This window comes from Podarcis gaigeae (assembly GCF_964106915.1).
Source record: "Podarcis gaigeae genome assembly, chromosome: 4".
Lineage (NCBI taxonomy): Eukaryota > Metazoa > Chordata > Lepidosauria > Squamata > Lacertidae > Podarcis > Podarcis gaigeae.
In genome coordinates, this window is record NC_139677.1 from 108,068,817 (window position 1) to 108,625,228 (window position 556,412).

General features: G+C 52.7%; 21 protein-coding genes and 1 long non-coding RNA gene across 60 annotated transcripts; 8 read left to right on the forward strand and 14 right to left on the reverse strand.

The window, feature by feature from the left end:
• Positions 1 to 3,974: 3,974 nt before the first annotated feature.
• On the forward strand, positions 3,975 to 5,962 carry LOC310843978. The gene is made up of 2 exons (XR_014563846.1): positions 3,975 to 4,285; positions 5,300 to 5,962. It is a non-coding gene; the product is annotated as an uncharacterized lncRNA (long non-coding RNA).
• A 31,943-nt stretch (positions 5,963 to 37,905) lies between these two features.
• LOC310843443 (uncharacterized protein) lies at positions 37,906 to 89,089 on the reverse strand. Of its 2 annotated transcripts, none has more exons than XM_083736847.1 (5): positions 87,928 to 89,089; positions 85,355 to 85,436; positions 84,985 to 85,067; positions 82,048 to 82,174; positions 37,906 to 39,204 (listed from the first exon to the last, which is right to left on the reverse strand). In XM_083736847.1, the coding sequence occupies exons 1-5, from the start codon at positions 88,342 to 88,344 to the stop codon at positions 38,282 to 38,284; spliced, it is 1,632 nt and encodes a 543-aa protein (XP_083592973.1). In that variant the 5' UTR covers positions 88,345 to 89,089; the 3' UTR covers positions 37,906 to 38,281. The 2 variants fall into 2 exon arrangements, with proteins under 2 accessions (XP_083592973.1, XP_083592972.1); XM_083736846.1 differs by lacking the exon at positions 82,048 to 82,174 and adding an exon at positions 40,913 to 41,039 and having other exon boundaries at positions 87,928 to 89,087.
• Positions 89,090 to 97,612: 8,523 nt separating this feature from the next.
• LOC310843323 (uncharacterized protein) lies at positions 97,613 to 113,099 on the reverse strand. Its single transcript, XM_083736508.1, has 5 exons — positions 112,607 to 113,099; positions 107,536 to 107,617; positions 107,164 to 107,246; positions 103,990 to 104,116; positions 97,613 to 99,564 (listed from the first exon to the last, which is right to left on the reverse strand). The coding sequence occupies exons 1-5, from the start codon at positions 113,006 to 113,008 to the stop codon at positions 97,892 to 97,894; spliced, it is 2,367 nt and encodes a 788-aa protein (XP_083592634.1). The 5' UTR covers positions 113,009 to 113,099; the 3' UTR covers positions 97,613 to 97,891.
• On the forward strand, positions 103,816 to 340,702 carry TIMM10B (translocase of inner mitochondrial membrane 10B). 2 transcript variants are annotated; one of them, XM_083737597.1, is made up of 4 exons: positions 103,816 to 103,820; positions 339,908 to 339,928; positions 340,102 to 340,197; positions 340,290 to 340,702. In XM_083737597.1, the coding sequence occupies exons 1-4, from the start codon at positions 103,818 to 103,820 to the stop codon at positions 340,479 to 340,481; spliced, it is 312 nt and encodes a 103-aa protein (XP_083593723.1). In that variant the 5' UTR covers positions 103,816 to 103,817; the 3' UTR covers positions 340,482 to 340,702. The 2 variants fall into 2 exon arrangements, with proteins under 2 accessions (XP_083593723.1, XP_083593722.1); XM_083737596.1 differs by lacking the exon at positions 103,816 to 103,820 and having other exon boundaries at positions 339,806 to 339,928.
• Positions 144,864 to 155,609, forward strand: CCKBR (cholecystokinin B receptor). Of its 2 annotated transcripts, none has more exons than XM_083737019.1 (5): positions 144,864 to 145,044; positions 149,776 to 150,030; positions 150,144 to 150,399; positions 153,721 to 153,848; positions 154,710 to 155,609. In XM_083737019.1, exons 1-5 carry the CDS (start codon positions 144,915 to 144,917, stop codon positions 155,246 to 155,248), a joined length of 1,308 nt encoding a protein of 435 aa, XP_083593145.1. In that variant the 5' UTR covers positions 144,864 to 144,914; the 3' UTR covers positions 155,249 to 155,609. The 2 variants fall into 2 exon arrangements, with proteins under 2 accessions (XP_083593145.1, XP_083593146.1); XM_083737020.1 differs by having other exon boundaries at positions 149,779 to 150,030.
• On the forward strand, positions 211,950 to 225,161 carry SMPD1 (sphingomyelin phosphodiesterase 1). The gene is made up of 6 exons (XM_083736808.1): positions 211,950 to 212,278; positions 217,950 to 218,713; positions 220,776 to 220,947; positions 221,093 to 221,169; positions 221,479 to 221,624; positions 223,498 to 225,161. The coding sequence occupies exons 1-6, from the start codon at positions 212,057 to 212,059 to the stop codon at positions 223,905 to 223,907; spliced, it is 1,791 nt and encodes a 596-aa protein (XP_083592934.1). The 5' UTR covers positions 211,950 to 212,056; the 3' UTR covers positions 223,908 to 225,161.
• Positions 228,519 to 248,115, reverse strand: APBB1 (amyloid beta precursor protein binding family B member 1). Of its 4 annotated transcripts, none has more exons than XM_083736680.1 (15): positions 248,042 to 248,115; positions 246,979 to 247,071; positions 245,317 to 245,945; positions 240,077 to 240,258; positions 237,369 to 237,428; positions 237,181 to 237,266; positions 235,894 to 235,957; positions 233,857 to 233,994; positions 233,526 to 233,653; positions 232,677 to 232,791; positions 232,072 to 232,156; positions 231,025 to 231,108; positions 230,580 to 230,695; positions 230,325 to 230,501; positions 228,519 to 229,195 (listed from the first exon to the last, which is right to left on the reverse strand). In XM_083736680.1, exons 3-15 carry the CDS (start codon positions 245,897 to 245,899, stop codon positions 229,028 to 229,030), a joined length of 1,986 nt encoding a protein of 661 aa, XP_083592806.1. In that variant the 5' UTR covers positions 245,900 to 245,945; positions 246,979 to 247,071; positions 248,042 to 248,115; the 3' UTR covers positions 228,519 to 229,027. The 4 variants fall into 4 exon arrangements, with proteins under 4 accessions (XP_083592806.1, XP_083592807.1, XP_083592804.1 ...); XM_083736681.1 differs by having other exon boundaries at positions 246,979 to 247,064; positions 248,042 to 248,105; XM_083736678.1 differs by having other exon boundaries at positions 230,325 to 230,695.
• Positions 258,028 to 264,955, reverse strand: HPX (hemopexin). 2 transcript variants are annotated; one of them, XM_083735136.1, is made up of 10 exons: positions 264,828 to 264,955; positions 264,208 to 264,290; positions 263,600 to 263,680; positions 263,017 to 263,159; positions 262,563 to 262,716; positions 261,353 to 261,565; positions 260,429 to 260,545; positions 260,069 to 260,199; positions 259,189 to 259,333; positions 258,028 to 258,644 (listed from the first exon to the last, which is right to left on the reverse strand). In XM_083735136.1, the coding sequence occupies exons 1-10, from the start codon at positions 264,896 to 264,898 to the stop codon at positions 258,376 to 258,378; spliced, it is 1,407 nt and encodes a 468-aa protein (XP_083591262.1). In that variant the 5' UTR covers positions 264,899 to 264,955; the 3' UTR covers positions 258,028 to 258,375. The 2 variants fall into 2 exon arrangements, with proteins under 2 accessions (XP_083591262.1, XP_083591263.1); XM_083735137.1 differs by lacking the exon at positions 264,828 to 264,955 and adding an exon at positions 264,760 to 264,825 and having other exon boundaries at positions 264,208 to 264,511.
• TRIM3 (tripartite motif containing 3) lies at positions 275,815 to 299,907 on the reverse strand. 12 transcript variants are annotated; one of them, XM_083736489.1, is made up of 13 exons: positions 299,891 to 299,907; positions 297,325 to 297,400; positions 292,030 to 292,217; positions 287,846 to 288,089; positions 286,075 to 286,226; positions 285,790 to 285,970; positions 283,316 to 284,039; positions 281,261 to 281,364; positions 281,000 to 281,167; positions 280,271 to 280,451; positions 278,911 to 278,981; positions 277,683 to 277,823; positions 276,750 to 277,251 (listed from the first exon to the last, which is right to left on the reverse strand). In XM_083736489.1, exons 3-13 carry the CDS (start codon positions 292,158 to 292,160, stop codon positions 277,099 to 277,101), a joined length of 2,250 nt encoding a protein of 749 aa, XP_083592615.1. In that variant the 5' UTR covers positions 292,161 to 292,217; positions 297,325 to 297,400; positions 299,891 to 299,907; the 3' UTR covers positions 276,750 to 277,098. The 12 variants fall into 12 exon arrangements, with proteins under 12 accessions (XP_083592617.1, XP_083592621.1, XP_083592618.1 ...); XM_083736491.1 differs by lacking the exon at positions 299,891 to 299,907 and having other exon boundaries at positions 275,815 to 277,251; positions 280,283 to 280,451; positions 297,325 to 297,433; XM_083736495.1 differs by lacking the exons at positions 297,325 to 297,400; positions 299,891 to 299,907 and adding an exon at positions 293,023 to 293,121 and having other exon boundaries at positions 275,815 to 277,251; positions 287,846 to 288,028.
• On the forward strand, positions 318,715 to 394,326 carry DNHD1 (dynein heavy chain domain 1). Of its 4 annotated transcripts, none has more exons than XM_083735710.1 (43): positions 318,715 to 318,902; positions 349,194 to 349,872; positions 349,960 to 350,148; positions 350,817 to 351,020; positions 351,300 to 351,410; positions 351,516 to 351,672; positions 352,458 to 352,709; positions 354,071 to 354,214; positions 354,405 to 354,495; positions 355,997 to 356,265; positions 356,628 to 356,871; positions 356,962 to 357,119; positions 358,205 to 358,330; positions 365,422 to 365,698; positions 365,792 to 365,919; positions 366,059 to 366,257; positions 366,473 to 366,564; positions 366,700 to 366,916; positions 367,083 to 367,208; positions 367,362 to 367,459; positions 367,591 to 370,624; positions 370,816 to 370,960; positions 372,062 to 372,257; positions 372,335 to 372,623; positions 372,732 to 374,460; positions 374,552 to 374,760; positions 374,975 to 375,179; positions 379,252 to 379,354; positions 381,151 to 381,300; positions 381,421 to 381,603; positions 386,307 to 386,738; positions 386,850 to 387,291; positions 387,375 to 387,521; positions 387,641 to 387,826; positions 388,207 to 388,385; positions 388,552 to 389,517; positions 389,614 to 389,785; positions 389,864 to 389,950; positions 390,233 to 390,434; positions 392,339 to 392,430; positions 392,532 to 392,684; positions 392,970 to 393,697; positions 393,804 to 394,326. In XM_083735710.1, exons 2-43 carry the CDS (start codon positions 349,202 to 349,204, stop codon positions 394,260 to 394,262), a joined length of 14,241 nt encoding a protein of 4,746 aa, XP_083591836.1. In that variant the 5' UTR covers positions 318,715 to 318,902; positions 349,194 to 349,201; the 3' UTR covers positions 394,263 to 394,326. The 4 variants fall into 4 exon arrangements, with proteins under 4 accessions (XP_083591836.1, XP_083591835.1, XP_083591838.1 ...); XM_083735709.1 differs by lacking the exon at positions 318,715 to 318,902 and adding an exon at positions 346,843 to 346,892; XM_083735712.1 differs by lacking the exons at positions 318,715 to 318,902; positions 392,532 to 392,684 and adding an exon at positions 346,843 to 346,892.
• Positions 322,816 to 329,994, reverse strand: LOC310842807 (FH2 domain-containing protein 1-like; the record flags this gene model as incomplete). The annotated part of the gene is made up of 10 exons (XM_083734946.1): positions 322,816 to 323,753; positions 325,321 to 325,600; positions 325,816 to 325,886; positions 326,592 to 326,699; positions 327,362 to 327,432; positions 327,747 to 327,847; positions 328,335 to 328,420; positions 328,507 to 328,609; positions 328,733 to 328,794; positions 329,578 to 329,994. The coding sequence occupies 10 exons, from the start codon at positions 329,992 to 329,994 to the stop codon at positions 323,124 to 323,126; spliced, it is 1,929 nt and encodes a 642-aa protein (XP_083591072.1). The 3' UTR covers positions 322,816 to 323,123.
• Positions 332,410 to 339,823, reverse strand: ARFIP2 (ARF interacting protein 2). Of its 2 annotated transcripts, XM_083737120.1 has the most exons (9): positions 339,742 to 339,823; positions 337,098 to 337,205; positions 336,611 to 336,719; positions 336,111 to 336,206; positions 335,812 to 335,927; positions 335,116 to 335,337; positions 334,662 to 334,819; positions 334,351 to 334,525; positions 332,410 to 334,043 (listed from the first exon to the last, which is right to left on the reverse strand). In XM_083737120.1, the coding sequence occupies exons 2-9, from the start codon at positions 337,194 to 337,196 to the stop codon at positions 333,888 to 333,890; spliced, it is 1,131 nt and encodes a 376-aa protein (XP_083593246.1). In that variant the 5' UTR covers positions 337,197 to 337,205; positions 339,742 to 339,823; the 3' UTR covers positions 332,410 to 333,887. The 2 variants fall into 2 exon arrangements, with proteins under 2 accessions (XP_083593246.1, XP_083593247.1); XM_083737121.1 differs by lacking the exon at positions 336,111 to 336,206.
• LOC310843502 (F-box/WD repeat-containing protein 7-like) lies at positions 394,288 to 400,940 on the reverse strand. Its single transcript, XM_083737004.1, has 11 exons — positions 400,681 to 400,940; positions 399,156 to 399,238; positions 398,906 to 399,044; positions 398,412 to 398,546; positions 396,634 to 396,757; positions 396,415 to 396,551; positions 395,737 to 395,850; positions 395,474 to 395,655; positions 395,159 to 395,384; positions 394,870 to 395,080; positions 394,288 to 394,739 (listed from the first exon to the last, which is right to left on the reverse strand). Exons 2-11 carry the CDS (start codon positions 399,236 to 399,238, stop codon positions 394,471 to 394,473), a joined length of 1,620 nt encoding a protein of 539 aa, XP_083593130.1. The 5' UTR covers positions 400,681 to 400,940; the 3' UTR covers positions 394,288 to 394,470.
• Positions 400,576 to 401,553, reverse strand: LOC310842836 (uncharacterized protein; the record flags this gene model as incomplete). Its single annotated transcript, XM_083734975.1, has 2 exons — positions 401,407 to 401,553; positions 400,576 to 401,265 (listed from the first exon to the last, which is right to left on the reverse strand). Exons 1-2 carry the CDS (start codon positions 401,539 to 401,541, stop codon positions 400,576 to 400,578), a joined length of 825 nt encoding a protein of 274 aa, XP_083591101.1. The 5' UTR covers positions 401,542 to 401,553.
• A 119-nt stretch (positions 401,554 to 401,672) lies between these two features.
• On the reverse strand, positions 401,673 to 405,206 carry RRP8 (ribosomal RNA processing 8; the record flags this gene model as incomplete). The annotated part of the gene is made up of 6 exons (XM_083737022.1): positions 401,673 to 401,863; positions 401,961 to 402,057; positions 403,286 to 403,392; positions 403,667 to 403,796; positions 403,943 to 404,441; positions 404,873 to 405,206. 6 exons carry the CDS (start codon positions 405,204 to 405,206, stop codon positions 401,738 to 401,740), a joined length of 1,293 nt encoding a protein of 430 aa, XP_083593148.1. The 3' UTR covers positions 401,673 to 401,737.
• Positions 405,207 to 405,560: 354 nt separating this feature from the next.
• Positions 405,561 to 411,390, forward strand: ILK (integrin linked kinase). Of its 2 annotated transcripts, none has more exons than XM_083736982.1 (13): positions 405,561 to 405,689; positions 406,208 to 406,304; positions 407,318 to 407,483; positions 407,700 to 407,795; positions 408,063 to 408,159; positions 408,652 to 408,735; positions 408,881 to 408,966; positions 409,051 to 409,160; positions 409,296 to 409,423; positions 409,820 to 409,941; positions 410,028 to 410,127; positions 410,621 to 410,751; positions 410,866 to 411,390. In XM_083736982.1, exons 2-13 carry the CDS (start codon positions 406,216 to 406,218, stop codon positions 411,013 to 411,015), a joined length of 1,359 nt encoding a protein of 452 aa, XP_083593108.1. In that variant the 5' UTR covers positions 405,561 to 405,689; positions 406,208 to 406,215; the 3' UTR covers positions 411,016 to 411,390. The 2 variants fall into 2 exon arrangements, with proteins under 2 accessions (XP_083593108.1, XP_083593109.1); XM_083736983.1 differs by having other exon boundaries at positions 405,679 to 405,827; positions 405,915 to 406,304.
• Positions 411,391 to 413,422: 2,032 nt separating this feature from the next.
• TAF10 (TATA-box binding protein associated factor 10) lies at positions 413,423 to 414,678 on the reverse strand. Its single transcript, XM_083737614.1, has 5 exons — positions 414,460 to 414,678; positions 414,102 to 414,367; positions 413,953 to 414,017; positions 413,696 to 413,810; positions 413,423 to 413,599 (listed from the first exon to the last, which is right to left on the reverse strand). The coding sequence occupies exons 1-5, from the start codon at positions 414,617 to 414,619 to the stop codon at positions 413,510 to 413,512; spliced, it is 696 nt and encodes a 231-aa protein (XP_083593740.1). The 5' UTR covers positions 414,620 to 414,678; the 3' UTR covers positions 413,423 to 413,509.
• A 481-nt stretch (positions 414,679 to 415,159) lies between these two features.
• Positions 415,160 to 422,287, reverse strand: TPP1 (tripeptidyl peptidase 1). 2 transcript variants are annotated; one of them, XR_014563913.1, is made up of 14 exons: positions 422,196 to 422,267; positions 421,999 to 422,100; positions 421,289 to 421,428; positions 420,348 to 420,498; positions 420,128 to 420,249; positions 419,609 to 419,787; positions 419,246 to 419,444; positions 418,702 to 418,890; positions 417,889 to 417,961; positions 417,349 to 417,469; positions 416,841 to 416,999; positions 416,596 to 416,733; positions 416,215 to 416,409; positions 415,953 to 416,158 (listed from the first exon to the last, which is right to left on the reverse strand). XR_014563913.1 is itself a non-coding variant. In XM_083737634.1 (13 exons), exons 1-13 carry the CDS (start codon positions 422,213 to 422,215, stop codon positions 416,272 to 416,274), a joined length of 1,731 nt encoding a protein of 576 aa, XP_083593760.1. In that variant the 5' UTR covers positions 422,216 to 422,287; the 3' UTR covers positions 415,160 to 416,271. The 2 variants fall into 2 exon arrangements, 1 of the variants encoding a protein (XP_083593760.1); XM_083737634.1 differs by having other exon boundaries at positions 415,160 to 416,409; positions 422,196 to 422,287.
• A 7,635-nt stretch (positions 422,288 to 429,922) lies between these two features.
• Positions 429,923 to 461,063, reverse strand: DCHS1 (dachsous cadherin-related 1). 3 transcript variants are annotated; one of them, XM_083734840.1, is made up of 21 exons: positions 460,814 to 461,063; positions 456,992 to 458,824; positions 447,235 to 447,423; positions 446,470 to 446,701; positions 446,109 to 446,345; positions 444,253 to 445,257; positions 443,943 to 444,130; positions 443,660 to 443,756; positions 443,360 to 443,517; positions 442,434 to 443,271; positions 440,975 to 441,214; positions 439,910 to 440,035; positions 439,582 to 439,791; positions 438,127 to 438,990; positions 437,487 to 437,600; positions 436,848 to 437,059; positions 436,554 to 436,708; positions 435,702 to 435,832; positions 435,130 to 435,416; positions 434,519 to 434,657; positions 429,923 to 434,308 (listed from the first exon to the last, which is right to left on the reverse strand). In XM_083734840.1, the coding sequence occupies exons 2-21, from the start codon at positions 458,726 to 458,728 to the stop codon at positions 431,742 to 431,744; spliced, it is 9,726 nt and encodes a 3,241-aa protein (XP_083590966.1). In that variant the 5' UTR covers positions 458,729 to 458,824; positions 460,814 to 461,063; the 3' UTR covers positions 429,923 to 431,741. The 3 variants fall into 3 exon arrangements, with proteins under 3 accessions (XP_083590966.1, XP_083590965.1, XP_083590967.1); XM_083734839.1 differs by lacking the exon at positions 460,814 to 461,063 and adding an exon at positions 460,356 to 460,542; XM_083734841.1 differs by lacking the exon at positions 460,814 to 461,063 and adding an exon at positions 459,894 to 459,992.
• A 16,503-nt stretch (positions 461,064 to 477,566) lies between these two features.
• Positions 477,567 to 490,317, forward strand: LCMT2 (leucine carboxyl methyltransferase 2). Its single transcript, XM_083737649.1, has 13 exons — positions 477,567 to 477,747; positions 479,873 to 479,954; positions 480,052 to 480,235; positions 480,814 to 480,970; positions 482,906 to 483,095; positions 483,246 to 483,353; positions 484,225 to 484,315; positions 485,212 to 485,460; positions 485,576 to 485,806; positions 486,456 to 486,562; positions 487,508 to 487,695; positions 488,493 to 488,628; positions 489,573 to 490,317. The coding sequence occupies exons 1-13, from the start codon at positions 477,674 to 477,676 to the stop codon at positions 489,738 to 489,740; spliced, it is 1,965 nt and encodes a 654-aa protein (XP_083593775.1). The 5' UTR covers positions 477,567 to 477,673; the 3' UTR covers positions 489,741 to 490,317.
• A 5,838-nt stretch (positions 490,318 to 496,155) lies between these two features.
• LOC310844052 (uncharacterized protein) lies at positions 496,156 to 502,790 on the forward strand. Its single transcript, XM_083737660.1, has 3 exons — positions 496,156 to 496,277; positions 499,037 to 499,088; positions 499,533 to 502,790. Exons 2-3 carry the CDS (start codon positions 499,073 to 499,075, stop codon positions 500,621 to 500,623), a joined length of 1,107 nt encoding a protein of 368 aa, XP_083593786.1. The 5' UTR covers positions 496,156 to 496,277; positions 499,037 to 499,072; the 3' UTR covers positions 500,624 to 502,790.
• Positions 502,791 to 528,826: 26,036 nt separating this feature from the next.
• Positions 528,827 to 548,296, reverse strand: LOC310844047 (apical endosomal glycoprotein-like). Of its 13 annotated transcripts, none has more exons than XM_083737641.1 (29): positions 548,153 to 548,296; positions 547,568 to 547,877; positions 547,251 to 547,352; positions 546,649 to 546,822; positions 546,431 to 546,559; positions 545,908 to 546,041; positions 545,763 to 545,829; positions 545,567 to 545,683; positions 545,316 to 545,465; positions 544,333 to 544,415; positions 543,971 to 544,129; positions 543,185 to 543,275; positions 542,544 to 542,699; positions 542,128 to 542,343; positions 541,652 to 541,776; positions 541,461 to 541,551; positions 533,768 to 533,872; positions 532,741 to 532,878; positions 531,573 to 531,703; positions 531,271 to 531,481; positions 531,051 to 531,182; positions 530,839 to 530,963; positions 530,657 to 530,750; positions 530,408 to 530,563; positions 530,204 to 530,323; positions 529,956 to 530,083; positions 529,497 to 529,614; positions 529,248 to 529,414; positions 528,827 to 529,069 (listed from the first exon to the last, which is right to left on the reverse strand). In XM_083737641.1, the coding sequence occupies exons 2-29, from the start codon at positions 547,608 to 547,610 to the stop codon at positions 529,022 to 529,024; spliced, it is 3,510 nt and encodes a 1,169-aa protein (XP_083593767.1). In that variant the 5' UTR covers positions 547,611 to 547,877; positions 548,153 to 548,296; the 3' UTR covers positions 528,827 to 529,021. The 13 variants fall into 13 exon arrangements, with proteins under 13 accessions (XP_083593767.1, XP_083593769.1, XP_083593768.1 ...); XM_083737643.1 differs by having other exon boundaries at positions 530,474 to 530,563; positions 548,153 to 548,295; XM_083737642.1 differs by having other exon boundaries at positions 529,956 to 530,086; positions 530,474 to 530,563; positions 548,153 to 548,295.
• Positions 548,297 to 556,412: the final 8,116 nt, after the last annotated feature.

Consider the following 556,412-nt stretch of genomic DNA (forward strand, 5'->3'; position numbering starts at 1 on the left):
TCTTAATTCCTGCTCTTTATTCTACCTTTGGTCAGGCCCCACCTAGAATCCTGTGTTCAATTCTGGGCATCACAATTTAAGTATCCAAAAGGTGGGGGAACACAATCCGTATTCCTTTTATAACATGTGGCCAATGTTTATTGAATACATAAATTGTGAAGACTGTTGCCGGAATCTACCCAGCACTCGTGGGAAAATGTGGCGTGATCTTTTAGAATAATCAATTGAAACCTTAACACATGGCAGGATGAAAGTCTGCAATTACATGAGGACAAGCTATTTGTTGTTTACTGTTGTAACCATTGCTTTCTTTAAAATTATCTTTTATACCATGAAAATAAATAAAAGCACAGGTTTAATTTCATCTGGAGACGGTATTGTAATGCTTATAGGGGTTGCTCATGCGTAAGTTGGCGCTGCTCCTGGCTAGGTTACCTGGTTAAAACCTTTCTGTCTGGACAGCCCTTCACTTCGTGGCTCTTTCAGTCGCTGGCAGAATCTGTCAGTGGGCATTTCTTGAACCTCTTCCAGCAAAGAAGTTCTTTGACGCCAAGTCTCCGCCTACTCTCCCTGCGCAGAAGTCTTCTGCGCAGGGTGGGTGTGGGCAGCGGAGGACCCGTGCTCTCCCCGCTGGTCTCCGATTCCCCCATCTGCCCCCCTTTACCCCTGGTGTTACGTTGATTTCCTTCCCCAGCCGATGAGCTGCCTCTCCCTTCTGGGCCCCTCTCCAGCATCGCTTTGGAGCCTTGCCTCCACCTCTGGCTCCGATGGCAGTTCCCTGACATCCACCTCCCCCCCAGGACCCCCTTCACCCCTGGCCCGACCTTCTGATCCAACTTCGTCCCTTTCCTCGGCCGACGATGCGGGGAATCCCCAGAAGGAGCTGTCGCCATCCTCTGAAGATTCAAAACCCGCTTCCCACCCGCTCCGAACTCTTCCCGCGGGGTGGGCCTCCCAGTCTGATTCTTCTCCCTCTGACGCCTCCCCTCCCTCCTCTTTGGAGGCAGGAAAACCCACAAAGTCCTCTTCGTCGTCTGTGGTTCCAAATTGCTCCTCCCAGAATCTCGCTAGTGGTTTTGGTTTATCTGGGAACAGGCTGTGGAACTCCTCCACAAGATACCCATCATTGATTGCCTCCGCAGGAACCCACGTGTTTTCTCACCTGGGTTCTCCCTCCCAAGCTACCAAGTACTCCACCTGGCGCCCTCACCACCTTGAATCGAGTATTTCCGTGGCTTGGTTGTGGTGTTCCCTCTCCTCTACCTACGGGTGTGTGGTGACTTCTCCCTCCCGCCCCGGGAATTCCTGCCCCTCCCTGTACGGTGAGAGTAGGGACCTATGGAACACCGGGTGTATCTTCATGCTGTCAGGCAACTTGAGCTTGTATGCCACGGGGTTCACCTGCTGTGTTACCTCAAAAGGCCCCAGCCGCCTCGGCTGCAACTTCTTGCACCCTCCCTTAAAGGGTAACCCTTGGGTTGAAAATAAGGAAGGGCTGATACAAAATAACGTGATTTTTGGACTTGAGCTGAAAGGAATATTAAGGAATTAAAATCCCCCTAGAGGGGCTTAGTGAAATTACAGGAATGGCTGGAAGAGGGAAAATCCAGGCTGAATTGGACAGAGCATTTGTTCTCTTGGGAAAGTTACAAGGCCAAACTGATGTTTTGGCTACAAATGTTACAACTCCGGACTTAGCAGTAAAGAACATTGTTGAATCTGATAAGGATGCGAAACAGGAAGCCTATTCAACTGGACAAATAGAGAAACTTGAGAGTTTTGAGAATATGGAGAAGGAGACATACGTAGCCCCTAAAGAAAAGGAAGGAGGAGCTGCAATTTTGCAGATGTTAAAGGAGAGTTGTACTTTGAGGCCTGACATGATGGCAACAAAGGAAAATAAAAGTCTGATGTGGAAAGCCTGGCCTGAATTGGAGAGTGGAGTACTGAGAGATCTCCTTATGTGGAGATCTGAAGACCGAAGGATTATAAATTTGATTAAGGTGGAAGTTGGAGCTTTGGGGACATTTGGACTTGAAAGGAGTATGAAACAAGATTTGGAGTACCCCATAGGCTTTATTCTTAAATATGGAGGTCTGGCTGGAAGAAACATGGATCCTGTTGGGCCGGAGCCTCTCCGAGATTTGGGATTTAACACTAAGGACAATCAGAAAGACCGGCAGAGAGGAATTGAGAGAGAATTAAGAGCCTCGGACGTGAGATCTCCAGGCTAAACAGAATATTGAGACTGATGGACATTTGTTGGGGACTGAAACCGGGGAAAGGGTGGGTGGAGTCTGGGAATCCAAAGGGTATATAATTATAATTTGTTCTGTTTTTATTTGGTTTTGCTATCTGTATGGAAATTGGGAAAGTCGTGGAAGGGAAATTTTGGTCGACTTTAGGAAAAATATTTAAGAATGAATAATGAGGTATAAGTATTGATGTTGAAGTTTGGATAAGTTAAAACTGGTTTTTAAAATGGGCTAAATTAAATGGAAATAAGGCTTGTAAAATAAATGGAGGAAATGGAAGAAAGAAGAAAAGTAAAATAACAATATGTTAGAATAAATTATTAAGTTAAAGTGGAGAAATAAGTTAAGGATTTGCTGAATTGACAATTTAAATTGGAATACAAGAAGGGGAGGTGTGAGGAGGTCTGAGAAACAAGTTATAAGAAAATAAGTAATTGAAATTTTATGAGTTTTTAATTGTTTTTAAGTTTTGGATTTTTGTATTTTTGTTATTTTTTGTCTATTTTTGTTTTGTGTGGTTTATGAAAATGCCAATAAAATATAAAAAAATAATAAAGGGTAACCCTTGGGTTGACAACCACACCCGGTCTCCCACCCGTATGATCTCCCCTTCCCTACAGTGCTTGTCTGCCTGCCTCTTGTAAAGTTCCTTGACCCGTTCCAAGTTCATCTTGAGTTGCTGGTGCAATGCCTCCATTTCTTCCACAAACTGCTCTGCTGCCGGTACGCTCCAACCTTCCTCCTCACTCCCCGGGAAGGCCCTGGGGTGACACCCATAATTGGCCATGAACGGGCTCATTCCCGTGGACACATGTTCAGCGTTATTGTACACAAATTCAGCCAGCGCTAGTTTCTCTTCCCAATCGTTCTGTCTCTCGCTGACGTAGCAGCGTAGGTATTGCTGGAGTATACTGTTCGCTCTTTCTGCTTGTCCGTTGGTTTCCGGGTGTCTCGCCGTCGAGAAGCCCACCTCGACCTCATGAGCTTCCTCCAGAACCGGGAAGTAAATTGTTTCCCACGATCTGAGATGACCCTTGAGGGAGCACCATGCAGCCTGAAGATGTGATCCACAAACAACCTGGCTGTTTCCTCTGCCATCACCGCATGTGAGCAAGCTATGAAATGGCACATTTTTGTCAGTAGATCGACTACTACCATGACTGCTGTCTTCCCCCTTGACTTGGGCAAATCTGTCATAAAATCGATGGACACCACCTCCCAGGGTCTTCCCGGCATGGGTAAGGGTTCCAGTAACCCTGCGGGGGCAGCCCTCTCCCCCTTTGCCCTCTGGCAGCGGTCGCACCCCCGTACATATTCCCGTACATCTTCCCTTACCCTTGGCCACCAGAACTGCCTGGTGACAAGCAACATGGTTTTGTGTTGACCAAAGTGCCCCGCTGTTGGGTTGTCGTGGAGTTGTTTGAGTACTCTTCTCCTCAAGGTCTCCCCCGGTACGTACAGCGCCCCCTTATAGTACAGTAGCCCTTCCTTTTCCTCAACCCCCCCATGGTTTTCCCTTCCTTCCCATAGTTCCTTGATTTTAGTTTGAGCGAACTTGTCATTTCTAGTAAGCCCGGCCAGTTCTCGTTTCCCAACCAACGCTCCCCCACACACCCATCGGTTCTCGGGGAACACGTGTCAGACTTCCGGCGGTCCCTCTCCTTCCATGTACTCTGGCTTTCGGGAGAGAGCATCTGCTCTTACGTTTTCCTGGGGACCTGTTGGGCAACAATAAAGATCAAGGTCTACTGACCACTGTTTTGCTCCAAATTACTTGGCTGGAACTTCTTTCTTTTACCGACCGCATGGATCCATGAGGAACTTGCACCCGACTGGCTGGGCTGATGAGTCGTCTCTCCACCTGGAATTTTCCGTAACACCCATAAAAGTGTATCATATTTATTGCTGAGAAATCGTACCATACTCAGCTTACGGATCTCATCTCCAATAAACCCTACACAGAGTAGCTGCTTTTCCCCAATTTCTTAGCTAGCAATAACTGATATTGAGAAGGAAGAAGAGAGGGAGAGGTAGGCATCCTTTCAGCAATGCTGCCCCACTCCAGTTTGCCTCTGTCGGCCCCCGATGCCCCTTTCCTGTGGCCCCTGAATGGCTCTCTCCTCACTCATCTGTCTTGGGAGACAATGGAGGACGGCTCAAGCGGTGGGGAGATTGCAAGGCCTGCTGGGGCAGCTGGCTGCTGTGACGGACAGCAGAGCCAGAGCAGAGTCTGGGGGTGCAGTGCCTCACCATTCCACCAGAGGGCCAGAGCCTCTTTCTGATTGGCTACCCGGAGGGGGGTGGCGCCAGCACTTTTGGAGGGAAAATAAAGAGAGCCGTTTCTGAGGGGATTTGAGATGGGAGAGAGGGAAGGTTGGGAGAAGATGGGGATGAGGAGAGGGTGGAGGGAGGGAGGGAGAAGTGGCTCTGATCTGAGTGGATCCTCCGCTCTGAGGAGAATATCTATGGAGCCAGAGGAAGGAGCCTCACAGCTGAGATGGGGAGACCATGTTGAGGGTCTGAAGGGAGAATTCAGATGGGAGTGAAGCTGGAGGGAGAAGCTGTGGGAAGACTCAAATCTTCTTCTTCTGGGGTCTCCTTCCAGTCAGGAGGGGAGAGATCTTCTAGGAAAAGGAGATTCCTGAGTCCGTGGCAAGGGCTGAGAGGATCCCCTGGGTCTGGCATACAAAGGAAAATACCTCAGGGGAACTGAGGAAAAGTGGCCCCTCGCTGTGAAGGAAGCTGGGCTGTGTCAAATGTACCTCACGGAAAGTCCCCTCATAACTAAGTTTGGGGATGAGAGAGATGCAGCAGAAAGAGAGTTCAGCCTTTCACCATCTATTCTGGAAACCTGAACATCTTCCTGAAGTGCAACAACTGAATTGGAGGCAAGCTGTGCCTGCAGAACTGTGTTTAATCCTGAGACATTTAGCTGAAGTAATAAGTTAACTTCTACCTGAAAGAACACATCTCCTGTCTTCACTTTGTTTCACCATTCTCTTTTTTGTAAATAAAACTTTCCTTGTCTCATTATCTCCTGCCAGAGACTCCCTGGATCGCAGTTTCCCTCACACAAGACGCCTGGATTTAATTTGGGACAATTAGCAGGGAGACTCTGCTGCGCAGGGGAGACCGGACTGACTAGCAGGACATGCGAAAAGGATCTCAGGGTCTTGGTGGATCCCAAGTGCCACCTGAGCCCAACATGTGATGCAGCAGCAAAGAAGGCAAATGTTCTTATTGGCTGCATCCACAGAAGTGGATCGTGTCCAGATGGAGGGAAGTCCGAGTCCTGCTCTCTTCTGCCTTGGTCAGAATCCACACCTGGAATCCTGTGCAAAATTCCGGCTGCCATGATTCCAGTTTCTTAAATTTGGTTTGCTTAGGGAATATCTATCCCTTTTGATCTTGCAGAGCTTTGAAGTAGCCTCAGAAGCTGCCTTCTGCTGAGCCCGACCAAGGTCTCCCTCTAACCCTGTATAGTCCACACTGACTGGCAGCAGCTCCCCCCAGTTTCAGGCAGGGGTCTCATCCAGCCCTTGCAGGAGATGCCAGGGGTTGACCCTGGGACATTCTGCATGCCGAGCAGATGCTCTTGGTTCCCCATATTTCACTAGCCTTTCAACGTTATTCTATTAGCAACCGTGGAGATTCCACCTGCCTCTTTCCAAAGGAGAAAACTCACCTGATTAAAGAATTTCAGGTGATGCATCATTTGTATACTTTTTGGAGTTCTATGTTTTCAGTGTCCCTGAGATCTCTTAATGAAGGGCGGTATATCAATTCAATTAACAACAACAAGAATTATTATTATTATTTATTCATTCATTTATACCCCGCCCATCTGGCTGGGTTTCCCAAGCCACTCTGGGCAGCTTCCAACAAAATATTAATACAATACGCCATCAAATATTAAAAGCTTCCCTAAACATAACAACCATCCATTTTTAGTCCACTGAATTAGAAATTCAGCATTTCTGGGAGGGGAAATGGCATACTATTGAATGTTTGCATAGAAACATGCTTAAGAAAGTTTTGGTTATTCATGATGAGAATAGGATTTGTTTATTATGAACTTTGCTTGGTTCCTCCTTGGCAGCCAGTGCGATGGTTTCAGCAGGGCTAGAACTCAGGACCCGCTGCCTTGAGGGACATCTAAGAGCAGTTGGGCAGGGGAAAGGTCTCCCTTGGGAGGTGGGGGACTCTCCTTCCTTGGAGGTTTCTCAGCAGAGATCAGACAGCCATCTGCCATGGATGCTTGAGCTCAGATTCCTGCATTGCTGGGGGTTGGACTAGATGACCCTGGGATCCCCTCCTATCTCTCCACCCCTGAATTCCAGGAGGAGCTTCCTTGCTTCCTGCAAAGCCCTTTTCTCTGCAAGTTCTTCCTCTGGTTTCTGGCCAAGGGAGGGAGATGCTCAGAGTCCAACAAGAGCCAAAATCTTTGCGGACATTGAAAATAAATTCACCGTCCAGTCACGCTTCCTCTGAGCCTTCTCTGCTAGGAAGCTCTGACCTGGTAGGATAGCAGAGTAATGCAGCGGTCCTGAGTCCATGTGAGAAAGGGATAAATCAAGTCCAAAAGACAGATCGGTTCTTATCTCTAGAAGCGTTTATTTACAAGCCATAAATCAGTCTCTTCCATCAGAGTTTTCCTGCATTCTCTGTGCTTCCAAAAGCACACAGACACAGCCTGTCTGTTTAGCTGTGTCTCTCAGCGTCTCTTGGTAGAACTGAAAGTAACTCTCACAGACAAAGCCTGTGACGTAAAGCCCTGCTTCCGGCCCCTCCCAGATGCAGGGCACCACGGATTTTTAACCCTGTCTGTTCCAAACTCCACACCCCCTCTTGTCCTGCATCTGGGGACAATAGCCAACAATGCTTTCCCCATACACAAACCCTCACAGAACTCCTCGTGCTTCTGGAAGGTTAATGGTTTTGTGAAACCATCAGCGAGGTTCTTGGTTGAGGGACAGTATTTCAGAGCAACTAGCCCCTCACAAACGCTCTGACACACATTTTGAAAACGTATGTCCAAATGTTTGGTCCTCGCCTTGAACTGTCCTGTCTCAGCCAGTTTTAGACACGGTTGATTGTCTTCATGCACCACAATGGGCAGACAAACCTCTCCACAGATTTCCTCAACCAAACACACATAGAACTCCAACTCTCTGCAAGCATCTGATAGCGCACTGAACTCAGCTTCAGTAGATGAAAGCGCTATGAGACTTTGCTTCCGGGACCTCCACCCTATCACTGAGTCCCCAAACTTCACCACTAGACCTGACACTGATTTGCGATCCTCAAGGTTAGCCCAATCCGAGTCCACCCAAGCAGTCAGCTTGACATCTCCTTGAGCTGACAACTTAAGACAAAAGTCTTTGGTATCTTGCAGGTAATGCAGCACCCGCTTTATACCATTCCAGGCCTGTACACTAGGACTTGAGGCCTCTCTACTGAGCAGATTGACAGCAAACGCTATATCTGGTCTGCTCCACTGTGACAGATATAACAGACTACCCAGAGCTGACTGAAAGAGCTCAGTATTTTCGAACACCACACGTTCTACTTGCTGACACTCCTTTACAAAACCAGCCTCCATGGGTGATCTGGCACCTGCACAATCAGACATCCTGAACTTCTCAAGCAACTGTTCAATCTTACCTTTCTGGCAAAGCAAGAAGCTTCCATCACTTGCTTTTGTGATCTGCACGCCCAGATAGGGTTTGACATCTCCAAGCTGCTTCAGCTTGAACCGCTTTCCAAGCTCCCTAGCAAACTTTTCCACCTGTTTACCTGTCTGTGCCATCATCAAAAGGTCGTCAACAAACACCTGGATCACTTCCTGTTTTAAGCCTGACTCTTTAATGTAAAGACAACTGTCTGCAAGAGATCTCTTAAAACCTAGCTCCTCTAAAGCTTCATGTAGGCACATATTCCAATTCCTGGCAGATTGACGTAATCCATAGATGGATTTGTGCAATCGCCACACAACGCCTGGCTCATTGACTTCAAACCCTGGAGGAGGAAGCATGTACAACTCCTCCTTGAGATCTGAGTTCAGATAGGCGACATCTACATCAAAATGGTTCACCTTCCAACCTCTCTGTGCTGCTATCGCCAAAAGCATTCACAGAGTTTCCGCTCTCGAGGTTGGCGAATATACCTCTGTGAAATGGATACTCTTTTTCTGTGTGAATCCTCGGGCCACTAATCTCGCTTTATACTGTGGTTCTCCTGCTTCTGTGGGTTTCAAACGGTAAACCCATCTGCAACTAACAGCTTTTTCGCCCATTGGCAACTTTGTGAGAGAGAACACACCTAGAGACTCCACTGAGTTCATCTCCTTCTGCATCACCTCACGCCATTTGCTGGCTTCTTCCTGAGGCAACTTCTGAACATCCTCAAAGGATTCAGGCTCACATCTAGCCACACCAACCCAATCACTAGTTGCTTCATACCTTTCAGGTGGCTTTCCCTTGGTTGATCTAGCTGATCTCCTCAGCGTGAATTCTGGAACTGCGCCTGATTCACCTGGATCAACTCTACTATCCTCTGTGTCTGACACATCCCCCTCTGACCTGCTGCGCCGTTTCGGGTGTACAGCTGGTTCTGCTGGTGAGGATGGTGTACTCCTTAGCTCAGACTTGACAGTGACCTGTGGAGGGGTCCTGGGACTCCCTTTTGGAGAAACTGCCGCTGGACCCTGTTGCTGTGGACCGTGCACATCAGCAGCAGGTTCAGCCTCACCCTCCTCCTCTTCCTCATCTGAGTCTGATAGAACATCTGGGTTCCCGTGAAGACGCTTCCACCCACTCTGCTCACAAAACTCAGCACTGCCGCTAATAAGCAGCTTAGACTGGTTGCCAGTAGGGTATGCGAAACGCCACGCCTTTGAACCCGGCTCATAGCCCACAAAGATCATCTTCCTAGACCTTGGCTCACCCTTTCTGCGCATGGCTTTTGGAATGAGAACCCAAGCCGGAGACCCAAAAACATGAAGAAACCCCACCTTCGGCTTCTTCTGATGCAACAAGTAATACGGTATGTTGCCTACACTGGAATTATACACCCTATTCTGCACAAAACATGCTGTCCGATAACTCTCTGCCCAAAAGCGCTGTGGCAAACCTGAGTCTGCCAACATTGCATTCGCAGATTCCTGTAATGTGCGAAGCTTTCTCTCTGCAACCCCATTCTGTTGCGGAGAGTAGGGGGCCGTCAATCAATGATTGATACCCTTCTGCCTGAAAAACGATTGCAGCGCAGAACCTGTGAAGTCCCCCCCGCGATCAGATTGAAAGGAAATCACCCTGGTAGAGAACTGTAGTTCTATCGCTGTGATCCAATCCCTGATCAATGTAGCCGCTTCTGACTTGCATTTAAGCGCAAAAACCCAAGAAAATTTCGAAAAATCGTCAATCAGAACCAGAACCCACTTAGACCCAGCTAAAGAAGGTGTTGGCATGGGTCCTGACAAATCTGCATGGACAAGTTCAAAGGGTTTGCTGGTTCGCCTCTCTGATCTGGGATATGGGCAAGTTGTGACTTTCGACTGCTTACAGGCTTGACAATCTAGGTATTTGTCACAAGCCTTGAACCTACAACCAATGGTGTTTACGGCAGCCTTTCGCACAAGCGACCACCCGGCATGTCCGAATTTTCGGTGCCACAAATGAATACAACCATCGTGTGGTGGGACATTTGCACACTGCACATGGGCATCTTCAATGGACTCTCCACTAGCCCCATTTTCCACCAGCCCCATTTTTCCACCAGTCCCATTTTCCACTAGTCCCATTTTTCCACCAGCCCCATTCTCAACAGGCATCTGCACTAGAAAGAGCCTGTCTGTTCTCTCAATGCTGTAGATCTTCTTCCCATCCCCGTAAAAAGAGCACAATTTGTTAGAGAACCGAACATCGAACCCTTCATCATTTAAGGCTGTTACACTTAAAAGAGAGTGCGCAAGCTCTGGGACAACATAAGCTTGCACCCAACAATCCAAGAAAGAACAATATAAAGACCCAGATTCAGTCAGTGGTCTCTTAGATCCATCTGCCATTTTGACATAACGTCCAGTGTTAACTGTCTTGCAGTTCCTCAGGAGCCCACCAGATGGCACAAGACAGTGAGTCGCTCCCGTGTCTATAATTAGAGATAAAGTGTCTCTCTGGCTGTCTTCCAAAGCTGCCATGGCAAAGTCAAAGTCAGTGTCCTGCCTGGTTGCCTGGACACAGCCTCCCCCCGATCAAGGCTTTTGCCTTTTCCCAGGCACGCTGTTTCAGCCTTGAGGTGAAAAGACGAGGTGTCTTTGTTTTTCTCCTGGCCTGCCGCTTTCTCACGTCGCTGCTGAGAACAGGCCTTGGGAAACTGCTTTGTTGACGTTCCCCGTCGGCTGGCCTCCTTGCCGCCATCCTGTGCCTCTAGCGGACAATTGCGGACCAGATGTGTGCTGCTACCACACCGATAGCATCTCTTGGAAACAAAGGCTCTCACACAGTCCTCACCACTCCTGGCTGCTGCCCCCCCCCGCTCCTTCTTGGGGTGCAGCCTGTGCCCTCTTTCACAGCCCTCTGCCGCTTTGATTCTTCGTCAATCAAGCGTCCGCTAATATAATCGATCGTAAGATCTTGCGGCGGCATCGTTTCCATCGTTAGAACCAAGTTCTCATAACTCCTGTCCAAAGAGCTTAAAAGCGTATAAGCCTTAAGTTCATCTGGGAAGGGGACATTGAGCTGACGCAGCTTACTGAAAATAGTCAGCACCTGGGCAATGTGATCCCTTATCGGTTCCCCTGGTGACAGCCTCTTCTCAAACAGAGAACGTATCACATGGATCTTAGCCCCAGCTGTGGTCCTCTGATGTATCCTAGTCAGAGCAGACCAAATCTGATGACAGGTACGTAAGCCATCAATATGAGGGAGCTGCGACGCTTCAATCGCCAGAGAGCTCTGCATAAGGATGTCATGGAGGAGACTCGTGGGACCGTGGCCTCTCTTGGTAAGGCTCCCTGTGGGATCGTCCTATCTGCCTGGAAATTCAAAAAATACCTCTATGTAACCAGCCTCATATATTTTCACAGAGCTCAACAGCGCCCCCCCAACACCTGGGAACCTAACACCCCCACAGCTGTAATGGTGTGAAGCCAAGATTCAATTATTGCCCCTATTAATTGATCTTTACAGTGGTACCTCGAGTTCCAAACAGCCTAGTTCACGATCTTTTGGGGTTACGTACTGTTACGGAAGGGGGGGGCATGTCTTCTTCACCTTCTTCTCCGCTACAATATATCAATTTATTTCCAATTGTCAATGTCAAAAGGGACTAAAATCTATAAAATTCATAGAAAATCAGCGTGCCAGTTTGCTCAATTACTCTAGGACTCCATCACACCTCCCCTGTCCAGCATAATCCCTCAAGCAAGGTGTCAAGACCCTAATCCTTTCAAATTGCTCTGATCAGCCTTTCCTCCAGACAATGTCAGGTGGCAGACTATGCATATTTGGGACCGTTGTTTTCTCATCCCCAGGAAGTGTTTCTCTGTGCATATCTCCAGCTCTGCATATTCCCCCCTCCCTCCTCCATATGTTAATCTGTGTAACCCCCCCACCTTCCTGAAGTGCTGATCTGTGTAACCCCACCTTTCTGTGATGTATTCATGACGTGTTTTGCACTGTATTCTGGGACATGGAGGGAGTTTCAAAAACTCATGTCACCCCTTTCTCACTGTTCAATCTCGCCTTGAACCTGTTGCGCAATAAACTTGGATCTTCTGCAGTTTGCTCCTGTCTCCGGCTGAGCTCATTTTCCTCCGCAGGGACCCACGGACTTAGTCCGATGAGCTGGGTGGCAGAGCAGCCTCGCACCCAGATTTTAGCCGTAACAGTACACTTGGGCTCCATGATCACTGCAGATGGTGACAGCAGTCACAAAATTAAAAGACGCCTGCTTCTTGGGAGAAAAGCAATGACAAACCTAGACAGCATCTTAAAAAGCAGAGACATCACCTTGCCAACAAAGGTCCCTATAGTTAAAGCTCTGGTTTTCCCAGTAGTGATGTATGGAAGTGAAAACTGGACCATAAAGAAGGCTGATCACCGAAGAATTGGTGCTTTTGAATGATGGTGCAGACTACAAGAAGATCAATCCTCTCCATTCTAAAGGAAATCAGCCCTGAGTTCTCACTGGGAGGACAGATCCTGAAGCTGAGGCTCCAATACTTAGGCCACCTCATGAGAAGAGAAGACTCCCTGGAAAAGACCCTGATGTTGGGAAAGATGGAGGGCAGAAGGAGAAGGGGACGACAGAGGACGAGATGGTGGGACAGTGTTCTCAAAGCTACCATCATGATGGAGGCAGTGGAAGACAGGAGTGCCTGGCGTGTTCTGGTCCATGGAGTCATGAAGAGTCGGACACAACTAAACGACTAAACAACAACAACAACACTTCAAAACCAGAATGAAAATTAAAAGCAGCACCGTTTGTGCTTGCAAATCTAAGGTCTCTTGAGTTATTGAATCATAGAATTGCAGAGTTGGAAAAGGGTCTGTGAAATATTGCTCAGGGTAAAGGTCCTGCAGGCCTCCGGTGCGCATGCTGCTTTCCCTGGACCTCTGAGCACAGCAGAGTAAACACAGCGTGTTTAGCCTTCTGCCCTCTCTGCTTGCATTAAGTGTGCATAAATCAAGAGTCCAGTCAGCTCCTCTAATCTAGAAGTGTTTATTTTATAGCAGTTTAAATCATCCTGTATCAGGCAGAAAAAGCATCTCCGCACCGGACGAAAACGAAAGCAGAATAACAGAACAAAGAAACAGATCCCGGATGTATACGTAGGATCTCTCCGCCCCCTCGGAAGGCAGGGCGAAAGAACTGAGCTGTTTAGCCCTGCAAGCTCAGGTTCTCCTCACAGGGTCATCTAGTCCAACCCCCTGGAATGCAATCTCAACTAATTGATACCGGATGCGGGTGCTGTTTGTGTCTCCGTTACGGAAAGTAGTGTTGTTTTCAGTTAAGTTATTCCTGCTGACAAGATTCTGAGATTATTATTCAATTTTATTTTCCAAATTTGCCAGTCACTTCCCCAGGGTAACCCAAAGCAATGTGCAGCCAAACCTTTCTGCCACGCCTGGCCCACATACAGTGTGGGTTCTCCACCCTTTTCTGGTACCTCCTGGTACTCCTCAAACGAGAAGATAGAAGGTTGCTTGACGGAGCAGCTTTCCTGCATCAGCGTTCCCAGCAAGCAATGTTGGAATGCCCAAATGTGGAAACTCTCTTTTTGGGCAGAGATCTGTGTCTTGCCCAACAAGCTCCATCTGAGCAGTGTGGAACTTCTTCTCCACTTCCAGAGGGAAGTAACTACTACTCGCTGTCAAGCTGGTTAGCTCGTGTTCTCGTTATGTGTTTTTATGTTGTGAACCGCTGTGTGAGATTGGGATGAAGGGAGGGATATACCATTTTTTATACAGTGGTATACATTGTGAGGAGATTTCACCCCTCCCATACCCAAGAATCTCCTGATGATCTCCTGTGGTCTCTGCTGACTCTACAGAGAGGAGGAGCAATGTACTGCTCTCTACTTAATTAGTCAAGTGAGTGAATCTGTGTGAGTGAGAGAGTCAGTCAGTGTGTCGGAGAGAGAGTGCAAGAGATCGTGTTTATAGATAAGATTGCTGCTAAGAGCAGCTGCAGGCACTCAGAGTATAGCATTGATTTATGCTCAGAACATTTAGCTCTGTATATAGTTTTTATTATAGCTGTAGCAATAGAATAAAAGGAGGATATTTTACAGAGCTGCTCTCTGAGTGGTTTATACTCTGCAAGACTCTGCAAAACGCTGCTGCGCAACGACTGTATTATTGAGACAGTGAATCCGGTGCTCTCAGCTCCAAGCTGTGAGTCCACAGCACTGTGACCTGTTCCTGTGGGAAAGGAGGTCTCTGGCAGTGCTACTCAGCTCGCCTAGCCCAGTCGGGGCTGAAGTGCATGAGTCCAGTTGGTGCACTGGCTCAAGGGCGATGCTGACATCGGTTATGGGCCCAGTCGTCTGACCAGTCGTTGTTCCAGTCATCCCAGTCGTCCCAGTCGCCAGAGGTGTCTGTTGCTGATCGCTGGACGGCGGAACGGAGGCTGCATGCTGGACTGATTTGTGGTGCCTAGAAGTAGAGCTGTGTTGGAGCAGAGTGCTCAAGCTGCCGCTGTTGCTGTTGCTGCTGCTTGAGGTATGTTGCTGACTGCCAAAGAAAGAAGATAGCATCCCTGTTTGCCTGTTAATTGCGCTCTGAGTGGGAGAGAGAGTGGCTGAAGAAGTCCAAGGCTTTATCTTTGTTTGCACGAGGGAAGTGTCTTGCTCTAAGTAATAGCAGACATGGCCTGTGCACATTCTGGCCAGATGGCTCTATCTTTTCCCCTCCTCACGCCTGAAAACTATGCAGTTTGGCAAGTTAAGATGAAAGCGCTTTTACAGAGGGAAAAGCTATTTCACACGATAGAAGATGACCCTCCCGATAAAGATGATGATGATTGGGCTGAGTGGCATGCTGCAGATATGAAAGCCCGAGGGACAATTGTTTTTAGTATTTCACACCATTTGCTGGTGAACTTAGAGGGTCAAGAGACTGCACAAGCTGTTTGGCATAAGTTGAGAGATATGCATCTGAGACAAAATGCTGGTTCCAGTGTGATTTTCTTCAAGAAGCTGTGCAGGTTACAGCTGCAGAAAGGTGGTGATTTGCCTAGCCATCTATCTCAGACAGGACCTTGTTCAGCGAGACCTGGCTATTTCAGAGGCTGTGTTTGCAATGCTGATGATAAATAGCCTAGATGCTTCTTACGATGGAGTAGCTGCCCAGATTTCTACACTGCCTTCTGACCGGCTAACAGAAGATTATGTGTCTAGCGTGCTCTTGAATGAATGGGATCGCAGACAGGCTGTTAAAGAAAGCCGGAACTGTGCTGTTAAAAATGTGCTTGAAAATGTGCCTGAGTCTTCAGCAGGGGAAAGTGAAAGTGAAACTGCTGCTGTTAAAGAACTAAAGTTGAGGCGGTGCTTTTCATGTGGAGCACAAGGCCATTTGAGTTTTCAGTGCTGCAAGAAATCTTCAAAGAAGAAGAGAAACTTCAGAGGCAGAGGGGGAGGAGGACGAAATCCCCAAGCACCTGCTACTTCAAAGGCCTTGATCTCTCGCTGCTCCAGTCAACGTGGGCAGAGTTTCTTCGTGATCGACTCTGGCTGTACCAACCACGTAGCCAAAGATAAGGATCTCTTTGTTCAGCTTGAGAAGCAAGAGAAAGAAATTCATCAAGCAGATGGGACAGTTCTCACGAGTGAGGCTAAGGGAACTGTGTTCTTAAAGAGCCTGAATGCAACTATTAAGAATGTCCTGTATGCACCTGATATTCAGGACAATTTGTTGAGTGTTTCCCAGCTTGATCATCAAGGTTTTAAGGTGGTGTTTGCTAAATCTCGCTGTGAAATTCGTCGAGGTGGCAAGCTCATTCTATATGCAAAATGTGTAAATGGTCTGTACCAATTGCCTTTTGTTTCAGGTACAGGTACTGCAGAAGCAACTGAGAAAGAGTGTTGCAATTTGTCTATTGATAAGAATGAGAAGATGCATGACCAATGTATTCATTATTACCACCGTGTTTATGGTCATTTGAATTTCCAGGCTGTGGCAAAAATGCCTGATATGGTTCAGGGTATGAAGCTGAAAGAATGTCCCTACCACATGAAATGTGTTTCTTGTGCTGAGAGTAAGGCAAAGCAAGCTCCCAAAGGTACAGAGTCTGGGGGAGAGGCCAAGAAACCATACGAAGTCATTCATGCAGACTTAGTGGGGCCTCTAGCGCCTTCTAGAGGCAATTCAAGGTTTTTCATGGTTTTGATAGACTCCTACTCTAAATATGCATGGGTCTATTTGCTGCAGAAAAAGTCTGAAGCCTTTACTAAGTTTCGTCAGTTTTGTAAATGGCTGAGGAATGTACATAATGAGAATGTACATTGTTTTTTCACTGACAGGGGTGGAGAGTTTTGTTCAGAAGAGTTTGAGGCTTTTCTTTCTGAACAGGGCATTGAGCATAGGACTGCCACGCCCAGATCGCCCTGGCAGAATGGTTTATGTGAGAGAATGAACCAGACCCTGCAGCAAGGAATCAGAACACTGCTACATGATTCGGGGCTGCCCAATCCTTTTTGGGCCGAAGCTCTTTCGTTTCTCTGTTACGTGTATAACAGGAGGTACCAGTCTAGTATAAATTGCACCCCAGATGAGATGCTTCACGGAAGGAAGCCGTGTGTGAAGCACTTTAAAATTTTTGGTTCGGAGGTTTGGGTGCACTCTATCAGTGTGTGGAATGTGGAAAAATATTCAGTCACAACTCCTCTCTCACTTCCCATCGAAGAATTCATACAGGGGAGAAACCCTATCAGTGCATGGAATGTGGAAAGAGCTTCAGTAAGAGCTCCTCTCTCACTTCCCATCAGAGAATTCATACAGGGGAGAAACCCTATCAGTGTGTGGAATGTGGAAATAGCTTCAGTAAGAGCTCCTCTCTCACTTCCCATCAGAGAATTCATACAGGGGAGAAACCCTATCAGTGCATGGAATGTAGAAGGAGCTTCACTAATAACTCCTCTCTCACTTCCCATCACAGAATTCATACAGGAGAGAAACCCTATCAGTGCGTGTAATGTGGAAAGAGCTTCAGTCACAGTTCTGATGTCACTAAGCATCAGAGAAGTCATACAGGAGAGAAACCCTATCAGTGTGTGGAATGTGGAAAGAGCTTCAGTCAGAGCTCCTCTCTCACTTCCCATCACGGAATTCATACAAGGGAGAAACACTATCAGTGCGTGGAATGCGGAAAGAGCTGCAGTCACAGTTCTGATGTCACTAAGCATCAGAGAAGTCATAGAGGAGAGAAACCTTATAGGTGTGTGGAATGTGGAAAGAGCTTCAGGCAGAGTTCCTCTCTAACTTCCCATCAAAGAATCCACACAGGAGAGAAACCCTATCAGTGCGTGGAATGTGGAAAGAGCTTCAGTCAGAGCTCCCATCTCACTAAGCATCACAGAATTCATATAGGGGAGTCAACTCTCCAAAGCTGTCGCCATGAGCAGAGGACGCCTGTTTTTTAAGATGAAATTTGGACTTAATTAACAGGCATGCTTTGAAATAGGGGAGTTAAAATTTGTTGGAATTCTAGCCCGCTCAGAGGTATGTGCCTATCTGTTCAGGCACCGGCTGAATTCCTTTGACCTCCCTCCGGCGACTCCCGGCAGGAAAAACATACGAGGTCCGTTCCGGTGATTTTCCTCAGGCTGTGAGAAAAACACACCAACTGCTTCTCCTCCTCCCTGCTCCCTGCATATCCCCAGGGAGGGGAATCAGACACAGACAGAAATGTAACTACATTCTTTTATTCCTGTCTTTAGCAGTCATACAGTAAAGATGTCTGCTCTCTTCAACAAACAGAGAGAAAATCTAAACTCCACCCATGTACATCCTGTACAGGTCATATGACACATCCTGAGCTCACATCCTGTGCTCAATAAGGAGAATGGACTGCCCCTTCGTTTTCATGGCAACAGTCACATACTTCCTGTTTGGCTTTCCAGCCACAAGCAGCAGACTGAGCTGCTAGAGCCTTTGCTTGCTGCAGCATTGCTGCTTTAGAATAACAAACTCCCCCTAAAGTATCAATGCGTGCTGCGAGCAAAGCGTCATCCAGAGAAGAAAACAAACAGTTGTTATACTTATAACATTCCCCTGTTGTTTCAGTTCCACCCTTGGAACTACCCGCCACTGGTTTTACCAATGTACCTCTCTGGTTGTGTGATTTCCAAGGAATGAGTGCTTCTGCATTACCTTGGTTAACAACTCTCTGTTGTGCCTTTGTCTCTGACTCAGACACAGCTTCAATTTGACCTTGGTCGTTTACAACAGCAACAGCTAAGTTAGCAAACTCTTGTGAATACCTCTTGGGTGGTACACCCTTCGTTGCTCTCTCAGACCTACGTAAGAGGTGCTGCTCTTCTTTGCTTTCTGGTTCAACCTTTGGACTCTTCGGAGAACCAGTACCAATTGTAAACAGTGGTTCATCCTCCTCTTCTGAGGGTCTAGTCATTATGTGAGATTTCCTCTCAATGACTGTGACAACTGAGCTGTCTGAGCTATCGCTGTCATCATCAGTACTACTGAACTCAATAAAATCAACATCATCATCATCATCAGAATCATCATCACTTCCTGTGGGAAATGTGTGAACAATCACTCTCTCCTGTTCAGGAGCACTCTCTAGAAATTTTGTGAGAATCACCTTACCAGATTCAGACAAAATTACTCTGTAGAGACCCTTTTCATAACCCACAAAAATGCCTCTGGCATTATTTACTCCACCTGGAGCTTCTGTTCTCACATGAGACCCAAAAACCTTGAAATGGGCAACAGAAGGTTTTCTGTGGAACAGTTTCTCAAAAGGAGAACTTCCCACCTCTTTTGAAAACTTTCTCAACCACGTATAACAAAATGACATTAGCGACTCAGCCCAGTACTCATGTGGCAGATGTGAACTAAGCAATTGCGCTTCCATTCCCTTTTGCAATTCTTTGTTCACCCTAACACAGACACATCTGTTCCAAGCTTCTTCGGAACTAGCAATTTTGTGTCTTATCCCTTTCTTCTTCAGGAACCTCTGGAAATCCTGTGAAAGAAAAATTGGCTTCTCATCTGTGCAAAGACAATCTATGTCAGCATCATGCATATTTTTAACCTTGTCACAAAACTCTTTAAACCTTTCTAAGGCTTCTTGCGGTCTCTCCAAAAGATAAATCCAGACAAAACCTGTGAAAGAATCAACACATATTAGGTAATACTTTGCATTGCCTCTAGATGGTGCTAAAGGACCAATCACATCAGCATACACCCGCTGAAATGCCCTGTTGACCCTCGAGGTCACCTTCTTGGTGTTCTCCTTGGCTACACCTGCAAAAGAAATCATGTTAGAATCACAAGAATTACATTCCATGTAATCTCTTTGATCAAAAGTCAACAAATACAGTCCATCTTTCTCTTTGGCAGAAAGATACAACTCTCCATCTTTGTAGATCTCGCAGTGTTGATCATCATAGGACAGTTTTAGTCCCTTCTTGGCAATCTGCGAAACGCTGAGCAGATTGTACTTCAACTCTGGAACCAAATATACATTGTTTATAGTCAAGTTCAGACTTTCAAGATACACAGTCCCAATTCCGGTGGCTTCCAGCTCTTGACCGTTGGCTTGTTGCACAGCGAAGCTTTGCTTCTTGAACGTAGAAAACAGTCCTCTGTGTCCTGTCATGTGAACTGTGGCTCCAGTATCGATGACAAAGAAATTCCCCGCTTCTGGTGTGGCCTTTAGGGACATCAAAGCCTTTGCAGTCTTTGCCTTTGGCTTGGTGTGACCTTTGTCTGACGCCTCAGACTTTGTGGAGCTTCCCTTGGCTCCTTTGTTCTGACGTGGCTTCTTGCAGTACCGCTGAAGATGCCCAGTTTGGTCACAATTGTAGCATCGGACAACGTTCAAAGCTACAGCGTTTTCTCCAGTAGCTTCAGCAGTGGGGGTGTCAGAACTCCGTTCTTGTCTCCCCCTGTCCTTGACTTCCAGGGCGGCAAGTCTGTCATGTTCATTCAGAACGACGGCAAAGACCCTGTCCGACGTTAGATCAGCTGCTGGGAGAGACCCCAGCTGACTGGCAACCGTTTTGTAAGTCCGATTCAGACTGTTGATCACCATGAAGCAAAACACTTCCTCATCCAGATGGAAATTGCGTTCCACCATCTGCTGACGCAGAAATTTCATTTCCGTCAGGTGCGCTTGAACATCTCCATCAGGCGCAAGCCTCAGGTTGGTCAGCTTCTCAAAATACAGCAACGCTGAAGAACCTGCATCTCTCTGATGTGTCCTTCTCAGCGTGTCCCAAACATCTTTCGCGTGCTCTAAATGCTGTATGTGAATAAGCTGAGAGTCTGACACGCACAGAATTATAGCTGTTCTGGCCTTCACATCCTGTGACTCCCAAGCACGTGTTGGTGCTGCAGGGATGGGGTTCTCAATCACCCCAAACAGTCTCTGATTCTGCAGCAAGGCCTTCATCTTAATTGACCAAGATGCATAATTGTCACTGGTCAGGAGGTCTGGAGAAGGCAGGCCTCCCCCCTTCTTGGCATCCATTTTGAGTCCTTGCATTGACTCTCAAACACAAGCCTCTAAAATCCAATAGCTGGCTTGTTTACACTCTGTGCACCTGGCAGCTATAACACTGGCCGCTTTGGAAAGTCCCTTTCCAACAGTTCCTTTGGGCCTAAGTCAAAACAAAACCTTGTTTTTGCCTCTCCGAGGCAAAGCCTGACTTCCAGCCCTCTCGTGAAACTGGCCTTCGTTGCTAAGCAACAGCATTCCTTCCCTTGGACAGGATTAACCACAGGAATGTTTGGAATGCAGAGCTCTTCTCTCTCGGAGCTGTTTTTCCCAAACCTTGCTCCCTTGAAGCAGAGAATGAATCAATCTGCATTCACACTTCTAAGCCCGAAAATCTCATACCTGGGCTCCGTTGCTTGGCTTTCAGCTTCTTCTGGTCAGCTTCTGGCTGCAGAGAATCAGCTTTCTCACCTCAGGCTTCCATGGAGGCCACTTCTTGATGCAGAGGTCGATGAAAAACAGCAACCATCCTCTGCTACCACTGTTGGAATTCTAGCCCGCTCAGAGGTATGTGCCTATCTGTTCAGGCACCGGCTGAATTCCTTTGACCTCCCTCCGGCGAATTCCGGCAGGAAAAACATACGAGGTCCGTTCCGGCGATTTTCCTCAGGCTGTGAGAAAAACACACCAACTGCTTCTCCTCCTCCCTGCTCCCTGCATATCCCCAGGGAGGGGAATCAGACACAGACAGAAATGTAACTACATTCTTTTATTCCTGTCTTTAGCAGTCATACAGTAAAGATGTCTGCTCTCTTCAACAAACAGAGAGAAAATCTAAACTCCACCCATGTACATCCTGTACAGGTCATATGACACATCCTGAGCTCACATCCTGTGCTCAATAAGGAGAATGGACTGCCCCTTCGTTTTCATGGCAACAGTCACATACTTCCTGTTTGGCTTTCCAGCCACAAGCAGCAGACTGAGCTGCTAGAGCCTTTGCTTGCTGCAGCATTGCTGCTTTAGAATAACAAAATTATCTACTAATTGAATCCGCCAAGTTTTTGATCTAGAGAAGGACTTTCATTGTAATTGGATCGGTATGTTGGGGGAGGTGAGCCTTGATTATTTTCTTTTGATATATTTTGCATTTGCTGTTTTATTTGGCAAATCTCCTCCAAAAGGTTAAGTTTTTGAAATATGCAAGCGGGATTTAAAGAGTATTTTGTTATTGTTATGGTTTAACTTCGAAATAGACTGTCTGAAATTTTGACTATGATTCTGGTAACGACCCTCAATGGAATGATAAAAAGAGTTATTGTGTTTTCGCTGAGGCGTCAACTTGTTAGCAGCTGGAATGAGATCACAGAAGGGAATTTTGGATGCCTGCCTGGGGCTGATGGCGGAAGGCTAAACCTCCCTTTGTCTTGGATGTGACGCACTGAGATTTGCCCTTGTGTGCAGAACCGGAAAGTGACATTGCTGAGGACTTTGGAAAACAACAGGGGGGAAAGAAGAAAATGTTTCATACAGAATTATAAAGGACTGACCCGCTTGCTGAATTAATGGAGGAATTATTTGAATACGAGCAAAAGTTGACTGGGCCTGTGGCTGTTAAAATAAACAAAACATAAATGAAGGATTAACATCGGAAATGATTTCTTTGGACTAATAAAGAAATGCAGTATGACATCATTCCCCAAAATTCAGAGCATGGGAAGTCACCCAAAGGATATATACAGTAATTTGGCATTGAAGAATTGGTTCTTTTGATTGTATTATAACTTAGAATGTTTTATTGTGGTCTTTATTGGATTGTTAAAATGGAAATTTAACAAGAATATTATATGTGCGTGTGCTGATAGGAGAAAAACCCTATGTGTGTGGAATGTGGAGCGAGCTTCAGTCAGGGCTCCCATCTCACTTCCCATCAAATAATCCATAGAAAGGTTGGGAAAATCATTATACAGCTTTAGGAGCCAGGCAAATCCCCACCTTGTTAACCAGGCCTTTGGCTGATTACATCTAATGCGCTTTTAAAATGTGATAGGGAGGGGGGTTACAGGTGCGTATTTTGTGATGTCTTTTTATCTTGTAACTGTCCTGAAATGTGGGAACAGGAGTCAACTCTTAGAGGCCAAGGGGTTTTTGCCCCCCCCCAATAAAATGTCTGAGGGGGCCACCCCCAAGTTGGTAGACATTGCCATTCCAATGGCATGCATGCATCATGTGATTGAAACTGTCTTGATTGCACTGGTTGATGATCTCCGGCGGGCTAGGGACAAAGGTGAGAGCTGTTTCCTAGTTCTGCTGGATCTCTCAGCGGCGTTTGATACCATCAACCATAACATCCTTCTGGACCGTCTAGAGGGGCTGGGAGCACTGTTATATGGTGGTTCCGCTCCTTCCTCCTGGGCCGTGTTCAGAAAGTGGTGGTGGGTGATGAGCGTTCAGACCCCTGGGCTCTCACTTGTGGGGTGCCTCAGGATTCTGTCCTATCCCCCATGCTTTTCAACATCTATATGCAGCTGCAGGGAGAGATCATCAGGGGGTTTGGGCTGGGTGTTCATCAGTATGCAGATGACACGCAGCTCTACCTCTCCTTTAAATCAGAACCAGTGAAGGCAGTGAAGGTCCTGCGTGAGTGCCTGGAGGCGGTTGGTTGGTGGAGGGATGGTGGCTAACAGATTGAGGTCAAATCCTGACAAGACAGAAGTACTTTTTTGGGGGTACAGGGAGTGGGTGGATGTGGGGGATTCCCTGGTCCTGAATGGGGCAACTGTGCCCCTGAAGGACCAGGTGCACAGCCTGGGAGTCATTTTGGACTCACAGCTGTTCATGGAGGCACAGGTTAATTCTGTGAATAGCTGAGATGGATCTTTTACAAGCTTCTGAAGCTGCTCAGTGCCCAAAGTTAAACAGGCACAATTATGAGACTTGGGCAAGTTGCTGTGAGAGCTTGCTTCGTCAGTTTGGAGTGTGGCATACTGTGTGTGAAGCCCCTCCAGTTCCTCTGACAGATAGATGGAGGGCCCAAGATTCAAGGGCCATAGACATAATAGTCTTGTCCGTCTCTCTGGAGGAAATTGCTACGCTAGCTGGAAACACCACAGCACGTCAGATGTGGAATGCTTTGAAAGTAGCCCATCTGCCAATCATCCCAGTCCAGAGTTTGACTGCATCGAAGGTCCTGGCTGTTTCCCAGAATGCGAATGAATGCAGGGATGCTGAGGGCACCGGTTGCAAGCTGCAGGGGGAGCAGACTGTGATGTCATCCCAGGCAGCATTCCAGCCTCCAGGGAGCCAAGGAGTCGGCAGCTGAGAGCTCTCTCGCATGAGAGCCAAGGTCATCTTTGCAGAGGCCGGAAGGCCAGAAGTAAACAGAGACAGATGCCTGCAGATGGCCCAAAGCAGAAGGGGGGTGAAGAGCCCACGCCAGTGGAAAACAAGGCTTTGTTTGCTGGCACAGCTTCACCATTGGCTAAAGGCAAGTCTGATGGCCAGGAGCAAGGGGGCAAGCAGCAGCAGCCCAAGCCAGTGGAAAACAAGGTTCTGTTTGCTGGCACTGCGTCCCCAAAAGCCAAAGGAAGGTTTATTGTTGACTCTGGAGCGACCCGCCATCTGGCAAAGGATTGGCGCCTTTTTATCTCCTTCACACCTCAAGATGGTGAGATCCACCTGGCTGATGGAAAGACGTTGTGAATTGCAGGAGAAGGGACTGTGAAACTGGCAAGTCTGCACACAACCAGCAAAGATGTACTTTATGTTCCAGGTGCTGCAGACAATTTGCTCAGTGTCCCACAGCTGACTGGGTGTGGCTTTGAGATTTCCTTCAAGAGGAGCGTCTGTGTCATCAGGAAAGGCAAAGAGGACATTTTGCATGCAAAGTTTATAGATGGCTTATGATGACAATGGTGTTGCTGTGTCTAATGTTGATTCTTGTTGTGTTGCACAAACTAACAAGGTTCTTCATGCAGGATGTATTCACGAAGTACACAGAAGATTTTGTCACATGTCTTGGCAGGCACTGGCCAAGATGCCTGAATTGGTTCAGGGTTTGAACATCAAACCCTGTAAATTTCACATGAAATGTGTATCTTGTGCAGAGAACAAGGTGAAGGTTGCTCCAAAAGGCAAGGAGTCTAGCAGGCAGGCTTCCAAACCCTACCAGCTAGTCCACGCAGACCTTGTTGGTCCACTTGCACCCTCTTTGGGTGGAGCAAGGTACTTCATGGTTCTAATTGATTCTTTTTCCAGGTACATTCATGTGTTTATCCTCGAGCAGAAATCGCAAGCGTTTCCTAGGTTCAAGGCATTCTGTGCTTGGTTGGAGAATGTTCACAGTAAACGTATCAGCTGTCTCTTTACTGATCGAGGCGGGGAATTCACTTCTCAGCAGTTTGAAACTTTCCTGACTGAGAAGGGAATCCAGCATGACTTGTCCACGCCTAGATCGCCATGGATGAATGGACTTGCGGAGCGAGCAAACCAAACTTTGCTTCAAGGCCTAAAAACCTTTTGCATGATACCAATCTCCCTGAGAAGTTTTGGGGAGAGGCTCTGTCCACGTTTGTTTATACCTTTAATCACAGACTGTCATCACCTATTGGTTGTACTCCCTATGAGAAGATGTTTGGTAAGAAACCTAACATCAAGCACATGAGAATCTTTGGTTCTGACATGTGGGTACACACCCCACAGAGCCACAAGCTTGGGAAGCGTGGGGCACATGGTTTGTATGGGGCCAAGATGGCGTCTGGCACTCTTCTTAGCTGCGCCACTGCTGTCCTTGCCGGTAAAAACCTCCTCCAGCCTCTTTGGCCCTCTTAGCAGAGTTTACACAGCAGGAAAACTGTTGCTTGTGTGGGAATGACTCAGACTGCAACGCAGGCTTTTCTCTTATCTCCAATAGCTTTTAATGAGTAGAATAACATCGTAAATTCAGCCCGGCGAATTAGCTAGCATTCTCTCCGCTTCTCTGCAAAAGCGAAAGGAAGGAAACACACAGAGAAACACTCCCTTATGAGAATATAGCCACGCCTCAGAATGTGAGACATCACTCAGAACTATTTAACCCTGTAAGTTCTGATTCTCCTCACACCCCCTCTCGTCTCGCATCCTGAGGGAAACTGTGAGGACACATCTACAGATCCCTTTGAGCTCAACACCTTTCCCATTGCCTCTTGCCCCTTCCCGGCATTTGTCTTAGGCAACTGTTGAACCTTCTCAAAACTTTCAGGTTTGCACTGTGCGAAACCAACCCACGTGCTGGTGACCTGAAACCTCTCAGGTGGTACTCCCTTCGTCGAGCATACGGAATGTCTGAGCACTGTCTCAGGTGCTCCCTCTGACCCACTGGGGCCAGTAAGGCTCCCCCTCTGACTTACTGCATCTTCGGGCCTTCTGAACTTTGCTAACGGGAGACGAAGGCTCACTCTTGGGCTCTCTTTTAACAACCTGTGGAGATGCCCAATCCTGTTCTTGACCCTGGTCAGTGACCTGGTCCTCAACAGGTTCAGCTTCTGCCTCTCCCTCCTCCTCAGAATCAGAAAGACATTCTGAGAGAACGTCAGGATTGATCCTTGACCAACCATTCTGTTCACAGAACTAAGCATTTCTGCTAACTAGAATCCTGGACTGATCACCATCTGGATATGCAAACCTCCACCCCTTTGTTCCAGGCTCGTACCCACAAAAGATCATTTTCCGGGACCTCGGGTCACCCTTCTTTTGTTGAGCCTTTGGTACAGGCACCCAGGCTTGTGAACCAAACACACGGAAGAAATGCAGCTTCGGCTTCTTTCCGTGGAGCACGAAATACGGGGTGTCACCTACCACTGAATTGTAGGACCTGTTCATCGTGAAATTGGCCGTCTTCACCACCTCCCCCCAAAAACTTTGAGGCAAACCAGAGTCAATCAGCAAAGCGTCAGCTGCTTGAGCTAGTGCCTTGCTCCTGCGCTCTGCCGCACCAATCTCCTGAGGAGAATTAGCACCCGTCAACCAGTGACGTATTCCCTTCTGGCGGAAGAAACTCTGCAGAGCAGACCCAGTGAACTCTGCACCTCGGTCACTCTTGAAGCCCTGCACCTTGGTGGAAAACTGTAGTTCCACTGCCGCAACCCAATCTTTGATCAGTTGCACTGCCTCGCTTTTGCATCTCAGCGAGAAGACCCACCCGTTCTGGGTAAAATCATCTGTCAGCGTCAGTGCAAATCTGGCCCCGCCCAGGCTCTCTGGCATGGGCCCAAAAAGGTCTGAGTGCACAAGCTCAAAAGGCTTTGTGGTTACCCTCTCCAACCTGGGATAACTGCACCCTTTTTCCTTTGCCCTTCTGCATGCCCTACAATCTAGGGATTGGTCACATGCTTTTATCCTGCACCCTACAGTGTACTGGGGCAACTTCTGGATATCTTCCCAAGAGCCATGTGACATTCTTTTGTGCCACAAATGAGCACATGAATCATGAGGTGGAACGTTTGCACACTTCGCCTGTGCTTCCTCAGCGTCCCCCTTTCCCTCCAGAGGTGTCTCCAAAATAAAGAGGTTGTTCTGACATGCAACACTGACCAGTTGCCTCCCACCTCTGGAAATAGAACAGACATTATTTTCAAAGCAAACCTTGTACCCTTCCTGCAAAAGAGAAGATACAGATAAAAGACAATGTCTACACTCAGGCACAGTGTAGACCTCCAGCTCCGCCTGCAAAAAAGAAACAAACACATTTCCAACAGTGGTTAAATGTCTCTGTGACCCATCAGCAAAGATGACTGTTTTCCCAGTTGAAACAGCCCTACAGTTCCACATTTCAACAGTAGGTGGCGCTGGTATTAGATGATGACTCGCTCCTGAGTCAATGATCCAGCGCAGCACTCTCCCCTCACTGGAGTTGTTCTTTAACGTTGCCATGGAGGCAGTTAAGTGAGAAGGACTGTCCTCCACTCTGTCACGTCCTCCTTGTGCATTCCCACGCTGGCCTCCTTTCCTGGACTGGCTGCCATGGAAACCTGGCTGACTGCCATGGGAAGCGACCTTGGAGACATCCTGCTCAGCCTTTCTGGCTCTCCGCGGGCAGGATCGGCGCAGATGTTCAACAGACTTGGCAGACAAAACAGTGACGAGTGGAAAAAAACTGAACTGGGCCTCCAGTTGGCCTGGCCCCCCCTCTGCAACCGGACGGGCTCTCTGTGCCAGCTCTGCCCCCTCTGAAACGGCATTCCTCCTCATCACACACAGTGGAAAACTTTACAAACTTGCTTTTGGTTTTCACTGCCCCCCCACTTCTCACAGGGCTCCCAGGACGTTTTCCTGCACCCCCTCTGGTGGGTAAAGGGCTCCCAACACTTGGCCTCTCTCCTGGCACCTCACACGGACATGTTGCAGCATCCATGCAGCTCCCAGGCTCAGCAAAAGCAACAACAACAGCCTTGCCAGCAACAGCACCAGCAACTGTCCCTTCGCCCCCCCCCCGTGGGGCTCCCAGCTTCTCCCAGCTGTGTGTTGGCTCTCAGGAATGTGGCCAGCGCCATCTTGCCTCTCCCTTTCAGATGCAGCCACGTCTTGGCCTTTGCTTCCCACCCCAGCTTCACAAGCCTCTCGGAGTGCTAGCCAAGTGGCCTCTGGCCCTTTAGCATCCAGGACAACAGGCACTAGATGAGCATCCACATTTTCAGCCAAAAAAGCAAGCACACGCTTCTCAACTTCACTTTGCTCTGCAGCCCTTTCAGCCTCTGCTTTCCCAGCCGCATTTTGTGTGGGGTGGACCAAATCCCAAAGCTTCTCCCCCACCAGCATCAGCTCCACTTGAAAGCTCCACTGCAGCCAATTTCTCCCATTTAATTTTTTTAAAGGGACGGAATGTGACCCCTGGCCATCTGCCATCTTCTCCCTGGGGCTCAGCATACTCACGTAACAGCAGCTTCTCCGGCTCCCGATTCAGCAGATGAGATCCTCCCAGCGAGCTCCTCCTTGCCTCAAAATGTTAGGCAAAACTCCAACTGGCTCCAGCTCAGCTCAGCTGGCTTCCCCCACACACAGGCACAACGCAGCAACAGCTTCAAAAGCTTGGCTGACCTCTATAACCTATGGGGCCAAGATGGCGTCTGGCACTCTTCTTAGCTGCGCCACTGCTGTCCTTGTCGGTAAAAACCTCCTCCAGCCTCTTTGGCCCTCTTAGCAGAGTTTACACAGCAGGAAAACTGTTGCTTGTGTGGGAATGACTCAGACTGCAACGCAGGCTTTTCTCTTATCTCCAATAGCTTTTAATGAGTAGAATAACATCGTAAATTCAGCCCGGCGAATTAGCTAGCATTCTCTCCGCTTCTCTGCAAAAGCGAAAGGAAGGAAACACACAGAGAAACACTCCCTTATGAGAACATAGCTACGCCTCAGAATGTGAGACGTCACTCAGAACTATTTAACCCTGTAAGTTCTGATTCTCCTCACAGGTTGTTCATGGGGTTCGAAAAAGGTGCATACAGGGTATGGATAACTGACTCTAAGTCCATTAAGTTCACAAAGAGTGTTGAGTACAATCCTAATTAGGGGGGGGGAAATGTGGGAATTTTCCAGCGTTACCCAGAGGAAGATGAAGATGATGTGAAAAAAGCAGATAATGTTGAGGCAGAAGAGGAAGCTGAGGATGATGATGATGATGATCAGAGTTCGGATTCCAGTTCAGTGGGCGGCGCTGCTGTTGGTGTCAGCGACAGTGATGACACAGCAGACTACAGGAGCACAAAGGCCTCAGTCAGACCATCTGATGCATCTGACAATGAACTGGAAGAACCACTGTTCACCATTGGTCATTTTTCTCCTAAGAAGGAGGAGATGAGTGAAGAAGGCTTGCATCTAGTTCACAGGTCTGATGTCCTCCACCAGGACTTTGACCGCCCATAAACTGTAAAAGTTTGCTGTGGCCAACCTATGTAAGATGGTGTAAGATGGGTGTAAGATGGATGGAGCCCAGCCTATAGATCTCATCATGGTGCTGCAGAACCTCTACATACAGGGAGTGTTGGCATTCGCAGGATACTGAGTAAGTCTGCAGGCTTCAACAGGATGATGCAATACTCTGCTGGGTCAGAGTGACTCAGCAGGAGTGTGATTCATGTGACTGGCTATCACCTGTTTTAAAAAGGAAAGCCTGCTCAGCAGTGTGTGGTGGTTGTGCTGTGGTGTGGTGATGCTGTGTGGAGAGTATTTGTTTGCCTTAAGGAGCAGGTACTCTGTATGAACTGTTTTTGTAAATACCTGTATATAGCTCACATTAAAAAGACTGCACTGGGAAAAACCTGGGACTCTGAGCGTTTCTGCTGAAAGCGCCGCGAGGAATTTCCCCCTATGTTCTAGGGGGAGGTTCAAGCACTTTGGGCGGCCCCAGCCTGACGTGCGCCCCGTCCCATAACCAGAGAGGTTCAGGGGGAGCATGGGGCCCTTCAGGGCTTTGTCAGCCAGTGTTGGCCGATGTCCGCCACCTGTGCAGCAGACTTCCCCACCCCACGGAGCCTCGTGTGCTTTATGGTCAGCCTCTTTGTGGGCCCGGCACTTTCTTGGGTCTCTCCGTACCTTGAGGCCAGCGACCATCTGCTGGGGAATTTGGACGACTTCATTGCCACTCTGGAGGGCACGTTCGGGGAGCTGAATCGCGCCCTGGCGGATGAGATGGCCCTGCAGAACCTCCGGCAGGGGGCTCGCCCAGTTACCGAGTCCGCCGCAGAGCTCCGTTGGTGGGCTGCGGACACCCTGCTATGTAGCTACCTGACGGTTCCACTTCCATCAGGGCCTTCATCCCTGCCTTAAGGATGAACTGGCGTGGGTGACCCCCCCCCCAGCAGCCCTGACAGACTTTATCACGTTGCATATTAACATTGAGATTCCGAGCGCTGATCGAGGGAGCCCCCGGGGTCCAGCGCTGCAGTGGGGCTGGAAGTGGAGCCCATGCAAGTAGGGACTGGGCTTGTCTTGTGGAGAGGGGGCCATTTCGCAGCAGAGTGTCCGGCCAAGAGGTTGGGAAACGCCAAGCCCCAGCTGTGCTAGGAGGGGCTCAGCTGAGGCTCAATCCCTCTGCACCCCATTTCCTTCTCCCTATCCATAGTCTCTTTCCCCAGGGGGGCATGCTGGCCTGGAGGCAATGATTGCCTCGGGGGCCTCTGGCATCTTCATGGACATCAGTTTCACTGAGAAGTATCAAGTACCACCAGTGGTGAAAGCCTTGCCCATTTCAGTGGTGGGTCTGGAGGGGACCCCCCTCGCATCAGGACCCATTGCCCGTGAGACCTGTCCACTGGCCAGGTTAGTGGCACCCCTGCACCAGGAACTGTTAACGTTTCAACTAGTCCAGACGCCACATTTCCCTGTGGTCCTTGGAAGCCTCTGCTTGGTCCGACATGACCCCGCCATTTCCTGGGTGCAGCGGATGTTGTGTTTCTCATCGTCTTTCTGCCACGACGTCTGTGCCCAACCCCCGTGTTGCCGCCGGCACCTGGGAAGCCTCACCTGCCGGCCCTCAGTTCTTCCGCTTTGCAGGGGACTGCCCCAGACTGGGCAGGGTTACCGGATGTCGGCCTAATCCTGGAGCCCTACCAGGATTTGGTGGACGTGTCTGAGAAAAAGGGGGCTGAGGCTTTGCCACCCCATTGGACTTACGATTGTCCTATTGACTTGCAGCCAGGAGCAGAGATTCCTTTCGGCCGCATTTATGCCTTGTTGGCCCCTGAACTTGGGGCCCTCCAAGAGTATTAGATGACAACCTTGCCAGGGGGTTCATTCGCCCCTCTACTTCCCCTCCTGGCCCCCCTCCCCCACCTGCATGTTTTTCGGCTGCCTGCGCATCCCTAGAATGCTTCCCTGGACGCAGCACCACCGGAGCAGAGAGGGAGGAGGAGGAGGAGGAGGCAGCTGTTGGTTGCGCTCCTAGGCGCCGGAAGCTGAGCTGGGTGGGCTGGAGCCTGCGCACAGGACACGATCCTCTCCGCTCTGCTTGCCAGGAGGGCAGGGGATTTCCCTGCTCTTTGTTGCGTTTGTCTGACTTTAACTGCCCAGTTAAAACCATACGCAGCAGGAGTCGCAGCTGAATCCTTAGGAAGGCGCCGCAATAACTAGGCAAGGGGAAGAGGGCTGATGAACAGACGGTAGCCTTGGGATGCCGTACAGATCGAGAGGCGCCACACACAAGGTCACTCCAACGCCCCCTTTAACCACGCACTCTCCCGTGCAGCAACACGCCTCACACGCCTCCACACACACATCAAAATATGCCCGATACAGGAACCCCAGCAGCCTCCTCCCTGGAGCCCACCCTCCTCCGTAACACGCGATCTGATTTTCGCCCCTGCACTTGGGCCAGTCGGCTCCAGGGACCACATATTCGCTCAGGAAGACACACAGACATTTCCCCTTACTTTTGAGAGGAAACTAGTGCGTCTTATCGAGCGAAAAATACGGTAATGTTCCCTTTCAAACAGGATACGTGAACCTCTAAGAGAACTCAAAACCCACATAAGGAAAATGTTTAATAATTTGTTGACTGTGTCCAAATTAACAAAGGTTTTGTCCCTTCATTTCTACCACAGCCAAACTAAGTGAAGGAAATTAGACTGAGCAGAAAATAACAGTACTAATTATATGTAAAGGTGATAATATTTAAATGAATAAAATGCTGAACTCTAAGGTATTTTTTTTATCGTTTACACCTTCCCTTATGATATTCCCCCCTCTTTGGCTTTTTACCCCTTCAGTTGTTAAACAGGGTTGTGTTGTTGCCCCAGCTCTATTCATTATTTTCATTCCCATGATCCTACACGTTGTCGAAGGGAAACTCACCACCGGAGTAGAAATCATATATCGAACAGAAGGAAAGCTCTTCAATCTGAGCAGGCTGAAAGCAAAGAGTAAGGTTACCGTAACTTCCGTCCTAGAGCTTCAGTACGCTGATGACAACGCAGTGTGCGCACGCTCAGAAGATGACCTCCAGACCATGCTAAACATCTTCACAGAAGCTTACGAGAAGCTTGGCCTATCACTCAACATCCAAACAAACAAAGTGCTGCACCAGGTACAAAATAACCCCTCTGCAATACCACAAATCCAACTCAATGCTGTAACAGTGGAAAATGTCAATCACCTCTACCTGGGCAGTTATCTTTCCACAAGGGCCAACATTGATGCCAAAATCCAGCGTCACCTGAGCTCTGAGAGTGTGGCTTTCTCCCAATTGAAGTGCAGTTTGAGGACTGGGAGATTGGCAGGGAAACCAAAATGTCTGTTCTTTTTATGTGATATCCTATGTCCAACTATGTGCACTGCTACACTTGCAAATGGCCTTAAGAGGCGTGACATGCAAGTCCCTTTCCGATTACAAAAACCCACACATCTGGGAGGGGAATAGTAAAGGTAAAGGTACCCCTGCCCGTACGGGCCAGTCTTGACAGACTCTGGGGTTGTGCGCCCATCTCACTTAAGAGGCCAGGGGCCAGCGCTGTCCAGAGACACTTCCGGGTCACGTGGCCAGCGTGACATCGCTGCTCTGGCGAGCCAGAGCCGCACACGGAAACGCCGTTTACCTTCCCGCTGGTAAGCGGTCCCTATTTATCTACTTGCACCCGGAGGTGCTTTCGAACTGCTAGGTTGGCAGGCGCTGGGACCGAGCAGCGGGAGCGCACCCCGCCGCGGGGATTCGAACCGCCGACCTTTCGATTGGCAAGTCCTAGGCGCTGAGGCTTTAACCCACAGCGCCACCTGCGTCCCTTACAGGTGGGGAATAGCAGGTTATTATTTAGAGCCCATCTATATAACATATAGGACCCAAGGGGAGTGGGAAATATGTCTATGTGTGAACTGTAGTTAAATGTGGAGAAAATATTTGCGGTTCCTATGGAACCTAAGCAAACTTATCTCCAAAGGGGGGAGCTGTTACAGAAATGACGGGGGGGGGCACACCTTTAAATTGTTAAATGTTACAAATATTATGCCTGAATGTGTCCTTTTGCCTTGACAGCTCAGGGAAGATATAGAATCATAGAGTTGGAAGAGACCACAAGGGCCATGGAGTCCAACCCCCTGCCAAGCAGGAAACACCATCAGAGCACTCCTGACATATGGTTGTCAAGCCTCTGCTTAAAGACCTCCAAAGAAGGAGACTCCACCACACTCCTTGGCAGCAAATTCCACTGTCGAACAGCCCTCACTGTCAGGAAGTTCTTCCTAATGTTTAGGTGGAATCTTCTTTCTTGTAGTTTGGATCCATTGCTCCGTGTCCGCTTCTCTGGAGCAGCAGAAAACAACCTTTCTTCCTCCTCTATGTGACATCCTTTTATATATTTGAACATGGCTATCATATCACCCCTTAACCTCCTCTTCTCCAGGCTAAACATGCCCAGCTCCCTTAGCCGTTCCTCATAAGGCATCGTTTCCAGGCCTTTGACCATTTTGGTTGCCCTCCTCTGGACACGTTCCAGTTTGTCACTGTCCTTCTTGAACTCTGGTGCCCATGGTGACATGTCAGTGATGCCAAGCTAATCCTATCCTTGGGTCTTGCACTGACTCATTTTCCTTATGTTAATCTTGTGTAACCCTCCCCTTTCTGACGTTTTAGTGATGTAGCAATGACGTATTGATGATGCTGTACGAACTGCATTCTGGGATATGGTGGGAAGTTTTAAAAGTCAATGTTGCCCCATGGCTCTGGGTTCCCTCGCTGCTCTTGAACCTGTTGCGCAACAATCAAGGATCTCCGTCTACTGGCTGCTGTTTTGCTCCAAATTGCTTGGCTGGAATCTCCTTCTTTTACTGACCGCACGGACCCACGGGGGACTTGTGCCCTGACGAGCTGGGATCTTTTTGGTGATGCAATGTATTCTTGTTTTGAGTGCTTTTTTCCTTGTGTTCCCTCTCCTATTTTGAGGGTGACTTCTACTGGGGCGTGATCTGTGATTTTAATGTTACCTATGTTCATTGATTCTACTGAGGGGATCGGACCTTGTGTGAGCAGAATGCTGTCCAGAGGGACACTGTGCCATGGCGCCCAGAAAAGAATGTGTGGCTGGTGTCTCCTGGGTTTTCTTCACCCCAAATGTCACAGAGACCCCTGTTTTTAGCATTTCTAGCAACTTGTAAGAGTCCCTAGTTGTTGGGGGTTTCCGTCGGAGGAAAGTTGCCCAGGGAGTTGTAGGGTGGGTGTCTTTCAGGGATATGCTTTTCATATTTAGGTTGAGGTCACCCTCCCAGAATTGCTTTCCCTTCGGAGGAGAGGAACTTGTTTAATGTTTTTTGGATGAACTCTAGCTGTTTCAAGTTTGGGGCAAATATGGAGCCAATTGCCATCTAGTGTCCTTTTAGCAAAAACGAGTCTGCCTCTTTTGTCTTTGAGGACTGTTCTGGCTTTGAGGTTCAGGTCTCTACTGAGTATTATGGCTACTCCACAGGACTTCCCTGAGCCAGGTGCAACTCACTGTTGACTGAAGCAGGGATCGCTCAGGAGTTTGGGAGGGTTGTGTATTTATTGTAGGAAGGCGATGTGTGGTTTCATGGTGTTTACATACAAGGTGATGCCTTTTCTTTGATGGGGTTTCCCAACCCCCTCACATTTAATGTAATTGCTTTTAAGCTAGCCATCTTGCTTATCTACTATATAGGGTGATTCCATGCCAGCCCGTCCGGGTTGCCCTGTGTCTCTCACCTTGTATTGTCTATCAAACCAGTGAAATTGTGCTGACCTAGAGGTTAAAATAAGATTTGGGTTAAAGAGTGGGGGGTGGGTTGCAGAAAGATCCCCTATGTAGTCATATAGGTGTTTATTTGGGGTATCATGGGCCATCTGGCATTTAGCCAGTTGGTCCTAGGTCTCAGCTGGCATGGAGTTCTTTGTTCAAGTTCAGGCCATCCTCCCTGTTGATAGTGATAGGAAGTGGTCAGTGAAACGGTGTCAAGTGTCTTAATAATAATAATAATAATAATAATAATAATAATAATAATAATAATAATTTATTTATACCCCGCCCATCTGGCTGGGCTTCCCCAGCCACTTTGGGCGGCTTCCAACAAAATATTAAAATATCATAATGCATCAAACATTAAAAGCTTCCCTAAACAGAACTGCCTTCAGATGTCTTCTAAAAGTCTGGTAGTTGTTCTTCTCTTTGACATCTGGTGGGAGGGTGTTCCACATGGAGGGCGCCACTACCGAGAAGGCCCTCTGCCTGGTTCCCTGTAACTTGGCCTCTCGCAGTGAGGGAACCGCCAGAAGGCCCTCGGTGCTGGACCTCAGTGTCCAGGCAGAACAACGGGGTGGAGACGCTCCTTCGGATATACTAGACCGAGGCCATTTAGGGCTTTAAAGGTCAGCACCAACACTTTGAATTGTGCTCGGAAACGCACTGGGAGCCAATGTAGGTCTTTCAAGACCGGTATTATGTGGTCCCGGCAGTCGCTCCCATTCACCAGACTAGCTGCCGCATTCTGGATTAGTTGTAGTTTCCGGGTCAGCTTCAAAGATAGCCCCACGTATAGCGTATTGCAGTAGTCCAAGCAGGAGATAGCCAAAACATGCACCACTCTGGCGAGGCAGTCCGTGGGCAGGTAGGGTCTGTCTGCGTACCAGGTGGAGCTGGTAAACAGCTGCCCTGGACACAGAATTGACCTGTGCCTCCATGGACAGCTGAGAGTCCAAAATGACTCCCAGGCTGCGCACCTGGTCCTTCAGGGGCACAGTTACGCCATTCAGGACCAGGGAATCCTCCACACCCACCCGCCTCCTGTCCCCCCAAAACAGTACTTCTGTCTTGTCAGGATTCAACCTCAATCTGTTGGCCGCCATCCATCCTCCAACCGTCTTTGTGACGCCTATGTTGGATATAGGGTCCATAAGCAATGTTGCTAATGTTATTAACATCACTGGTATGTTGGGGTAGAGATGAGGGTGTTGATATGCTCTGGCAGCCCCAATGTGCTGCTTGTTTGTCAGATTTTAGCCTCTTTGTGGATTGTTTTATTGAGGTTAGGGTGAAGCAGGACCACCTGGAGGAATTTTACCCTTATGCTTTTCATATAATCAGTTAGCCATATAACCATATATCCTTATAATGATTTTTATATAATCCATGTTTGAATCAGGACGGCTTCTGCAAAAGCTTATAGCAAATTGCTTAGATCGGAAAGATCCGAAATGAACTCTGCCCCAGTTCCCTTCCCTTGATCTTCTCAATGTCTCGCTAGCATAAGGGGGAAGCAATAAATCTGATGTGCTGGCACTTTCCCCCCGTCCAGACAGGGTCCCGAGTAGCTCAAACAGGAAGATGCTAACCACAGAATGTCCCGGTATAGCAGATGGCTGCGTAGGAGCGTAAGGGCCGAAGTTCCTTTTTCTTCCTCCTTACCATAAATCAGGGGAAAGGTTAAATGCATGTTCAGACTGAAAAAGCAGAAGTTGGGAGGGAACTCTTTGCATGATCAGGGGGCAAGGCTTGAATGCGCTCATTGGTCTTCTTTTTGCTGCCGTGTGCGATTGTATCCGATTATGTCATGAACTATGATGTAGGTACTCAGGTATAAAGCCTCTGGGCGCTAGAGCCCGGGGCCCTGTCTTTGGGAAAGGATTCCACTGGGTCTCTTATTCCTCAGCAATAAATATCACTTTCTTTTTCGCCACTGCTGCGTCTGTCAATTCTGGGACACAATTTGAGTGGGTCACTGGTACCTTAAAAATCCTTGCAACAAGGGGAATTATTTTACTTAGTAAGGCGTGGGGAGGGGTGCTGAGAGTGAGTTGTAGATTGTTGGGTAATGGGGAGTGTCTTTTTATGTCACCTGGACTGGTGTTGGGTGGGGATCTCTGTGGAGGTGTGAGGCTGCTGGGGGGGGGGAATATTGATCGTGTTAGCTGTATTGATGGCTTGGGGGGAGAGGAAAAGGAGGAGGGGGTCACCAGTCCATCGGGTTGAGGTGACTTCTGGTTGCTTCATTCTGCCTTCTGCCACGTTGACCTCCTCTCCACGTTTCGTGTCATCGGCAAATGGGATGAGCACCCCCTCAGTTCCTTCATCCAAGTTGTTCATAAAGATGTTGAACAACAACGGGCCCAGGACAGAACCCTGCAGCACCCCTCTTGTCACTTTTCCCCAGGATGAGGAGGAACCATGGAGGAGGACTTTTTGGGTTCGGTTAGTCAAATCCACCTAACAGTTTCCTCATTCAGCCCACATTTTAGAAGCTTAATGGCAAAAATATTATGGGGGACTTCGTCAAAAGCCTTACTGAAATCAAGATGCACAATTTCCACAGCTATTCCCTGGTCAACAAAGTTTGTAACTCCATCCAAAAAAAGGGGAGGAGAGATTTCTCTGGCTTGACTTGTTTTTGGGAAAGCCATGCTTTCATCTTGTATGCTTATGTTGTGAAATCTTCAATTGGAGGGCACATAAATATTAAAAATGATAATAAATAAGGATATTGGCAAGCTGGAACATGTGCAAAAGGAAGGCGATTTATGTATTTATTTAATTTGTATACCACCCGACCCAGTGGTGCCAACTTGAATAAAATATTGGTGGGAGGGGCCAGGTAAGGCCCACTTTGCACAATCAATCACATGATGCATAAAGGGCATTGGAATGGCAATGCCTATCAACTGGGGGGGGACCCTCAAATATACTATTGGGGGGCAAAAACCCCTCGGCCTCTAGGTGTTGACTCCTGTTTCCACATATCTCAGGACGGTTACAACATAAAAACACAACATAGAATCACAAAATGCACATCAGTAACTCAACTCCCCACCACATTTTAAAAGGGCCTTAGATGCCAATCAGCCAAAGGCCTGGTTAACAAGGTGTGGATTTGCCTGGCTCCTAAAGCTGTATAATGGTTTTTCCAACCTTTGCATGAATTCTCTGATGGGAAGTGAGATAGGAGCCCTTAGTGAAGCTCTTTCCACATTCTACGCACTGATAGGGTTTCTCCCCTGCATGTCTTCTCTGATGGGAAGTGAGATTGGAACTCGTACAGAAGCTCTTTCCACATTCCCCACACTGATAGGGTTTCTCTCCTCTATGAATTCTCTGATGGGAAGTAAGATTGCCATTCCGACTGAAGCTCTTTCCACATTCCAGACACTGATAGGGTTTCTCCCCTGTATAAATTCTTTGATGGGAAGTGAGCTTGGACTTCTGACTGAAGCTCTTTCCACATTCCCCACACTGATATGGTTTCTCCCCTGTATGAATTCTCTGATGGGAAGTGAGCTTGGACTTCTGACTGAAGCTCTTTCCACATTCTCCACACTGATAGGGTTTCTCCCCTGTATGAATTCTCTGATGGGAAGTGAGACTGGAGCTCGTACAGAAGCTCTTTCCACATTCTCCACACTGATAGGGTTTCTCTCCTCTATGAATTCTCTGATGGGAAGTAAGATTGCCATTCCAACTGAAGCTCTTTCCACATTCCCCACACTGATAGGGTTTCTCCCCTGTATGAATTTTCTGATGCTTAGTGAGATTGGAGTTCTTATTGAAGCTCTTTCCACATTCCACACACTGATAGGGTTTCTCCCCTGTATGAATTCTCTGATGGGAAGTGAGACTGGAGTTCCGACTGAAGCTCTTCCCACATTCCCCACACTGATAGGGTTTCTCTCCTCTATGAATTCTCTGATGGTAAGTGAGATTGGAGCTCTGAGTGAAGCTGTCTCCAGACTCCAAATTTTTGCATGGCTTCTCCTCTCTGGGGATTTTGTCGTGCTCACCTTTGTTCTCGATTTCCAATTCATCACAATCTGCAATGGAGACAAAAAGGGATTAGAGCCTCAGGAACAGATGAAGAACTAAAGGGAGTTGCGTGTGTGTTCATTACCTTTTTGGTTTGTCATTAACCAACATATTTCTTATTAGATTCTGATGGGTTGTTGAATGTTGCTTTCTTTGATACACTGTAGTGGCAAAATTGTGAAAGACTTTTAGAAAAAAGTGCATTTCAGATGTTTGATGGCTCATAACACCACTTCTTTTGGAGTACAGTGGATGCTCGGGTTGCAAACATGATCCGTGTGGGAGACATGTTCGCAATCCGCAGTGTTCGCAAGTTGCAGCGTTGCATCTGCGCATGCGTGGGTCGTTATTTGGTGTTCTGCGCATGTGCGAGCACTCAAACCTGGAAATAACCCATTCCGGTACTTCCAGGTTCAGCTCAGTGCACAACACGAAAACACGCAACCTTAAGCGAATGTAACCCGAGGTATAACTGCAATACCATAATACTATATAGCAATGGAAAGATAATTTAATCAAGAATGTAGTGCAACAAAGTTTGTTCAATTATCTGTATTCTATCAAAGGTTATAGACATATAACCAGAAAAGGGAAGCACAACTTGCTTAGCTTGACTTTTGTCAGTGTATTATGTGATTGCTATCAATTTGGTTGGTAGTTACTCAGAAAGAGATGTAAAATCGTACTATTAAGTGAACAAGGCTACAGGTATGAAGAAATTAGAAGATAGATTGGGGAAAACTTAACCAAAGCTGGTCTATATTTTTGAAGAGGTATAAGAGACTCAGTCACTCCAAAATCAGACTGGTAAAGGCAGGAAAAGGTGCACAACAGCAAGTGATGATCGAAGAATGGAGAGACTGTGCCTGCATGACAGAAGAAAATCATTACGTTCTTCATTAAATTATTTTTCCATTGATATATAATTTTATGCTATTACTCCCCAAAAAGTGGTGTCATGAGGTATCAAAGCTCTGAAATACACTTTCTCCAAAAGGTTTCCACAATTTTGGCCACTAGTGTAAGTTGTTCATTTTAAAGTTAATGTACTTTTTATATGGGCACAGATTGTTATGATTAATGTTTCTGGTTAATATAAGTGTTGGAAGCCACCCAGAGCAGCTGGGGCAACACAGCCAGGTGGGCAGAGCAAAAATAAAAATTATTTTTACTATTATTATTATCAGTGCTACTACTACCTGAGATTCAATAAGCCTGGCTCTTCTCTGGGATGGATTTTGTTTGGCCCAGTCATGGCATTCCCTCCATCTCCAATGTCAGTCGTCTCTCTGGTCAACCCAAGACTGACAGCAGCAAAAACAAAAACAGAAAACTTGACAGAAGCTACTTATCTTTCCGCACAAATGAAGCTAAATAAAAAAAAATCCTTCCAGTAGCACCTTAGAGACCAACTGAGTTTGTTATTAGTATGAGCTTTTGTGTGCATGCACACTTCTTCAGATACCAACACTGAAGCTGACATTTCAGATGCCTGGGCAGTTCAGACCAGCCGAATCGTGGTATAAAAAGGCAGAACTGGAGGAAGATGGTTCACAGAAAAAACTGGAATTTGCTGTTCAAGGTTTATTGTGGGGTGTTAGGTTCCCAGGTGTTGTATTGGGCGCTGCTGAGCTCTGTGGAAATGTATGAGGTTTGTCACATAGAGGTATTGTTTGAATTTCCAGGCAGATAGGACGATCCCACAGGGAGACTTACCAAGAGAGGCCACGATCCCATGATTCTCCTCCATGATGTCCTTATGCAGAGCTCTCTGGTCAGGATCCAGCAACACCCACTCCTCATCCGTGAAACAAACAGCGACATCTTCAAAGCACACTGGACCCTAAAAAAAAGGGAAATGTGCTCTTCTGAGACAGCAGAAATATGATCTGCTACACAATGCTCTGTTCTTTCCTTCCTCTTAATTGCTGTGTTGCTTCAATAGGATTGCTTTCAATACGATTGTGTGCTGGTCCCGGGGGGAAGGTACCGTGATTGCTTTCAATACGATTGTGTGCTGGTCTCGGGGGGAAGGTACTCGGTATCGTTAAGGTACCGAGTTCACAAGATGAGAGGCGAGGTCCGAAACTGGGAGCCGGGCGGGAACAGGAACGCTGGAAGGTCAGAAGCAGGAGGCCGGGCAGGGAACAGGAATGCTGGAAGGTCAGGAGCAGGCGGCCGGGCAGGGAACAGGAACGCTGGAAGGTCAGGAGCAGGAGGCCGGGCAGGGAACAGGAACACTGGAAGATCTGAAGCCAACAACGATGTTGCTCCCGCAACCTGGGACCGGGCTGACTGACCTTTATCTTCTTCTAAGGCCAGGGGCGGTCCTGGCCCCCAGGAGCCCCGCCTCCTCTGGCCTTAAGGCGAGCACTCCTCCTGGGAGCAACCAGTTCCCTTCACCTCTCTGCCCTAAGCCTCTGCAGTTCAGGAGAGGCCGAAGGGTTACTGGGCCCCGGAGGAGGCTCACCTGTAGACACTGAGACCTCAAGCACCTCTGGGGCCAGAATGGTTTCACCTGGTGCCTGCTCCTGAGGATCTGACACAGGTGCAGGCTCCTCAGAATCTAGGCCTTGCCCCAGTTCAGCCGGCCCTGGAGGTGGGGGCTCCTGTGCAGGCCGGGATTCCTCTGGTTCAGCCTCTGAATCGGAATCCCAGGCCATCACACCATCCCCCCTCCCAGGCCCCCCCTCAATCGAGGGTCCAGACCCGGCTTGCCGGGGTACGCCGCATGGAACTCTCGGAGGCAGGCAGGCGCGTGGACATTGGCCGCTGGTTCCCAGGAACGATCCTCTGGTCCATACCCCTTCCAGTCAATGAGATACTGCAGCTTTCCCCTGCGATATCCAGAATGCGTTCAGAATGCATTCCACCTCATACTCAGGCTCTCCCTGAACCAAAACTGGCTGCGGTCGGGGACGGTTCGGGTGGAACTCATCGGGTGGGGCTACCAGACTCAGAAGGGACCTGTGGAAGACCGGGTGAACCTTCAGGGATGCTGGCAACCGGAGACGGAATGCCACAGGTGAGACTTGGTCCACGATAGGAAACGGGCCGGTGAAACGGGCGTCCAACTTCCGCGAAGGTCGAGAGGGGTGGAGGTGGCGAGTGGAGAGCCATACCAGGTCACCGACGTGAAGTTCCGGCCCCACCTGGTGGTGGCGGTCGGCCTGGGCCTTGTACGCTTCCTTGGCCTGGTGCAGTTGCTCCATTAAAAGCTGTTGCTGGGACTGGAGCTCCTGGAGCCACTCCGTCACTGCATGGACCGCGGATGCCGGCAGCACATCTGGAAACAGCCGTGGATGATAACCGTAACTGGCCTGGAACGGGGTCTGCTGGGTGGACGCATTCACCGCGCTGTTGTAGGCGAACTCTGCCAATGCTAGGTGGTCGACCCAGTCATCCTGCTGGTAGCTGCAGTAACACCGGAGGTACTGCTCCAGCACCGCGTTCGCCCGTTCCGTCTGGCCATCGGCCTGTGGGTGGTAGGCTGACGAGAGACAGACCTCTGTCCCGAGGGTCTGGTGCAAGGCTCGCCAGAACCGGGATGTGAACTGAACACCCTGGTCGGACACCACACGCTCAGGTAGGCCATGCAGGCGGAAGACATGCTGCAGGTACAGCTGAGCGGTTTCCTTGGCTGTGGGTACAGATGGGCAGGGGCACAGTGCACCATCTTAGTGAAATGGTCGGAGAAAACTAGAAGGCAGGTACAGCCACGAGACGGGGGTAAGTCCACTACAAAGTCCAGCGAAACCGTGTGCCAAGGACGTGGTGGAACTGGCAATGGCTGAAGTAGGCCAGGGGGTCGCCCGGTAGGGCCCTTGGCCCGCCGGCAGACATCACAACCAGCAACGTAGCGAGCCACGTCAGCCTTCAGGCGAGGCCACCAAAACTCACGGCTTACCAGATGGGTGGTCCGATAGCGCCCAAAGTGCCCCGCTGCTGGGGCATCATGGGTCATCCGGAGAACCTCAGCCCACAGTGGCCCTGGCGGGATGTACAGGCGACTGGTGCAGCAGAAGGCCCTGATGGAAGACCAGCCCCGGATACTGAGGGCTGGACCCTTCAGCCAGCTCCCGGAGTCGTTCCTGGGCCCAAGCGTCGACCCGCTGCTGTTCCCGCACCCGAGCCTGCAGTGGCTCCGCCTCCTGGGTGGCCAGGAATGCAGCTGGTGGTAGGATTGTGGTGGGTACTGTTTGCTGTACCGTGTCTGCGTTGTCTTCAGGTTTCCGGAACAGGGCATCCACCTTCTGGTTTTGGGAGCTAGGGATGTAGCGGATCCGGAACTGGAACCGGGAAAAGAACAACGCCCATCTGATCTGCCTTTGGTTCAGCTTGCGGGTGGTCTGGAGGTACTCTAGGTTCCGGTGGTCGGTTCTCACCTCCACCGGGTGCCGTGCCCCCTCCAGATGGTGGCGCCAGACCTCAAAGGCCACCTTGATGGCCAGTAGTTCCCGCTCCCACACGGTATAATTACGCTCCGCTGGAAGGAGCTGGCGGGAATAGAAGGCACAGGGTAGGAGTGGCGCTTCAGGTCCAGACTGCTGAGACAAGACGGCACCGAGAGCCGTACTGGAGGCGTCGGTCTCCACCACAAAGGGTCAAGAGGGGTCAGGATGTTGCAAGATCGGCGCTCTCTGGAAACAGGCCTTCAACCCCTGAAACACCTCCTCTGCCTCCTTGTCCCAGGAAAACGGCGTCTTGGGGTGCAGTAGCCGGGTCCACGGGGTGGTGCGATGAGCATAGTCTGCAATGAAGGTCCGGTAATAGTTGGCGAACCCCAGGAAACGCTGTAGGTCCTTGCGGTTCCGAGGTGCCGCCCATTCTCGAACCACTGCCACCTTCCCAGGATCCATCTGCACCCCATCTGGAGAGAGTCGGTGACCAAGGAAGTCCACAGTCCGCTGATGGAACTCACACTTGCTGAGCTTTGCGTACAAACGGTGCTGGCGCAAGCGCTGCAGCACGGTCCGGACATGACCCTCGTGGCGAGCCGGGTCACGGGAGTAAACCAGAATGTCATCCAAGTACACCACCACGTACTTGTCTAGCAAGTCCTGGAACACGTGGTTGATGTACCGTTGGAACACAGCAGGCACGTTGCACAAACCGAAGGGCATAACCAGGTATTCGAACTGCCCGTACCGGGTCCCGAATGCTGTCTTCCACTCATCCCCGGCTCAGATCCGAATCAAATTGTAGGCCCCCCGGACGTCTAGCTTGGTGAACACCTGCGCCCCTTGCACCCGCTCCAGCAACTCCAAAATAAGGGGCAAGGGGTACCGGTCTGGGATGGTAATTTTGTTCAGGGCCCGGTAATCATGGCAAAGGCGGAGCTCCCCACATTTCTTCTTAACAAAGAGCACTGGTGCAGCGGTGGGCGAGGTAGAAGGCCTAATGAAACCACGCTCCAGGTTCTTGCGCAAGAAGTCCTGCAAAGTCTCGCGCTCTGGCTCTGTTAGAGAGTATAAGCGACTCACCGGTAGGGGTGCTCCGGGCTGGAGGTCTATGCCGCAGTCAAAAGACCGATGCGGCGGCAGCTGGTCTGCCCCCTGTTCCTCGAACACGTCTTGGTAGTCCCAGTACACGGCTAGGAGCGTGGGTGCTGCCTCCTCCGTGGGTGCGGCCTCTAGCATCTCGGACTGAACATGGGAACATGGGTCTGGGAAGTGCACGGTCCGTTTGACCCAGTCAATCTGAACGTTGTGAGCCTCCAGCCAGTCCATTCCGAGCACCAGGGGGAACGGGGGCATGGAGGCAATGTCCAAGGTTCACACCTCCCGGTGCTGCTGGAGACACAGGACCAAGGGCTGGGTCTCCCGAGTGACGGCACCCGAACGCAGGAGCCGTCCGTCAATTGCCTCCACCTGTACCGGTTCTGGCTTGTTCTGAAGTGGCACCTGATGATGAGCGGCAAAGGCAGCGTCCATATAGGAGCGGGTTGCCCCCGAATCTACCAAAGCGTGGGTAAGAATCCAGGGCCCACCTGGAGGGTAGAGACGCACCGGTACCATGAGATGTCGCAATTCCACTGGTGAGGGCCCTTCTTGCATGGTTTGGGACCCCATGTTGCTAGGGCCTTCGGCTACCGAGGTTGGCGGTCTCCCTGCGACTGGTAGCTTCTCGGGACAGGAACGGGCGTAATGTCCACCCCCACCGCAGTAAAGACACAGTTTCCCCTCCCGACGCCGTGACTTTTCCGAGGGGGAGAGCCGAGGTCGCGCAGCCCCGAGCGGCGTTGGCTCGACTGGCAACTCGGCTGTGGGCGTGGACCTGCTGGGGAGGACTGGCGCTAGGAGCCGGGAGTGCTGGTGGTCCCAGGCCTGGCGACGGTCCTCCAACCGATCGTCTATCTGCAGGCTCTGCTGATTGAGGGTATCCAGTGTGGTGGGACGATCCATCATGGCCAACTGGTCCAGTATCTCGTCCGACAGTCCCTCAAGATACTGGTCCCATAGTGCAGAGTCATTCCAAGACAAGTCCTGCGCCAACAGCCGAAATTCTGTGGTGTAGGCGGCGGCTGTGGGCTTGTCCTGTCTCAACCGACGAATCGCCCGATTGGCTTGGCTCTCCTTCAGAGGGTTACCAAACACAGTCTCTAAGTGGTTACAAAACCCCACATAGTCCGTTAGCAAAGGAGAGTCTTGCCGGAGCAGTGGCAAAGCCCACTTGGCCGCCTGGTCCTTTAACAAACTGATTAAAAAATGCACCTTGGTGCGGTCGTCAGGGAAGTTCCGGGCTCGCCCCTGAATGTACAACTTGGCCTGGGCGAGGAACATGGGAAAACTGGCCTGGGTCCCATCAAATTTCTCTGGCAAGGCCACTGGGTACTTGCCTGGAGCTGGGGCGTCGGCCCCAGGATCTGGAAAGGCTTCCAACCGCTGCTGAAGCGCCGCAACCACATCGCTTAGCTGCTGAACGGTGTGGGTCAAGGCCTGGTTCTCCTGGGCCAATGCCACCAGCGCAGCTGCCTGGTCAGCCATGGCCTCTGGCTCTTCCCGAACGCACCCCAACGAAGGGGGAGTGCGGGTGAGGCGGGAGCAAACTGTGCTGGTCCCGGGGGGAAGGTACCGTGATCGTAGTCAGAGTTCACAAGATGAGAGGCGAGGTCCGAAACTGGGAGCCGGGCGGGAACAGGAACGCTGGAAGGTCAGAAGCAGGAGGCCGGGCAGGGAACAGGAACGCTGGAAGGAAAGTCAGGAGCAGGAGGCCGGGCAGGGAACAGGAACACTGGAAGATCTGAAGCCAACAACGACGTTGCTCCCGCAACCTGGGACCAGGCTGACTGACCTTTATCTTCTTCTAAGGCCAGGGGCAGTCCCGGCCCCCAGGAGCCCCGCCTCCTCTGGCCTTAAGGCGAGCACTCCTCCTGGGAGCAACCAGTTCCCTTCGCCTCTCTGCCCTAAGCCTCTGCAGTTCAGGAGAGGCCGAAGGGTAACTGGGCCCCGGAGGAGGCTCACCTGTAGACACTGAGTCCTCAAGCACCTCTGGGGCCAGAATGGTTTCACCTGGTGCCTGCTCCTGAGGATCTGACACAGGTGCAGGCTCCTCAGAATCTAGGCCTTGCCCCAGTTCAGCCGGCCCTGGAGGTGGGGACTCCTGTGCAGGCTGGGATTCCTCTGGTTCAGCCTCTGAATCGGAATCCCAGGCCATCACAGATTGACACTTTGACACGGATTCTGGAAACGTATGTCTAGATGCTTGGTTCTGGCCTTAAACTGCCCAGATTCTGCCAACTTCTGACAGGGTTGATTGTCTTCCCAAACCGTGATGGGCAGGCAACAATCCCCATAGATCTCTTGCACCAGGCATCTATAGAACTCCAGTTCCCTGCACAATTCCGACAGTGCAATGAACTCAGCCTCAGTAGAGGACAGCTCAATGAGACTTTGCTTCCAGGACTTCCACCCAACTAGAGATTCCCCAAACTTTATTACCATCCCAGATACGGACTTCCTGTCATCCAGATTCGCCCCGTTGCTATCTGCCCTGCAAGTAAGCGCCGTCTCACCTGCAGCTGACAGCTTGAGACTGAAGTCTTTGGTATCCTGCAGGTAACGCAGCACCCGCTTGATACCATGCCAGGCATTTACACTGGGCTTTGGTGCTTCCCTACTGAGCAGATTGGTAGCAAAAGCAATGTCCGGCCTGCTCCATTGGGACAGATACAACAGACTACCCAGAGCTGACTGGAAGATCTCAGCGTTCTCAAACTCAACGCGTTCTGCTAGCCAACTGTCTTTCACGTAACTTGTCTCCATGGGTGCCCTAACCCCTGCACAATCAGACATTCTGAACTTCTCAAGCAACTGCTCAATCTTGCCTTTCTGACTGAGCAAGAAGCTTCCATCTTCAGTCCTGTCTATCTGAACACCTAAGTAGATCCTTACTGCACCCAGGTTCTTGAGCTGAAACTGTTTTCCAAGCTCTTTGGCAAACTTCTGCACCTGTTTGTTTGCCCCTGAGATGTGAATGATGTCATCAACAAAGATCAACACCATTTCCTGGGACTCTCCTGACCCTTTAAGATACAGGCAGCTGTCAGCAAGACTCTTCTTGAAACCTAGCTTCTCTAAGGCTTTAAGCCATAAATGGACTTGTGAAACTTCCATACAGGATTCGGCTCATTGCCCTCAAACGCTGGAGGAGGAAGCATGTACAGATCCTCCTGGAGGTCTGAGTTCAAATAGGCCACATCCACATCAAAGTGATGCACCTGAAAACCTCTTTGTGCAGCAATGGCTAAGAGCATGTGCAGAAATTCACATCTGGAAGTAGGAGCATATACCTCAGTATAATGCAGCCCCTTTTGCTGCGTGAACCCTCTGGCTGCTAGCCTAGCCTTGTACTGTTTTTCCTGTTGCTGTGGGTTTGTGAGGGAGAACACACCTAGAGACTCCATTGAGCTCATCTCCTTCTGCATTGCCTCATGCCATTTCCTGGCTTCTTCCTGAGGCAGTTTCTGAACATCCTCAAAACTCTCGGGTTCACACTGTGCCATGCCAACCCACACACTTGTGACTGCAAACCTGTCAGGAGGTTTACCTTTCGTTGTGCGAGCTGAACGTCTCAACCCAGTTTCAGGTACCCCCTCAGACCCACTAGGACCAGCTAGAACGTCCTTGGCCTCCGAGAGCTCCCCCTCTGCTTACTGCGCCGTTTAGACTTCTCAGCTGAACCTGTGGGTGAGGAAGGAGCACTTCTATGCTCAAGCTTCACAGCTTTAGCAGAAGTTCCTCCCTCTACCTGCTCTGCCTCAGCAGCAGGTTCAACCTCTACCTCTTCCTCAGCAGCAGAGTCTTGCAGACTCTCTGAAAGGGTTCCCATGTATGCGTGTCCATCCATTCTACTCACAGAACTCAGCACTGCTGCTGAGCAGAATCCTGGACTGATTGCCTGTTGGATAGGCAAATCTCCACCCCTTGGTCCCTGGCTCATACCCACAGAAAATCATCTTTTGGGACCTAGGGCCACCCTTTCTGTGCTTGGCCTTTGGCACAAGGACCCAGGCCTCGCAGCCTGAGTACAGCTGGGTTAAAGTGGTTCTGTTATGTCTTCTGTCAAGGTCATGCTGCCTATAAGAATAGGTCAGAAGGAGCCTGGGTTTCAGTAAAGCTCTGCTGGGTGAAATACAATTGCCTCTGGTCAATTTTGGGGAATCCTGCAACGTCTTTACGTTTTCACTCTGGTAACTATAAATTGGAGTTCTGCCTGGATCACTACTGAGTAGAATTCCATGACAGGGTCTTCCTCCATGAAATCAGCTGCCAAAAGAGAAGGCCCCTGGCTCCCCACAGCTTTCCAAGTCCCCTCCTCTCTGGGGTTTTTGGCAAGCGATCCAACAGTGCGCCAGTGTGCAGCCTGCCTTTGCTCCTCCATTGTCAGAAGTCTCTGGGCTCTGAGAGACAAGCAGGGAAGGTGGCTTCTGGCAGGAGAGGGAGCCCCCGGTGGCTCCTCCTTCTCCTAACTCACCTCTCCCTCCCTACCTTCCTCCTCCCACTCGTCTCCTTCCTCTTCTGCCTCCGATTCTGCACTGCATTCTGCCTCAGAGTCTCCCAGCTCACTAAGCCCTGTTATCCCTTCAGCTTCTGACATCTCCTATTCCCAGGCTTCTCCCTCTTCTCCCTCTGACTGCTCATCCTTCCTCCACCTCCACTCCTTCGGCTCTGAGCCGTCTTCCCTTCCTGGTTCCCTGGCTGCTTCCTCCCACCATTCCTCTGTACCCAACCAGACCATGACATTGCTCCATCCCTCAACCTCTGTCCCCACAAGGCAGCTTCCTCTGACCTGATCTGGTTCCACAGCCGTTGCTTCCCTTCTGCCCCCGTGAAAAGATGGATAAGGAGGTCCTGCCAACATCATTCTGTCTCCTGCAAGAGAAAACAGGTAAGTAGGATGCCAGGAGTGCCCGCGTCTCTCACAGGTGAAACAGGGCATCTCTATCTACAGATGGGCCTTTCAGAAAGCCTTTCCTGCTGAGTGCATTTGGACATTTGTGCCCATTTCATGTTAGTCATGCAGAAATACATCTCTCCTCCTCTAGACCCTTCCTCCCAACTCCCCCCCCAAAAAAAACTTGATGAAAAGACCCCAGAGATTATATGGGAAACCAACAGAATGAGACCAAATGGAGAAAAAAAACCCTTCCTCCTTACCCAGTGGCCTCTTTCTGGTGTCCAGCGGAGGCCTCTCTGCCTCACAGGAATCCAGGTCCATTTCCTCAAAACGATCCTTTTCCTGAAAGAGCAACAAGGATTCAAAACAGAAAATGAATGACAAGAAATAGCAGAAAGATAATGGAAAAGTAAAAAACTTTAATGGTGTGAGATCTCATTCCATGGATGCCTTCCCAGAAAAAGGATGGGCCATCAGCAGAGCATTATGGGATGTGCTCCATCCTCTTTGGAGTCCCTAATAATAATAATAATATTTTTTTTTATTTGTACCCCACCCTCCCTGGCCGGAGCCAATCTTTTGGCGGCTAACATCATAAATCTAACACAGTATACAAAGAACATAAGAACAGGCAATTGATTAATTAAAATACTTCTTAAAATTAGTTCACAACAAATTAAAATCTGGACAGACGGCAGTCCACTGGTATTATTATTATTATTGTTGTTGTTGTTGTTGTTGTTGTTGTTTATTATTTATACCCCACCCATCTGGCTGGGTTTCCCCAGCCACTCTGGGCGGCTTCCAAAAGAATATTCAAATACTGTGATACATCAAACATTAAAAACTTTCCTAAACAGGGCTGCCTTCAGATGTCTTCTAAAAGTCTAGTAGTTGTTGTTCTCTTTAACATCTGGTGGGAGGGCGTTCCACAGGGAGGGCGCCACTACCAAGAAGGCCCTCTGCCTGGTTTCCTGTAACCTCTTTTCTCACAATGAGGGAACCGCCAGAAGTCCCAGTGCTGGACCTCAGTGTCCGGGTAGAACGATGGGGGTGGAGATGCTCCTTCAGGTATACTGGACCGAGGCCATTTAGGGCTTTAAAGGTCACCACCAACACTTTGAATTGTTCTCAGAAACGCACTAGGAGCCAATGTAGGTCTTTCAAGACCAGTGTTATGTGGTCCCGGCAGCCGCTCCCATTCACCAGTCTAGCTGCCGCATTCTGGATTAGTTGTAGTTTCCGGGTCACCTTCAAAGGTAGCCCCACGTAGAGCGCATTGCTGTAGTCCAAGCGGGAGATAACCAGAGCATGCACCACTCTGGCGAGGCAGTCCACAGGCAGATATGGTCTCAGCCAGCGTACCAGATGGAGCTGGTACACAGCTGCCCTGGACACGGATTTGACCTGTGCCTCCATGGACAGCTGTGAGTTCAAAATGACTCCCAGGCTGCGCACCTGGTCCTTCAGGGGCACAGTTACCCCATTCAGGACCAGGGAATCCTCCACACCTGCCCACCTCCTGTCCCCCAGAAACAGTACTTCTGTCTTGTCAGGATTCAATCTCAATCTGTTAGCCACCATCCATCCATCCATCCACCCACCAACCAACCGCCTCCAGGCACTCACACAGGACCTTCACCGCCTTCACTGGTTCTGATTTGAAAGAGAGGTAGAGCTGGGTATCATCCGCATACTGATGAACACCAAGCCCAAACCTCCTGATGATCTCTCCCAGCGGCTGCATGTAGATGTTCAAAATCAAATAAAATTTTATTAAACGGTCACAGACCAGATTAACTCGTACAGCTAGTCAGCAAAAGATAACACCGAAAAATCAAAGGACAATTTCAATACAGATTAGGCCATAACAGCAATTTAAAATTAGACAGCATAAATAAAATTAAGTATTTGCCTTCGCCTGCATATTGACATTGGAAAGCTCTTGTTTCCTGCGCCTAATAGCGGCTACACAGAATTTGGCAACATTGATCGTAATTTCAGGAACCTTATCTTCTACCAAGGCTCTCATACGTTGGAGTTCTGGTTCATTTTTAAGCTTTTGTAGAACTGGGGCAATAAAGGTCAGGCGTAGATCCTCGTAATAACTACAGTGCAGCAATACATGCAGACTTGTTTCCACTTCCGATGAGCCACATGGGCAAACACGTGACTCATATGGTTTGCCCTCATATCTGCCTAGCAGCAGGGCAGAGGGCAGAACGTTGAATCTGGCCAGGGTAAAGGAGTGTCTATACTTAGGTATTTGTAAATCAGCCAGATAATTTGCGGGTGAAAACCCTCTCCCAAAGTCTCTAATAATTGTGGCATGTTTATCCATTTTGCCCATATGACATTGCAGCTCTATGTCCCTAATGCGTTGGAGCACTTGACTTTTGGCTCTCTCATATCCTGCCACTATCAAGATCTGCGGGGAGAATCCCAAGCTTCTTATCTTTTCAAACAGGGAAGCTTTCCAGGTAGAATGAAAGGTGTCTAAGAGTGTTAAAGGAGCCAAACCGGCCGGGGAAAAAATAAGTTTTAACCAGTAGTGTATCTTTAGAATCCACAGCCGCGCGTTAACGGGTGGTTGTCCAACTTCTAAGCGGACAGCTATATTAGATACACAAGGGGGGGGATTCCCAATAAACACCGATAGAATTTTGCTTGAAATGCCTCCATAGGCGCAAAATTTTTAAAACTGCAGACCTGGGATCCATAAGTGAGTTGTGGGAGTATTTTTGCAGCAAAAACCTGGGAGGCCGCCGGAACGTATTTCCCCCCTTTCCCATGAAAGAATCTTGTAAGGGCTTTGTTGGCCCTTCCAGCGTTGGCGATGGCGTTTTTCATCTGTTGGTGCCACGAGACCCTTTCCTGAAAAGTTATTCCCAGGTATTTGAAAGTTGCTACCTGGTCAATAGGTTGACCATTAATTCTCCATTTGTGTTTCCTTCTTTTTTTTGAGAACACCATAATTTTAGATTTGCTGTAATTTATTGATAGTTGTTCCGCTTGACAATAGTCAGCAAGTGATCTCAAAAGCTTCCTCAAGCCAACGCAGGAAAAGGAGAGTAGGACTGCGTCGTCCGCATACAGAAGCACCGGGAGGGGCATACCTGCCAGTTTGGAAGGGTGGGCATCCTCTTTCGCCATATTTACTGCTAGAGAGTTGATATAAAAATTAAATAGCCTTGGCGCGAGGGCACATCCTTGTTTAACCCCATAGTGCGTTTGAATTTCTTTAGTTAGATGGCCTGACCGATCGCATCTTACCCTCACCCTGGTGTTTTCGTATAGACCACGGATAAGGCGTAATAAGCATTTATCTATGTTTGTAGCGCCAAGCTTTCCCCAGAGTCTGTCCCTTGGTATTAGATCAAAAGCCGATTTAAAATCGACAAAAGCTGCATATAAAGACCCCCCTTTTCTAGAGTATTTGTCTGCCAGGTGTTGAAGGATAAGGGCCTGGTCTATAGTTGAACGCTTTGCTCTAAAACCAGCTTGAGCTTCTGATAGAATATGCTCTCTTTCCATCCACTCCACCAATTTAGGAAGCGTTTAGTAGAGATGATACCCCCCTTCAGACCTGGCAAGCCTCTAGTCAGGAAAGAGATTGGAATTTGATCCTAAACCCCCAAAAATTGGTACTCACGAACTTCCCGAAGCTTAAGGGCTTCCTTACAGGGAAACAGCGAATAATGAACTTTGTATCTAGCCTAAATGACATACTGCCAGGAATGGTTAAGTCTAATGATATCACCTCGGTGGAATATCTACATTATGATGGTCACTCAGTGAGAGCACTGACCACTTTTAGGGATCAGAACCTGGCCAAGTTTATTTTTAGGTCAAGACCTGCCTTTTTAAAAGCATGGATAACAATACTTAGGCTCTTTGAAAATAAGGCTCCTTTGGGCCCCCTTTTGAAAACTAAGCAGGCAAATCCTAGAAAGGGGAAACAACTCTCAAAATTCTGGCCTGACAAACAGAATCCGCAATGCCTTGTGAGCAAAGGTGAGGATTCCTTTACTATGGAAGAAAATATCCTAATTGACCAATTCTGGATGTTTCCACCATTAATACAAACTGACATCTTGGGAAGACTAGACAAGCTAAGAGATAAGCTGGCCGAGAGAGCTTCAGGCAACGAGGTTATTAAGGGGGACCAAAAAAAGACCACAACATGTAACCTTCAGATTAAAGCGGAGATTAACTTTCCACCAAGAGAGAATGTGCCACCCTCCAAGGAGAGCATTCCATCACCCCCCTGAAGGAGAAATATCCCTAAGGTGACCCCACCAGACGTATGGGACAAAATGAGATACCTAGATGATACAGAATTGGGCCAAAATCAGGCCGCAACAGAATACCCACAGAAGGAATTTATGCATAATAAAGATCTGGTGTTCACAAACGTGAGCACTTTACATCCACCTATTGAAATCATAGAGCAGCTGGATAGCCCGCCATACAAAGACGATAGGCGACTGATACACAAAGCGACAAACCCTAAAAGTACGTTAGCTAATAATTGACAAAGACTCGACTGTGATAAAGCCAATCTTAATTTTTTATCATGGAACATTGCTGGTTGGCTCAACAAGGCGACTGACCAATCATTTGTCAATTTTATTCAAGATCATGATATAGTCTTCCTGCAAGAGACATGGCTAACAGGGGATTTAGATGTAAATGGTTTTGCCTCATTTTCGCTTGCAGGTTCACCAAGCAACAAAGGGGGACGAGTTAAGGGAGGGCTAGGCATTCTAATATCCACAAAGTTGAGAGCATCTTTCATCGAGCTGGAGCCTCTGAGCAGTGTGGCCATGGCATTATTAATGAAATGCAGATATTGCACACTTCTATTGATTAATATATATGCCCCTCCCCAAAGAGGCAAGCAGCTTATCAAAAACATCTGGCATAGGCTACAATCATATGTTGATGAGCTAATGAACCAAACTTCTGCAGCAGCAGTGCTGCTGGCTGGGGATTTAAATGCCAGAATTGGCCAATCAGACAAAGCGTTATATGCTCATGTAGATGTTGAAAAGCATGGGGGAGAGAACAGAACCCTGAGGCACCCCACAAGTGAGAGCCCAGGGGTCTGAACACTCATCCCCCCCCCCACTTTCTGAACACGGCCCAGGAGGAAGGAGCGGAACCACTGTAGGACAGTGCCCCCAGCTCCCAGCCCCTCTAGACGGTCCAGAAGGATGTTATGGTTGATGGTATCAAACGCCGCTGAGAGATCCAGCAGAACTAGGAAACAGCTCTCACCTTTGTCCCTAGTCCGCCGGAGATCATCAACCAGTGCGACCAAGGCAGTTTCAGTCCCGTGATGAGGCCTGAATCCCGACTTGAAAGGATCCAAATGGTCCGCTTCTTCCAGGCGTGCCTGGAGTTGTTCAGCAACTGCTCGCTCAATCACCTTGCCCAAGAATGGAAGATTTGAGACTGGGCGATAGTTGGCAATCGTGGCCGCATCTCAAGATGGTTTTTTAAGAAGCGGTTTAATAACCGCCTCTTTCAGTGGGTCTGGAAAGGTTCCCTCACAGAGGGAAGCATTCACCACCCCACGAAGCCCATCGCCCAGCCCTTCCCGGCTAGCTTTTATAAGCCAGGATGGGCAAGGATCCAGGAGGCAGGTGGTTGGCTTCACTCGTCCAAGTAGCCTGTCCACATCCTCGGAGGTAACAGATTGGAATTGAACCCACGCAATTTGACTAGACAGGACTCTAGCACTCTCCTGCCCCGGCCCTGATCCCAAAAAACTTTGCAAAATTATTGCAGGAGATCATGTGGCCCATACTGGGCTCCGATGTAGCAGGTGGTTCCGCTAAATGTCTCCTGCTGCTGTTTTCTGCAGATTAAATAGAGGCGGTGAAGAAAGTCTTCGTCGTCGCTGCCGCCACTTGGGAGGCTCGACATTGAGCTCTAACCTGTGTCCGGTCAGCTTTAGAATAGGTCATCCGCCACCGGCGCTCTAGCCGTCTCAACGATTGTTTCATTGCCCTCAGATCCGTGGAAAACCATGGGGCTGTCTGGGCTCCATGCAATCGGAGAGGGCGCTTCGGAGCCAAACAGTCAATAGCCCTGGTTAACTCCACATTCCAGCGGGCAACCAGGGAATCAGCTTAAAGGCCATCAACATGGGATAAAGCATCCCCTACCACTCTCTGGAAAGCATTTGGATCCATTAAGTGGCGGGGGCGGACCATCTGAATCGGTCCCACCTCCCTGCAGAGGGGAAGGGTCACGGAGAACTCAAGTTGCACCAGGAAGTGGCCTGACCATGGCACTTCTTTCGTTTCACTTTTACTTAGTGTCAGGTCACCAACATCCATAGAGGTAAACACCAGGTCCAAGGCATGTCCGCAGCTATGGGTTGGGCCAGACTTATTCAGGGACAGCCCCATGGAGGCCATGCTTTCCATGAAGTCCCGAGTGGCCCCTTGTAAGGTCATGTCGGCATGAATATTAAAATCTCCTAGGACAACCAAACTAGGTATCTCCAGGAGAACATCCGCCACAACCTGAAGCAGCTCGGGCAGGGAATCCTTGGTGCAGCGGGGAGGTCGGTACACCAAAAGGAATCCTGCACTCTATTGCCCAACTTCCAGAACACTGGCAGTCATCTTTGAACCACTGCCAGAACCACTGGCAGTCATCTTTGAGAATTCCTGGAGAACAGGCGAAGTCCCGGCAGACTGGAGGAGGGCAAACGTTGTCCCTATTTTCAAAAAGGGGGAAAGAGAGGACCCAAATAATTACCGCCCAGTCAGTCTGACATCAATACCAGGGAAGATTCTGGAGCAGATCATTAAGCAAACAGTCTGTGAGCACCTAGAAAGGAATGCTGTGATCACCAAAAGTCAGCATGGATTTCTGAAAAATAAGTCATGTCAGACTAACCTGATCTCGTTTTTTGACAGAATTACAAGCCTGGTAGATGAAGGGAACGCAGTGGATGTAGCCTACTTTGATTTCAGCAAGGCATTTGACAAGGTGCCCCATGATATTCTTGTAAAGCGGCTGGTAAAATACGGACTTGACTATGCTACCACTCAGTGGATTTGTAACTGGCTGACTGACCGAACCCAAAGGGTGCTCATCAATGGTTCCTCTTCATCCTGGAGAAGAGTGACTAGTGGGGTGCTATAGGGTTCTGTCTTGGGCCCGGTCTTATTCAACATCTTTATCAACGACTTGGATGATGGACTCAAGGGCATCCTGATCAAATTTGCAGATGACACCAAACTGGGAGGGGTGGCTAACACCCCAGAGAACAGGATCACACTTCAAAACACCCTTGACAGATTAGAGAACTGGACCAAAACAAACAAGATGAATTTTAACAGGGAGAAATGTAAAGTATTGCACTTGGGCAAAAGAAATGAGAGGCACAAATACAAGATGGGTGACACCTGGCTTGAGAGCAGTACAGTGGTGCCTCGCAAGACGAAATTAATTCGTTCCGCGAGTCTCTTCGTCTTGCGGTTTTTTCGTCTTGCGAAGCATGGCTATTAGTGGCTTAGCGGCTTAGCGCTATTAGCGGCTTAGAAAAAGGGAAAAAAGGGGAGAAACTTGCAAGAACTTGCAAGACGTTATCGTCTTGTGAAGCAAGCCCGTAGGGAGATTCGTCTTGTGAAGCACCTCAAAAACGGAAAACTCTTTCGTCTAGCGAGTTTTTCGTTTTGCGAGGCATTCGTCTTGCGGGGCACCACTGTACATGTGAAAAGGATCTAGGAGTCTTGGTTGACCACAAACTTGACATGAGCCAACAGTGTGACGCGGCAGCTAAAAAAGCCAATGTAATTCTGGGCTGCATCAATAGGAGTATAGCATCTAGATCAAGGGAAGTAATAGTGCCACTGTATTCTGCTCTGGTCAGACCTCACCTGGAGTACTGTGTCCAGTTCTGGGCACCACAGTTCAAGAAGGACACTGTGAATCATTGATCCACTCCTATATATGTCATAAGGATAATCCCACAGAGGATAACAGACAAGAGATGCTTGAAGCCAAAAGAAGTTACAAAAAACTCCTGACACAAAAGAAAAGGTGCGCAATGAAGTTATTATGGCAGCAACTGATAGAGGTCTCCAATTCCAGTAGCCCATCATTATTCTGGAGAATCGTTGCTGTACAACCGGATAGGGGCCTATCACAACTATCCTGCTGCATATCAATGAAAGCCTGGGAAACACACTTCCATAATCTTTACGAGAAATCTAGCAATGAGTCCTATGCATTAGACATACCGGAAGACCAGATACAGCCATGGCCAGCAGTCTCAACAACAGAGACTCACCTACTGATTGACCAACTAAAGAATGGGAAAGCCCCCGGAATCGACTGTATACCAGCGGAACTTTTTAAAACCAATGCGACCTGGTGGGCCCCCATGCTAGCCTCTCTGTTCACATATATAGATAGAACCGTACAGATTCCATACGACTGGGGGACTTCCATCATTATTCCCATTTACAAAAAAGGCTTGAGGGATGATCCCTCCAATTATAGACCTATAAGCCTCCTGAATATAATAAGTAAATTATATGCTAAACACCTGTGCGAATGGATAGAAGAAACTGTGCGAATGGATAGAAGGAGCGAAGATTCTTGATGATGCACAGGCAGGATTTAGACAGGGGAGATCCACAATAGATCACTGCCTGATCTTACAGCACCTAGCTGAGAAATACACGTTGCATCATAATCATCACCTATTTGCAGCATTTGTAGTTTTTAAATCAGCCTTTGACTCCATCTCAAGAACCCGACTCTGGGACAAACTCAACAAATCATCCATAGACCGACGTCTGCTGCTACTAATATCCAAACTGTACAACAACACACGACTTCGTATAAGATGTAGCCAAGAAGGTCAACTCTCTAATTTCATTAGAACAACAAAGGGAGTTAAACAAGAATGCATCTTGGCCCCCTTTTTGTTCAACATCTATATAAACTCCCTAATAGACCACCTACAAGGAGCGGATATACACGCCCCAAAATTAGCAGACCAAAAACTGCCTATCCTACTCTATGCAGACGATGCGGTTATACTGTGCCAGACTCAGAAGGGCCTCAAAAGAGCCCTTAACAGCTTATCACAATACTGTAGAGAAGAGAAACTAGCAGTGAACTACCAAAAAACAAAAATCATGGTTTTCTCGAACAAAAGAAAAATATACAGATGAAAATTAGACAATCAGGAGATCGAACAAGTGTCATGCTTTAAATATCTAGGAGTCATATTCCAAGCATCAAAGATTATGTCCCTGTAACAGCAACGAAATCGAAACCATCGGGTATGTCATCTTGCACTGCCCATTCTATGGAGACTTAAGAAAGGAGCTGATCGAACCGATTCTGAGGAAAATACCCCGTAGTACAGATGACACCTATATCAGACACCTCCTAGCTGATGAAGAGCCCGAAATTAACAGGCCTGTGGCAAAGTACTGTTACATTGCAACAAGAATAAGACGAGCAATGATGTCAGCAACGGAGTTCAAATTGTAAACACCGAAGGAACGATAATAAACAGTAGTGACATTTGAATTGAATTTTTAAAACCTTAAAAGTCGAAACCTGGTCATAAATATAAGCACGAATTCTGTGAATTGGCTATATTTCCACTGTTATTTGTAGCTCAATACTACTTATAATGTCATATTTTTATAAATTGTTTTCTGGTCATTGACCGTATTAAAGATATTTGAAGTTATGCAAATAAGGATCGAACGACACTGACAAACTGGAACGTGTCCAGAGTAGGGCAACTAAAATGGTCAAAGGCCTGGAAACGATGCCTTATGAGGAACGGCTAAGGGAGCTGGGCATGTTTAGCCTGGAGAAGAGGAGGTTAAGGGGTGATATGATAGCCATGTTCAAATATATAAAAGGATGTCACATAGAGGAGGGAGAAAGGTTGTTTTCTGCTGATCCAGAGAAGCGGACACGGAGCAATGGATCCAAACTACAAGAAAGAAGATTCCACCTAAACATTAGGAAGAACTTCCTGACAGTAAGAGCTGTTCGACAGTGGAATTTGCTGCCAAGGAGTGTGGTGGAGTCTCCTTCTTTGGAGGTCTTTAAGCAGAGGCTTGACAACCATATGTCAGGAGTGCTCTGATGGTGTTTCCTGCTTGGCAGGGGGTTGGACTCGATGGCCCTTGTGGTCTCTTCCAACTCTAGGATTCTATGATTCTATGAACATGCACTCGGAAAACTGGGTCTTCCCAATAGGACGCCTGGTGCAAACTAATGACTTCCTAAAAATCACTGCAACCCCCCCTCCCCGCCCACATGACCTGGGTTGCTGTGCATAAGAGAAACCTGGTGGACAAGCAGCGGCAAGAACAGGCCCATCTGCTTCATCCAACCAAGTCTCTGTTACACATGCCAGGTCAAATCCTCCATCCATGATCAAGTCAAGTAAAATTGAGAGTGGTTGAAACCTCAGCGCCTAGGACTTGCCGATCGCATGGTCGGCGGTTCAAATGCCCGCGGCGGGGTGAGCTCCCGTCGTTCGGTCCCAGCGCCTGCCAACCTAGCAGTTCGAAAGCACCTCCGGGTGCAAGTAGATAAATAGGGACCGCTTACCAGCGGGAAGGTAAACGGCGTTCCGTGTGCTGCGCTGGCTCTCCAGATGCAGCTTGTCACGCTGGCCATGTGACCCGGAAGTGTCTGTGGACAGAGCTGGCTCCCGGCCTCTAGAGTGAGATGAGCGCACAACCCTAGAGTCTGGCCAGACTGGCCCGAACGGGCAGGGGTACCTTTACCTTTAATATTCGCTAGGGCCAACGACTGTTACCACCGGTCTTATAAAGGAGGTGTGAGCGGGCTAGGAAGCCTCTTTATTGCTTATTCTTGTACTGAAAGAAAAGAATCAGACTGAACCCTGAACCCTGAAGGCCTGGCGGAACAGCTCTGTCTTGCATGCTCTGAGGAAAGATGTCAAATCCTGCAGCGCCCTGGTCTCTTGTGAGAGAGCGTTCCACCAGGACGGAGCCACATCCGAAAAGGCCCTGGCTCTGGTCAAGATAGTATCCAGAGGAAAGTCTCTCTCACCTGCTTCCTCTCCTCTGCCTGACTCAGGAGGAAACCTTCGGCCAGGGCCACCGCCTGGGAACTGGTCTCCGCTCCGCATTCCCTCACCCAGCTCTCCATCTCCGGTGGAAGGACAGCCAGGAACTGCTCCAAGATCACCAGGTCCAGCATCTCAGCTTTCGTGTGCCTTTCTGGCTTCAGCCACTGACGGTCAAGGTGGTAGAGTCGGCTGCAAACCTCTCGGGGTCCTTTGGCCTCCTGGAAACAGAACTGCCTCACCTGCTGGCTCTGCACCTTTGAGCGGAGGGTGTCCTCCTCACCAAGGATTTTCCGCACAGAGTTTTCCCAGAATCCCCCACTGCTCCCAGTTTGGTTGGCATGGCCTCTTCCTGCTTCAGGGCCAGCTGGGTCTTGCTCATCCATCTGTGCTCTCAGGAAGCCTCTGAGAGATCGGAAGGAAGCCTTTGGTCTTCTGCCAAGTTCTGGCCGTCTTAATGAGAAGCTCTAGCAAATCCTAGAAAGCAAAAACATTGTTCTGTTACAGAATTTGTAGGTCAGGAGAAGAAACAGATCCCTGAACAAGCATGGATGAGTCTTGCCAGGAATCAGGACTGGATGGCACCAGAGCCCAAAGCGTGAGATACCTTTTTGAAAAGAAAGAGAAGGAGGAATGCAAAACGTGGAGGCAACTGAAGGGGTTTCTGGGAGATGAATCAGCCTGGTTGCTCCTGCCTTCCAGTCAATGCAAGAAGTCAGAACTGACTGACAAGGGAGTCATTTGAAAAATGGATGCTTGGCTCTAGAGGGGGGCCTCACCTGGGGGTCCTCATGAGTTGCTCTCCCCCCACCCCCACTTCAGGGCACATTTCCCCCCTGCTTCTGTCTCCTTTTCTTGCACTTGGACTCTCTGCCCCTCTCAAGGCAGACTCCTGGGGTGGGGTCCCTTTTTCTTTCTCTTGAGGGCCAGGTATACATCTGTTCAACCCCCTGAGGGCCAAATACATCTCCTTTGGAATTTAGGCAGCTAATTTATTATTATTATTATTCTCTTAGATGGCTTAACACACGCACAGCCACTGATTCCAAGGTCCCTGGAGGCTCAGTGAGGAGCAGCGCCCATTTCCGGCTGCTTTGCCAGCACCAATCCCTTTGGGAGAGAGAGGATGTGGTCCTGGGATGCCCTGCTCTGGGTGCGAGGGGATGGCTGCAGTGGCCTCCGTGGGGAGCTGCCCTGGGAGACACTGGGAAACTGGTCCCCAATGCAGCAGCCAGACTCTGGGCTGGGATCCCTCTCCTTATTCCTGGTCTTTCTCTCCCACCTTTTTTTTGGGGGGGGGGGGCTACTCCACCTCCTCGTCCAGCTTTGGAAGACCATTTGCAGATGTTTCCTCTGTTCTGCAGTGATGCTGAGCGACGTCACACAGAGTTAAAGTCCTAGGGACTCCTTTGTCTGAATAAGGAGATTTCGGGGGAGTCACTGTTTTTCTGAAAGGCCAACTGAGTTTGGGATCCTCTGATCTGCAGGAGGGAGAGCGTGGCAGCCCTGGCCCCTCCCTGGCAGGACCCTCTCCTCCTCCCTGACTTGGGGTCCCCCCCCCTGCAGAAACAGATCAGGCCCCCCCGGCCCCCTCCCCTGCTGCAGCCCTGGGACCCCCACCAGATCCCAGAGAGAGAGAGGGGAGACTCACCAGATCCCAGGAGGGGAGAGCGAGGCAGCCCTTGCAGGAGAGACACCCAAGCAGGAAAGGACTGGGGAGGGGGGGGGCTTGGCTCTGGAGGACCTGGCCCCCCCTTGCTTCCTGTCCTCTCTAGGAAGGCAGCTCACTTCCCTTTAACCCTTGCCAAGCCGAGTCCCTCCAGCTCAGTCCTCTCTTGCTTGGCAAAACCTCAGATTTTTATTTTTCTATGGATTCAGGGGGGCAGCTGCCCCCTGGCTCCGCCCATGCCCAGATATCCTTTTGGGGGTGAGGCTCTTGGCTTGACTCTGAGCATCTCCCTCCCTCGGCCAGAAACCGGAGGAACAGTTTGCAGGGAAAAGGGCTTTGCAGGAGTAAGGAAGCTCCTCCTGGAATTCAGCAATGGGAGGAATGGGGCTGGTCTTGATCTACAGGGTGGCAATTTCAAAAGTCTTTATAAGGCCTTGCGCACCATTTTTCTGGGTCCCTCCTCTCTCCTGCAAGTGAGGGGAGACCCTGTTGCAACAGATCAATGAAGGCCAAGCCCACAGGCTGCTGTTTTGCTCCAAGTAATCCTGGTTGGTGTCTTTGTTTTTGTCCAAGGGAGCCCTCGGATTTTTCCATCAAGACCCCCAGGACTGGACTCGAGGGGTGACTGCCGACCCCCCCCCTCCGCTGCATGGCGCCCCTCCCGCCCTCCTCGTCCCAGGCGCTTCTTGTCAAGGGGACGTTGCCTCTCTGCCGGGAAGCCCAGGGAAGCCCAGCGCTGGTTGCCTCTCGTTGCCCGCAGGTGTTGTAGCTGTTGTGTATTGAGTCAAAGGATTTGATATCTGTATTATTCTTGTCTGTATTTGCATTAGGGGAAAGTAACTGCCTTTTGGTTCCAGAGGGTTCAGCTACTATTGGTTCATTTAAGCTGCTGTATTTGGATCCTCTGTCTTATTGGTTGCCTCCAAAAGGCAGGACTGTGATTGCCTGATATTGTTCCCTCCAAAATGTATCCTTTCTAGCTAGTTCCCTGTCCCTATAAATGTAGCTCTCCCCTCCTCAGGCCCAAGACTTGTTTGCTTTAATAAAGAAGTGTTACTAGAGAACTGTCTCCAGGATATTATGTCAAGAGAGCTGAAATCACAAACCCCACGTCACAACAGTAGCCTTATGAGGCTTTGCCCTCGGGTGGGAAAAATATTGCGCCTGGGAAAGGGAAGTGGGAGTCAACAGACACTCAAGGAACAGTTTCGGAGAAAAGGCTTTTATTTCTACCATCCATGAACTGGTAGAAGGAGCAAGTGTGATAAGTCACAAAAAGCATGCACGAGTTCACAATCATGTGCACAAGCATATATAGCCCATTCCAGTTCCCTCCTCCTTTCTCCTCCCTCAGGAGTCCTCTGAGCATGAACAGAAAGCTGTCTTGGGACTCTTGGCACCCTTCCCAGGAAAGGGGTTTCAGAGTGTTCAGATATGTTTCAATCTCTTGTTCTGGCATGGTTCCCGGACAGAAAGGAAGTTGCAATGTGGTTCTTTAGCAAGGCCAGAAGGCATCAGAAAGGCCTGAGAAACAATGGACTGTTCTCTACCTTTGTTACAGCAGAGCGGAATGTTTCTGATGCTTAGCTGCTGAGAAAATGATTTTGAAAAGCTCTGAGAAGCTTTGAGCCTGCTTTGGTGGGGGGTGACTTTGGGCCTAGGTGAGGTCACCTGTCCTCACCTTCCTTCAGTGTCACCCCCCCTCACTTTCTGTGCAGACCCCATCCTATGCTTGGCTGCGCTCGGGAGTCAAAGCTCCCCCCCAGGGCTGTCTTTAGCATAGGCGCTACTGGGGTGCAAAGACCTGCTCCTTGCCCCCAAATTTAGTTAAATTCAGTGCACGGCACCGTTGAGAATTGCTAACGGAGAAATCTGAGGCTCCCTTGGACAAAAAACAAGGACACCGGGCAGGAATAGCAGAGCAAATTGGTCTTGATTGAAGACTCTGGCGACAGGACTCCCACCTGCCACCAGGTGGAACAGGATGGAAGCCCTGAACAAAAGAGAACCCAAAGTTTTATTAGCTTCTAATCCCCAGGTTACACCCCCCCCCAAACTACATCACTCATACATCTGGTGGCAGTAATCTGAGCATCCTGGACCCTGCCCCATGGTTCCCCTTGCCCTCCACCAAACACCCATGGAGTGTAGCAAAAGAGATATTCACATTTCCCTGTTTCCCAGCCAAGTTCATCCCACCCTTTTGTCTTCCTCTGGGTTTGTTCTTTCTGGAATGACTACCTGTCTGGCACTCAGGTATCAGGATGCCAGGGATTATCGCTCAGGCAGAGGGGCTGCAGAGGAGCTGAGCTCACAGGTCTAGATGAATTTCTGCAACAGTTTGACAAACGCCGCCGCTGGCACGGCGCATCTTTGGTAAATGAGCACACACAGTCTCAAGTCCTTTAGAGGAAAAGGAGGTATACATCTCAGTAATACCTGGGTATATTTGTATTTTGGTTTTTCTAGCTGGATCAAAATTATTTATTACTTCCTAAGAGGTAGATGGTTAGGAGCTTAGGCGGCTTCAGTGGCAGCCCCTGGCCCCCCCCCTTCCACCACCCCCAGGTAAAGACGGCCCTGTCCCTGTCCGAGGGTCCGTCCAGCTCTGGGCTGCTGCTGCTGCTGTTACTCACTTGCAATCATAATTAAAGCTTGCTGCGTGTCCTCTGTTTTTTTCTTTTCAAGGGAGGGTAACAAAATCAGACAAATTGCATTTATTCCCTTTGAATGGCGCAGAGCCAGCCAGGCAGGCAGGGGAGAGGGCACAGCGACAAATCAGCGCAGCTCCCCCTTCCCTCGAAGGCTCGGGGTACGCTTGGAATTGCGGGTGCCGGCGGGGGGCACGACGAATGTCACCCCCCTCAGGATGGCACCCGGGGTGGTCCAACCCCACCGCCCCCACCTTGTTCCCCCTCTGTTCCCAGGGCCTGGAATTATTGTATAGTTTGCATTTGGTTCTCAAGGGGAGAGGGCCAGGGCTGCCGGGGAGGGGGCCCCCGCCAACAGAACGGCTGGGACAGAACCCACCAGGCCATTCCAGCAGTGGAATAGGATTATATTGAAACCGCCTTTTGCACAAAGGAGCAACATGACATGGAGCTGAATCCTGTTGAAATATAAAATAAATGAATAAATGAATGAATAAATAATGCTTCAGTATCTGGGAAAAGATCACATGTGGAAGGCTTCACGTATTTGGGCTCACGTATTTGATGTATGTATTTGGGGGCATTGACGTTCCCATTAATGCCGCAAATTCTGCCCCCACCTTTTGCTGTCATACAAGCCCAGATCATCACACTAACTGGGTGCTTCACGGTAGGCGTGATGCAAGTGGGATGTAAATCTTCTCCGATTCTTCTTCTCACATATTTTTCTTTTCTTCTATTATGTTCTTCAAACTCACGAAATGAAAGAAGACAGAAAAAACCAACCAACTTGTTAGGAATCACATAACAAGTCAAGCTAAGCAAGTTGTGCTTCCTTATTTTAGTTATTTGGCTATAAATTTTGATAGAATACAGGTAATTGCATTCTTGATTATATTATCTTTCCATTGATACATAATTTTATGCTATTACTCCAAAAGAAGTCGTGTTATTGTCAGGGGCGCATGCCGGAGCCAGGCCCTGGGACCGGTGGGGCTTTGCAGGAGTGGGGCTTTCCTAAGTTTGTTCTGAAGAGGCAAGGAGGCACGGCTGCACAGGTGAGGCCAATTGGCACCTGGTGGCAAGAAAGAGCCGGAAAGGGATATAAGGTCAGCATTTCCCTTTGGCTCTTTGCCACAGCAAAATGTTTCCTTCCTTGGGCTTCTTGACTCCTTGATTCCTGATCCTTGGACCCGTCGCTCTCTCTAGCCAAGAGAAGAGTCTGATGCGGGCCCTGGGACTGGGCTTGTCTTGTGGAGAGGGGGCCATTTCGCAGCAGAGTGTCCAGCCAAGAGGTTGGGAAACGCCAAGCCCCAGCTGTGCTAGGAGGGGCTCAGCTGAGGCTCAATCCCTCTGCACCCCATTTCCTTCTCCCTATCCATATTCTCTTTCCCCAGGGGGGCATGCTGGCCTGGAGGCAATGATTGACTCGGGGGCCTCTGGCGTCTTCATGGACATCAGTTTCACTGAGAAGTATCAAGTACCACCAGTGGTGAAAGCCTTGCCCATTTCAGTGGTGGGTCTGGAGGGGACAACCCTCACATCAGGACCCATTGCCCGTGAGACCTGTCCACTGGCCAGGTTAGTGGCACCCCTGCACCAGGAACTGTTAACGTTTCAACTAGTCCAGACGCCACATTTCCCTGTGGTCCTTGGAAGCCTCTGCTTGGTCCGACATGACCCCGCCATTTCCTGGGTGCAGCGGATGTTGTGTTTCTCATCGTCTTTCTGCCACGACGTCTGTGCCCAACCCCCGTGTTGCCGCCGGCACCTGGGAAGCCTCACCTGCCGGCCCTCAGTTCTTCCGCTTTGCAGGGGACTGCCCCAGACTGGGCAGGGTTACCGGATGTCGGCCTAATCCTGGAGCCCTACCAGGATTTGGTGGACGTGTCTGAGAAAAAGGGGGCTGAGGCTTTGCCACCCCATCGGACTTACGATTGTCCTATTGACTTGCAGCCAGGAGCAGAGATTCCTTTCAGCCGCATTTATGCCTTGTCGGCCCCTGAACTTGGGGCCCTCCGAGAGTATTAGATGACAATCTTGCCAGGGGGTTCATTCGCCCCTCTACTTCCCCTCCTGGCCCCCCTCCCCCACTTGCATGTTTTGCTGCTGCCTGCACATCCCTAGAATGCTTCCCTGGACGCAGCAGCACCGGAGCAGAGAGGGAGGAGAAGGAGGCAGCTGTTGGTTGCGCTCCTAGGCGCCGGAAGCTGAGCTGGGTGGGCTGGAGCCTGCGCACAGGACACGATCCTCTCCGCTCTGCTTGCCAGGAGGGCAGGGGATTTCCCTGCTCTTTGTTGCGTTCGTCTGCTACCAGTCTACTTGCTTAGTGTGTCTGCTTGCTGCGAGGTGACGCTACCGCAGCCTGCGCTGAGCTACGAAAGGGGAAAGGATCGTGTCCGCCTGCTGATTCCTTCCTAGCCGCCTCACCTTGCACCAAGCAGACACGCTGAGCAAGGGGAATGGGCCATTGCTGGCCCGATCCGAGCAAACACAGCAACTGAAAACAGAAGAGGGTGGGCAGTAAGACCCTGAGGCAGAGGGCAGGAAAGGAATTCACTGCGGCTGTGCACTCCCTGCCAGAAGGGGGCAAGAGCAAAAAGAGGGTAGCAGCAGCTGACTTTAACTGCCCAGTGAAAACCATACGCAGCAGGAGTCGCAACTGAATCCTTAGGAAGGCGCCGCAATAACTAGGCAAGGGGAAGAGGGCTGATGAACAGACGGTAGCCTTGGGATGCCGTACAGATCGAGAGGCGCCACACACAAGGTCACTCCAACGCCCCCTTTAACCACGCGCTCTCCCGTGCAGCAACACGCCTCACACGCCTCCACACACACATCAAAATATGCCCGATACAGGAACCCCAGCAGCCTCCTCCCTGCAGCCCACCCTCCTCCGTAACACGCAATCTGATTTTCGCCCCTGCACTTGGGCCAGTCGGCTCCAGGGACCACATATTCGCTCAGGAAGACACACAGACATTTCCCCTTACTTTTGAGAGGAAACAAGTGCGTCCTATCGAGCGAAAAATACGGTAATGTTCCCTTTCAAACAGGATACGTGAACCTCTAAGAGAACTCAAAACCCACATAAGGAAAATGTTTAATAATTTGTCGACTGTGTCCAAATTAACAAAGGTTTTGTCCCTTCATTTCTACCACAGCCAAACTAAGTGAAGGAAACTAGACTGAGCAGAAAATAACAGTAGTAATTATATGTAAAGGTGATAATATTTAAATGAATAAAATGCTGAACTCTAAGGTATTTTTTTTATCGTTTACACCTTCCCTTATGATATTCCCCCCTCTTTGGCTTTTTACCCCTTCAGTTGTTAAACAGGGTTGTGTTGTTGCCCCAGCTCTATTCATTATTTTCATTGCCATGATCCTACACGTTGTCGAAGGGAAACTCACCACCGCAGTAGAAATCATATATCGAACAGAAGGAAAGCTCTTCAATCTGAGCAGGCTGAAAGCAAAGAGTAAGGTTACCGTAACTTCCGTCCTAGAGCTTCAGTACGCTGATGACAACGCAGTGTGCGCACGCTCAGAAGATGACCTCCAGACCATGCTAAACATCTTCACAGAAGCTTACGAGAAGCTTGGCCTATCACTCAACATCCAAACAAACAAAGTGCTGCACCAGGTACAAAATAACCCCTCTGCAATACCACAAATCCAACTCAATGGTGTAACAGTGGAAAATGTCAATCACCTCTACCTGGGCAGTTATCTTTCCACAAGGGCCAACGTTGATGCCGAAATCCAGCGTCACCTGAGCTCTGAGAGTGTGGCTTTCTCCCAATTGAAGTGCAGAGTGTTTGAGGACCGGGAGATTGGCAGGGAAACCAAAATGTGTGTTCTTTTTATGTGATATCCTATGTCCAACTATGTGCACAGCTACACTTGCAAATGGCCTTAAGAGGCGTGACATGCAAGTCCCTTTCCGATTACAAAAACCCACACACCTGGGAGGGGAATAGCAGGTTATTATTTAGTGCACATCTATATAACATACAGGACCAAATAGGGGTGGGAAATATGTCTATGTGTGAACTGTAGTTAAATGTGGAGAAAATATTTGCGGTTCCTACAGAACTTAAGCAAATTTATCTCCAACGGGGGGAGCTGTTACAGAAATGATGGGGGGGCACCTTTAAATTGTTAAATGTTACAAATATTATGCCTGAATTATGCCTTTTGCCTTGACAGCTCAGGGGAAGATATCTCACTTTATAAATCCTATCAAATCAACTCCTTTGCCAGTTTCCTCCATTCCAATGCTATTTTGCACTTGGAAAAGGGACTCCAGAAAGTACCCAGAGGTGACAATTGCTGAGCTGATTATTGGAAAGCCTCACCCCACCCCCAGACTTGCCTAGGGGTCCAGACATGCAAAGGTAGTTCTATTGTGCTTTGGGTGCTGGGACTTCAGAGGTCTTTGCCTAGGCTCATCTTATATCTGAGTCTTGCCCTGACAGGTTTCCTTCTGCTAATCTTATACCAAGGGCTTGTCTTTTTTTAAAAAAAAATAAATAAATTTTTATTGAAATTTCCACCAAATTTTTTAACAACAAACAAAACATTAACAAACAAAACATAACAATAACAAGAAAAACAAAAAACACATATAATTTCAACTCTTAATTTCATGTAACTTACTTTCCCGACTTCCTCATACCTCCCCTTTCTGTATTCTTATGTCTAATAAATTTGTCAACAAATCCTTCCCTTACTTTTAACTTAATTTTAATAACACTCATTCTCCTTTCACTTAACCATTACCACTATTAACCTCGGATTTTCTCCTCCAGCGTCATTCTAACATTCCTTAATTTTGGAATATTTCTTTAGATAGTCCTTAAATTTTTTCCAATCTTCTTCCGCCGCTTCTCTTCCCTGGTCTCGGATTCTGCTCATCATCTCTGCCAAACTCATGTAGTCTATCACCTTCATCTGCCATTCTTCCACGGTGGGTAGATCTTGCATCTTCCAATACTTTGCGATGAGTATTCTTGCTGCTGTTGTAGCATACATAAAAAATGTTCTATCCTTCTTTAACACCAATTGGCCGACTATGCCCAGGAGAAAGGCCTCTGGTTTCTTAGGGAAAGTGTACTTAAGTACCTTTTTCAGTTCATTATAGATCATTTCCCAGAAAGCCTTAATCTTTGGGCACGTCCACCAAAGGTGAAAGAATGTACCTTCAATTTCTTTACATTTCCAACATTTATTATCGGGCAAATGATAGATTTTTGCAAGCTTGGCTGGGGTCATGTACCACCTGTAAATCATTTTCATAATATTTTCTCTTAAGGCATTACATGCCGTAAATTTCATGCCGGTGGTCCATAACTTTTCCCAGTCAGCAAACATAATGTTATGACCAATATCCTGTGCCCACTTAATCATTGCAGATTTAACCGTTTCATCTTGTGTATTCCATTTCAACAGCAAGTTATACATTCTTGACAGATTCTTAGTATTGGGTTCTAACAATTCAGTCTCTAGTTTTGATTTTTCCACCTGGAAGCCAATTTTCCTGTCCATTTTAAAGACTTCCATTATTTGATAATAATGAAGCCAGTCTCTCACTTTCCCTTTTAGTTTCTCAAAACATTGCAATTTCAATCTGTCCCCTTCTTGTTCCAAAATTTCCCAATATCTCGGCCATTTGGCCTCCATATTGAGTTTTTAACAGCCTTTGCTTCCATTGGCGACAACCACCTTGGAGTTTTACTTTCCAATAAGTCTTTATATCTAATCCAGTCATTATATAGTGCTTTTCTGACAATATGGTTTTTAAAACTTTTATGAGCTTTAACCTTGTCGTACCACAGGTATGCATGCCACCCGAAAATATTGTTAAAACCTTCTAAATCCAAAATGTCAGTGTTTTCAAGAAGTAGCCAGTCTTTCAACCAGCAAAAAGCTGCTGATTCATAATAATGTTTAAGGTCTGGCAGGGCAAATCCCCCCCTTTCTTTTGCATCAGTTAATATCTTAAATTTTATTCTGGGCTTTTTGCCCTGCCAGACGAATTTAGAAATGTCTTTTTGCCACTTCTTGAAACAGTCCATCTTGTCCAGTATTTGTAATGTTTGGAACAAAAACAACATTCTAGGCAATACATTCATTTTTATAACTGCAATTCGACCCAACAAGGAAAGCTTCATATTTGACCAAATTTCTAAATCTTTTTTTACTTCAGTCCAGGTTTTCTCATAATTATCTTTAAATAAGTTCACATTTTTAGATGTCATATTAATCCCCAGATATTTCACTTTCTTAACCACAGTTAAAGGTAAAGGTAAAGGTACCCCTGCCCGTACGGGCCAGTCTTGCCAGACTCTGGGGTTGTGCGCCCATCTCACTTAAGAGGCCAGGGGCCAGCGCTGTCCGGAGACACTTCCGGGTCACGTGGCCAGCGTGACATCGCTGCTCTGGCGAGCCAGAGCTGCACACGGAAACGCCGTTTACCTTCCCGCTAGAAAGCGGTCCCTATTTATCTACTTGCACCCGGAGGTGCTTTCGAACTGCTAGGTTGGCAGGCGCTGGGACCGAGCAACGGGAGCGCACCCCGCCGCGGGGATTCGAACCGCCGACCTTTCGATCGGCAAGCCCTAGGCGCTGAGGCTTTTACCGACAGCGCCACCCGCGTCCCTAACCACAGTTAGCCCTGTCTCATTCTGAAACCTTTCTTTTTCAAATGTTGTTAAATTTTTCTCCAAAACCTTCGTTTTAAGCTTATTCAATTTAAATCCTGCTACTTGACCAAACTCTTGAATTAATTCTAAGACTCTTTTAGTACTAGATTCAGGCTCTTGTAACGTAAGTACTAGATCATCTGCAAATGCTCTCAATTTGTATTGTTTCGCTCCGACCTGCACTCCTTTAACCAACTGGTCCTTTCTAATCATGTTCAGCAAAACCTCCAGGACTGATATAAAAAACAGTGGAGAGATTGGGCATCCCTGACGTGTCCCTTTTTCTATCTTAAATTCTTCTGTAACCACATTATTTACAATAAGTTTTGCTTTTTGTTCAGAATATATCGCACCTATACCGTTTTCAAACCCTTGTCCTACCCCCATCCCCTGGAGATTCTTCATCATAAAACTCCAAGAAATATTGTCAAAGGTTTTCTCGGCGTCCACAAATATCAAAACTGCTTTAGTATTAATGTTCACTTCCAACTTTTCCAAAATATCAACTATGTTCCTTACATTATCTGATAGATGTGTTCTCGGGAGAAAGCCTGCTTGATCTCTATGAATCTCCTCCATCAAAACTACTTTCAATCTTTTCGCTAAAATGTCAGCAAAAATTTTGTAATCCACATTTAGTAAAGAAATAGGGCGGTAGTTTTTAAGTTGAGTCTTTTCTGTCTCAGTTGTTGGTATAAGTGTGATGTAGGCCTCTTTCCACGTATCTGGTGCCCTTTTTCCCTCCATAATTTCGTTACAGACTTCCTTCAAAGGTTGTATCAACCACTCCTTCAAAACCTTATAGTATTTGGAAGTCAGTCCATCCGGTCCTGGAGATTTGCCCATTGCCATGTTTTGAATGGCACCTTCTATTTCTTGCTCTGTTATTTCCTGATTCAAAATTCTTTTGCTTTCCTGTGAGATCTTTCTCAGTCCATTTTTTCCCACAAACTGTTCTATATCAATATCTTTCTGCGGCCCTTGTGTATACAATTGTCTAAAATATCTCTGGAAACAGTCTCTAATTTCTGTTGGTTTATAAATGTTCTTTCCATTCACTTCTAAATTTGTAACCGTATTCAGTTTTTGTCTCTTCTTTATTTGCCAAGCCAGCAGTTTACCACATTTATCTGCCGATTCAAAAGTCTTTTGCCTCATTTGCTTAATTTTCCATTCTATTTCTTGATTCATCAACTCCATATATTGTGTCCTGTGATTTTGGCTTTGATCTTAATTTCCTTTTCCCATCTTTTATCTTCTCCAATATTTTTTCTTTCTTTTCATTCTGGCTTTTCTTTTTGATTGCATTCTGTTGTATCAAGAATCCTCTCATCACTGCTTTGCTTGCGTCCCAGATTATTCTTTTTTCTACCTTGGTTCTCATGTTAATTTCAAAATAATCTTTTAAGGTTTTCTGGGCCTTTTTACAAACTTCTTCATCTCTAAATAGGGTGTCATTCATCCTCCATCTGAAGGTGCCAATTGTTGTTAGCTTCATCACCATCTTTACCGCATTATGGTCGGAGCAAGTTTTTGGGCAGATTTCAACTTTTTTTATCTTAGGTGCCATTCCTCTAGTAATCCAAATTTGGTCAATTCTAGTCCATGTCATTTTGGCTTCAGAAAAGAAGGTTCCCTCTCTTTCAAGTGGGTGTTTTATTCTCCAAATATCAACCAAGTCCATATTGTCAGTCATTTCAAAAAAGATTTTTGGTAGTCTTCCATCTTTTGTAACTACCTGTCTTTGAGCTTTATCCATATTAGTTGAAACTACTCCATTCATGTCTCCCATCAAAATTAAATTTGTGGCCATATAATCCATCAAAATCTCGTGCAACTTCTTAAAGAATTCAACTTTCCCCTCATTTGGTGCGTAGATTCCCATGATCAAAAATTTCTCTCCTTGGACTTGAATTTCAATTGCCAGATATCTTCCTTGATCATCTTTAAAAATTAATTTCGGTTGCAATTTTTCCTTTGCATATATCACCACTCCTCTTTTTTTAACTCTATCTTTTATTAATAAGTAATTTCCTATGTGACCTCGTCACATGAGTCTCTTGTAAACAAATCAAGTCCAATTGTTCTTTTTTTAATAAATGAAAAACACTTTTTCTCTTCCGAGGGATGTTTAAACCGTTACAATTCCAACTTAGAAGTTGCAGAGCCATGATGAGTCTATTTGTCTTCTCCTCCTACTGCTCCGAGTAGTTCTTCTTCTTCTGTCGGTGGTTTCAATCTATATGGTAAATTGTCTTTGTCCAAAGTTCCTCCTTGTCTGGACATCTTTGCCAAGGTTAACCCCTCCCCTTTGGTGACATGTCAGTGATACTATGCTAATCCTATCCTTGGGTCTTGACTGACTCATTTTCCTTATGTTAATCTTGTGTAACCCTCCCCTTTCTGACGTTTTAGTGATGTAGTAATGACGTATTGATGATGCTGTACGAACTGTATTCTGGGATATGGTGGGAAGTTTTAAAAGTCAATGTCCCCCCATGGCTCTGGGTTCCCTCGCTGCTCTTGAACCTGTTGCGCAACAATCAAGGATCTCCGTCTACTGGCTGCTGTTTTGCTCCAAATTGCTTGGCTGGAATCTCCTTCTTTTACTGACCGCACGGACCCACGGGGGACTTGTGCCCTGACGAGCTGGGATATTTTTGGTGATGCAATGTATTCTTGTTTTGAGTGCTTTTTTCCTTGTGTTTCCTCTCCTATTTTGAGGGTGACTTCTACTGGGGCGTGATCTGTGATTTTAATGTTACCTATGTTCATTGATTCTACTGAGGGGATCGGACCTTGTGTGAGCAGAATGCTGTCCAGAGGGACACTGTGCCATGGCGCCCAGAAAAGAATGTGTGGCTGGTGTCTCCTGGGTTTTCTTCACCCCAAATGTCAGAGACCCCTGTTTAAAGCATTTCTAGCAACTTCTAAGAGTCCCTAATGGTTGGGGGTTTCCTTCGGAGGAAGGTTGCCCAGGGAGTTGTAGGGTGGGTGTCTTTCATGGATATGCTTTTCATATTTAGGATGAGGTCACCCCCCCCCCCCGGAATTGCTTCCCCTTTGGAGGAGGGGAACTTGTTTAATGTTTTTTGGATGAACTCTAGCTGTTTCAAGTTTGGGGCATATATGGAGCCAACTGTCAGTTTAGTTTTGCCATCTAGTGTCCTTTTAGCAAAAACGAGTCTGCCTCTTTTGTCTTTGAGGACTGTTCTGGCTTTGAAGTTCAGGTCTCTACTGAGTATTATGGCTACTCCACAGGACTTCCCTGAGCCAGGTGCAACTCACTGTTGACTGAAGCAGGGATCGCTCAGGAGTTTGGGAGGGTTGTGTATTTATTGTAGGAAGGCAATGTGTGGTTTCATGGTGTTTACATACAAGGTGATGCCTTTTCTTTGATGGGGTTTCCCAACCCCCTCACATTTAATGTAATTGCTTTTAAGCTAGCCATCTTGCTTATCTACTATATAGGGTGATTCCATGCCAGCCCGTCCGGGTTGCCCTGTGTCTCTCACCTTGTATTGTCTATCAAACCAGTGAAATGGCGCTGACCTAGAGATTAAAGTAAGATTTGGGTTAAAGAGTGGGGGATGGGTTGCAGAAAGTATCCCCTATGTAGTCATATAGGTGTTTATTTGGGGTATCATGGGCCATCTGGCATTTAGCCAGTTGGTCCTAGGTCTCAGCTAGCATGGAGTTCTTTGTTCAAGTTCAGGCCATCCTCCCTGTTGTTTGGAATAGGAAGTGGTCAGTGAAACGGTGTCAAGTGTCTTAATAATAATAATAATATATTTATTTATTTATAATAATTTTTATTAACTGGCCAATCACATCAAATTAATTTATTATTTATACCCCGCCCATCTGGCTGGGCTTCCGTTTAGGGCTTTAAAGGTCAGCACCAACACTTTGAATTGTGCTCGGAAACGCACTTGGAGCCAATGTAGGTCTTTCAAGACCAGTGTTATGTGGTCCCGGCAGCCGCTCCCATTCACCAGTCTAGCTGCTGCATTCTGGATTAGTTGTAGTTTCCAGGTCAGCTTCAAAAATAGCCCCACGTAGAGCGCATTGCAGTAGTCCAAGCAGGAGATAGCCAGAGCATGCACCACTCTGGCGAAACAGTCCGTGGGCAGGTAGGGTCTCATCCTGCGTACCAGATGGAGCTGGTAAACAGCTGCCCTGGACACAGAATTGACCTGTGCCTCCATGGACAGCTGAGAGTCCAAAATGTCTCCCAGGCTGCGCACCTGGTCCTTCAGGGGCACAGTTACCCCATTCAGGACCAGGGAATCCTCCACACCCACCCGCCTCCTGTCCCCCCAAAACAGTACTTCTGTCTTGTCAGGATTCAACCTCAATCTGTTGGCTGCCATCCATCCTCCTACCGTCTTTGTGACGCCTATGTTGGATATAGGGTCCATAAGCAATGTTGCTAATGTTATTAACATCACTGGTATGTTGGGGTAGAGATGAGGGTGTTGATATGCTCTGGCAGCCCCAATGTGCTGCTTGTTTGTCAGATTTTAGCCTGTTTGTGGATTGTTTTATTGAGGTTAGGGTGAAGCAGGACCACCTGGAGGAATTTTACCCTTATGCTTTTCATATAATCAGTTAGCCATATAACCATATATCCTTATAATGATTTTTATATAATCCATGTTTGAATCAGGACGGCTTCCGCAAAAGCTTATAGCAAATTGCTTAGATCGGAAAGATCCGAAATGAACTCTGCCCCAGTTCCCTTCCCTTGATCTTCTCAATGTCTCGCTAGCATAAGGGGGAAGCAATAAATCTGATGTGCTGGCACTTTCCCCCCGTCCAGACAGGGTCCCGAGTAGCTCAAACAGGAAGATGCTAACCACAGAATGTCCCGGTATAGCAGATGGCTGCGTAGGAGCGTAAGGGCTGAAGTTCCTTTTTCTTCCTTCTTACCATAAATCAGGGGAAAGGTTAAATGCATGTTCAGACTGAAAAAGCAGAAGTTGGGAGGGAACTCTTTGCATGATCAGGGGGCAAGGCTTGAATGCGCTCATTGGTCTTCTTTTTGCTGCCGTGTGCGATTGTATCTGATTATGTCATGAACTATGATGTAGGTACTCAGGTATAAAGCCTCTGGGCGCTAGAGCCCGGGGCCCTGTCTTTGGGAAAGGATTCCACTGGGTCTCTTATTCCTCAGCAATAAATATCACTTTCTTTTTCGCCACTGCTGCGTCTGTCAATTCTGGGACACAATTTGAGTGGGTCACTGGTACCTTAAAAATCCTTGCAACAAGGGGAATTATTTTACTTAGTAAGGCGTGGGGAGGGGTGCTGAGAGTGAGTTGTAGATTGTTGGGTAATGGGGAGTGTCTTTTTATGTCACCTGGACTGGTGTTGGGTGGGGATCTCTGTGGAGGTGTGAGGCTGGGGGGGAATATTGATCGTGTTAGCTGTATTGATGGCTTGGGGGGAGAGGAAAAGGAGGAGGGGGTCACCAGTCCATCGGGTTGAGGTGACTTCTGGTTGCTTCATTCTGCCTTCTGCCACGTTGACCTCCTCTCCACGTTTCGTGTCATCGGCAAATGGGATGAGCACCCCCTCAGTTCCTTCATCCAAGTTGTTCATAAAGATGTTGAACAACAACGGGCCCAGGACAGAACCCTGCAGCACCCCTCTTGTCACTTTTCCCCAGGATGAGGAGGAACCATGGAGGAGGACTTTTTGGGTTCGGTTAGTCAAATCCACCTAACAGTTTCCTCATTCAGCCCACATTTTAGAAGCTTAATGGCAAAAATATTATGGGGGACTTCGTCAAAAGCCTTACTGAAATCAAGATGCACAATTTCCACAGCTATTCCCTGGTCAACAAAGTTTGTAACTCCATCCAAAAAAAGGGGAGGAGAGATTTCTCTGGCTTGACTTGTTTTTGGGAAAGCCATGCTTTCATCTTGTATGCTTATGTTGTGAAATCTTCAATTGGAGGGCACATAAATATTAAAAATGATAATAAATAAGGATATTGGCAAGCTGGAACATGTGCCAACGAAGGCTATTAATGTATTTATTTAATTTATATACCACCCGACCCAGTGGTGCCAACTTGAATAAAATATTGGTGGGGGGCCAGGTAAGCCCCTCCTTGCACAATCAATCACATGATGCATAAAGGGCATTGGAATGGCAATGCCTATCAACTGGGGGGGGGACCCTCAAATATACTATTGGGGGCAAAAACTCCTTGGTCTCTAAGTGTTGACTCCTGTTCCCACATGTCTCAGGACAGTTACAACATTAAAACAACATAAAAACACAAAATACACATCAGTAACTCAACTCCTCACCACATGTTAAAAGGGCCTTAGATGTCAATCAGCCAAAGGCCTGGTTAACAAGGTGCGGATTTGCCTGGCTCCTAAAGCTACAGAATGAAAGATTTTCCCGACCTTTGTATGAATTCTTTGATGGGAAGTGAGAGAGGAGTTACGAATGAATATCTTTCCACATTCCGCACACTGATAGGGTTTCTCCCCTGTATGAATTCTCTGATGAGACGTGAGAGATACGCTCTTCCTGAAGCTCTTTCCACATTCCACACACTGATAGGGTTTCTCCTCTGTATGAATTCTTTGATGGGAAGTGAGAATGTCTCTCCTCTTGAAGTGCTTTCCACATTCCCCACACTGATAGGGTTTCTCCCCTATATGTCTTCTCTGATGGTAAGTGAGAGAGGAGCTCTGACTAAAGCTCTTTCCACATTCCACACACTGATAGGGTTTCTCCCCTGTATGAATTCTTTGATGGGAAGTGAGAGTGTCTCTCCTCTTGAAGTGCTTTCCACATTCCAAACACTGATAGGGTTTCTCCCCTGTATGAATTCTCTGATGAGACGTGAGAGATACGCTCTCCCTGAAGCTCTTTCCACATTCCACACACTGATAGGGTTTCTCCCCTGTATGAATTCTCTGATGAGACGTGAGTTGGGAGCTCTGATTGAAGCTCTTTCCACATTCCACACACTGATAGGGTTTCTCCCCTGTATGAATTCTTTGATGGGAAGTGAGAGTGTCTCTCCTCTTGAAGCGCTTTCCACATTCCACACACTGGTAGGGTTTCTCCCCTGTATGACTTCTCTGATGGTAAGTGAGACTGGAGCTCTCCCTGAAGCTCTTTCCACATTCCATGCACTGATAGGGTTTCTCCCCTGTATGAATTCTCTGATGGGAGGTGAGAGATACCCTCTTCCTGAAGCTCTTTCCACATTCCACACACTGATAGGGTTTCTCCCCTGTATGAATTCTTTGATGGGAAGTGAGAGAGGAGCTCTGACTGAAGCTCTTTCCACATTCCCCACACTGATAGGGTTTCTCCCCTCTATGAATTCTCTGATGGTAAGTGAGATGGGAGCTCCAACTGAAGCTCTTCCCACATTCCATGCACTGATAGGGTTTCTTTCCTATGAGAATTCTTTGTTGGGAAGTGGAATGGGAGCTCTGACTGCAGCTCTCTCCATACTCCAAATTCTTACGTGGCTTCTCCTCTCTGGGGATTTTGTCTTGTTCAGCCTTGTTCTCGATCTGCAATTCATCACAATCTGCAATGGAGACAAAAAGGGATTAGAGCCTCAGGAACAAATGAAGAAAAACTGAAGGGAGTTCCGTGTGTGTTCATTACCTTTGTGTTTTGTCATTAACCAACATATTTCTTATTAGATTCTGATGGGTTGTTGAATGTTGCTTTCTTTGATATACTGTAGTGGTAAAATTGTGAAAGCCTTTTAGAAAAAAGTGCATTTCAGATGTTTGATGGCTCCTAACACCACTTCTTTTGGAGTACAGTAGATGTTCGGGTTGCAAACATGATCCATGTGCGCAACACAAAAACACGCAACCTTAAGCGAATGTAACCCGAGTGTCAGGAAACTGCCATCGGAGCCAGAGGGAGAGGGAGGGCTCTGGAGGGATTCCGGAGAGCGTCCCAGGAGGGAGAGAGGCAGCCCATCTTCTGGGGAAGGAAATCAGTGTAGCACCAGTGGAGAAGGGGGGCAGATGGGGGAATCAGCGAGGTGGCTCCATGACTCCTCGTCGGAGACCAGCGGGGAGAGCACGGGTCCTCCGCTGCCCACACCCTCCCTGCGCAGAAGGCTTCTGTGCAGGGAGAGTAGGCAGAGACTAGGCGTCAAGGAGCTTCTTTGCTGGAAGAAGTTCAAGAAACGCCCACTGACGGATTCTGCCAGCGATTGAGACAGCCACGGATGAGTGACTGCCCGGACAGAAAGGGTTGACCCAGGTAACCTAGACAAGCGTGGCACCGATTTACGCACCAGCAACCCCTAGAACCATTACACCGAGGTATGACTGTAATACCATAATATTATATAGCAATGGAAATATAATTTAATCAAGAATGTAGTGCAACAAAGTTTGTTCAATTATCTGTATTCTATCAAAGGTTATAGACATATAACCAGAAAAGGGAAGCACAACTTGCTTAGCTTGACTTTTGTCAGTGTATTATGTGATTGCTATCAATTTGGTTGGTAGTTACTCAGAAAGAGATGTAAAATCGTACTATTAAGTGAACAAGGCTACAGGTATGAAGAAATTAGAAGATAGATTGGGGAAAACTTAACCAAAGCTGGTCTATATTTTTGAAGAGGTATAAGAGACTCAGTCACTCCAAAATCAGACTGGTAAAGGCAGGAAAAGGTGCACAACAGCAAGTGATGATCGAAGAATGGAGAGACTGTGCCTGCATGACAGAAGAAAATCATTACGTTCTTCATTAAATTATTTTTCCATTGATATATAATTTTATGCTATTACTCCCCAAAAAGTGGTGTCATGAGGTATCAAAGCTCTGAAATACACTTTCTCCAAAAGGTTTCCACAATTTTGTCCACTAGTGTAAGTTGTTCATTTTAAAGTTACTTTTTAAATGGGGACAGATTGTTATGATTAATGTTTCTGGTTAATATAAGTGTTGGAAGCTGCCCAGAGCAGCTGGGGCATCCCAGCCAGGTGAGCAGAGTAAAAATAAAATTATTATTATTATTATTATTATTATTATTATTATTATTATTATCAGTGCTAATACCTTTCCCGCCCCGACCTGGCCACAGTGATCCATGCGACGGTCATCTCCAGGCTTGACTACTGTAATTCGCTCTATGCGGGGCTGCCCTTGAAGCTGTCCCAGAAACTCCAGCGGGTACAGAATGCTGCAGCGAGGCTCCTCACGGGGTCCCTGCCATGGGAGCATATTCACCCAGTGCTTTTCAAGCTGCACTGGCTCCCGGTGGAGTACAGGGTCAGATTTAAGGTGCTGCTTTTGACCTTTCAAGCCCTTCACGGCCTAGGACCCTCGTACCTACGGGACCGCCTCTCCTGGTATGCCCCATGGAGAGCCTCAAGGTCCATAAATAGCAACACCCTAGTGGTCCCAGGCCCTAAAGAAGTTAGATTGGCTTCAACCAGAGCCAGGGCCTTTTCAACTCTGGCTCCGGCCTGGTGGAACGCTCTGCCTCATAAGACCAGGGCCCTGCAGGATCTGATTTCTTTCCGCAGGGCCTGTAAGACAGAGTTGTTCCGCCTGGCCTTTGGCTTGGAGCCAATTTGATTCCCTCCCTCCCTCTCTCTCTCTCTTTTTCCCCCTCCTCTTTCTTTCTTTTCCTTCTCCTGCAATGAGGCTATATTTTAATATTTTAATGTTCCATTATTTTAATGTTGTATTTTATTTTTGTTTTTAAGTTGTAATCATTCATCTTGTTTTTATTATTGCTTGTAAGCCGCTCTGAGCCCGGCCTTGGCTGGGGAGGGCGGGGTATAAATAAAAAAATATTATTATTATTATTATTACTACTACCTGAGATTCAATAAGCCTGGCTCTTCTCTGGGATGGATTTTGTTTGGCCCAGTCATGGCATCCCCTCCATCTCCACTGTCAGTCGTCTCTCTGTTCAACCCAAGACTGACAGCACCAAAAACAAAAACAGCACCACTGAAGCTAAATAAAAAAAATTCCTTCCAGTAGCACCTTAGAGACCAACTGAGTTTGTTATTAGTATTAGCTTTCGTGTCCATGCACACTTCTTCAGATACCAACACTGAAGCTGACATTTCAGATGCCTGGGCAGTTCAGACCAGCCGAATCGTGGTATAAAAAGGCAGAACTGGAGGAAGATGGTTCACAGAAAAAACTGGAATTTGCTGTTCAATGTTTATTGTTGGGGTGTTAGGTTCCCAGTTGTTGGAGGGGGCGCTGCTGAGCTCTGTGGAAATGTATGAGGTTTGTCACATAGAGGTATTTTTTGAATTTCCAGGCAGATAGGACGATCCCACAGGGAGACTTACCAAGAGAGGCCACGATCCCACGATTCTCCTCCATGACGTCCTTATGCAGAGCTCTCTGGTCAGGATCCAGCAACGCCCACTCCTCATCCATGAAACAAACAGCGACATCTTCAAAGCACACTGGACCCTAAAAGAAAAGGGAAATGTCCTCTTCTGAGACAGCAGAAATATGATCTGCTACACAATGCTCTGTTCTTTCCTTCCTCTTAATTGCTGTGTTGTTTCAATAGGATTGACACTTTGACACACATTCTGGAAACGTATGTCTAGATGTTTGGTTCTGGCCTTCAACTGCCCAGATTCTGCCAACTTCAGACAGGGTTCATTGTCTTCCCAAACCGTGATGGGCAGGCAACAATCCCCATAGATCTCTTGCACCAGGCATCTATAGAACTCCAGTTCCCTGCACAATTCCCAGATATCCCAGATATGGACTTCCTGTCATGCAGATTGGCCCCGTCGCTATCTGCCCTGCAAGTAAGCACCGTCCCACCTGCAGCTGACAGCTTGAGACTGAAGTCCTTGGTATCCTGCAGGTAACGCAGCACCCGCTTGATACCATGCCAGGCATTTACACTGGGCTTTGATGCTTCCCTACTGAGCAGATTGGTAGCAAAAGCAATGTCCGTCCTGCTCCATTGGGACAGATCCAACAGACTACCCAGAGCTGACTGGAAGAGCTCAGCATTCTCAAACTCAACGCCTTCTGCTAGCCAACTGTCTTTCACACAGCTTGTCTCCATGGGTGCCCTAACCCCTGCACAATCAGACATTCTGAACTTCTCAAGCAACTGCTCAATCTTGCCTTTCTGACTGAGCAAGAAGCTTCCATCTTCAGTCCTGTCTATCTGAACACCTAAGTAGATCCTTACTGCACCCAGGTTCTTGAGCTGAAACAGTTTTTCAAGCTCTTTGGCAAACTTCTGCACCTGTTTGTTTGCCCCTGAGATGTGAATGATGTCATCAACAAAGATCAACACCATTTCCTGGGACTCCTGACCCTTTAAGGTACAGGCAGCTGTCAGCAAGACTCTTCCTGAAACCTAGCTTCTCTAAGGCTTCATCCAGGTACAAGTTTCAATTTCTGGCCGATTGCTTTAAGCCATAAATGGACTTGTGAAACTTCCATACAGGATTCGGCTCATTGCCCTCAAACGCTGGAGGAGGAAGCATGTACAGATCCTCCTGGAGGTCTGAGTTCAAATAGGCCACATCCACATCAAAGTGATGCACCTGAAAACCTCTTTGTGCAGCAATGGCTAAGAGCATGTGCAGAAATTCACATCTGGAAGTAGGAGCATATACCTCAGTATAATGCAGCCTCTTTTCCTGCATGAACCCTCTGGCTGCTAGCCTAGCCTTGTACTGTGGTTCCCCTGCTGCTGTGGGTTTAAGACGGTAAACCCAGCGCCTGCTCACGGCCTGTTTGCCCACTGGCAACGTTGTGAGGGAGAACACACCTAGAGACTCCATTGAGCTCATCTCCTTCTGCATTGCCTCATGCCATTTCCTGGCTTCTTCCTGAGGCAGTTTCTGAACATCCTCAAAACTCTCGGGTTCACACTGTGCCATGCCAACCCACACACTTGTGACTGCAAACCTGTCAGGAGGTTTACCTTTCGTTGTGCGAGCTGAACGTCTCAACCCAGTTTCAGGTACCCCCTCAGACCCACTAGGACCAGCTAGAACATCCTTGGCCTCCGAGAGCTCCCCCTTTGACTTACTGCTGGATTTAGACTTCTCAGCTGAACCTGTGGGTGAGGAAGGAGTACTTCTCTGTTCAAGCTTCACAGCTTTAGAAGTTCTTCCCTCTACCTGCTCTGGGTCAGGACTCTGTGCCTCAGCAGCAGGTTCAACCTCTACCTCTTCCTCATCAGCAGAGTCAAGCAGACTCTCTGAAAGAACATCAGGGTTCCCATGTATGCGTGTCCATCCATTCTACTCACAGAACTCAGCACTGCTGCTGAGCAGAATCCTGGACTGATTGCCTGTTGGATAGGCAAATCTCCACCCCTTGGTCCCTGGCTCATACCCACAGAAAATCATCTTTTGGGACCTAGGGTCACCCTTTCTGTGCTTGGCCTTTGGCACAAGGACCCAGGCCTCGCAGCCTGAGTACAGCTGGGTTAAAGTGGTTCTGTTATGTCTTCTGGCAAGGCCATGCTGACTATAAGAAGAGGTCAGAAGGAGCCTGGGTTTCTCTCTCTCTCTCTCTCTCTCTCTCTCTCTCTCTCTCTTCCTTCTGGTGTTCTGTACATAGTATGCTGAGTGTTGAGGTTTAAACTTATTATAAGTTGTGGGAAATTTCAGTTAAGTTTGCTGCAACTGGATTTCTTATGCACAGAGCCAATCCTGAATGTTTTGGATTTGGGACCATTATGCTCATTTGTCTTCAGTAGCAGTAAAGCTCTGCTGGGTGAAATACAATTGCCTCTGGTCTATTTTGGGGAATCCTGCAACATCTTTACGTTTTCACTCTGGTAACTATACAGTGGTGCCCCGTAAGACGAATGCCTCGCAAGACGGAAAACCTGCTAGACGAAAGGGTTTTCCATTTTGGAGGTGCTTCGCAAAACAAATTTCCTATGGGCTTGCTTCGCAAGACGAAAATGTCTTGCGAGTTCCTGCAGGGTTTTTTTCCTTTCCCACCCTTTTCCCCAAGCCGCTAAGCCTCTTATCAGCTGATCCGCTAAGCCGCTTATCAGCTGATCCGCTAAGCCCTGTTACCATTTCAGTTTCTGACACCTCCTCTTCCCAGGCTTCTCCCTCTTCTCCATCTAACCGCTCATCCTTCCTCCACCTCCACTCCTTCGGCTCTGAGCCGTCTTCCCTTCCTGGTTCCCCGGCTGCTTCCTCCCACCATTCCTCTGTGCCCAACCAGTCCATGACATTGCTCCATCCCTCAGCCTCTGTCCCCACAAGGCAGCTTCCCCTGACCTGATCTGGTTCCACAGCCGCTGCTTCCCTTCTGCCCCCATGAAAAGATGGATCAGAAGGTCTTGCCGCCATCATTCTGTCTCCTGAAAGAGAAAACAGGTAAGCAGGATGCCAGGAGTGCCCATGTCTCTCACAGGTGAAACAGGGCATCTCTAACCACAGATGGGCCTTTCAGAAAGCCTTACCTGCTGAGTGCATTTGGACATTTGTGCCCATTTCGTATGTTAGTCATGCAGAAATACATCTCTCCTCCTCTAGACCCTTCCTCCCAACTCCCCCCCCCAAAAAAAACTTGATGAAAAGACCCCAGAGATTATATGGGAAACCAACAGAATGAGACCAAATGGAGAAAAACCGCCTTCCTCCTTACCCAGTGGCCTCTCTCTGGTGTCCAACGGAGGCCTCTCTGCCTCACAGGAATCCAGGTCTATTTCCTCAAAACGATCCTTTTCCTGAAACAGCAACAAGGATTCAAAACAGAAAATGAATGACAAGAAATAGCAGAAAGATAATGGAAAAGTAAAAAACTTTAATGGTGTGAGATCTCATTCCATGGATGCCTTCCCAGAAAAAGGATGGGCCATCAGCAGAGCATTATGGGATGTGCTCCATCCTCTTTGGAGTCCCTAATAATAATAATATTTTTTATTTGTACCCCACCCTCCCTGGCCGGAGCCAATCTTTTGGCGACTAACATCATAAATCTAACACAGTATACAAATAACATAAGAACAGGCAATTGATTAATTAAAATACTTCTTAAAATTAGTTCAAAGCAAATTAAAATCTGGACAGACGGCAGTCCACTGCTATAATAATAATAATAATAATAATAATAATAATAATAATAATAACAGTTTATTATTTATACCCCGCCCATCTGACTGGGTTTCCCCAGCCACTCTGGGCGGCTTCCAAAAGAATATTAAAATACTGTGATACATCAAACATTAAAAACTTCCCTAAACAGGGCTGCCTTCAGATGTCTTCTAAAAGTCTGGTAGTTGTTTTTGACATCTGGTGGGAGGGCGTTCCACAGGGCGGGCGCCACCACCGAGAAGGCCCCCTGCCTGGTTCCCTGTAACTTGGCTTCTCGCAGTGAGGGAACCACCAGAAGGCCCTCAGTGCTGGACCTCAGTGTCTGGGTAGAACGATGGGGGTGGAGATGCTCCTTCAGGTATACTGGACCGAGGCCGTTTATGGCTTTATTTTTAAAAAAATAATATTTATTAAAGTTTCAAAAAAGTTACAAAAATGAAAAAAAGAAAACAAACAAAAAATACAAAATACAGAAAAATAAAAACAATTAAAAACAAGTCGGTCTTTCCATGTCTTGTCTTTCATTTATTTGTTTCCCTGACCTCCTCACACCTCCCTTTTTTGTATTCTAGTTCAATTAGTTATTTCGGCAAATCCTTTCCATTTTTGCTTTTATCTTAATAATTTATCTTAATATATTGTAGCTTTACATTCTCACCTGTTAACAATCCATTTTTACATACCCCTTTGTAACATTACTGCTAAAACCACATAACTTCATTCCAGCATCCTTCTAACATTCCTTAATTTTATAGTGTTTCTGTAGATAGTCTTTAAATTTCTTCCAATCTTCTTCTACCGACTCTTCTCCCTGGTCTCGGATTCTGCCAGTCATTTCCGCCAGTTCCATGTACTCCATCACCTTCATCTGCTATTCTTCCTGGGTGGATAAATCTTGTGTCTTCCAATACTTTGCGATGAGTATTATTTCTGCTGTTGTTGCATACATAAAAAAAGTTCTATCCTTCTTTAACACCAATTGGCCGACCATGCCCAGGAGAAAGGCCTCTGGTTTCTTCAGGAAGGTATATTTAAATACCTTTCTCATTTCATTATAGATCATCTCCCAGAAAGCCTTAATCCTTGGGCAGGTCCACCAAAGGTGAAAGAATGTACCTTCGGTTTCTTTACATTTCTTTACCCAAACTAGGTGTCTCCAGGAGAACATCTGCCACGACCTGAAGCAGCTCGGGCAGGGAAACCTTGGTGCAGTGGGGAGGTCGGTACACCAAAAGGAATCCTGCACTCTATTGCCCAAATTCCAGAAAATGCCCTCGGAAAACTGGGTCTTCCCAATAGGACGCCTGCTGCAAACTAATGACTTCCTAAAAATCACTGCAACCCCCCCTCCCCGCCCACATGACCTGGGTTGCTGTGCATAAGAGAAACCTGGTGGACAAGCAGCGGCAAGAACAGGCCCATCTGCTTCATCCAACCAAGTCTCTGTTACACATGCCAGGTCAAATCCTCCATCCATGATCAAGTCAAGTAAAATTGAGAGTGGTTGAAACCTCAGCGCCTAGGACTTGCCGATCGCATGGTCGGCGGTTCAAATGCCCGCGGCGGGGCGAGCTCCCGTCGTTCGGTCCCAGCGCCTGCCAACCTAGCAGTTCGAAAGCACCTCCGGGTGCAAGTAGATAAATAGGGACCGCTTACCAGCGGGAAGGTAAACGGCGTTCCGTGTGCTGCGCTGGCTCTCCAGATGCAGCTTGTCACGCTGGCCATGTGACCCGGAGGTGTCTGTGGACAGCGCTGGCTCCCGGCCTATAGAGTGAGATGAGCGCACAACCCTAGAGTCTGGCCAGACTGGCCCGAACGGGCAGGGGTACCTTTACCTTTAATATTCGCTAGGGCCAACGACTGTTACCAGTGGTCTTATAAAGGAGGTGTGAGCGGGCTAGGAAGCCTCTTTATTGCTTATTCTTGTACTGAAAGAAAAGAATCAGACTGAACCCTGAACCCTGAAGGCCTGGCGGAACAGCTCTGTCTTGCATGCTCTGAGGAAAGATGTCAAATCCTGCAGCGCCCTGGTCTCTTGTGAGAGAGCGTTCCACCAGGACGGAGCCACATCCGAAAAGGCCCTGGCTCTGGTCAAGATAGTATCCAGAGGAAAGTCTCTCTCACCTGCTTCCTCTCTGACTGCTTCCTCTCCTCTGCCTGACTCAGGAGGAAACCTTCGGCCAGGGCCACCGCCTGGGAACTGGTCTCCGCTCCACAGTCCCTCACCCAGCTCTCCATCTCCGGGGGAAGGACAGCCAGGAACTGCTCCAAGATCACCAGGTCCAGCATCTCAGCTTTCGTGTGCCTTTCTGGCTTCAGCCACTGACGGTCAAGGTGGTAGAGTCGGCTGCAAACCTCTCGGGGTCCTTTGGCCTCCTGGCAGCAGAACTGCCTGAGCTGCTGGCTCTGCCCCTCTGAGCGGAGGGTGTCCTCCTCACCAAGGATTTTCCGCACAGAGTTTTCCCAGAATCCCCCACTGCTCCCAGTTTGGTTGGCATGGCCTCTTCCTGCTTCAGGGCCAGCTGGGTCTTGCTCATCCATCTGTGCTCTCAGGAAGCCTCTGAGAGATCGGAAGGAAGCCTTTGGTCTTCTGCCAAGTTCTGGCCGTCTTAATGAGAAGCTCTACCAAATCCTAGAAAGCAAATACATTGTTCTGTTACAGAATTTGTAGGTCAGGAGAAGAAACAGATCCCTGAACAAGCATGGATGAGTCTTGCCAGGAATCAGGTCTGGACGGCACCAGAGCCCAAAGCGTGAGATACCTTTTTGAAAAGAAAGAGAAGGAGGAATGCAAAACGTGGAGGCAACTGAAGGGGTTTCTGGGAGATGAATCAGCCTGGTTGCTCCTGCCTTCCAGTCAATGCATGAAGTCAGAACTGACTGACAAGGGAGTCATTTGAAAAATGGATGCTTGGCTCTAGAGGGGGGCCTCACCTGGGGGTCCTCATGAGTTGCTCTCCCCCCACCCCCACTTCAGGGCACATTTCCCCCCTGCTTCTGTCTCCTTTTCTTGCACTTGGACTCTCTGCCCCTCTCAAGGCAGACTCCTGGGGTGGGGTCCCTTTTTCTTTCTCTTGAGGGCCAGGTGTGTATGTAGTCAACCCCCTGAGGGCCAAGTGGGTGGGGCCAAATACATCTCCCTTGAAATTTAGGTGGGTAATTTATTACTATTATTCTCTTAGGTGGCTTCACACACGCACAGCCCTTGATGCCCAGGTCCCTGGAGGCTCAGTGAGGAGCAGCGCCCATTTCCGGCTGCTTTGCCAGCAACAATCCCTTTGGGAGAGAGAGGATGTGGTCCTGGGATGCCCTGCTCTGGGTGCGAGGGGATGGCTGCAGTGGCCTCCGTGGGTAGCTGCCCTGGGAGACACGGGGAAACTGGTCCCCAATGCAGCAGCCAGACTTTCCTTCCTTTCTCCCCATGGTTTTTTTTTGGGGGGGTGTCTAGTCCGCCTCCTTGTCCAGCTTTGGAAAACCATTTGCTGAGAGACGTCACACAAAGTCCTAGGGACTCCTTTGTTTAAAGAAGAAGGTGGAATCCAAAATCCTTCCCTGACCTTCCTCCCGGGGAGTCTGGCAAAAAGCTCTGGCTCTCAGCCCCGGGGCTCCTTCCTCCTCTGGGTAGCAGGAGCATATGGGGGGGTCTTTGCACCCCTGACCCTCTCCTCCCTGACTTGGGGTCCCCCCCTGGCCTCCTCCCCTGCTGCAGCCCTGGGACCCCACCAGATCCCAGAGAGAGAGAGAGAGAGGAGACTCACCAGATCCCAGGAGGGGAGAGCGAGGCAGCCCTTGCAGGAGAGACACCAAAGCAGGAAAGGACTGGGGGGGCTTGGAGCTGGAGGACCTGCCCCCCTTGCTTCCTGGCCTCTCTAGGAAGGCAGCTCGGTTCCCTTTAACTCTTGCCAAGCCGAGTCCCTCCAGCTCAGCCTCTCTCACTTGGCAGAACCTCATATTCTTATTATTTGTTATTCATTCGGGGGGCAGCTGCCCCCCTGGCTACCTCAATGCCCAGATATCCTTTTGGGGGTGAGGCTCTTGGCTGGACTCTGAGCATCTCCCTCCCTCGGCCAGAAACCAGAGGAAGAGCCTGCAGGGAAAAGGGCTTTGCAGGAGGCAAGGAAGCTCCTCCTGGAATTCAGAAATGGGAGGCTAGAATGGGGTCCCAGGGTCATCCAGCTCAACCCCCCGCCATGCAGGAATCTCCGCGGAAGCCTCCAGGGCAGATGGCCCTCCGATCTCTGCTGAGAAACCTCCCAGGAAGGAGAGTCCCCCACCTCCCGAGGGAGACCTTTCCCCTGCAGAGGCCTAGCAAGCTCAGGTGGTACCGGGTGCAGACCTTTGTGTGTCCCCCCCCCAAATATTGATTGCTCGGGTTCTGCTGGGTTGGCATTCAGCCTGGTGTTCCTGCTGTTAGGGAAGCATCTAGGTGCGAGGCTGCTCAGTCCCCCAGCTGGTCGAGCGGAGCCCGCGGGTCCCTGCGGAATAAAGGAGGAGTCCAGCCCCCAACCAGAGGAAAAAGCTGTAGACCAAAGTTTATTGCGCAACAGGTTCCAAGAGGAATTTGGAACCCCGAGGATGGGGCCACAAGGACTTTTAAAGCTTTCCCAGAAATATTCCAGAATACAGTTCGTACAGCATCCTTGCTCCATCACTGACATGTCACCAAAGGGGAGGGGTGAGCCTTGGCAAAGATGTCCAGACACGTCCTGGGTACAAGACTGGCATAAGCAGACATGGCAGGGCAAGACTCAGGTATAAGATTAGCCTGGGCAAAGACCTCTGAAGTTCCAGCACCCAAAGACAAACACCTCTGAAGTCCCAGGACCCAAAGCACAATAGAACTACCTTTGCGTGTCTAGAATCATAGAGTTGGAAGAGACCACAAGGGCCATCAAGTCCAACCCCCTGCCAAGCAGGAAACACCACCAGAGCACTCCTGACATTTGGTTGTCAAGCCTCTGCTTAAAAACCTCCAAAGAAGGAGACTCCACCACACTCCTTGGCAGCAAATTCCACTGTCAAACAGCTCTTACTGTCAGGAAGTTCTTCCTAATGGTTACTAACTTTATAAATCCTATCAAATCAACTCCTTTGCCAGTTTCCTCCATTCCAATGCTATTTTGCCCTGGAAAAGGGACTCCCGAAAATACCCAGAGGTGACAATTGCTGAGCTGATTATTGGAAAGCCTCACCCCACCCCCAGACTTGCCTAGGGGTCCAGACATGCAAAGGTAGTTCTATTGTGCTTTGGGTGCTGGGACTTCAGAGGTCTTTGCCTAGGCTCATCTTATACCTGAGTCTTGCCCTGACAGGTTTCCTTCTGCTAATCTTATACCAAGGACTTGTCTGGACATCTTTGCCAAGGTTAACCCCTCCCCTTTGGTGACATGTCAGTGATGCTATGCTAATCCTCTCCTTGGGTCTTGCAATGACTCACTTTCCTTATTCAAGACAAAAAATTCCTTCCAGTAGCACCTTAAAGACCAACTAAGTTAGTTCTAGGTATGAGCTTTCGTGTGCATGCACACTTCTTCAAATACACTGAAATAGAAGTCACCAGACCCTTCTATATGTTAATCTTGTGTAACCCTCCCCTTTCTGACGTTTTAGTGATGTAGCAATGACGTATTGGTGATGCTGTACGAACTGCATTCTGGGATATGGTGGGAAGTTTTAAAAGTCAATGTTGCCCCATGGCTCTGGGTTCCCTCGCTGCTCTTGAACCTGTTGCGCAACAAGAAAGGATCTCCGTCTACTGGCTGCTGTTTTGCTCCAAATTGCTTGGCTGGAATCTCCTCCTTTTACTGACCGCACGGACCCACGGGGGACTTGCACCCTGACGAGCTGGGATCTTTTTGGTGATGCAATGTATTCTTGTTTTGAGTGCTTTTTTCCTTGTGTTCCCTCTCCTATTTTGAGGGTGACTTCTACTGGGGCGTGATCTGTGATTTTAATGTTACCTATGTTCATTGATTCTACTGAGGGGATCGGACCTTGTGTGAGCAGAATGCTGTCCAGAGGGACACTGTGCCATGGCGCCCAGAAAAGAATGTGTGGCTGGTGTCTCCTGGGTTTTCTTCACCCCAACAAAATATTAAAATATCATAATGCATCAAACATTAAAAGCTTCCCTAAACAGGGCTGCCTTCAGATCTCTTCTAAAAGTATGGTAGTTGTTCTTCTCTTTGACATTTGGTGGGAGGGCGTTCCACAGGGCGGGCGCCACCACCGAGAAGGCCCTCTGCCTGGTTCCCTGTAACTGGGCTTCTCGCAGTGAGGGAACCGCCAGAAGGCCCTCGGAGCTGGACCTCAGTGTCCGGGCAGAACGATGGGGGTGGAGATGCTCCTTCAGGTCTACTGGGCCTTTGAGGCCCTTTAGGGTTTTAAAGGTCAACACCAACACTTTGAGTTGTGCTCGGAAATGTACTGGGAGCCAATGTAGGTCTTTCAAGACTGGTGTTATGTGGTCCTGGCAGTCGCTCCCATTCACCAGCCTAGCTGCCGCATTCTGGATTAGTTGTAGTTTCCGGGTCAGCTTCAAAGATAGCCCCACGTATAGCGTATTGCAGTAGTCCAAGCAGGAGATAGCCAGAGCATGCACCACTCTGGCGAAACAGTCCGTGGGCAGGTAGGGTCTCATCCTGCGTACTAGATGGAGCTGGTAAACAGCTGCCCTGGACACAGAATTGACCTGTGCCTCCATGGACAGTTGAGAGTCCAAAATGACTCCCAGGCTGCGCACCTGGTCCTTCAGGGGCACAGTTACGCCATTCAGGACCACGGAGTCCTCCACACCCACCCACCTCCTGTCCCCCCAAAACAGTACTTCTGTCTTGTCAGGATTCAGTCTCAATCTGTTGGCCGCCATCCATCCTCCAACCGTCTTTGTGACGCCTATGTTGGATATAGGGTCCATAAGCAATGTTGCTAATGTTATTAACATCACTGGTATGTTGGGGTAGAGATGAGGGTGTTGATATGCTCTGGCAGCCCCAATGTGCTGCTTGTTTGTCAGATTTTAGCCTCTTTGTGGATTGTTTTATTGAGGTTAGGGTGAAGCAGGACCACCTGGAGGAATTTTACCCTTATGCTTTTTATATAATCAGTTAGCCATATAACCATATATCCTTATAATGATTTTTATATAATCCATGTTTGAATCAGGACGGCTTCTGCAAAAGCTTATAGCAAATTGCTTAGATCGGAAAAATCCGAAATGAACTCTGCCCCAGTTCCCTTCCTTGTTCTTCTCAATGTCTCGCTAGCATAAGGGGGAAGCAATAAATCTGATGTGTTGTAGATTGAGTTGTAGATTGTTGGGTAATGGGGAGTGTCTTTTTATGTCACCTGGACTGTCGTTGGGTGGGGATCTCTGTGGAGGTGTGAGGCTGGGGGGGAATATTGATCGTGTTAGCTGTATTGATGGCTTGGGGGGAGAGGAAAAGGAGGAGGGGGTCACCAGTCCATCGGGTTGAGGTGACTTCTGGTTGCTTCATTCTGCCTTCTGCCACATTGAGCTCCTCTCCACATTTCGTGTCATCGGCAAATGGGATGAGCACCCCCTCAGTTCCTTCATCCAAGTCGTTCATAAAGATGTTGAACAACAACGGGCCCAGGACAGAACCCTGCAGCACCCCTCTTCACTTTTCCCCAGGATGATGAGGATGTGAGTAAAGATGGCGCCCGGCACATTTCTGCTGCGCCACTGGACGTTCGTGCCGATCGAAAACTTCTCTTAGCATAGTCCTAGCAGAGTTCAGCAGCGGGAGAAACTGTTGCCTTGTGTGGGTAATAAATCAGACTGAATGCAGGCTTCTTGCTTATCTCCAACAGTCTTTAATGAGTAGAAAAACATCATAAATTAGCCCGGCGAGAGAGCGCACATCCTTTCCGTCTCTCAGCCAAAAACGAAAGAGAACTCACACACATAGAAAGATTCCCGTATGTGTACATAACCACGCCTCAGAATGTGAGACGTCACACAGAACTGTTTAACCCTATAAGTTCTGATTCTCCTCACACCCCCTGTCGTCTCACATCCTGAGGGAAACTGTGAGTATAACTCACCCCAAACACAACCCTTCACAGAATTGGACTCCATGGGCGTTCTGACCCCTGCACAGTCAGACATCCGGAACTTCTCAAGCAACTGCTCCATCTTGCCTTTCTGACCGAGCAAGAAACTCCCATTCTCAGACCCATCTATCGTAACGCCTGGATAAACCTGAACGGGACCAAGGTTTTTGAGCTTAAACATCCCACCAAGCTCTTCAGCAAAACCTTGCACCTGTCTATCTGTCTGTGCACAGCTCTTGGCCTGTCTGCCCTCTGGCGTTTTCATGGTCGAGCACACATCTAAAGACCTCTTTGAGTTCATCTCCTTTCCCATTGTCTCTTGCCCCTTCCTGGCTTCTGTCTCAGGCAACTGTTGAACCTCCTCAAAACTCTCAGGTTCGCACTGCGCGAAACCAACCCACACGCTGGTGACCTGAAACCTCTCAGGTGGTACCCCCTTTGTAGTGCGTGCGGAACGTCTGAGCACTGTCTCAGGTGCCCCCTCTGACCCACTGGGGCCAGCAAGTGTGTCTCTAACACCAGAAGACTCCCCCTCTGACTTGCTGCGTCTTCGGGCCTTCTGAACTTTGCTAACGGGAGACAAAGGCTCACTCTTGGGCTCTCTTTTAACAACCTGTGGAGATGCCCATCCCTGTTCTTGGTCAGAGACCTGGTCCTCATCAACAGGTTCAGCTTCTGACTCTCCCTCCTCATCAGAATCAAGCAGACATTCTGAGAGAACGTCAGGATTCGCATGGATCCTTGACCACCCATTCTGCTCACAGAACTCAGCACTTCTGCTGACTAGAATCCTGGACTGACCACCATCTGGATAGGCAAACCTCCACCCTTTTGTCGCAGGCTCGTACCCACAAAAGATCATTTTCTGGGACCTCGGTTCACCTTTCTTTCGTTGAGCCTTTGGCACAAGCACCCAAGCTTCGCAACCAAACACACAGAAGAAATGCACCTTCGGTTTCTTTCTGTGGAGCAAGAAGTACGGGGTGTCACCTACCACTGAGCTATAGGACCTGTTCAACGTGAAGTTGGCCGTCCTCCAAGCCTCGCCCCAAACAGAGTCAAACAGTAAAGCGTCAGCTGCCTCAGCTAGTGTTCTGTTTCTGTGCTCTGCTACGCCATTCTCCTGAGGAGAAGCAGCAACCGTCAACCTGTGACGTATTCCCTTCTGGCGGAAGAAACTCTGCAGAGCAGACCCAGTGAACTCTCCGCCTCGGTCACTCTGGAAACTGCACCTTGGTGGAAAACTGTAGTTCCACCGCCGCAACCCAGTCCTTGATCAGTTGCGCTGCCTCGCTTTTCTGTTTCAGCGAGAAGACCCACCCAGTCCTAGTAAAATCATCTGTCAGCGTGAGCGCAAATCTGGCCCCGCCCAGACTCTCTGGCATGGGTCCACAAAGGTCTGTGTGCACAAGCTCAAAAGGCCTTGTGGTTACCCTCTCCGATCTGGGATAACTGCACCTTTTTTATCTTTGCCCTTTTGCATGCCCTACAATCTAGGAATTTATCACATGCTTTCAACTTGCAACCTTCAGTGCATTCGGGCAACTTCTGGATATATTTCCAACAGCTATGCAACATTCTCCTGTGCCACAAGTGAGCACAAGAATCATGAGTGGGAACGTTAGCACACTTCGCCTGTGCTGTCTTGACGTCCCCCTTACCCTCCAGGGGCGTCTCCAGAACAAAGAGGTTGTCCTGACATGCAACACTGACCAGTTCCCCACCCCTGGAAATAGAACAGGCATCATTTTCAAAGCAAACCTTAAAACCCTCCTGTAAAAGACAAGATACAGATAAAAGACAACATTTCATTCCAGGCACAATGTAGACCTCCAGCTCTGCCTGTAAAAAAGAAACAAACACATTGCCAACAGTGGTTAATTGTCTCTTTGAGCCATCAGCAAGAGTGACTGTTTTCCCAGTTGAAACAGCCCTGCAGTTCCACATTTCACCACTAGGTGGCGCTGGCATCAGGTGGTGGCTGGCTCCTGAGTCGATGACCCAACACAGCATTCTGCCCTCACTGGAGTTGTCCCGTAGCGTTGCCATGGAGGCAGCTGCAAGGTGATAAGCACCGTCCTTCCCACTTCCTGTGTCACGTCCTCCCTTCGCATTCCCACAATGGCCTCCTCTCCTAGACTGGCTGCCATGGAAACCTGGCTGACTGCCATGGGAAGCGACCTTGGAGACATCCTGCCCGGCCTCTCTGGCTCTCTGCGGACAGGATCAACGCAAATGGCCAACAGACTTGCAGACAAAACATCGACGAGTGGAAAAAGCCTGAACTGTGCCTTCTGCTGGCCTGCCCCCCCCTCTGCAACCAGCAGGGCTCTCTGCACCAGCTCGGCCCCCTCTGAGACGGCGTTCCTCCTCGTCACACACAGTGGAAAACTTTGCAAACTTGCTTTTGGTCTTCTCTGCCCCCCCAACCTTGCCAGCAGCTCTCCTTGGGGCTGTACTGCATCTGGGGATGTGGCTTTTGGCTTCTGCTATGGTTTCTCGGCAAACCCTCTCCAGCTCCTGCCAAACAGCCTGGGCGCTGTCAAGACCTTCCACTAAAGGTAGCTGTGAGCCCTCCAAACTGAGCACTATAGCTCCCAGGGCTTTCTGATTCCTCCTCTGTGAGGCTTGGGCAGCTGCACCATCTGCTGCTGCAGCTCCGGCTGCAGCTTGCTGTGGAGGCCCTCGGACTGCCTCCCACAGACCCTTGGCTAGCAGCCAGGCCTTCAGCTTCCTGGACCACTCCTGCCAATTTCTGCCATTTAATTTTTCAAAAGGGATGGAATATGACTCCTGGCCGTCTGCCATCTTCTCCCCCGGGGCTGAGCCTACTCAGGTAACAGCAGCTCCTCCTGGCACCCGGTCCTAAAGATGAGATCCTCCCCAGCGAGCTTACCTGCCTCAAACGTTAGGCAAAAGCTCCAGCCGGCTTGCTGCCTTCTCCCACACAAACAGGAATGATGTGGCAACAGCTTCAAAGCTTGGCTGGCTTCCCATAACCTGTGAGTTAAGATGGCGCCTGGCACGTTTCTGCTGCGCCACTGGACTTCCGTGCCGATCGAAAACTTCCCTTAGCTCTCTTAGCATAGTCCTAGCAGAGTTCAGCAGCGGGAGAAACTGTTGCCTTGTGTGGGTAATAAATCAGACTGAATGCAGGCTTCTTGCTTATCTCCAACAGTCTTTAATGAGTAGAAAAACATCATAAATTAGCCCGGCAAGAGAGCGCACATCCTTTCCGTCTCTCAGCCAAAAACGAAAGAGAACTCACACACAAAGAAAGATTCCCGTATGTGTACATAACCACGCCTCAGAATGTGAGACGTCACACAGAACTGTTTAACCCTATAAGTTCTGATTCTCCTCACAGAGGAACCATGGAGGAGGACTGTTTGGGTTCGGTTAGTCAAATTCACCTAAGAGTTTCCTCCTTTGCACTATTTCCACAGCTGTTCCCTGTTCAACAAAGTTTGTAACTCCATCCAAAAAAAGGGGAGGAGAGATTTCTCTGGTTTTTCTTGTTTTTGAGAAAGCAATGCTTTTATCCTGTATGTTTCTGTTGTGAAATCTTCAGATGAAAGGCACATAAATATTAAAAATGATAAAAAATAAGGATATTGACAGGCTGAAACATGTGCAAAGGAAGGTGATTTATGTATTTATTTAATTTGTCTACCACCCGACCCAGTGGTGCCAACTTGAATAAAATATTGGTGGGGGACCAGGTAAAGCCTGCCTTGCACAATCACATGATGCATAAAGGGCATTGGAATGGCAATGCCTATCAACTGGGGGGGTGGCCCCCTCAAATATATCATTGGGGGGCAAAAGCCCCTTGGCCTCCAAGTGTTGACTCCTGTTCCCACATGTCTCAGGACGGTTACAACATAAAAACACAACATAAAAACAAAATACACATCAGTAACTCAACTCCCCACCACATTTTAAAAGGGCCTTAGATGTCAATCAGCCAAAGGCCTGGTTAAAAAGGTGCGTATTAACCAGGCTCCTAAAGCTATAGAATGAAGGGTTTCTCCCCTGTATGAATTCTCTGATGGTAAGTCAGAGAGGAGCTCTGACTGAAGCTCTTTCCACATTCCATGCACTGATAGGGTTTCTCCCTTGTATGACTTCTCTGATGGTAAGTGAGAGAGGAGCTCTGATTGAAGCTCTTTCCACATTCCATGCACTGATAGGGTTTCTCCCTTGTATGACTTCTCTGATGGTAAGTGAGAGAGGAGCTCTGACTGAAGCTCTTTCCACATTCCATGCACTGATAGGGTTTCTCCCCTGTATGAATTCTTAGATGGGAAGTGAGAGAGGAGCTCTGATTGAAGCTCTTTCCACATTCACCACACTGATAGGGTTTCTCCCCTGTATGACTTCTCTGATGGTAAGTGAGATGGGAGCTCTGACTGAAGCTCTTTCCACATTCCACACACTGATAGGGTTTCTCCCCTGTATGACTTCTCTGATGGTAAGTGAGATGGGAGCGCCAACTGAAGTTCTTCCCACATTCCATGCACTGATAGGGTTTCTTGCCTGTATGAAGTTTCTGATGCTTAGTGAGATCAGAGCTCACCCAGAAGCTCTTCTCACATTCCCCACTCTGATAGGGTTTCTCCCCTGTATGAATTCTCTGATGGGAAGTGAGATTGGAGCTTGTAATGAATTTCTTTCCACATTCCCCACACTGATAGGGTTTCTCCCCTGTATGAATTCTCTGATGGGAAGTGAGACTGGAGCTTGTAATGCATTTCTTTCCACATTCCCCACACTGATAGGGTTTCTCTCCTGTATGAATTCTTAGATGGGAAGTGAGACTGGAGCTTGTAATGAAGTTCTTTCCACATTCCCCACACTGATAGGGTTTCTCCCCTGTATGAATTCTCTGATGGGAAGTGAGATCCGTGCTCTTCCTGAAGCTCTTTCCACATTCCCCACACTGATAGGGTTTCTCCCCTGTATGAATTCTCTGATGGGAAGTGAGATCCGAGCTCTTCCTGAAGCTCTTTCCACATTCCCCACACAGATAGGGTTTCTCCCCTGTATGAATTCTCTGATGGGAAGTGAGACTGGAGCTTGTAATGAATTTCTTTCCACATTCCACACACTGATAGGGTTTCTCCCCTGTATGAATTCTTTGATGGGAATTCAGACTTTGGCTGTGACTGAAGCTCTTTCCACATTCCATGCACTGATAGGGTTTCTCCCCTGTATGAATTCTTTGATGGGAATTCAGACTTTGGCTGTGACTGAAGCTCTTTCCACATTCCCCACACTGATAGGGTTTCTCCCCTGTATGAATTCTTTGATGGGAAGTGAGATCATTGCTGTGACTGAAGCTCTTTCCACATTCCCCACACTGATAGGGTTTCTCCCCTTTATGAATTCTCTGATGCCTAGTGAGATGGGAGCTCATAGTGAAACTCTTTCCACATTCCCCACACTGATAGGGTTTCTCACCTGTATGAATTCTCTGATGGTAAGTGAGATGGGAGCTCCAACTGAAGCTCTTCCCACATTCCATGCACTGATAGGGTTTCTCTCCTGTATGAATTTTCTGATGCTTAGTGAGATTGGAGCTCTGAGTGCAGCTGTCTCCACACTCCAAATTTTTGCATGGCTTCTCCTCTCTGGGGATTTTGTCGTGTTCACCTTTGTTCTCGATTTCCAATTCATCACAATCTGCAATGGAGACAAAAAGGGATTAGAGCCTCAGGAACAAATGAAGAAAAACTGAAGGGAGTTCCGTGTGTGTTCATTACCTTTGTGTTTTGTCATTAACCAACATATTTCTTATTAGATTCTGATGGGTTGTTGAATGTTGCTTTTTTTGATATTCTGTAGTGGTAAAATTGTGAAAGCCCTTTAGAAAAAGGTGCATTTCAGATGTTTGATGGCTCATAACACTACTTCTTTTGGAGTACAGTGGATGCTCGGGATGCAAACATGATCTGTGTGGGAGACATGTTCGCAACTCGCAGCGTTCGCCACCTGCAGCGTTGCATCTGCGAATGCGTGGGTCGTAATTTGGTGGTTCTGCGCATGTGCGAGCACTGAAACCTGGAAGTAACCCATTCCGGTACTTCCAGGTTCAGCTCAGTGCGCAACCGGAAAACCCACAACCTTAAGTGACTGTAACCCCAGGTATGACTGCAATGCCATAATATTATACAGCAATGGAAAGATAATTTAATCAAGAATGTAGTGCAACAAAAATGTTCAATTATCTGTATTCTATCAAAGGTTATAGGTGAGGACTTCCGGGTTAGCGCCATCGGCAATGGCAGAGCTCCTCTGACTTGGTCTTGCCGCCGCGGCGAAGGCGGAGACCCTTTAAAAATCCCAGGCAGAGGAAGCCTGGGAACGTGGGATTCGGCTTACACCAGGAGCGCCCCCCCACCCGCTGGGAAACCCCTTTTGGGGGGCTCCGAAACGACATAGGGTGAGCAGCGCGGTGTTTTGAATCGACCGCTATTTTTACGGAGTGAAGCCACACAGCCGTTGCCGGAGAGCGCTGACTTTTTCTTGTGGACAATTGGATTTCAAACAACAACCTGTGAGTAGAACGGGAAATTGGGTTTTTAAAACAATCTAATTTGGCAAGGAAAGGGGGAAGGTCTAAACAGGAAGTCCATCTCTCCCTTCTGTAAACAGACTGAAGCAAAGAGTTTGTTAACTAAGGTCTTGGAAAGTTCTACGTAAAGGATTAAAACTTCACTGATTGAAACTATTACTTATACTCCCTTTGGAAGCAGGGGAAGCCTGCTGGAGAAGGTAAAATTTAGGAACTGAAGCGTCACGTCTCCAAACCTGGGAGAGGTCCGCGAGGAGCCCATCAACGGTGAATAGACAGGTTTGACAGCTGTCAAATTTGACAGCTAGCTGTTAAGATACAAAGAAAGACTTTGTTTCCATTGTCCGTTTCTGGGTTTAAAAAGAAGGAAAGGTAACTGGAATTGTTATTAATTTACTTTTGAGACTTTTGGGACTGTGCTGAAAGGATTGATAGACTGCTTTCCTCTAGAGGGAGTTTTGGGACATTGTCACAAGAATGCAGCTGGGAAATTAGCCTAAAGATAAAAACTCTGAGAAACTAGCTTTGACCTTGGACATTTCAAGAATGTCGGTGGAGAAAGAAGTTACGCTTGTATTGAATAGGACATTTTATCTGTTGGGAAAGCTGCATGAACAGATAGATGCCATGGCTACCAGCGTTGATATTTTGGGAACAAAAGTGGGCATCAGTAAAGAAGTCGACAAGAATCCGGCACAAGAATCTTTCTCAATTGAACAAATTGAAGAACCAGAGAAGGAGAAAGTGGTTGTTAAAGTGATGCAAAGGGGAGCTTTAACCCTACAGAGACAATTGGAGGATTACAAGTTGAGGCCTTACATGACTGTAATTAGGAGAAGCCAGTTTTTGGAGATGGGAGCCTGGCTTGATTTGGAAAATGAAAAGTGGAGAGATCACCCTATGTGGGGATTAAATGACTTTTGGGATATGAATTTGAGCCAGGAGGGGATCGAAGTTTCTGGGGCCTTTGGACTCGGAAGAAGTGTGAAACAAGATTGGGAATACTTTATGGGCCCTATCTTTAATTATGGAAATCTGGGAGACTTGATAAGAAGGAATATGACCATCGTTGGGTTGGAGCTCCCCCGAGAACTGCTTTTTAATATTAAAGATTATCAAGAAGATCGACAGATGGGACATGAAAAAGACTTAAGAACCTCGGATTTAAGATATCCAAGTTGATGGACTGTTGTAAGCCGATGGAACTGTTGGCAGGGGCTGAGACCGAGGAGGGGAGACGGTGAAAGAAAATTGGAAATTTAAAGTGTATATATTGAGATTTTTTTTTTTAAAAAAAATTGCTTTTAATGAGAGATGGAGAAATCGTGGAATGGAATTTTTATGACCCTAGGGGAAATGTCTTAAGAGAATAGGTTTAAATATATCAGTTTTAATGAGAAATAAGATTAAATAAAGTAAAAGTGCCAACAGTGTGACGCGGCAGCTAAAAAGCCAATGCAATTCTGGGCTGCATCAATAGGAGTATTGCATCTAGATCAAGGGAAGTAATAGTGCCACTGTATTCTGCTCTGGTCAGACCTCACCTGGAATACTGTGTCCAGTTCTGGGCACCACAGTTCAAGAAGGACACTGACAAACTGGAACGTGTCCAGAGGAGGGCAACCAAAATGGTCAAAGGCCTGGAAACGATGCCTTATGAGGAACGGCTAAGGGAGCTGGGCATGTTTAGCCTGGAGAAGAGGAGGTTAAGAGGTGATATGATAGCCATGTTCAAATATATAAAAGGATGTCACATAGAGGAGGGAGGGAGAAAGGTTGTTTTCTGCTGCTCCAGAGAAGCGGACACGGAGCAATGGTTCCAAACTACAAGAAAGAAGATTCCACCTAAACATTAGGAAGAACTTCCTGACAGTAAGAGCTGTTTGACAGTGGAATTTGCTGCCAAGGAGTGTGGTGGAGTCTCCTTCTTTGGAGGTCTTTAAGCAGAGGCTTGACAACCATATGTCAGGAGTGCTCTGATGGTGTTTCCTGCTTGGCAGGGGGTTGGACTCGATGGCCCTCGTGGTCTCTTCCAACTCTAGGATTCTATGATTCTATGAAACGTGGATGGCTAATTGGTGAAAGAGAGAATGGAAAATTACAGTATATTAAGATAAATTATTAGGATAAAAATAAAGATGGAAGGATTTGATGAAATATCTGTTTGAATTAGAAAACAAAGAGGGGAGGTGTGAGGAGGTCAAGGAAATAAGTCATAGAAAAAAAATATGTAAAGGTTTAACTTGTTTTTTCTGTTTTGATTGTATGTATTTTCTAATTATATTTTCCTTTTTATCTGTTTTTGCTTTTTTGCTTTTTTATTTTTTGCATTTTTTCTTGGAAATGTATTGTTTTTCTGTATTGTGTTTTCTTCCTTTTTGTAATGTTTTAAAACCTGAATTAATATTATTCTTAAAAAAAACCAAAACAAAACAAAGGTTATAGACATATAACCAGAAAAGGGAAGCACAACGTGCTTAGCTTGACTTTTGTCAGTGTATTATGTGATTGCTATCAATTTGGTTGGTAGTTACCCAGAAAGAGATGTAAAATCGTACTATTAAGTGAACAAGGCTACAGGTATGAAGAAATTAGAAGATAGATTGGGGAAAACTTAACCAAAGCTGGTCTATATTTTTGAAAAGGTATAAGAGACTCAGTCACTCCAAAATCAGACTGGTAAAGGCAGGAAAAGGTGCACAACAGCAAGTGATGATCGAAGAATGGAGAGACTGTGCCTGCATGACAGAAGAAAATCATTACATTCCTCATTAAATTATTTTTCCATTGATATATAGTTTTATGCTATTACTCCGCAAAAAGTGGTGTTGTGAGGTATCAAAGCTCTGAAATACACTTTCTCCAAAAGGTTTCCACAATTTTGGCCACTAGTTTAAGTTGTTCATTTTAAAGTTAATGTACTTTTTATATGGGGACAGAGTAAAAACAATAAAATTATTATTATTATTATTATTATTATTATTATTATTATTATTATTAGTGCTACTACTACCTGAGATTCAAAAAGCCTGGCTCTTCTCTGGGATGGATTTTGTTTGGCCCAGTCATGGCATCCCCTCCATCTCCAATGTCAGTCGTCTCTCTGGTCAACCCACGACTGACAGCACCAAAAACAAAAACAGAAAACTTGACAGAAGCTACTTATCTTTCCGCACAAATGAAGCTAAATAAAAAAAAATTCCTTCCAGTAGCACCTTAGAGACCAACTGAGTTTGTTATTAGTATGAGCTTTTGTGTGCATGCACACTTCTTCAGATACCAACACTGAAGCTGACATTTCAGATGCCTGGGCAGTTCAGACCAGCCATATCGTGGTATAAAAAGGCAGAACTGGAGGAAGATGGTTCACAGAAAAAACTGGAATTTGCTGTTCAAGGTTTATTGTGGGGTTGTTAGGTTCACAGGTGTTGTATTGGGCGCTGTTGAGCTCTGTGGAAATGTAATGAGGTTTGTCACATAGAGGTATTTTTTGAATTTCCAGGCAGATAGGACGATCCCACAGGGAGCCTTACCAAGAGAGGCCACGATCCCACGATTCTCCTCCATGACGTCCTTATGCAGAGCTCTCTGGTCAGGATCCAGCAACGTCCACTCCTCATCCGTGAAACAAACAGCGACATCTTCAAAGCACACTGGACCCTAAAAGAAAAGGGAAATGTCCTCTTCTGAGACAGCAGAAATATGATCTGCTACACAATGCTCTGTTCTTTCCTTCCTCTTAATTGCTGTGCTGTTTCAATAGGATTGCTTTCAATGGGATTGACACTTTGACACGCATTCTGGAGACGTATGTCTAGATGCTTGGTTCTGGCCTTAAACTGCCCAGATTCTGCCAACTTCAGACAGGGTTGATTGTCTTCCCAAACAGTGATGGGCAGGCAACAATCCCCATAGATCTCTTGCACCAGGCATCTATAGAACTCCAGTTCCCTGCACAATTCTGACAGTGCAATGAACTCAGCCTCAGTAGAGAACAGCGCAATGAGACTTTGCTTCCGGGACTTCCACCCAACTAGAGATTCCCCAAACTTTATTACTATCCCAGATACGGACTTCCTGTCATCCAGATTTGCCCCGTCGCTATCTGCCCTGCAAGTAAGCGCCGTCTCACCTGCAGCTGACAGCTTGAGACTGATGTCCTTGGTATCCTGCAGGTAACGCAGCGCCCGCTTGATACCGTGCCAAGCACTCACACTGGGCTTTGATGCTTCCCTACTGAGCAGATTGGTAGCAAAAGCAATGTCCGGCCTGCTCCATTGGGACAGATACAACAGACTACCCAGAGCTGACTGGAAGATCTCAGCGTTCTCAAACTCAACGCGTTCTGCTAGCCAACTGTCTTTCACGTAACTTGTCTCCATGGGTGCCCTAACCCCTGCACAATCAGACATTCTGAACTTCTCAAGCAACTGCTCAATCTTGCCTTTCTGACTGAGCAAGAAGCTTCCATCTTCAGTCCTGTCTATCTGAACACCTAAGTAGATCCTTATTGCACCCAGGTTCTTGAGCTGAAACTGTTTTCCAAGCTCTTTGGCAAACTTCTGCACCTGTTTGTTTGCCCCTGAAATGTGAATGATGTCATCAACAAAGATCAACACCATTTCCTGGGACTCCTGACCCTTTAAGGTACAGGCAGCTGTCAGCAAGACTCTTCCTGAAACCTAGCTTCTCTAAGGCTTCATTCAGGTACAAGTTTCAATTTCTGGCCGATTGCTTTAAGCCATAAATGGACTTGTGAAACTTCCATACAGGATTCGGCTCATTGCCCTCAAACGCTGGAGGAGGAAGCATGTACAGATCCTCCTGGAGGTCTGAGTTCAAATAGGCCACATCCACATCAAAGTGATGCACCTGAAAACCTCTTTGTGCAGCAAAGGCTAAGAGCATGTGCAGAAATTCACATCTGGAAGTAGGAGCATATACCTCAGTATAATGCAGCCTCTTTTCCTGCATGAACCCTCTGGCTGCTAGTCTAGCCTTGTACTGTGGTTCCCCTGCTGCTGTGGGTTTAAGACGGTAAACCCAGCGCCTGCTCACGGCCTGTTTGCCCACTGGCAACGTTGTGAGGGAGAACACACCTAGAGACTCCATTGAGCTCATCTCCTTCTGCATTGCCTCATGCCATTTCCTGGCTTCTTCCTGAGGCAGTTTCTGAACATCCTCAAAACTCTCGGGTTCACACTGTGCCATGCCAACCCACACACTTGTGACTGCAAACCTGTCAGGAGGTTTACCTTTCGTTGTGCGAGCTGAACGTCTCAACCCAGTTTCAGGTACCCCCTCAGACCCACTAGGATCAGCTGGAACGTCCTTGGCCTCCGAGAGCTCCCCCTCTGACTTACTGCACAATTTAGACTTCTCAGCTGAACCTGTGGGTGAAGAAGGAGCACTTCTCTGTTCAAGCTTCACAGCTTTAGCTGAAGTTCTTCCCTCTACCTGCTCTGGGTCAGGACTCTGTGCCTCAGCAGCAGGTTCAACCTCTACCTCTTCCTCATCAGCAGAGTCAAGCAGACTCTCTGAAAGAACATCAGGGTTCCCATGTATGCATGTCCATCCATTCTACTCACAGAACTCAGCACTGCTGCTGAGCAGAATCCTGGACTGATTGCCTGTTGGATAGGCAAATCTCCACCCCTTGGTCCCTGGCTCATACCCACAGAAAATCATCTCTTGACATCTAGGGCCACCCTTTCTGAACTTGGCCTCGCAGCCTGAGTATAGCTGGGTTAAAGTGGTTCTGTTATGTCTTCTGTCAAGGTCATGCTGACTATAAGAAGAGGTCAGAAGGAGCCTGGGTTTCTCTCTCTCTCTCTCTCTCTCTCTCTCTCTCTCTCTCTCTCTCTTCCTTTTAGTGTTCTGTACATAGTATGCTGAGTGTTGAGGTTTAAACTTATTATAAGTTGTGGGAAATTTCAGTTAAGTTTGCTGCAACTGGATTTCTTATGGACAGAGCCAATCCTGAATGTTTTGGATTTGGGACCATTATCCTCATTTGTCTTCAGTAGCAGTAAAGCTCTGCTGGGTGAAATACAATTGCCTCTGGTCTATTTTGTGGGATCCTGCAACATCTTTACATTTTCATTCTGGTAACTATACATTGGAGTTCTGCCTGGATCAATACTGAGTAGAATTCCATGACAGGGTCTTCCTCCATGAAATCAGCTGCCAAAAGAGAAGGCCCCTAGCTCCCCACAGCTTTCCAAGTCCCCTCCTCTCTGGGGTTTCTGGCAAGTGATCCAACAGTGTGCCAGTGTGCAGCCTGCCTTTGCTCCTCCATTGTCAGAAGTCTCCGGGCTCTGAGAGACAAGCAGGGAGGGTGGCTTATGGCAGAAGGAGAGGGAGCCCCCGTTGGCTCCTCCTTCTCCTGACTCACCTCTGCCTCTCAACCTTCCTCCTCCCACTTGTCTCCTTCCTCTTCTGCCTCCGATTCTGCACTGCATTCTGCCAGAGCCTCCCAGCTCACTAAGCCCTGTTGCCCCTTCAGCTTCTGACACCTCCTCTTCCCAGGCTTATCCCTCTTCTCCCTCTGACCGCTCATCCTTCCTCCACCTCCACTCCTTGGGTTCTGACCAGTCTTCCCTTCCTGGTTCCCCGGCTGCTTCCTCCCACCATTCCTCTGTGCCCAACCAGTCCATGACATTGCTCCATCCCTCGGCCTCTGTCCCCACAAGGGAGCTTCCCCTGACCTGATCCGGTTCCACAGCCGCTGCTTCCCTTCTGCCCCCATGAAAAGGCGGATCAGGAGGTCTTGCCGGCATCATTCTGTCTCCTGAAAGAGAAAACAGGTAAGCAGGATGCCAGGAGTGCCTGCATCTCTCACAGGTGAAACAGGGCATCTCTAACCACAGATGGGCCTTTCAGAAAGCCTTACCTGCTGAGTGCATTTGGACATTTGTGCCCATTTCATATGTTAGTCATGCAGAAATACATCTCCCCTCCGCTGGACCCTTCCTCCCAACTCCCCCCCCCCCAAAAAAAACTTGATGAAAAGAACCTAGAGATTATATGGGAAACCAACAGAATGAGGCCAAATGGAGAAAAACCGCCTTCCTCCTTACCCAGTGGCCTCTCTCTGGTGTCCAACGGAGGCCTCTCTGCCTCACCGGAATCCAGGTCCATTTCCTCAAAACGATCCTTTTCCTGAAAGAGCAACAAGGATTCAAAACAGAAAATGAATGACAAGAAATAGCAGAAAGATAATGGAAAAGTAAAAAACTTTAATGGTGTGAGATCTCATTCCATGGATGCCTTCCCAGAAAAAGGATGGGCCATCAGCAGAGAATTATGGGATGTTCTCCATCCTCTTTCGAGCCCCCAATAATAATAATAATAATAATAATTTTTTATTTGTACCCGACCCTCCCGGGCTGGAGCCAATCTTTTGGCGGCTAACATCATAAATCTAACACAGTATACAAAGAACATAAGAACAGGCAATTGATTAATTAAAATACTTCTTAAAATTAGTTCAAAACAAATTAAAATCTGGACAGACGGCAGTCCACTGGTATAATAATAATAATAATAATAATAATAATAATAATAATAATAATTTATTATTTATACCCCGCCCATCTGGCTGGGTTTCCCCAGCCACTCTGGGCGGCTTCCAAAAGAATATTAAAATACTGTGATACATCAAACATTAAAAACTTCCCTAAACAGGGCTGCCTTCAGACGTCTTCTAAAAGTCTGGTAGTTGTTGTTCTCTTTGACATCTGGTGGGAGGGCATTCCACAGGGAGGGCGCCACTACTGAGAAGGCCCCCTGCCTGGTCCCCGGAACTTGGCTTCTCGCAGTGAGGGAACCACCAGAAGGCCCTCAGTGCTGGACCTCAGTGTCTGGGTAGAACGATGGGGGTGGAGACGCTCCTTCAGGTATACTGGACTGAGGCCGTTTAGGGCTTTAAAGGTCGGCACCAACACTTTGAATTGTGCTTGGAAACGTACTGGGAGCCAATGTAGGTCTTTCAAGAGCGGTGTTATATGGTCTCGGCGGCCGCTCCCAGTCACCAGTCTGGCTGCTGCATTCTGGATTAGTTGTAGTTTCCGGGTCACCTTCAAAGGTAGCCCTATGTAGAGCGCATTGCTGTAGTCCAAGCGGGAGATAACCAGAGCATGCACCACTCTGGTGAGGCAGTCCGCATGCAGATAGGGTCTCAGCCTGCGTACCAGATGGAGCTGGTACACAGCTGCCCTGGACACGGATTTAACCTGTGCCTCCATGGACAGCTGTGAGTTCAAAATGACTCCCAGGCTGCGCACCTGGTCCTTCAGGGGCACAGTTACCCCATTCAGGACCAGGGAATCCTCCACACCTGCCCGCCTCCTGTCCCCCAAAAACAGTACTTCTGTCTTGTCAGGATTCAATCTCAATCTGTTAGCCACCATCCATCCACCAACCAACTGCCTCCAGACACTCACACAGGACCGTCACCGCCTTCACTGGTTCTGATTTGAAAGAGAGGTAGAGCTGGGTATCATCTGCATACTGATGAACACCCAGCCCAAACCCCCTGATGATCTCTCCCAGCGGCTGCATGTAGATGTTGAAAAGCATGGGGGAGAGGACAGAACCCTGAGGCACCCCACAAGTGAGAGCCCAGGGGTCTGAACACTCATCCCCCACCACCACTTTCTGAACACGGCCCAGGAGTAAGGAGCAGAACCACTGTATGACAGTGCCCCCAGCTCCCAGCCCCTCAAGACGGTCCAGAAGGATATTATGGTTGATGGTATCAAACGCCTCGGAGGTAACAAATTGGAATTGATCCTACGCAATTTGACTAGACAGGACTCTAGCACCCTCCCGCCCCGGCCCTGATGACACGGTGGCGTCTACCTCTTCCTGAATCTGAGCGACTTTATCTGCAAAAAACTTTGCAAAATCATTGCAGGAGACCATGTGGCCCGTACTGGGCCTCGATGTAGCAGGTGGTTCCACTAAAAGTCTCCTGCTGCTGTTTTCTGCAGATGCAATAGAGGCGGTGAAAAAAGTCTTCTTCACCGTCGCTACCGCCACTTGGTAGGCTCGACATTGAGCTCTAACCTGGGGCCGGTCAGCTTTAGAATAGGTCATCTGCCACCGGTGCTCTAGCCGTCTCAACGATTGTTTCATTGCCCTCAGATCCGTGGAAAACCATGGGGCTGTCTGGGCTCCATGCAATCGGAGAGGGCGCTTCGGAGCGAAACAGTCAATAGCCCCGGTTAACTCCACATTCCAGCGGGCAACCAGGGAATCAGCTGAAAGGCCATCAACATGGGATAAAGCATCCCCTACCACTCTCTGGAAAGCATTTGGATCCATTAAGTGGCGGGGGCGGACCATCTGAATCCATTAAGTGGCGGGGGCGGACCATCTGCAGAGGGGTAGGGTCGCGGAGAAGTCAAGTTGCACCAGGAAGTGGTCTGACCATGGCACTTCTTTCGTTTCGCTTTTACTTAGTGTCAGGTCACCAACATCCATAGAGGTAAACACCAGGTCCAAGGCATGTCCGCAGCTATGGGTTGGGCCAGACTTATTCAGGGACAGCCCCATGGAGGCCATGCTTTCCACGAAGTCCCGAGCAGACCCTTGTAAGGTCGTGTCGGCATGAATATTAAAATCCCCTAGGACAACCAAACTAGGTATCTCCAGGAGAACATCCGCCACGACCTGAAGCAGCTCGGGCAGGGAATCCTTGGTGCAGCGGGGAGGTCGGTACAACAAAAGGAATCCTGTACTCTATTGCCCAACTTCCAGAACACTGGCAGTCCTTTGATCCACTGCCAGAACCACTGACAGTCATCTTTGACTGCCAGAACCACTGACAATCATCTTTGAGAATTCCTGGAGAACAGGCGAAGCCCCGGCAGACTGAAGGAGGGCAAATGTTGTCCCTATTTTCAAAAAGGGGGAAAGAGAGGACCCAAATAATTACCGCCCAGTCAGTCTGACATCAATACCAGGGAAGATTCTGGAGCAGATCATTAAGCAAACAGTCTGTGAGCACCTAGAAAGGAATGCTGTGATCACCAAAAGTCAGCATGGATTTCTGAAAAATAAGTCATGTCAGACTAACCTGATCTCGTTTTTTGACAGAATTACAAGCCTGGTAGATGAAGGGAACGCAGTGGATGTAGCCTACCTTGATTTCAGCAAGGCATTTGACAAGGTGCCCCATGATATTCTTATAAAGAAGCTGGTAAAATGCGGACTTGACTATGCTACCACTCAGTGGATTTGTAACTGGCTGACTGACCGAACCCAAAGGGTGCTCATCAATGGTTCCTCTTCATCCTGGAGAAGAGTGACTAGTGGGGTGCCACAGGGTTCTGTCTTGGGCCCGGTCTTATTCAACATCTTTATCAACGACTTGGATGATGGATTCAAGGGCATGCTGATCAAATTTGCAGATGACACCAAACTGGGAGGGGCGGCTAACACCCCAGAGGACAGGATCACACTTCAAAACGACCTTGACAGATTAGAGAACTGGGCCAAAACAAACAAGATGAATTTTAACAGGGAGAAATGTAAAGTATTGCACTTGGGCAAAAAAAATGAGAGGCAGAAATTCAAGATGGGTGACACCTGGCTTGAGAGCAGTACATGTGAAAAGGATCTAGGAGTCTTGGTTGACCACAAACTTGACATGAGCCAACAGTGTGACGCGGCAGCTAAAAAAGCCAATGCAATTCTGGGCTGCATCAATAGGAGTATAGCATCTAGATCAAGTGAAGTAATAGAGCCACTGTATTCTGCTCTGGTCAGACCTCACCTGGAGTACTGTGTCCAGTTCTGGGCACCACAGTTCAAGAAGGACACTGACAAACTGGAACGTGTCCAGAGGAGGGCAACCAAAATGGTCAAAGGCCTGGAAACAATGCCTTATGAGGAACGGCTAAGGGAGCTGGGCATGTTTAGCCTGGAAAAGAGGAGGTTAAGGGGTGATATGATAGCCATGTTCAAATATATAAAAGGAGGTCACATAGAGGAGGGAGAAAGGTTGTTTTCTGCTGCTCCAGAGAAGCGGACACGGAGCAATGGATCCAAACTACAAGAAAGAAGATTCCACCTAAACATTAGGAAGAACTTCCTGACAGTAAGAGCTGTTCGACAGTGGAATTTGCTGCCAAGGAGTGTGGTGGAGTCTCCTTCTTTGGAGGTCTTTAAGCAGAGGCTTGACAACCATATGTCAGGAGTGCTCTGATGGTGTTTCCTGCTTGGCAGGGGGTTGGACTCGATGGCCCTTGTGGTCTCTTCCAACTCTAGGATTCTATGATTCTATGAACATGCACTCGGAAAACTGGGTCTTCCCAATAGGACGCCTGCTGCAAACTAATGACTTCCTAAAAATCACTGCAACCCCCCCTCCCCGCCCACATGACCTGGGTTGCTGTGCATAAGAGAAACCTGGTGGACAAGCAGCGGCAAGAACAGGCCCATCTGCTTCATCCAACCAAGTCTCTGTTACACATGCCAGGTCAAATCCTCCATCCATGATCAAGTCAAGTAAAATTGAGAGTGGTTGAAACCTCAGCGCCTAGGACTTGCCGATCGCATGGTCGGCGGTTCAAATGCCCGCGGCGGGGTGAGCTCCCATCGTTCGGTCCCAGCGCCTGCCAACCTAGCAGTTCGAAAGCACCTCCGGGTGCAAGTAGATATATAGGGACCGCTTACCAGCGGGAAGGTAAACGGCGTTCCGTGTGCTGCGCTGGCTCTCCAGATGCAGCTTGTCACGCTGGCCACGTGACCCGGAAGTGTCTGCGGACAGAGCTGGCTCCCGGCCTCTAGAGTGAGATGAGCGCACAACCCTAGAGTCTGGCCAGACTGGCCCGAACGGGCAGGGGTACCTTTACCTTTAATATTCGCTAGGGCCAACAACTGTTACCACCGGTCTTATAAAGGAGGTGTGAGCGGGCTAGGAAGCCTCTTTATTGCTTATTCTTGTACTGAAAGAAAAGAATCAGACTGAACCCTGAACCCTGAAGGCCTGGCGGAACAGCTCTGTCTTGCGTGCTCTGAGGAAAGATGTCAAATCCTGCAGCGCCCTGGTCTCTTGTGAGAGAGCGTTCCACCAGGACGGAGCCACATCCGAAAAGGCCCTGGCTCTGGTCAAGATAGTATCCAGAGGAAAGTCTCTCTCACCTGCTTCCTCTCCTCTGCCTGACTCAGGAGGAAACCTTCGGCCAGGGCCACCGCCTGGGAACTGGTCTCCGCTCCACAGTCCCTCACCCAGCTCTCCATCTCCGGGGGAAGGACAGCCAGGAACTGCTCCAAGATCACCAGGTCCAGCATCTCAGCTTTCGTGTGCCTTTCTGGCTTCAGCCACTGATGGTCAAGGTGGTAGAGTCGGCTGCAAACCTCTCGGGGTCCTTTGGCCTCCTGGCAGCAGAACTGCCTGAGCTGCTGGCTCTGCCCCTCTGAGCGGAGGGTGTCCTCCTCACCCAGGATCTTTAGCATAGAGTTTTCCCAGAATCCCCCACTGCTCCCAGTTTGGTTGGCATGGCCTCTTCCTGCTTCAGGGCCAGCTGGGTCTTGCTCATCCATCTGTGCTCTCAGGAAGCCTCTGAGAGATCGGAAGGAAGCCTTTGGTCTTCTGCCAAGTTCTGGCCGTCTTAATGAGCACCTCTAGCAAATCCTAGAAAGCAAAAACATTGTTCTGTTACAGAATTTGTAGGTCAGGAGAAGAAACAGATCCCTGAACAAGCATGGATGAGTCTTGCCAGGAATCAGGTCTGGATGGCACCAGAGCCCAAAGCGTGAGATACCTTTTTGAAAAGAAAGAGAAGGAGGAATGCAAAACGTGGAGGCAACTGAAGGGGTTTCTGGGAGATGAATCAGCCTGGTTGCTCCTGCCTTCCAGTCAATGCAAGAAGTCAGAACTGACTGACAAGGGAGTCATTTGAAAAATGGATGCTTGGCTCTAGAGGGGGGCCTCACCTGGAGGTCCTCATGAGTTGCTCTCCCCCCACCCCCACTTCAGGGCACATTTCCCCCCTGCTTCTGTCTCCTTTTCTTGCACTTGGACTCTCTGCCCCTCTCAAGGCAGACTCCTGGGGTGGGGTCCCTTTTTCTTTCTCTTGAGGGCCAGGTGTGTATGTAGTCAACCCCCTGAGGGCCAAGTGGGTGGGGCCAAATACATCTCCCTTGAAATTTAGGTGGGTAATTTATTACTATTATTCTCTTAGGTGGCTTCACACACGCACAGCCCTTGATGCCCAGGTCCCTGGAGGCTCAGTGAGGAGCAGCGCCCATTTCCGGCTGCTTTGCCAGCAACAATCCCTTTGGGGCAGAGAGGATGTGGTCCTGGGATGCCCTGCTCTGGGTGCGAGGGGATGGCTGCCGTGGCCTCCGTGGGTAGCTGCCCTGGGAGACACGGGGAAACTGGTCCCCAATGCAGCAGCCAGACTTTCCTTCCTTTCTCCCCATGGTTTTTTTTTGGGGGGGTGTCTAGTCCGCCTCCTTGTCCAGCTTTGGAAAACCATTTGCTGAGAGACGTCACACAAAGTCCTAGGGACTCCTTTGTTTAAAGAAGAAGGTGGAATCCAAAATCCTTCCCTGACCTTCCTCCCGGGGAGTCTGGCAAAAAGCTCTGGCTCTCAGCCCCGGGGCTCCTTCCTCCTCTGGGTAGCAGGAGCATATGGGGGGTCTTTGCACCCCTGACCCTCTCCTCCCTGACTTGGGGTCCCCCCCCCCTGGCCCCCTCCCCTGCTGCAGCCCTGGGACCCCACCAGATCCCAGAGAGAGAGAGAGAGAGAGAGGAGACTCACCAGATCCCAGGAGGGGAGAGCGAGGCAGCCCTTGCAGGAGAGACACCAAAGCAGGAAAGGACTGGGGGGGCTTGGAGCTGGAGGACCTGCCCCCCTTGCTTCCTGGCCTCGCTAGGAAGGCAGCTCGGTTCCCTTTAACTCTTGCCAAGCCGAGTCCCTCCAGCTCAGCCTCTCTCGCTTGGCAGAACCTCATATTCTTATTATTTGTTATTCATTCGGGGGGGCAGCTGCCCCCCTGGCTACCTCAATGCCCAGATATCCTTTTGGTGGTGAGGCTCCTGGCTGGACTCTGAGCATCTCCCTCCCTCGGCCAGAAACCAGAGGAAGAGCCTGCAGGGAAAAGGGCTTTGCAGGAGGCAAGGAAGCTCCTCCTGGAATTCAGAAATGGGAGGCTAGAATGGGGTCCCAGGGTCATCCAGCTCAACCCCCCGCCATGCAGGAATCTCCGCGGAAGCCTCCAGGGCAGATGGCCCTCCGATCTCTGCTGAGAAACCTCCCAGGAAGGAGAGTCCCCCACCTCCCAAGGGAGACCTTTCCCCTGCAGAGGCCTAGCAAGCTCAGGTGGTACCGGGTGCAGACCTTTGTGTGTCCCCCCCCCCAAATATTGATTGCTCGGGTTCTGCTGGGTTGGCATTCAGCCTGGTGTTCCTGCTGTTAGGGAAGCATCTAGGTGCGAGGCTGCTCAGTCCCCCCAGCTGGTCGAGCGGAGCCCGCGGGTCCCTGCGGAATAAAGGAGGAGTCCAGCCCCCAACCAGAGGAAAAAGCTGTAGACCAAAGTTTATTGCGCAACAGGTTCCAAGAGGAATTTGGAACCCCGAGGATGGGGCCACAAGGACTTTTAAAGCTTTCCCAGAAATATTCCAGAATACAGTTCGTACAGCATCCTTGCTCCATCACTGACATGTCACCAAAGGGGAGGGGTGAGCCTTGGCAAAGATGTCCAGACACGTCCTGGGTACAAGACTGGCATAAGCAGACATGGCAGGGCAAGACTCAGGTATAAGATTAGCCTGGGCAAAGACCTCTGAAGTTCCAGCACCCAAAGACAAACACCTCTGAAGTCCCAGGACCCAAAGCACAATAGAACTACCTTTGTGTGTCTAGAATCATAGAGTTGGAAGAGACCACAAGGGCCATCGAGTCCAACCCCCTGCCAAGCAGGAAACACCATCAGAGCACTCCTGACATTTGGTTGTCAAGCCTCTGCTTAAAGACCTCCAAAGAAGGAGACTCCACCACACTCCTTGGCAGCAAATTCCACTGTCAAACAGCTCTTACTGTCAGGAAGTTCTTCCTAATGTTTAGGTGGAATCTTCTTTCTTGTAGTTTGTTTTCCCTTGATCTAGAGGCTATACTCCTATTGATGCAGCCCAGAATTGCATTGGCTTTTTTAGCTGCCGCGTCACACTGTTGGCTCATGTCAGGTTTGTGGTCAACCAAGACTCCTAGATCCTTTTCACATGTACTGCTCTCAAGCCAGGTGTCACCCATCTTGTATTTGCGCCTCTCATTTTTTTTGCCCAAGTGCAATACTTTACATTTCTCCCTGTTAAAATTCATCTTGTTTGTTTTGGCCCAGTTCTCTAATCTGTCAAGGTCGTTTTGAAGTGTGATCCTGTCCTCTGGGGTGTTAGCCACCCCTCCCAGTTTGGTGTCATCTGCAAATTTGATCAGGATGCCCTTGAGTCCATCATCCAAGTCGTTGATAAAGATGTTGAATAAGACCGGGCCCAAGACAGAACCCTGTGGCACCCCACTAGTCACTCTTCTCCAGGATGAAGAGCAACCATGGATGAGCACCCTTTGACTCCACTTTTCCCCTTTTTCAAAATAGGGACAACATTTGCCCTCCTCCACTCTGCCGGGACTTCGCCTGTTCTCCAGGAATTCTCAAAGATGACTTCCAGTGGTTCTGAGATCACATCTGCCAGTTCTTTTAATTCTCTTGGGTGCAGTTCATCTGGCCCTGGAGACTTGAATACATCTAAACTAGCCAAGTATTCTTGTACTATCTCCTTAGTTATTCTGGGCTGTGTTTCCTCTGCTGAATCATTTGCTCCAAATTCTTCAGGTCGGGCATTGTTTTCTTTATCGGAGAAGACTGAGGCAAAGAAGGCATTGAGGAGTTCAGCCCTTTCTGTGTCCCCTGTTTGCATTTCACCATCTTCTCCTCTGAGTGACCCCACTGTTTCTTTGTTCTTCCTTTTGCTTTTCAGTGATGCCTATTATGTCATATTTAGTTTGCTGTACCAAGAGCTCAAGCTCATCTTGTTTATTACCCATGCTTTGCGCATTAGTGTACAGACATTGAAGTCCATTAATCATTCCCCCGTGTCTCTTATTTAAAGATTTTTTCCTCCCATCACTAGGTCTGTGTGCTGTTTGCTCTATTCGGTCTATGACATTTGGACTCCTACCTTCAGGAGCACTGTCTCCCTCCCCCACATTAGTCAGTTTAAAGCCCTCCTGATGAGGTTTCTGAGATTTTTGGCAAAAACATTCCACCCAATCGTTGTGAGGTGCAGCCCATCGCTTGCCAGAAGTCCATCTTCAAGAAACTGCTGTCCATGATCTAAGAATCCAAACCGTTCCTGTTTACACCATTTGTGAAGCCAGCTGTTCACTTCCACTATTTTTCTCTCTCTCCCTGGGCCACGTCGTTCAACTGGGAGGACAGATGAGATGACAATTTGTATATAATGCCACGCCTCCTCCTTTCTTGTCTGGTCTGTTTCTCTGAAATAGATTGTTGCTGTTTGCTCAATTCGGTCTATGACATTTGGATGATCATCAATTGATAGACCCCTACCTTCAGGAGCACTGTCTTCCTCCCCCACATTAGTCAGTTTAAAGCCCTCCTGATGAGGTTTCTGAGATTTTTGGCAAAAACATTCCTCCCAACCATTGTGAGGTGCACAACTTCAGGCAATACCAATGAGACGGAAACATGGAAGGTGCCTAAAGAAGCCAGGGTGGCTATCTAAAGAACTTTTAACTGAGTTAAGATTAAAAAAGGAAGTGTACAAAAAATGGAAAAGGGGGGAAACAACCAAAGAGGAATTCAAACAAATAGCCAGCACGTGTAGACACAAAGTCAGAAAAGCTAAAGCACAGAATGAACTCAGGCTTGCTAGAGAGGTTAAAAGCAACAAAAAAGGCTTTTATGGGTATGTTCGTAGCAAAAGGAAGAACAAAGAAACAGTGGGGTCACTCAGAGGAGAAGATGGTGAAATGCAAACAGGGGACACAGAAAGGGCTGAACTCCTCAATGCCTTCTTTGCCTCAGTCTTCTCCGATAAAGAAAACAATGCCCGACCTGAAGAATTTGGAGCAAATGATTCAGCAGAGGAAACACAGCCCAGAATAACTAAGGAGATAGTACAAGAATACTTGGCTAGTTTAGATGTATTCAAGTCTCCAGGGCCAGATGAACTGCATCCAAGAGTATTAAAAGAACTGGCAGATGTGATCTCAGAACCACTGGCAGTCATCTTTGAGAATTCCTGGAGAACAGGCGAAGTCCCGGCAGACTGGAGGAGGGCAAATGTTGTCCCTATTTTCAAAAAGGGGAAAAGAGAGGACCCAAATAATTACCGCCCAGTCAGTCTGACATCAATACCAGGGAAGATTCTGGAGCAGATCATTAAGCAAACAGTCTGTGAGCACCTAGAAAGGAATGCTGGGATCACCAATAGTCAGCAGGGATTTCTGAAAAATAAGTCATGTCAGACTAACCTGATCTCGTTTTTTGACAGAATTACAAGCCTGGTAGATGAAGGGAACGCAGTGGATGTAGCCTACCTTGATTTCAGCAAGGCATTTGACAAGGTGCCCCATGATATTCTTGTAAAGAAGCTGGTAAAATGCGGTCTTGACTATGCTACCACTCAGTGGATTTGTAACTGGCTGAATGACCGAACCCAAAGGGTGCTCATCAATGGTTCCTCTTCATCCTGGAGAAGAGTGACTAGTGGGGTGCCACAGGGTTCTGTCTTGGGCCCGGTCTTATTCAACATCTTTATCAATGACTTGGATGATGGACTCAAGGGCATCCTGATCAAATTTGCAGATGACACCAAACTGGGAGGGGTGGCTAACACCCCAGAGGACAGGATCACACTTCAAAACGACCTTGACAGATTAGAGAACTGGGCCAAAACAAACAAGATGAATTTTAACAGGGAGAAATGTAAAGTATTGCACTTGGGCAAAAAAAATGAGAGGCGCAAATACAAGATGGGTGACACCTGGCTTGAGAGCAGTACATGTGAAAAGGATCTAGGAGTCTTGGTTGACCACAAACTTGACATGAGCCAACAGTGTGACGCGGCAGCTAAAAAAGCCAATGCCATTCTGGGCTGCATCAATAGGAGTATAGCATCTAGATCAAGGGAAGTAATAGTGCCACTGTATTCTGCTCTGGTCAGACCTCACCTGGAGTACTGTGTCCAGTTCTGGGCACCACAGTTCAAGAAGGACACTGACAAACTGGAACGTGTCCAGAGGAGGGCAACCAAAATGGTCAAAGGCCTGGAAACGATGCCTTATGAGGAACGGCTAAGGGAGCTGGGCATGTTTAGCCTGGAGAAGAAGAGGTTAAGGGGTGATATGATAGTCATGTTCAAATATATAAAAGGATGTCACATAGAGGAGGGAGAAAGGTTGTTTTCTGCTGCTCCAAGAGAAGCGGACACAGAGGAATGGTTCCAAACTACAAGAAAGAAGATTCTACCTAAACATTAGGAAGAACTTCCTGACAGTAAGAGCTGTTTGACAGTGGAATTTGCTGCCAAGGAGTGTGGTGGAGTCTCCTTCTTTGGAGGTCTTTAAGCAGAGGCTTGACAACCATATGTCAGGAGTGCTCTGATGGTGTTTCCTACTTGGCAGGGGGTTGGACTCGATGGCCCTTGTGGTCTCTTCCAACTCTATGTTTCTATGATTCTATGATTTTACTATCTCCCTCTTAACAAACTCCCAGCCATCATGAGCTCCCTTTCCTTTTAGTATTACTGTCCATGGGATCTCACCCAGCACTTCCCTTACTTTTATGAAGTCGGCTTTCTTAAAGTCAAGAAATTGAGTCCTAGTATGCTTGGCTGCTCCTTTCCGCTGTATAGTAAACTTCAGAAGAGCATGATCACTCGCGCCTAATGATCCTTCCACTTCTACCCCACTAACCAGGTCATCAACATTGGTTAGGACCAGATCTAAAATGGCTGTTCCTCTTGTTGCTTCTCCCACTTTCTGGACAATGAAGTTGTCTGCAAGGCCAGTGAGGAATTTGTTTGACCTTATTCGTATCGAGATCATCTATCATGTTTGAGATTGTATCCCAGTACAGCTTTTGCCACTCTTTTGTTGACTATGAGGGCCGCTCCATTTCTTTTATGGGATTCTTGCCCACAGTAGTAGATATGATGGTCATCCGAACTGAATTTGCCCATTCCTGTCCATTTTAGTTCACTGATGCCCAGAATGTCAATATTTATTCTTGCCATCTCATTTTTGACCACATCCAACTTACCCAGGTTCATGGTTCTTACATTCCAGGTTCCTATGCAATATTTTTCTTTACAGCATTGGACTTTCCTTTCGCTTCCATGCATATCTGCAACTGAGCGTCCTTTCGGCTTTGGCCCAGCCGCTTCATCAGCTCTGAATCTACTTGTACTTGTCCTCCGCTCTTCCCCAGTAGCATGTTGGAAGCCTTCCGACCTGAGGGGCTCATCTTGCAGCGTCATAACTTTTATATGCCTGTTGTCTTTGTCCGTGGAGTTTTCTTGGCAGGGATACTGGAGTGGCTTGGGGGTTCCTCCTCCAGGTGGATCACGTTTAGTCAAAACTCTCCACTATGACCTGTCCATCTGGGGTGCCTTGCTCGGCATAGTTCATAGCTTCTCTGAGTTATTCAAGCCCCTTCTCCACGGCAAGGCAGTGATCCATGAAGGGGGCCAAACTAGCTAAGATGTATTTTTTAAAAATTGAGTGTCTGCTGGAGATGTAAGAAATTGAAGGTACAACAATACATATGTGGTGGGAAGGTGGGAAGATACGAGATTCTTGGTCACGGAAAGTTTGAGTTAAAACTCCGGAGGCCACCCCCATTTGCTCATGAATAAACAAGTTGAAGAGGGTGAGATAGTCTGGCAGACCTAGAGCTGGGGCGGAACTTAATTCTCTCTTAAGCTGCTCAAAGCTTGAGTATGCCTCATTGTTCCAGATTAACTCATTGGATGGTCTTGTCAGGTCATGGCTGATAGTAGCTGTACCCGGCTATTCAAGTCCCGCAGAATCTTGCCATGCCTAGGAACCCTCAGAAGTTGTCGCTTTGTTTTGGCGAGGGGATTTTAGTGACGGTGGCTAAGCTTCGGGTGCCGACACCTAAAATGTGTCCTAGGTATTTGATTTCCTGTTTGCAGTATTGTATCTTTTTAGGGGATACTTTTGTCCCTTGTAAGCGAGGGCAGTGGGGAGCTGTTTAGTGTCTGTTTTGCATGCTCCCTTGCTTGTTGTGCATATTGTTGTTGTTTAGTCGTCTAGTCACGTCCGCCTCTTCGTGATGTAGCATGGGACCCCCCCCCCTCATTACACCGTAATACACAAGCACCACACACACACACCTCCCACCAACCCGACCCTGGAGATGCCCCTTCTAGAGGGACATCCCCTAAAAGCCTTCTGTAAATAAGGAAGCGCTAGCCTGACAGCTCCTCATGAAACCCCGTAATTTCTCATATATTTCCCCGTAACGCTCCACATTGCCCTATCTTTATTGTGGGTAGACCAGCCGCCTGAACTCTGGGTCAATCGGCGGCCGCCTCAACCAATCAGCGTTATCGAACAGCGCCCCTTGCAGCAGCCACGCAGGTACTGCAGGCTGCAGGCGCTCTTTCCCCTTGCCTTTGACAGCTCTCAATACAAAGTTTCCGAGTTCAATTGACCATGACTGGTTTAATCAAAATGTTGCAAGCAGCTTCCCGAAGGCAAAAGTGCTTTGAACTTCAAGGACAGTATTCTTCATAAATTCACCATAAATCAGCCGTACCTCGGATTTCCACCGGACCACTTTTATTTTACTTCATATTACAAGGACTATCAAAGGGGGGTGGCCTGATGCTGAACAGCCATAATCCCTTGACCGAGCCCTTCGCAGTTGACATGACAACCTTGATAGCCATCTTGATGGGCTCAGACAGAAGCCTATCAGACACACAATAAACTGCATACATTAGTGTATTCCACGCGGACTCTGACAAAGGACCGTGACCGGATTCCCCTCAGGGGGCAGGAAACTTCGCCCTTTTCCTTTGTTCCTGAAAATGACTCATGTGGGGAGGGGAGAGGGGGCTCCAGCCAGGATACTCCTGTGCAGCCCCCCCAAGACTCCTCCTATCTTTAATATAGTCATGATGTAAAAATGATGTGTTCCTAGGGGTGTAGCTTAAGGGATTAGAAGCTAATAAAAGTAGGGGTCTCCTTTTGTTCTGGGCTTCCATCTTGCTTCACATTGTGGGCAGTGGGAGTCCTGTCATGACAGTCTTTCTTCAATAAAGACCGGGCCTACAGGCTGCTGATTTGCTTCAAAAACTGCTCTGGTTGGTGTCTTTACTTTCGTCCAAGGGAGCCCTCGGGTTTTTCCGGTAACAGTGACCCCATGGACCAGAGCACGCCAGGCACTCCTGTCTTCCACTGCCTCCCGCAGTTTGGTCAGACTCATGTTTGTAACTTCGAGAACACTGTCCCACCATCTCGACCTCTGTCGTCCCCTTCTCCTTCTGCCCTCCATCTTTCCCAACATCAGGGTCTTTTCCAGGGAGTCTTCTCTTCTCATGAGGTGGCCAAAGTATTGGAGCCTCAGCTTCACAATCTGTCCTTCCAGTGAGCACTCAGGGCTGATTTCCTTCAGAATGGATCGGTTGGATCTTCTTGCAGTCCATGGGACTCTCAAGAGTCTCCTCCAGCACCAGAATTCAAAAGCATCAATTCTATGGCAATCAGCCTTCTTTATGGTCCCGCTCTCACTTCCATACATCACTACTGGGAAAACAATAGCTTTAGCTATACGGACCTTTGTTGGCAAGGTGATGTCTCTGCTTTTTATGATGCTGTCTAGGTTTGTCATTGCTTTTCTCCCAAGAGTTGAGCATATTAAAAGGTCATAAATGTATTGCAGAAGCACAGACCCTGCAGGCAGAAGTACGTCCTGTAGAACTTGATGCAAGATTGAGGAAAATATGGCGGGTGACTCCGCATATCCCTGGGGCAGCCTTGTCCAGATTAGTTGGCCTGCTTTTCAGGTAAAAGCAACAAGGAACTACCAGGTAGTTTCTGCCAGGATGGCATTTAAAAGGGAATTTGGGTTGCCTGCCACTGGGAGGCACTGCATCACAAAGTGGTTAATGAGTCTCAAATCTTGGACTAAGCGGTAGCGCACTGGAAGTAAGGAGGTATTAAAAGGAAAGGCGCAATGAACTAGAATTCCCTTCTCTGGGAAATCATTTATCATGGGATATCAAGCCTTTCATAGCCTCTTTAGGTACAGGGGATTGTTGACTACATGGGTATGGTAGATCTGTCCGACAGGTAATCTTGACTGGCGTGGCTGATTTTAAAAGTCCTACTGAGGTGGATTCTGTTCCCCATAGCCAGGGGGGCACCTCCTCTTCTAACTCTGAGGGAAGGTCAGGGAATTGGTGCTCTGTTTTTGTTTCCTGTATTATTCCTTGGAAGGCAAAGACAGATTCTTCAGGCATATGTTCCTCACAAGAAGAGGGCTCCTCTACATCTGAGGGCAGAGTGGGGGACAAAGAGCCCGGGTAGCAGGGGGCAGGTCTGAGGGGTCCAGTCCCTGCTCTGGTTCTCTCAATACTCACCCCTCTGGGAGGGATGTGGAACCACAGCAGAATTGCAAGGAGAACGACATGGAGACAGGTGAGTCCCTCCCTGAGCACCTGGCAAGGCTATCCCAAGACTTGCCCCCCACATTCCAAGTCCTACTACAGGGGAGGGACATCCTGGCCTCCTTCCCCCAGAACGTGGTTCCCCAGGGAAGCTGCCCGTCCAGCTGACAACTGCCCCACAGCGCAGCCCCCTGCTTCCTTATCAGACCCCACAAATGGGGTGGCCACTGGGGGGTTGGCTTTCCAGTCGCTGGCCCAGATGGACCTGTGGTTCGGATGCAGCCATCTGGCTCTTTGCATCTTTTGACTAGGGACGCGGGTGGCGCTGTGGGTAAAACCTCAGCGCCTAGGACTTGCCGATCACATGGTCGGCGGTTCGAATCCCCGCGGTGGGGTGAGCTCCCGTCGTTCGGTCCCAGCTCCTGCCCACTGTCGCCGGAAATCACACCCCCCCCCTCATTTACACGTGTACTGCACAAGCACCACACACATACACGCATCCCCCTCCCTGACCCTAGAGATGCCCTTTTAGAGGGTCATCTCTTAAAAGCCTTCCGTAGATAAGGAAGCGCTCGACCGACAGTCTTTCGCCATAGCGCTCCGCTTCGCTCTATTTTTACTGTGAGTAGACCGGGCGCCTGAACTTTAGGTCAAACAGCGGCAGCCTCAGCCAATCACCATTATCAAACAGCGCCCCTTGCGGCGGCCACGCTGGTACTGCAAGCCGCAAGCGTCTGTTCCCTCCCCTTTTGACAGCTCTCAATACAATGTTTCCGAGTTCAATTGACCGTGACTGATCTAATCAAAATGTAGCAAGTTGCTTCCGAAAAGTGAAAGTACTTTGAACTTCAAGGACCATACTCTTTATAAATTCACCAAAAATCAGCCGTACATCGGATTTTCATCGGACCACTTTTATTTGACTACATATTACAAGGACTATCAAAGGGGGGTAACCTGACACATGGCAACCATAATCCTTCGACCGAGCGGTCACGTACTCTGCGGCGGACGTGATAACCTTGATTACCATCGTGATGGGCTCAGACAGAAGGCTATCTGTGACACAATAACTTGCATCTTTTAGTGTATTCCGCACGGACTTTCACAAAGGACTCTGACCGGATTCCCCTCAGGGGGCAGGAAACTTCGCCCTTCTCTTTTGTCTTTAAAATGACTCATGTGGGGAGGGGAGAGGAGACCCCGGCCAGGTGTCAGGGCACTCAGATTACCTGTGAAGCCCCTCCTCGACTCCTCCTAACTTTAATGTAATCATGATGTAAATATGATGTAATTCTGGGGGGTGTAGCTTTGGGGATTAGCAACTAATAAAAGTTAGGGTCTTCCTTTGTTCGGGGCTTCCATCTTGCTTCACTTCGTGGGCGGTGGGAGTCCTGTCGCGACAGTCTTTTCTTAAATAAAGACCGAGCCTACTGGCTGCTGTTTTGCTCTGAATTGCTCTGGTCGGTGTCTTCATTTGTCCAAGAGAGAGCCCTCGGACTTTCCTGTAACAGTTTTGGCGACCGTGCTCAGGGACACTTGGTTCTCCTGCAAAGGTGAGAGGGGAGATAGAGGGGATCGGGCGCCACTGGGCAACATTTGCCCGGGGATCCTTTTTCCTCTCCCTGCATCCTCTTTGTGGGCGGTAATCAACCGTCACCAGAAGCCCAACCAGAGAGAGCAAAGGCGAGGTAAAGCCGGCCAAGGAAAAGGATCCCGGGATCTACGAGGGACATCAACGGACGTGAGTATGGTTCTGAATAAGATACATTGGGAGGAGGGTGGAAGGTAACATCTCCACAACAGCCAAATCTTTCTCTTTATTTCCAACATCACACCTAAATCTTGAATCTCTCTTTCTCTTTCTCTCTCCGTTTTCCCTTTCGGAGTGTGGCCAGGGAAAACGTGGTGCTTATTGTTTTCTGATGCCCTCTTTCGGAGTCGGCCAGAGGCGTCCCCTACGAATCTCTCTATCCTTTTCTCCCCCGTTTTTCCCCTCGGAGCGTGGCCGGGAAAAAACGTGGTACTTATTGTTTCCCTGACGTCCTCTCTCGGAGTCGTCTAGAGGCGTCCGTACAAACCCTTTCTTACTGTCCCTATTTATGCAAATGAAGCCGCCCCTCCTGCACGGCGACCTTTGTTAGGGATGACCCGTGTACGTGAGAACGCAAGGTCATTTGCTTCCTTTCAAAACTTTGTTTTCTCGGGTCCTGATCTGGCACTGCACTGCGCAGGCGTTCAGTAAGGAATCCGAACTTAATCCAAAGGCTAGGCAGGAGGCTGTTGTGGAGGGTAGAGGGGAGGTTCACAATTGGGGCCCCACACTAGGATTAGTCTTGTAAACAGTACTGTGGTTCAGGTTTCCGGGCAGAGAGACCCGTGGTTTAGGTTTTCCGGGCAGAGAGACCCGTGGTTTAGGTTTTCCGGGCAGAGAGACCCGTGGTTTAGGTTTTCCGGGCAGAGAGACCCGTGGTTTAGGTTTTCCGGGCAGAGAGACCCGTGGTTTAGGTTTTCCGGGCAGAGAGACCCGTGGTTTAGGTTTTCCGGGCAGAGAGACCCGTGGTTTAGGTTTTCCGGGCAGAGAGACCCGTGGTTTAGGTTTTCCGTTCAAGTTTGAGATCTTCAGGGATTAGTTCGTGATTTATGAATGAGAGAAATTTGTGTTGGTTCAGGATACTTTGGTTACTGAAGGAATCTTCTCTTCCGTTTTCTCTTTCTTTTCCCCCATTGTCCGTCCTCCTTGTGTGTGTGTGTGTTCAACCCCACTGTCTTTAACGAACTCTGTTAACAGAAATAGATAAATAAGAAGGAGAGATGGGAGCTCAGGCTACCAAGCATTCAGACCTGACTCCTCCCAGTGACAAGGCTTCCGTGGAGCCTTTCCACTCCAGGGAGGACTCTGATACCCCTCTTCAATTCGTCCTCCAAAACTGGAAAGGATTGAGGGGAAGGAAGGGACTCTCAAAGTCCAAGCTAAAGGACCTTTGCAACATCTTCTGGGTCGCTTTTACCCACCACCTAGAACCAACCTCCAGGTGGCCACCCCACGGCTCTTTTAATCTCGTAAAGATACAAGCTCTTAAATCCTATCTAGCTGACGAGAGGCCCCAACAACTATACTATTTAAACATTTTCATAGAAGCCCGTGTAGTGTTTCAACGGCTGCAAGCTCAAGTTGCCCATCAAATGCCTGTTCTAAAACCAACCGGACCTCCCCCATATGATGAGATTAGAGCCCAGGAGGAGCAGTTGGATAGGACCCTTGTTCCTTTCTACTACCCGGAACCACGAGCCCCCCGACCGCCAGGACCCGGGGCAGGGGACAGAACAGGAACTAGCGGGGGAGGCGCAGGACTGAGAGAAGGTGTAGCAAACCAGCCCGCCACCGCTGCTGCCCTTTCCCAAAGTACATCCAATACATCGCCGCCCCACCCTTCTTCAAGCACATCAAACCTAGAAGGAGACCAAGTAAGCTTGGATCTTGGACCCTTACTCAATGGGCAATTTCTAAACGAAGGAAGAGAGGGACCCGTCTCCAGTAGAACTAGAAACAGGGATAATTTGCAAAACGGAGAAATAGAAGGTGCCTTCCCTCTGCGAGCATTACCTATACCCCCGGCCAGAGTAGGAGACCCACCCCGCATGGTATTTACTCATCAACCCTTCCTTACTTCGGACTTAATGAATTGGTCCGACAAGATGCCCTCCCTACGTGACGACCCTGACAAATGCCACCGCCAGGTGGCCACCATTTTCTCCACTCACAACCCCACCTGGGCAGATGTGCATATGTTGCTTGGGGCCCTATTCAATGAGGCAGAAAAGAGAGAAATACTAGCAAAGGCGGGGGAAGCTTTAACCCGAGAAGATTACCAACCAAATCGTCCCGCCTCGATGTCCCCACTGACCGCTCAGACGTTAATCAATGATCCTGACTGGGACTATAACACAGACAACGGCATATGGGGTCTAAAAATTTTTAAGAAGGCCATCCTAGATGGTATTAAAGCTGCGGGACAGCGAACCGTAAATTGGACCAAAGTCCAAGCCGTCCTTCAAGGACCTGATGAACATCCTTCCGACTATTACTCAAGACTAGTTTCTGCTATTAAGACCTGGGGTGGAATAGACCCAGAAAGCCCACAGCATGAGGTAATAGTCAAAGGATTCTTCAAGGATCAGGCCAATGCCGACATCCGAAAGGCATTAAACTCTCATCTTGGGTATGATGGAAAAACTATAAACGAAATCCTTTCCATCGCGAAGTCTGTATTCAACTCAAGAGATGAACGGAAGAAGAAGGATCTAAAATCCGACTCTCCCCGGGTGTTAGCCTATGCAGCCGGGATCCCTACACCCAAAGAGAAATTTAAGCTAGGAAAATCAGATTTACCTGACGACCGTGTCTGCTTCCACTGTGATGAAGTAGGGCACATAAAAAGATACTGTCCTCTTCTGATAGGAGCCAGGAGGGCAGAGTTTAGAAATCCGAAGCCATACAGGTCAGAGTACAGGGAAACCACCTATCCCAGACCTAGGGAACCTTCCTCTCCACACGAACCAAACCGACCCCAAGCGCAAACACAACCCTACTCAGCACCCTCACAGCCACGGCCTCGGAACCCACCTCACGACGTCACAAATCCCTTCAAACACGGTAACCGTCCCACGAACCCAACTCATGAAATGGTGATGGAGGAATACCAAGAACATTGACAATTAGATGCAGATCCCGCCTCTTTCTCTTTTCTTTGTCCCGTTCTACAACTATCCTCTTCCGACCCAATCTGCACAATGCAAATCGACGGACAGTCCTACGATTGCCTTTTGGACACGGGTGCCACCTACTCCACCCTCACCAATAGCCATTTAACCCCCGGGGAAGAAACCAGAACCGTAATGGGACTGGATGGAATCCCTCGGAACTGCCCTCTCTCCAGACCTGCAAAGGTTTCTGTCGGACCGCTATCTGTTAAACATACCTTCTTATTGACATCTAGCCCCGTCAATCTCTTGGGGAGGGATCTGCTCTGTAAATTAAACGCCACCATACAATGTGGCCAAGAAGGCATTTTCTTACATATGCCAAATGAATCCATCTTCAATTTCCAAGGAGTCCTACAGGAAGCCCATACCACCACAATTGATCTTCCGCCCGAATTGTTAGAAGGTGTCTCCCCCTCCCTATGGGGAACCGAATCAACCTCTGTTGGACTCTTAAAGTCCGCGGTGCCAGTCAAGATTAACTACAGAAAGGATCTACCCTTCCCATGTACTAAGCAATACCCCCTTCCTCCAGACGCAATAGACGGATTGGCCCCGATGATCGATGAATTCCTGAGGATGGGAGTTTTAGTCCCATGCGCCTCTCCCTGCAACACCCCTCTACTTCCCGTCAAAAAGCCCAATACAAATCCTGTCAAATGGCGCCTCGTCCAGGATCTCAGGCTCGTCAATTCTTTTGTTATACCCCGACACGCAGTAGTCGCCAACCCACACCACCTCCTAAGCACCATCCCAGAAGGAACTGTGGTCTACTCTGTCATAGATCTATGTTCTGCCTTCTTCAGCATCCCCGTAGACCCAGAAAGCCAATTCCTCTTTGCTTTCACCTGGCAAACAGGGCAGTTAACCTGGACTCGACTGCCCCAAGGATATGTAGAGTCTCCAGCAATCTTCTCATCTATATTACACCAAGATCTATCAGACGTGACTCTGCCAGGAGGCTCAGCCCTGAGACTCTATGTTGATGACATTTTACTCTGTGGTAAGGATCTAGAATCCTGCAAAAAGGACACTATAACTCTCCTAAACTTACTAGCACAGAAGGGACACAAGGTATCCCCGAAAAAGATACAATATTGTAAGAAAGAGGTGAAATATCTTGGCCACATGCTAGGAGAGGGCACCCGTGCGCTGACCACAGACAGAATTGAGGCAATAACCAAATTACCCCTACCAAAAACTAAAAGGCAACTCCGGGGTTTCATCGGAATGAGTGGATTCTGCCGAGCATGGATTCCGCGCTACGGGGAATTCACCCGCCCCCTTACAGCAATGACACACGACAATGCCCCAGACCAGCTGCAGTGGTCAGCAGAGGCACTTGAAGCCTTCGAATCTATTAAGAAAGAACTGCGGTCCTCCCCTGCACTCGGACTCCCAGATTATAGACTACCTTTTTCTCTATTTGTGCATGAGAATAAGGGAGTAGCTTCAGGCGTCCTAACACAACCCTTCCAAGGGAAGAATAGGCCTGTCGCTTATTACAGCCTTCAACTAGACACCACTGTACTAGGAAATGTAGGATGCCTTAGAGCCGTGGCAGCCGCAGCCCTGCTCCTAGAGAAGGCACAAGAAACTGTCCTGGGACACGACCTAACTGTCAACGTCCCCCATGCTGTTGCTACTCTCCTTAGCCTACAAGGATGCCAACGTTTTACGATACAACGATTAAACAGATACGAGGCCATCCTTCTCAGTCCTTCAAACGTCACCATAAAAAGAGTAAATTCGCTCAACCCCGCAACCCTTCTGCCCCTCCCTGACGATGGCACCCCACATCACGACTGCTCTCAAATAGTCCGCCATGTAGAGAAACCACGAGAGGATCTTGATTACCTCCCTTTACCTGAACCAGATCTCATCATGTATACTGACGGGAGCTCCAAGGTTATAGGAGGGGTACGGAAAAGTGGATATGCCATAGTCACCGATAGTGAGACCCTGGAGGCTCGACCGATCAATGCAAAATATAGTGCACAAGCGGCAGAACTTATCGCCCTGATCAGAGCTTGTGAATTAGGAGCAGGACGAAGGATCACTATCTACACCGATTCGAAATATTGTTTCGGGTTGGTGCATGCTACCGGGCAAATCTGGTTACAGAGAGGTTTTTTAACTACAGCAGGAACGCAAATTGCACACGCCTCCCTAGTACAGCGCCTCATGAACTCAATACACCTTCCGGCAGCTATTGCAGTGGTACATTGCAAAGCACATACGAAAGGCAGGGACCCAGTCTCTAGAGGGAACCAACGGGCTGACAGCGCAGCCCAGGAGGCAGCCCTCCAGCCCCCCCCGACAGATAATGAGTTCCAAGGACCACAAGTCTTATCAGACGTGGATTTCACAGAAATGTACAAAACTGCGACCCCAGAGGAGATTAAAGGATGGATAGAACAAGGAGCCCACTTGGAAAATGACGTTTGGTATTTCCCGGATAAAAGACTCATAATGCCCAGACTATGGGTACCCAAACACTTGAGAATCCTGCACCAACGTACCCACTGGGGCAGAGACAAACTTATAGACACCATACAACGCTGTTGGTACGCCCCAGGGCTTGCTCTAGCCGCTAAAACTGCCGTAAAGAATTGCCATACTTGCCAGAGCTTTAATCCGAAACATACTGCCAGATGCCCACCAGGGGCAAGACCATGGGCTTTTGTCCCATTTGAAAGTCTTCAAGTAGATTTCATAGACTTACCCCCTTGTCTCGGCAACAAACATGCTCTCGTAATTATCGACCAGTTGACTGGGTGGGTAGAGTGCTTCCCTACTCGTAGAGCTACTGCCCACATTGTTGCAAAGATCCTATTACAAGAAATCATACCCCGCTTCGGAGTTCCCCGACACATAGACAGCGACAGGGGTTCCCACTTCACATCAGAAATAATCCAACAGGTTGCAAACGCCCTCGGAATTAAATGGAAGCTACATACTCCATACCATCCGCCCTCCTCCGGGCAAGTAGAAAGAATGAACCAACAGCTTAAATCTCAGCTAGGAAAACTTTGTAAGGACTCTGGTATCAAATGGGTTAATGCCATTCCACTAGTACTCCACAATTTAAGAGCATGCCCTCGTGGAAACCTCAAATTATCTCCCTATGAATTACTATTCGGAAGACCATCCCCAGTATATAATACCCAATTTCCAACATCAGAACTAGAGGTTGGAGAGACAGAGTTAACTAGCTATGTAATACAACTCCAGAAACAACTCACTCTTTTACACCGATACGCTGCCTCCAGCCAAAATATTCCCCTTGATGAAAACATTCACTCGTATCAACCAGGGGATTGGATACTAGTGAAGACTTACCATAAGGTACCCTTGCAGCCCAATTGGGAGGGCCCCTACCAGGTACTTTTAACCACTCCAACTTCTGTTAAGGTAGCAGAAAAAACAGCCTGGTTGCACCACACCCGCTGCAAACCCGCATCACCACCCGAACCCACAGCAGACGACTCGCCCTACGACACACCAGCGCGCCCAACAGACGACGACACCGGCACCGAGGAGGACCAACAGACCGGACCAGATCGGGGCACGAATCGAGCCCAACAGACCGGACCAGATCGGGGCACGAATCGAGCCCAACAGACCGGACCAGATCGGGGCACGAATCGAGCCCAACAGACCGGACCAGATCGGGGTACGAACCGGGCCCAACAGACCGGACCTGACACATCAGCCCATTGGACCTCCGAACTAATCACATCAGCCGACCAGAACAACCGACCCCCTATTCGACTCAAACTCCGTAGAACAGACGTCCGCGTTTGACAGCTCTACAGTTTGACAGCTCGATTTGACAGCTCCGCATTTGACAGCTCTGCAGTTTGACAGCTCCGTTTGACAGCTCCGCATTTGACAGCTCTACAGTCTGACAGCTCCGTTTGACAGCTCCACAGCCTAACGACACCCTCTATTCGCAATGGCAAATACCATACCCACTCTGCTCGTCCTTTCTCTTACTTCTACTCTCTCCCAACACCCCATAACCACACACGGCTCCTGCCCAGGATTACAAATGGAATACAAATATCTGGACTTCGGAATTGTTGACATGGTGAAAAGAGGGACACCGGACCGCCTGGGGGATTTTGAGTTCTGCCTACCCGAAACCCGCGTTCTCCTTCGACATGCCATATTACCGACCCTCGCTGCTCACCAAACTTGGGAACTTTTTATTCGCTCCCCCTCTTACATGCCACTGGGCAAACTCATCCTCACCAGAGATGGCCCTTGGAACCGAGCCCGCTGCCTCAATGGTTCTTACGTACTCTTTTCTGATGGTACACCCAAACAAACTCTGAACTGGACACTTCTAGACAACGGGGGTACTGAATCAGTTTATACTGACCGGAATCACCCCACAGACCGCCTAATTCATGGGTTTTACTGTCAAAGAGTGGATACCACCCCACGCCAAACCATCCTCCAAGGAGTTTGCCTCCGAAGGTACTGCTGCGTCTGGGACATCGGATTCGCTTCCGGTTGCGACGGGAAAGCGTACCTTGAAGGCTGGCATCACTCCGTTACACCTCCAGCAGAATGGGACACTACTGGACCCCAAAGATGTGGGGGTCTCACCACAAACCTCACATACCTACTCCGCCAAGACCCCCTCCACCCCGCCGGTACCGCACCTCGACAAAGGGGGGAACTGTCAATATCTGAAAACCCCAACAATAATGACTTTTTGTCCACTTGGCATTCCAACACCTATGTGAAACTGATCTCTCAAATAGCTAAACAGACGACAACCAATGAGTGTTGGATTTGTGCCAATGCTCCTGCACACCTCCACAGTGGCATACCATTTCTTGGAGTACCCCTCACCCTGCAACAACATCTCTCCGCTGACGTACAATCCTGGAACCTGACTGCCGTGAACTTGACTTACCAATACATCTATCTAACTGGGCCCACAACAGGTGACCTTTGCCGGAAGTTCAGCGGGAATGACAAAGTTATCGGTGATAGTACTTGTAAGTACACCATTGACATTACTTTAAACGGAAGGATTACCCTATGGCACCAGAACAACCCCTCTATCCACCCCAGTTTAACGTCTGCATGGAAACGCGTAATGAACTTACCTGACCCCTGGAGCCCTTCCCCGGTCTCCCAATGTTTCTTCCGTGCTTTCCTCACTGGCCGCATAGACTCGTGTTTACAAGGGCTGTTCTGGGTTTGTGGCCACCGCGGCTATGTATGGGCCAGTCCCCACTCCCGCGGCACTTGTTACCTTGGCCTCATCCTACCTGGGGTCCGGGTCACACAAAACCTACCCCCCGGGAGAAAACGCAATAAGAGGGCAAAGGACTTATCGCAACTCTCCGACGTAGCAGCCAATAGTGAAACTTATGGCCGGGCTCTCTTTCCTGCGTATGGAGCCGGCTCCAATCACGTCGATATCCTTAAATTAACGGACATCCTACTAACTTTCATGGAAGAGTCCAATGCGGCTACTCAATCTATCCTGACAGAATTGACGGAAGTCAGGCAGACCGCGATACAGAACCGCCTTGCTTTGGACTACGTTCTTGCCTCGACCGGAGGCGTTTGTGCCCTCGTCGGAACCGAGTGCTGCACACACGTGTCCGATCAAACCCTTAATATCACTGGACACCTTAACAACATCCATAAACTAACGGATGAGCTTAAAGACATCCAACATGAAGGACTGTCAGATACTCAGCTGTGGAGCTGGCTGCCTGGGTCAGGTTGGATAAAACAACTCCTAGGGAACGGACTCCTGATCCTCATCACTGTGACCATCTGCATTGCTGTCTTCTGCTGCGCAATCCACTGCTTCCCGATGTGCTGTCAGACCTGCGGCTCTTGCCTTCCGACTCTTCGCCCACTATCAGCTACTGCCCACAGACTGCCAGTACCAGGAACCCAGGCGACTCCCATCGAAATGGGACCCCTGAAGAACTTCCAAAATCTGGATTCTAGGTATGACATGTCAGACTTTTATTGATTATACGGAGAGAAGGATTGCGCGGTTTTCCTACCTTCGCAATCTTATCTCCGAAGGGGGGAACTGTCGCCGGAAATCACACCCCCCCCCTCATTTACACGTGTACTGCACAAGCACCACACACATACACGCATCCCCCTCCCTGACCCTAGAGATGCCCTTTTAGAGGGTCATCTCTTAAAAGCCTTCCGTAGATAAGGAAGCGCTCGACCGACAGTCTTTCGCCATAGCGCTCCGCTTCGCTCTATTTTTACTGTGAGTAGACCGGGCGCCTGAACTTTAGGTCAAACAGCGGCAGCCTCAGCCAATCACCATTATCAAACAGCGCCCCTTGCGGCGGCCACGCTGGTACTGCAAGCCGCAAGCGTCTGTTCCCTCCCCTTTTGACAGCTCTCAATACAATGTTTCCGAGTTCAATTGACCGTGACTGATCTAATCAAAATGTAGCAAGTTGCTTCCGAAAAGTGAAAGTACTTTGAACTTCAAGGACCATACTCTTTATAAATTCACCAAAAATCAGCCGTACATCGGATTTTCATCGGACCACTTTTATTTGACTACATATTACAAGGACTATCAAAGGGGGGTAACCTGACACATGGCAACCATAATCCTTCGACCGAGCGGTCACGTACTCTGCGGCGGACGTGATAACCTTGATTACCATCGTGATGGGCTCAGACAGAAGGCTATCTGTGACACAATAACTTGCATCTTTTAGTGTATTCCGCACGGACTTTCACAAAGGACTCTGACCGGATTCCCCTCAGGGGGCAGGAAACTTCGCCCTTCTCTTTTGTCTTTAAAATGACTCATGTGGGGAGGGGAGAGGAGACCCCGGCCAGGTGTCAGGGCACTCAGATTACCTGTGAAGCCCCTCCTCGACTCCTCCTAACTTTAATGTAATCATGATGTAAATATGATGTAATTCTGGGGGGTGTAGCTTTGGGGATTAGCAACTAATAAAAGTTAGGGTCTTCCTTTGTTCGGGGCTTCCATCTTGCTTCACTTCGTGGGCGGTGGGAGTCCTGTCGCGACAGTCTTTTCTTAAATAAAGACCGAGCCTACTGGCTGCTGTTTTGCTCTGAATTGCTCTGGTCGGTGTCTTCATTTGTCCAAGAGAGAGCCCTCGGACTTTCCTGTAACACCACCTAGCAGTTCGAAAGCACTCTTAAGTGCAAGTAGATAAATATTACCGCTTTATAGGGGGAAGGTAAAAGGCGTTTCCGTGTGCTGCGCTGGTGCCAGCTCGCCAGAGCAGCTTCGTCACGCTGGCCATGTGACCCAGAAGTGTCTTCGAATGGCGCCGGCTCACGGCCTCTAGAGCGAGATGAGCGCGCAACCCTAGAGTCGGACACGATTGGCCCATACGGGCAGGGGTACCTTTACCTTTACCTTTTGACTAGCTGCCCCCCATGCCCATTCCTGCTCTCCTCTGTCCCAAAAAGGAGGGCCACTTGCTCACCTGGTGCCACGGGCTGCTCCAGGCCTTGCTGGGGGGCCACCCTGTTGCAGCGTCTGAACAGGCGCCTTAAGCACCTGATCCTAGAAGAGACGAGCAGAGAGAGCGACTCAGAAGCCGGCAGCCCCAATTCTTGGGGGGTGTTTGTATGTGAGGAGGGGCCTCTGGAGAAGACAAGGAACCACCGCTGAATTGGCAGAACAGAAATACGTATGTGGAACCTAATTGATCCTTGCTGGCCCATCGTGACCAATTCCTTCTGTCTCTCTGCAGTTCAGTGACCTGAAAGGGCATCATCAGAGCCTGAAAGAGGCAGCCCAGAGCACGAAGGGCTGGCAGAGAGAGAAAGGAGGCCCCAAGTGCTCTGGGTTCAAGAGCTACGGCCATGCCAGGACCCAGAGAGCCTGGCTCCCTCATTCATGCAGTCAAGCAGTGTATAAATTTCATGAAACAAATGAAATAAACAGGGAGAGGGGAGAGCTTTGGGTCATTATTAACATGGATGGGAACTTATTCTCATAATGTTTAATTGGTTGGTGAAATTGGAAGCCACAAGATGCAGCAAGGACAACAGACTTGCCAGTTTGGAACGGGGGTCACGTCTCTTCACAGGAGGAGGAGGAGGAGAGTATCTCTGGTTATAATCAGACCTAGCTGTCCTGAGCTTCCAGCTAGAGTCTAGCATGGAGGGAGGACAGGCCACAGGAGTGGGCTGTTGCTGGTGGGCTTCCTGGAGACATCTGCTTGGCCTTGGCTCTGGGCGGAAGCCCCTTCTCCGGCTATGCCATATCCCTTGCTATATCCAACGTTCCAGCCCAAAGGAAAGAGAAGCATTGCCAGCCGTTCAAGGGCTGCTCTGCCTCATCTTCTTAGGACACCCTTGCCCTTCCTGGAGAGGGAGGAGACCCCTAGGAGGGACCTCCAAGTCTCAAGGGGTCCCAGAAGAGGAGCAGAACCTGAGGGAGGTGGTGCAGACTTCTTTGGAGCCAGAGAGACCCCCAGGAAGGGGGAGAAGGCCGTTGGTGTTGGGCAGCTGGAGAGATGCAAGATGGAGCTAGGCAGAGGTGTAGCAGTTGGAGGGCTGGACTAGGGGGACCTGGGAGAGCAGGGTTTGAATCCCCACTCAGCCATGGAGCTCCCTGGTGGACCTTGGGCCAGCCTGGCCTACTTGGCAGGGCTGCTGAGAAGATAAAAATTGGTGGCAAGGAGAACCATGGAGGCCACTTTGAAACCCTGGGAGGAAAGTGGGCTAGGAATGTCATAATAAATGATAAGAGGGGAGAGAAAGGGGGAAGGCATGGAAAGAGTGTGGAGGAGCTGAGCAAAAAATAAAAGCAAAAAGTAAAACAAAAGTGTTAAAATAAAAAGTAAAATAATAAATAAAATAAAATGAATCAAATAAAAGTAATAAATCAAAATCAAAATAAGAAACTGGAAAAATAACAATAAACCAAACTCTTCTCCTTATCTTCTCCAACCACCACCAACTCCTCTCTCCTCCTCTCGCCCACTCCTAACCCACAAGTCAGTGGCTTTTAAAGGAGAAGCAAGCGATGTCACAAAGGAGGGCGGGTCCTTGTCACCGTGGCAACCCCCTCACCTGGACCTGGGCCCACCTGGTGATGCTCCTCCTTCCGCCTGCAGCTGGGCTGCCTCTGCCTTTCACCTCCTTCTTCCTGCAGCCCCATTCCCAAAGGGAGACCAGCCCCACATCCTCCCAGGCAGGCTAGGGGTCTCCATAGCACAGGATTGGACCATCTGCTTTGCATGCAGGTCTTCCATCCAGGGCGGCATCTCCAGGGGGGCTGACAATGTCCCCCCCCCGAACCCTGGAGAGCAGCTGCCGGTCAGTGCAGGTGATGCTGGTCCTAGTCCAGCCATTACACTGTCTCCTCCTCCTTGAATTAATCTAATATCCTTTTGAGATCAGAGAGACCTTTGTCTGGTTCAAGAAGGGTACTGAGCAGCTGGAAGGGGAGCAGAGGAGGGCAGCCAGGAGGATCAAGGGTCTGAAGACCAAGCCTGATGCTCTCCTTTGCATCAGGCTTGGTCTTCAGACCCTTGATGCAAAGGAGAGCCTCTCACCAAAATTTCTATTTAAAGATGAACATGGAAGAATTTTGGCAATTGAAATACAGCACCAAGGAGAGAAAATTTTGATATTAGGAATCTACGCTCCAAATGAAGGGAAATCAGAATTCTATAAGAAGTTGCATGAGATTATGCTGGACTATCTGGACTACGATAACATCATCATGATGGGAGATATGAATGGGATCGTCTCAACGAACATGGATAGGTCACAAAGCCAAAAGGTTACGAAAGAGGGCAGACTACCAAAGACCTTTTTCGAAATGACAGACAACATGGACTGGATTGATATATGGAGGACAAAGAACCCCTTGGGGAAAGAAGGAACATTTTTCTCTGAAGCCCAACTGACTTGGACAAGAATTGACCAAATATGGATTTCTAGAGGTCTGGCTCCTAAGGTTAGGAAAGTGGAAATCTGCCCAAAGACCTGCTCCGATCATAACGCGTTGAAAATGGACATGACACTATTACCAACCGGCTCCTTTAGATGGAAGATGAATGACAACTTGTTTAGAGATCAGGAGATTATTAGGAAGGCCAAAAAAACAATAAAGGACTATTTTGAGATAAATTTGAACACTGCAGTGGAAAAAAGAACAATCTGGGACGCAAGCAAAGCTGTGATGAGAGGGTTCTTGATACAACAGAACGCCATAAAGAAAAGACTACAAAATGAGAAAAAGGATAAGATTTTGGGGAAAATTAAAGAGTTAGAGAAGAAACTAAGAATAAACCCGAAGTCACAGCCGATCTTGAGAGAAATTAAACTTCATCAGGCACAATATTCCAAACTGATAAATCAGGAAATAGAATGGAAGATTAAATTAATGAAACAAAAAACATTTGAATCGGCTAACAAATGTGGGAAACTGCTGGCTTGGCAGTTGAAGAAGAGACAAAAGTTGAACATAGTAACAAATTTGGAAATAGAAGGAAGATATATTCAGAACCCGGTGGAAATTAGAAAATGTTTCCAGAAATATTTTAAGAAATTATACACTCAAGGGCCACAAAATGAGGAAGAGATTGCAAAATTTTTGGAGAAAAATGGACTTAAAAAACTATCACAAGAAAATAGATCACTCCTGAATAGTAAAATAACACGATTAGAGATAGAACATGCCATTCAGAATATGAAGCTGGGCAAGTCTCCAGGGCCAGATGGCTTGACCTCCAAGTACTATAAGACATTAAGTGACTATTTGATTCAACCACTGATGGAGGTCAGCAATGAAATTATGGAGGGAAAGAAGGCGCCTGAATCGTGGAAGGAAGCTTTCATCACATTGATACCAAAATCAGAAACTGAAAAGACACAACTTAAGAACTACCGTCCCATTTCCCTTTTAAATGTGGATTATAAAATATTTGCTGATGTTTTGGCAGGAAGACTCAAAAGAGTTTTAAATGAGATAATTCATAAAGACCAGGCAGGCTTTCTCCCAGGAAGACACTTGTTTGCTAATACAAGGAACATTATAGACATTTTGGAACTTTTGCAAACAAATATTAACACCAAAGCAGTTTTAATTTTTATAGACGCGGAGAAGGCCTTCGATAACATCTCTTGGAAATTTATGAAGGGGAATTTAAAAGAAATGGGAGTGGGGCGGGGTTTTGAAAATGGGATTGATGCGATTTACTCAGAACAAAAGGCAAAACTGATAGTTAACAATGTGGTTACCGAAGAGTTTAAGATTGAAAAAGGGACACGACAAGGCTGCCCGATTTCCCCCTTGCTGTTTATTTCTGTCCTGGAGGTGCTCTTGAACTTGATTAGAGGGGACCGGTTGGTGCAAGGGATTCAGATCGGAGCGAAACAATATAAACTTAAAGCTTTTGCAGATGACCTTGTTTTGACATTGCAAGAGCCAGAATCTAGTACAAAAAGAGTGTTACAATTGATTCAGGATTTTGGTCGGGTAGCGGGTTTCAAACTAAATAAACAGAAAACTAAGGTGTTGGGAAAAAACTTGACAGACACAGAGTCAGAACGGTTTCAGAGAGAAACAGAACTAACTGTGGTTAAAAAAGTAAAGTACCTAGGGGTAAACATAACAGCAAAAAATCTGAGTCTATTTAAGGACAATTATGAAAAATGTTGGTCTGAAATTAAGAGAGACTTGGACAGTTGGTCAAAATTGAAGCTTTCTTTGCTAGGCCGAATTGCTGCTATTAAGATGAATGTATTGCCTAAGATGTTGTTTTTGTTTCAAACATTGCAAATTGTGGACAAGACGGAGTGTTTCAGGAAGTGGCAGAGAGATATTTCTAAATTTGTCTGGCAGGGCAAAAAGCCCAGAATTAAGTTTAAGATATTAACTGATGCGAAAGAAAGAGGGGGCTTTGCCCTGCCAGACTTAAGGCTGTACTATGAAGCCGCAGCTTTCTGCTGGCTAAAAGACTGGCTACTTCTAGAGGACACTGATGTCTTAGATCTGGAAGGTTTTAACAATGCATTTGGTTGGCATGCATACTTATGGTATGATAAAGTTAAGATCAATAAGGCCTTTAAGAATCATATTGTCAGGAAAGCAGTGTTTAATGTCTGGACAAAATACAAAGACCTATTGGAAAATAAAACGCCAAGATGGTTATCACCTCTGGAGGCCAAGGCCCGAAAAAGACCCAATATGGAGGCCAAATGGCCGAAATATTGGGAAATAATAGAGAAAGAGGGCAATAATTGGAAATTGCAGAGTTTGGAAAAAATGAAAGACAAAGTGCGAGACTGGTTACACTACGCTCAGATCCAAGAAATTTTTAAAAATGATAAAAAGCTAGGATTCCAGGTGGAGAAATCGAAGTTGGAAACAGAATTGTTAGAACCTAAGACTAAAGTACTCTCAAGAATGTATAACTTGCTGTTGAAATGGAATACACAAGATGAAATGGTTAAGTCGGCCATGATAAAGTGGGCACAGGATATTGGGCATAACATTATGTTTGAGGATTGGGAAAGGTTGTGGACCACGGGGATGAACTTCACGGCATGTAATGCTCTGAAGGAAAATGTAATGAAAATGATATATAGGTGGTACATGACCCCAGTTAAACTTGCCAAAATATGCCATGTGCCAGACAATAAATGTTGGAAATGTAAGGAAAATGAAGGAACATTCTTTCACCTCTGGTGGACTTGTCCCAGGGTGAAGGCCTTCTGGGAAATGATATATAATGAGCTGAAAAAGGTATTTAAGTATACCTTCCTTAAGAAACCAGAGGCCTTCCTCTTGGGCATTGTCGGCCAGATGGTGCCAAAGAAGGATCGAACATTCTTTTTGTACGCAACAGCAGCAGCAAGGATACTTATCGCTAAGAAGTGGAAAACTCAAGATCTACCCACGCTGGAAGAATGGCAGATGCAGCTGATGGACTATATGCAACTGGCAGAGATGACTGGCAGAATTCGAGACCTGGGAGAAGAGAGGGTTGAAGAAGATTGGAGGAAATTCAAGACTTATTTACAAAAATATTGTGATTTGGTGGAAAGTTAAGTAGGATGTTTGATCATAAATAATTGGCCATCACAAAATTGGATTGGAATTGGATGTAAAGCGAGACTAAGAGAAACAAATTTTCAGAGGACTATATTTAAATAAGCGGTTATAAAATTTGCAAACAAGATGATAAATTGCTTGGAAAAAATTTATGATGATGAAAATGGCAGTGGGAGATGCGAGGAAGTCCAAAGAAGTTATGAAATTCTGTTGAGATAAAAGTAAGGTTGTTTATTGTCTTTGTAATCTATTCTGTAAAAAACCCTAATAAAAATTTTATTAAAAAAAAAAATGAAGACCAAGCCTGATGAGGAACGGTTGAGGCAGTTGGGTATGTTTGGCCTGAAGAAGAGGAGACGGAGAGGAGAGCCATCTTCCAATATCTCAAGGGCTGCCAGAGGGACCACGCTTGTCTTCTGCTGCTCCAGATGGGAGGGCAGGAAAGGAGATTCGGACTAAACATCAGGAAGAACTTTCTGGTGGCCAGTCTCTCTGGGATGGTGGTGGACTCTCCTTCCTTGGAGGCTCTTAAGCAGAAGTTGGATGGCCACCTGTGAGGGATTCTTCACCTGTGACTCCTGCGTTGCATGGGGCTGGACTAGATGACCCTCTGGGTCCCTTTCCAGCTCTACAATTCTGACTCTAGGAATCCATGCCTGGAAGTGCAACCTGGAGGAGCTCTTCCGTCAGGGACGCCCTCCTCATTTTATTTTTTTTAATAAATATTTATTAGAGTTTCCAATTTAATACAAAAAACTGAAATACAAAAATAGAGAAATACAAAAAATACACAATCAAAAAAGAAAAAACAAAACAAAACAAGTATAGTTTCCAAAACTTATTTCTATTACTTTGTTTCTCGAACCTCCTCTCACCTCCCCCTTTTGTATTCCAATTCGAATCTTAATTCAGCAAATCCTTATTATAACTTATTTGTAACTTATTTTAGCTTATTACTCCACTTTTACTTTACAGCTGGTAACCACTTAATTTCTGTCCAACAACATTCTAACATTCATTAATTTTGCAATATTTCTGCAAATAATCTTTGAATTTCCTCCAGTCTTCTTCCACCGACTCTTCTCCCTGGTCTCGAATTCTGCCAGTCATTTCTGCCAGTCCCATATAGTCGATCATCTTCATCTGCCATTCTTCCAGAGTGGGTAAATCTTGTGTCTTCCAATATTTCGCAATCAGTATTCTTGCTGCTGTTGTTGCGTGCATAAAAAGGGTTCTGTCCTTCTTTAGCACCAATTGGCCGACCATGCCCAAAAGAAAGGCCTCTGGTTTCTTCAAGAAAGTGTACTTAAGTACTTTTTTCAATTCATTATATATCATTTCCCAGAAGGCCTTAATCCTTGGGCACGTCCACCAGAGGTGAAAGAATGTACCTTCATTTTCTTTACATTTCCAACATTTATTATCTGGTAAGTGGTAAATTTTTGCAAGCTTGACTGGAGTTATGTACCACCTATAGATCATTTTCATAACATTCTCTCTTAAGGCATTACATGCCGTAAATTTCAAACCGGTGTTCCATAACTGTTCCCAGTCAGCAAACAAAATGTTATATCCGACATCTTGTGCCCATTTAATCATAACAGACTTCACAGTTTCATCCTGAGTGTTCCATTTCAGCAGCAAGTTATACATCTTAGACAGATTCTTAGTTTTAGGTTCTAACAATTCTGTTTCTAATTTCGATTTTTCCACCTGGAATCCGATTTTTTTGTCCATTTTATAAGCCTCCATTATCTGATAATAATGAAGCCAATCTTGTACTTTACTTTTTAGTTTCTCAAAACTCTGCAATTTCAGGGACGCCCTCCTCAGGCCGCATCCTGGTGGAACGCTCTGTCCCAAGAGACTAGGGCCCTGCGGGACTTGACATTTTTCCGCAGGGCCTGCAGGACAGAGCTGTTCCACCAGGCCTTTGGCCGAGGCACAGTCTGACCCCCTCCTTCGGCAATCCTCACAGAACTCTAGCTCAATGGTTGCCAGCATTTTGATTTTGAATTGATTTTAGAATGAATTGATTTTAGAATGCTGTGTTACTTTTATTGCTGTTAGCTGCTCTGAGCCCGGCTTCGGCTGGGGAGGGCGGGATATAAATAAAATTTTATTTCTTTATATTATTATTCCATCGCCTCCCGCAGTTTGGTCAGACTCATGCTGGTAGCTTTGAGCTAGGATGCAGCTATTCCCAGGTCTGCGCTCTGTGGAGCAGCTGCAACAACAGGGGCGACTCTCCCTCCCTCCGTTTACGCTCCTCACAGCCAGAGACTGCGCCTGCATGGAAGCTCCCTCTGCCCTTCCCTCTTCAGTCCCCTCCTGGTTCTGGGAGACGGAGGTTCAGGAGAAGGTGGGGAAGCCCCTGGCCCTTCCCTGCCTCTTCCTCCAGCTCTGAAGCGTCCCCTGCCTCCGCCGCTTGCCTCCCGACTGGCCCACTTCCCCACAGATCACTGCCCCCCTTTTTCAAGCCAGACTCCAGCCCCTCTTCCCGTGTAGCCTCCTGCTAGCCCCTGCCAGCAGGGCTGCATCTTCTGCCTTCACTGACCCCCTTTTCCTAGTGGCAGCCGCCACCCTCTGCACAGAGGAGGAGGAGATCACCCCCTCCCCCCCCCCCCGCAGATCTCCCTTCATCCCTCTCTCCAAAACTCAGAGAGAGACATCAAAAGGCAGCTTCAAGGGGAAGCCAAGAAAGGGAAAGTGTGAACAGCCCCAGGCCAAGCAGGCGCAGAGCCCCCGCCCCCCCCCCCCGGGCATCGGAGGAGAACCTGCGGTCCTTTATTGCTATTCCAGGAGGCTCCCATCTCCCCGCTCAGCACTCCCTCCACGTCCGGCTGCGTGGTCGGCAAGCCCAGATCCCAATTCCGCCGCCCTGAAAACGTTGCTTTGCCAAATGAAAGCCAGCGCCTCCCCCGCAAAGAGACAGAGAGGGATCCGCCCCCCCCCGCAAGGAGCAGAGAATTGTGACTCTCTTTATTGCGTTCATAGCCAGCCTTTTCCCTCCCAGGAGCTCAAGGGGGCGCAGCAAGGGGATTCTCCAGCTCCTCATGGATTTCCCACAACAACCCTGCGAGGGAGGCTGAGCCGAGGGAGAGGGGGACTGGGGACCAGGAGGAACGAGAGAAGCTGCACTTCTCAAAATTCTCCCCTCTCGGATCGGGGGGGGGGCACCTTGGGAGGCTTCGAGGGAGGAGCAGCCCCCCTCTGCGGATCCCAGGCTCCCTCCCCCGCTCGGACCCGCAGGCAGCACGTACCTGACCGCCGTTCGGCCAGGTAAACAACCACCTGTGTCAACAGCGGGGAGGGGGGCGGTCCGGTGCCTCGGCTCGGGGCTGCTGCCGGGAGACGCCACCCACCCCCCGCCCCCTCGAGGAGCCCGAGGGCCAGCAGGTGGAGCTCTGGCCCGCGCAGGGGTGGGGGCTCCTGATGCCAGGGAGCCTGGGGATCAAGGCACTCCGCACATGCCCTGGGGCGCGGGGTGCGGCCCACCCGGGAAAAGTGTCCGTGGCCCCGAACTCTGCCCATGCTCAAGGGCGCCGCCAAGCTGTTCCAGAGCGGCCCTCCTTCCTTTGCATTGCAGGGGGTTGGCTAGATGACCCCTGGGCTCCCTTCCCGCTCTGCCAGCCTGTGCTTCGCCTGCGCTCCGCCCCCGCCGCCGGGGCATGTGCAGAGCGCCCCGCCTGCGCCGCGGACCGCAGCTCCCGGGCGCAGCCAGGGCCCCCGTGCGCCGTCAGGGGTCGCTGCTGGGCCGGCGGCGCGCGGTGTCAGGCTCGGGGTGGCAGCAGCCTTGAGCCGGGCGGCTGCAGAGGCGGCGGCGGCGAGCGAAGGGGGCGGAGGCAGCGGCGGCGGCGGCTGGGGCGGGCGAGGAGGGGGCGTCAGTCTGCCTGGGCTGCTGCCCGCGACGCCACGCCGCTGAGCGCCCGCACGGAGGACCGCCAGGGATGGAGGCTCCGCGCCCCTTCAACGAGACGCTGCTCTGCGGCCGGAGCGGGAACGGCTCGGCCGGCGGCGTCTGGAACGGGACCGGCGGAGGCTGCGACGCTTCGCGGAGACCCCCGCGCGGAGCCCGAGGTGAGCAGGAAGGGGACCCCGCCCAAGGCATCGGTGAACCGGGACAGCCCCCCCCCAAAAAAAATCCACCTTCTCTGCAGTACCGGCGAGCCTAATGCCGGAATCCACCCGCCACGCGCGCACGCGCGCGCATCTCGGCCGCGGAACTCCCGCGCCCACCCCGCAAGATCCCCCTAAAGGAGAGGGTGGGAGCCCCCATCACCGTCTCCCTTTTTGCCTGGGACACCCCCAAAGGGGACGTTCCTCCGGGGACCCCCTCTCGCTTTTCGCGTGGGAAGTCTGAAGCGCCCCCCACCCGCGATTCCACACAGCCCCAACGGCGCTGGGGAGGATAATGGACTTTCTCCCTCAGCATCCTAGAGGAGACCCCTGTCGCCAGAAAATAGGGGGTGCCTTTTGATAGACCCCTGTTTTCTGGTGAAACCCCCAACCCAACTATTTGGAGCCTCCCCAGCCCATGCCCGTGTTTGAGGCAGCGGGGAGACCCCCTCGCCTCCACGTGGTGTCGCCTCCACGTCCCTGGATCGGGTCCTCCAGCCTCCCTTTCTGCCCTTTGCAGGTCCTGACACCCCCTCGGCAGTCCATCTCAGTCATTCCCTCCGGTCCTTGGAGGACTTCGGAGCATGCACAGAGTTCTTTTGTGGCCTGGGTGCTGCCGTGTCCCTCCGGGTTGGACCCCTGGCTTCTCTTCTCTGCGTGGCTTTCGGGCGGGGGGGGGGGCTTGGCTTCTCTCCTGCGGGTAAGAGCATGAGCACAGTGACAGGGGCCCCTCGAGTCCGGCAGGGAAGGTGTGCGAAGGAGGCGCGGGAGGAACCGTGGAGGGAGCTGGGCTTGGAGACCGAGAGGAGACGGGATAGCCATCTTCCAATATCGGAAGGGCTGTCCCCCTAGAATCCTGGGATGGTAGAATTGGAAGGGACCCCAAGGGTCCTCTAGTCCAACCCCAGCAATGCAGGAATCTCTTGGGAAGCTAGACTGGCTCCCTCGCGGTTGTCCTTCCCTGGTAGCTGAAGACCTTTTAATGAAAGGGTTGGGACCCTGCTGGTTTCATTACAATTGCATGTCTTAAAATAGCAGAGAGAGAGAGAGAGAGAGGGGGGGGTGCTTTTCTGGGGGGGGGACGCATACCCCAAAATATTTTGTGAATCTTAGTTTGGCCTCATTGAGGGGCAGGATTTCAATATGAGTAGGAAAATGAGAGCTGTTGTTGTTTAGTCGTTTTGTCGTGTCCGACTCTTCGTGACCTGTCTGTCTGTCTATCTATCTATCTATCTAGTCTTTTTTCTTTAAAAAATTGTTGAGGGGTACTCTCAATTTGTTTTCCTCTATAAAGTAGGGAGATAAAAGGAAAACAAAATGAGAGTACCCCTCAACAATTTTTTAAAGAAAAAAGCACTAGTTAGGTAGATAAGGCAGACAGACAGGTTTATTCTATTAATGTTTATTTTTAATTGTTTTAATGACTATTTTTGGCTGTTTTTATTTTATCCGTCAGCCACCTTGCATTCCAACAGGGGAAAAGGCAGGGTATCAATAAACTGATAACAAGAATGACATGTGATGATAACCTCTGCTTCAGAAGGAGAATCTGCCCCCTTCTCGGGGAGGGAGTCCGCCCCCCCCCCCGTCAAATAGTTCTTACTCCCAGAAAGTTCTTCCTAATGTTTAGTCGGAAGGTGAAGCAAGGCTGTTTTCTGCCGCTCCAGAGGGTAACACCCAAACTGGTGGATTCAAAGGGCAAGAAATGAGATTCCGACTAAACGTCAGGAGTCATTTACTTATTATGGTTTGACAGTGGAGTGGTCTCCCTCGGGAGATGGTGAACTCTCCTGCCTTGGAGGTTTTGAAGCAGAGGTTGGACGGCCGCCTGTCATGGGTGCTTCAGCTGAGATTCCTGCATTGCAGGGGGTCAGTCTAGATGACCCTCAGTCTCCCTTCTGCGAAAGAGAGTTGGACTCCCTCCTGGTACAGCCTTTTCAGAGGCAGATCCCAGGTTACGGAAGGCTCTCGGCGGGGAGGCTCAACCTGCCACAATCATCTCATGGCTTTCATGCTGGGCAAAAACTTTCCTCTTTAACCAGCTCTCTGGCTTGTGTTTCTCTGTGACCTCTTAGAACAGGTACGGTGTTTTCAATGTATCTTTAAGGTATTATTTCAACATGTTCTTCGTTTTATTTTAACGTATCTCTGTGGAGGGTTTCTGCTTGCTTGCTTGCTTGCTTGCTTGCTTCTAAGCCACTCTGAGTTGCCTTTGGCAAGATAAAGCGAGCCTCCAATTTAATAAATAATAATCAAAAGTACAGTCGTACCTCAGCTGCCGAACGCCTTGGGAGTCGAACGTTCCAACTCCTGAACAATCAAAAACCGGAAGTGATTGTTCAGGGTTTTTTTGAACTTCTTTTGGAAGCCGGACGTCTTCCGCACCTTGGTTTCTGAATGTCTTGGAAGTCGAATGGACTTCCGGAACGGATTCCATTCGACTTCCGAGGTACAGCTGTGATCCTAACCCCTCCTGCATTAATTCAGACAGGAGGTTTGGGAGGTGGAGGGTGTGGGTCTCAGAGGCACAGGGGGGGGGAGTGCCAGGCAGTCATGCCCAGGGGTCTTCCCCCCTCTGGGGGAGGGTCAGCTGGAAGGCATGTCCTTGGCAGGGGCAGAGAGAAAGGAAGATCCGGGTTGTCTCTGTGTAGGTGTGCACACAGCTCTCCACACACGCAAACCCCTGTTGGGGGGGGGGGGCTGTTGGCGCTGGCACTGCCTGCTCCCTCCCTCCTGCCTTCCGCTCCCATCTCTGCATGTCACGGCCGGCTGACACATCCTTATCAGCAGAAAGGTACCTTGGCAAACAGAGGCCTCTTCCCTGGGAGAAAGCAGAGGAAGCAACACCTGGAGAGGCGTCCGGCAAGGATAGCAGGACGCCTGGGTCCTCTGGGATGGGTGGCACGAGGGTGGGCAAGGCCCGTCTCTGAAACAAGCCACCCTCAGGAAACTCCCAGGGGAGGCCAGCTGTCAGCCTCCGCAGGTTTCAGGGCCTGGTGAGGCCTCTGTGGGCAGCAGCAGTGCCAGCAGCCTGCTCAGAGCAGGGAGGTGGGCATTGGAGTGGCAGGGGTGAGGGGGGCGAGGGGAGCTGCCAGCAGGTGCTGAGAGAAGGTCAGGCAGCGGCAGGTAAGAGAAAAGGGAATAACACCCCAGGGTGGTGGGTGGCACACGCAGGATATGGAGAGTTGGGCAGACTGGATCCAGAACCGCCCCTGTCTGGGAGGGAGGGAGGGAGGGAGGATGGACTGCTGCAATGCGCTCTACGTGGGGCTACCTTTGAAGGTGACTCGGAAACTGCAATTAATCCAGAATACGCCAGCTAGACTGGTGACTGGGATTGGCCGTCGAGACCACATAACACTGGTTCTGAGAGATCTGCATTGGCTCCCACTATGTTTCTCAGCACAATTCAAAGTGTTGGCGCTGACCTTGAAAGCCCTAAACAGCCTCCTCCCAGTAGACCTGGTGGAGCATCTCCACCCCCATCGTTCAGCCCGGACCATAGCTGTCAATGTTTCCCTTTTTCTAAGGGATATTCCCTTATTCCGAATAGGATTCCGTGCAAGAAAAGGGAAAAGTTGACAGCTATGGCCCAGACACGGAGGTCCTCCTCTGAGGGCCTTCTGCTCGTTCCCTCACTGCGGGAAGTGAAGTTACAGGGAACCAGGCAAAGGGCCTTCTTGGTGGCGGCTCCCGCCCTGTGGAACACCGTCCCACCAGATGTCAAGGAACTAAACAACTATCTGACTTTTAGAAGACATCTGAAGGCAGCCCTGTTTGGGGAAATTTGATGTTTTATTATGTTTTTACACCTGTTTGAAGCTGCCCAGAATGGCTGGTGCAACCCAGTCAGAAGGGGGGGGGGGTAGAAGTATTATTATTATAATATTCCCCAAGGAATTGCTAAAGAGCCCCCCCCAGGCTGCAGCACAGAGAAGCTGCAAGCACCCTAGAACTGTAGAGTTAGAAGGGACCCCCAGGGGTCATCGAGTCCACCCCCGGCAATGCAGAAAACACAGCCACAGAATCCCTGGGGGTAGCATAAGCCCCATAGCTCCTGACTGGCCTCTCTGGGGCCAGGCCGGCCGGCCAGCTTTGCTACCACCCCCCTCATTTTGTGTGTGTTTTTTTAAAGAATATTTATTAAAGTTTTCAATAGTAATAAAATAAAAAGAAAAAAGAAAAAAGAAAAAAATAACAAAAAGAATTTAAAAAACACATAAAGTTTCCATTACTTATTTTTCATTAACTTATTTCCCAGACCTCCTCATACCTCCCTTTTTTGTATTCCAATTCAAATTGTTAGTTCAGCAAATCCTTATCAATAAATTTTAACCTGTTTCTAAACCTTTTTTTCCATATTCTCCTAAAGCATTACAGCTGGAAACCACTTAATTTCTATCCGACAGCATTCTAACATTCATTAATTTTGCAATATTTCTGTAAATAGTCTTTAAATTTCTTCCAATCTTCTTCCGCCGACTCTACCACCCCCCTCATTTGGGGCAGGAGGGCCCCCCTGGCCTCTCCCCCTCCTCTCTTCATCACATCATTTAAACTACATGACTGTATTTTAATATTTTGTTGGAAGCCGCCCAGAGTGGCTGGGGAAGCCCAGCCAGATGGGCAGGGTATAAATGATAACTTCTTATTATTATTCTTATTCTTATTATTATTATTCTCCCTTGGCAGCAGACCTTGACGTGACCGTGCGGATCTTTCTCTACTCGGTGATCTTCTTGCTGAGCGTCTTTGGCAACGTCCTGGTGATCTGGGTGCTGGTGGCAAATAAGCGCCTGCGCACCGTCACCAACTCCTTCCTGCTCTCGCTGGCGCTCAGCGACCTCATGGTGGCCGTCTTCTGCCTGCCCTTCAGCTTCATCCCCAGCCTGATGGGCACCTTCGTCTTTGGCAAGGTCGTCTGCAAGGCCATCGCCTACCTCATGGGTGAGCCGGGGGGCACCGAGGGGGCGCCCTTGAGCCCCAGGCAGGGGAAGGGGCTGCCCTGGGTCTGAGACGGGACTCCTTGACCCTCTTCCTCTGTCCCCCCCCCCCCCCAGGGATGGCGGTCAGCGTCTCCACCTTCAGCCTCGTCGCCATCGCCATCGAGCGCTACAACGCCATCTGCAACCCTCTCCAGTCGCGCGTCTGGCAGACCCGCTCCCACGCCTACCGCGTCATCGCCGCCACCTGGCTGATCTCGGCCCTCCTGATGCTACCCTACCCCATCTACACCACCACCACCACGCAGCCCGGAGAGCCCCACATCACCCAGTGCACCCACAATTGGCCCGGAAGCAACGTCAAGCAGGCCTGGTGAGGAGCGGTCGGTGGGGGGAAGAGCGCTGGGCCCTGGCGCGAGGGAGCAGGAGGGGAGCCCGGCCGGATCCGGCCCAGCAGCCAGTCCTCCCAGTGGCCAAATGCCCCTAGGGAGCAAGGTAGACTGCCACTGGGACTGGGGGCTCCAGGAGGACCCAAGGAGAACCCGGGTTGCTGGATCAGGCCAAAGAGGGCCCGTCTGGCCCAGTGTCCTCTTCTCACAGGGGCCAACCAGATCCTCAATGGGAAAACCCACAAGCAGGATCTGGGCCCAAGAGGACTCTCCTCTGCTGAGCTTTCCAGAAACTGGTCTTCAGAAGCATGGCTAGGAGCCATCGATAGCGCTCTCCCCCTCTGTGAATTCATTTCCCCAGAGCCATCATGACTGCCTCATGAGGGAGGGAGTTCCACAGACTAACACTGCGCTGCATGCAGAAGGACTTTCTCTTACCCGTCCTGGATCTCCCGACATTCAGCTCATGGGATGCCCATGTGTTCGAGTGTTGGGGAGGGCAGGGTTTTCTCTCGGTGTGCAGGACACCATGTCCCACAGAGCGGACGGTCCCTGAGCGTGACAGGCCTCCTAAGAGGCAGTGCGGTGTAGTGGTTAGACCTAGAAGGGACCAGGGTTCAGAGCCCAACTCAGCCATGAAGCTGAAGTGGGATATAAGTAAAAAAGTGAAATATATAAATTGTTCCTGGGTGCAACCCCCCAAGCAAAAACCCTGCACCTATCCCCTTGCACAGATCCAGTCATCGGAAGTGCTGGCCGCTCCCCCCCCCCAAGCAGCAAACGCTGATCTCTCACCAGAGCAGTTGCAGCGGCGTGAAGAAAGACATGGCAGGATTGGGGCCCCGTTCATCCTGAGGCCTCATTCTGCTCAGGCTGCAGCCCCAGCGGCTTGAGGGGGAAAGTGGGGGCGTTGAAGGCACAATTCCTTTGCGCCACTGGTTTAAAGATTTGGGGGAAGCCCCCAGGAAGCCATAGGGGGAGCACCCACGGGAGAAGCGGGGGGGCAGAGACAGGCACAAAGTCCTTGCTCAAAGGGACAGCAGCATTTGCCCAGCCCCCCCACACCAAACATCTTGCAATGTGCAAGAGGGAAACTTGGCGGGTGTATTATTATTTTTATTATTATTATTAATTCAACTTATACACCGCCCTATACCCAGAGGTCTCAGGGCAGTTCACAACAAGACCACAACATATAAAATCAAACCAAAAGCAATAACGCCCCGCCCCCCAAAAAGAACCACATTCTAAAAGGGTGTTGGATGTCAATAAGATTAGCCAAAGGCCTGGTTAAAAAGCAACTTTTTTGCGTGGTGCCTAAAGGTGTATAATGAATGTGCCAGGCAAACTTCCCTGGGGAGAACATTCCACAGACAGGGAGCCACTGCAGAGAAGGCACCGTTCTCCTGTTGCCACCCTCCACACCTCTCGGGGAGGAGGCACATGAAGAAGGGCCTCAGAAGATGATCTCAGGGTCCGGGAAGGTTCATATGGGAAGAGGTGTAGCATGGATGTATTAGGGCAGTTTGAGTTGTGATGAGCCCAAGTTTTGCCCCAGAGCGCCTGTCTGCTTTCTGGGTGGAAGCCTCTGCACCTTGCTGGACAAGAGATCCTTTATTCAAGCTGCAGTCAGGAAGGGAACACTTTCCGGGAGGTCTGGAAGCCTCCCCAGAAAATTGCTGGCCACAAGGACACGTGTCGAACGGCATTAAGAGCACGGCTCCTCCTTTTAGCTCCTCCGCACAGGAGCCAGGTTTAATGAGTAAACCAGGCCTGAGAGGGCAGCCCTGGGCAGAATGTCGATGGGCCCATCAATCAGACTCTAAGTACCATCTCTTGACTTGCTGACTCACAGCCCTTTTTTAATTAAAAAAAAGCCATTTTGTACAGAAAAAGGCAAAGACCCACAGATCAGAGGCGGGCAGAGTGGTGGCTTTCCGCCCTTTCCACCCTTTGGGCTCTCTTTAAGAATGTAAGAGCCTGTTAGATCCCAGTGACCAACGCAGTCCAACATCCTGTTTTTGCCGTGGCTGAACAATTGTCTGTGGGAAGCAGGATCTGAACAACTGGAATCCAGGAGCAGTTTAACTCTGCGTTGCATGAGGACAGGTTTAATTTTCTCTATCCTGAATCATCCGACACTCAGCTTCATTGAACGGCCACGAATTCCAGTGGGAGGGAAAGTGTTTTGTGCCCCTCGCAGAAAGACCGCATCAAAATGTGGGAATGTTCAGGGATGCAGGAGAGGAGATAATGTCTGGTTATACCCTTTCCAACTTGTGTAAACAAGTTCACAATTTAGCAGAGTAACATTCCCCTTTTTAAACTTGCAGCGGATGCGTTTGCTCAGGCTCGCGAAAGCCTCTATAATAACTATTCTGGTATTTTCCCCTTATTCCCTCATAAAAGATAAGACACAACACAGTCTTCTATAAAAGTATATAAAGGTTTACTCACACATCATTCTGTTCACACTCGGATCCCAGAAGGCAGACTCAGCTTAGAAAAGTAACATAACATATACCTGGAAACTATCTCATAAGGAGACAGTTCCTTTGTCCTCTCTTGGTTGGAAGCCAAGAGAGCATCTTTGGCTAAGCAGATGATGCTTCTTTAATGTATGTAGTCACAGAGAGAGATGGCTGCCCTGCCCTGTGCTTTTATCATTACCTGCACAGGTGAGGCCACGCCCACCTCTAGTCGCATGCAGAGGAAATCTGTCCCAGCCCAGAAGGAAACAGGAAGTTGACCTGCTGGCTGGACATTCCTCCCCATGTGTAAACATGTTCATTCTAGGAAGGTTGTACTTGACTGCTCTTGTGTTTCACATCCCACACAAATATGTTAGAGACATTTCAAAATGGGTTGGCCGTGTACATCAGCTCATGCTCAGAGTTCCTGTTTCTCCAACCTGTTTACAAGTCTCTCCATCAAGGTGCATGACAGTACCTGACAATGGCCCTTCCTGGCCTGTCTGAGACGTCCTTTGGGAATGCTGAATGCCTTGGCTCCTCAACCTGTTCCCCCTCCATGCCCAGAAGATGGACAGCTCTGCTTGGCAAGCTCAACAGATACTTGCCAGGCTGGTTGTGCAGAGGGCTTCCCTGTGACGTGACTTGAGAGGGTCTCCAAGGCTGACTGGGGGGCTCAATTGCTGCCGTATTGCTCTCTGTCCTGCTTACGTACTTGTGGGTGTGAGTTTGCCTTGGGCACCTGGGAGCACTTTGGAAAGAGGGTCTGGCAAATCCAGGGAGGAGAGTGAGGCCTTTCTCAAGGGCAACCGTCTCCCCTTTCCTCCTGGCCAGGTCCGTCCTGCTGCTGGTCACTCTCTTCCTGATTCCAGGACTGGTGATGATCGTGGCCTATGGGCTGATCTCCCGGGAGCTCTACAGGGGCATCCAGTTTGAGATGGACCTCACCCAGCAGGCCAAAGGTTGGTGTGGGGCAGGGGTAGGAAAAGCTGGGGGCGTTGGCTGGGGGTCACTGGGGGTGGGCTCATCAGCTAAGCCGGAAGCTGGGGGGGAGGCAGGGCAGCTGGTCCCTGGGCTTGTAAAGATGCACAGGCCTGGATACACCCCCCAAAAAAAAATTTTTGTTGAGGTGTCACGCAAGACCTCTGCATCTGTACAAACCTTCAGATCGTGGCCAGAGGGACTGGTGTAACTGAGTCGCCAGCAGTTTTGATGCTTCAGAAACCCATTTTGGTCTTTATTGAGCTACGATTTGAAGCTTGTTCCTCATGTTACTTCTGCACCCTGTTGGCTCTGCCTGAGGACGGGCTCTGTGTTAGAAATGTCACGATGATGTACTCGGAAGGGAACCCAGGGGTCATCTAGTCCAACCCCCCAAGGAAGCAGGAATCGGAGCCAAGGAGCTCCTGAAAAGCGGCCATCCAACCTCCAAGGAAGGAGAGTCTCATAAAAGGTGGAGCAAGCTCGTGATTTCTCCTGCTCTGGAAGGGAGGACCTGAACCAACCAATTCAAATCACAAGAAAGGAGATTCTGTCTAGAACTCAGGAGAGAAACCTTCTGGGAAGATGGTGGACTCCCCTTCCTGGAGGTTTTCCAGTAGAGGTCAGATGGTCATCTGCCCGGGACATAGCTGTCAACTTTCCCCTTTTCTTTCGAGGAATCCTATTCGGAATAAGGGAATTTCCCTTTAAAAAAGGGAAACGTTGACAGCTATGGCCCGGAATGTTCTGCTCCTGCACTGCAGAGGGTGGACTGGATGGCCCTGGGGGTCCCCCGCTCCCCCGAGCCCTCCTCACACGCCCTTCCCCCTTGTGTCCCCCAGCCCAGCAGAACGGGGGATCCGCGGAGCCCCTCCCGCCTTGCGCGGAGGAGGGTGATGGCTGCTACGTCCAGGTGTCCCGGCCGGCGGGGGGCGCGGTGGAGCTGTCGGTCCTGACCCCCGAGGACGGGGCCCAGCAGGAGGCGGCTCGCGTCAACACCTCCCGGGCAAAGCTGCTGGCCAAGCAGCGGGTGGTGCGCATGCTGGTGGCCATCGTGGTGCTCTTCTTCGTCTGCTGGCTGCCCCTCTACGCCGTCAACACCTGGCGGGCCTTTGACCCCCAGGCCGCCCACCAAGCCCTCTCGGGGACCCCCATCTCCTTCATCCAGCTGCTCTGCTTCGCCTCTGCCTGCGTCAACCCCTTCGTCTACTGCTTCATGAACAAGCGCTTTCGCAAGGCCTTTGCCGCCACCTGCTCCTGCGGCCGGGCCACCCCCTGCTCCCGGAGGCGCCCCCGGCCCCCCGAGGACGAGCTCACGGCCACAGGGGCCTCCCTCTCCAAGTTCAGCTACACCACCGTCAGCAGCGTCGGGCCCCCTTGACCCTGCCGGACAGCTCCGGGGGGGGGCTGCCCCACATCCCGAGACCCTCCCCTCCCCCTCCCTCGCAAGCCCTCCCCCAGGAGGCTTCACCGCCCTCCCCTTGGCTGTGTCTCTGGCACCCCAAACCTTTCCTCCCTGGCTCCCCCTTACCTTGGTAAGGTAAGTCAGAAACCGCCTGGGGGGGGTTGCAGGGGGGGACTAAAGCAAGAGGGGCATGAAGAGGAGCTGAGCTCTTCCTGCATTGCAGCGGGTTGGACTAGATGACCCGGGGACCCCTTCCCACTCTACAGTTCTGCTATTCCTGAGACAATGCAGGTGGGGCCCATTCACTTTAGCTTAATCTTGAAAATGCACCCCACTTCACCCCCGTCTCTCCTTTAGTCCCCCCTCGTCCCCCACCAAAAGCAGCCTCTGCCCCAGACTTTCTCCCTGCTGCATCTGGAGTTTCCCCATCCTCAGAAAAGGACACCTGCTCTGCTTCCAAGGCCCTCCTGCTGCCTTTCCCTCCTGGACGCCTGGGGTTTGGTTGGCTTGTTTGTCGTCTTGTTGATTTCGGGGTTTTTTGTGTGGATGTTTTTTATGTGGGAAGCAGGGCTGCCCTGGGGGCGGGCGGACATGGAAACCCACTCCCCAAATCAGTGGCCTCGGGTGCAGGCTTGGCAGGCCATTCCGGACGGGAGCAGCCTTCCTGCAGAGCCTTTCCTCAGTAGTCCCCGCGTCACCCTGGCCACCCCCTAGAGAGCCAGGCAGGGGCTTCTCAGGAGACCCCCACCCCTCCACCTGAGCCAAGATCTTTGGCTGCTGAAGGTGGAAAACAAACTGCTGGGCCCCTCGCCTCCCCCCCGCCCCGCCACCCCCAGGAAGCCACCTGTGCTGGCCGTGGGACCTGGCTTGCCAGCTGGCAAGGGGGCCACCCCTCTCGTGAGGCAGACCCTGCCACTCTGCACATCCCCCGAGGCTGCTCCCCGCAGTGGGGCCCGGGGTCTCTTTCCCTGTTCCCCTTCTCGCTGCGCACCCCCTGCTTCTGTTTGCGCCAGACCCCCTTTTAGTGGGGGTCAGGGGTCTTTTTCATGGTTTGTGTCTGTCGGAAAATAAAGGTTCTCCAACGTGATCTGCCTCGTGTCTCCTTCCTGCTTTCAGCGTGGCAGAGAAAGTGGCAGGCTGGTCTCAGTCCCTGGATTTTGCCGGGGGGGGGGGGGTGAGAGAGAGAAATACCTGGGGATGTGGGATTTTTGCTCTTTCCTTCCCTTGCCTCCCCCACCCCCAGGGCTCTCACTTCCCCCACTTAAATATGCCAGCGGCTGTTGAATCATTCATTCTGGGGCGATGCTCATCTCCTGTGTCTTTTCTGAGCTGTGAGCGGAGGGGGGTGGGAGGGGGTGGCATGGAAACGGCCTTGGTGGGGCCTCCGGCAGCCTCAGCTCCCCCCCCCCCCAGCCCTCCTTGCTGGAGCCTCTCAGCACCAGAAGAAGGAAATGAAAACACTCCCCACCTGCTCCCCAGTTACGCTTTTGGAAAGGGGGGGCACATTTCCAGCATGCCCACAAAACTGGCAAGTGTCCCGATTTTCCAGGGACAATCCTGGAATTGCAGAAGCCATCCTAGTTTAGGATTGGATCCGAGGAAGCCCTGGGTCCCTTTTTCCTTCCCTCCACGTCTCGGAGAATAATTAGAAGTGGTGCAGGTGCAAAAACCCAATTCTGTTCATACTGGAAATAAAATCCCTGCACCAAGTGAAAGAAATGGCAAAGCTGGGATACGAAGAAGGAAACGGTCACTCATCCATTCTAAAGTCTTTCATTGCAATTCTTCCCTTATTCGTTTGTTGCTTTATTGTAAAGGGAGCCTTACACGGTCTACTGAGAAGTAACTCCCACGGTATTCAATGGAAGTTACTCCCAGGTAACTGTGTCAAGACTGGGCAGCCTTGCACTGCAATCCGAAGCATTTTTACTCAGAGGGGCGAGCTCCCGTTGCTCGGTCCCTGCTCCTGCCAACCTAGCAGTTCAAAAGCACGTCAAAGTGCAAGGAGATAAATAGGCACCGCTCTGGCAGGAAGGTAAACAGCGTTTCCGTGCGCTGCTCTGGTTCGCCAGAAGCGGCTTAGTCCTGCTGGCCACATGACCTGGAAGCTGTACGCCGGCTTCCTTGGCCAATAAAACGAGATGAGCGCCCCAACCCCAGAGTCGTCCGCGAGTGGACCTAATGGTCAGGGGTCCCTTTACCTTTACTAAGCTCCTTTGAGCTCAATAGGATTTACTCTCTGGCTCTACGCTCCTGATCATTCTCACAGTTACCATTCTTATTGTTTGCCAGAGAAATGTTTACCTGAGGCCGGTAAAAAGAACGAGGAGGTGTCTCTCCAACACAGACACACACCAAGTGGGCTCAGTTCCCCAAATGCTGGCCAGACCATAGTTCATGCAGGGGCAGAGGCGGCCCGGCACGAGGCCCCCTGGGGAGGCCCCCTCTCCCATGCCAGGCTGCCCTGTGCCCCTTCCGGCTAGGGAGGGAGGGAGGGAGGGAGGGAGGGAGGGACTGAGAGCTTCTCCTTCTCCTCCTCCTGGTTTCTTGCCCGCTCCCTGCTTCTTGGGAAATGCTATTGCTGGATCCTTGCGGGCAAATTCAGTGCCGCCACCCCCACCCCCCAGGAGACATCCAATCAAGGGGAATGTTGGAAGATTCAAGATGGAGAAAAGAAAGGACTTCCTTACACAGCACAGAGGTGAGCTGAGGAACTCCCTCCCACCAGAATTCCTCTTCTCCACTAGGGGTGGTCAGATGATGGTTGGCCCAACTATCTCTGTGCCCAGCGTAAAGCTGGCCTCTCTGAGCTCCTTGGGGAAGAAGGGAGGGTTGTACAATTCAAGAAACCCACCAAGCAGGCCCATTTGGTGTCTGTGGTCCAGTCCCCCCCCTCCTGCAAGCCCCCCACCAGGCCAGGTGGGTCTCCAGGGGGCAGAAAACAAGGTCCTCTGCTGGTGGAGTCAGCCTCTGCTTTGTTTCCTAAATGCTGATACATGACTGTGGTGGCCGTTCTTCCTTGCTTGCTTGCTTCCTGCTTGCCCCCCCCCCCCGGCTCCTTGAGGGGGTGTCAGGACTCCTGGCAGCGTTGAGGCTGCGTCTGTTTCCTGCCAGCATCTTAAATCCAGTTCTTGTAGCTGTCAAAGAAATCTATCTCCATCTTTGAAGTCCATTAAGAGGAGCTGGAAGAGTCATGTAGCATCCAGGCTAATGAATGTCTTCTGCCTGTCACCTCTCCTTGCAGCCCAGAGCCCCCCCCCCCCCGTTGTGGAGAAAGAAGAACTGCTGCAAGGATGGCCAACCCTTGCCTTGGCATCCTGTCATCCACCAGCACAGAGAGAGGCAGGAGGGGGCCGTGGGGATTGTGGGACGGGAAGGGGCCCATAACCTGTCAGGGTTTGAAAAAGAAAAGATTCTGACCTCCTTTTTACTCCTTTGCCTCAAAGAGTCTATGAGAAAGAGTATTCTTGCAGAGTATTGCCGCTTTTACAGTGGTACCTTGGGTTAAGTACTTAATTCATTCTGGAGGTCCGTTCTTAACCTGAAACTGTTCTTAACCTGAAGCATCACTTTAGCTAATGGGGCCTCCCGCTGCTGCCGCTCCGCTGGATCACAATTTCTGTTCTCATCCTGAAGCAAAGTTCTTAACCCGAAGTAATATTTCTGGGTTAACGGAGTCTGTAACCTGAAGCGTCTGTAACCTGAATTGTATGTAACCCGAGATACCACTGTATTCTTAAAAAGTCGTCTTCTCCAACCGCGACTGACAGCTTTTACAGACACCAAACACAACCAGCTGACTTAGTTCTTTTAGCATTAAAGAAACAGTGGCCTATTTTTAGCTGTGAAGGTCCTCTTGGCATGACCCATAGACTCATAGAATTGTAGAGGTGGAAGGGACCCCGAGGGTCATCCAGACCAGCCCCCCGCAATGAGGAATCGCAACTGAAGCATCCAGGACAGAGGGCCACCCAAACTCTGCTTAAAGACCTCCAAGGAAGGAGAGTCCACCACCTTCCAAGGCGACCAAGATGGCGGTCTGTAAACCACGCCAGATGAGGAACGGTTGAAGGAGCAGGGTATGTTTAGCCTGGAAAAGAGGAGACTGAGAGGAGATTGGAGAGCCATCTTCAACTGCCCCATGGAAGATGGAGAAAACCTGTTCTCTGCTTCTCCGGAGGGGAGGACCCAAGACTCAAATGGAGGTTTTCAACCAGAGGTTGGGTGACCACCTGTCAGCTGGGATTCCTGCATTGCAGGCAGGGGGCTGGACTAGATGGCCCTCACGACCCCTTCCACCTCCACAGTTCTATGATCCCACTGCTGACATCTTTGCCCTCAAGGGCCACCGCTCTCCTGGGACTGTGAGATGGGGGTGGGTTTCAACCTGCTGCCTGGGCTTTCTCCAAATAGGAAATGGCACCAGGAGGGGCTCCAGTGGGGGCAGCCCTCGATTCTGCCCCCAAACAACAGTCCGGCCAGGTGTACACGCCCTCTGCCATGTCTTGGCCCCGTGGTCAAGAGCCCAAGAGCCCAAGCCCAAGGTCTCTTCCAAACCTGATTTGGGTTCCTGGAAAGAAGAGGAGAAGATGATGGTGGGTGTGCTCATCTGTAAGCATCTGCATAACAAGGCAGTGATTAGCAGCAGCCAGGATGGATTTGTCAACAATAAATTCTGCCCAACTAGCCTTGTGATTGAGTTAGTGGTCAGTGGGAATGTTGCAGACATCATTCATTGTGAATCCAGCCAAGTCCCTCTGGCGTATTTTGGTTTGCAAGGTGACGAAGCAATGTGGGTGAGGAAGTGGGTGAGACCAGCAGGTGGAGTCAAGGCTGGTTGCTAAGCCGCCTTCACAGAAGACCCTCCAGGGCCTGGTGGGAGGCTTCCAGCAGGGGGGGCTGTGTGGTGCAGTGGTTAGAGTGTCAGGCTAAGATCTGGGAGAGAACAGGGTTCGAATCCTTCATGAAGGGTTCTTGGGATTAAATGAGGGGAGGGGGAACCATGGGTGTGGGGTGTAATTGCAACAAGTAACATACAATGCCTGCCCAAATGTGAGCAGGGGAGGGGTGAGGCTCCAGAGCGGCCCCTCACAGAGGAAGCCCCCCTTGCACTCTGGCCAGGAGACCCAAGGGACATCCTCGGAAGAGGGAAGGCATTCTGGGACAGAGGCTGAGCTCTTGGTCCTTGACTCTCCATTGTGTGGGATGTGATACATAAGTAGCAGTCAAGTACAACATTCCTTGTTTTCCTAGAGTGGACATGCGGGGGAATGTTTGGTGCAGCCAGTCGAAAGCTTCCTGTTGTTATTTATGTATTTATTTGTATATCTTAAAAACCGGACAGAGGTGGGCATGACCTTACCTGTCCAGGTAACAAAGGGACAGGGCATGCTGCCACACTCTCCGTCATTGGAGCAGCTTTTTAGCTAGAAATGCCCTGTTGGCTTTCAGTCAGAAGAGGACACTGGGATTACCCCCAGGGGGATGAATCCACATGCATATACTTTGTAACTAAGTCTGCCTTCAGGGATCCAACTGTGAACTGAATGTGAGTAAACTACTATTATTGACTTTAAGCTAGATTGTGGCTTGTTTATTCTTTTAAGAGGGATAAAAGGGAACTTAACAGGCATCTAACAGTGAGAGGCTTACACAAGGCTGCAGCTAGTTATCTGCTGTGCAATTAAAAGAGGAATGTAAAGGGACTTGCTAGTGCAAGTTAGGAAGGATATTAATAAACAATATATCCTCTCCTGCCTCCCTGAACATTCCCACATGTTGGAGGTTTTTAAGCAGAGGTTCATGGAATCGTAGAACAGGAGAGTTGAAAGGGACCCCAAGGGCCATCTAGTCCAACCCCCTGCAATGCTAGATGACCCTCAGAATGTTAGAATTCCTGCTCCGTGATTGCAGTCATGGGATTGTTGTCTTTCACAAGACGGCGTATGTTTTGACTCCACAAAGTGGGAAGTGACAGAGATTGGAAGTTTGTGTTACTGTGTTTCCTGAAGTGGGATTATTATCCTTTGTTCACTTTCTTTGCTGTCTGATGCTAGAGAGAGAGGGAGCCGTGTTGCAGTGCTCTGTGTGTGTTTATATGTAAATAAAGTAGATTAGCCAAAATGCTGAGTTGCTGAGGTCTGTTACGCAAACTGCAAACACTCTGCAGAGCCCTAAGTGTGCCGGTGTCTGCTGGCATCGGTCGCTGTGATGTTCAGGCTGAAGAAAGCTTTTGAAGCTCCCGAACGAACCACCAGGTGGGAGAGAACATGCCAGTTGGGTATTGTAGGAATGATTGCTGGGTGCGGAGCACACTCCCCACCCACGGGCAGCCTCAGCTGCCTGCATGCGTGACCTTGGGGTGCAGGGTGCACTCTCCCTCACAGATAAGGCCACAGCTGTCTGAACACCTTGCCCTCTGTCTAACCTTTTGCGGTCTCAGTAGTCGGCCGTGTCCTGACTGTGATCTTTGTCTCTGAGACCTTTGTCTCCTTCGTCACACATTGTGCAAGGGGAAAATGACACGGTGGAAACAGGTGCCAAAATAGCTTTGTACCACCCCACGATCTCGGGACTGGAAGATGTGTAAAGGTCACAGCCCAAAATGTATCTGCCTGGGTTTGCATATTGTGTCAATAAAAGGAGCCTCCACAGAGCTGGCCGGCAGCTTGCTTGTGCACAGCTCACCTGCATTATCAGCTCCTGCCTCATGTCCTTCACTTCAGGGTATGTGACTCTACCAGGGTCCTACTTGAGTGTCCCTTCCAAATCTTCAATGCTATGATTCTTTGAAGGTCCTGCAATGAAGGAATCTCAACCAAAGCAGGCACCTGTCCAACATCTGCTTTAAAACCTCAAATGAAGGAGCTTCCACTCCCTTCTAAGACGGAGTCTGCTGCATGGCCAAAGGGCTCTGATGGTCAGGTTGGGTGGCCATCTGCCAGGGATGCTTCACTTGTGGTTCCTGCATTGCAGGGCTTGGACTAGATGACCCTGGGGGATCCCTCCCAACTCTCCCACTCCATGATTCTATGAGTCAAAGGAGATTTTATTCTCCCGGGTGCCCTGGGCCTCCTCAACCCACATGGACAAAGGCCTGAAGCCCACCCCCAATTAACATGCCAGCCTTGAGCTTGGTGGAGCCATCAGGTCTTCCAATCAGCCGCTGACAGCTTAGTTGGCTGCCTGGATCAGAGAAAAGGGCCATTTTCTGTTTGCCTTTCGACTGCTTCATCCGAGGCACCAGAGCTTAACTTCAAGGAAACATTCAAGGCTGAAGAGGCGCAAATCCCTCTATTTCCAGGCAACACTTCGGAACAAGGCTTTCTGCACCTGCCAGTCTCTAAGGTGACACTTTGTTCGCTGGCCTTGAGGCGAGGGGGTGGCGGGGCTGGGATTTTGCAGCGGGATTGAATCCTCGAGGGGAGCAGGGCTTTGCCTGAGAACAACCTTGTTTTGCTGCTACCTTGATGCCTCAGCAGTTTGCTCCAGGACTGGCAAAAGGACAAGAAATGCAAAAGATAACAAATCAATGGAAAGCTCCAGAAGATGCAGAGGGCGGCCGAAATAATAAAACAAAACCCATCAGGATCAGCTGCAGGAGAATGATACTGGTGTGCAATAAATAAACGGAATAAACAGTTCAGAGGAATATATTGAAAAAGATATAAAACGAACTGTGCGACAAAATCAAGACAATAGAAAAAGTATAATGAGAACGATTGGAAGTTTTTCACAGCAAACTTTATTGGATAAGACATGATGTTGTATAAATATGTGGTTCTTTTAATTGTCTTTTTTTCTTTTTCTTTTTGTTACTTTTAAACCTTTGTTCGAGATTTTTGAGGTGACAAATCCCTTTTTTCTTCTTTTTTCTTTTTTGTACTGAATTTTGTTATACTTACCTTTACTGTATGGTTGTACAGTGGTACCTCGCAAGACGAAATTAATTCGTTCTGCGAGTTTTTTCGTCTTGCGAATTTTTCGTCTTGCGAAGCACGGATTCCCATAGGAATGCATTGAAAAAGAAAAAGGAAACAAACTTGCAAGACGTTTTCATCTTGCGAAGCAACTCAAAAAACGAAAAACTCTTTCGTCTTGCAAGTTTTTCATCTTACGAGGCATTCGTCTTGCGAGGTACCACTGTATTTTAAATTAATAAAGATTTATTTTTTTAAAAAAAAGGATCAGCTGCAGGAGAATCGCTCAGGTCAGCCCATCAGAGGCGACCCTGGAGAGCTGCTGCTTAACTTACTTATATCCTGCCTTTTTCCTAGACAGTGAGTGTGTGTGTGTAGGCAGAACCACAGAATTGTACCATTGGGAGGGGCCTCCGGGGACCATCTAGTCCAGCCCACTGCCACGCAGGAATTGCAGCTGCAGACTCCCCAACAGGTGGCCACCCAACCTCTGCTTAGAACATCAGACGAAGGAGAGTCTACTGTTGAATCGCTCTCACCCTCGGAAGGCTCTTCCCAAGGTTTTGCCAGAATCTCCTTTCCTGTCATTTGAATCCGTCAGTTCAAGTCCCGGCCTCTGGAGCAGCACAAAGTGGGCTTCCTTCGCCTTCCGCCTGGCGGCCCTTTGGGTATTTGAGGAGGGCTCTCACCTTCAGCCTCTTCTTCTCCAGGCCCAACATGCCCAGCCCTCTCAATGGCCCCTCATCTACCTCTCTCCCTTCCTGGGTCTTCAGAAGCGCAGCTGTCTCTAACTATGGAGGAAAAAGCAGAGCCATTGTTGGAAACAAAATCTGCTCTTTTCCTTTATGGGGTATCCTAGAGTCCTATGTAGGTTCCCTATTGGTAGGAGAAAATACCAGAGGCCAACCAGAGAATATTGAGAAGCAAAGCAGCTAGGAAGCCTGATCTTTATTGATCTTTTGCAACAGGGTCCTCACTCCCCACATGCAGGAGGGAGGAGGAACCCAGAACAATGGCGCACAAGGCCTTATATAGACCTTTGAAATTGCCACCCTGTAGATCAAGACCACCCCCACATACATCATACCTACATCACAGAAAAGGCGGTCTAAAACAGAAATTTGAATGATGTTTTTCCTGTTTGCCAGGTTATCTGATTGCCTTTCCTGATAGTCTGTCACCTATTAAAATTCTGATTGCTCAATTCCTGAGACAATGGGAAGGCTCCCTGACCCCACCTCCCTCCTTGCAGAGAAAACATTTGGTCAGTAGACAATGGGAATCAAAAATGGCTTCAGGTCGGTCTTCCAGTGCTGATCTATGTACTTGCTTCGTTGGTACACTTATGAACTTTTAACTTATATCTAAGACATCAAAATTCCTATCACACCATCCTGGCTAAAAGCCATCGGCAGCCCATGGATTTGCCCAGTCCTTTAAGGCCATTCAACTTGGCGGCCATCTCTGCGGGAGGGAGTTCCACAGTTCCACTCCATGAAGAAGTCCTTCCTTTCATCTGCCTTGTGGAGAAGAAGAAGAGAAGAAGAGTTTGGATTTGATATCCCGCCTTTCACTCCCTTTAAGGGGTCTCAAAGCGGCTAACATTCTCCTTTCCCTTCCTCTGTGAGGTGAGTGGGGCTGAGAGACTTCAGAGAAGTGTGACTGGCCCAAGGTCAGCCAGCAGCTGCAGGTGGAGGAGCGGAGACGCGAACCCAGTTCCCCAGATTACGAGTCTACCGCTCTTAACCACTACACCACACTGCCTTGAATGAACGTGTCTGTGTGTTTAAAACTCACTCCTGGCCCCGCTGAGGCGCACGACGGGGGCGGGGGGGAAGCAGTTGGCACTGGGGTGGGTGATAGGGTCCAGATGGCAGTGCCCAGGCAGCCTCTCGGGTGCAGTGGCGTGTGTGAATGTGATTAAGGGAAGAGCGCCAGCAGCTGAGCGGGGGCTGATCTGGTGCAGAGCCAGGGAAGGGACTCCCCCCGCCCGCCCGCTCCGCAGGGAGGAGATGCCGACTGCTGTAGCAGAACAAATTGCTTTGTGTTTAACCAGAGATCAGAGACAAGGAACTCCGCCAGGTACTCGGAGTGGAAAGGCAGAGAGCGGGGAGGGAGGAACGGGGGGGGGGGCTTGGTGCCCGGAGAGCTTCGGTACAGGGGTGCCCATCCAGGCTGGTGAGTCAGCCCCCAGAACTGCCCTGCCAGTGCCCCATGGCTGCTGAGCCACACCCCACACGGATGCCCCCTCCTCAAGTGAGCTGCGGTTGTGAGGCTGCTCCTCGCACCAGGAGACTGCCCCCTAAGCTCAGAGTCTCAATGCAGGAGCTGGCGAGGGTCTTTCTGCCGCCCGGGGGGGGGGCAGGGGGAGACAAGCTGGTTGTCCTTCCTTAGCTCCAGCTCAGTTGGGCTGGCACAGCTCAGTGGCGATGGCAGGGGAGCAGAAACCATTTGCACCTGAAAAAACTTAAGGTCTTATATATATATAAAATAAATGTTCATAAATGTACCAAGCAAACACGTACATAAATATATAAACCACATGTCTGAAGCAGCACAGGAAGACAGTTCTGAAACCATTTTGACTCCCAAGCTGAACAAATGTTTTCTCAGCAAGGTCAAAGGAAATGGAAAAGCCTCCCCATCGTCTTTTCATTCACAAAACCTGTCTTAAGGGTATGTCTGTATGTGAATAGGTTGAGCCTGTGACCTGGCTCAGGAACTAAGTATTTGTCACTACAAAAGACTGGCCAGGCTACCCAGGCAATCCAATCAAGTGACCATTAACAGGTCTGCCAGACAGAAGATAAACAAGGCACTCAGATTTCTGTTGTAGACCGCCCTTTCTGTGATGTAGGTATGATGTATCTGGGGGGTGGTCTTGAGCAACACCCCTTCTCTGATGTATGTATGGTGTTTCTGGCAGTGGTCTTGGACCCCAGGGCGGGAATTTAAAATGTCTATATAAGAGCGGGCACACCTGGGTTCGGGGTCCTCCTCCTCCTCCTCTTGCTTGTGAATTGGGACCCTCTTGCAACAGTTCAATAAAGATCAGGCTTACTGGCTGCTTTGCTTCTCAATATCCTCTGCTTGGCCTCTGTTCTGTTCTCCGACCGATGGAGAACCTGCAAAGGACTCTATAAGGGCTCTTGTGTCCCCCGTAAGGGAATAAGGGCAGGTTTCCATTTATTACACACCACTTTGGGGCAAAGAGAGTGGCTGCAGCTGGAGAGCAGAAATCCTCTTTTCTGAATAGGGGAGGTGGGTGAGAAATCCACTTCTCTGGAATGCCAATTCTCCCTTCCTCTCATTTGCCAGGTGGGAAGGGAGGCCAGAGAGTCATATAACTGCAGAGTTGGAAGGAACCCCAGGGGCACCTAGTCCAGCCCCCTGCAACGCAGGAATCACAGCTTGAGCTTCCCTGGCAGATCCAACCCTCCAGCAAAGGCGATTCCAACACCTTCATAGAACTGCAGGGTTTCCAGGGTCATCTAGTCCAGTTCAAGATGGCAGACGGGCATCCAGCCTCTCTTGAAAAACCTCCAGTCAAGGGGAGCCCACCTTCTGAGGCTCACTCACTGCATCATCACCTCGCTGGATCCATAAATGGTGTCTCCGGAAAAAATTACACATCAATTGGGAAGACAGGTGAACTAATGCCAGTGTACTGGAAGAAGCAAAAATCACTAGTGTCAAAACAATGATTCTTCAACATCAATTTTGTTGGACTGGCCATGTTGTGCAGATGCTTGATGATCGTCTTCCAAAGCAACTACCTTATTCCGAACTTAAAAATGGAAAGCGTAATGCTTCAAGTGTAATGCTTCTCAAGGCAAATCTTAAAAAATGTAGCATAAACACCAACAATTAGGAAATGCAGGCCTGCGAGCGCTCCAGTTGGAGAACAGGCTTGACCAAAGGTGTCATGGGCTTTGAAGACACTCAAACTCAGGACACAATGGAGAAACGTGCTAAGAGGAAGGCATGCTTGGCAAGCCCTCTGCGGGATCAACTCCTGCCTGGAATTCAATGTCCCCACTGTGGAAGGATGTGTGGATCCAGAATTGGCCTCCACAGTCACTTACGACTCACTGTTAAAACTCACTGTTCATGGAAGACAATCTTACTCGGCTATGAGGGATCGCCAAAGAAGACCTTCTGAGGGAATCCTTTCCACTGTAGCACAGCTCTTTCCATTAGAGAAGTCTTCCTCCTTCCTTTCCATTTGAATCCATTGGCCCGGGTCCTGCTTTCTGCTGCCAGAGAAAACAAGCTGGCTCCATTTTCCCTGTGGTGGCCCTTCAGATCCTTGAAGATGTTTCCAGCTGGGGGGGGGGTTAAACCTGGGACCTTCTGCATGTGGGAGATTATCAGCCAAACCGAACAAATGCAGCATGAGACGGGGCTAATACCACAGAGATGCATTACTGCTAGGCAGATACTCAGACCATAGAAAATGTAATTGGTAGAGAGGGCTCTGTGTGATGTCATTTCCTCTCCTCTCCTGGGAGGGAAGGAGCATATGTCACTTCCTGTTTCCACCCCCCACTCTCTCCTCAACCAGCCATGAGGGGAGATGTGCCCTGTGTTTGCTCCAATATCCACTCTCCCTTCCCCACAGGTGGGCGGGGTTTGGGGCACTGAGTGGGGCTCACCTGGGCAGGTGCCACCCACCTGTTTGGGCCGGCCTTTGACCTGCCCTTGGCGAGGGAGGACAATGGACGGCCTGCTGGGGGTGGGCCTAAGGCCGAAAGAAAAGAGGATGACTCTGTTGCTCAAGCCTCTCTTACTCTGGTCTCTTGTCTCATCGTTTGGGGTAAAGGGGTGGGCACCACAGACAGGGTTAGCGCATGGGCCCGCACTCCCAGGCATAAGCCTGAGACGAAATAAAAGTATTTTACCTGCACAATTTTTACTGCTGCTATATCTGAAAACCAACGTGAGACTGTTGAGCAAGTGAATTAAATTCTAAGCTTACTAATCAGACTTAAGTCTGATTTCTTTGCTAAATGGGGTAAGAAAGGGCGAAGCCAGCTCACTTTGTAGCTGGGCTTAATTAAAAGAAGGCTTCGCAGCCTCTTCCTACTAGCTTTAATTTGTCTGCTAAGGATGGGACTTTTAGAAGGCTGCTCAGCTCACACACATGGGGGTCCGGGGGAATAAATTGCAATTAATATATCCTCTCCTGCCTTTTAAAACTCATCCCCCAGTGCTTGCAAAACACAGGTTCTGCTGCCACTGAGGCACAGCCCATCCCCACCCCCCAATGCAGGGAGCCAGGGGGGACCCTCAGACGAGGCCTCTGCTCCTGCAGGGGGGCTCTTGGGGGCAGCAGATGTGGGTCTGTGTGCCCCCTGTGCCCCTGCACAGCCAGGCCTTAGATCGCGTCAGGGGTCGAGATGCAGCTCCAGATTCTCCTTGGCTCTACTTCTGTAGCCTGATTAGATTTAGCCATTATTTTATTGCAGCACAACAAGCCCTCATCAAATATTTCCTTAGCGTGCTCCAGGGGACCCAGATATAAAGCTGTTGGCCGTGCCAAGTGGTTAATTTTCTACATAAAAAACAAGAGGTGCCAAGATCTTACAGAAGCCACACTCTTCAGCAGGAAAAGGACTGCCGTCTCATTCCAAAGGCTGGGGGCGGAAGGACTCTGCATGTGCTCAGATACACTCTTTTAAAGCACCAGCATATGACAGGGGCTTGACCCCTGGTTTTCTAAACTGGCTCTTGGGCTCGGCTGCCATTTCACCTCCTTGCCTGCCCTGGAGCAGAACTGGCTTCTCTTTGGACAGGGCCCCAGCAAAGGAAGGAGGCCAGCTCTGCCTTCACCCTCCTCGACTGGCAAGGAGGCTGCTTTCGGGGTGTGCAAGCAGGCAGCAGTTCCACAGAGGCAGCTCTGGACCCGGGAGCAGTTCCTAACAGGATGGTGATGTGACATGGAGGGAGAGGCAGCCTGCCTGGGGAGGGGGTCTCCAGCTCCTGTCTCCAGGTCTGTGCCTTCATTTGTTGCTCATCCACATCCTGTCCGTGGGAATGTTCAGGGATGCAGGAGAGGATATATTGTCTGGTTATAGCCTTTCCAACTTGTGTAAACAAGTTCACAATTTAGCAGAGTAACATCCCCCTTTTTAAACTCGCAGTGGATGCGTTTGCTCAGGCTCGCTAAAGCCTCTATAATAACTGTTCTGGTATTTTCCCCTTATTCCCTCATAAAAGATAAGACACAACAGTGTCTTCTATAAAAGTATAAAAAGAGTTTACTCACTCACATTCTGTTCACAATTGGATCCCAGAAGGCAGTCTCAGCTTTGAAAAGTAACATGTACCTGGAAACTATCTCATAAGAAGACAGTCCCTTTGTCCTCTCTTGGCTGGAGGCCAAGAGAGCATCTTTGGCTAAGCAGATGTTGCTTCTTCGATGCATGTAGTCAAAGAGAGAGAGATGGCTGCCCTGTCCTGTGCTTTTGTCGTTACCTGCACAGGTGAGGCCACGCCCACCTCTAGTCACATGCAGAGGAAGTCTGTCCCAGCCCAGAAGGAAACAGGAAGTTGACCTGCTGGCTGGACAAACATTCCTCCCCATGTATAAACATGTTCACTCTAGGAGTGTTGTACTTGACTGCTCTTGTGTTTCACATCCCACACTGCCTTGGGAGGGCTGCCTTCTACACCTGATGAGAGACCCTCTTCTCTAGACTTAGTTGCAACTGGAGCTTTGCTGAGGCTGATGGTGGAAAGGACTGCTTCTGCTCTGCATTTTCTCCATTAACCTGCTCCCAAATTGGCATCCCGACAGCCGTGGGGAGCAGGTCATTGCTCTGGTGAGAGGCCAGATTGGCCAGTCTGCCTTTCCTTGAAATTTGTTGGGAACAGGGCTCTGCAACAGCTAACAGGGCCAGAAGCTGCTGCAGCTACTCACAGGCCAACCTCTTCCAGGAGCGCAGGGGCAGGGGTGCGAATGTTGTGGGTAGCAGGAGAGGATATATTGAGTAAATCTTATCCTTCCTAACTTGCACTAGCAAGTTTCTTCATACAGAAGAGTGCATCCCCTAGCAGGAAGCTAGTTGCAGATTCGTGAGAATCTCTTTAATTTCTATTATTCCTGGTAAGACCCCTTTGATTCCCTCCTAAAAGAATAAAGACACAACGGTCTTCTTTTAATAAGAAGTTTACTCACATTCAGTTCACAGCTGGATTCCTGAAGTCCGGCTTTTGGGTTTGGGTTTGGGTTCACCCCAGATGGGAACTCGCCCCACAGTCCAAGAGAAGAAAAGCCATCAAAACAGAGGAAGGTGGCTTCGTGAACGGACCTTCTGTGGGGTCTGCCAGGGTCACGTCCACCTACCTGGTCACATGCAAAGGAAGGATGCTCCAGACCTGGTGGGACAGGAGGTTCTGGCTGGAGTAACATCCCCTCTGCGTGACCACTCTGGGCAAACAGGAAATGTTGTATTTGACTGCTCATGTTACATCCCACAGCAGAAAGCTGCCTCCTTGGCCCAGGCAGGCCCCACCCTGAGATCGCTTGCTCTGAAAGGCAGCAGGTCGCCAGGGTTGCGGGCAGGATCTCCCTCCTCAGAGATTCTGCAGGGAGCTGAGCCCAGGACCTCATACAAAGCAGGTCCTCTACCACTGACAGTGTAAGAGGCCAATGGCCCATTTAGCCCAGCCTCCTGTTGTGATGGGAATTTTGAGGTCTTAGATATATGTTAAATAAGTGTACCAATCAAGCACGTACATAGATCAGCACAGGAAGACCGACCTGAAACCATTTTTGATTCCCAAACTGACCAAATGTTTTCTCTGCAAGGTCAAAGGAAAATGGAAAAGCCTCCCCATCGTCTTTTCCTTCACAAATCCTGTCTTAAGGGTATGTCTGTGTTTGAATAGGGTGTGAGCCTGTGACCTGGCTCAGGAACTAAGTATTTATCATTACCAAAGACTGGCCAGGCTCCCCGGGCAATCCAATCAAGTGACCATTAAACAGGTAACCTGTCAGACGAGATAAACAATGCACTCAGATTTCTGCTGTAGATAGCCTTTTCTGTGATGTTGGTATGATGTATATGGAGGGGTTGGTCTTGGGCTACACCCCTTTTGTGATGTATGTATGATGTTTCTGGAGGTGGTCTTGGACTCCAGGGAGGGAATTTAAAATGTCTATATAAGGGCAGGCACACTTTTGTTCTGGGTTCCTTCTCCCTCCTGCGTGTGGGGAGTGAGGACCCTGTTGCACCAGATCAATAAAGATCAAGCTTACTAGCTGCTTTGCTTCTCAATATTCTCTGGTTGGCCTCTGTTATTTTCTCCTACCAATAGTGAACCTATATAAGGACTCTATATGGGCTCTTGGATACCCCATAAGGGGGAAAGGGCAGATTTTTGTTTACAACACTGTTCTCACAGGGGCCAACCAAATGCCTGTGGGAATCAGACAAGCAGGATCTGAGCTCAATAGCCAAACTCCCCTTCTGGGGTTTCCAGCAACTGTGGAGGCAGAGGCTGGTCATCACTGACTGTAGCCATCAATAGCCCTCTCTTCCCCCATGAATTAGTCTCATCCTCATTTAAATCTCTCTGGGTTGGTGGACATCACTGTCTCCCACGGGAGCGAGTTCAAGAGAGAAGCCTTGTGCTGTGTGCAGTTGAATGCTGAAGGGCTACTGTTGTTAAAGGAAATTTCCTGGGCTCCCGTGGATTGCCAAACATAGACGCCAGCCAAGAATCAGGAGCAAAACAGCGCCTGTAGGCCTGGTCTTTATTCAAAGGACTGTTGCAGCAGGACTTCCACCCACCACATTGGAGAAGCAGGAAGAGGCCCAGAGCAAAGTATGACTCCCACTTTTATCAGTTCCACAAAGATACCCACAGCACCCCAATGTAGCATCATGCATACATCATGAATACATCACAAATTGGGAGAGTCTGGCGACAGAAACATGAATATCAAGTTTGCCCCCATCCCTCTCTTGATCTCCACCTCACACCTCTCAAGTGATGCAAAGGAAAACATTGACAAGTTCCAGTCTTCCTGGTCAAGGTAATCACCCTCCTTTGTCCTGACCATTCCTGGATGGTTTGCCATTGTCTCTGGAATGACTACCTGTCTGGCACTCTGGGGCCAGGATGCGAGCAATTCTCTCCCATGCGAGAGGTTGCTGAGTACCTGATCTCAGGCTTGAGTGGTTATGGCTGCCCACATCCCAGGCTCTCCTCCTGGTAGCCATTCCTTTCCTGAACAGAACAAAGTTGGAACGGTGCAAATACAATACTAGAGAAATTTTATATGACTTTCTAGTTTTCCCACTGAGCCAGTACATAGATACATTTATCAGGGAATTGTTGCATTTGGTATCGTGCAGCAGAGGCCCTTTGAATAGTGATTTGGGGGGGGGGGGACACCTGTGTGCTGAAGTGTTTTGTGGGGACGATACAGGAGTGATTGGGTTGACTTTGGTTGTGTGTGTGTGTGTGTGTGTGTGTGTGTGTGTATGACATCCACTAGAGGGGCAACCCCCCAACCTTTGCATAAATTCCAATAACACCATATAGATATATACAATTAATGTGCATGAACTGCTCTGTCCCTGAAATGCAACAAACCCACTGAGCTGCACCCCAAAAGATGCTCCTGGACTCAGGACTCTTCTATTTTTGTCAGTGAATGTCAGAACATGAGAGCAGACCTCTTGCATCAGACCAGCGCCCCGTGCGCTTCTCCAAGTTGCATGGAATTTGCTTTTCCCACGGCTGCCACACACTGGGCCACCATCTTCACCCAGGTCCCCACTGCAACCCCAAGTTCTCCTTCCTGTTCAGTCACCAGCACCTCAGACCCCGGGAGCAGACGTGCGAAATTGAGAGCATTTTTGTTCCCTGACACAGATCCCTTTGCAGCTGTTTACAACCCAGCTAGACAGAGCTGAGGAGCCTGGATGGTGGTGTCGGGGAGAGGACTCTGGGCTTCCTGAAATCATAAAGGGACCCAGGAATCACTATTATTTATCATTATATCTGAACCACCCTGGAGCCAGACTTCTGGCCCCTAAGATCTAGAAGGCAGCAGAGCACTTTCATGGAGCGACCCCCAAGGGAGAGGCTGGCAGGAGAACAGGGCCTTTTCTGCAGTGGCTCCTCATCTGTGGAATGCTCTCCCCAGGGAAGTTCGCCTGGCGCCTTCACCATTAGGCACCTTTTTAACCAGGCCTTTGGTTGACCTTATCAACATCCCATACCCTTTTAAATTGTGACTCTTTGGGGGGTATTACTGGGTTATTGCTTGTATTTTTATTTTACAAACTGTGATCTTTTTATGTGAACTGCCCTGAGATATCCTGGTATAGGGCAGTATAAAGGTAAAGGTACCCCTGACTGTTAGGTCCAGTCGTGGACAACTCTGGGGTTGTGGCACTCATCTCGCTCTATAGGCCGAGGGAGCCGGCGTTTGTCCACAGAGAGCTTCCAGGTCATGTGGCCAGCAGGACTAAGCCGCTTCTGGTGAACCAGAGCAGCGCATGGAAATGCCATTTATCTACTTGCACTTTGACATCCTTTCAAACTGCTAGGTGGGCAGGAACTGGGACTGAACAACGGGAGCTCACCCCGTCATTGCGGGGATTTGAACCGCTAACCTTCTGATTGACAAGCCCTAAGCTCTGTGGTTTAGACCACAGTGCCACCTGCTTCCCACATAGGGCAGTATATACCGTATTTTTCACTCTATAAGACTCACCAGATCATAAGATGCACCTAGTTTCTGGAGGAGGAAAACAAGGGGGCGGGATTCTGAATCCCAGAAGCCTGAACAGCAAGAGGGATTGCTGCACAGCGAAAGTAGTGATCCCTCTTGCTGCTCTGGGATAGCAGCGCAGCCTGCATTCGCTCCATAAGACGCACACACATTCCCCCTTACTTTTTAGGAGGGAAAAAGTGAGTCTTATAGAGCAAAAAATACAGTAAATTCAATAAATAAATAAAATAAAAAATCTGAGGGTTGCCCTCTTTGAGATGAAGCATTCCTAGCTGTGGGGGGGGGGATGGATGTCCCCAATTGTCCCAGTGGGGTGGAACGGCAGTGGAGCTGCAAGAGTGGCTTCATGATGGCAAAGGTGGAGATTGATGGGCGTGAGGGAAGGGAAGAAATCACAGGTTCAGGAGGCAACTGCGGTGGCTGCGGGATTCAGGCGTTTCTCTGGCAAAGCTGTCACCAATCAAGGCCGCACTCCTCCGGAGGAATCCCCCAAGCAGCTGAGCCACGCGGAGAGCAAGGAAGCCTGAGGGCAGGATGGCAGAGTGTGATGGATGGGGTCCTTTTCGCCCAGAGACACAGGGACGAGGGAGGAGGAGGCTGGCGGAGGAGCGGTTGCTGCCGGAGGCAAGAGGCAACTTGCAGTGAGGCATCTTCTGTGTTATGGAACCCAAGTGCCAACAGAGCCGAGCGAAGAGGTGAGCAGCCACGGACGGGGAGGCGATGGGGGGGGGAACCACTCAGCCCCCTTTCCATGGGTTAAAATGTGCACGGGGGAAGTTCGCCGATCCCGGCCAAGGGGGGGTCTCATCTCCTCCTCGGAGAGACAAAGACTTGGCATTTTGTGGGCATGGGAGGAAAACAAGAGGATTTGCATTCCGACGCCGACTCAAATGCCTTTTCCTGCAGCCCAAATTAATACCTGACTCATCTCTTCGCAGGACTGATCGTCAGCAGTTTCCGGTTTCAGGGGAGATGGTCAGGGAAGACAGAGCCTTTCTAAGTGGCGGGAAATGATGCCAGCTGAGGGTGCCCACCTGGGGCACCCACAGCAGGTGCCTGAAAGGTGGGGCTGGTCCTGATCCCTGCAGGTGGGAGGAGAGTCCCTAAGGCGGTTGGATGGTGCCTGGTCCACCTCCTTCTGGCAAACTCCTGCAGCCACGCCAAATGTCTTGGTCTGCTTTCCTTTGAACCCCATCAGGGAAGCTGAGAGGGGGCAACCCCCATTGGGGCATCCTGGGTCCTCCATGCACACTGCCCAGCCTTGCGCCCCGAAGAGGGAGGCAGCCATTACGGGTGATCGGTCTCTGCAGCCGCAGCAGGAGCTGTGATTCCCCAGCAGTTTGGCTTCACCAGTGTCTCATGAGCCAGTGTGGTGTAGTGGTGAAGAGCAGTGGACTCGTAATCTGGGGAACCACGTTCGCGTCTCCGCTCCTCCACCTGCAGCTGCTGGGTGACCTTGGGCCAGTCACACTTCTCTGAAGTCTCTCAGCCCCACTGTTTGTTGTGGGGGAGGAAGGGAACGGAGATTGTTAGCCACTTTGAGACTCCTGAAGGGGAGTGATAAAGCAGGATATCAAATTCAAACTCCTCCTCTTCTTGAGACAGACGGGTGCCCAAAACAATTCCCACAAACAATAGTGCTGGGAGGGGGCGGGTGTTTCCCAGTCTTCAGCACCTTGGACAGCGGTCAACACGTGCCCTATCAGGGCTCCTTCTTTCAGCACCAGGGATAGGGACCACCCACTTTCCCCTCTGCTGGGGAAGAGACCCAGCAGAAGCCGAGGCTTTGCTTTGGGTGAGAGGAAGCAAGAGGGGGAGATGGGAAGAAAGCAGAGGAGGGAAAAGGAGGAGGGAGGGAGACCAACTAGCAAATGTTCTCTGCACACAAAGCACATCAATGCTTCTGAATACCAGCTGCTGGAAACGGGGGGGGGGGGGGAGCACGGCTGCTGTGCCCAAGTCCTGCTTGGGGGTCTTTCACTAGAGGGAATCAGGTTGGCCCCTGTGAGAGGATCCCTAAAGGTAAAGGTAAAGGTACCCCTGCCCGTATGGGCCAGTCATGTCCGATTCTAGGGTTGCGCACCCATCTCGCTTAAGAGGCCGGGAGCCAGAGCTGTCCGGAGACACTTCCGGGTCACGTGGCCAGCATGACGAAGCTGCTCTGGCGAGCCAGCACCAGCGCAGCACACGGAATCGCCATTTACCTTCCAGCCATAAAGCGGTACCTATTTATCTACTTGCACTTAGGGGTGCTTTCGAACTGCTAGGTGGGCAGGAGCTGGGACCAAAAGACGGGAGCTCACCCCGCCGCAGGGATTCGAACCGCCGACCATACGATCGGCAAGTCCTAGGCCCTGAGGTTTCACCCACAGCGCCACCCGCATTGAGAGGATCCCTACCTTGGATCAAATCTATGCTTCCAGGTGCCATAAGAAAGCTGCAGAGATAGCGCAGGATAGTGCGCACCCTAGAAATTATCTCTTTCAGCTTCTGCCTTCTGGAAGAAGGTCCAGGGTTACAAAGACTAAGACGAGCCGCCTAAGAAACAGTTTCTATTCAGATGTGATTTTGGTTTGAAACACAGTGCAAGGTAGTCACTATGGGAGTATATGGGGTATTAATTATGGGGTATCAGAGTTTTTAGGGGCCTAACCAGGCTGGGATAGCTGGAATAGCAGACATGTTGGTTTCTGAATGTCTGGTGTAGATTTCCAATTTTGTTGTTCTGTATGGGACAATAACAATAAAGATTATCGTATCGTATTATCGTATTGTAGGGTGGCCTTTGTAGGCTAGGCTGAGAGAGAGGGACTGGCCCCCCCAGGGGGAGAGTTGAACGGGAGGATTTGAACACTAGTCCATCCCCTGCCCCAGTCTAACGCTCTCCAACCGCTATGCCAACCTGGCTCTGGCTGTGACTCCCCTCACACCGCAAAGGCTGGGCGAGGGGCACAGGCAGGGCAGCAGGTGCCCCCCTCTTCTGGGGCAGCCCCTCAGCCCCAGCCAGGACCCGCCACCTTGGCCCCACAGAAGGGGAGACCCAGCGCAGCCCACAGGCCGGCTGGCCTCCAAATGGCACAAGGGGCCCCCTTGCTCGGCTGCCCCTCTGGTAGCTCTCCCCCTCCCCAGCAGGCCAGCTAAGCACCTCTGGGCCGACCCCTCCCCACTCAGGAGTGCAAGGAAGAAGGGGGTTCCCTTTGTTCCCTGTTCTGGTGCCCACGAGTTGCCATAGCACCCAGATGGCCTCCATCGTGTTCCTGCGCTGGCCTTGGCCTCCAACAAACTGCACCTGCCTGGCTCTGGCGGAGGAGGCGGAGGAGGCTTGTCGGATTCCAGCTCCTGGGGGGGGGGGGGGCTACAGTGGGACCTTGGTTCTCAGACTTAATCCGTTCCGGAAGTCCGTTCCAATAACAAAGCGTTTAAAACCAAGGTGCGCTTTCCCACTAAAAGCAATGCAAAATGGATTAATCTGTTCCAGACTTTTAAAAACAACCCCTAAAACAGCAAATTAAAAAAAAAAAAATTTAGTTCAGCAACCCTGTTCCCTTTATTTTTATCTCAGCCAGGCACAGAAAGAACCGAGAGGAGCCCAGTTTCCCTCTCCCTGCCCTTTATCCAAAGGCAGAATCCTGATTAATCTATTTTTTATATATATAATTTTTTTATTAGGTTTTTCGTTTTGTACTTTATCCCATATCCACGAAATCAAAGCATCACTTACATCTTTGCTCCTCTTGATCCTCGACTTTGCCCCCTCCCACTCCTTGGCTTTCTTAGGTACACACTTTCATCTTGGCACTCCTATCTCCTATTTGTAAACCAGTTCCATATATCAACATTACAAAATATTTTAAGTAAAACCTGCAAACATTTTCAAAGGTTTACAACATTCTTTCATATATTGCATAAATTTACTCCAGTCCTTTTCAAACAGCTCATTCAAACAACAATTTAACATTAATTTTACTATCTAATGAGCATTGATCCATAAAATGAAAGCAATAAACAATGTACTGCAGTCACTCAATCAATCCATCCATCAATCTGAACTGGGTTCCACAGAGTCACAAAAAGAAAAGAAAAAAGAGCCACAGAAACGGAGAATAAATATCAAAACTCTGACCAAACTGCGGGAGGCAGTGGAAGACAGGAGGGCCTGGCGTGCTCTGGTCCAGGGGGTCACGAAGAGGCGGACACGACTAAACGATTGAACAACAACAACAACTATCAAAACAGAGACACCTCAGCGTAACACTCAAAACGGAGCACGTTCGGCTTCCCAAAATAGTTTGCAAACCGGAACACTTACTTCCGGGTTTGCAGTGTTTGAGTTCCAAGTTGTTTGAGTCCCAAGGCGTTTGAGAACCAAGGGACCGCTGTATTGGGGGGCGGGGGTGCCTACCCCACTGAGCCAAGAACTCGGGTCTGACGTGCATCTGCCAGCCACTCTCTAGCAGCGGGGAAGCCCAGCGAGGATGGTGGAGGGGCGAGATTCAGAGTCAGGCCCCTCCCTCCTCCACCCCAGGCCCAAAGGGGAGCGCAGTGGGACTTACTGCCTATGAGGAGGGGGAATAGCAGTCGGAGGCAATGATGCTTGTGAGACCACGGGAGTTTGGAGTCCTGCTTGGGGTTTGGTTGGCCACTGGGGGACAGGATGCCGGACTAGAAGCGTCCCTCGGGCCTCATCCAGCAGCTCTGCTCATTTCCTTAATTGGCCAACCTGACTCCCTGCCTGTGCAAACAGAAACAGATTGGCAGCGGCTGCGTGTCTCTGATCTCTGCAGCCCCAGCGCCTGAGCCGCGGGGAGAGTGGCTGGACTCCTCCTCTCGCTCCCGCTGCACCTGTGGCAGAGGGGGGCTCTGTGGGGCAGGCTCCAGAGACCTCTCTCCTAGCTGCGGGTGTTTTGAACCCCCCTCGCCCCCCTCCAAGGCCATGCTAGGTGTCGTGTGAGCTGAAGCTCTTCTAGACTTCTCTGCCTGGGCGAGTCTGCTGATCAACCCTCATCTCTCAAAGCTCCTTTGAGCCACGTTGCATCCTCACGGCCTGCGCATAGGAACCACGGCTAATTTAAAATGACCCCAAATATTATGTCTGGGGATCAGTAATAAACCCAGAGCTGATAATCACCCAGAGCGATAATAATCCAGCCTCTGGCTGACGGCTCAGGCTGGGCCACAAATGTCATAAAACAGAAACAATAAAATAAGATGGAAAAGATTATAGGTATATTAACTTCCACAACCCAAACCACCAAGAGCCAACCCCTCCCCTAAGAGGGGGGCTCTACGCTTCCGTTTCGCCCTCCACATACAAAGATCAGATTGTGGCTGAATCTCTTTATGCAGCCACCGAACAAGGCAGGATGCCATCCAACGGCTTCACACCAGCCCAGGGATGGCAATGCCACAGTGCCAAGGCAAGGGGCACAAAGCTCAGGGGACAGACCCCCTCTGAAGGCCATGTCCAGGGCTATCCAGCCATCCTCACTGGCCTCAAGGGAGATCCCCGGATGATCACCCTTCCCTCCAGGTTGCATCAGAGGAAAGGATCCTACCTGCCAGGGACAATCCTGAGGAGGAATGGCGGGAGCCTCCCCCTGCTCCGGATCCAGATCCTGAATCTTCCCGGGAGCAGGAGAACAATATAGATTTGGAACGGTGGTTTGCAGAGGGACATAGTTCAGAAGGCAGAAGCTGGGAAATACTGGGTGGGGAAGAGCTAGAAGCAGCCCTGGGAGAGAGAGGGTTAACAGAGTCACTGTCTCTGGAAAGCAGCCATCTGCTCAGCCCAAGGCCAAGAAGAGCAGATAAGGTGGCAGCACAGAAAGCACAGTGGTTAGGAAATCAGGTTAAAAGACACGGCAGTGACGTGGGTGACTAGGGAGGAAGTCAGTGGAAACTTTAATTGGGAGCACCGCCATTGCTAGGAAAGGGATTCTTTGTTCTCTCGCTGTGTCACTAAAGTTTCAGAAGACTCCTTTCCATGTGTTCTGCTGATCTACTGCCAAAGGGGGGCGGAGGAAGCCGACTCCAAGAAGCCTGACGCCACCCTCCTCAGCACTAGGGCTTTGGGCTGCTCAGCCAACAAGCAGCAGGTCCTAAGGCAAGGCGGCTGTGGGCCACCCCACCCTCAGACCCACAAATCCAGGTGGAATTTGGCAGCTCTCTATGGCTACTAGTCCTGATGGCGAGGCCCTGCCTCCACGGTGCCTGCAAACGGGAGGTGGGCAAATCTCCCCCCATCTTCCAGAATGGCTCTAGACCAGAGCACTTGAAAAAGGATGCTGTGGTTGCTAAGACCCTGCATGGATTTAGTCAGAATCTCCCTCCTTGCTCTTTCAACCCACTGGTTTGCGTCCTCTCCTCTGGAGCAGCAGAAAGCAGGCTGGCTCCATCTTCCATGACAGCCGTTCAGATATTGGGAGGGGGCCACCACCACCCCTCTCAGTCACCCACCTTCCTCTCCCACACGCAGGCGGCCAGGTGAGCTCTCTGCCTCAGGGATGGACCAAAAGCAGGTGGCTTGACACCCCTGCCCCATGACAACGAGAAGCACAGCTGCCTTCCTTGGGGGCCAAGCAGGGGAGAGGGGCTCCTCCTGGCACAATCAGTGTCCGTGGGGCAGCAGACCCGGCAGGGCTCCAGAGCAATTCCTGGGGGGGGGGGGAGAGAGAGGTTGCTGCTGCTGCCTTAAGGAGGCCCCCTTCTCCCCCCAAACAGGGGTCCCAGCACTGCGTGTGGAGCTCCACCGGGGCTGGCAAAAGGGAGGGGGGAGGCAGGCAAGGCAGGACCCCGGACACAGGCCGTTTCCGTGGCTGCAGCCGGGCTGGGAACATTGAGCGCCAGAAGCCCTGCAGATTTAGGAGGGGAAGCCTTGCCGGCTGGGGCACTGCAGGCTGCAGCTCTTTCTTAGGAGCAGGGCAGGGAGGGCTGCCTGTTACAACAAGGAACACCAATATGCTTTGCCGCAAAGCTGCAGGAGATCCACATATAGCATTGTAGGTTCCAGGTGACTTGGGGTCATCTAGTCCAACCCTCTGCAATGCAGGGACAACAGCTGAAGAATCCCTGGTGGGTCAGGTGGCTGTCCAGCCTCAGCTTAAAAAAAAAGCTCCAGCAGAGAAGAATCCATCTTCAGAGGGAGCCCAATCCACTCTCAGGAGGAAGGATGGAGGGGGGGGGCGTGTAAGTCCTGTCAGTTTGCATTTCTTAGTACAGAAAGTATGGATCTGATATGTAGAGATCTTTCCTATTCTAATTAATTCAAGAGGGTTCTGGAATTTTCTCTGCATAAAAGAAACAAGCAGAAGGTTCCTAATTTTGGGTTATTCCTTCAGAGAAGCTGAGTACAGCTGGGTTAAAGTGGCTCTGTCATCTTTTCTATCAAGGTCATGCTGACCATAAGAAGAGGCCAGAAGGAGCCTGGGTTTCAATTTCTCTCTCTCTCTCTTCCTTCTGGTGTTCTGTACATAGTATGCTGAGTGTTGAGGTTTAAACTTATTATAAGTTGTGGGAAATTTCAGTTAAGTCTGCTGCAACTGGATTTCTTATGGACAGGGCCAATCCTGAACGTTTTGGATGTGGGACCATTATGCTCATTTGTCTTCAGTAGCAGTAAAGCTCTGCTGGGTTAAATACAATTGCCTCTGGTCTATTTTGGGGACTCCTGCAACGTCTTTAAGATTTCACTCTGCTAACTATACATTGGAGTTCTGCCTGGATCAATACTGAGTAGAATTTAAATGACAAGTCCACAGGGTTCAATCAAAGCTTGATTTTCTAACTACAGGTAGGTAGCCGTGTTGGTCTGCCATTGCCAAAACAAAATAAAAAAAATCCTTCCAATAGCACCTTAGAGACCAACTAAGTTTGGCCACCTCATGAGAAGGGAAGACTCCCTGGGAAAGACCCTGATGTTGGGAAAGATGGAGGGCACAAGGAGAAGGGGACGAAGGAGGATGAGATGTTTGGACAGTGTTCTCGAAGCCACAAACATGAGCCTGACCAAACTGTGGGAGGCAGTGGAAGACAGGAGGGCCTGGCGAGCTCTGGTCCAGGGGTCACGAAGAGTCGGACACGACTAAACAGCAAAGTTTGTTATTGGTATGTGCAAGTGTGCATGCACATGAAAGCTCATACCAATAACAAACTTAGTTGGTCTCTAAGGTGCTACTGGAAGAAATTTCTTTATTTTGTTTTGATTTTCTAACGTTGACTAATTCCAGGATTTGTGGGAGCTCTTTTCAACAGCCTCCCATCCTCTTCCTCAATTTAGCACCTCCTTTTACTCTCCTTCCTCTTTCTTCCCAAGGACTGTCTAGCAATGGCACGGCCTGAAAGGAAGGAGAAGGACCTCTGAAAGGGAAAAGGACAACGTTTTCTTGCCCAAAGGCCCAGATTTTGCTCCCCAGGCAGCCCAGGCTCAGAGAGGATCCCCCGGAAGGCAGCCTTGCCCAGCTGGATTCATGCCTTTCTTTCTTTCTTTCTTTCTTTCTTCCTGCCTGCCTGTATCCTCCCCCTCCCCCCCAAAGCACACCGCGCTGTCAGGCCACCCCAGGGGCTGGAGAGGGCACCTTCTGTACAGTCCTCTGAGTCCTGAGCCGCATTTAATTTTCATTTGCAAAACTAGTTCTCAGTTTCCAGCTGGTGAACTGCAATAACAGCACAGCAACAGCTCATGAAACACATCTCTTCTTTTCTTCTCTTTGGCCAAGTAAGATTGTCTTCCATAAACACGGTTTTAACAATGAGTCCGTAAGTGACTGTGGAGGCCAATTCTGGATCCACACGTCCTTCCATAGTGGGGAGACATATGTTTCCAGGCGGGAGCTGATCACGGTGTGTATTTGCGAAGTGTGCCTTCCTCTTAGCACGTTTCTCCCTTGCGTCCTGAGTTTGAGCGTCTTCAAAGCCCATGACACCTTTGGTCAAGGCTGTTCTCCAACTGGAGCGCTCACAGGCCAGTGTTTCCCAGTTGTCGGTGTTTATACTACATTTTTTTAGATTTGCCTTGAGAGTGTCTTTAAACCCCTTTTGTTGACCACCAGCATTATGCATTCCATTTTTAAGTTTGGAATAAAGTAGTTGCTTTGGAAGACATCCACACAGGCATCCACACAACATGACCAGTCCAACAAAGTTGATGTTGAAGAATCATTGCTTCAACACTGGTGATCTTTGCTTCATCCTGAAGGAGTGGAGACCAGAGGTCCACTTTGGAGAGCCAGGCTGGAGCCATTTTATAAGCTGAAAGCCATCTTAGAAAGCAAACTAAAAGCTAAAAAGACATTTCTCTCTCTCCCCTGCTTGCCCCTGCTTGCAAAGACAATATTTTTGCAACACAGCGAGTTTGCAAGAGGATGCGGTCAGGGGATTTTGATGGTAGCTGAGCTGTTCTGAGAAACTGTCTGTTTGCCCAGGATGTCTAGCCCACCACAAAGTTCTAAAAACAGACTTAAGCCGAGCAACTGCTAAAACCACAAACACAGGTGGGGGTCAAGTGGTTTTTAGTAGGAATTGTGAGTAGCTATCTTTACATGCATGCGGTCAATGTGGTTTTCCTAGGAATTAGTAAGAAGATCAAATAGTTTATAAGCTCGCAGCACCACCTAGTGGAGAGTGCAGCTTGGAACCGAAAGGCCACCACCAATTTTCTATTGGTAGAGCTTTTAATGAATATGCATAAAGGGGAATGTTTAAGGGGCTGAATTTTTTGCTTTGCCTAAGGGTATAAAAAGTTGTCTGCATCTGACTGACGGTGGGCATTCTCTCATTTTGGCTGAATGCACCCCTTTGCTTTGCTTGTCTGACAAATAAACCAAAGTCAATAAAAACCTTTTCTGTAAAATATTGCTGCCTGGATTTTTCCATTCTGGTCTGGATTCTGAAGACTCTAACATTTCAGTACACTGATATTAGTTCACCTGTCTTCCCGAGTGATGTGTAAAAATTTTCAGAGACACCGTTGATAGAATCTTCTCAGGAGTTGGAGATGGCGTTTATAAGTAGTCCATGTTTCACAAGCATACAGTAAGGTTGATAGTACAATAGCTTTGTAAACAACCATTTGCCAATTCCCGGTCCTCAGTACTTCAGTCGGGAGAAAGCTGCACTCGCAGAGCTCAGGCAATGCTGGATTTTGGCATCAGTGTTGGCCCTTGTGGAAAGATAACTGCCCAGGTAGGAGAAATGATCAACATTTTCCAGTGTTACACCACTGAGTTGGATTTGTGGCACTGCAGAGGGGTTATTTTGTACTTGTTGGTGCAGCACTTTGGTTTTTTAGATGTTGAGCAACAGGCAAAGCTTTTTGTAAGCTTCTGCGAAGATATTTAGGATGGTTTCATATACAAGAAACCTATCAGGAAAAGGTGAACATCAGTTGTGCTCTCTAGGCGCCAAAAACTGCCACTGAGAAAATTGAGAAGGTTTTTTTTAAAAAAAAAAATAATTTTTTATTGATTTTCCAATTTTATCGACACAACAATACTAAATAACACATACAACAACAGACACACACACAAAAAAACATAGATCCAACTTTCTTAACCTCCTTTTCATAAGCCTCTTTTCTCGGACTTCCCCATACCTTCCCCTTTTTGCATCCTAGTTTCACAATTTTTCAGCAACTCTTTTAGCCAGTTAAAATTTAAACTTATTCTCCTTTTCAATATCACATTAAATAAAAAAGAATAAATATAGCTGTAATTATACATCTTCCTTTCCCTTCACACTTTAACACTCCTCAATTTTATAGCGATTTTTAAGATATACTTTAAACTTCTTCCAATCTTCCTCCACAGTTTCTTTCTCCTGGTCGCGGATTCTGCCGGTCATTTCTGCCAGTCCCATGAAGTCGATCACTTTCGCCTGCCATTCTTCCAGCGTGGGTAGTTCTTGTGTCTTCCAATACTTTGCTAGTAGAATCCTTGCTGCCGAGAAGGTTTGTTTTTTAATGCACTCCAGAAACTCCGGACCGCTGGTGCCTGCCTGATATAAGAAGGGGCAGGATCAGGCCTGTCTCCATCTAGCCAGCTTCCTGGTCTCACAGTTGTCTGTGGGAATCCCAGAAGAAGGACCACAAAGACCTCTCTCCCCTCCGGTGGCTTCCAGCAACCAGAATTCGGAAGCATGGCTGGAAGGGGGTGGCGGATCAGGGCCCTCATGCCCAGGAGCCCTTGATCTCCTGGGGGGGCATCCCGGGGGGGGGGGTCTCACTTGCCGGGAGAAGGCTTCTCTGCTCATCTCAGCTCCCCGTTTATCCTTACGGCTTTTCATCTTGCTAAGAAGACTCCAAGGTCCCTGCAGACAAGATGTGCTTCTGGCTGTCAATTGCTTTGAAAAAAGAGAAGATTTTGTTGAAGTAAACCAAAGAAATCAATGCAATAAAATGAAAATAAGCACACATAAAAAGCGTCAAGGGAGACGTAATATTGCTTGAGACCCTCAGGAAAGCAAAATTCTGCCTTGTGTCGCAGAGAGAGAGTCCTGGGTGCCTGTATTTATTTATTTTATTCACCTATTTCATGAAATTTATACAATGTTTGGTTGTTTTTTTAAAAAGAAACCTTAAAGTAATTTAAAAAGGTAAAACAAGAACATCAGGGGAAAAATACAACAGCATACAAAAGGTTAAAATGCTGCTATAATAATTTGGATAACCGTCATTAAAAAATGCATGTTCGTAAGAGCACAAGGTAAATGCTGGCACATAAGTGCCTAAACCATATTCCTGAAAAAGAGAGCAACACAGTGGCCCAGTCTTTTATCAATTACAATACTGTCAATTACAATTTTTATCAATTACAATACTGTCTTATTTATTTGACAGTATGGTACCTTGATTATTGCTTTCATGTTATGAACCAATGGTCTTGTTGGATAGTAAAATTCATTGTGTTTTTGTTTGTGTGACTTTTTCATTTTTGTGACTGTGGCTTGTTTTTCGTTCTATGATTGATTGATTGATTGATTGATTGATTGTGTGACTGCGGAAATGGATCAAAGCCCCCCATCCAAACAATGACTATCATCAATGCAGGTAAGAAAGAAAGTTAATTTTAATTTTTATCTATTTTATAGTACATGGCATTGATTATTGCTTTCATTTTAGGGATCAATGGTCTCATTAGATAGTAAAAGTCATTTAGAATTGCTGTTTTAGGGGTTGTTTTTAAAAGACTGGAACGGATTAATCTGTTTCGCATTCCTTTCTATGGGAAAGCGCACCTTGGTTTTGGAATGCTTTGGTTTTGGAACGGACTTCCAGAATGGACTAAGTTTGAGAACCAAGGGACCACGGTATTCAGATGCATTGCTGCCTCTGACTCTGCAGGCAGGGCTGAGAAAACCTGGCTGGCAGCCTCCCGTCACAATATTAATCTTTTACCTTTTGCATTTATATCCCACTTTTTCCACCGGGAGCTTCGGGTGATGCTCCTCCCCCTTCGATCCCCACAACAACCCTGTGAGGAAGGTCAGGGCCGAGGGGCAGTGAGTGTGTGGCTCCTGAGGTCACGCCCAGGCAGCTTCATGGTCAGGTGGGGGACTTGAGCCCTGGTCTCTTCCCAGGTCCTAGTCCGACACTCTAACCACTACACCACCGCTGCCTCTCACTGGTTCTGTCAGGTCCGGTTTTGCTTGTCAGCGAAAGGGGAGATCCCACAGCACACAGTCCCAGCTTGTGCTGCCAACTATAACCATGCAACGCGGATCTCTGGCAGAACTCAGGAGAGGCTGAGTCATCGGGAACCTGATCCGTAAACATCAATTTCTTGATGCAATGTGGAGCCTTTTTATTTTTGGTGCTCATTGTGTTGCCAATGGGCTTCAGTTATTGCTTTACATTTCTGAACATCTTGAAAGTCGTGCGCAGCACACACGTCTCACTGCCTCATTTCTGTATCTTCCCGCAACTATTCAGATAACCTGCTTTTATCATTTCTTCCAGCAAATATAGCATCTCACACCAGCCCTGGCTTTGTTCAGTTCCACGTTTATCTCCTGAAGTTCTCTTTTGCTATTTCGCTGCTATTTGCAATAAAAATGCTTTTGAAAAGAAAAGGCAGAATCTATTGCCAGAGCAAAGCTTTGCTCTAAATAAGGACCAGAGGCAGAAAAACAGGAGGAGGGGGGCACCTGCCCCCTCACCTGTGGGTCACGATGTCCCCCCACCTCGCCATCTCATTAGCCAGGCCACTCAGGCACACAAAGGGCCCCTTCTGCCCCGGAACAAAACTTGAGCCTTTCCAAAGCGCAGAACCCGGGGAGGAATTTCATCTAATCTGATGAATGCGTCTTTTCAATAAACAGCGGACGGACGGCGGAATGAGAAGAGCCGGCAGCAAGCGAGGAAGGAAGGCAGCTGGGTCAGTGTAACACCAACCTCTCCGGATCAGACGTCAGCACTGACGGGTGGGGAAGGAAATGAAGAGAGGAGAACAACAGCAGCAGCAGCAGCAGCAGCGGAGGAAGAAAGGAGGAGGAGGAGGAGGAGGGGAGGGGGCCAAGTCCCCCCTGCGCTGGGGGAGCCAGGCCTGTTGCCCTTCAAGTACAGAGGGATGGCGGAAGAGGCCTGGGATGGAGACAGGCCCTCAGTCCATCTATCTCAGTACTGTACTGTCTACACGGATGGACAGCAGCTGCTCTCCTGAGACCTTCTGCAAGCAAGGCAGCTCCTTTCCCCTCTGGAGCTCTTCTGGCTCCTTAGCTACCGTATTTTTCTCTCTATAGGACGCATTTTTCCCCTCCAAAAATGAAGGGGAAATTTGTGTGCGTCCTATGGAGTGAATGCAGACTTTCACTGAAGCCTGGAGAGCGAGAGGGGTCGGTGCGCACCGACCTCTCCAGGCTTCAGGAAGACATCCGCAGGGCTGTGGAGCCCGGCGGGAGTTCCTGCCACACTCTGAAGGCTGGCGGATAGCAGCTTGTTCTCCGCAAGCGGATAGCCTGTTCTGGGGGCTGGGGTCGGGCTTCCCTCGTCCCCAGCCCCGCAAGCTCCGGGAGCGGCGGCGAGGTTGCGCGCAATCTCTCCGCCTCTCCTGGACCTGTTCTGGGGGCTGGGGCTGGGGGAAGCTCAGGCTTCCCCCGCCCCAGCCCTGTGGCTAAAAACAAAGCCGCGCCCAACCTCTCCCACTGGAGAGGTTGCACGTGGCTAAAGAGGAAGCCAAGACAGCCAGCGGGATGGATCCTGCTGGCTATCTTGGCTTCTTTGCTCTTTGGGGCTGGGGGCGGAAATAATTTTTTTTTCTTTATTTCCCCCCTAAAAACTAGGTCACCCTATGGTCCGGTGCGCCCTATGGAGCAAAAAATACTGTAGAAGCTTTCCTTGTTAGGCCGAATCGCTGTTATAAAGATGAATGTATTGCCAAGAATGTTATTTCTGTTTCAATCATTGCAAATTTTGGACAAGATGGACTGTTTCAAGAAGTGGCAGAGAGATATCTCTAGATTTGTCTGGCAGGGCAAGAAGCCCAGAATAAAATTTAAAATACTAACTGATGTAAAGGAAAGAGGTGGATTTGCCCTGCCAGATCTTAAACTTTATTATGAATCAGCAGCATTTTGCTGGCTGAAGGAATGGCTGCTTCTTGAGAACACAGATGTCAGGACTGCCGCTAGGTCCCAGCTCACACAGGACCAACGCCCAGTGGATGTTATATACAAAAGTCTTTATTAAAGTTTAGTTTCCATTTCCAAGCTCTGGGCGCGCAGACCCACGTCTTGACGCTAGACCGGCTAAGTCCCCTCTGACTCACTGCTCCACCCACACCAGTTTAAGATTCTAGCCCGGCTCTTGCGCTGTTCTTTCCTTCGCTGGGTCCTTCTGCCCTCTGGGGTTCCCTCCTTCCTGGACTCCTCTGACGCTGAGCCTCCTGAGTCTTGTCCCTCCCTCCGGCGGGCTTTAGGACCTGGCTCCCTTCCCGGGCTCCCCGCTGTGCCGCGCTCCTGTACATTTGAACTTGGCGCGCGCGCCCAGCCGGTGACTTTCCTTCTGACCGTTTCCCCGCTTCCTGATGTGGGCGTTGCCAAACCTGACTCCTCTCCTCCCTCTGGTGGTGAGGACACTGGTCCCGACTCCTGGGACTCCCCCTCCCCACTGCGCTCTGGTGGAGACGCTGGTCCTGATTTCCAACTGCTGCTCAGGGACTCCCCGCTAGCCCCTTCCTCCTGGGGCTTCCCCCCTGGAGCCCCCCTCGCTCTGGCCACCGGCGCTCCCTTCTGTGAGTCCTCCGATTCGCTAGAGAGGCTTGTGGAATAACTCTGGCCACTGTCACTGCCTGCGCCCCCCTCGTACTCCTCCTCCTCACTCTCCATTTGCTCCCCCTCCTGTGTCTCTCCTTCTGAACCCCTGACATCCATCCCCCCCTCGAAGCCCCCCTTCCCCCCTCCCCCTCTTCAGGTGCGGGTTCCGGGTGCTCTAGAGTTGTCGGGGTGAGTTCAGGATACAGTTCGTCCCCCGAGGCGTGCAGCCATCGTGATAAGTCCGGAAAGTCCTCCATGGGCTCGTCGACTGCGATTCCCTCCGCTTCCATCTCCTGGGCGGTGTGTTCGAAATCTGAGGCCGCCCCCAAATCACTCAAAACCCCTTCTCCCCCTGTCGCCTGAGGTGACGCCACTTCCCAGGGTCCCTCCGGCATGTCTCTGCGCCATCCCTCTTCGGGTTGGTCCTCCCACCAATAAGATCCCCCCGTGCCAAAACCTGAGAGCGATCCCTCTGGGGAGCTGCCTCCCGGAGCCGAGTCCTCCGCTGACGAGAAACCCCGGAAAGTGCTGGCCGAGAGTGTGGGTGTGAACAGACAATCCTCGAAAAAGCCCGCCGGCATAGGCTTGTGCGGGAAAAGTGTATGGAATTCTTCCTTGAGCAACTGCTCCTCCAATGCGTAATCCGGCACCCACCTGTTGGCGCTGGCCGGGGTGTCCTCTGTGGCGAGAAGATATTCAATCCCGTCCTCCCCCCACCTTGAGTCTAAAATCTCTGTGGCTTCGTTGAGTGGCCCCCTTCTCGGCGACCCCCCCTTTTTGGGCGCTTCCCTGAGCGGGTCTGGCGCTGTCCCTGGTGCCTGAAACCTGTGGGGCTCTCTGTAGGGTGTGAGCACTGATCTATGAAAGACCGGGTGCATTCTGGACCCCTCCGGGAGTGTTAACCGGAAGGCCACTGGGTTAATCTGCGCCTCTACTTGGTAAGGCCCTAGCTGATTGTGCACGAGCTTCTTCTTGACCAACGATCTGGCCGGAACTGCCTGGGCTGCTAACCAGACCCTGATGTGGGCGTTGCCAAACCTGACTCCTCTCCTCCCTCTGGTGGTGAGGACACTGGTCCCGACTCCTGGGACTCCCCCTCCCCACTGCGCTCTGGTGGAGAAGCTGGTCCTGATTTCCAGCTGCTGCTCAGGGACTCCCCGCTAGCCCCTTCCTCCTGGGGCTTCCCCCCTGGAGCCCCCCTCGCTCTGGCCACCGGCGCTCCCTTCTGTGAGTCCTCCGATTCGCTAGAGAGGCTTGTGGAATAACTCTGGCCACTGTCACTGCCTGCGCCCCCCTCGTACTCCTCCTCACTCTCCATTTGCTCCCCCTCCTGTGTCTCTCCTTCTGAACCCCTGACAACAGACATTTTGGATTTAGAAGGTTTTAATAACGTTTTTGGGTGGCATGCATATTTGTGGTATGACAAGGTTAAAGCACATAAAGCATTTAAAAACCATATTGTCAGGAAAGCTTTGTTTAATGTCTGGATAAGATACAAAGATTTACTTGAAAATAAAACCCCAAGGTGGTTATCACCGATGGAAGCGAAGGCTCAGAAAAAGCTCAATATGGAGGCCAAATGGCCAAAATATTGGGAGATTTTGGAACAAGAAGGTGACAAATTGAAATTGCAGAGTTTTGAGAAATTAAAAGACAAAGTGCAAGACTGGCTTCATTATTATCAAATAAGGGAGGCTTATAATATGGATAAAAAAAATGGCTTCCAGGTGGAAAAATCAAAATTGGAAACAGAACTGTTAGATCCCAAAACTAAGATACTATCAAGAATGTATAACTTGCTGTTGAAATGGAATACACAGGATGAAACGGTTAAATCTGCTATGATTAAATGGGCACAAGATGCTGGACACAATATAATGTTTGCTGACTGGGAGCAGTTGTGGACCACAGGTATGAAATTCACGGCATGTAATGCTTTAAGAGAGAATATTATGAAAATGATATACAGGTGGTACATGACACCAGTCAAGCTTGCAAAAATTTATCATTTGCCCGATAATAAATGTTGGAAATGTAAAGATAATGAAGGTACATTCTTTCACCTTTGGTGGACGTGCCCAAGGATTAAGGCTTTCTGGGAGATGATATATAATGAAATGAAAAAGGTATTTAAATATACCTTCTTGAAGAAACCAGAGGCCTTTCTCCTGGGCATGGTCGGCCAATTGGTGTTAAAGAAGGATAGAACTTTCTTTATGTATGCTACAACAGCAGCAAGAATACTCATCGCAAAGCATTGGAAGACACAAGATCTACCCACCTTGGAAGAATGGCAGATGAAGGTGATGGACTATATGGAACTGGCGGAAATGACTGGCAGAATCCGAGACCAGGGAGAAGAGTTGGTGGAAGAAGATTGGAAGAAATTTAAAGACTGTTTACAGAAATATTGCAAAATTAATGAATGTTAAAATGATGTTGGAATGAAATGATGTGGTTTTAGCAACAATGTTAAAAAGGAGTATGTAAAAATGGATTGTTAATAGATGAAAATATAAAGTTATAATATGTTAAGATTAAGAACTAAATAGATGATAATACAAAGTTATGATATGTTAAGATTAAGAATTAAGATAAAAACTGTCAGAGCTGCCCGAGGTCCCAGCTCACAAAGGACCAACGCCAGTTCTTGTTATATACAAAAGTCTTTATTGAAGTTCAGTTTCGATTTCAAAGCCGCGGCGCGCAGCTCTGCGTCTTGAACTCTAGACCGCTGAAGCTCCGTCTGAATCTCCTCCCCCCAGACACCAGTTTAAGACTCTAGCCCTGCTCCACCTCTTCCTCTGCTCTTTCCTCCTCTGGGTCCGCCTGTCCGCTGGGGTCTTGCCCTTTCTGGACTCTTCTGACGCTGAGTCCCCTGACTCTTCCCCCTGCCTCCGGCGGGCTTTAGGACCTGGTTCCCAATCCGGGTTTTCTGCTGTGTTGCGCGCCTGTACATTTGAACTTGGCGCCCGCGCCCAGCCGGCAACCTTCCTCCTGACCGTTACACTGCTCCTGTCACTGCTTCCCCCTTCGGGGGGGCTAGCTGGGCCTGACCTCCCCTCCGTTCCCTCACTCTCCAACAGAGGCGTGGTCAGCCCTGACTCATCTTCTCTCCCTGCTGGAGGAGACGCTGGCCCTGATGCATGGGACTCTTCCCCCCCACTACGCTCTGGTGGGGGAGCTGGCCCTGATCTCTCTCTGCTGCTTTGGGAGTCCCCGCTGGCCCCTTGCTTCTGGTGCGTCCCCCCTGGGACCCCCCTTGCCCTGGCCATCGGCGCCCCCCTCTGGGAATCTTCCGATTCGCTGGAGAGGCTCATGGAATCTCTCGGGCCACTGTCATACTCCCCTACGCTGCCCTCCGATTCTTCCCCTTCGCTCTCCATTTCCTCTCTCCCCTGTGCCTCTGCTCCTGAGCCCCTGACAAAAACAAAGAGGGAAAGGATTTGCTGAATTAACCATTCGAATTGGAATACAAAAAAGGGAGGTGTGAGGAGGTCAGGAAAACAAGTAAATGAAAGGCAAGTTATAGAAAGATGGATTTATTTTTAATTGTTTCTTTTTTTCTTTTTCTGTATTTTGTATTTTTTTGTTTTTCTCTCTTTTTTTCCCTATTGTCTTTATACTATTTTTGTAATTTTCTCTGAAATTTTAATATATATCATTAAAAAAAAATACTGTAAATCCTGGGGCTTCCATGTTGGGCAGGCTTTAACCAAAACCTTGATGAATCCCAACTTCTACCACTTCCAGGATTTGTGGCTGACCTGCACTCACAGACTCTGGCCCCCCAAACCTGTCACAATATGTTTGCTGAACAGTCAGCCTCACTGCTGGATGGAAACATCCCAGGGAGATGGAAAAAGGAGCTCCTGCCTGTCAAATCCACAGGGTGGGAGGGTGAGAAACAGGGAGATGAAGCCGGGACAAAGGACTCAGCGACATTAGTCAAAAAAACAATGCTTTAGATTTCTTATAAGTTTGCGACACCAGATGGCGACAGAGAGCAAAGAAAATTTTCTATGTGATTTTTACATAGGATTCCCCACCCCTTTTGTTATAACCATTTAATTTCTGACTTATTTATAGCATGTGTGTTTTTCCTGTGTGTAGCTCCACCCAGACTTTCCAGAGAGGAGAAGGAGAGGGGGGCCACTCTGTCTCTCAAAGAAGGAAGGCCCCGTAGACAGGTGTTTTGGGACTGCCAAAAAGCTCTTAATTCAGTCCCCCAGCAAATACCATATTTTTCGCTCCATAAGGCGCACCTGACCATAAGGCACACCTACTTTTGGGGGGGGGGGAATTCAAGAAAAAAAATATTATTTAAAGGGAGCGCTGAGCAGAGCCTGTATGCATCCCAGGCTATGCTCAGCGCTCCCTTTCATGAGCAGCGCAGAGCATGTGTGCTGCGCTTGCAGGCTTTTCCCCGAGGAGGGAGAAGGGCGGGCAGCCAGCCCATCGCTGACGGGTTGCCATTCTCCCTCTTCAGGGAAAAGCCCCCAAGAGCCACACACACGCTCCGCGCGGCTCTTTAAAGGGAGCGCGGCTCTTGGGGGCTTTTGCAGGAGGTGGGGAAAGTGAGAGAACCTCGCTCTGTCCCTTCTCCCACCTCCCGCAAAAGCCAGGGATGAAGGCTCCCCGCTGCCCTGCGGAGGCTTCGTGGGCTAGCCCAGAGCTGCTCAGGAGCTTGGCGGGGCTGGTGGGGGAAGCCTGGGTCCCCCCCCCCAGCCCCAGGGACCACACATTCGCTCCATAAGACGCACAGACATTTAAAAGGAAAAAAGTGCGTCTTATGGAGCAAAAAATATGGTGGTTCATTCAGCTTCTCCGCCATCTCCTTTTCTTCTTTTAGCAGACCTTTGACTCAGCATCCGAGGAACTGACCGCCTCCCTCCCTGGTCTCCCGATTTGAATGCATTAAAAGCCATTTGTGGTTCTTCTTCTTTGGCTGCTGCTTTGGGGGCCTGTCTTTGCCTTGGACTGGGGAGAGGGGGGGCTTGCCCCTTATGTCCTGCTTCCGGGCTCCCCAGAGGAATCTCTCCTGCCTCTTAGTGCTGCACGATGCCGATTTCTTTCTTTCCGCCATGCAATTTCCCACACACACACCTCCCCCCCCCCCCCACAGAGCACCAAGTGCCAGACAGGGCTCTGTCCAGCCTCATTTATTCTTCCTGAGTGGCAGCGTCTGGCTTAGTCACCCAGGGAGCTTCGGAGCCAAGTAGAAATTTGAGACCAGGTCTCTCCCAGGTCCTGGTCCAAAACTCTAACCACTAGGCCATACTCTGGATCGTGGGCATAAAAGGACTCCCATTGGTCAGATCCAGAGGCTGTAAGGAGCCCCTTCTCATGCAGGTCCTCAAAAGAAATACAGTGGTACCTTGGTTCTCAAACGTCAAAAACCCAGCTGTCGGCTATTGTTTCCAGGGCACCTGCACTCACCAGAAGCTGCGCCTTGGTTTCTGAACATTTCGGAAGTCAAACGGGCTTCTGGAACGGATTAAGTTTGGTGCTTCAGTTTTTGCTATTTATTTTGCATTTTTGTTTTTGAGGCTTTTTTTGGTTCATTTGTTTTTGTGACTGTGTGGAACCCAGTTCAGCTACTGATTGAATGACGGTGTGACTGTGGAAATGGATAAAAGCCCCCATCCAAACAATGACCATCATCAGTGCAGGTAAAATTATTTGTACATTGATTACATTGATTATTGTTTTCATTTTATGGTTCAATAGTCTCGTTAGATCATGGGTAGGCAAACTAAGGCTCAGGGGCCGGATCCGGCCCAATCGCCTTCTCAATCCGGCCCGCCGACTGTCCGGGAATCAGCATGTTTTTACATGAGTACAATGTGTCCTTTTATTTAAAATGCATCTCTGGGTTATTTGTGGGGCATAGGAATTCATTCTCCCCCACCCCATATAGCCTGGCCCCCCACAAGGTCTGAGGGACAGTGGACCGGCCCCCTGCTGAAAAAAATTCCTGACCCCTGCGTTAGATAGCAAAATTCATGTTAAACTGCTGTTTTGGGGGTTGTTTTTAGAAGTCTGGAACAGATTAATCTGTTTTGCATTCCTTTCTATGAAAAAGCGAACCTTGGTTATGGAACGCTTTGGTTTTGGAAAGGATTTCCAGAATGGATTAAGTTTGAGAACCAAGGGACCACTGCATTTAATCCGTTCTAACTCCTCGCCAGGTGGAATCTCCACGCCGCATTTCCTATTCATAGAACGAAGCATCTTAATTGCATGAGAAACACTTTTTTTGAAAGGCTGTGTGACTCTTGAAAATTGTGGTTGCTGGCGTGACAAAGAAGATTCCTTAAACTTTGGAGCTGCGCGAGGGGAGACGTCTTGGTTCAGCCCAAAGGGGCAGATTCTGAACGGCTTCACGGTCCCTTCTCCACGGACAGCTGGCTGCCCTCCTGCTCACTCCGCTCAGTGGGTCCTGATGGCATCCCCCCCCCAAAAAAAGAAACCTGCAGGAAGGTGTCCAGACAGACGAGGCTCCTGATGAATATGCATGGCCTCATCTGCATGCACCAACCAGCCTTGCTCTCTCCTCAACAGAGCTGCTGGTAATGATTTGTTCTTTTCCCAGCTGCACACACAACATTCGCCAGCCAAACCCTCGGATGCTCCTCAGAAGAAAACAGGGACGCTTCTCGCTCCTCGACACCCCCAATTCCCCCCCCACCCCAGCATTCCCAGCCAGAAGAAGGGCAACCAGGGCACCAACGCCCTGAGAAAAACCACCCATCCCTATTTTATTTTATTCTTTGACAGGTTTATTAAAGGAAAAGCACACAGCAATAAATAAAGTTCAGAAAGGGGCAGGACTAGACGTGGACGCACAAAGCTTCGCCCTCCCCCGAAGACCCCTTGTTCGCCACTGCTCTGCCCCTTTCTCCCCCCGCACCTCAGGGCTGGCGCATCATGCGCTGAGAGCACTTGGAGAGTGGAGCTCAGGTGTGGCAGCTTCTCCTGCTTTGAAGGTCTTTAAGCAGAGGATGGAGGGCCATCGGTCAGGGATGCTGAAATCCCTGCATTGCAGGGGCTGGAATAGAGGACCCCTTGGCACTGGCATAGCCAGGATTTATTTTAGGAGGGGCAAGAACCGAGCTATCTGGTCCCCAGGATGAGACTCTGCCTGCCTGCCTGCAGACTGTCTCTCCAGAGTGGTGCATGCTCTGGTAATCTCCCGCTTGGACTACTGCCATGCGCTCCATGTGGGGCTACCTTTGAAGGTTACTCAGAAACTGCAACTAATCCACAATGCGGCAGCTAGACTGGTGACTGGGAGTGGCCGCTGGGACCACATATCTTTAGTCCTGAAAGACCTACATTGGCTCCCAGTTTCCGAGCACAATTCAAAGTGTTAGTGCTGACCTTTAAAGCCCTAAACGGCCTCGGCCCAGTATACCTGAAGGAGCGTCTCCACCCCCATCGTTCAGCCCGGACACTGAGGTCCAGCGCTGAGGGCCTTCTGGCGGTTCCCTCATTGTGAGAAGTAAAGCTACTGGGAACCAGACAGAGGGCCTTCTTGGTAGTGGCGCCCTCCCTGTGGAACGCCCTCCCACCAGATGTCAAAGAGATAAACAACTACCTGACATTTAGAAGACATCTGAAGGCAGCCCTGTTTAGGAAAGTTTTTAATGTTTGAAGTTTGTGGCTGGGGAGACCCAGCCAGATGGGCGATTATTATTATTACTATTATTATTATTTGTGATACAATTAGTCAGTTAGTTAACTATTTATATTTATTTACTTGATGGGGGAGCTAGCCCCCCCCCGATACACCCATGCCCTTGGGGTCCCTTCCAATTCTACGATCCTACTGCTCTAGGCTGGCACCTCAAAGAACTCTGGCTCTTCCCGTCAGAAAGGTCTCCCCGATGTTCAGTTGGAATCTCCTTTCTTGCAACTTAAAGCCATGGGTTTGAGTCCTACCCTCCAGAGCTGGAGAAAACAAGCTTGTTTCCTCTTCCTTGTGACAGCTTTTAAGATATTTGAAGACGGCTCCCGTATCTCCTCTCAGTCTCCTCTTCTCCAGGCTAAACATGCCCAGCTCCTTCAACTGTTCCTCATCAGGCTTCGTTTCCAGACCCTGGATCATCTTGGCCGCCCTCCTCCGCCCACCTTCCAGCTTATCAATAAATATCCTTCTGAAATAGCGGCGTCCAGAACTGGGCACAGTATCCCAGGTGTGGTCTGACCGAGCCAGAACAGAGCAGGACTATTTCATAAGAGACTGATTTGGTTAAATTGATAAACGGTTTAAAATGTGGTTATTATTTGTCAAGAAATACTCTCATTGTGAAGCTTCTCATTACGGTTTTTTGGCAGCAGATCAGGCTGTCGGATCGAGGCCATCAGAGCAGTTGGCAGCGCCCCCCCCCAGGATCGGGGCCCCTGTGCCTTTCGCTGTCCTTTTGCATCTTGGGCGGGAGCCACCGCCGGCCACGTTCCGCTTTGCGCGTGGAGAGACAGGCCCGGCAGAGACGTGACCTTCGGTCCTGGACAAGTTAATTTGCCGCCCGGCAAGGCGAGCGAAGCGGCCGGAGGATGTTTGCCGGCAAGATGCGTTTGACTCTGATTTCCTGTAATAACCCGCTGGCCTCTTGTGATCTCTCTCCATAAAACCCTCTTGGTGCTCAAAGCTTTTCCGTCTGATTAACCAGCCGGCTCCTGCCAAGCACACCGCTGCAAGGCAGCACAGAACTGCAGAGCCGGGATCCCCAGAGGTCATCCAGCCCAGCCCGCGGCATGGCAGGAATCCCAGCTCCACAATCCCAGCTCTGTGGAAAAGCCTCCGCCACAGATTATCGAATGGTAGTAATTAAGTTGAAACCGTAAAGAGACAGTCGGAAGTCAATAAATTCCTAAGGGACTCAAACCAGTATGAAGGTAAAGAATATCTAAGTATTGGTTTGAACTTCCTAAATATCAATTGTCTTTGAAAAGTAATTTTGTTTTCTGTATTTTTTAGTTTTTGTCGGGGGGGTTTTGTTTTTCTTTCTTTTTTAAATGTTATTTTGCTTATTTTGGATCCTTCAACTGTTCTACTATGTGCTTTGTAATATTTATTAACATCTTAGTCTATGTAGTTGTGGATCAATTTATTCTTTTTACTCTTTCTTTGTCAATTTTGAAAATGAAATAAAGTTTATAAAAAAAAAAAAAGGAGAGTCCAGCACCTTCCAGGCATTGTGCGGGAAGCAAAATGTCGAGTGCAAAGTCAAGAGACTTGGGCCCCAGCGCGCGGGGGGGGGGGGGGTGGCCTACATGCCTTTCTTCCAGTGCTGCCCCTACCCCAAATGGCAAGCCTATGAATTTTAAGAGGGAGAAATGTAAAGTATTGCACTTGGGCAAAAAAAATGAGAGGCACAAATACAAGATGGGTGACACCTGGCTTGAGAGCAGTACATGTGAAAAGGATCTAGGAGTCTTGGTTGACCACAAACTGGACATGAGCCAACAGTGTGACGCAGCAGCTAAAAAAGCCAATGCAATTCTGGGCTGCATCAATAGGAGTATAGCATCTAGATCAGGGGTCTGCAACCTTTAAGACAAAAAGAGCCACTTGGACCCGTTTCCGAAGGAAAAAAAAGCTGGGAGCCGCAAAACCATTTAGACATTTAAAACAAATATATCTCCGGAGCCGCGATCTGACAGCGGGCGGGAAGGTGACGTCAGGACGGTGCATGACTAACGCACGCACCGCCCCCATGCAACGTCACAGCCAGTACAGCGCCCGCCACAGTGGGGAGTGTAGGGGTGCACAATGCGCCTCCTCCCCTCGCTAGTATCCGCCCCGGAGCCACGGCAAAGGTGTAAAAGAGCCACATGCGGCTCCGGAGCCGCGGGTTGCAGACCCCTGATCTAGATCAAGGGAAGTAATAGTGCCACTGTATTCTGCTCTGGTCAGACATCACCTGGAGTACTGTGTCCAGTTCTGGGCACCACAGTTCAAGGAGGACACTGACAAACTGGAACGTGTCCAGAGGAGGGCAACCAAAATGGTCCAAGGCCTGGAAACGATGCCTTATGAGGAACGGCTAAGGGAGCTGGGCATGTTTAGCCTGGAGAAGAGGAGGTTAAGGGGTGATATGATAGCCATGTTCAAATATATAAAAGGATGTCACATAGAGGAGGGAGAAAGGTTGTTTTCTGCTGCTCCAGAGAGGCGGACACGGAGCAATGGATCCAAACTACAAGAAAGAAGATTCCACCTAAACATTAGGAAGAACTTCCTGACAGTAAGAGCTGTTTGACAGTGGAATTTGCTGCCAAGGAGTGTGGTGGAGTCTCCTTCTTTGGAGGTCTTTAAGCAGAGGCTTGACACCCATATGTCAGGAGTGCTCTGATGGTGTTTCCTGCTTGGCAGGGGGTTGGACTCGATGGCCCTTGTGGTCTCTTCCAACTCTATGATTCTAGACACGCAAAGGTAGTTCTATTGTGCTTTGGGTCCTGGGACTTCAGAGGTGTTTGTCTTTGGGTGCTGGAACTTCAGAGGTCTTTGCCCAGGCTCATCTTATACCTGAGTCTTGCCCTGCCATGTCTGCTTATGCCAGTCTTGTACCCAGGACGTGTCTGGACATCTTTGCCAAGGCTCACCCCTCCCCTTTGGTGACATGTCAGTGATGAAGCAAGGATGCTGTACGAACTGTATTCTGGGATATGGTGGGAAAGTTTTAAAAGTCCTTGTGGCCCCATCCTCGGGGTTCCAAATTCCTCTTGGAACCTGTTGCGCAATAAACTTTGATCTACAGCTTTTTCCTCCGGTTGGGGGCTGGACTCCTCCTTTATTCCGCAGGGACCCGCGGGCTCCGCTCGACCAGCTGGGGGACTGAGCAGCCTCGCACCTAGATGCTTCCCTAACAGCAGGAACACCAGGCTGAATGCCAACCCAGCAGAACCCGAGCAATCAATATTTGGGGGGGGGACACACAAAGGTCTGCACCCGGTACCACCTGAGCTTGCTAGGCCTCTGCAGGGGAAAGGTCTCCCTTGGGAGGTGGGGGACTCTCCTTCCTGGGAGGTTTCTCAGCAGAGATCGGAGGGCCATCTGGCCTGGAGGCTTCAGCTGAGATTCCTGCATTGCAGGGGGTTGAGCTGGATGACCCTGGGACCCCATTCTAGCCTCCCATTTCTGAATTCTAGGATGATATTGAATTTGTGTTGATGTTGTTTTATTTCTGTTATATTTGGAAATTAAGAAAATATTTATTTTTAAAAAATAGATTGCTCCCCCCTGCATGAGGCCGGGGGGGGGGGGGCAAGAGGGAGCCCTCTGCTGGTTTGCCCTCACTGAGGTCACCCAGAGCCCCCTCCTCCTCCATGAATCTAACTAACCATCTTTTAAAATTGCCTCATGTGGCAGGGAGTTCCACAGTCTAACTAGGAGGGACTTCCTTTTAACTGTCCCAAATCTTCCCTTTCACTGGATGCCCCTCACTTCTAGCATTATGAGAGAAAGAGGGGGGGCGGGACTTTTCTTTCTCTATTTCCTCCATGCCCGATATCAGTTTGCAAACTTCCCTCACGTCGAGATAAGGATCAGCTTCGGTGCATGAAATAAATCATAAACTCATTTCAAAAGAGCCTCAGCCTTGTTTGGTTTTTTTAAGGAAGTCCTCATCTATTATGTTATTTATTTTGGGGATTATATAACACCCACTCCTTCAATAAAAACCCCAGGGCAGCTTACCAAAATTTCAAAACCCAATTAAAAGGAATTAAAACACCGCACAGAAACACTCGCCCACAAAAGTCAACAGGAGCAGCAACGCAGCACAACAAGCCCAGCTGAGATTATTTTAAGGCCGTAGAGGCTGTGGTTAACAGACGCCCCTGTTTCCCGGGGACAGTCGCCAGATTCACAAATCTGTCCCCAGACAAAGTCCGTCCCCGGAATGTCCCCAGATTTCATTTAATGTCCCCAGATTTATATTTTAAGTGTTGTAGATTTATTAGTAGGGAATGAATGTTGTGTGATTGGTTCAACAGCACAAGACACATCATATGGGGACTTCTGGCAAGGCAAAATGGCGGGCGCCACGGCAGCGGGCAGCTCCTGAAGCCAGCGAGAGCCAACTGCGCTACCAGGCTGGCTCTAGGCTGCTGAGACTGCTGCTGCCACGGGGGAACCGGGAACACCCAGCGGGTCAACTGGGGGAACCGCTGCCCCCGTGCCCCAAATCGAGCCGGGAGCGAGAGCGCCCGGCCATCAGGCCAACTGCCCAGCAGCGCTCCAGGGCCAGAAAAACCCTGGAGCTGACGCAAGGAGGAGGAGGAGAGGAGAAGGAGAAGGAAGAGAGAGAAAGAGGAAGGAGAAAAAAGAGGGGAGCCCCAATTTTGCCACGCTGCTGAGGAGGAGATGTAGGAGAGAACTGGGGGGGGGGCAAGGACACATGGTGGAGCCCAGGCCTGATCCGAGCCTACTCCATGGTGGCTAGCACTACAAGAGAGCAGGATGGGGCCCAGAGGAAGGCCACGCTGCAGGGCAAGACGAGGAAATTCTTGGTAGAGCAGAGTGGACTGTCCTCCTGGAACAGAGATTCTTCTTTCTTTGGCGATCCCTCAGAGCTGAGTAAGTTGGTCTTCCATGAACAGGGAGTCCATAAATGACTGTGGAGGCCAATTCTGGATCCACACACCCTTCCATAGTGGGGACATTGGTTTCTGGGCGGGAGTTGATCCCGGTAAGGGTTTGCCAAGTGTGTCTTCCTCTTAGCACGTTTCTCCCTTGCGTCCTGAGTTCGAGTGTCTTCAAAGCCCATGACACCTTTGGTCAAGGCTGTTCTCCAACTGGAGCGCTCGCAGGCCAGTGTTTCCCAGTTGTCGGTGTTTATACTACATTTTATTAGATTTGCCTTGAGAGCACCGTTAAACCTCTTTTGTTGACCACCAGCATTACGCTTTCCATTTTTAAGTTCAGAATAGAGTAGTTGCTTTGGAAGGCGATCATCAGGCATCCGCACAACAGGACCAGTCCAACAAAGTTGATGTTGAAGAATCATTGCTTCATCACTGGTGATCTTTGCTTCTTCCAGTACACTGGCATTAGTTCACCTGTCTTCCCAGGTGATGTGTAAACATTTTCAGAGACACTGTTTATGGAATCTTTCAAGGAGTTGGAGATGGTGTTTATAAGTGGTCCATGTTTCACAAGCATATAGTGAGGTTGGTAGTACAATAGCTTTGTATTTTATATATATATATAAATATTTATTAAGATTTTTATAAGAGAAAAGCATAAATAACAAACAACATTGCTTATATCATACACAAAATTTCATAACTTGTTTGGACTTCCTCACGTCTCCTGCTCCCACTTACATTGTTAAAAAGTTTTTTCAAGCAAATTATCATCTTGTTTACAATCTTATATCCACTCGTTTAAATATAATCTAATAGTTCTCCCAAAGGGTTTGTCTTTTCCTTAATCTCACTTATCATCTAATTCCAATCTAGTTTAGTGGTGGCCAATTATTTATGATCAAGCATCCTTCTTAACATTCAATCAAATTACAATATTTTTGTAAATAAGTTTTAAATTTCTTCCAATCTTCTTCCATCCTTTCTTCTCCCAGGTCTCGGATTCTGCCGGTCATCTCTGCCAGTTGCATATAGTCTATCAGCTGCATCTGCCATTCTTCCAGTGTGGGTAGATCTTGAGTCTTCCAATTCTTGGCAATGAGTATCCTTGCTGCTGTTGTTGCATACATAAAAAATGTTCGGTCCTTCTTTAACACCCTCTGGCCGACAATACCCAGGAGGAAGGCCTCTGGTTTCTTAGTGAAGGTATACTTAAATACCTTTTTCAACTCATTATATATCATTTCCCAGAAGGCCTTCACTTTAGGGCAAGTCCACCAGAGGTGAAAGAATGTTCCTTCATTTTCTTTACATTTCCAACATTTATTTTCAGACGAATGGTGTATTTTGGCAAGTTTAACTGGGGTCATGTACCATCTGTATATCATTTTCATTACATTTTCCTTCAAAGCATTACATGCAGTGAAGTTCAGGGTAGTACAATAGCTTTGTAAACAAGCATTTTGGTTTCCCTGCCAATGTCCCAGTCTTCTAACACTCTGCACTTTAGTTGGGAGAAAGCTGCACTCTCAAAACTCAGGTGATGCTGGATTTCAGCACAGGGTGGCAAATACGACCTAGGTGGCATTACCCAAACTTGGTGGCATGAGAGTCAAGACTGGAATGTGGAAAGGGAGTGTCACAATCTGCTCAAACAGGAAGCTGGGAGGAGTAGCATCATAGGTAAATGATGTGGATGTTTGTGAAGAAATCCCTGAAGTGGAGCATGGAAACCACATTGGGAGTATATGGGTGAAACCAGAAGACCTTACAAGACCTTATAATGTGGGTGTCTGTTATAGACTGCCAAGCCAGATGACGCAGATTACCAAACACCAAAGGAAGGGGGAGGAAGCTTGTTCCTCCTGCTCCAGAGGGGAGGACTTGAAACAAATTACAGTACAATTCAAATTACAGTACAGTGGTACCTCGGTTTTCGAACAGCTTAGTTCCCAAACAACTCAGAACCTGAACACTGCAAACCCAGAAGTAGGTGTTCCGGTTTTCGAACTTTGCCCTGGAAGCCAAACATGCTCCTGAGCTTCCATTTTTACTGTTGCACAGCAAATCTGAGTCCCCCGCATAGTAAGAAAATTTCCCCCCCTCTCATTTTCCCCTTGCGCGGCAAATTTAAGTCCCCCTCACACACACTGTGATTAATAATAATAATAATAATAATAATAATAATAATAATTTATTTATTTATACCCCACCCATCTGGCAGGGTTTCCCCAGCCACTCTGGGCAGCTTCCAACAAAACACTAAAATACAATAACCTATTAAACATTAAAAGCTTCCCTAAATAGGGCTGCCTTCAGATGTCTTCTAAAAGTTTGGTAGTTATTTTTCTCTTTGTTGTTAGCCGCCCTGAGCCCGGCTTCGGCTGGGGAGGGCGGGATATAAATAAAATTTATTATCATTATTATTATTTGACATCTGGTGGGAGGGCGTTCCACAGGGAGGGCGCCACTACGGAGAAGGCCCTCTGCCTCGTTCCCTGTAACTTGGCTTCTCGCAGTGAGGGAACCGCCAGAAGGCCCTCGGAGCTGGACCTCAGTGTCCGGGCAGAACGATGGGGGTGGAGACGCTCCTTCAGGGATACTGGGCTGAGGCTGTTTAGGGCTTTAAAGGCCTCCGTTTCCAATTGCAGTGTTCTGAGGTGATATTTGGTGCTTTTGTTTTTGCTATTTTTTGCGTTTTTGTTTGTGTGACTTTTTCATTTTTGTGACTGTGGCTTGTTTTTCATTCTATGATTGATTGATTGATTGATTGATTGTGTAACTGCAGAAATGGATAAAAGCCCCCCATCCAAACAATGACTATCATCAATGCAGGTAAGAAAAAAAGTTACTTTTATTTTTTATCATCTACAATACTGTCTTATTTATTTTATAGTACATGACATTGATTATTGCTTTCATTTTAGGGATCAATGGTCTCATTAGATAGTAAAAGTCATTTTAAATTGCTGTTTTAGGGGTTGTTTTTAAAAGACTGTAACGGATTAATAGGTTTTGCATTCCTTTCTATGGGAAAGCACTCCTTGGTTTTGGAACACTTTGGTTTTGGAACGGACTTCCGGAACAGATGAAGTTTGAGAACCAAGGTAGCACCGTAAAGGAGATTCCAATGAAACATCAGAAAGACTTTAAGAGCTGATTGAGGCTGTGGACTCTCCTTCCTTTTTAAGCAGAGGCTGGGTGACCGTCTGTCAGGGAAGCTTCCGTCGAGATTCCTGCATTGCAGGGGGTGGACTGGATGACCCTTGGGGTCCCTTCTGTTATGGGGGGGCACATCTTTAAAGTTGTTAAATGTTACAAATATTATGCATAAAGGTATCGTTTTGTCTTGCCAGCTCAGGGAAGTTACCTAGCTTTAAAAATCATATAAAATCAACTCCTTTGCCAGTTCCCTTCATTCCAAAGCTTCATTGGCCAAAGACTTGGAAACCACTTGGTCCCCGCCATAATCCCTCAAAAAATAATCCCTCAAAAAGTCACATGGTCACAGGAAGGGACTCATAGGTGTCAATCGCTGGGCAAAGGGACTCCTCTGGTCTGGCCCAGCTGTCAGACTAGGCAAACCAAAGTTCCCTGGTCCTTTTGTAGTAGGTGACAAGAATGTACTTCCCAATGCATATCCTGTATTCCGCCTGTTGCCCCAACACGTTCCTCCTATGTGAATCATGTATAACCCTCCCCTTTTCTGATGTAGCAATGATGTAGTGATGATGCTTAATGAACTGTATGCTGGGATAAGATAGAAACTTCTAAAAGTCCTTGTCACCCCATCCTCGGGGTTCAAAATTCCTCTTTGAACCTGTTGCACAATAAACTTTGGTCTTCAGATATTTCCTCCGGTTGGTGGCTGGACTCCTTCCTTTATTCCGCAGGGACCCACGGGCTCCGCCCGACCACCTGGGGGACTGAGCAGCCTCACACCTAAATTTTCCGTAACATTTCCAATCCATTCTGTGAAAAAGGAGAGATATAGCAGCCATGGGAGACTTCAACTTCCCCAATATCTGTTGGGGCTCAAACTCTGCCAGTACTGCAAGGTCCCACAAAATTCCTCCATTGCCTCGCAGACAATTTCATTTCCTAGAAGGTGGAAGAAGCAACAAGGGGGTCATCGATCTTGGATCTGGTCCTCACCAACAGGGAGGAAATTATCGACAAAGTGGTAGTACTGGGAAAGTGATTGTGTTCTCTTGGGTCTCAGGATACAGAGAGGAGGGGAAACTGAGCGTAGTCAGAGACACACTCTGGACTTCAAGACCAATTTCAAAAAGCTTAAAGAGCTCCTGGGTGAGAGATTCCATGGTCAGAAATACTCAGAGAGAAGGGAGTCCAGGATGGATGGAGTTTCCCCAAGGAGAAATACTGAAGGCCCAAATGCAGACAAGACCAACAAGAAAGAAATGTAGGAAGCATCTAAGGAAACTGGTGTGGCTGCAAAAGGAACTCATGGATGAGCTGAGAGTTCAGAAGGGCGCGTATAAGAAATGGAAGAAAGGGGAAGTCAGAGAGGAGGAGGATACAGGGGGGAAGTCAGGCTGGCTCAAGCTCAGAATGAGGTCAGGCTTGCAAGGGAAGTTACAAATAATAATAGAGGTTTCTTTGGCTCTGTCCGAAGCAAGAAGAAGAACAAGCAGGAGGCAGCAGGGTGCTCTCTTGGAATTATTATTATTATTATTATTATTAATTATTATTATTTATACCCCGCCCAACTGGCTGGGTTTCCCCATGTTAACAGAAAAATCTGAGGGCTCCCTTGGACAAAAACAAAGACACCAACCAGGATTACTTGGAGCAAAACAGCAGCCTGTGGGCTTGGCCTTCATTGATCTGTTGCAACAGGGTGCTCCCCTCACTTGCAGGAGAGAGGAGGGACCCAGAAAAATGGTGCGCAAGGCCTTATAAAGACTTTTGAAATTGCCACCCTGTAGATCAAGACCACCCCCAGAAACATCATACATACATCACAGAAGGGGTGTAACCTAAGACCACCCCTCAGATACATCACACCTACATCACAGAAAGGAGGGGTTGAGGGAGGAGTTGTGGTGGTACCCTGAGTGTCTTGTCACCTGGCTGGTTCCCCCTTTCCCCCTCCCCATGAGTACTTTCCAGGTGACAGAGGGGAGTTTGCAGTTTCCTGCCCCCTGAGGGAAGATCTGATCAGTGTCCTTTGTTCCAGTCCATGCTGAATCCACTCCCATATGCAAGTTCTTTGGGATCTTGATGGTCTTCTGTCTAGGACCATCAGGGTTGGCATAGCAACTGGGCAGGGCTCCTGTGGATGTGCTGGGATGGTGAAGGGATTATGGCTGCCCTGTATCAAACCTTCCCCATTTTGTAGTGCTTCCTTCATGGAGTAAAATAAAAGTAGAACAGTGCAAATCCGATGCATGGTTGATTTTCTATGAATTTATAACAGAAGCGTAGCGTATGTGGTGTGTGAGTGTGAGTGTGTGTGTGAAGTTTGTACAAACTGAATGATGGGGGGGTGGGGGTTTCCTGCGACACCCAGCCACTCTGGGCAGCTTCCAACAGAATATTAAAATACAGCAGTCTGTTTAAAATCTTGCTCTCCCTTCTGCCGGCTGGTTTGGCAGAGGCCTCTGGCTGGCCACCGAAAGGAGGCTGCTGGGCAATGTCTTCTTCTGTCCTCCTCATCTTCGACACAGAGCAAGATGTTGCTGCAGTGTACAAACAGCACACTATGGGCAGGGAGGAGCCACGGAGGGGCGGGCAAAGTGCCTTGAAAGGGATGCCAGCCAATCAGAGGAGCGAAGAAAGAAGGCAGCCAAGAGAGGATTTTTGGCACCAAAGACTATTCTGTTGTGTTCTCTGCAGCAGAAGAGTCACCAAAGCTCTGCCAAGGCCGCCCCCCACTGGCCGAAACCGGGTACTTGGACCCCTCCCCTCCAGGAACGAACCTGAGGCTGGCGAATGGAGCTGTGGGGAGGGGGCAGCGTCTGTCGGGGGTGGCAGCCCAGCGCAGTGGCCTGGAGACAAGCCCCCAGCCCCCAAAGCTCCTTGCCCGGGGCCAGGGGGCAAAGCCCACGACCACCTGCCTGCTGCAGCCAACGCCGTTGCCAGGATGAAATCCAATTGCCAGCCTTCAGATTGACTGGAGGCTCATTTCATTACTGGCTGAAGTGGCGCAAGAAGAGCAGCTGCCGCACTCCATCAATTAGATTTATTATGGCCCTTGCTCACCTATTCAGGGGTGCCTTCCGGACTCCCTCGCTCGCAGCGGCTGCTTCCAGGCACAGTTTGTTACGGAAATTACCAGGGGGGGGGCACATCTTTAAAGTTGTTAAATGTTACAAATATTATGCATAAATGTATCCTTTTGACTTGACAGCTCAGGGAAGTCACCTAGCTCTATCAATCATATACAGTGGTACCTCGGGTTAAGTACTTAATTCGTTCCAGGGTTCCGTTCTTAACCTGAAACTGTTCTTTTTATATATATATATATAATTTTTATTAAATTTTCTTTTACAAATTAATCAACACAATCTTGTTCTCGTATTTGCAATTTTTGAACTTCCACCCACTCCTGAAACTGTTCTTAACCTGAAGCATCACTTTAGCTAATGGGGCCTCCTGCTGCTGCCATGCCACCGGAGCACAATTTCTGTTCTCATCCTGAAGCAAAGTTCTTAACCTGAAGCACTATTTCTGGGTTAGCAGGTTACACTATTTCTGTAACCTGAAGCGTATGTGACCTGAGGTACCACTGTAAAATCAACTTCTTTGCAAGTTTCCTTCATTCCACCGCCATTTTGCTTCATTGGCCAAAGACTTGGAAGCCACTAACGATCAGCAGGTCCTAGGCACTGAGGTTTTACCCACAACGCCACCCGTGCTGTCAATCATCAGGAGGTCCATTCCCACTTGACCAGTCCCTCTGGGGCAGTGAGGGCCAACTGTCCTTGGTGCAGAGGCCGGCCAGGAGGTCCAGCAGTGGCCCCGGGGCCTGTCCAGAAGGAGCTGCTCCAGCCCAGTGCCCGATTGACCTATAAACTAAACAAGCTCTAGCTCAGGGCCCCAGTCTAAGAAAAACAACAACTGGGTATTTCAAAAATAGAAGATAAAAAACTGGTTTGCTCCTTTCTATATATAGGGTGCCTACATTCTGCTATTTATAATTATGAGTCATTTGCATCATATATTTACACCTCTTATTATTTCATGTTCTAGCAAGTTTCTAGAAACTAGATGATGAGTCTTGTGTTTCTAAAAGGAACCTTTGTTCTTGCCAAATGCCAATGTGTTTGCGTTATTAAGTTTGTTATGAATCTAAAAACATTTTAAGTTAGAGCTTCATAATTATTTCACTATTAATATACTTCTTCATTGTATTTCACAATTAATATCCTTCTTCTTCATTGTATTTCAGCTCAACAATGACTTTGATAAAATACATATTCTGTGATGTGCAAATGGCTTGAGATACCTATGAGGTCCATCAATTACCACCTAGCATATATTCAACACAAAAAGCAGCGTCAATTTGTTGTTGACAAAGGAGAGCTGGGCATAGAATGGGACCCATTCCCTTAAGGAGCTGAGGGCCACATCAAACCGAAATCCGGCCCTGCTCCAAGAATGTTCTCCATGGCCTTTTACTCCTGAGAGCAACGCCCTGCAGTGCGGCTCCCTGGCAGAGTTCCTCTTGCGGGTTGGAGGCTCATGCAGAGAGGCAGCAGCAGGCCTGCAAGGGAGTAAACGGGGGGGGGGGTCCGATTCCCAGGTCACAAATCACAGCCCAGTTTCAGGATGCAGCAAAGGCCAATCAACTGAAATTGCTCCCTCCCCAGCCTCCAGCTGAAGGCAGAGGCCTCACCCTTGACTGGACAGGGTGGAGGTGGGGCTTGCAGTCCTCCAGAGGTTACTGGACTACAACTCCCATCAGGCTGTGGGGCATTTGCACCCTTCAGCTTCTGGAGGTTGGTCCACCACCAGTGCCCTCCCCCCCCCAGCTGACTGGTGGTGCTTATTTAAATGTTCATAATTTTTGGAAGCTGCCCAGAGTGGCTGGGGCAACCCAGTCAAATAATATTATTAATAATAATAATTTACCACTCTGGGCAGCTTCCAACAAAATATTAAAATACAGTAGTCCATCAAACATTAAAAGCTTCCCTAAAGAGGGCTGCCTTCAGATGTCTTCTAAAAGTCTGGTAGTTGTTCTTCTCGTTGACATCTGCTGTTAGGGCGTTCCACAGGGAGGGTTCCACCACCGAGAAGGCCCTCTGCCTGGTTCCCTGTAACCTCACTTCTCGCAATGAGGGAACTGCCAGGAGGCCCTCGGAGCTGGACTTCAGTGTCTGGGCAGAATATTATTACTATTATTATTATTATTGAATCATAAAATTGCAGATCTGGAAAAGACACCCAGGGTCATCTAGTCCAACCCCCTGCCTTGCAAGAGGTTCAAAATCCTTTTTAAAATGCACATGAAGTAAGAACTTTCTGGTGGTAAGAGTTGTTCCTCAGTGGAAAGGACTCCCTTTTGAGATGTTGGGCTCTCCTCCCTTGGAGGTCTTTAAGCAGAGGTTGGGCGGCCCTCTGTCCTGGATTCTTCAGCTGAGATCCCTGCATTGCAGGGGGTCAGTCTAGATGACTCTGGAGTTCCCTTCCAACTCTCCAATTCTGAGGCCCAAGTGAGAGGAAACGTCCCAGCCTTGCCCGCTCCCTTGGGGTCTTTTTCATTGGCGAAGGCAGGGAGCGGCCGCTGGGAGGGTCGTTCATCCGAAATCCCCCCGCAGAAACCCCATCGCGCAGCCGAGGAATGTCTTTCCCTGAGTGCTTCTCGCTTGGCGATTATTATGCAATTATGCCGCGAACTGTTTACGTGGGTTGGATCAGCAGCAGCCTGTCACTCAGGCTTAACTGACAGCCGACAGCGGCTCCCTGAATATTCAGAGATCCTGCGATCCACGCGCTGCATTTTAATGCTGCATTTTGACGAAGGGGCGCGGGCGCTTAAGGCAGCGAGCGGCGCGCAGCCAACGGTCCCGGCGCCCAGTTCCTCGCGCGCAGCGCAACGGGCCCGGGCGAGCCGCGGATGCTGCCAGGCCGAGTCAGGCCACGGGGCCAGCCCCATATTGCCCACCCGGGCCGGCAGAGGCTCTCCCGGGTCTCAGGCTCCCAGGCCGACCTGGGCAGGGGCCAGCGCGCTTTGCGCCACCGGGGTCCTCCAGCTCGCCAGGCAGGCGCTCCGCCCCCGAGGGGGCCCCGCCCCGCGGCTCCCACCCCCCATTTACACGCGAGTAGGAGCCGCCCGCCCGGCAGGATCGGCTCGCCCTCCTCCTCCTTGTGTCTGAAATAGAGGCCGGAATAAAATCCTCCGCAGACTAAAAAAATAAATAAATTATTGTTTAGTTTACTTGTTTCTATTTTTCTCTTTTGTTTCGATTTGGGATTGTTACTGTTGGTTGTTTTTTATTTGCAAAATAAATAAAGCATTTATTTAATAATCCTCCGCAGACGCCCTCCTGAAGAGCCGAAACAATCGGGGGCCTTTCTGCGCCTCCCCAGCCCTCGGAAAAGACCTCGGGGGTCTCGTTAAAAAGCCCCCTGCCGGGGTGCCGACTTGAACATTATATCGATCATGTCGCGGCACCCCCTTCATTGGAATGGCATTGCCCATCAACTTCGGGGGAGCTCGGCCCCCCAAATATTTTCTGGCGGGTCCGAAGCCCCCTCGGCCCCCAGTCCAGATAGACTGCGCGCGACCAGGAGGCTCAGTCCGCTCCGACGCCGCGCCTGGCCCCGATCCCTGAATGGCGCGCGTCTTGGGGGGCACAGCCGTGGCTCCTGCCCCCCCCCCGGCCGCGCAGGGCGCCGACGCCGGGCCGGCCATCTTGGAGCCGGGCCGGAAGAGGCCGCTGCGCTCTGATCGCCGCGGAGCAAGGAGGCTGAGCGCGGGGAAAGCGGGAAGCCCCCCAAGCCCGACGCCCCCTCGGAGCCCCCGCACCGCCGCGCGCGCCCGGCTCCCTCGCTGGCTCCGGGCGCGCCGGAGAAGAGCCGGGAAGGAGGAAGGAAGGAGGAAGGGAGGGAGGCCAGCCAGCCGGCCGGCCGACGGGTGGGCGGACAGGCGGGGGCGCTTCTCCGGCCCGCCACGCCCCTCCCCGGCCCGCCCCTCGCCTCCGCCCGCAGCCGAGCAGGAAGGAAGCGCACCTCGGAGCTGCGAGCAAGGGAGCCGCGGAGTGAGGCTCTTCCCGGGCGTCGGGGCTGCTGTCGGGCGAGCGAGGCATGGGGGGGTCGGCGGCGGCGGCGGCGGGGGCGCGGGCGCTGCTTTGGGGGGCGCTGCTGGCCGGGGCGCTGGCCGGGCCGTGGGCCATCGGGGCCGGCGGCTCCGAGGAGGCGGCGGCGCTGGCGGAGCTTCTCCCCGAGACCGGCGTCCGCTTCGGCTGGAGGAACCTCAGCTGCCCCGCCTGCAAGGCGCTCTTTCTGGCCCTCGACGTGGGCGTGCAGGTGGGTCTCCGGGGCGCGCGGGATGGGGGGCCGGGGGGCAGCGGGGCTCGGACGGGGCGGGCCGCTCGGGCGACGTCCTTCGCTCTCCCCGCCCCCCAAAAGGAGAAGCGCCCCCCCCGGACGCCCCTTCCGACCGCAACCTGCGGCTTCTGCTTCCCAGCACGAATCCGCTGACAGGATGGCAGGAAAGCGACCCGAGCGGCGCCGCGGTCCCGCCATGGCCGCTTTCAAGGCGCCGAGGGAGACAGCCGGCATTGCGCGGGGTTGGGCTGGATGGCCTCGCGGGGTCCCGTCCAAGGCTACAAGACTGGGATTCTACCCGACACCGATGGGACCGAGGAAACCAGGGTGAACAGACGTGGCCGATTCCCCTCCCTGAAAGCCTTTCTGGGGCCACAGCAGAAAAGGCCCTGTTGACCTGAAGAGGCCCAGAGTGCAGGCCCCCTCTCCCCATTACTTGAACCCTAGTTGTGCGTCGGCCGCCCCACTTCCCTGTCTGAGGCTGTTGCCCTACAAGCAGGGGAAGCTGGGGCAGAGGGTGGCTCCGGAGGGAAACCCCAGATGCAGGGGGCAGCTCCAGAAGCCTTATTATCTAGCCAGGAGTGCCCCCCCGTCACACAGGCAGGAGATGTTTTGCACCCGAGTCTGAAGAGGCTGCTGGCCCAGGAGAACCTTTGGACCTTCCCTTTGCAAAACAGTTCTCTGCCCCGTGACCAGGGGGTCAGGGTGGGTCAAGGCTGCCCTAGGGCTTCGCAGATCCCTGAGAGAAGCCAGAATCCGCCCCCTCCTCCCTGCCCTTCCTTGCTCTTCTTCTTCCCGAAGAATTTCCTTCTGGGATGCCCCCGCCCAAGAGAAGGGAGTCCTGTGGGAAACCTTCCCAATTATTCCTGAAATGACCTGGCAGGAGGTCTCATGTCTACAGACACCTTTCATTTCCTTTACTCTGAATGTGAGCTTTTCTTAGAATCCTAGATTTGTAAAGTGGGAAGGGACCCTCAAAGGTCCTCTAGCCTGACCCCCTGCAATGCAGGTATCAAAAGCGAAGGAATCCCTCTGTCTTGTGGAGCACGGGGGGGGGCAGAGGAGGGAGCCCTAAAGGGGTCAGGGACAGGCTGCCATCACCCGCCCCTCCAAGCGAGATTTTAAGCCATCATCGAATTGTCGCCGGAAGGGACCCTTGGGTCATCTAGCCCGACCCCCTGCAGTGCGGCTAAATCCGTTCACTGGAAATTGGACAAGTCCTGAACTCCAGGCCACGGCCTCGCAGCTGCCCCTGCTTCTGCCTGAGACTCGCTTGGGGGGCAGCAGCTGGCGGCTGAGCCCAGCGCAGTCTAGGCTGCTCCCGCCGCCCAGACCCCACAGATGCAAAAGGATCCCAGGCAAAGGGGGAAGGTGCTCTCAGCCACAACACCCCCCCCCAGGTGAGTCAGCTGACTGCCTTGTCAGCTGCTTTGGGGAGGAAGTGTGGTGTAGTGGTTGGAGTGCTGGGCTTGGAAGCCAGGGCTCCAATCCCCCTTCAGGACCAGTCACCATCTCTTGGCCCGACCTTGCAGGGATGTTGTCAGGTTAGGATGGAGAGGGGAAGAATTATGGTGCCAACTTACAGAATCAAAGAATTGACCCCCCCTTCCCATAAAGTATGAGAATTGCCCAGTCCCTCAGACCAGCCTCTGCCCACCTAGTGCCCCCATTCCAGAAGCTGTGGGTGGCGCCTGCCAGCAGCCCCAACGCACCTGGCAGAGGGCACCAGGGGGCAGAGGCTGGTCCGTAGCAGGTGGAGTGTGAAGGCACCAGCCCCTCCCCTCCTCTTCCTTCCAGATGTGCAGCTCTTCTGGCAGCCGAGCGACTTGGGCAGAGGCCCAGCTACCTTGACTCTGGGCGGCAGCTGCTCTGCAGTGGCAGCTTCTGGCTCCTGGTGTCATTAGACTTTTCCATGAAGCAGTTCCTCCCCTGCGTGGCCCTGGCTGCCCGGTTTCCCTGCTGCTCTCCGTCTGCCCCACCTGCCCCCCAGGGCCTGGCCCCGGTGGGGCAATGCAGATTGCCAGCTGCTCCCCCCAAGCCAGAGGGGAAGCTGGTTGGGCAAGTCCCTCTGGGGTGGGGAGTCCTTTCTGGGCCTGGGCGGCAAAACAGCCTGGGGGATGGGACGACTTGTGCCAGAGCAAACATGGGCCTCCTCTTCAGACCTCTGGAGGGTCTCCAAATATCTCTAGGGCTGTCACGGGGAAGGGGGAGCCAGCCAGTTTTCTTCTGCTCCTGAGGGCAGGACTCTGTCCAGGAAACTCACATGACAAGGAGATTCTGACTAAGCGTCAGGAAAAATTTCCTGAGGGTCAGAGTAAAGGGGGGCTCATCTTCTTTGGAAGTTTCTAAGCAGAGCTGGGGGGGGGGGCATCTGTCCGAGATGCTTTAGCTGAGATCCCCGCGTTGTGGGGGTTGGACTAGAGGACTTTTGGGGTTCCCTCCCGATTCCACAATTCTGTGATTCTCTCGTTCGGAATGAGGTGTGTTTTCAGCGCCTCTGACAAAAGACCTTCTTCCTTCCTTCTTTGTTCTTTACTTTGCTTTTCTTTTGTTTCCCTTTTCTTTCTTTCTTTCTTTCTTTCTTTCTTTCTTTCTTTCTTTCTTTCTTTCTTTCTTTCTTTCTTCAGCCAGCTCCTCCTTTTCTGGCACAGGAGAAGCTTCTGCCCCCCCCAGGAGTTGGAGGGGGGCCTCAGTTTGGCCCATTTTGCTATCCTTGCTGCTGGGCACTTCTCTGCCTCTTGCCCCCCCCCCCCACCAACAGAGGGAGGGTGCCAGGACCCCTTCGGAGCAGGGCCTCTCTTTGCCTCTTAATCCCAGCCTTCCTCTGGTCACGGGATATTGCCTGGCACAGAGATCCCTGGCCAGGGCGATTTGCTCCCTTGGCAAAGGGGAGGGAGGTGTTGAGCATGGCCCTCAAAGGGATGATGGGGGTGCCGTGGGGCACAGGAGACCCCTGCCTGCCTGAAACAGGAAACACAGGTTGGGGCGCTTTTCCGCCACCCCTCAATTATCGGATTATGCATTTAATTTCCTGCATCCTGCGATTATCTGCAGAGGTGGCATTTGCATGTGTGTGGCAATCGCTTCCCATTCGGAGGCTGCCCTGTTCCTCCCGCCCCTGACCTCGTCCTTGCCTCCTGGCCCCGAGATGATGATGGCCATAATGATGATGATGATTACTGTCTTTTTCGCTCTATAAGACGCACCAGACCACAAGATGCACCTTATTTTTGGAGGAGGAAAACAAGGGAAAAAAATATTCTGAATCTCAGAAGCCAGGACAACAAGAGAGATCGCTGTGCAGCGAAAGCAGCAATCCCTCTTGCTGTTCTGGCTTCTGGGATAGCTGTGCAGCCTGCATTCGCTCCATAAGATGCACACACATTTCCCCTTACTTTTTAGGAGGGAAAAAGTGAGTCTTATAGAGCAAAAAATACGGTATATTTATTTATCCCCTGCCCATCTGGTTGGGTTTCCCCAGCCACTCTTGTCTTTTAATTCCCAACAGAATTAAAAGCACCATAAAACGAGGAGGCAAGGGCTGGACAAGGAGGCCCACTGGCCTTCAGCTCCTTCCTCACTTGCTGGGAGGCTGCAGCACCTCCATGACGAAGCTGGATCGGGGCCTCGGCTGTGATCCGGATGGGCCTTCAGGGGAGTCTGGCAGCCACAGGGAGTCAGCTCTCTGCTGCCTGGCAGAGTGTAAGAACAGAAAGTCCTAGAGTGGGACCAGGGACTGCCAGGGGTCACCCAGTCCAGCCCCCCGCAAGGCAGGAATCGCCACTCAAGGATCCTGGGCAGGTGGCCATGCAAGCTCTGCTTAGAAACCTCCCAGGAAGGATCGCCCACCCCCTTGAAGCCCCTCTTAGGGCCACAAAGCTCTTCCAAATATTGAGTCCTGATCTTTTAATCCGGCGCTTTGGGATCTCTTGCTCTCTGGAGAAGCAGAAAAGAACTCCGGAAGGTGGACTTGGAGGAGATCCTCCGTTTTGTTTTTTAATAACACAGTGGACGCTTGGGTTGAGAACGCGATCCGTGCAGGATGCACCTTCGCAACCCGCAGTGTTTGCAACCCACGTCTGCGCCTGCGCATGTTGCCATTTGGCGCTTCTGCACATGCATGACTGCCGAAACCCGGAAGTAACCCATTCCGGTACTTGCGGGTTCCGGCTGTCCTTAACCTGAAAAAACGCAACCTGAAGCAGCTGTAACCCAAGGCATGAGTGTAATAATATTTATTAAGTGTTCCATTTTCGGGGAGTGATGATCTCCCAGCGATCTCACATTTGTGCTGCTTCCCTTAATTAGTCCAGGTAGTTCCCAGAAGACATTCCATCGTAGATCCTTCGTTTATTTCTAACAGCCTCTGAGTCTGTTTCTGTGTGGATGTTTATTTTCTGTGTTTCTCTTTGTTCTTCGAGAGTGAGTCTGTGGCAATTCACTTTCACTTTCTCACGCCTGTCGCTTTCCACTGCGACACACCACAAGCTGGAGGAAATCTGGCTCTCCGCCATTGGTACCAGGCATATATCCAAACGTCTTGGTTTTATCTCCTTCCAAGACAAATAAGCCTGTGCTTTAGCTAGAAACCATAATTTCCATCATCTGTTCTTATCAATCCGTTGAAAGTGATTACAAAATTCATAAATTCCACACAGTTAATTCTGTAGTTAAACCATAATCATAGCAATAATGAAATACTCTTTCTTTCCAGTCCCACTTGCATATGTAAATCCAAAAATGAGACCTTTATCTGGTTGTAAATGTGAAGATTATACCAGCAAGAATGAGTCTTTCTGTAAAAAAATGATTTACTGTATTGTATAAGACTAGGGTTTCTTACTTTCAAATGATGTGAAAATCTGTGGGTTATCTTATACACAGGGCAGTCTCCCCCCTATTTTCTTAAATTGGAGTCCCTAAAAATTGGGGGTGTCTTATACCTGGGGGCGTCTTATACACAGAAATATATGGTAAATCAAGTCTTGCTGACTAGTGATTTACCGTATTTTTCACTCCATAGGACGCACTTTTTCCCCTCCAAAAATGAAGGGGAAATGTGTGTGCGTCCTATGGGGCGAATGCAGGCTTTCGCTGAAGCTGGAGAGCGAGAGGGGTCGGTGCGCACTGACCCCTCTCGCTCTCCAGGCTTCAGGAAGATCTCCGCAAGCCGTGGGAGCCCTGCGCTGGGCTCCCGCGGCTTGCGGAGAGTTGCCTGCATGCCGAAGGCTGGGCACGCTGAGCTCAGCGCGCCCAGACTTCGCACAGCTCTCCGCAAGGCGCAGGAGCCCGGCGCCAGACTCCCACGGCTTGCGGAGAGTTGCCTGTTCTGGGGGCTCCCCCATGCCTGGGGGAGAAATAAAATGTTTTTCCTTTATTTCCCCCAAAAAAAACTAGGTGCGCCCTATGGGACGGTGCGTCCTATAGGGCGAAAAATACAGTAAATTGATTTGATTTAAATCAAATCCCCCCTGCCCCTAGTCAGTCGGGGATTAGAACCCTGCTCTCTCCCAGGTCCTTGGAGTCTGACTGGGTTCCTAGCTCTGCTCCCACAGAACGAGGGACTGGGAAGGGCCCCCTGAGCATCATCCAGCCCACCCCGCCCTTCCCTTGGTGTGACGCTCTCTCTCTCTCCTCCCCTCCCTTGCAGCTACAGTCAAGCCAGGACTGGATCCAGCGCATGGGGGTGGCCGTCTGCCTGCGCCTCCGCGCGGGCACCCCCCAGGTGTGCCAGGACGTCATCCGCCTCTTTGTGCCAGACTTCCTGACGGCCTGGCGGCGCTCAGTGCTGCGCCCGGACGAGATCTGCGGGCTGCTGGTGGGCTCCCGCTGCGGCCACTGGGACATCTACGCCGACTGGAACGTTACCCTGCCGCGGGCACCCAAGCCGCCCGTCGTGCCCCCCGCGCCCCCTCCGCCGGGCGCCCCCTCCTCCCGCATCCTCTTCCTCACCGATCTGCACTGGGACAAGGCCTATGCCCCCGGCAGCGACCCCGACTGCAAGGACGCCCTGTGCTGCCGGGGGGGCTCCCCGTCTCGCGGGCCGGGGGCCGGCTTCTGGGGCACCTACGGGCGCTGCGACCTGCCCCTGCATACCCTGGAGAGCCTCCTGCAGCACCTGGCAGGATCCGGCCCCTTTGACATGGCCTACTGGACGGGCGACATCCCCGCCCACAACGTCTGGGAGCAGAGCCGGGCTGACCAGCTGGGGGCGCTGGGCACCATCACGGCCCTCATCCAGAAGCACCTGGGGCCGCTGCCCGTCTACCCGGCCGTGGGCAACCACGAGGCCGTGCCCGTCAACGCCTTCCCCCCGCCCTTCGTGGTGGGCAACCAGTCCTCCGCCTGGCTCTACGAGGCCATGGCCGAAGCCTGGCGCCCCTGGCTGCCCCCCCATGCCCTGGGGACCCTCAGGTAGGCGGGGGGGCCTGCTCTGGAGGGGGCATTGCACATTTCATAGGGATCCCAGCCAGAGAGTCCTTGGGGGTCCCACACTTCTACGTATCAAGCTCAGTGAGAGTGGAATTATTACTGTATTTTTCTCTCCATAAGACGCACCTTTTTCTTCCTAAAAACTAAGGAGAAATGTCTGTGCGTCTTATGGAGCAAATGTGTGGTTCCTGGAGCCGAATTGCCCAGGGGCGAAAAGCAGATCATGCTTTTTTTTTTTTGGAAAGAGGGAAGTGGGTGTTGAAACAAAGCCTGATCGTTTGCCGGTGGGGAGAGCGATAAGGGAGGCTAGAGATAAAGGAGGATGCCTGGGAGGGGGGAGGTAAAGACAGCAAACTTGCAAAAGGGGGAAACAGGAAGACTAAAGCAACAAGGAGAGAAATTAGAAGAAAAGGAGGAGCAAAAAACTGTTCCAGCTGAGGAAAAGACACTAAGGCAAACAAGAGGGAAGGGAGTGTTGAAAGGAAACAGCTGACCAGTGGGATCGGAAGAGAGATAAGGGAGAGATAAAGGAGGCTGCCTGGGAGGGGGAGGTAAAAACCCATGGATCCTCAGGATTTTTACCATCAGATCACATGACTGTGGCCACAGCATGAACCACAAAAATCATACATACACTGTTTTGTTCAGAATATATTTTTTCTTGTTTTCCTCCTCTAAAAAACTAGGTGCATCTTATGGTCAGGTGCGTCTTATGGAGCGAAAAATACGGAATAATAATAATTTTTTCCCCCCAATTTATCCACCACCCTATACCCAGAGGTCTCAGGGTGGTTCGCAACAAGACCACAACATATAAAATCCCACCAAAAGCAGTAACCCAATACACCCCCCCCCTGCAAATGCCAGCTTCTAAAAGAAAGACCAAAGACTTTTAACCAAAGACTTGGTTAAAAAGGAATGTTTTTGCCTGGCGCCTAAAGGTGTATAATGAAGGTGAACTTCCCTGGGGAGAGCATCCCGCAGACAGGGAGCCACTGCAGAGAAGGCCCCGTTCTCCTGTTGCCACCCTCCACACCTCTCGGGGAGGAGGCACACGAAGGAGGGCCTCAGAAGATGATCTCAGGGTCCGGGTGGGTTCATATGGAAAGAGGCGGTTCTTGAGGTCTTGCAGTCCTGAGCCTTTTAAGGCTTGATAGGTCAGAACCAGCACTTTTAATTGGTCCCAGAAACTAATGGGTAGCCAGTGCCGTCAGACCAGGATTGGTGTGAGGTGTTCAAAGCGCCTTGCTCCGCTGAGCAGCCTGGCCACTGAATTCTGCGCTGGCTGAAGTTTCTGATCCATCTTCAGAGGCAGCCCTACGTAGAACGCATTGCAGTAATCTAACCTTGAGGTTAGGGACGCGGGTGGTGCTGTGGGTTAACCACAGAGCCTAGGGCTTGCCAATCAGAAGGTCGGCGGTTCGAATCCCCGTGACGGGGTGAGCTCCCGTTGCTCGGTCCCAACTTCTGCCAACCTAGCAGTTCGAAAGCACGTCAAAGTGCAAGTAGATAAATAGGTACTGCTCCAGCGGGAAGGTAAACGGCATTTCCGTGCGCTGCTCTGGTTCGCCAGAAGCAGCTTAGTCCTTCTGGCCACATGACCCGGAAGCTGTACACCGGCTCCCTGGGCCAATAAAGCGAGATGAGCGCCGCAAGCCCAGAGTCGGTTACGACTGGTCTTAATGGTCAGGGGTCCCTTTACCCTTTCCCTTGAGGTTACGAGAGCATAGACAGCCGTAGTTAGGCTCTCCCTGTCCAGCTAGGAGTGTAGCTGGGCCACCAGCTGAAGCTGAAGGAAGGCACTCGGGGCCACGGAGGCCACCTGAGCCTTGAGCAACAGCAAAGGATCCAGGAGGACCCCCAGGCTACGAACCTGCTCCTTCAGAGGAAGTGTAGCCCCACCCAGAACAGGCAACCTCCCACCCATCAGGTCTAGGGAACCCCCCACTGACAGGATTGAGGGAGAGCAAGGGGGCAGGGACTGGGGCTTCTCTTCCTTCCTGCGCCCTGACGCCTCTCCCCCCCCCTTTCTTCCCTGCCGCAGGTTGGGGGGCTTCTACACCCTCCTGGTGCAGCCCGGCCTGCGCCTCGTCTCCCTCAACATGAACTTCTGCTCGGACGCCAACTTCTGGCTCCTCATCAACTCCACCGACCCGGCCGGGCAGCTGCAGTGGCTGGTGGGGGTCTTGCAGGGGGCGGAGGAGCAAGGCGAGAAGGTGAGGGGGCTTCACAGGGGGTGGGGGACAGGCACGGCCAGCGGACGGGGGGCAGACTCCTTCCTTCCTGCCCAGTCAGTTGTGTGCCAGTCCAGCCCCCCAGAATGGTTCTCAGCCCCACTTCTTCTTCTTGCCCCCCACCCAGGTCCACATCATCGGCCACATTCCCCCGGCGCACTGCATGCGCTCCTGGGGGTGGAACTATTACCGCATCATCAGCAGGTGAGACGCTTGCATGCCCCCCCCCCCCGCCACCTGGGACCTTGCCCTCCCTCCATGCCCCTCTGCCAGTCGGAAGGGACCCCAAGGGCCGCCTAGTCCAGTTGGGGGGCCTCCTCCTCCCCTGGCCCCCTTAATCCTGCTCTTTCCTGCCTCTTGCCCCCCATGGCTGGGCCAGAAAGGAGGCCGCTGCCCATTCTCCCCATGGCATCCCCCTGCCCTGCCTCAGTTTCCCAGGCTGTGGCCGTGGGTTCTGGGAAGAGGAGATCCCAGCTAGCCCCACATTTACCCCTGTCCTCCCCCCCCACCCAGGTTTGAGGGCACGGTGGCCGGGCAGTTCTTTGGCCACACGCACTTGGACGAATTTGAGCTGTTCTACGACGAGGAGACCCTCTCGCGCCCGGTGGGCATCGCCTTCGTGGCCCCCAGCGTCACCACCTACATCAACCTCAACCCAGGTGAGTTGGGGGGAGGGGATCCTGCCCCCAGGGCTGGCCCAGGTTGAAATGGGGACCCCCATCCGCATCAGTGCCCAATCCTCTCCAAAAAGCAATCTGAGTTGTGGCAATCGCTTACTCTTGTGGCAGGGAGTTCCACAGCTCACCTAAGAAGGACTCATAAAACTGTCCTGACCTTCCTAGTGGGGTAGGAGAGCTGGGTTGGGGGTCACATCTGACCCCCCTTTGGATTTCAGATAGTAGATGAGTCTGAAAACACCCTGGGAACACATTTTACAGGCCCTCTAGCAGTTCTGGTAGCTCATTGACCAGGAGGAAAGTAATTAGCATTAACTCTGGAATCGTGGACTCGATTCTGACCAAACTAAGCCTCCTAAAGTAAAATCTACATCAATATCGCCCCTTCCTCCCCCCGCAAATGACCATAAAACCCTCAAACTCCCCACCTTTAATCATTGATATGAGGCATCCTTAAAGAGTAACTGTAATTTTAGTACATCAGTACAAGAAATGTCAAATACAATTATATTCAACTGAATTTGGCCAGAATCAAGTGGACACTTCCAGAGTGAATGCTAAATCCAAATGAGCTGCCATGGAACTGGGTCTTCTGGGTTTTTTAGACTAGTCTCTCCTTTTGGGCTATCTGAAATTGGTTGGCAGATGTGAAACACATTGGGATTATTTCTATAACTCCTGGCCCACCGTCCGAGAGATGCATGCTGGCAGTTGCGGTTGGAGGTCTGCCCCTCCTTGCTTTTCTAGGGGGGTGTCCAGAATGCTGCTGCCAAAGCCCCTTTCATTTTTTTTTTTAAAAACTTTCTTACATTTTCAAAATTTACAACAAAAGAATACTAAAAAAAATACTAAAAAAATACTAAATTACATAAAGGTAAAGGTAAAGGTACCCCTGCCCGTATGGGCCAGTCTTGACAGACTCTGGGGTTGTGCGCCCATCTCACTTAAGAGGCCAGGGGCCAACGCTGTCCGGAGACACTTCCGGGTCACGTGGCCAGCGTGACATCGCTGCTCTGGCGAGCCAGAGCCGCACACGGAAACGCCATTTACCTTCCCGCTACAAAGCGGTCCCTATTTATCTACTTGCACCCGGAGGTGCTTTCGAACTGCTAGGTTGGCAGGCGCTGGGACCGAGCAGCGGGAGCGCACCCCGCCACAGGGATTCGAACCGCCGACCTTTCGATCGGCAAGCCCTAGGCGCTGAGGCTTTAACCCACAGCGCCACCTGTGTCCCTTGTACTAAATTACATAGTCTAAGATAAAAATAAGTGTTACAAATTACATAATAGAAATAGCTACAGGTAGGTAGCCGTGTTGGTCTGCTGTAGTCAAAACAAAATAAAAAAATTTCCTTCCAGTAGCACCTTAGAGTGTATTTGAAGAAGTGTGCATGCACACGAAAGCTCAGACCAATAACAAACTTGGTTGGTCTCTAAGGTGCTATTGGGAGGAATTTTTTTATAACAGAAATATTTAAAGATCAAGATAAATAGAATAACATTGAGAGAGAAAAAAAAGAAAAGAAAGATGAAAACGAGAAAAAAACGACAACACTAAAAACTGCAACAAAAGGCAACAAAAAAATTAAAATGAAAATACGTTTCAATAATAAACATTATTTAGGAAGTTCAAACCAATACGTACATATTTTGTACACGAAGTCCTCCATACTGGTTTGAGTCCCTTATAAATTTATTGACATCCCTCTATCACTTTGCCGTTTCGACTCTATTTTTATAATTCAATAATCTGCATTTGATTGTTTGTCCAAACAGTAAGAAGGAAGATTTTCCTGTTTTGTGAAATTAAACACAACCCAATCTTGTTGTTGTTGTTGTAACCCTTTCCCGGCCAGGCTACCGCGTCTACCAGGTGGACGGCCCGCGCCCCGGCAGCTCCTTCCAGGTCCTGGACCACGAGACCTTCATCCTGAACCTGACGCTGGCCAACGTGCCGGGTTCGAAACCCCAGTGGCAGCGCCTCTATGGGGCCCGCCAGACCTACGGCTTGGCCAGTGCCTTTCCGGCCGACTGGGACGCCCTGGTGCGGCGCATGCAGACGGACGAGGGCCTCTTCCAGCGCTTCTGGCTCCTGATGCACAAGGGGTGCCAGCCCCACAAGCCCTGCCAGGACCTCTGCAGAACCGCCCTGCTCTGCGCCCTGCGGACCGCCAAGGCCGACGACCCCAGGCTCTGCCCGGAGCACGCCCAAAAGGTGCCCTTTGCCCAGATCCAGGCCTGGTGGAGGCAGCGCCAGCTCTGCTAGGAGCCCCCCAGGAAGCGGGCCCCCCACCTCTGCCCAGAAGCCCCGCAGGAAAGACCGCCTCCTTCCAAGGGAGTTCGTCGTGTGGTCAAACAGGATCGGGGCCGCCTCTTAGGGATTCCTGCCTGGCAGGGGGTTGGGCTAGATGATCGCCAGGGTGCCCTTGGCTTCTAAGGCTTCTGGACTTTGCCCTGGACTCTCAAGCCCCCCATGCAAGTATTTGGGGGGGAGTGGCCTGGACTGAGGACCCCCCCTTCCAAACACTGGAGCCGCCTCCCTGCCGGAAGGAACTGATTTACATGAAGGAAATGGGGGGGGTCTTCTCCCCCTCCGACGCTCTTGCTTTGCCTTGTTAGCCCCCCCCCCCACCCCGCATCCTGCTGCTGCAGCTGGGTTGGCTTGGGGCCACCCGAGTCACAGCGCAGGGAGGATCACAGAATTGTAGAGTTGGAAGGGACCCCCTGTGGTCATTAGCTGAACCCCGTCTTCCCCCATCTCTCTTTGGCAAGTATCGGAGGGGGCTGAGGCCAAAGTGGCTGCTACTCCCAGACTCCCCCACACCTTACACTTAAAGCACATGAGCCCCCCCTCAAAGAACCCTGGGAACTGTAGTTCACCCCCACCAGAGCTACAGCTCCCAGCACCCTCCACCAATTCTCTAAGCACATAGCTTGTCTGCAGCCCACAGACCTGGAGGATGGGCTCCGCTGCCTGTTTGGGGGCGATGGGTCACCCCTCCAGCCTCCCACAAGTTGCCTGCTGAGGGGGGGCACTCTCAGGAACTGCCCCTCCAATGACATCCCAGATTCCTCCCACCCCCCTCCCCGCTGTTGCCTTGGATGTTTCTTTGAGGGGCTGAGTGGAAGCCCCCCCCCACGCCCCGTTCCTCCTGACCCCCTTCATGGCCCAGCCTGGGGGAGCATCTCACCCCCAGGACTGCCTTAAGCAGAGTCAGACCCTTGCTCCCTCTAGCTCAGCAATGCCGACACGGACTGGCAGCAGCAGCACCCCCAGCATGGATTTCGGGCAGGAAGCCTCACCCAGCTACACCTGGACATGCTGCCAGCAGGACCTTAACCCGGGACCCTCTTTACCCAAAGCAGATTCTCGGCTGCTGAGCTTTGACCCTTCCTCATACGCAGGAAACCCGCACTCGTGACCGTCTCCTCGTCTTCCTACTGGGTTGGGGGCTTCCCCCTATTTATATTCACCCCACCCACCTGTGCAATAAATTATTTCTGGCTCTGCCGCATCTCTCGACTGGCTCCAGTCTGCGTCTTTCCCCACCAGTAATGGCGACCCCCACCCTCCCCGTCCGGTCGCTCCTGAGAACACGCCAGGTTCTGGCCAATGGACTCCCTTGTCCAACTTCCAGTCTGGCCCCAAGCGTGGCAGCAGCCCTTCCCCTGCCCCACAGAGGTTCATTGGGGGTCTATTGCTCCTGGCACCAGAGGCTCCCAGAGGCACCACTGGCTCATAGCCAACCTCTCGCACCAAGAGCCGCCTCCTTCAGAGCATAGGGAGAGCCTGTGGGATCAGACCCACGGCCCCTCTGGCTCAGCCTCCTCTTCTCCCAGGGCCCCTTACGGGAAACCCCCGAGCAGGATTCGAACACAAGAGCAACTCTCCCCTCCAGAAGCACCACTGCCTCCCTCCGTGGAGGCCACTGGGGCTGCCGGCCATGGAGAGCCCCCTCGTCCGCCGTGAAGTCGCCTAATCCTCTCTCAAAGCCATCTCTGTTGGGGGCCATGGCTGTTCTGTGGTTGAATTTCACCTCCCAACATTCTGCCCCCTTGGATGTCCACAAATTCTAGCCTTACAGGTTTCCGGCTGACGTAACGATCCGTGATGTTTGAGCTCTGCTGCCCTCCAGGGCAGGAGAAAGCCAGGATTTATGGGGTAAGATTCCTGGCAATGCTCCTCAGGGGTGTTCTGGGGAGTTCCCTGCGCTCCACAGCGTCGCTTAAGCCCGTATCTGCCAATTTGAAAGGCAGATCAGCTGCGACCTGCGAGTGTCTCCCTGCCATGGATGAACCTCCAGCATGATTTGTGATTTATTCCTCACTAATTTGGAATACAGGGACGCGGGTGGTTCTGTGGGTTAAACCGGCTTGCCGATCAGAAGGTCAGCGGTTCGAATCCCTGCGACGGGGTGAGCTCCCGTTGCTCGGTCCCTGCTCCTGCCAACCTAGCAGTTCGAAAGCACGTCAAAGTGCAAGTAGATAAATAGGTACCACTCCGGCGGGAAGGTAAACGGCTTTTCCGTGCACTGCTCTGGTTCGCCAGAAGCGGCTTAGTCCTTCTGGCCACATGACCTGGAAGCTGTACGCCGGCTCCCTCGGCCAATAAAGCGAGATGAGCGCCGCAACCCCAGAGTCGGCCACGACTGGACCTAATGGTCAGGGGTCCCTTTACCCTTTACCTTAATTTGGAATACAGCCATACCTTGGAAGCCAAACAGAATCCGTTCTGGAAGCCTGCTCAATTTCCAAAACGTTTGAAAATCAAAGCACGGCTTCCGATTGGTTGCAGGAAGCTCCTGCAGCCAATTGGAAGCCCCGTCAGATATTTGGCTTCCAAAAATAGTTCGCAAACTGGAACAGCCACTTCTGGGTTTGCAACATTCAGGAGCCAAAATGTTTGGGAACTAAGCTATTCGACTTCCAAGGTTCAACAGTATTGGCCTTAATTATGAGGCCCTCCTCAAAGGGCATATGATAAAGGGCTGCAACCAATCAGCTGCCAGAAGGACTGGGTTTGGATCTCTGAAGGTATCTGATTTTTAAGAAGCGTGAAAATCCTTACAACAGCCGGGAAGGAAGGGGGAGGGCAAAACACGCTGCGTTTTCATCTGGTTTCCAAATGGTCTTTTTCTTTCTTATCCCCCCCCCCCCCGCAAAATGAATGAGCTGTATGTAGCTATACTATTCTGTCTGACACCGAGGGAAAGGGGGGGGGCATTTGATTTATGCCCAGTGAAGGATTTAACCATGTTTTATTATGCCCTCCCACTTTGACCAAGGTAGAATGCACCTCATTTAAATTATCTTTGGACTGGACCAGGAGTGTAAGAACAATTAAGGGTAAGAAGATGAACGGCTGCTAATTAAATCTGGCAATAGCTTGCATTTGTGAAAAGACTGGGTTTTTTAACTGTGTGCTGAGGAAGAACCCCAGAGTGGAATTTTAATAGCAGAGAGGGGTCATCTTGTTGGAGAGTTATTTATATCCGCAGTTTGCAGAGATCTCAAAGGAATGGAAAGTGACTTTGTAAACATTGCAGAGAACTGGACAAAGGAAGGTGGCAATGATCTATCTCCACACCAGGTCTGGGAAAACGTTTATGAAGACTACACATGTGAAAAGGATTTTATATTCTTAAAAGTAAGAGAGGTGCTGAATGCAAGGGAACTGGAAAAGTCAGCTGTGAGAACGGTCTTACATCCAGAGAAAGATTAAGAGATTAAAGAAGAATGAAGTGGCGACATCAGGAAGTACAGTAATGGACATATGTTTGCAACAGGAGCGGGAAACCTACTTTTCAAAAGAAATTGTGTTAAATTTAAATAATTTGGACAGGTTTGTATGTATTTAGAAAACCAATAAAAAGTATAATACAGATTCTAGCCTTACGATTAGGGCTGGGAGATGCCTGCTTTTCTACATCGTCATCTGAACCTCAAGATATCACAATACATCGCAATGCCAAGAATGTGGAAAGGCGTCCGTTGCCTCTGCCCTCGGTAGTCAGCCAGGCGGGCAGATGGCGTTACTGTGCTGGGCAGGAGCATCGGCTGGGACAGCACACGGCTCTGCGCACGCCAGCATGGCGCCACAGGGCTCTGCCAATGCCTGCGGAGCTGCCAGTCAAGGCTCATGCCAACCATCGCCTCTCCTGGCGCCAGTGGCGACTGGGAGCACTGGGCAAGGCTCCCTCCTGCCTGGCTGCAGCTCCCACTGACTGCAGTTGCCAGCGTGCGATTACCAGTGACCGCAGCGCCCCAGAGACGGGGAGGGGGAGCTGGGGCCGCTCCCACATCAGGGGCTCCCAGGACGCGGGCATGCCTCCATTGCGCAGCCTGGCACAAGGGAGGAGGCAGTCCAGTTGCGTGGCCAGAGAGGGCAGCGAAGGCGCAGGCAGTTCCCCCTCACATCTTGGGCCCTGGAGGCTGGTGCCTGAGGGGGCCGGCATCGGGCAGCCTTGCGGGGAGCAAGCTGAGGAGGTTGCGTGCCAAATGCTGGCAACCCCCAGGAGTGCAGCGCATGGGAGGCGGGCAGGGGTTTGCAATTCTGGAATCATTATTGAGATCTGAACTTCAAACCGGTTTTGGGCAATGTCTCGATACCTCGCCCAGCTCTACTAATTTTGTCAGCTTCTCTCCTGCTGCCATTCCCTCGCCTGAAAAGCGCCAGATTCGAACCCAAACCCTTTACTCACGAGCAAGTCGCCCCGTCCCCGGGGATCCCTGAACCTTCTCCAACTCTAGCTTGACATGAGGCGACCAGAACGGTGCCCAGAACCCCAGATGCAGTCTCACCAGGGATCTCCAGGAGGACATGATCGTGCCGGGGGGGCCCTCCCTCTGTCCCCCCCCCTCGCAAGAAGGAGCCACATCAGGGGAACCAAGTTTATTAAGTTTTAGTACAACACAGAGATCTCTTCTTATAGCAGAGACGGCCGAGGCCTCCACTCCCCCCCCCATGAGGGCCTCCGTCCGCTGGGGCCACCCCTGGGGAGACACAGCAATGGTGCAAGTGCCCCCCACTAGGGCAGGGACCCCCAAATACCCCCCAGCCTCCACTTTCATATCCTATTAAAAGCAGCAGCTTAAGATCAGGTGCCCCGACTTGGGGGGGTGAGGCTGCAGCTGCCCCCCCAGGAGAGCGCCCTAGATATGTGCACCCCCCTCGCTCCCCCCGGCAGCTCACGTCAGGGAGCCACAGCGTTCCTCTCTCTCACACTCGCACTCGCGCCTCATAAATACGCACCTCGCACACTCGCTCTCCCCAAGGGGGGGCTGGGGGGACAAGAGCTGCCGGGCTGATGGGGGGCCCGACCATCCGACAGGGACCCCGTGCGGACCCTCCTGCTGGCCCCCGCAGTGGGCCTGGCGAGGGGGCGCTCACGGCGTCTGGGCCCCCTGGCGCTTGGGCTTGAGGGTCCCCAGCAAGGTCTGCACCCCCTTCCGGACGGTGGAGCCCACACGGCGTGCCACGGAGTCGGCCGGGGGGGCCGGCAGGCAGGAGCTGGTGGTCTGGGGCCGGGCGTCCAAGCACTTCTGGTAGCGCAGCTGCAAAAGAGGAAGCGGGTGGCAGTCCAACGGCGAGGCCTGCGTGGTGAGGGGTGGGCTGGGTGACCCCTGAGGGGCCCTCCAACTTGGCAGGTGCAGGATCCGAAGGGGCAGTGAAGGCGGCGGCAGCCAAGCTCCCCACCTCCCCACTAGTCCCCACCCGCTCAGGACCTCCTGCCCCCCACAGGGCGCATGGCCAGAGGGGTCACCTGTGGGATGTAGTCCACTGGAGCAGTCAAGTACAACATTCCTTGTTTTGCTAGAGGGGACATGCAGGGGATGTTGGTCGGCCAGGCAAGCTTCCTGTTCCCCCTGGCTGGAGCATCCTTCCTTGGTGTGGCCAGGTGGGTCAGGGGCACCCAACCTTTTTTCAAAGAGGGCCAGATTTGGTGAAGTGAACGTGTGTGAGGGCCGACCAAAGTTGTTGAGGATTGAAGTTTACACTCTGCTCTGCCTGATTGTGAGTCCACTTCTTTTTGTTACTTATGAACCAGACTGGGGTGTCTTTATTCTTTTAGGAGGGAATCAAAGGGGTCTTGCCAGGAATAATAGAACTTAAGAGATTCTAATGCATGGGCAGGCAAACTAAGGCCTGTGGGCCGGATCCGGCCCAATCGCCTTCTAAATCTGGCCCACGGACGGTCCAGGAATCAGGGTGTTTTTACATGAGTAAAATGTGTGCTTTTATTTAAAATGCATCTCTGGGTTATTTGTGGGGCATAGGAATTCGTTCATTTTTTGTCTTCAAAATATAGTCTGGCCTGGTCTGAGGGACGGTGGCCCGGCCCCCCTGCTGAAAAAGTTTGCTGAGCCCTGTTGTACATAGCTATCAACTTTCCCCTTTTTTAAAGGGAAACTTCCTTATTCCGAATAGGATTCCTCATGGGAAGAGTTGACAGCTATGCTGTTGTAACAAGCCTGCAACCAGCTTCCTCTTGTGTAACAGGGAATACATTCTGCTGAGTGAAGAATCTTGCTAGCGAGAGTTAGGAAGGATAATATTAATCTATCCTGTCCTGCCACCCACAACATTCCCACAAACTGGGGACGATGCCAGCTGCTGCCAGGCGTGATATTGAGTTATGGGGGGGGGGTGAGGAGTGCAAGGCAGACGCGGGGGGGCACCTACCATGCAGGCAGCCTGGACGGCCTCGCTCAGGCCGGCAGCGTTGGGCTCGCACCAGACCATGTGGCAGCGGAAGTTTCCTGGGGCGGCAGCCATGATGAAGGCGAAGGTGCGGACGTCCCGCCCGATGCCCATGAAGGACAGGAACCGCACCCGGCACTCGCACAGCACCCCCTCCGTCTGGGGAGACAAGCGGGGGGGGTCAGGCCTTGCTATCCTCCGCCCCCTCCCTCCCCCCGGGGACCAGGGGGCACTCACCTGCTGGTGGGTGAGGGTGAGGGTGGCAGGGGCCACGCTGACCTGGGCGGGGGTCCACTGCTCTCTGGCCCCCTCTGCCAGCGCCACGTCCAGGGCGGCATTGAGGACGTCCATGCCTGGGGGGGGAGGCAAGGAGGTTGGCAAGCAGGCCCAGCGCCCCCCAGGCGGGGCAGGCAAGGGCTACACAGCAGCACCCACTGGGGGGGGCACCCAAACGGATTTCCCACCAGCCCCCCCCAGAGGAATCACCCCTTGTCCCAAACAGGGACTGAACCTGCAGGCGTATCCCATTTTGTGCTCACAGCTCCCCTGCGAGGTCCGCTAGGCTGAGCATGCCTGGCCCTCGAGGTCCTGCCCGGTGAGATTCCTGGTCAACGATTTGAACCCGGGTCTCTCCCTGGTCCTGGCCAGCCCTGCAAGACCGGCTCCCCCGCCCCCTCCTTACCCACAGGCTTGGCCACGATGACACTCCCCAAGTAGAAGACCTGGAACCGCTGCACAGATTCGCTTTTGGGAGCTGGAAACTCAACTGGGGGAGGAGAGCGGAAATGGCCGTGAGAAGCGAAAAAACACACATCTGGGGCACTGGGGGGCAGAGGTCATGCCTGGAAGTGAGCCTGGGGCACAAGGCAAATGGGGGCTGGGCAAGGACCCCCCCCCAGGTCCCCTTTGCCCAAGAGGTGCCAGTTTGGCCGGGGGGGGAGCACACCTCCTTGACCCCCCCAAAGGTGTCCTGGGCAAATCTAGGGGGGGTGCCCTGGATTTTTCTCACAAAATGTTGGAGGGTATGTCATTTTCATTTTTCATAACCATTATTAAATATTTCAATACACTTTTAATCTTTTACCGCACACACGCACACACACACGCACGCACACACACACACACACACACACACACACACACAATCAATACTTTTTTTCTTTTCTCCCCCACCTACAAAAGTGTCTCTTTTTTGCTCTTCGGAATATGGCCACCCTAACTTGTATCCCAACAGGAACCAGCCCAAAATCTGACCATTGCTCACTCTGCAAAAGAGCTGTCATGGAGAAAATTTGAGGCTTCAATGAGGACTAGAACCTCCAGGCACTTTTTATAGGATTCCTTCGTGACATATAGCCGTATTTTCCCATGTATAAGACGTCCCTAATTTTTTGAGCCCAAAATTAAGAAATAAATAATTGCAACATTCCGTGTATAAGACGACCCCCAATTTCAAACTTAAAAAATGGGGGGCGGGTATAGTCTTATACAAAGAAAAATACAGTGTGTTTCCAAGGCAACCATTTTTCCCAAGCCTGGGGAACCCAGAACCAGACTTGATAAATCAGAGAAGACTGATACTCTTTAGTCGGACTCTGTTATTTTCACCCAAATGCTACCAGACCCATTTGGCGTGTCTATTTTGAACTTTTTCGTCTTTTAAAGTTCATCTGTTGTTATAACTGTTCCCTGTTCTTTATATATTAGAAAATGAAAACAGAAAAGCTACCTTGGAAGGGGATGTCCACCATCTTGGAGTGGTCGAGGGACAGCCCGTTCAGGGGGGGCCGGGCATTCCGCCGCTCCGTCATGATCTAGAATCGCAGAAAATTTGAAGGGTTGAAAGGGGCCCCTGGGTCATCTAGCCCAACCCGCAACAGTACGGAGCAAAAGGAGGGTCAGCAGGGGGGACCTGAACGCAGATTCCCCCCCCCCAGCTCTGCATGAAGGAAGAGCAGTAGAAAATCCCTTGGGGGGCACAGAGCTGGAGCCCACCCCCTGGCCACCTAGCTTGCTTGGCAATGAGGTCTAGAAACCTGCTTTTTGCAATTTAAACGAGGAAGCGGAGCCTCGGGGCGCTAGGTTCTGCCAGGTCCTGGGCTTTTTCTGCAGGAGCTCCGGGGGGCACCCCAAGGGTGATTCCTCCCCCCCGACCCACATGCCCTTCCTCAGTGGGGGTTTCCCGTGAGCAGGGATCCATCACCACACAGCCCCCCTGCCATGAATCCTGGGCTGCTTCCTTGCTTCCTAAGCCCTATCCGGGGGGGGCTCTTGCTGTGGAGCTAAAGGGGGGGTATCATGGGGGGGGGGTCAGGCACCGGAGTCCGGCCTCACCTTGGAGCAGATCTCATGGAGGCCAGTGGCAATGTCCTTGGCTGGGGAGTCACAGCGGAAGACATGGCACTTCAGCATCTGGGCCAGCTGGTCCCGGGCCACGTAAGCAAAATCCCTGGGGGGGGGACACACCGGTGGGGGGAGGTCTTATTTATCGCATCTCTCATTTGCTTTGTACCAAAAGAGTCTGAAAGCCCCTTGACATTATGAAACACAACCACATAAAACCAGTTAAAAATTAGAACGCCCCCCCCCAAAGCACACTAATGAATGGGCATGGAGGGAAGTTTCCCCCTGGTGAGCCTCTCTGGCGAGAGCATTCTGCAAGGGGGGCACCACAGAGAAGGCCCTGTTCTTGCGGCACCTCTTGGGGGTTAAGATGGCAGCTCAGGGGGGGGGCTCTGACTTTCCCAACGAGGTCACCCCCACCCCCATAAAAAAGGCATCCCTTTCAAAGATGAGCAGGCAGGGGTCAAGGGGGGCTGCCACTTTCAACTGTTCACAATGGAATGTTTTTTGTGGTGGGGGGTAAGAAGAGGGGGTGCTCACAAAGAACTGAAAGGAAAGGGGGGTTTCTGGGCACAGCTACCTACCTCTCCCTGGATCCCCAAGGGAAGCGAGTGCGGAAGAGAAGAGAGCAGTCAAAGTTAGCAGGTGGGGGGGCAGACTCTAGAGGCAGTGGGGCAGCCCCACCACACCCCCTCCCTCCCTTGCAGGGGGTGGGCTATAGGACCCTCGGGGGCCCCTTCTCAGATTCCATGGCCAAGCAGCTGGCCGGCTGACTCGGGGCCAGAGGAAAGGGGCCCGGACCTGCTCCTCCCACCCCCCTCCCCACAGGGGGCCCCCTACCTTCCGCTGTCCCTCCCGACCCCCCAGACGCGGATGGTGATGACCGGCTGGCTGTGCAGCACCAGCTGCTCCTCGGGGTCCAGCAGCTTCAGGGTCTCGTTCTCCAGGACCAGGAGCATCGCCTTGCCCTGTGGGGAGGGGGGAGGAGGGGTCACGGCTGCACAGAGGCCCCTTCCCCAACAGGCCCCCCCCGCAGCCCTACAGGCATTGTGGGCAGAGGGGGGGCACCCAAGACTCATCCAAATCACCCCCTCCTCCTCCGTCCAGTGAAGGCTGAACCCGCCCAAAATCGCAGCCGTAGGGATCTGGGCCCCCCCCAGGCAGGACTCACCTCCTCCCAGGAGCCCCCCAGGTCGGGGTTCTGCCCCGCCAGCTGCCGGATGCAGTTGTTGACGGCCACGCTACTCCTGCCCAGGGTCAGCTCCTCCTCGGACATCTCCACCCAGCCCAGGGAGCGGACCGAGAAGCACTGGGGGGGACAGAGGCAGGGGGGTCAGGTGGGCCCCCCAGAGAAGTTTCTCAGCCCAGGGTGGCAACTTGGGCCCCAGATTATGGGTGCCCAGTGACATCCAAGAGGTAAGATGATGTCATGGCATTGTGACATCATCTCCTGGTGACGGGGGGGGGGACCTTGGGGGCCTGACAAGACCTCCAAGGTGACTTCCAGTTTCTCCCCCCCTTTTTTTTCTTCTTCAGTTTTTACAAATGACTTTTACAATCAATTTTATACATAAACAGGATTCTCTGAATCCCTGGACTTCCCTTCACTCCCTAGTGATTTCCACACTGTGCCTGATTTATATATCAGCTGAACAAGCTGCAGCTCAGGGCCCCTCTCTCTTGGGGGCCCCAAAAAATACACTACTTCTTAATTGTATTTCCGTTCAACAATTCCTTTGATAAAATACATCTTTTGTGATGTGCAAATGGCTTGAGATACCTATTAGGTCCCTAAATTACCATCTCGCATATATTCAACACAAAAAACAGCAGCAATTTGTTGTTGACAAAGGAGAGCTGGAGACAGAAAGGGCCCCGTTCCCTTCAGTGGTTTAGGGCCTCATCAAACCAAAATCCAGCCCTGTTTCCATAGTATTGCATTATACGCTGCATCTTGTAATATTATCCAAATTTATATTCAAATTTCCATGTGTAACCCCAGAATTATTACCTTACAAGTGTTATATTAATCTTGCTTATGTTTTAAACTCTGTACAGTGATCCTTAAGATAATCTATAAATCTCCCCCATTCCTTAATATATCTCTTATCTTCTTGGTTTCTGATTCTCCCTACCCGTTTTGCCATTTCGGCAGCGTCCATCATCTGGACGATTCATTCTTCTCTGCTTGCAACCTTCTCCTCTTTTCATGGAAGGAAGACAAGGCGACTTCCAGTTTCTACCAAACGTTGCTTCTAAGGCTCAGGCGGAAGCTGCGTTGGAGCCCTGCCCTGTGGGGGCCCTGGCACTGGCCCCCGGGACCCCCAAGAGATGCCCCCATTGCCCTAACCTCTCTCAAACTTGAGAGCAGGGCAGTCTTACGCATATGCAGTGCCGGGGTGCAAAGATCCGCCCGGCGCACCCCCCCAGGTTGCCTAAAGTTGTTGACCTATTTAAGGGGGGGAACCCCAATGTTGTTGACTTTTTAAAGGGTGGGCCAGCTGCCTCAGCATCAACAGAGGAGCCCGAGGAGGAGGCGGCAGTGGCAGCAGAGCAAGGCCAGGGCCGGGCGCCTGGGGGGTGGCAAGCAGAGCCCAGTGCAAAAACAAAAGTTGAGCCCGAGGCGGAAGTGGCAGCGACTGAGTGAAGCCAGGCCCTCATGTGAGCAGCGTGTGCGGGGGGGGGGGGGCTTTCGACAGCCTCCCAATCCCAGGTGCGCAGGAGGGCAGAGTCGGCTGGCTGCCTCTGTGCCTCGCTCACCCAAGGCAGAAGAGCTGCTCCGCTCAGCAGCAGCTGTTGGCTTTCCCCAATCCCTGGACTCCAAATCTCGGCCCCGGACTCTCGCCCTGGCACCCCTGAGAGCCGGGCGCCCGGGTGCCCCGCGCCCCTAGTGCCTATGGGTAAGACGGCCTGAGTATATTATGCAGTGAGTATAACAAGGATTTGTTTAAAGATGATAAAATGGAAACTTAATAAATATTTTTTTAAGAAATACTCTGGTTTTTTGTTGGCCTGCTGCAGCAGGTGTCCCCCCCCCCTTAGTGTCACAGGAAGAGAGGGGGGCCCCTTTCCTCTTCCCACCCCCAAATGCAGGGGAAAGGGCCTCTCCTCTCTTCTTCCAAGCTCCAGGGGCCACATGGGTCACTAAGGCCAAGAGGAGACCCTTCCCCGTCTCTGGCTGGGACCCCCCCCTGCAAGGCCACCTTACCTTGGACCCCTGGGAGACGCCCAGGACCTGCTCCTCTTCCTCACCTCCCTCTTCCAGAGAAGACCTGGGGGAAGGAAGTAGCAAAGTCGGGGTCACAGTTGGAGCCAGAGGTGGCAGAGGACACGGCAGGCTTCCTCGGGGCATGTGCAGAGCGCCTTTCGCTGACTGCGGAGCGATGGAGCCCAGACACACAGGGACCCCTTTGTAGAAAGCAGCTGACTGAACTGGACCTCCAAGTGCCCTGGAAAGTGGGGGGAGAAGGAGCCGCCGGAGCCCAGAGCAGCCGGGGGGAAGCCTGCCATGGGCCAGACCCCTCGAGTGCACCCCATTTTGCAAGGAAGGACCCTCAGTCCCCTGTGGGAGTCACGCCCCATAGACCAGGGGTCCAGAAAGAGGGTGGTAAGATTACTTGGGGGGAGCTGAGTTGAAGGGGGTCTCTGGAGACATAAATGGCTCTCAGTCTTTGAAAAGCTGGCGTCCCTGGGTCAAGTTCATCCATTTGGCTTAATTAAACCAAATCGTTTAAATTTGATTCTACAGTGGGACCTTGGTTCTCAAAGGCTTGGTACTGAAACAACTTGGAACCCAAACACTGCAAACCCGGAAGTAAGTGTTCCAGTTTGCAAACTTTTTTTGGAAGCTGAACGTACTCTGTTTTGAGTGTTAAGCTGAGGTCTGTCTGTTTTTGCTATTTATTTTGCGTTTTTTGTGGCTCTTTTTTCTTTAGTTTTTGTGACTGTGTGGAACCCAGTTCAGCTACGGATTGACTGACTGTGTAACTGCAGTACATTGTTTATTGCTTTCATTTTTCATTTTATCTATCTTGTAAGATAGAAAAAAATCAAGTTAAATTGCTGTCTTCGGGCTTGTTTTTAAAAGTCTGGAAAGGATTAATCCATTTTGCATTACAGTGGTACCTCTAGATACGAATTTAATTCATTCCAGGGGTCCGTGCACCCCCGAAAAATCCGTATCCAGAGGCGCTGCTTCTCCTTCTGCACATGCGCGCACGGCGAAACCTGGAAAAATACTTCTGGGTTTGCCGCGTTCGTAACCTGAAGGTTACATTTCCAGAGAGGTAAGTAACCCGAGGTTCCACTGTATTTTCTATGGGAAAGCGCACCTTGGTTTCAGAATGGACTTCTGGAACGGATTAAGTTTGAAAACCAAGGTCCCACTGCATATAAATGTGCACTCAATTGTCCCTGTTCTGAATTGTGTCGCGTTATCATCCTTCTTAGTGGGTCGTGCCTTCCTGGGGGGGGGGGGCCTTCCCACTCCACTCACCAGTTGCTGGGGGACCCCAAACACAAGCCAAGCGTGGCCTTCTTGTCCTCCTGGGGCTCTGGGACCCCCTCTTCCGACGGGATGTCCTGCAGGGAGCACAGCAGAAAAGGGGACATCGTGAGAAAGGAGCCCCCCCATCTCAGCCCCACCCCTCCCTCACCCCCTCACCCCCGCATCCAACCTCTCACCTTCCAGAAGGCAGCGGCTTCCTCCGAGGGCTCAGCCTGCCCAAACTCCATCCAGGTGAGCTGCAAAGGTGCAGGGGGGGTCAGGTGAGAAAGAACAGCCCCTCCCTGCCCCTCTTCGCTCAGCACAAGCAAGGGGAGGGGTCTATGGGGCTGCCCCACACCGGCAAGTAAGTTTACTTGCTACCCCCCCCAGGAAGTCCTTGGTATACTCAAGGGAAAGTACTGTATTTTTTCGTTTATATGACTAGGGGTTTTTCCACCAAAAGATTAGGTTTAAAATTGGGGCTCATCTTATACACAGGTAGTGCTGAGGGGTGTTTTCTTAATTTGGAGTGCCCCAAAATAGGGAGCGCCTTATACACAGAAAAATACGGTACATAAAGGATTCCATAATCATATAATTAGGAGATCACTTTTAAAAGTATGGGAAAAACACAAAGGTTTATTAGAACAAAAGACTCCATGGTGGTTGTCTCCAACAGAAGCAACCTCAATAAAAAAACAAATAGGGTAGAAAAATGGCTACAGCTAGAGATCTGTTAATAGAAACAGGGGGGAAATTAAAGCTAAAGGATCTTGAAGAGATGAGCGATTATGTACATGACGGGTTGCAATACTGTCAATTACATGAGGTCTTTAAAGAAGATAAAAAGAAAGGATTTAGCTATACTTTATCCAGATTCCAAGGGGAAATTATAGAAGACAATACTAAATTGTTGGAGAAGATGTATAATTATTATTAGAGTGGGAAACCAAGGATGAAGAGGTTAAATGAGTATTGATTAAGTGGGCACAAGATTTATTGTGGTGAATATATAATTGTAAAACTTAATAAAAATTATTTTTTTAAAAAAAGTTTTATAGTTTTATAGACTACTTTTTAGAGGCTGTGGTTGGGGTTTGGTGGGGAGTCATTTAACTGCCCCCCCCCCATTCCTGGTTTCAACAGATGTCAAATGGTAAAAGTGAAAATGAACAAAAAGAACTTTTACAAAGAAGAGAGAACGACTCTGCGAGGTGCAGAGTTTGGGTGTTGGCCTGTCAGGGCTGCTACAGCTGCCATCCCTGCATTGCTGGGGTGAGACTAGAGGACCTCTGGGGGCCCCTTTGGCAGATCTCCGCTTCTACAGAACCAGGCCAGAGCAAGTACAGCACAAAGGAAGTGCCCAAAGTCCCTTCAATTTACCCTCAACACAATCATAACTTTCTTATTTATAGGCCACCCGTCTGTCTGGGTTTCCCAGCCACTCCCAAGAGAATATTAAAAGCTCAATTAAACACCAGTCATGAAGAGCTGCCCTCTTTGGGTCTCCTGCCAGGGGAGGGAAGTGGGTGGGGCCAGGATTAAGCATTTTCTCTTAATTAAAGCTTCTGTTTGTCGTTTGATTTTGATTTTCCTCTGGTTCACGTGCTGAGAAATGGTTTTTCTCAAAAAAACCACCAGCCAACCCCATCCCCACAGCCCAGGGCTGCGCAGGGACGGTGGGCGTATTGTCCTGCTGTTTTGATTTCTTATTCAGTTCCTTTTGTCCTGTAATTTATTCCACAAGCTGCCCTGAGACCTCACGATGAAGGCTGGTATACAAATCTAACAAATAAATACGTACGTAACATTGAAAGGGGTTTTAAAAACGGCTCAAGCCCAGAATTGGCAGGCCTCCCGAGAAGGAGGGTCATTGACTGAAGGTGCGGCGTGAGGCGTAACTCTAACGTCTCACCACAAATCAAACTGATATGTAGAAAACGCAACGTGGAAAAAGAGACAATGCGTGTATTTTTGTCAACTAAGAAATTTTGCATAAAAATATTTTTTAAGAGAAGAAAAGAGAAGAAAAAGTGTCACAAGAGAGTCCCTAGGAATTATAATTATTATTTAATTTATTATTTATTATTCTATCTCATGTTTATTAAAATTGTAAACTTCCCTGTGGAAGTTTATTTCCTTGGGTAAAAGCCTCGAAAAAACCTCAACAACTTCAACCCTAAAAAAAAAGCTCAACGACTTCAACTTTAACAACTCATGGCCCTTCACTTCATCAAATCTGGCCCTCTTTGAAAAAAGTTTGGACACCACTGAGGTAAGTCATGAGCCCCGCCTGCTCCCTCAAATATCACTGCTTTGCTCAATTCTATATCAATTACTTTGATAAAATACCGCATGTTTCGCTCTAGAAGACGCACCTGACCATAGGACACACCTTGTTTTAGAGGGGGAGAACAAGAAAAAAATCTCTCCCTCTCTGCGCAGCGCCCCTTCAGAGACCCTTCCATTTCTCCTCCTGCTTCTCTGAAGGGGTGCTGCGCAGAGAGGGAAAACTGTGCAGCGCATCTCCAGCAAAGCGAAGCCAGGTGCGCACCGCCCCCTCTCGCTCTTCTGGCTTCAGTGAAAGCAACGTTGCTTTCGCTGAAGCCAAGGAGCCTGCATTCGCTCCATAAGACCCACACACATTTCCCCTTACTTTTTGGAGGGGGAAAAGTGCGTCCTATAGAGCAAAAAATACGGTACATCTTTTGTGATGTGCAAATGGCTTGAGTTCCTGTGAGGTCCAGCAATGACCATCTAGCAAACATTCAACACAAAAAAAGACCATTTCTTGTGGGCAAAGGAGAGCTGGACACGGAAAGAGCCCCCTTCCCTTCCGGAGCTGAGGGCCGCCTCCAAGCCCCGTCCGGCCCTGGCTGGTCTTCTGCTCCAGACTCCCCCTCACCTGCCTCTCCTTGGAGGGGGTGTTTCCCGGGGAGTCGCTGCCCCCGCCCCCCGAGGGGGGCTCCCACTGGGTGGTGCCGGTCGGGATGTGCCAGTAATAGGTCCCGGACGTGTCTTGAACCCGCATCCATCCGGCCGGGAGGTCGGAGTCCGTCTCCAGAGAGTTACATAGCCAGAAAGAGTCTGCGGAGAGAGAGGGGTGAGTCAGCTCTGGGGCATTTCTGCTAGGTATATTACAGTAAGATATACCCAAAGACAAGAGAATTTTATTTATTCAACGTGGAAGGTACTGTGTCATTAAATTTCAAAAGAAAGTTTTGAACAACAGGCCTGATTGGAAGATTCAAATGGAGTCAGGGAAAGCTGCGCTGGCAAATAGACAGTTGGAAAAATATAGATACACAAAGAAAGCTGTATTCAATGGATGAAAGGATATATGATTTATGACAAGATTGAGAATTGTAGAGCCAGTGACAGAGAACTTTAAAGTGTTAAAATCGGGATGTGAAAAATATGAAAACAACAAGGAGAGGCAGGACTGAAGATGTGGAGATATGCTTTAGAGGTCCAGACTATGGGGAGCCCCGAAAAATTAATAATTACAATTTGGATTATAATTTGGTCTTTTTTTATTTTAGTTTCTTGTTTTAGTTGGATTATGATTGGATAATCCAATCATTGGTTGGCTGTTTTTTATTGGAAAATTAATAAAAATGATTTTTTTTTTAAAAAAAAGAAGAAATTATTTATTTATGTATGCAACAACAGCGGCTAGAATCTTATTAGCCCAAAGATGGAAAAGTGATGAAATACCAATGAAAGAACATCGGCAAGAAAAGTTGGTGGAAGACGCGAAAATGGCAAAGTTAAGGGAGAAACTCAAAGAGAAGGAGAACAATGACTTCAAAAAAGATTGAGAACCTTTTATGATGTATATGCAGAAACAATGCATTGAAACAAACTCACTTGCAGGATTTGAGTAATACACTTAGAAAAGAAAATATAAATATGATTTTTTGAAAAGGTATATCAAAGTATAAGCAGAAGAAATAAATATGTTGGGGGGTGTCATGGGGTGGGGTTAATTGAAATTGTAAAATGTAATTTGAATGTTTGATTATGTTAAAATTTCTTCAATATTTTTTTTTAAGGAATGGGGCCGCCTGCCCCCACCTGCCCCACCCAAAATGGAGGCAGCGCACAGGGGTGAAGCAGCCGGGGGGGGAGGTCAGGACAGGGGGGAGGTCAGATAGAACCCCCACCCCAATCCCCGGGATCTGGCCCCCTCGGCCTCCCAGCCAATCTCCACCCCACAGGGAAGGGGTCAGGGAATGGCAGAGTCAGAGGGGCCCCGGGGTCATCTAGCCCAACCCCCTGCAGGGCAGGACTCCCAGCGGCTGGGCGGCTGATCTGTCACGGCTTCTCAAGCTGAGATTCATGCATCACTTGGGTTGGACTGGATGACCGCTGGGGTCCCTTCTGACTCTGCTATTCTGTGATGAGCTCATATCTACAGCCCCAGCGCTGGAGTGAGTTTGTTTTCTCTTCTGATAAGTGCTTTTCTCTGCTAAAAAAATGTTTAGGGGTACTCCTTCAAGGGCAGCCCCGCGTAGAGCGGATTACAGTAGTCAAGCCTGGAGGCGACCGTCGCATGGATCACTGTGGCCAGGTCAGGGTGGGGAAGGTAAGGGTCCAACTGCTTGGTGCGGCAAAGGTGGGAAAATGTCGCCTTGGCTGTTGCTGTAACCTGCGCCTCCGTGGAAAGGGAGGCGTCAAGAATGCCATGTGAGACTCCTGACGGGGTCCTCACCATAGGATCACATTCACCCGGTGCTGTACCAGCTGCACTGGCTCCCGGTGGAGTACAGGATCAGGTTTAAGGTGCTGGTTTTAACCTTCAAAGCCCTATACGGCCTAGGACCCTCGTACCTGCGGGACCGCCTCTCCTGATATGCCCCACAGAGAAACTTACGGTCTTCAAATAAAAACACCTTGAAGGTCCCAGGCCACAGAGAGGTTAGGCTGCCTCAACCAGAGCCAGGGCCTTTTCAGTACTGGCCCCGACTTGGTGGAACGCTCTGTCCCAAGAGACTAGGGCCCTGCGGGACTTGACATCTTTCCGAAGGGCCTGCAGGACGGAGCTGTTCTGCCTGGCCTTTGGCCAGGGCACAGACTGACCCCTTATATGGGATTTGGTATATTAATCTTCCCTTGGCTTTTTTGCTGGCCCACGTAGGACCAGCATGGATAGCTGCCTCGGGTGAATATCTGATGTTTCCTCCCATTATGGTCTTGATTTATGGGCTACTACTAAAATAAGGCTCCATTTTAAGCCATATTTTAATTAACTGTTGTTTTTTCCTATTATGTTTTATTGTAATTTATATTGGTGTTAGCTGCCCTGAGCCCGGTCCTGGCCGGGGAGGGTGGGGTATAAATAAAATTTTATTATTATTATTATTATTATTATTATTATTATTAATCCATTCTGGAAGTCTGTTCCAAAATGAAAGTGTTCCAAAACTAAGACACACTTTCCCATAGAAAGGAATGCAAAATGAATTCCGTTCCAGACTTTTAAAAACAACCCCTATAACAGCAATTTAATATGAACTGTACTATCTAACGAGACCCTTGATCCCTAAAATGAAAGCAATAATCAATGTACTGTACTATAAAATAAACAAGACAGTATTGTAGATGATAAAAATTAAAATTAATTTTTCATCTGCTCTGATGATAGTCATTGTTTGGATGGGGGGCTTTGAACCATTTCCACAGTCACGCAATCCATCAATCAGTAGCTGAACTGGGTTCCGCACAGTCACAAAAACAAATTAAACTAAAAAGACTCGGAAACAAAAATACAAAATAAATAGCAAAAACAAAAGCGCCAAACTTAATCCGTTCCGGAAGTCCATGTGACTTCCGTAATGTTCGGAAACCAAGCTGCAGCTTCTGATTGGTGCAGGCGCCACAGAAACAAGAGCCGACAGCCGCGTCGGACATTCGGCTTCCAAAAAACGTTCGGAAACCAAAACACTTCCAGGTTTTTGGAGTTTGGGAACCCAGGTGCCACTGCGTTGAAACTCTGCCCCTCAATGAGGCCAAACTTAGATGCACAAAATGTTTCGGCGTCCCCCCAGGAAAGAAGGACTGCTTCTGACTTTCTGCCTGCCCCCCCTGCCAGCCAGTCCCCCCCCGGAGCCCCCTCCCCACCGCTCACCCTGGCTGGGGCTCCGCATGGCTCCTGTCCCGCTGGGGGGGCTGCATCCAGCTCCAAGCCTGCTCCCTTTGCACCCCGGAGGGCGGGTGTCGCCAGCTGCCCCCCCTCCCCGCCTGCTCCTGGGCGGGTGTCCCAAGGCACCCACTGACATCACGGCTGCCAAAGCAGAAAGCGTCGCCAAGGCACCCTGCTCCCGGGGGGGGGGGGGGAGGACAACAGCCAGATGCCAGGCAGCGGGGGGGGGGCTGAAGCAGCAAACGCCTCTGGCTCAGAGCTGAGCTCTGCCCCCCCCAAGACCAAGGAAGCAGGGAGTCCAGTCGCAGCCCCCTGCCCGTCCCCCACTGTAGGGGTGCAAATATCGAGTGGGGGGGGGTCAGGTGGGATTGCTATGAGGAATGATGAAATATGGAGCAAGCCACTGTGTCCGCGATGAAAGCATTGCTGTGACTGGGTTTGATTCATTGACAATAATTTCTGATCGAATCCCACAAGCCTCTCCAGCTCTGCCCATTTTCTCTACTGTTCCATTTTCTACGCCTGACAGGCATGTATCAGCATTCTGAAACACAGGCCAGATGCTTCGCTGGGCATCCTCAGTACATGAAGATAGCAGGTTACTTTGATGTGGTTTAATCTTTAGAGAGATCTTAGGGGCCAGGAAGAGCGTTCACAAGGAGATGGTAAATCCGGCCGCCCTGCCTCTCCTGTTTATGACCTCCTGGTTTTGCTGAATGCATTCCTCCTTTTATTCCTATTTTATTTACTCTGGACTACTGTGCATGCTCAAGTAGGAAATAGTTTTTTTGTGGTTAAAAGAATTTCTTCTGATCTGACTTTGTCCCACGTGGGGTTTTAGAAGCTCAGAGCATATCTGATTGGTTCTTACGAACACGGTGTAAAAAGTTCTTTTGTGAATAAAACGACCTGGGCCGAGGGGGGGCGGGGGAGAGGATTATTATTACTGTATTGGCACTCCTCCCAGAACCTTGCTGGTCAAGCCTGGTGTGTATTCTGTTAATCAGAGTCCAATCCTTCCTTGCCTTGGGAACGCTACAGCCCACCCCATGGAAAAACAGGAGCTGGGGGAGGGGAATCAGGGAGCCCCAATGGGCAAGCCCCCCCTCGCTGCCTTGGCATCAACTTGGCCCTGGCTGTGGCCATGACAGACCTCCCTCTCCCCACCTGCCTCAGATCATAGCCCCCCCCTCCGGAGAACTGTAGAGGGGGAGGGGACTCCAAACCCCTGCAAGGCAGGATTTGTAACGATAGCATCCTGCATGGGGGGGGCAGCTCTGTCTCCACAGCCCCCCCCCCACTCCCTCTGAGTTGCCCTTGGAGCCAGACACCATCTCTTAGCCTCGCCTATCTCACCGGGCTGTTGTTCTTATGTATTAAATTCCTATTTACATCTAAATTTGGATTTAAATCAATTTGATATTGTGAGGAGGAAACCAGGAGGAGAACCAGCTACGGTGGACGCTCAGGTTGCGAACGTGATCTGTGAGGGAGGCACCTTCGCAACCCACAGCACCCACAACCTGCAGCGGCGCATCTGTGCACGCGCTGGTTGCGATTCGGCGCTTCTGCGCATGTGCAAAGTGCAATTTTGCGCTTCTGCGCATGTGTGACCACCGAAACCTGGAAGTAACCCGTTCCAATACTTCCGGGTTTTGGCAGTTCATAACTTAAAAAAACACAACCTGAAGCATCTGTAAGCCGAGGCATGACTGTACTTGAACGCCTTGAGAAAAAGATGGTATATAAATATTTTTAAAACCCTAGCATCCTAGAAGGGACCGAGGGTCAGCCAGTCTAACCCCCTGCAATGCATGCATCTTTCAAACCCACGAGCCTGAGCCATCCCCTCCTGGCATCTCCTGCCAGTCAGAGTGGGCAACAGGGAGCCGTCCCGCCTGCCGCCCATCGGCCAGGGATACTTTGGCACAGTCGGGGTCCAGCTTCAGGAACCCCCAGGCCCTTCGCCAGAGAGGGGCCCTTGGCCCTTGGCCCCCTACCTGCTTCGTCGGGGGAGCTGCCTGCGGGGCTGCCCTGGCTGAGGGTGGCCCAGCTGGAGTCCTCATCGCTGGCGGTGCTGTGGCGCATGCCAAAGAGGAGGCTAGCGCTGCGGCCCTGATCCCCCCGCGGAGGAGCCCTCTCCGAACTCTGCTCCTCCGACTCAGTCGCCGGCTCGCTCTGGACGGGCGTGGAGTCCTCTTCCTCCTCCTCCTCCTCCTCTTCTTCCTCCTCCTCGTCTTCCTCCTCCTCCTCCTCCTCTGGCTGGGCGTCCCCTGTCAGCGGGATGAGGAGGGCGCTCAGCTCCTTGGTGGGGGGGCTGAGCTCGTTGCGGTTCTGGTCGCGGCCCCTCTCGGCCGCCTGGCGCAGCTGGTTCTGCCCGTCCTTCACCCACTTGGTGTTGGAGGGGGGCTCCTCCGCGCTGGGGGGGCAGCCCAGGACCCCCTGCAGCTCGGCACAGCTGTAGGCGCAGTGGCCCTTGCGGGGCAGAATCGGGCCCACGGCGGGAGCCACCAGGCCCAGGCTCAGGCCCAGGCAGCTGTTGTCGTTGGCCAAGTCGCCCCTCTTGCTCAGGGAGCCCGACATGGCGCTGGGGGTTCCGTGGGGGGCAGGAAAGGAGATGGTGGGAGCCCTGGGAAGGAAGGAGAGAGAGAGAGAGGGAGAGAGAGAGAGAGGGAGAGAGGGAGAGAGGGAGAGAGGGAGAGAGGGAGAGAGGGAGAGAGAGAGAGAGAGAGAGAGAGAGAGAGAGAGGAGCCTCTTAGGTGCTCAGCCACACTCCAGCACCCTCACATGGCCCCCAAAGGGAAACCCACAACAAGCAGGATCCCAGCACAAGAGCAACTCCCTCCTCCTGTGGCAGGTAGTTCCGTAGGTGAACAATGCCCTGTGCTAAGAAGGGATTCTGGTCTCCTCCACTGCTCCACTCCCCCCCCCCCCCGAGAACCTAATACCAGATCCCTGGAGGTTGTCTGCTCTAACTCTCAGGGGAAAGGGAATGGCGCTCTGCACATGCGCCGCAGAATTCCATCACACACTCCAGGAAATAAACAACTATCTGACTTTCAGAAGACATCTGAAGGCAGCCCTGTTTAGGGAAGTTTTGAATGTTTGATGTTTTGTCACTATTATTATTATTATTAATCTGTTGGGAGCCGCCCAGAGTGGCTGGAGAAACCCAGCCAGATGGGCAGGGTATAATTTATTATTATTATTATTATTATTATTATTATTATTATTATTATTATAGCTGATCCTGGTAAGGAAATCCATTTCCCAGCTGCCACAAGGCCTTCACTGTGCCAGCATTTAGCCGCAAGGCCTGGCATTCAGAAAATAATAATAATAATAATAATAATAATAATAATAATAATAATAATAATATCCAAAGATCTCAGGGCAGTGTCTGAAAGCTTGATTTCAGGAAAAGAGCTGGAATTGTTTGTTGAAAAGGGTGTCTTTGTTAGCAGGGAAGGTGACATTTTGGCATCGCAGTCCTGGCACCCCCAGAACAGCCTGCCTTCAAAGTTTGGCCCCCAGCTCTAATGGGCTGAGGCACTTTGCACATGCTCTATGCCCCTCTCTCCTGAGAAACCTCTGCAGCCCCCTGCAACTGCTCACGCCCTGCCCTAAGCCCAGGTGGTCTCTGCCCAACCCCTTGGACTTACCTGTCGTGGGCCGGAGAGAGAGAAGAGCGGGCAACTACATGCTTTGGGTGGCACAAAACGGGCAGCGGCCAGGAGAGGGTCTGCCCCTAGAGCCTGGAGGCAGAAAAGGCACAGCTCAGTTGAGGCAGGAGAAGGGGGTCTCCCAGAAGCAGCAGCCCCCTCCCACCCCAAGACCCTTCAGCCCCAGGGCCTGGCAAAGCGCCCTGGAGATCCAGGGCCCCCACTCCCCTGCCCCACAGAACCCCCTAGTTCACCACCTTCCACAAGCCCCCTGTGACCCCCCCTTGAACCCACCAAGGACTGGGGGGGAGAAGGAGTTCAGGGCCTGGAGGGGGGGTGTCTGCAGGGGTCTAGACCAGGGCAGCACCCCACTGCCCACTCCTCTCTAGTTGTGAACAGGGGGCACCCACAGGCCCTTTGGGGGGCGGCCAGAAATGGGTGGTTGGATTGAGGGGGAGCCCATCCAGGCCAGCTTGCTCCTGTTCCGGGGGGGGGCGCTTTGGCCTCTCCCCGCCCCGTGCCAGCTGGGCACCAGCCCCACATCCTCCCCGTCCAAGGCCTCTCCTGGAAGGGAGATGGAGATGGAGGGGGGTTGGCGCAGCTTCCGTGGCAGGTGTGCCCCCCCCCGTCTGCTCCAAGCCGGCCCTGCTGGACAAGGAAACGGGGGGCGTCCTCTCCCGCCCCCGGTGCCAAGAGTAGGGGGCGCGACGGCGGAGAAAGGAGCCGGGAGAAGGATGGAGCCCCGCGCGCCCTTCCCGGGGGGTCGGGCATCCCCGGCCGCGATCGTGCAGCCCCCCACCCCACCCCGCGAGGCCAGACCCATTGGGGGGCGCAGAATCTGCTCCCGATGCCCCCTGGGGGTCCCTTTGTGGGAAGGGGTCTCCTTGAAGGAGGGGGCCAGGCACCGTCTCCCTCCCCGCCCAGGCATCCCGAAACGCCGGCGCCCCCGCCCGACGGTGCCTCTGCAGCCCCCTCCCCACCGTGCACCCCCTCCCAAGGGGGGGGCTCCGTTATTCCTAGCGACCCCCTCCCCTCTTTTTTCCTCCTTTTTGCATCGCGGTACCTGCAGCAGCGCCGCGCCTGCGTGAGGATGGAGACGGGGCGGCCGGGGGGGGGAGAAGGAGGGAGAGAACCGGGGGGGGGGAGGCGTCGTTTCCGTTTCCGAGCCCGCCGAGCCCCGCCCGCTGGCAGGGAGGGGGAGTCTCGAGGGGCTCCGGTGTGGGGAGGGAGGGAAGGACCGGGGCTCGTCGGGCGGGGGGCACGTGCAGGGGTCCCCCCCGTCCGCGGGCTCCGGGTGCAAATGCTGCGCAACGGGGGCCGCTTCTGAAGCTGGCTTCCCGGCGCGGGGGGGGGGGCAGCCGGCTCAGCGCAGGGGTCTCCGACGGGGCGCCCCTCCGAGTCTCCCACCCCCTCGCTGACGCGCCCCGCCCGGCGGAGACCCCAAAGAGGCGGGGGGCGCCTGATCCAGCTGGGTGGGGGCAGTGCCAGCTGGGCCCCCGGCTCGCCTCATCCGGGTTTCTGGCGACGGGAGATGCCACCTTCGGCGGCTCCCTCTCTCCATCTCCCGCGGGGGGAGAGGGTCGCCCTGGGGGTCGCCTGGAAATCCGACACGGACGGAGCTCCCCCCCCCCCCCCAGCCGCCCTGCCGTGACCTTCGGCGCTGGACACGGACAGCGCCCGCCGTTTCGCAAGATTTTCTGGACACTGGGTATCAATTTGGGTGGACGGATTAGGGAGCGAGCGTGGGTCTCCCTTCTCCCCCTCCCCAATTAATCCCCCCCCAGCCTCGTCAGGTAGGCTGGGTTCTTTCCAGGCACTTGCTGACTCTGAAGGTCACCCGAACCTCGTTCCCAAGTGGGGAGACTCGAACCCAGGGCCCCCGGGTCCCAGCCGGGTGCTCCAACCGCGAAGCCAGGCAGCTGACTCTCCCGTAGGAAAGGCGAAGCTGCACATTCTCCCGAACCTCTCCAGTAATTTGTAAGGTGCAATTGGTGCCCAGCTCAGCTGTGGCAGCCCTGAAAAAGGCCAATTCCCCGCTAGGGATCCTTAGGAAAGGAATAGGAAATAAAACCAGTAATATCATTATGTGTCACACTACTACTACTACTACTACTACTACTAATAATAATAATAATAATAATAATAATTTATTTATATCCCGCCCATCTGGCTGAGCTTCCCCAGCCACTCTGGGCGGCTCCCAATCAAGTGTTAAAAATAATTCAGCATTAAATATTAAAATCTTCCCTCAACAGGGCTGCCTTCAGGTCTCTTCTAAAAGTCAGATACCATATTTTTCGCTCTATAAGACGCACCTAGTTTTTGGAGGAGGAAAACAAGAAAAAAAAAATTCTGAATCCCAGAAGCCAGAAGAGCAAGAGGGATCGCTGAAAGCAGCAATCCCTCTTGCTGCTCTGGCTTCTGGGGTAGCTGCGCAGCCTGCATTCGCTCCATAAGACGCAGACACATTTCCCCTTACTTTTTAGGAGGGAAAAAGTGAGTCTTATAGAGCAAAAAACATGGTAGCTGTTTATTTCCTTGACATCTGGTGGGAGGGTGTTCCACAGGGCGGGTGCCACTACCGAGAAGGCCCTCTGCCTGGTTCCCTGTAACCTCACTTCTCGCAATGAGGGAACCACCAGGAGGCCCAAATCTGTGGTGGAACCACATTCGGGGCAGCCCCAGTTGCCTCACTTCCAAAAAGGATATTATAGGGCTGGACAAGGTTCAGAAAAGAGCAGGCCAAACGATCAAGGAGTGGAGTGACTCCCCTGGGAAGAAACGGCTGCAGAATTGGGGACTTTTTAAAAGGTAAGAGGTGACACTGGTTGGTTGGCACCCGCCTGTCTCGTGACCCCAGGGAAGAGCCTTTGGGCAGGTAGTCAGGCTGTTGGGAAGTCACAGCACCTGCTGTGGCTGTCGAAACCAAGAGAGGAGAGACATGTTTTGTTGCAGCTGGGGCACATCAAAGAAGCCTAGAACTGTAGAGCTGGAAGGGACCCCAGGGGTCATCTAAACCCCCTGAAATGCAGGAATCTGAACTCAATGAAGATGAAGAAGAAGAAGAAGAAGAAGAAGAAGAAGAAGAAGAAGAAGAAGAAGAAGAAGAAAGTTGTTTATACCCCCCCATCTGGGCTTCCCCAGCCACTCTGGGCAGCTTCTAACAGAATATCAGAAACACAATAAAACATCAAATATTAAAAGCTTCCCTAAAGAGGGCTGCCTTCAGATGTCTTCTAAAAGTGAGATACTTGTTTATTTCCTTGACATCTGATGGGAGGGCATTCCACAGGGAGGGTGCCACCACCGAGAAGGCCCTCTGCCTGCTTCCCCTACATGGCAGGTGGCCATCCAAGACAGGTGTCCGGTTGTGCTGCTGCAGGGCTGCTCCTCCCAGGGGCCATTCCTCCTCTGTCACTGCCAGGGATGCCCAACCTGACTGTCCCGGGCCCTGGGCTCCTCTGCCAGGGATTTTCACCTGGCACGGCTGATGTTGCCAGCCTTCAGGGCTTGTTTGCAGGCAGGAGTTGGTCTGCCCACAGGCAAAGGCTTCCCTCACAGGACTCAGCAGGGAGATCCCACAGCACTGGCAGAACTCTTCTCCCCCCCCCCAAAAAAAAAATATTCATTTTATAACACAACTAAACAGCACAAACAGAAAAACAGACAATACAAACAAATTCTTTTCTTATCCTTATTTTTTCTAAACATTGTTAGGTGAGCTTCCCCAAGTCCCCCCATCTGATTTTCATTTTACCTCATCTTTAGCAGTTTACATATATCATAATTTTGGACCATTTTTTTATCATACTTTTACCCTAAAAATCTTGACATTTTTAAATACACTATCTTCTACTTCTAACCCTACAGCCTATATCCACTTCCAAAGCTATTCTAAGATTTAAATATTGAAATATTTTTTCAAATATTCTTTAAACTTCTTCCAATCTTCTTCCACCATCTCTTCTCTCTGGTCTCGGAGTCAGTTTGGCAAGTTCCATTTGGTCCATCATCTTCGTCTGCCATTCTTCAATAGTTGGTAAATCTTGTTTCTTCCAATTCTTCACTAGTAGGAAAAAAGGAACATCCTTTTTGGGGATTTCCCCCCTCAGTGGCAGCACTCTTCTCGAGGGTCACACTGCTGGAGTCACAGAGCTCTGGTGGATCTTTGTTCCCAACGTGGCAAGAGGAAGCCGTGGAGCTGCATCAGGAGAGAGGAGTGGAGGTTGGCTTCCAGCACTTCTGTTGGCATCGCGTCCTGTCCTGGGGCTTCGCCACACGCGTGAGAGTTGATGGCAATCTCCACCTCATCCAGGGAGGGACACCCGCTTCTCCTGCTGTGTCAAGGGCCATGTTTTCCTGCCAGTTCAGATCTTGATGGTGGTCTGCCCATCGCTTCATCTGCTGCTGCGGTCTGGCGTGATCTCGCCCAACAAGGTTTCCAGCTGCTTTGATGTGGTTCCACCAGACTTTGATACTATCTCTGGGGCAATTCAGAAGAGCTTGTTTGACAGAATCGGAGAAGCATTCAGAAAGTTCAGGCGTGGCTGTTCTGGCGGTGTTGATCCTGTTGTTGTTGTTTAGTCGTTTAGTCATGTCCAACTCTTCGTGACCCCCTGGACCATAGCACGCCTGGCACTTCTGTCTTCCACTGCCTCCCGCAGTTTGGTCAAACTCATGCTGGTAGCTTCGAGAACACTGTCCCACCATCTCATCCTCTGTCGTCCCCTTCTCCTTGTGCCCTCCATCTTTTCCCAAATCAGGGTCTTTTCCAGGGAGTCTTCTCTTTTCATGAGGTGGCCAAAGTCTTGGAGCCTCAGCTTCAGGATCTGTCCTTCCAGTGAGCACTCAGGGCTGATTTCCTTCAGAATGGATACGTTTGATCTTCTTGCAGTCCATGGGACTCTCAAGAGTCTCCTCCAGCACCAGAATTCAAAAGCATCCATTGTTCGGCCATCAGCCTTCTTCATGGTCCATCTCTCACTTCCATACATCACTACTGGGAAAACCATGGCTTTAACTATATGGACCTTTGTTGGCAAGGTGATGTCTCTGCTTTTGAAGATGCTGTCTTAAGTGTTGATGCTGGGCCTCACCATCTGCTTGGTCCTGTGGTTCTTCTTTGGCTGGAGACGGATCTTCCTTGCCACCAGGCTAGGTGATCTTGCACCCCTGGCAGAACCGTCCGGATTGCGCCCCCTAGTCAAGGACAAATAAGCTCTTCCTTTTGCTTCTCCCCCCCTCCCCCCATTCAAGTCACCCTCTGTTTAAATCCATTTCTTATTAGGCAATAATCAATATTTATATTTATGGACACATGTTTAGCCTATTGTGTGCCCCCCAATTGCCTGTACCCTGGCGGGGGCCCACCTCACCCCCCCCCCCAGTTACAGCCCTGCCACCAGGAAGTGATCCTCTCACTCGGCACTGTGGTAGCTCCATGCGACATAAACACAGTTGGGTGCCGACAATCCATTCCAGCTGGGGTCAGAGGTCTGACCTTGGATGTCTCCAGGACACAGGATCAAAGCTTGTAAAATTGTACACACATGAAGAAAATGGATAGAGGAGAATTTCTGTCCCTCTCCTAACATTAGAACTTGTGGACAGCCAAATGAAGCTGAATATTGGGAAATTCAGGAAAGAGAGACGTCTGAGAAGGGCAAAATCTTGGGGTGTGGTACTTAAACCGTCCCCCAACGTTGCTAGCCCTGAGGGTTTGGAGTCTGACCACAGCCAGGCAGATGGAAGCCAAACAGCGGCTAGGAAGCCAGGATCCTTCCTTGCTGCAACAAGACTCCCCCTTCCGAGCAAAACAACAAAGAAGCCCAGAACAAAAGGCACATGGCTTCTTCAAAGTTCCCACTATTTCTCATAAGATAGGGTTACCAGACGTCCCCGGATTTGCAAATCTGTCCCCGGGAAACGTGGCAGCGGCAGCCTCAGCAGCCCGGAGCCAGCCTGGTAGCACAGTTGTCGCTGGCTGGCTTCAGGAGCTGCTCACTGGCGCCCGCCATTTTTCCTCTCTGGAAGCCCCCATATGATGTGTCTTGTGTGCAACCCATCATATGGGGACTTCCAGAGAGAAAAATGGCGGGTGCCAGCAAGCAGCTCCTGAAGCCAGCCAGAGCCCACTGCCGAAGGGGAACCGGGGACTTCTGGCGGTACAGATCTCCTGCCCCCTCCCCCTTTGTTTTGACAGATCGGGGGAGGCTCAGGAGTCGCAGCCGGCCAGCCGTTGCCCAGTTTTTTAAAAACTGCACATTTATGTTTCACAGGGTGCGAAAGAAGAGCTTTGCACCTTTATACAATATGCATGTGTGCTTGGACCCAGGGTCTTTTGCGTCACCATCCCCACTACTGACTCCCTGTTGCTACTCAGCTTCCAAAAAAACCCAAGTGTCCCCAGATTCATTGAAAAAAATCTGGTAACCATAGACATTTCTGCCCCTGTTTACACACACACACACAAAGGGGGCGGCTCTTGCTGTGCCAAGGTGAGATCCCTTCCACGTGCCACGGCCAGTGCCGTGATAAGGTGGGCGGAAGGGGGACGTTATCAGAGGCACTGGCAGCAGCGGTAGCAGAGGAAGGAGGTGGCTGGCACCTCAGCACCAAAGGACAAGGACAAGAGGCCGAGGAAGCTGCTCCACAGACCCTCCTGTGCCGTCAGGTAAAGGAGACCCCCCTAGACCCCCACCTGAGGGGAGGCCCATTGCTGCCCTTTCCACAGGCAGCTGGGGCAGGCAGAGTCCAGGGACCCCTCTGGCCGGGGCTGATCCTTTAAGGAGAGCCTGCAGGATCAGGCCAGGGGCCCTGCCACTCCTGCCTCCTGTTCTCACAGTGGCAGCCAGATGCCTCTTGTGCAAAACCCCCAGGAGAGACCCTCCCCTCTCGTCTCACAGCCTCCAGAAACTGGTCTGGAGGAGAATTTGCTGCCTCTGACTATGGAGGCCGAGCAGAGCCATCCAGCGAGAGGAGGGGGATATCAGTGAGGACCCACTTTTGCCCTCTGGGGGGCGGGGTGAGAGCACCAGATCAAAAACAGGCCAGGGGACCCTTTGTCCGGCTCTTCTTGGGGTCACAGACCCCCAGCTAGAATGGGACCCCTTTGCCCATCTGGTGGCTCAACTCTGTTAAATATCTGCACTCTTTGGAGGGAAGGAAACGACTTTTCCTGCCCAAGGGTTCTGTGTGAGCCAGAGGCTGGCCTGCTTCCTATGCCGACAAGAAAAGGTGTCAGGGAAGAGTTTCCGCAGCTTCCCGGCCATGCGCAGCCTGGGCTGCTGGTTAGTGCGGCAGCCCAGTGCGCCCCCCCCCCCGGGCTGCGTGAGGCAGGCAGGAGCCTGGGCCCGGCACTGCCAGCCACTCCCTGGGGCTGCCCCAAGAAGAACCCAGTCACTTCCAAGCCTGTGCCAGGCAGGGCACCGACTCCCCGTTCCCTGCCCGCCCTTGCCAGGCGCCACAAGGGCACGGCAGCACCTGGGCTGCTGCGAGGCTGCCAAGGGCAGGTCCTGGGTGGCCAGGAGAGACAGCCATGGCTGGGAGGGTGGCATGGGTGGCATCGGGCCAGCCCCTCAGGGCCTTCCCCCTCCCTCACAAGGCCAGCCAGACCCAGGCTGAGAAATATGAGGGGTCTCTCTCTCTCTTTAGGAGGCCACGCCCCAGCTGGGGAGCCCCACTTAATCTGGGGGGCTTGGACCCAAGCTTCCATCTGGGTTCAAGGGCCTTTCCTGCCCCCCGACTAGCGGCATTCAGAGGTAGACTGCCTCTGGCCTGGGAAGCTCCCTTTAGCCAGTTCCCTAGGAACCATAGTTTGAAAAGGGTGCTGGGAACTGTAGCTCTGTGCAGGGGGCAGTTCCCAGAGTTATTTGGGCAGAAGGTGGTTACAGATAGGTAGCCGTGTTGGTCTGCCATAGTCAAAACAAAAAAATTCCTTCCAGTAGCACCTTAAAGACCAACTAAGTCAGTTCTTGGTATGAGCTTTCGTGTGCATGCACACTTCTTCAGATACACTGAAACAGAAGTTTCCAGACCCTTCTATATAGTGAGAAGGTGGGGAGGGGTATTACTCAGAAGGCTGGTGGGAATGGGTGATTGGCAGATAGCTGTGATGAGCCCGTTGACGACTCTTAACGACTGCAATGAGTCTTACAGGAAAAAGCAAGGGGTGAGAAGGTGAAAAATGGCTTTGTCATGTATAATGAGATAAGAATCCAATGTCTTTGTTCAGACCAGGTCTCTCCATGGTTTTAAGTTTGGTGATAAGTTGCAATTCAGCAGCTTCTCTTTCCAGTCTATTTCTGAAATTCCTTTGTAGTAAAACAGCTACTTTGAGATCTTGTATAGAATGTCCTGAGAGATTGCTGCCACATACACCCGGACAACACCATTACTGGCCCCAACAACATCACACATACCATCTCGGGACTATTTAATTGCTCATCGTCTAACATTGTGTATGCCATCAAATGCCAACAGTGTCCTTCAGCTCTCTATATTGGACAAACAGGCCAGACCTTACGCCAAAGAATAAACGGACATAAATCGGACATCAGGAATCACAAGACAGAGAAACCAGTAGGAGAACACTTCAATCTCCCAGGACATTCTATACAAGATCTTCACGGCGGCCTTGGCCAACGCGGCGCCCTCTGAGCATTTCAGACTACAACTCCCAACAGCCTGAGCCATTGCAGCCGGATGATGCAGCGGCTGTTGGGAGTTGCCAGCCCAGAGCATGTGAAGAGTGCCTGGCTGGCTAAGGCTGCCTTAGGACTTGGCCTCAAAGACTCCAAGGCGGCTTCTCCTCCCTTGGACCAGGGATTCTCTGAGCATGCGCAGTGGGGTGCGAGAGGGTAGTGCTCGCTGCTCTTCTCTGACTTGCAATGCATTAGGAGCAGAAGCAGGCCTGGTTACCGGGACAGAGATTGGGGTCCCAGCCTCCCCCTTCTTAAAAAAGGAAAGTCTTTCTTTATGCAGCACATGGTTAGACTGTGGAACTCCCTCCCACCAGAGGCAATGATGGGAGAGAGCTATTGGATGGCTCCTAGCCCTGGTGACTCGGCTCTGCCTCCCCGAGGCTGGGAATCGCAAGAGGGGAAGGGGCTCCCGTAAGGGGCATCTGGCAGGCAACGGGGGGGGGCTCTCCTTCCGTGGAGGCTTTTAGCCAGAGGTTGAACGGTGGCTCTCCTGACGCAGATGCATTGCAGACGGGGTTAGACTAGATGACCCCAGGTCCCTTTCAGTGATAGGCCTGGCCCCGATCCCGCAGCCGGGGTCTTAAGAGAGGGCTGCCCTTCTTGCCGGCCCCCTGACCCGCCTCTCTCTCTCTCTCTCTCTCTCTCCCTCTGCAGACTCCCGTCCCCGCCTGCGGATGGCGCTCTTCTCGCAGTGCCTGGAGCCCACGGGCTTCCTGCAGTCGCTGCGCTCCCTGGCGCTGGGCGCGGCGTCGCTGCTGCGGGGCTCGGCGACCCCGGAGGAGGCGGCCTTCGTCCGCCGCGAGCTGGCGCTGCTGGAGCGCGACCTGGCCGCCGGGCCGGGGCTGGCGCTGGACGGCGCGGGCGAGCTGGGCGCCTGCGAGGACGGCGTGTCGGTCGCCTTCCAGCAGCTGGCTCTGGCGGCGCGCGCGTCCGGCACGGCGTCGGCGGCGCGCGAGGCCGAGCTCTTCGTGGCCGCGTGCGCGCGCGAGAAGCTGGAGCGGCGCCTGCTGGCCGCCTGGCGGCGCGTGCAGGGCTGCGGGGTGGCGGCGGCGCAGCGCCCGGTGCTGGAGCGCGCCGTCGAGGCGCACCGGCCGCGGAGGCCCCAGATGGCGGGCGTGTGCCAGAAGCTGAACGCGCTGCTGGGCGCCGGGCTGCTGTGCCTGCTGTGCCAGGCGGGCCTCACCCAGCGCGACCCGGCGCTGCTGCTGGCCGTCTGGGAGGAGCGCGTGGGCGCCGCGCACCGGCGCATGAAGGAGGCGCTGGCCGCCTGCGCCCGCTACTTCCCCCAGCAAGCGCAGGAAGACGTCGAGCGGGCGCTGGCCGAGGTGCCCGCGGGGGCGGCGGCGCCCCCCGGGCCGGCCCAGCTGGCATCCAGCGTCCTGCGCAAGCTGGAGGAGAACTACGACTGGCTGCGCTGGGCGGTGATGGCCTGGCAGGAGGGCGGCGAGGAGGAGGAGGTGCTGGCGCGGGGCAGCTTCGTGGCGGCCCGCGGCCCGGGGGGGCTGCACGTGGTGGCCTGCTACGGGGAGAGCCCCGGCGCCCTCGACCGCGCCCGCACCCACCAGCTGATCGGGGAGCTGGAGTGGAAGCTGCCCAACCCGCCCCCCGAGGTCTACGCCAGCCTGGAGGCCGAGCCCGCGCGGGCCGCCGGCTACCTGGCCCGCCGCCTGCTGCAGAAGCTGGCCGAGGGCCTGGGGCCCGGAGTCACCCTCCTGGTGGTGCCCGGCACGCTGGAGATGAAGAGCGGCTTCCCGCAGGCCGCCAGCCTCCGCCACCAGTACCGCCACCGCTTGGCCTCGGGCACCGTCTGCATCTTCGGCTGAGCCCCGCGAACGGCCTTTGGGAAGCCCCCGAATAAAAGGTCCTTTTGCTAGCCCAGCCTGGTCTCTTGCACCTTCCCGCACTGATGCTGAATCGGGGTCAGTGTTCCCTGCACTGACTGGCAGCAGCAGCAGCGCCCCAGGGGTCTCTGCCGGCCCTTCCTGGCGATGCCACCGTTCAGGATTGAACCCAGGACCCTCCCCTGCCCAGGAACAATCCTGACCTGGCTGCTCTCTCAGCTCACGGGACTCAGCATCCAGCAGCTGAGGGTCTTTCCAGAGTGGGGGGTGGGATTCAGCCACATTCCCACAAATGCAGATTGCCCTGGGAGGGGGCATCTCTGGCACAGGAACCCAACTGCAATGAGGAAGGCGAGAGGTGGACTGGGGGGGGGGGGACTCTTGCTGGGATGAAGGTGCAGCAAACACGTCACCTGGAAGCCCCCTCAGCCCCTCCAATTACAGGGCAGGGGAGACCCAAGAGGTCAGCTGTAGGCCCCCCAAAAAACACACAGGCAGACGGTGGGCACCAGGCAGAGGCTTTTATTGGGTGCAGGTGGGTCAGGGCTCCTGGGGAGGAGGGTGTGAGCTGGTGGGTCACCCCAGGGCAGGAAGAGGCCCTGAATCTATCTATTATTACAGTCACAGACCAGTTCCGGCTCACTTACAATATCAGGAAAACCATAAAACACAACAGGGATACACTGAATTGCAATTGGGTATGACAGAGACAATTCAGTTATAGCAGCAGTTAAAAAAATATATTGATCACTAAGATATAACCTAAAATTATCATTTAAAACCTTAATCGTTTTGGTAGTACAGCTTGCTCCCTAAGTGTTATGGCAGTCACACAGAGGAAGGGGCCCTGCTATTCATGCCTGGGGAGCGGGGTGTGGGGGCCCCCCCTTGCCCCTTGCCATGGGGCACCAGAAAACGTCAGCAGCCGTGTTCTGGGCAGGCACGGGCCCCGGAGCCCCCAGGAGATGGTCCACACTCCTATAGTGGTAGAAGTTGGGCCCCCGGAAAAGGAAGACCCCCTGGGCGGTGCAGAAGGCGCTGTCCACGTGGGGGTGGGGGGTGGCCAGCGCTGGGCCTGGCAGGCGGGGGCTCCTCTGCAGGTCCACCAGCTTCATGGAGTTTCCTGGGGGGAGGAATCAGGTCAAGCCCCCGGTGCCAGTCCCTGGAGCTGCCTGCAGAGCCCCCAACCCTCTTCTCTCTGCCCCCACCCCTCAACCACGCAGGGCCGTTCTGGGCCTCCGGAGGGAGAAGACCCCCCCCTCGCCTGGCCAGAGACCCTACCCAGAAGTGAGTGGCCATCTCCTGCCCACAGACGCAGCGGAGCCTGCCTGCATGTGAGAAAGCAGACCGCCTGGGACTCCTGCCGGGCAGCGGGCTGGACTGGATGACCCCTGGAGGCCCCTTCCAACTCAGCCATTCCAGGATTCCCAGGCCTGGGGGGCTCAGCGGCTCTTGCTTGCCTCGAGAGGAGTCCCCTGGAAGCTGCCTGATGGCAAGGGAGACCGCTGCTCCATCTCCTTCAGTGCTGTCTGCACAGGCTGGCAGCTGCTTCCCAGGCTTTCAGGCCAAAGCCTTTCCTATTCATATGTGGGGAGCTACGGGCCTCTTTCCTGGCACTGAGCACCTCCCGCTTTGCAGAATGAGGCCCTCCCCGCCCTTCCAAATACCTTGAAAGACGTAGAGGTGGCTGGAATGAGGGCAGGTGAAGGCCGCATCCACGCCCGGCAGCCCCAGCTCCTCCTGCAGAGGCCGGGGGTAGCCCTCCACGCGTCTGTACCCAGAGCCGGCCCGGAAGATGGTGACCTCAGAGCCCTGCAGACGAGAGCAGGAGGGGGAAGCCGCCAGTCCCACAGGGTGGGGGGCGCCCAGCCGCCTCCCAGCCCCTCAGGCACCTTCCGCCTTCTGGCTCAGCTGGAGACCTCTGACTAAGGCCAGCTGCAAGGAATGGCAGGCGGGAAAAGCGGCTGCTGCCTGGCAGGGGGTGGGATAGAGAACCTTTGGGGGTCCCTGCCAACTCTTCAGTGATTCTGTGCTGAGCTGGGGTCCCCCTCGGGGGGCTTCCGATAATGGCTGCTGTGGGGGCAGCAGGCTGCACTGGGTGGGCCCCCTTTGGCCTCAACCAACAGCTGGGCTTTTCTGGGGGGGGGCGTTTCATTGAACAAAAGGGCCCCCCAAAGCACAGCTGCCTTTTCGTTCCCCAGTTGCACCACGGGGGTGTCCATTTTTGAGCCTCCCTATGGGAAGTGTGGTGGCAGATGGTGGAAAGAGATGGGCAGGGACCAGAGGCTTAATACTTAGGGGGGGCACCTGCCTTCTAGTGGGCAAAGGAAGAAGAATCCCTAGGTAGCGTTTCATTCACCCTATGAGAGGTTAGAGACCCCCCCTTGAGACTCCATGGCCCCCTCGGACCTCTTAGGCCCCGTCTTCTGGCCAGACCACAGAGATGGGGGGCAGAGCTGACCCCTGCCCTCTCCCAGGGCTGGCACCCATTCCCATATTCCTCCTGACAACGGAGGTGTATCTCCACCCCCCAGCTGTCCCCCATACCTGGATCAGGTAGAATTTGTCCTCCCAGCTGAAGGCAGCGTCCACGTCCCCCTCCAGGCCCTTCCAGGTGTGGCTGAGAGGCCAGGCATGCCAGCCGTCGCGCCAGGAATCCACGCGGAGATACTGCCCCCCTGCCAGGAGGGGAAATCAAGGGGGCTTCATGTCTCCAGCTCCCTAGGGTGGGTGGGCAGCCAGCCACCATTTGGGTTCCAGGTGAGGGTCTCCAACCTCCCCGGGGCTACAAGAGTGGGAGGGGAGCCCTCTCAGCCTGGCCCAGCCCCCTCCTCTGCCCGCTTCCAGTGACAGGGAGCCCCCTGTTGCCCCCCCCCCCATCATGCCAGGGTGTCCCCGCTTGCTCACCGCGGAAGGCATAGATGCGCTCCGAGTCGTCCGAGGAGAAGGCCTGGAAGGGCTCCCCGCTGCAGGGGTCCATGGCTGCCCTGAGGGTGGCATTGGCCTGTGCCTCGTGCCCGTGGCCTGCAGAGAGAGGAGCGGAGAACAGAAACTCTCCTGGAAACTCTTCCTAAGCCGGGGGGGGGGGGATTGGGGCCCTGAGAAACAGCTCTGTCCATGGGCAAAAACAGCCCCAGACCCACAGCCGGTGCCTCAGAAGGGCAAAGGCTGCCCCACTGATCCCCCACTGCAGGTGAGACAGTATCCTTGTCTGAAGCCGCCCCCACCTTCATCCATGCGCAATTTGGCCTGTTCCCCCGAGGGTTGTTTGACGGGGGGGGGGCCTTGCACATGCCACCCACCCCGAATTTGGACTGTGAGGAAGTTGGCCCAGGGAGAAGCAGCCACAGGTCTCTTGTGCTGCCCCCTATGCCAAGGCCTTGGAGTTGGGCTCCAGAGGGGCTCCCCGCTGAGCTCGGCCCATGCAGTCTCCCCACCCTGGCCTATGGGCCGTCCGGCTGCCAGGCTGAGTGGGCATCCCAGGGCAGCTGTTCCTTGCCAGCAGGCCCTGCGAGGCTGCCACAGCCGGGAAATGCCACTTGGGGAGAAGGGTGCCCAGGCGCCCTGGTCTCCCCAAAGCCCAGCTCCTCGCAGCCACCTTTGGCTTCTGTGGACTCTGGCACAGCGCATCTTGCAGGAGAGGAGGGCCTTTTTGCTTCTGGCTCCCCCAGATTCCCTCTTTGCCGTTTCCTCGCATGCAAGACTCTCCCTGAGCAGCCCCACAGGGTCTGGAGGCTCAGTGGGGTTTGCGCCTGCTGTCTTGTGGGGGGATAGATGTTCCTTCTCAGAGCGCCCCAGACGCAGCAGCAGGGATGTGGGGGAGCTCTTCACCTCTTCCCGGGCAGCGCATGAAGTAGTCCCTGGCATCCCGCGGGTACTTGGGGGGCACCTCGCCCGTGACGGGGTCGAAGCGCAAGAACTGGATGCCCTGGAAGCAGTAATAGCGCTCCAGCCAGCGCACGGCAGAGGAGCAGTTGGCCACGGCCGGCCAGGAGCGCCTCTTCACCATCCCGGTGGCCAAGTCGTAGGAGAGGACCAGGGGGCCTGCGGGGGAGAGAGCAGGGAAGGGGGGTCAGCGGCTGCCACCTCCAGGCAAGTCGGGCAGACAGAGAGTCCTAGAATTGCTGAGTTGGAAGGGATCCCCAAGGGGCATCTAGTCCAACCCCCTGCAGTGCCCCAGGGCCCTGGTTCCCCATCCAATGCGAAACCAGACCGGACCCTGCTTAGCTTTGCAAATGGGCCGGCAGTTCTATGGCTGAACCACTAGGAGGCGCTTGCGCTCAGGTCCTGTGTTGAGCATCTGGCTGGCAGCTGCGAGAAGAGGGTGCTGGGCACCCTTTGGCCTGATCCTGCCACAGCCCAGCTCCTCTTCTGTCCCCTGGTCTCTCCCCTGGGCAGGGTCCAGGATGCTCAGATTCCTGCCACCAGACCTCCCCTTTCATGATGTATGAGTGATGTATGCGTTATGTAGTTTGGGTGCATGTAACATGGGGATTAGGAGCTAATAAAAGTTTGGGGTCTCCTTTTGTTTGGGGCATCCATCTTGTTCCACCTGGTGGCAGGTGGGAGTCCTGTCGCCAGAGTCTTCAATCAAGACCAAGCCGACTGGCTGCTGTTTTGCTCTGCTATTCCTGACTGGTGTCCTTGTTTTTTGTCCAAGGGAGCCCTCAGATTTCTCCGTTAACATGGGAGGCGGCTGGCCAGAGTGAGCTCTGTCCTATTGCAATAGCTATAATCTACGCTGATTCCTAAATCCAGAGCTGGACTTGGCTCTGTGGATTGTTCAAAAGCTGCTTGTTCCTCCCCTGGGTGACCAACAAGGTGGCGCAGAGGTGAATTCTCCCCATGCTGGGAGGCACATGGCCCTCTGTTGGTGGGGGGGGGGCTTGAGCCAAGATTCTTGCATTGCAGGGATTGGACTAGAGGACCCCCGGGGTCCCTTCCCCCGCTAGGACCCTCTGCTTCGACCCCCTTCTTCCCAGGGGCATCTGGGCCCCCCCCCTTAGCCCCTCAACCCCACAGGAGACACGATCCAGCTCACCCTTGAAGAAGAGGATGGTGGCGGCCGCACACTCCTTGGGGTGACACTCGACTGCGGCATCCAGGTGCCCAGGCACCCCTCTGAACTCTTCCTCGATGCGCCGGGGGAAGCCGGGCCTCAGCATGCCCTGGGCATAAGCCCAGACCCACAGGCCCTGCAGGGAGACCAGGGCACACCCTCCATCTCAGGGCGCAAAAGATGGCTGCCCCACCATCTCCCTTCCCCAAGGGGGGGACAGCTCAGCGGGAGAGAGAGGCCACTCACCCCACTTGCCTCCACATCCTGCCCCTGGCAGCCCCCAGTCCCCGTCCCCCCAGCCCTGGGGTGCCCCACACCTTCCCATCCAGGGCACAGAAGGACCCCTGCCTGGGAGGGCCCTCCTGCCTTGCAGATCCGCTGCCCAGGGAAGCTTAGGGGTTCTTTGGTTGGGGGGAGTCACCCCCCAGCCCCCCACCTGGAAGAGGTAGACGTTGTCGTGGGCGGCCGGCTGGTCCAGGTGGTGGATCCTCAAGGCGGCATCGAGGGGCCCCTGGATCTGGGGCCAGGAGGCGTTGAGGGGCTCGGCCGGCCCACTGAAGCCCTTCCAGACCACGTCCCCTGGGGAGGAAGGGGAGGCTCAGGGAGAGGCACCGGCTGGGGGCCCCGGCTGAGCCCCCAGGGGGCGGACTTAGCTTCAGCAGCCCCCCGGAAAGCATCCCGAGGTCTGCATCCTTCCTGGGCCCACATCTCACAGAGACCTCCCCATAGCAACCCCTCGGCCAGCGGACCCAGCCTCCTCCTCACACCACGGGAAGAAAGGGGGTGTGTGAAGGCAGTGGTGGAGCAGAGAGCAGACGGGGGTGTGGCTGGTTGCGTCCCAGGGTGTGGCACATGTCCTGTGGGCGTGGAGCACCGCCTGCGGGGGCATGGCACCCAGTGGGGGGGGGGCAGCCGTGATGGCACCCACCGGGATCGTGCGGCTGGGGGTGGTGCGCTGCCCCCGCACCCCTGTTCCTCCGCCAGTGGGTGCAGGGAGCCGGGTGCGAGATGCAGGCTACCTTTGAAGAAGAGCATGTTGCCTCTCTCGTCCAGCGTGATGGCGTCATAGCCTTCCTCGTTGGCACAGCGCCTGGCGGTCTCTGGAAGAAGCAGAGAACATCGCAACAGATCACCAGCGAACCATGGCGACACACCAATATCTCACGAGGTCTGAGATAAGGATGGAGCTATGGAGAGGCCCTGGCTGGCTGCATGGTTTTCCTCACATGGTGATTTTTGCATAGCGCACATAATCACATCATTATTCACAATATATCACCAGGTCAAAAACTATAAAAGCAAAATCACAATATGGAATTCAAACCAGTTTGGGATGATATATTGATATACCAGCCAGCCCTGGGCCCCCAGAAGCGAGAAAAATGTCAAAATGTACCTTCAGAAGGTGGTGGGCACAGCCAGTGCCTGTCAGAGGGTTTATTTGGCTGTGATTCCCGCACTTGATGACCCCCAAGGTCCCTCCCAGCTTTGCAATTCTCTGATTTTCTGCAGCACACCAAGGGGGGATGCGGGCAGCCTGGCTGGGAGTGGGGCAGGGAGACAGAAGGGGGTCCCAGAGCAAAGGAGGAGCAGGACCTCTGGAGAAGGTCCCACTGGCAAAGCCCACCTGTGTCGTTGAGCGCAGGCTGTGAGGCCGAGTGGTGCCAGCTGCTGCCGCCGGTGCCATTGAACTTGCTGCTCCCGTGACCCCTGCCAAATAGAAAACCCCCGGTTACCACCAGGCCGTGGGTCTCTGCAGCAGCCGTGGGGCCCCAGCAGGGATGCTCTGGTGGAAAGAGCCCCCTGCCTGGGCCAAGACAGAGCCCCAGCCTCAGGTCAGCTCCTGCAAGAGGACATGGGGGCAAAATGGGGTTCTAGGGAGAGAAGACCCCAACGGCAGAGCCACCCCCTCCTCTCCTTGGGCCCAAAAGCTGAGCCCTCCTTCCATCCACGCTGCCCAAGGAGAAAGGAGGGTCCTTCCTCTGCAATCTCCTCAACCTGCAAGCACAGCAGGTTGCCTTAGTCAGACCACAGATCCATTTAGCTCAATAGTGCCCACACTGGCAGGCAGCAACTCTCCAGGACTTCAGGTGGAGGGTCTCTCCCAGCCATGCCTGGAGATTTCCGCCTTTGGGGATTGGATCTGAGACTTCTGCATGCAAGGCAGGCGCCCTCCCACTAAGCCCCCTCCTCCCTCCCCCAGGACGAAGGCCCAAACAGAGCCCCTGCCCCATTCCGGGCACTCACAGGGGGTGGGCCAGGACCAGGGCCAGGGCCAGGGCCCAGCTCAGGCAGAGGGCTCCCAAGGGGCTGCGCATGATGTGCTCCAGTCCACAGCAGCAGAGCCCCGGGGCCAGGCCCTATCACCTCTTATATCAGCAGAGAGGAGGGATTTCCCAGCCCAGGAGAGTTTCACAATCCTCACTCGCCACTGTTAACTCTTTCCGCAAAAGGACTTCGGGGCGGAGGCTGCCTTTGGGGCACTGAGGGGGGGGGGGAGAAGCAGGGAGGCTCACAGAAGAAGTTGTGGGGCTCCTGCCCATTCCAGAGACGTGGGGGACCTGGGGGAGGGCAAATGTCCGGCCTTGATCTATGGCTGGCCCAAAACAAATACACATGACTTTTTTTCACATATAGCAGGATTTTAGTTTCTTATTCAAATGCCGAGGCACCTGATCCCTCATTGCTGTCTGTCTGGCTCATTTAAGATGAGAGAGAACCTTTCTTCTCAATAACGATGGAACTCACAAGTAGATAATTCTTTTATTTTCTATAAATTTTTATTATTCGCATCAGGAATCTTAGTATGAGTTAATGCTGTGTTACCCCTTTGGAGCTGGGCTGGGTACCGCCTCGGTTTCTATCTGCAAGCCCCGCGGACAGGGCCGGCTGCAAAGAAACCAAGGCACCTATGAATACTTGGTCCTGTTGCAGCATGTTTGTTTGGGAGGGGGGTCAGGCTCCAACCAGACCAGGCAGCAAATAAATTGCCATGTGCAGGCAGCTGTACACCCAACCATGTTTCCTCTTGGCTCATTAGATCAAGGGAGGGCATGACTGGTGGGGTCCGGAGAGTGGGGGGTGCTTTGTTGCTAGAGGGACTCCTGGTCCCAGGAGCAGGGCAGCCTCAGTCACCCAGATGGGAAATCTCAGAAAGATCTGCATTCTAGTTCTTAAAATAAAAAAATTCCTTCCAGCAGCACCTTAGAGACCAACTAAGTTTGTTATTGGTATGAGCTGGTCTCTGAAGAAGTGTGCATGCACACGAAAGCTCATACCAGTAACAAACTTAGTTGGTCTCTAAGGTGCTACTGGAAGGAATTTGATTATTTTGTTGCGACTACGGCAGACCAACACGGCTACCTACCTGTACCTAGAACCAGTTTTTTAAAACCCTTCCTGACTTAAAGAAATCATTCAAGGCAGCGCCTCCATCGCTTCGTTCCAGGCACAAATAAATCTTCCTTGTTGACTTCAACGGTATATTGAAATGCCTATTGATAATGGCAGAAACTGAAATGCTTCCCAGATTTGTAATGGACGGCTATGAGGTCTCTGGAGCAGAACTGGCAAGTATGGAAGGGAAGATGTCGACTTTGACGGGGACTGAGTCTCCTACAAGCAAACTCTCGGCAGAGTCAAGTGTGTCAGAACAACAACTCTCTTCTCCTGAGGAGACACATCAGTCCGGGAGGCTCTTTGCAAAGGGGCAGGCGTGGGGCTGGCGAAGGTGTGGGGCCAGGAAAGCGCTCCTACAGGACACCCCAGAAGGCACCAGAGCAAAGGCACCCTCTTGCAATGGGAGCCCCGTGGAAGAGGGACATTTGGCTCCCCGGGATCCTCTAGATAAAGAAATGTCGAACGGAAGGTACGTTCTGGCCGCTGTACATTTCAAAGTTGGGTCACAAACTGGACTGAATTGAGGAATCAGCCTCGCATGCAAAAATGCCCTTCACCTGACGGAAGGCAGAGAAATCCTCGGCCGGCCGAAGAGACAGAGCCCCATCCTCCCACGATGACCGCCTTGTGCTTCCTCCTGGCTTGGCTCTTCAGCATCAAGTACGTTTCCGAGCACAATGCAAACTGTTGGTGCTGACCTTTAAAGCCCTAAACAGCCTCGGTCCAGTAGACTTGAAGGAGCGTCTCCACCCTCATTGTTCTGCCTGGACACTGAGGTCCAGCGCTGAGGGCCTTCTGGCGGTTCCCTCCCTGCGAGAAGCAAAGCTACAGGGAACCAGGCAGAGGGCCTTCTTGGTGGTGGCCCCTGCCCTGTGGAATGCCCTCCCATTGGATGTCAAAGAGAACAACAACTACCTGACATTTAGAAGACATCTGAAGGCAGCCCTGTTCAGGGAAGTTTTTAATGTGTGACATTTTAATCTATTTTTCATCTTTGCTGGAAGCTGCCCAGAGTGGCTGGGGAAACCCAGCCAGATGGGCGGGGTACAAATAATTAATTACAATTATTACTATTCTTATAAATCTGGAGGCTGCTATGAGAGGTACCGGCTGTGCAACCCCTGGAATGCCTGGCCTGGTCCCAAACTTGTGGGTCATGTCTGCGTAGGGGTGTTCTAGCTGAAGGATGGCAGATGCCCCCACCGGAAGGAACTCTGCCTAGGGCATCTGGGGTGGGGGCGGCCGCCGTGATGACTGTACCCACCTGCTCACCAGCCCTCAGAAAGTCTGTCTTAGGCACAGCAATTACAACAGGCCTCTCTTTAAAATGCTTTGCATTGCGAAACAGAGGACAGGTCTTCTCCAAAGCAACTTCCAGGGTTCTTGTTGTAGATTCGTCTCAGCCAAGAGGAGCTTGCTAAAGGCCAACTTTGTTTGTTGTGGATTTCGCAAGCAGGCGATCAGAAAGGTTCTTGCAGTGGTCAGTTAAACAAGAGAGGTGGGACTTGCAGCAAAAGCTGTCCAACGACCAGACCCAATCCTGACTTTCTGAAGCACCGGCCAGAGCAAATGTTGCCCAACTCAGCTGGCAGGCGTGGGATCTGGAAGAGGAAGCCACAGCCAAAAATCTGGCCAGGCAGATGGGGGTGGGGCGGCTGGGACAGAAGGGCTTTGTGCTCCCAGACCGCCAGCTATGAGGAAGCCCACCCAGGCGCACCCTGCAAATTCCACAAATTGCACAAGGCTCAGAGAACGGGCGCCTCTGTCTCGGAGGGCAGAGATTGCGCAGGTGCGCAAAACTCCCGCCTCCTCCAGCTCCAGAGGCTTCCCTCAGCTCACATCCAGATTCTTTCCTTCTTTCTTTCTCTCCTTCCATTTTCCTTTTGCAAAGCACTGCTTGCCACCACCACCACCCTTTCTCAATTTACGCAGTCTTAACTCTCCCAGTTGTGGGATCATAAAACCGATTGCAGAGTTGGAAGGGACACCAAGGATCATCTAGTCCAACCCCTGCAATGCAGGAATGTGCAGCTGTCCCACACGGGGACCGAACCTGCAACTTGGGTGTTCTCAGCACTAAGCTGAAACCAACTGAGCTATCCATGAGGCCTGATCCTGGCTGTGAGACCCGTGACCAAGGTGGGGAGCTGAGGGCCTCCGATGCCCCTTCCCCACACCACTGATGCCCCACAGCCCCCAGGGGACGGCCACTTATGCCTCCTCGACTTCTCCAGCAGTTGCCGCCAACTTATGATTCTTGATGTAAGAATTTCTTAGTGAAAGCCTTAAACTGAGCCAAAGGCTTTTCTGTGTGAGTCAGGATGACACCTAAGTCAGGCTGCAAAGCCCCGAGGGGAAGAGGTATCTCCGTGGTCAAGTGCATGGCTAAAGTTGTAGTCCCAGGACGCAGCACACCCCCTGCTCTCCTTGGTGGGGACACGATTTGGAAGGCTGTGAGCAGCAGCAGAGCTTCCCAGCCCGCCTTCCTGGGAGTGCGGTGGGCTGTCATTCCTCCTGTGCCAGGAAGCGGGGAGGCAGAAGCCCCCTCAGCTCTCGAAACCAGGCCAAAAGCCAGACTGAGCTGGGGCCAGGCAGCCTGGTCATCTAGGCATCCCCTGAGCGGCCAGCTCAGCCACTGCTGGCCAGTTCTACTTCCCCTGGCCTGTGAGTCTTGCAAGTGCAGCCCCTCAAAGCTGTACATTCATCAGCACACAAAGAGCGTTCAGGGCTCTCTCAAGGGGGCACCTTCAAGGGCGGACATTGCCTGTGCTTCCGGCCAGCGTGCACTCAATACGTGGGGCTGGGAACTTCCAGCATTTCACAATCCCGTTTCCAGGCAGACAGTAACTGCAAATTCCCCTGCTCTTTCCAGGGGGTGAAGTGCCTCCCTCCGTCCCTTTGGAAATTCTCCCCCCCCCCCCCCTTGATCGGGCTCTTTCTCCCGAGAGCTGAGGGGCAGGAGTGACCCACATGCCAAAGGCTTTTAGCTGCTTTGCAGCAGCCGGTCCATTCCCCGGTCTGCCAGGGGACTCCCCTCTGAAGGAAGGCGGCAGCGTTTGGGATTTGGGGGTTTAGAGAAAAGGCAAGTAAGCGGCAACAGGAGAGAAGTGTGTAAGATTATGCCGAGAGAGAGCAGAGAGGGAAAAGCTTTCCCTCGTGGGCATCCCATGAAACGGAACGCTGGAGGATTCAGGACAGAGAAAAGAAAGCCCGTCCCACAGCAGAGAGTAAAACTGGGGATGCCCACCAGCCTCGATGGCTTTAAAAGAGGGCTGGGCGGAAAGCATGGAGGAAAGCAGGACTATGGATGCCCACTAGGCATGACAGCTCTGCTCGGATTCTGAATACCAGTTGCTAGGATCCACGGGAGGGGAGGGAGCTCTTCTAATCTGGTCCTCCTCACAGCTTTTGCTTCAGAGCATCTGGTCAGCCACAGGGAGAACAGGAGGACGGACCAGACGGTCCCTTGGGCCTGATCCAGAAGGCTCTGCTTATGGCCTTCTTGTTGGTTTTCCTTTATCTTAAAGAGGTGAATAATGATACTCAGAAACCAGGCTGGTGTCAGAGGTGCATGTTTGCAGTTTGACCTACTTAGCTGCACACCTGCGGTCTCTCGACTTTTTGCCTAATTAAAAGGGGAGTTACTTTCTGTACCTGGTGCAGGAAGGGATGTGAGAGGATAATTGGTTAATCGAAACTGCATTTAATTTGATCAAATGTCTTGTAAGCTGCCAGTGAGGAGGAGTGGTGGCTTGCAGCGTTTGCCTGTTATGTTTTTGAAAATAAAACTAAGAAAAGATAATGTGGACAGCTTTTTCTTTCTACGCTCCATTCTCTGTGCACACTTCTGTCCTCTTCTTTCCCCGCCAGGACAACTGGGCTCAGGAGGCAGCCCTGTGCCAGCAGCAGCGCCAGGAGCCTGAGAGGTGGGAGAAGCAGAAGTGGCCCTGGGCGCCGCTGGGCCCACATCCCTCTGCTTATGTTCTCATGGAACCCCCAGGTCCAGAGGCAGCGGTTGTGAGCATCCATCTGTCTCGGCAGATTGGGGGGGGGGCAAAGCCTCTAGGGGCGAAGTCAAACTGTTGAAGACATGTAGGCGCCTGCTGTGGCTGTAGAGACGGGTGGGGGAGGCCTCTTTTGTGGCACCTGGGGCAGGTGAAGGGGTCCAGCTGTGCTGCTGCAGATGCACCAGGGCGTTTCCTCTCTCTCTGCTCCTGCCAGCGGTCCTTCCTCCTCTGGGCACTGCTATGGAAGGACAATCTGACTATCTCCAAGGCTCCTCTGCAAGGGATTCCCACATGGCGGGGTTGATGTTGCCAGCCTTCCTGTCATGTTTGCAGACATCTTTGCAGTGTACAGTGGTACCTCGGTTTACATACGCTTCAGGTTACAGACTCCGCTAACCCAGAAATAGTGCTTCAGGTTAAGAACTTTGCTTCAGGATGAGAACAGAAATTGTGCTCCGGTGGCGTGGCAGCAGCAGGAGGCCCCATTAGCTAAAGTGGTGCTTCAGGTTAAGAACAGTTTCAGGTTAAGTACGGACCTCCAGAACGAATTAAGTACTTAAACCGAGGTACCACTGTAGTTGGTTTGCCAACGCACCAGAAGCCAGCTCCCTGGATATCACATCCTTGGGGATCCTGCTGCATCTTCTAGTCTGTGCTCATGAGCAAGCCAGCCCAGAGGCGCTGGGCCAGGAGTGCGACATGCTGGGAGAGCACATCTCTCTTGGAGGCTCTGTCCTGCCACATGATGCCACAAATCTTCCGGACGCAGCACACTGAGAAGACATGGAGGCGCTGCTTCGGCCAGAGGCCTTCTCTCGGCCTTCCTGGGTTCTGAGGGGCATTTGGTGTTAACTGTTACCGGGAAAATCCGAGGGCTCCCTTGGACAAAACAAAGACACCAACCAGGATAACTTGGAGCAAAACAGCAGCCTGTAGGCTTGGCCTTTATTGAACTGTTGCAACAGGGTATTCCCCTCACTTGCAGGAGAGAGGAAAGACCCAGAAGAATAGTGTGCAAGGTCTTATAAAAACTTTTGAAATTCCCCTCCTCTAGGTCAAGCCCACCCCCAGAAACATCATGCATACATTACAGAAAGGAGGGGCTGAGGGAGGCATACATTACAGAAAGGAGGGGCTGAGGGAGGAGTTGGTGGTAACAGGAGTGTCTTGTCACCTGCCTGGTTCCCCCTTTCCCCCTCCCCATAAGTACTTTCCAGGAGACAAAGGGGAGTTTGCAGTTTCCTGCCCCCAGAGGGAAGATCTGATCATTGTCCTTTGTTTCAGTCCATGCTGAATCCACTCCCATATGCAAGTTCTTTGTGATCTTGATTGTCTTCTGTCTGGGATCATCAGGGTTGGCATGGGCAGAGCTCCTGTGGATGTGCTGAGACAGTGAAGGGATTATGGCTGACCAGGACTAAGCCACCCCCCTTTGTTAGTTCTTGTCATATGGAGTAAAAATAAAAATGGAACAGTGCAAATCCAATGTATGGTTGATTTTCTATGAATTTATAACAGAAATGTGGCGTATGTAGTGTGTGAGTGTGTAGTTTATACAAACAGAATGATTGGGGTGGGGGGGGGTTCCTGCTACAATGTACTGACGCTGTGGGTTAAACCACAGAGCCTTGGGCTTACCGATCAGAAGGTCGGCAGTTTGAATCCCTGCGACGGGGTGAGCTCCTGTTGCTGGGTCCCTGCTCCCGCCAACCTAGCAGTTCAAAAGCACGTCAAAGTGCAAGTAGAGAAATAGGTGGGAAGGTAAACGATGTTTCTGTGCACTGCTAGCTTAGTCCTTCTGGCCACATGACCCGGAAGCTGTACGCCGGCTCCCTCGGCCCGTAAAGCGAGATGAGCGCCGCAACCCCAGAGTCGGCCACGACTGGACCTAATGGTCAGGGGTCCCTTTACCTTTACTGAAGTTCTCACCCTGGGCCAGCAGGGAGATATTGTAGGTAGTTTTCACTCAGGTCCACATATTCATATAAGGGGTCGAAAGTGACGTTCAGTGATTGGATAGTTACAAAAATGGTTCCTGTTGCTTTGTCGTGGAGCTCTCTATAAGCAGCTTGGCTGAGCCCTTCAGTTCTGTTCTGGGTCTCCTCGGGGAGAAGGACGGACTGGCCCAGCAGCCTCTGCCCCTCTTCTGATGGGACAGGCCTCAGCCAGCGGAGCTCGGCCCCTCCCGCCCCGCCTCCAGGCACGTGACGCCCAGGCCCCGCCCACAAGGACGCGGCTGGGCTGCCGACGTGTCGCTGGAGCGGAGGAGCCATTCAAAAAGGAAGAGAAAGAGGCGCCACCTGATTGGCCGCCGCGAGAGCTGGAGAGGCGGGCGCTTGACGTCAGAGGCAGGTGACGTTCTTCTGTGGGCGGGAATTCCGCTTCGCCGCGCCCAGCGAGTGGGAGGACCCGGAGCGAATGAATGGCGGGACGTCCCGCCAATCACACTCGGGATACCGGATTTCCCCCCGTTTTCATTGGCCGGCTGGCGAGGCGGGCGTGAAATGGCGGCGCGGCGACGGGGCGTTTCCTCCGTCCTTCTCGGGCTCCGCTGAACCGCCTCGGCCGGCCGCCGTCTCCTCCGTCCGCAGGCCGAGGCCGCTGCGCCCAAGCGGGGTTCACCTCTCTCCTGCAGTGCCCTGGCAGCTGCTCTGACCAATCAGGGCCTGCGGCTGGAGGGGCTTCTCTGCTCCAATTGGTCGAGAGGGCTTTGGGGCGGGAGGTTGCGCTGCTTCTCCCGGGGCGGGGCCGCGCAGGCGCAGACGCGGGAAAGAGAGACGCGTGTCTCTGAGCGTGTGCAGAGGGCGGAGGCTGCCCGAGAAGCCCCGGGCGGGCCGGGCCAGCTCCCCCGCGGCCAGGGCGCTCTGCACATGATCAGGAGTCCGATCCTGCAGCAGCCTCTGCTTGGGCTCTTGAGAAATGGGGGGGGGGAGTTTTGGGGAGCGGGGTATCATGAATGGACAAAATGCTTAAAAGAGCTTCTGTCAGGGGCTCCGAAGCTTTCTTATTGGGAATGACAGGAGCCGAGATTCATCCGAAAAGATTATTTATGTAGGCAACAACGGCAGCGGGGCTGTTATTAGCCCCCAAATGGAAAGACGCAACACCACCCTCCAAAGCAGAAGGGGAAGCCAAAATGATGGCAAAGCTTGCCGAGAAATTAAGGAAGCAAGAAGATCAGGACTTTGAAAAAGAATGGGGAAAATGTATAATGTACCTAAGAGAGCATTTGAAATATATTTTAAAAAATTGTCCAGTAGCGCCTTAGAGACCAACTAAGACCCAGAACAAACTTAGTTGGTCTCTAAAGTGCCACTGGGCAATTTTTATATTTTGACTACATCAGGCCAACACGGCTCCCTACCTGAATCTAAGAGAGCATCGTAAGCATATCAAAACGTTAGCTGGACTCTCAAAATCACTTGTAAAGCAAAAGAAGCTATTGATCTCTTAGACAAATAGAAACTGTGGAGAATTTATTGATATGTAGATCAAAGGATATTGGGTATAAGTTCCATGAAAGGGAGGGAGGGAGTCATGACATTTGAAGACTCATGAAATAAGTATGGAAATGATGTTGAGACAAATTTGTAACTATCAAGACTAATAAACAGGCTGCTTATCTTTGTCTGCCTTAAGCGATGGCAGGGACTTCCGTGGCCATGTTGCCCCCCCTGCAGACCCGCCTTTCCTCGGGGGAGGGCAGGAGCCCAGCCCACCCAAGACAGGCCTGAGGAGCTGCCATGGGACTTCTTGCTCCCGTTTATTCTGAATGCCTTCCTAATGTGACCCCTCACCACACCCAGCAGCTCCCGATTGAAGCGCAGAGTGAGGACCGGGACATTGGCAGGGAAACCAAAATGCTTGTTTGTGTTACAGGAAAAATCCGAGGGCTCCCTTGGACAAAACAAAGACACCAACCAGGATAACTTGGAGCAAAACAGCAGCCTGTAGGCTTGGCCTTTATTGAACTGTTGCAACAGGGTATTCCCCTCACGTGCAGGAGAGAGGAAAGACCCAGAAGAATAGTGTGCAAGGTCTTATAAAAACATTTGAAATTCCCCTCCTCTAGGTCTAGCCCACCCCCAGAAACATCATGCATACATTACAGAAAGGAGGGGCTGAGGGAGGAGTTGGTGGTAACCTGAGTGTCTTGTCACCTGGCTGGTTCCCTTCTCTCCCCCTCCCCATGAGTCACTTCCAGGAGACAAAGGGGAGTTTGCAGTTTCCTGCCCCCTGAGGGAAGATCTGATCATTGTCCTTTGTTTCAGTCCATGCTGAATCCACTCCCATATGCAGGTTCTTTGTGATCTTGATTGTCTTCTGTCTGGGATCATCAGGGTTGGCATGGGCAGAGCTCCTGTGGATGTGCTGAGACAGTGAAGGGATTATGGCTGACCAGGACTAAGTCACCCCCCTTTGTTAGTTCTTGTCATATGGAGTAAAAATAAAAATGGAACAGTGCAAATCCGATGTATGGTTGATTTTCTATGAATTTATAACAGAAATGGGGCGTATGTAGTGTGTGAGTGTGTAGTTTATAGAAACAGAATGATTGGGGTGGGGGGGGGGGGTTCCTGCTACATTTGCAAAGCTATTGTACTGCCAACCTTACTATATGCTTGTGAAACATGGACCACTTATAAAGGCCATCTCCAACTCCTCGAAAGATTCCATCAGTGGTGTCTCCGAAAAATTTGCACATCACTTGGGAAGACAGGCGAACTAATATCCAGTGTGAGAGCCAGTGTGGTGTAGTGGTTAAGAGTGGTAGTCTCGTAATCTGGGGAACCGGGTTCGAGTCTCTGCTCCTCCACATGCAACTGCTGGGTGACATTGGGCCAGTCACGATAGAGATTTGAAGGCCTCAGACGTGAGAAATCCAGGCTAAGAACTGATATTATGGACACCTCTTTGGGGGATCGAAACCTGGAAAGAGGGGGGGTGAGAATTTTCTTATAAGGTTATGATTTTTATGTCTAGTTATTATGTTTAGTAACTAATATGATAATTGAGAAATTGTTGGAAGGGAATTTAGGTCGACCTTTGGAAAGGATGTAATGATTATAATGGATCTGTGTAAGTTAAAATTGGATAATTAAGAAGAACTAAGTTTTTTTAAAAAAAATGATAATAATATTGTAAAGAAAGGAGATAAGAACTTGCTGAACTATTGGAACTAGGATGCATGAAGGGGGGATGCGGGGAAGTCAGAGAATGGGGTTATGAAAGTAAGAATTTGAAATTGTACATGTTTGTCTGTGTCTTTGTGTGTTTGTTATGTCTATATAAAATGTGAAAACTCAATAATAAAAAAAAAAGACATTGGGCCAGTCACACTTCTCTGAAGTCTCTCAGCCCCACTCACCTCACAGAGTGTTTGTTGTGGGGGAGGAAGGGAAAGGAGAATGTTAGCCGCTTTGAGACTCCTGAAGGGGAGTGAAAGGCGGGATATCAAATCCAAACTCTTCATATCAGTGTACTGGAAGAAGCAAAGATCACCAGTGTTGAAGCAATGATTCTTCCAGAGCAATTGTCTTCCAGAGCAACTACTCTATTCCGAACTTAAAAATGGAAAGCATAATGCTGGTGGTCAGCAAAAGAGGTTTAAAGACTGTCTCAAGGCAAATATTAAAAAAATGTAGTATAAACACCAACAATTGAGAAACACCGGTCTGTGAGTGCTCCAGTTAGTATGATAAAAATGTAAAATTTTAAATGTAAAAGAGTTGCTTCAGGCAGAGACTCCCAAGCCCTGCTCCAAGGTGGCCCCCAACAGCCCAGCTCTCTCCCCCCCCCCCTTGTGCAGGAAGACAGTGGCCCAGTAGTTCTTTCAGAATACTTTTATTTATTTTATTTATTTATTTTTTACATACATTTTGTCATGAGCATGGGGCTGCCTTGTCCTAGCCCAGCAGACAGGAGTGCTTGTGTCAGGTCCAGAGGGGCAGGGGTTGTCCAGGGGCTGGAGCGGCTATTGGCAGGAGCATGTTCGGGTCCGGGGGGAGCAGGCGGGCCAAGGCTCCCCACAAGCCTCTTGGGGGTGGGCAGGCTCCCTGGGTCCAGAAGCAGCCCCTCTGGGGAGGGGCAGAGTGGGGAGGGGCTGGCTCTCGAGGGGAAAGCACCAGCTGCTCAGCGCAGGGCCAGAAGGGGGCAAGGGCTGCCCCCATGAAGATCGAGGGCATCTCAGCCTGGGAGGAGAGCCAGTGGGGGGAGCGGCTGTGTCCATCAGGCATTCTCCCCATAGCGGAGCGGGGCAAAGGTGTGGGGGAATAAGCAGCCAGGCCAAGGTGCCACCACCCCAAAGCTGGCCAAGGGCGCTGGTTATCTGGGAATTGTAGAGTTGGAAGGGACCCCCAGGGGTCATCCAGCCCAACCCCCTGCAGCTGAGCTGCCCTGAATCAATGCCTCTTCCTGCTGCCTGGGGGAAACTGGTCCGCAGCTCCTGCCTGGAGGAGGAAGGCCACCCCTCTTCCTTGCTTTGGAACCCAGAAAGGAATCGTGGGATTGTAGAGTTGGAGGGCACCCCAAGGCCATCTAGCCCACCCCCTGCGGGAGGGGAGGAAGGGAGCCGCCTGCCCGTCCGCCTGCCCAGAAGGCCACAGCCTCTCCTCTCTCCCACCTGCAGCCGGGCTGGGGGGCGATTGTCCCCTCCTGCAAAGAGCCAGATAACTGGGGAGGGGGCTGCCTTGGAGATAAAGTGCAGAGAGAATCCGGGGCGGGGGAGAGAGCAAGGGCGAGGGAGGGGGCAGCTCTTGGGGTCCCAGACCCCCAGGATAGTTGGCAAGGGGGTGCCCAGAGCCTCTGAAGCCGGCAAGCAGCGGCTGCTGTGGTGCCCACCAAGGGAGTTCTCCCCCATCCCCAAAAAGTCCTTGGAGAAGCCAAGCGGGCGACGCTCCCTCCCCCCAAGCCCCCCCCTCAGTGCACCTATAGCTGCCTCGATAGCGATTGGCACCGTCACACTCAGCTGCCAGAGCCCCCGCCCAGCGCTGGGGGGCAGGCCCCCCGTTGAGGGTCCAGCCCCCCACCCGAGCCCATCGTCCTTAAGGCCAGCAGGTGGGCAGGAGGGGGAAGCCCCACGCCCCCTCCCGGGCCCAGCCTGCCCCCCGGGGCTACTGCAGGTAGCGGTAGGCCTTGAAACAGTGGTTGCCAGAGTCAGCCACAACCACGTGGCCGTCGGACGTCAGCGCCAAGCCCTGCGGCCCGTAGAGGGGGTCTGCCGTGGTGTTGATGTAGGACAGGAAGGAGCCTGCGCTGTCAAAGACCTGGAAGGAGAGCAGCCGGGGGTCAGGAGAGGCCGGGGGGGGGGGGGGAGAACATTTACCCTGGCCAAAGGGGTCTGGAAAGTTTTGCAAAGGGGGAAAATGCAGGTGTTTTAATTAGGGATATTGGGGAGTGGGCTGCAAAGGGGGACATTCCCCTTCTACCATCAGCTTACGATCATTTGACTGCCAGGTGGCTCAAGAAAGAGACTCCAGGCAAATTTTTAGGTAGCAGCTGAAGGCAAGAGAAGATGGTTTCAGAGCATGTGCAGAGTGCAGCCCCTGGGCTTGGAGTGGGACTGCTTTGAGGTCAGAAGGTGAAGACCCCTGGGGCTCTGAGGTCTCTCTCCTTCAGAATCAATTCCACACCCACCCACCGGGCTGGCTCATGGCCCCCCCACCTCCCTCCTCTTCCCTTCACTGGCCCCCGGTACCTGGATCCGGCTGTTGCCCCAGTCGGCCACAATGATGTTCCCGTTGGAGTCCACGGCGACCCCCGTTGGGGCGTTGAACTGCCCGTTCCCCTCGCCGTGTGAGCCAAACTTGAAGAGGAACTCTCCGTCAGCACTGTACACCTGGGGGGGGGGCAGGAACAGGGTTGGCCAAGTGCCCCTCCCCTTCGGCCTCTCTGCCCTCCCTGCCCCACTGTTCCACTTGGGCTGTGTGATGGGAGGGGAAGGAGGGCCTGGCCTGGCCTGCCCCAGACATTGGGCACTGAGTCCCCTCTGCCCCCAAAGAGACGAACAGGATGACGTGCAACACTGGTGTCAGAAGTGGGGTGGCATGCTATAGAGTGGACCCTCCGGATACAAACTTAATTTGTCCCGGGGGTCTGTACTTACCCCAAAAAGTCTGTATCCAGAGGCACTGCTTCTGTGCAAGCGTGTGGCACGATGGAGCGCTTCTGCGCATGCGGCGAAACCCGGAAATGTCTACTTCTGGGTTTGCTGCGTTCGCAACCCGAAATTACGTCACCCGAAGGTAACGTAACCTGAAGTACCACTGCAGTGCATTCTACTCTGACTGGCAGCAGCGCTGTGGGATTGCAGGCAGGAGTCTTCCTGCAGCTTTAAGAGGAGACACCTTTGGGGACTGACTTTGGGGAGGACCTCCCCCCATGGAAAGAGGCTGAGGGGTCTGGTCTGCCCCAAACACTGGGCACTGGATTTTCCCTGCACCCAAAGGAACAAGGCTCTGCCCAGTTTAGTAAGATGTTTGTGTCTTGCAGCATTGCAAGACTTTCTCAAGGCCGAGGATCCCCCTCTGGCCCCCTCAGTACAGCCGCTGTTTTATTTCGCTTCACTGGGCCCCCAAATCCAAGCCGACCAGGAAGTCCCTTTGATGCCTCACATTAAAACTAGTCGGTTCCCTCTACAGGGCAGGGGGAGCCCCTCTGGGGGAACTGGGGAAGATGCCTCGGGGCCCCACTGAGCCCCCAACCGCCAGGACCAGCCCGGGGCATTTTGCCACTTGAAGCAAAACAAAAAAATTGGACAAAATGGGCAAGAGAGGAGGCCTTGGGACCTGACGTGCAGCCCCCTCCCAGCCCCACTGAGGGAACTGGGGGTGGGGGACGCTGGACGTAAGTGCATTAGCAGAGGAGGCAGGCAGCCCCCTCCCCGCCCGTGGGGTGGATCCGACCGGGGATCCACTCTCGCTCACCTTCACGGAGTGGTTGTGGAAGTCGGTCACCACGATCTCGTTCTTGTTGTTGACGGCGACAAAGTGCGGCCCTGAGGAGAGGAGAGGGAGAGGGAAGGAGACCTTGCTTGCCACCCCCAGGAGGGGGCTGTGGGGGTCAGGGGTCAGGAGGGGCAGCGCTGGGGGGTCAGGAGAAGACCCCACGGGAGAGATGGGGCCAAATCCATGTGGCCACAAGGTAACAGGATTCCCAGTGGATCTCTCTCTCTCTCTCTCTCCGAACCCCCCCCCCACTGAAAAGTGAGGCCTCAAGAGACAAGCTGTCTGTCAGGGATGTTGTAAGTTGCGATTCCTGCATTGAAGGGGCTGGACTAGATGAGCCCTGGGGGTCCCTTCCACCTCTGCACTGCTATGATTCTATGACTTCCTCCACCTGCTTTATTGCACCTGAGAGCGTCTGGATCAGGACCAGGCCACGTGGGTCGGCCTGGGGAGACCTGATCCTTTCTCCTCACACTCCATTCCCACCAAAATCGCACCCAAACATGCCTTTTGCTGGAGAGGCAAATGCTCGGTTTTCAGCAGATGACAGTTTTGTCACAAGAGGGCGTCTTTATTTACAGGAAATTCTCTCGGAGGAAGGAAGGAATATACAGTGGTCCCACTTGGTTCTCAAAGGCCTTGGTACTCAAACAACCTGGAACCCAAACATTGCAAACCCGGAAGTAAGTGTTCTGGTTTGCAAAAAAAATTGGAAGCTGAATGTGCTCCGTTTTGAGTGTTCCGCTGAGATCTGTCTGTTTTTGCCATTTGTGTTTTTGTGGCTCTTTTTGGTTTTGCTTTTGTGACTGTGTGGAACCCAGTTCAGCTATTGATTGATTGATTGAGAACTAAGATGCCACTGTCCAAACCAGCCTTTCTGCATTGCAGTGGCTTGGCCTGGAAGACCTTTGGAGGTCCCTTCCTGCTCTCCCATTCTGATTCTCTGGAGGTTTATACCAGAGGTTGGGCTTCCACCTGTCAGGCATTCCTTGGCTGTACTTCCTGCATCACTGGGGGGTCCCTTCCAACTCTTCCTTTCGGGGGGGGCACACGGGCAGAGGCATGTTAGTCACCACACCAGCCGCCAGAAGGGTTAGTGGCAGGGAAGACACTCCCCTGCCGGCCACAAGGAGCCCAAGGTCCGTGGCCAAGGAGCCAAGCCAGCGAGAGAGCAGAGAGCGCAGGAAAGCCCCCTCCCCGGACGGCAAAGGGGTCCGGGCAGCCCTGGACCCCCGGCCGGCAGGCGGCAGAGAGCGCTCACCCACTGGGCCCCCAGCCCGCGTGGCCCCGGCAGAAGCCCAAGGCATGCAGTAAGAACAGGGAACCTGGCGTGGATTACCGTCGAGGGTACCTGCAAACTGGCGCTCCGAGGTGCCGCGGCTGCCAAACTTGGTCACCAGCTTCCCATTGGACTGGAAGATGAAGACGCAGCAGGCCTTGTTGTCCACCACAATGATGTGGCCGTTGCGGTCCACCGCCACCCCCTTGGGGCCCATCAGGCGGCCGGCTCCGATTTTGGTCTGGGGGCGGCATCAGAGGGAGAAATAAACAGGGGGCCCAACACCCTCCCCGTCCCCAGTGGGTGCCCGTCAGGTCACAGAGGAGCCCACCTGGCAAGGGGACAGAACTGGGTGCCCCACATTCAACCCCTCCACCCTGGGTGGCATCTTCGGGGGACAAGGGAAGGTCCAGGAGAGACGCTGCCAGCCAGGGCAGGCATACTGAGCCGAGAGCCAGAGCTGGCCTAAGGCTCCAACTGTGACCCCCCCACACACATGGGGTCCAGATTTGGGGTTCAGCCTTCAGCTCTGGCGCGTCTCCCCCAATGCACAAACAGACTTTGGCCCTCCTGCCATATTCCCCATCACGTCACCTGTCCCCTTTCCACCTGACTCCTACCTGGGCAGGTGTGCAGCAGCTCCCTCCTTAGGACCCGGTGGGGATGTTGGGTTAGTGTAACCACCAGGTCTTCAATGGGACCCCAAGCCCACCCTGAATGTCCTGGATCCACTGAGGGGGCCCCCAGGTGGAGGGAGCAGAAACTCCCCCCTGCTGCCTCCTCCCTTACCTTGAACTTGCCCTCGGGGGAGAAGATGCTGACCCAGCGATTGTCGTAGTCGGCGATGATGATGTCCCCGTTGAGGTCCACGGTGACCCCGGTGGGGCGCTGCAGCTGGCCTGGGGAGCGGCCCCGCACCCCAAAGCGCAGGCGGAACTGGCCCTCGTTGGAGAAGACCTGCGCCCGGCGGGAGAGAGAAAGGGGGCGTGAGGGGCAGCCCCACTGCTCTCCCCGAGGGGGCCTTGGAGGGGCGGGGGGGGGGCTCCCTACCTGCACACACTGGTTATTGCTGTCGGCCACCACGATGCGCCCGCTGCTGGAGGTGGAGATGCCCTGCAGGTTGGTGAACTCGCCCTTCTCCCGACCACGACTCCCTGCAGCCGGGGGGGGGGCACAGGGTGAAAAGCAGCCCCACATCTCACGCAGCACCCCAGGAAGCAGGCACCCCACGCCACCCCCACTCAGCCCAGGAGCTCTCCCCACCCCATAAGAACTAAGGAATGGGGAAGATCTGGAAGAAAACAAATCAGGTTCATGTGCGCAGCTGGTTGGAATGTGTCGGGAATATGGCATTGACCAATTTCAGCACTACAACTCCCATGATCCCTGGCCAGCTTGGGCTGATGGGAGTTGGAGTCCAACCACCCCTGGTGGTCCAGAGGTGCCTCACATCTGGCATAGAAGGTGGTTGGGATGTTTTTGCTTTTATTATATCTTTTGTATTTTATATTCCTTTTTTTATTAGGAAAGTTTCTCACTTAAAGGGCTGAGAATTTTTCATAAGGATCTTTAAAAAATAAAATAAATAAATTGCAAATTGTTGAGGAAATGCAGAGAATTGCATTTAAAGTTTGGAGAAATGAGGAAGTTACAGAAGCAAGAGTGGCAGATTTCTCTGTCTCTAGTCATAAGCAAGTCCCAGTGCAATCAGCTTGTTTAGGAATGCAGTCCTGCTAGACTCCTGGGCTCAGCCAAGTGTTGGGAAGCCTCATTGCTGAGCTTCCTGGGAAAAGTTTGGGTTACAAATGGAATAGCTAGCAGCTAAATTTGAAGGAGGCCATTCTGAGCCACTGGGTGGCATCTAATGAAGTAAGACTAACCACGGAACAAGTGCCTCATGCCCTCTAATTTCAATAGGTCTACTCCAAGTAGAATTTAGTTGGAATAATATTGTTTTTGCCAAAATACAGACTACCTATAGCAGCAGTAGCCAAAATGGCATCCTCCTCCGTATGTTGGACTCGCATTAGCCAAACTAGTTGAAGCCGATGGGAGTCCAAAAACCAGTGTTAGAAACTGAGATATGAAAGCTAGGAGCTAAATGGCACCTTCAACCGAGGTGATGGGGATTTTTTATACTGTGAACTGCCCTGAAACCTCTGAGTATAGGTCGGTATATAAATTCAATAAATAAAATAAAATAAACAGAAGGTGTGCTCTGTCCTCTAGGTCACTTAGGGGTTCAAGGCATACTCTCCCCAGGTGGGCTCACCTGGAGCTTTCTTTGCGCAGCTTCAGGCGCCAGGCAAAAACGCTTCTCCATAACCAGGCCTTGGGCCAGTAAAGACCAAGTTGTGGCCTTGAAAATGGGTTTGGGGTTGTTGGTTTGTTTCCATTTCTTTGTATTCTCCTGCTGTATGTTTATGGCATGAACTGCCCTGCAGTCTTTTATTTTCTGCCTTTTTTATATGCAGTGGGCGCTCAGGTTGTGATGCGATCTATGCGGGAGGCATGTTCGCAACCTGCAGCGTCGCGTCTGCGCACATGTAGTCGTGATTCGCGCTTCTGCGCATGTGCAAAGTGTGAGTTAGCACTTCTGCACATGCGCAAGCACTGAAACCTGGAAGTAACACGTTCCGGTACTTCTGGGTTCAGCTCGGTGCGCAACCCGAAATCACGCCACCCGAGGCATGACTGTATAGATTCAGTAGCTCTTTTAATTTATTTCCGCAGGTTATAAAAAGATACTTTGTAAGGGGTTTGTATTTTTGCATCTCTTTGAACAGCAACAAGGTAATAAATAAATAAAATAAGAAGCTAAGAGGAGCCAGCATCCTGTTCTCACAGTGGCAGACCAGTGGCTCACGGTGGGAAACTGGCAACCAGGATCCGGGCCCAGGAGCAACACTCTTCCCTGCTGCGCTTTTCAGAATCTGGGATTCTGGAGCCTTGCTGCCTCTGACCTTGTGATTCGGGGGGGGGGCAGGCAGCTGCTGGGCGCTGCACCCGGGCGGAAGACTGCTCCCCCCGCCACTCTAGGGCCCCCCTTTGGGCCTCTCCCCATGCGCTGCCCCTCGCTGCCCGGCCAGCCCCCCGGCAACTGACCCACGCGGAAGATGAGCTCGTCCTCAATGGGGTTCTCCTTCTTCTTGCCGCTGCTGTACATGCTGGAGGGGCGGCGCACGGCCTTCTGGCGGATGTGGCCGCTGCTGGGGGACTTGACGCGGCGCTTGACGTCGTCCGGGGAGGGCGGCACGTCAGAGGCCTTGACGGCCTTGACGCGGAAGGGGCTCCCACGGATGGGCTGCCCGTAGAGGCGGATGGAGAGCAGGTGGTCTCCCTCGTGGCGCGGCGTGTAGAGCAGCTCGTAGGTGCCGTTCTTGTTGTCCAGCACCTCGTGACTCAGGGCCGAGCCGTCGGGGGCGGTGGCCTCGGCCTGCAGGCAGGCGCTCCCGCTGCGCACCAGCTCCCCGTCCTTGTCCTTGGTGGTGACGGTCAGCGAGGCAGCCTGGCCCACCACGGCGTGGCGCAGGCCCTCCCCCGTGGCCACCGTCTTGTGGGCAATGGCGCTGGTGGTCAGCAGGACGCCCAGGTTGAGGATGGACTTGCGCACGCCCTCCGTCTCCACCACGTAGTCCACCTGGGCGTTCTCGTGCGGCTGCTCGGGGAAGTCGCGGCCGGCCAGCTCGCTCAGCCGCTCCGTCATCTGCTTCTTGACCAGCAGGACCTCCGTCTCGGAGCCGTGGTCCAGGGCCTGCTCCGTGAAGCTGCAGCTGCTCAGGATGTTCTCCTGGCCCTGCCGGAGCGTGTCCAGCTGCGCCTGCAGCACCTGAGAGGGGAGGAGAGGGGAGGGATCAGAGAACAGCAGGGCTGGGAGGGACCCCCAGGGGGCATCTAGTCCAGCCCCCAACAATGCAGGAACTGCAGCTCCAGAATCCCTGGACAGAGTGGCTTTTCGGGCAGCACATCCAGCTCAGGGCCACACGGAGCCCAAAGTCCATCCCCGTCCCTGGCAGAATCATTCACTCACTCATTCATTCACTGAATTTATATACAGTGGTGCCTTGGTTTAAGAACACCTTCGTTTATGAACAAATTGGATTAAGAACACTGCAAACCCAGAAGTAGGTGTTTTGGTTTGTGAACTTAGCCTTGGAATAAGAACATGTTCCACTTCCTGTTGAGTGCGTTTCATTTGTAAATTGAGGCCCCCACTGCCATGGGAAAGGGCGCCTTGGTTTAAGAACAGACTTCCAGAACGGATTAAGTTCATAAACCAAGGTACCACTGTATTGCTCTATACCCGGAGGTCTCAGAGCGGTTCACAAAAAAATCACAATATATAAAATCAAAATAAACACAATAATCCAATAACACCCCCCCCCAAAAGAGCCATATTTTAACGGGTATAGGATGTTGAGTAGGGCAGCTTAAAAAGGAACGTTTTTGCCTGGTGCCTAAAGGTGTGTAATGAAGGCGCCAGGCGACCTTTCCTGGGGAGAGCATCCCACAGACAGGGAGCCACTGCAGAGAAGGCCCCGTTCTCGTGTTGCCGCCCTCCGCACCTCTCGGGGAGGAGGCACGCATCTAACCTCTCTTTAAAAACTCAGAATCATAGCTTTGAGAGGGAACCCAAGTGTCATCTAGTCCAACCCCCAAGAAGGAAGAGCCAGCGTTGGGGGGGCATGGCAGGTGGCAGAATAGGTGGCTGCGTCAAGCACTTCCCTCCCTCCAGGGGGGCTGATTCAGGCTTCCCCCATCCCAAGTGGCTCCCGTAAATGGGGGGCCACAACACTGCATGTGGCCTAGGACCTGGGAGAGACGAGGGTCACTTGCTGGGTGACCCCGAGGGGCCAGCCTAACCTACCCCACAATTGTGGGGATTACATGAGGAGGGGAAGAACGATGGACCTTGAGCTCCTTGGAGGAAAAGGTGGGAATCACAAATACCCAATCACTGGCTTGGCAGGTTTGCTGCCCAGGGCAAGAGGCAGACACAAACGCTGCCCGCCTTGCCGGGGGGCACAGCACCTGCCCCACAGCTCAGCCCCAGTGTAGCCAAGAGAAAGCGCCCAGGGCCGTGCCTCCCACAGAATGATCTGCCCTTTGGCCAACCAGCCATGCGCTCTGCAGGTTTAAGAGCGAGGGAGGGGCTGGCCACCGGCCAGTTGGGGGCCCATGCCAAAAACGGGGAGGGGAAAGGCAGCCGGGGTGGGTGGGGCTGGATGCTGGCGCCCCAGAGACGCACTTCATTGTTCCAAAGAACAATTGTTTACAGAAGCCCGTATTTACGTTCTGCCTGAGCTCTCACAAAGAGCCGCTTGTGGCCAAGTCACCAGGGCCCCGGGGGGAATCTCAGCCAGGCCTGGCCCCTGGAAGAAGCCAACTGGAGAAGAGGGCCTCTAGGCATGCGCAGAGAGCCACTGCCCCATGCCCATCCTCCAGGGATTTAAGACAGAGTCTCTGAAACAGCACATGGGAAGATCTCTGGGAAACGGAGGCTGCGTGAAGAGGCTCTTGCCCACCCTCCTGAGCGCTGGGGCTCAGCGCAGGGCAGCATTGTCCCGGCCCAGGCTCACCTTCTGCTTGGCTCCACACAGGGCCTCCAGGTCCCGAACCAGCAGCCCCTTCCGCTGGTGCAGAGCCTTCTCTAGCTCAGCAAAGGTGCTCCCGATCTCGGCCACGGCATCGTTCTTGCGCTCCACCAGCTGCTGGCTGATCTCGGAGACCAGCCCGATGGCCGTGGTCAACTGAGGCAGGCTGGGGGGCGGGAAAGGGGGGTCAGTCCGGCCCCTGCCTGCAAGTGCCCCCTCCAGCTCCTCCTGGCCAGCGCCACCCCCACCCCGCCCCGCCCAGGGCGGTACCGGCTCTTGATGGCGTCCAGCTGCTGGCGCAGGGAGGCCTTGTGCTGCTCCACCACGTCCCGCAGCGGCACCGTCACGTGCTCCCGGTGCTCCCCCACCGTGCACTCGTGGCACATGGCCGTCTCGCACGACTCGCAGTAGTACTCCATCATCTGGCGGGGGGAGGGAGAGAGAGGCAGAGGGAGGTGTTAGAAACTGGGGCAGAAAACCTGGGTTTCAGGCCCCGCAGAGGAATGCCCAGGCGCCCCACTGATCTGCTGATTTGCAAAGTGGCCACTGCACAAATCAGTTTTTTAAAAAATATGTTTTATTATGCAAAAAAACAACAACCATACATTTACATCATTTGTTACAAGAAATGCAAAATTAACAAAAAATAAGCTCCTATGTTCTGGCAATAAATCTTCTTAAGGTACATCTAACTTCCCATCGTCTCCATACTTCATTTAATATTTACTAACTTACTGCATAAACCTATCCAATCATTTTATAATAAAGTATTACCGTATTTTTTGCTCTATAAGACTCACTTTTTCCCTCCTAAAACGTAAGGGGAAATGTGTGTGCGTCTTATGGAGTGAATGCAGGCTGCGCAGCTATCCCAGAAGCCAGAACAGGAAGAGGGATTGCTGCTTTCGCTGTGCAGCGATCCCTCTTGCTGTTCTGGCTTCTGAGATTCAGAATATTTTTTTTCTTGTTTTCCTCCTCCAAAAACTAGGTGCATCTTGTGGTCTGGTGCATCTTATAGAGCAAAAAGAATACAGTATTTCTCCTGTGTCCTTGTTTCTTACTTAGTACAGCTACAGAAGTAATTCGAAGGCAGCGACCAAGTTCACACTGCAACAACTATTCTTAAGATATGTTTTGAAAACTTCCCATTTTGCAATAAGTACTTTTTTTGAATTATCTTTCCTTATTTCGGTTAATTTGGCTAGCTCTGCATATTCAACTAATTTTTGTAACCATTCTGACCTGGTAGAGATTTTATCACTTTTCCAATTCGTCCCTGTTAGGATTCTCACAGCGACAGTGGCATATAGAAAAATTTCTCTTACATTCCTAGGAATGTCTGGTCCTGTAATTCTGAGGAGAAAAGCTTCTGGGGTTTTTTATAAATGAAAGCCTAAACATTTTTTTTAAAGTTCTATATAAAGGGCGCTGCACGAATCAGTTGGCTCCCACCAAAGGATGTGTCTGTTTTGGTGCTCCACAAGCCAAGTGAACCTCGGGCAGATCAGAACAGAAGGAGCACCTTGAGGTGCTGCGCTGCCCTGCAGATTAGCTGATCCGCACAGCAGCATGGCATCAAAAGACGAGTTTCTTTGGGTGCCATGCTGCCCCACAAGCCAGCTGACTGGTGTGGCATGGCAGCAATGCCAGCCAGCCAGATGGAAATGGTAGTCGCCAAACCTGGTGACAAAACATTGCGACTTCCTCGCTGGTTACCTGTCGCATAATGTGACTGGCACCCAGTTAGTTTCAGATGCAGTGAGGGGTCGGCTCATTCCCCCACCAACCCAAGCCCAGCCCCCTGGAGCCAGTGCCAGGGCAGGCCCCTCCCTCCTGACTCGGGGGGGGGGGAGCTCCGCAGAGGAGGAGGAGCCTCCGCTCGGCCTGCGGAGGGGTCCCAGGCGCCCCTCCCTGGTGAAGCGAGCCTGGAGGGGCCCAGCAGGCCAGGAAGGGGAAAGAGCCAGGAGAGGGGCAGGGAGGCAGCGGGGTCCCCCGCCTGCACCCCCTGGGGCTCCCGCCCCCCTGCCAGCACAGGACCCACCTTCCCCTCGTGGTTGGGGCAGGAGAGAGGCTTCCCCGGCACGGCGCTGACCGAGTCCAGCATGGCGGCGGCCGCGTCTTCGTGGCTGGCGCTGTCGGGCTGGCGCTGCAGCACCTCCATGAGGTTGGTGATGAAGAAGTTGTTCTGCAGGGCGGCCACCCCCTTCTCGGGCAGGATGGAGGTCTGGCGGCAGACGGGGCAGGAGAGGGTCAGGCTCTGGGGCGGGATATAGTTCTGGAGACACCTGGGGCAGAGCAGGCAAGACGAGACACGGGGGTCAGGGGGCCAAGCGCCCACTGCTGGGGGGGGCAAGGAAGGCGGCGGAGGCAGAGATGAAGCAGGGGGGGAGTGGCAAGCGGGGGGGATGGAAGGGCAGAGGCGAGGGGGAGGGGAGACAGACACAGAGGTGAGATGGCCCCAGGTGGGGGTGGGTACAAAATGAGTGGGGCTGAGGAGCGACTGACCACTGCAGTCTGTGGGGCTGGGGGTCCCTCTTCAAGTCAGCCCTGTGCCCCTCTCCAGGGAGGCCAGCCTTGCCCTAGAAGAAGACACCTCTTTCCCCCATTCCTGCATGGCCAGGGGTTGGACTTGATGATCCTTGGGGGCCCCCTTCCAGCACTACAATTCTGCACCCAGCAAGCCTCCTGGGACTTAAGCTGCAGGGGGGTCTGTTGGGGGGCAGCTTTGCTCAAGGTCTCTCCCCACTGACTTCCAGGAGCACGACCCACCCCCAAGATCTTCCAGGCCAACTTGGGGTTTCCTCCCTGACCCTCCCACCCCAAGCAGAGCCAGGCGGCCACTCTGCGCCTGCAGCCCCCCACCCCACCCCAAGCAGCCTGGGGGTGGCACAGCACCGGCCCCCCTTTCCTGGCTCCTCTCCCAGAAACACCTTCTCTCTCTCCAGATCCCTCCTGCCCTTGGTTTACCCCCCCCCACACACACACCTGAGCCACTGACTCCCCCCAACCTGCCCCCCAGTGAGGTCAGCCCTTGGGCGGGAGGCAGGACCATCTGCAAGGTCAGAAGATCTGGGCCCTCTCCGTCCCCACCCGGCAGCGGCTTCCCAGATCTGAGCACAATGCTGGAAGGGAGCCAGCCCCACGTTGGCTCAGGACGGGCGAAGCCAACCTCTCCCCAGAGAGCCCTGGCACACGCTCTGCCCCTGCAGCCGCAAGGGGCCATTCTCCTCCGTCCGCGTAGCCCCCCCTCCCTGAAGGCTCAAGGGGCAGGAGACTCAGAGAGAGTGCCTCCAATCCAGGACCCACTGCAAATGGAAAGATCACAGGAATCAGCCCCCCTTGACCTCTGCCAGGGGAGTTGGCAACTACCCCCCCCCCCAAGAGCCTCCCCCTGACCCTTCTGCCTGGCACGTCTGACACACTCAGGAAATTCAGGAAGCTCATCTCCCCCCCCTTCCCCCCAGGGCCCACCCCCGACTGTACCAGGGCACCATCCTCCCCCCCCCCAGCCCCCAATCTGCCACTCTGCTCAGAGGGCGAACTCCAGGCCTCCTTGACCTGGGCTGGCATTTGGCTTCCTGGCCTATTTACAGACTACAAATATAGTGTCTGCTTGCTTCCTGCCAACGCCTGTCCCCAGCCTGGCTAGCAAACGAGGTGAAGAGGGGGGCAGGCGACAGACTGTGAATGTGTAAAGAAGACAGAACCAGCAGGGCTGACTCTCCCCCCCCCCCCCCAGGACAACCAAGGCCAGGAAGGCTGCTGCCCCCTCTAGAAACCCCTGCAAGGAAGGGGGCCCAGTGCCAAGGGGGCCACTCTGCCAGGGCCAAGCTGGGCATGGCTGCCAGTCTAATGGCCAGCGCCAGGCTAGAAGAGCTTGCAGCCCAGAGACTTCTGACTCTGAAGCCATTTCCCAACGCCAGGAACCTGCGCATGACCCAGGACTGTTTTGCCAGGGGGTGTGGTGCCCATGAGCCCCTCCCTGCCCTTCCTTTGTTCCCACTGAGGAAGGTCCCTGAGTCAGCACCAGAGCTCTGGGCCCGATCCTCTGTGGTGCCAGATTAGGGCGTGTCCTTCCGAGTCTGCAGGAAACTGCTCACAAGCTACTAGAGCAGCTTCCTCAACCTCGGCCCTCCAGATGTTTCTGGCCTACAACTCCCATGATCCCTAGCTAGCAGGACCTGTGGTCAGTCATGGTGGGAACTGTAGTCTTAAAACATCTGGAGGGCCGGGGTTGAGGAAGCCTAGGCTAGAGACAGAAGGTGGAGCCCAGAGTGGTCCTGGCATGAAGGGGTTTTTAAGAGGGTCCCCACAGCATCACTGGTAGCCCACTGCCCTGGTGGCCCAGCTCAGAAGTCCCAGTGAGGAAAGATCCAGCTGTGAGCCCTGCCGTGATGCAGCAGCAGAAAAGGCCAAGAGCATTGTTCCAAGGGATCCAAGAGCCACTCAGGCAAATCCCGGCAGAGGGTCCAGCATTCTCTGCAACTGGATAATTATTACAATTATAATAATTTATTATTTATACCCTGCCCATCTGGCTGGGTTTCTCCAGCCACTCTGGGCAGCTTCCAACAAAATATTAAAAATACAATAACAATGCCAACTCAGCAGGGGGAGTGGCCAGAAGCAGCGAGGAAGGATCCTGCAAGCATACCACTATATTGCAGCCATGTGGTATATGCTGATATGTGAATGGTGTGTGCCTTTAAGTTAGGATTTGCTAATGTAATACCTTTCAATAAAAAGCTATTTTTTTATAAAAAAGAAAAAGGAGGCGCTTCCTGGCCTCTGTCCTTCCCCAGAGCAAAACAGAAAGGTGTCTGTCAGACTGCGCTGCAATTGAGAGGCTGGTCCCCAGAAACAACGTGCTCCAGGACAGACCCAGAAAACGACACACACACCCCGTCCCTTGCAGTCCCGGGCAGCCCATCCTGGCTGGGGACCCAAAGTCCCTCTTGCAAGGCTGGACCTGCTCCCAGGCCACCTGACAGAGTTCCTCAGGAGCAGCAGCCACCCAGATGGGGGCTGCATCTGCCCCACCACTGCTCAAAACGCCCGGGGCACATCCCTCCTCCCCCCCCCCCGCCTCATCTCCCCATGTGACAGATGCCGCTGCTGCCCTCCTTCCTTCCTTCGCCCCACATAAGGCCAGCAGGAAGAAGGATCAAGGGGCGCAAGTCTGCCAGGGGCTGGAGGGACATCCCAGGACACTCTGCAAATGAGCTTATGAAGCTCATTCAAGGCTGCGAGATGAAACTGCTGAGTGGCCAGATATCCGAAAGCTGAATGACTGTGTAGCACATTATATATGCTAAGTGGCTTCCCAATGCCAGAATGTCTGCATTATCAACACCTGCTTTATGAATTGCCACAGTTAACCATGAAACTGCCACTCCCTGTAGCTTTCTGTGTTTCAGTTCCCTCTGATCTCACTTTTCTCAGTTCCCCCACAGCCAAAACCAATCATCGGTGCACCAGGAAGTCAGGATAAGGCTCCATGCATCTGACTGCAGTCCATGACAGATTGTGCCACAATCAATGTGCCAATCTTTCAGGTGCCACAAGATGCTTCTGCTGTAACCAGCTGGCCTGGCTGCCCCGCCAGAAACTTCTCTTTCAATTACACCCAACATTCTTTAGCTGACGCATTGTTTTAAGAAAAGACATTTGGACCTCCCTCAACCACTTAAAATACATTCACCATTTCTGAAATTTATAAAGAGGCCTTGAGAACCTAAGAAATGCCCTGCATCTGGATCAGGCCCAGGGGGGCAAATGGATGCCAGGGCACAGGAGCCTCTGCCTGGTCTCCAAGAGGAGGCAGAAGGCAAGACAAAGGCTGCGGTGCAAAGAGCCAAAGCCACTTCTGCCCAGGATTAAAGCCTTGCAGACACAACTCCTGATGCCAAACCGCACAACTCTTCTAGTCCTCATGAGGGAAGGGAGGGGCTCCGCAAGAGGCTCCCTGCTCCCAGGAGGGAGGGAATCTCGACCCAGCCGATGCCTCCTCCACCCACACCCAAGGGAAACAGAGCCCCAAAGTCCCCCCCCCAAAAAAAAGCAGCCTTCCCGAGGCCTGCCGGGCTCAGCCGTGGAAGGCGCATCACTGCAGTCTCCGCAGGGAGCTCGATCCCGAGGCGCCGCGGTGGCGGCGGCAGCAGCAGCAGCAGCCGAGCTGGGGCGCCCCCTCCGGGCCAGGCGTCGGCGAGGGGGGGCGTCTCTCACCTTTCGCAGAAGGTGTGCAGGCAGGGGAGCACCTTGGGGTTGTGGTAGCGGTCCAGGCAGATGCTGCACACTAGGAACTGCTTGTCGATCTGCCGCACCACCGGGCTAGAGCTGGACTCCCGCTTCGCCATGGCGACGGCCGGGGGGGCGCCCCACTGGCACCCTCCTCCTCCTTCTTTGCGGATGGCCTGCCAAGGAGGGACAGGCAAGGGGTGACCCTCGACGGTCACAGGCGCGCACCCGACACCCCTAGAATCCCGGGGTGCAGGAAGGAGGGCGGGGTCCCCCCCAATTTCCCTCTCCTGCAGGGCCGGGGACTCCCAGGACACCCCCCTCCCCATCCCAGCTGCAGCTCAGCCCCGGATCCTGGGGGAGGCGGAGGAGGGCCCCACCCCCCAGCAGCAGCCACGCTGGCGGAGATGCCGCGGGAGAGGAGGGGAGGGGAGGGGGCGGCAGCATCCCCACCTGGCCCGCCGAGCCCCCCCTCCCCCGCTGCCCGGCCCGCGCCAGCCTCCCGCTCGGCCCGCCGCCGGGCGCGCTCACCCAGCTTCTGCGGGCGGCGGGGGCGCCCTCGGGGCCCGCCTCTCCGGAGCCCCCCGCCAGCCTTCCGGCCATGGCGCGGCGGCCCGGGGCACCTTCCGGGTCTGGCAGGAGGGACGGAGCGGCGGGCGGGCGGGCGGGCGGGCGGGCGGCGGCTCCTCCCCTTCCCCTGGAAGGGCGGCCCGGCCAGGCAGCGGTGTGCCAGACCGCTGGGCCGGGAGGCGGAGGCGGAGGAGGAGGAGGAGGAGGGCGCTCGCCCAGCCCAGCCCGCCCCTCCCTCCCCCCCCCCCGCAGGCTGGGCCGGGGCCAAAGGGCGCCTCCCCGCCGCTGCCGGGTGGGGGTGGGGAGGGGCTGCAGAGGCATCCGCCGGCGCGCCCCCCCCTCGAGGCGCCCTCCTCCCGTGCCAGCCCGGGGAGGGGCGCCCCCCGACCGCGTCCCGGCCCCATCACTCACCGGGCGGGCTGCTCCGGCGGAGGGGGCGCTCAGCGGGAGGGGCCGGCCGCCTCCTGCGCCCCCATCACCCGGGGATGTCGGCGGCGGGGCGAGGCCCGGGATGCTGCACCCGCGGCTCCCGCTCGGGCTGGGCTGGGCTGGCTCAGCGCATCCCCTCGGCGGCCGGAGCGTACCACTGCCAGCGCCGGGCGGGGGTGGCCGGGCGAGAGCGGCGCTTTCTGGCTGGCCGCCGGAGCCCCGCGGAGCCCCCGCTGCCTGCTGGCCTCCAGCCCCTCCGCCTCCGCCCTGGCCGGCGCCAGCCCCCGGCCCCGGGAGCAAGGGGGTGCCCCGCCTCCGCGCCCCCCTCCCGGCGCGCCAATGGTCGCGCCCGCCGCGCTGCCGAGCCCGCTGCCGAGCTGCGGCGGCTCCTCCGCAGTGCCGGAGCGCGGGGAAGCGGGGCCGGTGGGGTGGGGGGCGTCGAGCCCGCCCCCCAAGCCCCGGCGGGCGAGGCCAGGCAGCGGGCGGCGAGGGAAGGGCCCGGCCCGCGAGGGGGAGGCCAAGAGGGAGCGATGGTGGTTGTCATGGGAACTGCATCTCGGTACCCGCGGAGGATGCTGCAGGGGAGTGGCAGGAGGGGGAGGGGGCTTCTTCGCACCAGGAAGGGTCCTCGTGTCCCGCCCCCCCCCCCCCCGGCGCATCCTTTAGGAAGGTCAACCCCGCGGGGAGCCACCCCTTGGAGCTCAGGGCAGCAGGGGCCCCTAGGAAGGGCCGGATCCAGACTCACCCCCCCCCCTCTTTAAAGCCTCCAGATGCCCAGGAAGTCTACCAGATCCCGGGCTCCTGAATCCAGTCTTCTGTTCTCTTTCCTGAATCTGCTGAGTAGGTGACTCCGAGCTCCAGTCTACGTCAAGAGAGCCTGTCTGCTGGATCAGACCAGATGCCTCTCTGGCCCCACATCCTGTGCCCCACACTTGCTAAGCAGGTGCTCCCATGAAGCCACAAATAGGTCATGAGCGCAAAGGAGGGAGACATCTGGCTGCTAATAGGATCTTAAAGAGCATTTTAGAGCACCAGGAGGGCTGATGCACAACAAAACTCTCCCTCATGAATCTGTGCATTGCTGAAGCCGTCCAGGATGGCAGCCATCACAGCCTCTTGTGGAAGGGAGTTCCACAGTTGAACCATGTGCTGCATGAATAAATACTTCTGAGCTTCATTTGATTCCCTTAAGTATTTGGAGGGAAGGAGAGAAACATTTCTCTGTTCACTTTCCCCAGGCCTCACATAATTTTAGAAGCATCCACCATGTTGTGTCTTCCTCGCCTTTCAGCTAAACTAAAAAGTTCCAAAGTCGCTGGACTCCCTGGATCATTTTGGGGGCCCTTTTCTGAACCTTTTCCAAAAAACGCTCCCAGTTCAGACCCAATGAGCATATAGGCAAAATTAAGGTCTTTTGCCTCAACAGACATTCACATGGAAATGCATTGGCCATTTCCCCTCCCATTCACTCAGTTTGGAGCCTCCTTTTGGAGCTCTTTTTGTTTCAACCACTCTGAACAATTTGGGTTTCATCAGCAGACTTGGCCCCCACTGCTCACTCCTGCCTCTCCAGCATTTATGAACAAGCTGAAAAACTCAAGTCCCAATCCTGATCCATGGGGTCTGGGGCGTCACCTCAATCTCGGGATTGTGGGTCCCCAGCAGCAACTCTTCCTCCTCCTCTCTGCAGCCAGGGAGAAACCCTTTTCTGCAGGGCGGGGCAGAGAGACTGTCTGTGTCTGAGCCCCACTCCCCGGAAAAGGCTGCTTTGCTGGCGGGCTGTGTAGGACGGAGCTGAACTGCTTCTCTCTCTGCCAGATGGGCGGGGTATCAATATTATTATTATTATTATTATTATTATTATTATTATTATTATTATTTACTTTGTGGGTGCCTGGCTCCCACAATTATATTATAGTGGGTGCCCAAGCACTCACAGCCCCCTGGCATTGGGGCCCCTGCTTGGGGGACTCCACTTTCTGCATTCAGAGAGTTCTCCATGTCTTCCTGCTTTCTGCTCCTGCGGCTTCACCTGTTCCAGATGCACAACTGGCCCTCTCCTTTTGCTCCTTGCCTGCTTAGCTTCCTCGGGAGTCTTTGGTGAGGGACTTTGTCGAAAGCTTTTTATCCCCCTGTAACTGCCGCTCAGGGACGCAGGTGGCGCTGTGGGTAAAACCTCAGCGCCTAGAGCTTGCCAATCGAAAGGTCGGCGGTTCGAATCCCTGCGGCGGGGTGCGCTCCCGCTGCTCGGTCCCAGCGCCTGCCAACCTAGCAGTTCGAAAGCACCCCTTGGTGCAAGTAGATAAATAGGGACTGCTTACCAGCGGGAAGGTAAACGGCGTTTCTGTGTGCGGCTCTGGCTCTGGCCAGAGCAGCGATGTCACGCTGGCCACGTGACCCGGAAGTGTCTCCGGACAGCGCTGGCCCCCGGCCTCTTGAGTGAGATGGGCGCACCAACCCCAGAGTCTGGCAAGACTGGCCCGTACGGGCAGGGGTACCTTTACCTTTACCTTTTTAACTGCCGCTCTGCCATGGATGCTTCAGCTGCGATTCCTGCATCACAAGGGGTTGGACTAGAGGTCCTTTGGGTCCCCCCCTCAGCTCTCAGATTCTATGCTTCTATGACCCTAGACCCCCAGAATTCTACAAGAATTCTACAAGGAAGAATTCTACAAGGAAGGCTCAAGCAGTATGTGGACCGAGAACTCCCAGAAGTGCAAGCTGGATTTTGAAGAAGCAGAGGAACCAGAGACAAAATTGCAAACATGCGCTGGATTATGGAGAAACTAGAGAGTTCCAGAAAGACATCTACTTCTGCTTCATTGACTATGCAAAAGCCTTTGACTGTGTCAACCACAGCAAACTATGGCAAGTTCTTAAAGAAATGGAAGTGCCAGATCACCTCATCTGTCTCCTGAGAAATCTCTATGTGGGACAAGAAGCTACAGTTAGAACTGGATATGGAACAACTGATTGGTTCAAAATTGGGAAAGGAATACGACAAGGCTGTATATTGTCTCCCTGCTTATTTAACTTATATGCAGAATTCATCATGCGAAAGGCTGGGCTGAATGAATCCCAAGCCGGAATTAAGATTGCCGGAAGAAATAGCAACAACCTCAGATATGCAGATGACACAACCATGATGGCAGAAAGTGAGGAGGAATTAAAGAACCTTTTAATGAGGGTGAAAGAGGATAGCGAAAAATATTGTCTGAAGCTCAACATCAAAAAAAAACGAAGATCATGGCCACTGGTCCCATCACCTCCTGGCAAATAGAAGGGGAAGAAATGGAGGCAGTGAGAGATTTTACTTTCTTGGGCTCCATGATCACTGCAGATGGTGACAGCAGCCACAAAATTAAAAGACGCCTGCTTCTTGGGAGAAAAGAAATGACAAACCTAGACAACATCTTAAAAAGCAGAGACATCACCTTGCCAACAAATGTCCGTATAGTTAAAACTATGCTTTTCCCAGTAGTGTTGTATGGAAGTGAAAGCTGGACCATCAAGAAGGCTGATCGCCGAAGAATTGATGCTTTTGAATTCTGGTGCTGGAGGAGACTCTTGAGAGTCCCATGGACTGCAAGAAGATCAAACCTCTCCATTCTTAAGGAAATCAGCCCTGTGTGCTCACTGGAAGGACAGATCGTGAAACTGAGGCTCCAATACTTTGGCCACCTCATGAGAAGAGAAGACCCCCTGGAGAAGACCCTGATGTTGGGAAAGATGGAGGGCACAAGGAGAAGGGGATGGCAGAGGATGAGATGGTTGGATGGCATTCTCGAAGCTACCAGCATGAGTTTGACCAAACTGCGGGAGGCAGTGGAGGACAGGAGTGCCTGGCGTGCTCTGGTCCAGGGGGTCACGAAGAGTCCGACACAACTAAACAACAATAACAGACACACACCCCCCAGAAGACACCTGAGCCTCTCTTCTCTGGGTCTGGAGGGAGCCAGCCTGGTGGGTGGCAGGGGCCTCATCACAGCCTCTCAAAAAGCCTCCCTCCTGCTCAAGGGGCATCACTAGGGCAGGGGTGACCCAGGAAGGGCAGGGCCAGGCTGCACCCTCTCTCAGCAACACTCAATCATTGGGGCAGCAATACTCACCCACTGGATCAAGCTCATGCCCAGCCCCCTAGGCCAAGACACCCACCCCCCTGCCCCTGCCCCCTATCTGGACACTCAGAGGCCTGGCTGCTGCAGCCATTTCCCTTCCCTGGTTGCTACACAAGGAGTGCCCCCCTCCGACAATATCCTCTGCCCCACTTCCCCACGGCCTTACCGTGCCATGGCAGGATCATGTCCTCACTGCATCAAGGCTCCCATGGCTTCTGCCCCACAGCCGTGGGGCTGGGCACCTGAAAGGCAGCAAAGGGAGGAGGAGGCTGTAGCATCACTCAGTGGATAAAAGCAGGGGGAAGAGGGAGCCCCCCCCCAAAAAAACAACCCCTAACAGAGCCAGGCCTCCAGTCATCCAGCATCTCCTGGCACCCGGAAGAAAAAATCAAATAAAGTCTGGCAGGGAGAAGGGAGATGCCCAAAGGGAGGTGGGCGGGCAGGTGTCTGGGTGCAAACTCCTTCTTGGGATGGAGTTCTAATAAAAATAAAATAAATAAAATAAAATAAAAATGTATTGCTTATGCCCTGCACCATCTGGCCGGTCCTCCCCAGCCACTCTGGGCGGCTTCCAACAGAATATTAAAAACACAAGAAAACATCAAACATCAAAAACTTCCCTAAGCAGGGCTGCCTTCAGATGTCTTCTAAAAGTCAGATAGTTGTTTATTTCCTTGACATCTGGTGGGAGGGCGTTCCACAGGGCGGGTGCCACCACTGAGAAGGCCCTCTGCCTGGTTCCCTGTAACCTCACTTCTCACAATGAGGGAACCGCCAGAAAGCCCTTGGAGCTGGACCTCAGTTTCCAGGCTGAACAGTGGGGGTGGAGAAGGTCCTTCAGGTATACTGGGCCAAGGCTGTTAATGCTTTGAAAGCCCCCCCCCCCAACTCTCCATGGCCATGCTTTAGTTGAGATTCCTGCATTGCAGACTAGATGGCCCTTGGGGGGGTCTCTTCCAGCTGTACAGCAGCAGCAGCTCGGAGACCGCTCTGGATGCAGCCCCGCTGCCTTGGGAGTCTAGCCCTCAGGACCAGCCCTTGGCCGCCTTTCCCGGCCTCTGAGCGAGTGGTCTGCTGCTGCCGGCGCTCCTACTCTCAGCTCAGCCGGAGCCACGCAGCTGCTCAGAGGCAGGCGGTGCTGCTGCCGGTGACGGCAGGGATGTCCGCTCCTTTCCGCTGGCGCTCAGCCCTCGGAGGCCAGCCAGAAAAGACGCCGCCGCCGCCGCCCCGCCTGGCTTGGCGGCCTCCCTTCTCTCCCGGTCGTCTCCCGAGGCCGCTTAGCTCAGTCCGTGGCTCCACGGCCCGCCGGCCAGGCAGCGAGCCCCCCGCGAAACGAGGTCGACTTGGGGCGGGGAGCGTGGCTTGGCAGCTGGGCTGTCAAGAACTGGGGGTGCGGTGTGTGACCTAGGCGCAAACGGAACCCCCGACAGGCGCCGCCGAGAGGCGTCTGGAGAGCAATCTGAGCCAGGACTCGGTCCCGTGGGGCGAGGGGAGGCGCTCGTGGGTCCGGCGACGGGCCAGGGCAGCCCTTGCTCGGGCGTGGAGGCAGCCGAGTCTGCTCGCGCGCCCCAGGGGAGGCGGGAGGCAAAGAAGGCGCAATAGACGTTTAGGAGATTCCTGCTGCATCGCAGCGGATTGGATGGCATGACCCTCCGAATACAATTCCTTGATTCTGTGACATGCTCTGTTTGGTCATCCATACAGCAACAACCTTGCGAGGTAGGCCGATTTCGAGCGCCCGCCTTGCCGCCGTGGGGGGCCCGGCACCTACCCCTCGCACGGGCGCATCCAGGTGGCCAGAGGGACCCCCGTCGAGGGAGAGGGGCTCTCCCCGCAGGCCTGTTTTTCCTCTCGCCCGCCCGCGCGCGTGCCAACCAAGGGAGGAGCCGCCCGCGCGCAGCCTCTCCGCCCCCCATGATCCTCCGGTTCCCGGGCCAAGCGGCCCCCAGGCGGGGCAGAAGGGAGCAGGAATGCGGCCCGGCTGGTCCAGCTCCCTTTCCCGGCCGCCGCCCCCTCTTTCATCTGGGTTGTTGTTGTGCTCGGGAGTCGGGACAGAAAGTCGTTCTCCCTCCTCCCGCCAAGAAGCGCGCAGCTCCGAAGACAGGAGCTCCACCGCATCCCCCGGCCCCCTGGATACCCCGGGCGCCCTTGTGCGCCCTTCTGCCATAAGAACATGAGGAGAGACTGCGGAGCCAGGCCAGTGGCCTACCTCGTCCACAGGGGCCAAATACTCCTTAAAACCTAGGGATCGAGACAGACTGCCTCTGGAGCTGGAGGTTCCCTAAGAACCTCGGAAGAGCCCGTCTAGTCCAGTCCCCTGGCTGCCCAGTGGCCTGCCGGGTGCCCCCGGGGAGGCTGCCAAGCAGGACCCGAGCGCAAGAGCATCTCTCTCCACCTGCTCTGCCCTGCATTGCTGCTGCCTCGGACGGGAGACAGAGCCGAGCCATCCTGGCCAGTGGCTTTCCAAAGCCCTCTGCGCCTCCATGAATTTGCCTCATCCAAGTTGGGACCCACATCGCCTCCTGCGGGAGGGAGTTCCGCGGTTTCCTCGGCGCTGCCCAGGGCCGCCCACCCGTTGCCCCCGCCTCCCGTCGGGTCGCTCCCCTCGCAGCGGCTCCGGGCTCTCGACGGGGCTGTCAGCGCCGCGGTCCTCCTCGCCTCCGGAGCCCGAAAGACCTCCCGGCGCCGCGGTCCCGGGGGCGCCTGTAGAAGCCGCGCAGGGAACTGCTCACCTGTGCAGGTCCCGGACAGAAATGCCGCCCGTCCTCCGCCGCCGCGTCCTGCGGAGCCCGCGGGGTCCAGCCCCAAAGAGAGCGACCCGGGAACAGCCCCCGCCGTCGGGGAGACGCCGCTCGCTCCGCTTTTGCTCGGGAGTTTCCTCCCGCTTTGCTCGGCGCATGAAAGGCAGAGCGGGGCGACCTCGCCCAGAAAAGGTGGCGACGTCACTCCGGGTTCGCCCAGGTCCTACCTGAGCAGGTATCAGGGGCCGCAGGAACCGGCACCGCGGACTCGCTCCTGGACGGAAGGCGGTCCCGCGCTGCGCCCCGTGGCGGCGCATTTCGGAAGCCTAGCAGAGCCGCCGAGGGCTTGTGGCGCCCCCTGCCGCCTGCAGAAGCCCCTGCTCAGCGGAGCAGCATCTCGGCAGGTAAAGGCCAAAGGTGAGCGTCAGGAGCGGCTCTTTTCCCCCCGACATGTTGAGGCTGGACATTTCTGGCGAGCCAGGGCGGCTCAGCAACGCAACCGGTTGGCTCCGGTGGAGCCGAGCTCTTTCTCCTTCAAGGAGCCTCCATCCCTCCAGGCGATGAGAGTCTGCCTCCGACTCTGTGATTCTCCCTCAAGGGCTCTCATGCTCCCCCCCCCCCCAATCTATTAACGTGGCTCGTTTCCCTCCCATTCTGCATCCTGCAGCCACATCTCTGGTGAGTTCGAGGGTCTCTCTCCGAGTTCTGTTTCTTGTCCCCAGATCTAGCCTCACCAACGCCTCTCTGGAGAAGAGCGCTAAAAGCAAGGAGATCCATTCTGCAGTCCGTGTGCTGGGAAGGGGAACTGGATTCCAGGGCAGGAACAGGAATCTGACCGGGAAAGAATCGGGGGAAGATTTGGTCAGGTAGGAGCAGGAAAGGAAGGAGTCCGGAAGGAAGGAAACCCCGAATGGGGTCGAAAGCTCCACAGCAGACCAGCCTCCCTCAGAAAGGAAGGCTCCCAGGGGTCATTCTGCATCCTTGGTGGCAGTGCTTTTTTCTAAAGAAAATGTTTAGGGGTCCTCTCATTTTCCTACTCATATTGAAATACTGCCCCTCAATGAAGCCAAACTTAGATTCACAAAATGTTTAGTGGTATTCATGTCCCCCCAGAAAAAAAGCACTGCTTGTTGGACAATGACAGAATTCCCTGTCTACAGAAACATTGTAAAATTAAGGAATGTTAGAAGGATGCTGGAATGAAGTTATGTGGTTTTAGCAGTAATGTTATAAAGGAGTATGTAAAAATGGGTTGTTAACAGGTGAGAATGTAAAGTTACAATATATTAAGATAAATGATTAAGATAAAAACAAAGATGGAAAGGATTTGCTGAATTAACTAACTGAACTAGAATACAAAAAAGGGAGGTGTGAGGAAGTCAAGGAAACAAGTAAATGAAAGATAAGTTATGGAAAAATTGATTTGTTTTTAATTGTTTTTATTTTTCAGTATTTTGTATTTTTTGTTTTATTATTTTTTATTATTTTTGTCATTTTTTGAAATTTCAATAAATATTACTTTAAAAAAAAAAAAAAAAGACAGTCTTCCCCTTCAGTTTGTCCTGGCAAATTGGACTGAACTGAGGAGACAGGCTGCCTTTTCATAGAAAAATGAGACATTCCTTGCTAGAGAGGGGTGTGGTTGGGACCTGTTGTGTCCCTTCCTTTGCCTTCTCCCACCAACCCTGTGATCACGCTGTGCGCACACGCACGCACGCACGCACACACACACACACACATGCACAACCTCAACAAAGCCAGGCAGTCCCCAGCCAATAAAGTGCTGACTGTCCACCTGCCTCAGTGGGTGCTTGGGGCTCCCAGTCTCACTCACCAGGCAGACTAAACTGCTATATCAGGCAAAGAAGAAAGGAACAAACCCTCTTGCACCCAGCAAGCTGGAACATTAGGACCATGTGTTCTGGCTTGTTCGCTGACTTGCTGCAGGTCCATGACTCATGGAAGATGAACATCACTGACCACGAGCTGAAAACACTCAACATGGACATTGCTGCTCTACAGGAGACCAGACTTGCTTCGAATGGCAGCCTCAGAGAAAAGAACTGCACCTTTTGTGGCCAGGAGGGCATCTCAAAGAACCGCACATTCAAGGCATGAGATTGTCAGCGAAGGACTCCCTTCTGTCTGCGATAGAACTGCCAGCTGAGGCTCAGAATGCTTCCCTTCTCTCCATCTCTCAACTACCTCCATCCCAGTTAACATATTGAGTGTTTACACTTTGTGTGCTCTGATATACAGATCAAGAACAAGTTCTGCGAGGAACTAGACTGCAAACACCTTCTCGGTGGTGGTGCGCACCCTGTGGAACACCCTCCCATCAGATGTCAAAGAAATAAACAACTCTCTGACTTTTAGAAGACATCTGAAGGCAGCCCTGTTTAGGGCAGTTTTTAATGTTTGAAGTTTTTTCTGTTTTTAGTGTTCTGCTGGGAGCAGAGTGGCTGGGGAAACCCAACCAGATGGGCGGGGCATAAATAATAAAATTATTATCAGTTCTGCTGGGAGAAGTCGCCACAGCTGGGATAACCGCAGAGGCCCCCTTGATATCGGGAGCCTGAAGAAGAATGGAGAAAGGCTACCTGAACTGTGCTCCTTCCACAGCCTCTGCATCACAAACGTGATATGCTCCTCCAAGGCAAAAGGCTGAGTGTCCCGGAGACAGCTTAGATGTCAGGTCACTGCCACCAGGCGATTGCACTGAACTGTATTAATGCCACACAGAGCTACCACAACACCGACTGTGACATGGTCATGCCCTGGTGGCCAGCAAAGAGGACCTCTAGCCAATCTCAGCTTCTGCACTTTGGCAGGAAGAAGCAGCTGCACCAATATAAGGTGAGGGAAAAGAATCTAGGAATCTTAGTGAACCACGAACTTAACATGAGTCAACCTGAGAGTGATGCAGCAGCAAAAATTGCTAATGCTCTTTTAGGCTACAACAACAAAAGTGTCCAGATCAATGGAAGACAATAACACAATGAAATTCAAAACAGTAACAATTTATTCAACATCCATTAAAAACTATTTATTTTTTTCTATTCTATTCCAGTTCTTTTTCCTCTTTCCACCAATTGGTTCTCATTCCCCTGACCAGGCTCTGGAATTCCGCTTTGAGTTCCAGGAGTTGCAGATTCAGAAGTCTTCGCAAGTGGGCAATCATTTGGTGGTCCTTCACGATTTAGTAGAATTTCACTCCCTGATCTTTGTGACACAGTAGAAATCCCATCTCTGTCCTCAATCAGCACGACGCTGAGACACACGGAGTTACACAGGGAATAGATCATATATCCTAAGAAACTGAAAAACCCAAAAATCCATGAGATCTTTTGAGGCAAAATAATGCTATCAATTTTCGGATCTCTTTCTGTCCGGCCCTGCCCTGTCTTTTGCCAAAAGAAAGGTGGCAGCCCTGACACCCCCTCTCGGCCCCCCTGAGGTGGTCCAAAGGAAAGAAGAGCAAGGCGTAAGAAACCAGTTTGGCTGCAGGAGTTGCCAGAAGGAGGCCCACAAAATGCCTTCCCACCATCTTCAGGACTCCACTCTGGATCTGTGTAGCCACACGTTCCATGTCTCTGATCCACAAAATATGAGTATGCTTGGCTGACGAAGCCCAGCAGGGCCAAACGAGGTAATATTCGGGGAATCCTTATCACGTTTAAGTTCTTTCTTCTGATACCGGCATACAACAACTATATTTTGCAAAGGCACACGTTAAGATCTTCCGTATCCTTCGCCTGATACCTGCATACAGCAGCTGCAGACAACAGCCATACTTTGCAAAGGCAGATGTGGAACATTACAAGGAAAAGTTCATCTTTTGCAAGTACCGCTCCTTAAAGTTGTGACGTTTAACACTGGTATTCGCTAAGACATACGTGGAACACAAAAAGCTTTTATTTGGACATGACGTATATAAGAATTGATCTATTTGTATTTCCTATTCTAAATGTTGGTCCTTAATTGCTTCTACTTAACTAGAGAATGTGAAAAGAGTTATGTTTATATGATGTATAAAGAATTTATATAGTTAAACACAGCCAGTTACATTGTGGGTTTACTCTGGAGCCTTTTCTTCTCCTGAAGCAAGGCAGCGGAGGTTGAGAATCAGAGTTCTCCTCAATGGGATCCTCGAGTTCTCCCCATCGCCCCTCATTTCCCTCTACAGCACGTGCCCCTCCCTCACCGAGGGTTTGAGACTCATTGGCTCCCCTCCCCTGGTTGCCCGGCCTCTTCTCCCTCTGACCACCCATCCTTCCTCCACCTCCACTCCTTGGGCTCTGAGCCATCTTCCCTTCCTGGTTCCCCGGCTGCTTCCTCCCACCATTCCTCTGTGCCCAACCAGTCCATGACATTGCTCCATCCCTCGGCCTCTGTCCCCACAAGGCAGCTTCCCCTGACCTGATCTGGTTCCACAGCCGCTGTTCCCCTTCTGCCCCCATGAAAAGGCGGACCAGGAGGTTTTGCCGGCATCATTCTGTCTCCTGAAAGAGAAAAAACGTAATCAGGATGCCAGGAGTGCCTGCTTCTCTCACAGAGGAAACAGGACATCTCTAACTACAGATGGGCCTTTGAGAAAGACTTACCTGCTGAGTGCAGTTGGACGTTTGTGCCTTCCTTCCTCTGGACCCTTGGTCCCAACTGTGCCCCCCCCCCAAAAAAAACAAGATGAAAAGAACCCAGAGATTGGTTTGAAAACCAACAGAATGAGACCAAATTGAAAAAAAACCACCTTCCTCCTTACCCAGTGGCCTCTCTCTGGTGTCCAGTGGAGCCGGAGGTCCACACTGCCTCTGAATCTTCAATGATGATGTCATCTGGATGAAAGAGATGGAAAATGAGAGGCAGAATTATTCCACAGGCCTTTATTCCCCACATTTATACCCAACCTTCAGCCAAAGGTCCCAGGTTGGAAATGTCTTCTTCTTCTTCTTCTTCTTCTGCGATCCCTCGTAGCCGAGCAAGATGGTCTTCCACAAACAGGGTCTTAACAGTGAGTCTGTAAGTGACAGTGGAGGCCAATTCTGGATCCACACGTCCTTCCACAGTGGGGACACTGGATTCCGGGTGGGAGTTGATACTGGTGAGGGTTTGCCAAGCGTGCCTTCTCCCTTGCGTCCTGAGTTTGAGCGTCTTCAAAGACCATGGCACCTTTGGTCAATGCTGTTCTCCAACTGGAGCGCTCGCAGGCCAGTGTTTCCCAGTTGTCGGTGTTTATACTTGTCAGGACTGCCTCTAGGTCCCAGCTCACAGAGGACCAACGCCCGGTGGATGTAATGTACAAAAGTCTTTATTGAAGTTTAGTTTCCATTTCAAAGCTCTGGGCGTGCTGCCCCACGTCTTGACTCTAGACCGGCTAAGTCCCCTCTGACTCACTGCTCCTCCCACACCAGTTTAAGATTCTAGCCCGGTTCCACCTCCTGCGCTGTTCTTTCCTGCGCTGGGTCCTTCTGCCCTCTGGGGTTTCCTCCTTCCTGGACTCCTCTGATGCTGAGCCTCCTGAGTCCTGCCCTTCCTTCCGGCGGGCTTTAGGACCTGGCTCCCTTCCCGGGCTCCCTGCTGTGCCGCTCGCCTGTACATTTGAACTTGGCGCGCGCGCCCAGCCAGTAACCTTCCTCCTGACCGTTTCCCCGCTTCCCGATGTGGGCGTGGCCAAACCTGACTCCTCTCCTCCCGCTGGTGGTGAGGACACTGGTCCCGATTCTTGGGACTCCCCCTCCCCACTGCGCTCTGGTGGGGAAGCTGGTCCTGACTTCCAACTGCTGCTCAGGGACTCCCCGCTGGCCCCTTCCTCCTGGGGCTTCCCCCCTGGAGCCCCCCTCGCTCTGGCCACCGGCGCTCCCTTCTGTGAGTCCTCCGATTCGCTAGAGAGGCTTGTGGAATAACTCTGGCCACTGTCACTGCCTGCGCCCCCCTCGTACTCCTCCTCCTCACTCTCCATTTGCTCCCCCTCCTGTGTCTCTCCTTCTGAACCCCCGACATCCATCCCCCCCTCGAAGCCCCCCCTTCCCCCTCCCCCTCTTCAGGTGCGGGTTCCGGGTGCTCTAGAGTTGTCGGGGTGAGTTCAGGATACAGTTCGTCCCCCGAGGCGTGCAGCCATCGTGATAAGTCCGGAAAGTCCTCCATGGGCTCGTCGACTGCGATTCCCTCCGCTTCCATCTCCTGGGCGGTGTGTTCGAAATCTGAGGCCGCCCCCAAATCACTCACAACCCCTTCTCCCCCCGTCACCTGAGGTGAAGCCACTTCCCAGGGTCCCTCCGGCATGTCTCTGCGCCATCCCACTTCGGGTTGGTCCTCCCACCAATAAGATCCCCCCGTGCCAAAACCTGAGACCGAGCCCTCTGGGGAGCTGCCTCCCGGAGCCGAGTCCTCCGCTGACGAGAAACCCCAGAAAGTGCTGGCCGAGAGTGTGGGTGTGAACAGACAATCATCGAAAAAGCCCGCCGGCATAGGCTTGTGCGGGAAAAGTGTATGGAATTCTTCCTTGAGCAACTGCTCCTCCAATGCGTAATCCGGCACCCACCTGTTGGCGCTGGCCGGGGTGTCCTCTGTGGCGAGAAGATATTCAATCCCGTCCTCCCCCCACCTTGAGTCTAAAATCTCTGTGGCTTCGTTGAGTGGCCCCCTTCTCGGCGACCCCCCCTTTTTGGGCGCTTCCCTGAGCGGGTCTGGTGCTGTCCCTGGTGCCTGAAACCTGTGGGGCTCTTTGTAGGGTGTGAGCACTGATCTATGAAAAACCGGGTGCATTCTGGACCCCTCCGGGAGTGTTAACCGGAAGGCCACTGGGTTGATCTGCGCCTCTACTTGGTACGGCCCTAGCTGCTTGTGCCCGAGCTTCTTCTTGGCCAACGATCTGGCCGGAACTGCCTGGGCTGCTAACCAGACCCAGTCTCCTACCCGGATGTCTTCCCCAACCCCCCTGTATCGGTCTGCCTGCACTTTGTAAGCCTGTTTCGCCATCTCTAACTGCCTCCTGAGCTGCTCGTGGATCTCCTGCAACTCCGCTGCCACGGCCTCTGCTCCCTGCGGCTCCCCCTCCCTCACTTTCTCCAAACCCGGGAAGGTTCTGGGATGCCGCCCATTGTTGGCGAAAAACGGTGTCACCCCCGTGGACACGTGTTTCGTGTTGTTGTAGGCAAACTCGGCTAGCGGTAGGTAGTCCACCCAGGTCGAGGGCTGCTGGTTCGCGTAGCATCTCAGGTACTGCTGCATGATGGCGTTGACTCTCTCCGCCTGTCCGTTAGTCTGCGGGTGTCGCGCCGACACCAGGCTGACCTTGACGTTCAGGAAACCCATCAGCTTTTGCCAGAAGTTGGATATGAACTGGCGCCCCCTGTCGGACAGGATGGACCGTGGTAGGCCGTGCACCTTGAACACGTGGTCTATAAACAGCTTGGCGGTCTGCTCGGCTGTGGCCACCTTCGCGCAAGGAATGAAGTGGGCCATCTTGGTGAACAAGTCTACTACCACGAGTACTGCCGTCTTGCCTCTCGAGCTGGGCAGATCCGTGACAAAGTCCAGGGCCACCCTCTCCCACGGTTCGAACGGTGTCTGTAGCGGTTCCAAGAGGCCCGCCGGCGGCTGGTGTACTGGTTTGGCCCTTTGGCAGGTGTCGCACCTCCTGACGTATTCCGCGACATCCCCCCTCATCTTGGGCCACCAAAAGTCTCTGGCCACTAGGTCCACCGTCTTCTCCTTGCCGAAGTGTCCCGCGCTGGGCGCGTCGTGCAGCTGTTGCAGGACCCTCGCGCGGAGGTTGTCTCCCGGCACGTAGAGGGCTCCTTTGCGGATGAGCAGGCCGTCGCGTATTTGGAAGTCGTCGTCCCTCGCCGTGCCGCTACGCACCTCCTCCATCTTGGCTCGCGCGAAGGAGTCCGTCTGCAGCGCTCGACGCACCGCGTCCAGGTCCACCGTGGCTGACGCGCATGCCCACGCCTTTGGTGCGAAAATATGCTTGGCCGCCGCCAGCGCCTCTTCTTCGAGATACTGCGGTTTCCTGGACAGCGCGTCCGCCATGATGTTGTTGTTTCCAGGGATGTATTCTATTCTGAAGTTGAAATCTGCAAAGAACTCCGCCCAGCGGATGTGTCTCTGGTTCAGGAACCTCGCCGTGCGCCAGTACTCCAAGTTCTTATGGTCTGTACGGACCTGCACCGTGTGTTTGGCCCCGACGAGGAAATGCCGCCACGCCTTGTAGGCTGCATGTATGGCCAGTAACTCCCTGTCCCAGATGGTGTAGTTCTGCTCCGACTTGCTGAGTTTCCTGGAGTAGAAAGCGCACGGCCTCCAGTCCCCCTGGTGGTCTTGCTGCAACAGGACGGCCCCCACGGCCCTGTCTGACGCGTCCGTCTCCACTCTCATGGGCCTGCTGGGGTTCACGTGTAGCAGGTGTTCCTCGGACGCGAAGAGGTGCTTGAGCTTCTGAAAGGACTGCTCTGCCTGCTCCGTCCAGATGAACTTCTTCTTCTTGGAACTGAGGGTGTCAGTGATGGCCGCTGTCTGCATGGCGAAACCTTTGATGAACTTGGGATAAAAGTTGGCAAAGCCGACAAACCTCTGGACTTCCTTTCGATTGCGTGGGCTCTTCCAGTCCAGCACTGCCCGTACCTTGGTACTGTCCATGGCGAGTCCCTTGTCGGACAGTTTGTAGCCCAGGAAGTCCACCTCCGTCTTGTCGAACTGGCACTTCTCCAGCTTGGCGTAAAGCCGGTGCTCCCGCAGCCGCTGCAGTACTTCCCTGACATCTCTCTCGTGAGCCTCCGGCGACTCCGAGAAGATGAGGATGTCGTCCAGGAAGCAGACGCACTTCTTGTAGAGAAGCCCCGCCAAGACATGATGCATGAATGCTTGAAAACAGTGGGAGCCATTTTGTAATCCAAAAGGCATAACTCTATATTCATAGGTGCCCAGCGGCGTAAACATGGCCGTCTTCCACTCGTCACCCTTCCTCACGCGTATGAGATTGTACGCTCTGCGTAGATCCAACTTGGTAAAGATGCGCCCCTTCCGCACCGTCGCCAGCAGGTCATCGATCTTGGGCATGGGGAAGGCTGTGGGCTTGGTTTTTGAATTCAAAATTCTGAAATCAACTACAAGCCTCTTTTGGGGCGTGTCCCGCTTCTTCACAAAAAACACGGGACTGCCCCCCACTGCTTTGGATTCTCGGATGAACCCCCGCTTCAAGTTGTGATCTATGAACTCCCTGAGTTCCTGCAGTTCATCCTCAGACATGGAATACAGTTTCCCAGTGGCAGCGTCGCCCCCGGCAGGAGGTCAATCTTGCAGTCGTAGGGTCTGTGGGGAGGCAGCTTGTCCGCTTCCTTCTCGCAGAAGACCTCCAAAAACTCTTTGTACTTGTTGGGTACCGCTTGCAACATGCCTAAGTGCAGCTGTGGTCCGTCTTCGTGCCCCTCATCTTCTTGGTTAGCGAGGATGCAGTGTTCTGCGCAGTAGGAGGAGCAGAAGGTCAGTTGACGCTGGTACCATGCCAATGCCGGGCTGTGCCTGTCCAGCCAACTCATGCCCAACACAATGGGCGTGTCTGACAGGCGGGTGACGTTGAAGCTGATGACTTCACGGTGATTACCAATGCGCATCACCATTGGCGGCGTCTGCTGCAGCACTTGCCCTCCCAGTAGCTCCCTGCCGTCCACCGTGATGACGTTCAGAGGTACCGTCGCTGGCAGAAGGGCTATGCCATGTTGCTGGATGAACTCCATGCCTATAAAATCTGCATTGCTCCCAGAGTCAATCGTAATGGGGATTTCCACAGTGAGCCCATTGGGAAGTTGAAGGGATGCGGTGAGCTGCACTACTGGTTTGGGTGGGAGGGGGTCTGTGGGCTGTAACATTACTGGGGATTGCTTCACTGACTTGTCTGGCTGGCCCCCAGTGACTCCATTTCCAGCCAGACAGTGGAGTTTTCCTGCTGTGATTCACTCTGCTGAACTGCTTCTGTTACTGTCGCTGCGGCTGCAGTGTGCTTGTGAAACCGCTGGGGACACTCTTTCGCCATGTGCTGAGCACTGTCGCAGATGTAGCACTTCCTGGTCCCTCTAGGAGGCTTCATTTTGACTGCTCCCGGCGTTAGGGCTCCGGCTGTGGACTGAGCCTTAGCACCACCTATCTCCATCGGCTCCTCTCCTCCTCCCAGCGGAGGCATGGATCAAGCGCGCGCCGCTTCCTTGGGAAAGGGGGGTGGTGCTTTCGTTGGCGTGCGGCCCCAATGCCCTTCCTCTTTGTCCCAAGAGCGTCCTTCCAGCCTAACCCCAATGGTGAGTGCCCTCTCCACAATGTCCTTGGTGGTTTGGGGTCTCTCCCCCCTTGCAATTTCGTCTTTCACAGCTCCCTACAGCCCCTCCCAGAACAGATCTCTGACGGCAGACGATTCTCTCTCCCAGCCCAATACATTCACCAATGCAAAAAAACGTGAATGATATTGCCTTACAGTGGCTCTACCTTGTCTTAGTCCGTGAATCTGTTTCCTAGCGATATCCACATCAATCTCAGACAAAAAACACGCATCCATCACTTTAAGGAAGGCACCCGCATTTTGGAGGGCTGGATCCTTATCTCTCCAGAGATTGCGCAGCCATGTTTTCGCCTCTCCCCGTAAATGCGAAACAATAAATCCCACTCTTTCTTCCTCATTTTTAAAGTCCTTGTCAAGCAGCTGCAGTGCATATAGTACATCTGCTCTGAAGTTAGGATACTCCTGCAGGTCCCCACTGAAGTGAGACACAAGGCTCCCTCCTCTGTTCCCCAGCCCAATCCCTTCTGGTCTGGTGGCCGGTAGCCTCTGTGTAGTTAGCACTTCTAACCTGGTTCGCAGATCCTGGCAGGTAACAGCTGCTTCCTGCTCCTTCTTTCTGGACGCCGCAATTTCTGCAGTCAGCTGCGTCACTGCGTTTTGCAGACTCGCTATCTTCTCTTCGGTAGTCATTTCCCTGGTTTTCGTGAGCTCGCGAAGCACCAATCTTCACCCCTCGCTGCTTTCCCACACTCCACGAGGTTGTAAAATTGGTGGAAAATGGGAGAGGGGACTTACTGTCAGGACTGCCGCTAGGTCCCAGCTCACAGAGGACCAACGCCCAGTGGATGTTATATACAAAAGTCTTTATTAAAGTTTAGTTTCCATTTCCAAGCTCTGGGCGCGCAGACCCACGTCTTGACGCTAGACCGGCTAAGTCCCCTCTGACTCACTGCTCCACCCACACCAGTTTAAGATTCTAGCCCGGCTCCACCTCTTACGCTGTTCTTTCCTTCGCTGGGTCCTTCTGCCCTCTGGGGTTCCCTCCTTCCTGGACTCCTCTGACGCTGAGCCTCCTGAGTCTTGCCCCTCCCTCCGGCGGACTTTAGAACCTGGCTCCCTTCCCGGGCTCCCCGCTGTGCCGCGCTCCTGTACATTTGAACTTGGCGCGCACGCCCAGCCGGTGACTTTCCTTCTGACCATTTCCCCGCTTCCTGATGTGGGCGTTGCCAAACCTGACTCCTCTCCTCCCTCTGGTGGTGAGGACACTGGTCCCGACTCCTGGGACTCCCCCTCCCCACTGCGCTCTGGTGGAGACGCTGGTCCTGATCTCCAACTGCTGCTCAGGGACTCCCCGCTGGCCCCTTCCTCCTGGGGCTTCCCCCCTGGAGCCCCCCTCGCTCTGGCCACCGGCGCTCCCTTCTGTGAGTCCTCCGATTCGCTAGAGAGGCTTGTGGAATAACTCTGGCCACTGTCACTGCCTGCGCCCCCCTCGTACTCCTCCTCCTCACTCTCCATTTGCTCCCCCCCTGTGTCTCTCCTTCTGAACCCCTGACACTAGCCTTTTGCAGCTAATGAAGCTGTAAATCTTCACTTATGCAGCTCTCTCAACTTTCTGCAGCCTCTCAGTTCCTTTAAGAGCTGGATTTACGACCAAGCCGGTCTTCTCTCATCCGAAAGCTGCTTTCACTTTCTCTGCACACAATACAGCTGTAGAAACATAGAAGGAGCCATAACCTAAGAGATTCTGTGTACTGGTCCAGTAAACGCTTCTGCTGCGCAACCAGCAACAGTTCTCTTTGCAGAGCATTAATTAAGTCCAGTGCAGAGATTCTTGTTGCAGTACAAGCTTCAGAGTCTCAGCAGCAAAGAAATAACAACACAGGGAAGCCTGTCTTTCCAAAGACAGGTTTATTGCAGACAGATAACAGAAACACCTCCGGAGCTTTCAGACATTTTTGCTTCACGCCCCGCAGGCAGAGAAAACAAACACTCTTTATATACTGAGCAACTTAACAACTTAACGAGCTTGACTACTTAAAGTCACATGACATTGCTAACTTGCCAGCGTCTTAGGTTTCACACCCTAACAAAACCCAACCCCAGCCCTAACCCTACACCTAACCCTAACTACTCCTCTATGTACAAAATAAAATATACAAAATAAATACAAAATATGCACAGATGTGCACAAAAAATGTAAAATAAAAAACAAAGAACAAAAATAGAAATATTAAAATAAAGAACTAAAAAATAAGTGTTAAAATAAAAATTAAAAGAATAAAAGAAAATCAAAATAAATCAAATAAATCAAAGTAATAAATGAAATCAAAATAGGAAAATGAAAAAATAACAATAAACCAAACTCTTCTCCTTATCTTCTCCAACCGCCACCAGCTCCTCTCTCCTCCTCTCGCCCACTCCTAACCCACAATGGCTGCCTGCAAGTCAGTGGCTTTTAAAGGAGAAGCAAGCGATGTCACAAAGGAGGGCGGGTCCTTGTCACCGTGGCAACCCCCTCACCTGGACCTGGGCCCACCTGGTGATGCTCCTCCTTCCGCCTGCAGCTGGGCTGCCTCTGCCTTTCACCTCCTTCTTCCTGCAGCCCCATTCCCAAAGGGAGACCAGCCCCACATCCTCCCAGGCAGGCTAGGGGTCCCCATAGCACAGGATTGGACCATCTGCTTTGCATGCAGGTCTTCCATCCTGGGCGGCATCTCCGGGGGGGCTGACAATGTCGTCGTCCCCCCCCCGAACCCTGGAGAGCAGCTGCCGGTCAGTGCAGGCTAGTTGAAGAAAGATATTGAGCATCTGAAAGGTGACCAGAGGAGGGTGACCAAGATGATGAAGGGTCTGGAAACCAAGCCTGATGAAGAATGGTTGAGGCAGTTAGAAACCAAGCCTGATCCATATCATAGATAGGGGAGACAACATTAAACAGAACTAAGCATGTAAAAAAAAGGAAAAAGGGAGGGAAACTCTATTTTACCATGGTTACGAAAAGGTTCACAATGGAAACTTAGAGCTGACTCTTACCCATCCTTAATTATTTATGGAGTGAATATTGCAGTTGTTGTATAAATTATATAATTTTGCATTTGAACAGTTGGTATTAGTAATTGTATTATAATTTGGTATTGTTATAATGAGGCTATTATTGGATTGAAATTGAAAATTAATAAAAAATTATTATGAAAGATGTTAGTCCCTTTTCCCCTTCATGGATCACTGCCTTGCCGTGGCAAAGGGGCTTGAATAACTCAGAGAAGCTATGAGCTATGCCGTGCAGGGCCACCCAAGATGGACAGGTCATACAGTAGTGGAGAGTTTTCATAGATTCATAGAGTTGGAAGAGACCACAAGGGCCATGGAGTCCAATCCCCTGCCAAGCAGGAAACACCATCAGAGCACTCCTGACATATGGTTGTCAAGCCTCTGCTTAAAGACCTCCAAAGAAGGAGACTCCACCACACTCCTTGGCAGCAAATTCCACTGTCAAACAGCTCTTACTGTCAGGAAGTTCTTCCTAATGTTTAGGTGGAATCTTCTTTCTTGTAGTTTGGATCCATTGCTCCGTGTCCGCTTCTCTGGAGCAGCAGAAAACAACCTTTCTCTGTCCTCTATGTGACATCCTTTTATATATTTGAACATGGCTATCATATCACCCCTTAACCTCCTCTTCTCCAGGCTAAACATGCCCAGCTCCCTTAGCCGTTCCTCATAAGGCATCGTTTCCAGGCCTTTGACCATTTTGGTTGCCCTCCTCTGGATACGTTCCAGTTTGTCAGTGTCCTTCTTGAACTGTGGTGCCCAGAACTGGACACAGTACTCCAGGTGAGGTCTGACCAGAGCAGAATACAGTGGCACTATTACTTCCCTTGATCTAGATGCTATACTCCTATTGATGCAGCCCAGAATTGCGTTGGCTTTTTTAGCTGCTGCATCACACTGTTGGCTCATGTCAAGTTTGTGGTCAACCAAGACTCCTAGATCCTTTTCACATGTACTGCTCTCAAGCCAGGTGTCACCCATCTTGTATTTGTGCCTCTCATTTATTTATTTTTTGCCAAAGTGCAATACTTTACATTTCTCCCTGTTAAAATTCATCTTGTTTGTTTTGGCCCAGTTCTCTAATCTGTCAAGGTCGTTTTGAAGTGTGATCCTGTCCTCTGGGGTGTTAGCCACCTCTCCCAGTTTGGTGTCATCTGCAAGTTTGATCAGGATGCCCTTGAGTCCATCATCCAAGTCGTTGATAAAGATGTTGAATAAGACCGTGCCCAAGACAGAACCCTGTGGCACCCCACTAGTCACTCTTCTCCAGGATGAAGAGGAACCATTGATGAGCACCCTTTGGGTTCGGTCAGTCAGCCAGTTACAAATCCACTGAGTGGTAGCAAAGTCAAGACCGCATTTTACCAGCTTCTTTACAAGAATATCATGGGGCACCTTGTCAAATGCCTTGCTGAAATCAAGGTAGGCTATATCCACTGCGTTCCTTTCATCTACCAGGCTTGTAATTCTGTCAAAAAAAATGAGATCAGGTTAGTCTGACATGACTTATTTTTCAGAAATCCATGCTGACTATTGGTGATCACAGCATTCCTTTCTAGGTGCTCACAGACTGTTTGCTTAATGATCTGCTCCAGAATCTTCCCTGGTATTGATGTCAGACTGACTGGGCGGTAATTATTTGGGTCCTCTCTTTTCCCCTTTTTGAAAATAGGGACAACATTTGCCCTCCTCCAGTCTGCCGGGACTTCGCCTGTTCTCCAGGAATTCTCAAAGATGACTGCCAGTGGTTCTGAGATCACATCTGCCAGTTCTTTTAATAATTATTATTATTATTATTATTATTATTATTATTATTATTTATTTATTTATTTATTTATTTATTTATTTATTTATTTTTATTTATTATTTATACCCCGCCCATCTGGCTGGGCCTCCCCAGCCACTCTGGGCGGCTTCCATAAAAACCAAAAATACAGTAAAATATCACACGTTAAAAACTTCCCTGAACAGGGCTGCCTTAAGATGTCTTCTGAATGTCAGGTAGTTGTTTATCGCTTTGACATCTGCTGGAAGGGCGTTCCACAGGGTGGGCGCCACTACCGAGAAGGCCCTCTGCCTGGTTCCCTGTAGCTTCGCTTCTCGCAATGAGGGAACCGCCAGAAGGCCCTAGGCGCTGGACCTCAGCATCCGGGCAGAATGATGGGGGTGGAGACGCTCCTTCAGGTATACTGGACCGAGGCCGTTTAGGGCTTTAAAGGTCAGCACCAACACTTTGAATTGTGCTCGGAAACATACTGGGAGCCAATGTAGGTCTTTCAAGACCGGTGTTATATGGTCCCGGCGGCCACTCCCAGTCACCAGTCTAGCTGCCGCATTCTGGATTAGTTGTAGTTTCCGAGTCACCTTCAAAGGTAGCCCCACGTAGAGTGCATTGCAGTAGTCCAAGCGGGAGATAACCAGAGCATGCACCACTCTGGCGAGACAGTCCGCAGGCAGATAGGGTCTCAGCCTACGTACCAGATGGAGCTGCTAGACAGCTGTCCTGGACACAGATTTGACCTGTGCCTCCATGGACAGCTGTGAGTCCAAAATGACTCCCAGGCTGTGCATCTGGTCCTTCAGGGGCACAGTTACCCCATTCAGGACCAGGGAATCCTCCACACCTGCCCGCCTCCTGTCCCCCAGAAACAGTACTTCTGTCTTGTCAGGATTCAACCTCAATCTGTTAGCCGCCATCCATCCTCCAACCGCCTCCAGGCACTCACACAGGACCTTCACTGCCCTCACTGGTTCTGATTTAAAAGAGAGGTAGAGCTGGGTATCATCTGCATACTGATGAACACCCAGCCCAAACCTCCTGATGATCTCTCCCAGCGGCTGCATGTAAAATACTCTTGGATGCAGTTCATCTGGCCCTGGAGACTTGAATACATCTAAACTAGCCAAGTATTCTTGTACTATCTCCTTAGTTATTCTGGGCTGTGTTTCCTCTGCTGAATCATTTGCTCCAAATTCTTCAGGTCGGGCATTGTTTTCTTTATCGGAGAAGACTGAGGCAAAGAAGGCATTGAGGAGTTCAGCCCTTTCTGTGTCCCCTGTTTGCATTTCACCATCTTCTCCTCTGAGTGACCCCACTGTTTCTTTGTTCTTCCTTTTGCTACGAACATACCCGTAAAAGCCTTTTTTGTTGCTTTTACCCTCTCTAGCAAGCCTGAGTTCATTCTGTGCTTTAGCTTTTCTGACTTTGTGTCTACACGTGCTGGCTATTTGTTTGAATTCCTCTTTGGTGGTTTCCCCCCTTTTCCATTTTTTTGTACACATCCTTTTTTAATCTTAACTCAGTTAAAAGTTGTTTAGATAGCCACCCTGGCTTCTTTAGGCACCTTCCATGTTTCCATCTCATTGGTATTGCCTGAAGTTGTGCTTTTACTATCTCCCTCTTAACAAACTCCCAGCCATCATGAACCCCCTTTCCTTTTAGTATTACTGTCCATGGGATCTCACCCAGCACTTCCCTAAGTTTTATGAAGTCGGCTTTCTTAAAGTCAAGAAATTGAGTCCTAGTATGCTTGGCTGCTCCTTTGCGCTGTATGGTAAACTTCAGAAGAGCATGATCACTCGCCAGGGGCGCCGACTTATAAAAAATATTGGGGGGGGGGCCCATACCGGGGTCCTACCCCGGGAAGTTTTCTAAATTTTAGATGAAAATTAGTGAGCTTTAAAGTTTTTTAAAAGTATTTTAGAGTCATATGATCAACATTAGAACCCCGAAAACTCGACTCTCTATAACTCCACACTCCGGGAAACTCGACAAGCCTGAAACACTTTTTGGCTTTGGAAAAAAACAAAAAACAAAAACACGCACGGTATTTTCGTAAAAAGCTAATTTAATTTACAGTAACAATTATGCTTATAGACTATTACAGAGCAGTGAATATATAGCTCTGAAAAGACTGAAATGATATTTAAATAAATCCTAAACTATCATTAAAAGAATAAAACATAAAATATTGCTGTCGCACAGTAATAGCACTTTGATTAATAAGTGAAATAGCTAATTTAAGCTTACTTTGAATAAGGCTGAGGGTTTATTAAATAAATATAATATCTCAAAGTTAATGCTTTAATACAGTTAATAAAGTTAATACAGTATGCCTAATACTGTATGTAAATACTGTAATACTGTATGTAAATAACGGGCTTTAATTGGGTCTTACACCCTAAAAATATTTAAGTATTTGAAAATAACTAATACAGTACTATAGTAATATAGAAATACAGTACTAAACTAGTACTAATATTTCAAAACTGAAAATTTAACATTCTGTATGTATTTAATTCTCTATTTTATAAAGATTTTTAATATCTGACAGTGAGTTTGGAGTAGCCCAATGCAAAAATCCTGAGGGTCCATGTGGATCCATGCTTTGTAACCACGTTTTTGCACCACTGTGACCCTAGGCAACAGTGGGTGCGTGATTTTTTTGGTGCAAGATGTAGCCATGGACATGCTATGTGATCTGATGGTGAATTTGGGGTGACCCAATGCAAAAATCCTGAGGATCCATGTGGATCCGTGCTTTGTAACCACGTTTTTGCACCACTGTGACCCTAGGCAACAGTGGGTGCGTGATTTTTTTGGTGCAAGATGTAGCCATGAACATGCTATGTGATCTGATGGTGAATTTGGGGTGACCCAATGCAAAAATCCTGAGGATCCATGCTTTGTAACCACGTTTTTGCACCATTGCAGCCCCAGGCAACAGTGGGTGCGTGATTTTTTTGGTGCAAGATGTAGCTATGAACATGTTATGTGATCTGATAGTGAATTTGGGGTGACCCAATGCAAAAATCCTGAGGATCCATGTGGATCCGTGCTTTGTCACCACGTTTTAAATGGGGAGGGAAGGAAAAACACAGAAGGGACAAGAAGCACAAGAGGGGTGTGCGGAGAAGCAGCTGGCTAAGAATGCAGGGGAGGAGTTTAACGGGGTGGGGGGAGGAAAGGAAGGCAAAAGTCCCCCCCCCAAGCCAGCCCTCTCTCTCTCTCTCCCACCTGCATCCCTAGAGCACGGAGAGGAGGAGGTGGTGGGCTGGAGCCTGCACGCAGTGTGACTAGGAAAGAATTAGAAGGAAGGACTCGATCCTTTCCTTAACCCTCTGCTTGCCAGGAGGGCAGGGGATTCCCTGCTCTTTGTTGAGTTTGAGCAAACGCAGCAACAGAAGCGGGTGGGCAGTAAGACCCTGAGGCAGAATGCAGGAAAACAGCAGCTTCCGCCTTCCCTCCGCCCGACCGCCCGATCTTATTTTTGCCTGATTTTTGCCCCTGCGCTCCGGCTCCGGGGACCACACATTCGCTCAATAACACGCACAGACATTTCCCCTTACTTTTTAGGAGAAAAAATCTGCGTGTTATAGAGCAAAATTTACGGTAATAATTTTCTTAAATTATTGGGGGGGCTCCGCCCCCCCCAAACGAATTTTTGAGGGGGCTCGGGCCCCCTCAGGCCCCATGGAGTCGGCGCCTATGTCACTCGCGCCTAATGATTCTTCCACTTCTACCCCACTAACCAGGTCATCAACATTGGTTAGGACCAGATCTAAAATGGCTGTTCCTCTTGTTGCTTCTCCCACTTTCTGGACAATGAAGTTGTCTGCAAGGCCAGTGAGGAATCTGTTTGACCTTATGCTCTTGGCTGAGTTTGACATCCAACAAATATCCGGGTAATTGAAGTCCCCCATTACTACTATCTCCCTTCCTTTTGCATGCTTGGCCATCTGTTCCAGGAAGGCATCATCTATGTCCTCCGTTTGGCTTGGGGATCTATTGTAAACTCCCACAATGAGGTCCCTGTTATTCTTCTCTCCCTTAATTTTGACCCAAATGCTCTCACTTTGGCTTTGAGGTTCTAAATCTTGGATCTCTTCACAGGTATACACATCCCTGACATATAACGCCACTCCTCCTCCTTTCTTGTCTGGTCTGTTTCTCTGAAATAGATTGTATCCCTCCATTATTACATTCCAGTCGTGGGACCTATCCCACCAAACGTGACCAAACATGATCCACCTGGAGCAGGAACCGGCAAGCCACTCCAGTATCCCTGCCAAGAAAGCTCCATGGACAAAGACAACAGGCATATAAAAGTTATGACGCTGGAAGATGAGCCCCTCAGCTCAGAAGGCGTCCAACATGCTACTGAGGAAGAGCGGAGGACAAGTACAAGTAGATTCAGAGCTGATGAAGCGGCTGGGCCAAAGCCAAAAGGACGCTCAGTTGCGGATATGCCTGGAAGCGAAAGGAAAGTCCAATGCTGTAAAGAAAAATATTGCATAGGAACCTGGAATGTAAGAACCATGAACCTGGGTAAGTTGGATGTGGTCAAAAATGAGATGGCAAGAATAAATATTGACATCCTGGGCATCAGTGAACTAAAATGGATGGGAATGGGCGAATTCAGTTCAGATGACCATCATATCTACTACTGTGGGCAAGAATCGCGTAAAAGAAATGGAGTGGCCCTCATAGTCAACAAAAGAGTGGCGAAAGCTGTACTAGGATGCAATCTCAAAAATGATAGAATGATCTCGATACAAATCCAAGGCAGACCTTTTAACATCACAGCAATCCAAGTTTATGCACCAACTACTGGTGCTGAAGAAACTGAAATTGACCAATTCTATGAAGACTTACAACACCTTATAGAAATGACACCAAATAAGGATGTTCTTCTCATTATAGGGGATTGGAATGCTAAAGTAGGGAGTCAAGAGATAAAAGGAACAACTGGCAAGTTTGGCCTTGGAGATCAAAACGAAGCAGGGCAAAGGCTAATAGAGTTCTGCCAAGAGAACAAGTTGGGCATCACAAACACTCTTTTCCAACAACACAAGAGACGACTCTACACATGGACATCCCCAGATGGGCAGCATCGAAATCAGATTGATTATATTCTCTGCAGCCAAAGATGGGGAAGCTCTATACAGTCAGCAAAATCAAGACCTGGAGCTGACTGTGGCTCAGATCATCAGCTTCTTATAGAAAAATTCAAGCTTAAACTGAAGAAAGTAGGAAAAACCACTGGGCCGGTAAGATACAATCTAAGTCAAATCCCTTATGAATACACAGTGGAAGTGAGGAACAGGTTTAAGGATTTAAATTTGGTGGACAGAGTGCCTGAAGAATTATGGATGGAGGCTCACAACATTATACAAGAGGCAGCAACTAAAACCATCCCAATGAAAAGGAAATGCAAGAAAGCAAAGTGGCTGTCCAATGAGGCCTTACAAATAGCGGGGGAGAGAAGGCAAGCAAAATGCGAGGGAGATGGTGAAAGATACAGGAAATTGAATGCAGATTTCCAAAAAATAGCAAGGAGAGACAAGAAGGCCTTCTTAAATGAGCAATGCAAAGAAATAGAGAAAAACAACAGAATGGGAAAAACCAGAAATCTGTTCAAGAAAATTGGAGATATGAAAGGAACATTTCGTACAAAGATTACCATAATAAAAGACAAAAGTGGAAAGGACCTAACAGAAGCAGAAGACATCAAGAAGAGGTGGCAAGAATACACAGAGGAATTATACCAGAAAGATATGGATGTCTCGTATACCCCAGGTAGTGTGGTTGCTGACCTTGAGCCAGACATCCTGGAGAGTGAAGTCAAATGGGCCTTAGAAAGCACTACAAATAACAAGGAAGTGATGATATTCCAGCTGAACTATTTAAAATTTTAAATGATGATGCTGTCAAGGTGCTACACTCAATATGCCAGCAAATTTGGAAAACTCAGCAGTGGCCAGAGGATTAGAGAAGATCAGTCTACATCCCAATCCCAGGGCAGTGCCAAAGAATGCTCCAACTACCGCACAATTGCGCTCATTTCACATGCTAGCCAGGTTATGCTTAAAATTCTACAAGGCAGGCTTAAGCAGTATGTGGACCAAGAACTCCCAGAAGTGCAAGCTGGACTTAGAAGAGGCAGAGGAACCAGAGACCAAATTGCAAACATGCGCTGGATTATGAAAAAAACTAGAGAGTTCTAGAAAGACATCTACTTCTGCTTCATTGACTATGCAAAAGCCTTTGACTGTGTCGACCACAGCAAACTATGGCAAGTTCTTAAAGAAATGGGAGTGCCAGATCACCTCATCTGTCTCCTGAGAAATCTCTATGTGGGACAAGAAGCTACAGTTAGAACTGGATATGGAACAACTCATTCGTTCAAAATTGGGTAAGGAGTACGACAAGGCTGTATATTGTCTCCCTGCTTATTTAACTTATATACAGAATTCATCATGAGAAAGGCTGGGCTGGATGAATCCCTAGCCAGAATTAAGATTGCCAGAAGAAATATCAACAACCTCAGATATGCAGATGACACAACCTTGATGGCAGAATGTGAGGAGGAATTAAAGAACCTTTTAATGAGGGTGAAAGAGGACAGCGAAAAATATGGTCTGAAGCTCAACATCAAAAAAACTAAGATCATGGCCACTGGTCCCATCACCTCCTGGCAAATAGAAGGGGAAGAAATGGAGGCAGTGAGAGATTTTACTTTCTTGGGCTCAATGATCACTGCAGATGGTGACAGCAGCCACGAAATTAAAAGACGCCTGCTCCTTGGGAGAAAGGCGATGGCAAACCTAGACAGCATCTTAAAAAGCAGAGACATCACCTTGCCAACAAATGTCCGTATAGTTAAAGCTATGGTTTTCCCACTAGTGATATACGGAAGTGAGAGCTGGACCATCAAGAAGGCTGATCGCTGAAAAAATGATGCTTTTGAATTATGGTGCTGGAGGAGACTCTTGAGAGTCCCATGGACTGCAAGAAGATCAAACCTCTCCATTCTGAAGGAAATCAGCCCTGAGTGCTCACTGGAAGGACAGATTGTGAAGCTGAGGCTCCAGTACTTTGGCCACCTCATGAGAAGAGAAGACTCCCTGGAGAAGACCCTGATGTTGGGAAAGATGGAGGGCACAAGGAGAAGGGGACGACAGAGGACGAGATTGTGGGACGGTGTTCTTGAAGCTACCAGCATGAGGGAGACAGTGGAAGACAGGAGGGCCTGATGTGCTCTGGTCCAGGGGGTCACGAAGAGTTGAACACGACTAAACGACTAAACAACAACACCAAAAAGGCCCTTTTATTGCTTTGCCAGTGCTTGTCATTTGCTAATCAGCATACAAATCATATCCAATTGCAATCATTCAATCAGTCATATTTGTGTGAATTACCATATACTCAATTTTCTATTTCCCCTTTTCTGTACACATTCTGTACCGTTTGTAATTCCATTTCATATCATCTCTATCATTTCTTTCAAGCTTTGTATATCAACAGAGCCAAGAGATTTGTTTCAGTTACATGTCTTTGGGGGGGGGGTTGTTGTATGAATAAGCTTTATTCCCAGTTCCCCTGAGTTGCTATTGAGCAAAATCGAACCACGATGAGGACCCAATGGATGCAGGTGCCTTGGCCTTGACTGCACATAGTTGGTGATGATGTCAATCGCCAGTTTAAAACACCCCCCCCAGCCCAGCCCACCCCGGAAGGAAGAGTTTGCAAAAGCTCAGATCACACTCAGGCAAGAAATAGCTCCAAAAAAATTTATTGAGAGTCAACGGACAGAACAGTTTTTAAAAGGGGGAGATGAGAGAATATAAAAGTGTTTTATTGGTGTGGAAGGGGAAGACTTTAAAACTGCCGGCTGCAGCCCTTGGCTCTGTGGCCTGAGAAAGAGGGGCTGATCCTGCAAGGACGGGGGGGGGACAGGAGGGGAGCAGCAAGACACCAGTTCTTCTAGGCTAGTGCAGAGTTTGAGTGGAGGCAGTACAAGGTGGGCAGCGGGAGAGAAGGCCCCCCCCAACTGGTGCCCCATGTTCTGGGGGAGGGGTTGCCTGGCAGCAGGTTTGCCCTGGGACCCTCCCAGCCGCCCCGTCTCAGAGCTGGGCTCCCTGCCATGGCTTTTCCCCCACACTCAGGCGGCGGAAGAAGCCCACCAGGGCAGAGACGTCCTTGGGGGAAGACAGGGGGGAGGTGGGGAGCTCTGGACCCTCCTGGGGGGTCTTCTTCTGGAACAGGGTGGGGAAGCGGAAGCCGCTGGGGGCTTCGGGCGAGACAGGGCCTTGGGGGGAGGCGGCCACTGTGGCCAGGGGGGGGGACCTGAGGAAGGCCTTGAGGCCCTGCCCAAAGAGCCCCCCGGCCTTCTTGCCACAGCCAGGGGGGGTGGAAGTGGGGAGGGTGGGGGTGGCTGGGGCAGCTTCCGTCTCCGCTGGCCTGGGGGGCTCTATGCAGGGGGGCAGGGCGGTGAGCGTGTGTCTCCGCCGGCCGAGGGGCAGGGCCCTCTCTCTGGTGCTCTGGGGGCTCTCCAGGGCGGGGCGGAGGCCCTGCTGGGACCGGTTGCGCCTCCGGGAGCGAGGGGGCCGCAGGAAGAAGAGGTCCAGCTCCACGTCCTGCAGGCCAGGTTCGCGGGCCGAGCAGCTGGCGATGGAGCGCCGCTTCTGCTTCTCCTTGCGCTCGCGCTCCTGGCGCTGCTGCCGGCACACAGCGGCCTCCCGGGCCTGGTTGTCCTGGGGGGAAGGAGGAGGAGGAGGGCATGAGAAGAAGAGCCATCTGCGCCAGCATCCTGTTCTCACCGGGGCCAACCAGGGAACCCCTCCAAGCACCAAACCTCTCCCCTCCTGCGCTTCCCAGAACAGAGACACCTTGGCTAGCTGCCTTCCAAATACCTCTCTGCCTCCAGGAATTTGTCTAATCCTCCTTTCAAGCCAACTAGGTTGGTGGCCGCCTTGCCTCCTGTGGGAGGGAGTTCCGCAGTTCCACTATGTGCTGCGTGAAGGAGGGAGCCAGGAGCTGATCCTGCACTCTGCAGGGGGTGCTGGAGCCACAGCAAAGTGGGAGGCCATGCAAGGATCTTCAGGTGCCCCGGGCAGAGCCACTGCAAGGAACCCAACCCACAGTCTCTGCCCCAATTGCCAACGCAACAAAACAAAAACACCACAAACTGGCTTAGAGGTAGAAAACCAAATTTACTAGAATAATAGCTAGAATAGAGATAGACTTGTAACCATTCAAGCAACAAACACACTAAGGTGCTATGTGCAAAACAAAGCCTGGAGATACTGTAAACATGGAATGGATGAATGTACAACTGTATCTTAACAAGTTACATGTGCAATAAACGTTATACAGACTGGATAAATGATCCGTTCAACAAGTAGCATAAGTCCAATCACAGAACGGCAACCCCGTGCCGCCACAACGGCAAGGGTAGCACACTGGAGAATATGAAAACGTTTTTCAAAGCTGTTTTTCAAAGATTGAACTGGATGAGATGTTCTTCAATAGGTCTTGAGTTGGAAACACAAAGCCGTGTGCATGGATCAATCACGGGAAGGCAAATCAAACCCACCCCCTGGTGAGAATAGCGCAAGGGGGCAAAAGGAGACCTGTTCTTCTCTGGATATACTACAGGTTTCGCTGCACACTGCTTCATCAGGCACTTTCTTTATCTTGCAAACCGTTTTGTATGACTGGGTAAAGTATAGTATGAGACTGATATTTTCTAATTTTTATGGTTTACCACACATTGTAATTGGAGTGCTATTTTACATCATGCAGCTTTTCGGACTGATGGGTTGTGGCTTTGATTTGAAAATGCTCTTTGCTGAGCAGCCTTTGTTTTGCACATGGCACCTGAGTATGTTTGTTGCTTGAATGGTTACAAGTCTATCTCTATTCTAGCTATTATTCTAGCAAATTTGGTTTTCTACTTCTAAGCCAGTTTGGGGTGGTGGTGTTTTGGGGCTCTAAGCCAGCCTGGACCTGCCTCCCCACCTCAGAGGAGTCCCCTGCTCCCACCACTGCCCTCCAGATGGGGGGAAGGTTCATGTGTGATCAGGGCTGGGGGAGGGGAGAGAAGGAGCAGGGGGAGGGCCCTTAGCTCAGCAGCCTGGGGAGGGCTCCGGGTTCAGTTCCCACCAGGGGCACCAGCAGAGGGGGCTGGGAATGTCCCCGGAGAGCCCTTGCTGCCAATGGCCAGAGTAGCTATAAGACGCCTTCCTATGTCCCTCCAGAGGCCCATAGACTGCCCCCTTCAAGCCACCACTCCACCAGCGCGTTGGGGGCAGGTTTTACCTGCACGGCAGCCAGGAAGCGCTCCCCGAAGGACTGGAAGATGCGGCAGCACTCAGTCAGGTTGAAGGTCTCAGGGTCCTCGCAGAGGAAGTCGCACAGGGTGGCTGCGGTCTGGCTCAGGCCCTCCTGGGAGGCCCTGACGGCCTGCAGCTCCACCGCAGCCACCTGCACGAAGGGCCCCAGCTGGGCACCCAGGCCCAGGCCCTCCAGCTCCCCCTGGGCACTCAGAAGGCGCTGCCCTAGGCTCTCCAGCTCCACCATCACCTCCTGGTCAACGATCCTGCGAAGGGAACACACAAGGTGTTGGGGAGCTGCACTTGCTTCATGCCCCCCAGACTGCCAGACTACCCCCCCCCCCAGCTGCAAGCCCAGTCCGCTTCAGAAGGCCCAGCAGGAAAGACAAGAGAGCAAGGGTAGGAACTGGAAGGGATGCCCCCCAACTCCTTCATTCCCATTCCCCCCCTCATGGGGGCACAGAGCACTGCCCTTCCTCACCGCGAAGCAGGCCCCACATGCTGCAGCTTGCTGGGGAACTGCAGGAGAGTCGGGTCCTTCTTCTCTGCCTCCTGCAAGGATAAGGAGGTGGTGAGTCAGCCCTGGAGACCTTGCCCTGTCCTGCAGGGTCAAGGCAGAGAAAGGGGAGGAAGAGTGGAAGGGGGAATCTGGCTCAGTCCCCGCTCAGCCAGGAAGCTGATTAGAGTCCATGGGGAAAGCACAACACCTTCCGCCCCACGGGGAGAAAACAAGGGCCAAGGTGGCCCCGATCCTCTTCCAGAACAGGAAACTGAGAAGAGGAACTAACAGACTGGCCAAAGGACCGGTATCTGTTTTTAAACTGGAGCAAGAGGTGAGCAGTGTTGATGATGCTAAATTGTTCAGGATGGTAAAATAAATAAATAAAGAGATTGCAGAGGTCCTTTTGGAGCTCTTCATAAACAGAGGAAATGGGTGTCCCAATGGCAAAAGCAATTCAATGTGAACAGGTGTAAAGAGTGCAAGCTGGGGCAAAACCATCTTAATTTCACACATATATATACACAGACCAGGAGCAAGATGTTGGGGTCATAGTGGATGGGTCGTTGGAGATGTCAACCCCATGGATGGCAGCTGTGAAAGGGGCAAATTCCACGCTAAGGATCGATCATGAGGAAAGGAGTCATTTTTCTGGCCCTCCTTCTGCCAGCATTTGCTGAGGGCACCACCCACATGGGGCACACCCCACAGGCCCCCTTCCTACCCGCTGTGCCCCCTCATGGGCTGGCAGAGCTCACCAGGGCAACAAAGTGCAGAAGGTCCATTCCTGGCCGGTTGGCCTTGGTGTCCGTGAGCCTCAGCAGCGAGGACATGCGGAAGCCCAGCGCAGAGCCAGCGTAGCCTCCCTGCAGGGAGAGGGGACACCAGTCTATTAAGAATAATAAGAAGAAGAATTTATACCCCACTCATCTGACTGGGTTGCCTCAGCCACTCTGGGCAGTTTCCAACAAAAACACAGATAAACATCCTCATCAAACATCGAAACCTTCTGGAAACAGGGCTGTCCTCAGGTGGAGTCACAGGCTGGGGCATCCCAGCCCACCAGCCAGCCTCTTTTGCCGCAGGTCACGCCCTGCCGCTGCCACTGTCCATGCCCCTCCCCAAAGCCACATTTTCACCAGCCCAACACCCAAAGAAGCCCTGGCTGGCCAGGTGCCAACTGCCCACGGTGCTCAGAGCAAAGACTCAGGGGCCAGGTTGCGCCACTGCTGAAGGGCAGGTCCTCTGCCCTCTGTTGCAGGCTTTTGTGGGGGTGCCAGGAGGTGCCCCCGTTGCCAGCTGGATGGCTGAGAAGCAGGGAAGCTGGGCGCCACCTCCTGCCCAGGTAGAGCCACCTCCGAGGCACGCCGGGAGTGGAGCACCCCCCTACACCTGGGGACCCCTCAACCCCCTTGCCCTCCCAACCCCCCATGGGGCCTGGAGGCTGACCCAAGAGGGCGGCATTTCCTGCCTGCCAGACCAGAGGCAGCCCCCCTGCCCCCTGCCCCCGCCAGCCAAGCCCCCTCACCTCATTCATGTAGTTTCCTGCCTTCAGCACCAGCTGGAGGAGTTCGTGCAGCTCCTCACACTCCAACAACTCTGGGGGAGGGGAGGGGGAATGAGATTAGGGGGGCGGCAGAGATCAATCCAGTCCATACTGGTTAAGGGGGGTGGGATGGCACCCCTGCAGGTGACTCCAGTGACCCTACATTCCCTCTGGGACACCAGCCCTGTCAACTGAATGGCCAACAGATCCCCACTTCAGAATTTTGCATTGCCACCAGGACAATCTGATAGCCATTCTGCAGCCTCCTGGCAATGTCTGGCCCCTCTCATTCACCTCCCAGCCCGTCCTGAGGGGGGAGAGTCAAGCCACATGCCCAGGACTCAGGTGCCCCCCTCCCCATGGGTACCTAGGGCTGCCTCTGTCAGAATCTGGATGGCCGACTGCAGCGAGTTGAGCTGGGGGAAGAACTCCTCCTGCAAGACCAGGAGCTTCAGACGGTGGACGTAGCTGGAGGGGAAAGAGAAGGAGGGAATCATGGAACCGCTGGGCTGGAAGGGACTCAAGGATCCTCTAGTCCTGCCGCTGCAGCCCAGGAATGGCATCTCAAGAAGCCCTGACTGGTGCCACACCACCTCTGCTCAAAAACCTCTCAGGGAATCAAACACACCAGAAAGTTCTTCCTCATGTTTAGCTGGAATCTCCTTTCTTGAGAGTTGACTCCCTTGTTTCATGCCCTCCAGAGAAGCAGAAAACAGCTCCATCTTCCACCCTTAATTATTTCTTTATTTATTGGCCCTCCAGATATCTGAGGAGCGCTCTCCGCCTTCTCTTCTCTGGGCTACACATCCCCAACTCCCTCAACCGTTCCTCACCAGGCTTGGCTTCCCGGTCCTTGAGGAGGCCATCCTGTCCCTCTGCTCTGGGGCAGCCCAGCAGGATCAGAAGGGCCGGCTGAAGCCTCTGCTCCCCCCTGGACCCACGCCAACCCTCTCACCTGGGCACCTGGACGAGGAGCAGGGCAAAGACCTCAGCCTCCGAGAGGCGGCTCTGGCAGCCTCGGAACGCAGCCAGCTTCTTGGCCTTCCCAAAGAGAAAAGGGGAGGTGTCACTTGGGAGATGGGGAGCAGAGCAAGCCTCCCCCCCCCCGCCCATTTCCCAGCAGTCACCTCCTCCGCATCAGGCAGCATCTTTGTCAGCTCCAGCAGCTTCTCCGCCCCGTAAAGGGCTCCTGCTCCATCCTGGATATCGGCCACAATCTCCTGGACCGGCCTGGGAAGAGAGAGGAGGCAGCTCCCTTACCTGGGCTGGCCCCTTCTGCTCTGGCCAAAGCCCTCCCCTCCCCTCCGGTGGTCCAGCCCAGCCGCCCTCCCGCCTGCCTGCCCTGCCGCCTACCTCTTGAACTGCTTGAGGAAGATGCCCAGGTTCAGAATCTTCTTGGAGTCCAGCAGGGAGACCTGGAGGGAGAGAAGCAGGGAAGGACTTGAGCAAGGAAGCGCAGCCTCTCCCGGCCACCACGTGTCACACACACAAACTTCTCTGCACCACCGAGGTCCTGATCCTGTCCCAGCACCTTCCTGGAAGCCCAGAGCCCAGTCCTGCTTCACTTGGGCAGCTGCCTTCTGGGAAGAGACTTTCTTCCAAACAAGATCCACCATTCCTGCTGCTTCCCTGCTCTCTCATCCAACCAGGGCAGGCGTCACCCTTGAAAGATGCCACCCAAATGGCACTGAGCCCCCAGCCCAGCTCCAAGGCTCAAGGCTCCAATAGTTGGATTTCACATCAAGGGGCAGGGGGTCCCAAGAAAGGCAGCTAGCTTGGACAAAACCAGGTAACTGGCCCTCCCGGCTCTCGGGGTCCTGCCTCTGCCCTGACAGGCAGCCGCTCACCAGGAGAAGAGAGATCAGACGCTCCCCTCTCCTTCCGCTGGATCCTCTCAGTTGGGGACTGAGCCAGGGACTGACCTGGGTGGCTCCCTCTCCCCCCACCCCAACCATGCCAGGTCCCCTCGTCCTGGGGGAGAGTAGGCCAGCCCCACACCTTTCTCCCTCCACTCTGCTCACACTCTGGGCCTCAGGAGATGGGCCACACAACCCTCTCTCGTTTCTCAAGGCAGCGTCTGGCACACACACCCCCCACTTCCCCAGACAGGCGGCTACACACGCGGCTCCCGGGGCCCCTTCTGAACGCCCTCGGGAGGGCGAAGCCGGCTGCGCCGCCGGCCGCCCCGTCGGGCTCACCTGCTCTGCCGCCGGCTGGCCCCGCAGGCTCCCCCCGGGCGGCTCCGGGCGCTGCCCGAAAAGCTCCTCCAGGAGGGCGAGATCCAGGGGGAAGCCGTCGCCCCGACGCCGCCCGGGCGCCGTCCAGAGGTTGTGGCGCCCCCGGATGCGCTCTGCCGGGATGGCCTCCCAGTTGAAGTTGCGCAGCCGCGCCGCCCGCCGCCCCGAGCAACCCTCCCCGCCCGGCCAGGCCCGTGGCGCTCCGGGGCTCAAGCCGACGGGCGGGGGCGGGGGCGGCGGCAGCGGAGGCGGCGGCGAGGCAGCCGCGGGGTCCGGGGGCAGAGAAGCCGTCGAGAGGGTGGAGGCGTCGGCGTCGGGGGTCGCCGCCGGGCCCGTCCAGTCTGTGGGCGAGGCGGGAGAGCTTCGGACGGTCACCATTGTCGGTAGGAAGAGACGAGAGTACAGTACAGGCGCGTCGAGAGCCGTCGGGGATGTCCGCTCCCAGCCCACGGCGTCAGGGAGTCATCGGAAGGGGGCGGCCTCGGACGTGCCCCACCCAGCCCGACTCTAGACGTATCACCTGAGGGCTTGAGCGGCAAGGGACGGGGCGGGAGCATCGGCCTCTTCCTGATGAAGCCCAGAGCTAGCGCACGGAGGGATAAGACCGAGAAAGCCAGGCGAGGATGGCGCCCAGACGCCGACGCCGACGCCTTGTTGCTGCCCAGGCCAGGCCTCTGCCCCGCAGCTCACGCAGGTTTCAAAGAAGCCCCGACGGGAAAGGGCCGCCACCGACGCCGCCCCTCCCGCTCCCCACCGGAGTGGACAGTCCTGGCTTGCCTACACAAAGCAAGGCTGGTGAGGTCCAGGAAGACTCGCTCGCCCCTGTCCCGCGGCAACCGAGGGCTGCCTTGGCGTCCATCCTGGAGGCGGCGCTGCCGAGCCGCGACGGGGCGAACAACTGTGCCTTCTTCATCATCTCAGGTCCCTAAGCGTTATTTTTCAGCTGGTGGCTGGAAAAGGGCAGAGGCGGCCGTATCTCAGCTGATGACGGGGGGGGCGGGAGGTCCCCAACCAAGGACCCCCCCCCCAATTGCTTGACTCCGTCACATCAGAGGTTTTCTTTCAGAGATATTAAGGTGTGCGCCACACCCCGGCCTACAAATAGACGTCATTCCTTCTGTGCTCCCCGCCCCCCAGCAATTTTTTTCCAGGTGTCCCCACGGCCGGAAACCTGAGAGGGAGGCGGGGGCGGAACTACAAGAGAGGGAGCGGCCGGACTCCTGGGTCCTGCAGGGGCCCTTTAGCCCGCCTTCCGCATGCCATTGCTTGGGTAGCGGTCTGCTGGACGTGGCGAGGGCTGGACGCTGCTTCCTTTGGCGTGTCTCGACGTGCTCCCAGACGCTCCTTTCCAAGGAACCGAGATATGGAGGGGGGTCTGTTTCTTGGAGCTCTCCCTATAGTGCCCCCACCAACCAAGGCCTTTGGGGTGGAGGCTGTGGGGCTCCTGCTTCTAGCACCACTTAGGAGTCCTCTCCTGGCCTCCTGCCCGAGCCCCACAAGTGTTCCTCTCCCCCCCTGCCCCCTCTTTTTGGGCCTGCAATAGGTGAGGGAGTGGGGGGGGGGCTGCCAATTTGTGAAGGAACCTCAGGCATTTTATGGTGAGGCTGTCGCTGATCTCAGAGATTGCAGGTAGCAGGATTCCTCTTTTTATGATATCCTGTTGTTGCAATCTTGAATTTGCCCCCTCCTCTTTCAGAGCCATCCAAGCTGGTGACCCCCGGCCTCCTGTGGGAGGGAGTTCCATAGCTTAACTGTGCTGCACGAAGGACTTTGTCCTGCATCCCTGGATGGCCCCGTGCTCCCAAAACACACTAGGAGCTCAGCTGCAGATCAAGAAAGACGCCAAGAAGCAGCTATTGGAGGCAAGGCGGCTTCTCTTGGGAAATGAAGTCTTGTCCAAATGAAACAAACTTTCACCAAACACCCCCCCCCCCAGGTGCAAGTGTGGGCAGGACAAGAGGAGTGACAAATCATGCAAAAACCAGAGACACCCCCCTCCCCAGGCAACAGGCGGCTTTACGTTGGACTTGGGTGCAACTCAGCTTGCGAAAGTCTGCACAGGAAAGAGGGAGTCCCAGCGCTGTCCCTGCGCTTCTCACCTCTGGAGCCGAGCTCCCTGCTGCTCAGGCTACTTCCTAGGTTGCATCCTGTTCTACAGCTTCCTCCCACTTCTCTCTCGAACCTCAAGAGGAGGGGTCACCTTGGCACTATTCTGAGAACAAAGGAGCCAGCACAGCCGCCTTTGCTTTCTCCAGAATAGCTCGTTGAGGCTGGAACTGGGAACTTGGCTCTCCAAGCTCTGTGCTTGCCCTAAGCTCCGTTGCTGCTTTCCTGACATCTCTGGGCTCCCTCGCCTGGCCCTGCACCCTCCCAGGAAGAGGAAGACTTCACTCTTCCGTACCCCCCCCTTTTCAAAGCCCCATCCCAGCCATGCCACAGAGAAGCAGGGAGCAGGGCCAGTGAGGGAGGGGAGGCCTGGAGAGCTGCCTTGGGCCACCAGGCCTGAGCGTTCCCACCCTGGAAATAGGTCTGTGGCCTGATCCCGCAGGGCTCCTGCTCTCCACCACTAGGCCAAGAACCCTCTGCCTGCCTCTTAGGGGCCCTAGACATGCACTCCAGGGGGTCCTGCCGGTGCCACGGGGCAGCCAGCTGGGCTTGAGGAATGGCAGTCCACTCTCAGGTCAGCTGAGGCAGCTTTGGCCAGCTCTCTTGCCCCTCCCCCGTGTGCCCCAGAGGGAATCCCCCCCCCCCTCCGTCCGGAGAAGGGATCCCCACATAAGAGCTTTTCTCCAGTTAGAAACAGAACATTGCACTTTATTTCTACGCAACCCTTTTGATTGTCTCCAAGGTCACCGGCTCCTCCTCCTCCTGGATCTCTCCATCATTCCTTAGTAATGGAAGTCATGCTTCTTCGACTGAAATGCAACAGACTACATGGGGCAGGGGGCCTTGGCTGGTGATCTGGAGCTGGGGGAGCCCAGAAGGAGGAGCCAGGGGGTCTCTCAAGGGGGCGGGCAGGAGCCCCTTCTGGAAGGGAGCCTTGTGAGGGCATCTGGCTGACCCTCAGGGGAGAGAGGCAGGCCCTCCCTGGCCCCCCGCTTCCTCCAATGCAGCGGCCAGACCAGGCAGGCTTCACCGGAGAGACAAGCAGGGGAGGAGGAGGACAGAATCAGAAGGGACCCAAAGGGTTTTCTAGTCCAACCCCTTGCAGTATGGGGGTCTTGCTGGGCACCTCCTCCTACTGCCTGCCTGCCTGCCCCCCCCATCCCACACAGATCAAGAGCAATGATGGGGGGGGGGCTGCCACAGAGTAGGAGTGTGCCAGGCTGAGGGCTCCCCTGGCGTCAGCAACAGGAGCACGGCAGGCTCAGATTCGTACCGTTTATTCTGGAATCTTTACAGAGTGGGTTGGGGGACCCAGCAGGGAGAAGCACCCATTCCTTCACCTGGTGCCCCCCTGCCGCCACCCCCATGGAGCCCCCTCACCTAGGAACACAACACAGGGGTACTGGCCGTAAAACACACGCACGCACGCACACACACACGCACAGACACCCCCTCCCCGCAAGGCTGAAGCCCTGCTACTTTTTGGTCCATACTGGGAGGGGGGCAATCCCAGCTTGGGATCCTCACATTCACCCCCCACCCCAATAGCAGCACATCCAGTCCGAGGCCTCCTGCACACAGCCCCCCCACCACCACAATTTGGAGCACAAGTAGGGAGAGGTCAGAGCTGCCCAAACGCAGGACCCCCATTTCACCCCCCATGAAAAAAGTACTGGAGCAGAACAGCAGCTGGGGGCCAGAGGATGACGCCCCCCCCTCTGTTTATGCCAGCAAGGGGGGCAAGAAATGTGTAGTGTGGGGTTGGAGCTGCCTTGTGGCAAGAGAGAGAACCCCGCTTCCCCCTCTTCCCAAAATGCCAGCCCCTCTTTTGTGGCTGTTTCCCACCAGCGCCACCATGGAGTGTGTCAAAAGTGCCGGCCCGGGTGGCCTGGAGGAGGTGGTGGAGGCGGGGGCCCCTTCTCCAGAGCCAAGAGCAAAATCTGGGGTGGGGGGAGAGTCCCCTGCCCCTCAAGCAGCCGCAGGAAAAGCTGGTGGGGGGAGAGGAGAGACTGTTTCTGCCGGCCAGGCCCCCCTCCTCACCCGGCCGGCCTCTTCTGCTCCAGAGGGGGGCGAGGGGGCGCCGGAGCTCAGCCCCCTCCCCGCGGAGTCCAGGTCCATGACGGGAGCAGGGGGGCGGGGAGGGGGCCGGGGAGGGGGCTGGCAGTTCACGGCTCCTCCAGCCACGAGGGCTTCTCTGCTCCGGGGCTCTTCAGCTTGACGTTGAACTGCTTGAGCGTCTGCTCCAGCTGCTGCTGGTTGCCGGCAAAGTAGGCCGAGATGGCGTTGTGGAAGAGCAGCAGCTGCTTGTGCATCACCTTCACCTGCAACGGGGGGGGGGGGCGTCAGAGGAGCCGCCTGGAGCAGGCCAGGAGCCCCCAGGGCCCAGCCGCGCATCTCAGGGGGCCGCAGGGCATCACTGCTTCCGCAGTTCAGCTCTGTGCTGCGTGAAGGACTTTCTGTTCTCCCCCCGGGATGGTTGGTCGTCCTGCTGCCCACCTCCGCCCCCCACCCAAGGAAGCCCCCCCCCCTGCGCCCCTCCTGGACTCTTCTTGCCTGGCCTGGAAGCAGAGGCCAGGAATGCTCTGGCTGGGATTCCTGGACCCAGGCATGGACAGGAGCCCCCCTCACCTTGTTCTCCTCCAAGAACTTCAGCTTGACGGCCACGTCCGCCCGCAGCTTCTCGTACTTGGCGCGGTGGGCCTGGAAGTGGGCCTGGGCGGCGTCCAGGCGGCAGAGGGTGCTGGCGTCCCGAGGGCCCAAGTTCAGCTCCTCCAGGTCCGTGCGGTAGGCGTCGTACTCCAGCCTGCACGGGGGGGGGGGGAGTGTCAAAGCAGCGGCACAACCCCCCCTGCACCCCCCGGAAAGAGGCACCCACTGGCAGCGGGGCATCTGCCGAGCCCTGCCTGGAGCCCCCCCCCCCCCCCCGCTTGCAGCCCCACCTGGCCGTCTCATACTGCTTGACGGTCATGAGAGTGTCCTCCATGGTCTTGTTGACCAGCGTGTTGATGCTGGAGACGAAGAAGTTGACGGCCCCCAGAAGGGTCTCCCCGTTCTTGCACAGCAGCTTCTGGGTCTCTGCGTTGTAGCCAAACTCCTCCTGCGGGGGGTGGGGGCCTTGAAAAGGGGGCTGACCAAAGGCAAGAAACCCCCCCAGGGCAGTCTGCTGGATCAAGCCTTGATGGCTCTCTCCTGCCCCACACATTTGCCCAATCCTCTTTCAAAGCCCTCCAGGCGGGGGGCCATTCCTGGGGGGCGTGTGGCTGCCTTGTGGCTGTAGCTGCTTCCGATGCCCTTGGAAACGGCCCCAGAGGCAGGACGGGGGCCTCCCCTCCGCCTGGCATCTGGGCCATCCTGCCTCCCCCCTGCCCCAAGGACGTGGGGCGCGCTCCCCACCTGCAGCTCCGGGGACTTCTGGCTGAGGTCGGAGAAGGCGTCGGCCAGGGCGTGCTGCGTCTGCACCAGGCTGTAGAAGTGGTTGGTGAGGGCCCTGGCCAGGCCCAGGACGCTCTCGTACTTGCGCTTGGTGTCCCGCAGGAGCTCAATCTGCGTCTCCAGCTCCAGGTCGACGGTCCGAGAGCCCCTCCCAAAGCGCTCCGAGAGCAGCTGCTTTGTGCACTGCGGAGGGAGAAGAGGAGGGGCAGCTGGGGAGCCTCGCCCGGAGCGGAAGATCCCCTGGCCCTGCAGGGGGTTGGGCTAGATGACCCCCCGGGTCCCTTCCCAGGATCACTAAAGCTGCCCAAGGGACCTAAAAGAGCAAGGGCGTGTGGGCGTGCGGAGCGCAGCTGCCAGATGGAGGAAGAGCAGGTGACCGGGAAAGCCTTGTGCAAAGGGGCCGCAGCTGAAAAGGCCGCCCCTCTCTTCCTGCCCTCTGGGTGGGAGCTGACCAGTGGCTTAGTGGCTGCCCCCCGCCTTTTGCAGCCGCCTCCCAAGGCAGCCCCCAAAGCAGACTTGCTGGTGGGCCAAAGGGGATCGATCCAGAAGCAAGAGACCGATCCGTGTGAGGAAGAGGGCACCTCCCTGGTTCAGGCTGAGCCCCACCACCGCCCCCTCTTCCTGGGGCTGAGACAACGCCTCCCCCCCCCCGCTCACCTTGTAGGTGTTGATGCCCCACTTCTTGACGACATCGAACTTCTCCACCGCGATGCCCCGCGTGGCCTCCTCGCCTGCCAGGGCCGGGTTGGAGTGCGGCTGGTGCAAATTGGAACCTGCAAGGGCCGAGCGGGCAGGGGGCTTCCTGAGCAGGGGGAAGGGGCAGGTCCCCCAATGCTGCCCCATGGAGGAGGCAGAAAGAGGGGCAGGAAAACATCTCTCCGCCTCGCCTACATTCCCCTGGAAGGCTGCACCCCAACCGCTCCCATGAGCTTTTGGGGGCAGGGATAGGGCAATACCTGACGCAGCGACTGCCTGGCTGGCTATCCGGCTGGCAGCCGACGGGCTGGGGGAGATGAGCGGTCTTCGGGGTGGGTGAGATGGAACGAGAGAGCCTGAAATGGAGGGGGCCCAGGGCAGGGCAGAGATGGGCACCGGGCAGGGTGGGGGGAGGAGGAGGGGGGAGCCATGGAGGGGGTGCAGGATAACACAGGGGGGTTGATGAGCTGCGGCAGACACAGACAGGGTGGCGTGAGCACATGATGCCAGGCTCCCAGAGGAGCACGAGGCGGGCATAGTTCCCCAGGCAAGGTGCTGGCTGAGCTAGGTGCCTTCCTCATCCCTGGGGGTCAGGGGAAAGGGAGGCTGCAGGAGGCCCGTCTCGAAGGAGGGGGGTAGAGGGAGGGGCCTTGCTAACGGGTGCTTGATGCCCTTTGCGGGCAGGCAGGGCTCAGCTGTGGGCAGACTGGCCCCCTCCCCGCGCGGAGAGCAGCACGGCGATTCTCTTAGGCGGCCTGACCTTTGATGGCGCTGGTGGGGATGATGCCCTCGGCGGTGCCCCCGTAGCCCCCGGAAACAATGCTGGTCTCATTCAGGTTGGGCCCCGACACCATCACCTGCTGGAGGTCCTGCAGCGGGAGAAAGGGAACGTGGCAGAGCCCAGCCCGAGGGGAGGGGGCGCCAGGCAGGCCCAGCAGCGTCCCCTCAACCGGGGTGGCTGCTCTGCAGCAGGGCCTGGTTCCCCAAAATCAGTGGCCTGCGGGGAACCAGCATTTGAATGGGGGGGGGCAGGAACTGGCTCCCTTGCAGCTGGGAGTCAAACTGGACTGCTAGAATGAGGGTGGGGGCCCCACAGGCAAGTGAACCATCCCACTCCCTCCCCTGCCCCATAACCATCAGAGCTCAGCTTACAGAGCCCCCCAGAAATCTCTCCCTTGCAAGCCCCACACACTGCGCCTGGGACATCAGTGGACCCCCCCCCCCCATTCTTACCCCCTCCCCGTTACCTGCTCCAGACCATCGTCCTCAGCGAGACGCCGGGAGTCTCCGTTGCCATGGATTGGAATCTCCATGGTGGCTGCTTTGCTCATCAGTCCGTCGGTCATGCTCAGGGTCTGGAGGGGCCAGGAAAAAAGGGGGGCTCAGGCACCAGGGGCAGAAGAAGGGGCTCCACTGTCCACCCTGAATGCCTGGGCGGGGGCTGGCAGCAGGGGCAAAGGGCAGCAGGAGACCCCGGGGCAGACACCCCCAGGGAGGGGCGTTTTTGTCTTCAGGAGCAAAGAGCTGCCTTCCGATGGCCCCAGGCGGACGCCTCTTCCCAGACCTGCTCTGCTGAGCACGCCGGTCTTGTTCCCTGACGCCTGGATTTGGCCAGTGGACCACCTGGGCCAAGAGGAGCCTGCGGGAAACCAGGGAGCACAAGAGGGGCACCACGCTGGCAACCCTCCCAGTGCCAATCTCCCGTCCTTCTCTCCCTCCTTTGCGAGGCCCCCTTTGACTTCTCAGGTGCGACTGGAACCACCATTTGAAGAAAAAGCAAAGTGGGCCTGGTTTCCCCATCAATGTACCCAAAAGCCTTTCTTGGAAAGAGAAAAGAACGTGCTCCCTGCTTCCCCCCTAATGCCAACTCCACCCCATCACTCCCCAACAGCCCCTGAAACCCCATAGATTCCCAGCACCCCCCCCCCCACAGAGAAAGCAGCTGCCTGGGCATCGGAATCATGGCTTCACTTGTGCCTCTACCACCGTTTGCGCCAGCCTCTGAATCATGGGACTCCTACCTCGCTCAGTCTGACTGCTGCCTCCAAGCCAACGAGCTGACAGCAGTATCAAAGGATTGGAAGCGGGGCCTATTCCTCAGCCTCTGTGGGCCTGAGGTGTTTGAGACGGCCCGAGCATTGGTTGCGCCTGAAGCAGTCCAGCTACTACACCACTGCCCTCAGACAGGCTGCCATGTCTACCCACTATTCTACACTGCCTGGGCATCTCAGCCTCCCATGGCATTTTCTTCTCCCAAATGCAGGAAGGAGAAGAGAAGAGGCCCAGCAAACCTCGGAGGCAGATGGACAGACCAACAAGAAGGCAGGAGGCCCCCACTTAAAACCCTTCTTCACTCCAGAAACTAAGAGAACCACCTACAGCCGGGGCGGCATCTGGGTCAGGTCAGAAAGTTTAACAATAGTGCCAGGAAGAATGCCACCCCCCAGGGGGCATTCCAGCACAAAACTTGTCGCCTTCCTAGTGGCACCAGCCTCATCCAGGAACCGGGGGGGGGGGGGCGACTTCAACAGGAACCTGCCAGAATGAGCTCTGACTTGCCCAGCACACGGCCGCAGGAAGAGGGATGCAAGGGGGGCAGCCCCCAAGACGCGTCTTGTCTCTCAGTACCTGGGCTTCCCCCTTCCTGGGCAGCCACTCCCCTGGGGCAGAAGTGGTGTGGGATGACAAGGCCTGCCCACGGGTCCAGGACACTGGGGCATGGGCAGAGATGCCACACCACCCGTCCCACGTGCCTGAGGCAGCGAAGGAGCCACAGACGCAGCACAGAGCATCAGCTCAAGGGAGCCAAATCCAGGGGGCACAAGGGGGCCATCAGCACACAACCCTCCAAAGCAGAACTGGCGGGGGCAGCAGCAGCACCTCCTGCAAGCCAACCCAGATGGGGCCCAGTGCTGCCCCTCCCCCCTTCTTGCTTGAACCTCAGTGCCCCTCCCAAAGCAGGCAGCCTCTTTTCAGAACTGGTGGGCAGCCATGGCGTGTCACCTCCAAGGGTCCCGTTGGCATGTGCATTGGGGTGGGGGAGCGAGGGGGAGGGGGAACAGCTCCCTGCCCACTCCAGGAACATGCAGAGTTTCCGGGCTGGTGGTTGACGTGGCCACCGAGGAGCCTTGGCAGGAAGGGCAGGGCCAGGTGCCAGGTTTGCTTTTGGGTATTTGCTTAATGCTGTGGGTTTTTTTGGGGAGGGAGGTGGTACACATCTGTAAATTGCAATGTATTGTTGTGAACTTCCCTGGGAACCTGCCAACTTGGAGGGCGGAATCTCCTGCCCCACAACCAAGACCCCTGCCAGATCGGGACAGGACCCTCCCTCCTTCCCACCTGCCCATGATGGCGCTGCTGGAGAGGAGAGGGGAGCCGTTCTGTCCTTCAGAAGGGCCCCCCCCCCATCCTCGGGGCCTCTCAGCCAGCAGGGACCCCCGAGCCCCCTCTCTGGCTCCCTCAGCCGCAGAGGAGATGTGGGGCAGCACGGGGAGCGGAGTGGCGCCCCCTTCTGGCCATGTTCCATCTGCCCCCCCCCCCTCGGGCCCTCAGCCCCGGACCGCGCCTGGCCCCGAGGGCACCCCCTGCCTCGGCTTCGCTCGGCCCCTCCGGAGAAGCAGGCCGTGCCCGCTGGGTGGGCGCACCTGCCGGCCGTGCCAAGCTGCCCTCTCGGCCTGGGCTGCCGGGAAGGAGGGGGCGGGCGCGGGGGGCGGCCCGGCCGGCCGGTGCAGGAAGCGGAGCCCCGGCCTGGGGGCCCCAGGGGGAGCCGACCCCGCCTCCCGGCGAGCTGCGCCGCGGGGAGGAGGAGAGGAGCCTCCCTCGCCCGGGAAGCGGCCTCGGCGTCGCTCCGGCTCCGGCTCCGGCTCCCTCCCGCTCCGCTCGGCGGCGCACCTGCCTGGCGGCTCCCGGAGGCTCCGGGCGTCGGATCCGCGTTGGGCCCCGGGCACACCGGAAACGACGTCACGCGCCCCGGCGCCGGAGGAGGAGGGGCCTCGGCCAGGCCGGAAGTGGATCCGGAAGCCCCGAGAGGAGGAGGAGGAAGAAGATGGAGCAGCAGCAGCAGCAGCAACTGCGCGGCGTGAGAGGCGGGCGGGGGGCGCGGGCGGCGGGCGGGGGGCGGGGAGTCCGCGGAGACTCTCTTCCGGGCGACACGCGTCCGCGGGGCTCGTGGGGATGCGCCGGGGGGGGGTCCCCTCCCTCCCTCCCTCCCTCCCTCCCTCCCTCCCTCCCAGCCTGGCCTTCTCGTTGCAGCTGCGCGACTTCCTGCTGGCCTACAACCAGATGACGGAGCTCTGCTTCCAGCGCTGCGTCTCCAACCTGAACTACCGGGCGCTGACCGGCGAGGAGGTGAGCGCTGCCCGGCAGGGAGGGAGGGAAGCGGGGCGCCGGGACCCCGAGACCCGCCGGGCTGAGCTCTCTCTCTCCCCCCCCCCCCGCAGGAGAGCTGCCTGGACGGCTGCGCGGGGAAGCTGGTGCGCTCCAACCACCGCCTGATGGCCGCCTACGTCCGCCTGATGCCCTCGCTCGTCCAGCGCCGCATCTCCGACTACGAGGCCGCCGCGCAGGAAGCGGCCCTCCCGCCCACGGAGCCTCCCGCCCTGCCGGGGCCCAGCGTGGTCAGCGCCTCCTGACGGCACCTCCGCGCTGCTTGGTCTCTCGGCGCCGCCCGCCCGGGCTGCTTCGGGGCTGCCGCTCCAGGGAGCCCCTCCCCGGGCCGCTTGCCCCCAGAGATGCCCCCCCCCTCGCGACTGGACTCCGGGGCGTCGTGGGCAGCTGCTCCTTCTGGGGCCCATCTCTCCAGGAGCATCCCAGAGCACACCGCTCCTGGGGACAATAAAACCACTTTCTGGGACACCTTGTGCGTGAGAATGCTGTGCTGGCCCTGGGCGGTGCTTTCCATGCTGCTTGCCTGAAGGGAGCCCTGGGGTGGCGGGGCCTCAACCAGCTGCTCCTTGACACTTCAGCTTGAGAGCAGAGCTGGAAGTAGCAAGGCTCCCTTCTTCACCTCCAGGCTCCGCTCCCCCTCCACCGCCTGCTATTCCAAGTTCTGATTTGAGGTGGTGGGTGCTGAGCAGGGTGGGCCCCTGAGGAAAGGGTTTGCTGGGAATTCTGGTGCTGTGGCCACCACAGCGTGGCTTGTGGGTATGGAGAAGGGATCTGGATGGACTCTGCCACATGAGCCGTGACCCCCTGAAGCAGGGATGGTGCCGCTTCATGTGGACCAAATGCAGGTTGGTGTTTGTGTGGCATTTGGAGATGTGCCCCCCCCCCCAGTTCCATCAAGCATTTGGCAAAAGAAATCATGGATCTCCAAGAGCAGACCACACAGTCCAGGGCGCATGGATGGGGGGAAGGGCCTTGCTGCTCCTGCGCCAAAGGCGCTCGCAAGAAGGACCATCGTGGCCCAGTAGCAGGGCGGGAAATGCTGTGCATGCAGAAGGTCCCAAGTTCAATCCCTGCTGGCTCACAGAGACCTCTGCCTAGAACCCCTAAGAGCAGATGCTTGTCAGTGGGGCTGGTACTACTATCAATAATTTAATTATTTGTGCCCCACCCATCTGACTGGGTTGCCCCAGCTACTCTGGGCAGCTTCCAGCAGAACAGAAAAACACAGTGAGACAGTAAACATTAAAAACGTCCCAATACAGGGCTGCCTTCAGATGTCTTCTAAAAGTAGCATAGTTCTTTATCTCCTTGGCATCTGATGGAAGGGCGTTCCACAGGGAGGACGCCACTGTCTTAAAGGCCCCCTGCTGCCCAGGTCAGCTCTAACACTTTGAATTGTGCTTGGAAACATACTGGGAGGCTGTGAAGATGCATTAGGACTGGTATATTATGGTCCCAGCGGCTGTTCCCAGTCACCAGTGTGGTTGCCGCATTCTGGATTGCATTTCCCATGACATAGAGTGCATGCAGTAGTCCACGCAGGAGATAACCAGAGCATGTACCAGAACTTCTTTGTTGTTGCCCCTTGGTAGGCTGGACATTGAGCTCCAACCCATGTTCAGTCTGATTCAGAATGGTTGCTTCATTGCCCTCATTCCCAGGGAAAACCCTGGGGCCACCTAAGCTCCATGCAGTGGGCCAGTGCACCGGCGCTCTATAAGGCAGCTACCTGCGTTCCTGCGTAGAGCCACCTGGTACAGTGAGGTGGCGCTGGCCCTTTTTCCAGAAGCCAGTGGAACTGCAGTCATTTGTGGGAGTATGGGGGGGGGGGCGGCAGATGCACTCAGGGAGAAGCCCACCTTCCTTTGACTCTTCCAGATCTACAGCTGCTTGTGTGGGAAATAGTCTCGAGCCTTTTGGATCAGAGCTGGTTGGACCAGGAAGAGGGCAGGGGGAACACAAGATACGGCTTCTTTTTTAATAATATTTTTATTAATTTTCCATTTTATAATATTTAAACACATCTTCGTTATCCACTTTACTTCTTTTGCTCATACGAGCCTGTTGACTTCCCGCCCACCTCATGGTTTTCAAAATTCATTTGTATATCACAGCATTGTTACGGAAAAATCTAGGTGCGAGGCTGCTCAGTCCCCCAGCTGGTTGAGCGGAGCCCGCGGGTCCCTGCGGAATAAAGGAAGGAGTCCAGCCCCCAACTGGAGGAAATAGCTGTAGACCAAAGTTCATTGTGCAACAGGTTCAAGGAGGAATTTTGAACCCCGAGGATGGGGTGACAAAGACTTTTAAAACTTTCCCACCATATCCCAGAATACAGTTCGTACAGCATCCTTGCTACATCATCGCTACATCTCACAAAAGGGGAGGGGTAGGCAGGGGTTACACTGGTACAAGATTATCATAAGCAGACATGGCAGGGCAAGACTCAGGTATAAGATTAGCAGAGGCAAACACCTCTGAAGTCCCACCAGCCAAAGTACAATAGCATGTCTGGCCCCTTGGCTGGTCTGGTGATGGGATTAGGCTTTCCTTGGCCAACAATCAGCTCAGCAATTGTCACCTGGAGTCCTTTTTTAAGAACTTCCTGGAGTCCTTTTTTAAGGGGAAAATAGCTTTGGAATGAAGGAAACTGGCAAAGGAGTTGATTTTATATTATATTTAAAGCTAGGTAACTAGCGGGTGGCGCTGTGGGTAAAACCTCAGCGCCTAGGACTTGCCGATCGTCAGGTCGGCGGTTCGAATCCCCGCAGCGGGGTGAGCTCCTGTTGCTCGGTCCCAGCGCCTGCCAACCTAGCAGTTCGAAAGCAGCCCAGGTGCAAGTAGATAAATAGGGACCACTTAACTAGCGGGAAGGTAAACGGCGTTTCCGTGTGCTGCGCTTGCTCGCCAGATGCAGCTTGTCACGCTGGCCACGTGACCCGGAAGTGTCTTCGGACAGCGCTGGCCCCCGGCCTCTTAAGCGAGATGGGCGCGCAACCCCAGAGTCGGACACGACTGGCCCATACGGGCAGGGGTACCTTTACCTTTAACTTCCCTGAGCTGTCAAGTTGAAAGGATACATTCAGGCATAATATTTGTAACATTTAACTTTAAATATGTGCCCCCCCCTGTAATTTCTGTGACAGGATTTATTCAATTTCCATTTTACGTTTCATTCAGAATATCACAATTTTTAAATAAATATAAAAGGGTAGTGACAATTATCAATACAAGTCTTCTTACAACCCTTCTAGTGTTGTTAATTGCTTACAATGGTCCTTCAAGTATTTTATAAATTTACTCCAGTCTTTTTGGAAAGCTTGATCACGTCGGTTTTGGATTTTTCCGGTCAGCTTCTCCAATTCCGCAAAGTCCATCATCTTCATCTGCCACTATTCTTTCCTTGGTATTTCTTTTTGTTTCCATTTTTGGGCTAAAAGGATTCTTGCTGCGGTTGTTGCATGCATAAACAGTTTTGATCACCCTATGGCATCTCTTCACCCACTAGACTCAATAAAAATGCTTCTGGCTTTTTAACAAAGGTGTACTTACACATAGAATCATAGAGTTGGAAGAGACCACAAGGGCCATCGAGTCCAACCCCCTGCCAAGCAGGAAATACCATCAGAGCACTCCTGACATATGCTTAAAGAGCTCCAAAGAAGGAGACTCCACCACACTCCTGGGCAGCAAATTCCACTGTCGAACAGCTCTTACTGTCAGGAAGTTCTTCCTAATGTTTAGGTGGAATCTTCTTTCTTGTAGTTTGGATCCATTGCTCCGTGTCCGCTTCTCTGGAGCAGCAGAAAACAACCTTTCTTCCTCCTCTATGTGACATCCTTTTATATATTTGAACATGGCTATCATATCACCCCTTAACCTCCTCTTCTCCAGGCTAAACATGCCCAGCTCCCTTAGCCGTTCCTCATAAGGCATTGTTTCCAGGCTTTTGACCATTTTGGTTGCCCTCCTATGGACACGTTCCAGTTTGTCAGTGTCCTTCTTGAACTGTGGTGCCCAGAACTGGACACAGTACTCCAGGTGAGGTCTGACCAGAGCAGAATACAGTGGCACTATTACTTCCCTTGATCTAGATGCTATACTCCTATTGATGCAGCCCAGAATTGCATTGGCTTTTTTAGCTGCCGCGTCACACTGTTGGCTCATGTCAGGTTTGTGGTCAACCAAGACTCCTAGATCCTTTCACATGTACTGCTCTCAAGCCAGGTGTCACCCATCTTGTATTTGTGCCTCTCATTTTTTTTTTTTTTTTTTGCCCAAGTGCAATACTTTACATTTCTCCCTGTTAAAATTCATCTTGTTTGTTTTGGCCCAGTTCTCTAATCTGTCAAGGTCGTTTTGAAGTGTGATCCTGTCCTCTGGGGTGTTAGCCACCTCTCCCAGTTTGGTGTCATCTGCAAATTTGATCAGGATGCCCTTGAGTCCATCATCCAAGTCGTTGATAAAGATGTTGAATAAGACCGGGCCCAAGACAGAACCCTGTGGCACCCCACTAGTCACTCTTCTCCAGGATGAAGAGGAACCATTGATGAGCACCCTTTGGGTTCGGTCAGTCAGCCAGTTACAAATCCACTGAGTGGTAGCCTAGTCAAGACCGCATTTTACCAGCTTCTTTACAAGAATATCATGGGGCACCTTGTCAAATGCCTTGCTGAAATCAAGGTAGGCTACATCCACTGCGTTCCCTTCATCTACCAGGCTTGTAATTCTGTCAAAAAACGAGATCAGGTTAGTCTGACATGACTTATTTTTCAGAAATCCATGCTGACTATTGGTGATCCCAGGAATCCTTTCTAGGTGCTCACAGACTGTTTGCTTAATGATCTGCTCCAGAATCTTCCCTGGTATTGATGTCAGACTGACTGGGCGGTAATTATTTGGGTCCTCTCTTTCCCCCTTTTTGAAAATAGGGACAACATTTGCCCTCCTCCAGTCTGCCGGGACTTCGCCTGTTTCCCAGGAATTCTCAAAGATGACTGCCAGTGGTTCTGAGATCACATCTGCCAGTTCTTTTAATACTCTTGGATGCAGTTCATCTGGCCCTGGAGACTTGAATACATCTAAACTAGCCAAGTATTCTTGTACTATCTCCTTAGTTATTCTGGGCTGTGTTTCCTCTGCTGAATCATTTGCTCCAAATTCTTCAGGTCGGGCATTGTTTTCTTTATCGGAGAAGACTGAGGCAAAGAAGGCATTGAGGAGTTCAGCCCTTTCTGTGTCCCCTTGTTTGCATTTCACCATCTTCTCCTCTGAGTGACCCCACTGTTTCTTTGTTCTTCCTTTTGCTACGAACATACCCATAAAAGCCTTTTTTGTTGCTTTTACCCTCTCTAGCAAGCCTGAGTTCATTCTGTGCTTTAGCTTTTCTGACTTTGTGTCTACACGTGCTGGCTGTTTGTTTGAATTCCTCTTTGGTGGTTTCCCCCTTTTCCATTTTTTGTACACATCCTTTTTTAATCTTAACTCAGTTAAAAGTTCTTTAGATAGCCACCCTGGCTTCTTTAGGCACCTTCCATGTTTCCATCTCATTGGTATTGCCTGAAGTTGTGCTTTTACTATCTCCCTCTTAACAAACTCCCAGCCATCATGAACTCCCTTTCCTTTTAGTATTACTGTCCATGGGATCTCACCCAGCACTTCCCTAAGTTTTATGAAGTCGGCTTTCTTAAAGTCAAGAAATTGAGTCCTAGTATGCTTGGCTGCTCCTTTGCGCTGTATGGTAAACTTCAGAAGAGCATGATCACTCGCGCCTAATGATCCTTCCACTTCTACCCCACTCCACTTCGACTCCACTTCTACATTTTCTTCAACTCATTATATATCATTTCCCAATATGCTTTTGCCTTGTTCCATAAGCTTCATTCCACAACCTTTCCCATGGTTCTAACTGAATATTATATCCAAAATCTTTACCCCAGTGTATCATTACCATTTTCACCTCTTCATCTTTGGTATGCCATTCCAATAATAATTTGTACATTTTCGATAATATTTTCCTCTTATCATCCAATAGCTCTCTCTCCAGTCTGGATCTTGTTGTATCAAAACCATTCTTCTTTTTCTCCTCATTGAACACATCATTTAACGGATGATATTGCAACCAATCCGTCACTAGCTCTTATTTCTTCAAATGTTTTTAATTTTAACTTATTTTCTACCTCGATCAATAAATCTCTATACGTGGCCCACTTTCCTTTCATGTTTAGTCTTTTCCCCGCTTTTGCTTCAGTTGGCTTCTAGCTAGAGAAGTTCTGTGGTCCAAGGCAAAACTCCAGCCTTCCCACGAGAAAGCCTGCCAATGCCAGGGCGGCTGGGCCTGCGAGCAGGACCCTGGGCAGGGAGACAGGCGGGATCCTGCTCTGGAGCTGAGCAAGGGGGTTTCCAGACCAGACCTGCGCGCCAACTGCCCAGTCCGGCGCCGCCTCGCCCTCCGCTTGACGCCGATGCCCCGGGGGTGCGGGCAGCCTCGGCGGCCAGGACGGGACTTTCCGAAGGGACCCGGAGGCGGGGCGAGTCTAAGCATCCCGGGGGCCACGGAGCGCCGGCCGTTGGGCGCCCCTAGCAACGCGTCCCGCGCGCCCTCGCCGCCCCTCGCCCCGACGACGCCATGGAGCCCTGCGCCCCCGACGCCCTGCCGAGTAAGGGGCGCCCCCTCCCGGGCAGCGGCAGAGGGTCCTTCCTCCGGGCTCCTCGGGGGGGGGGGTCTCTCTCCCTCTTGCTTCCCTGGAGCCCCTCCACACCCTCCTCGGGGCAAGTGCCCCAAATGAGAAACTCTCCCGGGAAGTGCAGGGGTCGGACTAGTCCGGCAAGTGGCCTTGGGAGATCAGGGCTGCAGCTGCACGGCGGCCAGTTCCTTTGTCGCGTGGGAAGGGATCCCGAGGCTCATCTAGTCCACCCCCTGCAATGCAGGGATCTCAACATGCAGCTCCCCATCCGCCTTGAAACCAGACCAGACCTTGCCTTAGCTTTGAGCTAGCACGTTCACTGATGCACCACTGTTGTTGTTGTTGTTTAGTCGTTTAGTCGTGTCCGACTCTTCGTGACCCCCTGGACCAGAGCAGCCAGGCACTCCTGTCTTCCACTGCCTCCCTCATGCTGGTAGCTTCAAGAACACCGTCCCACCATGTCGTCCTCTGTCGTCCCCTTCTCCTTGTGCCCTCCATCTTTCCCAACATCAGGGTCTTCTCCAGGGGGTCTTCTCTTCTTATGAAGTGGCCAAAGTATTGGAGCCTCAGCTTCAGGATCTGTCCTTCCAGTGAGCACTCAGGGCTGATTTCCTTCAGAATGGAGAGGTTTGATCTTCTTGCAGTCCATGGGACTTTCAAGAGTCTCCTCCAGCACCATAATTCAAAAGCATCAATTCTTCAGTGATCAGCCTTCTTTATGGTCCAGCTTTCACTTCCATACATCACTACTGGGAAAACCATGACTTTAACTATAGGGACCTTTGTTGGCAAGGTGATGTCTCTGCTTTTGAAGATGCTGTCTAGGTTTGCCATCACCTTTCTCCCAAGAAGCAGGCGTCTTTTAATTTCGTGGCTGCTGTCACCATCTGCAGTGATCATGGAGCCCAAGAAAGTAAAATCTCTCACTGCCTCCATTTCTTCCCCTTCTATTTGCCAGGAGGTGATGGGACCAGTGGCCATGATCTTCGTTTTTTTGATGTTGAGCTTCAGACCATATTTTGTGCTCTCCTCTTTCACCCTCATTAAAAGGTTCTTTAATTCCTCCTCACTTTCTGCCATCAAGGTGGTGTCATCTGCATATCTGAGGTTGTTGCTATTTCTTCCGGCAGTCTTAATTCCAGCTTGGGATTCATCCAGCCCAGCCTTTCGCATGATGAGTTCTGCATATAAGTTAAATAAGCAGGGAGACAACATACAGCCTTGCCGTACTCCTTTCCCAATTTTGAACCAATCAGTTGTTCCATATCCAGTTCTAACTGTAGCTTCTTGTCCCACATAGAGATTTCTCAGGAGACAGATGAGGTGATCTGGCAATCCCATTTCTTTAAGAACTTGCCATAGTTTGCTGTGGTCGACACAGTCAAAGGCTCTTGCGTAATCAATGAAGCAGAAGTAGATGTCTTTCTGGAACGCTCTAGCTTTCTCCATAATCCAGCGCCTGTTTGCAATTTGGTCTCTGGTTCCTCTGCCCCTTTGAAACCCAGCTTGCACTTCTGGGAGTTCTTGGTCCACATACTGCTTAAGCCTGCCTTGTAGAATTTTAAGCATAACCTGGCTAGCATGTGAAATGAGTGCAATTGTGCGGTAGTTGGAGCATTCTTTGGCACTGCCCTTCTTTGGGATTGGGATGTAGACTGATCTTCTCCAATCCTCTGGCCACTGCTGAGTTTTCCAAACTTGCTGGCACATTGAGTGTAGCACCTTAACAGCATCATCGTTTAAAATTTTAAATAGTTCAGCTGGAATACCATCACTTCCACTGGCCTTGTTATTTGCAGTGCTTTCTAAGGCCCATTTGACTTCACTCTCCAGGATGTCTGGCTCAAGATCAGCAGCCACACTACCTGGGGTATACGAGACATCCATTTCTTTCTGGTATAGTTCCTCTGTGTATTCTTGCCACCTCTTCTTGATGTCTTCTGCTTCTGTTAGGTCCTTTCCACTTTTGTCTTTTATTATGGTACACCACTAGAGGGCCTTGTTTGTTTGTTTGATTGATTGTTTTCCTAAAAGTCATAAAAACCTCAAAGTGGTTCTAACCCTAGCCCAAGCGCCCCCTGCTCACCTGGCTGTTACACCTGAAAGTTGGGTGGCCATGACTGAAAAGCCGTGCAAAGGGGGAGAAACGTCCTCGCCTGGTGCTGAAGGCCCCTATTGCTCATCCCCAGAGGCCCCTTTTCCTGGCTGTGCTCTGCCAGGCCTGAAGAGGGCCGTTCTGAGGTGTCCTCACCCATCCCCTTGTGTCTCTTGCAGGCAGGCAGATGCCCAGCAGCCCAGCCCAGCAGGAGGACCATTCCTGGGCCCGCGCCCTCCGCCGCCGCCTGGCTACCCAGATCCAGGAGGCTGGGCATGCGGAGCCCAAGGACGTGGAGGCGCTTGTGGCGGAGCTGACCGCCGTCTTCCGCATGGTCCTGGAGAGAAGTAGTCGCCGGGCCTGGCTGCGCATGATGGAGGCGCTGCGGCTGATCGCCCCCTTCCAGCAGCTGCTGTCGAGGCGGGCAGAGCTGGCCCCCTACCTGGAGGGCCTCTATTTCCAGTTCCGCAGCAGCCAGGCCATGGTTTCTGACCTAGATATTCTGGGGTCCATCTGGCGGGCCTTCCCCACGGATTGTGCTGTGTTGTGGGCTGACCCACGAGAATTTTGCCCCCGAGAGCCTAAGGAAATAGCCAAGCAGCTGCCCTCCAGCAGAGAGCCAGTCTTTCTGGGCCAAGCCTACCCTTTTGCGATGGAATGGGTAGCGGCTGGGGCCTCTGGCATGCTGCAGCCAGATCCCGTGTCCCTCCAGGAGCTGCAGAGATGTGTGGGGCAAGTCGGCAGGGAGGTGGCTCAAGAGGAGACCCCCCGACCTGGCAGCCTTGGCCTCATGCCTCTAACTCTAGCTGCAGATGTGCCAACAGAATTCCCCTGTGCTATTCCAAGCCGGGCTGCAGGGTAAGGCCTCCCCAACCCAGCTTGGCTCACCCCGGGCGTTTCTGCTGACAAATGTCCTACAGACGATTCTTTCCAATTTTGATGCAGGCCCTCCCTAGAGCCACGCAAAGAAAGCCCAGGACCGCCTACAGTGCCCAAGAAGAGAGCTGGAGCAGCAGGAGGCAGAGGAGGAGAAATGGTGACGAGTCTTGAGGCAGCTGAGCTCTTTGCAAGGAAGCGCCATTTGGGGAAAATAAGTTTCATTTACTTCAACGTTGCCCAGAACCGGCACTTCAGGTACCCCTGTTTTCTTGCCCTGGCTGGCAGTCCCATCATGCAAGTGGGTCTCCCTCCCTCCCTCCCTCCTTTGCTGGGGGGGAGCCAGAAAGGAGGTGAATTCTGCTCTGTCTGCCCAGCCCTGTCTTGCCTCCTCTCCCCAGGGTCTTCTCGGAGGCCTCTCCCAGCTTTGTTCCCCCTAGAGTCTGTAGACTTGAGTCCAGAACCTGAATCATAGATCCTAGAGACTCTTGAGGACCATCTAGTCCTGCAGTGCAGGAAGATGCAGCTGTCCCATGCAGGGATTGGACCAGCAACCTTGGCTTTCCATGCTCTTCTGGCTGTGATTCAACACTCGCCTGGGCAGTCTCACTGATGGGCACAGCACTTTGTAGAGCTGCATAAGGTTGGGGGGAAAGGTTGTAGCTTGGGGGGGGGGACACAGATGGTCCCAGGAAAGCCCCTTGTCAGCCTTGACAGCGCTGAACTCGATAGACCCGGGGTCTGGCTTGGCAAATAAGGCAGCGTCCTGAGTTTCTGTCTCTTCCTTGAGCTTCCAGGAAAAGCCTGACAGCAGGGAGGGCAGGACGGAGCGAAGGGGGCGAGGAGGCCCTGCTTTGCTTCTCTGGGGGTTGGTGAAGGGCCTCCCTTGGAGGACTGGCTCTTGCAACTCTCTTCCCTTTTCGCAGGCCTTATGACCTGGTGGCTGTTCCCAAGCGTCTGGTCAACCCTCAGCACTACATTTTCTCCCCTTTTGGGGTGCTGCATGTGCACCCTGAAGAGGGGTCGGAGGCCTTTTCCCTGGGCGAATTGCACCGGCAGGCCGTGCTGTGGCAGCTGTTGCAGTACATCCCCTTCTTCCGGCTCTTCTTGGTCCGCAAAGCCTTTGTCCGGTAAGGGGGGGGGGGCGAAGAGGATGCGGGTGTTGTCCTCCTGCGTTGTGTGGTGGGTCTGGGTTGCTGCTGCCATGAGAGCAAAGGGAGAGAGTGGCTTCCCCAGTCTCAGCGGCACATTTCTCTCTCTCGTTTGATCATGCTTTTAATATTCTGTTGGGAGCCGCCCAGAGTGGCTGGGGAAACCCAGCCAGATGGGCGGGGTATAATTATTATTATTATTATTATTATTATTATTATTATTATTATTATTATTATCTCCTCCCCACCCCCCGCCAGTTGGTTCGTCAATGTCAAGCACTTGCATTACCTGAAGTGCCGGGAGAAGCTGAGCTTGCAGCTCCTCCACTCGGTGCCCCACTTTGGGCTTGCTCTTCTTCACATCTCCAGGTGAGGCATGGGGGTGGGGAGGCCCTGGAGTGGGGACCCGCTCCCCCTTTGGGGGCCTCTGCTGTTCCTTGGCCCCAGCAGCTGCTTCGTGTCCTTCCTTTGCAGGCTGCTGCTGCAACTGCACTCCATCCACTGGCTGCCACGAAGCAGAGTCAAGTGCTACACCTTCTCCGATCTCAAGCGTGCCCTGGCCCAGGAGAACAGAAATGCCCAAGGATTGCTCAGCAAATTCCTCCAGCTCTGCTCCTCTGTCTTGCAGTGGGTGAGCACCAGCAGTATCCCTCGGCTGTGCGGGAGCCGGGAGCCCACGCTCCCTCTGGCAAAGGCTGGGGCAAAATCCCCAGGGCTGCTGGGAGATGCTTCCCATCCCAAGCTGCTAATTTCCCTGCTAATTTCCAGACGTCTCCTGAAGATCTTGTTATGCCAACAGGTCTATTCAGTCACTTAAACTTTTACAAGTTGAGCCAGTTGTTTTTTTATTTCCCCCTGTTGCTTTAATGGTTTTTTGTTTCATTGTCATTTTATATTTTGTTATACACCACCTTGATGTCCTGTTTATTAATTTATGTTGCCCTTCATCTGAAGATCACAGGGCGCTTTGCAACATAACAATACAAAATGAGAACACAATGTGCATAGTAAAACAAAAACATCTTCTGATGTTCTTGTTTCTGGGCACATTTGCTGTTTTTACCCAGCAAAGCCCATGAGGGTTTGGGCCCCCAGAATCCCTTCCATGACGTTCTTGAGAATGACACTGCTAGTGACACCCGGGTTCAAGACTGTCAGTTCCCCAGGGCCAGTGACTTGGGCCAGCCTGCTTCATACTGGGAATGGCTGGGCTGCTGCAAGGGGCCCTTTGAAAATGTGCGGTCAGCTTGCCCTTGTGTGAAGTCAGGCAGACTCCTGTTTGCAGGCAGCCATGTGGCTCTGTATGCACGTGTCTGCTGCAGAGAAGTCTGCCTGTCTGGGCCCAGGTGAGGTGCCTGCCTGGCTGCTGCACCCCAGCCAGCAGTGGCATCATTCTGGCATGCCTTGCTCTGGCAGGTCCGGGACGACACATACAGGATGGTCCGTGGGCTGCAGCAGCAGGTGCAGAGCTACAAGCTGTACATCACCAAGGCTTCCCTGTACAAGCAGCGCATCGACTTTGAGAAGTTGCAGCACCGCCTGCAGATCGCCGAACACTGGCTGCAGAGGCTGGGCTTCCTGGCCCTGCTGGTGAACCTCCTCCTCTGCCAGAACCTGGTCTCTGCAATGCAAGAGGAAGTCAGAGCCTTCATCTATGACACCATGAAGGTCCCGTAGCCAGGGATACCTGCTCGGGGGGTGGGGGGTGGGCAGAGCCTGTTGTGGTTTCCAGCTTCTGCTCCAGCAGGGGATTCAGGGTTGGCCTCCAGAGTCTGGCTCAGCTCTTTGCTTGTGGAGCAGACAGGATGCTCTGCCTTACTAAGGTTATTAATACTATGCATTTGGAAATGATAACATAACAACAGCAACAACAACAACACTTTATTGGTTATACCCCGCCCATCTGCCCAGGCCTTCTCAGCCACTCTGGGTGGCTTCCAACAGAACATTAAAAACACAATAAAACATCAAACATTAAAAGCTTCCCTAAACAGGGCTGCCTTCAGATGTCAGAGAGCTGTTTAGTTTCTTGACATCTGATGGGAGGGTGTTCCACAGGGTGGGCACCACTACCAAGAAGGCCCTCTGCCTGGTTCCCTGTAACTTTGCTTCTCACAGTGAGGGAACCACCAGAAGGCCCTCGGAGCTGGACCTCAGTGTCTTGGCAGAATGATGGGGGTGGAGACGCTCCTTCAGGTCTACTGAGCCGAGGCTGTTTAGGGCTTTAAAAATCAGCGGCAACACTTTGAATTGTGCTTGGAAACGTCCTGGGAGCCAATGAAAGTCTTTCAGGACCAGTGTTATGTGGTCTCGGCAGCCGCTCCTAGTCCCCAGTCTAGCTGCCACATTCTGGATTAATTGTAATTTCCAGGTCACCTTCAAAGGTAGCCCCACGTAGAGCGCATTGCAGTAGTCCAAGCAGGAGATAACCAGAGCATGCACCACTCTGGCGAGACAGTCCGCGGGCAGGTAGAGTCTCAGCCTGCGTACCAGATGGAGCTGGTAAACAGCTGCCTTGGACACAGAATTAACCTGCGCCTTCATGGACAGCTGTGAGTCCAAAATGACTCCCAGGCTGCGCACCTGGTCCTTCAGGGGCACAATTAGAATTATGGATATCTTCACCCAGAGCTGAAATCAAAGCTTTGCATCTCCCAAACAGGCTCTTTTTAGCCAGAGGCTATCTCCCGGAGAAAGACTTAGCACACCATTCTCTTCAGTGATTTCAGAACAAAAAGCTAACATACGCAAAATGGATCCCTACAGATTAACAAACACATAGGGCTGTAATACAATCCTTTCTCACCTTGTGACAGATTCAGCAGAGATGCATTCTCAGGTATCATAAACTTGTTAGGCTCTCTGCAACTCTAGTTTAGCTGAATAGAAGTTTCCATACCATGCTACACAGTATACATATAGACACATACTGTACAGAGTTCTTTCCCATTTCAGGGTACAATTAGTTACACTTAACATGTCTAGGGCGTCAGAAGCCTTTTCACCTCCCGCTTGGTGTCTCCCCACAGGCTGATGGCATCAAGCGGAAAGCGGTCCTCCAGGTGCACCTGGTGTTTGGCGCCGACAGGCAGCTCATGCTCTTCCCCTCCCACAAGGAGCTGGAGGACTGCCTGCTGGGGGCTGTGAATACGGTCTTGGAGTCTGTCCTGCAGGTGGGTCAGCTTCCTGGTCAAACACCAGGCAAGGAGGGTCCCTCCTCCCTCTCCCTCCACCCCACAACTTCCTGGCTTCTTGTGCCTTGCACTTAACCACATTTCCATGCAGTAGGCAGCAGGGGCTGCCCAGAAGTGTTTGAGAAGGGGCTTTGCCCCACCAGCTGAGTAGACTTTCTGTTCCCTTCAGACGACCCGGGTCAAAAGTGAGGGGTCAGCGCCTCCGGAGAACCCTCAGAGCACTACAGCTGAAGCTGAGCACCATGCAGCCAAGCCGAGTGGTAAGCCAGGGAGAGGACGAGCCCCATCCCAGTGGGCCCTTGCCTGGCCTCCTTGGGCTCTCCTGCGGGCTGCTCAAGGGGTGGGGGTGGGGTGTTGGACTGGGCCTCTCCAGAAGTGACACCAAATCTATGCCAGTTCCTTCTTGCTCCATCCACATCCACACCATACCTTGAAAGCCCCCTTACACCACTTTCCCCCACCCTGGAGAGCCAGTGTGGTGTAGTGGTTAAGAGCAGTCGACTCATAATCTGGTGAACTGGGTTCGATTCCCTGCTCCTCCACATACAGCTGCTGGGTGACCTTGGGCTAGTCACACTTCTTTGAAGTCTCTCAGCCCCACTCACCTCACAGTGTTTGTTGTGGGGGAGGAAGGGAAAGGAGATTGTTAGCCGCTTTGAGACTCCTTAGGGTAGTGATAAAGCGGGATATCAAATCCAAACTCTTCTTCTTCTTCTTCTTCCCTATGAATCCTGGGAACTGTAGTTTATGAAGGGTCTTGGGAACCAGCTCTGTGAGAGGTCCCAGCATGCTTAGTGAAGTACAGTTCCCAGTATTCCTGGAAGAAAAGCCACGACTGCTAAAGTGATCTAAGAGTGCTTTAAATGTATGGTGTGGATGTGAACCGTGAGCTTGCCGAGTCTTCTCCCCTTGATTGGTCTATGTGCTCTGCTTTTGTGGTGTATTTGCCATCTTGTGGACCTACAGATTTGAGGGGTGGGTCGTCGTCTTTTCCACCTGTTACTGGGAAAATCCGAGGGCTCCCTTGGACAAAAAGTAAAGACACCAACCAGAGTAAATTGGAGCAAATCAGCAGCCTCTAGGCTTGGCCTTTATTGACTGTTGCAACAGGGTATTCCCCTCACTTGCAGGTGAGAGGAAAAGACACAGAAAAATGGTGTGTGAGGTCTTATAAAAACTTTTGAAATTCCCATCCTGTAGGTCAAGCCCACCCCCAAAAACATCACGCATACATCACAGAAAGGAGGGGTTGAGGGAGGGGTGGTGGTGGTAACCTGAGTGTCCTGTCACCTGGCTGGTTCCCTTCTCTCCCCCTCCCCATGAGTCACTTCCAGGAGACAAAGGGGAGTTGGCAGTTTCCTGCCCCCTGAGGGAAGATCTGATCAGTGTCCTTTGTTCCAGTCCATGCTGAATCCACTCCCATATGCAAGTTCTTTGGGATCTTGATGGTCTTCTGTCTAGGACCATCAGGGTTGGCATAGCAACTGGGCAGGGCTCCTGTGGATGTGCTGGGATGGTGAAGGGATTATGGCTGCCCTGTATCAAACCTTCCCCATTTTGTAGTGCTTCCTTCATGGAGTAAAATAAAAGTAGAACAGTGCAAATCCGATGCATGGTTGATTTTCTATGAATTTATAACAGAAGCGTAGCGTACGTAGTGTGCAAGTGTGAGTGTGTGTTTGTACAAACTGAATGATGGAGGGGGGGGGTTCCTGCTACACACCTTGGCCGGGTGACAGTGCTTGTTCTCCTCCCCTGCAGCTGCAGATGTGAGCAGTGGGGGCGCCATTCCTCAGCAGGGCTCCCTGGAGCCCCTCATTCAGCCCCAGCGGCTGTCGACAGCAGAGCTCTGCGGTGAGAAGCCCCAGCTGGTATATCAGATGGACGTGAAGGTATATGGTGGCCTGGAAGTTATTGGCCACCGGTTGAAGGGCATGTACCCCTTGCTGTCACGGGAGCAACTGGAGAAGGACCTCAGGTCAGACCGCATCATCCAGGAGGCTACGGAGGAGCTGCGTGCCCTGCTCACGGTGAGTGCCCGCTGGGAGGGTGGGCTGAGCTGGGGCTGCTAAAAAAAATAACCTTGAGACACATTATTGCTAAAATCCTAAAGGCCCAAAACATTTATTTATTTTTTTGCACTCCCTGACCAGAACTCCCGGGAGGTGGGAGGAGGTTGGCTTCCTCCTGAAGTGGTTGGCTTCCTCCTGAAGCCTTCCTCTCCTGGGTGTGGGGAGAGCCAGGCCCCGACATCTCCAGGGGAAGTGGGGAGAGCGGCAGAGCATGTGCAGGGTTCCTTTCTGGCAGCCCTGACTCGGGGGTCAGAGGGCTGGGGCCGGGTCCAGCATGGCAAAGGCCTCAGCTGAGTGCTGCCCCCTTTCCCCACCCACAGTTGGCCCTGACCGAGACGGAACTGCTGTGCCGACAGTACAGCTGGCTGGGCGAGATCTACAACTTTGTGCACAGCTGGAGCCCTAGCCAGCTGGAAAGCATGAAGAGCTGGCCGGCCGAGGAGTATGTGAACCACATCCTCAAGCTGCGCACGTGGGTGGCCCAGGTCCAGAAGGTGCCCCGGGTGGTCACCACACACAACCTCCTTCTCTTAGTGGACTGCAGCGGCATTCATCAGGACCTCCGTATGTGCTGGGGAGGGGTGGGAGCAAGGGGCCATGCTGGAGTTCCCGCTCCACTGGGGGGCCACTTTCCAGCCTGCTCTGTCCTTGCAGTGCCTCTGCTGGCCTCCATCAATGAGGACATCCTGTCCTTGCTGCTGAGCGAGACTGCGCAGCGGAGCGAGAAGCTAATTGCTGAGCTGTCTGGCGTCCTGCAACTCTACATGAATGTTGGCACCGACATCTTCACCATTGCCAAGTGCTCCCAGAAGGTAGGATACCTCCCCCTCCCCACCTGGCAGGCAGGGAGGCAGAAAGGCCCTTGCCTTAGCTAGTATTCATAGTCATCTGGGAATCTTCAGCTCCTGCCTTCAGTTAATGTGCAGATTCACTGTCCCCATGTTATACCTTGCCTGCACATCTCCAGGTTGTATGTAAAAAGAAAAGATTCCTCTTGCTTGTCTAGCCTAGTTGGGGCCCAGACCACCCTTGCCAATAGATAAACCCTGCACTGCAATCCTATTATTATTATTATTAGTAGCAGCAGCAGCAGCAGCAGCAGCAGCAGTATACCACCCTTCATCTGAAGATTTCAGGGTGATTCACAGCATTAAAATACAGAATAAAAACACAAAGTGAATAGTAGTAGTAGCAATAATAATAATAATAATAATAATAAAAACAAAACAAAAAATGGTCCTAAAGGATCCTTTCTGGCTCCCAGCATGTTTCTGAGCACAATTCGCAATTCAAGAGCCCCAAATGTTGTAAGAGAGCATTCTCTGCTCAGAACCTCTGAAGCCTTGACTGCTCCTGTGAGCCTGGGGTGGGCTAACAGGGAAATAGCTCTTGTATCTTTCCAGGAAGCTTTTGCTACATGGAGACACCTGCAAGAAGGAGGCTGCTTGTGGGGGGTCTGGCTGGAGAAAGGAGGGGGCTCGGGCCCCTTGCTGTGACACATTCTTCCATGGGTGGCTTCAAGGTTGGGCCCCCCTTAGTAGTCTGAGTTGCCAGGGAGCCCTGTCCAATAAATGAGGAGGGATCCAGGGGTGATGGCCAGGAAGCAGAGTTCTGTGTCTTGTTTCCGCCTCTCTGTTTCCACCCTCCCATTTTTCTGCTGCCAGCTTTGGATTCCAGGTTCTGCGAGCTCCAGCCTGGAAAACCAATGTTGTGTAAGGAGCCTGGGCATTCTAATCACATCTGCAGAGGACAGGGCTGAGGGTTGGGATGGATTCCCAGCCTGGGGCAGACCCCAGGTGCTGCGTGGTACAGCCAAGGCTTGTGGGCTAGTGATGCCCATCTGGGGCTCTCTGGGGCAGCAGCAACATCCTTGCTTGACGTGCTTCTTCCCATGCAGCTGGAGCAGTACCAGGGGCAGATGGCAGAGCTGCAGGAATATGTTGACTACGTGCGAGCCCTCAATGAGGTCATCCAGCAATGCTTCCGCCCTCTTACGCCCAGCGAAGAGAGCCTGGAAAACTTGGTGAGAGACCCAGTTGCAGGGTGGACAGGGAAGGATTTTGGTGGTGAGTGGAAAAGAAAACATTGGCAGGGCAAAGTGATGTGCCAAGCTGGAGGCTGACACTGCTTCAGCATCACCTGATATTGGGCATCCTTCATATTTCAATGATGTTCTTGCAAGGAACCTGGTAAATTGTGGGTTGAACGAGGTAACTGTTAGGGGGATTTGTAGCTGGTTGACTGACCAACCCAAAGAATACTCCTTAATGGTGCCTCATCATCCTGGAAAAAAGTGACCAGTGGGGGGCTGCAGGGTTCTGTCCTGGGCCCAATGTTGTTCAATGTCTTTATAAATGACTTGAATGAAGGAATTGAGGGGATGCTCAACAAATTTGTAGATGACACCAAACTTGAAGGGGTAGCTAATGCCGCAGAAGACAGAATTGGGATTCAAGACAACCTTAACAGATTGGAGAACTGGGCCCAAACTAACAAAATGAGTTTCAATAGGGACAAATGTAAGGTTCAGCATTTAAGCAGGAAGAACCAGATGTACAAATATAAGATGGGGGACACCTGACTTATTAGCAGTATATGTGAAAAGTATCTAGGGATCTTGATGGACCACAAGCTTAACAGTGTGATTCAGCAGCAAAAAAAGCTAATGCTATTCTAGGCTGCATTAACAGAAGTGTAGTGTCCAGAACAAGGGAAGTAATAGTCCCACTCTCTTCTGCCTTGGTCAGGCCACACCTAAAATACTCTGTCCAGTTCTGGGTGCCACAATTTAAGAAGGATGTTGACAAGCTGGAATGTACACAGAAGAGGGCAACCCACAAGATCAAGGGTCTGGAAACAAAGCTTTAGGAGGAACGGTTGAGGGAACTGGCTATATTTAACCTAGAAAAGAGGTGACTGAGAGGAGATATGATAGTCATCTTCAACTATCTCAAGAACTGTCACATGGAAGGTGAAGCAAGTTTATTTTCTCCTGCTCTGGATGGTAGGACCTGAACTAACAGATTCAAGTTATAAGAAAGGAGATTCCAAGTAAACACCAGGAAGCACTTGGTGACAGTGGAATGGACTCCCTCAGGAAAACACTCCTTGTAGGTTTTTAAGCAAATCTTGGATGGCCCTCTGTCATCAAATCCAGAATTGGATTCCACAGTCACCTACGGACACACCACTAAGACCATGTTCATGGAAGACAATCTTACTCAGCTATGAGTCATCGCCAAAGAAGAAGAGGACAAAAGCAAAACATTGCATAAGAGCCTGCTGGATCTGGCCAGTGGCTCATCTAGTCCAGCATCCTGTTCTCACACTGTCCAACCAGACTTACTTCCTGCAAAAGTGAGTCCAGGCACTGGGCTCTGCTCTATGCCTTCCACTGCGAAGACAGACGCCAAGAATTCATTCAGCTTCTCTGCAATCTCCTTGTCCTCCTTTAGCACACCTTGAACTCCCCTGCCATTCAAGGGTCCCTAGATGGTCTCCTGCTACTAATGCATTTAAATAACTTTTTGTTGTTGGTCTTTATGATTTTAGCAATGCGCACCAACATTTTTATCATTCCTTTTTGTCTGCTTGCCTTGCTTTTGCTAAGGTTTGTGTTCCCTTTCCTTTGGACAAGACTTCCATTTCTCAAAGAAAGCTTTCTTGCCTCCAATAGCTTCTTTGCTTATTAACCACACTGGTGTCCACTTGGCCCTCATGGTATGTTTCCTGATCTGATGTATGTATACACTCTTGTTGAACTTTTAGTATTGTGGTTTTAAACAACTCCCAAATGTTTTGAAGAGATTTGGCTCTCTTGGTTTTGCCTTTCAACTTCCTCTTTACCAATCCTCTCAATTTTGGGGAAGTTTATCTTATGAAGCCAAACACTGGATTTTCTTGGGAACTTGCCATTTACATTTATTATTATTGTTATTATTATTGTTATTGTTATTATTATTATTATTATTATTAAATTATTAAACAAGCAATGCAAAGAAATAGAGGAAAACAATAGAATGGGAAAAACCAGAGATCTGTTCAAGAAAATTGGAGATATGAAAGGAATATTTCGTACAAAGATTACCATAATAAAGGACAAAAGTGGAAAAGACCTGACAGAAGCAGAAGACATCAAGAAGAGGTGGCAAGAATACACAGAGGAATTATACCAGAAAGATATGGATGGCTCGTACACCTTGAGCCAGACCTTGAGCCAGACATCCTGGAGAGTGAAGTCAAATGGGCCTTAGAAAGCACTGCAAATAACAAGGCCAGTGGAAGTGATACATTCCAGCTGAACTATTTAAAATTTTAAAAGATGATGCTGTTAAGGTGCTACACTCAATGTGCCAGCAAGTTTGGAAAACTCAGCAGTGGCCAGAGGATTGGAGAAGATCAGTCTACATCCCAATCCCAAAAAAGGGCAGTGCCAAAGAATGCTCCAACTACCGCACAATTGCGCTCATTTCACATGCTAGCCAGGTTATGCTTAAAATTCTACAAGGCAGGCTTAAGCAGTATGTGGACCAAGAACTCCCAGAAGTGCAAGCTGGGTTTCAAAGGGGCAGAGGAACCAGAGACCAAATTGCAAACATGCGCTGGATTATGGAGAAAGCTAGAGAGTTCCAGAAAGACATCTACTTCTGCTTCATTGACTATGCAAAAGCCTTTGACTGTGTCGACCACAGCAAACTATGGCAAGTTCTTAAAGAAATGGGAGTGCCAGATCACCTCATCTGTCTCCTGAGAAATCTCTATGTGGGACAAGAAGCTACAGTTAGAACTGGATATGGAACAACTGATTGCTTCAAAATTGGGAAAGGAGTACGACAAGGCTGTATATTGTCTCCCTGCTTATTTAACTTATATGCAGAATTCATCATGCGAAAGCTGGGCTGGATGAATCCCAAGCTGGAATTAAGATTGCCGGAAGAAATAGCAACAACCTCAGATATGCAGATGACACAACCTTGATGGCAGAAAGTGAGGAGGAATTAAGGAACCTCTTAATGAGGGTGAAAGAGGAGAGCGCACAATATGGTCTGAAGCTCAACATCAAAAAAACTAAGATCATGGCCACTGGTCCCATCACCTCCTGGCAAATAGAAGGGGAAGAAATGGAGGCAGTGAGAGATTTTACTTTCTTGGGCTCCATGATCACTGCAGATGGTGACAGCAGCCACGAAATTAAAAGATGCCTGCTTCTTGGGAGAAAGGTGATGGCAAACCTAGACAGCATCTTCAAAAGTAGAGACATCACCTTGCCAACAAAGGTCCGTATAGTTAAAAGTCATGGTTTTCCCAGTAGTCATGTATGGAAGTGAGACCTGGACCATCAAGAAGGCTGATCGCCGAAGAATTGATGCTTTTGAATTCTGTTGCTAGAGGGAACTCTTGAGAGTCCCATGGACTGCAAGAAGATCAAACCTCTCCATTCTGAAGGAAATCAGCCCTGAGTGCTCACTGGAAGGACGGATCGTGAAGCTGAGGCTCCAGTACTTTGGCCACCTCATGAGAAGAGAAGACTCCCTGGAAAAGAGCCTGATGTTGGGAAAGATGGAGGGCACAAGGAGAAGGGGACGGCAGAGGATGAGATGGTGGGACGGTGTTCTCGAAGCTACCAGCATGAGTTTGACCAAACTGCGGGAGGCAGTGGGAGACAGGAGTGCAAATGGCTTGAGATACTTATTAGGTCCATCAATTACCATCTCGCATATATTCAACACATAAAACAGCGGCCATTTGTAGTTGACAAAGGAGAGCTGGAGACAGAAAGGGCCCCATTCCCTTCCGGAGCTGAGGGCCGCATCCAAGCTCCCTCCGGCCCTGGGGGGCCCTCTTCCTCTGGGCCCCCAGCAGCCTTGGCCTCAGGCCCCCCTCCGCCCTGGCGCTCTCTCTCTCTCTCTCTCTCTCTCTGCCTCGCTCCTCTGAGGGGGCCAGGAGAGACGCAGCAGGCGAGGCTCCGCTGGGCCTCCAAGGCCTTTGCCCTTCCCCGTCCCTGGCTTCTCCTCCGGAAGCTTCCCTCACCCGAGTCCCCGGCTGCAGGGAGGGCCTGGCTTTCCTTTTTCTCCTCAGAAGAGACGGGGATGGAGCCAGCCGGGCCCAGACATGGCAGCCGCCCTCCGGCTGAGGCCTTCTCCCGCCCTTTCCCTCCCCCGCTCCAAATGGCTCCCTCAGAGCGCTGCCTCCTCTCGGGGCCTCGGCCCAAGCAAGCTCTGGCTTTCGGGACTCCCCTCCAAGGAGCTCCTCCCCGTTGCCCTGGGAGGCAGGAGGAGGCAGAGGGATTTCTCCCTCTCCACTTGATCCGAATCAAAGGCCCCCAAGCTGCTTCCGAAAAGAAGACTTGGTGTTGGCAAGGGCAGCTCTCAAGAGCTGCAGCTGGAAATCATCCCTTTTTAGGAACTCCCCTAGAAGATGGATCGGAAGGGCAGGAAACGCCAGGAGTGTCTTTCCCTAGTTTCTTGAGGCTCCTCCTTTAGCTATTGAAAAGGTAGATTTCCTTCTCTTCAAAGAAGACGTTTTTCATAACTTTGGAATGTAACCGGCAGATGGAAAATCGGAAGTTCTTTTTCACTTTCTATATTGCTTCTTTTCCTCTTCTCTCTTCTCTTCCTTCCCTATCTTCTGTCTGCTTTTTCTTTCTTTTTTTCCTTTTGTAACCTTTTCCATCTATTTTTTATGTACATTCATTTTCTATATCTTAAAGGTAAAGGGATCCATGACCGTTAGGTCCAGTCGTGGCCGACTCTGGGCTTAGATAGATAGATAGATAGATTCTTTATTGTCATTACACAAGTGCAACATTGCACAAGTGCAACGAAATTGGATGCCATCCCTTAAAAACAACAAAAGCAACACAACAACAACAACCAAACAAACCACATTCCAGCCACACCCACACCCACACCCATCAAACTCCCAGGTCACACTATCGAGTTACTGCATTTAAGAAGGCCACAGCTCTTGGATAGAAACTATTTTTCAGTCTATTTGTCCTTGACTTGATGTTTCTGTATCTCCTGCCAGAAGGCAGTAGTACAAACAGACTGTGTCCCGGGTGAGATGCATCCTGCAGGATATTGTTTGCTTTCCTAATACAACGGGAACCGTACAGTTCTTCCAAAGATGGGAGGGGATGACCAATAATCCTTTGGGCTGTGGTTATGACCTTCTGGAGCACCTTCCTCTTCCTAGCTGTACAGGCTTGCGGCGCTCATCTCGCTTTCTTGGCCAAGGGAGCCGGTGTGCAGCTTCCGGGTCCTGTGGCCTGCAGGACTAAGCCGCTTCTGGCGAACCAGAGCAGCGCACGGAAACGCCGTTTACCTTCCCGCCGGAGCTACTTGCACTTTTGAACTGCTAGGTTGGCAGGAGCAGGGACCGAGCAACGGGAGCTCACCCCGTCATTGTGGGGATTCGAACCGCTGACCTTCTGATTGGCAAGTCCTAGGCCCTAGGCCTAGGTTTAACCCACAGCGCCACCCGTGCCCTTTTCTATATCTTGCTGTACTTTGAAAAACTTTCACAATACAGTTATAGAAAACTAATGTACATAAAAAGAAAAGAAAACTCTTTTCCTCATAGCCAATCCTTCACCTTGCAGGTCTTCTTCAGAGGTGGGGGCTTTGTCCTCTGATGCTCAACTCCGCTCTTTCCAAGGGGATCCTGATGTGCTTTTGTTCAGTTTTCCATAGAGCCCAAGTCCTGGGAGGGCTTCCCTCTTTCTGCCCTAGCTGGCCGTCCCCAGATGTCCGGTGTGTCCGACATTTTTCTCTCAGACAGAATGCGAGCCTTCCCTGTTTGGCTCTTCTTTCTCAGGTCCATCTAAGGAGAAGAAGGTGTCCTCATCCTTGATTTTCTAAATGTCTTAATTTGTGTATTACCCAGGCATATGGGGAAGTCCTTGGGGACTCTCCACTCATTCTTTAAGGAAATGGCACCTTAGCTTGTTTTAAAGACAATTTCCCGGTTGTTGACATCTGCAGGGCATCCCCTAGGACCTCACGTACTTTGGTGAAGCCCTATAAAGTAGATGGTTTTCCCCCAGCTGACACTGAGGAAAGGTGCTCAGAGTTTTGTTCATATTTGGTTTTGACGCAGAGGAATCCCAGCCCATCCTTTGGGGATCCTGCTGTTCTACATCCTGTTCCCTGAATACCCTCCAGTCCATTCTGGCCAAAAATGGAAATTGGTACCTACTGTGAATTTCTGTTTGAGGAGTGGACTGGAGGACATTCGGCCACCTCTGTTGTTCCCTCAGCATTCTCTTAGTCTGATTCATATGTTTTTAGTTACAGATAGGTAGCCGTGTTGGTCTGCCAAAGTGTGCATGCACACGAAAGCTCATACCAAGAACTGACTTAGTTGGTCTTTAAGGTGCTACTGGAAGGAAATTTTTTTGTTTTCATATGTTTTGGTTTTCATGCATTCAATGGAGGTGTAGCTGTGTTACTGACATGCTTATGTTCCAATTGGGCTTCTAGTATTGTGGTTCTTCAACAACCCCCAAGTATTTTGAAGAGTTTTCACTCACTTGGTTTTGCTTTTCAACTTTCCTTTTACCAGTGCTCTCATTCTTGGTCAGTTTTCTCATTTGAAGCCAAAAGTGACCATGTTGGATTGCCTTCGTGACTGGCAATTTAAATATATCTTGAATTTGATATCACTACAACATGTCTCACTAATTAAGTATCCATCTCTAGACCACTTGGCATATTTGGGTCGGGAGGATGATACATAGCTGTCAACATTTCCCTTTTTTTAAGGGAAATTCCCTTATTCCGAATAGGATTCCTCGCAAGAAAAGGGGAAAGTTGACAGCTATGGGATGATAGCATGCCCCCAGCACTGAATAACTATGGGCACCCAGTATCCCCACCCACAATGACTCTGTGGAAAAGTGGGTCCCCCTGGGAATTTCTAGCATGTTGCACTTATGTGATGTTGAGCAGGCCACCTCCAGCACACCTTTCCCTTCCTATAGCGTTTGTGACCAGAGATAAGCATGGGATGTGCTGGGGATGGAGAGCAGCCCTTTGGGCTGTGCAGGTTCCTCTCGGGTGAGGTGCCCGGAGAGCCTGGCATGAGCCTGACCCTCAGCCTTGGCTCTTGCAGCTCCTGGACACCTGGGATGCCTTTGCGTACCAGCAGCGGGAGGTCTCGGACTTCATTGTCTCACGGCGCCTCAGCATCATCGCTGAGCTCAGTAGCTCCCTCCGGAAAGCGACCCTGGAGCTGCAGGAGCTGCTGACTGTCGTGACAATGGGGCGTTTCCAGGACCCCTCCCAGAACCCCCGGGCCATGGAAGAGGAGCTGCGCACTCTCTGCCAGTCCTTCCAGGCCACGGTGTTGCGCATCACTGATCTCTGCCGTTCCCAGCGGATCCTGACAGGTGAGCTGCAGGGTGTCCTTTCCTTGCATGGAGGGAGCTCCCTTCTTCTGGGCTGGATGTGAACCCTGCTGCGGCCTTTTGCTGCCTCCTCAGGGGATTGCATGGACGTTACATTCATCACTGGGAAGCAGGGGGTCATCGAGATCCACACTCGCATCTGGCAGCTTTTCCGCATCATCACTGAGCAGATCACTGAGTGGAAGTGTCTGGCATTTGTCAAGGTAAAGAGAGGCCCCTCCCTGCCCAAGGAGAACCACGTTTGGGGTCCCAAACCTCAGTCCCTCCCTCTCCCCCAGCATGCAACCTATGTGAGGCTGCTCAAGCATACCTCCTCTCCTCTCCTCTCATCCCCACCCCCAGTTCAACACCGGTTTGGCCATGGAGAAGACCGAGGAGTGGCAAAAGGAGGTGATCAGCCTGGAGCACTGCCTACCCAGCCCAAACCAGGTGCTGCAGGCCTGCCTGCGTGCCATTGCCAACTTGCAGAAGTACCTCCCTATCCTCCTGAAACTGGGCAGCCACTTTCTCAAGCTCAGCTGCTGGAAGGAGATATTTGCTGGTGAGACCCCGGTGCTAGGACATGAGGCAGGAAGCACCTTGGCCCCTGCTGGACCCTGCCCTGGAGGTCAAAGTGCTTCCTCCTCCTCCTCCTCTCTTTCCATGGTGGGAGCAGTGGGGGTCAAGAAGCCAGCAGGCGGCGGGGGGGGGGGGAAGAAGCCTCCTCTGAGGACTCGGACAGAGCCCATCTCCTCAGCTGCCCCCCCTCTCTCTCAGTGATGGGCGTCAAGTGCCCCCTCAACATGCAGTTCACTCTGGGGCAGCTCCTTTCCTACCCGCTCCTGGAGCACAGTGACTCCATCTTCAGGGTGAGTAGCTTGGCATGGCAGGTTAGCAGAAGCTGGGCCCCCTGGAGAAAAGGAGGCTCCTTGTGCCCGTGTGGCCCAGCCTGGCACCACCCCACCACTTTCTCCTGGGGGGCTGTGACCTTCCTTGATCCCCAGGTCTATGCTTTGGAGAAGAGCCGCCATTACGCCAGGGACACCCTTTTCCGCCTGGAGAGGTCCTGGGTCGAGAAGCAGTTCCGCCTCGTCAATTTCATCCTCAACGTTCCCCACAAGGAGCCGCAGCCTGAGCGCTTTCGCCGGCCGGCTGCTGCACGGCACCGCCAACCCAAGCTGGAATACATCTCTAAGGACAGTGGCACTTACGTTTTGTCAGGTAAATCCCCAGAGTGCCAGCCTCGGCTGCAATGGCAAGGGCTCCTCACTTGGGGAGGGGGGCCTGAGCTGTGAGCCGAGCAGAGAGAGTCCTCTGTGCGGCATGGGCCAAGGGGGGCTCTGCCTCCTCTCCCTGCCCAGCCCTCATCCTCTGGTCTCGGCCTCAGATACTGCAGAGCTGAAGGCAATGGTGGAGCACAGCCTCTTGACTCTCCAGAACATCATCCTCTCCCCGTTCTCCTCCGACATCCTGCTGGAGGCTGAGAGCTGGGCGTCCATCCTGCGTTCCTTTGGTGAGGAGCTGGGGCAGGAAGGGCAGTTCTGCTGCAGCCCTCCTTTTTGGGGCGGGGGCAGCCATAGCTCTGGGCCAGCTTGGCCGTGAGGGAGGAGGTGCTTTGCAGCAAAGAGAGAGTCTTCTCTATCCTCATCTCCACTTTGTACCTCAGAATCCCTCCTCGAGGCCTGGGTCAATTTCCAGCAGAAATGGGTCTTCTTGAACATTGTTCTCTACGAGATGGACATCAGTCTCCCCAGCTCTGAGCTGGTGAGTTGCAGACGGGCCTCTTTTAGCCCACCAGCCTCTTGGCTGCCTCTTCCCTTTGGGCGCCCTTGCACTGGTCCCCTGCCCAAAGCCCCTTGCTGCAGCCCAGTCTTCCCCCTTCCCCTTCCATGCAGGAGTCGCGGTTCCAGCGGGTGGACAGCCACTTCCGAGAGTTCATACAGGTGACCTGCAATGACCCGCTGGTGCTGTCCAGTGTGAGGCCCCCCTGTGGCTCCTGCCGCGAGAGCCGCTTTGTCGGGGGTGCCTTGCAAGAAGCCTTTGTGGACGGCTCCAGAGACCTGCAGGTCATCATCCGGGCCCTGGACTACGTGCTGGAGGGCACGCGCATGGGCTTTCCCCGCCTCTTCTTCCTCAGCAACGAGGAGCTGATCAGCCTGCTGGCCACAGCCTCTGAGCCAGCAGAGGCCTCAGTCTGGGCCCAGCGCTGTTTCCCTGGAGTGCGCCAGCTGGCGCTCATCGTGCCCTCCGCTACCCACAAACGTGGCGCCTTGTCAGCCGAGCTGCCGGTGGTGCAGGTGACGGGCCTGGTTGGGGACCAGGAGGAGGAGCTGGAGCTGTGCAGCATAGTTTGCCTCAGCCGGAAGGCCACCCAGTGGCTCTGCGCCCTGGAGCAGCGCATGAAAGAGACCGTCTTTCAGCAGATGCAGCAGTGTGTGGCCCAGCGCCTGGCACTGCGGCCCCAGCTGGATGTGGCCTTCAAGCATCGCCCTGGCCCCACCGAGCTGCCCCTCCACATGGTGGTGGAGGGCTGGGCCACGCTGTGTCGCAACTTCCCCAACCAATGTGTGGTGCTAGCTGAGGAGGCCCTGTGGCGCGCCACTCTGGAGGAGGCCCTCTCAAATCAACGCTGCCAGCCAGAGCTGGAGCTCAAGCTAAACCTGAAGCTGGAAGCCCTGGCCCACTACGTCCGCAACTTCCGCAACCTGCGCCCCTGCCGGCCCGGCAGTGAGCAGCTGGGCCTGCTGCTGGAAGTGCTGATCACCCTGACGGTGCAGCAGCGCGACACCCTTGCCCGGCTGCTCAAGTGCCAGGTGAGCTCCCCGCAGGCCTTTGAGTGGGCCCAGCTCCTCAAGTACCACGTGGCCCTGAGTCCCGAGTGCGCCCAGACAGCCGGGCTCCGGGCTGGCAGCCCCTGGGTGGGCAGCCCCCCTGGCTGCTGGGCAGAAGCCCTGGACCGCCGCTTCCGCTATGACTATGAGTACCTGGGGCCCTGCCTGCACCTCCTGGGGAGCCCCTCGCTGGACAAGACCTCCCTGGGGCTGCTCTTGGCGCTGGACGACTTCCGCTGTGGAGGCCTGCTGGGCCACCCGGACGTGGGCAAGTCTCACACGGTGCGGGGCCTGGCCGAGGCTCTGGGTCGCCAGCTGGTCACCCTGCACTGCACCCTGCAGATGTCGGTGGGCTGCCTCTCACGCTACCTCTGCGGGGCGGTGCACGCTGGCGCACTGCTGCTGCTGGAGGCGGCGGAGCGGTTGGAGGCAGCGGTGCTCTCGGCCTTCAGCCAGCGTTTGGTTGACCTGCAGCGGATGTGCCAGAGCCTGCAAGGGGGCCGTGGAGCCACAGCAGGGGTGTCCTCGGGTGGCGGCTCCCCCCATTCCAGCCAGAGCTCCGAGAGCTCTGGGAGCTCTGAGGGTGAGTTGCAGCCTGCCCTCCCAGTGCTGGAGCTGGGCACCGATGAGGCCGAGCCCTACCAGCCCCGTGTCCTGGGCAACATCCTCTTTGGGGGGCGGCTGCTGCGGGTGCGGGAGACCTATGGCTGCGTCATCACCCTGGAGCGCCTCCCAGAGGCCCTGTGCCTGGCCATGCGCCCCCTGGCCATGCTGCCCCCTGACCTCACCCAGCTGGCAGAGGTCACCCTGCTGGCCGCTGGCTTCCGGGAGGCTACCCGTCTGGCAGAGAAGCTGAACCACTTTCTGCGCCTGGAGGGGGAGCTGAACCCGAAACCCCACCTGGGCCGTTGCAGCCTCGTCCGGGAGGTGGTCAGGGTGGCGGTCAGCATCCTGTTCAGCCCTCCAGCCGGGCAGGGCTCCCTGACGTTCAAGTCCCGGCCCTCGGGCAGGGCCGCATTCTTCCAGGGCCTGGAGGAGCAGCCGGCCATGGTCAAAGCCCTGTGCCTCTCCTCGCTGCTCAGCGGCCCTGAGTGCCCACGACTCCAGAACACACGGGACTTGCTGCGCGAGGTCTTTCCGGGAGCCCCCCTGCAGGCCTTTGAGTCGCAGGTGCCCTACCGCCTCCAGAGTGCCTTGGTGGCCCAGCTGCACGAAGACAAGCTGCAGCCCGAGCAGGAGCTCCTGAGCACAGCTGGGCAGCTCTTCCAGGCCCTGCTGGGGGCCCCAGGCGTCCTTCTGCTGGGGCCTGCGGGGGGCGGCAAGACCACCATGTGGCGCACGCTGGCCAAGGCACTGAGCCGCCTGGCAGCCAGCGATGCTGCACCAGGGGCCCACACGGCTGAGGTCAGCCCCAGCAGCCTCTTCCAGCCGACCAGCACCGTCTGCCTGTGGCCGAACTGCCTGAGTGTAGCTGAGTTTGTGGGGAGCCTGGAGGGCAGCATATGGCAGGATGGGGTCCTCTCCCGGGTTCTGCAGAGAGCGGCCACCTCCACCCTGTCACGCAGGACTGGTGAGGGGAGCTCCCAGGAGTGGCTGGTGCTGGATGGGGCAGCCTGTGCCGAGTGGCTGGAGCCCATCTCCTCCCTCTTCAGTGCCAGACCTTCCCTCAGTCTGCCAAATGGGCAGAAGCTGCGGATCCCCGAGAATGTCAAGTTCCTCTTTGAAATGCCCAGCGCCTCCCACGTGCCCCCCTCCGTCTGCACCCACTACTCCCTGCTGTACTGCGGGGGGGCCAGCCTGTGGCGGGGCCTGCTGGCCTCGGGCCTGGCCCCTGTGTACCGCATGTACAGCCTGACCCAGGAGAGCCTGGCCATGCTGCGCAGTCTGGCCGAGGAGCTCTTCCCTGCCACGCTGGCCTTCCTGCAGGAGCACTGCTGCTCGGTGCTGCTCCCCCACCCCCACCCCCAGGACCCCGTGGCCCAGGGCGCCCAGGAGACAACCACCTTCCTGAGGCTCCTCCTTGCCCTGCTGGAGCAACACCTGCGCCGGGACCGGGTCAAGCACCTGCCGCCTCCTCCTGCCGCTCAGGAGTCGACAGGTAAGTGACCCCTGCCCCGGGGGCATGTTGAGACCCCAGGGTGTGGGGGAAGGAGCCTCTTCCTGCCAGGGCTGCATCCCATGCTGGGGGGCTATTCCCCTAGATCCCTATGTCCTTTGTGTGTTCAGTGGTGAAGAGGCTCCTTGCCCTGGCTCTGTGGAGCCCAGCTCACCCCAGCCCTTTCCTCACAGACGCCAAGGGCACCGTCTTGGACAGCCGCACTGCCTCCTTGTCCCGTAGTCTGGACGACACCGTCCCTGCCCACCACCACCTGCTGGTGCAGAGCATCTTTGTTTTTGCCTACATCTGGGGCTTCGGAGGCCACCTACACCCCAGGTACTCTTTGCCTCACAAGGTGGGGGGAAGACCTAAGGATGGCCCGTGGGGGCAGGGGAGAGCCAGGGAAGAAGGAGCCTTTGGAAATGCCAGTAAGTGTATGGAAAGAGATTGTCCTCTTGGTGCTGTAACCTTCCAACAGTTTGACTTCACCCCCAAAGGCACACTCCTCCATAGTCTCCCGAGACAGAGGGGCGCCATCTGCCAACTAGCTGATGTTGTGTACTGAGGGGGCAGCACAGAGGCTGGAAAAATGCAAGTGAGGAAGAGACCTTGGGGGAGGGGAGAGGACTGGGGGAGCAAAGCGGGTGGGAGCCTTCCAAGACATCTCCAAAGCCAGCAAGGGGCATCCCAGCATCACAGGGTAGGGCAGGTCCTGCATGGAGGCAAGAGGGCTCTGCCTCTGCCCCCCAAACCCTCTCTCCTCATTCAGACCATCCCCAGCTCTTCTTCAGCCCCTCCCCCCTTGTCTGGTGGTGGAGCGTGGGTTGCCAGTGCCCAGGGCCACTCGGAGGGGTGGGAGGGAAATGGATGGAGAACACGCATGTTCAGCTGCCTAATGGGGCCACGTCACCCAGGAAATTACAGCTGCAAAGAAAAGAAGAGTTCTTCTGTTGTCTGGAGAGGTCGCTTCCTGGTTGAAATGTTTTGCCCCTAACATTTTTTTTTCTTGGGGCAACCCCCCCCCGGGGCCCCCCATGCTATGCCCCTGCCCCCAGGCAAGGCCCTGCGAGGTCAAGGAGGGCTTGGAGAGACCCGCTTCAGACTTGGAGCAAGACAACCCACGGAAAGCCAGCATCCAAGATCCTCTCCTCTCCTCTCCTCTGCACTCTGGACCTTTTCTCCCTTGTGGGCATCACAGTGGTGCAGCAGAGCTGCTTTCGGAAAGGCTGACTCTCCACAGGGCCCAGAACATCTTACTGTACATGCAGTACTGTACATGGGGCCCCTCCAACTCTACGATTTGATATGATTCTGTTATATTGGTGGTGCTGAACAGGCAGGGTGTGAGCCATGCCGGTGGGTGGGTGGAGCAGCATTTTGGTATTGCGGTCTTGGGGGCTTCAAAGAGTTCTTCCCCTGCCCGTTGTCTTCCTCCAGGCACTGGCCTCTCTTTGAGCACTTTGCCCGCCAGGCCCTGCACAGGAGCCAGTTCTCCATCAAGCTCCCCACTGGGCCTTCCGCCTTCGACCTCTGCCCCCTGGCAGCGGATGGCACCCTGGAATCCTTTAACGGGTCCTATCTATCCAACCGTGTCAAGGTCCTCCCAGTCAGCTTCTCTGTCCTGCAGCCCCAGGTAGGGCCAGCCCCTTGGGGGGGGGTCTCTGGCTGGGGAGCCCATGTCTGTTCTGCCATTCCTTCCTCCCTCCTCAGCATGAGCGGGCGCTCTTCGTGGTGGACCTGCTCCTGAGCAGCGAGCGTCCAGTCCTGCTGGTTGGGGAGCCGGGCTGCGGGAAGTCCTCCTTTGCAGAGATGCTGGTGCAACCGAACCACAGCTACCACCGGGTCTGCCTCACCCCTGCACTTAGACCGGCCCACCTGCGCCAGCTGCTGCACAAGCGCTTCCTCAGCCTGTCGCGAGACAAGGGCAAGCCCGGGCGGGGGGCAGCTGCCAAGGGACGCTGCCTCTTCCTGGTGGAGGACCTGCACTTGGCCTTTGTGGGTGAGCCAAGGGGGCCGGGGAGGAGAACGTCCTCTCCCTGCATCGTGGGGAGGCCGTGAGGGATTTTGCCACAGCTCTTATGGTCCTCCCCCTCCTCCTCCTGTCCAGATTCAGCCCGGGGCTCGAGCCCTGTGGTGGAGTCCCTGCGCCAGGCTCTGAGCTACCAGCAGTTCTACCACGGAGAGACCCTGGAGGTGCAGCACTGCCCGGCCACCGGCTTCAACTGCTTTGGCACACTCTCCGTGCCCATGACAGGCGCCCTGCCCCTCTGCCCTCGCTTTGGCAGGCTCTTCAGCACCGTGGTGTTGCCGCTCATGACCAGAGACTCCCTGCTGGGCCTGTATGTGGAGCCTGTTCTATGCTGGCTGGAGAAGTTCCCCCTGCTGACCCGGCAAAATGACTTGGCCTTGGCGCTGGTCAGGGCCACCATCAACGCCTATGAGACGGCCAAGAGCTTGTTCCCGCCCTCTCCCGCCTGCTGCCTCTTCCACTTCTCGCTGCACGCCATCCAGAAGGTGTTCAAGGGCTTGTTCCTGCTGCGGCCCCGCCCAGGCATCCACCTCAGCAGTCCCCTGGAGGAACAGAACTTCAAGCAGGCGTCCAGCCGGCGCACCTCGGGGGTGACCAAGATGGCCATGGGGGCGGGCTATACTGCCCTCCTCAGCACCCGGCTGGTCGTCCGCCTCTGGATACACGAGTGTCTGTGCGTCTTCTGTGACCCACTGCAGAGGGCGCAGCAGCGGGAGCTCTGCGAGCAGATGCTGATGGACGTCGCCATAACCGTCTTCTGTGCCAAGCGCAATGTCATTCGGGTGGCGCAGAGGACCTGGTCCTCCAGCCCCCCCAGGGACCAGGACCACCACCCACCCAGCAGAGCTGGCATCACCTTCCACTTGCCCAGCAGGAGCTTCAGCAACAGCCTTGATGCAGAATGGGCAGCGGAGGAGGAGCCAGAAGAAGAGAAGCCCCTCTTCCCTTGGAGTGGTGAGGTGGGCTGCCCTGACCCCTGGGACCCAGTGGAGCAGGCAGCAGCGCTGGCCTTGGACCGCCCAGACCCTGGAGAAGGCCTGGCTGTTTTGGAGCTAGAGAGCGAGACCACAGAGGCGGAAACCGCAGAGGAAGCTGCAAGGAAGCAGACCCCTACCTCCCAGGGCCGGTCCCCACGTGACCGGCGCCGGGCATCCCCCAGCCGGCTTCACCTCCACAAGGCCAGGCGCCATGGCTCTCCCAAGAAGGAGAGCACCGGCCCCCTGCTGCCCTCCCACCTCCTGCTGCAGCCTGGTGAGGAGCTCCGGGACGTCGTCTTCAGCAAGGACTTGGGCCCCGACTCCTACAGCCCCAACACCCACAACCCTTACCAAGAGAAGCTCTGGAAGACCCTGGAGAAGCAGCTGAAGCCCTTGCTGCCCCAAAACTTCCTGCTGTGCTTGGAGGTGCTGAAGCACATAGTGCGCCTGAGCCGGCTCTTCTGCGGCCCTGACCGGCATGGGGCCATTGTCTCCTTTGCCCGCTGCACAGGGCGGAGGACCCTTGTGGCTCTGGCTGCTCGTGCCACCGCCTCGCTGCTCATGGAGATACCTGCCAAAGAGGATGAGGCAGGGGCCCTGGCCTTGCTGCGACTGGCCAGTTGGCAGGCAGGCATCATGGGCAAGCGAGTGCTGCTGCTGGTGCACGCCGGCATAAGCCTGGCCAACTTGCACCTGCTACTGGCCCTGATGGCCGAGGGCACGTGCCCTGGCCTCTACAGCCCAGAAGACACCATGGCTGTCATCCAGGCCCTGCTGCAGGAGAACCAGAACATCAAGCGGAACATGCGAGAGGAGCTCATTCTGCAAAGGTGTGGGGCTGGGGCAGCCCTTGGTCCAGGGGGGTTGGCAAGGGAGGACTTGGTTCAGGGCTCAGGTCCTGCCTTCTGGCTTTCCTTGCAGATTCTTCCAGTTTGTGCGTGCCAACCTGCATGTGGTGCTGCTGCTGGGGGGTGCTGGCTCCTTGGCACTGCCGCCCATCACAGCCACAGCCCTGGCTCAAGTGCTCAGCAGCCTGGAGGTCTATCAGCCATGGAGCCATGAGTCCTTGGTGGCAGTGGCCTCCAGGCACCTCATGCACCACCAGAAGACTTCAACCAAGCTCACTCGAGGTGGGTGCCCCTGAAGCAGCAGCTGGGAGTGGGGAGGAAGGGCACTCCTCCCTGTGTGCCCACCATGCCGCCACCCCCCACTCCCTGCTTGCTTGCCCACTTGTTCTCCACTCTCCTTGGTCTTGGTGCTGGCAGCGTCCCAATCTCTGTCTCCACGATGGACACCCCACCCCAAGCTCTGACCTGGGCAGATATGTCCATTCTCTCTGGCTAGGGCTGACGTCGGTACATGACCTCAGTGACTTGATGCATCGCACGGCCAAGGCTGCCTCCCAGATCCATTGCTGTACCATGGCATACATGACTTCCCTGGCTGCCCACCTCCCCCTCGTCAGCCCCAAGACTTTCCTGGATTTCCTGGACACCTTCCTACTGCTGTTGAACAATCTGCAGGAGAAGAATGCCAAGCAGCTGGATCGGTGAGTGTGGCTCTTCCTCTCAGCTGGGAAGGTGGGCGCAGCAGTGACACCAGCAAGCCCCGTTTTCACTGCCTGGGACTTCAGGGAGGCCCCTGGGTCCAGCCACGTTGCTGCCTTGGGGTGGGGCCAGGAGCTTGGCTGTGGCATTCTGGGGCAGCTCAAGCCGGTGGGATGTGGAGGCCCTGTTATGGGGGCTCCACCCCTGCTCAGTCACTACTGGAAAGCAATGCGTTTCTTGGCTTACACTGGGAGTTTGTTTCTTGGCTCTGGGGCTGTGGAGTCCCACAAGGGTCCATTCTGTCTGCTGTACCTTTTAATGTCTACATCAAACCACTGAGAGCCATCATCAAGGGATTTGGAGCATGACGTCATCAGTATTCTGGTGACAGGAATCTGCCTTTCCATTGACCCCAAGAGTGATTCAGTCCTGGGGACCTGCTGTTGTCCCTCTAGTCCAAATGCTCAGTGTGAAGAAATGCTACTCTAGGCTGCATGAACAGAAGTTTAGTTTCAGATCAAGGCAAGTCATAGTGCTATTCTATTCTGCCTTGGTCAGACCACACCTGGAATACTGGGTCCAATTCTGGGTGCCACAATTTAAGGATATTTATTGACAAGCTGGAGCGTGTGCAGAGGAGCACAACCAAGATGATCAAGGGTCTATAAATCAGGCTCTATGAGGAACGTTTAATAATAATAATAATAATAAAATTTTATTTATACCCCGCCCTCCCCGGCCAGAACCAGGCTCAGGGCGGCTAACACCAATAAAATTACAATAAAACATAATAGGAATTAAAATAAGGGTTAAAATACAATTTAAAATGCAGCCTCATTTTAGTAGTAGCCCATAAATCAAAACCATACGGGGAGGGAAACATAAGGGTCAGACTGAGTCCAAACCAAAAGCCAGGTGGAACAGATTTCAGAAAGATGTCAAGTCCCACAGGGCCCTGGTCTTTTGTGACAGAGCGTTCCACCAAGTCAGGGGCAATACTGAAAAGGGCCTGGCCCTAGTTGAGACCAATCTAACCACCTTGTGGCTCAGGACCTCCAAAGTGTTGTTATTTGTGGACCTTAAGGTCCTTCGCAGGGCATACCAGGAGAAGCGGTCCCATAGGTACGAGGGTCCTAGGCCGCATAGGGCTTGAAAGATCAAAACCAGCACCTTAAACTTGACCCTGTGCTCCACCGGGAGCCAGTGCAGCTGGTAAAGCACTGGATGAATGTGACCCTGTGGCAAGGACCCTGTCAGGAGCCCCGCCGTGGCATTCTGCGGTTGAGAGATTTTGGTATGTTTAGTCTGAAAAAGAGGAGACTGGGAGAGATATGATAGCCATCTTCAAATATCTCAAGGGCTATCACATGGAAGAGGGAACAAGCTTCTTTTCTCCTGCTCTGGAGGGCAGGACTGGAACCAATGGCCTCAAGTGATGGGAAAGGAGATTCCGACTAAACATCAGAAATAACTTCCTGACAGACTCCCTTGGGAGGTGGTAGACTCTCTTACTTCCTCCATTTCTTCCCCTTCTATTTGCCAGGAGGTGATGGGGCCAGTGGCCATGATCTTCGTTTTTTTGATGTTGAGCTTCAGACCATATTTTGCGCTCTCCTCTTTCACCCTCATTAAGAGGTTCTTTAATTCCTCCTCACTTTCTGCCATCCAAGTTGTGTCATCTGCATATCTGAAGTTGTTGATATTTCTTCCGGCAATCTTAATTCTGGCTTGGGATTCATCCAGCCCAGCCTTTCGCATGATGAATTCTGCATATAAGTTAAATAAGCAAGGAGACAATATACAGCCTTGTCGTACTCCTTTCCCAATTTTGAATCAATCAGTTGTTCCGTATCCAGTTCTAACTGTAGCTTCTTGTCCCACATAGAGATTTCTCAGGAGACAGATGAGGTGATCGGGCACTCCCACTTCTTTAAAAAGTTGCCATAGTTTGCTGTGGTCGACACAGTCAAAGGCTCTTGCGTAATCAATGAAACAGAAATAGATGCTTTTCTGGAACTCTCTAGCTTTCTCCATAATCCAGCGCCTGTTTGCAATTTGGTCTCTGGTTCCTCTGCCCCTTCTAAATCCAGCTTGCACTTCTGGGAGTTCTCGGTTCACATACTGCTTAAGCCTGCCTTGTAGAATTTTAAGCCTAACCTTGCTAGCGTGTGAAATGAGTGCAATTGTGCATCAGTCGGAGCATTCTTTGGCACTGCCCTTCTTGGGATTGGGATGTAGACTGATCTTCTCCAATCCTCTGGCCACTGCTGAGTTTTCCAAACTTGCTGGCACATTGAGTGTAGCAGCATATTGAGCGTATTGAGCTCACAATACACTCAATATGCTGCAAGAATATTGTACGCTCAGATGTGGAAAGAGAAAGCTGTCCCGACAAAGAACCAATGGCTACTTAAACTAATAGAACATATCCAACTAGCAAGCATAAGGGCCAAGATAAGAAATATAGAAGGAAAGATAGTAACAAGCGTGGGAACAATTTGAGGGATATTTAAAACAATGTGATATCAAGATAAATTTACCAGCAGTGATTAATATGTGAGCAGCAGCAAACAAAAGTAAGGGTTATGAATAGAAGGGGACCCAATCCAGCTCCAGGTGGAAGTGAATCCACAACCTGATTGGCCTACAGGAGAATACCGGAATTAGCCAATCACATGCAACCCAGAGTAAATAATGTATATAAAGCAGATATTTTAGGGGAACTTGCATTCCTCCTCACCACTATGAGCTGAATAAAGAGCATGAAATCCACTCTCGACTCCGAGTATATTTCACATGCGCTGCGCTGGCCTTTCTTGTGTTTGCCGCTGCCCCTGCTGCCTCCCACGGTAAGGTGCTTTGGCCTGTCTCCGATGGGCCACTAAGGCCCTTGTGGGGCAGGGTGAGGAAGCACCTCTCTTTGGGTTGAGACCAGGGGCGGTGGAGGCTGAGGGAACACTCCACAAGGGAGGGGGTTCCAAAAGGGTGAGAGGCTGCCAGCTCTGCAGGCAAGGGGTGGCACAACTGGGCTCCTGAGCCCCACAGGGGGGCCGCAGAAAGAAGGGAGTTGGTCAAGGGAGCTGTGGACCCAAGAAGGTTGAAAAACTTTGGATTAGATAATAAATGGAGGTATAACAAACATAAGAATGTGTAAGAGAGCATCAAGGAAAGATTGGTTGGGAAGTCCATACAGGATTTGATAGGATGTAAATATGAATGTACAGTGGTACCTCGGGTTACATACGCTTCAGGTTACATACGCTTTAGGTTACAGATTCCGCTAACCCAAAAATAGTGCTTCAGGTTAAGAACTTTGCTTCAGGATGAGAACTCTGTGCTCCGGTGGCGCGGCAGCAGCAGGAGGCCCCATTAGCTAAAGTGGTGCTTCAGGTTAAGAACAGAGGGGTGGTGGATGGTGATGGGAAAAGGAATTATTTGTGGGATTGAGTGTAGGTATGTTGTAGGTTTGTAGGAATGTTGTATGAAATGTATGTTTGTATGCTTGTATATTTGTAATATATGTGTATTAATGTTGAATTATTTTAACAATAAAAACTTTAAAACATAAAAAAACCAGTTTCAGGTTAAGTATGGACCTCCGGAATGAATTAAGTACTTAACCCGAGGTACCACTGTATGATGTATATTAAAAAATGCATTAATAAATAAAAAGGGCCAGGAAAGGTGATGGAGAAGGTCCATCTGTTAGTATTTTGCAGGACTTTGATTCACAGGATAGGTGAGTTTACCTGAAAGACCTTTGTTCATGGGTGCAGGAGGGATGGAGAGGAGCCCTTGAAGGGAAGCAAGAGTTGCCTTCTGACAATCAGCCAAGAACTAAGGATTGCATCCTCACCCCGTTGAGAGGAACTTAAGTAGCCCCTCAAAGATGCATTCTCTGTAGGCATCCCTGGTTCAGAGGGCGTCACGTATCTGTCTTAGGCATCCTATGAAGGGACTTCAGGCAACCAGATTAACTGACAGACCTGGGTGGGTGCTGGACCCCCGGGTCCTGTGCCCCAGACCCCTCTGTGCGCCTCCTCATGGGGTGCTTTCCCCCCCCCCCACCTGCAGGATGAAGACGGCCCTGCAGAAGATGGGGGAAGTGAGCAAGAAGCAGCAGGAGCACACGCGGGATGTGCGCTTCCTGCAGCAGAAGCTGGTGAAGATCAAGGAGGTGAGTGAGGCCGGCCAGTCCTGTTCCACTCAGTTGCTGCCTACCTGCTTGAAACTCTCTCTGCTCCCAGCTGGCTTGACATTTATACAGCACCTGGAACTCCCTGGGCGCCATCTTCAAGTGAAGGACCTGGTTCAAAAGGCTTAAGAGCTGCTCCTCCAAAGCAGCTGAAGCCCATTTTGCCCCAGCAGCCGAGCAAGACAAGGCGTCTGCTGAGGGCTGCCTTTCCCCACCAGCTGGGTTTTGTGCAGAGCTGGAAGTCTTCCCAAGGAAGGGGAGGCTGCCCATAGACTCTCCTCCATCAGAGCAGCCTCTTCTGGGCTGGCAGCTCAGTACTGGAGCAGAAGGAACTGCAGGAAAGAGGGATTCAAAAGGAAGCTGGGAACAGGGCAAGGCTTGTAAATAAGATTTGGATATTCAGAATGGAATCAGGAAGAAAGGGGAAATCGTCTTTTATCCCATTCTATTGTGGAGGGTTAGAAACTATAGAAAGTGGATTTGGACAAAGCATAGAGGCAACCCTGGCTCACAGCATGTTGGGTGTTTTGAATCTTGGGGAGACAGAGGCTGTGTGAGAAGGTGGTTCCCATGCCCAGGAGACAGATCAGTTGCCTGTTCTGGGCAGGGCTGCCCTCTCTCTGAAAGAGCAGACACATAGCTTGGGGTACTCCTGGGTACATTTTTCAGTAGAGGCTCCAGCAACTGGCTAGAAATGCCTCTGACCAGCTAGCTGCAGCCATATCTGGATGATCCGACCACCGCAGCCCACACGCTGGACTACTGCAATGAGGTGTTGTTGCCTGTGAGCTTGGTCCAGAAGCTCCAGCTAGCACTGAAGGTCGCATCCTGGCTGCTGACAGGGGCATCTGCACTGTCTGCCCACACACGTGGGTCAGGTTGAAGGGTCCTGTGTTAATATATGAAGCCCTTGACAACTCGAGGAGCCCTTGGGTCCCAGCTCCATCGCAGGTCACCTGGAGGAGTGCTGCTGGCTGTCTGCTGTCTTGCAGGGCCCAAACTGGCTTCCCTGAGGAGTCGGGCATTCAGCGCTGCCAGTCACCCTCTTCCAGCAGAGACGCGGGAGGCACTCTGCCTTTGGATTTCCAAGTGTCTCTTGAAGATTTCTTTTATGCAGACTAGCCTATGCAACTGCTTGAATTTGATTGGCTAGTGACTTTGATGTTAATTTATATTTTATCGTATGAATTGGTGGTATATAAGTATCTAAATATATAAAAGCAAGGTGGGTCCCACAAAGCAAAATCCTTTAGCTGACAAAGGCCAGAGTCGAGAGGCGTGTCTTCCCGTGAGGATGGCCGTCGTCTCTCTGGCGTCAGAGGGCCCAGAATCCAAGTTGTGGTGGATCATTTCTTAGGTATTTATCCCTCCCCGCTTCCTCTCAAAGGAGCCCAGGACAGCAAACAATAGCAAAACAATCAAAAGCAATACACAGATTTTTAAAACAGTGAATTCTCCTCAGTGCTAGGCTGAACAGGGATATTTTAAACTCCCACTTCTCTGTTCGTGCTAACTGAGGCAGATGCACCTCATCAGAGAAGGCTCCCCCCCCTCGCTATGTGTGAGAGAGGCTCTTGGGCACCCATCGTGCCAGTGAGCTTCCCACAAGGAGACCAGAGTGAGAACTGTTCACCCCACAGTGAGAACTGGTCGCTGGACTGGATGTGGCCTGAGCCAGCGGCAGCCAGGTGTCCTGGAGATACTGCTGCGGTTTAGGGGGTTGGTGGCTTTAGGGTGGTCTCCTTTCACCCACCCCACCCATCCTCCTTGCCTTGCAGCAAGTGATCTGCAGTCAGCGGGAGGTGGAGCGGGAGCAGGAGGTGCTGAAGCAGCAGGAGAAGGAGTGTGAGCTGTACGAAGCGCGGATCGATGCTCTTACCAAGGAGCGGGATGCTCTGGAGAAGGGGAGGGAGCTGGCCATGAGGAAGGTATGGGGGCATGTGGGTGGGGAGGAAGGCCCTCCTGCAGCTGCCATTGGGGGCAGGTGAGGAGAGCCCAGCCTGAAGGCCATTGCCCGCCTCACCCCAGAGTGACCCCTCTCTTCCCAGGTGAACAAGAACTACAAGGAGGCCCTGGCAATGCTGCGGGTTCAGGACATTGAGGAGCTGCGCAGCTATCGCCAGCCGCCAGAGACTGTGGTCATGGTGACGGACATCCTCTGCCTGATGTTTGAGCAGGAGCCGGGCTGGGAGAATGCAAAGCTGCTCCTCAACAGGGACAACTTCTATGAGGTGAGGCCCAGAGCCCTTCCTGTGGCTCCTGTGCTCTTGGGCCCAGCAGCCAGAGCCTCAAGGCCCCACTTCCCCTCTGGACCGGCCCGCCTGGGGGGCAGAGAAAGACCCTAGCCTAGACCAAGAGGCTGTTCCAGCTGCGCCAAGTCCTTGACAAAGGGAGGGGCAAAAGCAGCCTGTTTCCTCCTGGGAGGGGGTGGGGAGGCATGGCTAGCGAAACAGCAAATGTGGATTTGATTAGCATGGAACTACCAGTGGATACCCCTTCATGGATCACTGCCTTGCCGTGGCGAAGGGGCTTGAAGAACTCAGAGAAGCTATGAACTATGCCGAGCAGGGCACCCAAGATGAACAGGTCATAGTGGAGAGTTTTGACCAAACGTGATCCACCTGGAGGAGGAACCGGCAAGCCACTCCAGTATCCCTGCCAAGAAAACTCCATGGACAAAGACAACAGGCATATAAAAGATATGACGCTGGAAGATGAGCCCCTCAGGTCGGAAGGCGTCCAACATGCTACTGGGGAAGAGCGGAGGGCAAGTACAAGTAGATCCAGAGCTGATGAAGCGGCTGGGCCAAAGCCGAAAGGACGCTCAGTTGCGGATATGCCTGGAAGCGAAAGGAAAGTCCAATGCTGTAAAGAAAAATATTGCATAGGAACCTGGAATGTAAGAACCATGAACCTGGGTAAGTTGGAGGTGGTCAAAAATGAGATGGCAAGAATAAATATTGACATCCTGGGCATCAGTGAACTAAAATGGACGGGAATGGGTGAATTCAGTTCGGATGACCATCATATCTACTACTGTGGGCAAGAAACCCATAAAAGAAATGGAGTGGCCCTCATAGTCAACAAAAGAGTGGCGAAAGCTGTACTGGGATGCAATCTCAAAAATGATAGAATGATCTCGATACGAATCCAAGGCAGACCTTTTAACATCACAGTAATCCAAGTTTATGCACCAACTACTTGTGCTGAAGAAACTGAAATTGACCAATTCTATGAAGACTTACAAGACCTTATAGAAGTGACACCAAAGAAGGATGTTCTTCTCATTATAGGGGATTGGAATGCTAAAGTAGGGAGTCAAGAGATAAAAGGAACAACTGGCAAGTTTGGCCTTGGAGATCAAAACGAAGCAGGGCAAAGGCTAATAGAGTTCTGTCAAGAGAACAAGCTGGTCATCACAAACACGCTTTTCCAACAACACAAGAGACGACTCTACACATGGACATCACCAGATGGGCAGCATCGAAATCAGATTGATTATATTCTCTGCAGCCAAAGATGGAGAAGCTCTATACAGTCAGCAAAAACAAGACCTGGAGCTGACTGTGGCTCAGATCATCAGCTTCTTATAGCAAAATTCAAGCTTAAACTGAAGAAAGTAGGAAAAACCACAGGGCCGGTAAGATACAATCTAAGTCAAATCCCTTATGAATACACAGTGGAAGTGAGGAACAGGTTTAAGGATTTAGATTTGGTGGACAAAATGCCTGAAGAACTATGGATGGAGGCTCGTAACATTATACAGGAGGCAGCAACGAAAACCATCCCAATGAGAAGGAAATGCAAGAAAGCAAAGTGGCTGTCCAATGAGGCCTTACAAATAGCGGGGGAGAGAAGGCAAGCAAAATGCGAGGGAGATGGTGAAAGATACAGGAAATTGAATGCAGATTTCCAAAGAATAGCAAGGAGAGACAAGAAGACCTTCTTAAACGAGCAATGCAAAGAAATAGAGGAAAGCAATAGAATGGGAAGAACCAGAGATCTGTTCAAGAAAATTGGAGATATGAAAGGAACATTTCGTACAAAGATTTCCACAATAAAGGACAAAAGTGGAAAGGACCTAACAGAAGCAGAAGACATCAAGAAGAGGTGGCAAGAATACACAGAGGAATTATACCAGAAAGAAATGGATGTCTCGTATACCCCAGGTAGTGTGGTTGCTGACCTTGAGCCAGACATCCTGGAAAGTGAAGTCAAATGGGCCTTAGAAAGCACTGCAAATAACAAGGCCAGTGGAAGTGATGGCATTCCAGCTGAACTATTTAAAATTTTAAAAGATGATGCTGTTAAGGTGCTACACTCAATATGCCAGCAAGTTTGGAAAACTCAGCAGTGGCCAGAGGATTGGAGAAGATCAGTCTACATCCCAATCCCAAAGAAGGGCAGTGCCAAAGAATGCTCCAACTACCGCACAATTGCACTCATTTCACACGCTAGCAAGGTTATGCTTAAAATTCTACAAGGAAGGCTCAAGCAGTATGTGGACCAAGAACTCCCAGAAGTGCAAGCTGGATTTAGAAGAGGCAGAGGAACCAGAGACCAAATAGCAAACATGCGCTGGATTATGGAGAAAGCTAGAGAGTTCCAGAAAGACATCTACTTCTGCTTCATTGACTATGCAAAAGCTTTTGACTGTGTCGACCACGGCAAACTATGGCAAGTTCTTAAAGAAATGGGAGTGCCAGATCACCTCATCTGTCTCCTGAGAAATCTCTATGTGGGACAAGAAGCTACAGTTAGAACTGGATATGGAACAACTGATTGGTTCAAAATTGGGAAAGGAGTACGACAAGGCTGTATTTTGTCTCCCTGCTTATTTAACTTATATGCAGAATTCATCATGCGAAAGGCTGGGCTGGATGAATCCCTAGCCGGAATTAAGATTGCCGGAAGAAATATCAACAACCTCAGATATGCAGATGACACAACCTTGATGGCAGAAAGTGAGGAGGAATTAAAGAACCTTTTAATGAGGGTGAAAGAGGAGAGCGCAAAATATGGTCTGAAGCTCAACATCAAAAAAACGAAGATCATGGCCACTGGTCCCATCACCTCCTGGCAAATAGAAGGGGAAGAAATGGAGGTAGTGAGAGATTTTACTTTCTTGGGCTCAATGATCACTGCAGATGGTGACAGCAGCCACGAAATTAAAAGACGCCTGCTTCTTGGGAGAAGGGCAATGACAGGCCTAGACAGCATCTTGAGAAGTAGAGGCATCACCTTGCCAACAAAGGTTCGTATAGTTAAAGCTATGGTTTTCCCAGTAGTGATGTATGGAAGTGAGAGCTGGACCATAAAGAAGGCTGATCGCCGAAGAATTGATGCTTTTGAATTATGGTGCTGGAGGAGACTCTTGAGAGTCCCATGGACTGCAAGAAGATCAAACCTCTCCATACTGAAGGAAATCAACCCTGAGTGCTCACTGGAAGGACAGATTGTGAAGCTGAGGCTCCAGTACTTTGGCCACCTCATGAGAAGAGAAGACTCCCTGGAGAAGACCCTGATGTTGGGAAAGATGGAGGGCACAAGGAGAAGGGGACGGCAGAGGACGAGATGGTTGGATAGTGTTTTCGAGGTTACCAGCATGAGTTTGAGCAAACTGCGGGAGGCAGTGGAGGACAGAGGTGCCTGGCGTTCTCTGGTCCATGGGGTCACGAAGAGTCGGACACGACTAAACGACTAAACAACAACAACAACCAGTGGATAAAACCTGAAACCATCAGCTGCAGTAAGAGAACAGGAAAGTAATTGAGCACAAGAGAGATACTGCAAACACATCACTGCAGTCCTCACGAAGCATGGGAAATATCCTTAAGGAAGAAAACATTATACTGTATATATAAAATTATCCCTCAAGGGTTGTAGAAAAAGTGGGGCTTGCCTTTTGCTCCTCCAAGGGACTCTTGAGTCCCCTCAAGCCATCATCAACCAGAGGAGAGTGGATGGAGGCAGGATCCAGTGGAGGCAAGGAAGATCTTTATATTTCTGTTGCAGCAGAGTTCTTCCCCCTCCTCTGCAAGAAAATGAGAGAGACCAAGAACAAGTCTTACTGTATTTGGGATATATCTGTTAGGTTCAGTCACTTCTGTTGAACCATTTTTGTCTTTAATTTCTAAACATCTCTGGTTAGTAATTCCTTCCTTGCATGGTATTTGCTTTATTTCTTTTGATGAGTTTAATATCTATGGTTTGATTTTCTGCACCCAAGAACAGAGAAGCCCACAGGAGCTGAGAGTCTAGCTGAGAGTATATAGATTGGGCTCATCCGGTCAACATTGTGCACTTAAAGCTTCAAAAAGCTTTTGATATAGTCCCTCATCAATGACTCCAGAGTAAGCTTAGCAGTCAAGGAGTAAGAGGAGAAGTCCTCTTGTGGTTAAATCACAGGAAGCAAAGAGTAAGAATAGATGGTCTGTTCTCTGAACAAATACATGTGTAATGTGGAGTGCCCCAAGGATCAGGATCGGGACACGAGCTTTTTAACTTGCACACAAACGACTCAGAGTTAGAGCTCAGCAGTGGGGTGGCCAAGTCTGCGGACAATACGAAACTGTTCAGAGTTGTTAAAACAAGTAGGGACTGTGAAGAGCTCCAAATGGGCCTCTCCAGACTGGGTGAATGGGAGGGGAAATGGCAAAAAAAACCCAACCCATTTCTGCACAGGCCTGGGCGTCTCCAAAGGGGCAGGGAGGCCAGGCAGAGGAGAGGCCATTTGCAGGCGCTGGCGAGGTGGGCAGGCTGGAAGACCCCCTCAGTCCCCTGGGTGCTCCCCTTTGGCCCATCTTCATTGTAAGCAACCGGTTGCTTTAGCTTGGGGCATTTTAATCCAAGCAGCCTAGTGTTTCTTGCACCTCATTCCTTGGTGGAAAAGGCAGGCCACGGTCCCATTCCCTCCCTCTGCTTCCCCCTCCAGGATCTTGTCTTCTACCCCAAGGACAGCCTCGCCACAGAGCTCTTTGAGGCCCTGGGCCGGGCTGTGACTCATGAGCGCATCTCTGAGAGCAGCATATCCAGCGCCAGCCAGGCTGTTGCCGCCCTCTTCCAGTGGATCTCGGCCACCTACTGGTACCACTGGGCCCTGCTCGACTGGCAGCCGACCATCGCACGGCTAAAGTACTGCGACGCCCAGATCAACGCAGAGAAGGTGGAGCTGGGCGACCGGCGCCTGCACTCGGAATACCTGAGAGACGCCACCCAGCTGCGCATCAGGGAGCTGAAACAGAAGCAGGAGCGCCAGGAGAAGCTGCTGCACCAGCTCACCCAATCCCTGCAGGCCAAAGAGGAGGCCACCACCGTCGAGAGCTCCGTGGCCGAGCACATGGCCAGCTGGACAACTGTCACAAGGGTAAGAGGGGCGGGCGGCTGTCCACCCATGTCCCCCCCCCCCCGTGCCCTGCGAGGCGAGGGTGCCGTTCTCCGAGACTCAGCCCTCTGGCGCCTCTGCTTTCCTTCCTAGAACCTGGAATCCCAGCGCACTACTCTCTATGGCGATGCCCTCCTCTCCGCAGCCAGCCTCTCCTACCTGGGCCCATTCCCTCCGCAGCGGCGGGATGAGCTGCTGGAGAAGTGGCAGGCGGTGTGTGCCGGGGCTTGGGGCCCCCTCGGGCCGGACGACGTGAGGCGGCTCCTGCAGAAAGAGCTGCCCTGCCCTGGCCCAGCTTCCCACAGCGATCTGCTGCTGGCTGTGCAACAGCCCCTGCATCTGGCGTCCCTGCTCAGCTCTCCTCCAGAGCAGCGTCTCTGGGATCAAGTCCACAAGCCCAAGGTCCCCAGCAGCCGCCTGGTCGGCATGATCCTGCTCTCCAGCATCCACTCGCAGGCTCACCGCTGGCCTCTGCTGGTGGACCCCGACAAGCAGGCCTATGTCTGGCTGCTGACATCCAGAGCTATGGAAGAGGGTGAGTGGGGTGTGCGGGGGGGGGGGGGGGGCAGGCACATGGCCTTGCCTGCGGGGAGCTTCTCATCCAACCCCTCTTTACAGCGGATTCTCAGGCCTATGCCATCTCTGACCTGGTGCCGGACATGGTGGAGCAGGGCAGCTCCATAGAGATCGCGGAAGACAACCTGGAGGTCCTGTCGCTCACAGACCCAGACCTGGAGCAAAACCTCTGCAAAGCAGCCAGCCTTGGTGAGCAGAGGAAGGTTGTGCCCCTGCCGCTGGCAGCCCCCTGGGAGGGTGCCGTTCTCTTTCACCAGCACCTCCAGGAGCTCAGGTAAATGTGCTGCTTGGCTCCCTCCTCCTCACAGGCACCCCCGTGTTGCTGACGGACTTTGAAAAGAACGTCCCCTGGTGCCCAGCCCTCGAGGAGCTGATGCAGAAGGAATCGTTCGGAGGTGCCCTCCACTCAAAGTCAATGGAGGACCTGGCGCAGGTGCCCCCCTGCTTCCGCCTCTACCTGTGCACTGAGCTGCCTCTGGAGGCTTTGGCTGCAGGTAAGGGAGGTACCAAGTGCCCTCCTGGCTCCCATCTGTGGAATCCCTCCCCAGGGAGCTGAGGTGGGTGGAGGCGGCTCAGCCACTCGCTGCTCACCCTGAGAGCCATCTTCGGCTCCCCTCTCAGAGAGGGTGAGAGGCTTTGGAAACTTCCAGTTGCTGTGGGTGGAAGCAAAGCTAGAGTCAGCAGATCTCTCGCCCAGCATTGGAAGCTGCGCTGTCAAAGCACGGCAGCGACCTACTTGGGTTCCCCAAAGTGTGGGGGGACAAGAGCCACAGGTGCCTCCACCCCGCAGCCAGCCATCGGGGGAGAGTGGCAGGCAGGCAGGCGGGTGCCTGGGACGGCTGGGCCCTGCCTCCCGCCTGGCTCCTCTTTGCAGAGGTGGACCACGAGCTTCTCAAGAGCCTGAACGTGATTGACCTCAGCCTCAGCCAGGAGGCGCTGGAGGAGCTGCTGCTGGTGGAGGTCCTGCGGGCTGAGCGGAAGGAGATCCTGAAGAACCAGCAGGCCTTGCAGTTTGGGATCCTGCAGCTGGAGGGGAAGCTGGAAGCCACGGAGGTGAGGCGGGGGCTCCTGTGGCTTGACGTGGGGCAGCCGTGGAGAGGCCGCTCAGCCAGCCCCGTGGCCGTTCCCGCAGGAGGAGCTGGAGGCAGGGGCTCCTGTGGCTTGGCGTGGGGCGGCAGTGGAGAGGCCGCTCAGCCCAGCCCCGTGGCCCTTCCTGCAGGAGGAGCTGGTGGCCCTGATTGCCCAGCCGCAGCGCTCTCTGCTGGAGGAGGAGAACTTCATGCCGATGGTGCGGCTGCTGCAGACGCAGATCCAGGCCCTGCACGCCACCCACCAGCACATGGTCTCCCAGCACCAGGACCAGGCGACGCTGTGCAACAAGTACCGGATGGTGCCCCGCCTGGGCGTGGCCCTGCACCTGGCCCTGCAGCAGGTCTGCCGCCTCCACCCCTCCTACAGCTTCCCCAGCAGCGTCTGCATGGCCCGCGTGCGCCAGGCGCTCCTCTCCACCAAGCGCCAGGAGACCACCAAGCAGGAGTCCCTGGAGTCGCGCCTCCTGGAGCTCAGCAAGGCCCTGCTCCACCACTGCCTCACCGAGGCCGTGCCCTGCCTGCGGGAGATGGACCGCCTCCTGTACCTCTTCCTGGGGGCCGTGGCCACGCTAAAGGTCTCTGGGGAGATCACCCCGCTGGAGTGGCTGGCCTTCTGCCAGGGCCTGCGGGAGCCGGCGGCCAAGGAGCTTCTGCAGCCGCCGGCCGGGGTGCCTCGCCCCAGCTGGGTGAGCGCGGAGGCCTGGGAGGAGTGCGGCTTGCTGGAGAACGTTCCTGGGTTCCAGGGGCTGCAGGCCTCCCTGGCTCGGCAGGCCGCCCAGTGGCAAGAGTACTTCTGCCTGCGCTCCACCATGGTGGGGCTGGCCCTGTGTCCCAGCCACGCCCACCTCAGGCCTTTTCAGCGCGCCATCCTGTGGCGCATCTTCTGTCCCTCTGCCATGAGCAGCGTGGTCTCGGCCCTCACCACCTGCTCGCTGGGCTGGTCTCTCACCGAGGAAATGGCCATCACCTACCCGTACTCCTACAGCCGGGCCAACAAGCCCGTCATCTTCCACACGCCCTCGGCCAGCCCACCAGGCTGCTTCATGCACCCGCTCCTCTGGATCCAGCAGATGGCCACGCAGCGGGGGCGAGGGGTGAGCCGGGCACAAGGAGGGGAAGGGGCAATGGGGGCAGGTGTCAGTTGGGTCCCTCCGGGAGGACAGAGCAAGTAACCAGGCCCCACCCCGCAGGGAAGTGTGGTAGTCATCTCCTTTGGCACCCCAGATGCCTGCAAGCGGGTTTGGCGGACGCTGCCCATCTGCAGCAAGAGAGGCAAGTGGCTGGTCTTGACCAACTGCCACCTCCAGGAGCACTGGGACCCCGACTTGCTGCAGCTGCTGGACCAGTTGGTGAAATCCTCAGGTGAGGCAGAGGGAAGCAGCGGGAGGGGTCTCCCTCCCCCCGGCCAAGCCCCTCTCACCTTGCCCTCTTTTTGCACAGGCAAGGTGCCAGGGGGAGGCCTCGAGATTCACACCAAGTTCCGCCTGTGGCTCATCACTGCAGCTGACGCCCCTCATTCCATGCCAGGTACCAGGCCAGGGAGGAGGGAGGGAGGCTGATGCCGCAGGGGGGCACGGCCAGAGGGGCTTCTCCACACCCTGCCCCCCTTTGCATCTCTCTCTCCCCCAGGGACCCGCTCCCTCTTGCTCATTGTCATCTGGGCTCTCCCAGTGCCGCTGGCTCTGCCACAGGGCCTTCCACCTGCCTCTGCGGGAGAAAGAGAAGCTGAGCAACTTCTCATGGCCTCGGCTGCCCTTACTGTCCCTCCCGGCCTCTGCTGCGGTGGCTGATTCTCTTCTGTGCCAACAGAACTCCTGAAGCGCAGTGCCACCTCCCTCTTCTGCGACATGCCACTGGAGCTGAAGGGCATCCTGGCACGCAGCCACTACTGGCTGCAGGGGCGAGCCCAGAACCTGGACACAGAGCAGCGGCTGCCCCTCCTCGCCCTCTATGGGGTCCTGCTCTACAGGCAGACCTATGCCCAGTGGACCCAGGCAGAGACATACCTGTGGTGAGTGAAGGAGGGGCTCGCCTTGTCCAGCCGCGAGGCAAAGGGCCTGCCAGCGCATCTCATGGGAGCTTGGAAACTCCTCCTCTGCTTTACGCTACTTGGAAAGCACCCTGAATCACCACCTGTGGGCTCCCCATTCTCCCCCTGCTCTTGGAGCTGCCTGTGTGGGCTAACAAACCAGTCCTTGCCCACAGGGCTGCCACAGAGGGAGGGGGGGAGCAGAGTGGGAAGCAGCAGCAGCAGCAGCAGCAGCAGCAGAGGGCTTGGATCTCCCAGCTGACAGGCAGCCAGGGAAAGGCTGAGGGCTTTCTCCCTGCAGCCCTTTCTGGCAGCAGCAGCAGCAGCAGGAGGAGAAGACCCCTTACCTGTGCCTCACAGAATTCAACAGGGCTCCCCAGAGCAGGTGAACTGGAGGGTACCCGGGACGCACCCATGGGAGCTGCCAAGTATAGGATGAACCTAAGGAGTCCTGCAGCAGCCGAATCAGGCCAAAGGGGCTCCATCTAGTCAGCCTTCTGTTCTCCCAGTGACCAACCAAGAAGGTCCTGAGCAGGAAGGGACCCCATGAGCTCATTCCTGCGTTGGCCACAGCAGTCCAGACCCCACTTGTTAGGGGTTTCTTTTGCCCCAAAGTACATCATTTTTCCTTGAGCTGTATTGCATTTGCAATAAAGCAAGATGAGCGCCACAACCCCAGAGTTGTCCGCTACTGGACCTACTGGTAAGGGGTCCCTTTACCTTACATCACTTTTCCTTGCGTTGAATTGCATTTGCCATTTTGATAGCCCCTTTGACCAGATCCCTGTGGAGTTCCTCATAATCCCGCTGGAGTTTAATCACCCTGAACAATTTCGTATCAACAGCAAACCTGGGAACCTCACTGCTCACACAGCCCTCACAAAAAAAGTTTAAAAGCACAGGTCTCAGCATCAGTCCTGCACAGCACCGAGGGTGTAAGAGCCGCCGCCTGGATCAGGCCATCTAGCCCAGCCTCCGCTTCCCACGTGGCCAACCAGAGGCAGAACAGGAGCCCCAGAGCCCTCTCCCTTCCTGGAGGAAGAGGATTGCCATTGTGGCTCCTCTTTAGAGATGGTGGCCGCCATTGCCTCCTGCGGGAGCGAGGGCCATCGTCTGGCTGTGTGCTGCAGGAAGAACTTTCTTTCATCTGCCCTGAATCTTCTGACATTCAGCTTCATTGAAGGTTATGGGAGAGGGAGAAGGTTTTCCCCTTTCCACTTACCGTGTGCCATGTTGCCCCTCACTTTTTGAACTAAAAAGTCCCAAATGCTGCCCCCTTTCCTTGTAAGGGCCCCTCCTGAATCTTTTCCAACTCCGCAATAACCTTTTTGAGGGGAGAGGAGGTGCCCAGAACTGCATATAGTTCTTCAAATGTGGGCACACACCAGCTTCCTGAAACAGCATGATGATACTGGCAGTTTTATTCTCAATTCCTTTCCTACTGATCCCTCGCATGCAAATTTCCTTTCTCATGGCTGCCACACTGGAATACTTTGTACATCCCACAATTGGGAGAACCACCTATTTATTCTTACTTCCTGTTTCTTAACCTGTTTCCCACTGATCCCAAAATGAAGTTTACCCAATAATCTTTCATAGAACCAGAATTGTAGGGGCGCCCCAAGGGTCCTTTAGTCCTGCAATGCGGGAATCACCGCGAAAGACTCCTGCTCTGCTTAAAATCCTTCAGTGAAGAAGAGGCCCGTCCCCTGCCCAGGTCTTCTGTTCCACTGTCCAAGGGCTCTTCCTCTCAGCTCCTGGGACCCTAAGAAAGTTGGGAGCAGCCCCCCCCCCCCCCGGGCCAAGACGGTCCTCACTCTGGCAAGCCAGGAGTGCGGTTTTTGCTCTGACTCTGCCCTGCGCCTGAGATTGTGCTGCACTTGCAGGAGCCACGGGGAAGTGTTGGCCGGGCTCAGAATCCAGGAGAGACTGAGCTGCCTAACAGACGGAGCCCAGGAAGCCCTGCAGGAGCTGGCCGGTATGGACACAGGGCTGAGTGAGGGGTTGAAGGGGCAGCCTGCAAGAGCCAAGGCCTTGAAGGCCCCCTCCGAAACACGGCTGGCTCTTCTGCCTCTGCAGGGACTATGCTCTACGGGGGCCACATCCTGGACAGCGGTGATGCCCAAGTGGTGCAGAGCCTGTGCCAGGCCTGCTTGGCTCCTGCCTCCTCCCTGCAGCCAGCCTCCAGCCTCCAGCAGCTCGTGGCCACAGTCGTCGGCTGCCCCAACCCAGGTGAGAGAAGATGAGAAGAGCCGACTGGGTCCGGCCCAGCATCCTGTTCTCACTGCGGGAAACCCGCAAGCGGGACTCAAGCACAAGAGCAACACCCTCCCTGCCTGCGGTTTCCGGCCAGGGGTATTTGGAAGCCCTGCTTGCTCCAGCTGTGGCGGCAGGGGGTGGCCATTGTGGGGCCCTTCATGAATTGGCTAAGGCTTTGAAGAGGGCAGGGAAGAGCCTGCTGCCGGTGGGGGCGCTGGGTGCTCTGCTGACCCCCCTCCCTTTCCTTGCACCCTGTAGGGAACACGGATGAGGAGGCGGCCGCCGCCACCCAGGCCGGCATCGAGCAGCTGCCCAGCCCCATGGAGCCTGCCGGGATCGGCCTGTGCGGCGCGCTGCAGCAGCGGATGCTGGCGGAGCGGAGCCAGGCCTTGCTGGTGGCCTTGCAGGCCTCCCAGGGCCTGTGGCAGCCCCGCCGGGCCCCCTGCCGCCCGCACACAGGGGCCCTGGAGCGGCTGCTGCGGGACGGGATCCGGCTGGTGCAGGAGCTGCAGGAGCAGCTGAGCGAGTGCGGCTGGGAGGTGGGCTGGAAGGGGTGCCCCCCGCAAGGGCAGGCCCGCCCCCGGCCTCGCCCCCTGCAGCGCTTCCTGCTGGAGGAGGCGGGCATCCTGCTGGCCCTGCTGAAGCAGGTGGGCCGCGACCTGAGCTGCGCCCAGGATCGCCTGCAGGGGGAGCCCTGCTCCTCCCGCCGCTGCAGCACCATCCTCTACCACCTGAAGCAGGGCCGCCTGCCCAGCCCCTGGCTGCCCTACGCCCTCACCGGCCCCCAGGCCCCCCCGGCCTGGCTGCAGACGCTCAAGCAGCGGACCCAGCTCCTGTGCAGCTACCTGGGCTCCATCAGCGGGCCGCTCGTGGCCCACTACCAGCTGGCGGCCTTCCACCAGCCCCGCCGCCTCCTGCTGGCCGTGCTGCAAGAAAGGGCTCGCGTGGAGAGGCAGGAGCTGCACCGCTATCAGCTGCACCAGCAGGTAGGGAGGGGAGGGAGGGCGGGCATGGGGGTGGGCACAGGGGCAGGCCCCGCAGCCCCGGTCCTGAGCGCCCCCTTTCCCCCTCCCTCTTGCCTTCCTTTGCCAGGTCCTTCCCAGTGGGCCACCCCCCACCAGCGCCCCCGAGAGAGGCATCTATCTGAGTGGGCTGGAGCTGCGCCATGCGTTCTGGAAGGCCCACAGTGGGCTGCTGCAGGAGAGCCGCACGGCTGAGCCCTGCCTGCTGCCCACCATCTGGATCCAGGCCGCCCGCCTGACCTGGGACATGGCCTCCGCTGGCACCACCCCCAAGCTCCCAGCCAACAAGTTCCTGTGCCCCGTCTACCTGGGGGTCCCCGAGGTCCCTGTGGCGCTGGGCAGCCAGCACGTCATCCTGCACCTGAGCCTGCCTTCCAAGATGGCCCCTGAGCTGTGCCTCCAGCAGCGTGTCCACGCCGTCAGCCTCCTGCGCTTGGAGGGGAACAGCAGCACGGGGCAAAGGCAGTGCCCTGCCCCCTCCCCCAGAGCCCCCTCCCCAGGACAGCCCCCGCCCCCCTCCCAGGCTTAACCCACATAACACAGAGAAAGCTATGTACAGAAATAAAGTGATATATTATTAGTGTGTACAAAAAGCAGACTTGGGTGCTCTGCCGCTCTGCCAGCCGCCCAGGGCCCTGCAGCCAAGCTATAAATAAGGTGCGCAGCCAGGCACCACTCACTCGCGCCTGGGGGGATGCCCGTCCCGCAGGCCCCCCCTGCCAGTCCAGCCCTCCTCCTCATTTCAGGTCCACGTCAAAATCCAAAACAAGCAGCTTGGTCTCCTCGGTCCCGTTGCGGCTCCCCACAGCACACACCAGCTTTGTGTTGGAGGCCCGGATGCGCCAGACCACCCCCCCGCTGCCGCCACTCTCCAGCGCCACCAGGTTGCGCACAAACTCGCCCGTCTTGAGGTCCCACAGCTTGACGGTGCCGTCGTCTGAGCTGGTCACCACAAACTTGGAGCTGAACTGGAGGCAGGTGACGGCACTCTGGTGCTTGCTGGGACCTGCAGAAGGGGGGCAAAGAAGGTGAGAAGCCCAGCCGCCTGGTGGCGGGCCTCTGCCCAGAGGGACTTTGTGAGGGCCAATGGGGAGTTTCGGGTTCCTGCAGCCCAGCCAGCTGCCCGCAGCACCCACCTTGCAAGGTCTGAAGACACTGGCCCGTCTTGATGTCCCAGATCTTGACCGTGGAGTCGGCGTTGCCAGAGACTAGGATGTTGTCGCGCAGCTCCATGCCGCTCGTCAGGGACTGGTGCCCCATCAAGGTGTGCAGGCAGTTGCCGCTCTCGGCGTCCCACACGCGGATCGAGGTGTCCAGGGAGCCGCTCACAATGTGGGTCCCATCAAACTGCGCAGGAGAGGGGTGGGAGGAGTGAGGGGCTGTGCGACTCAGGGGGTGGGGAGGGAAGGGGTCGGGGTCCCTCACCTGCAGGGAGTAGACGCGATTGGTGTGGCCTTGCAAGGTGTGGATGCAGCTCTCCGTCTCGGGGTCCCAGACCTTGACCGTGTAGTCATAGGCGCCACTCACCACCTTGTGCCCGTCGTACTGGACACAGCGGACGGCGGCCACGTGGCCCATCAGCACGTGCAGGCACTGCCCTGTCTCGATGTCCCACAGGCGGAGGGTGGCGTCCCGGGACCCGCTCACCACCCTGTTGAGGGAGGAGAGACAAGCAGCTTGAGTCCCAGGCAGGAGGGGCAGGAGGGGTCCCTGGAGCGGCCTTGCCCCCCCCCAACCTACCTGCTGCCGTGGAGGTGCATGCAGCGCACGGTGGAGGTGTGCCCGTAGAGCGTGTGCACGCACTCGCCCGTGTCCGCGTTCCACACCTTGAGGGTGCGGTCTGTTGAGCCGCTGATGACGATGTTGTCCCTCATCTGGGAAGACCAGACGCCCCCCGTGTGCCCCACCAGAGTCTGAATGCACTGCGGGAGGAGGAGGATGCTCAGAGCCAGGAAGGCGGAGCCACAGCCAGCCCCGCCCACAGCACCATTTCCCAGACTCACCTCCCCAGTGACAGCCGACCACACCTTGAGCGTGTTGTCATCTGAGCCACTCACAATGTGGTTGCCACAAAACTGCAGGCAGGTGATGACATGGTCATCGTGGCCCTTCAGAACCTGGTCCAGGGAGAGAATTAGCAGGCCAGGCGACATCACCCTGCACTCCCTTTCTGCGGTTGAGGGAAGGGGCGGCTTCCTCCCCAAGCCCAGTGGCCTTGAGTTCTCCAAGGCTTGAGACCAGGCCCAGCAGTCAGGAGCTGCCATCAAGCAGGCGGACTTCAAATTCAGCAAGCGCTGGAGGTTCAGCCACAGTGACAGCCCCAATTCAAGGAGCAACCAAGTCTCCCCCCCCCCCCCAATCCCGCATTTGTGAATAGCCAGAATAATTCTACCTTCTGGATCTTCTTTGCCAGAAGTCAAAGGTGCTTGCCTGGTCCACCTAGCTCAGCAGCGGCTCTCAAGAGTATGGGGCACTGAGCCCTGGCCCCTGCCTGGTATAGGACAGGGACTGGGACCCAGCTGGGCACCCAGGCATTGGGTTGCTCTTCCTCCAGAGCCTGCTCTTTGGTGCCCATCGTGCAGCCACCCCGGAGATCCCAGAGTAGTGTCTTAGCCCATGACGAGGTGCGTAAACCCCGCACCACGTCACCCCAATGGTGGGGGTCAAGGGAGGTCCCCTACCTTGGGGGGGCGGGCATCCCCGCCACGCCAGTTCATGTCGATTCGGTGCTGCCGCAGGAAGGCCAGTTTCCAGGGGCTGTACATGAAGCCTGGGCTGAGCAGCCGGCGTTTGCGCAGACTCAGGGGCTCCTCGATACCTGCAGGAGGCAGAAGCGACTGTGACGGGGAGGAGGCCCAAGGGCAGCCGGGAAGCAACACCGGGCAGGAGCTGAGCCTCACCTGCATCGCGGCACTTCTCCCGCCACAACAGGTTGTCCTCGGCCAAAATCCGCCAGTAGCGACAGGTCTGCGCCGCCCGGAGCAGGTCCCGCGGCTCCAGGAATGAGAGCACATAGAGGGCCAACTGCAAAAGGAAGAAGATTTCCTCCCGTGAAAGGCCTCCCTGGGTGCAAATGGCAAGCCAGGCATGGAGTGCACGGGGCTGGGCTGGGCAGCTTTGCACGTCCACCACACAGCCAAACATCTGAAGCAGCTGTCCAGAGCTGGATCAGAGCCTGTGGTCCACACCCTCCTCCCACACAGCAGCTGCCAGGGCCACTGTGGCCACGCAATCCCAAACTGCTTCACAAGGCCTCTCCTGCCTTTCCAGTCCAGCACAGAGTCTGCGGCTCAGCTCCGTGTCCTGACCATTTGGGCCAATCTCTTGCCCTCCAAACATCCTCCTGCCATTTCTTATTGTCCTCCTTGCCACTCCTGTCTGATTTGGCTTTCTTTGGATGTGTTACAGGGGGCTCCCTATGAGACAACTTTTGCTCTAAGAATGGTAGCCTGCACCTCACAAGGGAAGTTCTGCTTTGGACTGGAGAGGCAGGGAGAGAGCGTCCGTTACATTAGCTCATGTATGCGGACGTTCAAGCGAGCTAAATCCATTGACCGCTGTCTCTTCTCCCCCTTGACATCTTTGACAGCCTCCCCTTAATGTTTGTATATTTAAAAATTAAGAAAAAGGAGCTTTTGACTGAAAGTGCTCAGCCCATCTGCCATTTATGACAACACCATTTAAAACCATTTAACAATCACTTCCAAAAAACCAAGATTTTGTACTCTGCATCTGTTTACATTTTAAAGCCTAATTTGAGCATAAAGCCCAACTTTTGCCTTAGCACCCAGAAATATTTTGGATCCCAGAGGCCTGATTTCCCTGCCCAATCACCACCCCCCACTTCCTCCTCTTCTCCATCACTTTCTGCAGCTGCCTTGGCGAGACCAGGCCTGGGACACCCGCCTCTTGCTCTTGGCCAGGCCCTCTCCCACCCTCCCTCTCTGGGGCTGATTTGTTCTTCCTCCCTCTTGCAACGCCCTCTGCTGCTGCTGCTCCTTCCCTTGCCGGTCTCCTTCCTTTTTCTCCTCTTTGGCAGGAACTGAACTCTGGCTCTTAGCTTCTCACCAGGCCTTCAGGTTCTCCGATAACTTTGATTCTTGCCGTTAAAAGTTTTCCAAGGCCTTGTAATCAAATCAAATAGCTCCTTCTCTGATGTGTCTCATCATCTGCTAAAGCAACTGGCTCTACTCAGTTTTCCTGCTGGTGCCACATTTGCACTTCAGATAAAGTTCTCTTCTTCCAGTTTCTCTCTGTTACTTCATCCTAGTGTTTCTGTGAGTTTTCATGCACACTTTAAAAACGTGTAGCTGGTATGAATAGTTCTGTCTCTTATTTGTTTTAGACACAGATAGGTAGCCGTGTTGGTCTGACGCAGTCAAAAAAATAAATAAAAAATTGTCCAATACCGCCTTATAGACCAACTAAGTTTGTTCTGGTATAAGCTTTTGTGTGCATGCACACTTCTTCACTTCTTTTACAACTACCTATCGTGTCCCCTTGTCCCCCCTCTTGACTGTGGCTCAGATTCTGATCTCCTGACCTGTTGCTCAAGGCTTTCTAACAACACCCTGCAGGCTCATTCTTCCACCAACACCTTCAGCCAACAACTCCCCACTGTCCCCTCTCGGCTGCGCTGCATTCTTCCTCTGAGGTCCCCCACCCACAAGATACTCACCTCTTTGGGCAGCAGTGATATGAAATCGCGCTGGAATTGGGGCTCGATCACTTGCATCATGTGCTTGATCTGAGGAGGCTCACAGCGGTCAATGAGCTCATCCAGAGCCAGCAGCTTCTCTGGGCCGCTCCAGCGCTGGCGGGAGAAAGGAGTAAGGGGAGATCAGGCGCCAAGCCCAGGATTGCAGCCCGTCTCTGCGCCAGAACCAAGGCCACAAAGCAGCCCATAAAAGCAATCAAAGCAAAAGCTTTGTAGTTTTCTAAATGCTGAAACACCACCAATGCATCAGCTCACTTTTAAGATCAAATCCCTAAAACAAAATAGGAAATGAGAAACACACCACAGCACAACATCTGCCAAATGCATGGAAAAAGGCCTTTGCTGAATGTCGGAAGGTCAGCGGCAAGCCAGCCAGAAAGCGCAGCCCTGCTCTGCCTCCAGCCGAGGGCCTCATGCACCACACACAGACACAGGCGCCTCCGCCTGCCGCTCACCTGGAAAGTGCGCAGCCAGTCCTGCAGCTCAGGGGGTGGTGTCATTGGGGGGACATGCCGGCAGCGCGCCTGGCCTGCCTTGGCGTTCCGCAAATCCCCAAAGGTGGCCGTGGGGCTAGCGACAGAGGGGCCCAGCACTCTAGAGAGGAAGCAAGTATGTCAGGAGAATGCCATGGCCAGGGGCCCAAGTCAAGAGTCCTGCTGGAGGCAGACCCCCGTCTCCCCCAAGCGCCACCCGCAACCTCCTCACCTGCCCCTCTCGGAGCCCTTGCACAGCTTCTTGCCAGGTGACTGGGCTCTGCCATCCGGGCCGCTCTCTGACTTGCGCTTCATCTGCAATGCAAAGAGATGGGGTCCAGGAAACCCTTCAGCTCCGCAAAGGCTATGCTACGCAAAGGGTATGCAATGCACGCAGCACCCCCTCCTGATGCACAGCGCCGCATCGGGTCAAGTGGGCCACCCTTCTTGCTGCCTCCACCATGCCAGGGCCCCCATGCCTCCTGCCTCCCCAAAAGACTGGAAGGTTCAACATTTTCTCTCAGAACACAGATCTACAAACTGTGCTTTGGGACAACAACCTCGTAAGGACAGGAGGTGGGGAATAAAGATGCAGCACGCAGCAGCCCTCTCCCCACCTGACGGCTTTTGCCTTTCATCCTTGGAGCCTTGATGGCCAGAACACACCCGAGAATCACTAGAGCCTGCTGGATGAGGCCAACGGCCCATCAGGTAAAGGTAAAGGACCCCAGTTTAAGTCCAGTCAAAGGTGACGATGGGGTGCTGTGCTCATCTCGCTTCACCCTGAGGGAGCCGGTGTTTGTCCGCAGACAGTTTTTCCAGGTCATGTGGCCAGCAGGACTAAACTGCTTCTGGCGCGACGGAACACAGTGACGGAAATCAGAGCGCACGGAAATGCCATTTACCCTCCTGTCACAGCAGTACCAATTTATGTACTTGCACTGGCATGCTCTCAAACTGCTAAGTTGGCAGAATCTGGGACAAAGCAACAGGAGCTCACCCCATTGTGCAGATTCAAAAAGGGATGTGAATGGGAGTGTGGTCTAAACCTCACTGACCCTCCTGGGCTTGCTGATCAGAAGGCCCGTCCAGTCCAGCCCTCTGTCCCCACAGTGGCCAACAAGATGCCCATTATGGAAACCCCCAGGCACAATCTGTGCCCAAGAACAACACTCCCCCCCCCCCGTCACCTGTCCAGCATCTGGTTTTCAGAGGCATGGCTGCCTCCTACTGTGCAGGGCAGAGCATGCTTAGCCATGGTGGCTAGTTGCCCCCAACAGCCCCTCCTCCATGAATTGCAGACTTAAAATCTGCACAGGAAAATGTGCTCCGACTTCAAAAATTCCTCCAGTGAGGGAAAAAAAAAGACATAATGAACACGGCATTAAATGTAAGTGCTCCCACCCACTTGTTTTGGTCAGCACAGTCCCTTGCAGCACCCCTGAGAAACGCTCAGCACAAGCATTGATGCCACAGACATTTCCAGGAGTGGCCAGCACCACCCACCCCTCCTGCCAGCCTCCCTGGGCAAAGAGAAGACCCAACCGAACCCTTGCACAGCCCCCTGGCATGGACCCTCTCAGCTGCTGCTGCTGCTGCTGCTGCACCCCAGAGCCCCAGTCCCTTCTCTGGGCTCCTTTCCCCAGGCAGCTTCAGAAGAGGAGAAGCGTCTGCTGGATCTGGCCCATCCCGGGCAGCCTCCTGCTCGGCCGGGGTCTCCCTCTTCCCGGTCTCTCCCCCCGCAGCCCCTTCTTCACCTTGGGCCGCGTGTGCCGGATGAGGCCGCCGCCCTCCGTCCGCTCCAGGTAGTCGATCCAGCGCTCGTCCACCGTGTAGTAGAAGTAGACGTCGCCGCCGCCGCCGCCGCCGCTCTCCTCGCCATCGCTGCTGCCGCCGCTCGTCTCATCCTCGGAGTCGGGAGCCCCCGGCGGGCAGGAGCTGCCCGGCTCCTCCTCCGGCTCCGCCTCGGCCGCCAAGCAGGCCGGCGCCCAACTCTCCCGCTGCCCGGGACGCGGCGGCGACTGACCCGCCTCCTCGTCCGGAGCCTGCGGGGGGAAGCGGGCCGCGGGGCTCAGCGAGCCTCGGCCCAGCCGCCCGCCCCCCGCCCGGCTTTCTCCCGCCCGCCCCCCGCCCGCCCCGGAGACGCGGGCCAAGGTCGCCGCCGAGCCCACCTCGGGCGCGGGAGCCGAGGACGACGAGGCCGGGCAGGCGGCGGCTCGGGCGGGCTCCGGCGGCGGCGGCTGCGGGGAGCAGGTCATCCGCTGGCTGTTCAGCTCCACGATCCGCGCCGTGATCCCCTTGACGTGCAGCAGGTCCTCCAGGGAGGCGAAGCCCTTCAGCTCCTGGGGGAGGCGGGGAGAGGGGCGCCCCCGTCACGCACCGAGAGGAGAGGAGCCCCCCCTCCCGCGGGGCCCAGGGTCGGGGAGGGAGGGAAGCAGCCCCCCCGGGGGAGAGCGGGCCCCTCGGACGCCTGGGTCCCTCACCTCCCTCTTGCGCACGATGCCCCTGGCCCGGCGGCGCCCGATGCCGACCAGCGCCCGCTCCAGCTCCGCCACGCAGGCCCGGTTGATGTCCAGCTTGCCCCCGCCGGGGCCCGGCCCGCCCGCCGATCCCGACATCGCTGCTGCCGCCGCCGCCGCCGCCCGGACTCGGCCGGACTGCGCTTGCGCCGGCCACGCACCGCCGCCGCCGCCCCTCCCTCAACTACAGCCCCCAGCAGGCATTGCGAAACGAGACGAGACACTTCCGCTTCGAGAGAAAAGCGCTTTATTGAGAGCGAGGGGCGGCCCGGACGAAGCCCCGCCCCCCGTGGCGTCACCGTCGCTTGTAGAGGCAGGGGCGGAGCGCCAGGCCCGGAAGAGCCCCTTGGCCCCGCCCCTTCCGCTTGGCCGCTTCCGCCTTGCGCAGCTCGAAGGTGAAGAAGTGGCTGCCCGTCACGTCCTGCAAGGAGAGGAGAGGAGAGGAGAGGAGAGGGAAGGCCATGCGGAGGCGCGCGCGGGCCGGAGGGGGACCCCCAGCAGAGGGGGAGGAGGCCTACCTTGCGCAGGAGCCGGAAGCCGAGCCGGGCCAGCGCCGCCACGAAGGCCCGCACGTCCGGGAAGCGGCTGGCCACCTCGGCCACCAGGAGGGTCCCCCTGCGAGGAGAGACGGAGGGAGGGAGGTCAGCCAGGGATGCCGAGCGAATCCTCCAGCCGGCGGAAACATCCCCTGAGCAGGACACCCCGCTGTGTGTGTCAGGAGGGCACCTGCCGGACCCGGGAGGGCGGGAGAAGGCTTGGCTGGCCCTCCAGAGAGAGGGGTCTCTGTTCTTGCTGGTGCTTTGAATGGTTACCAATCATGTAATCCTTTCCCCCTAAGCAGTCCAGGGAATGCCTGCTTATTTTATTATTGCATTTCACGTCAGGGAACCTCAGAAGGTGCCTCGGAAGCAGCCCCTTCCCACCTTCGGAAATTAAAAATGTCTGTTTTACAGTATTTCATGTCCTGTAACCCACACAGAGTCCCTGGGGAAACCCAGCCAGATGGGCAGGATACAAGCAATAAAATTATTATTATTACTATTATTATTCACAATGATCCAGAGCTGCTGCCTCTGATCCTGTGGCCGACATGTAGCCACTGAGAGCCTTCCTTCTCTCTCCAGGGCTTCAGACCCAGGGGTCCTTCTCTGAGCTCTGCCTGGAGCTGCCATGGGTGGGTGTGAGTGGGTGAACCCAAGACTTCTGCCTGGGAAGTCTCCACTCCCACCAAAGCTCTTCCTGACCAGAGAGTCACATCCTTCTCCTCGCAACTTGTTTTCAAAGGCAATTGATGCCGAGGACTGATTTTAAAGGATGCAAGCAAACTTTAGATCAGGGGCGCTTCATGCATATTTTCGGGACTGTTTTGATACTGAAATAGAAAATACATGAATAGTGGTATTTTCAATATTCAAGTTAGTTATGCTGAAATGTTGCTACTAAACAGATTTAGCTGATTCACTGCCTCAAGGCTATTTGCAACCATCATTAAGTCATTGTCTAAATATTAATAAATGTATATTAACATAATCCTTTATTTTAGTAATATCTTTTGTTTAAGCTGTTGTTATTTCAGTTTTCTGTACAATGCTTAAAAATATTCTAACTATATCTCTATTAATATATTATTAATATTTTAATATTTCTGATTACAAAACCCAGTCAGATGAGCAGAGTATTATTTTTATTATTAAGCAGTATAGGTATTACCGTAAATACCATCATCCCCATATGACAGCCATAGGTTTTGACTGAGCTGGCAGTTGCCTGATCAGCCATTTCACGTGTCCCGCTTACTGCCACAGCCCCTCCCATGCCAGTGAGCCCAGGACCCCACAATTACCCAACTCGTAGCACACGGTTGGCCTCTTCTAAGATCTCCTGCAGGTTAGTACCCATCAGTGCAAGGCAGAACACAGCCACGTCAACAGATTCATCATCCAGGGGGACCTGCACAGAAGGAGCAAAAAGAGGGAGGCGCAATCAGAAAACCATGTGTGTGAGGTAGTCATAGAATCATGGAGCTGGGAGGGACACCCAAGGGCCATCTAGTCTAACCCCCTGCACTGTAGGAATCACACTCAATGCAGCCCTGACACGTGGCTGTCCAAGCTCTGCTTAAAAGCCTCCAGTGAAGCAAAGCCCACCTGCCTGGGCTCATCACACAGCTGTTCCCAAGCCTGGAGAAGGCAGGTGCTGTGAGAAGGCCCTTCCCCCAACGTACCTGGGCCATGTCGCAGACAATGACTCGGGGGTCCAGAGCCACCAGGTCAAAACAGTGCACTTTGTTCCGCACGCTGCGTGCCAGCATGCAGTCCCCGCAACCAAAATCTGCCACCACGAGTGATGCTGGTCTGTGGGGAGAGGGGCAAAGTTAGACCGTGCACCCATCCTGTCAAACACTTCTATACGTTAACTATGACATTGCAACATGCGCAAATGTTTGCTTAACCAGCACATGTTGAAGGGGGGGAGCTGGCCAATCCCCCCCCATCCTTACCTCTGACGCAGGTAGCGCACAAAGCGCTGCACAGGGTTTTCAGGCCACTGGGCCACCTGCCGGGCAAAGCCCCGGTGATACACCGCCAAGGCCTCAGGGTCATCCTGGAAGAGCTGGACTGCCTGCTGGCTGGAGGATGTGTAGAGCTGCTGGTTGATGAAGCGGAAGCGCGCTGACTCCAGCCGCTCCTCCATGCGCAGCCGCAGGGATGCTGCCCTTTCGCTGAGAGGCTCCTGGCCTGCTGGATCTTCCTGGCTGCTGGGGGGCTCCTCTGCTGCTGCAGGGACTGCAGGGGGCTCCTCTGCTGCTGCTGCAGAGGCCACAGGGGGCTCCTCAAGGCCCAGCCCTGCCTTGAACCTGTTCTGGCGACGCTTGTTCTTCTGGCGGTTCTTCCACTGTCTCCTGGTCAGCCGCTGCCTTGGCTCCTCCTCTGGGTCCTTTGCCCCAGCGCTCCTCTGCTTGCTGCTGGGCTCAGGGTCTCCGCCTCCAGCTGCTTTGTCTGGACAGGGCAACGACAGAGGTGCTTAGCCCTGGCCTCCATCGCCCCCCCCCCCGCCCAGATGATCTCTCTAGTCCAGCGCTCTGTGCACTGACAGCTGGTGGCAAGAACCCTCTGGGGTTCCAGGCCGAGGGACCAGCCCCGCCCCACCTGGAGCGGCCCCCAGGGACTGAGATGCGGGGAATGCTTCATAAGATTATAAGAATCTAGTCCAACATCATAGCCTTACAGTGGACAACCCTGGTGGGAAATCCACAAGCAGAACCTCAGGAAAGGAGCATAGTCGTCGAGAGTCCCGCGAGAAGGCAGCTTGCCGAACCCTCCTGCAGATACACAACCCAGCCTAACTCCCCTGACCCGCCTTTGCACACCGGGCAATGCTCTCGGCCTTCGTCCGGGGGAGACCCTCGGCCACAGCCTAGCGGCCTCACCTGCTCGGGGCGCCGGCTCCTCCTTCCGGGCCGGGAGGCGCTGCTGCTGCGATTGGGGAGCTCCGGGGGGCGACCCCGCCTGCGGGCCCTTCCTCGGGCGCTTCCTCTCGGGCGGCTGCTCGGCCTCCGAGTCCGACGCGCTGCTGCCTCGGCCGGAGGAGGACGGGGAAGGCGGGCGCGGCGGCGCCGAGCTCTGCAGGCGGCGCAGGGTGGCCAGGAGGCGCCGGCGCGCGGCGGGGCTGGGCGGGGGGCGGCCCCCAGAGGGACTCGCCTCAGCCCGCCGGCCCGCCAGCTCCAGCCCCGCCGCCTCGCCCCACGGAGCCTCCTCGAACATCCTCCCAGCAGCAGCCCAGGCGCTCACGCTGCCGGAAGTTCCGGCTCTCCGGGTTGCAGTCTCGAGAGACCACCTCGCCGCCAGAACGGCACGCGGGCGCCCCCTGCCGCCCGGAGGCCGCCACAGCAAGGGTGGCCGGAGGAGGGGGCGCCCGCCCGCCCGCCCGCCCGCCCTGGGAGGGCGACGGCGGAGAGAGACCCCCGTGCCTGGGAGCGGAATCTGCCCTCGGCCGCCGCCCGGCCAAGGGGCCTGTCTGGGACCCCCGCGCCCGCCCTGGGCGGGCTTTGCAGCGCCGCCTGGTGGCGCCAGTGGCCGCTGCCGCGGAGCCTCTGCTGCCGGGCGGGGCGGGAGCGGCGGGGCCGTCGGAGGGGAGCGGAGGCCGGGAGGGGGCGGTCTCCGGCGGGAGCCGCCCGAGGGAGCGGCGGGGAGGAGCCGAGCCGACGGGACGCGCCACACACGGAGCCGCCGCCGCGATCGGGCACGGTAAAGGGGACGGCGAGACGGGGATCGCCCGGGGTCGGGGTGGGGCAGCCCGGCCGCTCGCCTGGCAGCAGCCCCGGCCACGCCCGTCCGTCGCTGGCCTTGCCCGACGGGGTCCGGGAGGGCGGCTTCCTCCTCGGGGCGTCCGCTCCCGCTCTCTTGCCCCGGGACCCCGGGGGCTCAGCTGTCGGGCGCCGCCGCATCGCGCCCTGCCCCGGTCCGAAGAAGCGGCTCTCCCGGCCGGCGCTGCGGCTCTGCTGCGGAAGGGCGGCGTCGGGGGGCTCCTGCCCGGACTTAGAGCCCAGAATCTCGGCCCCAGAGCAGGACGGCGGGGCGGCTGCCTATCGCCCTCTTCCCGCCGGGAACCCGCCCTGAATCGGGACTGCTCGGGCCCGTTACTCGGGGCGGGTGGGGCGCAGCTGCCCCGGACACCCGAGCAGCGGGGGCCAGCCGGGCTGCGGGGCGAGGGGGCTCATCGCGGCTCCGACCGCTGGCTGACCCTCCCCGCCCTCCTTTGGCAGCAGGGACCATGGACGACATCTTCACCCAGTGCCGGGAGGGCAACGCCGTGGCCGTGCGCCTCTGGCTGGACAACACAGAGAACGACCTCAACCAGGGGTGAGTGGGGAGCGGGAGGGAGGGAGGGAGGGAGGGAGGGAGCAGCCCCAGACCCTTCGCCCTGCATTTCGTCCCCTGGGCTGGAAGGGACAGGAAATGACCGCAGCTCCGAAACACGCCGGCAGGAATTCTGATGCCGGAGCTGGGGGGGGGGGGGGGACCTGGATGGCAGAGCAGGTGGCGGGAGTCCAGAAGCACCAGCCCAGCCCTGAGGGGAGGAGGGCAGTGAGGGAGGCTGCCCAGATTGCCCCCTCATTTCAGCCTTGCTGTGGAGGAGCCCTGGGGTGTGTGTGGGGGGGTGAAGTGTGAGGGCTGGCTGCCCATCAAAGGAAGAAGCCCCTTGCTCAAGGAGCCAGCCTCCTTCCTTGGGGGCAGGCGGCTTGAATCTGGGGGCGGTGCAAGGACCCCCAAATCCCTTTAGGGAGTCAAGGGTCAGGCAAATGGGTGGCTTCATTTTCCTCTGGTCCTGAACTTGTTCCTAGTCCTCTGAAGCAGCCACTGCCACCCCCCACCCCCCGAAGTCTGGTCCCCAAGGCTTGAAGGGATTTGGGGGAGGCAGGAAGGATGGGTGGGGTCTGTGATGCCGTCCAGGATCCCCTTCTGATCTTGGAGCTTTGAGGTTGGGCAGCCATCTGTCAAGGGTGCTTTAGCTGAGATTCCTGCCTTGCAGGGGCCGGACTAGGCGACCCTTCGATTTCCGGGCCAGTGGTTGCTTTTCTCCCCTGGGATGCTCCCATCTGCTTGGCCCCCTTGCTGTTGTCCCGGCTGGGGCCTGGGGCTGCCCCGTCTTCCTGGCTCAGATCTCCTTTTAAGGCCTGGTCTTCCTCTTCTCCTGCGCTTGGCTCAAGAAGAGTGAGCTCAGGGAGGGAGGAGGGATTCCTGTGCTCCCAGACTCTCCTCCCAGGCTGCTCCTGCCTCTGGCGCTCCCAGCCTTGACCAGGTGCCCCGGGACCCCTGGAGCTCTGCCCCCTGGCCAGGCTGGGCACTGAGCAGGCCCCTCTCCCTCCCTGCAGTGATGACCACGGCTTCAGTCCCCTGCACTGGGCCTGCCGCGAAGGCCGCTCCAGCGTGGTCGACATGCTGGTCATGCGAGGGGCGCGCATCAACGTCATGAACCGGGGGGACGACACCCCGCTGCACCTGGCTGCCAGCCACGGCCACCGGGACATTGTCCAGAAGGTAGGGGGACCCCACAGGGAGGGGGCTGCCCAAGGTCCCCACCCCCTGCTTCCCCACATCCTCCTCTGGGTCTTAGGGCGCCCCCTGCAGGGAGAGGGAAGAGGGTGGCCGTCTGGCGCATCTCCCTCCCGGGGGCGGGTGAATTTCACTTTGTGGGGGTCTTTTGGAGTGGGATTTCCTTCCCCAGCCCACCCTCTGCCTTCTTGCCCTGCTCAGCTGATCCAGTTCAAGGCCGACATCAACGCGGTGAACGAGCATGGGAACACACCCCTCCACTACGCCTGCTTTTGGGCCCAGGAGCAGGTGGCTGAGGTGAGGGCCGCTTTGGCAGAGGCACCTGGGGCGCCTGGGTCTCTTCCTGCCGCGGTGGCAACATTCGTGCTCTGTTCAAGCAAATTCCTATGCCCCAATTCACACAATTTAAAACTAAATGAAAGCCCCCTAATAGGAGGGCAGCGGTGCCCTGTGGGGAGTGGGGCTGGTGGAAGACCTGGTGCCCTGTGGGGAGGGGGCTGGGCCAGAAGGGCTTCCGTGGGAAGACAGTCATTCGCCTCACTTCTCACCCTCCCCATCCTTCAGGACCTGGTGGCCAGCGGGGCTCTCGTCAGCATCTGCAACAAATATGGGGAGACACCCCTGGAGAAGGCCAAGGCGCCCCTGCGGGACTCCCTGAAAGGTGAGCGCAGCTCCTGACACCCTGCCTCCTTAACCCCCTCCCTGCTCAGCGGCTGCCTTCAGCTACTTCCCCCCTTTGTTTTGGGTCAGACTACATTTGTTAATTTGTTTAGAGCGTTTGTACACACTTATCTCCCCGAGTGCATTACATGCAATCCATGACCTGGCTTCTTCTCCAGCCTGCCTGATCTCTGCCTCTTGGCCGCCCTCCTTCTGCCTCTGATTCTAGATCCCTGCTGTTACCTCTTCCCACACCTCCTCTTCCCAGTCTCCTGCCTCGGACCACTCCCCACGGTCTCAGCCCCAACCCCTGGAGGGCTCTGAGCCTTCTTCCCTTGGGCTTCCCCTGCTGCTTCCTGCCACCCTTCCTCTGCATCCCTTCCTGCTTCCTGGCCCTGCCTGTTCAGTGAGTCTCCAGGCGCTATTGGGGGGGCCCTTCCCACCCCCTTTCCACCTGCGCAACATCCCTGTTTTCTCTCCCCACCCCCTCCAGAGCGAGCAGAGAAGTTGGGCCAGAGCCTCACGCGCATCCCCTTCAAGGACACATTCTGGAAGGGCACAACACGGACGAGACCTCGTAAGAGCCCTGCAGGAAGGGGGAGACCTGGGAGGCGGGGGGGGGGAGGCAGAGGGGAGAAGGGGACTCTCCTTGCCCAGTGGGTTGGGTGGGGGGGGGGGTTTCCTTCTGCAGGCTGCGCCCGGCTGATGGTCTTCTCTTTTAGGCAACGGGACTTTGAACAAGCTGGCTGGCATCGACTTCCGGCAGCTGACCCTGGGACACAAGCTCAACGAGAACCAGTCTGGAGAGGTGGGGGCCACTCCTTTCCCCTTCTCCCCCCCCCCTCCGGTCTCCTTCGCCCCCCTCCCCTCTGACCTTCCGCCTTCTCCACAGCTCTGGGAAGGGCGCTGGCAGGGAACCGGCATCGTCATCAAAGTGCTCAAGCCCCGAGACTGGACGACCCGCAAGAGCCGTGATTTCAATGAAGAGTACCCCAAGCTCAGGTGGGTGGGTGGGGGGTCTCGTGGGGATCGTCAGAAGCTGCCCTTGGCCCCCCCCCCCAGCCCCTGCCTGCCCATGTGAGCGCGGGCGGTGGGTGGCTGGGCTGCTTCCTCCACTCGCCTCCTTGCCCCTTGCAGGATCTTCTCCCACCCCAACGTGCTGCCGGTCCTGGGCGCCTGCCAGTCTCCTCCTGCTCCGCACCCCATCACCCTCACCCACTGGATGCCCTACGGCTCCCTCTACAACGTGCTCCACGAAGGCACCAGTGAGTCTCGCTTCCCATGCCTCACCTCAGGGGCCTTGCTGGGGATGTGGGAAGGGATCCCAGGGATCTAGCCGGAATCATTTGCTCTCTCTGTAGCTCTCGGGAGGGAGCAGAGTGCTTTCTGGCTGCCTTTACGTCTTTCCAGGCCTAAAGTGCGTTGATGGCCAGAGCCAGAAAGGGTTTGGGGGCCTGAGTGGCTCCTGTCCAAGAGCCTCGTGCCATTCTTGCGCTGTGGCCCCCTGGCTTGGGCAGCCTGAATCACAGGCAGCCCTTGGAAGCCCTTCCCACCCTTCCAGACAGCGCTCAGGAGCAAGTGCTGACCCCAGCAGAGGCAGGTTTCCCCCCCCACACACACACACATTTGCCCCCCCCCCCCCGCTCTCTCTCCCCCTGCAGACTTTGTGGTGGACCAGACGCAGGCCGTGAAGTTTGCTCTGGATGTGGCCCGAGGAATGGCCTTCCTGCACACCCTGGAGCCCCTCATCCCGCGCCACTATCTCAACAGCCGCAGCATCATGGTGCGTGGGGGCCCTTTCTGGGGTTCAGTGGGCTGGTGGGGTCTCTAGGAGGCTGAGCTCCCCGTTGTGTCCTTCCTCCCCCACAGATCGATGAGGACATGACAGCCCGGATCAGCATGGCAGACGTCAAGTTCTCCTTCCAGTGCCCTGGCAGGATGTATGCGCCAGCCTGGGTGGCTCCGGAAGGTGAGTGGCGCCCTGCCCTCCGCTGACATCCAAAGTCGAGCCTGCTGGATCGGGCCAAGGGGGGTGTGCCATCTGGCCGACCAGATGCCCCTAAGGGGAGCCCACCAGCAGGATCCAAGCGCCAGAGCCAGTCTCCCCCCCCCCCCTGCGACTGTGGAGGGCAGAGCAGTCACTGCACTAAGAACCGTTGCACAGATCTCCCCCCCCCCCCAACTTGTCATCCTTCTTTTCTGGCTCTTATTCTTACTTTCATTATATTTCTTTATTGCTTATTGCAGAAGAATACCTCAAACTGAAAAGGACTCCCGGGGGGGGGGGATATCTGTTCCTGTGAGTGCCTCTGACCACTTTGCCACACTGCCGTCCTCTGGCCACCCCTGGGCTTGCTTGGGGGGCCGAGTGCAGGCAGAGCAACTGCCCTGCTGGGGAGGGGTCCCCCTTCAGCGCCCCCTTCCAGCCACTGCGTTTCTGCAGCCCCTCTTTGCTCCCGCAGCTCTGCAGAAGAAGGCAGAGGAGATCAACCGCCGCTCGGCCGACATGTGGAGCTTTGCCGTACTGCTGTGGGAGCTGGTGACGCGGGAGGTGCCCTTTGCTGACCTCTCCAACATGGAGATTGGCATGAAGGTGAGGAAGGGGCAGGAGGGCAGGACCCCCACCCCCCACCTTGGCAGGGTTGGACTGGGCGACCCTTGGGGCCCCATCTGAGGTTCTTCTTCTTCCTCCTCCTCCTCCTCCCAGGTCGCCCTGGAGGGGCTGCGGCCCACCATCCCCCCAGGCATCTCCCCCCACATTTGCAAGCTGATGAAGATCTGCATGAACGAGGACCCAGCCAAGCGCCCCAAATTTGACATGATCGTCCCCATCCTTGAGAAGATGCAGGAGAAGTGAGGGGAGGGGGACGTGCTCTGCAGCCCCCCCAGCCTGCCCACAAGTGCCTTGGGGAGGCGCTGATGACAGGAAGCGCCACTTCCTTGCTCTTGAAACAAAACGGTACAGAAGGAGCCACCGCCTTGCCCCCCTCCCCTTTGGGGCAGCTCTATTTGGGGGGGGGGTCCCTGCTGTAAGCTACCCTGGCCTTTTAAGCTCCCCCAGCAATGCTGCGCTGCCTTCCACAGTGCCTAGCACCCCGTCCCCTCAGCGCGCATCAGCAAGGTCACCTCGCACTCGGAGCCCACCGCCTGCCTTTGCGCTGCACGGTTTTTATCTTTTCTATGCAGGCCCCTGTCCAAGCCAGAGGGCTCAAAATAAAGAGTTATTAAAGGAGACCGTGGTCACTGCAGCCTTTGTGGGGTGAGGGGGAGACAACCGGCTGCCCCAGCTTCCCTGGTGGGCCTCGGCTGAAGAGGACGGTTGCTCCAGCCCCTCCTGCCATTGCCGCCCGGGAGCCCGGTCCATTTCCAACATACTGTGGGGAGGCGGCTGTATTTGGGTTCAACTCTCCATCAGGTGCCACACTCTGGCTGGTCTTCTGTTGCCCTCAACTGAAACCGGCCTTTTCCTTTTCAGTCTCCCAATGCCATGGCAAATATGGGCCACAACCCTCTTTCAGACACAGCTCAGAAAGGAAAGTGCAGAGCTGGGAAAAGGACAGGCAGCGGCAGCCAAAAGGCTCAGCAGGCAGCAGCCTTTCTCCTGGTCTCATGCCAAACACATGTGGGTGCTTTGAGCAGGATCAGGCCACTGCTCCTAGCAGCTCTGCAGCTGCTCCAGCACTAGAGGCCATGTGCCTCTGGGCTCCCCAGCTGTGGTGGGTGAGATAGGCCTCTCGCCGGAGCCAGGAGCACGCTTGTGGTTTTCCTTGCAGAGGACGTTTTCCTGCTCCACGAGTAATCGCCTCCACACATCTTCTTGGAGAGACGACCCATTGGAATGGGAGAAAGAAAGCAGAACAGATGCAGTGGGTGCGGGCGGGGTGTGTTCTCATTGGCACCAACTGAGGCCATCCTCCACGAGCTGCAACGCCCATCGCCATGTGGTTGGTGGCCGGGGTCACAGGACAGGGGAGGCTCTGAGGCAGCTGCCGAGTCACGCAGAGCCACTTGATTGCATGCGGGGGGCGGGGGCTGTTTCGCACAGCTCCGTGCCCTCCTGAAGGGTTTTTGCCTAGTGGGAAAAACTGTGACCGTGCTTGACTGGACAGAGAGGGACTTTGTGAGTGAGCTTTGGAGGGCCTGGACTGTCGCCTACCATAGAAGGGCAGGAGTCACACCTGCTGCCCAACGTACCACTGCCATCCCCCTGCCCCAAAGTCCCCCTTCTCCAATAGAATGGTTCAAAACCTGTGGGGCATCCAGATGCCGGGGGGAGGTTGACCTTCAAGAGGACAGTTCCCTCTGGTTTCCCCAGCCCAGCATAAGTAACCAAAGAGAAAAGCTGCTGCAGCTGGAGCAACTGAGCCCCTGACCCGGGAGCAGGCAAGCTTTCCACCCACCTCCCCCCTGCAATTCCTAGCTGTTTTGCTCCTGGATCAGGGCCATGCGGGCCCACCAGGTCCAGCAACCTGTTCTCCTGGTGGCCAGCCAGATTTCCCCACAGGGGAACAAGCAAGCAGCCCCCAGGCACCAGAGCCCATCTCCCCTTGCTGACCTTGGCTTCCCCACACATCACAGGCAAAGCTGGACGAGCTTCACTGTCCAGGAACATCACTGCCCTAGTGCCAACAAGACGGAGGAGGGAGGCCCTGCCCAGGCTATTCCCATTCTCTGGAGCATGTGCAGAGGGCAACTAAGATGAACTGTTAGGTATGCTGAGCCTGGAGAAGTGAAGACTCTCAGGAATCATAGACTCTTAACGAGATGGAGGGGATCCCAAGGGCCATCTCAAAGAGAAGAACAACTACCAGACATTTAGAAGACATCTGAAAACAGCCCTGTGTAGGGAAGCTTTTAATGTTTGATGGATTACTGCACTGTAGTATTTTGTGGGAAACCACCCAGAGTGGCTGGGGAAGCCCAGCCAGATGGGCAGAGTATAAATAATAATGTCAGAAAGTTTTTTCGAATGTTTAGTCGGAATCCCTTTTCTTGAGACTCCTGCACTGCAGCTGGGTTGGACTAGATGACCCTCGGGGTCCCTTCCAACTCTAAGAGTCTATTAAATGCCTTCCACATGCCTTTTCCTTCCACATGCGCCACAGGAAATGCTGGATGAACTTCCTTGGGTGCTACCCAAAGACATCTTCCTTATCCCCCCAGGTGTCCAGGGACATCTTTGCTTCAAATACACCCCCCCATCTTTTATCAGAGCTGCTCCCCTCCTCCTCCGATGCAGAAGGAGCGACAGGCGGGGCAGGGAGTTCAGGAAAGGGAGAACTTTAATGGTACAGCAGCCAAGAGGAAAGAGAAGCAGTCCAAGAGCGAATCCAGGGGGTTGGGGCAGGCAGCTATGTGAAGTAGTGGGGCTTCTTGACGTTGATGCCGTACTCGGAGAGCGCGGGCGCAAGGTCCTCCATGGTGAGGGTGTATTTCTTGTCCTGCAGTGGGGGAGGGGAGAGGGAGGGGCGTCAGCTGGGCCTCCCGCCTGGGCACCTCAAGGGAGAGTTGTGGAAGGGGCATTTGGGAGACCTCACCTTGCTCTTGTTTCGGGAGCTGCCAGAGGCCGTCCCCTTCATCTTGCAGTGCTGCAGAGCGTCGTTGGCAATGTCGGAGATGAACTTCTGGGCGGCCAAGGAGATCAGGCGGATGCTGAAAGGGGAGATCAGAGGAGGGATGAGGGGAGCGAGTGAGAGGTGGTGTGGCTGAGCCCCAGGATGGGTCCCTAAGAGCCACACGGGGCCCCTAGAGGAAGGGGCAGTCTATCGGTCCTGGGGACGTGGTCTCCACTTACATGCGCGGATCGGAAGCTTCGAAGCCTGCGCGGTTCAGGTAGTAGCCCGTGACGGCATCTGGGATCTGGAAGGGAAGCATGAGGAGGACGGTTCGAGAGGGAGATGATGCCAGCAGGGGCCAGGGGCCGGTCGGGGAAGGGGGCCTCACCGTGGGCGTGTAATCCTCCAGCTGCAGCAGGAAGTCGACCAGCGGGGCGCTGGAGGCGGGAGAGGAGGCCGGGGCGGCGGAGGCCGAGGCGGCGGCGAGGGCGGCAGGCTTCGAGTCCCCGTTGGCGGCGGCTCCGGGCGGCGCGAAGATCCCGTTGGGCACCGAGGGCGCCGCCTCCGCGGGATGTGCCAGCAGTGAGGACGAGGAGGAAGAGGAGGAGGAAGAGGAGGAGGAGGAGGAGGAAGAGGAGGAGGAGGAGGAGGCACCTGCGGGGAGAGAAAGGGATTTAGAGGGGGACCCTGGGCGAAGAAGGGGAGGGAGGCGCCCCTCCCCCTCCCCCTCCCCCCGTCCCGCTCACCGGCTCCTCCGGCTCCGGCCACGGCCGCCACGAGCCCCGGGCTGCCCTTGGCGCTGTCTCCCCCGGCGGCGGGGAGAGGGACGGGGACGGCCGGGCTGAGGTCGGGCTCCAAGCCGCCTCCTCCGCCGCCGCCGCCTCCGCTTCCCCCGATGGCGCTCATGGAGTCCCGGGCCAGCAGCGTCGCTCCGAGCAGCTTCTGCGCAGGCGCCGCGAGCCCAGCCGAGAGGGCGGGGAAGACGGTCCCGGAAGTGGAGGGGCGGGGCCTGAGCGGCGGCCGCCGCTTCCTTTTCCGGGCCGATCTGCGGCCTCCGCGCAGACGCCACTTCCGCTCTCCTCTCCGGGGCGGGGCTGGGGGCGGGGCGCCCGAGCTGGGCTGCGGAACTCCCGGCCACGAGAGAGGCAGCAGCAGCAGCGGCGCCCGGCAGCCGTCCAGGGCGGAGTGGGCCAATCCTCGGAGGAGGAGGGGGAGCGGGCGGCGAGGGGATCCGGCGGGGGCGGACGGGGCGCGCCTGCGCTGCTGCTTCTCACGGGGCGGGACTCGAGCAGCATGGGGAAGAACGGAAGGGGTCCCGACCCCCCTTCCGGGTTCAGTCCCCTCCGGCAGCAGCTGCAGGTGGGCCTGAGAGACCCCGGCGCCAGCCAGGGACGCACCCAACCGAAGCCAGAAATCCATACACCACAGGACAGCCCTGATGGGGGCAAGTCTCCAAAGTCTTTCTTTATTGCTCTGCTTTTGCATTCACACCCATGAACCCGAGACACCACAAATCTGTTGTTTTCAAAAAAAGAAATCACAACCATAAGTAATTGTATTTAGAATCATCAAAACTGAATATATAAATCCATTATTGGGGGAAGAATATCCGTGTTTCCACGTTGAATGCTCTAGTGCAAATTAGGGGGTGGGAATGGGGGAAGAAGTGCTGCCTCCATTGGAGCAGGAGGGAAAGAAGGGGGGGGGCTTCCTGGCAAAGATTTCCCAGGCAATGGAGGCATTGAACTGGGCTCCCTCCACCCAAAAATCCCCCAACCTGCAAATGGTGCCCAAGTAGTGCTGGCAAAGCGGTTCCTGCAGGTGGGGCAGGATTGGGGCCAGGACCCAAGCAGCTGTGGCCTAGAGGAGAGGGACTGAGCTGGCGTTGCATTTTGTGGGCCCCCCATGAGTGGGTCCGGGAGACACAGCGCCAACAGAGGGAGGGCAACCCCCACCCTCACTCCAATGAGGTAGTTTCCAGTTGGAGCTTGTGAAGAACTAATCAAGAGCATTTGGCTATGGAGTAAGTTTCCTAGAGGCAGGACTTCATCCTGAGAGTATGGGGAGGGGGGTACATCACACCTTTAGGTGCAGAAAGGCACACCCTGTGACCCCTCCCCCTACCTGATTTGCCAGTAATGGGACTGCTCCTGTGTTGCTGTAGATGCACAGTTCTCACATTTGCTAAGAGAAACACCACAACTCTTTCCACGTCAAGGTATTTCACGTTCAAGCACGATTTAGACTGTTCGCTTTTAGTTGCACCTTCTCCTCCTGACGAACCACTATAGATTTACAGAGATGAATGTTTGCATATTTCTGCTTCCACTGTCTTTTCTGTTAGGCTAATGCACACTTTTTGGACCTGCAATGGAGGCGGGGGGAGGCCCTCTGAAATGCCCCCTGCCTCCATCTTGCAGCCTGAGATTCCCAACCCACACACTCCTTCCCCCCGAGCAGATGTGGCTTTGGCTGCTGGACACCAAGGAAGACCTCTCAACTCCCCCGGCTGTTGAGTGGCCAAGCGCCATGGATGTCTGCCAGTGTGATGTGGCCGCCTAGCCCAGCAGGGCAGACAGGAGCTCTGGGTAGTTTGGTGTCCCCCAGCCGGTGACGGGATCCCAGGAAGGGGCCGCGCAGAATCCTTGACCCTGCACAGTTTCATCTAGACACGAGTAGTGGCAGCCCGAGGTCACCTGGGAGGAGGAGAGAGGAAGAGCGTGGCGTCAGGCAGAGCAGCCCCAGAAAAAGACCCCCCGCCTTTGCCCCGTGGGGCAAGCAAAATGCTGCTGTGCTGCGTGCAGACACCCCACACCCCGCTGGCAAAGCCAAGGACCAAGCTGCTTCAGCAGGATGCGGCCCCAGCCCCTTCCCACACTCACGTCATAGAGGGCAGTGCTGTTCCCCTTCTCCTGGAGCTGGTAGAGGGCGGGGTTGAGGAAGCCCAGGGGGGGCTGTCCTCGCTGGAGGCGCCGGTCGTTGATCAGAGCTATGATGCCCCCCACCACAGGAGTCGAGGCCTGTCAGGGGAGAAGAGGCAGAGTGAGGCCCGGCACCCACAGGCGGCCCTGCCCAGGCGCGGGCACCAGGCGGGCAACGCTCAAGAGCCTGCAGGCAGCAGCCTCACCGAGGTGCCGGAGACCCAGGGCATGGGGATGCGGTTGGACACCACCCAGTAGTTGTCGGAGAGCGCGGCCAGGTCTGGGTAAGCTCTGCCCGTCTTGTTGTAGTAGCTGGAAGGTGGCAGCTTGGAGGTCGTGCTCAGGAACCGCTTCACGGCTGTTGTCTGTTGAGGGATAGACGAGAAGAGGAAGGAGGCAGAGCTGAGACGGGTCCTGGGTGAGGGAGTCCCACCTGTCTGGGAGGATCTTTCCTTTCTGGACTCTCGGGGGGGGGGGGCTTGGCAGCCCTTCAGGGTGAGCTCCTGAGCTTCAAAATTCACCACCACAGTAAAAGCCATTAATGCAAATGTTCGCAATTTTAAAGAAGGCTTGTGGCAAGGAGTTCCATAGTGGATCATGGAAAACCCCAAAGGGCCCAGGAGCTGCAGACTGAAATCTGCCATGATGGGTCAACAGATTCATGACTGCCAGCAGGGAGCCACGATGGCACCTTGCGAGTGGCATGGGACTCACCTGGTACTTTGGCATCGGGAAGACATTGCTGAAGCCTCCCCCGCTGATGGAGTCCGTGACCTCAGCACTGACCAGGAAGGGGTGCTGGAAGGACGTCCCCCCCACTGTGGTCACGTATGGGCTGTGGGCACAGCAAGGCAAGGCGTCACCAAGGCACTGACAGCCCCCCAGGATGACTGGCAAGACACAGGCAGCCCTCCAGCGGCTCCCAGTGTGGCAGAAGGCAGCCCCCTCCCCAAGACGGTTCTGCTTCCATCAAAGGGCAGGTAGCAGAAGGAGGGCTCCCTGCCAAGCCACAGGCCCAACCCAGTGAGGCTGCAGATTTGAGATCTAGTATCTGCTACAGAATCCCTGCATTTTGGAAAACAGGCAAGTGGCTCACTGCCCTGGTTTCAGAGAAGGGCTTGGAAAGGCAAGAGCAGGTCTGCCTAAAGCTCAGGGGGATGCAGAAGGGCCCAGCCTCTGGGAGTGGATCTGGGTCAAGGACCCCCTTCGCCAGCCAGCCCACCTGCCCCTCGCGGTGCCTTCCTCTCCTCTCACCTGGAGGCCGGGAAGCTGGGCCGGAAGGTGTGCTTCCCTCCGTGGGCTGACCGACAACCTGCTCCAGAGTCACCTGCAGGGAAAGGGCAGTCAAAGACTTACAAGCCACTTTCCCTCCCTCCCCAAACATGCTGGCCTCACCCCGCGGGGCTCTGCCCCGTTCAGACACACCACGGAAACTGCTTTAGCGGCCTGGGCTTCTAATCGACAGCAACCTGAATTTTATTGCCTTTGTGAAATGTTGCTGCTACACTATTTTATTGCCATTACTGTTTCATTCTATACCATTGATTCTATATTTGACGTTTTTAATTATACGTTTGGAAAACTGCCTTGCAATTGTTTTTGAAATTAACCAGTAAGGTACAAATACTTCAGATTAATGCATTTTATAGTAAATGTACCAAAGCAGCCCACAACACAACATTAATGGATGTTTAAGCTATACTATGTATTAAAATAAGGAACTCTGAAAGCGCTTTAACACACAATATAAATCACAGCCTAAGACCACAAGCTTGCCAAGGAGGACAATAAAATGTCCCACGTCAACAACAATATTGCCCCTGTCTTCCTCCTACAAGGTAGGCAGACCCACCAATCAGAAGTTCTTCTGACTGGAGGAGATGTTCACCCAGCCAACCAAGAGATAGCCAGATGCATCTCCCTTCGTGGAGCACATTTCAAAGGCAGGTGCCACAACCAAGAAGGCCCTGTCCCTCACAGGCTTCCCTTGACTGGGCACAGTGGCAGAGCAGGAGGAACATGGAGACAGTTTTGTGTTTCGAGGGAGGGGAACCAAAGGCTACCCACCTGAGGCAAAGAGGATGCTCATCCCTCGCGCGGCTGCCTTCATGAACTCCACATTGACCCGCTCCATGTACGCCCGGGACAGGCTGTCCTCGTCGTCGCCGTAGCTGACCGTGTGCACCCAGGGCAGGGCAGACATGTTGCTGAGCACCAGCAACCACTGCAGGAAAGGCTCCTGGCTCTCATGCCTCCCTGGGGGAGGCAAGGGGAGAAGGAATATCAGCAGGGCCCACGGGGAGCCGACCTTGCACGGGAAACAGGGAGAGGTGGGGTGGGGGCAAGCCAGCCCAGAGACCCCCTCCTGCCTCCAAAATGTCTGCCTCATCCTGGAATGGGTGCAGAGCCCGCCAGCATCTTCCAGTATAGCACTCAGCCCCGACTGGTCCCAGGATGAGGGTGGCGCAGAGAAAGCAGCCAGGCAGCCCCATCCCAGGGGGTTCCTGCCCCACCCCACTTCCCAGGTCCCCTGGGAGAGGCAAGAGAGAGGTTGGAGCCCTGCCCCTTGGGGGGCTAAGGAAGACGGGGAGCCAAGCGTGCTGGTCAGTACCACCGTTGCTGAAGACCCAGGTGGAGATGTTGGCCCCGGAGCTCATGATGTACTCCACGTCCAGGCTGGCTTCCAGGCCGGCCTTGCCCCAGCCCTGGTGCCCGACCACCTGGTCCACGCGCAGATGGTGAGGGAAGCTCTTCCCAAAGAGACCCATGAACTCCGCCAGGTCCGCTTGGTGGAAGTACTGCTCCAGGAACTGGAGGGGAAGGAGAAGAGGCAGGCGTGGGGCACACAGACCCAGCACACCTCCTTGCCAGGGGCCGCTCCCCTGAGGGCGGCTGGGCGGCAGGGCTGAGGGCAGCTGGCCCCAGGACACTGAGGGAATGGAGAGGCTGCCGGGGGGGGACGCCCCCCAGTTACCTGGGCACAGGCCTGGCTGTTGTTGCGGGAGCTGCCCACGTCCTTGTCAGTCAGGTTGTACCGCTGGCGGATCACAGCCGGCGTCACCCCCAGGTGAAAGGTGGAGAGCAGCGCTTTCCCGGCAGTCCAGGCCCTACTCACTGCCTTCCTCTCAGCAGGGAAGCGGTGAAGACCCCCCACTGAGAATTGGGAGGAGGAGGAGAAGAAGAAGCAGAGGATGCAGTTATCCTGGGGCAGAAGGAAGGGGGCACCTAAAGCAGACTTTGCTCAGCCCAAGGCTCAAGGCTAACCAGGGGCGGGGGAGAGATCTGCTCAGTCCGGCCCGCCCTCCCTTCATCACCACCCACTTCTTGGCAGGGTAAAGAGAAAATCAGCTCCCCCACTCCTACGGTGGGAGATATTTGCCTATTTCCAGGGCTAGACACACCCCCTCCGAGGTTCCCTGGAAGTCTGGGCTTATGCACACGAGGGACAGAGTCTCCCCTGCTGCCGCTCCCCATTTCCCCAAGGCTTCCGTACCAAAATCCAGGTGCTCTGCCAGCTCCTCTGCTAAGGTGTAGGCAAAGGGGGACCTCACGACGCTTCGCTCCCCGTTGACGTAGCGCTGGAACTGTGCCCCCGGGAGGAGCTGCTCTGCCGTGCTGCATGGAGAAGCCTCGGTCAGGGTCAGCTGTGGGGGGAGCTCAGGGCGCCTTCTGTGCCCTCCCCTTGCCCCAAGAGCCCCCAGGCCCCAACTCACCCGGCTGGCACCAGGCACTGCAAGAAGTCCTTGGTGCCCACCTCTGTGCAGTCCCAGATCCCATGAGCCTCCAGCCACTTGTGAACGGCATTCAGCGTCTGCGGGGAGGGGGCGACCAGGGCCTGCACCTCCGCCAGAGACAGGAACCGGCCTGCGAGACAAAGGGGAGCGTGGAGGGAGGGAAGGAGACTTCTGGTGGCCCACCTACCTCAGAGGGTCCCAGGGGTCTCCCTCCACCCCCCGACTGTCAGGGGAGCTGGGCAGCCAAGCAAGAGCACAGTCTTCCATCGCTGGTTGCCAGTGGCTGCTCAGTCTGCCCACTTCCTCTTGAAGGTGCCACTTCTGGTCCCCCTTGACTGACAGGCTTCCCCTGAGAGGCCTGGGAGCAGCAGCAGCAGCAGCAGCATAGGAATGGGGCTGAGAGCTCTGCTAGGGACTCCTAGGCTAGCCAACTCCCCCCTCTCAGGAAAAAGAGTTCCCTCAGGACACAGGAAAACCACCAAGATGGTCCTGTGGTGTAAAGACATCCTTGGAGTTGGGAAGAGGAAATCTGCCTGCCTGCCTTCCTCCCACAAACCCTATGAGCTGCTCCTCCTCCCAGGGAGCCACCAGAGCGCCAAAGATTGCGCAAGGGAAGCTGAGCAGGATGTCCCCAGGGCCACAAACAGGACCATGTCCCGCTGCGCTCCGTAGGACTCACTGCCTGGGAGACATTCCGAGGGCTGCACTGCGAGGGGCTCAGAAGTGCTGCAAGGGAGCCCAGGAACAGGATGTGCCTACCTTAGAGTAATCTTGTAAGGAGAGCCCTGTGCAGTCTGCCAAGGACACGTGACTCGTGCCCCTGAGCCACAAGGAGGCCTGCTCTCCTGGCTGTACTGAGAGATCAGGGAAGCCCCAGGAGGAGGGCAGAAGCAGGGGGCAGAGAGAGAAGGGGACATTACCATACTCTGGAGCGTCTGGAGAGGAGACTCGCTGCACCAGCTCCTCCAGGAGCCCCACATTCTGCTGCCGGAGGGCGAAGGTCAGGCTCAGCGCCTCCGAGGCAGCCACTCGACCCAGACAGCTCCATCCCTCCGGGATCCTGGGAAAGAGACAGGGCTGTCACAGGTGGCACCAAGCTAGCAGAGAGCGGTGTGTGGGCGGCGGAGGCGCGAGCAGCGCCAGCCAAATCTAGCTTTTCCCCCAGAGGAACCGGGAATTAACACCCTGCACCCGTTTCACAGAAAAGGAGACCGGTGGGGACCCGGCAAGCTCAGCTGGCAAGGCCAAAGGGGGCTTCCGTCCCCCAACCAGACCCACCCCCTCAGAATAGTAACATTAGTATAGATAGCCCACCCATCTGGGGGCGGGTCCTTCCTGCCAGCCGGACCCCAACCTCCTCCGGGCCGACGGGCGCTTGGGGTCGGCGGCTGCCCATCTCCGCGGTCGGCCTCCCTCGGTCGAGCCCCGGCTGGCAGAGGCCTCCTTCGCGAGAGACGGGCGGCGAGCAAGCCCCGAGGGGCCCAGGCGCCCGTCGCTCGCCGCGCTCGTCCTGCTGCCCCGACGACGCCCTGCGCCCCAGGCCCGGCCGGGGCCGCGCTAGCAAAGCAGCCCACCGCGGCGAGAGGCGGCCCGGCCCCGCCACAGCCTCTTCCCCGCTGCGGCCGCTTACTGGAAAAGCTGGTCCGGCTCCGGAGCCCACCCGAAGGCGGCGGCGGCGGCGGCGTCCAAGCGGAGCAAGGCGGGCAGCTGGAGCAGCGCCAGCAGGAGGCACCTGCACGGGAGAAACGGGAGGGGTGTCAGGCAGCGGAGCGGGAGGCGTCGGCTTCCTCCTTCCCCGCGCCCCCCGCGCCCCCCGCGCCCCGGTACCGGCAGTCCAGCAGCCCCATCGCAGCGCAGCCTCTCCCTCGAGGCAGGAGCCCAGAACTGAGTCACGTGAGAAGCTGCCCGTCACATGATTCGGGGGGGGGGGACATCCAGATCACGTGGCTCGCCCGCTGGGCTGCTTTGAGCTGGCTACACTCTGTGCGTGCTCAGAGGCCACACTCTGGCCGCCGGAACCGAGGCCGGGGCGGGCGAGAGGGGGCGCCTGTGGACCCCCCGATTGATGCCCCCCCCAGCCTCGCCCGGTGGGACGCAGGGACAGGGCTCATTAAAAAGAAAGGAAAGCGCGAGATGTTAGGAGGGGCTTTCCAGGAAATCTGCCAATCGGGAAAGGAATAAATCCAGCCGCCCTTTTGATGGCCCTCTCTATAGCATTCGCCGGGTGAGAGCTCGGGCGCCTTTTCTGTCCGGGGGCTGCGCTGGAAGCGGCAACGCTCGCCCTCGGGATCCTGATGGGGAGGAAGGCGACGAGACGCCCCCTTCCCCGCCGCAGTTGCACCCCACGTGGGCAGGCGCGGGATGCCCAGCTGCGCTTGGAGGGCTATTGCGTGACTAACTTTGCTTTTTAGCACGCATTAGAAGTGTGTGGGGATCAGAAGGGGGTGAGATGAAATGGTCCCCTGCAGGAGCTGTCGCAGTGCTGCCAGGGGCACCTGCCCATCGTTCGCATTCCCACCACATCTCTTGGGAAAGACGGAGGAGCCCTCGCCTCGTCTGCAGGCCCGGCAGAGAGTGGTCTGGTGCTCTTCCTTCCAAAGCTATCTAGTAAGAAGCATCGCCTGCTGCGGAGTAAACACAGGCCCCTGGGGGACATCAAGTGCTTTGTGGAAGGGGGACTGGCATTGGTTGGCACTGGCATCCGTTTCAAGGCTGGAGCCCAGATCCAGGTTAGAACCACAGCCTCAAAGGATGAACACTCCCCCCAGGAGCCCCCCTGCTTCACACCAGTCTCTCAAGTTGGGTTGGTGGGAGGGACCTGCACAGGAAGAGCCCGGCAGCTGAGCCAGACCAAAGGCCCGTCTGGTGCAGCTCCGTCTTCTCTGCATGGCCGGCCAGACGTCTCTGGGGAACCTGCAGGGGGGGCCTGTTCTGTTCCCAGCAAGTGGTGTTCAGGGGCATCCCAGCACTAGACTTAGAAGTCATGTTAGAACGTAGCGTTGTGGGACACGGGTGGCCCTGTGGTCTAAACTACTGAGCCTCTTGGGCTTGCTGATCAGAAGGTCTGCGGTTCAAACCCGCGCAACAGAGTGCGTTCCTGTTGCTCTGTCCCATCTCCTTCAAATTTGCAGATGACACCAAACTGGGAGGGGTGGCTAACACCCCAGAGGACAGGATCACACTTCAAAACGACCTTGACAGATTAGAGAACTGGGCCAAAACAAACAAGATGAATTTTAACAGGGAGAAATGTAAAGTATTGCACTTGGGCAAACAAAATGAGAGGCACAAATACAAGATGGGTGACACCTGGCTTGAGAGCAGTACATGTGAAAAGGATCTAGGAGTCTTGGTTGACCACAAACTTGACATGAGCCAACAGTGTGACGCGGCAGCTAAAAAAGCCAATGCAATTCTGGGCTGCATCAATAGGAGTATAGCATCTAGATCAAGGGAAGTAATAGTGCCACTGTATTCTGCTCTGGTCAGACCTCACCTGGAGTACTGTGTCCAGTTCTGGGCACCACAGTTCAAGAAGGACACGGACAAACTGGAACGGGTCCAGAGGAGGGCAACCAAAATGGTCCAAGGCCTGGAAACGATGCCTTATGAGGAACGGCTAAGGGAGCTGGGCATGTTTAGCCTGGAGAAGAGGAGGTTAAGTGGTGATATGATAGCCATGTTCAAATATATAAAAGGAGGTCACATAGAGGAGGGAGAAAGGTTGTTTTCTGCTGCTCCAGAGAAGCGGACACGGAGCAGTGGATCCAAACTACAAGAAAGAAGATTCCACCTAAACATTAGGAAGAACTTCCTGACAGTAAGAGCTGTTTGACAGTGGAATTTGCTGCCAAGGAGTGTGGTGGAGTCTCCTTCTTTGGAGGTCTTTTTTTTAAAATAGATGTTTATTAAGGTTTTAAGAATTATATTAAAAACAAAACATAACAACAATACAATCAAACACAAAAAAACAACACAAGTATAATTTCATTACCTTATTTTCTTATACCTTACTTTCCCGACTTCCCCATACCTCCCCTCTCTGTGTTCCAATTTCTATATTATTAATTCAGCAAATCCTTTCCCTTAATATCATTTAGTTTTTAACCCTTCTTTTCTTACTACTTATCCAATCCGGCTGGAAACCACACAGTTTCTAAACCAACGTCATTCTAACATTCATTAACTTTGCAGTATTTCTTGAGATAGTCCTTAAATTTCTTCCAATCTTCTTCCGCTGTCTCTCTCCCCTGGTCTCGGATTCTGCCAGTCATTTCTGCCAGTCCCATATAGTCTATCACCTTCATCTGCCATTCTTCCAAGGTGGGTAGATCTTGTGTCTTCCAATACTTTGCGATGAGTATTCTTGCTGCTGTTGTATCATACATAAAGAATGTTCTATCCTTCTTAGGCACCATTTGGCCGACCTTCTTTGGAGGTCTTTAAGCAGAGGCTTGACACCCACATGTCAGGAGTGCTCTGATGGTGTTTCCTGCTTAGCAGGGGGTTGGACTCGATGGCCCTTGTGGTCTCTTCCAACTCTAGGATTCTATGATTCTGCCAATCTAGCGGTTCGAAAGCATACAATTGAGAGCAGATAAATAGGAACTGCTGCACCGGGAAGGTCAATGGTGCACCGGGAAGGTCAATAATTGACATTTTGGAAAAGCTAGAAGTGAATATAAATACCAAAGCAGTTTTGATATTTGTAGACGCGGAGAAAGCCTTCGACAATATTTCTTGGAGCTTCATGAGGAAGAATCTTCAGGGGATGGGAATAGGCCAAGGGTTTGAAAACGGTATAGGTGCAATATAGTCTGAGCAAAAAGCTAAACTAATTGTAAACAATGTGGTTACGAAAGAATTTAAGATAGAAAAAGGGACACGTCAGGGGTGCCCAATCTCCCCACTACTTTTTATATCAGTCCTGGAGGTTTTGCTGAACATGATCAGAAGAGACCGGTTGGTTAAAGGTATACAGGTCGGAGCCAAACAGTATAAACTGAGAGCATTTGCAGATGATTTAGTACTTACACTACAAGAGCCAGAATCTAGTACAAAAAGGGTTTTAGAATTAATTCAAGAGTTTGGTCAAGTAGCAGGATTTAAATTGAATAAGTCAAAAACTAAGGTTTTAGAGAAAAACCTAACAGCTATTGAAAAAGAGAGGTTTCAGAATGAGACAGGTTTAACTGTGGTTAAGAAAGTGAAATATTTGGGGATTAACATGACAGTTAAAAATGTGAATTTATTTAAAGATAATTATGAGAAATGTTGGACAGAAGTGAAAAAAGATTTAGAAACCTGGTCAAATTTGAAGCTTTCCTTGTCTGGTCGAATTGCAGCTATAAAGATGAATGTATTGCCTAGAATGTTGTTTTTGTTTCAAACATTGCAAATTGTGGACAAGATGGGCTGTTTCAAGAAGTGGCAGAAAGATATTTCTAAATTTGTCTGGCAGGGCAAGAAACCCAGAATAAAATTTAAGATTTTAACTGATGCAAAGGAAAGGGGGGGGGGTTGCCCTGCCAGACTTTAAACTTTACTATGAATCAGCGGCATTCTGCTGGTTGAAAGACTGGCTGCTTCTTGAGAACACAGACATTTTGGATTTAGAAGGTTTTAACAATATTTTTGGGTGGCATGCATATTTGTGGTATGACAAGGTTAAAGCTCACAAGGCTTTCAAAAATCATATTGTCAGGAAAGCATTGTATAATGTCTGGATTAAATATAAAGACTTGCTGGAAAATAAAACCCCAAGGTGGTTGTCGCCAATGGAGGCAAAGGCTGTGAAAAGACTCAATATGGAGTCCAAATGGCCGAAATATTGGGAAATTCTGGAACAAGAAGGCGACAAACTGAAATTGCAGAGTTTTGAAAAATTAAAAGATAAAGTGCGAGACTGGCTTCATTATTACCAAATAATGGAGGCTTACAAGTTGGACAGGAAAATTGGCTTCCAGGTGGAAAAATCAAAATTGGAAACAGAATTGCTAGAACCCATAATTAAGAATTTGTCAAAGATGTATAACTTGCTGTTGAAATGGAATACGCAGGATGAAATGGTTAAATCAGCTATGATTAAGTGGGCACAAGATATTGGTCATAACATTATGTTTGCTGACTGGGAACAGTTGTGGACCACCGGTATGAAATTTACAGCATGTAATGCCCTAAGAGAGAATATTGTGAAAATGATTTATAGGTGGTACATGACCCCAGTCAAGCTTGCAAAAATCTACCATTTGCCTGATAATAAATGTTGGAAATGTAAAGAAAATGAAGGTACATTCTTTCACCTTTGGTGGATGTGCCCAAGGATTAAGGCTTTCTGGGAAATGATATATAATGAAATGAAAAAGGTATTTAAATATACCTTCCTGAAGAAACCAGAGGCCTTTCTCCTGGGCATGGTCGGCCAATTGGTGCCAAAGAAGGATAGAACATTTTTTATGTATGCTACAACAGCAGCAAGAATACTCATCACAAAGTATTGGAAGACACAAGACCTACCCACCTTGGAAGAATGGCAGATGAAGGTGATCGATTATATGGGACTGGCAGAAATGACTGGCAGAATCTGAGACCAGGGAAGAGAGACGGCGGAAGAAGATTGGAAGAAATTTAAGGACTATCTTAGGAAACATTGCAAAATTAATGAATGTTAGAATGATGTTGGTATAGAAATTAAGTGGTTTTCAGCTGTAATGATTAAGTAAAAAGAAAAGAAAGGTTGAAAATTAAATGAAAATTAAGGGAGAGGATTTGTTGAATTAATAATTAGAAATTGGAATACAGAAAGGGGAGGTATGAGGAGGCCGGGGAAGTAAGTTATAAGAAAATAAGGGAATGAAACTTTACTTGTTTTTAAATGGTTTTTAGTTTTGTATTCTGTTTTTTATATTTGTTATTTTTTGTGTTTGTGTTTTGTTTTTATTACTGTTTTTTTGTATAACTTTTGAAACTTCAATAAATATCTTTTTTTTTAAAAAAAAAAAAGGTCAATGGTGCTCTGGCCCTCGTCATGGTCCTCCATGCTCCAGTAGCGGTTTAGTCTTGCTGTCCACATGACCCAGAAAGTGCCACACCCCTTAGCTGAATTTGACTGGACTTAACCACCATCCTGGGCTCCTTTACCTTTACCGGTAATGCATGGGCTCCTTGCATTCAAGATGGAGGGCCAGGAAAGGGACTGATCTCTGCTCAAGATGCCAGAGATCTTCTGCCAGTCAGACAGCCCTGGGCTGCAAGGGCCAGCAAGCTGATCCGGCCAAAAGCAGGGCTCCCCTGCACCCCACACCTCAGAACACCCTGCCTGGTCACAGGCTACTGCTAGACACAATTGCAGCTCTCTGAGCACTGAGAAGCAGGGGCTGCCCCCCCCCCAGGTGCACCTGCATGGTTTGGGGTTTCCGTCACACGCGAAAGAGGCACACCTTCCCCCGGCCTCTGACGCCCAAGGTGCATGTCATCAGCACCCATCTTCTTCCTGTGACTAATTTGTTTTGAAGTGCTCATTAAATTGTCGCAAGCTCTGACCTGATGGTGAAATAAGAACAACTCCTCCAAGGACACATCATGCATCCCAGCTGCTTCCTTCCGAAGGAAGTCCTTGGAGGCTTTTGACGTTGATGAAACACAAAAGGATCCTGGCTGCAGGATCAGAGGAACAGCCTCTCCCGTCAAGCAGCCTCTTCTCACAGCAGGGGAAACCTGGAGGCAGGACGTGAGCACAGAAGCAAGGCTCTTCCTTCTCCATTTGGAGACGGGGAGGCTGTGGCCCCCCAGAGGTCACAGTGCCCAACACACAGGTGGCTGAGCATAAGTGGAAGGGCCCAGGAGATCCTGCTTCCCTGCGGAGCTTCCGGGGCGAGCCCTGGAGGATTCTTGCAGAGAGAGATGCAGCCTTCCAGGTGTCCCATTCTCAACTCAGTCTAAATGCTACGGCTTCTTTGCAAGCCGCTTGATGACATCATTTCCCAGTGGATACTGAGGAAGGAAAGAGAAAAGACGTGGTCCCTTTTCCCTACTCCAAGCTCTTTGTTTCCGAGGCAACACACTGTCCCAACTTACACAACAAAGAAGAACCGTAGCAAACTAGGCCAGTTGACTTGACCCAGGCAGGAGGCGCTCCTCCTTCTGTTCTGGTTCGACTGGTCTTTTGCCTACACAAGCGAGAGCAGGGACAAGAGGAAGGGCGAGGAGGCATCCCGACAGCCCAGGGATCAGAAGGGTGTTTACCCAAGTGTCTTCAGCCCGTGGGCAGACTCGGGTTTTAGCAAATGTAAGGCAGACGAGAGATGCCGATAAAGATGACAAACACCTGATAGTTAGCTCTTTTTTGGCAAGAGAGATAAACAGCAGCTTCCGCGGTGCTCTGGATAAACATGCTCACACACCTCCAGGCCTGGCCCACAGGTCTGGGCCCCACGGAGCACTTGCAGCAACAGTGGGGCTGGACCTCAGACGGCCATCCAGCCTCTCTTGAAGAACTTCAACCTTCCTTTCGCGGGAATCGCTTCCACTGCGGAACAGCTCTGACTGTCGGAAAGGTTTTCTGAGTGTTTAGTGGGAGCACCCCGGTTCCTCCGCTCTCTCGGGTGCCCTCCAGCCGCTCGCCCCCGAACTGCCGACAAAGGCTCGTGCCCGGGGCAAGCGCTGAGGGGAGCCTCCGCCCCACGCCCCTTCCCAGCTGGCGCGCCTGCCCCGCGGCGGGGCTCGGCTGGGTTCGGGGGCTCCAGAGGGGCGCGGAGCTGCCGAGTGAGAAGGGATCCCCCAGGTCATCTAGTCCACCCCCGGCAGGCAAGACTCGCAGCTCCAGCGCCCAAGTTCACCCGGAGTTCACGTCTGCGGGCCGCTCTGGCTAATCCTGCCACTTGGCCGCCGCGGGGAGCTGAGCCGCCTGATTAGGCGCATCTGCTTCGGGGCTTAGGCTAAGCGGATGAAGCCCGGCGCCCCCAAAGCTGAGCGCGCGACGGGGCGGGAGCCGGGACCAGGCGCGACCGAGGGTGGCGCGGGTCGGGAAAGCCCCCGTCCGCCGTCCTGTCAGGGCCTCCGGAAGCAGCCCCGACGCCGACCCCTTTGGCCCGGGCGTAGAATGGGGCAGCCCGAGCAAACTGCACTTGGGGGTAGAGAGGGGTGCTGGAGGGAACAGCCGTCCAGGAGGAAGAGCGGCTGCTCTCGCCCCTTCGTCGCCTGAGCAGCCACGGGAGCCCCGTCGGGCGCCACGACTGCGCCTCGACTCTGCAGCTAGAGGCAGCCCCGCTTCTGCCGGCTCGTGGCTGGAAGCACAGGAGGGGCAAAGGCTTTTGGCTCTGATCCCGCTTGCCGGCTCCTCTTGGGGGCGCCTGGTCGGCCGCTGTGAGGACAGGCTGCCCGACGAGATGAGCCCTTGGCCTGATCCTGGACCCGAAAGCTCTTCCGAGGGTTTTCTGGCCCATTAAACTGCCATCCACAAAAGGGTCCTCCCGCCCCCCCCCTAAGCGGTTGCCTTGGGGGTACGGGGCCCCGTCTCATCCCCTCAGCCCCCCCCCCGCCAAGAAGACGAGTCCTTACAAACACGGTGTGGTTTATTAAGGCATTACTTCAAAAAGTTGGCACTTGGATCTGGTCCCTGCTCAAAAGGAGGGCCGGGGGGCGGGCGGGCGGGGCACCCGGGACTTATCATGCTGCGGATGCTCAGCAATACAAAAAGATACAAAATGCTGGAAATAGGAAACAGATTACAATAAATAAAGAGAGTCTGCCAGGCTGGGCTGCAGTCAGGGCAGAGAGGATGCCAGAGCGGGAGGCTTCAGGACGGGCCTCATGGGGTTAAATGGGCATGGGAGGGGGAAGGAGGGGTCTCCTGTGCTTGTCCCTCAGAAAGCCTGGGCCCATGGTCTTGTGCATGCAGGCAGCAATTCTGCTGGTAGAGCTTTCCCCGGCCCTCGGCCACCCCAGGCCCACCCCCCTGCGCAGGAGCCTTCTGGGAAGCCTGGGGGCAAGGAGCAAACTTCTTGCAGCTTCGTCCCCTTCCCTGATGGGGTCTCTCCGCCCTGCTTCCGGGGCTTCTTCAGCAGCCTGCCCCCTGTGGCCCCTCAAGCTCCTGGTCAGGCTGGAGCCAGTTGACCAGCCTGGCAGCTGCACTCTTTCCCTCCTGACATGCTAGCTTTCTATCTGCAGGGCATCTGGCCAGACGCGATCCCTCTTGCCAGCACTGGCAAGGAAGGGGGGAGCAGCTGCGTGGCATGCAGAAGAGCCTGGGTACAAAACTTGGCCGCCTCTCCAGGGAGGCCCTGGAAGTCCCCTGCCTCGGCAGCTGCTACCAGCCAGAGCTGGATGGGTTCAGGAGATGGCCGCTCCCTCTGCTTGCCCTTATTCTCATGTATGTGCCTGTAGGGCACAATGGGGGTGGGCGGACAGACAGGGGTGTTTAATTATTGCTTCTGTAGTACCATTCACTCCCCTCACTGAAAAAAGGAAGCCAAGGGAGGAGCACTTGGTTATTGCAAGTCTGCGCTGAGGGTGGGGAGGTATTGCTTTGAAGTTGTGGGGAGTCTGGGATCCCCGGCTTCAGTCTCAGACAAAGAGCATTGGTGCTGTATCACCCCATGACCCCCACACCCAGTGCCAAGCTGTCAGAGTGCGGCCCTTCCTGCACAGCACCCAGTGTGAGCGAGCAAAGTGAAGGTGCCCTCTTCCTAGGTTAAGATTTGCTTGTGTGTGTGTGTTGGGGGGGGGAAACCAGCCCCCCAAGGCATGCATATGCCAGTGCAAAGCAAGCAGTGGGAGGAGGGCACAGGACCCCCTGGCACGGAGGGGGAGCTGGTGGCATCATGTGGGACTGTGAAGGGCACAAGTTGCGTTTACCTTGGCCCAGAGAGAGAGAGAGAGAGAGAGAGAGAGAGAGAGAGAGACGCTTTGGTCAGGCAAAGAGGCCCCTCCATGGTGGCTGCCCCCTTTGCTGCTGTGGGGTGCCTTTGAGTCCCATTGCAATTGGAGCAGCAGCATCTCTCGGGTCTGGAGGGGGCAGGGACAGCCCTGAGGCCACGGGGCTTCAGCCAGACGCCCCTTCAGCAGACCCAGCCCAGGCAGCTGCGTGTGCAGGGGGGAGCAGTGCCCCGTGGGGTGGGGTGGGGGTGGAACAATACTGAGAAGGTGGTGTGTGTCTCCCTGTGAGTAGCATCTGTACATGGGGTGGGGGCAGTGGAAGGACAGCAATGAGATCTGCCACAGGGCGGTGGTCCTTGTGCCACGCATGGAATGCCCCCTGGAGCGCAGCCCATCTCCTGCCACCGCTTTGGCCAGCCAGTTGCCTGGAGAGGGACGCTCCAGGAGCGGGGGGGGGGGGGGCTTGTGCTCAGTCAACACCCTTTGCAGAGTCTCAAGCTAGATGCGGAGCTCGGCCTCCTCAGAGGCCCCCAGGGAATGCTCGGTGCTGATGGCGGAGGCCGAGGGCCCCTGGGAGACCCCGAAGGGAGAGACCATGGGGGAGCGCGCAGCCAGTGGGGAGAGCGAGGGGGAGAAGCTGGGGGACATGGCGGCCGAGGAGAGGGAGCCCTCGTGGCTGATGGGGGAGCGTCGCAGAGAGGAGGAGGAGGCGGTGGCCAGGTGGGGGAAGGCCCGCCCCACGGCCGGCTTGGGGGGCACGGACTTGGCGCCCGGGTGCGCCACGGAGGTGATGAGTGGAGGCGGGTCGATGCGGGGCTTGGGCTTGGTGGGGAAGGGCTTGCGCAGGGAGCTCTCGTCCTTCAGGCGGGCGATTTCTGTGAAGACGCTGGCCAGGGGCTGGAACTGGGGGCACCAGTTGAGGAGGTAGTCCCAGTTGTAGCTGCCGCGAAGCTCCTCATCGCTGGCCACAATGGCCGTCAGGGAGCCGTCCACGCACGGCTTCCCGTCCTCCGGAAAAGAGTAGTCTTTGGGGGCGGAGGAGACGCTGAGCCCACAGCCGGCCCCCAGGTAGGGGCCGCTGCTGCCCCCGTCATCCCGGTAGAGCTGGGGGGGCTGGCCGGGAAGCAGCAGGCCACCAGGCCCCTTCCGGTTCTTGAACCAGTGAGCCGCATCCAGGGTGGCGGGCTCGCAGGAGACGTCCGAGAGGCGATCCGCGTCCGTCTGGATGCCGGAGTCGGGTCCGCGAGCCACCAGATGCTCCTGCAGGGAGGAGGTGACGCTGGACATGCGGGGACACTCGTTGATCATGCGGATTTCGTCGTCCTCGGCCGCCTCGGCGGAACCTCGCCCGCTGGAGTGGGACGGGTCCAGAGACCCGCCCCGGGTGTAGGGGCCGGCCGGTTCCGTGCCATAGCCGGGCAGCGCCTCGTGGTAGAGGCAGTCTCCGCTGGGCAGAGTCGGATCGCCGTGGCCCAGCTTCTGCAAGGAGCCACTCTGCACATGGGCCAGATCCACCTCCTTGGGGCCCCGGCTCTGCCGCGAGCGGACCAGGGCCAGCACAATGGCCACGGTGGCCAGCACCACCACCACACCCAGGGAGGCGGCCACGGCCACCACCAGGAGCAGGTTGAGGTCGGGCACCAGGCCGAAGGAGGTGTGCGTCACGTCCACGGTGACCTGGGCGGAGGCCGAGCGCGAGGCGGGCAAGGGGCTGTGGGCCTGCACCTCCAGCACCATTTCCCGGGGCTCTTGCTTGGGAGGCCCCCCCGAGGGCGCCTGGCTGTCCACGCGCAGGTAGATGGCGCCACTGGTTTGGTTGATCCCGAAGAAGGGAGACGGCTTGAGGAGCGTGTAGAGCACCACTCCGTCGGGGCCCTCGTCCTCGTCCGTGGCCACCACGGACCCAATGCTCTGCCCCCGCTGGGCACCCTCGGGGACCTCGAAGCTGAAGGCCGGGCTGAGGAACACGGGGTCATACTCGTCCTCCCCGGTCACCAGAACACGTACGGTGGCCGTGGCCGATGTGTTGCCAACATCCGTGGCCTGCACCCGCAGCTGGACGGCCTTTGTGCGCTCAAAGTCAAAGGGCTGCAGCGCATGCAGCTCCCCGGAGCTGCTGTTGATGGCGAAGGCCTCCCCACCCTCGGATGGCAGGAGGGCGTAGCGCAGCTCCCCAAAGGCTCCCACGTCCAGGTCCACGGCCCGCACCGTGGTGACCAGGCTCCCTGGCGGCAGGTTCTCCCTCAGGCTGCAGCTCAGCACCTCCAGGGGGAAGTAGGGGAGGTTGTCATTGATGTCCTTCACCTCCACGGTGATGGACGCCAGGGCAAAGTGGCCGCCTGCTCCGTCCGAGGCCCGCACCACCAGGGTGTGCAGGGCCTGGGCCTCGCAGTCCAGCGCCTTTCCCAAGCGCAGCGCCCCTGTGGACGGGTGCAGCTGGAAGAGCCCGCCAGGGTCCCCGGAGCTGATGCTGTAGCGGACCTGGCCGTGGGCCCCCGAGTCAGGGTCCTGGGCTGCCACGCGCAGCAGCTCTGCCCCGGGCACGGTGCCCTCGCTCACGGCCACGTGGTAGGCAGAGCGTCCAAACACTGGGGGGTTGTCGTTGACGTCCAGCACAGTGAGCAGCACGGGCACCACGGCGCTGTGCTGAGGCACTCCCCGGTCCGACACGGCCACCGTCAGGTTGTAGATGGCCACGGCCTCAAAGTCGAGGGGCTCCACCAGCACCAGGGCACTGGCGCCCCCGGAACGGCCCTCCAGCTGGAAGGCGTGGCCGCTGTTCCCGCTGACAATGGTGTAGTCGAGGGCCGCGTTCTCCCGTGTCACGTCGGCATCTGTGGCTTCCAGGGTGAGCAGGGTGGTCCCCGGGTGCAGGTCCTCCGACACGCAGGCGTTGTAGTGCGGCTTCAGGAACTGAGGCCCGTGGTCGTTCACGTCCAGCACTTGGATCTGCACCGTGGTCCAGGCCGAAAGGCTGGGTGTGCCCCGGTCACGGGCCTCCACTAGGATGTCCAGTGTGGAGCGCCCTGGATCCAGCACCAGGAGCTGCGTGGTGAACAAGGTCCCTGGGAGGGCAGAGAAAGGGCAGTGAGGAGGAATAGGAGGAGAAAAAGAAGAGGAGGAGGAGGAAGGAGAGAAAGAGGAGGGAGAACATCACAGAGGACAAAGAAGAGGAGAAGGAAGAGCTCAGCCAAAGTCCCGCCCCCCCCCCCCAGAACTGCCCCTGCCCCTGCAACACATCTCACAGGGGCCTCCTCCCACGGCTGCCTTCATACCGTTGGTCCGGTGGATGGAGACCAATTGGCTTGGCCTGGCCAGCTGGTAGGTGACCTCCCCATTGGCACCCGAGTCCAGGTCTGTGGCGCTGAGGGTCAGGATGGGGCTGCCGGCTCGGGTGTGTTCTGGCAGTACAACCTGGGAGGACACAGAGGGTTACCTGTCATTCCTGGGGATTTATTTGCCCTCCAAGGTTGTGGGGGAAACCTCTTGGCATGAGCTGCCCCCCACCCATGGGTGCTCCTGTGAGGAGCCAAAGGGGGAGAAGAGCAGAATGAGGGCAATGAGGAGAGGGTCCGGGGGGGGGAGGCGTGGTCTCTCCGGCACGTGACTGAGCCATGTTGAGCTGAAGGGGGCAACTCACGCCCAGACCCTTTTTCATATTTGGCACAAGTGCTGCTTAAACTAAAGCAGCAACATAGCAATTTGCATTGAGGTTTGTGATCGAAGGTGCCATCGCTGGCCTGCCCTCTGAATCCTAGCTCTGGGCCACCTTTCTGCACTTTCCCACTGCTGCAGAGCTCCCCTACGCCTTCTGACGGGTTCTGCCCTGCCTGGTGAAGGACGTGGGGCCCCTGGGGGGAGAAGCCCGAGGGCAAAGGCTGCGCACCTGATACAGGGCCTGGGAGAAGACGGGCGGGTTGTCGTTGACGTCTTCCACCAGCACCGTGACGTTGGCCTCCGTCTCGTGCTGAGAGTCTGAGGCGCGCACCGTCAGTGCATAGCGGCTGCGCTGCTCATAGTCCAGCGGCCCCAGCAGAGTGATGCGGCCCCCGTAGCGCAGGATGCTGAAGGTGCCAGCGGTGCCACTGTCCAACACCAGCATGTAGGAGAGCTGCGGCCCGCAGTCCACGTCGTTGCCCGTCACCATGGTGATCTCGGTGCCCAGCAGGGCGTCTGTGGAGTGGGGGGGAGGGGGTCAGAGCTGGGCCTGCCGGGGGCAAAGGCCATGCGAAGCTGTTTGGGTTTGCCCAGGGGGCATGGCTTCTCCCCCCCATCTCAGCGGAGGGCTCTGCACTTGCTCAGAGGTGCTCATGTCTTCAGGTTTTGCAAGTGTTTCCCAGGTGACCCCCTCCGTGCCTGCTTTTGAGGGGAGCCGTGCAGAGAGAGCCCCGCTTTCCCACAGCGCCCCTCCCCCCAGCCAACCAAGGGGGCTTCATGAGCCCTCTTCCATCTACTCACTCTCAGGCACCCGCACCTCCCAGGGGGCAGGGATGGTGGGGCTGTTGTCGTTCACATCCATCACCAGCACTGTGAGGGTGGCAGAGCCCACCAGAGGAGGGTTCCCTCGGTCTGTTGCGGTCAGCACCAGGCTGTGGGCGGAGGGAAGCAGGAGCGTCTCAGGGACAAGGGGGCACAGCGCATGGCGGGGGCAGAAGAGGGAACTGGCCTGGCCCAGTCACCGACCTACCTTTTGGGGGCCTGGAGCTTGAAATGCCACGGGGCCTCTTGGCAACCAGCAACGAGGTCTGGGCGAGCCCCGTTCTCTTCTTCAGTGCCGGAACTGACACCTTTACAACATCTGTGCTACTGACTCGGACTTTGGTGTTGTTGAAATATATACAACTTAAACTCCAACCAACGCAGCTCAGATTGGGTCTACTAGACCCACAATTTTTAAGCAACGTGGACTAAAGTTGCTTCTGGGGTCCCTCTGGGATTCAGGGCCCTGAAGCCGAAGCTTCATTAGTCTCACAGTAGATCTGTCCCTGCCCATCCCCCAATCCCTGCCCTTTCTGTGGGAAACCCAGCCAGGTGGGTGGGGTATTATTATTATTATTATTATTATTATTATGGACTGGCTGCCTCTCCTTGATTCCTGCGAGGAATCCCAAAGAGATTCACCACACAGTAGAAACACATCTCTCAAAACAATTAAAAGCAATTACACAATTTAAACACCACCTCTCTCCCTCTTCCCAACGTCAACACAGAGCCTCAGAGAGGATAAATGTCTCCCCACGGGCTCCTCGCGAGGCTTGTGGCCAGAGTCGCCCCCTGGCTGGAAGCGGCGAGGCCGAAGGGCGGACTCACCGGGTCTGGGCCCAAATCTCCCTGTCCAGGATGGCCGCTGTCGTGATGGCGCCCGTCTGGCTGTTGATGCGATACAGGCCGTTCATGGGCAGCGTCTGGTTGATGGTGTAGGTCACCTGCCCGTTGGGACCCTGGTCCAAGTCATCTGCCACAACCTGCCGTGAGAAGACGGGGAGAGTCCTGCCCCCGCTTGGACCTGGCCCACGTGCCCCTCCAGCCCCCCCCCCAGTGCTGCTCCTGAGGTTCGCCTGGAGCCCCGACGAGGAGCCCGCCAGCCCAGAGGACCCCTCCCACCTGGATGACGGGGGAGTCGTAGCCCTGGGCCTCCCAGATGAAGGCCACATAGTTGGGCAGCCGGAAGCGCGGCCGGTTGTCGTTGACATCCTGCAGGTTGACGTTGACAGCCATGAAGCCGAAGGAGGAGGCTGACTCTGCCTGCAGAACCAGGCGCAAGCGGGGGCTCAGCTCAAAGTCCAGGCTGCGGGGATTCTGCACCGACACCAGGCCTGCAGGGGCAGAAGGGGGAGATCGGCCGCCTGCGCCACACTCTCTCCATGCAGGGAGGGTCCCTGGGGAAGCCCTGGGGTGGGGGCCACCCTCTCCCTTGAAGGCAACTTGGGGGCTGCTTTGGTTGGCATGTGGGGCCCTCCTTTGCCATGGAGGCCTGCGCTCTACGTCTGGCAAGCTGGACCCAGATGGCCAGATCCAGGGGGGAGGGGAGGCCCTGGAGCAGGACCACATCCAAGTATGTGGTGGAGGAGAAGGGAGCCAGGAAGGAAGGAGGCGGCCCCTGAAAGCCTCCAGGACAAAGCAGGCTTCCAAGGGGGCCTTTGGACCCAGCGATGAAGCCGCCTGAGAACAACGTGGCCCAAGGCCTCTCCTCGCGCCCCAGGGGCCCCCTGTCTGGCCCTGCCCTCGAGGGCCCCTCCGTACCTGAGCTGGGCTGGATGCGGAAAGCGCCCTTCTCATTGCCGCTGACGATGCTGTAGGTGATACGGCCTGAGGAGCCGGCTGTGTGGGCGGCTGGGGTGCTCAGCACGGTGGTGCCTGGAGGCGGAGGAGGGAGCCGGGGGGGGGGCAGGCCTTTAGAAAAAGAACACCCACTTCCAGAAGGAAACCTGCTTTGTTGTTAGTGGAAGATTCAGGACAGATACCAGCAAGCACTTCTTTGTGCAGCACAGAGTTAAACCACGGAACTCCCTCCCACAAGAGGCAGGGATGGCCACCAACTCGGATGGCCGTGAAAGAGGTTTAGGCAAATCCATGGAGGGGGAGGGGGCTCCCGAGGCCCACTAGCCAGGATGCCTGTGCCCACCTCTTGTGCTCCGGTCCTGCTTGTGGGTTTCCTAAATAGTTATTAATATTAATATTCAACCCTTTATCAAAAGATCCCAGGGTTGTGTGCAACATTAAGGACACATTTTATGGGCAACAGGATGCCAGACTCTGAGGTTTCTTATGCTCCCTTCTTAAAATCCTTTGGGACCCACACACAGTGGCCTTGGTGCTCCCACTTATGGGCTGGGCACAGACAAGGCAGCCCCTCCCCTTCTGCTCCAGCCCCTGCCCATACCTGTTGCGGCGTTCTCTGGCAGTGTCACGTCGCTGGTGCTGCGGGGGAAGCGGACCCCCCGGAAGCCCTCGTCGTGCAGGTGGATGACCACCACTCCGATGGAGGAGAGCGGGGGCTCCCCCAGGTCGCTGGCCAGGATGAAGACAGTGCGCTGGCGCTGGGTGAGGGTACCCAGGGGCTGCAGCAGCTGGATGGCGCCTGTGTAGGTGTTGATGGCGAAGGCGGGGCTGGGGGCGGCCAGGCGGTAGAGGAGGGAGGCGTTGGCGCCCGCGTCGTGGTCCTCAGCCCGCAGGGTGGCCACCACCCGCTTGGCGGGCGTGTTGCGGGGCAGCGTGACAGAAAGTGGGCTGAGTGGAAAGGCCGGGATATGGTCGTTGACGTCCTGGACGCTGACCGTGACCTGCACGGCAGCACTGCGGGGGCTCAGGGGGGACGAGTCCACGGCCACGGCCAGAAAGCGGTAGGAGTCTCGCTGCTCCCGGTCCAGCGGCTGCGTGGTGGTGAGGCGGCCTGTCTGAGGCTCCACCTGGAAGGTGCCCAGTGTCTCGTTGGCCAGGAAGTAGGAGACACGTCCATTGGGCCCCTCGTCCGGGTCCTGGGCCTCCAGCTGCAGCACCAGCGCCCCCACGGGCAAGTCCTCCGGCACCTCGGCCACGTAGCTTTCCTGGGCAAAGCGAGGGGCGTTGTCGTTCAGATCCAGCACTTGCACGTGGAGCACCAGGCTGGCGCAGCGTGGGGGGGAGCCGTGGTCACAGGCCTGGACGGTCAGGGCGTAGCTGGCCACACGCTCCCGGTCCAGGCCTCGTGCTGTGGACAGCTGGCCGGAGACGGGGTTCAAGGCGAAGTCTTCCTCAGAGTCTCCAGCTGAAGGCGGAGCAGGAGGAGGAGGAGGAGGGTGAAGCCTTCCTGGGCTGGCACATGACTGCCCAAACTACCCCTCGTGCTGGTTCCTCAGCTGCCGATGTGCCAATCCTCCCCTGCCTGAAGATTGCCTTACCCACTTCATGGAATTGACACTACAGGCATCCCATAATCCCCTTTCTGCATTTGAAAGCACTTAGTCTGGAACTTCTTGCCTACTGCTATCAAACAGGCAGCTTCCCTATATTCCTTCTGACATTTTATCTGCTTTAGCGTTTTAACTTTTTGTAGGCTTTAAAGCATCGCTGCAAATTTTTCTTGATTTTCTTCTTTCATCTTTTTGTAAACTACTTTGAGGTTGTTTTCCCACAATTGAGCAAAGTATAAATTTTAATGTAATGAATAAATAAATAAAATCTCCAAGGTTTAATACGGCTCCAAAGTGGGAAATGGAGGCTGCATGGACCCACTCTGAAATGAAGGGGGACCAGGAGAAGGAGCCCCTGGTGGGGTGGGAAACCCTCCCTTCTGCCCTCCCCTGCCTTTGGCACTGCATCACCCCAAGCAGGGAGTCTCCCTCCCTCCCTCCCTCACCTGCCAGGCGGTAGGTGAGGCGCCCGTTCTCCCCTGCATCGTGATCCGTGGCCCGCACGGTGGTGAGCTCCACCTGGCTCTGGTTCTCTGGGACCTCCAGAGAAGAGGCCTCCGCCTGGAAGGTGGGCGCGTGGTCGTTGTCATCTGCCACCAGGATGCGAACCGTGGCCTTGGCCTGGCGAGGGGGCAGCCCCTTGTCCCGCGCGTACACTGTGGGGAGGGGGAGGAGGCTGTGAGGCATAGAATCTCTGTCTTGGTCCTAGAAGGAGCCGCTGGCCTGTGGGCCTCAGAAGAGCCCCCCCCCCGAGGACCCCCTCCCCCAGCTTACCTGTCAGCAAGTGCTCTGCATGCTCCTCATGGTCCAGGGAGCGCCGGGTGCTGATCAGACCTGTGTGGGGGTCGATGGAGAATTCGTCCCCAGAGATGCCGCCGTAGGACACCTGCCCATTGGATCCTGGCGAGATATGCAAGGGAGGCTGAGCATGGGCCCTACTCTTCCCCCACATTGACCTCCTCACCAGCGCAGCCCCACAGGCACAAAGGCCCCTCTTCCACACCCTCCCAACCACACTCGGCTGACCCCCCCCCGGCAAAGCCAGAGTGTTGGCAGGGCAGGGACTGAGGGGCCAGCTGTGGCAGCTGCCAGAGGTTGGCATGTTTAAACTGGGCTTCAGAAGCCTTTCAAGATCAGCCTGACATAGAACCACAGGCTCCACTTTGGTACCACTTTGGCACACCGTGTCTCTGCCGCATGGGAGCTGCTGCTGCTGCTGCTGCTGCTCTGAAGCTGAGGAGTGGGCAGGGCTGAAGCAAGAGGAGGTGCTCCAGCAGGCGGCCAAAGGCAGGCGCCAGCTAGGCCAGGGGCATCTGCGTTTGCACGGAGTGGTGGCCAACCCAACACCAAATGGTGCTCTTGCCACCTGCTGGCCATTCTGGCCATTTAGTCGGGTTGATCTGCTGGGCTGAAGCCATCTGTGGTCTCTCTTGCATTTGCACCCTCCTTTTGCTCCAAGGATTATCACCATTTAATTCTAGCCACCCTCTTGTGAGTCAAGCTAGGCTGAGAAGTCCTGACCAGCTAGCCAACAGTCTCCATGAGCCAAGTCCAACCTTTCCTCCCCTGGCCCACCCCGGTGCCCCCAGCCCAAGCTGGCAGAGGTTCTCCCCCCACTGATGCCCATGAGTTCAGAGGTCTCCAGTTTCAAAGACAGCGGGTGGCCTTTGGCACAATATGCACAGTGCCGGGCCCAAGGAGGACACAATGAGCCCCCATGGAAAGGGGGCTTGCGCTCTCTGGGTGACCCCATTGTCTGGCCAGACACTCCTCCCCATCCTGTCCACCTCTGGGTGGATGACCCTGCAAATGACCACAGGCCGAGGGTCAGGCTCTTACCCAGGTCGGGGTCGGTGGCGTGCAGCTGCAGCACGGGGACACCAGGGGGCAGGTTTTCTGCCACAGTGGCTTCGTAGCTGTTTCTCTCAAAGGCAGGCGCCTGGTCATTCACATCCAGCACACGAACAAGCAGGAGTTGTGTGGCAGAGCGCCGTGGCAACCCGTGGTCCGTGGCTACCACTGTCAAGTTATGCTGGGACACTTCCTCGCGGTCCAGCGTCCTCACGATGGATAGCGCACCTGGGAGGAGAGCAGGAGGCCAACATTGGAGATGGAGATGGGGCATGGAGGCATTTTGCACCAAGACCTGCAAAAGGGGGTTGCAGGGATCTCATGGTTCTGGGAATCAACTCAGAACTCATTGGCATGGGCTAGAGCAAGACTCTGCTCTCAGATTTCTGGCCAGTGTTACTCCAGTTGGAAATGTATTTCTCCAAGCAGTGCAAGGAGGAGTTTCATCTTTTTATGTAAAAAAGCATTATTCTGCAAAAGTCCAATTCAGAGAAGCAAGAGAATAAAGCAGTTGTTATCCAGAAACCCTTGTCAACAATCACTGAAAAGGGAAACCTCAGAAGGATGCCAGTAGCATTTTAGAACAACCAAAAGATGGAATTTCCCCCTCTGTTTTCTGCCAGAACCCTCATAAGGAGCTGTTGCCCCAAAGGGCTAGCCCCCCCCCCCAAGCCCAAGGTGCACACGAGTCTCAGACTTCTGCTCCTGGGGAGGTGTTACAACACAGGACTTCAGAAGGGACCTCACCAACCACCCATCGCACACTACAGCAGGGGACAGCAACCTTTTTCGGGCGTGAGCCAGTCCACCGTCCCTCAGACCATGTGGGGGGCCGGACTATATTTTTGGGGGGGAAATGAACGAATTCCTATGCCCCAGATAACCCAGACATGCATTTTAAATAAAAGCACACATTCTACTCATGTAAAAACATGCAGATTCCCGGACCATCTGCAGGCTGGATTGAGAAGGCGACTGGGCCGCATCCGGCCCCCGGGCCTTAGGTTGCCTACCCCTGCGCTAGAGGGTCTTAGACCTCAGGTTTGGGGTGATTTGCTTTATCTTTCTTTCCCAGACTTGTTGTGCTTTTGCTCCTGGTGACATACCAGGTCCCTTGCACATGCCTAGGGGCAGGGGACTGTGCACAGGCCACATCTCGGAAAGAGAGGCAGACCATTGATTGGTGGCATATTGCAAGACGGCCCCACAGGACAGGCAGGAGGGACTGCTGCCGCCACCAGCCAATCAGCAGAGCGCACAGCCCAAATAGCAGGGTGTGCAAAAGGTGGGAGAACACAGGCCTGCCTCACCTGCAGAAAAATCTCGTGGGGGGAGGACTCCTCATATAACTGAAGGATGCAGTGCTCTTTCCCAACTCCTGGGAATGCATGGTGGGATCCTGCATACACAGACTACAAATCCCGCATGGCACCTCCCTCTGCCTCACCTGTGTTGGGGTTGAGGTGGAATCGCCCGTCCAGGTTCCCTGCGCGCAGCGCATAGCTGACCCTCCCGTTCTCACCCAGGTCCCGATCCCTGGCCACCACCTGGAGCACCAGGAAGCCCGTGGGCTGGTCCTCAGGGATGTCAATTCTGGAGGGGGAGCGGAACTCAGGCCCGTTGTCGTTCTCGTCCGTGACGAAGATGTGGGCAGTGACGGCCGCCGAGTGGCGCTGGCTGGCGTTGAGCGCCTGGTCTGTGGCCTGGACCACCAGCAGGTAGGCCGACTGAGTCTCGCGGTCCAGCGCCCCCTGCAGGCTCAGCTCCCCGCTGCGCGCATCCAGCTGGAAGGGGGCCGGGGGGGTCTCCTGGCGCAAGAGGCTGTAGCGCAGTTGGCTGTTGGGCCCGGGGCCGTCCCCGTCCAGCGCCTGGAAGGTGAAGAGGGACGTGCCAGGGGTGGCCCCCTCAGACACCACCACAGTGAGGGGGTCCTGGGGCCACGTGGGAACGTGGTCGTTGCTGTCCTGCACGTGGATCTCCACCAAGACCAGGCGCTGGCTGGGGTAGCCCTGCAGGACGTCTTCCATGCTGACTTGCAGGCTGTGCTTCATCCCGGCTTCGTAGTCCAGCTCCTGGGCCACGTAGATGTCCCCCGTGCCTGGGTCCACCACAAAGAGGCCCTCCCCGCTGCTGCCCCCCACCAGCATGTAGGTCACTTGCCCAGGTGCAGGTGGCTCTGGGGGGGCCACACAGCCAATGAGAGAGCCCGGCTGCAGGCCCTCCGTGGGGTGAAAGGTCAGCACCGTGGTGTCGGGACGGGGCAGCAGGCGGGCTGTGGACACCACCTGCAGAGGGAGGGGAGAGGTTAGGAAGGGGCCTGGGGGTATTTGGGGCAGGCCCAGCCCCACGCCCGAGGCAAAAGAGGGCTCCTACTTGGATCCGCACGGCTGCTGTTGTGCTCTGGGGGGCAGCACCTCGGTCGCTTGCTGTCACCGTGAAAGCGTACTCGCCCCGGTCTGCTTGGCGCAGCCGCGCAGCTGTCCGCAGTTCCCCGGTGGCCACGTGCAGGGAGAAGCGCTCTGCCCAGGCACCTGCGGGGAGACAGAGAGAGAAGCGCTGGGGGGGGGGCAGCCAAGGGGAGGCCCAGGAAACCCTCCGGGAGAAGGAGTGGAGGCCTGAAACCTCTGGGCAGAGTGGGGCCTCCCAGGAGCCCAGCCCAGGGGACCTGTTTACCTGACAGCGAGTAGAAGACAGTGCCGTTCTCTGCCTCGTCCGGGTCTTTGGCCCTCAGCGAAGCCACCAGCAGCCCAGCCGGCTTCTCCTCCAGAACCTGAGAGGGTACAGCAGAGGGGTGGGGGGAGATGGAGTTGGCAGCCATTGCCTGGACACGCAGAGGGGGATGCCGCCTCCCTGCTCCATGATCCTACCCCTCGGGCCCTGGCCTTCCTGCTGCCCTTTCTGAGGAACTGCCAGTGCCCCAAGAGCGGCTTCCTTGCCCCCTGGATCCCTCACACACCTGGAGGAGGAGTTCGCGGCCCTCGGCCACGTGCAGGAAGGTGGGCGCATTGTCGTTCTCATCCAGGACAGTGACGTAGACGGTGCCAGTGGTGCTGCGGGGTGGCGTCCCCCCGTCCTGAACCACGACCTGGAGCTGGTAGCTGGCCTGCTGCTCCCGATCCAAGCTCCTCCGAAGGCTCAGCTCCCCTGAAGGATGAGGAGGAGAAGAGGCGCTCAGTGCAGGTGAGACACCCAGCTGCTCCCCTCCCCGGCCTCCCCGCAGGAGCCCCTGCTGAGAAGGGCCTCCCACTCCCGCTCTGCTCCCTCACCAGTCTGGGTGTGGACCAGGAAGTTCCCCTCGGGCGGCACCAGGCGGTAGGCCAGGCGGCTGTTCTGTCCCGCGTCCCGGTCGCTGGCCGTCACCCGGCCCACGCTGCTGCCGGCCGGCCTGTTCTCGGCCACAGTGAAGAAGTAGCGCTCCTCGCTCAGGCGGGGGCTGTTGTCATTCTCATCTGTGACAGTGATGCGCACGGTGCTGGTCCCCGTTTGGCGACCCTCGCCCTCCCCGGCCACCGCCAGCACCGTCAGCACGTACAGCTCCTGCACCTCCCGGTCGAGGGAGCTGCGCACGTACAGCCAGCCAGTGTCTGGAGCGATGCCAAAGCTGGCCGCATCCCCCTCGGCCCGCAGGTGGTAGGCCAAAGGGGCGCTGGGCTCCCGGGCCAGGGCTCGCACCTGCAGGAAGCGGGTGCTCACGGGCCAGCCCTCGCGCACCTCCACGCGGTAGGTGAGAGTGTCAAAGATGGGGCCGTGCTCATCGGCCGCCTGCAGGTGAACCAAGAGGGTGAAGGTGGCACTGAGCCGGGGGACCCCGCCGTCCTGCGCCAGGATGACCAGTCTGTAGGGGGCGCTGGTCTCCCGCTGCAGGGCCCCCGCAAGGCGCACCTTCCCGGAGAAGTGCTCCACGGTGAAAGCGCTGGCCCCTCCTGAGGCCAGTTCAAAGCGCACCTGCCCGTTCGCCCCGCTGTCACGGTCCTCTGCCTGCACTGTGTAGACCACCGTGCCCAGGGCAGCCCCCTCAGGTAGCAGCACTGAGTCAGAGGGGGCCGGGAAGGCGGGCGCATTGTCATTCACGTCCGTGATGCTGATCTGCACCCGAGCGCTGCTGTAGGCGGGAGGGGAGCCGCTGCGGGCTTGGACCTCGAGGAGGAGGAGAGGCTGGGCCTCGTGGTCCAACGGCAGGCTGGTGTGCAGCTCCCCCGATTCTGGGTCCACCAAGAAGTACCCGTGGGGGTCCCCCGAGGAGATGGAGTAGAACACACTGTCCAAGTGGCCTGGAGGCAAGAACAGGGGGGGAGTGGAGACCTGCTGGAGTGGGAAACAGCCCCCCTGGCCCCCCAAATAGAGACGTACTTGGGACACAGAAACTCTTCTATTGAGCTCCTGCCACTCTCTGCATTTATTGTAGGGGTGTGGGACCTGTTTGGATCGATGGTGCAGATCCTGATCAGCAATAGCCTTGCAAGCCAAATCTGACAGGTAGACAGCATGTGGTGTCACTTGACTGACAGTTGGGCAGCCCCTCCCACCTCTGAAAGCCTATTGCACAGGGTTGCTAAGCGCCTGACAGGCAGCTGCCTGACTGTTAAGAACTTGGGGACCTGCGACAGCTTTGGCCCAAATGGCCTAGGACAGCCCTGCTCTCCCCCATGAGCTTCATACTTGAATGGAGGGGGGAGGAGAGATGCATCTGAAAGCCCTTTGCAAAAGCACTCTCTGAAGCAGCCTCCCCCATAATTTAAACATCACTCAAGCACTGGACTCTCCTAAAGCACCTCACAAAAGTGTCCTTTCAGGAAGTGCTTTGTGGGAGGCTGCTTCAAAGAGTGTTTTTTGCCAGGTGCTTTAAGACAGACCCTGTGCTCCCATCTGAGTGGCTAAAATGGAGCGCAGGGACCATCTTCAGGGGCTTTCCAAAAGGCTTCTTTGAAACAGCTCTGCACTTCTCTTTTAAGAGAGCAGGTGGGGGAGCTCACTTACCGAAGAAGGCCTCCCCCATCCGCTGATGTTGCCTGTGCTGCCAGCTGGGCATGGTTATGGGGCCAAAATGGGACCCCTGATGGGCCAAGACTGGCTCAGAGGCCAGAGGTTCCCTGCCCTTGTTTCACAGGCTCCCTATGCCTACCTGCTGGGTTGTGGGCATAGACAACCCCAACGCTGCTGCCCGGCCGGGTGTCTTCTGGGACCGTGAAGTAGTACTGGGTGCGCTCAAAGCTGGGCGGGGAGATGGTGCCGGCCACAATGCTGATGTTGACCTGAGCTCTGGGCTGGGCTGCCAGACCCCCTGCGTCCCGGGCCGCCACCTCCAGCTGCACCAGCGTGTTGGCTTTGCCCACCAGACTCCTCAGTAAGGAGATGGCACCTGCGAAGGAAGAGGGAGAGCTGGTTGTGGGGGAGGCCAGGGGTGGGGAGGGAGGAAGCAGCCCCCCTGGGGTGAAGCCCCTGGAGGCTGGCACCGCCCTGCCTGCCCCGCCTCGCCTCCTCACCCGTGTCTGGGTTGATGGCAAAGAGGGAGGGCGTGTTGCCAGCGGCAATGTGGTAGGTCACCCGCCCATGGGGCCCCTCGTCCTTGTCGTGGGCCGTGACACGCAGCACTGCTGAGCCGGGATGGCTTTGGGTGCTGATGCTGGTGGCATACTCCAGAGGGTAGAAGGTAGGGGCATTGTCATTGACGTCCTCCAGGAAAACCTTGACGTAGGCCATGGAGCTCAGCCCACCCTGGGAAGGAGAGAGAGAGAGAGATGCTGCTGGGAATCCACAACTTGGAGCCTGGATCACACCTTTGTTTGATTCAGGGATGCTTCAGTTGTGATTCCTGTATGGCAAGGGGTTGGACGAGATGGTCCTTGGGGTCCCTCCCAACTCGACCGTTCTATAATTCTAGGACTTCACTCTGCCGCACCTCAAATGGCCCCTGCCTGTGGGTGGGGCAGAAGCCACAAGCCCCCAATGAGGGTGGCACAGACTGGGCTAGCAGCCAGGGCTCCAGTTACACACTGGTGCTTCCACAGCCCAACTGGCTCCTGGTGTTTTGGAAGGGCAGGTGTGGCCGGCCCCAGTGACCACGGCCTTCTTTAGGGTGAGGCCAAAGTGGCTGCTGCAAACCTTCCTGCCCCCCCAACACCCACAGTGGCTGTCACGGTCCAGCCAGAAGGGTCTCCAACCGCCCCCTACCCCACCTGTGGCCACCCTTTGCCACCATGGGCTGAAGCTGTTCTGCCACAACAGGGCCAGCCCCTGGGCCTCCTCACCCCATCCACCGCCGTGACGGTGAAGTCATAGACGGCGGTGCCCTCGTCGCGGTCCAGGTCTTGCGTGGTGCAGAGCTGGCCGGTCTCTTCCCCGAGGCGAAAGGCAGAGGGGGCTGAGCTGGTGAGGCCGGTGCCCAGGGAGTAGGAGAGGGAGCCCAGAGAGCCACTGTCGGCATCCGTGGCTGTGACCTGCAGGAAGCAAGGAAGAAGCATGGCATTTGCACATGTCAGGCAGCAGGAGCAGGACCAAAGTGCAACATCCCTCCCACAATGACACATTTGCATGCACACCTGCACACATCTGGAAGGTGGGGGAGGCTGCTTTCATGTGTGCTGTGCCACCCCTACTGAGGTGGTGTGATGGGTTCCCACATGTCTCCGCAACACAATTCCCTGAGGGCGATTTGACGGACTGAACCCACAAACTGCTCTCCAGGGCAGGAAAAGTGAGATGCACAAATCTAGGATGGGGGATCCCTGGCTTAACTGCACTCTGGGGGGGGGGGGTCTTAGTGAACCGCAAGCTGAATATGAGTCAGCAGTGTGATGCAGCAGCAAAAAGATTCCATCAATGGTGTTTCCGAAAAATTTGACACATCACCTGGGAAGACAGGCGAACTAATGCCAGTGTACTGGAAGAAGCAAAGATCACCAGTGATGAAGCAATGATTCTTCATCATCAACTTTGTTGGACTGGTCATGTTGTGTGGATGCCTGATGATCATATTCCAAAGCAACTACTCTATTCCGAACTTGACCATGGAAAGCGTAATGCTGGTGGTCAACAAAAGAGGTTTAACGGTGCTCTCAAGGCAAATCTAATAAAATGTAGCATAAACACTGACAACTGGGAAACACTGGCCTGCGAGCGCTCCAGTTGGAGAACAGCCTTGACCAAAGGTGTCATGGGCTTTGAACTCAGGACGAAAAGGAAAAACGTGCTAAGAGGAAGGCACACTTGGCAAACCCTCACTGTGATCAACTCCCGCCCAGAACTATGGAAGGACGTGTGGATCCAGAATTGGCCTCCACAGTCACTTACGGACTGACTGTTAAAACTGTGTTCATAGAAGACAATCTTACTCAGCTGCGAGTGATAGCCAAAGAAGAAGAAGGTGGAAGCAGCAGCAGCAGCAGCAGAAAAAAAGCTAATGCAATTGTAGGCTTCCTCATCAAACATCAAGTGTCCCCATCAAGGAATGTCAGGGCCAGTCCTCTCATGAGGCAAAATGAGGTGGCTGCCTCAGGAGGCAGGATCTACAGGAGCAACAGATCCCATTGCAGATCTTTATTCTCTGCTCATTCTTAATGTAGCTCTTCACCTTTCTTCTCTGGTAGTGGGGGCATGTTGTAGTTTTCCTCAGGTGCCTAAATGTACAGTATTGTGTTGGCCCTGAGGAACGTCATCGTAACCCTGGAGTCCTGCGTCCAGTTCTGGGTACCCCAGTTTACGAAGGATGTTGACAAGCTGGAAGTATGCTGAGGTTGGTGACCGAAGCTGATCAAGGGCCCGTAAACGAAGCCTTATGAGGAATGGTTGAGGGAGTTGGGGATGTTTTGCCTGGAAAAGAGGAGTCTGAGAGGGGATATGATAGCCAAAAATCTCAAGGGCTGTCACAAGGAAGATGGAGAAGGCATGTTTTCTCCTGCTCCAGAGGGAATAACCTGAACCAGTGGCTTCAAGTTACAAGAAAGGAGATTCTGACTAAACATCAGGAAGAACTTTCTGACAGAAAAAGCTGTTCAACAGGGGGATGGTCTCCCTTGGGAGGTTGTGGACTCTCCTTCATTAAACGGTTTTAAGCGGAGGTTGGATAGCCACCTGTCATGAATACATTAGCTGAGATTCCTGCATTGCAAAGGGTTGGACTAGATGCCCCTGAGGGGTCCTATGATCCTATGCCAATGGCTGTCGGCACATGGACTTCTTGGGAAAGACACTAGGAGGAACCACAAACATTATTTACAATGCCAGATCATAGGATCAGAGCCCTACTCTAACCTGTAGTGAACATAATAATAATGATAATAATATTGTTGGTTAATGTTGGCTTGCTCTAATTAGAAGGGAACCCCAGAGGCAGCATGATGCCTCTCTTCCACACTTGGTGCTTCTTGGTTGGGGTGCTCCCTCTATTGCTAAAACCAGCCCCCATTTCCTCCCCCTCTTAAAAACACACACTAGACCTGCTTACAAGGCGGGGGGGGGAGCTCCTTTCCCAGAGGACAGACTCTTCCACAAGCCCTGAGGGGGGTGAGGCTGTGGGGAATGACAAAGATGTGCTTGGGGAGGGGGGAGACCCACCCAGACCAGCAAGCCTGAGATGCCGGCGTTCTGCGGCTCCCTCCCCTCCCCTCCCCTCCCCAGCCAGGACAGCAGCTCTTTCTGCTCCTCCCCAGTGTTCCTGAGGGAAAGAGCTCTGTGGGTGGTGGAGGTGGGAGGGAGGTTTGCCGTGTGGCCCCCACAGACAAACAAAGAGCCCAGCCCCACAACCAGCCAGTTACACTGGGGGGGGGGGGGGTTGTATGCTGTAGATCATTTCAGTGATGCAGCCACAGTGGGGAATTTTTATCAGGCAGGCAGGGTGCACTTATTAATAATAATCCCATCTGTCAGAGATGCCTTAGCGGAGATTCCTGCATTGCAGGGGGTTGAAGTAGATGGCCCTTGGCTGGGTCCCTTCCAACTCTACGATTCTATGAATCTATAACTACCCCTTCCCACTCCCCCCCCAAAAAACCCCAATAGAGAGGAGGCCCCAATGCTCTCATGACAGCTTGGCCAGGGTGGTGCAAGCAGCGCATGGAGCTGGTCAGGCATGTGCAGCCCCCCCCACCCCTCGGGTCCTGTGACCCATAAGGTGATGCCCACCATTGAGCACACTTCATGGGGAGACGCTGAGTGTGCGGAAGAGGAGGCTTCCCCACACATTGCTCAGCTGATCTGCGATGGGATCTCCTGACACTTTGCTTTTTAATAAAATGCAGCTGGAAACAAACAGCTTCCTGTGGTATTTTCTGGGGTGGGGGGTGGGATTTAGACTGAAAAACAGTGCAAAGAGTTAACCTGCCCCCTCCCAAAATGCTGGCCGCCACCTCCACCGCTCAGCTGCATGTCATCAGAAAACAGAGAAAAGCTCTCCTTTGGCTGAGATTCTCAGGAGCTCCTCTTCCATCTTGCCTCCTGCGAATCCTCAGCCCCAGGTGCTACAGGACGGGGGGGGCAGGGGGTGTACAGCAGCCCCCACATCGAGCATTTCCTGCCTGCCTGGCCCCCCTCCTCAGCCACAGCCATACAATCACACACCCAGAGCACCAGACGGGGACATTGAGGATCCTGCTGTTTGCACTGGAAGCCCCACTGCTGGGGGACAGCTGTGAGGGGCTGCGCTGGAGCATGGGGGGTTGGGGAGGGACTGCGCTTCCTGGCACAGCCTGTCACTGCATAATGGAGGGGCCTCCCTGCAGCAGCCGCCCATCCGCAAGGGGCTCATGTTTCAGAGCAAAGTGCTGACGCCACATCCCGCCTTCCAAAGGCGGACACAGCGGCACTCAGCATCCTGGGACAGTCAGGGCCACCCACAACCCTGGTAGAGACCAGAAGTGGCTATGTCACACACACACACACACACACACACACACACACACACACACACACTGCCTCCCTCCACCCTGAGGATGGTCTCCTCAGCTCCTCCCGCCTTTTGCTCATCCACACAGTCATTCATTTAGGCCCAGAGAGGGAGGCTATGATGCTGACAAGGCAGGGATTTGAACCCAGCACCTCCCTGCCACAAAACTTTGATGACTCTTCAATGGGCATGGCAGGACTGCGGGGAGCAGCACCCTCCTCAGAGCCCCTCTGGGTGATCAGGAGGGGGAGACCCCTCCTCCTCCTCCTCCTCCTCCTCCTCCTCCTCCTCCTCAGTTCATGCCTTCAGGGCACTTACAATGGTGGAACAAGGGTGGAGGGCAGCCGTCTCTGAAGTTTGGTTCCAGACAGGAAAGAGGGGTGCCTGTTCTCCCCACCCAAAGGCGGCGCAGGGGGCACCCCTCTCAGGCAGGGACCCGGCCTTTTTGCAGGCTGCTCCCCTCGCTGCCCATCCAAGCCCAGCCCAGCTCCCAGGCCCCGGATGGCAGGCTGCCCAGGAGGCCTCACTCTGCAGATGTTTGCAAAGCCGCAGTTCCACATCTGGCTTTGGTTCAGGCCCAGGAACGAGGGGAGCCGTGGCGCCAGTGTGGTCAGCGATCCCACGCACACTCCCAGCTAGGCGCACTGCGCAGCTGCCCTCCCCACCCTGGCACAGTTGCTGAGCGGCTAAAAGTGGTGAAGGAACAGCCAGCTGGGCTATTTCAGGAAATGAGGGCTCCCAGCTCCCGGCTCCCGGCCGGCCTCCAGGGTCAGCTGGGGAGCGGCTGGCCTGCACGGGCTGGGTCAGAAAAGAGCGGGCCCCGTGGGTAGCTGTTGACAGCAGCAGCGGCCGCCAGCCATGCGTGGCCAGCAGCAACACTTCCCAGAGGCTCCCTGCAGCTGCCTCAACCCAGCGTCCTTCAGCTCCTGCGCTCGCAGCCAGGGCTAAGCAGGGGGAGACTGGAGGCCAGGGCCCAGAGGCCCCACGGTCAGTTCCGCTGAGCCCCAAATCAGTCTGGGCAGTCACAGCTGTGCTGTAGACCAACAGGGCAGCCGAGGCCACCTTCAGGCAGGCCCAGCTTGGCATCGGCAGGGAGCAGTCAGGGAGCCCATGCCTGGGGGGGTGAATCCTGACTCCTCCCATGGCTCTGGGTACACAGAGAGAGCTCAGAAGGCACCCATGGCACAGGGGCCTGTTGCATCACACACCCAACCCTCTTACAAGGACAGCCCCCTCCCCGGCATAGCCTACAGGCAAAAGCACGCCCTGGTCACGAGATCAGACCCACCTCAGTCCAGCCTGCTTTCCACAGTGGCCAACCAGTGTCCTGAAAGGACAAAGGCCAGAAACAAGCAGGACCCCCCCCCCCCCCGCGATTCCTGGCAGCATGGCTAGCAGTCAGGATTAGCCTTGCCCTCCATGATACACAATGGGAGGCACCATCACTTAAGCGCAGCAGGCAGCCCAGCCTCTGGGGGCACAGCACCACTAGACCCCAGCTGGATGGAGCCAGGCAAGCCCTGGTCATATGCCAAGCAGCCTGGCTCTCACAGGAAGTTCCATGTCTTGATGCCCACAGTGAGGACGCCAGATTCTGGGCACGAGTCAGAAAGAGTAGAAACTGGGTGAGAAAGGGTGCCGAGAGGCCCCAGGTGCAAATGCCCAGAATGACCTGGAGTCCCTGCCACTCAGATGGTGCCACATGCAGGAATTCAGGTGTGTCCAGCCACATTTTCTCTGCCCAAGCAGCTCCAGAGGTGACAAAGGAGGATGCGAGTTTGAATTACATTAAGGTAGGGGCTGCACATCTCCCTCCCACGGCACAAGCGAGATCCCTTGAAAAGCAGAATTCCCAAGGACACCTGGCCACAGGGAGGAGGAATGGCCGTAGTCACCTTTGCATAACTGACCAGTTTCTACGCACATTACACACCCTTCTCCATCCTGGGAATCAAAGAATCACAGAAGTGTAGAGTTGGAAGGGACCCTGAGGGTCATTTAGTCCAGCCCCCTGTAATGCAGCGATCATTTGCACAGTGTGGGGCTCAAACCCACGACCCTGAGATTAAAAGTCTCGTGGTCCACCAACTATCTGAGCTATCATCAAGAGATGTTGTCAGAGATGAAGGACATATCCCAGCCAGGCAAAAAACACCCAGGGTGCAAAGGAGGGCCAGGGAGGGGAAGTGGGGGGCCGGGGGGTTCACAGTAAGAGCAGTTCAGCCCTTGGGAGGTTGTGGACTCTCTTGCATTGGGGGGTTTTAAGCAGAGCTTGGATGGCCCTCTGTCATGGATGCTTTAGCTGATGCATTTCAGGGGGCTGGTCTGGATGACCCTAGGGGGTCCCATCCAACCCTTTTAATATTTGTTTGGGAGCCGCCCAGAGTGGCTGGGGAAACCCAGCCAGATGGGTGAGGTATAAATAATAAATAATCATCATTATTATCATCATCATCATACAATTCTATGATTCTATTAAAGCCCTTGTTTTCTCTTTGCAGCTGCATATTTCCTGTTTCTATGAACAACAGCAGAAACTGGTTCTTCTGCACTTCTTCCCTTTTTTCAAACTAGCCTTGGTGGGTGACAAGAGGATGTGCAAATGATAAATGGGGGGATGGAAGAAGCACGTGTGGGGCAGAGAGAGAGAGAGCAAGGGGGAGGGGATGCTAGTTGCAAACAGGATTTTTTTTAAAAAAGATAGGACCATAAAGAGCAGTTGTTGCCAACAGGCTAGGACAGAGGCCCCCAACCCACCCCAGGGCTCTGTTGAGCCCCCAACCCCCCATACTACGCACACAGAGACCCTCCCCCGGGGCTGACACTTCTGAAACAAACCTGTGGCCCCCCTGAAGCACAGAATTTGACATGCCTGCTGAGCATCTTTTCTGTGTTGTGTGAAATCTGTGCCTGTGCCCCCTCCCCAAGCCAGAGGCAAACACCCTCCAGGCACCTGCCAAGGCCACCAGGGGGGCGGAGCTGTGCTAAACCTGAACCTTCACTTTGCTTCTCCAGGAGGCCCACTGCCCCATCTGCTGCTGGGGAGGGGGCATGCTCATGTCATGGGGGGGGGGGAGGTCCTAACAGGGCTTGTCTTCCATCTTACAGTGATGCCCACCATCAAATGTTTTGCTGTTTAAATTCCTTTCTAATAAATATTCCTGTTGTTGCAGGAATTTATGTACAGGTTCGGGGGTGCCCCTCCAGCAGATATCCTGCACATGCAACCCACTACCAAAATCAGCACAATCACTTTTGTGACTTTTGTGATTTGTCCCCACAAAACACTTCTTCACAGTTTCTTCCTATCTATTCAAAGGTCCTTTGCTGTACGATACCAAATGTAAGAATTCACTGATCAATGTATCTCTGTACTGGCTCACTGGGAAAACTTCAGAAATTCATATAGACCTGTGAGCTCAGCTCCTCAGCAGCCCCTCTGCCTGAGCGATAATCCCTGGCATCCTGATACCTGAGTGCCAGAAATAACAAACCCAGAGGAAGACAAAAGGGTGTAATGAACTTGGCTGGGAAACAAGGAAATGTGAAGATCTCTTTTGTTACACTTGATGGATGTTTGGTGGAGGGCAAGGAGAACCATGGGGCAGGGTCCAGGATGCTCAGATTCCTGCCACCAGACCTCCCCTTTCATGATGTAGCCATGATGTATTAGTGATGTAGTTTTTTTTGGGGGGGGGTTAACATGGGGATTAGCAGCTAATAAAACTTTGGGGGTTCTTTTGTTTGGGGCTTCCATCTTGTTCCACCTTGTGGCAGGTGGGAGTCCTGTCACGACAGTCTTAATAAAGACCAAACCTACTGGCTGCTGTTTTGCTCTGCTATTCCTGGCTGGTGTCCTTGTTTTTTGTCCAAGGGAGCCTCAGATTTCTCCATTAACACTGTTGTGTTTTAAATACACATGTATTAAAAACATTTTAAATATGTTTTAATAAATTAAAAATATATATCTGAAGGAAGCATTTGCCCCCTTTCCTGCGCTATAGTGCAGCTTCCCAGTTCAAAGAATATGAAAGGGCAAGGAACAATGTCTGCAGATCCAGCTCCTCCTCTTGCTCAGCAAGCCTCCCCATAAGTGGGGCTGCCGCAGTTGCACAACCGTGGGGGAAACGGGGGTTTGCTCAGCCAGAAAGTCCCTCGAATAACACAGAGTCAGCTGCATAAGGAAACTCTCAAGGAGAAAGCAGCAGCCAGCCAATGGGAACAGCCATTTCAGAGGTCTGCAGCTCCGAAAAGGACGACCTCAGAGGCCAGAGCTATGAGCTTCTCAGGCAAGAAAAAGGAAACCGGGAGCAAGGCAGGAGACAGATGCAAGGTACATTCCACAGCCTAGAGAGCTAAAGGGGGAAATGTGTAGGAAGCTAGAGGAAGGAAACCCCCCTGACAGGTTTTGCACTGGGCTCCTTCGGGAGGAAGTTGGGGATATAAACTGAATAAAATAAATCACAATATATAAAATAAATCTGGATAAAATATAAAACCCGGAAGAAGTCAGTCCATCCTGGGTTTTCCTTAGTGCATCAACCAATCCACCTTTTGTACAACCTGAGATGCCACTGACTGGGACTCCAGTCTCTCTCCAGCTCTCCTCATCCTTACCACGGCCATCCTGGCTCTTGGGATGTACAGCCCCACAATATCTGGAGGGCCCCGACAGGTCCCCACCCCTTCTTCAAACCAAGCACATGGCAACACTGCTGGTGCCCCCAAAGTCAGAGGCACTGGCAGAGCTTGGCTCCGATGCCCCCCACCCCACCCTGCCCTCCTTGGGCTGCAAGGGAGAGGGCCTTTGCCTCCTCTTGGCCAGCTCATCAGCTGCCTGCACTCCAGAAACTCAGCTGCTGTCATGAGGAGTGGTGGGGTGGGTGGAGGAGCAGGATTCTCTTCCACGAAGCTAAGCTGGCATCGCCTGAGGCACCTCAAGGCAGCTGAGCCCCCAAAAGGATCCCAGGAGGACCCAAATTGCAATGGGGTTCTTCCAAGGCTAAAGAGACCCAACCTGGCGACAGCCAGAGGGCATGACTGATGGACCCTGGCAGATCTGCTCTGCAAATCTCTTGGCCTGGCCCATAAAATGGGGCTGGGTCTTTGGCTCATCTACTGCTGCCCTGCCTCCTGCGAGGGAAAGAAGCTGCTGGGAGCTTGCAGTGGAACTCACTCTCTCCTCCATGGCGGATTCTGTGGACTCAGCCTGGAGCTCCCTGCATGCCAAGTACTGTCTCCATCTAGTGAGCTATTCCTATCCAAGGTTTCTGCAATGGACGGCCCTGTGGAATGGAGAAGGGCAGGAAGCAGGAGCTCGTCAGCTGCAGGCTGCTTCTCCTTCACGGAGGAGAAGGGCTCCACTCAGCAGACTGCTGGGGCTTATGCAAGTGTGAGGCTTCCTTGTCCTGCCCTGGGACTTTGGCCTCTGCCCCGGTCTGTGGCCCCCAACATGCCAAGGAAAGGACTCTTTTCCTCTTGATCCAGTCCCTTCTTCTTGGCAGAGAGAGGGGAACGGCCCTAAGACAGGAAGTGGGAAGTTGGACTGACCCTTCCTTAGTGCGGCAGCCCTTCCAGATAGGGAGGCATGTGGGGCTAGAAGGGACCTGCTGTTATAGGAACAGCCTAGCCTCTCACCTTCCAAGTCAGACCAGAGGTCCACCTGGAGTAGTTCCGTCTACAGTGGCAGCAAAGGCTCTCCAGGATTTCAGGCAGGACTCTCTCTTCCAGCCCTACCTGGAGCTGCCACTGGGATTAAACCTGGGACCTTCTGCATGCCAAGCAGGCGCTTGAACCCTGAGCCATGCCCTTCACAAATGAGCTGCCATTGCCAACAGAAGTGGTCCCCTTCCAACGAACTGCAGAGCTGCTGAGAAGACCTCTGGCTGACTGACTCTTGGCCAGTTGGACTTGAGATGCTCATTCCCCACCCTAGTCAAGGACTCCAGCCCACCCCCATAGGCACCCCACCCCCTCCAGATCTGTCTTTCTCAGGAGCCACAGACAAGCACAGGGCGCATCAACCTGGGCCAGGTACCAGAGGGAGAGGCTGTTTGTACTGCCGCCACTTTGGCTGCTCCTGCGCCAAGTGCGCTGGCCAGGTCCCTCCCGAACCCCTTGCTCACCTGGAGGAAGCAGGTGCCAGGAGGGACGTTCTCCTTCAGGGAGACATTGTAGAAGTTGCTTTCGAAGAGGGGCTCATTGTCGTTGACATCCTGCAAGGTCACGTGAACCACAGCGGTCGAAGAGAGGGGAGGCTTGCCCCTATCCGTGGCCACCACAGTCAGCTGGGGCTGAGCATCAACCTCATAATCCAGAGAAGAGGCCGTCGTGACGATGCCTGTGGCAGGATCGATGGCAAACCAGTGGGAATGGGTGTGGTGGGTGTGCAGGATGCTGTAGCGAACCTCCCCATTGGGGCCCTGGTCTTTGTCGCGAGCCGTCACCTGCAGCACGAAGCTGCCTGGGTAAACCACCTCAGGGACGCTCTGCTCATACTCTTGGGTGTCAAATAGGGGCGGGTTGTCATTGACGTCTGTCACCTGGAGCACAAATGCTGACTCAGCCCGCAGCGGGGGTGTTCCAGCATCTGTGGCTGTCACCCGCAACTCATAGGAGTCCCGTTCCTCCCTGTCCAGCATTTGGTCCACGCAGATCAAGTAGATGATGTTGTCTTTGGTGGTGAGGGCGAACTTGCCCTCGCCACCCTCCAGGGAGACGTTGACATTGGCGTACTCTCCGTAGTCGGGGTCTGAGACGGAGATGCGGGCCACAAACTGCCCGGGCTGGGCACCTTCTGAGATGCGAGGAGAGCCATCCTCACTGAGGAAGATGATGGTCATCGTGGGCTGGTTGTCGTTGTAGTCTCGCACCTGGATGGTGACAAAGGCTGTGGAGACTTCGGGGTGCACCGCTCTGTCTCGCGCCTGCACCACAAGCTCATGCACCTTCCGCAACTCATAGTCCAAGCCCTTGTTGAGCTTGATGACTCCCGTGGTGGCATCGATTGTGAAGTACTGCTCTGGGTCGCTCTGCCGGCGGTTGATCTCGTACACCACGGCGCCATTGTCCCCTTCGTCAGCGTCCAGGGCAAAGACCCGCATGATGCTGCTGCCAGGCTGGAGGTTCTCTGGGATGAGGGTGTGGTAGCGACTCTGGTTGAAGGCTGGCGCGTTGTCGTTGACATCCTGGACAGACACATCCAAGGTCATCTGGGAGCTCCGGGGGGGAGATCCACCGTCATAGGCCTCCAGAAAGAGGGTGTAGCTGGACCGTGTCTCCCGGTCCAACATGCTGCTCACCACCAGCTCCGGCTGGAGGACCCCATTGGGCCCACGGCGCATCTCCAGGCGGAAAGCCTGCCCCACGTTTCCCCCTTTGATGGCGTACCCCTGCGTGTTGAGCAAGCCACTGTCGGCGTCAAAGGCTGGCTCTAGGGGGAAGCGGCTGCCCAGGGGGGTGTGCTCTGGGATCTGGAGGGAGCTGCGCTGCTTGGGGAAGGTGGGCGCGTGGTCATTGATGTCGTTGACCTGGACGTTGACCTCCACCGTGGCACCTTCAGGGGTGACAGCAATGAAGCTGTAGTGGCCTCGGCTCTCGTGGTCCAGCACCCTGGCAGCCTTGATGATGCCAGTATTCTCATCAATTTCTAGGTCTGTAGCCACACCGCTGCCCTCCTGGGCAGAGATGAAGTACATGTAAGTTGTGGTGCCAGGGGGCAGGCCTGCACTGATGTCCCCAATGATGGTGCCAGCCGGCTGCTCCTCATCGATCTGCAGCTCTAGGGTGCCCAGGACTGCTGAACCCTGCCCAAGGGCAGCCAGCACCCCCAGCAGCAGCAGCAGCAGAATGACCCAAGCCATGTCTAGCTGCTCCCTGAAGCCTTTCCGAAGGAAGCTGGTGAGGGTTGGGAGGCCCTCCAAGGGCCGGCCTCTGTCTGCTGAGCAAGCGCCTTAATCCTGCAAGGAATGCACAAGAGAAAGCAACTCTGAAGGGGAAGAACAGGCTAGGAGACAGTGAGGGAAACATGTCAGTTACGGGACCCCCACCAATTACTGTCTTTGTGGCCAAGGGGGAAAATCAGAGCCCAGAGCAGGGAGATAATGGTGGGTGCTGCAGGAAAGGTGAAAGCGGATGTTCCTGACACCCCTGGCAGACCCCAGAAAATCGTTTCCAGCACCCTCGAATGCCCAGGACCCCTTCCCCTCTGGCAAGACAGGCTGGTAGGGGCGGGTCTTCTGGCTAGAACAGGGGCTGAGGAGTGGGCAGACCAGAGGACAGGGGTTGGGGGACAGGTGTGGCTCCAGGTCAGGGCCTGCCTGGCTGGTCGCAGCAGACCCAGGGCTGCGGAGTTCCCCTTCCCTCCCTGCTCTTCCCAAGAGGGCTTCAGGGGAGCAGGAGCTCCTCAGCCGCTCTTTCCGTGGCAAAAGAAAGCGGGACGGGGGCGCTACTCGTGCCCCCAGCTCTTCCTGCCCCGGGCACAGCCGTCGCAGGAACGACGCCCCGGTCAGTAGGGCCCCTGGGGCCACCCCACCTGCCTGCCATCGGAGACCGGGACAGACAAAGGCGGCGCGCGGGCGGGAGGAGGAGGAGAAGCGGGGAAGAAAGGGAGGAAGGAAAGAAAGAAGAAGAAAGCGCGAGCTGGCCACGGCCCGCCTTTGTCTCCGCCGCCGCTGCCGTCGCGGCTGCTCCCCGCCCCGCTCGCTCGCTCGCTCGCTCGCTGGCTGCCTCCCCCCGCCTGCCTTTGTCTCTCCGGCTCCTTGGCTCCGGCTCCTCCGGCTCCTTGGCTGCAGCCCCACCGCTCGCTCCGCCTCGCTGTAGCGGCTCCTCACTGCAGGGTGGGGTGGGGGTTGGGGGCCGGGCTGGCTCCAGTCCCGCGGGCGGCGCGGGTGCTCCGAGCGGGAGCGGGTCAGCCCTTCCTCGGGCGTAGGGGCGGGGGGGGGGGAGTCCCGCGGCGGCGGCTCCGAGCCCCGCAGGCACGGCCAGGATTCGGCTCCGCCGGGAAGCAGTGATGGGCTGAGCTCATACTTGGCCGCGCTTGAAAGCGTCGCCGCCGCCGCTCGTCGGGGCCCCGCGATGGCACTCGGGGAGCCGCGGGATTGACGGTGGGGCCCCGCGCCGCCCGCGCCCTGCTCCAGGGATAGCCGGCCAGCAAAGCCGTCTTCCACCCGGGCTGACGCCCCGTCCACTCCCGAGCGGCGGCGGCGTCGGACCCCGGCCGGCCCGCGGTGGAGGAGCGACCCCGCCCCCTCGGAAAGGTCTCCCCAGCGGGGCAAGGGGGGCTGCGGCTGCAGGGAAAGGCTGCGACTCTGCTCCCACGCCCAGAAGCCCTTGGGCAGCGCGCGCCCCAGACCCAGCGAGGGCGGGGGGGGGGTGCCCGGGCTACGTGCCCGAGGCGAGGAGTAGCGGGAAGGCAAGCAGGGCGAGCCGGCTGGTGGGGGGGGTGTCCCTGGACCTCTGACACGTGTGAATCTCGCCCCGCGCGCACACCTGGAGGGGCCGCCCCATAGCCCTCGGGGGTCCCGTCGTGTCCTCGGCTTTGGGGGCTCAGGCCAGCCCGCTCCGAACACCAGGAGGCGCGGAGTCGCCCCAGCGCCGCAGCTGCTTCCAATTTACCCAGCGCCGAGCGCGGGGGGAGCCGGGCGGGCGAGGCGGGTCCAGTCCCGGCCTGTGAAACGTGAGCCCGACGCCCCCCTTCCCCTCGCGGAGCCCCCGACCCGGCTGCCGCCCCCTCCCTCGCCGCGCCAACCCGGGAGGGGCTGCTCTGGCCCTTTCGCCGCTCTTTGGGGTGCTGGGCACGCGGGGCGGGGCTGGCCAGGTGGGGGGGCAGGTTTCGCGGTTTCGCGGCCGGGTCCCGGCGAGGTCCCGCCCATCTCCTACTCTGCTCGCGGGACAAAGCGGGGAGGGGGCGCAGCGCGACGGCGCCTCCGGGCGCTCCGGCCACCTACGTGCATCCTCTCTCCTGGCCATCCGCCTGTCCGCCTGGCGCTCCGGCCGCGGGTGGGGGGCTGGCCTGCCTCGGGCCGGCAGAGACCCCCGCGCCAGGCGCCGAAGGAGGAGAAGGGGGAGGCGAGGCGACGACGGCTCCGCGCTCGGCTGGGCTGCAGGATGGAGCGAGCCGAGGCTTAGCTGAAACCCGAGCCGCGCCGTCTGGCCCGCCCGCTCCTGCCCGGCCCCGCTTGCGCCGCGGCCCTGCGCGCCCCCTCTCCGCGCGCGCCCCGGCAGCCCTCCCCCCCAAAGGAGCGAGCCTGGGCGGGGGCTGCGCCTGCTCCGGAGCCGCGATGCGCTTGGCCGAAAGGAAGACCCTCCGCGCGGGGAGAAGGAAGGCGGCACTCGGCACATGCTCAGAGGCTTCTTTCTGCGCCGGATCGTGGCAGCCTCGGTTGGTGCGGCGGCTGAGCTCCCCAGCGTCCGCTCAGTTACAAACCGTAGTGCAACAATCGTGACCTTTTCACTGATGAATGAATGCGAGCGACAATGCCTGAAACGGCTCGTGATGCAAGCAAGGATTCAGAGGGGGAATCCGCTCCCCCCCCCCCCGGATCTCTCTTGTTCTGTCTTGTAGGTCACCTTCTCGCCGCCGCCACGATTTTTGCTGGACGAGATGAATTTTGTTCACGGACTTTGTTTCCTGTCCTTTCTATTCTGTCCCGTCTTCCGCCCCTGGAGGCGCTTCCGGCTGCAAGGCGGCTTGCAAAAGGTGACCCCGGTCCCAGCAGAGATGCCTCGCTGGAGAGAGAGCACGCCCCATTCTTCCTTCCCCTTCGGTCTCTCCCTTCATCCTGCGAGGCTGCCGGGCTGTGGGCTCCCCGTCCGCTTGCAGGTCTTTGCAAGGAGGCCGAGGAAGCAGCCCAGAGGCTTTCACCCCCCACCCCCGTTCAGCCTTGCAGGCCTGGGCAGGGACCACGCCGGGAAGCACCAGCCCTCACTTGCAAACAGCCTGCTGAGAGGCACCTGAGCCTCTTCTCCAGCATCGCCACCCATGCTGGCATCCACCCACCAGCTCAGTCAGATGGGCCTGCTCTTCTGCAGCCTCTGCTCCTGCAACCCTCTTGCTCAAGAGGCAGATGAAGGGCAGCACCCCTGGTTTCGCTGCACGGGGTGCTGCGCCTGGGGAGCCACGGGGCATCTCAGGTATGGCATAGTGAATTGAGCAGCACAGAAGGCGAGGGGCGGGGATGTTCCCCACAGGCCACCACTGAAATTTGAAAGGCTAAAATCTGCCCTGTTGGGGTGAGCAGCAATGTGGACCCATTTCCTGATAACACTGGGTTATTCCAGGCAGTACCAAGAAAGGAAAGATTTATTCTGAGTATTCATTATTACATTCATATTTAACATTTCCTGGAAGGCGCTCAAGTTGCACCTTCCCATTTTAGCCTCACAACAACCCTATGAGGTAGGTTTGGCTGAGAGACAGTGACTGGCCCCGAAGTCGCCCAGGGAGCTCCATGGCTGAAGAGGCAGCTGAGTCCTGGTCTCTGAGGTCGTAGCCCAGCCCAGCATGCTGGCTCTCCCAAAGAATCTCTCCAAACTTTGTGAAGGGGCATTCAGCACAAGAGGGGACCCTCTTCAGACCATCACAAGGCCATCAATCGCTGGGAAGGGCCAGTGTCTGGAAGGGGAAATAGATGCAACACATCCTAATGTCACCAGTTTCTGTGTTAATCTGTTCAAGCAGAGATAGCCATCCTCTGACACATTCACTTCCCTGGATTCATGAAACCTTCTCCTCTCTACACATGCATTGTAAAGAGTGGGATTGGAGGGAAATGAAATGCAGAGAAGTGCGGGCGGTAATAGGTGCATAGTTAACTGGTTTTTCACAAAACAGTTGCTGATAACACAGACATGCTGGCATTGGTGAGCCAAGCAACACACGTGGGTGGAAGCAGCGCCACAACAAGCACAGCGGCTTGTCTGTTGGGATGCAAAGGGCAGCTTAATAATAATAATAATACCACCTTTATTGTCAATGTACAAACACTCAATCTCATTGCACTCTGTGTACTTGTCACACAACACACCAACCCCGAAAGTCAGTTGCACTATATTATTTTCCATTCAGCAGCCTAACAGCCCACAGATAGAAACAGATTTTTAGCCTGTTGGTACTACTGATTATACTACTATGTCTCCTGCCCGAGGGTAGAAGATTAAAGAGGTGCTGGCTGGGGTGTGAATTGTCCCTGAGGATTTTTCTCACTCTCCTAAGGCAACGATCCCTTGCAATGTCATCTAGCGAGCTCAGGGGACAGCCCATGATATCATGCGCTGTCTTCACCACCCTCTGTAAAGACTTTCTTCCTGAGGACCAGGCTGACAGGGCAAGACCTAAAGGAGGTGCATTTTGACAAGAGCGTGGAAGGCCACACACAAACACACCCTTCCTGCTGGAAGACAGTGCCTGGGTCAGGGTGCTTCTGGGCAAAGGCTAGCAACATGGAGGCTTCACTTTAGAAAAAAACAGGGGTGGAAGAGCCAGTGTGGTGTAGTGGTTAAGAGCGGTAGTCTCGTAATCTGGGGAACCGGGTTCGTGTCTCCGCTCCTCCACCTGCAGCTGCTGGGTGACCTTGGGCCAGTCACACTTCTCTGAAGTCTCTCAGCCTCACTCACCTCACAGAGTGTTTGTTGGGGGGGGGGGAGGAAGGGAAAGGAGAATGTTAGTCGCTCTGAGACTCCTGAAGGGGAGTGAAAGGCGGGATATCAAATCCAAACTCTTCTTCTTCTTCTTCTTCATCATCCATGAGGCACCGAAAGTGTCTAACCAAGTGCACCCTTCTGTTCTGTCTGCACATGGAGCTTTCCTTGGGTTTGACCCCCATGTCCACTGGGGACAGAGTCAGGGGAACTGGTGAAGCTCTTTTGGAACTATTTTTGGCTCAGATAGGTGGATCCTCCGGCAACAAGAATATAGATAGATAATTTAGTTGGCATACTGTACTTGGACTTTTGAGAAGCTTTCAACAAAGTCCCTCAGCACAGACTCCTGAGCCAGCTTAGAAGTCAAGGAAGAAGAGGAGAGGATCTCTTGAGGATCAGGAATTGGGAGACAATAGAGGAGTGTGCCATTGGGAGTGAAGTCAAAATGTTAGAAGATAGCAAAGACTATTTACAGAAACATTGCAAAATTAATGAATGTTAGAATGATTTTGGAATGAATTTATGTGATTTAAGCAGAAATGTTACAAAGATTTAGGAAAAAACAGACTGTTAATTGCTGAAAGGAGGGAAAGTAAAGTTATATTAATATCAAGATAAATTACAGGACAAAAATTTGAAAAGAGGGAAAGGATTTGCTGAAATGGATAATTGACCTAGAATACAAAAAAGGGAGGTGTGAGGAGGTCAGGGAAATAAGCTAATGAAAGATAAGTAATGGGAAGATTTGTTGTATTTTTCCTTTTTTTTTCTTTTTGCTTAATGGATTTTAATTCTCTGCTCTTTCTTTTTCTTTTTTCTTTTTTGTATTTTATCTTTTTTTTGTTTAAAATGATGTTTTTTCTTTTTTCTTTTTGTACCTCTAAAATTTTTAATAAATATCTTATATATAAAAAAAAATGTTAGAAGATAACAGTGCCTGCTGTGGCTCTTGAAGTTGACGCAGGAGAGACATGTTTTGTTGCAGCTGGGGCAAATCTATAGTGTGTACACATTTGGAATACACTGTTCAGTTCTGGTCACCTCACCTCAAAAAGGATATTGTAGAATTGAAAATGGTTCAGAAAAGGGCTATCAGAATGATCCAGGGGATGGAGTGATTTACCTATGAGGAAATGGGCTTTGGGGACTTTTTGGTTTAGAGAAAAGGCATGTAAGAGGTTACATGATAATTTTATAAAATTATGCATGTCCTGGAGAAAGTGGACCCCATTTTTCTCCCTTTCTCCTAACGCTAGAACTCCTGGGCATCCAATGAAACAGCACGTTGGAAGATTCAGGACAGATAAAATACTTCTTCACACAGCACCTATGGAATTCTCTCCCACAGGAGGCACTGATGGCCCCCAACTTGGATGACTTTAGTAGAGGCTTAGACCAATTCATGGAGGATAAGGCCATCAGTGGCTCTATTTTGCCTGAATGGTTGGTTGGAGGCAGCATGCTTTGTAGGAGGAGCTGCTGGCAATCACAGGAAGAGAGAAGGGGTGCTGCACTTGTGGGCATCTGGTTGGCTGCTGTGAGAATAGAATGCTGGACTAGGGGGCCCAATAGGGCTTTCCTTGTGCTCTTACCCTCTGACTATTAATCCTGCCCCAGACTGGAGAAAAATAATGCCTCCTTCCTCTTATTCCTTCCGACTCAGACTCCACTTGGGATTTAGAAGAGGCTTATCCATGGCTGCCAGACCCTCAGACAGCCTTGCTACTGCCTCTCATCCCACCTGTCAAGTCTGACCTCAGCTGTGCACTGCACACAGCCTTGGGGAGACCCAAGAGGGTTATTGGGTTGTCATTTTTATTTTGATTATGTATTTTGTGGTTTTATATTTTGATTTTATTCTGTGAACCACCCCGAAACCTCCAGGTATAGGGCAGTATATAAATTAAATAAATAAATGATGATTATGATGATTCTGGCAAGTTCCCCACTGAGCTAAGTCCTGCAGGTGGCTGCTGCTGCCCACTTTACACAACTGGCAACAGGTAGAGTATGTTGTTGGCAGATGGAGAGGGTGTGTGCAAGGGGAGAGTGGGCAGCCTGAGCCCAGGCCACTGCAGCAGCTACCGGGAGCTGAGAAAACACCACAAACAAGGTTGAGAGGATTTTGTAGAGAGATTTGGAAGAGTCCACAAGATCAGAAGCACTTGGTATGCCCCACTGGCCTCCGCTGGCTCCAGACCATTTCTGCTGGGGGCGACTCATTCGCTGTGTTGACATAATATATGGTCTCTTTGCCTCTTTGCATGATGTTTTGATTAAAATATTAGTGCTGGGCTATCTTGGTGTAGCACATTATTGGGCAGTCACCCAATAGTCAGGGCAAACCAGCCGACACTTCCCAATGAATAGGGAGTTTGTGAAGGTCCCAAGAGGGTCCTCTTTTGTGCTGAATGTCAGGGAGATAAACAATGTGTGTGAACATTTTTAATGAAACCAGGCAGCTTTGTTCAGAGTAGGGGGCTGGTGGGTGAGCTGCGATTGTCAGTCTCCATGGCTACAAAGTTAAATCTAAAAACTGGTGGGGGGGGTACTTGTGAGATTGTCCCCCCCCAAAAAAATGTGAGGTGCTGCTGTTCTTGAAAAACCCATCCTCTGGCTGGATTCTGGGCTTAGGTTTCAGCTGAGCTGGCCTTTAGAGAATTAATTGCAAGCAGCTCTGTCCATAAATCTTTAGAGTATTTTTCTTTATTAACACTCTGGGGTTTTGAATGTGAAATAAGATGTAATGTTTGTTGAAAGGGGACTTTGTTTTTAAACCAAAATGCAGCTGCCTTGAAAGCAGAGCTCTCTGCTGCCTGTTTCCAAAATGGAGTTGAGTCTGAGATCATCATCCCTTCTACCACTTCCCACATTGCCTATGTTTCCTTGAGTGCAGATTTCTGGACTGAAACATCTATTCCACAAGCGACAAGAAGTGTCTGGCTGCACCAACAGCAGAAGACTCCCACCAGCTGTGCTGCAAACTGTCCTGCAGGCACAGATCAGAGCAGTCGGCTCTCGCGAAGGTGGCAGAGCCGCAGAGCTGCCCTTTCAAAGGTCCATGCAGGAGGGCAGCATGAGCAGAGACCACTTGGTGGGCAGGAACTAATGCCTCCTTAGGGAGGCACGTATCCCTCCTTCGCCTGCCAGTTCTCCATGGCAAATGCCCCACCCCTGCCTCTTTTTTGTGAGGAAAATTCTCTATTGGTGTTTTCTTCTGAAAACCACAAAATACATAGAAACAAAACAACAAATGCAAACCTAAGTCAGAAAGTCCATCCCGGCCCCCAGTCAGCCTGCCAAACTGAAGGTAGACCCAGTGGAGGGACTGGTGAAGTTTCATTTGCAGAGAATTGGTGGGTGGAGATTAGGGTTAAGCCTCCCCCACCACCTGTAAGTATTGGTTTCCTGCTTCCTCATCTCCATGTTATGTGAACAAAATAAGACTTGGAAACACATCTGCTGTGCTCCTCCCTCTCCTTCCCCACCAGCCTGGAGTTTTTGGAGTGCAGAAAAGGAGCAGAGAATTTTCAGTGAAGTTCCTGACATTTGTAGCAACCCTGGAAAGGCTTTGAGCTCTGCGTCATGGAGTCCAAATGAAAGCAGATGCTCAAAACCTAAAATAGATGACTATACACAAAACAGATGTCGGGCCAAACCAGTATCTTCATTACCAAACACGATACAACACAGACTCTAAATGTAAAAATAGTTTGAGGAGACCCTTTGACACACCTTCACTCAGTTCTAGCATCACTCCTTCCTCAATCCAGAGAAACCAAACTGAAAGGTCACCCCCCCCCCCATTTCAGCTGTAAAGTGGAGCAAGAGCAAAGCTCTTTTCCACGAGACCCATCAGAGGAAGCCAAACGCCAGGAGTCTGAGACACATCTGCAGCTGACACTTCAGTGTGCTGGGGATACACTCTGGACACTTCATGCAATGTGTGTGGCAGAAACAATGTTTTATTTTTCATAATGTACACTGCCTTGATATAGAATCATAGAACTGTAGTGTTGGAAGTAACCCCAGGGCTCATCTAGTCCAACCCCCTGCAATGCACAGCTAAGAAACCCCTGACAGATGGCCACCTGACCTCTGTTTAAAAACCTCTATGATTCTATGAAATTGTTGCTGTTATTCCAATAGCTCATTTATAAAAGTATTTCTGTATTGCCATATCCTAAAATATTAGGTTCCAGGAGGTGTGCCGTTTTCCAGTTGCAAAGATTCACAATGTGTCAGAGAAGTTGCCCAATGGGACAGCTCAGTCAGTAGAGCATGAGTCATGGGTTTGAGCCCCTCCTTGAGCAAAAAGATTCCTGCATTGCAGGGGTTGATCATCCTTGTGGTCCCTTCAAACTGTTTCATTCTATGCTTCTGAAGAAGCCCACTCACCACAACCCCTTCCTTCGGATTCATGTGGGTACAAAGGATACTGCCAGACAGTCTTTGAGGTATTGCAAGGGACTAGGAAGCTCTGGGCAGGACGCTGAAGGGCCTTGGGGCACACGTGGTCTGTTCATCACTCCTTCCTGCTGAAGGTCATGACCCAGGAGGAGGGAAAAACACAGGAAGCCAACCTCTGGCTGTCCGTGGTGTCGTCAGGAAAGAATCCTAGAATCATAGAGTTGGAAGAGACCACAAGGGCCATCGAGTCCAACCCCCTGCCAAGCAGGAAACACCATCAGAGCACTCCTGACATATGGTTGTCAAGCCTCTGCTTAAAGACCTCCAAAGAAGGAGACTCCACCACACTCCTTGGCAGCAAATTCCACTGTCAAACAGCTCTTACTGTCAGGAAGTTCTTCCTAATGTTTAGGTGGAATCTTCTTTCTTGTAGTTTGGATCCATTGCTCCGTGTCCGCTTCTCTGGAGCAGCAGAAAACAACCTTTCTCTCTCCTCTATGTGACATCCTTTTATATATTTGAACATGGCTATCATATCAGCCCTTAACCTCCTCTTCTCCAGGCTAAACATGCCCAGCTCCCTTAGCCGTTCCTCATAAGGCATCGTTTCCAGGCCTTTGACCATTTTGGTTGCCCTCCTCTGGACACGTTCCAGTTTGTCAGTGTCCTTCTTGAACTGTGGTGCCCAGAACTGGACACAGTACTCCAGGTGAGGTCTGACCAGAGCAGAATACAGCGGCACTATTACTTCCCTTGATCTAGATGCTATACTCCTATTGATGCAGCCCAGAATTGCATTGGCTTTTTTAGCTGCCGCATCACACTGTTGGCTCATGTCAAGTTTGTGGTCAACCAAGACTCCTAGATCCTTTTCACATGTACTGCTCTCAAGCCAGGTGTCACCCATCTTGTATTTGTGCCTCTCAATTTTTTTGCCCAAGTGCAATACTTTACATTTCTCCTTGTTATAATTCATCTTGTTTGTTTGGGCCCAGTTCTCTAATCTGTCAAGGTCGTTTTGAAGTGTGATCCTGTCCTCTGGGGTGTTGGCCACCCATCCCAGTTTGGTGTCATCTACAAATTTGATCAGGATGCCCTTGAGTCTATCATCCAAGTCGTTGATAAAGATGTTGAATAAGACCGGGCCCAAGACAGAACCCTGTGGCACCCCACTAGTCACTCTTCTCCAGGATGAAGAGGAACCATTGATGAGCACCCTTTGGGTTCAGTCAGACAGCCAGTTACAAACCCACTGAGTGGTAGCATAGTCAAGACCGCATTTTACCAGCTTCTTTATAAGAATATCATGGGGCACCTTGTCAAATGCCTTGCTGAAATCAAGGTTGGCTACATCCACTGCGTTCCCTTCATCTACCTGGCTTGTAATTCTGTCAAAAAATGAGATCAGGTTAGTCTGACATGACCTATTTTTCAGAAATCCATGCTGACTATTGGTGATCCCAGGAATCCTTTCTAGGTGCTCACAGACTGTTTGCTTAATGATCTGCTCCAGAATCTTCCCTGGTATTGATGTCAGACTGACTGGGCGGTAATTATTTGGGTCCTCTCTTTGAAAATAGGGACAACATTTGCCCTCCTCCAGTCTGCCGGGACTTCGCCTGTTTCCCAGGAATTCTCAAAGATGACTGCCAGTGGTTCTGAGATCACATCTGCCAGTTCTTTTAATACTCTTGGATGCAGTTCATCTGGCCCTGGAGACTTGAATACATCTAAACTAGCCAAGTATTCTTGTACTATCTCCTTAGTTATTCTGGGCTGTGTTTCCTCTGCTGAATCATTTGCTCCAAATTCTTCAGGTCGGGCATTATTTTCTTTATCGGAGAAGACGGAGGCAAAGAAGGCATTGAGGAGTTCAGCCCTTTCTGTGTCCCCTGTTTGCATTTCACCATCTTCTCCTCTGAGTGACCCCACTGTTTCTTTGTTCTTCCTTTTGCTACGAACATACCCATAAAAGCCTTTTTTTTTGTTTTTAACCTCTCTAGCAAGCCTGAGTTCATTCTGTGCTTTAGCTTTTCTGACTTTGTGTCTACACGTGCTGGCTATTTGTTTGAATTCCTCTTTGGTGGTTTCCCCCCTTTTCCATTTTTTGTACACATCCTTTTTTAAACTTAACTCAGTTAAAAGTTATTTAGATAGCCACCCTGGCTTCTTTAGGCACCTTCCATGTTTCCGTCTCATTGGTATTGCCTGAAGTTGTGCTTTTACTATCTCCCTCTTAACAAACTCCCAGCCATCATGAACTCCCATTCCTTTTAGTAATACTGTCCATGGGATCTCACCCAGCACTTCCCTAAGTTTTATGAAGTCGGCTTTCTTAAAGTCAAGAAATTGAGTCCTAGTATGCTTGGCTGCTCCTTTACGCTGTATAGTAAACTTCAGAAGAGCATGATCACTCGCGCCTAATGATCCTTCCACTTCTACCCCACTAACCAGGTCATCAACATTGGTTAGGACCAGATCTAAAACGGCTGTTCCTCTTGTTGCTTCTCCCACTTTCTGGACAATGAAGTTGTCTGCAAGGCCAGCGAGGAATCTGTTTGACCTTATGCTCTTGGCTGAGTTTGACATCCAACAAATATCCAGGTAATTGAAGTCCCCCATTACTACTATCTCCCTTCCTTTTGCATGCTTGGCCATCTGTTCCAGGAAGCCATCATCTATGTCCTCCGTTTGGCTTGGGGATCTATAGTAAACTCCCACAATGAGGTCCCTGTTATTCTTCTCTCCCTTAATTTTGACCCAAATGCTCTCACTTTGGTTTTGAGGTTCTAAATTTTGGATCTCTTCACAGGTATACACATCCCTGACATATAACGCCACTCCTCCTTCTTTGTTGTCTGGTGTGTTTCTCTGAAATAGATTGTATCCCTCCATTATTACATTCCAGTCGTGGGACTTATCCCACCAGGTTTCAGTGATGCCTATTATGTCATATTTAGTTTGCTGTACCAAGAGCTCAAGCTCATCTTGTTTATTTCCCATGCTTTGCGCATTAGTGTACAGACATTGAAGTCCATTAATCATTCCCCCGTGTCTCTTATTTAAGGATTTTTTCCTCCCACCACTAGGTCTGCATGCTGTTTGCTTCATTTGGTCTATGACATTTGGATGATCATCTTCATCAATTGATAGACTCCTACCTTCAGGAGCACTGTCTCCCTCCCCCACATTAGTCAGTTTAAAGCCCTCCTGATGAGGTTTCTGAGATTTTTTTCAAAAACATTCCTCCCAACCGTTGTGAGGTGCAGCCCATCGCTTGCCCGAAGTCCATCTTCAAGAAACTGCAGTCCATGATCTAAGAATCCAAACCGTTCCTGTTTACACCATTTGCGAAGCCAGTTGTTCACTGCCACTATTTTTCCCTCTCTCCCTGGGCCACGTTGTTCAACTGGGAGGACAGATGAGATGGCAATTTGTGCATTTAATTGCTTCAATTTCCTGCCCAGAGCCTCGTAGTCTCTTTTGATCTTCTGGAGGCTATTGCTTGCAGTGTCATTGGTTCCCACATGAACCAAGAGGAAGGGGTATTTGTCAGTGGTTTTTATGATTCCTTGCAGTCATTCAGTTACGTCTTGGATCTTAGCCCCGGGAAGACAGCACACTTCCCAAGACATCTTGTCAGGCCCACAGATCACTGCTTCTGTTCCCCTCAGTAGGGAATCCCCTATCACCACTACACGCCTCCTCTTAGGTCTGGTCGGGGTTCTTCCGTGATCTGTCCGTTCCAAGGTCGCCTGCACATTCCCTGAGGACTGACTTTGCTGCTCGTCTTCATATACCTGATCGACTGTAATGAAAGAGAGATCCTCAAATGGAGTCTGCTCTTCGTCTTCCATGTTAGGGGAGAGGACCTCAAAGTGATTGTGTATTTCTAAACAATCAGAGCGAACCCTGGGCCTCCTACCTCTTTGAGTCATGTTTCTCCATATATCTGGCTCCTGTGTTGGTGAACTAGCCTCCTTCTCAGGGGAGTCCCCTGTCTCCTCCTTGGTGGAGACGGTGTGCTCTGTTGCTTCCAAGAAGAGCTCCAGCTCTCTAATTCTTTGGAGCGTAGCTACACGTTCCTCCAGTTGCTGGACTTTATCTTTTAAGAGGGCAATCAACATGCAATTGCTGCAGGTAAAGCTGCCTGCAACCTTTGGCAAGATGGCAAACATTGCGCAGGAACCGCAGGTGACTGCAGCCGTTCCCTCACCCTCCATCTTGAGAATGTGTCGTTGGGGGTGCCTACAGCGGTCCTCCATCATAAAAAGCGTGAAGACAGGACAAATAACTCCCCCCCAAAAAACCTAGGTCTCCCCCAACAAGCGTTTGAGACTAGCTCCCCTAAATCTAAAAGATGGATCAAACTGTGCGCGCCTTGCTGCGCGCGGCGCTGCCCTGCAAGCTCTGATAAGCTCCTCCCACAGCTATGTTGGGATACTGCCAGGGAGATATCAGCTATCATGGCCTCCACGTCGCCTCCGGACGATCCATCGATCTCCCGTAGATACAGTATCAGCAATTAGCGACACGAGCTCCAAAAAATAGCTTGCCACATTCCAGAGCTGATGCACGCTCTATCAGCAGAATTCGCACGGTGAAAGATGCACGCAGGAGAGCATTATTTAGAAGTTTATTCAGCGTTGGTCAGAACAAAGGAAAAAACATGACTGCCTGCTTGCGTGTTCAGGCACAGAGAGAGAGACAACAACTCTATCAAAACAGAAACATCCTGTCAACAGGAAATACACAGACTCTGTGACTCACAAAGCCTGCTCCCTTTTAAGGTGGAACGGAAATATCCTAACAAGCTAATCACCTGCCTCAACAGAAACCCTGCCCCCTTTGACCTTTGCACAGGGAGAGCAGCTAATCAGCCACAAAGAAACACACACACAAGAAAACCCTTTTTGCTCCTTTGGATTCTTGGGCCATGGTTACTTCTTTGAGGAAAGGACTTTGACTAAACATCAGGAAGACCTTTCTGATGGTATGAGCTGCTCAATAGTAGAGCGGACTCCCTTGGAAGGTAGTGGTGGACTCTCCTTGGTTGGAGTTTTTTAAGCAGAGATTGGATGGCCAGCCATCAGGGGCTCTTTAGATGAAGTGCGTGACATTCCTGGGGTGCCAGGCGCATTTTGCTACTGGCATGGGTCCAATTGTGGCTATGTGGAGATTTCTGGGAACCAAGTAGACAACTGACATCTCCACCAAGCCAGCTGACGCATGTGCAGCAAAAGCTGTGTGTCTTGTGCTTCTGTGCAGCTGCGCAAATTATGGAACCCTTGCTGGGCATCTTAGTCCTCCATCATCACTTCAAGGAAAGTAACTGCAGAGATATTCGGCTGTGCTGCAGCCTTTCCACAGCCACTCCGATGGAACTCACAGACCACAGTTTAAAAACCCCTGCCTTAGTCCATTGTTAAATACCTTTTCCATTTCCACTGTGTGTGTTTCTTCTTCTGGGACAAGTGAATGGTTGCTACAAGCGACAATCAAGCAATGTAGTGGAGATCAAAAAACCACAGAAGGGAACTCAAATGTCATCTAGTCCAACCCTCTGGCGAATAGACATTCTCTTGTGGCGACTGTAACCTAGATTTAAGGTGCTCTTTTGCTATTTAGTGCCTAGCTTTTATATATATATATATATATATATATATATATATATATATATATATATATATATGCAGGGGGTTGGACTAGATGACCCTTAGGGTTCCTTCCAACTCTACTATTGTATGATTCTACCTTCTGTGGTTGAATCTGGCTAAAAGGATGCCAAGTGAGCCCTGTGTGTGTGTGTTTTCCTGGCAGAGGAAGGACTTGAGAAAGCTCCCTGGCCTGAGCTGCCCTCCTTTAAAGCAGGAGAAAGCTTCATCTCTAACACAGGAAATGTATATACTGAGCTACTGGAATAGCAACAACAACTTCATAGGATCATAGAATGTAGAGTTGGAAGAGACCCAAGGGAGTCTCTTGCAATGAAGGAATCATAGTTAAAGCATCCACAGTCACACTGCATCCACTTTTTCTGCAGGTCCATAATATGCTTCTCCTCCTCCAGTGCAGAGGAAGTGTCCAGTTCTGGACGCCCCACTGTAAGAGGGATATTGACAAGCTGGAAGGTGTGCAAAGAGGGTGGTGATGAAGGGCCTGGAAACCAAGCCTTACGAGGAAGGGTTGAGAGAGCTGGGCATTGTCAGCCGGGAAAAGAGGTTCTGCCAGCCTGCGATGAAAGGGACTTGATCCTGTCCTGTCACCACTTGCAAACAGCCCTTAGCATCTTCTGGTTTCGCTTGGTGCCAAGAACGTGACGACCCGGCCGTGGGCTTTCGCGCGGGCCTCCTCCTCTCCTCTCCTCTCCTCTCCTCTCCACCGCCGCGTGAGGGATGCGCCAGGGGGAGGGAGGGGGAGGAAGCCGTCCGCGCCCTTTCCTGCCTCTCCGTCTCGCCGCTTCTGGAGCCTCCTCGGCCTCGGGATGGGAGAGGAAGCCCGAGGGGGCGGCGGGCTTCCGATCCCCTCCGGAAAGGGAGGGCGGCGCCCGAGTCTGCCTGAAGCGCCGCCGGGAGAGCCGGGCATCTTTCTTGGCTCCCTCTCGGGGCGTTTGCCGTCCCTGCAGCGACGGGGCGGGGGGCAGCAGGGCGCGCGCGCCCGGGAGAGGGACGAGGCGGAGGCGCGCGCGAGAGGCTCCTTCCCGCTCGCTTAGGCGGCGGGGCCGCGCAGGGCCGGGAAAGCGCCGCTGCCCCCGAGGGGGAAGGAGACGTGCCTCTCGCCGAAGCAGGAGCCCGAGGGGCGCGGAAGCAGCCCGGCCGCAGCCCGGCCCGTCTCTCGGCCGCCAAGAGAGACTCCCCGGCCAGGGCAATGCCAGGGTCCTCGGTGCCTCTTCAAGCCCCGGTTTGGCGACGGACGGAAGAAGAGGCTGCAGCCGAACGGGGTCCGAGGAGCCGCCAGGAGGACGCGAGGAAAACGGGAGCCGCCGCTCGCTGCCGCGCTCCCATCCCAAGACGCGGAATGACGGAGCAAGAAATAGTCCAGTCGGTAGAGAATGAGACTCTCAAGCTCAGGGTCGTGGGTTCGAGCTCCACTCTGGGCAACAGATTCCTGCATCGCCGCGGGTTGGACTAGATGACCCTCGTGGTCCCTTTAACTCTACAATTCTATAAACAAATTCTGCATGCCTGTTCACCCTAGAACAGGAAGGTGCCAAAACTGCACCAACAGCTAGTAGCCAGGAGGACCAGGCTCTACCTGCAGCCTCGGACGCATTATGCCTCTGAAGAGCAGTTGCTGGGAATCACCCAAGGGCAGAGCACTGTTGCAGTCATGTTCAGCAAGCCAGCTTCCCATCGGGCATCAGGGTGGGCATTGTGAGAACAGGCTGGCACACTAAATGGGCCACTGGCCCAATCCCGCTGGCTCACCTCATGCTCTTATGCACGCACGCACATTTCTTTATATATCACTATTCATTAAAGGTATCACGGGTTTAAAACAGTTGAACATAAAACCAAATAATGCAAACCGTGTAAAAAGTTAAAATCAGAAATCAGCTGTTGTGGAAGGATGTATTTTTAACTGCCTGCATAAGCCTAGCAGAAGAGTTTCCAGCAGGCGCTGAAAAGTTGAAACAGAAGGTGCCTGCTGAATCTTTGTTGGCAGAGAGTTCCACAGAACTGGGCCAATGGCAATGAAGGCCATGTTACGTGGTGATGTAAAATGAGCCTCACCAAATTTGGAGGTGGCCAACAACACTCCTGCAGATGATCTGGGATACAGGGGGTTTAGTCCCCAAGGTTTCCTGGGCCTAAGCAGTTCAAGAAGAACCTTGAACATGGCTCCATAGTGAGTGTGCCCACTTACAAGTGCAGCTGTTTGATCAATGGTGGCACATGTTCTTGAGCAGAAGCTCCCGTAATCAGTCTGGCTGCTGCATTCTGCACTGGCCAGAGCTTCCGAACCAGACCCAAGGGCAGCTCCACGTAGAGCACATTGCAGTAATCCACCCTTGAGGTTACCGACACATGATCTGCAGCAGTCAGGCTCTCCCTGTCCAGGAACAGCCAGAGCTGGTCAAAGGCTTCTCTAGTGACCAAGTTCCTGCAAGTGACACACTTGCTCCTTCAGAGGGAGGGCCACCCCATCCAGAACTGGTAACCTGCCTGCCTCTGGAACATGGGAACCACCTGCCCCAGGGCCTGTCCTCAGAGGCCCTCATCCAGTCCACCACTGCATTCAGACACTGATCCAGAGCTGTCATTGCCTCTCCTGGTTCAGATGCCATGGAGAAGAAAAGCAGCAGACCTGTAATACCTTGCCTCAAAATACCACATGGCTGCTCCCAGCGGCTTCATAAAGATCAGGGCGGTCCAACTTCACCCAGTGGGCTGCAAGAGCACTTTGACATGGGATCCGAGTGCTGCACACTGCCTTGAATGTGAGAGGGGAGAGCAAGGCCAAAATCTGGCACACAGCACTCCTCGTCATGCTTTCCCATTCCCAAAGCCCAGTGCCTCGCTGACCTGGTTTTGGGAATGCAGCATGAGTGTCAAATGTTGCTGAGGGCTGCCAAAAAAGGCCTTGAGGGCCGCATGTTCAACCACCCTGGTATAAAACAAAAAAATTCCTTCCAGTAGCACCTTAAAGACCAACTAAGTTAGTTCTTGGTATGAGCTTTCATGTGTATGCACACTTCTTCAGATGTCTGATACTTCTTCAGGTATCTGAAGAAGTGTGCATGCACACGAAAGCTCATACCAAGAACTAAGTTAGTTGGTCTTTAAGGTGCTACTGGAAGGAATTTTTTTGTTTTGACTATGGCAGACCAACACGGCTACCTATCTGTAACTGGCACCCTGGTATAGGTCCTAATTAATATTAGGGAGATGCTATGTTGGTTGTTGAGTGGCATGAATCTGTCTCAGGAGACAGTGCAGGAGTGTGCCTTCAGGGTGAAGTCAAACCGTTGGGGTTGCAGGGCCTGCTGTGGCTGTAAAGACTGATACAGGAGAGGCCTGTTTTGTTCCATCTGGGGCAGATGAAGGTGTCCGGTTGTGCTGCTGCAGATGCACCATGGCGGTTCTTCTCTCTGCGCCCTTCCAGCGGTCGCTTCTCCTCTGGGCACTGCTGGGGATGCAGGACCTCACTGTCAGTCTCCGGGCACTGCGGGAGAGGATAGTGCCCTGCAGAAACCCAGGTGCCAGGGGGCTGAGCAGATGCAAAGGGAACCCGCAACACTGCGCCTGCCCTCCCTCCCACCGCCGTCCCGTCAGGCCCGGGTGGGACTACAACTCCCATCACCCCCGAGCTCTGGCCTCGCTAGCGAGGGGTGATGGGAGTTGTAGTTCAACAACATCTGGGGACCCACCAGTGGATCTAGTGAGCCAGCCCCGCCCGGAAGAGCCGCTGGCCCCGCTCTCCGGCTATGGCCGCCCCGTCCTGGGCGTCTCCGAGGCGCCCCCCTCCCAGGACCGGCTTCGGGGCCAGACGCGGAAGCCCACCTCCCCTGGCTCCGCGACCAGGAAGTCCCGCCCCGAAGCCGCGGAGCTGGTTCCGGCGGCGCCCCGTCGCTCTGGGCACGTGGGAGCGTTGCCGGGCGACGCGCTGAGCCGCCGCTTCCGCCCGGGCGAGGTGGGCTCATGGGCCGGCGGCGGCGGGAGCAAGAGGCGGCTCCTCGGCCCGCGCCGCCCCCGCCCCGGCGGGTCGCGTCCACGGGGGGCAGCAGCGCCGCCAGCAAGCGGTCCGCCGCCGCCATGGGCTACACGCGCGACCGCTTCGCGCTCCGGATGGCGCCCGCGGGAGGCCGCCGCGCCCCCGTCATCCACCGGTGAGCGAGCCCGGAGCCGGGTCTGGCTTCCCGTCGAGCGCGGGGGCGCCCCTGAGCGCGTGCAGAGTGCAGGCCTGCGCCCCCCCCCGGCGCCCCCCCGGCCTTGTGAGCTCCTTGGTCAGCTTGCCTAAGGCTCTCTTGAAGCCGCTCCCAAGGACTTCTCACAAGAAGCATTGGGGTAGAATCCTGGATCTGTAGAGCTGGAAGGGACCCCGAGGGTCATCTAGTCCAGCCCCCTAACAGACGGTCATCTGCTTGAAAACCTTCCAGGAAGGTGGTTCCTCTCTAGAGAGCGGCCTGGCGCCGACCCCCGGAGCAGGTGGAGTGTTCCTGGCTGAAGGAGGTCCGTCAGAAAACCAGCTGCTGAAGCTGCTTGTTAGCAAGGCCGCCCCCTTAACTCTTCTCAGGATATTGAGCCCAAACCTATTGCTGTCGGTCCAGCTTGCATGAATGAATTGTGCTCTGTGAAGAAGTTCTTCCTTCTGCCCTGCATCTCCCAGCGCCCACTCACCCGGTGGCCTCCTTGGGTTGCAGTTTTGTGAGAGAGGGAGAAGAGCTCTGCACAGACATCTTTCTCATCGCCCCTCACCCACCTTTTCCGTGGGTTCAAAAGCCCTCATGGGGGAACGGATAAAGGAGCCCCACTTTGCCACCTGTTGACTGTGTGAAACAGAAACACCACAGTCATAGGACGAAACCTCTGCCATTTGCTAGGAATCGCAAGTGGGGAGAGGAGAGGGTTGCTCAGGGTCTCCTTGTGGGCTTCCGAGATCCCGTGGGAACAGGATGCTGGGTGGGCCTTCTTTGGCCTGATCTGGAAGCCAAGCTCTTCTTGTTTACTTTTTGCATATGTTTATATTGTGCCATTAAAAGACAGGAAATGGCTTTTCCTTTTCCCATCTGGAAAAGCAGCTGGCAGAGAAACCAAAATGAGCCTGTTCTGGAACAAAATATAGCATGCATTGTCCATGACCACAAACAGTTCATACGCAGCAGCCCTGAGGACTTCTTTCATGATAGCCCACCTCCAGCTGAGCTCTTCTGAAGTCTGTCATGGGATCTCAAGTATAAAACTAGAGGTGAACTCCATGTGCATCTTCTGTGGCATGTGGGCAGGAAACTGCCAGCACTAATAATAATTAATAATAATAAATTTTATTTATATCCCGCCCTCCCCAGCTGAAGCCGGGCTCAGGGCGGCTAACAACAATAAAACAGTACAACACAACACAACACTCTAAAATTATTCATTATAAAATTAATTCAAATCAAACCAATGGCAACCATTGGGCCAGAGCTCCGCGAAGATTGCTGAAGGAGGGAGTAGGCTGTGCCCTGGCCAAAGGCCTGGTGGAACAGCTCTGTCTTGCAGGCCCTGCGGAAAGATGTCAAGTCCCGCAGGGCCCTAGTCTCTTATGACAGAGCGTTCCACCAGATCGGAGCCACAGCCGAAAAAGCCCTGGCTCTAGTTGAGGCCAGCCTAACCTCTCTGTGGCCTGGGACCTTCAAGGTGTTTTTATTTGAAGACCGTAAGTTTCTCTGTGGGACATACCAGGAGAGGCGGTCCCGTAGGTACGAGGGTCCTAGGCCGTATAGGGCTTTAAAGGTTAAAACCAGCACCTTAAACCTGATCCTGTGCTCCACCGGGAGCCAGTGCAGCTGGTCCAGCACCAGGTGAATGTGATCGCGCAGCGAAGACCCCGTAAGGAGTCTCGCCGCGGCATTCTGCACCCGCTGGAGTTTCTGGGTCAGTCTCAAGGGCAGCCCCACGTAGAGCAAGTTACAATAATCCACTCTGGAGGTGACCTTCGCGTGGATCACAGTGGCTAGGTCAGGGCGAGAGAGGTAAGGAGCCAACTGCTTAGCTTGGCGGAGCCACTTAGTTTATTTACTTACATGGCTTGCATTCCACTCAATAGTCAATGTCTTGCGGGTGGGTAACAGTGACGGCTGTATTCGCCGGTGGTGAAAGAAATGTAGCTGCAAATCTCACATAACCATGTGAACAGCCCATATATCTCCAATGTGGCAGCTTTTGCTGTGTAGGACATGCGGATGGTTGTTCCTTCTTTATTTGAAATTTCTATATGCCGCCCTCCATTACTTCCTGTGTTCTCTCTCATAGGGGCTACTATGTCCGGGCCCAGGCAGTGGAACACTGTGTCCGGGCATTCCTGCTCAGCACTCAGGGCTGCCCCCTGAGGCAGGTAAGCTGGGGCGGGCAAAGAGCAGCCGCCACCCCTGTTGCTGCGGAGGGTTTTGCTGTGTGGTGGGTGCTGATGTTGCAAACTCCTTTCCCTGCAGATCATCTCCTTGGGCGCAGGCTTTGACTCCCTCTTCTTCTTCCTCAAGAGCGAGGGGCTTCTGTGCCACACAGTGGTCTTTGAGGTTGATTTTCCAGATGTGGCACGCCCTAAAGCAGCCCTCATCAGAGGAACGGAGGAACTGATCACCCTGGTGGGGAAAGACGCTTCTGCACAGGCTCTAGGTATGGCGGTTGGCAATCTTGCCGGTCTCCACACACAGTGAGGCCAGCCCATGTGTGTCCCTGCTGGGTCTGATCTGTGTTGGTCCTGTGACCTTTCCAAGGGGGACATAGGGAGGCCCCCTGACTACAGACGATGTGCTTCAGACAGCCCAGGAGAAGGAGGTGGCAGGTGGTGGATGCTGGAGCCAGGCAGGGACATTTTTAGCAGGGTTGCACACCATCCAGACAGGGCAGCAGAGTCAGGGCTGAACATGTGGTGGTTACTGGCATTTTGGAGAGCCCAGTACTGGGTGCCTGATGGCAGGCATTCAGTGGCAGTTCTGGCAACAGAGATATGCGTGCTGAGCAGAGCAGAGCAGAGCAGAGCAGAGTAGCCTGCTTAATGTTCGCTGGATGTGTGCAAAGCTGTTTTTCCTTCCTCACCTGCCAGGCTCATCTCCCGGCAGCCTGGCACTGTTCTTGCCTGCCCCCCTTGTACGAGGAAGGGTCACAGTCACTTTGTGGATGGCAGTGAGGAGCATCTCTCTGTCTGAGCTCCAGGAGGTGATGAGTGACAGCTCTGTGACTTCTTTTCCCAGGAGCGACTGCTTTTTCCGGAGAGGATTACAGGCTGTTGGGAGTGGACCTCTCTGAGCTGCCGAGGCTGGAAGAAGCCTTGCACAGAGCAGGACTGGACCCCAAAGTCCCCACAATGCTCCTGGCTGAAGTGGTGCTCACCTACATGGAGGTGGAGAGGTTTGTGGAATCCCTCTTGGGTCTCCTTGGCTGCCTGAGGGGCAACAGGCTGTTGTCCTGACATAACATTCATAACAGCAAATGGTTATGTGCGCTCTGAGGGAACGTTGCTTGGCAAATGTTACTCAGTGTACCGTATTTTTTGTCCTATAGGATGCACTTTTCCCCCTCCAAAAATGAAGGGGAAATGTGTGTGCGTCCTATGGGGCGAATGCAGGCTTTCGCTGAAGCCTGGAGAGGGAGAGGGGTTGGTGCGCACCGACCCCTCTCGCTCTCCAGACTTCACGCAGCTCTCCGCAAGCCGGGGGAGCCCGGCGCGAAGTCGCCCCGATCTCCCCCGGCTTGCGGAGAGCTGCCTGCATCCCGAAGCCTGGGGCGAGCTGAACAGTGCTCTCCGCAAGCAGGGGGAGATCGGCGCAACTTCCCGCCGGGTTCCCTAGGCTTGCGGATAGCAGCCTGTTCTGGGGGCTGGGGTCGGGGGAAGCTCGGGCTTCCCCTAGCCCCACGCCTGGGGGGGAAATAATTTCCCCCCCTTTATTCCCCCCCCCAAAAAAAAACTAGGTGTGCCCTATGGGGTGAAAAATACGGTAATCAAGTGTGAAGTGATGCATGTGAATGTTTATGCTGCCTGAGCAAATTACATGCTTAGGATTCTTAGGAAAGGAATTCAAAATAAAGGTACCTGTATCATAACACTGTTCTTCAAATCTGTGGTGAAATACAGTACAATTGGTTGAAAGCTGGCTGGTTGAAATCAAACAAATGCACAGAATGTGGAGAGCTCAAAAGATCTTTTTACATTGCGTTTTCCTGGGGCAGAAGGAGCTTTTGAGCTTCCCGCCTTGCTTACTGTGCTCTGGGAAGCTCTCACGAGATTTTTTGGGAACTTGAATGTCCCGCTGAGATCGATCCAGAGTATTCCAGAGTCCACAGGCTGACTGGGGCTCTGCAAGGGGGCGGTTCCAAGGGGGAGATGGGAGTAGATGCAGCATCCCTGGAACGGAAACCCCATGCAAGATGCGATCAAACTGTAAAGTTGTAAAGCTGAAAAGATATAGAAAGGGGCAACCAGAAGGAGAAAGAAGGAGTAATGCCCCTATGAGAAAAGGCTGCAGCATTTGGGACTTGTTAGTAAAAGGCGAGGAAAAGGCAACACAATAGATGCTCGTAAAATGATGCCTGGCATGGAGAAAGTGGATGGAGAAAAGCTTTAGTCCCTCACTCATAACGCCCTGGAGGAATATCCATGGAGGGAACCGCAGGAGGGGAGAGTGCTGCTGTTGTGCCTGAATCCTGCTTACAGGTTTCCCATACTGGTGTTCAGGTGGCTGCAATGAGGACTGGATGCTGGACTAACTGGGCCATTGGCCTGATGTAGCAGGCTTTTTTTTTTACAGTGGTACCTCGGGTTAAGAGCTTAATTCGTTTTGGAGGTCCGTTCTTAACCTGAAACTGTTCTTAATCTGAAGCACCACTTTAGCTAATGGGGCCTTCTGCTGCCACTGCGCGATTTCTCTTCTCACCCTGAAGCAAAGTTCTTAACCCGAGGGACTATTTATGAGTTAGCGGAGTCTGTAACCTGAAGCGTATGTAACCCGAGATACCGCTGTATTCTTAAATTCTTAATTTAGGTTGCCAAATACACAAGTTGGCCTTAGCACTTCTGCTTATTAGCCTTTAATTAACTTTATTTAAACTTTACTTAAAATGTGTTTAAAGGTGCATTTTAATTGTTACAGTAGGACATGTCCTTGTGCTCCCTTCCAGCCCTAGGAGAGGAGGGCATTCATCTACCCGCCCTGCCTGCTGTCCACACAGACCTTGGGGGCTGTGGGGCGCACCTTTGGTCTCCTCTGGTAGCAGACGGAGGCTGGAGCTAGGCTAGGTTGCTCTTCACTGCTAGACTTCGCCCTCCCCTCCCTTGGTGCCTTCCAGGTCAGATGCTCTGGTCCAGTGGGCTGCTGGACACTTCCTGCATGCGTGGTTCATCCTGTATGAACAGATCCATCCCGAAGACCCCTTTGGGCGCGTCATGCAGAATCACTTCAGCCGGCTCAACTCCCACCTTCGTTCCCTGGCCCAGTACCCCAACTGTAAGGCCCAGCGGACCCGATTCCTTCAGAGGGTGAGTGCACGGGACTCAGGCGAGATGGAGGCAGGAAAGGTCCTGTCTTTGGCAGAGGGTGGGGGCAGCGGAAGAAAGTGGCCTGTGGGAGCTGCTGCTGTTGCTGCTCAGGGCTGAGCGCTGCTCTCAGTGCTCTGCCTCTCTTTCCAGGGCTGGACGGAATGCAGCATCGTCAACATGAATGAGTTCTACAGCCAGGTTGTCCTTGGAGAGGAACAGCAGAGGATCCAAGCCCTGGAGCCTTTTGATGAGTTTGAGGTAACTGGCCAGGGCAGGGGCTTCTCTCTGGGCTGCGGTGGGGCAGGGGCTTCAGCAGGTGCCTGAGAGTCCCAGGAAAGGGCCAGACTGGTGGTCTTCAGAACTGCACGAAGTGGGATGGCCTGCCCAGAGCTTTGCCAGCGCTGGCTGGCCTTATTCCAGGGGTGGGGGTGCCCAGGAAGCCTCTGATGGCCAGCTGGTGCCAGAACCACCAAGCACTTCCAGAAGAGCATGGAGAAATCTGCCTAGAAGTGCCTCTCTGTCCCCAGGATCCAAAGAGCAAAAACACCTGGGAACCTGCCCTAAGGAGAAGCTGCTGGATCATCTCATCTCATAGCCTGTGGGAAACCAAGGAGTGAATAAGCAGCACCAGAGCCCCCTCCCCTCCCGTGGTATCCAACAACTGGAAGCTCCTCTCAGCAGGGTCCTCTCCCCCTTTTTAAACTACAACCCCCCCCCACTTGTCCTTTCAGGAGACCTCTGTTGTGGTCACTTCCTGAGCCCAAAGGGCTCCAGGTGGGTCAAGCCGGCTGCTGTGTCTGCTCTGCGAAAGGGGCAGTTCCGTGTGAGTCCTTTGGGAAGAACCTCCCCCTTGGGACCTCGCAGGTCTCTGCCTTTCCAGCAGCTCCTTGCTGCGGGGCTGGATTTTAGGGTGTTGTACAAATGTCGAGTGGGCTGTGGAAGTGGGTTAGCTCAATGTTTGACAGAGTTCCTTGTGGCACTTTGCTTGGCGAACGGTTTGTACTGGACGAACGGTTTGCTTGGCGAACGGGCTGGACAATAATATCAGGTGGACTCACAGAGGAAGGTTTGAGTGGGAAACAGAAGCTGGACGAGGCCAGTGACTCCTCTTCCTGCTCTTTCTGTGCAGGAATGGCACCTGAAGTGCTCCCACTATTTCATCCTTGTGGCCTCCAAAGGAGAGACACCATCTCCAAATCTTCTGTTTCCTGGCCTGGAAGGTAAAAACACAGCAGCCCTTTTGTGGGTGGCGGGTGGGGTTGGAGCCAGGGCATTTTGCCACTAGAGGCCAAGCAGAAAATGTCAGCCGTGCCACTGCCATGCACCTGCCCAGTGGCGCTGGGTGGGCATGAGGCGGGTGCACAGAGGGGATGTTGCCCTCATTCTCCACCCCCCCCCATGTTTTGGCAGGGTATCGCCCTCGTTCCTCAGCTTCTTGGGAGGGGGCTGGGCTGGGCAACTGATTCAGAGTGGAGCAGCAGCAGCAGCCTAGCAGGGTTGGAGGCCCCTGGGTCCTGCAGCCGGCCGGCCACTTTCTATCCAGGTGAAGGCAGCCTAGGTGTGTTGGACTTACCAGAAGCCCAGGAGGCCAAGGCGCATCCCTGGGTGCCAGTCTCCAGGAATAAGAAGCTGGGGTGGGTGGGGGATGCTGATGTTCGGAAAGTGCAGTCTTGAGAGGAGAATAGAGCTGGGGAGGAAGGCAAAGGAGAAGAGTGTTGGGGCATTGGCTGACTTCAACCAGCCTGGCACTGAAGAGGTAGCTGCCTGTTTGGACCCTGGCAAGAAGAGGCAGGATGAGAGTCCCTCAGGGCATGCAGTCAACCTAGGGAGAGACTCTAGTGCTGCCAAAACAGTTCAGGGGCAGGAGGTTCAGAGCTGTCGGGAGAGTTGCCCTGAAAAACCAGGGGACCTGGCCGTGGTGGTGCATTGGGGCCTGGGGCCTTGGGGATTCCCTCCTGGGCAGATTCGCCCTTTCCTGAGGAGGTGGTGAGGCCCCGTGGGCCTGGGCTGGGGTGACTTAGAAGTGTGCAGCCCTTGTGCTGTGGGCTTCCTCCTGTTGTGCTGCCTCTGCTGCCTGTGACACTGCCTACCCCCCCCCCCCGTTTCTCCCCTTCAGCCTCCCTGACTCACTCTCTGCCATGTTTTGCTGGGATTCTTGCTGCATCTTCTTGTGCCCCTGTCTCTGGGCTGAGGCGCTATGGCCACCGCTCTGTGATCATTGCCCCCGACGTGATCCTGACCACTGGAGGTTTTGGGGACCACGGGGGACGTCACTGCCGCCTGACAGAGCTGCATGCCTTGATCAAGCAGAAGGATGCCTGGCAAGGGAGCAGTGTGACCTTAGCCGAGCCAGGAGAAGCCTGGGGTGAGTTGGCAGAGGCTCTCTCTGCGTCTGTGCCCGCGTGCCTCCTCCTCTGTGGCTTGCCCAGCCTCCCTTGGGGACAGCAATCTGAGCCCAGTTGCCTCTGCTTCCTCTGCAGACGGCCGGCTTTTCCACTCCTTGACCCTTCTGCAGGCGGGCTGGGCCGTGGTGTTTGGGGGGCGTCGGTCCCCCGTGAGGCCTGCTCTGGAGGTGCGCTGCCTGAGAGTGTTGGAGTCTGCCAGCGCCTCTGCCTCTGGCACTCTTCGTGTGGAGCTGACTCGGCTGCTGCCTGTCGAGGAGCTGCCTTTGCCCCGCTGGAGACACACGGCAACCACAGTTGTGCATCAAGGTGGGTGGGAGGCTCTCTCTGGGCTGCAGCAAGGCAGGCTGGCTGGCAGGCCGAAGGCAGTCTGGGGTGGAGAGTAGCCCAAAGGGGCTGCATCTCTTTCCATCTCCTGGGCCCTCCTGATGTCTGTCAGGAAGCCCCTTGCTGCTCTCTACTCCCCGGAGGGGAGGAGGCTGCAGATACAGTGGAGGGAGGACGGGCAAGGGAGGAGTTGTGTGGTGGGATTTCCCACCAGCCCCTTGCCAATTGTCTTAAAGCCCAGAACAAGTTTTGCTAGTTGGCGCAGCTCCTCTAAAGCACGGGTGGAGCAGGGCCAGCAGCCCTTGGAAGAGAAGAAGAAGAAGAGTTTGGATTTGATATCCCGCCTTTCACTCCCCTTCAGGAGTCTCAAAGCGGCTAACATTCTCCTTTCTCTTCCTCCCCCACAACAAACACTCTGTGAGGTGAGTGGGGCTGAGAGACTTCAGAGAAGTGTGACTGGCCCAAGGTCACCCAGCAGCTGCAGGTGGAGGAGCAGGGAAGTGAACCCGGTTCCCCAGATTACGAGTCCACCGCTCTTAACCACTACAGCAGGGCCTTAATAGTTTTCCTGCACCTTAGGAGATCCCAGGGAGGGGGCAGGACTCCACTCTGACCTCCTGCTCTTTTCCAGGGGAGGCATACCTGTTTGTCTATGGGGGCTGTTGCTCCAGGCAGGCTGTGCTGGCGGATTGGTGCTTCCTGCGCCTGAAGGAGGAGGGGGAGCTCTCCTGCAAGCAGGTAGGAGGCAGACAGAGCCCTCCTTCGGTCCCCCTTCGAGTGACCCTGTCAACTGCTTCATTGGTGATGGTCCCGTGGGTGGAGTTAGAGAAAAGAGACTTTCCCAAACCCTCAGTCTCATTCCCATAATTGTTTGCAAATCAGAACCGGAAGAAGTTTGGGTGCTGCGATGTTTTCCATGCAAGCAACCTTCAAAGTTTGCTTCTTTGCTGCATTTTTACCGTGCCTTTCAAGGTGTTTTGGGGAGTGCACATGTCATCTTCACAACAACTCTGTGAGGCAGGCAGGCTGACAAATGGTGGCTGACCTGAGGTCATTCAGCAGGAGCCATAGCTGACGGGGTTTCCCTCAGCCTTTTAGTCTGACCCTCTAACTATCCAAACACAACCTTGGCTTGAAACTGGAGAGTCTGGAACCCCCCCCCCCCCGCCGCCGCCTGTGCCTCCTCTTTTGCCACTGAGAAGGCCTCTCCCCATGTGTCCCCCTTTGGCTCCCAGTCCAGCAGCCCCTTCTCTTTAAACATGTCCCCAACCAGATGGGGAACAGGCTGCCCCTTCCACGCCTGCCACCCGTTCACCTGAAGGATGCAGTCTGCTCCATCTGAGAAGGCTTACTGGGTCTGGGCAAGATCTGCAGCTTGCAAAGGACTTACACATCTTCTAGAAATGAGGGAGTCTTGTGAGCAGGAGGTGTCAGTGCTGACAAAGCAACTCATGCCTTTATGGAATATGGCTGAAGTCGGAGATTTTGGGGAAGCCTGCTCCCTGGTGGCTCTTGGCTGCTGCACCAGAACAGCCTTTTCATGCTCTGCTTCTGGGGGTGGGATGTGCAGGAGGCTTGCTTGGTGTGTGTGTGGGGGGGGGAGAAGCATATACTCGTGAGTCCCTGTCCTTTGGGGAAAGGGTGCTGCCGGCTCACTCCTTCCCTTCTGCTCCTTGGCCTTAGATCCCTGTGGATGGACCTGTCCCAGCTGGCCGCCATTCCCACAGCGCCTGTGGCTGGGCAGGTGGGGTCCTCATTGCGGGGGGCCTGGATGCAGCAGAGCAACCTCTGGGCACCATCCTCTTTCTGAGGCCAGCTGGGAAAGGCTTTCAGTGGCACTCATTGGAGACCCACCCGCCAGTCACTCCCAGGTAAGCTCCCTCCCTCCCTGGAGCATCTCTGCATTAGGCAGGTGGCAGCTGCAGGTCCCATCGCTGGGCGGGTGGGCTTGGCCCCTTCTCAGGCAAATACCCAAAGGCCAGAACCAAGCTGTGGTGCTGTGAGGTTGTGGCACGGCCCTCCCCGCAGAGGCTTCTGGTCAGGTCTACTGCTCTGCTCTGCCCTGGCCCCAAAGGCCCCCAAACCTCCAACAGACTTTGCCCCCATCTGGCATTTTGAGCCACCCAAGCCCTCTGCACCTGGGCTCAGAAGTACATCCCACTGAGTTGACTGAGTCTAGCAAAAGGGAACTCCTGTAACCAGGGTGCCGTGATTGGTCAGATGGAGCAAAGTGGCGCTGGCAGCAGATGTCGTTACTTGAGAATTGCAAGGCACAGACTTGTAGCTATCAGTGAAATCAAAGTTATTTTATAAAATCAAAATGCACGTGGAAGGACGCTCAAATCGGGCTCAAGTGGCTCCCATCGAAATCTAGCCTTGAAATCCTGCCTGTTCAGGATTGGCTGCAAAGGCTCTTGGGGTGCTGCTTCTCAGACCAAAAGAGCAGGCCAACCTGGATGTCCTAGTTCAGGTGGCTGAAGGAGCAATGGGGTCTGTGGTCAAGGGGCAGGCAGAGAAATCCTTGGAGGGAGCGACCCACTTGCACCCCGGTTGCTGCTGGTTGGAGTGTTGGGGGCTTTTGACTCTAGGAAGATGGAGGTGGCCTGGCACTGTTTCCTCCGCTCAAGCGAGGGCTGACGCTACTGCCCCCTCCCTTCCCTCTGTCCAGGTACTCACACACAGCCCATGTGCATCGGGGGCGGCTGTTGCTGGTGGGTGGCGTCTGGTTTCATGCCCCGGCCGTGCCTGGCGTCACTGTGATAGATCTGGCAACGGGACTCACGACAGAGTATTGCATTGACACGGTGAGTTGCTGGTGTGGGAGATATGCCTTTTCTATAGCTGCCTCCAGGTTCACTTACCTGCTTGCCCTAAGCATACCTTGAAGCAGGATCCCACCCTTATGCCTTACTGAGAGTTACACTATTGGTCCGCCTAGCTCATTGCTGTACGCACTGCCTTTTCCAGGCTGCAGGATTGGAGCGGGAAGTGCAGGAGAACAGGCAAGCAAGGATCCCGTTTCAGCTGCTTGTGCTTAGGCTGAGCTATAGGAGGGCTGGAGAAATGGGAGGCTGTGCCAAAGACTTGGTGGGATCCGTGGGCTTTTGCGGAGGAATGAGAGGGAGCCTCATGCGGGCATCCCTGGAAGGCAGTTCCAAGCACAGGAGACAGGCAGGGAGAACGGGGTGGAGTCTTCTGGGGAGCAGGAGGGCTGAGGGGTTGGCAGCACAGGAGCAAAGGTCACTGGCAGAGATGTACCAAAATCTATGAGGGGAGAGAGAAGCTGGCGCAAAGCCACAGTGGGGCGTGAAGAGGAGGACAAGGAGTTTGTGCTGAATCCAGGGCAGAGCAGGAGGGCTTTAAGGAGGGGAGGCATGGCAGGGGGTGGACTGGGTGACCCTTTGGGTCCCTTCCAAGTGTCTGATTCCAAAAGAGGGGAGGATGTTGGCAGCCGCGTGCTGATGGACACAAGGAGACCAGGACTAGAGGTGGGAATGTGCCTGGGGTCATCTAGGCAAGGGCCATTGAGGTAGGGAAGGGTTGGGTCCTTGCAAGGGCTGGCATTGCTCATGCCAGATGCTTTTGGCTTCTCTCTTCCTCTCCCCCCACCCGCCTCCCCACAATCTCCTTCCCCAGAGGGGGGGTGAGTGAGGCAGGAGGAGCCCCTGTGTGCATCTGTTGGCTGCCACCTCTGGCCCCCTTTGCCAGCCTGACTCCTGATGCCATCCTCGCCCCTCTTCTCTACCAGGCATCTCTCGAGTGGCCTCTGATGTTGCACAACCACAGCAGCGTCTTCCTGCCAGATGAAGAGGAGCTGCTGCTTCTTGGCGGTGGCGGCAACTGCTTCTCCTTTGGGACACATCTGAACTGCCATCCTGTCCGCCTGGCCCTGGGTAGTATTTGGAGTGAGCCGTGAAGCCCTGAGTGGGCCTGAGAGGATGTGGTCAACAGAAGGGAAAGAGGTTGCCCTGCCCTGGCTTGGTGAGGGTGAAGTGGGGGGGGGCAGGGCAGGGCAATGCCCACCCACCCTCTGCATGTGGTATGTGGGGCAATGCCCACCCACCCTCTGCACGTGGTATGTGGCTGTTGGCTCTTTCTGCCCCAGGGAAGTTGATGAGCCTCTTGGCCAGGAGGTGTTATTTGCTCAGAGGTCCAGTGATGGTGGGAGGGAGGGAAGCAGGGCCAATGGAGGTCTGGGGCAGCTGTCCTGTGTTCCCAACCATAGGAAAGGGGCTTCTTAGATTGGGGAAGAATTGATGAATGAAGGCCAAAGCATAAATAAAATCTTCTCTCCCCAGGGAGGCTCTCCTGATGCCTGCCCTACGCAGCTTTAGGTGCCAGGTAAAAACATTCCTCTAAGGCCTTTTAAACGGGGGTGGGGGTGGGTACGGTTCCGTTTGTTGTTATGTTGTGCATTTTTAGACTGTAAACAACTTTGTGAGCTTTGAATGATGCGTGGTGTAGGAATTTAATAAAGAAATAATAAACTCTGACTCATTCTTAGCCCAAATCTAGTACTCAGTTGTATGCTAAAATCATGGGTGACGCTGACAGGGTAGTTTTTGCAAAAGGGTAGTTTTTAAAAATTTAAGAAAACCTGGGCTTTGTGTTTTCTTAACAAAATGCAGTGAGATAGAGGTGGGAAAGAGAGAGAGAGAGAGAGAGAGAGAGAGAGAGAGAAGTGACTTGCCTCTCCTGGTTTTTCATACCTTTCATTTAGCAGGATGCACGCAGCTGTCATTTGGGTCCCCCGCATTGGGATTCTGCCACTCTTATCCATGCATTGGGATCCTTAGGAAAGGGACTGAAAGTAAAGCTGTCTGTTTTGCAATGCATACTAATCTATAGTGTGGCTGCACTTGGAATACTGTGTGCAGAATTGGTTGCCTCCCCTCAAAAAGGATATATCCAGAACAGGCCTTGCTCACTCCTGCTCACTGTAAAACATCACCACCTTCAAGGACCAAGAGGAGAAATCCCCAAGAACCTTATAATAACATTTGAAAAATACAGAATTAAGGGTCTAGCTTATTGTGCGTTGCGAAATGCAAAGGAACTGAAGTATGAATCAAGTGTGATTGAAATTTACCATGGTATTTGTCCTTAAACCTTGAGAAAGTGCAGAGATTTTAGACCATTTACTGTTGCATTAAAGGAAGCTGGCTATGCATACAGATGGGGCATCCCTTTCAAGCTGCTAGTCCAGTGATTCTCAAAGGATGTGCCAGGAGAAAATAGCAAGCTGTGGCAGGAAGATGCAAGGACAATCTAAGAAACATTTAAACATTTCAGTATAGTATTGTATAGTATAGTATAGTTCTATCTACACACACACACACACACACACAACCAACCAACCAACCAACCAACCAACCAACCAACCAACCAGAAAGTGTATCGACGCCTCTCTTCAAGAGCATGGCCTGTTCTTCTACAGTTCTCTATGACATATTGTTGTAACAGAGATTTTCAACTCTGACAAATATGAAATATCAGAAAAGGGCTTCTTTGTGTTGATGAGGAGATGAGAGCGTGCTTCAAATTACAAGAAATGAGATTCTTACTAAAGACCAGGAAGAACTTTCTGACAGAGCTGTTCAACAGTGGGATGGACTCCCTGGGAAGGCAGTGGACTCTCTTTCCTTAGCAATTTTTAAGCAGAGTTTGGATGGCCATCTGTCAGGGATGCTCCAGTTGAGGTTCTGGCATTGCAGGGGGTTGGGCTAGATGACCCTTGGGGTCACTTCCCACTCTACCATACTAGGATGAGGTTTCCTGTTCCTTGCAGAGCCTTGCTCAGGCAGCTAGCCAAGAGGGTCTCTCTGAGTGTGTGCATTGCACGTGGTTCCTTCTGGGCTCCTGCTTTCCAAAAGGAAAAAACGGCAAGAGAAATATGATCTCAGGCACTTGGCTTGCCAAGGGTTAAGATGAACTGAGTTGTATTCCTAGAGAGAACAGGAAATAAAGGCGAGGGGGTAAGGTCCTCCAGAGCAAAAAAATCCTCCTCCCCAGTCCCTTCCAGCAAAGAGGGGGTGACTTTTGTCTCTCTGCTCTGCAAATGATCCACTGATGGCAGCTTCTGGGATCTGGTGAGTCTGGAGGGTGCATTGGGGTGCATTCACCTCATGAAACAGGTTCCTGCCCGCTTCCTCTCTGCAAAAGCAGGGAGAGGGCGAGTTTGCAGGAGGTCTGCAACTTTAGCCTTCCTTTGGATCAAGACGCAGCTTGCCCCTTTGGGGAGGGGGTATTTTGGTCAAGGGGAAAAGGGCATGCAGATAAATCCCATTTAGATGGATGACTAAGTCACATTTGTTAACAAAGGTTGTAGCCAGATGGAAACAGACGGACATAGAATATACGCAAAAAATATAAATGAAAACATGGCCTATGCAATAAAGAAAGAAGGGCTGTTGGAAGATGGAGGGCAGAGGAAAGAAAGTGCTTCTTCATGCTGTGCAGAGTTACACCAAGGATCTCCTGCAGGAAACCGTGATGGCTTTAAAAGAGGATTAGGCCAATTCATGTAGGAGGAGAGAGCTATGGGATGAGACTGTGGCTCTTGGTCTGCTATGGGGCAAGACAGGAGAGGCACCAGATGAAGGCTGCACTCTGGCCTGTGAACTCTCTTGTCTTTCAGTTAGAAGTAAAGCTTCTCCCACCATCACCTGCCCAGACTCCTGGCTGACATGCTTGTGCCTGTTCAGACATGCAACCCCTCAGAGACTGAACAGGAAGCTCTGCTGAGAACCACGGGAGGTTCCCATCCAAGGAATCCAAGGCAGTGGTTCATTATTAGTGATCCAGAGCATAGAGTACCTCGGCCATGTCAGGACTGTGGCAGGAGAGCCAGCTGGAGCTGGAAATGGGCACAGCTAGTCACCCAAGGCCATCTGCGTCTCCAGTGACCATGTTGGATCCAGGAGTGCCCCCCAAGCATATAGGGCTGTGTGGCGGTTAAGCTATTATTATGACGTTGATGGATGATTCAGCTGGCTCAGAAGCATGAAGAGACAATGTATTTAATTCTCTTTTAAACCTCTGTTCAGTAGAAAGATAAAGGCCTTCGCTAAGTCACTTTCATGAAACCTTTTAACATTCTTCAGCCTCAGTGTCAAGGAAGTTGCCCTCTACTCCCATGTCTGTGGATTTTTCCTGGGCAAACGTACCTGGTTCTATTCCCTTGTTTCATGTTTTCTGCAATGATCCCACAAAACCTTTTATCGTTTCGTTTGCTACATAAAGAAAAAAACTCTTGCTTTGAAGAGACTGGTTTACCTTGTAGATGCAACTCAATATTCTTTCCCATATTTCAAGAAGGCAGAGAAAACTATTTGATCAAATAAGTTTATGTGTCTGATGAAAGCTTGTGCTCCAAAAGCTGTTCCAATTTATAAGATATGTCATTCAGTATTGAAGAAACAGAATTTATTTATTTTTAAAGGCAATTTGTTTGGATAACCACCTCATATCACTGTGACATTTAAAGTAACTGAAAGTTTGTCCATTAAAACTTGCCATCTTCCTGTTGAACCACTGAAAAAATGGAAGAGTTGTACAGTTCCAAAAAAGGTTACGATCATCAGTGAAACACTTGCTGTGCTGTAATTAAAACTGTGGGCAGCACAGCGTACGTATCTTGCCAAATCATTAACCTCAGACAATCTTGCCTGCATACTGCTATATTTTCCTGCCATGTTGCTGCCATTATCATATGGCAGTAATTGATTTTCAGGCCATCAACCTGCAATTTTAATAAAATATAATTTGAAAGTCCTTTTCCTGTTTTTTCATTTGTGTTAATAAAATCAATGAACTTTCCTCAATTTGACAAAGCCCATCTGAGAGGTCTACAAACCTTACGACTCATCTGCTTCATTTGAGCACTTCCTGGGGTGCTGTCAAAGAGGATAGAAAACTATTTTGCTACTTTAAATTTTCCAATACTATCGACTCAATAAACTCATTTTGAATTCCTGGTACCATCTGCCGTTTCTGAAAACTAAGCCTCCGTTTGCATTCTAATGGTCAGTTTTGGTCAGTACTTCAGCTTTGAAGTACTAATGGTCCCAGGGGCTGTTGATTGGCTAGGATTAAAGCCTGTTACACACTTAGGACATTAGGAGATTAAGTAACTATTCACATACTAATTGTTGACGCTCAGAAGTAGGTCCACACATTCCAATACACATGGATCTTAGATTACATTCTCAAGGTCTGACACACAGTCTTTCCACATAAACACTAATTAACCCTAACCCTAATCTTAACCCCTTCAAATGCACAATAAGACTGTCTTATATCCCGGTTATCACATACAAGTTCTAATTAAATCCTAATATTTACTAAACCTAAACATTTAGCACCCCATTCTTAAGGAAATCAGCCCTGAGTGCTCACTGGAAGGACAGATCGTGAAGCTGAGGCTCCAATACTTTGGCCACCTCATGAGAAGAGACGACTCCCTGGAAAAGACCCTGATGTTGGGAAAGATGGAGGGAACAAGGAGAAGGGGACGACAGAGGATGAGATGGTTGGATGGTGTTCTTGAAGCTACCAGCATGAGTTTGATAAAACTGCGGGAGGCAGTGGAGGACAGAAGTGCCTGGCGTGCTCTGGTCCATGGGGTCACGAAGAGTCGGACACAACTAAACAACTAAACAACAACAACACAATCTAAAAGGTAAAGGGACCTCTGACCATTAGGTCCAGTTGTGACTGACTCTAGGGTTGCAGCCCTTATCTCGCTTTATTGGCCAAGGGAGCCAATGGTCGTGTGGCCAGCATGACTAAGCCGCTTCTGGCGAACCAGAGCAGCGCACGGAAACGCCATTTACCTTCCTGCCGGAGTGGTGCCTATTTATCTACTTGCACTTTGATGTGCTTTCAAACTGCTAGGTTGGCAGGAGCTGGGACTGAGCAACGGGAGCTCATCCCGTCATGGCAAGTCCTAGGCTCTGTGGTTTAACCCACAGCGCCATCCGTGTCCCACCCCACATATCTATTACAGTATAAATACTGAGCTTGATGTACCAGGGGAAGGACACACACACACACACACACACACACACACACACACACACACACACATATTATCCAGTAGCACCTTAGAGACCAACTAAGTTTGTTCTTGGTATAAGCTTTCGTGTGCATGCACACTTCTTCAGATACCTGAAATGGAAGGAAGTAAAATATAATTAAAAATCAATATGAATGTTTACTGGGATGAATGTAGCACCTCCCATCTTCAATCCCAGGAAAGGCAGGATCAGCGTGTCTCCTTATTCCTCCCTCAGCTGAGATCTGGCAGAATGGAAGACATGAGAGCCATCTTTCAATATCTGGAGGGCTGACCCATGGAAGAGGGAGCCAGCTTGTTTTCTCCTGCTCTAGAGGGGAGGACCCAGAATAAGGGACCCAGAGGACCAGAAAGCAGTTTCTGCTGCCTAAAGAGCAGGAAGAACATTCTGACAGGAAGAGCAGCAGAATCCCTTGGGAGATGGCGGACTCTCCTTCCTTGGAGGTTTTTAAGCAGATGTTGGATGGCCATCTGTCATTGATGCTTTAGCTGAGATTCCTTCCTTTTGTTGTAAGCCAAAAATGGCTTATCTTTTGAGTTACACCAATAAAACTCAGAGACAAGAGGAGTTAGGAGTCCATCGTTGTTTATTGCAAAGCAATGGGTTACAGTCGAATCTTTTCGCAAAACTGCAACTCCGCCCAAGGGTCAGGGCAGGGGTGTTTGTAAGTTTCAAACAAAGCATTTAAATTTCCACCAATCATATACATAATTACCTCATTTCATGTTTAATACACATGCACAACGAGCATTGCTGACTAAGCTTTGATTCTCACCGTGATCAGTTACAGTACATTGGGTTAGTATTCATGTTGGGAACCTGTGTTACGTGTAGCCATTTGCAACATGTATCAACTTATGTTCTAGCTTTATGGAAGACACTCTTACTCGGCTCCGAGTGATCGCCAAAGAAGAAGAAGATTTCTTGTGGCCCTTTGGGCCACCACACACTTTCAGGCGGTAGGGTTAGATGAGACTCAGCGTCCCTTTCAACTCTCTCATTCTAAGATTCTGGGATGAGGTTTCCTGCTTCTTGCAGAGCGTTTTTAACTGCAAGCTGTTCCTCCTGCTTCCGGCCAACCAAGAGGCTCTGGAGTGTGTGCAATGCGCGTGGTTCGTTCCTCCTGGTGTGTTGCGCTCTCTCTCTCTCTCTCTGTCTGTCTCGAGAAAGAACTGCGGAGAGGAAGAGATGGGGGAGCTCAGTGCGCTCGGCTTGCCACGGGTTAAAATGTACTGAGCTGGGTTCCTAGAGATGACAGGAAAGACAGCTGGTCCTCCCGAGCAAAAGCCCCTCCCGGCCGGGCTCTTCCTGCAAGGGGCGTCGCCTTTGTCTCCGCGCTCTGCAAATGCTGCCTCGGCGCCGCCGTCTGGGATCTGGTGAGTCTTAGCTGTCTCCCCCCCCCCCCCATAGGGTGCACTGGGGTTTCGGGGGTGGGCAGGGTCGCTAGGGAGGATGCACGGGGCCAGCTCAGCTCATGCAGGGGGCTGGGCGCGGTGCACAGAGTCCGGAAGGGACTCCAGGGGTCCAGCCCCCTCAAAGCAAGGCCAGCCAGGAGCAGAGGTTGCTGCCCGCTTCTCCTCTGCGAAGGCAGGGAGCGAGCGACTTGACAGGAGCTTTGCAACTCTAAGTCTGCCTTTGGATCAATACGCTGCTTTCCGCTTCAGCGAGGGTCTTTGGGTCAGGGGAACGACAGCATGCAAATACAGTGGTACCTCGGGTTAAGTATTTAATTCGTTCCGGAGGTCCGTTCTTAGCCTGAAACTGTTCTTAACCTGAAGCACCACTTTAGCTAATGGGGCCTGCCGCTGCGCCGCTGCTGCACAATTTCTGTTCTCATCCTGAAGCAAAGTTCTTAACCTGAGGTACTATTTCTGGGTTAGCGGAGTCTGTAACCTGAAGCGTCTGTAACCCGAGGTACCGTACCACTGTAAGCGAAATTGAGATTATAGCGGGACAGAAACTTTTGGGCATAAAATGAGAGAACCACAGAATTGTAGGGTTGGAAGGGATTCCGTGGGTCATCTAGTCCCCTTGCAATGCCAGAACCTCAACTAAAGCACCCATGGCAAATGACCCTCCAACCTCTGCTTATAAGCTCCAAGGAAGGAGAGTCCACAACCTCCCTAGGGAGACTGTTCCATGCAAAAAATAGAAGCGAAAACTTGACCTCTGCAACAAATATGGAAAGACTGTTGGAAGATGGAGGGCAGAAAAAAGAAAGGGCTTCTGCAAGTGGTGCTGAGTTAAACTATGCAACTCCCTCCTGCAGGAAGCAGTGGTGGTCACCAGCCCAGATGGCTTTAAAAATCAAAACCTGAAAAGGGAGAAAAACTGCAAATTCCAACAGGCTTATGCCTGTCTTCTTGAGGCTCTATATGTGTCTTTTTTTGTGGGGGGGGGGAGATGCCCTTGATTAGTCGCCAATGGTATGTGGAGCGTTCTGATAGAGAAGCACTCCAGATATTATTAACCCAAGCCTCTATTGGTATATTAGAGGTTTCCTTCCGTCCTTGGGAAATTACTCGTTTAGCTGCTGTGAACAGGAAGGAAATTAATTTTTTAGATTTAAGGTTGGAGTTTGGGGTCAAATCTAGTGATAATAAAGCAAGTGCCAAAACTTTTTGCCAAAAGGCATGGACCACAGTACACTCCCACCAACCGTGGAAGTAGGAACCTCATTCTCCACAACTTTTCCAGCATAATAGTGAGTTGGACGGATTGATCTTTGCAAGGCGTTGGGGGGGGGGGGAGTGCAAAGTCACCAAAAGATAATTTTAAGGGAAATTTCCTGGAGGTGAGCTGAAATTGTTTTTAGAGATGGATTACGCCAAATAGATTCCCATGTTTTTTCACTTATTGAGGTTTCAATGTCAGTTTCCCATCTCATTCAAATATCTTCCATGCTGCCCACAAAGCTGTCTACTGTATATGTATCTTGAGGCTTTATTCCCCCCCCCCCCACACACTTGAGGCTTTATATTATTATTATTATTGTTCTGGTTGCTATTGTGAGTATTGCTATCACTGCTACTACATTTATTGCCCAGGGCAGGTTACAACCATTTTAAACCTTCGTATTAACAAGAGTGAAAACAAACGACAGTCAGAGCAATAGGGTGGGTCCTGAAAGCACAAGTGTCAGAGGCCATAGTGAAGAGGGGAAGGTACCAGGTGCTAGTATCATGGCAATGAAAGTACTGAATAGAGTTCAGGTGATAACACAATCCTGTTTAACACCTGATCCCACTATGAATGGTTCACTTTGAGGACCCAGAAACCTATGTCCCCATTGTGGAAGGACGTGTGGATCCAGAATTGGCTTCCACAGTCACTTATGGACTCACTTATGGAGGACAATCTTACTTGGCTACGAGTGTCGAGGAACTGCCACAAGGATGTGCTGTTTTGGGCTACCACTTCACCTAAAATGCAGAGGGTGGTGAAACTCCCAAGAGAGCCCCCTTTGCCAACCTGAGCACCCAAGAGTGTAGAGAAGGAGATGGTTCTGTTTAAGTGAACAGCTCACGTGAGCACTTTGAATTGGGTCTGGAAATGAATGGACAACCCCAGCAGCTCTTTTAAAACAAGAATTAAATGTGCTATCAAAGGGTTGTTGCACAGCCCCCAGTCCCCTCCCCATTCATCTTTTCATGGTGGTAGATGGGAAGAAGTGGCTGTGGAACCAGACCAGGTAGGGTGAAGGAGCAATGAGGGGACATAGGCTGAGCAGTGGGGCAGCCAGGGTTCCCCCGGGCCTGAATGAATCTTCTAAGCAATTGACAAACCATAAAAAAGAAAAATCAGTGGTCAGGATTCACATAACCAGCTCCATCACTTGCACAATGGGGCTTCTCCCAATATCCTCTACCTCCCTGTGCCCCCATGTGCCCCTTGACATTGGCTAAGGGCATCGGAAGGGTACTTCAATCCCCAGAACATCACATGGCTTGCTCAGACAGAATGATTAGAATAACACCATGTGGAGTTTCAGCCATTTTAACAAAGATGTTAAAAAAAGCATGCACAATTAAAACATGCAGCAAAAGAATCCTATTAAAACAACATAGCAAACAACAGAACAATGTGTTGGAGATAATGTTTATGCTAAGAGAATGACATTTTTCTTGTCTTTTAGGGTCCTTTGTGCTTTGAATAAGTAGCTGTTTGTGGGATGATGGACTCTCTCGGTAAGGCTCCCTGTTGGATCACATGTGTTTTGAAATTCAATACATATCCCTAAGTGAGGAACCTCCAGTATCTTAAAGGAGCTCAACTGCACCACCTACAGCATCTGGAATTCTAACCCTTCCACAGCCTTGAATGAAGGGCTGTCTACTGTTTGGTCTGTGAATATTCTTCCTCCGGTTATTCCTTTTTAACCCATGATCAGCCTGGTCTGAACTGATAAATGTAGACTACAGAGTAGCTTCTGCCTATTTTTGGTTGAACAAAGAGACAGCAGCCTTTGGAGATGGAACAGATTCCATTAATGGGCCAAATAAAACCCATCCCAGGAAAGAGCTAGGTTTTTCAAATCTCAGGTTCTCATAAATAGCATTAATTAGCATTGTTCAATACTTTGAGGCGCCATTTCTTCCCAAGGCTTTAATCTATTTCGCTGTTTGTTGCAGGTGGTGATGATTTGGAAATTAAGAACAAGGGAGACCACAGCAAAATACACACAGTGGAGAGACAATCAAAATATTCAGTGGGTGGAGAGAGTTTCAGTCAGAGCTCCCATTCCATTTCCAGTCATGGAAATCCTATTGGGAAGAAACCTTTCCAGTGCTTGGAATGTGGAAAGAGCTTCATTCGAAACTCCCATCTCACTTCCCATCAAAGAATTCATAGTGGGGAGAAACCTTATCAGTGCTCGGAATGTGGAAAGAGCTTCAGTCAGAAGGAAAATCTCACTTCCCATCAAAGAATTCATACTGGGGAGAAACCATATCATTGTCTGGAATGTGGGAAGAGCTTTAATACAAGCACAAGCTTCCATAGACATCAAAATATTCACCGTGGGGAGAAACCCTACACGTGCTTGGAATGTGGAAAGAGCTTCAGTCAGAACACTCACCTCACTTCCCATCGGAGAATTCACAGTGGGGAGGAACCATATCAGTGCTTAGAATGTGGAAAGAGCTTCACCTGGAAGGAAAGTTTCATTTCCCATCAAATCATTCATACAGGGGATAAACCGTATCAGTGCTTGGAATGTGGAAAGAGCTTTAATACAAGCAAAACCTTTCATCAACATCAGAGTATTCATTGTGGGGAGAAACCATTTCGGTGTGAAGAGTGTGGAAAGATTTTTAGACGAAAGGAAAATCTCACTTCCCATCAAAGAATTCATACAGGGGAGAAACCATATCAGTGCTTTGAATGTGGAAGAAGCTTCACCCAGAAGGAAAGTCTCAATTCCCATCAAATAATTCATACAGGGGAGAAACCCTATCTGTGCTTGGAATGTGGAAAGAGCTTCAACCAGAGGGCCAATCTCATGGCTCATCAAAGAATTCATACAGGGGAGAAACCATATCACTGCTCAGAATGTGGCAAGAGCTTCAGTAAGAGGGCCAATCTTACGGCCCATCAAAGAGTTCACACAGGAGAGAAACCATATCAGTGCTCAGAATGTGGAAAGAGCTTCAGTCGGAACTCCCATCTCACTTCCCATCAAAGAACTCATAGCGAGGAGAATCATAGAATCACAGAATTGTAGAATTGGATGGGAACCGGTGTTGAACCAAAGGTGAGACTGTTCTGGAAGGCCTGCAAATGCCATAGTGGTAGTCAAGATAACCCCAAACGAATTGGTAGTTGTTTAAGTAATGAATTCACCTATGTTTATGTATTTGCTCTGGTATATGCAAATTGGCTTGCTTTGACGCTATGCTTATGTGTGGGCTAGGGTGCTGGGCTCTTGGCCCAGAAAAGGAACCTATCTGTAAGACTTGAGTATTTGCTACCTATGCCCTCATTGGCCAGGTGGAGTTAAGGGAGGTTCTCGCCAAAGTGACATACGCTACTTTGTGCAAAAGTATTACTTAATATATTAGCACATTGTAGAAAAGTCATGATGACCTCACACTGCTCTGGTGGCTTACTCGTGTCTGTAACGGCAGTGGGGCTGTGCAGGTCTGTCACAAATTTACACCTTTCTGGAATAAAGCACTAGAACTGGTCATTCCGGCACTTTTGACATCTTTCCTTGGTATTCCTGCATCAAACCACTCGTACAGGCCCTCCTTTGAGCCCGTCAATTGGCGTAGATACTAAAATAAGGTGGATTGGGGTAGGCAAGGCCATGGTGCTGCAGAGGATCCAGCTTATTTTATTGATGACTTGTTAATTATTTCATATGACTTATGCTGCATTTGTGATGTGATGTTCTATTGTTTGTAAGCCACTTTGGGATTTCTTTGAATGGAAAGTGGTATAGAAATACAATCAATCCATTCCAATCCAATCCAGTCCTCTGCCTGTTGGGCAGTGTTTACAACCTTCCCCTTCCTCCCCATCTGGGGTAAAGCTCCCCATTCCTCCCTGTCTGAACAGGCAGAGGTCAAGGAGGGAGCAACTGTGCCTGCCCCTCTTGGGAGGCCTGAAAAAGCCAAGAAAATGGATTATGTGGGGAGGAAAAGGAGAGATCTTTGCAACCCAGAGAAAGTGGGCGGGTGGGGGGGGAATAGCAGGTGGGTCAGCAGAGCAGGAGTGACAGAGGAACCAGGAAGAACAAACAAAGAAAAATGGGAAATCCTTTCCAAAACGGACCATGGAGGTAGAACAGGTCAGTGACCTGCAAATTGAGCTTTCATTTGATATTGGATATAATATTCAGTTAGAATCTTGGGAAAGGCTGTGGAATAAAGGTATGAACTTTACTGCATGTAGTGCACTTTAAAAAAAAGTGATGAAAATGATGTATAGATGGTATTTAACACCATCAAAACTTGGTAAAATGTATAAGACAAGATCTAACAAGTGTTGGAAATACAAAGAAGAGGAAGGTAAAATATACCTTTGAAAAGAGGTGAAGGCTTTTTGGGAAATGATATATAACGAGTTAAAGAAAATGTTTAAAAACACTTTTGTTAAAAAACCAGAAGTCTTTTTACTGGGTATAGTAGGTGAAGAGATACGAAAAAAGATAAAAGACTGTTCATATATGGAACAACAGCGGCAAGTATCCTTTTAGCCCAAAAATGGAAATAACAAGAAGTACCAGTGAAAGAAGAATGGTGGATGAAAATGATGGACTTTGTGGAACTGGCGAAGCTGATGGGATAAATCTGAAACCAACACGATCAAGTACATCCAAAAATACTGGAGTAAATTTATACAATATTTGAAAGATCACTGTAAGCAATTAACAACACTAGTAGGGTTATCTGAAGACTTGTAAAAAGATTTTTTTTTACCTTTCTATATATATTTAAATTTTGATGTATTTAGTACAGTGGTACCTCTGGATGCGAACGGAATCCGTTCTGGAGCCCCATTCGCATCCTGCAGTGAACGCAACCTGCACGTGCGCGGGTCACGATTCTTCGCTTCCGCACAAGCGCGTGATGTCATTTTGAGCGTCTGCGCATGCGCAAGCAGCAAAACCTGGAAGTAACGCGCTCCATTACTTCTGGGTTGCCACGAAGCACAACCCGAAAACGCTCGACCCGAAGCGACTTCGACCCGAGGTATGACTGTAATGAGCTATATTAGAATTGGAAAATATATAAAATGCTGTGATATAAGGTTAGTTTTGAAAGCCAAGAGGTGGGAGGGAAGGAAGCTGACAGGCTCTAAAGAGCCAAAGAAGTAAAGTGGATAATAATGATGTGATTATATATGTTTAAATGGAAAATTAATAAAAGTTATTTAAAAAATAATAATTGAGTTTTCATCCGAATTTGTTTGGCCCAAGTTTGCAAGGAGGTGACTGGTCTGATCCTGCAGGGCTATTCTTGTGCTCTGGCCTGGAAGGGTCCTTGGCTCCCAGTCACCCACCAGGCCCTGATGAGACCCAGACTTGCTGCTGAGCTTCAGCAAGGAGCGCACCTTCTGCTCATACTCACGTGCCTTGCTGGGGTTTGCTTCACCCCTTTGGAGGCCAGGACTGAAACTATTTTTATATATTGCAAATTATTCCTCCTTTCATTTTTCTTTCTTTTTAAATTTTTTTAAAAATAATTTTTATTAACTGGCCAATCACATCAAATTAAATCACATCACATAAATTGCAAATTACAAAGCCAAATTTTTAAAATTTTGTTGGGGGAACCCATACTTCAAGATCCAAAGGGGGATTCAAATCATCTTCTTATTACTGCGTTAATGTCCAAATCAGTCCCAATCAGTCCAGACAAAGTTCATAATTCTATCCAGTCTCATCTTGGTGTTTCCACATCATATCTTGTTCATATAATTTCTCTTTTTCTTTTATGATCTCTTCTGTTAGTCTCCTTAAGCCGATAAGCAAATATAATAATCCTGTGTGAATTTCCCGTTCTTCCAATCTAAGTCCAGATGGTTTCCATATATCTTCTTCGTAGATAACATCTCTCTTTCCATCATAAATTAGGCATTTGTCACTCTTAAGTCCCACTGAGGAGTTAATCCACGATATGTAAACAGCTCTATTTCTCTCTTTCTCCTCCCAGACTCAGAGCTCCAACAATGCCTCCCAAAATGGCGACGGCATTTTTAATTGTGTCATTCCAAAACTCTTAACTTTCCAGCTTCGTCTTGAAACATTGCTTTGGTTCAAAGGTTTATCTCCACACAGCCTTAAATCCACAGCTTAAGTCCTTAAAGCGACATTTCTGACTCATTAGGGGAGGGGATTCTTGTTTAATCACATAAAAAAAGGAAAGGAAGGTTTTTTCCCCCCCTCTCCCCTCAGTCATTTGCCGTACCGAATCTTGACGTATCTTCTCATATTTTATTCTTGTCTTGTTATCAGAGATCTCTTCTGTCAGCAGTCTTTACTCCCCCTTTTTCCTTGAAGTATGTGCAATTTATCTCGTCCAAATTGTTTCTTTTGAAGATTCTTGCAACTAGTGGCGCGGATCAGAGACAGCATCGAGGAGTGCCAGAATCCCACAGGAGGGCTTTGTGCCTAGTGTCCCCACCCCCACAAATTCGGGGGTGGTATAGGGCACAGCAGGCAAGGGCCGTCCCCCCCCACAATCCTGGGGGGGGGGGTTAAGGAGGCTAATTACCCCATCATAGCCTCCAAATTATCTTGTGTGGATCGGAGAGATGTTATTGTCAGCCATCTTCCGATGCGCCACCTAGTGGCCCCCCTTTCTTTCTTTTTTAATGGTGTTGGTTCCTTAGTACACTTTTTAAAGAGAGAACCTGATTCAGCCAGAACTGCCACCCTCTTTTTACAGTTTGCTTCCTCCCTTGGACTGCCACCGGGCTGCTGGGCTGTGTTACCTGCAGGTCCAGGAGTTCGCAGGGAAGAGGACAAATGGCCTGTTTTGTCCCTCCTGAGTGAGCAGTCTGTTTCTGTGGCCTGGGGAGGCGCAAGAGAGGGAGGCTTTCTTGGTTCTGTCTTCGCAGCCTATGTGCCAAGGGCAGGGGTTGCAGCTGTTCTGCAGGGCAGCAGGAAAGGCTCAAAGCGAATGTGGCAGACGGTGTTGGCATTACCCACCTTTGGGAGGAAACTGTGGTCTAAACTTTTGCATTTCAATCCCCCCCCTTATTATTGGAATACATGGTGAATTCAGTCTTTTTCAATGATTTGTGATATACCTTTTTTGAGTAGAAACCTTTTGTATGACACACTCCAATAAATGTTTTGCAATTTTACCCAGTGTCTTTGTGGTGAACACTCCCATGAGGCAAACATTTATGTAGCACAGTCTGTGACCTTAGGAAAGCTGAGGCTCAGAGAGATGGATTTGCTCACAGCCTCCAGATGTCTTGGTCCCGTGGACCAAAAGCCAATTTCTCCGCAAAGGAGTGATGAGTGAGAAATCTTTCTGTCCAGCTAAAGGCAACACCTGGGAGATGCCCAAGGCACCCTGGTCGAGGGTTCACGGCCGAACCTTTATGATAGTGGTGGACACCTATTCCAAATGGCTAGAGGTGGCCCCGATGCCCTCCACCACTACCCAAGCTGTCATCCTGGTGCTTCGGGGCCTGTTTGCAACTCATGGGTGTCCTGATGTCCTCGTCTTGGACCTCAGTTCACATCAGGCACCTCTCCTCCTCCTTCTGGAACCGTCCCTTTCCCCTTGCCTCCTCGCTTTAGACTTTTCCCTCACAAGTCGGGGTACAGGTAGGGTTGCCATATTTTGAAGAGCAAGAAAGAGGACACATTTGCCGACTGCTACTTTTAACTATGGATCGCTATGATGACTCTCATTTTACATACCCATGAAAAAGAGGACGTATGGCAGGCACAGCTCATATGCCCCTTCCCCCCAAGCCAGCCTGCCTGCAGGGTTTGGGGACAGGTGGCGATGGCCGCCTTGTCCGGGGTGGGCGGAAGTCCATCTCCCATTCTGTACGGGAGGCACACGCCCAAGTTGCACTGCCTGTGTTCTTCCGAGTGCTGTTTCTGTGCTTGAGGGAACACAGAGGGAAAGAGAGTGCAGCCCAGACTCCCGCCGGAGAAAAATAGCGGGAGTGATGAAAAGCATAAAGGTACTGCAGTATTTTGGAGCAGGAACCGGCAAGCCACTCCAGTATCCCTGCCAAGAAAACTCCGTGGACAAAGACAGGAGGGCCTGGCGTGCTCTGGTCCACGGGGTTACGAAGAGTCGGACACGACTAAATGACTAAACAACAACAACTGCAGTATTTGCAGACACCTAAAGCAAGTTTCAGTGTTACCTTCACCTACTCGCATTGCTTACTCTCACATCCTGGATCTAGTACATACCCAATTAATGCCCCTGATATCTAACGATTCATAAGAAATTAGAGTGGGCTGCATTCTCACCCACCTCTTAAAAGATCAGAGTATGGAAGGGTAACATGGGAATCATAACGAGTGTGATAAGAGCCTCAATAAGTGTATGAATTTCAGTATATGGTAAAGTGAACTTAAAAGGTTTAAGGCTTGGAGTACTACTCCTAAACATGCTTTATATAAACAAGATTCCATAGGGTTGCCATTAACATTTTTTATAGGTTTCAGCAGGACTTAGGCATGACTAACTTTCTCTGGACCAGGGACATAATGTTATCCAATGCCCACATTGCTAAGTATATAGACTTTGTGGTAATGAGTGAGTAGAATGTCAGTGTATTTTATTTTATTTTATTTTTTAAAATGTGATCTTATGCAGCAAATATTTGTACTTTATGTGTCTCTTTAAACCTGTCAACAATGAAGAACAATTTGCAATGATTGTTTTTAATATGCTGGCCCAATAAAGTACATGATGATGATGATGATGATGATGATGATGATGATGATGATAATAATAATAATAATAATAATAATAATTGTCAGGGGTTCAGGAGCAGAGACACAGGAGAGGGAGGAAATGGAGAGCGAGGGGGAGGAATCCGAGGGGAGCGTAGGCGGTGACAGTGATCAGAGGGATTCCATGAGCCTCTCCAGCGAATCGGAAGATTCACAGAAGGGAGACTCAGGAGGCTCAGCGTCAGAGGAGTCCAGGAAGGAGGGAACCCCAGAGGGCAGAAGGACCCAGCGAAGGAAAAAACAGCGCAAGAGGTGGAGCCGGGCTAGAATCTTAAACTGGTGTGGGTGGAGCAGTGAGTCAGAGGGGACTTAGCCGGTCTAGCGTCAAGACGTGGGTCTGCGCGCCCAGAGCTTGGAAATGGAAACTAAACTTTAATAAAGACTTTTGTATATAACATCCACTGGGCGTTGGTCCTCTGTGAGCTGGGACCTAGCGGCAGTCCTGACAGAGGAGGAGTGGTGTTATATGTCAGGGATGTGTATACCTGTGAAGAGATCCAAGATTTAGAACCTCAAAGCCAAAGTGAGAGCATTTGGATCAAAATTAAGGGAGAGAAGAATAACAGGGACCTCATTGTGGGAGTTTACTATAGATCCCCAAGCCAAACGGAGGACATAGATGATGCCTTCCTGGAACAGATGGCCAAGCATGCAAAAGGAAGGGAGATAGTAGTAATGGGGGACTTCAATTACCTGGATATTTGTTGGATGTCAAACTCAGCCAAGAGCATAAGGTCAAACTGATTCCTCGCTGGCCTTGCAAACAACTTCATTGTCCAGAAAGTGGGAGAAGCAACAAGAGGAACAGCCGTTTTAGATCTGGTCCTAACCAATGTTGATGACCTGGTTAGTGGGGTAGAAGTGGTAGGATCATTAGGCGCGAGTGATCATGCTCTTCTGAAGTTTACTATACAGCGTAAAGGAGCAGCCAAGCATACTAGGACTCAATTTCTTGACTTCATAAAACTTAGGGAAGTGCTGGGTGAGATCCCATGGACAGCAATACTAAAAGGAAAGGGAGTTCATGATGGCTGGGAGTTTGTTAAGAGGGAGATAGTAAAAGCACAACTTCAGGCAATACCAATGAGACGGAAACATGGAAGGTGCCTAAAGAAGCCAGGGTGGCTATCTAAAGAACTTTTAACTGAGTTAAGATTAAAAAAGGATGTGTACAAAAAATGGAAAAGGGGGGAAACCACCAAAGAGGAATTCAAACAAATAGCCAGCACGTGTAGACACAAAGTCAGAAAAGCTAAAGCACAGAATGAACTCAGGCTTGCTAGAGAGGGTAAAAGCAACAAAAAAGGCTTCTATGGGTATGTTCGTAGCAAAAGGAAGAACAAAGAAACAGTGGGGTCACTCAGAGGAGAAGATGGTGAAATGCAAACAGGGGACACAGAAAGGGCTGAACTCCTCAATGCCTTCTTTGCCTCAGTCTTCTCCGATAAAGAAAACAATGCCCGACCTGAAGAATTTGGAGCAAATGATTCAGCAGAGGAAACACAGCCCAGAATAACTAAGGAGATAGTACAAGAATACTTGGCTAGTTTAGATGTATTCAAGTCTCCAGGGCCAGATGAACTGCATCCAAGAGTATTAAAAGAACTGGCAGATGTGATCTCAGAACCACTGGCAGTCATCTTTGAGAATTCCTGGAGAACAGGCGAAGTCCCGGCAGACTGGAGGAGGGCAAATGTTGTCCCTATTTTCAAAAAGGGGAAAAGAGAGGACCCAAATAATTACCGCCCAGTCAGTCTGACATCAATACCAGGGAAGATTCTGGAGCAGATCATTAAGCAAACAGTCTGTGAGCACCTAGAAAGGAATGCTGTGATCACCAATAGTCAGCATGGATTTCTGAAAAATAGGTCATGTCAGACTAACCTGATCTCGTTTTTTGACAGAATTACAAGCCTGGAGGATGACGGGAACGCAGTGGATGTAGCCTATCTTGATTTCAGCAAGGCATTTGACAATGTGCCCCATGATATTCTTGTAAAGAAGCTGGTAAAATGCGGTCTTGATTATGCTACCACTCAGTGGATTTGTAACTGGCTGACTGACCGAACCCAAAGGGTGCTCATCAATGGTACCTCTTCATCCTGGAGAAGAGTGACTAGTGGGGTGCCACAGGGTTCTGTCTTGGACCCGGTCTTATTCTACATCATTATCAACTACAGATAGGTAGCCGTGTTGGTCTGCCATAGTCAAAACAAAAAAAAATTCCTTCCAGTAGCACCTTAAAGACCAACTAAGTTAGTTCTTGGTATGAGCTTTCGTGTGCATGCACTATCTGAAGAAGTGTGCATGCACACGAAAGCTCATACCAAGAACTAACTTAGTTGGTCTTTAAGGTGCTACTGGAAGGAATTTTTTTTGTTTTATCTTTATCAACGCCTTGGATGATGGACTCAAGGGCATCCTGATCAAATTTGCAGATGACACCTGTCAGGGGCTCAGGAGCAGTGGCACAGGAGAGGGAGGAAATGGAGAGCGAGGGGGAGGAATCCGAGGGGAGTGTAGGCGGTGACAGTGATCAGAGGGATTCCATGAGCCTCTCCAGCGAATCGGAAGATTCACAGAAGGGAGCGCCGATGGCCAGGGCAAGGGGGGTGCCAAGGGGGAAACCCCAGAAGGAAGGGGCCAGCGGGGACTCCCAGAGCAGCAGTTGGAAATCAGGACCAGCTTCCCCACCAGAGCGCAGTAGGGAGGGGGAGTCCCAGGAATCGGGACCAGTGTTCTCACCACCAGCGAGAGGAGATGAGTCAGGTTTGACCACGCCCACATCGGAGAGCGGGGAAACTGTCAGGAGGAAGGTTACCGGCTGGGCGCGCGCGCCAAGTTCAAATGTACAGGCGAGCGGCACAGCAGGGAGCCCGGATAGGGAGCCAGGTCCTAAAGCCCGCCGGAAGGAAGGGCAAGACTCAGGGGGGTCAGCATCAGAAGAGTCCAGGAAGGAGGAAACCCCAGGGGGCAGAAGGAGCCAGAGGAGGAAGGAACAGCGCAGGAGGTGGAGCCGGGCTAGGATCTTGAACTGGTGCGGAAGGGATAGTGACTCAGAGGGGACTTCGCCGATCTAGAGTCTAGACGTAGGGCTGCGCGCTCTGGGGTTTGAAATGGAAACTAAACTTCAATAAAGACTTTTGTACATTACATCAACCGGGCGTTGGTCCTCTGTGAGCTGGGACCTAGAGGCAGTCCTGACAATAATAATAATAATTTATTATTTATACCCCGCCCATCTGGCTGAGTTTCCCCAGCCACTCTGGGCGGCTCCCAATCAGTGTTAAAAACAGTACAGCATTACATATTAAAAACTTCCCTGAACAGGGCTGCCTTAAGATGTCTTCTGAATGCCAGGTAATTCTTTATCTCTTTGACATCTGATGGGAGGGCGTTCCACAGGGCGGGCGCCACTACCGAGAAGGCCCTCTGTCTGGTTCCCTGTAGCCTCACTTCTTGCAATGAGGGAACCGCCAGAAGGCCCTCGGCGCTGGATCTCAGTGTCTGGGCTGAACGATGGGGGTGGAGATGCTCCTTCAGGTATACAGGACCGAGGCCGTTTAGGGCTTTAAAGGTCAGCACCAACACTTTGAATCATGCTCGGAAACGTACTGGGAGCCAATGCAGATCTCTCAGAACCGGTGTTATGTGGTCCCGGCGGCCACTCCCAGTCACCAGTCTAGCTGCCGCATTCTGGATTAATTGCAGTTTCCGGGTCACCTTCAAAGGTAGCCCCACGTAGAGCGCGTTGCAGTAGTCCAAGCGTGAGATAACTAGAGCATGCACCACTCTGGCGAGACAGTCCGCGGGGAGGTAGGGTCTTAGCCTGCGTACCAGGTGGAGCTGGTAGACAGCTGCCCTGGACACAGAGTTAACCTGCGCCTCCATGGACAGCTGTGAGTCCAAAATGACTCCCAGGCTGCGCACCTGGTCCTTCAGGGGCACAGTTACCCCATTCAGGACCAGGGAATCCTCCACACCAGCCCGCCTCCTGTCCCCCAAAAACAGTACTTCTGTCTTGTCAGGATTCAACCTCAATCTGTTAGCCGCCATCCAACCTCCAACCGCCTCCAGGCACTCATACAGGACCTTCACCGCCTTCACTGGTTCTGATTTAAAAGAGAGGTAGAGCTGGGTGTCATCTGCATACTCTCCCAGCGGCTTCATATAGATATTAAAAAGCATGGGGGAGAGGACAGAACCCTGAGGCACTCCACAAGTGAGAGCCCAGGGGTCTGAACACTCACCCCCCACCACCACTTTCTGGACACGGCCCAGGAGGAAGGAGCGGAACCACTGTAGGATAGTGCCCCCAGCTCCCAGCCCCTCTAGACGGTCCAGAAGGATGTTATGGTCGATGGTGTCAAAGGCCGCTGAGAGATCCAGCAGAACTAGGAAACAGCTCTCACCTTTGTCCCTAGCCTGCCGGAGATCATCAACCAGCGCGACCAAGGCAGTTTCAGTCCCATGGTGAGGCCTGAATCCCGATTGGAAGGGATCCAAATGGTCTATTCTTACTACTTTTTCATTGTTACCATATGTCCAAAAGTTCCAAGCATCCACATCATAATTATATACCATTACTAAGAATGCAGAGGCATTGCCACACAAATAAACTCCTCCTTGAGTTTTTGCTCAGGCCAAATGTAGTGACAAATGCACAGTGTAAGGTTATGTTATAAATTCATTGTTGTCAGAGCCACCCGAGGTCCCAGCTCACAAGAGACCAAAATCCAGTCCAAGTTATATACAAAAGGTTTTATTGAAGAACATTGTTGTCGTTACATCCAAGCTCCGTGGCTCAGCATCTGTTACCCTTAGATGTTTGAAGTCCCCTCTGAGTCAGTCCCACCCCTGCACCAGCTTAAGAGGCTTGTACTGCTCCACCTTTTCCTCTCCTTCCTTTTCCGCAGGGTCTTCCTGCCCCCCTGTGCTCCCTCCCTTCGGGACTCCCCCGAGGCTGAGTCTTCTGACGCCTGCTCCCCCCTCCTTCGTGCTTTGGGACCAGGCTCCTCCTCAGGGCTCTCCTCATTTCCGCGCGCCTCCACATTTGAACTTGGCGCGCGTACGTTGCTTCTGACCTTCCTTTCGACCGTTACGCTACTCTCGGTACTACACTCCTCCCCTTCCTGCAGGACGTTCTGCTCCGAACTCCTTCCCCTCTCTGCTCCCTGTTCTGCTCCTTCTGACACACTGGTAACTCCACCCCCTTCACTCCGTTCCGACGGAGAGGCCGGTCCCGATCTCCAACCCCCACTGGGGATTCCCTCTTCGTTCCCCTGCTTCTGACTGCTTCCCTCTCTACTGCCCCTTGGCCTGACCAGGGGGGCTCCCTTTTGGGAATCCTCGGATTCACTTGACGGACTCACTGACAACCTCGGGTCATCGTCGTCCTCTTCCTCGTCACCCTGGGACCCCTCCCCCTCGCTCTCTGTCCCTGAAACCCTGACATCCATCCCCCCCTCGAAGCCCCCCCTTCCCCCCTCCCGCCCATCGGGTGCAGGTTGTAGGAGCTGCAGCTCTTCGGAGGTGGATGCAGGATACAGGTTGTGTACCTCCATATCCTCTGCTTGCAGTTCGGTGTATGAGTGTTCGAATTCGGGTTCTTGACCCAAAGTGTTCTCTTCTCCCTCTTCCATTGGTACCTCGTCTGGTGCTGCCGGCCAAGGTCCCGTCAGCCATTTCCTGCGCCAGTCCTCCTCTGGTTGCTCGTCCCACCAATAGGAGGTTTCTGTGTCCACCCCTGAGCACGATCCCCTGGGCGGGCTAGATTCTGGCGTTCTCTCCTCGGCTGAAGAAAAACCCCGGAAAGTACTGCCTGAGAGTGTGGGCGTAAAGAGCCAGTCATCAAAGTACTCGGCTGGCATGGGTCTATGCGGGAAAAGGGCATGGAACTCGTCTTTTAGAAGAGGTTCGTCTAAAGCGTAGCCCGGCACCCAACCGTTGGCACTGGCTGGAGTGCCCTCTGTGGCTAGAAAGTATTCTACCCCCTCTTCCCCCCATCTCGAGTCCAGGATTTCTGTGACCTCGTTGAGTGGTTCGGCCCTAGGCGCCCTCTCCCTCTCCTGTGACTTAGTGTGTAATTGCGGGACTGTTTCAGACTCCTGAAACCTGTGCGGTGCCTTGTAGGGGGTGAGCACCGACCTGTGAAATACCGGATGCACTCTGGAACCTTCGGGGAGGGCTAGTCGAAAGGCTACAGGGTTGATCTTAGCCTCCACCTGGTACGGCCCTAACTGCCTGTGCCCTAGCTTCTTCTTGGCCAACGACTTGGTTGGCATCGCTTGGGCCGCTAACCACACCCAGTCCCCCACCTGGATCTCCTCCCCCGCTCTCCTGTTTTTGTCTGCCTGCACCTTATATGCTTGCTTGGCCAGCTCCAAATGTCTCCGCAACTCTTCGTGCACCTCCTGCAGCTCCGCTGCAAACTGGTCGGCTTCTTGCGGCACCCCCTCTCTCGGTGCCCCGAACCCCGGGAAGGTTCTGGGATGACGACCGTTGTTCGCGAAGAACGGCGTCACCCCCGTGGACGCGTGCTTCGTGTTGTTATAGGCAAACTCTGCCATCGGCAGGTAGTCCACCCAAGCTGCGGGTCGCTGATTGGCGTAACATCTCAGGTACTGCTGCATGATCGCGTTGACCCTCTCAGCTTGGCCGTTGGTCTGTGGGTGTCTCGCCGACGTAAGGTTGATCTTGACGTTCAGGATACCTAAAAGCTTCTGCCAAAAATTGGAAACAAACTGGCGCCCCCTGTCGGACAGGATGGACTGCGGCAGCCCATGCACCTTGAACACGTGATCAATGAAGAGTTTGGCAGTCTGTTCCGCCGTCGCCACCTTTGCGCACGGAATGAAGTGCGCCATCTTGGTGAACAGGTCCACAACCACCAGTACCGCTGTCTTCCCTCTGGAGCTGGGCAGGTCAGTAACGAAGTCCAGGGCTACCCTCTCCCACGGTTGCTGTGGCGTTTCCAGCGGTTCCAACAGCCCCGCTGGCTTCTGGTGTACTGGCTTGAACCTCTGACAAGTGTCACACCTGGCGACGTAATCCGCTACCTCTCCGCGCATCCGGGGCCACCAAAAGTCCCTTGCCACCAGTTCTATTGTCTTCTCCTTACCGAAGTGGCCAGCACTGGGGGCGTCGTGCAACTGCTGCAGAACCTTTGCGCGAAGCTCGTCGCTTGGCACGTAGAGGGCACCTTTGCGAGTTAGCAGTCCGTCGCGCAGTTGGAACTCTTCTCCACTCTGCACACCTCTGCGCAACTCCTCCATTTTGGACTGTGCGAACTGATCCACTTGCAACGCGCGTCGCACCGCGTCCAGATCTACTGCGATGGCAGCGCACGACCACGCCTGCGGTGCGAAAATGTGCTTGGCTGCTACTGGCGCCGCTTCATCGAGATATTGCGGTTTCCTGGATAGCGCATCGGCTATAACGTTGGAATCTCCTGGGATGTACTCTATCCGAAAGTCGAAATCCGCGAAGAATTCCGCCCAGCGCATGTGTCTCTGGCTTTGGAGCTTCGCCGTGCGCCAATACTCTAGGTTCTTGTGATCCGTGCGGACCTGTACTGTGTGCTTGGCTCCTATGAGGAAGTGTCGCCACGCTTTGAAAGCTGCGTGAATGGCTAACAGCTCCCTGTCCCATATGGTGTAGTTTTGCTCCGCCTTGCTGAGCTTTCGGGAGTAAAAGGCACCGGGTCTCCAGTTTCCATGTGGATCTTCTTGCAGGAGTACAGCTCCAACCGCCCTGTCTGACGCGTCGGTCTCCACTCGCATGGGCCTGCCTGGATTCACGTGCAGCAGTTGCTCCTCGGAGGCGAAAAGGCTTTTAAGCTTCCGAAAAGAGCGCTCCGCCTGTTCCGTCCACACGAACCTCTTCTTCTTGGAACTCAGAGTGTCCGTGATCGCTGCTGTCTCCTTTGCAAAACCTCTGATGAATTTGCGGTAGAAGTTGGCGAAGCCGACGAATCTCTGGACTTCCTTCCGATTGCGTGGGCTCTTCCAGTCCAACACCGCGCGGACCTTGATGCTGTCCATGGCCAGCCCCTTGTCGGACAGCTTGTAGCCCAGGAAATCCACCTCCGTCACATCAAACTGGCACTTCTCTAACTTGGCGTAGAGCCTGTTCTCCCGTAGTCTTTGCAGGACTTCCTTTACGTCCCTCTCGTGGGCCTCTTCCGTCTCCGAAAAGATCAGGATGTCGTCGAGGAAACACACACATTTCTTGTAGAGGAGTCCCGCTAGCACGTGATGCATAAAGGCTTGGAAGACGTGAGATCCATTTTGGAGACCAAACGGCATAACTCTGTATTCATACGTGCCCAGAGGCGTGAACATGGCCGTTTTCCACTCATCGCCCTCCCGGATGCGTATGAGGTTATATGCTCCACGCAGATCCAATTTGGTGAAGATCTTCCCCTTCCTCACGGTTGCTAGGAGATCATCTATCTTGGGCATGGGGAAGGCCTTGGGCTTGGTCATACTGTTTATGAACCTGTAATCCACAATGAGTCTTTTTTGGGGCGTGTCTCTCTTCTTTACAAAGAACACAGGACTGCCCCCCACTGCTTTCGATTCCCGGATGAATCCACGCTTCAAATTGTGCTCTATGAACTCCCTGAGCTCTTGCATCTCGTCCTCAGACATGGAATACAGTTTTGCAGTCGGCAACTGCGCCCCCGGCACCAGGTCGATGGCACAATCATAAGGTCTGTGGGGCGGCAACTGGTCAGCTTCCTTCTCGCAGAAAACCTCCAGGAACCCTTCGTACTTGCTAGGTACTGCCTGCACCATGCCAAGTCGCAGCTGGTGCTCAGCCCCCTCCTCCTGGCAGGACTGGATGCAATTTTGAGCACAGTACGATGAGCAAAAGGTGATCTGGCGTTGGTACCACGCTACAGCAGGACTGTGTTTCTCCAGCCAACTCATGCCTAATACTATAGGCGTGTCAGACAGTTGGGTGACATTGAAGCTAATGACTTCTCGGTGATCTCCTATCCGCATCACCATGGGAGGTGTCTGTTGCACAACTTGCCCTCCTAGCAATTTCCTGCCATCCACTGTGACTACGTTCAGAGGCGTTGTGGCGGGCAGAAGCGCTATGCGATGCTGCTTGACGAATTGCATCCCCACGAAATCGGCATTGCTCCCCGAATTGATCGTGAGGGGCACTTCTAGGGTGGTCCCATTTGGCAACTGAAGTGTTGCAGTGAGCTGCACCGCTGGCTTGGGTGGTAAAGGGTCTGTGGGTTGCAAAGACGCTGGGGACTGTTCTACAGATTCGCCTGGCTGAGCCCCAGCAATTCTGCTTGCAGCCAGGCATTGTCGTTTCCCTGAGGTTCCTCTTCCTGGATCACTTCTGCAGCTACCGTCGCTAAAGCTGCAGTGTGTTTCTGGAGCCTCTGGGGGCACTCTTTCGCCATGTGCAGTGCACTGTCGCAGATGTAACACTTCCTGGTCCCTCTAGGAGGCTTCGCCTTTACTGCACCGGAAACTGGGGCTCTGGCTGTTGCTTGAGCCTTAGCACCACCAAGTTCCATCGGCTCCTCCCCCTGCCTCCCGAGCGGCGAGGGATGTGACTGACTGAACTCCCTGGGGATGAAAGAAGACGTCCTCGCTGGTGGACGCACCTGACGTTCTTCCTCATTGTGCCAAGGACGTCCCTCGTGACGTATGCCAATCGCCAGAGCCCTCTGCACCACCTGCTCCAGGGTCTGAGGTCTGTCTCCCCTGGCAAGTTCGTCCTTTATGGGACCGCTGAGACCCTCCCAGAACAAATCCCTCACAGGTGTGCAGTCTTTCTCCCAGCGTAACGCAGTCAGTAAAGCAAAAAATCTGGAATGGTACTGACGCACAGTGGCTTTGCCTTGCCGCAGTCCAAATATCTCCCTGCGTGCAAGATCCAAATCTACGGTTGACTGGAAGCAGGCATCCATCGCTTTAATGAATTCATCAGAATCGCGGCGGGCAGGGCCATCTTCACGCCACAAATTGCGCAACCAGTCTCTGGCCGGCCCATGCAAGTGAGAAACAATAAACCCCACTTTCTCCTCCTCATCTTTAAAGTCATGACGAAGCAAGTGTAATGCATACAAAACGTCTGCTCTGAAACTGGGGTAGTGCTTCAGGTTCCCATCGAAGTGGGTGACTAGGCTGCCCCCCCGCCTTCCAAGTCCAATGCCCTCTGATCTGGACCCTGGGAACCCTTCCCTGTTTGCACGCTCCCACCTTGTTTGCAGGTCCTGGCAGCGCTTCTCCATTTCGTCATGCTTCTTCTGAGACGCAAGGACTGCAGCGGTGAGTTCGGAAACTGTAGTTCGCAGTGCTGTCAGCTGATCCTCCGCACTCATGGCTGTCACCGTTTGTGAGCTTTGCAAAAAAAAAATTTGCGTTCTTTGGGAGGGGACTTACTGTCAGAGCCACCCGAGGTCCCAGCTCACAAGAGACCAAAATCCAGTCCAAGTTATATACAAAAGGTTTTATTGAAGAACATTGTTGTCGTTACATCCAAGCTCCGTGGCTCAGCATCTGTTACCCTTAGATGTTTGAAGTCCCCTCTGAGTCAGTCCCACCCCTGCACCAGCTTAAGAGGCTTGTACTGCTCCACCTTTTCCTCTCCTTCCTTTTCCGCAGGGTCTTCCTGCCCCCCTGTGCTCCCTCCCTTCGGGACTCCCCCGAGGCTGAGTCTTCTGACGCCTGCTCCCCCCTCCTTCGTGCTTTGGGACCAGGCTCCTCCTCAGGGCTCTCCTCATTTCCGCGCGCCTCCACATTTGAACTTGGCGTGCGTACGTTGCTTCTGACCTTCCTTTCGACCGTTACGCTACTCTCGGTACTACACTCCTCCCCTTCCTGCAGGACGTTCTGCTCCGAACTCCTTCCCCTCTCTGCTCCCTGTTCTGCTCCTTCTGACACACTGGTAACTCCACCCCCTTCACTCCGTTCCGACGGAGAGGCCGGTCCCGATCTCCAACCCCCACTGGGGATTCCCTCTTCGTTCCCCTGCTTCTGACTGCTTCCCTCTCTACTGCCCCTTGGCCTGACCAGGGGGGCTCCCTTTTGGGAATCCTCGGATTCACTTGACGGACTCACTGACAACCTCGGGTCGTCGTCGTCCTCTTCCTCGTCACCCTGGGACCCCTCCCCCTCGCTCTCTGTCCCTGAAACCCTGACAATTGTTATGAATTAAAATATTTTTATTTTCTTAAAAAATAAGCCAAAGTCCTTAGAAGTTATATCAACTTACAAATCAAATGTAGAGTCATAGAATCATGACGCTGGAAGGGGTCATCTAGTCCAACCCCTGCAGTGCAGGAATCCGGCTCACAGCCATCCCTGGGTGGAAATTCACTGAAATAAAAACTGAAAATAAAGGAGTTCCATGCCAAAGTGGCCAACAAGCTCTTGTGAATGTACAAAATTGCCATTGCTCTTTCACAAGGTCAAACTACACATACATGTGCTATGTGCACTTTTTTTCTGAAAAAGGCAGATCACTGCCATAGCCCTGGTTACACATAGCTTAATTACATCAAAGCTGGATTACTGCATTGTGTTCTGTCTGGGGCTGCCCTTGAAGAGCATTCAGAAACCCACACATTAGGAATATGGCTGAATTTTTGACCAGTTTGAAGCATCACATTTCGCCACTTCTGTATCATATTCACTAGCTTATTATTCATTTTCAGGAGCTATTTGAAGTTTTTGTTATCACCCCAAAAGCCTAAAATCAGTGGTGGGGGACCTCTGGTCACAGGTCCAGTTAGTATCAGACACAACTAAAGATGGATAAAACCATGTGTCAGGGGCTCAGGAGCAGAGGCACAGGGGAGAGAGGAAATGGAGAGCGAAGGGGAAGAATCGGAGGGCAGCGTAGGGGAGTATGAAAGTAGCCCAAGAGATTCCATGAGCTTCTCCAGCGAATCAGAAGATTCCCGGGGGGGGCGCCGATGACCAGGGCAAGGGGGGTCCCAGGAGGGACACACCAGAAGCAAGGGGCCAGCGGGGACTCCCAAAGCAGCAACGGGAGATCAGGACCACTTCCCCCACCAGAGCGTAGTGGGAGGGAAGAGTCCCATGTATCAGGGCCAGCTTCTCCTCCAGCAGGGAGAGAAGACGAATCAGGGCTGGCCACGCCTCCATCACAGAGTGAGCTGGGACCTCGGGCAGCTCTGACACCATGAATTTCAATTTCTCTCTGTTTCCCATTTTTCCAGTCCTAAATTGAGTTTGCCCTGTTCCACACCAGTTCGTTAAAAATAAATAAATAAATAAATAAATAAATAAATAAATAAAAGTCCACACAAAAATTAATACAATTTTATGTAACTGAACAACTGCAAGGAATCATAAAACCCACTGACAAATACCCCTTCCTCTTGGTTCATGTGGGAACCAATGACACTGCAAGCAATAGCCTCCAGAAGATCAAAAGAGATTACGAGGCTCTGGGCAGGAAATTGAAGCAATTAAATGCACAAATTGTCATCTCATCTGCCCTCCCAGTTGAACGACGTGGCCCAGGGAGAGAGGGAAAAATAGTGGAAGTGAACAACTGGCTTCGCAAATGGTGTAAACAGGAACGGTATGGATTCTTAGATCACGGACTGCAGTTTCTTGAAGATGGACTTCTGGCAAGTGATGGGCTGCACCTCACAACGGTTGGGAGGAATGTTTTTGAAAAAAATCTCAGAAACCTCATCAGGAGGGCTTTAAACTGACTAATGTCGGGGAGGGAGACAGTGCTCCTGAAGGTAGGAGTCTATCAATTGATGAAGATGATCGTCCAAATGTCATAGACCAGGGGTCTGCAACCTTTAAGACAAAAAGAGCCACTTGGACCCGTTTCCGAAGAAAAAACAACAACTGGGAGCCGCAAAACCATTGCGACATTTAAAACAAATATAACACTGCATACATTGTTTCTTAGCCCAATGTTATCCTCGTCATTATAAAAATAACTTTTTTGACACTTTTTAATTATTTTTTGTTTGACCCCTCAGAATTACTCCTCCTCATAGAAATAAACGTTATATTAACAAGTTACCTTTTTTTGAGTGTGTGTTCTTCACTCCCCTTCAAAACAGTAGCTGCAAATTGCAAAGCAATAGCAGCAAATCAGCCAGCGGCTGCCTGTTGGGGCGGCAGCCTGTTGCCCGAAGCACAGGGAGCCCTCCGCCCTCCGGAGGGCTCCCCGTGCTTCAGGCGAGTGTCTGCAAGCCTTGCGCGCCCGGCAGGAGCTCCCGTCGGGCGCGCAAGGCTTGGGGCGGCAGCCTGTTGCCCGAAGCACAGGGAGCCCTCCGGAGGGCTCCCCGTGCTTCGGGCGAGTGTCTGCAAGCCTTGCGCGCCCGGCAGGAGCTCCCGTCGGGCGCGCGAGGCTTGGGGCGGGAACAAAGGAAAATGCGCCTCCTCCCCTCGCCTCCACCCCGGAGCCGCGGCAAAGGCGTTAAAGAGCCGCATGCGGCTCCGGAGCCGCAGGTTGCCGACCCCTGTCATAGACCAAATGGAGCAAACAGCACGCAGACCTAGTGGTGGGAGGAAAAATCCTTAAATAAGAGACACGGGGGAATGATTAATGGACTTCAATGTCTGTACACTAATGCGCAAAGCATGGGAAATAAACAAGATGAGCTTGAGCTCTTGGTACAGTAAACTAAATATGACATAATAGGCATCACTGAAACCTGGTGGGATAAGTCCCACGATCGGAATGTAATAATGGAGGGATACAATCTATTTCAGAGAAACAGACCAGACAAGAAAGGAGGATGTCAGGGGTTCAGAAGGAGAGACACAGGAGGGGGAGCAAATGGAGAGTGAGGAGGAGGAGTACGAGGGGGGCGCAGGCAGTGACAGTGGCCAGAGTTATTCCACAAGCCTCTCTAGCGAATCGGAGGACTCACAGAAGGGAGCGCCGGTGGCCAGAGCGAGGGGGGCTCCAGGGGGGAAGCCCCAGGAGGAAGGGGCCAGCGGGGAGTCCCTGAGCAGCAGTTGGAGATCAGGACCAGCATCTCCACCAGAGCGCAGTGGGGAGGGGGAGTCCCAGGAGTCGGGACCAGTGTCCTCACCACCAGAGGGAGGAGAGGAGTCAGGTTTGGCAACGCCCACATCAGGAAGCGGGGAAACGGTCAGAAGGAAAGTCACCGGCTGGGCGCGCACGCCAAGTTCAAATGTACAGGAGCGCGGCACAGCGGGGAGCCCGGGAAGGGAGCCAGGTCCTAAAGCCTGCCGGAGGGAGGCTCAGGGGGGTCAGCGTCAGAAGAGTCCAGAAAGGAGGAAACCCCAGGGGGCAGAAGGACCCAGAGGAGGAAAGAACAACAGAAGAGGTGGAGTAAGGCTAGAGTCTTAAACTGGTGTCTAGGAGGCGGAGACTCAGATGGAGCTTCGCCGGTCTAGGTTCTAAGACGTAGAGTTGCACGCTGTGGTTTGGAAATGGAAATTAATCTTCAATAAAGACTTTTATACGTTATTACTGACTAGCGTTGGTCCTCTGTGAGCTGGGACCTGGAGGCAACTCTGACAGTAAGCTCCATCTCATAAAAAAAATAAAACCTCGCAACGTGAGTGGACGCAGCGAGGGGCGAAGATTGGTGCTTCGCGAGCTCACGAAGGCAGGACAAGATGACTACCGAAGAACAAATAGCAACCCTGCGAAACGCAGTGACACAACTTAACGCGGAGATACTAGCAGCCAGGAAGAGGGAAGACGAAGCAGCTGCTGTCTGCCAGGATCTGCGAACCAGGTTGGAAGTGTTGACTAAACAGGGGCTACCGGGACCCAGACCAGAGGGGATTGGGCTGGGAAAGAGAGGAGGGAGCCTTGTGTCTCATTTCGATGGGAATCTGCAGCAGTATCCTAACTTCAGAGCAGACGTGGTTTTCGCCCTAGAGTTGCTGGAGAAGGACTTTAGAGATGAGCAGGAGAAAGTAGGCTTCATACTAACGCATCTCCACGGAGACGCTAAAGCGTGGCTGCGGAATCTGTACCGGGATAAAGACCCAGCCCTCAAAAATGTGAAAGCCTTCCTTAAGGCGATGGGTGCGTGCTTTTTATCAGAGATTGATGTAGATATCGCCAGGAAAGAGATACATGGATTGAAGCAAGGCAGAGCCACTGTAAGGCAATATCACTCCCGCTTTTTTGCTTTGGTCAACGCGCTGGGATGGGAAAAAGAGTCAGCTGCCATCAGGGACCTGTTCTGGGAGGGGTTGAACGGGGCTGTGAAAGACGAAATTGCGAGGGGGGAGTGACCCCAGACGACTAAAGACGTGATCCAGAGAGCGCTGACGATTGGGGTGAGGCTGGAGGAACGTTCCTGGAGCAAGGACGAAGGGCGTTGGGGACGCACGCCAGCAAGAGCACCTCTTTTCTTTCCCAGGGAGACAACGCGCGCTCAATCCACGCCCCCATTGGGAGGGGGAGAGGAGCCGATGGAGTTAGGTGGTGCCAAGGCTCAGTCAGCAGCCAGAGCCCTAACGCCGGGAGCAGTCAAACCGAAGCCTCCTAGAGGGAACAGGAAGTGTTACATCTGCGACAGTGCTCAGCACATGGCGAAAGAGTGTCCCCAGAGGATTCACAAGCACACTGCAGCCTCAGCGACAGTTACAGAAGTAGTTCAGCAGAGTGCACCACAGCAGGGAAACGACGAAGTCTGGCTGGAAGTGGAGCCACTGGGGCCCAGCCAGACGAGTCAGTGAAGCAGTCCCCTGGGATCTTACAGCCCACAGACCCCCTCCCACCCAAACCAGTGGTGCAACTCACGGCATCGCTTCAGCTGCCCACTGGACTCACCATGGAAGTCCCTATTACCATTGACTCTGGCAGCAATGCAGACTTTATAGGAGTGGATTTTCTCAAGCAACATAACGTAGTGCTCCTACCGGCCACGATGCCCCTGAACGTCGTCACGGTAGACGGCAGAGAGCTACTGGGAGGACAAGTGCTGCAGCAAACACCGCCAATGGTGATGCGAATTGGAAATCACCGCGAAGTCATCAGCTTCAACGTCACCCACCTGTCGGACACGCCCATAGTGTTGGGCATGAGTTGGCTGGACAGGCACAGCCCGGCATTAGCATGGTACCAGCGTCAACTGACCTTCTGCTCCTCCTACTGCGCAGAACACTGCATCCTCGCTAACCAAGAAGATGAGGGGCACGAGGACGGACCACAGCTGCACTTAGGCATGTTGCAAGCGGTACCCAACAAGTACAAAGAGTTTTTGGAGGTCTTCTGCGAGAAGGAAGCGGACAAGCTGCCTCCCCACAGGCCATACGACTGCAAGATTGACCTCCTGCCGGGGGCGACGCTGCCGACGGGGAAACTGTATTCCATGTCTGAGGATGAACTGCAGGAACTCAGGGAGTTCATAGATCACAACTTGAAGAGGGGATTCATCCGAGAATCCAAAGCAGTGGGGGGCAGTCCCGTGTTTTTTGTGAAGAAGCGGGACACGCCCCCAAAGAGGCTTGTAGTTGATTTCAGAATTTTGAATTCGAAAACCAAGCCCACAGCCTTCCCCATGCCCAAGATCGACGACCTGCTGGCGACGGTGAGGAAGGGTCGCATCTTTACCAAGTTGGATCTACGCGGAGCGTACAATCTCATACGCGTGAGGGAGGGTGACGAGTGGAAGACGGCCATGTTTACGCCGCTAGGCACCTATGAATATAAAGTTATGCCTTTTGGATTACAAAATGGTTCCCACTGTTTCCAAGCCTTCATGCACCACGTCTTAGCGGGTCTCCTCTACAAGAAGTGCGTCTGCTTCCTGGACGACATCCTGATCTTCTCGGAGTCGCAGGAGGCCCACGAGAGAGATGTCAAGGAAGTCCTGCAGAGGCTGAGAGAGCACAGGCTTTATGCCAAGCTGGAGAAGTGCCAGTTCGACGTGACGGAGGTGGATTTCCTGGGCTACAAGCTGTCCGACAAGGGACTCGCCATGGACAGCGCCAAGGTCCGCTCGGTGCTGGACTGGAAAAGCCCGCGCAATCGGAAGGAGGTCCAGAAGTTTGTCGGCTTTGCCAACTTTTATCGCAAGTTTATCAAGGGTTTCGCTATGCAGACGGCGGCCATCACCGACACCCTCAGCTCCAAGAAGAAGAAGTTCATCTGGACGGAGCAGGCGGAGCAGTCCTTTCAGAAGCTCAAGCGTCTCTTCGCGTCCGAAGAACAACTACTACATGTGAACCCCAGCAAACCCATGAGGGTTGAGACGGACGCCTCAGACAGAGCCGTGGGGGCGGTCCTGTTGCAGCGAGACCACCAAGGGGACTGGAGGCCGTGCGCTTTCTACTCCAGGAAACTCAGCAAGTCGGAGCAGAACTACACCATCTGGGACACAGAGTTGCTGGCCATTCATGCAGCATTCAAGGCGTGGCGGCACTTCCTCATCGGAGCCAAACACACAGTGCAGGTCCGCACGGACTATAAGAACTTGGAGTACTGGCGCACGGCGAGGTTCCTAAACCAGAGACACATCCGCTGGGCGGAGTTCTTTGCAGATTTCGACTTCAGGATAGAATACATCCCGGGAGACAACAACATCATGGCGGATGCGCTATCCAGGAAGCTGCAGTATCTCGAGGAAGAGGCACCGGCGGCGGCCAAGCACATTTTCGCACCGAAAGCGTGGGCATGCGCCTCAGCTACGGTGGACCTGGACACAGTACGTCGCGCGCTGCAGACGGACTCCTTCGCACGAGCCAAGATGGAGGAGGTGCGCAGCGGCACAGCGAGGGACGACGAGTTCCAGATACGCGACGGACTGCTCATCCGCAAAGGGGCCCTCTACGTGCCGGGAGACGACCTCCGCGCGAGAGTACTGCAACAGTTACACGACGCGCCCAGCGCGGGGCACTTCGGCAAAGAGAAGACGGTGGAATTAGTAGCCAGAGACTTTTGGTGGCCCAAGATGTGGGGAGAAGTCGCGGATTACGTCAATAGGTGCGACACCTGCCAAAGGGCCAAGCCAGTACACAGGCCGCCGGCGGGACCGTTGGAACCGCTACAGACCCCGCTCGAACCGTGGGAGAGGGTGGCCCTGGACTTTGTCACTGATCTGCCCAGCTCGAGGGGCAAAACAGCAGTACTCGTCGTAGTGGACTTGTTCACCAAGATGGCCCACTTCATTCCTTGCGCGAAGGTGGCCACAGCGGAGCAGACCGCCAAGCTGTTCATAGACCACGTGTTCAAGGTGCACGACCTACCACGGTCTATCCTGTCCGACCGGGGGCACCAGTTCATCTCCAGCTTCTGGCAGAAGCTGATGGGCATCCTGAACGTCAAGGTCAGCCTAGCGGCAAGACACCCGCAGACCAACGGACAAGCGGAGAGGGTCAACGCCATCATGCAGCAGTACCTGAGATGCTACGCGAACCAGCAGCCCTCGACCTGGGTGGACTACCTACCGCTGGCCGAGTTTGCCTACAACAACACGAAACACGTGTCCACGGGGGTGACACCGTTTTTCGCCAACAATGGGCGGCATCCCAGAACCTTCCCGGGTTTAGAGAAGGAGAGGGAGGGGGAGCCGCAGGGAGCAGAGGCCTTGGCAGCAGAGTTACAGGAGGTCCACGAGCAACTCCGAAGGCAGTTAGAGCTAGCTAAACACGCGTACAAAATGCAAGCGGACAGACACAGGAGAGTTGGGGAGGACATCCGGGTGGGGGACTGGGTCTGGTTAGCAGCCCAGGCAGTGCCGGCCAGATCGTTAGCTAAGAAGAAGCTCGGGCACAAGCAGCTAGGCCCTTACCAAGTCGAGGCACAGATCAACCCAGTGGCCTTCCAGTTGACACTCCTGGAGGGATCCAGAATGCACCCGGTCTTTCATAGATCGGTGCTCACGCCCTACAAGGCACCTCACAGGTCCCAGGCGCCAGGGACAGCTCCTAGCCCGCTCAGAGACGCACCCACGAAGGCGGGCTCGCCGAGGGCGGAGCCGCTCAACGAGGTCACGGAGATTTTGGACTCGAGATGGGGGAAGAGGGGGTTGAATATCTCCTCACCAGGGAAGGTACCCCGGCCAGTGCCAACTGCTGGGTACCGTACTATGCCGTGGAGGATCACTACCTCAAAGACGAGTTCCACGCACTGTTCCCACACAGGCCCATGCCGGCAGATTATTTCGACGAATATCTTTTCACACCCACACTCTCAGCCAGCACGTTTCAGGGGTTCTCTTCAGCTGAGGACACGACGCTAGAGACTAGCTCTCCAGAGGGATCGCTCTCGGGGTTTGGCACAGGGGGCTCCTATTGGTGGGAGGATCAACCTGAGGTGGGGTGGCGCAGAGAACTGCCGAGCAGGCCACTGCACGCAGCATCACCCCAGGCGACAGGGGAAGAGGGGGTGATGGGCAAGTTGGGGGAAGATCCCGGGTTCGAACACACCGCCCAGGAGATGGAAGCGGAGGAGATCGCCGTCGACGAGACCATGGAGGACTTCCCGGACTTATCCGGCTGGCTGCACGCCACGGGGGACGAACTGTATCCTGCACTCACCCCCACAACACTGGAGCACCCAGAACCCGCACCTGAAGAGGGGGAGGGGGGAAGGGGGGGCTTCGAGGGGGGGATGGATGTCAGGGGCTCAGGAGCAGAGGCACAGGAGAGGGAGGAAATGGAGAGCGAGGGGGAGGAATCCGAGGGGAGTGTAGGCGGTGACAGTGATCAGAGGGATTCCATGAGCCTCTCCAGCGAATCGGAAGATTCACAGAAGGGAGCGCCGATGGCCAGGGCAAGGGGGGTGCCAAGGGGGAAACCCCAGAAGGAAGGGGCCAGCGGGGACTCCCAGAGCAGCAGTTGGAAATCAGGACCAGCTTCCCCACCAGAGCGCAGTGGGGGGGGGGGGGGAGTCCCAGGAATCGGGACCAGTGTTCTCACCACCAGCGAGAGGAGATGAGTCAGGATTGACCGCGCCCACATCGGAGAGCGGGGAAACGGTCAAGAGGAAAGTTACTGGCTGGGCACGCGCGCCAAGTTCAAATGTACAGGCGAGCGGCACAGCAGGTAGCCTGGATAGGGAGCCAGGTCCTAAAGCCCGCCGGAAGGAGGGGCAAGACTCAGGGGGGTCAGCGTCAGAAGAGTCCAGAAAGGAGGAAACCCCAGGGGGCAGAAGGACCCAGAGGAGGAAAGAACAACGGAAGAGGTGGAGTAAGGCTAGAGTCTTAAACTGGTGTCTAGGAGGCGGAGACTCAGATGGAGCTTCGCCGGTCTAGGTTCTAAGACGTAGAGTTGCACGCTGCGGTTTGGAAATGGAAATTAATCTTCAATAAAGACTTTTATACGTTATTACTGACTAGCGTTGGTCCTCTGTGAGCTGGGACCTGGAGGCAACTCTGACAAAACTGGGAGGGGTGGCTAACACCCCAGAGGACAGGATCACACTTCAAAACCACCTTGACCTTTTTCTGCGTAGTAAGAAATAAAGCCTAGTGATGTAGCCATGAATCTCATCAATTCTGCTGCCTGGATTCTCTGCTGAATGGGGGAACGTGCCTTGGAGCCTCATCAAAGGCTCAAGGTTGTTAATTATTCATCGGAGGCGATTCCGGAGGGCTCGGCTGGAAGATGAGCTTTATCAGCTCGCCCGAGTGGAGATTCAAACATTTTGTGGGTCACTGTCGCTTACTGGGAGGGAGATGGGGAGGCCCAAGGTGTATAGCAAGCCTACCGAAGGAGACAGGATTGCTTTTGAGCGAAGGTATGGCTAATCTTTGCCCAGAGTCTTCAGTCCTCAGTTCTCCCTTGCAAGGTGCCAATGGCTGAATACTCTTAATTCTCTTGTTCTGCATTAATGAGCAGGAACCTACTAGGTTGCTGAGAATATTGACCTTCAAACATCCCTGGAAGCTAGGTTACACCAAACAGGACCGTACAAATCAATTTATATCTTAGTATTAGAATTACAAATATACAACAGATTGGTTCATATGACCCTAGGAAGTCTCTCAAGAACTCCTAGGACAAGAATTTGTAATTTGTAGGAGTTTAACAGTGACATCATAGGCAGGTGTACTCAGAAGTAACCCTTGTTGAGTTAACTGGGATTTAGTCCCAGGTAAACGAGCATAAGATTGCAGCCTAAGACTCAATGGGCTTGATAAGGCATATATGGAATCAGGCTATAAAAACATCGCAGAAGTATATTCTAAATCCATTTAACTGGATTTTCATTCCACTTGGAATGAATAATAATTTGTACTCACAATACAATGTGTGTGTGTGTTAAATCTGACTTTGTATGTTGTTTGGTATGTTACAGTTCTTAAGTTCATTGAAAATTTTATTACAATTATCCAAACTCTCTAAGGAAACAAAAAAAGTAATTTCATATAAATCCACAGATACTTCAGAAATAAGAAGTTAAATCAACTGAAACGATCATTTGTTTACCCTAAACCAATATTTTTAGATATCAATATCAATTTATTGTGTAAGTCTAAGACCCTGTAGTTTGAGATTGAACAGCAGAGAAGTACAGGAGTAAAACTCACTTTTATTATTTCCTAGCACCAACTTTACTGAAATCAGTCTAGAGGCATGCAGACTATGTAAGGCTTTTTTTCTCTTATTCTTGCCCTTTGCTATACTCATCATTTTGGGGCAGGAAGTGGATGGACATACTCATTTCCCATTGTTAATGGACTACTTCTACATATTAAAATCTGCTTAACCTCTGATGCTACATTAGATACAATTAAAAAATTTTATACTTACATTAATAACACATATGTTCCTGTGACTGAAGGACTCTAGAAGCACCTTTTGGTAACCACTGTTATAGCTATCAATCATATCAACCTCCACCATTAAAGAGAACATTATTTTTTTGGGGGGGGGGGAATAGATGCCACTTGGCATGCAAATATGCTGGAAGACCTTGTGGGGGACATACAGTAGGTATCTCTGGATAGATCCAGTAATTAGTGGTGGAGCTTCATGCTCCGGCAGCGGGAGGGGGGGAGCGGAGAGCAGGTGGGGGCGTGGCACGTGTCCCGGGGGCGTGGCACACTGCCCGCAGGGGCGTGATGGCCCAGCACGGGCGGGGGGCCAGTCGCAATGGCACCCCACCGGGATTGCGCTGCTGGGGGCAGTGAGCTCCCCCCACTACCCTCTTCCTCTGCCAGTGCCCGTAATCCAGAGATGGAGAACCTTTGACACTCCAGATGTTGCCGAGCTGTAACTCCCATCCTGACCATTGGCAAATCCACACCGTGATCAACTCCCGCCCGGAACCCAATGTTCCCTCTGTGAAAGGACGTGTGTATCCAGAATTGGCTTCCACAGTCACTTACGGACTCATTGTTAAAACACATAAAGTCTGACCCCTGAAATGCAGAGATGGGACTCCAAGAGGCATCTAGTCCATTCCCCCACGAAGTGGGGACCAAGACAGATCTCTTCCTCTGCCCCGGGAGCAGGCTGTTCCCCCCCTCCGTCCCAAACTCCCTGAGCTCTGTTCGTGCACAGACACCCGACACCATTTTTTTGGGCAGAAATCCCATTTTATTTCACAGGAGACGAGAGCGGCTACGGAAAAAACGCCACAGTTTTCTCCTTTGTTTTGTGTTGCCCGCCTTCAGCACGTCCAGAGAAATCATGCCCAGTCAGAAAGGGATCCGAGGGTCATCCAGTCCAACCCGCCAGCTAGGCAGGCATCCTTCTGGGGAGAAAGGGGCTAGTCTGTTGGCGCGCTGATAGGCAGCTCCACGATCCGAACCTGGTCCTGCGAATGCAAAGCGGGTAGTTCATGGTCAGGCATGGAATTCACCAATGCAGGTAGGCTGCCTCTGGCCCTGGAGGCCCCACCTCTTATCACAGGGAGGCAGGTAGACTGCCTCTGGCGTATGGAAGGGGGACGAGGCTGGGGGTGGGACAGGGGGTCCAGGGTGCGAGGGACTCACGTCTTGGAAGGCAACATTGTCGAAGGCCTCGAACTGGGGCGCCTCCAACGGCCAGCACTTCTTCCGACAGCGGTGAGCGACAGCCCAGGCCAGGAGCCCCCCAAAAAGGGCGCAGGCGGCTGCGGATGCAACGGCAACCTCCCAAGGCAGGGTGGGGGCACTGCTCCCTGGGGGGGGGAAAGACTCCCTTTGTATGTGCCTGTGTGTCTCTCGAACCCCGGATCCCCAAAGCATTGGGCCTCCCCTCACCTTCAGCACCGCTCTCCTGGCGCCGCTCCTCGCACCCGCCTCCTGCCACGTATGCTACGTCGTCCACCGCAATGGTGCCTGTGCCGGACCAATCGCCAGCGCCCACTTCCAGCACCACCTGCGAGACATGGGTTCAAACCAGCAGTGCCTCCTGCCAGGAAGGAATTCGAATCCGCCACCTGCTGAACGTCTCATGCCAGAGGCGTTCCAAAGTGGCAGGGAGTCCCAAAGTTTCATGGTGCCGTGGCAAGAAGTCCCAAAGGGGTAACCGGGATTCTCTTTTTCGAACCGAAAAGCCCCACGTCTTTATAGGGCATCCAGTGGCAGGCAGTCCCAAAGGTGGACAAAGGCCGTCACATTTAAAGGAGTTTAATAGGAATAATATAAGGAAGTTTAATTATCATAGGAACACCAGTGGCAGGCAGTTTCAAAGGCACCAAACTTTCTGAGATGGCTTACCTGGAACTCACCACCGCTGTCAATGAGAAGCCGCTCCTCCCGCCAGGCCCAACCTTGGTGGCTGGCTGCCCGCCAGACCACACGCTCCCCCTGCGGGCTGGACAGGAGCACCTGGAGCTCAGCATTGCCTGCTGGGGAGGGAAAGGAAGGCGGAGTCATGTGGACAGTGGGTTCGGGTGCCAGAGGCTCCGCAATAATTCCCTTCCCGCATCAGGGAGTTCCACCGGCCCAAGTAAAACCTGACTCACCACTTTCCCCCTGGAAGGCCATGCGGTAGCGGAAGTGGAAGCAGCCGGTGCCTTCAAGGGTCTCGCTGGTGAGGCGGGCGGTGTGGTATCCTGCGCCCACCTGGACGGAGATGTGGCGCCCTAGAGAGAAATGAAAATAATAATCGGGACCTGGCTCAGAGCAAACCATTATTGCAACGATTCATTCCGATCCCCTCAGCCCACCTTGCAGGGTCGTAAGTCGTAAGCCTCCCGCCCCAGACGCTTGGGGGTACCACGTGCGAGACTCACCGTTCGTGCCCGCCCCAGCCCAATCCCAGCTCCGCCAATCACCGTGGGGCTTCCTCCAGCCACAGGTGCCGGATTCAAAATCGCATGAGCCTGAGCGGAGAGAAGCCAGAGCAGTCAATTCCCTGGCAATATTCTGCACCCCGAACCCTTTGGTCATGCGGTGCTACAACTTCCAAGACTTACCAGCGCCGAGGCAGCTCCCTGGTGACACCTCAAGGTCGTCGAGTGCCACATACGACGGCACAGCCCCTCCATCGCCTTCTGCCGCAAAAGCCACCTGCGCCAGAGAGAGGGGGGTCCGCATGCTGCCACAAACTCAAACCCAGCACCATTTCCCCAACCCAACGCTCCCCTTTGGCGCTCACCCGCCACTCGCCGCTAACTTCCGCTGTGAAATTTGCGTAGCGCCAGCTCCCGTGCCGCCTTGAACCCGCTGCCAGCGCCTCGGCCTGCCTCCCGCCCTCTTCCTCCACGGAGGCGCGCAGAGAGCCTGGCGAGAGAGCGCCTTGGTGGAGTCATCAAGCTTTCTGGCAGGGCGGGACCCTGGTGGGTCATCCATCCCACCCCGAGCTTTTACCTGCGTCTCCAGTGCTCAGGTAGTACCAGAATCTGACACAGTGGGTGCCCCCCAGCGGCAGGTACATCCCCGTCCGCAGCGGCGCCGCTTCTCCCGCTGCCAGGGCGCTGGTGTCGGCAACCATGTAGTGTCCTGGGGAGGGAAGCGGTGAGTTCCAGTTGGGGTCTCCTTCCATATTGGGACCCCGGTGGTCATCCAGCCTGACCCTGGCGTCACTCACCCTCCAACGTGCCAAGGGTGCGGTCATGGGGCGGGCCTTGCCCTGAGGTGCCGCCGCCCTGCCGCCACACCCACCCTCCTCCCGAAACATTGCAGGCGCCGGGCTCCTCAAAGTTGCAGCGGAGGGGGGCGGCGCAGGGGCCGGGCACCAGTGCTACGTCGTCCAGTGCCACGGTTCCCACGAAGCCGTCGCGGAGCAGCTCAAAGATCACCTGGAATGGAAAGAAAATAGTTTCCGGTGCTGTTATTCACGATGATTTTGCTTGTTCTTATTCTAGGCTGGATTCGATCCCACGACCTCACCTGGAAGCCGAGCAGCAGATGCTGGGGAATTGTGGCTGAGGCACGGCGCCAAGCGGTGCCCTGACTCCCCGCCCGGGTCCACAGAACTACCTCTGCGGCACCGGCGGATTTCACTAGCAGGTTGAAGGTGCCTGGGAAAGAGCGGGGCAGGGGCTCCATTAATTGCTATTATATCATCATCATCATCATCTCATCCTTTCCCCCAACCGCTATGTGTTTTTATCTTTGTTCATTATTCTTACTACTGTATTTCCTTTTCTTAACTGCTATAACCATTAAGCTATTATTTATTTTTAAAGGATTCTTGCTGATTGTTATTTATGCTGTATTGTTTTTCATATCTGGTTGGAAGCTGCCCAGATAGGCGGGGTATAAATACATTATCATCATCATCATCATCATCATCATCATGGCTCATTACCACTCATCATTTAATACCATCAACCGGTGTTCTTAATTTTTCTGGATTATAACTTGTCACCAATATTCGTTATTGAGAAATAGTACTTTTTACCATTATTTATCCTTATCATTCTTTTTATATGATAATATAAGAATTTCATAATTTTTTTTATAAATACAATATAAATAATATAAAAATATAATATAAAAATGATAATAAGCAATAAGAAATACTATTTCTCAATAACGAATTAATATTTGTTCATTTGTCTGTGAACCTCCCTGAGACTTTGGGGTATAGAATGGTATATAAAAATTTCATTATTCTCATCTGAAAAGTCTCCGGCGACGCCACTCCTTCGAGGGCATCCCTCCCTCCGCTGAAATTCCTTGCTAGAGCTGAAGCTGCAGGTTTGTTTTTGTTTTTTTAAAAATAATATTTATTACTTTCCCAACAGTTTAAACACTACAAAAGAAAAAAAAAGTTAAACAAAAAAAGTTAAACCTGAAGCTGCAGGTTTGAGTCCCGCCCTCTTCCATGACAAAAACTCCCTTTGGAAATCTCGGCCTGCATGCCAGCTGACTGAATGGCCTCCTCCCTCCTGGATGGATTTGCAGCACTTGCCATCTTGGGAACTCCTCCATTGGAACTCCCTGCCACTTGATTGTCAGGCTGGCACCTCCTTGCGTCCTGGGCCTTCCCAGCATCTTGCTCTCAAACCTGCACCATCTGGGGAACTGCCTGCCCCTTGAGAGCCGCCCTTACCAATCTGGGGCCCCTCCAGGCGGTACCAGAAGGAGAGGCAGGCGTTGGAAAGTGTCAGCAAAGCTTGGGGGGCAGAGATCAGCCTTGCCCGCCGGCCGCGGGATCCGGGTGCCGCAGGGTCCGCCGAGAGGAAAGAACCTGTGGGGCAACAGGGTCAGGTCCTGGGTTCGAATTTGCGCCAAGGCTCAGCTTGCCCTCAAAATCCACCTGCTTGCCCCCTGAGACTTGCCCTCTAAGCTCCATTTCAGAGAGCAGCTGCCTCCTTTGGAACTCCCCGACAAGGGATAGTTTGTGGGACTGAAACTGGATCAATGATTGATTTTTTTGTTTTATTTCCAAAATGAGGTTTTTCGAGCCATCTAGAAATTCTTGGCAAACTGATAGGAATGGTTTAAGTCATTTGGTTGAGCCTACGAACCCGACTGTGTGATTTGGAGACGGGCAGTTATTACTATTACAATTACTATTTATTGTATCCATCCAACCGCATAATAATAATAATAATAATAATAATAATAATAATAATAATAATATATTATTCATACCCCGCCCATATGGAACTGGAACATAAGAGCACATCTGAGGGGGCATCTTTCATCCAAACCTTAAACCAGTAACAGCAGCATAATATCAAATTAATCACAACAACCATTTCAATTTCAAAAAAGAAATCTCTTTTGGGATGTGTCAAGGTTTGCCCCAGGAGCTGTGAGCTGCTTTGGGTGCACAAATTGCAACTGAAATTATTCCACCCCCATCGCAAATCAGGTTTGTTCTCAAAATTGGCAGGCTTCCTGCTCTTTTGCAAGGAGAAGATCCCGCAAAAGCTGCAAGCCCTTTCTCCAAATTCAGCTGAAAACTTATATAGCAACTTATAGTGACATTATCAGCATAATTCCACCCGATTTGGCCATGGGAGTGGAATAATTTCGACGGCAAACCTTTGCTCCTTGCCAAACCAGCGCAAGAGGACTGGAAACACAAGCAGCTTTCTGAAAGGGAAGGTCTTGGGTTCAAATCTTCCTACCTCTGCCCGTCGTGTGGTCCTGGCCAATGTGGAGGCGCCACTCAAACCCGTCGCCCGGCTCAGCAAACCATCCACACAGGTCGCTCTCAAAGTTGCACGACAGCCCTGCGGGGGAGGAAGAGAGAGAGAGAGAGAGAGAGAGAGAGAGAGAGAGAGAGAGAGAGAGAGACCGTCAGGGAGAAGAACACACACACACTTAGATAGCTTCTTATTAATATTATGATTCTTATTATAATCATTATTATTACATTATATATATTAGATTAGTATATACTAGCATTAATCCAAAGATCTCAGGGCAGTGTACCTGTCAGGACTGCTGCTAGGTCCCAGCTCACAGAGGACCAACGCCCAGTGGATATTATATACAAAAGTCTTTATTGAAGTTTAGTTTCCATTTCCAAGCTCTGGGCGCGCAGGCCCACGTCTTAACGCTAGACCGGCTAAGTCCCCTCTGACTCACTGCTCCACCCACACCAGTTTAAGATTCTAACCCGGCTCCACCTCTTACGCTGCTCTTTCCTGCGTTGGGTCCTTCTGCCCTCTGGGGTTCCCTCCTTCCTGGACTCCTCTGACGCGGAGCCTCCTGAGTCTTGCCCCTCCCTCCGGCGGGCTTTAGGACCTGGCTCCCTTCCCGGGCTCCCCGCTGTGCCGCGCTCCTGTACATTTGAACTTGGCGCGCGCGCCCAGCCGGTGACTTTCCTTCTGACCGTTTCCCCGCTTCCTGATGTGGGTGTTGCCAAACCTGACTCCTCTCCTCCCTCTGGTGGTGAGGACACTGGTCCCGACTCCTGGGACTCCCCCTCCCCACTGCGCTCTGGTGGAGACGCTGGCCCTGATCTCCAGCTGCTGTTCAGGGACTCCCCGCTGGCCCCTCCCTCTTGAGGTTTCTCCCTTGGAATCTCCCTTGCTCTGGCCACCGGCGCTCCCTTCTGTGAGTCCTCCGATTCGCTAGAGAGGCTTGTGGAATAACTCTGGCCACTGTCACTGCCTGCGCCCCCCTCGTACTCCTCCTCCTCACTCTCCATTTGCTCCCCCTCCTGTGTCTCTCCTTCTGAACCCCTGACATCCATCCCCCCCTCGAAGCCCCCCCTTCCCCCCTCCCCCTCTTCCAGTGCGGGTTCCGGGTGCTCCATTGTTGTAGGGGTGAGTCCAGGATACAGCTCGTCCCCTGAGGCTTGCAACCATCGAGATAAGTCCGGGAAGTCCCCCATGGGCTCGTCGACGACGACCTCCTCCGCTTCCATCTCCTGCGCGGTGTGCTCGAAATCTGAGCTCGACCCCAAATCACCCAAGAGCCCTCCTCCCCCTGTTGCTTGATGGGGGTCCACCTCCCAGGGCCCCTTCGGCATGTCTCTGCGCCAGCCCACTTCGGGTTGGTCCTCCCACCAATAAGATCCCCCCGTGCCAAAACCTGAAAGCGATCCCTCCGGGGAGCTGCCTCCCGGAGCCGAGTCCTCAGCTGACGAGAAACCCTGGAAAGTGCTGGCCGAGAGTGTGGGTGTGAACAAACAATCCTCGAAAAAGCCCGCCGGCATAGGCTTGTGCGGGAAAAGTGTGTGGAATTCTTCCTTGAGCAACTGCTCTTCCACTGCGTAATCCGGCACCCACCTGTTGGCGCTGGCCGGGGTGTCCTCTGTGGCGAGAAGATATTCAATCCCGTCCTCCCCCCACCTTGAGTCTAAAATCTCAGTGGCTTCATTAAGTGGCTCCCCTTTCGGCGACCCCCCTTTTTTGGGCGCTTCTCTGAGCGGGTCTGGCGCCTTCCCCGGTGCTTGAAACCTGTGGGGCTCTCTGTAGGGCGTGAGCACTGATCTATGAAAGACCGGGTGCATTCTGGAACCCTCCGGGAGTGTCAACCGGAAGGCCACTGGGTTGATCTGCGCCTCTACTTGGTAAGGCCCTAGCTGCTTGTGCCCTAGTTTCTTCTTGGCTAACGATCTGGCTGGAACTGCTTGTGCTGCCAACCAGACCCAGTCTCCCACCTGGATGTCCTCCCCAACCCTCCTGTGTCGATCTGCCTGCACTTTGTAAGCCTGTTTTGCCAACTCTAACTGCCTCCTGAGCTGCTCGTGGATCTCCTGCAACTCCGCTGCCACTTCCTCTGCTCCCTGTGGCTCCCCCTCCCGCACTGTGTTCAGACCCGGGAAGGTTCTGGGATGCCTCCCGTAGTTGGCAAAAAATGGGGTCACCCCCGTGGACCCGTGCTTCGTGTTGTTGTAGGCAAACTCGGCCAACGGTAGATAGTCCACCCAGGTCGATGGCTGCTGGTTCGCGTAGCATCTCAGGTACTGCTGCATGATGGCGTTGACCCTTTCCGCCTGCCCGTTAGTTTGCGGGTGTCTCGCCGACGCCAGGCTGACCTTGACGTTCAGGAATCCCATCAGCTTTTGCCAGAAGTTGGAGATGAACTGGCGCCCCCGGTCGGACAAAATAGACCGTGGTAGGCCGTGCACCTTGAACACGTGGTCTATGAACATCTTAGCGGTCTGCTCGGCCGTGGCCACCTTCGCGCACGGAATGAAGTGGGCCATCTTGGTGAACAGGTCCACTACCACGAGCACTGCCGTCTTGCCCCTTGAGCTGGGTAGATCTGTGACAAAGTCCAGGGCCACCCTCTCCCACGGTACGAACGGTGTCTGTAGCGGTTCCAACAGGCCCGCCGGCGGCTGGTGCACAGGCTTAGCCCTTTGGCAGGTGTCGCACCTATTGACATAGTCCGCGACATCCCCCCGCATCTTAGGCCACCAAAAGTCTCTGGCTACTAAGTCCACCGTCTTCTCCTTGCCGAAGTGCCCCGCGCTGGGCGCGTCGTGCAGCTGTTGCAGGACCTTCGCGCGGAGGCTGTCTCCTGGTACGTAGAGGACTCCCTTGCGTAGGAGCAGGCCGTCGCGCACTTGGAATTCGTCGCCCCTCGCCTTGCCACTGCACACCTCCTCCATCTTGGCTCGGGCGAACGAGTCCGTTTGCAGCGCGCGGCGCACCGCGTCCAGGTCCACCGTGGCTGACGCGCATGCCCACGCCTGTGGTGTGAAAATGTGCTTGGCCGCCGCCGGTGCCTCTGCCTCCAGATACTGCGGTTTTCTGGACAGCGCGTCCGCCAAGACGTTGCTGTTTCCTGGGATGTACTCAATTCTGAAGTCGAAATCTGCAAAGAACTCCGCCCAGCGGATGTGTCGCTGGTTCAGGAACCTCGCCGTGCGCCAGTACTCCAAGTTCTTATGGTCTGTGCGGACCTGCACCGTGTGCTTGGCTCCGACGAGGAAGTGCCGCCACGCCTTGAAGGCTGCATGTATGGCCAGCAACTCCCTGTCCCAAATGGTGTAGTTCTGCTCCGCTTTGCTGAGTTTTCTGGAGTAGAAAGCGCACGGCCTCCAGTCCCCCTGGTGGTCTTGCTGCAACAGAACGGCTCCCACGGCCCTGTCTGAGGCGTCCGTCTCCACTCTCATGGGCCTGCTGGGATTTACGTGCAGTAGGTTCTCTTCGGAAGCGAAGAGCTGCTTGAGCTTCTGAAAGGACTGCTCTGCCTGCTCCGTCCAGATGAACCTCTTCTTCTTGGAACTGAGGGTGTCGGTGATGGCCGCTGTCTGCATGGCGAAACCCTTGATGAACTTGCGATAAAAGTTGGCAAAACCGACAAACCTCTGTACTTCCTTCCTATTGCGTGGGCTCTTCCAGTCCAGTACTGCACGTACCTTGGCACCGTCCATAGCCAGTCCCTTGTCGGACAGTTTGTAGCCCAAGAAATCCACCTCCGTCTTGTCGAACTGGCACTTCTCCAGCTTGGCGTACAGCCTGTGCTCCCGCAGCCTCTGCAGAACTTCCCTAACATCTCTCTCGTGAGCCTCCGGCGATTCCGAGAAGATTAGGATGTCATCCAGGAAGCAGACGCACTTCTTGTAGAGGAGACCCGCCAAGACATGATGCATGAAGGCTTGAAAGCAGTGGGAACCATTTTTTAATCCAAAAGGCATAACTCTGTATTCATAAGTGCCCAGCGGCGTAAACATGGTTGTTTTCCACTCGTCGCCTTCCCGTACGCGAATGAGATTGTACGCTCCGCGCAGATCCAACTTGGTAAAGATGCGACCCTTCCTCACCGTCGCCAGCAGGTCATCGATCTTGGGCATAGGGAAGGCTGAGGGCTTGGTCTTGAGGTTCAAGAAGCGGAAATCAACGACCAGCCTCTTCTGGGGCGTATCCCTCTTCTTTACAAAGAACACGGGACTGCCTCCTGCCGCCTTGGACTCCCGGATGAATCCCCGCTTCAGGTTGTGATCTATGAACTCCCTGAGCTCTTGCAATTCATCCTCAGACATGGAGTACAGTTTCCCCGTCGGGAGCGTCGCCCCGGGCAGGAGGTCGATCTTGCAGTCGTAGGGTCTGTGGGGTGGCAGCTTATCCGCCTCTTTCTCGCAGAAGACCTCCAAAAACTCCTTGTATTTGTTAGGCACCGCTTGCAACATGCCCAAGTTCAGCTGTGGTCCATCCTCGTGCCCCTCATCTTCCAAGTCCGCCAGGATGCAGTGTTCTGCGCAGTAAGAGGAGCCGAAGGTCAGTTGCCGCTGGTACCAAGCTAATGCCGGGCTGTGCCTATCCAGCCAACTCATTCCCAACACTATGGGCGTGTCTGACAGGCGGGTGACGTTGAAGCTGATGACCTCACGGTGGTTTCCAATGCGCATCACCATTGGCGGCGTCTGCTGTAGCACTTGCCCTCCCAGTAGCTCCCTGCCGTCCACTGTGACGACTTTCAGAGGTACCGCCGCTGGCAGAAGGGCTATGCCATGTTGCTGGATGAACTGCATGTCTATAAAATCTGCATTGCTCCCCGAGTCAATGGTGATGGGAATTTCCACAAGTAGCCCATTGGGGAGCTGAAGGGATGCGGTGAGCTGCACTACTGGTTTGGGTGGGAGGGGGTCGGTGGGCTGTAAGATCCCTGGGGATTGCTTCACTGACTTGTCTGGCTGGTCCCCAGAGACGCCATCTCCAGCCAGACAGTGGAGTTTTCCTGCTGCGACTCCCTCTGCTGAATTGCGTCTGTTACTGTCGCTGCGGCTGCAGTATGCTTGTGAAACCGCTGGGGACACTCTTTTGCCATATGCTGAGCACTGTCGCAGATGTAGCACTTCCTGGTTCCTCTAGGAGGCTTCATCTTGACTGCTCCCGGAGTTAGGGCTCCGACTGTGGAGTGAGCCTTAGCACCACCTATCTCCATCGGCTCCTCTCCCCCTCCCAGCGGAGGCATGGATCGAGCGCGCGCCGCCTCCTTGGGGAAGGGAGGCAGTCCTCTCGCTGGCGTGCGTCCCAAATGCCCTTCCTCCTTGCCCCAAGGGCGTCCTTCCAACCGAACCCCAATGGAGAGTGCCCGTTCCACCACGTCCTTGGTGGTTTGGGGTCTTCCCCCCCTTGCGATCTCGTCTTTCACAGCTCCGCTCAACCCCTCCCAGAACAGGTCTCTGACGGCAGGCGATTCTTTCTCCCAGGCTAGTACATTCACCAAACCGAAAAAACGTGAATGATATTGCCTCACAGTGGCTTTACCTTGTCTTAGTCCGTGAATCTCCCTCCTAGCGATATCCACATCAATCTCAGATAAAAAACACGCATCCATCACTTTAATGAAGGCAGCCGCATTTTGGAGGGCTGGATCCTTGTCTCTCCATAGATTGCGCAGCCACGATTTTGCCTCCCCCCGTAAATGCGAAATAATAAATCCCACTCTCTCTTCCTCATTTTTAAAGTCTTTGTCAAGCAGCTGCAATGCATAAATTACATCTGCTCTGAAGTTAGGATACTCCTGCAGGTCCCCATTGAAGTGAGATACCAGGCTCCCTCCTCTGTTTCCCAGCCCAATCCCTTCTGGTCTGGTGGCCGGTAGCCTCTGTGTACTTAGCACTTCTAACCTGGTTCGCAGATCCTGGCAGGCAGCAGCTGCTTCCTGTTCTTTCTTTCTGGAAGCCGCAATTTCTGCAGTCAACTGCGTCACTGCGTTTTGCAAACTCGCTATCCTCTCTTCGGTAGTCATTTCCCTGTTTTTCGTGAGCTCGCGAAGCACCAATCTTCACCCCTCGCTGCTTTCCCGCACTCCACGAGGTTGCAAAATTGGTGAAAATAGTGAGGGGACTTACTGTCACGACTGCCGCTAGGTCCCAGCTCACAGAGGACCAACGCCCAGTGGATATTATATACAAAAGTCTTTATTGAAGTTTAGTTTCCATTTCCAAGCTCTGGGCGCGCAGGCCCACGTCTTAACGCTAGACCGGCTAAGTCCCCTCTGACTCACTGCTCCACCCACACCAGTTTAAGATTCTAACCCGGCTCCACCTCTTGCGCTGCTCTTTCCTGCGTTGGGTCCTTCTGCCCTCTGGGGTTCCCTCCTTCCTGGACTCCTCTGACGCGGAGCCTCCTGAGTCTTGCCCCTCCCTCCGGCGGGCTTTAGGACCTGGCTCCCTTCCCGGGCTCCCCGCTGTGCCGCGCTCCTGTACATTTGAACTTGGCGCGCGCGCCCAGCCGGTGACTTTCCTTCTGACCGTTTCCCCGCTTCCTGATGTGGGTGTTGCCAAACCTGACTCCTCTCCTCCCTCTGGTGGTGAGGACACTGGTCCCGACTCCTGGGACTCCCCCTCCCCACTGCGCTCTGGTGGAGACGCTGGCCCTGATCTCCAGCTGCTGTTCAGGGACTCCCCGCTGGCCCCTCCCTCTTGAGGTTTCTCCCTTGGAATCTCCCTTGCTCTGGCCACCGGCGCTCCCTTCTGTGAGTCCTCCGATTCGCTAGAGAGGCTTGTGGAATAACTCTGGCCACTGTCACTGCCTGCGCCCCCCTCGTACTCCTCCTCCTCACTCTCCATTTGCTCCCCCTCCTGTGTCTCTCCTTCTGAACCCCTGACAGTACCGTTTTCAGTGTCTATTTTACAGAGCATAAATCAGAGCATGGTAAAAGACAGCATAATAAGGAAAACAATCATTTTTGGACTGTCACACCCTGAGGAAGAAGAAGCGGAATGTTGTTATTATTATTATTATTATTATTATTATTATTATTAACAGCAATATACAGGGTGAGTCTTTTAAAGGAGGCCCCGTGGAACATGTGTACTCACCCTGTATTATATTGGGCCCAGTATCATGTTACTGTTCTTACTATTGTTATTGTGCCCAGTATTCTATTGTTGTTATGGCTATGTATAAATTGATATGATGTCTATATTTATTATGTATATTTATGTATATATTTATTATGTGTATGTGTATATATATTTATATATATATCTATAATATATACATATTATACTATATCCTGCCTTCTTCCCAGGCAGTTTAGAGAAATTTAGGATGGGGAAATCATTACAAAACTAGCAACAATTCTTCAAATTGAAGCATCATCATTGTCATCATCATTATTATTAATAGCATGCATTCCACCCCCACCCCCCGACAGGGACTCCTGGCAGCTGATGGATCCAGTCATCCCCAACCTGCGGCCCTCCAGATGTTTTGACCTACAACTCCCATGATCTCTAGCTAACAGGACAAGTGGTCAGGAATGATGGGAATTGTAGTCCAAAACATCTGAAGGGCCGAAGGTTGGGGATGCCTGGCTAAAACAATAGCGGCCCCAAATTGGGAAAATATTGAAGAATGATTCTGACGGGCGGAGGGGAATCAGCGCCCTCCGATGGTGACATACCTGAGGGGCGCGAGAGAGAAGCACCGCAGTCCAGAAAGGCCACGCTCTCGATGGCCAGGGCAAGATCCTCCTCCGTCGCCAGGAGCTCCAGCTTCGGGGAGACAGAGATAAAGGAACCTCAGGGGTCATCCAGCCCAACCCGCTGTCACCCACCTCAGGCGGGGTGGGGGGTGGGGGAGCTGCTGGCTCACCTGGAAAGGCCGTTCTCTCGCACCCAGGGCCACGGTGGCGTGCTGCCAGGAGGCGGTGCCATTGCCCTGGGCGTGCCACAACCACCGGCCCGGCGCTGCGTCGGTGACAGCCAGAGCCAGGAGCCCTGGGAAAAGAGCGGGACTGATGTGGTTAAACAATCAGGATTATTTTTACTGAGTTTTAGCACACGTGAAGAACTTAAAATAAATCCTTATTTCCCAGGGAATAGCCTTTGGACTCTGATGTCACTTAAAGAGGAAATCTTGAGAAAGATTTTTCCTCCCAAAGCACTTTGTTTTAAAAATCCAAATTAAATCACAAAATCTGCTCCAATATTTCTGTAAATAATAGTCAATGATGGTAGTAAATAATAATAATAATAATTTGCATGCGTCTGCCTGCATGTCGCAGCTCCTGCGTGCTTACATGGAAAATGGATCTGGTTCTCCATGAATTTCCCCCCGGCTGCACCTACCTTGAGGGCCGGTGTTGAACTGCAGCTCCACGGTGCAGGCCCAGCTGGAAGGCCCCAGGAGCGGTGTGGTGGCCCTGGCCAGGGAGAGCATCTGCCCCGGAGCCTGGCCCAGGCCCAGTCCGGGCGACGCAGGATCCGGCCCCGCGCTGACCCACTGGATCCGGCCCACGCTGACGTCCGCCCAGCCGCCCATGCCATGGGTGAAATTGCTGGCTCCTAGGAAAGGACAGGGGCTGCTGGGATCGGGGCTAGATGACTCCAGCTATCATTCTGTGATGCCCAAAGCAGATTTTAGGGTGCCCAGGTGCCACCTCTGGGTGGGCTCAGGCCCAGCAGGGAATCTGCTTTCCGTGTCACAAGAGACTCCTGTGGCAGGCAGTTCCGCGGGTTAACGGAGGCCCATGGCAGATGCTCACCACACTGGCTCTCGTCGGTGTTGTCGTCGCAGTCGGCCTTGAAGTCACACACTTGCTCGCTGCCAAGGCAGCGTGCCCCACTGTCACAGGCAAACTGGTCGTCCTTGCAGGGCACCGGTCCGGGTGGTTGCTCGGTGCGGGGAGTGGAGAGCAGGCCTGGATGGGGAGGGAAGGGGGCGCCAATGTCCGGGACTCTTCACCGGTTGCAGCCCAAAAGGTGGGATTGGATTGGATGACCCTGGGAGTCCCATTCCCTTAGGTCATTTTTGTTACAAAAAGATTCAACCTTGCTGGTATCTTAATATCAACAACCAGAAGAAGGTTTCCTTTTTGGGATAATAAATTTCCAGAGCAGGGTGGATTTAATTGAAATGAAATCAATTTAAATGACAATTGAAACCACCATTTAAATCCCAAGTCAGTCAGACTTGATTTAAACCAGTTTTTTACAGAAAGATTCAGCCTTGCTGGCATCTTCTTAATATTGACAAGCAGATTAAGGTCCTTTTTGGAATTATGAATTTTCAGAGTCGTTACACATTCATGTGCACACATGCAGATATGACCCATGTGAAATATTTTGGGAGAAAGAATTGCCCTCAAGAGAACCGGAGCCTTCTTTCAACGCCTTTTCCCCTCACCGCTTTGCTGGATGCAACCGGGAGACAGGATCAGGTCATCCAGAGCTATGCTGCTTCGGGGATCCTTCCCGATGATGCCCTCAAGGACAATCTGGAAGGAGGGAGCGAGTCTGAGAGAAACCCTTTTCTTTTTTTACTTATTATGAGCGTTCTCCATTTCCTTTCTGTACCACTTTATATTTGAAAGAAAAGACTTCCAAGCAGTTGGCATTAAAACATCTAGAGTAAAGCCCAGGAAAAGACTATATTTCTTTATTTCCCCTATTTATTTATTTACTGACTTGACTATATTTCTTTATTCCCCCCCATTTATTTGCTGACTATAATATTGCAGAAGTGCTCTGGGAAAGCAGTGTGGCACAGTCCTTAGTGTCCGAGATCCGGGTTTGAATCCTCACTCAGTCAGGAAGGAGACCCTGGAGTCTGTTGCCTCCTCTGAGCCTACCTGGCAAGGGTTGGGGGGGGGGGGTGTTGCTGGCAAGGTTATTGTAGGGAAGAAGGGAGGAGAAAAAGGGGCAATAAGAAGCCTCTCCTTCCTAGGAAGTTCGGAAGAAGAGCTTGGAGAGTTTGAGCCAAGATGGCTGCCTTGGAGCAGCTTGGACTACATGACCGCTGGGGTCCCATTTTTTTGAAATAAGCCCTTCTGCTTAAGGGCCCTGCCAAAGGGAGATGTGGCCAACCTGGCGCCAAAAATGCCTGGTGAATGTCGAACCCTGAAGTCAGGGCAGGGCTGCCAAATTCCTGGCACCAGCACTGCTCCTCTGCCTTTACAGGGATTGGGGGTACCTGGAAGTCCTCGGTGCCGTTGAAAGTGGCTTCCTGGCGGAACCAGAAGTCGCCCAGGTCGCCGGCACGGCTGAGGATCAGCTCCCTCTTCGTCTCCGTCTGGGAGTAGACGTTCAGGCGGTTGGCGTCCGACCCGTGCAGGTGGGCATAGAGCACCAGCTGGAAGGGAAACGTAGCGCTAGAGCCGAGGTCCAAGCCGTTCGCCAGTACAGGGGCGGCCGATATTCTTCATATTCAATAATGAATATTGGCCCATATTTCCATAGAAAACAAATACTAAACGATGATAATAACCTCCTCCCCTATTTTCACAAATAATAAATCGTAAATGATGATGATGATAATGATTATAAGGGACTCACATGGCAGGACCCGTTCACCACCAGGGTGGGGCTGAGCAGCTCAGCTCGGCCCGGCTGGGCGCCGGCCACGTAGATGAAGTGCCCTGTGAGAGAGGAGAGCGAAAGGGGGAGCTGAGGCACAGGCAGCGAGATGCCACCCCAAGATCAAGATTTATTTGTCACTGTGACCCCAACATAAAAAGTTTGTAAAGCTCTGTTATACAATCACAAGATCTATAAATATATGTAGAGCTCAGTTGGTAGAGTACCAGAGTCTACCATTAATAGACTCTGCCATTATTACTACTACTACTACTACTACTACTACTACTATTATTATTATGACACCCCGCCCATCTGGCTGGTTTTCTCCTCTTAATCTCAGGGTCGTGGGTTCGAGCCCCAATTTGGGCAAAAGATTCCTGCCTGGATGACCTGAAGGGTCCCTTCCAACCCTGCAGTTCTGGAATTCTATGATTCTATGTCATCTATAAAGACACATACATTGCATCTAGATATACACATATGCATATATCAATTATATTTATAAATCTATACATGCGTATCTATACACACATATACCCATATACCCATATTAATTTATTTATTTATATACAAACGTATATACATATGTAAATACACATTTCATTTACATACACACACACACACACACACACACACACATCCATACGCACAAACACATATAAACACATCCATTTTATTTATATTTATACACATATATGCCTATAGTTATGCTCATGGAACAGAGCTATTTTTTAGGTGTATCTCTGCCTATAAATTATCTCTATGTTTAAATGATCTCTGTCGATGTCAATATCATCCCCCCCCCACACGTTTAAACGAGCTCAGAAAGATAGATGTGAGCTCCTGGAGGTGCAGAACTCTACACATGCCCCGAGTTGGTAAGACTTGATTCAAATCATTTCTTTACGGAAAGATTCAGCCTTGCTGGCATCCTCCACATATTAACAACCAGCACCCACCTTCCGGCGTGTTGGTGGTGTGGTCGCGGGTGGGATGGGCTGGGGACGACGGCACCTGGGAGCTGCAGTTCCTCGCCCAGGAGAGGTCCTGGTTGGCATCCGCTACCCACCTGCACCAGCCCTCCTCGAAGGGGCACGAGAGGAAGGTCTCTGGGGGAGAAAGGCAGGTGAGGGGGGGTCCCAAGGTGGCTTTTCCGCCCTCCCCCCTTCCGGTGGCACCCATGTCGTCCCCCCCGGCCCCGACTGCTCACCGCAACCCTGTTCATCGCTGCCGTCGCTGCAGTCCTCGGTGCCATCACAATGGCGGGCAGGGGCCACGCAGCCGCTTGGCAGGCACGGGCGCTCATCTGGGGTGCAGCTCCGGGGACCTGGAAATGTTGGGACGGTGAATGGGGAGCCTCCAAGCCCAGAGGCAGTCTATCTGGTTGGCGGAAAAGAAAGCCTTACTTTGGGGGCCACAGTTCCTGAACTGCACATCGTCCAGCGCCACGCTCGCCACCGAGGAGAAGGTCACCTGCGGAGGGGGAGGCAGCGCTCTTGACATGCTCCGGAGAAGGAGCCGGCCGGGTAGAGTGAGGAGCCCAAGACCCACCTGGAAAGCGCCGCGGACTCTTCCAGTGTAGGCCAGCAGGGGGCGCCAGGCACCAAGGGACGAGGCGGGGCTTCGCCACAGGGGGACAACGTGGCCGCCATGGCTCAACTCCAATGTGAAGCTCCCATTGAGTCCTGCAGGGGAAGGGCGGAGGGGTGAGGGACCCGGGGGTCATCTAGTCTGACCCTGGTGAGGATTGCAGATTGCCAACTTGTCTCAGCAGCTCTCGTTTTTATCAGTCCCCAATGGGGGCAGGAAGCAGGGCATCAGTAAATGTCAAGATAAGAATGATCAGGATGGTATTTCTTTACACTGACCCTACCAGGTTGGTCAGTAGTCTGGAAATCAATAAATAATAATTATATGATACGATACATCCTGCAGTTTAGAAATGTATTATGTAATATTGATATGCAATTATGAGAACCGGGCCAGGCGGCATTTCCACCACCATACCGGGGAAAAGGCCGAGCAGGTGGCTCTGCGCCTGTTGGATTTCCGACCGCCAGCGCCCCAAGCTTACCTGTCTCGGCCATGCTGTACCAGGCGCGGAGCTCACAGGTTGAGGCTGCGTCGCTCAGGGTCGGGGAGCGGAGTCGGGCAGGGGCGGCAGGTGGCTTGGCTCGCTGCTCTGAGGTGCTCATGTACCAGCCTGAAGGGAGGTCGGGGGGGGCGCCAGTTCAAAGGAGTGCTCTAACCGCTAAGCAATGCTTCCCCTCCCTTCAAATGAAGCACGTTTACCCTGGTCGGTGCCCAGCGTGTGGTCGAAGGGGGGGTCGGCGCTGCGCGCCCAGCCTCCGCCCCGCCCTGGGCGCCACCGGTACCCAGATGTGCTGACGTCCTCCCAGCCGCAGGTGGTGCCTTCAAAGTCGCAGGCCAAGGCGGCACCTGGCAGTGCCAGCCCATTCCGGTAGCCTAGAAGGAGAAGGAATCAGGTGCCCTGAGCAAGCTACAGTTCCCAGCATTCTGGTCACCAAGTGCCCTTAGGAGACCCCTGTTCCCCGCATGAGCTACAGTTCCCAGAGTTCCCTGGGAAGAGAAATGGGCTTGGGAACTGTAGTTCTGTCAAGGGAATCGCAACCCTCAACGCCCAGAGCAAGCAATCGTTTTCAGGGTGCTTTGGGGGATATTGTGGGAACTGTAGCTTGTTCAGTTTCCCAAGGAGACCCTCTCAGAGCTATAACTCCCAGAGTTTCCTTGGAAAGGCTGTGCAGAATATTCTCCTTCCATAGGAAACTACAGTTCCCAGGGTGCTTCGAGGGATGTCAAGATGGGTTAAATCACTCTCTAAGAGGGGAATCGAGGCACGTCTCCCCGATTCCTTTGGTGACTCCAAAACTTACCGCAATGACTCTCATCAGAGCAATCCCAGCGGTCGCAGGCAAAGTTGCAGGTGCTCGCGCTTGAGTTCCCATAGGCACCCCAGCTAGGAAATGGAGACCCAACTAGGGGGAAAAAAGGAGGAAAGTGCCATTAAAAGGAGAGGAAGTGTGAGAGAGACAGTGAACATCCTAGAATGGGAGAGATGGAAGGACCTCAAGGGTCATCTAGTCCAACCCGCTGCTCAGAGCTATAATTCCCAGGACTTTGGGAATTGAGAGAGGGAAGAGAGAGAGGGACAGGATTCACAGCCCCCGTCTCCCTTTGCCCCCCGGCTCACCCCAGCCCAGCAGGGCACCCCACAGCACCCACAGGCGTGCCATCCTCCCAGCAGTGCCCAGCAGGACTTCGCCCTCAACTTATCTGAGGGCTCGCAGGGCGAGGCGGGCAAAAGGCCGGCGGGGCGGAGGCAGAAATCAGGACTTTGGTCCCTGCACCCTAAAGGACGCTGGGGGGGGGCACAGGAATCCACTTTGTGGGGCTTCCCTGGGCTCCCAGGCGCCTCTTCTGCTCTGGCGGAGCCGCCTGGGCCAGAGGCAGTCTACCTGGGCTGCTCCTGGGGGAGCTTGGAAGCAGCACTCAGGGAAACGCTGCAAGGAGGAGGAGAAAAAGGAGAATGCTTATAATGAGGGTAATCAATAATAATAATAATAATAATAATAATAAACCTTAACTATAAGATTTTATATATATATATATAATATAAGTTATTGTCATATCATTATTATATTTAATAATATATAATATAATAATAATAACAAGGGGAAACCAGGCCCCTCAGGCACTGTTGGGATTCCTCCCTGAGGGGATTTGGGGGGGGCCCTCCGGTTTCCTTCTCCGCAGGGACCCCCAACCAGGCGCCCACCTCACGAAGGAGACCAGCGCCACCCAACGGCCAGGCTAGGTCCCACTGCCCTCGACCAAAATGGCGGCGGTGGCGCGTCTTCTGCCCTTTCTTCCCCCCTCTGGTCCGTTTCCCTCTTTCCAGTCACGTTGCCCTCGTCCAAACGGCCCCCCCAAGACCCCTTCCCTCAACGCACGCGCAGAGCAGCCACAGCAACAATAAAAATCTCCAGTTACAGAAAGGTAGCCGTGTTGGTCTGCCATAGTCAAAAGAAAAAAAATTCCTTCCAGTAGCACCTTAAAGACCAACTAAGTTAGTTCTTGGTATGAGCTTTCGTGTGCATGCACACTTCTTCAGATACACTGAAACAGAAGTTTCCAGACCCTTCTATATAGTGAGAAGGTGGGGAGGGGTATTGCTCAGAAGGGTGGTGGGAATGGGTGATTGGCAGATAGCTGTGATGAGCCTGTTGACGACTCTTAACGACTGCAGTAGGTCTTACAGGAAAAAGCAAGGGGTGAAAAGGTGAAAAATGGCTTTGTCATGTATAATGAGACATCACAGCTATCTGCCAATCACCCATTCCCACCACCCTTCTGAGTAGAAGAAGAAGAAGAGAAGAGTTTGGATTTGATATCCCGCCTTTCACTCCCCTTCAGGAGTCTCAAAGCGGCTAACATTCTCCTTTCCCTTCCTCCCCCCCCCAACAAACACTCTGTGAGGTGAGTGAGGCTGAGAGACCTCAGAGAAGTGTGACTGGCCCAAGGTCACCCAGCAGCTGCAGGTGGAGGAGCGGAGACGCAAACCTGGTTCCCCAGATTATGTGACTGCCGCTCTTAACCACTACACCACACTGGCTCCCCACCTTCTAATACCCCTCCCCACCTTCACACTATATGGAAGGGTCTGGAAACTTCTGTTTCAGTGTATCTGAAGAAGTGTGCATGCACACAAAAGCTCATACCAAGAACTGACTTAGTTGGTCTTTAAGGTGCTACTGGAAGGAATTTTTTTTGTTTTCAATAAAAATCTCGGCAGCAATAAATCGGCCTTTTGGCCAATCACAGGTCGGGTTGTGGGCGGGGCCAGCCGTTTGGCGCTTTTTCTTCTCAGCGTTTTCTCTTCAGCTGTTTCTCCCCCGAGTTTCCCACGCCCTTTACGTGAAGGAAGCGTGTGCGTTTCGTCGTGTTTTTAATACTGTATTCTGTTGGGAGCCGCCCACAGTGGGTGGGAAATAATTAGAAATGATTATCATCATTGATTTTAAAATTATTATTATAATAATTATTATAAAATTATAAAATTATTATAAAAGGCTTAGGGAAGTTTGTAATTATTATGTTTTGTTGCTGTCAGAACTGCCCTAGGTCCCAGCTCACAAAGGACCAATGCCAGGTCGTTGTTATATATACAAAAGTCTTTATTGAAGTTCAGTTTCCATTTTAAAGCCTTGGCGCGCAGCTCTACGTCTTAAACTCTAGACCGCCGAAGCTCCGTCTGAATCTCCTCCCCTTCCACAAGCAAGACTCTAGCCTTGCTCCACCTCTTCCTTAGCTCCTTCCTCCTCTGGGCCCTCCTGCCCGCTGGGCTCTCAGCCTTTCTGGACTCCTCTGACGCTGATTCCCCGGATTCACTCCCCACCCTCCGGCGGGCTTTAGGACCTGGTTCCCTATCCGGGCTACCTGCTGTGCCGCTCGCCTGTACATTTGAACTTGGCGCGCGCGCCCAGCCGGCAACCTTCCTTTCGACCGTTCCCTCGCTCCCCGATGGAGGCGTGGTCAGCCCTAACTCATCCTCTCTCTCTCCTGGAGGAGACGCTGGCCCTGATACCTGGGATTCTTCCCCCCCCCCCCCACTACGCTCTGGTGGGGAAGCTGGTCCTGATCTCCAGCCGCTGCTCTGGGAGCCACCGCTGGCCCCTTGCTTCTGGCGCGTCCCCCCTGGGACCCCCCTTGCCCTGGCCATCGGCGCCCCCCTCTGGGAATCTTCCGATTCGCTGGAGAGGCTCATGGAATCTCTCGGGCCACTGTCATCTTCTCCCACGCTGCCCTCAGACTCCTCCCCTTCGCTCTCCATTTCCTCTCTTCCCTGTGCCTCTGCTCCTGAGCCCCTGACAGTTGCGTTTTTAATATTCTGTTGGGAGCAGCCCACAGTGGCTGGGGAAGGATAATAAATTATTATTATCATTACTTTTTAAATTGTTATCATTGTTATTATAATAATTGTTATTAGAAAAGGGGTAGGGGTGTTTGTAGTATATTATGTTTTATCTTTTAAAAAATATTCTGTTGGTGACTGGGAAAGAGTAATAAATTATTATTATTATCATTAAATGTTAAATTATTATTATTATTATTATTATTATTATTATTAATCACGCCACCCAAGTGGGACATGGCCTCTTCCCCCCTAAGCCTTAACAGTACAGTATTTTTATTTATTTGAATTGGGGCGGGGAAGCTCCCCTTGGCTACAGCAACTCCAGAGTAACTGGCTGTGAGTTCAGATCTCCATTGCTTTCCCCCTCAGGCCGCCTTTGTGAGGGTGACCAAGCAGTGTATTGAAAACTGTATCTGAACAATGTATTGTTCAGATAAACCACTGCTTTAAGCAGTGGTTTTGTAACCAGGTAATTCTTCACTAACCCTAATTCCTCCACTTATTATTAAATGCAGTCTCCTTGTGGTTCCTTCGCAGTTTCCTGACCTGCAGCGGGTTGGACTGGAAGACCCTTGGGGTCCCTTCCAGCTATATGCACCATTATATGATTCTTGGGAAAGGGCTTCAGAAAGAATAAACGGGGGGGGGGGGGGACATGTTTCTTCCAGTTAGTCGTATGCTGGCTCCTAGGGAAGGGAGGCTCCTTTCCCACTTTATTATTTCTTCCACTGCAATCTGTGCTTGACATATTATATGTCTGCTTTTATGTGGACCCCCTCTTTCCCTTCTTGTGAAAATAATCAACCCTACTCATATTTCTTAGGTCTGTATGGGCTCTGCTGAATTCCTTCTCTGAAGAGGAGGAAGCTTCACCTGAGGAATGGAGAAGAGGAGGTGGAGGAAAAGTCAGCTGCAGGCATGAAGGTAATAGGGAAAAAAATAGAAATACAAATTAACATATAACACTTAAGAACATTTTGAAACAACCCCACTCCTGATATATCACACCCACCCAAGTGGGGCTTGGCCTCGTCCCCCCTAACCAGCACAGTAAAAATACAGTAAAGTATTTTTATTTATTTGATTGCAGTAGGGCAGCACCTCCTGGCTTCACCAATGTTGGTGAGGTTTGTCTATTTTTCCTTTTCTTATTAGGCTATCTAAAGGTGACAAAGCAATGTGTTGAAAACTTAATTTCTTCAGATGAACCATTGTTTTAACCAGGTAATTACTCAAGGCACCCATTCTTTCACCTATCAATTTATCCACATAATCCAAGCGGAGTTTAATTAGCATCCAAAAGTGGTACACTTGCACATTACATCTTAAGATAAATGTTCTGGAAAAGGCATAAATTAAAAAAGATAATTAATTTGTAAGCAAATACTTGAATGCCCAGTGAATTAGATAGGCAGTGAGCTGGCTGGTTTGTCTAATGGAGCATCCCAAAACCCAGTTTGGGTCTATAAGACCGAGTTTGCCCCTTCCCCCCAGCCTTAACGGCAACCCTCCATTGCTTTCTGTTTGATTTTTTAAACAGATACTCTGAATTGAACACCACAAGAATAAATAGGGATCAGCCCCTGCTGTAGTGGCCAGCACTAAAATCCATTTGAGTAATTCAGATCAATAAAGTAGGAATAATTAATATTTACAAACCAGCAACTTCACACCAGTTTTGGACACTTGCAGCAGCTTGCAATGTTAAGAGAGGTGCTCTAAAGTGATATGGAAAGGGGGGGCATGTCTTCTTTACCTTCTTCTTCGCTACAATATATCCATTTATTCCCAATTGTCAATGTCAAAAGGGACTAAAATCTATAATCCCTCAAGCAAGGTGTCAAGACCCTAATCCTGTCAAATCGCTCTGATCAGCCTTTCCTCCAGGCAATGTCAGGTGGCAGACTGGACCATTGTCTTCTCATCCCCAATACTCAGGAAGTGTTTATCTGCGCATATCTCCGACTCTGCATATTCCCCCCTCCCTCCTCCATATGTTAATCTGTGTAACCCAACCTCCCTTTAATATATTCATGATGTAATCTGTGTAACCAAACCTCTCTTTAATGTATTCATGACGTGTTTTGCACTGTATTCTGGGACATGGAGGGAGTTTCAAAAACTCATGTCACCCCTTTCTCACTGTTCAATCTCGCCTTGAACCTGTTGCGCAATAACCTTGGATCTTCTGCAGTTTGCTCCTGTCTACGGCTGAGCTCATTTGGACTTTATACCCTTGGGGTCCCTTCCAGAGGTTATATACCATCATTTTTTTTGGAAAGGGCTTCAGAAACAAGAAACAGAAGTAGCATTCCTTAAAGTTAGTTATATGATGGGAAAGTAGCTTCACTTCCTGTGAGTGACCTTATTCCTTGCATGTTAATTTGAGCTTGGTGCCTCTTTTTACATGGACCCCTCTTTCAGTTCTTCTGGAAAAAATCCGCCCCCCCCCCCTGTTATTTCTCAGGTCTCTATGGGCTGTGCTGAATTCCTGCTCCCAAAAAGGGAGAGGAGAAGGAAGGGGGAAGTTTTGCCTGACAAAGGGAGGGAGAAGAGGGGCCCTCCTGCTGCTGCCTTGTGGGGCGAGAGGGGGAAAGGGGATCTTTTGACACAATATCAAACAGCTCCTTTAACCAAACACTGGATCCACCCAGCAGTGTGGCAGCCAAAGGGAAGGAAAGAAAAAGAGGCAAGGCAGCTCCCAGACATCTCCATGCAGTTGCAAAAGGTGGGTTGCCTGTATGGGCTCTGCTTTATTCCTTAATCTCGAATGGTACATCTGCCTACGTCCACTTCCATCCACGGGAAAAGATTCTTAGTAGTAAGGAGTAAAGGGAACGGTGGGAAATACCTAGTTATTTCTATAAATTGGTAAGACCGCACAGTCCCTACACCTCCACAAGGCCTGGTCCTTTTAAGAGGTGCAGACTGCCTTCTCCAAAGGTGGATTTCAGCTCAAACAGCTGGTTGAAAAGTTTCTTTTCCTATCCTCACACCAGTAACCCTGGCAACCTCCCAGGAACAGTCTCTATTCCTCAATGGTCAGGGAGATTGCATTTTCCCATGGTATCTCAAAAAATTGAAACCTTAGCATTTAGTAATGTCTTAATACAGTGTTTTTTTTGGGGGGGGTGTCAGCCCTTAGAAATCAACTGTTAACAATGTGGTGACAGAAGAGTTTAAAATTGAAAAAGGAACACGACAAGGCTGCCCTATTTCCCCTTTGCTATTTATTTCTGTCCTGGAGGTGCTCTTGAACATGATTAGAGGAGACCGGTTGGTTGAAGGAATACGGGTCGGAGCGAAACAGTACAAACTTAAAGCTTTTGCAGATGACCTGGTTTTGACATTACAGGAGCCAGAATCTAGTACGAAAAGAGCACTACAATTGATTCAAGAGTTTGGTCGGGTGGCGGGATTTAAATTAAATAAGCAAAAAACTAAGGTTTTGGAAAAAAACTTGACAGTTACAGAGTCAGAAAGGTTTCAGAAAGAGACAGAGTTAAATGTGGTTAAAAAAGTAAAATACCTTGGGGTAAATATAACAGCAAAAAATCTGAGTTTATTTAAGGACAACTATGAGAAATGTTGGTCAGAAATTAAGAGAGATCTAGAAAGTTGGACAAGATTGAAACTTTCCTTGTTAGGCCGAATTGCTACTATTAAGATGAATGTACTGCCAAAAATGTTGTTTTTGTTTCAAACTTTGCAAGTTGTGGACAAAACAGAGTGCTTTCGGAAGTGGCAGAGAGATATTTCTAAATTTGTCTGGCAGGGCAAAAAGCCCAGAATTAAGTTTAAGATATTAACTGATGCGAAAGAAAGAGGGGGCTTTGCCCTGCCAGACTTAAAGTTATATTATGAGGCCGCAGCTTTCTGCTGGCTAAAAGATTGGCTACTTCTCGAGGACACTGACGTACTAGATTTGGAAGGTTTTAATAATGCTTTTGGGTGGCATGCATATTTATGTGGCAGTCCTGGCATTATGGTATGACAAGGTTAAGATCAATAAGACCTTCAAGAACCATATTGTCAGAAAAGCAGTGTTTAATGTCTGGATAAAATACGAAGACTTATTGGAAAATAAAACTCCAAGGTGGCTTTCACCATTGGAAGCTAAGGCCCGGAAAAGACTCAATATGGAGGCCAAATGGCCGAAGTATTGGGAAATATTAGAAAAAGATGGAGATAATTGGAAATTGCAGAGTCAGGAGAAAATGAAAGACAAAGTGCGAGATTGGTTACATTATGCTCAGATCAAAGAAGTTTTTAAACATGATAAAAAGCTAGGATTCCAGGTGGAAAAATCGAAGTTAGAAACGGAACTGTTAGAGCCTAAGACTAAGGTACTTTCAAAAATGTATAACTTGCTGTTGAAGTGGAATACACAAGATGAAACGGTTAAATCGGCTATGATAAAGTGGGCACAGGACATTGGATACAACATTATGTGTCAGAGCTGCCTCTAGGTCCCAGCTCACAGAGGACCAACGCCAGGTTGATGTAATGTACAAAAGTCTTTATTGAAGTTTAGTTTCCATTTCAACGCCAGAGCGTGCAGCCCTACGTCTTAAACCTTAGACCGGCGAAGTCCCGTCTGAATCACCTCCCCTTCCGCACCAGTTTAAGATCCTAGCCCTGCTCCACCTTTTCCGCTGCTCTCTCCTCCTCTGGGTCCTCCTGCCCACCGGGACATTGCCCTTTCTGGACTCCTCCGACGCTGAGTCGCTTAACTCCTCCCCCTGCCTCTGCCAGGCTTTAGGACCCGGTTCCCAATCCTCATTCTCTGCTGTCCCGCGCTCCTGTACATTTGAACTTGTTTCTCGCGCCAACCCAGTGACCTTTCTCCTAACCGTTACACTGCTTCTATCACTGCTTCCCTCTTCCGTGACACTGGCCGGATCTGACCTCCCCTCCGTTGCCTGACTCTCCGATGGAGGCGTGGTCAGCTCTGCCTCGTCTCCTCTCCCTGGTGGGGAAAGCACTGGCCCCGATACCTGGGACTCTTCCCCCCCACTCTGCTCTGGTGGGGAAGCTGGTCCTGATTTCCAACTACTGCTCTGGGAGTCCCTGCTGCCCCCATGCTCCTGGGGCGTTCCCCTTGGGAACCCCCTGCCCCTGGCCACTGGCGCCCCGTTTTGTGAATCTTCCGATTCGCTGGAGAGGCTCATGGAATCTCTCGGACCACTGTCCCCTCCTACGCTCCCCTCGGATTCCTCCCCCTCCCCCTCGCTCTCCATCTCCCCTCTTCCCTGTGCCTCTGCTCCTGAACCCCTGACATTATGTTTGAGGACTGGGAGAGGTTGTGGACTACTGGGTTGAAGTTTACTGCATGTAATGCTTTGAAAGAAAATGTTATGAAAATGATATATAGATGGTATATGACCCCAGTCAAACTTGCAAAAATATACCACTTGTCTGATAACAAATGTTGGAAGTGTAAAGAAAATGAAGGAACATTCTTTCACCTCTGGTGGACTTGCCCTAGAGTGAAGGCTTTCTGGGAAATGATATATAATGAGTTGAAAAAGGTATTTAAGTATACCTTCCCTAAGAAACCAGAGGCCTTTCTTTTGGGTATTGTCGGCCAGAATGTGCTAAAGAAGGACCGAACATTTTTTATGTACGCAACAACAGCAGCAAGGATACTTGTCGCCAAGCATTGGAAAACACAAGACCTACCCACACTGGAAGAATGGCAGATGCAACTGATAGACTACATGGAACTGGCTGAGATGACTGGCAGAATCCGAGACCTGGGAGAGGAGACGGTGGAAGAAGATTGGAAGAAATTCAAGATTTATTTACAAAAATATTAGTTTGTAATGTTAAGAGAGATGTTCTGAAGAAGAGCACGTTATACACTCATGAGCATTCCCTTAACGTAGGCTCATTTTTTTTCTTTTTCTGGAGGTATAAATGTTCTTAGCATATGTACAATCACCTCGAAGGCTTCAGGCCTTCTGACTGTCGAAATGCTCCTGGGGAGACTGTAAACAGCACCTCCTCTGCTCTCAGTCAGCAAAAGGAGATGGCAAGGTGTGCTTAATGGTATAACTTGCTCCTGTAGTTTAAATTGCCTTAAAAGTGGCATTTAATAGGGCAACAATGACAGCACAAC

Coding starts and splice junctions, on each gene's coding strand:
- LCMT2 (XM_083737649.1), top strand. CDS start 477,674: ATGGGCTACACGCGCGACCGCTTCGCGCTCCGGATGGCGCCCGCGGGA. Junction 479,955..480,051: donor AGGGCTGCCCCCTGAGGCAG/GTAAGCTGGGGC, acceptor CTTTCCCTGCAG/ATCATCTCCTTGGGCGCAGG. Junction 480,236..480,813: donor CGCTTCTGCACAGGCTCTAG/GTATGGCGGTTG, acceptor TTCTTTTCCCAG/GAGCGACTGCTTTTTCCGGA.
- LOC310844047 (XM_083737635.1), bottom strand. CDS start 547,610: ATGGCACGCCTGTGGGTGCTGTGGGGTGCCCTGCTGGGCTGGG. Junction 530,964..531,050: donor CCTGAGCACTGGAGACGCAG/GTAAAAGCTCGG, acceptor CTCTCTCGCCAG/GCTCTCTGCGCGCCTCCGTG. Junction 530,087..530,203: donor GGCCTTCCAGGGGGAAAGTG/GTGAGTCAGGTT, acceptor TTCCCTCCCCAG/CAGGCAATGCTGAGCTCCAG.
- LOC310843502 (XM_083737004.1), bottom strand. CDS start 399,238: ATGAAGCGCAAGTCAGAGAGCGGCCCGGATGGCAGAGCCCAGTCACCT. Junction 396,758..398,411: donor TATCACTGCTGCCCAAAGAG/GTGAGTATCTTG, acceptor TTCCTTTTGCAG/TTGGCCCTCTATGTGCTCTC. Junction 395,385..395,473: donor ATGCACCTCCACGGCAGCAG/GTAGGTTGGGGG, acceptor CTCCCTCAACAG/GGTGGTGAGCGGGTCCCGGG.
- ARFIP2 (XM_083737120.1), bottom strand. CDS start 337,196: ATGACCGACGGACTGATGAGCAAAGCAGCCACCATGGAGATTCCAATC. Junction 335,928..336,110: donor CCAGGCAGTCGCTGCGTCAG/GTATTGCCCTAT, acceptor CGGCCCTTGCAG/GTTCCAATTTGCACCAGCCG. Junction 334,820..335,115: donor AGAAGTCCCCGGAGCTGCAG/GTGGGGAGCGCG, acceptor CACCCCCCGCAG/GAGGAGTTTGGCTACAACGC.
- HPX (XM_083735136.1), bottom strand. CDS start 264,898: ATGCGCAGCCCCTTGGGAGCCCTCTGCCTGAGCTGGGCCCTGGCCCTG. Junction 259,334..260,068: donor ACAAATTCTACCTGATCCAG/GTATGGGGGACA, acceptor TCTCGTCTGCAG/GGCTCTGAGGTCACCATCTT. Junction 258,645..259,188: donor CCACCTCTACGTCTTTCAAG/GTATTTGGAAGG, acceptor TCCTCCCCCCAG/GAAACTCCATGAAGCTGGTG.
- DNHD1 (XM_083735709.1), top strand. CDS start 346,862: ATGGAGCCCTGCGCCCCCGACGCCCTGCCGA. Junction 351,021..351,299: donor GTCCGCAAAGCCTTTGTCCG/GTAAGGGGGGGG, acceptor ACCCCCCGCCAG/TTGGTTCGTCAATGTCAAGC. Junction 356,872..356,961: donor CGGCATTCATCAGGACCTCC/GTATGTGCTGGG, acceptor CTGTCCTTGCAG/TGCCTCTGCTGGCCTCCATC.
- LOC310843443 (XM_083736847.1), bottom strand. CDS start 88,344: ATGGATGAGCAAGACCCAGCTGGCCCTGAAGCAGGAAGAGGCCATGCC. Junction 85,437..87,927: donor AGCAGTCAGAGAGGAAGCAG/GTGAGAGAGACT, acceptor TTGCTGTTTCAG/GAAAAGGATCGTTTTGAGGA. Junction 82,175..84,984: donor CGGCTGTGGAACCAGATCAG/GTCAGGGGAAGC, acceptor CTTTTCTTTTAG/GGTCCAGTGTGCTTTGAAGA.
- ILK (XM_083736982.1), top strand. CDS start 406,216: ATGGACGACATCTTCACCCAGTGCCGGGAGGGCAACGCCGTGGCCGTG. Junction 407,796..408,062: donor CCCAGGAGCAGGTGGCTGAG/GTGAGGGCCGCT, acceptor CCCATCCTTCAG/GACCTGGTGGCCAGCGGGGC. Junction 408,160..408,651: donor CCTGCGGGACTCCCTGAAAG/GTGAGCGCAGCT, acceptor CACCCCCTCCAG/AGCGAGCAGAGAAGTTGGGC.
- TIMM10B (XM_083737596.1), top strand. CDS start 339,896: ATGGAGCAGCAGCAGCAGCAGCAACTGCGCGGC. Junction 339,929..340,101: donor AGCAGCAGCAACTGCGCGGC/GTGAGAGGCGGG, acceptor TTCTCGTTGCAG/CTGCGCGACTTCCTGCTGGC. Junction 340,198..340,289: donor GGGCGCTGACCGGCGAGGAG/GTGAGCGCTGCC, acceptor CCCCCCCCGCAG/GAGAGCTGCCTGGACGGCTG.
- TAF10 (XM_083737614.1), bottom strand. CDS start 414,619: ATGAGCGCCATCGGGGGAAGCGGAGGCGGCGGCGGCGGAGGAGGCGGC. Junction 414,368..414,459: donor GGCCGGAGCCGGAGGAGCCG/GTGAGCGGGACG, acceptor CTCTCCCCGCAG/GTGCCTCCTCCTCCTCCTCC. Junction 413,600..413,695: donor GCTCCCGAAACAAGAGCAAG/GTGAGGTCTCCC, acceptor CCCCCACTGCAG/GACAAGAAATACACCCTCAC.
- TRIM3 (XM_083736484.1), bottom strand. CDS start 292,644: ATGGCCGGAAGGCTGGCGGGGGGCTCCGGAGAGGCGGGCCCCGAGGGC. Junction 288,090..292,029: donor CTGCACACCTTCTGCGAAAG/GTGAGAGACGCC, acceptor GCTCTGCCCCAG/GTGTCTCCAGAACTATATCC. Junction 285,971..286,074: donor CTGGACGCCATCAAGAGCCG/GTACCGCCCTGG, acceptor CCCGCCCCCCAG/CCTGCCTCAGTTGACCACGG.
- TPP1 (XM_083737634.1), bottom strand. CDS start 422,215: ATGGGGCTGCTGGACTGCCG. Junction 417,000..417,348: donor TCCCGATGCCAAAGTACCAG/GTGAGTCCCATG, acceptor ATCCCTCAACAG/ACAACAGCCGTGAAGCGGTT. Junction 416,410..416,595: donor ACAGCACTGCCCTCTATGAC/GTGAGTGTGGGA, acceptor TCCTCCTCCCAG/GTGACCTCGGGCTGCCACTA.
- SMPD1 (XM_083736808.1), top strand. CDS start 212,057: ATGGGGGGGTCGGCGGCGGCGGCGGCGGGGGCGCGGGCGCTGCTTTGG. Junction 212,279..217,949: donor CCCTCGACGTGGGCGTGCAG/GTGGGTCTCCGG, acceptor CCTCCCTTGCAG/CTACAGTCAAGCCAGGACTG. Junction 218,714..220,775: donor CATGCCCTGGGGACCCTCAG/GTAGGCGGGGGG, acceptor TCCCTGCCGCAG/GTTGGGGGGCTTCTACACCC.
- LOC310843323 (XM_083736508.1), bottom strand. CDS start 113,008: ATGGATGAGCAAGACCCAGCTGGCCCTGAAGCAGGAAGAGGCCATGCC. Junction 107,247..107,535: donor CACCAGAGAGAGGCCACTGG/GTAAGGAGGAAG, acceptor TTTCTCTTTCAG/GAGACAGAATGATGCCGGCA. Junction 104,117..107,163: donor CGGCTGTGGAACCGGATCAG/GTCAGGGGAAGC, acceptor CTTTTCTTTTAG/GGTCCAGTGTGCTTTGAAGA.
- CCKBR (XM_083737019.1), top strand. CDS start 144,915: ATGGAGGCTCCGCGCCCCTTCAACGAGACGCTGCTCTGCGGCCGGAGC. Junction 145,045..149,775: donor ACCCCCGCGCGGAGCCCGAG/GTGAGCAGGAAG, acceptor CTCCCTTGGCAG/CAGACCTTGACGTGACCGTG. Junction 150,031..150,143: donor GGCCATCGCCTACCTCATGG/GTGAGCCGGGGG, acceptor CCCCCCCCCCAG/GGATGGCGGTCAGCGTCTCC.
- DCHS1 (XM_083734840.1), bottom strand. CDS start 458,728: ATGGCTTGGGTCATTCTGCTGCTGCTGCTGCTGGGGGTGCTGGCTGCC. Junction 438,991..439,581: donor CCTCACCTACCGCCTGGCAG/GTGAGGGAGGGA, acceptor CTCCGCCTTCAG/CTGGAGACTCTGAGGAAGAC. Junction 434,658..435,129: donor TCTCCCAGGCCCTGTATCAG/GTGCGCAGCCTT, acceptor GTGTCCTCCCAG/GTTGTACTGCCAGAACACAC.
- APBB1 (XM_083736678.1), bottom strand. CDS start 245,899: ATGTCGGGCTCCCTGAGCAAGAGGGGCGACTTGGCCAACGACAACAGC. Junction 233,995..235,893: donor GCGTCTCCCAGGGGTCCAAG/GTAAGGTGGCCT, acceptor TGTCCCCCCCAG/TGCTTCTCGGTCCGCTCCCT. Junction 232,792..233,525: donor GTCGGGAGGGACAGCGGAAG/GTAGGGGGCCCC, acceptor TCCCCCCCCCAG/GGATTTTGCTTACGTGGCCC.